The sequence below is a fragment of the Oryctolagus cuniculus genome, chromosome 5 (assembly GCF_051225735.1).
Source record: "Oryctolagus cuniculus isolate XC-2025 breed Fujian yellow rabbit chromosome 5, ASM5122573v1, whole genome shotgun sequence".
NCBI classification, from domain to species: domain Eukaryota; kingdom Metazoa; phylum Chordata; class Mammalia; order Lagomorpha; family Leporidae; genus Oryctolagus; species Oryctolagus cuniculus.
The window spans coordinates 137,633,387-138,207,789 of record NC_142871.1 but is presented as its reverse complement, the minus strand read 5'-3'; the positions used below and the strand labels follow the sequence as shown (position 1 = coordinate 138,207,789).

The 574,403-nt window shown below is 45.5% G+C and overlaps 11 protein-coding genes, 1 long non-coding RNA gene, 1 other non-coding gene and 10 pseudogenes across 49 annotated transcripts in view; 9 read left to right on the top strand and 14 right to left on the bottom strand.

Moving 5' to 3' along the window:
• The first annotated feature begins 35,629 nt into the window (after window positions 1–35,629).
• LOC149126707 (butyrophilin-like protein 1) lies at window positions 35,630–41,522 on the top strand. Its single transcript, XM_089334178.1, has 8 exons — window positions 35,630–36,033; window positions 36,738–36,831; window positions 37,172–37,359; window positions 37,795–38,142; window positions 39,279–39,560; window positions 39,670–39,870; window positions 40,126–40,146; window positions 40,238–41,522. Exons 3-8 carry the CDS (start codon window positions 37,275–37,277, stop codon window positions 40,270–40,272), a joined length of 972 nt encoding a protein of 323 aa, XP_089190304.1. The 5' UTR covers window positions 35,630–36,033; window positions 36,738–36,831; window positions 37,172–37,274; the 3' UTR covers window positions 40,273–41,522.
• On the top strand, window positions 40,348–45,074 carry LOC149126706 (ankyrin repeat domain-containing protein 42 pseudogene; annotated as a pseudogene).
• Window positions 45,075–49,892: 4,818 nt separating this feature from the next.
• LOC149126705 (butyrophilin subfamily 1 member A1-like) lies at window positions 49,893–50,578 on the top strand (annotated as a pseudogene).
• A 38,658-nt stretch (window positions 50,579–89,236) lies between these two features.
• Window positions 89,237–452,754, top strand: LOC100343357 (butyrophilin-like protein 1). 4 transcript variants are annotated; one of them, XM_089334145.1, is made up of 11 exons: window positions 89,237–89,963; window positions 91,062–91,125; window positions 91,524–91,618; window positions 92,833–93,096; window positions 97,840–98,121; window positions 98,232–98,432; window positions 98,687–98,707; window positions 98,798–98,824; window positions 100,187–100,213; window positions 106,197–106,223; window positions 450,512–452,754. In XM_089334145.1, exons 1-11 carry the CDS (start codon window positions 89,909–89,911, stop codon window positions 451,162–451,164), a joined length of 1,716 nt encoding a protein of 571 aa, XP_089190271.1. In that variant the 5' UTR covers window positions 89,237–89,908; the 3' UTR covers window positions 451,165–452,754. The 4 variants fall into 4 exon arrangements, with proteins under 4 accessions (XP_089190271.1, XP_089190270.1, XP_089190272.1 ...); XM_089334144.1 differs by having other exon boundaries at window positions 92,749–93,096; XM_089334146.1 differs by having other exon boundaries at window positions 89,945–89,963; window positions 91,496–91,618; window positions 92,749–93,096.
• LOC149126704 (ankyrin repeat domain-containing protein 42 pseudogene) lies at window positions 101,129–105,780 on the top strand (annotated as a pseudogene).
• LOC149126702 (butyrophilin-like protein 1) lies at window positions 132,600–153,868 on the bottom strand. Of its 12 annotated transcripts, none has more exons than XR_016234679.1 (12): window positions 153,524–153,862; window positions 152,711–152,765; window positions 152,218–152,312; window positions 149,776–150,120; window positions 145,259–145,540; window positions 144,948–145,148; window positions 144,686–144,706; window positions 144,569–144,595; window positions 143,167–143,193; window positions 134,795–134,821; window positions 134,279–134,457; window positions 132,600–133,551 (listed from the first exon to the last, which is right to left on the bottom strand). XR_016234679.1 is itself a non-coding variant. In XM_089334156.1 (12 exons), the coding sequence occupies exons 1-11, from the start codon at window positions 153,576–153,578 to the stop codon at window positions 134,351–134,353; spliced, it is 1,242 nt and encodes a 413-aa protein (XP_089190282.1). In that variant the 5' UTR covers window positions 153,579–153,862; the 3' UTR covers window positions 132,600–133,551; window positions 134,304–134,350. The 12 variants fall into 12 exon arrangements, 10 of the variants coding, with proteins under 10 accessions (XP_089190282.1, XP_089190281.1, XP_089190288.1 ...); XM_089334156.1 differs by having other exon boundaries at window positions 134,304–134,457; XM_089334155.1 differs by having other exon boundaries at window positions 134,364–134,457.
• On the bottom strand, window positions 138,572–139,918 carry LOC149126703 (ankyrin repeat domain-containing protein 42 pseudogene; annotated as a pseudogene). Its single transcript, XR_016233468.1, has one exon. The product of XR_016233468.1 is annotated as an ankyrin repeat domain-containing protein 42 pseudogene (transcript).
• On the bottom strand, window positions 162,828–175,885 carry LOC100342847 (butyrophilin-like protein 1). Of its 6 annotated transcripts, XM_089334149.1 has the most exons (11): window positions 175,452–175,885; window positions 174,114–174,208; window positions 173,345–173,692; window positions 171,944–172,225; window positions 171,633–171,833; window positions 171,359–171,379; window positions 171,240–171,266; window positions 169,860–169,886; window positions 165,024–165,050; window positions 164,750–164,937; window positions 164,536–164,673 (listed from the first exon to the last, which is right to left on the bottom strand). In XM_089334149.1, the coding sequence occupies exons 2-10, from the start codon at window positions 174,196–174,198 to the stop codon at window positions 164,750–164,752; spliced, it is 1,206 nt and encodes a 401-aa protein (XP_089190275.1). In that variant the 5' UTR covers window positions 174,199–174,208; window positions 175,452–175,885; the 3' UTR covers window positions 164,536–164,673. The 6 variants fall into 6 exon arrangements, 5 of the variants coding, with proteins under 5 accessions (XP_089190273.1, XP_089190274.1, XP_089190275.1 ...); XM_089334147.1 differs by lacking the exon at window positions 164,750–164,937 and having other exon boundaries at window positions 162,828–164,673; XM_089334150.1 differs by lacking the exon at window positions 171,240–171,266.
• Window positions 191,900–213,162, bottom strand: LOC138849881 (butyrophilin-like protein 1). Of its 10 annotated transcripts, none has more exons than XM_089334168.1 (11): window positions 212,867–213,162; window positions 209,627–209,692; window positions 209,109–209,203; window positions 208,334–208,676; window positions 206,913–207,194; window positions 206,603–206,802; window positions 206,327–206,347; window positions 205,973–206,233; window positions 204,926–204,952; window positions 194,106–194,132; window positions 191,900–193,750 (listed from the first exon to the last, which is right to left on the bottom strand). In XM_089334168.1, the coding sequence occupies exons 1-6, from the start codon at window positions 212,946–212,948 to the stop codon at window positions 206,612–206,614; spliced, it is 1,059 nt and encodes a 352-aa protein (XP_089190294.1). In that variant the 5' UTR covers window positions 212,949–213,162; the 3' UTR covers window positions 191,900–193,750; window positions 194,106–194,132; window positions 204,926–204,952; window positions 205,973–206,233; window positions 206,327–206,347; window positions 206,603–206,611. The 10 variants fall into 10 exon arrangements, with proteins under 10 accessions (XP_089190294.1, XP_089190295.1, XP_089190293.1 ...); XM_089334169.1 differs by having other exon boundaries at window positions 191,900–194,132; window positions 205,973–206,131; window positions 206,207–206,233; XM_089334167.1 differs by having other exon boundaries at window positions 191,900–194,132.
• On the bottom strand, window positions 202,075–206,021 carry LOC138849760 (ankyrin repeat domain-containing protein 42 pseudogene; annotated as a pseudogene).
• Window positions 250,190–269,270, bottom strand: LOC127488384 (butyrophilin subfamily 1 member A1-like). Its single transcript, XM_089332398.1, is given in 13 exon segments — window positions 250,190–251,036; window positions 251,363–251,389; window positions 258,674–258,693; window positions 260,674–260,762; window positions 260,880–261,079; window positions 261,373–261,399; window positions 261,493–261,513; window positions 261,773–261,973; window positions 262,084–262,321; window positions 262,323–262,366; window positions 265,424–265,770; window positions 267,547–268,661; window positions 268,851–269,270. Coding segments are annotated over 11 exon segments (1,584 nt in total). The 5' UTR covers window positions 265,515–265,770; window positions 267,547–268,661; window positions 268,851–269,270; the 3' UTR covers window positions 250,190–250,410.
• LOC138843137 (ankyrin repeat domain-containing protein 42 pseudogene) lies at window positions 251,400–256,009 on the bottom strand (annotated as a pseudogene).
• LOC127485470 (butyrophilin subfamily 1 member A1-like) lies at window positions 276,410–298,063 on the bottom strand. 3 transcript variants are annotated; one of them, XM_070074801.2, is made up of 10 exons: window positions 297,646–298,063; window positions 296,326–296,420; window positions 291,922–292,269; window positions 287,418–287,699; window positions 287,111–287,311; window positions 286,801–286,821; window positions 286,681–286,707; window positions 285,290–285,316; window positions 278,605–278,631; window positions 276,410–278,253 (listed from the first exon to the last, which is right to left on the bottom strand). In XM_070074801.2, the coding sequence occupies exons 2-10, from the start codon at window positions 296,408–296,410 to the stop codon at window positions 277,613–277,615; spliced, it is 1,659 nt and encodes a 552-aa protein (XP_069930902.2). In that variant the 5' UTR covers window positions 296,411–296,420; window positions 297,646–298,063; the 3' UTR covers window positions 276,410–277,612. The 3 variants fall into 3 exon arrangements, with proteins under 3 accessions (XP_069930902.2, XP_089190278.1, XP_089190279.1); XM_089334152.1 differs by lacking the exon at window positions 285,290–285,316; XM_089334153.1 differs by lacking the exons at window positions 287,111–287,311; window positions 287,418–287,699 and having other exon boundaries at window positions 297,646–298,061.
• LOC138849758 (ankyrin repeat domain-containing protein 42 pseudogene) lies at window positions 278,643–283,374 on the bottom strand (annotated as a pseudogene).
• LOC127488388 (small nucleolar RNA SNORA11) lies at window positions 315,842–315,970 on the top strand. Its single transcript, XR_007916082.1, has one exon. It is a non-coding gene; the product is annotated as a small nucleolar RNA SNORA11 (small nucleolar RNA).
• On the bottom strand, window positions 326,155–334,183 carry LOC149126701 (uncharacterized; annotated as a pseudogene).
• Window positions 354,446–368,821, bottom strand: LOC127485469 (butyrophilin-like protein 1). Of its 2 annotated transcripts, XM_089333277.1 has the most exons (8): window positions 368,484–368,820; window positions 366,853–367,134; window positions 366,542–366,742; window positions 366,266–366,286; window positions 366,147–366,173; window positions 364,726–364,752; window positions 356,953–356,979; window positions 354,446–356,602 (listed from the first exon to the last, which is right to left on the bottom strand). In XM_089333277.1, the coding sequence occupies exons 1-8, from the start codon at window positions 368,647–368,649 to the stop codon at window positions 356,568–356,570; spliced, it is 786 nt and encodes a 261-aa protein (XP_089189403.1). In that variant the 5' UTR covers window positions 368,650–368,820; the 3' UTR covers window positions 354,446–356,567. The 2 variants fall into 2 exon arrangements, with proteins under 2 accessions (XP_089189403.1, XP_089189402.1); XM_089333276.1 differs by lacking the exons at window positions 354,446–356,602; window positions 356,953–356,979 and adding an exon at window positions 363,807–363,934 and having other exon boundaries at window positions 368,484–368,821.
• LOC100344411 (uncharacterized) lies at window positions 360,743–363,217 on the bottom strand (annotated as a pseudogene).
• Window positions 407,088–410,515, top strand: LOC149126700 (butyrophilin-like protein 1). Its single transcript, XM_089332396.1, has 4 exons — window positions 407,088–407,748; window positions 409,783–410,064; window positions 410,175–410,375; window positions 410,457–410,515. The coding sequence occupies exons 1-4, from the start codon at window positions 407,664–407,666 to the stop codon at window positions 410,513–410,515; spliced, it is 627 nt and encodes a 208-aa protein (XP_089188522.1). The 5' UTR covers window positions 407,088–407,663.
• Window positions 410,361–413,939, top strand: LOC138849878 (erythroid membrane-associated protein-like). Of its 2 annotated transcripts, none has more exons than XM_089333275.1 (6): window positions 410,361–410,633; window positions 410,727–410,753; window positions 411,768–411,794; window positions 412,830–412,856; window positions 413,189–413,343; window positions 413,615–413,885. In XM_089333275.1, the coding sequence occupies exons 1-6, from the start codon at window positions 410,594–410,596 to the stop codon at window positions 413,669–413,671; spliced, it is 333 nt and encodes a 110-aa protein (XP_089189401.1). In that variant the 5' UTR covers window positions 410,361–410,593; the 3' UTR covers window positions 413,672–413,885. The 2 variants fall into 2 exon arrangements, with proteins under 2 accessions (XP_089189401.1, XP_089189400.1); XM_089333274.1 differs by having other exon boundaries at window positions 410,363–410,633; window positions 413,189–413,296; window positions 413,615–413,939.
• Window positions 432,423–432,512, bottom strand: LOC127488387 (U2 spliceosomal RNA; annotated as a pseudogene).
• Window positions 452,755–557,928: 105,174 nt separating the features above from the next.
• TSBP1 (testis expressed basic protein 1) lies at window positions 557,929–561,387 on the bottom strand. 4 transcript variants are annotated; one of them, XM_089334117.1, is made up of 6 exons: window positions 561,192–561,387; window positions 560,576–560,596; window positions 559,401–559,421; window positions 558,841–558,861; window positions 558,244–558,264; window positions 557,929–558,157 (listed from the first exon to the last, which is right to left on the bottom strand). In XM_089334117.1, the coding sequence occupies exons 1-6, from the start codon at window positions 561,385–561,387 to the stop codon at window positions 557,961–557,963; spliced, it is 477 nt and encodes a 158-aa protein (XP_089190243.1). In that variant the 3' UTR covers window positions 557,929–557,960. The 4 variants fall into 4 exon arrangements, 3 of the variants coding, with proteins under 3 accessions (XP_089190243.1, XP_089190245.1, XP_089190244.1); XM_089334119.1 differs by having other exon boundaries at window positions 560,743–561,232; XM_089334118.1 differs by lacking the exon at window positions 559,401–559,421.
• A 16-nt stretch (window positions 561,388–561,403) lies between these two features.
• The window catches only part of LOC149126699 (uncharacterized), an 18,014-nt gene continuing 5,014 nt past the window's right edge, over window positions 561,404–574,403 (top strand). The window contains exons 1-2 of the long non-coding RNA XR_016234677.1: window positions 561,404–561,556; window positions 562,045–562,128. This is a non-coding gene — a long non-coding RNA (uncharacterized LOC149126699). The remainder of the gene's footprint in view (window positions 561,557–562,044; window positions 562,129–574,403) is intronic.

The window sequence follows — 574,403 nt, the reverse complement described above, 5'->3', positions numbered from 1 at the left end:
CTCTTTCTCTCTCTCTCTCTGTCTCTCCCTCTCTCTATCTCTGCAACTCTGACTTTCAATAAACAAAATAAATATTTATAAAAATGAAAATAAATACACTGAGAGTAAGAGGAGGAAAGTGGCAAACATCTTATGGTGTGACAGAACTATAGGCTTTGGGATACTCAGAAAAGCACTTGGTACCTTTGATCAATATTAACTTCCAAAATAAATTCATTGCAAAATGTACACCAAGGTGACTTACAAATCAATCTAAGTGCTACAACAGTGACAGTTTTAATCATTGCTTCTGAAGCTATTAAGGCAGCTGGTGTACTTAGCCATAGAGATCACTTCTAAGGGCTGGTGTTGTGGCATAACAGTTAAAACCACTATCTGCAGTGCTAGCATCACATATGGGCGTTCCGCTTCCCACTGCTCCACTTATGATCCAGCTCTCTGCTGTGGCCTGGGAAAGCCGTGGAAGATGGCCCAAGTCCTGTCCTTGTGCTCCTGCACACATGAGGGAGACCCGGGAAGAAGCTTCTGGCTTTTGGCTTTGGATTGGCACAGCTCTGGCCTTTGCAGCCATGTGAGGAGTGAACCAGCAGATGAAAGACTTCTCTCTCTGCCTTTCAAATAAATAAATAAATAATAGAGAGAGATATCATGCCTGTTTTTGGTAAATAATATCATATCTTCTGCATGCCTTCCTCTTCTGTCTCTTTCAAAGTATTCCCATAGATAATCCAAAGTAAAGCAGTGTCCTAAAGATACATGCAAAATGGAATGAGGATGAATAGGACAGCTAATGTGTAAATATGTTGAGTATACTTAAAATCCAAGCAAGGGTCCTGTAGAGTATGTGTGTATGGTCTTATCTTGGGATGAAAAATGTTGATAAACGTATGAGTGCCTCAGATCCCTTTTCCCAAATAGTGTGAGCATTGAATCTGTAAATTGCTTTTGGAAGAATGGACATTTTGATGATATTGATTCTTCCAATCCATGAACATAGAAGATTTTTCCATTTTTTGGTATCCTCTTCTATTTCTTTCTTTAAAGTTTTGTATTTCTCATCATAGAGATCTTTGACATCCTTGGTTAAGTTGAGTCCAAGGTATTTAATTGTTTTGGTAGCTATTGTGAATGGGATTAATCTTAGAAGTTCTTTCTCAGCCATGGCATTGTCTGTGTATATAAAGGCTGTTGATTATTGTGTACTGATTTTATATCCTACTACTTTACCAAACTCTTCTATGAGTTCCAATAGTCTTTTAGTGGTATTCTTTAGATTCCCTAAATAAAAAATCATATCTTCCACAAATAGGGATAGTTTGACTTCTTCCTTCCAAATTTGTATCCCCTTGATTACTTTTTCTTGCCTAATGGCTCTGGCTAAAACTTCCAGTACCATATTGAACAGTAATGGTGACAATGGGCATCCCTATGGGTATCAGATCTCAGTGAGAATGCTTCTGATTTCTCCCATTCACTATGATGCTGGCAGTGAGTTTGTCATAAATGGCCTTGATTGTGTTGCGGAATGTACCTTATCTACCCAATTTGCTTATGGTTTTCATCATGAAAGGGTGTTATATTTTATCAAATGCTTTCTCTGCATCTATTGAGATAATCATATGATTTTTCTTCTGCAGTTTGTTAATGTGGTGTATCACATTGATAGATTTGCAATTGTTGAACAATCCCTGCTTACCAGGGATAAATCCTTCTTGATCAGGGTGGATGATCTTTCTGATGTGGTGTTGGATTCTATTGGCTAAAATTTTGTTGAGGATTTTTATGTCTATGTTTATCAGGGAAATTTGTCTGTAATTCTCTCTCTGCTGAATCTTTTTCAGGTTTAGGAATTGAGGTATGCTGGCTTTGTAGAAAGAATTTGGGGGGATTCCCTCTCTTTCAATTGTTTTGAATAGCTTGAGAAGAATTAGAGTTAGTTCTTCTTTGAATGTCTGATAGAATTCAGCAGTGAATCCATCCAGTTCTGGGCTTTTCTTTGATGTGAGGGCCTTTTTTACTGATTCAATTTCTATCTTGGTTATGTGTATGTTTAGATTTTCTGTGTCTCCATGGTTCAATTTAGGTAAGTTACATGTGTCCAGGAATCTATTCATTTCTGCTAGATTTCCCAGTTTGTGGTCATACAACTCTTTGTAGTAGTTTCTGATGACTCTTTTTATTTCTGATGTATCGGTTGTCACATTCCTTTTTTCATCTCTAATTTTATTGATTTGGCTCTTCTCTCTCTCTCTCTCTTTTTTTTGACTAGTTGGGCCAATGGTGTATCAATTTTGTTTATTTTTTCAAAAAGCAGCTCTTCATTTTGCTGATTATTGTAATGTTTTTTGGATTCAATTTTGTTGATTTGTACTCTAATTTTTATTATTTTTCTGCTACTAGTTTTGGGTTTGGTTTGCTGTTGTTTTTCTAGATACTTGAGATGCATTGATAGCTCATTTATTTGGTACCTTTCCAATATCTTGATGTTCGCACCTATAAACTTTCCTCTTAACACTGCTTTTGCTGTATCCCATAAATTTTTGATATGTTATGTTATTATCTTCATTTGCTTCCAGAAAGTTTTTTATTTCTCTTTGGTTTCTTCTACGACCAATGTTCATTCAGGAGCATGTTGTTCAGTACACATGTGTTTGCATTTGCTCTGGAGATTCCTGAGTTGCTGATTTCCAGCTTCATTCCATCGTGATCTGAGAAGATGCATGGTATGATTTTGATTTTTTTGAATTTGCTGAGACTTGCTTTATGGCCTAGTATGTGGTCAGTCCTGGAAAAAGTTCCATGCACTGCTGAGAGGAATGTGTATTCTTTAAGTGTAAGATGAAAAGTTCTGTAGTTATATGTTAGGTCCATTTGGTCTATAGTGTCGATTAAATCTGCTGTTTCCTTATTGATTTTCTGTCTGGTTGATATGTCCACTGCTGAAAGTAGAGTATTGAAGTCCCCCTATACTGTTGTATTGGAGTCTAAGTCTCCCTTTAAGTCCCTTAACAGATCTTTTAAATAAACCGGTGCCCTGTAATTAGGTGCATATACATTGATAGTCATTATATCTTCCTGTTGAATTTATCCCTTAATCATTATATAGTGCCCCTCTTTGTCTCTTTTAACAGTTTTTGTGTTAAAGTCTATTCTGTCTGATATTAAGGTGGCTACACCAGCTCTTTTTTTGGTTTCTGTCAGCATGGGATATCTTTTTCCAACCTTTCACTTTCAGTCTGTGTCTGTCTGTTGGTAAGGTGTGTTTCTTTTAGGCAGCAAATAGATGAGTTTTATGTTTTAATCCATTCAGCCAGTCTGTCTTTTAACTGGAGAGTTGAGGGCTTTTACATTCAATTTGACTATTGATAAGCAGTGACTTGCCCTGCCAATTTTCTAAAGATATTCCTAATTTGTACATTGAACTTCCTTTGACATTTTACTGAGAGATTTTCTTCCTTTACTTTCTTTAGTATTAATGGCCATGTTTCTGTGTTTCCGTGTGTGACACATCTTTAAAAAATAAACATCTTTTGCAGGGCTGCATGTGTGGTGACATATTCTTTCAATTTGTTTGTTATGAAAGGTCTTTATTTCACCTTTATTCACAAATGAGTGCTTTGCAGGGTATAATATTCTAGGATGACAGTTTTTTTTTCTCTTAGTACTTGGGCTATATCTCGCCATTTTCTCCTAGCCTATAGTGTTTCTGATGAGAAGTCTGCTGTGAGTCTAATTGGAGATTCTCTGAGAGTAATCTGGTATTTCTCTCTTGCACATTTTAGAATCTTGTCTTTATGTTTCACTGTGGTGAGCTTGATTATAATGTGTTATGGCAAGGATCTTTTCTGGTCATGTGTATTGGGAGTTCTGTGTGCTTCGTGTACTTAGACATCTCTTTCTCCAAACCTGGGATAGTTTCTGCTAGTATTTCACTAAAAAGGCCTTCTAATCCTTTCTCCTCTCCATGCCTTCAGGAATTCCTAGAACCCGAATGTCAGGGTTTTTGTAATAATATCCTGTAGATTTCCAACGATATTTTTTACATTTCTAATTTCTTGTCTTTGGTTTGACTGTATACTTTCCTGTGCTCTGTCTTCTAAGTCCAGTATTCTCTCTTCTGTCTCACTGATTCTGTTTTTAAGGCTCTCCACTGCATTTTTCATTTGTTCTATTGAATTCTTCATTTCCTTTTGATTTCTCTTCAATATTTCAATTTCATGTTTTATTGAATTCTTTATTTCATTTTGATTCCTCCTTTTTTTTTTTTTATTTTTTTGACAGGCAGAGTGGACAGTGAGAGAGAGAGAGACAGAGAGAAAGGTCTTCCTTTTGCCGTTGGTTCACCCTCCAATGGCCGCCGCGGCCAGCGCGATGTGGCCGGCGCACCGCGCTGATCTGATGGCAGGAGCCAGGAGCCAGGTGCTTTTCCTGGTCTCCCATGGGGTGTAGGGCCCAAGCACCTGGGCCATCCTCCACTGCACTCCCGGGCCACAGCAGAGGGCTGGCCTGGAAGAGGGGCAACCGGGACAGAATCCGGCGCCCCGACCGGGACTAGAACCCGGTGTGCCGGCGCCGCTAGGCGGAGGATTAGCCTAGTGAGCCGCGGCGCCGGCCTTGATTCCTCCTTAAGATTTCAGTTTTATGAGAAAGATTTTCTTTCATGTCCTGCATGTTTTTCAAATGTTTGTGCATTTGCTTTTGATTACTTCTATGTATTCTTATAATCAATTTTTTGAATCCCATTTCTTGCATTTCTTCTATCTCATCATCTTCCTAATCTAGTATTGAAGTGTCATGTTCTTTTGGGAGTGTCATGTTGTCTTCCTTCTTCCTTCTTGTTTCTTGGATTGCTGTGTTTGTTGTTCGGCATTTGTGGATAACCCATTGGTTGTTTCATCTTCTTCTTCTCCTCCTCCTCCTCATCTTCCTTCTTCTTCTTCTTTTTTCCACTGTGGTGCCATTTATCATTCTACTATGACTCTGTAGATAAGTGGACTGTCTGTTCAGTGAATCTCTAGAAGCTTGTAGTGGGTGTGGTCAGAGACCTCTGTTCAGTTCTCCAGAGTTAAGTGTGTCCCAAAGGTGACACACCCATGTTTGGCATGGTAAATCTTCTTTCTCTTTTTTTTAATCAGAAGGGAAGCATATTCTGCTTAGCTGAGCTCTCCTCAATGGAGACTAGTGGGTATAATATTTGTCTGATCTGTCCCAAGAATCACACATAGGATCTGTGTAGTCCTCAGTGTAAGTTCAGATTCTCCAGCAATGTCTCTCACCAGGTAACCAGAAACCCCCAAGCTTGTGGTGTTTCCCACTGAGACTACTCAAAGTCCCAGCCTCACCGTGAGTTCTCCCACACACCCTCAGTTTTTTTCACAATCCTGGTTCAGAAGCTGCACACAGTCACAAGCTCCTACCTCCCTGTTATTTCTCCCTACCAGAGTCAGAAGACTCCACTCAACTGATTGCCGAGTGCAGACACAAGCTGGTGCAGCTGTTACATATGTCCAAAATGGTGCCCTCTCTATCTGCTTGTCACAGTACAGCTTTATAAATTGATCTGAGAGAGAGAAAATTGTCCTGTCTTTTTTTTTTCTTTCCGCTCTAGTTTGGCTGGTGCACTTTCCCCCATGGGGTTTCAAGCCTAGTTCCCTTGAGGCTCTTCCTGCTGCTCTTTCAGGAGTGACTTGGGCTACTGTGGTCTTCTCTCACCTCACTTTCTAGTGCTGGTGTGTAGGCTCTCAGCTGCTGGAGTCCCAAGTTATGGGTGCCCATACCCTCAATGTAGGTCCACCGTATCCCTCTAATTTTGGTAGAGTTTCCTCTGCAGTTTTTTCCCTCTTTCCTGAAACTACACTATCTCCACTTTTTTAAAATCATCTTCTCTTGGGCTAGGGCAGTAAGCTCCCTCCCTACTCCACCATCTTGGAACCCTCCATATGAATTTCCACATCATTTTTCTTTTTTCTTTTTTTTTTTAAGATTTATTTATTTGAAAGACAGAGTTACAGAGAGAGGTGTAGACAGAGAGAGAGGTCTTCCATTTGCTGGTTCACTCCCTAGATGGCAGCAATGGCTGGAGCTGTGCTAATCCAAAGCCAGAGCCAGGAGCTTCTTCCAGGTCTCCCACATGGGTGCAGGGGCCATCTTCTACTGCTATCCCAGGCCATCGCTAAGAGCTGGCTTGGAAAAGGAGCTGCCAAGGCTTGAACCTGTGCCCATATGGGATGTCAGCACTTCAGGTCAGGGCTTTAACCCATGCACCACAGCACTGGCCCTCAACATCATTTTTTCTATATCTGAGAAGAATATCTTTGTTATTCTGATTAGTATCGCATTGAATCTGTACATTGCTTTCATTAGTATGTCATTTTGATGATATTGATTCTTCCAATCCATGAACATGGAAGATTTTTCCATTTATTTTTGTATATTTTTCTATTTCTTTCTTTAATGTTTTGTAATTCTCATTGTAGAGATCTTTGACATCCTTTGTTAAATTTACTTCAAGGTTTTTGATTGTTTTGGTAGCTGTTGTGAATGGGATTGATCTTAGAAGCTCTTTCTCAGCTGTGGCATTGTCTGCATATACAAAGGTTGTTCTTTTTTCTTTCATCTTTTCTTTTAAACACTTAATAATTTTTATTTGGTAGGTAGAGTTAAGGACAGGAAGGTGGAGAGACAGAGAGAAAGTTCTTCCTTCCGTTCACTCACTTCCCAAATGACTGCAATGGCTGGAGCTGTGCCGATCTGAAGCCTGGAACCAGGTGCTCCTTCCTGGTCTCCCATGTAGGAGCAGGGGCCCAATCACATCAGCCATCTTCTACTGCTTTCCCATGCCACAGCAGAGAGCTAGGTTGGAAGAAGAGCAGCAGGGATTAGAACTGGTGCCCATATGGGATGACAGCACTGCAGGTAGAGGATTAAGCCACTGTGCCACGCACCTTCCCCAGGCTCTTGGTTTTTGTGTGTTGATTTTATATCCCTCTACATTTCCAAACTCTTCTATGAGTTCCAATCGTCTCTTAATGGAGTTTTTTGGATTCCCTATGTATAGGATCATATCATCTGCAAATAGGGATAGTTTGACTTCCTCCTTCCCAATTTGTATCCCTTTGATTTTTTTTTCATGTCTAATGGCTCTTGGTGGACCTTCCAGGACTATATCGAAAAGCAGTGGTGGGAGTGGGCACCCTTGTTTGGTTCCAGATCTCAGTGAGATTACTTCCAACTTTTCTGCATTCAATAGGATTCTGGCCATGGGTTTGTCATAAATGGCCTTGATTGTGTTGAGAAATGTTCCTTCTATTCCCAGTTTGCTTAAGGTTTTCATCATGAAAGGGTGTTGTATTTTGTCAAATGCTTTCTCTGTGTCTATTGAAATAATCATATGGTTTTTGTTCTTCAGTTTGTTTATGTGAGGTATCACATTGATTGCTTTGTCAATGTTGAACCATCCCTGCATACCAAGAATAAATGCCACCTGGTCTGATGTGTTGTTGGATTCGATTGGCTAGTATTTGGTTGAGGATTTTTCCATTTATGTTCATTAGAGAGATTTGACTGTCGTTCTCTTTCTCTGTTGTATCTTTTTTGGGTTTAGAAGTTAAGGTGATGCTGGCTTCCTAGACAGAATTTGGTTGGATTCCCTCCCTTTTGATTGTTTTGAATAGCTTGAGAAGAATTGGAGTTAGTTCTTCTTTAAATGTCTGGTAGAATTCAGCAGTGAAGCCATGTGGTTCTGGGCTTTTTTTGTTGGGAGAGATTTGAGTTCTGTCTTGGTTACTGGTCTACTTAGGACTTCTATATCTTCATGGCTCTATTTAGATAGGTCATATGTGCCCAGGCATCTGTCCATTTCTTCTGGATTTCCCATTTTGTTGGTGTACTGTTCTTCATAGTAATTTCTGATCATTCTTTTTATTTCTGTGGTGTCTGTTGTCACATTTCCTTTTTCATCTCTCACTTTATCAATTTTGGTCTTCTCCCATCTTTTTTTGGCTTGTGTGTCAATTTTGTTTATTGTTCAAAAAAACCAGCTCTTTATTTTTTTTGATCTTTTATGTGGCTTTTTTTGGTTTCAATTTTGTGGATTTCTTTTCTAATTTTAATTATTACTTTTATCCTACTTGTTTTGGGTTTGGTTTGCTGTTGTTGTTCTAGGTCCTGGAGACACATTGATAGCTCATTTATTTGGTACCTTTCCAATTTCTTGATGTAGGCTCCAACTGGTATAAACTTTCTCCTTAACCCTGCTTTTGCTGTATCCATAAGTTTTGATATGTTGTATTGTCATCTTCATTTATTATATTGTCATCATCATTTGTTTCCAGAAATTTTTTTATTTCTCTTTTGATTTCTTCAATGACCCACTGTTAGTTCAGGAGCATGTTGTTCAGTCTCCATGTATTATCATATGTTCTGGGTATTCCTGAGTTGTTGATTACCAACTTCATTCCATCCTGGTCTGAGAAGATGCATGGCATGATTTCAATATTTTTGAATTTGCTGAGACTTGCTTTATGGCCTAGCATGTGGTCAGTCCTAGAGAAAGTTCCATACACTGCTGAGAAAAATGTGTATTCTGTGGCTGTAGGGTGGAAAGCTCTGCAGATATCTGTTAGGTCCATTTGGTCTATAGTGTCGATTAAATCTCTTGTTTCCTTACTGATTTTCTGTCTGGTTGATCTGTCCATTGTTAAAAGCGGGGTATTGAAATCCCTCATTACTACTGTATTTGAGTCTATGTCTCCCTTTAAATCCATTAAAATTCCTTTTAAATAGTCAATTCCCTGTAATTAGGTGCATATACATTTATAATAGTCACATTTTCCTGGTTAATTGATCCCTTAGTCATTATATAGTGCCCTTCTTTCTCTCTTTAAATAGTATTTGTGTACAAGTCTATTTTGTCTAATATTAGAATGGCTACACCAGCTCTTTTTTTGGTTTCTGTTAGCATGGATTTTCTTTAAAAAAAAAAACTTTTATTTAATAAATATAAATTTCCAAAGTACAGCTTATGGATTACAATGGCTTTCCCCCCCATAACTTCCCTCCCACCCACAGCCCTCCCATCTTCCGCTCCCTCTCCCATTCCATTCACATCAAGATTCATTTTCAATTACCTTTATATACAGAAGATCAATTTAGTATAAATTAAGTAAAGATTTCAACAGTTTGCACCCACACAGAAACACAAATTGTAAAATACTGTTTGAGTACTAGTTATAGCGTTAATCACATTGTATACAACACATTAAGGACAGAGATCCTACATGAGGAGTAAGTGCACAGTGACTCCTGTTGTTGACTTAGCAAATTGACACTCTTATTTATGGCATCAGTAATCACCCTAGGCTCTTGTCATGTGTTGCCAAGGCTGTGGGAGCATGTTGAGTTCGCCGACTCCAATCTTACTTAGACAAGGCCATGGTCAAAGTGGAAGTTCTCTCCTCCCTTCAGAGAAAGGTACCTCCTTCTTTGATGGCCCATTCTTTCCACTGGGATCTCACTCGCAGAGATCTTTCATTTAGCTTTTTTTGTGGATACTAAGATGAGAATCATAATATTTATTGTATGATATGTGCATAACTACATACAAAAAAATCTCATAACTTCTATTCGAACTCAGCACATCTGATTTTTCATGATTACCAACAGCCAAATTTTTTTTCTTTTTTTTTAACTTTTATTTAGTAAATATAAATTTCCAAAGTACAGTTTATGGATTACAATGGCTTACCCCATAACTTCCCTCCCACTCACAGCCCTCCCATCTCCCACTCCCTCTCCCATTCCATTCACATCAAGATTCATTTTCAATTATCTTTATATACAGAAGATCGATTTAGTATATATTAAATAAAGATTTCATCAGTTTGCATCCACACAGAAACACAAAATGTAAAATACTGTTTGAGCACTAGTTATAGTGTTAATCACATTGTACAACACATTAAGGACAGAGATCCTACATGAGGAGTAAGTGCACAATGACTCCTGTTGTTAACTTAGCAAATTGACACTCTTGTTTATGGCATCAGTAATCACCCTAGGCTCTTGTCATGTGTTGCCAAGGCTGTGGAAGCATGTTGAGTTCACCGACTCCAATCTTACTTAGACAAGGTCATAGTCAAAGTGGAAGTTCTCTCCTCCCTTCAGAGAAAGGTACCTCTTTCTTTGATGGCCCATTCTTTCCACTGAGATCTCACTCACAGACATCTTTCATTTAGGTCATTTTTTTTTGCCAGAGTATCTTGGCTTTCCATGCCTAAAATACTCTCATGGGCTCTTCAGCCAGATCTGAATGTCTTAAGGGCTAATTCTAAGGCCAGAGTGTTGTTTAGGGCATCTGCCATTCTATGAGTCTGCTGTGTATCCCGCTGCCCATGTTGGATCGTTCTCTCCTTCTTAATTCTATCAAATAGTGTTAGCAGACACGAGTCTTGTTTATGTGATCTCTTTGACTCTTAGACCTATCATTATGATCAATTGTGAACTGAAATTGATCACTTGGACTAGTGATATGGCATTGGTACATGCCACATTGATGGAATTGAATTGGAATCTCCTGGCACGTTTCTAACTCTGCCATTTGGGGCAAGTCAGATTGAGCATGTCCCAAATTGTGTATCTCCTTCCTCTCTTATTCCCACTCCTATATTTAACAGAGATCACTTTTCAGTTAAATTTAAACACCTAAGAATAATTGTGTGTTAATTACAGAGTTCAACCAATAGTATTAAGTTTCAGTTTGTGTGCATCTTTGTTGGTGGGATGTGTTTCTTGTAGGCACTAGATAGATGGGTTTTGTTTTTTAATCCATTCAGCCAGTCTATGACTTATAGAGGGGAGTTGAGACCATTTACATTCAGGGTGACTATTGTTAAGTACTGACTTTGCCCGGTCATATTTCCATTAATAGCCCTATCTTTTATATAAAACTTTTATTTAATAAATATAAATTTTGAAAGTACAACCTTTTTAAGATTTTTTTTATTTATTTGTAAGTCAGAGTTACACAGAGAGGAGAGGGAGAGGGGAAAAGAGAGAGAGAGAGAGAGAGAGAGGTCTTCCATCCAATGGTTCACTCCATAATTGGCTGCAACAGCCAGGGCTGCACTAGTCTGAAACAAGGAGCCAGGAGTTTCTTCCAGGTCTCCCATGTGGGTTCAGAGGCACAAGGACTTGGGCCATCTTCTACTGCTATCCCAGGCATCACTGAGAGCTGGATCAGAATTGGAGCAGCCGGGTCTCAAACTGGCACCTTTATGGTATGCCAGCACTTCAGGCTAGGTTGTTAACCCCCTGCACCACAGCACCAGCCCCTTGAAAGTACAACTTTTGAATTATAGCAGTTCTTCCCCCATAACCATTCTCCCACCCACAAACCATCTGATCTGCTACTCCCTCTCCCATTCCATTCTTCAGTAAGATTCATTTTAATTATCTTTATATATAGAAGATCAACTCTATACTAAGTAAAGATTTCAACAGTTTGCACCCACACAGACACACAAAGTTTAAGGTACTGTTTGAAGACTAGTTTACCGTTAATTCTCATAATACAACACATTAAGTATAGAGGTCCCACATGGGGAGCAAGTGCACAGTGACTCCTGTTGTTAGCTTAACAATTGACACTCTTATTTATGATGTCAGTAATCACCCGAGGCTCTTGTCATGACCTGCCAGGGCTATGGAAGCCTCTTGAGTTCACAAACTCTGACCTTATTTAGACAAGGCCATAATCAAAGTGGAAGTTCTCTCCTCCCTTCAGAGAAAGGTACCTCCTTCTCTGATGGCCTGTTCTTTGCACCAGGATCTCACTCACAGAGATCTTTCATGTAGGTCAATTTTTTGCCACAGTGTCTTGGCTTTCCATGCCTGAAATACTCTAATGGGCTTTTTAGCCAGATCTGAATCTCTTAAGGTGTGATTCTGAGGCCAGAGTGTTGTTTAGGAATATCCCTATTTTTTACTCATGGTCTCCTTCATATTTTGACTGGGAAATTTTCTGCCTTCACCTTCTTTTGTGTGCCCTTCTGTTTATGTGTGTAGCACATCCTTGAACATGTTTTTTAGGAATGGGAGGGTAGTTACAAATTCTTTCAATTTCTGTTTTTTATGGGAGTTCTTTATTTCACCTCATTCATTAATGAGAGCTTTGCAGGGAACTGTACTCTGGGTTTACAGTTTTTTCTCTTAAGACATAAATATATCATGCCATTCTCTCCTCACTTGAAGGGTTTCTGATGAGAAGTCAGTTGTGAGTCTAATTGAAGATCCTCTGAAATTAGTCTAGCGTTTCTCATACACATTTTAGAATCTTTTCTATAAGTTATACTGTGGAGTGTTTTACTACAATTTGTCATGGTGAAGATCTTTTCTGGCCATGTCTATTGAGAGTTCTGATGCTTCTTGTACTTGGATATTCCTTGTTTCTCCAAATTGGGGAAGTTTTCTATTATTATTTCATTAAAAAGGCCTTCTAATCCTTTCTTTCTATGCCTCCAGGAACTCATAGGACCCATATGTTGGGTCATTTGATAGTTATCTTGTAGATCTCAAACAGTGTTTTTTAGTTTTCTAATTTCTTCTTTTTTTGTTGGTCTGACTATAAAATTTCCAGAAATTTATCTTCTAGTTCTTATATTCTTTCTTCTGTCTCACCTTCTCTGCTAAGACTTTCCACTGCATTTTTAGTTGATCTATTGAATTCTTCATTTCTAGTATTTCATTCTGATTTCTCTTTAATATTCAATTTGATGGGAAAAATTCATTTAGATTGTGAATTTTCTTCTGATTGCTTTTAAACAATCTGATGATTATTTTGCTGAATTCCATTTCTGGCATATCCTCAATCTCTTTATCTTCTTCACTTTATACTATTGATGTGTTATAGAGTTCCTTTGTGGGGCTCATAGTTGTCTTCCTTATTCTAAAGCTTCTTGTTTTTCAGCATTTGTGCAGTTTTTTTTTTTTTTGCCTGGTTGCTTTTAACTTTGTTTTGTGTCTTTGTGGCTTAGTTGTGTGTCTACTTTCAGTGAGTACCAACAAGTGTGTGCTGGATCCAGCCTGGTTGCTCTGTTCAGTATTCTAGGGCTGAGCAAGTATACAAGGAAGGCCCTGTGGTCCTTTGAAGCTCTGCTCTGGTTTTCTAGATGGAAGAGGGCGTTTGCCTCTGTTAGTGTGACCTGCACTTTTCACAGCTATGGGACGCCCCAGTGTGTTCAGCACTAGTTTACATTGTTTAATGCACCTTTGATCATGACATATTTCCTGTGAGCAGGGCTAACTCTATTATGAGCTGCTATAGGTGTGTGGGCTGTGGACATGTGAGTGGAGTCCACCACCACCCGCCTACTGGAACCCAGCTCACTAGTGGTGGTGGGCGGGTATGAGTTTTCCATAGGCGGGACTTCCTTTTCCATACAACTTGCATGGAGGAAGGTGTTCATCTGAATTGTGTCCCTCACTGTTTGGGTGGAGGATGAGGCAACTCTCACTATTGCTGAGGGCACACAAACGGGAGGCTGGAGTGGCAGCGACCTGCCTGTGTCCAAAACTAAAAACAAAACATTAACAAAAAAGCAAACAAAGAAGCAGAATGGTTTCTCCTAGCTGGCTGCCAGTCCCTGCAGGGTTCCGGGGTGGGTGGAGGGAGGTAAGCCACTTCCCTATTTGTTTATTTGTTTGTTTTTTTCCTGTGTGGAACTTCAAAAGCAGTTCACCAAGCACTCCCTCCTGCTGCTATCTGCAGTTCCGTGGACCCAGGATTCCGCTCTCACCTGGTCTGCTTGCACTGGTGCTCTCCTCCTGGGGTCCAAGACTCTACTGTGTGTGTGGATTTTTTTTTTTTTTTTTGCTCTATCAGAGCAACCTGGACCACCTCTACTGTTCTCGCTGGGTTTCCTGTAGCGAATTTTCCACAGCTTTATCTCAGGAGTGTATTTTCTCTCCTTTTTAAATGTTAATTTTCCCCATGCATGTGATTCAGACCATCCTGTCGCTACTCCATCATTTTTTCTCTCTTTTCTCTCTTTTATTAAAAAAAAAGCTGAAGTCAGCCACTCTGATGTGGAACATGGGTATCTCAACTGCAAGCTCCACAAACTTGTATTTTTTTAAAGATTTATTTGAAAGACAGAGTCATAAAGAGGAAGAGGCAGAGAGAGAGAGAGAGAGAGAGAGAGATAGAGAGATTTCATCCGCTGGTTCACTCCCCTAATGACAGAAATGGCTGGAATTGCACCTATCTGAAGCCGGAGCCCAGCACTTCCTCTGGGTCTCCTACTTGGCTGCATGTTTCAAAGGGCTTGGGCCATCTTCCACTGCTTTCCCAGGCCATAGCAGAGAGCTGAATTGGGAGTGGAGCAGCTAGGACTCAAACAGGTACCCATAAATAAACATATTATTAAAAATTATTTGAAGGCACTGGTGCTGTGATGTAATGAGTTAAGCCATTGCCTACAGTGCCCGCATCCATTGTGGACACTGGTTCTAATCCCATCTACTTCACTTCCAGTCCAGTCCCCTGAAAATACATGTGGGAAAGCAGCGGAGAATGACCTAAGAGTTTGGGCCCCTGCACCATGGGAGACCAGGAGGAAGATCCTGGCTCCAGGTTTTGGCCTGTCCCAGCTCTAGGTGTTAGGGCCATTTGGAGAGTAAACCAACAGATTGAAGACCCCTCTCTTTCTCTCTCTCTCTTTCCTCTCTTCCATGTCCCCTACCCCCACTCTATCTTTCAAGTAAATAAAATAAATCTTTTTAAAAGTCACATTGAAATAAGCATCTAGTGAAGTTTGCCTCCGATAATGAGAACATTTCATCTTCTGGTAGCAGTGAGGGAAGGAACACGATAAGGGAGATGCTGAGGCAGTGTAGGGTCACTGTGGTGACATGAGGAGCTGCATGCTCTGTCCCTGTGTAGTGTGTCCTTCTCTGCTCTGGATGCTTCTGTTCATGGTCAGGGATGTGGACTGTGAGAAACAGAGTCAAGGCCCCCTCTAAGGTGAAGGCGGCCTGGGCAGCAGGTGCACAGGGAGCCACCTTATAGAATCTGTGTCTCTATCAGACTAATTTATAAAGGTGATGATGGTACAGTCTTTTCTTACCATACACACTTTCTCTGCTGAGTTTATGTATCATGTATTTTAATATAAATATTCTGGGTCTTTTGCCCATTTGTTTTGTAAGAGCCAACACCATTATTACATTAAAAACTAATTCTTTCTAAGCAAGTTCACAGCAGGAAAAATGTCTGATCCTTACTTGTGAAATCAAAACAATTCCTAACATACATTTCTTGTAAAAATCAAGTGAATTGTACATTGATATCTATTAAATAGTATTTGATGTGTTGTACTCTCAAAAACTAATCCTGTTTTCTCCTCCTATTCCTTCTCCCTCTCTTTGTTCTCTTCCTGCTCTTCCTGTTTGTCACATGCAACAGTTATGGTCCAGAACTTTACAGTTTATTTGACAATTAATGTCTTGGTGAAAAACAAGTAAATTAAGCATTCACTTTCTTCCTAGGTCACATGAACCAGTCCCATCATTTTATGTGATTTTGTTTCCCATCAAGTAAATAAACCAAGATGGAAATGCAAATTTCTCTCAATGAACCTGTGCAAGTGTGTATGGTGGTCACAAACTTATCATCACATAGATAGGAGAAATGTATTTTACTTATTACTGTAAACCTCTAATCCTGTGCCTGTGTCCCCTGATCCCATGATGCCTTCCCTGTGCCAGTACAGCAAATCTCTTTCCCTGAGGACTACTCAGACTCTGACTGTGGATGGAGCCTTTGCTTTGGTCAGCACCTGCCTCTCTCCTCCCCAGGGATGAGCATGGAGGTGGAGGAGATGCAGAGGCCTTGGGGCAGTAGGGGAGAGGCTTCCTGTGCTCTGTCCTTCCAGGAGCTCATGTGGGGGAGGCCGGGCTCAGCTGGTCCTTCAGCACCTGTGCTGTTTGCTGAGGACGGACAGGGGCAGGTCCTGTCCCATCACTGGGTGCACTGTTTGTGACTATGCTCCATGACAGTAGAGTTCATGATCTGGTGACTTGGTTTTGAATGGGGAATGGATGCACTGTGTGGCTTTTCCTCCATCCCAGAGCTTTCCTTGCCCACCGGTTCTCTGGGCACCTCTGAGTCCTTCCATGTCCCACCACAGTATATGGGAATTTCTGGGTCATGATTTTCCCTGTGCAGGTGACAGGAGTCCTCATGCTCTCTCCAGATACCTTCTCCTGCCAGTTCCCCTTCCATGCTGGGCGTAGTTCCTGAGCACCTGTGATCACAGCAGGTGTCTGTTGCCATAAGAAGACCTCAGCTGTGGTGGCTTCCACCGCACACTGACTGTCTTACAGCTCTGTAGGTCAGAAGTTGGAGACAGGTCTCACTGGGCTAAAACCCATGCAAGTCTGCATCCCCTCTGCTGGCTGTTGTTTCTCTAGCATCAGAACCCACTTGCACACCTAAGTTCACGGCCTCATTGCTCTGCCTTGCAGCCAGATATGTAGGCATCTTCCCAACTCTGCTCAGCTCTTCATATACACTTCTCTGGTACACACAGGTTTGCAGGTTCTGTGATTTTAAGATTCACATGATTAAATTGGGCTCACCTGGATCATCCAGTGAGCTATACTACCTTCAAGGTCCTTAACCTGTATCCCACCTGCAAAGCTCCCTTTCCTGTTAGGTGACTGAGTCACAGCTTCTAGGAATTAGCACACTGATATCTCTAGAATCATCCTCCAGGTTCATATCAGCCAGTTGCAGCCACCTCTCTCCACCTGTGGTTACAGGCAGCCTGCAAGTTCTGCTCAATCAGTGCTTCTGATGTAAATGGAAGGGCTGGAAATTTTGATCTCCCCAAATTTTTCTTAAGAAAACCTATCTGCTACTCAGCAGACTCATAGAATGGCGGATGTCCTAAATAGCACTCTGGCCTCAGAATCAGCCCTAAAGGCACTTGGATCTGGCTGAAAAGCCCATGAGAGTATTTCAGGCATGGAAAGCCAAGACACTCTGGCAAAAAGATCTCTGTGAGTGAGATCCCAGTGGAAAGAACAGGTCTTCAAAGAGGGAGGTGCCTTTCTCTGAAGGGAGGAGAGAACCTCCACTTTGACTGTGACCGTGTCTAAACAAGATAAGAGTCAGAGAACTCAAGGGGCTTCCATAGCCTTGGAAACTCATGACGTGCATAGGGAGATTACTGATGCCATAAACAGGAGTGTCAATTTGTAAAGTCAACAACAGGAGTCACTGTGCACTTACTCCTCATGTAGGATCTCTGTCCTTAATGTGTTGTACATTGAGGCTTAATGCTATAACGAGTACTCAAACAGTATATTTCACTTTGTGTTTCTATGGGGGTGCAAACGATTGAAATCTTTACTTAATGTACACTAAACTGATCTTCTGTAAAAAAAAAAAGAAATTATCAATTCCCAACTTGACTCTCACTGGGATTAAACATGACAATAGGTCTGATCTGATTTCATCATCATTTAAAAAAAATCATCTATTATTTTTCACTTTATGTTTCTGTGTGGGAGCAAACTGTTGAAATCCTTACTTAATGTATACTAAGCTGATCTTCTGTATATTAAGATAATCGAAAATGAATCTTGATGTGAATGGAAGGGGAGAGGGAGTGGGAAAGGGGAGGGTTGTGGGTGGGAGGGACGGTATGGGGGGGGAAGCCATTGTAACCCATGAGTCGTACTTTGGAAATTTATATTCATTAAATAAAAGAAAAAAAAAAAGAAAACCTATCTGCATGAATTTTTGCATCTAGGAATGTAAGAAGCATAACTTGAGAGTGAAACCTGGGAAATGCCTTTTCTGTTTGGTCAGTGGCCATCCTCTCATCTCTGGGTATCAAGCTTCATGGCTTGGGGGAAAGACTAAGGTGTGTGTGTGTGTCAGTGTGTGTGTGTGTATGTGTGTGTGTGTGTAAGACAGAATGCATCAGCTGAAGTTTCCCACACATTAACCCCATCACTCCCCCATCACTGTTTCAGAGGAGCAGGTGCTGGGCTGACCCGTGCAGTCTGTGCAGACCCCTGATATGTAATGTGTGATCTCTTGTAGACTGGCGGAAGGAACGGTTCCAGGCCTGTGAGTGACTTCGTACTCTTTATGGGTGCTCCTCCATGTGGCCCCATGGCTCTGGCTTCTCCTTCAGTTCTCTGTGCTGGTACAGATGCTGGCACCATAAGTGGTGGTGGGGTGGGGGCTGAAGTGCCAGGAACAAAGCCAGGCTGGTCATCAAGGTCTCTGTGACACATCTCAACTCAGAGAGGTCTCCTGGTTCCTCCACCTGCTTGGAAGCTTGCATCCCAAGGCCCTTATCTCAGGGGCCTTGCTCCTTCCCCATGCATCTAGGTGGGTCTGGGAGTTGTTGTGCATCCTTGTTATGGGGCAAGATGTGGCTTTGCATGAAGGGAAACTCTCCCTGCAGGGTCTGTCACTCTGGATCCAAGGTCTGCCCATTGTAGTCTTGTCATCTCTCCTGAAAAGACAAGCGTGACTGGGAAGTAAACAGGTGTGGGCTGGGATGACACCTGTAGCCTGTTCAGCCTTGAGGACATCACATCAGGAAGATATTACTGGGAAGTGGAGATCAGGAGTAGGAAGATCAGCAAGTGGGTTGTAGGGGTCTGTAGGGAGTATGTGTCGTGGACAGGCTGGTATACACAGTTCACAGATGAGAGGTTTTGGGCTATGTGGTTTTACAATACTACATTGCCCGGACTAAGTATCAGCAGCTTCTATCCCTTAGGCAGCACCGCCTGCACGGTGGGGATTTTCCTGGACTACAGTGAAGGAGATGTCTCCTTCTACAACATGACTGATGGCTCCCACATTTTCTCCTTCCCCAAAGCTTGTTTCTCTGGAACCCTCTTTCCATACTTCATGCTTGAGAGAGACATGACCCTGAGCATCTGCCCCACAGAAGGGGGGTCTGAGGGGCTCCCTGTGCCCCTTAGCAAGTCTCCTTCTTTGGAGGAGGCTGGGAGGCCCCCAGGGGAGGGGCTCAGCTCAGGCTCTGGAGTGGATGGAGCTCCCCCAGGGGCTGAGTCTCCATTGCTGCCCTGAGCCCCATAGGGGCCCTCACTGCCCCTGACTCCTCAGTGAGACTCTTGCTGGGGCTGCACGATCCTGGAACAGGGCCTCCAGGGCAAGTCCTGGATGGCCCAAGAGCTTTCTCAACTCGTGGTTATGAGAACTGCTGGTTCATGCCTGTATTCAAACAGCAGAAGATGCAAGTTCACAGCTGTTTGAACTGGTTTAGGATAGGCTGAATTTTACTATGGGAATTTGCTTTTATATTTTTTTGTCTTGAAACATTTTTATTGATTTTTAATTATCTTTGGATATGAATTGTGTTGAATTATCCAACTTGAATGTGAGCAGAGGGCCTAGAAGTTGAGAGGGGGTGCCCAGCTCTGTTCTGGGAGGGTTTGTTCTATTTGACTACAGAAGTTGGCCATCTGAACATTTCCATGGATATGAGTGACTGATGGATTTTTAGGGGAACAGTATATAATGGTCTACTTCTTTTAATTCCTTTCCTGGATGGAGGACACACACATGGTTTTCCACACTTCAGTAACTTTCTGTTCTCAGTGAACAAACTGCTGTGTTAATTCAGGGAATCTAAGGGGAGGGCTTGGATCCCCTTCTGTGTCAACACTGTAGCTGTGGGAAGAAGAGAGCTGCTAGCAGGGTAGCAGTGGAGCCTGAGTAAGATGAAGACAAAGACGAGAATTTCCTGATGCAAGTTCAACTGCAGACAGCTCTGACCATGAGCCTGGTTCTAGTTACTCAATGCATTGCCTCTTTATGATGCAAGTCCAGTTGTCACAGTGAGTGGAAACCACAGCAAACAAACTGAAGCAGGACTGTTGAGGACTCAGATTCTTCCAGCAAGGAGACGTCCATTCTTCCAGATAAAACACTTTGACCAGGAAGGGGCTCATGGAGCTGAGGTCCTGATGCTGCTTGAGACCCCCACGTCCCATCTTGGATGCCTGGCTGGGTTCCTGTCCTGGTTCTACCTTTGATTCTCACTTCCTGCTAATGCTCACTCTGGGAGGAAGCAGTGATGGCTGAAATAGTTGGATTCCTGCCACCCATGTGGGAACCTGGATTGAGTTCCTGTCTCTGTCTTCAGCCTTGTCCAGCAACTGTTGTTGTTTGCATTTGGAGAGAGATTCAGTGTCTGGAAGATCTCTGTCTTCATTTCAAATAAAATGAAAATGAAGAAAAAATAAAAATATCTGACTGACTTCAATTCTGAGAGTGACAGATATGAAAAGGGAAGTGGGAGAAGGAAGTGGGGGATAGCACCTCTGGCCTTGTAACCAGTTATACCAATATGGAAGACAGCAACTGCTATGGTTTCAATATTTGTGTTGCCAAGCTCAGTTGGGACTGCAGTCTTATAAGTTGTATATTAATGGTAATTAGGAGTTGGAAACTTAATCAAATTACTGTGTTTAGAGTTGAGGACTTTGTGAAGTGATTTGATTGGAGCAGGTTGTTAGTGCAGAGCCCCTGTGATTGAATCTTGGTGGATTTATGAGGGTGGGAAAGGGAGCACATGGACACAGAGAGACGTGGGGGATGCTGACATATTCTGATTTTCAAAGGCAGACCCTGTGAACGTCTGCATTGTGCTCTTTGGACTTTGGCTCCCCAGAGCTGTGAGCCAGAATAAACTTCTTGTCTTTGTCAAGTTTCTCTGCCTCAGGAATTTCATTATTTCAGCAAAAAGCTGACTAAATTTTTGTCTTTGCTTATCTGTGTATGTCCTTGCATATAGTAATTATTTTCTTCCTCTCTCCTACACTTGTGATGTTATATGTAAGTTGCTTATGATATGATTTAAATTATAGTCTTTCACTCTCTCCCTTTTTAAAGATTTATTTATTTATTTGGAAGAGTTACAAAGAGAAAGAAGGAAGAAATGTCTTCCATCGGCTGGCTCACTCCCCAAATTGCTGCACTGTCCTGACCTACAGCCATGAGCCAAGAGCTTCTACATCTCCTATGTGGGTTCAGGGGTCCAAGCACTTGGACCATCTTCTACTGCTTTCCCAGGCCATAGCAGTGAGTTGGAAGGAAGTGGAGCAACCGGTATCAAACCCACGCCAATATGGGATTCCGGCATTGCAGGCAGCGGCTTTACCCACTACACCACTGCTCGGCCTCTCCCTATAGTCTCTTATACTGAATACATTTACTTATTCTCATTTTAATTTGAAAGATATAGATATAAATATAGATATAGATATATACACACATGTACAGTTCACTCATTGCATTTGGGACTAGCCAGGCCCATCTTGGCCTCCCCTTTCTGGCAGGGAATGAAGAACCCGCATATGTTACCTTCCTAGTTGTGTTGTCATGATACTGGGTCAGAGACAGAGTAGTCGGGACTTGAACCAGACACTGTGCTGGGGGATTCTGTTGTCCTAAGCTTGGCTGCACCACAATGCCACCCTTTTGTCTTCTTAGAGCTTTTTTCCTGATTTAGTAGTGAACCACATTTTCCTAGTTAATAGTTTTAGGTTACATTTTCCTTGCTCAGGTGACTGATGTGGTTTCCGTCTCATGAGTGGACTCTGCCTGATGTAATCATCTCAGCCACAGTGCAGCCCAGAGGAGGGCGCTGAGCTGCTCACACTGTGTGGGAAAGGGGATCTGAGGCACTCACACATTTATCAAAATGCTTCACCCCAAGAATGAGACCATACACACGTACTCTACAGGGTCCTGGCTTGTATTTTAAGTATTCTCAACATATTTACATATTAGCTGTCCTATTTATCTCCGTTCTATTTATGAAGTATCTTTACATCACTACATTACTTTTGGATTATCTATGCAAACACTTTCTTTGAAAGAGACAAAAATAGAAGGCATGCAGATGATGTGTTTTATTTACCAAAAACAGGAGTGATCTTTTTAACTAAGTGCACCGCTGCCTAAATAGCTTCAGAAGCAGTGATTAAAACCATCACTGTTGTAGCACTTAGATTTATAAGTCACTTTTTTGTACATTTTGCAAAGAATTTATTTTGGAAGTTAATATTGATCAAAGGTATCAGATGCTTTTCTGAGTATCCCAAAGTCTATAGTTTTGTTGCCCATAAGATGTTTGCCACTTTACTCCTCTTACTCAGTGTATTTATTTTCATTTTAAAAAGGATTTATTTTGTTCATTTGAAATTCAGAGATGCAGGGGGGGGGTGGAAGGGGTGAAGAGAGAGAGAGAGAGAGAAAGAGAGAGAGAATCCTCCATCTTTTAGTTCACTCCCCAAATAGCACCAACAAGCGGGCTGGGACAGGCTGAAACCAGAAGCCAGGAGCTTTTTCAGTTTCTTCCATGTGGCTACCAGGGGACTAAGTGCTTGGGCCATCCTCGGGTTCTCTCCCAGGCACATAGGCAGGGAGCTGGATTAAAAGTGAAGCAGCCGATTTTTCAACCAGAGCCCTTATGGGATGCTAGTGTTACATGAAAAGGTTAATGCATTGGGCCACAATTACAACCCCAATGTATTTATTTTCAAATGCCCTTCCTGATGGATAACACACAGTCTATTCTTCCAAACACTCCCTGAAGTAGCTCACAATTGTACCAGTTTCATCACTCATTAGTTAATGGAATAAATACCCTGATTTCTATCTTTGCTTAGAGTCATATTTATGACCTTATAAAAATTGTACAATATTTTCCTACATTTAAAAAACATAGAGGAGGAGTGAGGAAGGTGATGATGAAGCCAGAATTAAGAGGCTGAGTAGGAACAGAGGAGTCTGTGTGGAGAGAAGGACAGAGGGAGAACCTGAGGGAATGCGTGTGAGGGAGGAACTGTGCAGAGTGCAGGGCACTGGGGCGACTGGGCAGGACGGCGCTTGGCCAGCACTGAGGGAGCTGGGAGGCTCTGCCCACTGCAGAAACTGACCTGAGATTTGCAAGGGGACTCCTTGAGGGAGGAATTCAGGGGAGAGGATGATATCACAGGCTTCTTTCAAAGTGATAGACTTTATTTTTTTCCTTTGAAAAGGAAGTAATGATTTTATTTTTATTTACTTGTAAATAAAATAGCCAGAGGTTGGGAGAGAGAGAGAGAGAGAGAGAGAGAGAGAGAGAGAGAGAAATTGAGAGTGTTCTTCCACCCAATGGCTCACTCCTGGAACAGCCAGTCAGCCAGTGCTGGGCCAGGCTGAAGCCAGGAGCCAGGAACTCCATTCAGGTCCCCACATGGGTGTCAGGGTTCCAGCCCTTGAGTGTTCATCTGTTGCCTCCCAGAATGCATAAACAGGAAGCTGGATCAGAAGCAGAGCAGTTGGGACTCAAGGCAACTCTCTCAAGTTTTGGGTTTCCAAGCTGTGGGTTATCCCACAAGGTCATAGTGGATGCTCCTTATTCCATTTAAATAAAGTGATGTCTTGAGTTTTTCTGAAGTCTGAACATAGTCAATGCTTCTGTTTGTTTTTTCCTTCTTACTTGTCAGCAGGTGTCTTATGAGGTGTTTTGGTCCTTTCCTGTCTGAGTAATTGTCTTCCTGGCAGAGGCTCAGTCTCCTGTCTCCAGTGTCATTCTCAAGAATCCTTTCTGAATGGACCATCGAAGAAGGAGGTACCTTTCTCTGAAGGGAGGAGAGAACTTTCACTTTGATTATGATCTTGTCTCAAAAAGGTCAGAGTTTATGAACTCAAAAGGCTTCAATAGCCTTGGCAGCTCATGACAAGAGCCTCGGGCAATTACTGGCGTCATAAATAAGAGTGTCAATTGTTAAATCAACAACAGGAGTCACTGTGCACTTATTCCCCATGTAGGATCTCTGTCCTTAATGTGTTGTACTATTCAAATTAATGGTAGAACTAGTCTTCAAACAGTAATTTAAACTTTGTGTGTCTGTGTGGGTGCAATTTGTTGAAATCTTTACTTAGCATATACTAAGTTGATCTTCTGTAAATAAAGATAATTGAAAATGAATCTTTCTTTTTTGACAGGCAGAGTTAGACAGTGAGAGAGAGAGACGGAGAGAAAGGTCTTCCTTTTCTGTTGGTTCACCCCACAAATGGCCACTACGGCCAGTGCACTGCACCAATCCAAAGCCAGGAGCCAGGTGCTTCCTCCTGGTCTCCCACATGGGTGCATGGCCCAAGCACCTGGGCCATCCTCCACTGCCTTCCCAGGCCACAGCAGAGAGCTGAAATGGAAAAGGAGCAACCGGGACAGAATTCGGCGTCCCAAACGGGACTAGAACCTAGGGTGCCGGCGCTGCAGGTGGAGGATTAGCCTAGTGAGCCATGGCACCGGCCTGAAAATGAATCTTAATGAAGAATGGGATGGGAGAGGGAGTAGGAGATGGGATGATTTGCGGGTGGGAGAGTGATTACGGGGGGAAAAATCTGCTAAAATCCAAAAGTTGCACTTTTGGAATTTATATTTATTAAGTAAAATTTTCCAAAAAAAAAAAAAAAAAGAAAAAGAATCCTTTCCACCATTCTGTCTCCAGCTACTCAGTTTAGACAGCCAAGGTCTCACTCACCTGCCTTTTCTCCCTACCAACTGCAAAATAAGATGCACACCCTTGGCTTTGCGTCCACTTCTCAACAGTGCATTTGGTCTCAGCATCCTGGCTTCAAAGGACTCCCAGGGTTTGAGTGATTGACAGCCATGATCACCACAAGGTAAGGATTATCACATCAAGGTAAGGATTATCATCAGCCCCTCCTGTGCCCCCTCAGTCACTGTCCAGCTCCAGATCCCATGCACTTGATCATGACCACCCTCCTCTGCTGAGAACATCCTTGGGGGAACATACATGGGAAACACAAGTATCCAAGTTCTGTACTTTCAGAGACATCTGTCCATAGATTCTTTCCTCAAATGTCCTTGTCACAAATTTTCCAAACCTTCCTTCCAGGGGTCAGTGCTGCAAAATAGTAGTAAAGTCATCGCCTGCAGTGCCAGCATCCCATATGGGTACAACTCATGTCCCAGCTGCTCCACTTCTGATCCAGCTCTCCGCTGTGGCCTGGGAAAGCAGTGGAAGATGGTCTAAGTCCTTGGGCCCCTGCACCATGTTGGAGACCCGGAAGAAGCTCCTGGCTTCAGGTCAGCCCAGCTGCAACAATTGCGACCAACTGGGGCATGAAACAGTGGATGGGTGATGTCCCTCTTTCTTTTTGTCTTCCTCACCTTGTCTCTCTGTGAAACTCTGACATTCAAATAAATAAATAAATCTTTAAAAAAAAAAAAAAGTTCCTTCCAACTCCTCAGCCAGCCCATCACACTATTGGCCACAGCCTGTGACCTGGCAAATACTCGCAGGCCTGGGTGTTTTTCCCCCAGTCAAGTGAGCAGTCAGGTGCTCTTCACCCCTGTGCTCACTGACGTCCCAGAAAGGGGCTGCAGTGCTGCCACTGCCCACTGGGTGGTGCCTGCCTGCGGTCAGAGCCATTTGTAAGTCAAGCTGAGCCTTCTCTCCCCTGTCAGGTGATCCTAGGAGCTCCCCATGGGACCACAGGCACAGACTGGGTGGGGAAAGGCAATGCTGTGTGAGGGAGGGGCCATGGGCATTGGGCCGTGTCTTCCTGTGACTCAGCTGTGAGTGCAGGGCCTGCTCAGTGGATGCTGCGTGCAGTACACACTCCCATGTGATGATGGAGCGGGGCTGTGCATGCCCTACTGTGCAGCCTCTGAATCAGCGCACAGCCAGTGTGACAGTTAGAGGCAGTGACAGAAAGAGAGAGAGAGAGAGAGAGAGAGAGAGAGAGACATAGAGAGAGAGATCTTCCATCCTCTGTTTCACTTCCAAAATGGCTGCAACAGCCAGGTCTGTGCCAGGCTGAAACCAGGAACCAGTAGCTTCTCCCAGGTGTCCCATGTTGGAAGCAGGGGCCTACACACGTGGCCATCTTCCACGGCTTTGCCAGGCCCTTAGCAGGGAGATGTAATGGACGTGGAGCAGAAAGGACTGGAACTGGTGCCCATATGGGATTCTGGCATTGCAGGCAGGCACTTTACCTGCTGCATCACAAAGCCAGCCTCAGAGAAAAATGATACTTTGCAACAAGAGGAATGCTGAGAGATTTGGTGGAGAGGCAAACAGAAGATTGGGAAACCACAGCTTGGAGTGTGACACTGGGTTCAAGTCCTGCCTTCACCACCACTCACCCACCGTGTGATGTTGATCAGAGCAACTGCCAAGCCTCACTCAGCCCCTCCTCTGTGAGGAGAGGAGTCTAATGTGGAGGATGTGGTGAGCACTGCCCCAGACCCTGATCAGCACCGGGCACCCAGTGACTGACAAAGAAGCGCAGCCCTCGTAAGGACCGGGCTTTGTCCTTTCTGTCACAGGAGGACGACTGTGGACCCGGCCACGCTTCCTGGAGGACCTCCTTCCCCCTGCAGGGAAGCTTCCTGGGGATTGGTCAACCTGGGCTCCAGCTGTGTGACAACGTCTCTCCACTTCTGTCTCTCTCTCTCTCTCTCTCTCTCTCTCTCTCTCTCAGCCTGGCCCTCTTCCCAAGGATGACCACCCTGATCAGCAGGAGTTTGTCCTGTGTTTTGGTTCTTGGCTGATTGGCAGACTCCTCACTGGCTGACTACTCTTTGTGCCAGTGTCAACCCAGGGCTGCTGGAGGTGACGATCAGTGTACTGAAGAACTAGAGTGGTGGCTCTGAGGCTGCCCCTGGGGGCGCTGCTCTCCCAGGTGGTGACCATGGCAGACCCCTCTCCCAGTTACAGCCAGGCTCCAGGGTCCCCTGGCAGCAGGAGGCCTGTCCCTGGCTGACCTCAGGCCCCTGCAGTGCCTATTTGAGAAAGCTCAGGGCTGCCTGCAGGGAAATTTCAGGATCTGTTCTGCTGATGCCAAGGATGGGGCCCAACCTCCTTCCCAGAGATTTACTCACAGGAGCTCACGGCTGCACACGTGCGTCTCCTGCAGCTCTGGAGCTTCTCTGGGGGACCAGAGGCCGTTCCTCTGCAGTGCAGTCAGCAGGAAGGTGAGGCCTCTGCCCCCTGGCTCCGCGGGAGCTCAGAACCCTGACCTGTGCAGCTGCCCCATCACATGTGCACTGACCAGCCTTCCACCTTCCCATCTCCCTGGCTCAACTGAGCCCCTGCTGGGCCCTCCCTCTCATCCTCACTGCGTCCGAAGTACCCAGGCCTGGCTTGCCTTCCTCATGGGCCTCGGGGTCCCACCCAGGTCTGGGATTGGGAACCCATCTGCCTTGTAGCATCCCTGGCTCCCAGCACTTTGCTCTACTGGTTCCACTCTCGGGGCCAACAGACGGTCACAGCAGGCAGCTCTGTGACTGTGACAGCTGTGCAGGGATCACTCCCAAGGGAGGCTCTGGGAGAATCAAAAACCACACAAGCAGACGTCCTGGCCAGGTCTCTCCTTGGAGCACAGACCATGTGGTAACTCCTCCCCCACTACCAGCCAGGCGTGTAATGGGGCAGTCGGCAGAAACACATCTCAGCCAAGGCCTTGCCCTCCTGCTCCCCTCCACACCCTGGCAGAGCCACTGCGCCATCTCTAGGCGGTGCTGTGGTCCTGTGTGACCCACAGAGAATGTGCAGGAAATGGAGCCTTGTCATGACAGTGCTGGGACGGGCGGCCTTTCTGGGAGGTGGGATCACGACTCCGTTCTTGACCCCGTGGAAGGACTTTGTGAGAGGGAGCACATCCCTTTGGCCCTTCTGCCTTTCTCCCTGTGAGGCCACAAGCTTCCTCCACTCTGGAGGACACAGCGGCAAGGCGCCATCTCGAATCCCAAGAGCAGTCCTCGGCAGACAGAACTGAGCTCCAGAACTGCTAAAAAAAATTCTATTTTTAAAAAACATTTTTTTATTTGAATGCAATTTTTGAGAGAGAGAAAGAGAGAAAGAAGAAAAAGGAGAAGGAGGATCTTCCACATGCTGGGTCACTCCCCAAATGGCCACAATAGCCATGATAGGGCCAGGCTAAAGCCAGGAATTTCTTCTGGGTCTCCCACATGGGCTCAAGGGCCCAAGCACTTGGACCATCCTCCACTGCTTTCCCATGCACATTAGCAGGGAGCTGGATTGGAAGTGGAGCAGCCAGGACTCAACCTGTTGTGGGCTAGGTTGGACCCAAATTTATATCTCAGGACTTGCCTTCTATTAGAGAAGCATCCTAAGCACAGGTCAAGCGTGGTGTGCAGCACAGTGAGGTTTATTTAGAAAGTGAGAAGAACACGCAGGTGCGTGAGGGCTTCATTAGGGAGAGTGGGCCAGGAAAGGTGAGAAGGGGAATTTCATACCCTGCTCTGCTCATCCTGGGCCACAAGGTGAGGAGAGAGAAAAAAGGGACCCCTCCCCTGAACCAGGCTTCCTATGAGCTTTGGAAAGGGGAGTGATTACCTAGTACTGCCCCCAGGTCCCAGGTAAGGGGAGGCGCAATTTTGGGGAGAGGTCATCTGATTGATGATAACATTACACCAGGTGGGGTAGGTGTGGCCTCCAACTCAGGAACTCCATCTATCTCCCTGACTTTTCCCCTGTCAGAACCAGTGACCATAAGGGAGGTCAGCTTCACAGGCAGGACTTTAATCCACTACACCACAATGCTGGCCCAGAAATATTATTATTTAATCAACTACTTGCTCTGTGATATTCTGGTACAGCAGCACAAACTGGGCTAAGACTGGACAGAAATCTAGGCATTTCTCTTCTCTTCCTCCCAGACAGCAGTGCGAGGCTCCACCCTGCCCCCAGGGCTCTCCTGGTCCCTGCAGCGCCTGCCTGCTGGTCTCCCTGCTCCCATTTCCGAGTCAGCTCTCCAGAAGGAAGCCTGAGCGGTGGTGCTGGAGCGGCAGCAGCGGTGCTGTGTCTTGTGCTGAGATTGTGGTACACGGGCAGGGTCAAGGCCGATGGTCACAGGTCTGGGTCTGTGCAGAATAATCTGTGGGAGGGGAAGTGGGGGCACTGAGTTGATGAAGCTGGCGAGGGGGGTGAGACATGGGCATCACTCGCTATGCTGCTCTGTCCACTTCTGTTTAAATACAGTTAACATATTTTGCTATTGGTACTTTCAATTAAAAAAACCAGAGTGCTTTGCTGTGATAAGGGTAAAATAAGACAATGCACACGATGGTGGGGGTCAGACCAAGTCACCCTTCTGCAGGAATGCTGCTAAAGCTTCTCCCTCTCCCTCAGTAACAATCGAAGGCTGTGGGATGTCGAAGGCCCCATCATGGGCCGGGCACACTCAGCTGCATCAGCACCACTGGCTCCCAGCGTGTGGTCCTCAGGCCAGCAGCATCAGCGTTTCCCTGGACCTTGCAGGAGGTGAGCATTCTTGGGCTCTACCTGTCACCTGCTCAACCAGAAACCCGGAGTTGGAGCCTTCTGGGAACCCCTGCAGGTGATTCCACTGCTGATGCAAAACCTCAGGGCCCAGAGTCAGCCTGGGGAAGCTGAGGGAGGTGGCCTTGGGGGACAAGCCTGGGAGAGCAGGTGCAGGTGCCTGATCCCAGCCTGTGCCCCCTGCACCCAGCAATATCTGTCCAGAGCTGGGCCACAAGGCAGAGTGTCCTAACCCCATCAGGGGAGGAAGTGGGGTGAGAACACAACTGTGGGGACCTGAGGTCCTGCTGTGGGGGCCCAGTGTGCCGGGAAGGAGCAGCTGTGTGGGTTTTAGTAAGGAGCCGCTCAGGGGACTGGTTCTAGCACCAGGTCCCATTGTGACAGAGCTGAACCCACATCTGCCTACTCCACATCCAGGGATCCTTCCCTCTGCCCTCTCCTGCTTGCCTGTGGATTCCATCTTTATGTTAGATAGGAAGCTAGAAATTAGCCTATGTGTGTGTGGGAGAGGGGCCTGTGGAAACCGGACCATCTGCAGAAGCCCACCTTGGAAGCAGCCCAGGATCTCACACTTTGACGGCTGCCCAGACCCTGATGACTGTAAAACCTGGGAGGAATTTTCCTAAGTTACGCTCAGCAAACTCTGTCCTGGAGGAGGAGAAGAGGAAATGTGGGCCACCCCAGCAGTTAGCTGAGCCCAGGCACATTTCTCCCCACCCCCACCTTCTGCCAATCAGGTAAAGTACTCCTGGGTGTGGCCAGGCCCACCTGGAAAGCTACCTCCAAGCTGATTGGAGAGGCTGTTGGCACCAGTGTGGATTCTGTCCTGTAGTTAGTGCCCCCTGACTTAGTTACACCCCTTTGCCTGCCCTTTAAAAACCATACATGGCTGTAAATAAAGTCAGACACGTTCTCTGAAACTTGTCTCTGGTGCTCCTTGAGAGAAAGACACAGTCACCCTGCTCTCCCAGAGAGTGTGGCTTTGCAGGACAAGCCACAGGGAAAGAGAAATGGAGGAAGAAATGGACCCTTTTCCCTTATGAGCCCCAGAATGAATACAGACGGTGCACTCAGCACTCAGCACTCTGTGGAGCCACCTGCCTGGCCTGGCAGCTGTATTCTCTCCATTTACACATGTAACCTTGCTTTCCCCAGTCTGAGTGACTGGGCCCTGTCTCCCTGATTCTGTCCTATCTGTTCTGATGGATGCTCCACCCCTGTACACCCTGCTACCTTGCTGAGCACTGCTCTGTCTTACGCCTGAATTCTTTCTAGGGTGAAGACAAGAAGCCAGCTCTCATCTTTGCTGACGATTAGAGTCCTCTCCATCCTGTGACTGCCTCGTTCTCATTTAAGGGGAGTAGGATGGGGGATCATATATGTGGGGGAACTTAGGTTTTTTTTTAAAGATTTATTTATTTGAAAGGCAAAGTGACAGAGACAGAGACAGGGAGAGAGAGGACAGAGAGTGAGCAAGAGCTGGAGAGAGATCTTCCATCTGCTGGGTCACTCCCCAAATGGCTGTAACAGACAGATCTGGGTCAGGCTGAAGCCAGGAGCCAGGAGCTCCATCAGGTCTCCCTCATGGGTGCAGGGCCCAAGCTCTCAGGCCGTTTTCTGCTGCTTTCCCAGGTGCATGAGCAGGGAGCTGGATCAGAAGGGGGGAGCCAGCAGGCATCTGCGGCACAGCAGAAGATGGACTGTTTTACAGTTGTGAGGGTGTGGCCGATCACAAGGAGACAGTGACAAGGGGAAAGTCAGATGGCTCGCTGTGGTCACGCCAGTTCTCTCTCTGTCCCCATGTGTCTCTCTTAATTGCTCACTGATTGTCCCCATGTGTCTTACCAGCCTCAGAGATCGTGATGTCAGTTTTGCAGGCTTTTCTGTGTCTGGATGCCCGCAGCAGCCTTGATAAATGCTCTCTGAACAGCTCCATGTGGGGCTGAGTCCTAGGACCGCTCAGTGTGCACTGTGGCAGGGAGAGGGGAGGGGGTGGGAGAGCAGAAAACTTAAGTTTAGAGGACGGGCTGGCGGAGCCCAGGTGTGGCCAGGGATGCAGTCAGGGTGTGTTGAGGGGGGTGGTGTCCAAGAGGAGGGAGACCCTGGCCCTCTCTGTTCTCAGGGGAGCAGTGTCGCAGGCTCACCTGGAGCCTTGGAGTAGGACGAGGTGCTGATATTCCAGCTGAAGGGAGGCGGGTGTGCCATGAAATGAAGAGAGGAGCCGACACTACAACCCCTGAATGTTTCATGGATTATGTGACGTAATGTGCCTCAGGGCAGCTCGGTGTGCAGAAGCCTGAACCACACGTGTGGACAGAGGCCCAGAGAAGGAGGCAGAGCACCCAGCCCCAAGACACCCGCGGGAGAAGCTGGAGTGAGACCTGCTCATCCCTACTGCAGTCTGGGCTCTGCCCAAGGAGGCCTTGGCCTCCAGCCCCATCGGCCCCTGACTGAACCTGGTCCACAGCACAGCATGAAGTGCACCACTCTCCAGAGTCTTGCACGACCACTGTGTGACCCTCCTGGATGAAGGCGAGCGCTCCTGGCCCCCAGGACAATCCCACCTGTCCCTCCCGACCTCACCTCCTCCTCTGCCGGCCAGGGGCCAGCTCCTCGCGCCAAATCTCTCTCCGCAGCTCCTCCTGCTGCTCTTTCATTGCATGCATTTGCAGTCCTGCACTGCGTGGTGTTTTGTGTCTGGTGTCCAGGATTCCTGTCCTCGTTTCTTAGGTTTCTGGACTGCATTGCCAGCCTTCCTGCTGGGAAGTGCTGCTGTCCGCCAGTTCTGGCCACAAGGGGGCAGCAGAGGGCTGGGAAACCCGGTGCCGCTGGCGCTGCCTCTGGGTTGGCCCTGCTTCCTCTGGGGCCTGCTGCTGTGCAGAGTTCTGGAGCAGGGGTTTGGAGCCAGGATCTCCGCACTGTTTGGAACACACACTCCTTTAAATAATGAGGAGCTCACGGAGAAGGAGAATGAAAAGGGAAGGTTATTTTGGTACAAAGCATTGTGAGGTCCGTGAGCAGCTTTTCCCTAAACGCATTTCCAGGGACTTCTGGAAGAGCCCTCCCAGGTCCTTGGCCTCCCCTCTGCCCCCAGATCCCTGGACACCGCTAGGGCTGCTGCCCCCCACGTGGTGGCCCCACTGGGAGCAGGCGGAGCTCTGGGCGGAGCTGGCGCCGGCAGGGCTGACCCTGGTGGGTTCCTCACCTCGGGACCCCGGGTCTCAGCTGCGACAGGAGGACAGCAGAGGCCTCACAGTAACGCAGGAAGACGGGCAGGGACACTCCGTGTGTGCTGCTCAGAGGGAAACGCGGGAGAGTGAGCGGGGCCGAGTGTGTGGTGGGGGCCGTGGGAGAGCCGGGCCCTGGGCGCAGGGCTGAAGCCCACAGCTCTGCCTGTAGAGGAGATGGCGGGAGAGGGCTGGCGTCAATCCCGGGAGAGCAGAGGGCAGGCGTCATCCCGGCACTCTCAGACTGGCCTCGCAGGACTGGACGGCGCCTCTGTAGCCTCTGCCGCCCCAGGCTTCTCCTGTGTTCTCTTAGGGATAAAACCGGGGTCTTTCCCATCACCACTTCCTGCAGTCCCTCTGCCAGGATTTGCCTGCTGCACCCTTGCCCAGGCAGGGCCTGATCCACACAGAACCGGAGGTGAAGGGTCAGAGAATTCCTCCAGGTCGCTGACGCCCCCATCTGGGCAGCACTGGCGCTGGCGCTCGGGGCCCGGCCACTGCGGAGCCGGGGAAAGCGCTGAGGCCCTGTGGGAGGAGGGGTCCATCGGCCCCGCCCCGGATACATCCGGGCTTCTTTCTTCATAACCCTGCCTGCTTCCTCTCTGGGTTCCTTTTTTTTTTTTTTTTAACATTTTATTTATTTATTGAGGGGGTAGAGTTACAAACAGAATTAGAGACAGAGAGAAAGATCTTCCATCCACTGGTTCACTCCCCAGATGGCCGCAATGGCCAGAGACAAGCATTTGGAAGCCAGGAGCTTCTTCCAGGTCTCCCACATGAGTGCAGGGGCCCAAGCACTTGGGCCATCTTCTAATGCTTACCCAGGCCATAGCAGAGAGCTGGATGGGAAGTGGAGGAGCCGGGACTTGAACTGGCGCCCATATGGGAGCTGGCACTGTTGCTTCCTTTATGCTGTTTCTTTGTTTGTGTCATCATTCTTGCACTTTCTTTCAAATTTGTATTTATTTTTTGCTTATTTATTAGTCTAATAAAATTCATTAAATTTTCTGTAAGAATACCCTTTTCCATTTGACCTCATTAAAAAAAAAAAAAACCTTTATAGAAATCCTGCAAAAACTCTGTGGAGAGTGTGTGTTATGGAAGTAGATGGGATGGGTGCTGTGGCATAGAGGTTAAACCTCTACCTGTGGTGCTGGCCTCCCATGTGGGTGCCAATATGAGTCTTGGCTGTTCCACTTCCAATCCAGTTCTCTGGTTATGGCCTGGGAAAGCAATAGAAAATGGCCCGCCAAAGTGCTTGGGCCCCTACACCCATGTGAAGACTTGAAGGAAGCTCTTGGGTCCTGGCTTCAGATTGGCCCAGCTCCGGCCATTTCAGCCACTTAGGGACTGAACCAGCAGATGGAAACATCTCTCTCTGTCTCTCCTTTTCTCTGTCTGTAGCTCTGCCTCTCAAATAAATCAATAAATCTAAAAAAAAATCAGATTACAAAATTTTTGCACCAAAGTACACTGACCTTTTTAAAATAATTTTTTATTTATTTGAAAGGCAGAGTTAGAGACAGGCAGAGGCAGAGAAAAAGAGATAGAGATAGATACATAGATAGGTGCATACATAGATACACAGATAAAAGATAGATAGACTACTCAGTCTTCCCTCCACTGGTTCATTCCCTTGATGGCCAAAATGCCTGTAGCTGCACCAATCTGAAGACAGGAGCAAGAAGCTTCTACCAGGTCTCCCACATGGCTATAAGGGCCCAAGGACTTGGGCCATCTTTTACTGTTTTTTCAGGCCATAGCAGAGACCCGGGTTGGAAGTAGAGCAGCTGGGACTCAAACTGGCGCCCATATGGGATGCTGGCTTTACCTGCTATGCCACAGCTCTGGTCCCTAAACTGATCTTTTGATTATGTTTTCCATGATATTTTTAGGCCCCTCGGGCATCTCAGTGGTTGCAGGGGAGGGAGACCTCCACACTTGCCCTGGACCCTCAAGTGTGGATGTGGGCTGGACGCCTGTTCTGAGCAGGGTTGGGAAGGGGTCCCAGGCCAGGAGGGCTCTGCTTCTGACCTCTGGGTGGGGCTGGGCAGACCCTGGTCCTTTGTTGGGCTGAGAGCATCCAGGTGTTCCTGAGCCTCATTTGCTTGTAAACATCAGTTGTGGTGGTGACAGCCTGGACTGGGGGTGGCGGCTGCAGACTTCTCCCACCTGAGGGGCAGATGGCAGCCAGAGGGAGGAGCATCCACCAGGGCTCTGCTCAGCAGGTTGCCTGGTCACAGCTCAGCCCACCATCCAGGTTGATGATGGTTACAGATCACAAGAAAAACTTTTTTAAAACATTTTATTTATTTATTTGAGAGGCAGTGTTATAGACAATGAGACGGAGAGACAGAGAGAAAGTTCTTCCCTCCCCTGGTTTACTCCCCAAATGGCCACAATGGCCTGAGCTGGGCTGATCCAAAGCCAGGAGCCAGAAAATTCCTCCGGGTCTACCATGGGGTTGCAGGGACCTAAGCACTGGGGCCGTCCTTCACTGCTTCTCAAGCAATAGCAGAGAACTAGATCAGAAGACAAGCAGTCAGGACACAAACCAGTGCCCATATGGGATGGCTGCACTGCAGACGGATTAACCTACTCTGCCACAGGGCCGGTCCCCCTAAGGAAAACTATTAAAGTTGAAACAAAAATGCCACTCTGTGTAGGGATGGGGTATGGGGAGTGGGGTCTCCTTGTAGCTAGACCCTCCTACTCCTAGGAAGTTCCTGATGTCAGGAGGTGCAGGGCTCTTGTCCTGCATCTGCTCCCAGCTGTGACAGGAGCTGCAGGAATCTACTGTGTGTAGCTCAGATCCTGATACTAAATAGTCATGGACTGAAATTCAGTTTCTTCCATGATTTCCTGAACGTTCCCAGCATCTTTCAGCTTTGGGGAAGTCTCGGTGCTGGGCAGGGCAGGTGGTGGCTGAGGGGGAGGGGCTGAGGCACTGTGAGCTCTAAGCAGGCTGTGCTGCAGCCACTCCCAGGGCAGCTGTGGTGCTGTCTCCTGGGCTGTGCTCATGCTGACAACAGGGAGGGAGGTCCACAGGGCAGGGCACTTCCTGCCCAGGCTGCTTCTGCAAGCTTTCCCTGTAGATGGTGGAAGGAGACGGAGGGGCTGGCTCTTCTGGCTGGGAAGTCCTGGTGGGGCCCCAGGGCCAGGGCCTCTGCAGAGGCTGCTGCACTGTGCCAGCTCTGCTGCTTCTCCAGTCTCCTGGGAGCCCACTGCCTCCTTTGGATGAGGATTCCTGGGCCCCCAGCATGGACCCAGAAGCAGGATTTGTGGCTTTGAGGGCAGCTCAGGACAGGTGCAAACCTGGGAAGGGGATTTTCCAATTGCTGGGCTCTCGGTGACTCTGAAGTCTCTGGAGCTGCTGAATTTAGAGACGTTGGAGGAAGTCACAGCCGGAAGCACAAGGGAGCAGGTGAGCTGGCTGTGAAACACCTGTGCGTGAGGAAGAGGGAAGCAGGGAGCAGGGAGGAGGGAGGAGCTGAGAGTGTGGTGGGCTCAGGGCAGTGGGAGGGGGGCGGCTGGAGAAGTCTCAATGCAGGAAGAACCAGGACGAGGTTAGTGAGCACTGAGCCTGTGTTCATTTCTTTGATTTCCATTTCTCAAATGTGCACTAGGCCAGGCCCTGCTCTGACTGCATTAGTGACTGTACTGACACAGAGTCAAGTACTTTTCGCTGCGATCTTGGGGGAAAGACGCTGTTACTCACATTTGCAGATGCAGGAACTGAGGCCCAGAAACTCCAGGGCTCTGCCTTCAGCTGTGACCTAGCCTGGCTGAGCCTGCAGGGAGCACCCCGGGGGGTGCCCTGAGCCTGTTCTTCCCAGGAGGAATGGCTGCCTCCTCTTCCTGCCCACAAACAGAGGGTGGTGTGGGGGTCATTTCCTCTGATCAGGGACCATTTTCTCTGTGGCCCTGCCTCTCACCAGGGTCCTTAACTGTTAGTGCAGAAATCATTGAATTTGGAGAGAGTGAAGATTGACCTGTCAGAGGAAGCTGGCCCCAGGCACCTGCTGAACGCAGGGCCATGACCTGGGCCCTGGAGTAAGAAGTTGGGGGTGGGGTCAAATTTTGGTGAATTCCACAGCCACAGATGCCACAGGTGCTGGGCCCCTACAGGTTCGGTGAGTTCGGTGACACTTCTCAGGGGACACCCAGGTCACCACTGGGAGTTGAAGAGCTGCAGGAAGCAGGAGGTGGTGCGTCCTTCAGGGTGAGTGGCCTGAATCAGTGTCCTCTGTCCTGGTGGGATGGGTCCTGGGCACTGTGTGCATAGTGGCATGGTTTCCTCCATGGGGCCCCTGGAGGGGGCTCTAAGAAAGAGGAGACCTGATTATCTAGGCAGAGGGGCCTCAGTTGGGGTGGGAAGAGAAGGGGCTGTTTCTCCCCAAGTACCTTAAGTGCTCTCTGGTATAGCAGTCTTCCCAGAAGGGCTGGGCAGAGCCAAGGCCCAGCTGTCTGTGCTGTCAGATAATGTGGGGACCCTTGTTGTGGGCTGAGCCTGTAGGGAAGACTTTGCTTCTGTTGGGGCTGACAGGGCGGCCTTGGCACAGGTTCCCTGAAGAGGGGTTGACACTCTGCTGTGGCCCTGTCTCCTGCCTGCTGCCTGCTGGCCCAGGCCTCCTCCTCCCCACGCCGTTCCCAAGCTCTGAGGACATGGAGCACGGCTGCTGCCCCTCTCTGCTCTGCAGTCTCCCCTCCCTGCTTCTCCTCGCCCAGCTGCCCATGTGGAACTCTGCAGGTGAGTCTGTCCCTGACTTCTCCTGGGTCTTCTGTGGGTAGGAGGAGCCCCCAGCCCTCTTGGTCAGGACAGGGTGAGGTTTGCAGAGCCCCAGGCACTAGAAAGTTGGCGGTGCTGCCCCAACCACTGGTTGTCTCTAAGAATTTAGGATGTATCACTAGGTGATCCAGTGAGTGATAGTGATCTTGACCATTGTAAAAGGATTTTGGGGGTGTTTTAATATCAAGTGTCAATAATTTGAAAATACCTCTTCCCTAATTTTTGGCTTCCCTCCTTTTTGGTGTTCTGAGCATTCACTTGTTCATTTAGTTCCTCCCCCAGTATTAACGGAATATCTGCTGTGTGTTAGGAGCTGTCCCATGACCACAACAGGTGTGTGTGTCTCTGCCTCTGCCTGAGTCTCTCCAGTGTTCTCAATCTATTCTGTGTCCACAGACGAGTTCCAGGTAATCGGCCCCTCAGATCCCATTGTGGCAGAGTTGGGTGGTGACGCCATTCTGCCCTGCTCCCTGGTCCCAGCCATGAACGCAGAGGACATGGAGCTGCGGTGGTTCCGTACCAAGTTCTCAGAAGCGGTGCTCATCTATCGGAACCGCCAGGAACAGCACAAGGAGCAGATGCCTCAGTACGCAGGGCGGACCTCGCTGGTACGGGACCTCCTCACCCAGGGGCAGGCTGCTGTGCACATCCAGAAGGTCCAGGCTTCGGACAATGGGATGTACGTCTGCTTCTTCAAAACCAGAAGCTTCTATGAAGAGGCCATTCTAGAACTGCAGGTGGCAGGTGGGTGACCTGATCTGTATTCTAGATCTGGACCTTGGGAGTGCTGGACTTGGGAGGAAACTCATGTAATTAAACACCTCATTTCATATGTGAGGAAAGACAGCTCAGTCACTCATTGATGTTCTCAATGTAAATCTTGTTTGTGGAGCCCTACTGTGTCAGTCAGGTTACTCACACATCTTTGGTGTGCGCATGGAAGTAAAATCAAAACCAAAGTCTTCTCCCAGAATTCCTCTTTGCAAAGGTAGTAGGGAAACACAACTGTTTCACTCCTAAATAAGCACCAAACCATAATGTGAGACACATCATAGGCAGTTTATTAAGGGATTGCAAAGACATAGGATCTCATCATTTTTTTTACTTAATCAAACAGATGTAACATGAATTTCATTTTAAAAAGTTTTATTTATTTGGTTTTACTTACTCAAATGAGCAACAGTTAATGGTAGAGACAGAGACCTTCCATGTGCTGGTTCACTTTCCAAATGCCTACAAGAGCACCAATGTCCCAAGTGCTTTCCAAGCCTCTGCTTCAGTCAGGCTAAGCCACTCTCTCAGTGTGGAAGTCGGGTCACATGACCAACCTCAGAGGGCCAACGTGAGGGAACCACCGAGTGTGTGGTAGAGGGCTGGCTCCATACAAAGATGGCCAAAGTATAGGAGGTATTTTAATAATATGTATTAAGTTCTGAAAGTCAGATTTTCTAGTGTATGTAAGGAAACCTGGCAGAAATAACTCATAGGGAGGTGGGCATAAGAGAAGGGAGTGAGGAGACAGGATTAATGATTTGTATAGATTTGGAAGTGATTTAAAGAGAGAGGCAGTGGGAATCATAGCAGGTACCCCAGGAGTGAGTGAGGTGAGGAGATTAGAGGTTCAGGATGGAGTCCTGGTGTCAAGTTCCTGCTCCTGGTTTCTCTGGGCCTCAGTCTTCCCATCTGCACAGTTGAGGAGAAAGCCCCCTACTCTGTGCCCCCATGGGTCCCAGGGCTCTTTCCTCTCCTTCAGGCCACGCCCTCCCATGGAATCTCCAGAATGGAACACAGTGACTCCCCTGTAGCTGTGCCACACCCAGACCCTGCTGAGGGCCCTGGGCCAAGTGGTCTCCAAGGTCTCCACAGCTCCCCTCTTGCAGGCCTGGGCTCTGCCCCTCAAGTGCACATTGAAGGGCCGGAGCAGGACGGGGTCCGCGTGGTGTGCAAGGCCTCGGGCTGGTTCCCGAAGCCCCAGGTGCAGTGGACAGACCTCAGCGGGAAGAAGTTCCTGGAGTTCTCTGAGGCCCATGCCCAGGACGCAGCAGGGCTGTTCAGCGTGGAGGCGGCTCTGGTGGTAAGAGACAGCTCTGCAGGGAGTGTGAGCTGCTCTGTCCTCAATCCCATCCTGGGCCAGGAGAAGGCAATGGCCGTGTCCATCCCAGGTCGGTGCTGCTTCTCATCCCTGGAAGGGCTTGGGAGGTGGTGCCGGCATCCCTGAGTGTGTGGGGTGGGCCTGGGTGCTCCCCTGACTGGGTCTCCCCCTGGCCCCAGAGCCCTTCTTCCCGCAGGCCTCTCCCTGGAAGGCAGCTTTTATTGGGATCCTGACGGTGCTGGGGCTCCTGCTCTTTGGGGCTGGCTGCTTCACCAGGAGAGAGCATTGTGCAAAGCTGCAGGAGGGGGAGAAACAGGAGATGCTGTGCCAGGCTAAGGAGGAGGACCAGCGGGCAGAGGAGGAGGCACTGAAGGCCAAAGGTAGGAGGCCAGGGGCCAGGCAGGGGGGCAGCTGGTGCTGAGAGGAAGGATGCTGGGAGATGAGTCTGTGGGTTCTGCTCTCCAGAGCAGGTGGCTGTGGAGACCCAGACAGGACAGCTGGAGGCTGGAGCTGTGTGTGGGTCTGGAGTGAGAACTTTTCTAGGATATAGATGAGGTCTTCCTGTGGATTCTTCCGGCACACGGTCTCTCCTTTTCTTGAGGATGGAAGTTCATGGATTTTTCTGTCTCTTTCAGATGATCTCCAGGCAGAACTTGGTAAGCTCTGTTCCCCTCCTGAACTCTCCTTGTACAATTGTGGATGTCACTCCTGTCTTAGCTCAGCTGTTCCCTGTGTGATGCTTTTCAGGTAGGAGGAAGACAGCTTACCTGGCTTGTGAGTGACTCTCCAGATGTCCTCTGGTCTCCTGTCCCACCTGTGCCCAGCTGTCCCCTCCTTGTCTGTGTCCAGGCACAGACATGTGGACCCGCGTTGGGTGGGTCAGTGGCAGTGGTGGTGGCAGAACCCTGCTCACTGGGCTCTCAAACATCCGGATGGCTGTTTCTTGTTCATGCTCCAAGATGTGTATGCTGCATCCTGTATCTTTTTCCAACCCTGGGCTGTCCCCATGTGAGTGCCATTAATTTTTTCTACCTCCAGTGTTCTAGCTCTTGGTCTGCACAGGAAACCGTAACCAGATGCACTGAGATTCCATGAGAGAGAGAGATGAATAAATGGGGTCGTTGAGCTTGGGGGTGCAATTTATGCCCCCTCCCTTCCAAACACCACCCAGGGGGAGCCTTTCCTCTCCTTTTTTCAAAGGTGCTGATGAGATGTGAAAGGGAGAAGACTGGGTTGGTGACCAGATATGGGGATGTGATGGGATGAGCTGAACATGTCTCAGCATACTGATGCTTCTCTCTAGAAATATTTTATGGAGGATGTTTGGCTCCATTGATCCAGGAGGCGTCTCATTACCATGTGGTTTCTTCTTTGCCTTTAATTTTCCCAATATACCCAATCACGACATATTATGCAATAATTGTTAATGTAGAATAAATTGTGCTTTTAAAAATATTTATATTATTTTAATTTGAAAGGCACAGTTAGAGAGAGAGAGAGAGAGAGAGAGAGAGACGGGGCGGGGGGAGAGAGATCGATCAACCATCTACTGATTCACTTCCCAAATGGCCATTATTGCCAGGACTGGCACAGGCTGAAGCCAGGAGCTTCACCTGGGTCTGCCCCATGGTTGCAGGGGCCCAAGCACTTGGACCACCCTTTGCTGCTTTCCAGGTACATTAGCAAAAGGAGGGATGGGGAGTAAATTTTTTTCATATGGGCATGTTTTGCTCCTGACCAACAGCACCAAGGAACCAGTGACACAGGAGTCTTTGTGGGTTTTGAGGCACAGGGCAGAGAGCTGACAGCCAAAAGTCACCCAGCAGTGGGGCAGGGTGCAGCTCAGCTGTCCTGCAGGCTTCCTGATCTGTGGTCAGGGAGTTTCCCACAATCCTCTGCTGTCTACACCTGCAGGAGGCCCCTCCTGTGCAGCCTCTCTCCTCCTGCAGAGTCTGACCTTCAGCACAGAGGGCAGGCGAGGGCTGAGCAGGTGGTGTGGCTGTGGTCTCACCAGGGTGTGTTTCCTTTCAGCCTGGAGGAAGGCGCAGCTGTATGCTGGTAAGTGACGCTGATGGTTCCTCTGCCTCTGCCCTGCCCTGCCCTGCCCCTGCTCTACCTGTGGACTCAACTCCAGATGGGCTGGGCATCCCTGCTCTCCCTGTACCTGTTGTAGCCTCCAAGCGAAGACAGCAGGGGCTCCTCTTTGGGAACACAGCTCTGCTTCTGTTCTGGGCCTTTTGTCTACTGCAGGTCAAAGTGAGGGTTAGCAACACATTCTTAAACCCCTGTTTAACTGACCCTTGTCATTGGAGTGGTGACCACAGAGAGTCAGGTGTGAGGAAAGCCTGGAGCAGGACAATGAGTGTGTAGATCAGGACGTGCCGGTCTCCAGATGACCCTGGAAATCACGTTTCCCTGCTCAGGACTCAGATTTTACTAAGTGGTCATGGGATCTATGTTCTTCTTACCCCCCAAATTCCTCCTTTTAAGGCCCACTTTGGTCTTCCTGGCCCTGGAATATGCTCTTCTCTGCTTCTTCGTGCTCTGACCACTGTCCAGCCTGGGTTTCTTCCTCTAAGTATCAGTGGTTGCTGAGGAAATAGTTACTCTGAGTAAATGTTCTAAATCCAGGAACAAAGTCTCTGGGATGTTTGTGGGTGGATTTGTGGGTTTAGGTCTCTGATATATCTGAAACTGAATGCAACATTTGAGTAAGATTAGAAATGCTTAAAATGTATTTGGCATGCAGAGAGTGAGAGCAACAGTGAGAATGACAGATATCCTATCTCCTAGTTCCTTCCGTAACTGCTAGCAACAGCCATGGCCATGTCAAGGCCAAGATCTAGACCTCAGCCTAGATCTCACACGCATGTCAGTAATGCAACCCCTCAGTGCTGCCTCTCAGCGTCTCCATTGGCAAGAAGCTGGAGTCTGTAGGTTGAGTTGGGGATTGAACTCAGGTATTTCATGTGAGAGGTGGACGTTTTAACCACTAAGCAAAATGCCTACAAATGTTTTTAAAAAGTATGTTAATTTGAATAGGAGAGAGGGCAGGTGTAGAGGAGATAGAAACACTCCCATTGGCTATTTCATTCCCAAATATCTGCAATGGCCAGGGTTCTTTTCAAAATTTTGAAGTGACCTGGAGTTTAAGCAAGGAGGAATTGGGAATCCAGTCGAGGTCTCCAACATGGTTGGCAGGAACCCAACTTAACGCATCATTTACTGTTTCCAAGGGTGTTCCTTAGGAAAAGCTAAAATTAAGAGCTGGAGCTGGGACTCAAACCCAAGCACTCTGACATCAAAGTCAGACATCTTAACCCCTGTCTTTGTTGGAAGGTCTAATTCCTGCCCCGGAGTAGGTTTCTTTGTTTTATTTCTACAGGAACAAAAAATGTAATATGTGATTGTTCACTACCATTTTTTTTCACCTTGGGAGAATTCTGTATTCATTAATGGCTCAAGGGCCTTGTTTTCTTATTATGGGAAATATACAAAGACTCCAAAAAGAGAAACATAGAAAAACAGAATTTTTTAAATTTATTTGACAGGTAGAGTTATAGACAGTGAGAGAGAGAGAGAGAGAAAGGTCTTCCTTCCACTGGTTCACTCCCTAAAGGGCCGCTATGGCCAGCGCTGTGCCGATCCGAAGCCAGGAGCCAGGTGCTTCCTCCTGGTCTCCCACACGGGTGCAGGAGCCCAAGCACTTGGGCCATCCTCCACTTCCCTTCCGGGCCACAGCAGAGAGCTGGACTGGAAGAGGAGCTACCGGGACTAGAACCTGGCGCCCATATGGGATGCTGGCACTGAAGGCAGAGGATTAACCAAGTGAGCCACAGTACTGGCCCCCGAAAAATAGAAATTGTTACCTAGAGAAAGGACGACAAGCAAACCATGGGAGAAAAGAACATGTGGGAAAGAGAAGAGGAGATGAGGGAGAGAGTGAGTGCTATGCAGGTGGCTCAGAGTGACTGCAATGGCTGAAGGCCCAGCCCTGGTGTTGGAATGTAGGGAGTGTGCTGAGGGGTTACAGGGCTTGGGTGTGTGAAATAGAATAGACTGCTGGACACCTAGTATTTATATTTCAAGAAAAATCTTAATTAAAGCATCTTATTTATTTAATTATTTATTTATTTATTTATTTTTATTTATGACAGGCAGAGTGGACAGTGAGAGAGAGAGACCAAGAAAGGTCTTCCTTTGCCGTTGGTTCACCCTCCAATGGCCGCTGTGGCCGGCGCACTGTGTTGATTCGAAGGCAGGAGCCAGGTGCTTATCCTGGTGTCCCATGGGGTGCAGGGCCCAAGCACTTGGGCCATCCTCCACTGCACTCCCGGGCCACAGCAGAGAGCTGGCCTGGAAGAGGGGCAACCGGGACAGAATCCGGTGCCCCAACCAGGACTAGAACCTGGTGTGCCGGCGCCGCAAGGCGGAGGATTAGCCTGTTGAGCCACGGTGCCGGCCAATTAAAGCATCTTAATATTTGAGAGAGAGAGAGAGAGAGTGAGCGAGCGAGTGAGCACTTTCATTCCCTGCTTCATTCCTTGAATCCTTCCACCATCGCTGCTGCCTCCTCAGTCTACAGAGCTGGAACTAACTCTGGCGTGGAGCTGATATCACAGAAGGAACTATAAGAGGTTGGATGGCAGCCCACAAAGCTGCAATAAGAGGTCAGGATGCTTGTATGCAAGCTCTTATGATCAATGGAGCAAACCTAGCTGCTTAACATGACCATGGATGCACTCCTTCACATCCCTCTGCTACTCATGGACATTCTTTCCCTTTACAAATAATGCTCCAAAGTCGAGTGGTGAGGGAATCCTGTTCATTAGTCTAATATATACTATTACAGATGGGATAGCATGTGTTAGGTTATCACTTCCCAACATTAAAAATCTCCGATATTACTGCTAAAGTAATTGAATTGTTGGGTTCTTCATGTCAATTCAGAGTTGGAAGGTTCTCAAGCTCCTAAGCAAAGGTGACCAGGATCCCAGGGTGACTGAGGAGAGAACAGAGACCTGTACATGAGGCCACTTTTCATGGGGGACTTGGCTGCTTGCAGCTTCTTGTTAAGTGGGGATGTAGCATAGACTCTGGGGGCCACAATGGAAACCTTCCAGTTCATTAGCAGCCCTGGAAGGCCACCTTCACTGCTTCAAATTCCTACTCAGTAGAACAAGCAGGGGAGCACAAACTTTGAAAGCCTTCAATTATAATGGAGAAAATGTAGCAGAGCTGGCACAGAGGTTCTTTAAGCAGAACATTTACAGGTTATCCAGGGGACTGAGTATGAAGGAAATGATGTGGAAGGTCATGAAACCTTAGCATTTCCAGGTCCTGTGGCTGCCCTTAAGGGTGATGTGGAAATGCTGAAGAGATCTGCAGAGGTTGGAGTAATCCATGTGAGTGAGTGTGACGATGGTGGATCAACTGCTGAGCTTAAAGCTGCTGCACAAGGTCACATAGAGTCTGCAGTGGTTCATTACAGAGGGGCAGACAGTGACATCACCACAAAGCAGGGGACCCAGTGATGTGGCCACGAGGTTTGCCCATTCTGGAAGCAGTGAAGTTTTTGTTTAAACCTTGCAAAATATCATTTTATTAAATTGCATTTTTATTCAGGTAATATAATTGCTGTTTCAACATTAAGAAGGTAGGAAAATATACATAAAACACTTTGGAAGATAGAGTACAGCAAAATTATATTTTTAGCTTTGATTCCTCCAAACCTCTTATGGAGATAAAATAAATCTCTGAAGTAAATTTGGTCCTTATCAAACCAATATCTGTGGAACTGCTATAGGGTCCTCTGAGTGTGGCTGCTGAAGTAGACATACTCTCCTCTCCAGAGCTCAGGGCCCCTTGGGTGATGTTTCCTTCATCCCATAAAGTAGGTTCTCAAGTAAAGTAAGAAAATGGACCTGACCTGACTCTCTGGGAGCTGTACTTCCACACTCACCTCTACTGTCTGCTCAGGGTTGGACATCCAGACAAATGCAACTTCTTTTCTTTATATGAAAGGTCAGTGGGTGGGATGGGGGACAAACAGACATCTCCCATAGCAGTGAAGTTTTTAAATGGGCTACAGAGGGTCCAGCACTGTGGCATAGCAAGTTAAGCAGCCACTTGCAGCACTGGCATCCCATATAGGCAGTGGTTTGAGTCCCAGGTGCTCCATTTCTGACCCAACTCCTCATTAATGCACCTGGTAAAGTAGCAGAAAATGGCCCAAGTGCTTGGGCCCCTGCACCCACGTGGGAGACCCAGATGAAGCTTCTGTCTCTTGACTTCAATGTGGCCCAGCTCCGGTGGCTGTGGCCATTTGGTAGTGAACTAGAGGATGGAAGATCTCTCTCTCTCTCTCTCTCTCTCTCTGTATGTGTGTGTGTAACTCTACAGAAATATGCTATAGAGGATGCTAATGAAGTGGTTATGAGGTTTTACATAAGACACGATGTTTAGGGAAGCACTGATGCCAAGGATGTCTTATGTCCCAGCGAGGTGTATAAACACATGCCAGGATGAGAGCTTATTAAATCCTGTAGCCTTGTGACACCTTCTGGAAATTGCTGTGAGCAACTACAAACATGTGGGAGGGAAAACAGGAGAAAAGTTAAAGCAGAAGCCAGTACATCTCAAGTCTGAAAAGACCATCTTAGCTGCAGGGCCAGCTCAGGTGTGAATGACTGACTATGTAGAGAAAAATTAGAATGTCAGCCAGTTGAATATCGAGCAGTGGTGAATAAACCAGGAGAAAGGCTGAAAAAATCCAGGTCTCCAATGTGGGAGCTTTGAGGATGACTCCTGTGAGCCGAGCAAAGGGAAGAGGCAAGTGGGAACAAAGATGTCTTCTAGGGCAGTGATGTGAGAAGGCACTGAGCAGTGAACTCACTTAAATAAACCTGCTTCATTTTTTTCTTTTATATTAGAAAACAAAACAAACAAACAAAAAGACCTGGAGCCAGGGATTGAATCCAGGCACTCTGATGTGGGACACGGGTGTCTCAGCTGTCAGGCTCAACACAACTTTCTTTTTTCTTTAAGATTTATTTTATTCATTTGAAAGACAGAGTTACAGAGAGAGGTGGAGACAGAGAGCAGGTCTTCCATCCGCTGGTTCACTCTCCAGATGGCCAGAGCTGTGCCAATTCTGCGCCAGGAGCCTGGAGCTTATTCTAGGTCTCCCATATGGGTGCAGGAGCCCAAGGACTTGGGCCATCTTCTACTGTTTTCCCAGGCCATAGCAGAGAGCTGATTGGAAGAGGAGCAGCCAGGACTAGAACCCCGCCCATATGAGATGTCGGTGCTTCAGGGCAGGGCTTTCCCCTCAACACAACATTCTTTAAAAGCCATTTTGAAGGGGCTGGTGCTATCATGTTGTGGGTTAAGCCACCTCCTGCAGCACCCTCATCCCTTGTTTGCATCTCAGATGTTCCACTTCCACTCAGCTCCCTGCTAATGCACGTGGGAAAGCAGTGGAGGAGGGCCAATGCACTTCGGGCCCACAGCCACATGAGAGGTCCAGAGGAAACTCCTGGCTCCTGGCTTTGGCCTTGTCCAGCTCTGGCCATTGTGGACAGTTGGGGAGTGAACCAGATGAAAGATTTCTGATCCTACAACCCGGGCCCTCAAAGAAAGTCAGTTTAAAATAAAATAAATCTTAAAAGTGTCATTTTGAAATAAGCATCTAGTGATGCTGCCTCTGATAAGGAAAACATTTCAATCTTCTAGCAGCAGTGAGGGGAGGAACAGGGTAAGGGAGACGCTAGGGCAGTGGGGGGGTCACTGTGGTGACGGAAGGAGCTGTGCTCTCTGACCCTGTGTAATGTGCCCCCCTCCCCCCCCGCCCAGGTCTGGATGCTTCTGCTCATGGTCAGGGAAGTGGACTATGAGAAACAGTCATGGCCCTCTCTAAGGTAAAGGAGGCCTGGGCAGCAGGTACACAGGGAGCCACCTTATAGAATCTGTGTCTCCAGGAGACTTCTGTATAAAAGGTGAGATCATATGGTCTTCTCTTACCATAATCTTTCTCTGCTGAGTTTATATCTTATATTTTAATATGATTATTGGAGTCTTGTCCTCATTTTTTTTTTAAAGATTTATTTTATATTGAAAGTCAGAGTTACCGAGAAATAGAGAGAGAGAAAGAGAGGGAGGGAAAGGGACAGAGAGAGAGAGAGAGAGAGAGATCTTCCATTCAGTGGTTCACTCCCCAAATGGCCACAATGGCTGGAGCTGGGCCAGGCCAAAACCAGGAGCCAAGATCTTCCTCTGGGACTCCCATGTGGGTGCAGGGGCCCACGGACCCAGGCCATCTTCTGCTGCTGTGTCCTGGGAGCAGCCAGGACACAAGCCAGTGCTCACATGGGATGCTGGGGCTGCAGGCTGGGGTGCTACTAGCTACTCCACAGTGCTGGCCCCACCTATTTTTTTGTAAGAGCAAACACCATCTTTACTATGAATCAAGTTTTTCCCATGGTGAGTTCACAAATACACAAATGTCTGATCTCTAGTTATGAATACGAAACAATTCCTACATATTTCTTGTGAAAATTAAGTGAATTTTATGTTGGTATTTATTAAACAGTACTTTCTGTGCTATACTCTCAAAAGTGAATCCTGGTTCAGTTTTCTCCTCTGTTTCCTCCCCTTTCCTTTTTTCTCCTCCTCCTCTTCCGTTACGGTACAGAACTTTACAGTTTGATTGACAACTAATGTCTTGGTGAAAAACAAAACATTCACTTTTCTTCCAGAAGTTACATCAAGCAGCCCCGCCATTTGATGTGATTTCATTTCCTGTCAAGCAAATCAGTTAAGTTAATATTGAGCCTTCTGCTCCCCAGGAATGAGCATGGAGGTGGAAGGGATGCAGTAGCCTTGGACAAATCCGGGAGACATTTCCTGTGCCCCCCCAGGTGCTCATGCTGGTGAGGTGAGGCTTAGCTGGTCCTGAAGCCCCTGTGTTGTTGTCAGCTGAGGAAGGGCAGGGCAGGTCCTGTCGGATCAGTTGGGGCGCTGTAGATGACCATGTTCCATGAGAGTGGAGTTTGTGGTCTGGGAGACTTGGCTTTGAATGGCAAATTGATGCACTGTGTCCCTTTTTCCTCTATCCCAGACCTTCCCTTGCCCACTGGCTCTCTGGTCCCCTCTGAGTCCCTGCATCTCAGACCACACTGCGTGGGAATTTCTGGGTCATGTCTTCCCTGTGTTCAGGTTCCAAGGGTCCTCGTGCTCTCTCCTGGTGCCTTCTCCTGCCAGTTCTGCCCCGTGCTGGGTGTAGCTCCCAAGCACACGTGATTGTAGGAGGTTTCTATTTGCTGCCAGAAAGATGACCTCTGCCTTAGTGCCTTCCACCACACACATTGACTGTCCTACAGCTCTGGGTCAGAAGTCTGAGACAGGTCTCACTGGGTTAAAACACCTGCAATTCTACATTCCCCTCTGTCAGCTCCTGGATTTCCCAGCATCTGACCCCACTTGCACACCTAAGTTCATGGCCGCATTCCCCTGTCTTCAAAGACAGCAAGGTACACATCTTTCAACTCTGGTTCCCTCACTCTATTACTTTCTCTGGCCACACACACCTTGGCAGGCTGTGTCCTTTCAAGGTTCACATGATTAGATTGGGCTCACCTGGATCATCCAGTGAAATATGTTAACTTCAAGGTCCTAATCTTTATGCCATGTGCAAAGCTCCCTTTCCCTGTAGGTGACAGAGCCACAGATTTAGGGATTAGGACAGGGACATCTTAAAGAATCATCTTCCAGGATCACATCAGCCAGTTGTAGCCTCCTCTCTCCACCTGTGGGTACAGGCAGCCTGCAAGTTCAGCCTAGTCAGTGCTTCTGATGTAAATAGAGGGGCTGGAAATTTTGATCCCCCAGTTTATTCTTAAGAAAACCCGGCTCCATGATGATTTGTGTCTAGGGATGTGAAAAGCATAATTTGAGAGTGAAACCTGGGAAATGCCTTTTCTGTTTGGTCAGTGGCCAGCCTCTCAGTCTCTGGTGTTGAGCTTTATGGCTTGGCAGTCACACAGACTGCCATGTGTGTGTGTGTATGTGTGTGTATGTCACAGTCCATCAGCTGAATGTCTCCCACACATTTTCCATAACACTGCCCCATCAGTGTTTCAGAGGAGCAGGTGCTGGGCTGACCCGTGCATTCTGTGCAGACCCCTGATATGTAATGTGTGATCTCTTGTAGACTGGCAGAAGGAACAGTTCCAGGCCTGTGAGTGACTTCGTGTTCTTTCTGGGTGCTCCTCCTGTGGCCCCCATGGCTCTGGCCTCCCCTTCAGTTCTCTGTGCTGGTACAGATGCTGGCACCATCAGTGGTGGTGGGATAGGGCTAAAGTGACAGGATTAAAGCCAGGCTGATTGTCAAGGTCTCTGTGACATGAGTGACCCTGAGAGGTCTCCTGGTTCCTCCTCCTGCTTGGAGGCCACAGGCTTGCCTCCCAGGGCCCTTATCTCAGGGGCCTTGCCCCTTCCCCATGCAGTTATGTGGGTCTGGGGTGGCTGTGCATCCTTGCTGTGGGGCAGGAAGGGAACTTGCATGATTGGAAACTCTCTCTGCAGTTATGTCACTCTGGATCCAGATTCTGCCCATGTCAATCTTGTCGTCTCTCCTGAAAAGAAGAGTGTGAGCTGGAAGAACATCCTTGTGGGCTCTAATGACACCTGCAGTGTGTTGGGCCTTGAGGGCATCATGTCAGGAAGATATTACTGGGAGGTGGAGATGAAGAGTTGGAAGTCCCCTAAGTGGGCTGTGGGGGTCTGTAGGGAGCACATGAAAAGGAAAGGCAGATATCTAGAGTCCCCAGATAAGGGGTTTTGCATTGTGGGTGGCTTTCACAATAGCTACTTTGCCTGGACTATGCCTCAGCAGTGTCTATCCCTTAGGCAGGATCCCTGCAGGGTGGGGATTTTCCTGGACTACAGTGAAGGAGATGTCTCCTTCTACAACAAGACTGACGGCTCCCACATTTTCTCCTTCCCCCCAGCTTCTTTCTCTTTCCATACTTCTAGCTCAAGGGAGACGTGACGCTGAGCATCTGCTCCACAGAGGGGGGGGGGGTCTGAGGGGCTCCCTGTGCCCCTTAGCAAGTCTCCTTCTTTGGAGGAGGCTGTGAGGCCCCCAGGGGAGGGGCTCAGCTCAGGCTCTGGAGTGGATGGAGCTCCCCCAGGGGCTGAGTCTCCATTGCTGCCCTGAGCCCCATAGGGGCCCTCACTGCCCCTGACTCCTCAGTGAGACTCTTGCTGGGGCTGCAGGCTCCTGGGACAAAGTCTCTGGGCCAAGTCCTGGATGGCCCAAGAGCTTTCTCATCTTGTGATTAAGAGAACTGCTGGTTCACGCCTGTGTTCAAACAGCAGAAGATGCAAGTTCACAGCTGTTTGACTGGTTTAGGATAGGCTGAATTTTACTATGGGAATTTGTTTTTTGTCTCTATTTTCTTGAAATATATTTAAAATTATCTTTGAACATGAATTGGGCTAAAGTTTGCATTACTGTGCCCAACAAAGTGGGGTTGAATTATGCAGCTTGAATCTGAGCAGAGGGCCTAGATGTTGAGGGGGTCCCCAGCTCTGTTCTGGGAGGGTTTGTTCTATTTGACTACAGAAGTTGGCCATCTGAACATTTCCATGGATATGAGTGACTGATGGATTTTTAGGGGAACAGTATATAATGGTCTACTTCATTTAATTCCTTTCTGGAATGGAGGACACACACATGATTTTCCACACTTCAGTAATTTCTGTTTCCAGTGAACAAACTGCTGTATCAATTCAGGGAATCTAAGGGGAGGGCTTGGAGTCCCTTCTGTGTCAACACTGCAGCTATGGGAAGAAGAGAGCTGCTAGCAGGGTAGTAGTGGATGCCTGAGTAAGATGAAGACGAAGACGAGAATTTCCTGATGCAAGTTCAACTGCAGACAGCTCTGACCGTGAGCCTGGTTCTAGTTACTCAGTGCATTGCCTGTTTATGATCCAAGTCCAGTTGTCACAGTGAGTGGAAAACCACAGCAAACAAAATGAAGCAGGACTGTTGAGGCCTCAGATTCTTCCAGCAAGGAGACGTTCATTCTTCCAGATAAAACACTTTGACCAGGAAGGGGCAGGTGGAACAGGGGTCCTGATGCTGCTTGAGACCCCCACGTCCCATGTTGGATGCCTGGCTGGGTTCCCGTCCTGGTTCTACCTTTGATTCTCAGTTCCTGCTAATGCTCACTCTGGGAGGAAGCAGTGATGGCTGAAATAATTGGATTCCTGCCGTCCGTGTGGGAACCTGGATTGAGTTCCTGTCTCTGTATTCAGCATTGTCCAGCAACTGTTGTTGTTTGCATTTGGAGAGTGAACCAGTGTCTGGAAAATCTCTGTCTTCATTTCAAATAAAATGAAAATAAAGAAAAAATTAAAATATCTGACTGGCTATCAATTCTACTGAGGGTGACAGACATGAAATGAGCAGTGGAGGAAGGAAGTGGGGGATAGAATCTCTGGCCTTGTAACCAGTTATACCAATAAGGAAGGCAGTAGCTACTATGGTTTCAATATTTGTGTTGCCCAGCTCATTGGGGATTTTAGTCTTATAAGTCATATAATAACAGTAGTGAGGGGGTGGAAACTTAATCAAATTACTGTGTTGAGGACTTTGTGAAGTAATGTGATTGGAACAGGTTATAAGGGCAGAGCCCCTGTGATTGAATCTTGGTGGATTTATGGGGGTGGGAAAGGGAGCACATGGACACAGAGAGACGTGGGTGATGTGGCCATATTGTGATTTTCAAAGGTGACCCCTATGAATGTCTGCACTGTGCTCTTTGGTCTTTGGTTCTCCAGAGCTGTGAGCCAAAATAAACCACTCGTCTTTGTAAAGTTACTCTGCCTCAGGTATTTTCTTATTGCAGCAAAAAACTGACTAGCCTTTATCTTTGCTTGTCTTGTGTATGTCTTTGTATATAGTAATCATTTTCTCCCTCTCTCCTTAAATTTATGGTATTATATGTAAATTGTTTAAGATTGGGTTTATATTATAATCTTATATAATGTATGTTTTATTATTCTCCTTTTTACTTGAAGGAGATAGAGATAGAGATAATGATATATATATATATATATATAGAGAGAGAGAGAGAGAGAGAGAGACAGAGAGAGAGAGAGAGAGAAAGAGAGAGCAATCTTTTGCCCACTCATTCATCCCCGCATGTCTGCAGCATTTGGGGCTAGGCCACGCTGCAGCCAGGAGTCAGTGACTCCATCTTGGCCTCCTCTCCTATGTAACATGACATCATTGTTGTCATGATGCTGGATCAGAAGCAGAGTAGCCGGGACTTGAACCAGTCACTGTGCTGGGGGATTCTGTTGTCCTAAGCTTGGCTGCACTACAGTGCCACCCTTCTGTCTTCCTAGAGCTTTCTTTTCCTCTTTCGTAGTGAACCACATTTCTCTAGTTAATAGTTTTTAGGTTACATTTTCCCTGTTCAGGTGACTGATGTGGTTTCCGTCTCATGAGTGGACTCTGCCTGATGTAATCCTCTAAGCCACAGTGCAGCCCAGAGGAGGGGCTGAGCTGCTCACACCATGTGGGAAAGGGGATCTGTGGCACTCACACATTTATCAAAATGCCTCACCCCAAGAGTGAGACCATACACGCGTGCTCTACAGGGTCCTTGCTTGGATTTTACGTATTCTCAACATATTCATGTATTAGCTGTCCTATTTATCCTCATTCCATTTTGTATGTATCTTTATGACACTATTACTATTATGACATGCATTAATATAATGACACACAATACTATTGGATTATCTATGTGAATACTTTCTTTGAAAGAGACAGAAAAGGCAGGCATGCAGATGATGTGATATTATTTACCAAAAACAGGAGTGATCTCTTTGTTTTTTAAAATATTTAAAAATATTTATTTTTTTTACAGAAAGGCAGAGGCAAAGAGATAGAATGTGTGTGTGTGTGTGTGTGTGTGTGAGAGAGAGAGAGAGAGAGAGAGAGAGAGAGAGAAAGGAGAGAGATAAGGAGAGACAGAGAGAGAGATCTTTCATCTGATGTTTAAGTCACCACATGGCCTCAACAGCCGTGTTGATCTGAGCTAGGATCCAGGAGCTTCCTCCTGTTCTCCCATGTGGGTGCAGGTGCCCAAGCACTTGGGCCATCTTCTACTGCTTTCCCAGGCCATAGCAGAGTGCTGGATCAGAAGTGGAGCAGCCAGGGTTCAAACCAGCACAATATGTGATGCTGGCAATGTAGGTAGTGTCTTTACTCGCTACACCTCAACTTGGGCCCCTGGAGTGATCTATTTAGCTAAGTGCACCAACTGCCCTTATAGCTTCAGAAGCAGTGATTAAAACCATCACTCCTGTAACACTTAGTCAGATAGATTTGCATGTCATCTCGATGTACATTTTGCAATGAATTTATTTTGGAATTTAGTATTGATCAAAGGTACCAGGTGCTTTTCTGAGGATCCCAAAGCCTATAGTTTTGCTGCACCATACAATATTTGCTACTTTCTCCCTCTTACTCAATGTATTTATTTTAAATTTTTATAAAGATTTATTTTGTTTATTTGTTTTTTTAAAGATTTTATTTATTTATTTGACAGGTAGAGTTATAGACAGTGAGAGAGACAGACAGAGAGAAAGGTCTTCCTTCCATTGGTTCATTCCCCAAACGGCCGCAACAGCCGGAGCTGCACCTATCCGAAGCCAGGAGTCAGGTGCTTCTTCCTGGTCTCCCACATGGGTGCAGGGGCCCAAGCACTTGGGTCATCTTCCACTGCTATCCCAGGACCTAGCAGAGAGCTGGACTGGAAGAGGAGCCACCGAGACTAGAACCAGTGCCCATATGGGATGCCGGCGCTGCAGGTGGAGGATTAACCCAGTGTACCATAGCACAGGCCCTATTTTGTTTGTTTGAAAGTCAGAGTTGTCTAGATAGAGGGAGGGAGGGAGAGAGAGAGAGAGAGTGAGTGAGCAATTCCATCCATTATTTCACTCCTCAAATTGCCACAGTGACTGGACTTGGAGAGGCCGGAGCCAGGAGACAGGATCTTATTCCTTGTCTTGTATGTGGCTCCTGGGAACAAGCACTTGGGCCATCCTCCAGTTCTTTCCCAGGCACACAGGCAGGGAGCTGGATCAGAAGACTTGAGCTGGAGCTATTACAGGATGCTAGTGTTGCAGGAGGAGGCTTTATCCACTGGGCCACAACGAAAACCCCAATGTATTTATTTTCAAATGCCCTTCCTGTTGGACAATAAACAGTCTATTCTTCCAAACACTCCCTGAAGTAGCTCTACAATTGTTTAGTTTCATCATTGATTAGGTAATGGAATAAATACTTTGATTTCTATCTTTGTCTAGAGTCATATTTATGATCTTATGACAACAGTAAAATATTTTCTTGCATGTCAACAGCATAGATGTGGAGTGGGTGGGTGATGATGAAGGCAGAAATAGGAGACTGAGTAGGAACAGGGGCATCTGTGTGGAGAGAAGGACAGAGGGAGAACCTGAGAGAAATGGGTGTGAGGGAGGAACTGTGCAGAGTGCAGGGCACTGGGGAGATTGGGGGAGGACTGCGCTTGGCCAGCACTGAGGGAGCTGGGAGGCTCTGCCCACTGCAGAAACTGACCTGAGATTTGCAAGGGGACTCCTTGAGGGATGAATTCAGGGGTGAGGATGATATCACAGGCTTCTTTCAAAGTGATACATTTTACCTTTTCCTTTGAAAAGAAAGCAGTTATTTTACTTTCATCTCCTTGTAAGGCAGAGCAAGAGGGGAGAGTGAAAGTGAGAATTAGAGAGAGAGAGAGAGGGGGAGAGAGATAGAGATAGATAATGAGAGTGCTCTTTCATCCACTGTCTCACTCCTGAAACAGCCAGTCAGCCAGTGCTGGGCCAGGCTGATGCCAGGCTCCAGGACCTAATTCATCTCCCCCACATGGGTGGCAGGGTCCCAGCACTTGAGTCCTCATCTGCTGCAGAGCAGCCAGGACTCAAGCCAGCTCTCAGATAGGAGTCTTGGGCTTCTGCGCTGTGGGTTATCCAACAATATCACGGTGAATGCTCTTTTTTTCTTTAAATAAAGTGATGTCTTGAGTTTTCCTCAAGTCTGAACATGTGCAATGCTTCTGTACTTGTATCCATCCTCCTTCTTTGTCAGCAGGTGTCTTGTGAGGTGTTTTGGTCCCTTCCTGTTCTGCTGTCCAAGTAACTCATCTTCCTGGCTGAGGTTCAGTCTCCTGTCTCCAGTGTCTTCTTCAAGTATCTTTCCACCACTCTGTGTCCAACTATTCCATTTGGACAGCAAGGTCTCACTCATCTGACTTTTCTCCCTACCAACTGCAAAATAAGACACACCCTTGGCTTTGCATCCACTTCTCACAGTGCATTTGGCCTTGGCACTCCTCACTTCAAAAGGACTCCCAGGGCTTGAGTGATTGACAGCCGTGATGTCACTACAGATCACATCCACATCAAGGTAAGGATTATCATCAGCCCCTCCTGTGCCCCCTCAGTCACTGTCCAGCTCCAGATCCCAGCACGTGGTCATCACCACCCTCCTCTGCTGAGCACGTCCTTGGGGGAGCATTCATGGGAAACACAAGTATCCACTTTCTGTGCATTCAGAGATGTCTGTCCACAGAGCCTTTCCTCAAATGTGCTTGTCACAAATTTTCCAAGAATCTTCCTTCCAGCTCCTCAGCCAGCCCATCACACTATTGGCCACAGCTGTGACCTGGCAAATACTCGCAGGCCTGGGTGTTTTTCCCCCAGTCAAGTGAGCAGTCAGGTGCTCTTCACCCCTGTGCTCACTGACGTCCCAGAAAGGGGCTGCAGTGCTGCCACTGCCCACTGGGTGGTGCCTGCCTGCGGTCAGAGCCATTTGTAAGTCAGGCTGAGCCTTCTCTCCCCTGTCAGGGGATCCTAGGAGCTCCCACGGGACCAGAGGCACAGACTGGGTGAGGAAAGACAATGCTGTGTGAGGGAGGGGGCCATGGGCATTGGGATGTGTCTTCCTGTAACTCAGCTGTGAGTGCAGGGCCTGCTCAGTGGGTGCTGCATGCAGTACACTCTCCCATGTGATGATGGAGTGGGGCTGTGCACACCCTACTGTGCAGCCTCTGAATCAGCTGTCAGCCAGTGTGACAGGGAGAGACAGAGAGAGAGAGAGAGAGAGAGAGAGAGAGAGAGAGAATCTTCCATCCTCTGTTTCACTTCCAAAATGGCTGCAACAGCCAGGTCTGTGCCAGGCTGAAACCAGGAGCCAGGAGCTTCTCCCAGGTGTCCCACGTTGGATGCAGGGGCCTACACACGTGGCCATCTTCCACGGCTTTGCCAGGCCCTTAGCAGGGAGATGTAATGTACGTGGAGCAGATGGGACTTGATTAGCAGTCATATGGGATGCTGGCACTGCTGACACTTTACCTTCTGCATCTCAGAGCCAGGCTCAAAGAAAAATGATATTTTGCAACAAGAGGCATGGTGGGAGCTTGTTGGTGGAGAGGCAAACAGAAGAGTGGAAAACCACAGCTTGGAGTGTGACACTGGGTTCAAATCCTGCCTTCAGCACCACTCACCCACCATGTGACGTTGATCAGAGCAGCTTCCAAGCCTCACTCAGCCCGTCCTCTGTAAGGAAGAGGAATCCTAATGTGGAGGATGTGGTGAGCACTGCCCCAGACCCTGATCAGCACCGGGCACCCAGTGACTGACAAAGAAGCGCAGCCCTTGTAAGGACCGGGCTTTGTCCTCTCTGTCACAGGAGGACGACTGTGGACCTGGCCACACTTCCTGGAGGACCTCCGTCCTGCTGCAGGGAAGGTTCCTGGAGTTTGGTCAATTGGCCTATTTAGTTTGTCCCAGGTTTTGGTTCCTGGCTGACTTGGGGGACTCCTCACTGGGTGACCACTCTGTGTTCCAGTGTCTTCCCAGGGCTACTGGAGGGTGTGGTCGGTGTCCTGAAGCTTTGGGACAGTGGCCCTGAGGCTGTCCCTGGGGGCACTGCTCTCCCAGGAGGTGACCATGGCAGACTCCTCCACCAGTGACAGCCTGACTCCAGGGTCCCCTGGCAGCAGGAGGCCTGTCCCTGGCTGACCTCAGGCCCCCTGCAGTGCCTTCCTGAGAAAGCTCAGGGCTGCCTGCAGGGAAATTTCAGGATCTGTTCTGCTGATGCCAAGGATGGGGCCCAACCTCCTTCCCAGAGATTTACTCAGAGAGCTCAGGGCTGCACACGTGCGTCTCCTGCAGCTCTGGAGCTTCTCTGGGGGCCAGAGGCCGTTCCTCTGCAGTGCAGTCAGCAGGAAGGGGAGGCCTCTGCCTCCAGGCTCCGCGGGAGCTCAGAACCCTGACCTGTGCATCTGCCCCATCACATGCGCACTGACCAGCCTTCCACCTTCCCACCTCCCTGGCTCAACTGACCCCTGCTGGCCCTTCCCCCTCATTCTCACTGTGTCCCAGGTCCCCAGACCATGGGTCAGGACTGCCTGCCCCAGGCCTGCCCTCCCTATGGGCCTCATGGTCCTGCCCAGCTCTGGGGTTGGGAGCTCATCTGCCTTGTAGCTTCTCTGGCTCCCAGGGCTTCACTCTCCTGGCTCCACTCTTGGGGCCGGCAGACGGTCATGACAGGCAGCACTGTGGCTGTGACAGCCGTGCAGGGATTCCTCCTGATGACGGTTCTGGGAGAAGCAGAAGCCACACCAGCAGACGTCCCGGCCAGGTCTCTCCTTGGAGCACAGACCCGTGTGGTAACTCCTCCCCCACTCCCAGCCAGGCATGTAATGGGGAAGACTGCAGAAACACACCTCAACCACGGCCTTGCCCTCCTGCTCCTCTTCACACCCTGGCAGAGCAGCTACTCCATCACCAGGCCATGCTGTGGTCCTGTGTGCCCCACAGCGAATGTGCAGGACATGGAGCCTTGTCGTGACAGTGCTGGGACAGGCGGCATTTCTGGGAGGTGGGATCATGACTCCATTCCTGTCCCTGTGGAAGGACTTTGTGGGAGGGAGCACATCCCTGTGGCCCTTCTGCCTTTCTCCCTGTGAGGCCACAAGTTTGCTCTGCTCTGAATGTCACAGCAGCAAGGTGCTGTCTCGAATCCGGAGAGCAGTCCTTGCCGGACACAGAGCCTGCGGGTTCTTTGATCTTGGATCTCTGAGCTCCAGATCTGCAAGGAAAGAGATTCTACTAAAAAAACCATTTAATTATGTATTTGAGAGGCAGTGTTTGAGAGAGAGAGAGAGAGAGAGAGAGAGAGCAAGACAGAAATCTTCCACCTGTTGGGTCACTCCCCAGATGGCCACAATAGCTAGAGAAGTGCCAGGCTGTAGCCAGGAATTTCTTCTGGGTCCTCCACATGGGTGCAGGGGCCCAAGAATTTGGTACATCCTCCATTGCTTTTCCAGGCACATTAGCAGGGAGCTGGATTGGAAGCGGAGCAGCCGGGACACAACCTGTTATGCACTAGCTTGGACCAAAATGAGTATCTCAGGCTCTGGCCTTCTATTAGAGAAGTATCCTAAGTACAGGTCCAGCATGCTGTGCAGCACAGTGAGGTTTATTTGGAAAGTGAGAAGAACACGCAGGTGCATGGGGGCTTCATTAAGGAGAGTGGGCCAGGAAAGGTGAGAAGGGGAATTTCATACCCTGCTCTGCTTGTCCTGGGGCCACAAGGTAAGGAGAGAGAAAAAAGGGACCCCTCCCCTGAACCAGGCTTCCTATGAGCTTTGGAAAGGGGAGTGATTACCTAGTACTGCCCCCAGGTCCCAGGTAAGGGGAGGCACAGTTTGGGGAGGCGTCATCTGATTGATGATAGCATTGCATGGGGTGGGGTGGGTGTGGCCTCTAGCTCAGGAACTTCTTCTATCTCCCTGACTTTTCCCATGTCAGAACTGGTGCCCACATGGGACGTCAGCCTCACAGGTGGGAGCATAACCCACTACACCACAATGCTGGCCCAGAAATATTATTCTTTATCAGTTACCTATTACATTGTATTCTATTATAGCAGCACAAACTGGCCTAAGACTGGACAGTAATCTAGGAATTCTCTTCTCTACTCCCAGACAGGAGTGCGAGGCTTTGCCCCATCAGGGCTCTCCTGGTCTCTGCAGTGCCTGCCTGCTGGTCTCCCTGCTCCCATTTCTGAGTCAGCTCTCCAGAGGGAAGCCTGAGCGGTGGTGCTGGAGCAGCAGTGGTGCTGTGTCTTGTGCTGAGATTGTGGTACATGGGCAGGTTCAAGGCCAAAAGTTGCAGCTCTGGGTCTGTTCACAATTATCTGTGGGAGGGGAAGTGGTGGCACCGAGTTGATGAAGCTGGGGGAGGGGCACGTGGGCATCACTCGCTATGCTGCTCTGTCCACTTCTGTTTAAATACAGTTAACATATTTTGCTATTGGTACTTTCAATTAAAAAAACCAGAGTGCTTTGCTGTGATAAGGGTAAAATAAGACAATGCACACGATGGTGGGGGTCAGACCAAGTCACCCTTCTGCAGGAATGCTGCTAAAGCTTCTCCCTCTCCCTCAGTAACAATCGAAGGCTGTGGGATGTCGAAGGCCCCATCATGGGCCAGGCACACTCAGCTGCATCAGCACCACTGGCTCCCAGCGTGTGGTCCTCAGCCCAGCAGTGTCAGCGTTTCCCTGAACATTGCTGGAGGTGAGCGTTCTTAGGCTCTACCACCTATCTGCTCAACCAGAAACCCGGAGTTGGAGCCTTCTGGGAACCCCTGCAGGTGATTCCACTGCTGATGCTGAACAGCAGGGCCCAGAGTCAGCCTGGGGAAGCTGAGGGAGGTGGCCTTGGAGGACAAGCCTGGGAGAGCAGGTGCAGGTGTCTGATCCCAGAGCCAGGCAGAGCAAGGTCAAACTGCCCATAGCAGCATCCGTACAGTCCTGGGCCACGAGGCTGAGTGCCCTGTCCCCATTAGTGGAGGAGATGGCGTTAGAACACGACTGTGGGGACCTGAGATCCTGCTGTGGGGGCCTGGTGTGCCGGGAAGGAGCAGCTGTGTGGGTGTTAGTAGGAGCCGCTCCGGGGAGTGGTTGTAGTGCCAGGTCCCATTGTGACAGAGCTGGGGAGGCCAAGTCTGAACCCACATCTGCCGACCCACACCCAGGGATCCTGCCTTCTGATTCCTCCTGCTGTCTGTGGATTCCATCGGTATGTCATATTGGAAGCTAGGAATTAGCCTATGTGTGTGGGAGAGGGGGCTGTGGAAACCAGAACACCTGCAGAAGCCCACCTTGTAAGCAGCCCAGGACTTCACACTTTGACGTCCTGCCCAGACCCTGATGACTGTCCAGGTGGTCTCAGCCCTTCCCCCAGGATAGCTCCCAGGAGAATCCTGTCTCCTCAGCATCCAGTGGGCCCCTGGCCTGATAACACTGAGTGATAAACCACTGCCCCTTCCTCCAGGCAGGCCACCTAGGGGACGCTCCTCTGTCCCTGCCAGGTGGGCTCCCCAGTCTGATGGCACTGCAGGAAAACCTGGGGAGGAATTTTCCCAAGTTACACTCAGCAAACTCTGTCCTGGAGAAGGGGTGGGGGGAAATGTGGGCGACCCCAGCAGTTAGCTGAGCCCAGGCACATTTCTCCCCACCCTCAACTTCTGCTTATCAGGTAAAGTGCTCCCGGGTGTGGCCCAGGCCCACCTGGAAAGCTACCTCCAAGCTGACTGGAGAGGCTATTGGCACCAGTGTTGGTTCTTTCCAATAGTTAGTGTTCCCCTGAGTTAGTTACACCCTTCTGCATGCCCTTTAAAAAGCATACATGGCTGTGAATAAAGTCAGACACGTTCTCTGAAACTTGTCCCTGGTGCTCCTTGAGGGAAGGTCACAGTCACCCTGCTCTCTCAGACAGTGTGGCTTTGCAGGACAAGCCACAGGGATAGAGAAATGGAGGAAGAACTGGATCCTTTTCCCTTATGAGCCCCAGAATGAGTAGACAGCACACTCAGCACTCAGCTCTGTTGAGCCGCCCACTTGGCCTGCCAGCTGTAATCTCTCCATTTACCCATGTAACCTTGCTTTCCCCAGTCTGAGTGCCTGGGCCCTGTCTCTCTGATTCTGTCCCATCCGTTCTGACTGATGCCCCACCCCAGTACACCTTGCTACCTTGCTAAGCACTGCTCTGTCTCACACCTGAATTCTTTCTAGCGTGAAAACAAGAACCCAGCTCTCATCTTTGCTGACAATTAGTGTCCTCTCTGTCCTGTGACTGTCTCATTCTTGTTTAAGGGAAGCAGGTCAAGGTTCATGTATCTGGGAGGCCTTAGGGTTTTTTCTTTAAAGATTTATTTATTTGAAAGGCAAAGTGAGTGAGGGACAGAGACAGGGAGACAGAGAGGACAGAGAGTGATAAAGAGCTGGAGAGAGATGTTCCATCTGCTGGGTCACTCCGAAATGAATGCAACAGACAGGTCTGGGTCAGGCTGAAGCCAGAATCCAGGAGCTCCATCCGGTCTCCCTCGTGGGTGCAGGGGCCCAAGCTCTCAGGCCATCTTCTGCTGCTTTCCCAGGTGCATGAGCAGGGAGCTGGATCAGAAGGGAGGAGCCAGCACAGGCATCTTCGGTACAACAGAAGATGAACTATTTTACACTTGTGAGCAAGTGGCTGGTCACAAGGAGACAGTGACAAGGGGAAGGCAGATGGCTCGCTGTGGTCACACCCGTTCTCTCCCTGTCCCCATGTGTCTGTCTCATCAGCCAAGGAGATCGTGAGTCTCCTCTGGAAAAGAGGCTTTTCTGTGTCTGGATGCCCACAGCAGCCTCAATAAATGCTCACTGCACAGCTACATGTGAGGCTGAGGCCTAGGACTACTCAGTGGGGCACTGTGGCAGCAAGGAAGAATGGTGGGAGATTAGAAAAGCTTTGGTTAGGGGAGTGGCTGGTGGAGCCCAGGCATGGCCAGGGATGCAGTAGGAGGTGTTGATGGATGAGCAGTTTCCAAGAAGAGGGATTCCCTGGCCTTCTCTCTGTTCTCAGAGGAGCAGTGTGGGCAGGCTCACCTGGGAGCCATGGTGTAGGTAGAGATGCTGATATTCGGCTGTAGGGAGGCGGGTTTGCTGTGAAATGAAGACAGGAGCTGACACCACAGCCTGTGAATGATTTCGTGGATTATGTGACAAAAAATGTGCCCCAGGGAAGCTCAGTGTGCAGAAGCCTGAATACCACAAGTGGGGACAGAAACCCAGTCAGGAGGCAGAGTGCCTGGATTATAATTGGATTATAATTGGAACTGTTAAGATTTAACTGGTATTGTCAATATTATAATTAATACTAGTTTCGCATAGGTTTTAGGTCAGCTTGGCCCCCGTAATCATGTATTCCCCCCTGTTCCTAGCAACTATGAATGCCCCTCCCGATTTTGTGGGTTTTGCCTTTATAAACCCTGTTGCTTTGGGCTTCAGGGTTGAGAGTTCTTTAGGGCGTGAGCCCACTCTCCACTGCCAGCAATAAAGGACCATCAAATTTTATCAATGTGTGGAGCTCCTTTGTTTACGCTCACTCAGGTCCAACAGGCCGAGTGTGTGGTGGGGGTCATGGGAGAGCCGGGCCCAGGGTGCAGAGCTGAAGTCCACAGCTCTGCCTGTGGAGAGGAGACTGGGGGAGAGGGCCAGTGTCCATCCCGGTACAGCAGACGACAGCAGAGGGCAGGTGTCCATCCCAGGGATAGTAGAGGGCAGGTGTCCATCCCGGGACAGCAGACTCATCTCTCGGGTTGTACAGTGCCTCTGCAGCCTCTGCCGCCCCAGGCTTCTCCTGCGTTCTCTTGGTGAACAAACCCCAAGGCATTTCCCCATCACCACCACGTTCTCTGTTCCCTCTCCCCAGGGCTTGCCTGCTCCACCCTTGCCCAAGGGAGAGCCTGACCTGGGAGTAACTTGTGGGGCGGGAGTCAGTCAATTTCTCCGAGGTCACCATCGGGGCCACTTTCCACTGCTCCCTTGGTCCAGGTAACATGATGAAGCCCTCTGGGTGCATGCGTCCACAGGGCCCCACCCCAGACACGTCACCCACCTCCCTGCCTTCCTCTCTCTGCTCCTTTCTTTGAGCTCTTTCTATTCCTGTGTCGTCTGTCTGCCCTCTTTCCTTTTACATTTTTATTTATTTTTTGCTTCTTTATTAGTCAAATAAAAATTAAGTTTTCTGTAAGAATATCTTTTTCCATCTGACTTCTTTTTTTTACTGTTATTTGAAAGGCAGAGTGAGAGTGAGAGAGAGGAGAGAGGAGAGAGAGGTCTTTCATCTGCTGGTTCACTCCCCAAGTGGCTTCAATGGTGAGAGCTCTGCCACTCAGAAGCCAGGAGCTAGGAGCTTCCTCTGAGACTCCCAGGCGGGTGCAGGGGCCCAGGTACTTGGGCCACCCTCTGCTGCTTTCCCAGACCTCAGCAGAGAGCTGAATCAGAAGTGGAGCAGCTGGGTCTTGAGCTGGCACCCACATGGGATGCTGGCACTGCCAAAGGTGGTGGCTTTTATTGACCTGTTGAGTCCGATTTTCCCAATCAATGCACAAGGCACAGTCACAGATGCAAAAGTAGAGGTTTATTTGTTCCCAGCTGGCTGGGATCCCCTACCCACACAGAGCCATTTAGTAGTGCACAGGCAAGAAGGACCCTCCTTGTGTGAGAGACATTTTTATAGCCTCACATTAACAAGGATGCATGCACATCATCTCCTATGTAGGTTACCTTCTTATTCTCTGTATGGCAAGGTATTAGGACCTAGCATGTTTATTGGTTCATTTAAATGTAAAGGCTATACGTTATGTGGCAGGAACACCACAGAAAGGAGACAGCTCAGGGAGGAACTGGCAGGAAGCATTGGGCCATAAATTCCAGGGGAGCTGGTGAGGAGCAAAAGGCCATAAATTCCAGAGGAGCTGGCCAGAAGCAACAGGCCATAAACTCTAGAACTTAACTCTTTGTTCTCAAGGATCCGGCCTGCCTCCTTCCTGGTCCAGGATGAGGCCTGTCATGGTGTTACAGCAGGCAAGCAAGCAAGCCAGAGTACAGAAGCAAAACTGGCATTTAGCAAGCAAGCTAGGGACTCCAAGGCCCACAGGCCACACTACAGTGCCAACCCCAACTGACCTCATTTTTTTAACTTTGTACTAGGATGCTTTAAGCACTTTGTGGAAAGTGCAAATTGTGGAACTGGACCTCAACATTTTTGCACCAAAGTAAACCAATCTTCTGATTTTGTTTTTCATGAACGATTTGAGGCCCCTCGTGCATCTCAGTGGTTGCAGGGGAGGGAGACCTCCTCACCTGCCCTGGACCCTCAGGTGTGGACATAGGCTGGACGCCTGTTCTGAGCAGGGTTGGGAAGGGGTCCCAGACCAGGAGGGCTCTGCTTCTGACCTCTGGGTGGGGCTGGGCAGACCCTGGTCCTTTGTTGGGCTGAGAGCATCCAGGTGTTCCTGAGGCACATTTGCTTGTAAACATCAGTTGTGGTGGTGACAGCCTGGACTGGGGGTGGCGGCTGCAGACTTCTCCCACCTGAGGGGCAGATGGCAGCCAGAGGGAGGAGCATCCACCAGGGCTCTGCTCAGCAGGTTGTCTGGTCACAGCTCAGCCCACCAGCCAGGTTGATGCTGGTTACAAATTCCAAGGGAAAATTTTAAAGTTGAAACAAAAAGATACCGCACTGTGTGTGTGTGTGTGTGTGCGTGTGTATTATCATTTTTTTCCCCATAAAGTGGGCGACTAGAAAACAGTTCTTTATCATTTACACATGAAGAAGATAATCCAGGAAGCTCTTCTTAGCAGTGTCAAGGCAACTTAGGTTTTTTTTTTTTTTTTTTTTTTTAACAGACACTACTTTTGAGAAAAGGCATGGGAGGGGCCAGGATTTGGGCGGGCAGTTAAGACTAGCTAGTTAGATACCTTCGTCCACACCAGAATGCCTGTGCTGGATGTGTGGCTGCAGCTCCTGATTCTGGATTCTTCCATAATCAGATCTCACAGGAGTGGTCATGGCTCACATATGGGGTTTCAGCCACACACATGGGAGACTGGACTGAGTCCCTGGCTCCTGGCTCTGGACCCAGTGAGGGCATTCAGAGAATGAAAAGGGATGGGAGCGCTCTTTCTCTCTCTCTCTGAAATAAATAAATTAAAAATTAAAAAGAAGGTATAAGAATGGAAACCTTTCCACTACCTACAGTATATTAAAAATCATAATACATTTAATATACTTTGCATTAACTATTTTTATGGCTTAGATATTTATTGAAAGAATTTGAGAGCCGGCGCCGTGGCTCAATAGGCTAATCCTCCACCTTGCGGCGCCGGCACACCGGGTTCTAGTCCCGGTCGGGGCACCGGATTCTGTCCCGGTAGCCCCTCTTCCAGGCCAGCTCTCTGCTATGGCCAGGGAGTGCAGTGGAGGATGGCCCAGGTGCTTGGGCCCTGCACCCCATGGGAGACCAGGAAAAGCACCTGGATCCTGGCTCCTGCCATCGGATCAGCGCGGTGCGCCGGCTGCAGCGGCGGCCATTGGAGGGTGAACCAACGGCAAAGGAAGACCTTTCTCTCTCTGTCTCTCTCTCTCACTGTCCACTCTGCCTGTCAAAAAAAAAAAAAAAAGAATTTGAAAACACTAGAAATAATTAAGATGAGGGGTATGACCAGCCTGTTAACACAGAAGTAAAATATCACCCCCAACAGCATTAGGGGGTAGTATGTTATGTGTTAAGTAAGAAATGGTTGGTGGCTTAGTGAACAGCAGCCATGTTACAGCAGCTGGGCCGTGGTCCTGCTGAGCTGGGAGGGGGAGGAATGGTTGTTTGCTGCCCTCCTGTTGGAGCTTATCCTGTCCTAAGGGCATTTCTTGTAGAAAATCTGACCTGGGCGGTGGCACTGCCTCCTCAGCCCATATAGGCACTCCATGTCCCTGCTGCTCCACTTCCAAGTCAGCTCCCTGCTAATGTGACTGGGAAAGCAGCAGAAGATGCCCAAGTTACAGTAAGGAAATTCAAGAAGCAGAATAACTCTATAAAGACAAAAGGTTTATTTTGGCTCCTGGTCATGGAAATTCAAAATCCGAACAGCACAGCACAGGCTTTTGCAAGGGCCCCTTTGCTCCATCACATGATGGCAGGAAGCCATGTTTCTCTCTAAATCTGTGTGCTCTTTCTCAATCCCCTGCTGAACCCACCAGCATTAAGCCATGTGGGCGTGACCTAAGGATCTGTCCCAGCTGAATCCCTGCACAAAGGCCTCCCCTCTGCACACAATGATGGGGTGAAGTTTCCACTCCCTCAGCATCATCAACAGGAGACTCTGGGCCTGAGCGGCTGCCTGAGTTCAGAACACAGAGACCTGCACCACAGCAGCTACTGCAGTTATTCCTCTAATTGCTCCCCAGGCCAGCACTGATGTTTCTGACTCCTTCTTTGCTTCCCATTCCTCTTCTTCTCACCCTCAGCCAGAATGACAGCTCAGCAGAGATCTTCTTTATTTTTATTTTTTCATGTTATTTGAAATGAGGACAGAGATCTCCCATCCTCTGGTTCCTTCTCCAAATGTGCAAAACAGCAGAGGCTGGACAAGGCTGAAGATGGACGAGGGGACTCCATCCAGGTGTCTCACATGGGTGGCAGGAACCCACGTATCTCAGCCATCACTGCCTCCTCCCCGAGTGTGCATGAGCAGGAAGCCGGAATCAGGATTGGACCCAGGCCCTCCACTATGGGATGAGGGATCCAGTCAGCCTCCTGCACAATGCCCTGCCCTGGGCAGAGCTCTGTGTCTGGGGCAGTGAGCACATCTCTGTGTTTGAGGACTCTGAGTCTTCAATGTTAGGAAATTGGCGCAGTTTTATCTATGGTGCAATCTGCACCCTGACACCATCCTAAGCTCTCGCCTCCGCTGCCATTGCTGGAAGCCAGGTGGCCACATGGCCCAACCACTGGTGTCAAGCTCCACCCCCATCCTAATGGGATTCGCTGCTCCTGCTTCCCTGCCTGCCCTCTGGCAAAGTTTTTTTTTTAAATTTTTTTAAAATTTTTTGACAGGCAGAGTGGACAGTGAGAGAGAGAGAGACAGAGAGAAAGATCTTCCTTTGCCATTGGTTCACCCTCCAATGGCCGCCGCAGCTGGCGCACTGCGCTGATCCAAAGCCAGGAGCCAGGTGCTTCTCTGGTCTCCCATGGGGTGCAGGTCCCAAGCACTTGGGCCATCCTCCACTGCACTCTCTGGCCACAGCAGAGAGCTGGCCTGGAAGAGGGGCAACCAGGACAGAATCCGGAGCCTTGACCGGGACTAGAACCCGGTGTGCCGGCGCCGCAAGGTGGAGGATTAGCCTATTGAGCCACGGCGCCGGCCCCGGCAAAGTTTTAAAAGGACCTGTTCCTGAACACATGGCTCTCTCCTCTCTCTTGCTCTCCCTCTCTCACTCACTCTCTCCTCTCTCTTGCCTTGCTCTCTCTTGCTCACTCTCTCTTCTCTCTTCTCTTTGCTCTCTCTGGTCTCCTCTCTCTCTTACACTCTCTTTTTCCCTCCTTGCCCCTTCCCTCCGGCCTGCTGGGTTTTCCCCAATAAACCCTTTCCCTTACTCTAGTGTTTGGTGTGTTTTGTGACGATCCGAGTCATGGCACCAGTGTAAGGTCCCGGATTTCAGAACCAGTGTAAGATCATCACAAAACACACCAAACACCGGAGTAAGGGGAAGGGTTTATTGGGAAAACCCAGCAGGCCAGAGGGAAGGGGGGAGGAAGAAGAAAGAAAAAGAGTGTAACAGAGAGAAGGAGAGAGAGACAGACAGAGAGAGAGAGAGAGAGAGAGAGAGGAAGAGAGGAAGAGGGGAGAGAGCCAAGAGAGGTGAGGGGAGAGCAGAGAGCAGAGACCAAGAGAGCGATAGAGAGAGAGAGGGAGAGTGAGAGAGGGGAGCAAGAGAGAGGAGAGAGCCACGTGCTCAGGAACAGGTCCTTTTAAAACTTTGCCAGAAGGCAGGCAGGGAAGCAGGAGCAGCGAATCCCATTAGGATGTGGGTGGAGCTTGACACTGGTGGTTGGGCCATGTGGCCACCTGGCTTCTAGCAATGGTGGTGGGGGCTAGAGCCTAGGATGGTGTCAGGGTGTAGATCGCGCCATAGATAAGACTGCGCCATTTTCCTAACACTCAATGCTCCTACTGCTTTTTGTTTGCTACGGTTTTCCCCTCCCTGTGACAGTTGGACTTGGCAGCACTGAGGGACAATGCACTGATTAACCAGAACCATGCGCATGGCCACAGGGGTCTGCAGTTGGACTTGCATCTGAACATTCTCTCCTTCACTGTCATCTCACTCAGGCACTTACCGCTTACCCTGCCAGCAGCTCTCTTGTTTCCAAGCTACAGTGTGGACCCAAAAGGGGAATCCAGGCCCTCATCCTTAGACTCCTAAAATAACACAGCACAATTTATTCACTGGTAATAGACATTTATTGAGGTGTGGAAACACACGTGTGTTTCCTCCATTCCAGAAAGGGAAATAAACAAAGTAGACCACGATGTTCCTTTCCATTATGACTCTGTAAGTCATTCCTATCCGTGGAAATTTTTGGATGGCAAACTGTTGTCATCACATGGGGCAAATCCTCTCAGGACACAGCTGGGACCACCGTCCTCTCCATCCCTCTGCTCAGATTCAAGCTGCACAATTCAACTCTACTTTGTTGGGCACAGTAACTCAGCCCTCAGTCCCATTCATATCAAAGTGAAATTAAATCCCAGGAAAGACTTTTAGACAAGAAAGCTCTTGGCCATCGAGGACTTGCCCCAGAGACTTTGTCCCAGGAACCTGCAGCCCCAGCAAGAGTCTCACTGAGGAGTCAGGGCAGTGAGGGCCCCTATGGGGCTCAGGGCAGCAATGGAGACTCAGCCCCTGGGGGAGCTCCATCCACTCCAGAGCCTGAGCTGAGCCCCTCCCCTGGGGGCCTCCCAGCCTCCTCCAAAGAAGGAGACTTGCTAAGGGGCACAGGGAGCCCCTCAGACCCCCCCTCTGTGGGGCAGATGCTCAGGGTCATGTCTCCCCAAGCATGAAGTATGGAAAGAGGGTTCCAGAGAAAGAAGCTGGGGGGGAGGAGAAAATGTGGGAGCCGTCAGTCATGTTGTAGAAGGAGACATCCCCCTCACTGTAGTCCAGGAAAACCCCCACCCTGCGTGGATCCCGCCTAAGGGATAGACACTGCTGAGGCTTAATCCAGGCAAGTTAGCCGTTGTCAACCTGCCCCACAATCTAGAACCCTATATCTGGAGACTCTGTATAAGAGCTTGTGCTTGTCACAGGCTCCCTACCTACCTCCAAGCCCAGCTGCTGCCCTCTCCCCTCCTTATCTCCACCTACCAGTAGTATCTTCCTGATGTGATGCCCTTAAGGCCCCACACAGGGCAGTAATATTTTGAGTCCACAGGGGTGTCATTTCAGGTCACACTCATCTTGTCAGGAAAGAAGGCAAGATTATTATGGGTGGACTCTGGATCCAGAGTGACAGGCCCTGCAGGGAGAGATCCCGATCTTGTAAGCTCCATCCTGCCCCATAACAAGGATGCGCAACCACCCACCCAGCTGCAGGGGAGAGGGGCAATACCCATGAGATGCGGTCCTGTGATTTCAGCCCATGGCCTCCATCAGGAAGAGGAACCGAGAGACCGCCTTGAGGGTCAGGCCTGTCACAAAGTCCCTCAGGACCAGTCCCAGCTTTCTTCCTGTGACTTCAGACCCCAGCACACCACAGTTGCTGGTGCCAGCATCTGTACCAGCACAGAGAACTGAAGGAGAGGCCAGAGCCATGGGGGCCACAGAGAGGAGCACCCAGAAAGAACATGAAGTCACTCACAGGCCTGGAACTGTTCCTTCTGCCAGTCTACAAAAGAACACAAAGTTCACATCAGGGGTCTGCACCGACTGTGCATGTCAGCTCAGCACCTGCTCTTGATGTGGGAGTGATGGGGGGAAGGTGTTGGGATACAGTCAGCTGATGGATTGTGTCACACACACACACACACACACACACACACACCATGCTGCAGCATTTCTAGGAAGGCTAATCCATAAAGCTTAACACCCAGAAACTGAGTTGCTGAACCCTGATCTGCAGAGAAAAGTTATTGCTCAGATTTCATCATCACATTGTGCTTTCTCAAGTTCCCAGCCATAAAACCATCCTCAGAGCTCAGTTCTCTTAGGAAAGTACTGGGGAAATCAAAATTTCCAGCATCTCCCTTTTCTTTTGGTGCTTATTTTTTTTTTTGACAGGCAGAGTGGACAGTGAGAGAGAGAGACAGAGAGAAAGGTCTTCCTTTTGCCGTTGGTTCACCCTCCAATGGCCGCCATGGCTGGTGCGCTGCGGCCGGCGCACCGCGCTGATCCGATGGCAGGAGCCAGGAGCCAGGTGCTTTTCCTGGTCTCCCATGGGGTGCAGGGCCCAAGCACCTGGGCCATCCTCCACTGCACTCCCTGGCCACAGCAGAGGGCTGGCCTGGAAGAGGGGCAACCGGGACAGAATCCGGCGCCCCGACCGGGACTAGAACCCGGTGTGCCGGCGCCGCTAGGCGGAGGATTAGCCTAGTGAGCCGCGGCGCCGGCCCTTTTGGTGCTTATTAAGCTGAATGTGTAGGCTGCTTCAAAGCCATAGGTGAGTTTGCTACAACTGGCTTAGTTGAACTTAGAGAACGAATTCCAAAGATTTCCAAGTCCTAATCTATAGAGCCCTGTGGCTTTGTTGAACTTTGCAAATGGGATAAAGATGAAAGACTTTGAAATTAGGATGTGACTCCTGGTGTCTAATTTTATCAAATGAACCCAGAAAGCACAGAACCATGTTACAAGTGTGTGGTCAAGGAAACTTATATGATGCTGGAAGCAGGACCAGAAAGATGTCACATTGCTGGCTTTGAAGACAGAGGACTGGGACCATGAACCAAGCCGTGCAGAGGTGCTCCAGATGCTAAAGGAGGTGAAGCTTCCAGAAAGGAAAGTAGTCCTGCCTTGATTTTAGTCCAACAAGACCTCTCTCTGACTTCTGACCTACAGAGCACTAAGTCAATACATCAATATTTGTGGATTCCACCAAGTCCAAGGTCATTTTTCTGGCAACAAATAGAAACCTCCTGCAGTCACGTGGTTGGCTGCTGCATGTACTGTGGAGTAGGAAACTGTCAGGAGAAGGTGTCTGGGGAGAGCACAGGGACCCTTGTAACCTGCACATGGGAAAATGAGGACCCAGAAGTCCCCAGAAGCTATGGTGGAAGCCAAGGGGATTCACAGGTGCCCAGAGAAGCAGTGAGCATGGAAAGGTCTGGGATAGGAGAAAAAAGACATACACGACATCAACCTTCCACTCAAACTCAGACCGTGAACCCCACTGTCATGGGACATAGTCACCAACAGTGGCCCCAATACCAGGCAGGACCTGCCCCTGTCCTTCCTCAGCTGACAACACAGGGGCTTAAGGACCAGCTGAGCCCCGCCTCCCTGGGAAGACAAGAAAGAAAGCACAGGAAGCCTCTCCCTGACCTCCCCAAGGCCTCTGCATCTCCTCCACCTCCATCTCATCCCTGGGGAGGAGAGAGGCAGGTGCTGACCAAAGCAAAGGCTCCATCCACAGTCAGAGTCTGAGGAGTCCTCAGGGAGAGCAGTGTGCTAGCCTCGCACAGGGGGAGGCAAGGGGATGGGGGAGTGGACACAGGAACAAGATTAGAACCCAGCAAAGCCCTGATACAGCTACTGCCATTGCAGGCATTTGGTGACTGTCTCTGTCTCTCTCTCTCATCCTCCTGCTCTCCCTCCCTATCAAACATATATTTTTAAAGATTTATTTTATTTATTTGAAAGGCAGAGTTACAGAGAGGAAGAGACAGAAGGGCTGAGAGAGAGAGAGAGAGAGAGAGAGAGGTCTGCCATCCACTGGTCCACTCTCCATGTGGCCCCAACAGCCAGAGCTAGGTTAGTCCGAAGGCAGGAGCCAGGAACTTCTTCAGGGTCTCCCACAAGGATGCATGGCCAGAGCACTAGAATTCCCCATGGCCTTCCAACGTTCATTAGCAGGGAGCTGGATCAGAAGTGGAGTAGCCAGGACATGAACCAGCACCCTTATGGGACATTGTCATTACAGGCAGTATCTTTATCCACTATACCATATTACCGGTCCTCAAACAAATATATTTATTTTAAAAGGCAGGAACAGGATTTTGCATAGTAATTAAGATACTAATGCCCAAATTTGAAATATTTGGGTTCAATACCCAACTCCAACTATGGACTCCAGTTTTATCCAACAGAAACCCTGAGAGGCAGCACCAAGGGGTTGGGATTCTGGTATCCACATAGGAAACCTGGATCTGGTGCCAGCTCCTGGTATGGGCCTGACACAGCTCTGCATATTGCTGGCAGGTGGAGAGTGAACCAACAGATGCGGTCTCTCTCTCTCCTATTGCGCTCCCACTACCTGTCAAAAACATTTTTAAATTATTTAATCCTGGGGGGGGAGCAAGATGGCGGAATAGTGAGGGCATGCACCGATAGTCTGGGAAAACTTAGTTTAATGAAAGTGGAGTTATGGTAGCCTCAGAAAAAGGATCAGGAAAAAATTGCAGAGGAAACTCTTCTGGATCTAGTGGCTGTGACTTGGAGGACCTACTGGGAGAGCAAGGTCACCCACTGCGTGGAAGCCGAGCTGCTGGAGCTGCAGGTCTGCGTGCCAGTGCAGGAAGGGGAGTGGATGTCACACAGACACCAGCGGGGAGAGCAGGGACGCCCAGGGCTCCAAGTCCACACATCAGCACTGGAAGGGAAGGTGAGCTCAGTAACTGGAGACATTGGTGGGGAAACGGCAGACAGAATCTAGAGGGAAGCGGGCTTTGGGGCAGGAAAGTTCACCAGACTGACTACAGGAGAGAAGGAAAATAAAAGAAAAAAAAAGGGTGGGGGGTACTGGTACAAACAAGTTTCTCTCTCCGCCAACCTTGCAAAGGCAAGAAAGAGACAAAGAGCAGGCCCCACTCGGGATATACATAACAAGAGGGGAGAGCTAAGGCTCAGTAGCCTAGGCAACCCAGTGGGAGTCTGCAGCAGAAACTGAACCAGCACAGACTCTTTGGGTAGAAGTCAGAGATCGGAAGCTAAATACCATCAATTCTGCTCAGCCGTGCGGTATTACTTACCTCCTGAATAAAAAATAAACTAACTAACTAACTAACTAAATAAATAAATAAAAAGAGAGAGATTTACCACGCATAACCTGAGGGTGTCACCTTTGCACACCCGTAACCTGGAAGAACCAAGCAGAACTCTCAGGCCACACCCATCTCAAGCCTCCAAGGCTCCTCCAATAGCAGGCAGTCCACTTAACATGGACATAGTATAAATAAATAATAATAAAAAAAAAAACAACTCACAGTGAGGGAAGAAGAATTAACAATGCCAACCAACAAACACAAAAATCGAGGGAACAAGATCAATGATGAAACTATGATGCCTCCAAATAAACAAAAGACCCCAAGCCAAGATTATGAAGATGATGAGATAGAAGAAATGCAAGATACATATTTCAAAAAATTTATGATAAGAACATTTAGAAGTTTTCAAAAGCAAACCCTTGAACTACAGAAATCCTTATTGGACAAGATTGAAAATCTCTCTCGTGAAAATGAAATTTTAAGGAAGAATCAAAATGAAATGCAGAAACTAGTAGAACAGGAAAGTGTGATAGTGAAGAGAAATCAAAATGAAATGAAGAGCTCAATAGATCAAATGAAAAACACATTAGAAAGTCTAAAAACAGAGTCAGTGAAACAGAAGAGACAATATCGGACTTAGAAGACAGCACAGGAAAACATATAGTCAAACCAAAGAAAAGAAGAGGAAATTAGAAATCTAAAACATATTGTTGGGAATCTACAGGATACTATTAAAAAAAAAACAACATTCGAGTTCTAGGAGTTCCTGAAGGCATGGAGAGAGAGAAAGGATTAGAAGGCCTTTTTGTGAGATACTAGCAGAGAACTTTCCGGGTTTGGAGAAGGACAGAGACATCCTAGTACAGGAAGCTCATAGAACCCCCAGTAAACAAGACCAAAAGAGATCCTCACCACGACACGTTGTAATTAAACTCACCACAGTGAAACATAAAGAAAAGATCCTAAAATGTGCAAGAGAGAAACGCCAGATTACTCTCAGAGGATCTCCAATTAGACTCACAGCAGACTTCTCATCAGAAACCCTACAGGCTAGGAGGGAATGGCGAGACATAGCCCAGGTACTAAGAGAGAAAAATTGCCAGCCCAGAATATTATATCCTGCTAAGCTCTCCTTTGTGAATGAAGGTGAAATAAAGACCTTTCATAGCAAACAAATTGAAAGACTTTGCCGCCACTCGTCCGGCCCTGCAAAAGATACTTAAGGATGTGCTACACTCAGAAACACAGAAACACGGCCCTCAATATGAAAGAAGGGAAAGGAAGAACACCTACCAGTAAAAGAGCATGGGAAGCTCAAAGCATATACTAGAAAATATCTCCGGGAAAATGGCAGGGCAAAGTCACTATGTATCAGTAGTCACATTAAACATTAATGGACTTAACTCTTCAGTTAAAAGACACTGATTGGCTGACTGGCTTAAGGAACAACACCCAACTATTTGTTGCCTACAAGAAACACATCTCTCTAACAAAGATGCATGCAGACTGAAAGTGAAAGGTTGGAAAAAGATATTCCATGCCAACAGAAACCAACAAAAAAGCAGGTGTAGCCATATTAATATCAGACAAAATAAACTTTAATACAAAAACTGTTAAGAGAGACAAAGAGGGGCACTATATAATGATTAAGGGTTCAATTCAACAGGAAGATGTAACTATTATAAATGTATATGCACCTAATTACAGGGCACCGGTCTATTTAAAAGATATGTTAAGGGACTTCAAGGGAGACTTAGATTCCAATACAATAGTACTGGGGGACTTCAATACTCCACTCTCAGAAATAGATAGATCATCCGGACAGAAGATCAACAAGGAAACAGCAGATTTAATTGACACTATTGCCCAAATGGATCTAACAGATATCTACAGAACTTTCAATCCTACATCTAAAGACTTTACATTCTTCTCAGCAATGCATGGAACCTTCTCTAGGAGTGATCACATACTAGGCCATAAAGCAAGTCTCAGCAAATTTAAAAGAATTAGAATCATACCATGCAGCTTCTCAGACCATAAAGGAATGAAGCTGGAAATTAGCAACTCAGGAAATCCCAGAAAGTATGCAAACACATGGAGACTAAACAACATGCTCCTGAATGAACACTGGGTCATTCAAGAAATCAAAAGAGAAATCAGAAACTTTCTGGAAGTAAATGAGGATAACAACACAACATATCAAAACTTATGGGATACAGCAAAAGCAGTATTCAGAGGCAAGTTTATAGCAATAATGGCCTATATCAAGAAATTGGAAAGACACCAAATAAATGAGCTTTCAGCACATCTCAAGGACCTAGAAAAACTGCAGCAAACCAGACCCAAATCTAGTAGGAGAAGAGAAATAATTAAAATCAGAGAAGAAATCAACAGGATTGAATCCAAAAAAACATTACAAAAAATCAGCCAAATGAGGAGCTGGTTTTTTGAAAAAATAAACAAAATTGACACCCCATTGGCCCAACTAACTAAAAAAAGAAAAGACCCAAATCAATAAAATCAGACACAAAACAGGAAACATATCAACAGACACCACAGAAATAAAAAGAATCATCAGAAATTACTACAAGGACTTGTATGCCAGCAAACAAGAAAATCTATCAGAAATGGATAGATTCCTGGACACATGCAATCTACCTAAATTGAATCATGAAGACATAGAAAACCTAAATAGAACCATAACTGAAACAGAAATTGAAACAGTAATAAAGGCCCTCCTAACAAAGAAAAGCCCAGGACCAGACGGATTCACTGCTGAATTCTACCAGACATTTAAAGAAGAACTAATCCCATTTCTTCTCAAACTATTCAGAACAATCGAAAAAGAGGGAATCCTCCCAAATTCTTTCTATGAAGCCAGCATCACCTTAATCCCTAAGCCAGAGAAAGATGCAGCACTGAAAGAAAATTATAGACCAATATCCCTGATGAACATAGATGCAAAAATCCTCAATAAAATTCTGGCCAATAGAGTACAACAACACATCAGGAAATTCATCCACCCAGACCAAGTGGGATTTATCCCAGGTATGCAGGGATGGTTCAACATTCGCAAAACAATCAATGTGATTCACCACATTAACAGACTGCAGAAGAAAACCTGTATGATTATCTCAATAGATGCAGAGAAAGCATTCGATAAAATTCAACACCCTTTCATGATGAAAACTCTAAGCAAATTGGGTATAGAAGGAACATTCCTCAATATAATCAAAGCAGTTTATGAAAAACCCACGGCCAGCATCCTATTGAATGGGGAAAAGTTGGAAGCATTTCCACTGAGATCTGGTACCAGACAGGGATGCCCACTCTCACCACTGCTATTTAACATGGTTCTGGAAGTTTTAGCCAGAGCCATCAGACAAGAAAAAGAAATGAAAGGAATACAAATTGAGAAGGAAGAAGTCAAACTATCCCTCTTTGCAGATGATATTATTCTTTATTTAGAGGATCCAAAGAACTCTACTAAGAGACTATTATAACTCATAGAGGAGTTTGGCAAAGTGGCAGGATATAAAATCAACGCACAAAAATCAACAGCCTTTGTATACACAGGCAATGCCATGGCTGAGAAAGAACTGCTAAGATCAATCCCATTCACAATAGCTATAAAAACAATCAAATACCTTGGAATAAACTTAACCAAGGACGTTAAAGATCTCTACGATGAGAATTACAAAATCTTAAAGAAAGAAATAGAAGAGGATACCAAAAAATGGAAAAATCTTCCATGCTCATGGATTGGAAGAATCAACATCATCAAAATGTCCATTCTCCCAAAAGCAATTTATAAATTCAATGCAATCCCAATCGAGATACCAAAGACATTCTTCTCAGATCTAGAAAAAATGATGCTGAAATTCATAGGGAGGCACAAGAGACCTCGAATAGCTAAAGCAATCTTGTACAACAAAAACAAAGCCGGGGGCATCACAATACCAGATTTCAGGACATACTACAGGACAGTTGTAATCAAAACAGCATGGTACTGGTACAGAAACAGATGGATAGACCAATGGAACAGAATTGAAACACCAGAAATCAACCCAAACATCTACAGCCAACTTCTATTTGATCAAGGATCTAAAACCAATTCCTGGAGCAAGGACAGTCTATTCAATAAATGGTGCTGGGAAAACTGGATTTCCACATGCAGAAGCATGAAGCAAGACCCCTACCTTACACCTTACACAAAAATCACTCAACATGAATTAAAGACCTAAATCTACGACCTGACACCATCAAGTTATTAGAGAACATTGGAGAAACCCTTCAAGATATTGGCACAGGCAAAGAATTTCTGGAAAAGACCCGGGAGGCACAGACAGTCAAAGCCAAAATCAACTATTGGGATTGCATCAAATTGAGAAGTTTCTGTACTGCAAAAGAAACAGTCAGGAGAGTGAAGAGACAACCGACAGAATGGGAAAAAATATTTGCAAACTATGCAACAGATAAAGGGTTAATAACCAGAATCTACAAAGAGATCAAGAAACTCCACGAAAACAAAACAAACAACCCACTTAAGAGATAGGTTAAGGACCTCAATAGACATTTTTCAAAAGAGGAAATCCAAATGGCCAACAGGCACATGAAAAAATGTTCAAGATCACTAGCAATCAGGGAAATGCAAATCAAAACCACAATGAGGTTTCACCTCACCCCGGTTAGAATGGCTCACATACAGAAATCTACCAACAACAGATGCTGGCGAGGATGTGGGGAAAAAGGGACACTAACCCACTGTTGGTGGGAATGCAAACTGGTCAAGCCACTATGGAAGTCAGTCTGGAGAAACCTGAATATAACCCTACCGTTCGACCCAGCCATCCCACTCCTTGGGATTTACCCAAAGGAATTTAAATTGCCAAACAAAAAAGCGGTCTGCACCCTAATGTTTATTGCAGCACAATTCACAATAGCTGAGACCTGGAATCAACCCAAATGCCCATCATCGGAGGACTGGATAAAGAAATTTTGTGATATGTACTCTTTAGAATACTATACCGCAGTAAGAAACAATGAAATCCAGTCATTTGCAACAAAATGGAGGAATCTGGAACACATCATGCTGAGCGAGATAAGACAGTCCCAAAGGGACAAATACCATATGTTCTCCCTGATCGGTGACAACTGACTGAACACCAAAAAGGAAACCTGTTGAAGTGAAATGGACACTATGAGAAATGGTGATTTGATCAGCATAGCCCTGACTGTTAATGAACAACTTAATACGTTATCCCTCTTAGTAGTTTTTTTTGTCTGTTCTACTTAATATGACTGGTTTAATTCTGTAATTAATACACAGTTATTCTTAAGTGTTGAAATTTAACTGAAATGTGATCCCTGTTAAACATAAGAGTGGGAATAAGAGAGGGAAGAGATGTACAATTTGGGACATGCGCAAGCTGACTTGCCCCAAATCGTAGAGTTAGAAACATACCAGGGGACTCCAATTCAATCCCATCAAGGTGGCATGTACCAATGCCATCTCACTATTCCAAGTGATCAATTTCAGTTCACAATTGATCATAATGAAAGGACTAAGAGTCAAAGGGAGCACATAAATAAGTCTAGTACCTGCTAATACTAACCGATAGAATAAATAAAGGGGAGAGTGATCCAACATGGGAAGCGAGATACTCAGCAGACTCATAGAATGGCAGATGTCCTAAATAGCACTCTGGCCTCAGAATCAGCCCTAAAGCCATTTGGATCTGGCTGAAAAGCCCATGAGAGTATTTCAGGCATGGAAAGCCAAGACACTCTGACAAAAAAAAAAAAAAAAAAAAAAAACCACCTAAATGAAAGATCTCTGTGAGTGGGATCCCAGCAGAAAGAACAGGTCTTCAATGAAGGAGGTACCTTTCTCTGAAGGGAGGAGAGAACCTCCACTTTGACTATGACCTTGTCTAAACAAGATAAGAGTCGGAGAACTCAAAAGGCTTCCATAGCCTTGGAATCTCATGACTGGATCATAAGGAGATTACTGATGCCATAATCAGGAGTGTCAATTTGTAAAGTCAACAACAGGAGTCACTGTGCACTTACTCCTCATGTAGGATCTCTGTCCTTAATGTGCTGTACATTGAGATTTAATGCTATAACGAGTACTCAAACAGTATATTTCACTTTGTGTTTCTATGGGGGAGCAAACTGTTGAAATCTTTACTTAATGTATACTAAACTGATCTTCTGTAAAAAAAAAAAAAAAAGAAATTATCAATTCCTAACTTGACTCTCACTGGGATTAAACATGAAAATAGGTCTGATCTGATTTCCTCATCATTTAAAAAATCATCTATTATTTTTCACTTTATGCTTCTGTGTGGGAGCAAACTGTTGAAATCTTTACTTAATGTATGCTAAACTGATCTTCTGTAGATAAAGAGAATCGAAAATGAATCCTCATGTGAATGGAAGGGGAGAGGGAGTGGGGAAGGGGAGGGTTGCAGGTGGGAGGGACGTTATGGGGCCATTGTAATCCATAAGCTGTACTTTGGAAATTTATATTCATTAAATAAAAGTTAAAAAAAACTTTGTGGGGGCAGGCAGGGAAGTAGGAGCAGCAAATCCCATTAGGGTGGGGGTGGAGCTGACACTTGTGGTTGGGCCATGGGGTCACCTGGCTTCCAGCAATGGCGGTGGGGCCAGAGCCTAGCATGGTGTCAGGGTGTAGATCATGCCATCGGTAAGACTGCAAATATTACTAACAGTACAAAGAAACTAGAACATAAGAGGCTGAGTAGGAACAGTGGAGATTGTGTGGAGAGAAGGACAGAGGGAGAACCTGAGGGAATGCGTGTGAGGGAGGAACTGTGCAGAGTGCAGGGCACTGGGGTGACTGGGGGAGGATGGCACTTGGCCAGCACTGAGGGAGCTGGGAGGCTCTGCCCACTGCAGAAACTGACCTGAGATTTGCAAGGGGACTCCTTGAGGGATGAATTCAGGGGTGAGGATGATATCACAGGCTTCTTTCAATGTGATAGATTATAGTTTTCCTTTGAAAGAAAGTAGTGATTTTATTTTCATCTATTGTAAGGCAGAACAAAGGAGCAAGAGGGGAGAGGGAGATAGAGAGATAGAGAGAGAGATAGAGAGAGAGAGAGAGAGAGAGAGAGAGAGAGAAAGTGCTCTTCCATCCACTGGTTCACTCCTGGAACAGCCAGTCAGCCAGTGCTGGGCCAGGCCAAAGCCAGGAGCGGGAACTCCATTCAGGTCCCCACATGGGTGTCAGGGTCCCAGCTCTTGAGTCCTCATCTGCTGCCTCCCAGAATGCATTAGCAGGAAGCTGGTTCAGAAGTAGAACAGCCAGGACTCAAGCCTGCTATTGAATGTGAGTTTTGGGCTTCTGAACTGTGGGTTATCCAACCACTTATGCTGAATGCTCCTTTTTTCTTTAAATAAGGTGATGTTTCGAGTTTTTCTGCAGTCTGAACATACACAATGCTTCTGTACTTGTATCGATCCTCCTTCTCTGACAGCAGGTTTCTTGTGAGGTGTTTTGGTCCCTTCCTGTTCTCCTGCCCATGTAACTGATCTTCCTGGCTGAGGTTCCGTCTCCTGTCTGCAGAGTCTTCTTCAAGAATCCTTTCCACCACTCTGTCTCCATCTACTCAGTCTGGACAGCCAAGGTCTCACTCCCCTGCCTTTCCTTACTACAAATGCAAAATAAGATGCACACCCTTGGCTTTGTGTCCACTTCTCACAGTGCATTTGGCCTCCGCCCTCCTTGCCTCAAAGGGACTCCCAGGGCTTGAGTGATTGACAGCTGTGATGTTGCTACAGATCACATCCACATGAAGGTAAGGATTATCATCAGCCCCTCCTGTGCCCCCTCAGTTACTGTCCAGCTCCAGATCCCAGCACTTGGTCATCACCACCCTCCTCTGCTGAGCACGTCCTTGGGGAAGCATTCATGGGAAACACAAGTATCCACTTTCTGTACAGTCAGAGACATCTGTCCACAGAGCCTTTCCTCAAATGTCCTTGTTACAAATTTCCAAGAATCTTCCAGCCAACTCCTCAGCCAGCCCATCACACTATTGGTCACAGCCTGTGAACTGGCAAATACTCGCAGGCCTGGGTGTTTTTCCCCAGTCAAGTGAGCAGTCAGGTGCTCTTCACCCCTGGTGCTCACTGACGTCCCAGAAAGGGGCTGCAGTGCTGCCACTGCCCACTGGGTGGTGCCTGCCTGCGGTCAGAGCCATTTGTAAGTCAGGCTGAGCCTTCTCTCCCCTGTCAGGGGATCCTAGGAGCTCCCATGGGACCACAGGCACAGACTGGGTGGGGAAAGGCAATGCTGTGTGAGGGAGGGGCCATGGGCATTGGGCCGTGTCTTCCTGTAACTCAGCTGTGAATGCAGGGCCTGCTCAGTGGGTGCTGCGTGCAGTACACTCTCCCATGTGATGATGGAGTGGGGCTGTGCATGCCCTACTGTGCAGCCTCTGAATCAGCTCACAGCCAGTGTGACAGTTAGATGGGATAATAGGTAGTAGTTATGTCAGGTACCCTTGGAATAATAAAAGGGTAGTCCCTTTGCGAGTTAACAAGATGCAGGTTTCTCTTCAGAAGCTTCCTTTAGAAAGAAGAAAGCAGATCCCACCCTTCTGAGTCTATAGTTTTATCATGAACCTAGAAAGAAGAAGTCACCTATCCCACCCTTCTGATGGCTTTTCTGTTTTATCATAAGTGGGATAGACAGGAATAAAATCTGACCCTCTGATGGGTTTTGTCTCCACCCTTTGATTGATTGTTCCCTGAATTATGCATTAAAGACACCACTTCTACCAGCTTCTCAGGTCGGCCTCTCTAGAACCCTGCCTGCTGGTTACCATGGCAGGAGGTTTCTGACTTTAATATATCTTGCTTTGCTCACTGCCTTGTCTGCATGGAAATTCTATGTGATACTAGGACCAACGTCGTCTCCTTTGTCATTGTTTTACCTCTAACACCAGTTCATGGGGGCGACTCAGGTTGCATGGTGTCTTGCTTGCCCATCAGTATGTGTTCAGTCTCTACTAAGGCCCAATAGGAAGCCAAGAGCCATTTCTCAAAAGGAGTGTAGTTTTCCAAAGAGAATGGTAGGGTTTTGCTCCATCATCCTGTGGGCCAACAATCTGACTCCTCTAATGACATCTGCCAAAGGCTCCATCAATACCCACATCTGCTGCTTTAAGTTCCACTGGGTCTGCTTGCTCCAATGGGCCCCATGGAAGAGCAGCTTAAGTGGCAGGAGCTGTTTCTTGTTCTGAGCCCCATTGTATGGTAGCGGCTTCTGTGTCACCTGGTAAATGGTCAGAGTAGCACACCCAGATAAGAAATATGTTGCCTCTAATTCCAAAAGTCTTACCTGGCATTTTCAGTTGTACAAGGGGCCAGAGGGAACAACTTCAAAGAGGTAGTTCAGCATGCCCACACCAGAGGAGCCACAGAATTTCACTGAGGTAGGAGGCCTCTGAATTTTTGTCGAGTTTATAGCTCACATTTTCCCATGTGAATGTCTTTCCAGCGAGTCATGAGTAATGCTGCTTGTTGCTCACTAGGTACAATCAACATAATGTCATCAATGCATCAGTGTGACACTTTAAGGCAGAGCAATGGTATGGAGATCTCTGGGAAGTAAAATATGATGCATGGCCAGAGAACTGATAAATAAACCCCTGATGCAGGTCATTGAAGATGTGCTGCTGGCTTTGCCAGCTGAAAGGAAACTGCTCCTCCTTGTCTCCATTAACAGGAACAGTGAGAGGCAACTCCTAATCAATAGCTCTACATTAGGAACAAGGGGGTGTACTAGATGTTCAAACAATGAGCCCACGTCTCTCACAGCAGCTGCAAAAGGAGCCATCACCTGGCTAAGCTTATGAAAACACTATGATTCTCCAGCACCCATCTCCCTTGTTCACAGGCCTAACAGTTGACTGGGGATGTCAGGGGACTCACTACCCCTCTGTCATTCAAGTCCTTGACAGTGGAGGTAATCTTGGTGGTCCCTCCATGAATGTCACATTGCTTCTGGTTTATGATTCTGGCTTAGGATTATTGGAGACAATTTTGGAAGCTTCCATTTGGTCTTTCCCACCATAGCTCTTATTTTACAGGCCAGGAACAAATGTGCAGAGATTGGCCAGTTGCCGAGTTTGTCTATATTGGTCCATTTGCTGTTGCTGTAACAAAATACTCAGAGCAGGCTAATGGATAAGGGAAGGAGGTTTATTTGGTTCATGACTGTGGTGGCTGGAAGTCCACACAGCATGGTGCTGGTCCTGGGCAGGGCCCCTCCAGCTGCATCGCATGGTAGAGAAGTGGCCACATCCAGCAGCAGCCAGGGTGTGGGTAACACATAACACATAACACAGCTTCTTAGGCACTAATCCAGGCATAGCTGACCTGACCTACTCCCATGAGACAGCACTAGTCCATTCATGAGCATTGAGTCCTGTGATCTACTTATCTTCTACTAAACCTCACCTCTAAAAGTTTTCAAATTAACCCTGTCCCTTGGAGACCAAGCTTTCAGCACGTGAACCTCTGGGAGACACAATCCAATTCCATCCAAACCATACAACTCAGCTGCTGGCCCTGAAAGTTCATAATGCAAAATGCATTCACTCAATGGCAAAAGACTGAATAGCTCAACTCTTGCTAGCATTGCTCAAAAGCCCAAGCCTAAAGTCTCATCTGAGAGCAGATGGAAGATCTGTCTTTGTCTCTCCTTTTCTTCCTCTCTGTGCCACTCTGCCTTTCCAAATAAATACATCTTTTAAAAGACCACGTATTTTGAGCCCCTTTAGACAAAAAGTTTATAATAGGTAACTCTATGGAGACAGAAAGGTCAGTGCTTACCTGGGGCTGGGGTTGGAATGGGGCACATGCATGAGGTTTATTTCGGAGGTGAGAGAAGTGTCCTACCATTATATTGCAGTGACAATCTTGCAACTCGATTAGTATATAAAATCATTGAGTTGTACACTTAAAATTGATGAATTTTGCGGTATGGAAATTTACCTTGATAAATCTGTGGGAGGGAGAGTGTGGAGACATTTTGTGCTGTGCCATTGCTTAGGGAATTTGCCTCCCATATCACAGTGCCAGCTTGAGTCCCAGCTGCTCTGCTTCTGATCCAGCTCCCTGCTGAGGCAAATGTGAAAGCCACAAAAGGCGTTCCAAGTACTTGTATCCCTGCAACCCACATGGGAGATCCAGGTGGGGCCCCAGGCTCTTGATTCTAATGGCCCATCCCTAGCTGTGTGGTCATTTGGGGAGTGAACCAGTAAACGGAGAAATTCTTTCTTGTTCTGTGGGAAAGACTAAGTGGAAACTTCTAAAATTGTCTCTCCCCTGTCTCTGTTGTTCTTTAAAATCAATAAATAAATCTTTTTTAAAAAGCTACAGAGAAAAATTACATGGCAAGAAGGCATAGAAAGTCAAGGGATTTTTTTAGGAACTTCAAACTATGTATTTGTTTGTTTGTTTGTTTTCATTTTATTCTGAACAGCAGAAAATTATAGATCTTCATCTGCTGGTTCACTCCACACATGCCTGCAACAGCAGCTAATGTAGAACCATTGCATTTGTTCTTCGGAGATAAGGAGCTGAAGACATACAAATACTCCTAGACTGCTTGACTTCAGCAGCTTGGTCTCCCTTTCTACGAGTGCCTCTGATCATATTGCTTGGAGCTTCTCTTTTCTTTATTTAATAAACTTTGCTTCTTCTACTCCCACTGCTGTGTCAGTCTCACAAATCGTCACTGATGCCAGAACAGGAACTGGGACTCATCTCACCCGGTTCCCTGTGACACCTGCGGTCTAAGGGATGCCAGTGTCGCAAGCCACAGCTCAGCCAACTGCTCCACAGCGTCAGCCCTGGGGCTGAAGCTCCTGTGTGATGTGAAGATTCGTCCACCAGGAGCCCCATCCTGCAAGGAGGCCGGGTGCCCTCATCTCAGGAGGACAAAGTGAAAGTGCTCTGGGTGGTATCTGGGTCGCCTGTGGAACTGGAGGCCCTCGGGGTTGAAGGGAACCCCGGGGATGGTCTCACCTGTGGTTTGCTAACTTCATTTTCATCAGATCAGCTGTAGGGACGGGGGGCGGTCAGGAATTTCCTCCAAGGTCGCTGACTGGGCCACCTTCCAGGCAGCACTGATGCTGGTACTTGGGGCCCAGCCACGGCCTCAGTGGGCACGGAACGTGCTGAGGCTCTCTGGGCCGATGCGTCTGCTCGACCCCACCCCAGTCATGTCAGGGCCTCCTTCCTTCCTCCCCCTCTCCTTTCTTTAAGCTTTCTTTTCTTGTGTCATCTTTCTGTCTGCTTCTTTTCAATTTTTATTTATTTTTTGCTTATTTATTAATCTGATAAAATTTAATTTTCTGTTAAGAATACCCTTTTCCATTTGACTTCATTTTATTATTATTATTATTATCATTATCATTATCATTATTATTATTTGAATGGCAGAGATACAGAGACAGAGAGGGAGGGAGGGAGAGAAAGATATTCCATCTGCTAGTTCACTCCCCAAATGGTGACTTGGGTGGAGCTAGGCAGATTGAAAGCCAGGAGCCAGGAGGTTTTTCTGGGTCTCCCATTCAGGTGCAGGGGCCCAGGCTCTTGGGTCTTCCTCCACTGCTTTCCCAGACCATTAGCAGAGAGCTGGACTGGAAGTGGAGCAGCCAGGTCTCGAACTGGCACCCACATGGGTTGCTGGCACTGCAGGCTGTGGCTTTACCCGCTTCGCCACAGCTGTAGCCCCAGTTGACCTTGTGTGTGTGTGTGTTCGTGTGTGTGTGTGTGTGTTTTATCTTTCTACTGGGACACTTCAAACACTTTGTGGGAAGTGTATATTATGAAATTGGAATTTTTGTACCAAAGTAAACTGATCTTTTACCTGTTTTCCATGATATTTATTGGCCCCTTGTACATCTCAGTGGTTGCAGGGGAATGAGGCCTCCTCATCTGCCCTTGACCCTCAGGTGTGGACATGGACTGGATGTACATTCTGAGCCAGGTTGGGCAGGGGTCCCAGGCCAAGAGGGCTCTGCTGTTGACCTCTGGGTGGGGCTGGGCAGACCCTGGTCCTTTGGAGGGAGTGAGAGCATCCGGATGTTCCTGAGGCACACTTGCTTGTAAACATCAGTTGTGGTGGTGACAGCCTGGACTGGGGGTGGGGGCGCAGACTCCTCCCCCCTGAGGGGCAGATGGCAGCCAGAGGGAGAGCGTCCACCAGGGCTCTGCTCAGCAGGTTGATCAGCCCACCAACTGGGTTCATGCTAGTTACAGATGGCAAGGAAAATTTTTAAAATTGAAACAAGGAATACTACTGTGTGCGTGCACGCATATGTGTGTCTTTTTTTTTTTTCAAAAAGGGTGAAAGTAGAAAACAGTTCTTTATACTTTTTCCCAGAGAGGATAACACAATAAGATTTTTATCTTCACATTATCAAGGTAAAGGAATCTTTTTTATCAGACTGTGCTTCTGCGAAAAGCAATGGGTAAGGCGAGTATTTGGGTGGCAGTTAAGACCCAGGATAAGACACCTGCGTCCACAGAATGCCTGGCTTCGATATCTGGCTGCAGCTCCTGGATCCAGTTTCTTCCTCACACAGACCCTAGAGGCAGTGGTCATGGCTCACATATGGGGTCTCAGCCACCACATGGGAGACTGGACTGAGTCCCCAGCTCCTGGCTTTGGCAACAGTGTGAGCATTCAGAGTGAAAAGGGGTGGGAGCTTGTTCTCTCTCTCTCTCTCTCTCTCTCTCTCTCTCTCTCTCCATTCCTCTCCCCCCCACCCTCCCTCATCCCTATCTTTCAAATAAATTAATTAAAAAGAAAAAAAGAAAAGAATGGAAGCTTTTCCATTAAAATAGTATTTTAAAATTTTTTTTATTTATTTTATTTATTTGAGAGGCAGAGGGGGGGAGTGGGGAGACAGAGAGAAAGGTCTTCCCTCCACTGGTTTATTTCCCAAATGATAACAGTGGCCAGAGTGGGTCAATCTGAAGCCAGGAGCCAGGAGCTTCTTCCCAGTCACCACGCACGTGCAGGGAGGGATCCAAGCAGAGATCTGGATTGGAAGAGGAGCAGCCAGGACAGGAACTGGCACCCATATGGAATGCTAGCGCCACAGGCAGAGGCTTAGCCTACTATACCATAGTGCCGACCACAGCTATAGTATTTTTTAATTTTGCTGTTAAAAATAGAAAGTTTATTTTTAGAAATAATACCACCCCAAGCATTCATCTAAATAGCAACAGATGCAAGTGGAACTTAGAAATGGCGCAGCTGGGCTACCGGCTTCCATACCCAGAGGCGGTGAGCTGGGCACTAGCAGACGTTGAACCAAGGCTTCAGGAAGGGCCAGTTCACAGGCGTGGATGGGGCCAGCAGCCCCAGTTTCCAGCCGGGCCCAGCGGGTGCATGAGAGCCTCTGGAGCAGCACAGGAGTGCCATCTTCCTGTGTACGATGGACCCCACTTTGGCCGGGCAGCCTCTGTGACTGGTCCTTATGCTCTTAGCCCTTTGCGGGGCTGGCAGCTTGCTCTTCTTCCTTTGGTTCCTGGCTGTGTTTGTAAAAATAGTGTTTAAATTATAATAATTTTATTTTATTTTTAATCTAATATTTTCTAATATTTATTTATTTGAAAGAGAGACTGACAGGCAGTGGCAGAGAGAGGAGAGGGAGAGAGAGAGAGAGAGAGAGAGAGAGAGAGAGAGAGAGTCTCCAACCACTAGTTCACACCCTAAATGGCTGTGTCTGCCAGAGCTGGGCCGATCCACAGCCAGGGGCTTCCCAGGTCTCCCTTGTGGGTGCAGGGGCCCGAGCATTTGGGCCATTCTCCACTGCTTTCCAAGGCCATCAGCAGAGAGCAGGATCAGAAGTGGAGCATCCAGGACTCGAACCGACACCTATATGAGATTTGGCACAGCAGGCAGTGGTTTTACCATTTAGGCCACAGTGCCAGCCCCTAAAATTTTAATCCATTTAATATACTTTGGGTTAACAGTTGTTTTATGGCTGAGGTATTTATTGAAAGCTATTTGGAAAGTACTAGAAATAACTAAGAGGTATGACCTGTCTATTAACAGGAAGTAAAATATTAACTCAATAGCATTAGGATAATTTATATTTTAAGCAAGAACCCCTTGGTGCTTAGTGAATAGCAGTCATGTTAAAGTTGATGGGCCGTGGTCCTGGGAGCTGAGGAGTCCTGGTCCATGGTCCTGGGAGTGGGAGTTGCTGTGTGCTGCCCTCCTGCTGGAGCTCATCTGCTCCTGGAAGCTTTTGTTACAGAAAAGCTGACCTTGGCAGGACACTCCCTCTTCCCCTCCCTCTCCTTCTCCTTCTCCTGCCTGATACTCAGGGCAAAGGCTGGGCTGCAGGCAGAGATTAGTGTCCAGGTGGTGTCATCGTGGGGGCAGCTGAGAATCCAAGGCCCTTGGCAGCTCTTTCTCACTCTGAATTGTCTGCAGCTGGGGCTGGGGTGAGGGCTGGGGGAATGGGAGGGATGGGGGTGAGGGCTGGGGGAATGGGAGCCAGAGTCTCTCTGCAGCTCCAGGCCGCCCCTCCCCTAGGAAGTTCCTGGTATCAGGAGGTGCAGGGTTCCTGTCCTACTGCATCTGCTTCCATCTATGACAGGAGCTGCAGGAATCTACTGTGTGTAGCTCAGATCCTGACACTAAACAGTCATGGACTGAAATTCAGTTTCTTCTGTGATTTCCTGAAAGTTCCCGGCATCTCTGGGCCTGGGGAAGTCTCTGTGCTGGGCAGGGGCAGGTGGTGGCTGAGGGGGAGGGGCTGAGGCACTGTGAGCTCTAAGCAGGCTGTGCTGCAGCCACTCCCAGGGCAGCTGTGGTGCTGTCTCCTGGCTGTGCTCCTGCTGACAACAGGGAGAGAGGTCCACAGGGCAGGGCACTTCCTGCCCAGGCTGCTTCTGCAAGCTTTCACTGTAGATGGTGGAAGGAGACGCAGGGGCTGGCTCTTCTGGCTGGGAGGTCCTGGTGGGGCCCCAGGGCCAGGGCCTCTGCAGAGGCTGCTGCACTGTGCCAGCTCTGCTGCTGCTCTGGTCTCCTGGGAGCCCACTGCCTCCTGGAAGTCAGGAATCCTGGGCCCCAGCGTTGGACCTGGAAGCAGGGGTTGTGCGCTGAGATTTGCAATCTGCTGGGGTCTCTGTGGCTCTGAAGTTTCTGGAGCTGCTGCATGTTAGACCCTGCAGGAAGTCACAGCTTCCATAGCTGGGAAGAAGGAGGAGCAGGTAAGCTGGCTTGAAGACGCCTGTGGGGGAGGAGGAGGAAGGCAGGGAGCAGCTGGCTGGGCAGGAGGCTGAGAGTGTGGTGGGGCACAGGCAGTGGGAGGGGGCGGCTGAGGATGTCTCAGTCCAGGGAGACCAGGACAGCAGTGAGCACTGAGCCTTTACTCACTTCTCTCACTTCTGCTCCTCAGTGTCTGCTGGGACCAGGCCCTGTTCTAACCTCACGGGGTGACAGCAGCGACACAAAGGCATGGACCCCTCCCTGCATTGGAGGGGGCTGCTGTTACCTCCCCCATTTGCTGATCAGGACCCTGAGCCCAGGAAGGCCAAGGACCTTGCTAGCAATGAAGTCACCCAGAGTGACCGAAACTGCAGGGAGCCTGGCAGAGGGGCCCTTGAGCCCATTCTTAACCAGAGCAAAGCTTCCTCCCTCTCCCTCCTTACAAATAGTGTGTGAAACTTTTTTTCCTTACAGGCAGAATTAGATAGTGAGAAAGAGAGAGACAGAGAGAAAGGTCTTCCTTCTGTTGGTTCACCCCCCAAATGGCTTCTACAGCTGGTGCACTGTGCTGATCCGAAGCCAGGAGCCAGGTGCTTCCTCCTGGTCTCCCATGGGGTGCAGGGCCCAAGGACCTGAGACATCCTCCACTGCACTCTCTGGCCACAGCAGAGAGCTGGCCTGGAAGAGGAACAACCGGGACAGAACCAGCACCCCAACATGGACTAGAACTCGGGGTGCCAGCGCCGCAGGCAGAGGATTAGCCTAGTGAGCCACAGAGCTGGCCCGGAACTTTTTCTTATGAAGGCTCATTTTGTCTTCTCTGTGGCCCTGACTCCCACCAGTGTAATTAGCTGCTCATGCAGAAATCTTCAAGTGTTGAGAGAGTGAGGATTTACATGTCAGCAGGAAATTGTGTGGGAACCTGCTGAACCAAGGACCATGATCTGGCCTGTGAAGTAAGAGGCTGGGAGTGGGGGTCAAATTTAGGTGAACACCACAGTCACAGATGCCACAGTGCTTGGTCCCTGGGGATGGGCAGCACTGTGGCATCTGTGTCTATGGTGTTCAGTGAGCATGTATCTGTCTCTGATGCTTCTCAGGGACACCCAGGTCACCACTGGAGGTTGAAGAGCTGCAGGAAGCAGGAGGTGGTTGTCCTTCAGGGTGAGTGGCCTGAATCAGGGTCCTCTTTCCTGGTGGGGTGGGTCCTGGGCACTGTGTGCATAGTGCATGGTTTCCTCCGTGGGGCCCCTGGGGCTGAGAAAGAAGAGACCTGATTTTCCAGGTGGAGGAACTCATTCCGGGTGAGAAGAGGGGGGGCTGTTTCCCCCCAGGCTGCCCTGAGGGTTCCCTGGCACTGCAGTCTCCCCAGAAGGGCTGGTAGAGCCCCGGCCCAGCTGTCTGTGCTGTCGGGATCCTGTGGGCCCCACGGTGCTGGCGTGCTGAGCCTGTAAGGAAGGCTTTGCTGCTGTGAGGGCTGACGGGAGGACCCTGTCCTGCTGGTGCTCTGGGGCTGACCTGCCTGCTGGCCCAGGCCTCCTCCTCCCCGCCTCTCTCCCCAGATCTGAGGACATGGAGCACGGCTGCCACCCCTCTCTGCTCTGCAGTCTCCCCTCCCTGCTTCTCCTCGCCCAGCTGCCCACGTGGGGGTCTGCAGGTGAGTCTGTCCCTGTCTCTCCCGGGGTCCTCTTCAGGGAGTGAGTGGACCCCCAGCCCTCTCAGTCAGGATGGGATGAGATTTGTGGGGGCCCAGGCTCTAGAAAGGCGATGGGGCTCCCCCAGCCATTACTTGTCATTAAACATTTACTACCAGTCACTCACCAATAAAGTGAGCATGTGTGATCTCGACAATTGTCTAGGGATTTGGGGTATTTAATCAATTGATTAATTTTTAAAAATTTATTCTAGATTTACAGACACAGAGAAGGAGAGATAAACAAATCTATCCACTAGTTAACCCCCAAACAGCTGCAATGGTTGGGTCTATGCCAGGCTGAAGACAGGAGCTAGGAGCCTCTTCTGGGCCTCCCATGTTGGTGCAGGGGCCAGGCACATGGGCCATCTTCCACTGCTTTCCCAGATGCATTAGCAGGGAGCAAGATTGTGGAAGTGGAACGGATGGGACATGAATTAGTGCCCAAATGGGATGCTGGTGTCACAACCTAACCTGCTAGAAGGAAAATTTGCATTTTAAGTACATCTCAAATTCAGTGGAGGAGAAAACTACAGACAGAAACAATAAACTTAGGAGACAAGGTGGGGAGCTTCCTGGTGTGGCTGAGTGACCCAGGAGCTCTGAGGGAGTCCCCCGGGTGCTCTGTGCTCAGTTTCTAGGCTTGTCCTCCCCCAGGCCAGGTTAGGGCCATGGTGGTTCATGACCAGGAGAGTCAGCTCCCTGGGACTGCTCACAAACACTTAGACATTGTTGGGCCACCCCATACCGAGTGAGTCAGGAGTTCTGGGGTGGGACCTGTGATCTGGGTTTTACAAACTGTCCTGTGGATTGTGGGGCACGCTCAAGGTGGAGACTCCCTGTGTAGGAATTTCTTCATGGGACAGCCTGGGGCCAGGGGCCAGGCTCAGGAGGGCTTCTGTGACATCCGTTCTGGGCCACAACCTGTGGTTTGAGGATCTTATCCAGATTCAGAGTCATCACTGCTCAGTCCCTCAGCCTGGGGGTCACCTCTTCCAGCACCTGTTCCCAGTCTGCCTGTTCTTCCCCTGTGGTCTGTGTGTCTCTGCCCCCTGCCCGTGTCTCTCAGTTCTCAGTCTATTCTGTGTCCACAGACGAGTTCCAGGTGATCAGCCCCTCAGATCCCATTGTGGCAGAGTTGGGTGGTGACACCATTCTGCCCTGCTCCCTGGTCCCAGCCATGAATGCAGAGGACATGGAGCTGCGGTGGTTCCGTACCAAGTTCTCAGAAGCGGTGTTCGTCTATCGGAACGGCCAGGAGCAGAATGAGGAGCAGATGCCCCAGTATGCAGTGCGGACATCGCTGGTGAGGGATCTGTTAACCCATGGGAAGGCTGCTGTTTACATTCTGGAGGTCCAGGCTTCAGACAATGGGAGCTACACCTGCTTCTTCCAGAAGGGAGGCCGCTATGCAGAGGCCATTCTAGAACTGCAGGTGGCAGGTAAGTGGCTTGATTTGTATTCTACATCTACACTTTGGGAATATTGGGAATATTGGAAACTCACGTAATTAAGCAGCTCATTTTATACGTGTGGGAAAGACGGCTCACTGCCTCAATCTGTTTCTTCACTATAAACCTTGTATATGGAGCCCCTATTGTACCAGGGACTCATGAGTGAAGCAGATTCTTGCCCTTTGTAGTATATATTCTAGAGGCTGAGATAACAAAAAAGTGAAATAAATGAATGGTTGGATACAGTTAGAAGGGGATATTTACTAAAGAAAAAAAAATACCAGAAGGCCAAGTGTGAAAATGAAGGGAACAGAATACAGGGTAGGGAGTGAGGGCAGCTCCTGGTGCTACACAGGGATCAGGTGGGGCCTGGTTAATGATCTCAGCACAGCTCACAGGAAGTAGGTGTCTCACCAAGTGGATATCTGGGGGCACAGAGTTCAGTGCAGTGGGGCACCCAGAGAGAAACCCTATATGGGAGCAAGTCTGGTGTGCTCGGGGCATTCATGGGGCACTGTGGTGAGTGGGGGTGTGATGTGGGGATGCAGTAAGTACCAGTAGGACTATAATAAAGAGGGAGATATCCCTGGACTAGCACTGCCCCTACTGACCAGGAAAAGTTCATTCAGCATAGACATTTGTGCTGGCCAATGAGTATTGCAGTAAAAGTCCCAAGAGCCCCCTGAGCACTGGAATGTGAGCAGGCAGGGGCAACACATAGCATAGCAACCATGGCCATTCACAGTGAACCAAGTAGCCCTTGTCACTGGGTGTGTGGTCTGTGAGGGGCACAGATGATGGAGTTTGAGGGGAGGTAGGGGGAGGGGTGCAAGGAGGATCCCAGGTCAGGGTAGGTGCTGTGTGCTGTACTGAGGGTCTGCATGCAGGAGGGGAAACTTTATTTTTTTTTATTTTTGGACAGGCAGAGTTAGACAGTGAGAGAGACAGAGAGAAAGGTCTTCCTTTTTCATTGGTTCACCCCCTAAATGGCCGCTACAGCCAGCGTGTTGTGGCCGGCACACTGCGCCAATCAGAAGCCAGGAACCAGGTGCTTCCTCCTGGTCTCCCATCTGGGTGCAGGGCCAGAGGACTTGGGCCATCCTCCACTGCAATCCTGGGCCACAGCAGAGAGCTGGACTGGAAGAGGAGCAACCGGAATTAAAACCCGGGATGCCGGCACGCAGGCAGAGGATTAGTCTAGTGAGCTGCAGCACCGGCCATGGAGGGGAAACTTTCAACAGAGCAGAGGCGGGAGTACTGACTGAGGTGACTGGGAGGAGGTGAGTGGGGGGTGAGCAGAGGGAGGTGTGGAGAGCAGTTCTGAGGATTTGAGGATGACTGTGTGACCTCAGACAGCCACAGTGTGGTGGGGGCAGGGCCAGACGGGGGGCAGTCCAGAAAGCAGACCCAGCTGAGTGAGTGGATCTGGGACACAGAGAGTTAGGAGGGGAAGCGGTGACTGCAGAGACTGCCAGGGGTTTGCACTGCTGTTTGTTCTTCAGTGGAGGGAATATTGGTAATTGTGTTTCAAGGACACTTTCCTGTAATAACTGTATAAAATAGCTGGGAAACCTCAGTGGCACATGGCCAAAGATATTTATTCAAATGGGCACTGAGTGATTTAAACTGATCTGGGTTGGATTTGGCTAGTATCAGGTGGGTTTGCTCACACACTGTTGGTCTGGTTGTGGAAATAAAACCAAAACCAAGGTTCTTTCCTAGCAATCCTCTTTGCAAAGGGACTGGAGAAAGACAACACTTTGATTGGTCAATAAAAACAAAACCAGAACACATTACACATCACAGGAAATCCATTAAAAGTTTCAAAGACATAAAGAAATCTTTTTAAATGTGTGTAGCCAAGCAGATATAATATGCATTGCACATATTTTAAAAAGTCTTATTTAGCTTTATGCAGTTGGGTGTTTGCTTCACACCATGGCACCCAAGGGCAGAGTGGGCATGGGAGTGAAGAAGCAGATCGTTTAAGAGAATGGAGGCTGGCACCGTTGCTCACTAGGCTAATCCTCTGCCTGCGACGCCGGCACCCTGAGTTCTAGTCCCGGTTGGGGCACCGGATTCTGTCCCGGTTGCTCCTCTTCCAGTCCAGTTCTCTGCTGTGGAGCGTTGCCCAGGTCCTTGGGCCAACAGCATCACTGCCTGTGACCTTAGTCTCCTTCTACTCAGTTCCTTCGTTTGGGGCAGTGATGGCCCTGGGCTTCAGTCTGGCAGTGTGTGGGGCCAGCAGCCACTCTCTGAGCTCCTGGCATGGGCAGCCTTCTCCAAGGACGGGGCCTTGATGGGTGGGGCGGGGACCTCACGTGGAGCAGGGCATGCAGAGCACCTCAGGGTGGATCCTGCTGACAGCCACTGGGCAGGTGCTCAGCTGCTCCTCCCTCCCCGTCTGGTCCTGCTGGGATCTGCCCCAGTGTGGGCCCCTCACCCCCATGGGCGAACGTGTGGGTCCCTGGTCCATGGAGAATGTGGTGCCCCAGCACAGAGCACAGTGAGCAATGGCAGTGCTGGTGGGAGCAGTGGCCGATGCAGTGATTGTAGCCACTGATGTGGCCCCGGCTGCTGGGCCCTTGGTGGCTCCTATCAAGCTACCTGGCCCCTGTTCATGGTGTGATGAGGGCCCAACATGAGGGTCAACAGCAGTCTGAAGTGTAGGGTTGTTGAATAAATTGCCCAGAACGTGAACAAAAGTGTTTTTTTTTTTTTTATTTCAAATGAAAGGCAAGCAACACAGAGACAGAGATCTCCATCCACAGATTCACTCTCCAAATGCTTACAATAGCTGGTATGTGGCCAGGCTGAAGCCAGGATCCCAGAACTCCTGAGTCTCCCCTGTCTGTGGCAGAGACACAAACACTTGATCCCTCACCTGCTGGTTCCCAGCGTGCATATCCAAGAAGCTACACTGGAAGCAGAGGGGACTGGAACCCAGGCCCTCAGATATGGGATGTGGGCATCTCAAGCATTATGTTAACTGCTGCACCAAATGCCTTCATCCATGTTTTCAAAATAAACAACAATTAATCCTCAAATAAGACTTGAAGCAGATATAATACCTGCTTATCACACAGAGCTCACCTTAATGGGCCTAGTAATTGTAGTGGCCATCTCTCTTAGTTAATAGGCTTTATCTGGAGGGAAAACAAACTTCTATTTTTTTTAATGATTTATTAATTTTATTTGAAAAGCAGAGATACAGAGAGAGAGAGAGAGAGAGAGAAAGTGGGAGGAAAGGAGGCAGGGGAGAAACAGAGAGAAAGAGAGAGACAGAGAATTTTTCTTCCATCTGCTGGTTCACACATGGCTGCAATGGGCCTGAGCCAGGCTGAAGCCAGGATCCAGGAGCTTTTTCCAGGTCTGCTAATAATGCAGGGGCCCATGTATTTGGGCCATCTTCAGCTGCCTTCCCAGGCACATGAGCAGGTAGTTGAATCAGAAGTAGAGCAGCCAGGATTCCTACAGGTGCCCATAAGAGATGCCAGGATGGTGGTCAGAGGCTTAACCTTCTAACCTCAGTGATAGCTTTACTTGTCCTATTTTTATAACTGAAGTAGTCTCACTTACTGATGTGAGCCTCTGATGCTTCCACAGAAAGGCTGAGAAAGTAGTACTGTCTCTTTATAAAATATGTGAAAATTAAAAAATATAAAAAATTTATAAAGCGTACAAAAATGTTTTCATTTCGATGTGTTGTCTCCCAGGTCCCTGAAGAAGGCATTCCTGGGTCATTAAGCTGACAAAAGGCCTATCTGCTTTTCAAAATGATAATATTTCAATGAACAGAAGCATTTATAGTTCCCAGTGTTCTAATGTTAATGCCTGAAAAGGGAGGAGAGGGGGAATTTTCCTCTGATTTTCAACAGGGAAAAGAGATCTTACTTCAATACTCATTGTTCTTATAGTCAACTGGGGAGGTCACCACGTGGACCGTGCCTGGGTGTGTTCCCATTCTTGACTGTGGCTGCCCTAGGACAGCATCTCCCAGAGAGGCTGGGTGACCAGCAGTGCCCTGAAGTCTCATCTTGCAGTGGCTGCCCTAGGCGGGTCCTTCCTAAGGCAATGGCAGAGGCAAAATCACTGACACAAGTGCTTTTCAAACGTCTCCTTAAGTCCCATGGGCTAGTCTCTCATTGGCCAGAGTGAGTCACATGACCAACCTCAGAGCCAGAATGTGAAGGAGCTACAGCATGGTGGAGAGCCAGCTCCTTTGAAGAGGAACAGTACACGGGTATTTAATACTCAATTATCACACATAGGTCACAGGTGTGAACTCAGTTCTGAAATTGTGACTTTCATGTCTGTAAGGAAACTTGGCAGAGATAACTCAGGGTGTGGATATGAGGGAAGCAGTGGGGACAGGGTTGTTAACTGGTGCAGTATTGGAAGTGATTTACAGAGAGAGGCAGTGGGAATCACAGCAGGTGCCCCAGGAGTGAGTGGGGTGAGGGGATTAGAGGTTCAGGATGGAGTCCTGGGGTCAAGTTCCTGCTCCTGGTTTCTCTGGGCCTCAGTCTTCCCATCTGCAGTGTTGAGGAGAAAGCCCCCTACTCTGTGCCCCCATGGGTCCCAGGGCTCTTTCCCCTCCTTCAGGCCACGCCCTCCCACAGAATCTCCAGAATGGAACACAGTGACTCCCCTGTAGCTGTGCCACACCCAGACCCTGCTGAGGCCCTGAGCCAAGTGGTCTCCAAGGTCTCCACAGCTCCCCTCTTGCAGGCCTGGGCTCCGCCCCTCAAGTGCACATTGAAGGGCAGGAGCAGGACGGGGTCCGCGTGGTGTGCAAGGCCTCAGGCTGGTTCCCGAAGCCCCAGGTGCAGTGGACAGACCTCAGCGGGAAGAAGTTCCTGGAGTTCTCTGAGGCCCATGCCCAGGATGCAGCAGGGCTGTTCAGCGTGGAGGCGGCTCTGGTGGTGAGAGACAGCTCTGCAGGGAGTGTGAGCTGCTCTGTCCTCAACCCCATCCTGGGCCAGGAGAAGGCAATGGCCATGTCCATCCCAGGTTGGTGCTGCTTCTCATTCCTGGTAGGGCTTGGGAGGTGGAGCTGGCATCCCTGAGTGTGCGGGGTGGGCCTGGGTGCTCCCCTGACTGGGTCTCCCCCTGGGCCCCAGAGCCCTTCTTCCCGCAGGCCTCTCCCTGGAAGGCAGCTTTTGCTGGGAGCCTGACGGTGCTGGGGCTCCTGCTCTTTGGGGCTGGCTGCTTCACCAGGAGAGAGCACTCTGCAAAGCTGCAGGAGAGGCAGAAACAGGAGATGCTGTGCTGGGCTAAGGAGGAGGACCAGCGGGCAGAGGAGGAGGCACTGAAGGCCAGAGGTAGGGGCCCAGGAGCCAGGCAGGCGGGGCAGCTGGTGCTGAGAGGAAGGATGCTGGGAGATGAGTCTGTGGGTTCTGCTCTCCAGAGCAGGTGGCTGTGGAGACCCAGACAGGAGAGCTGGAGGCTGGAGCTGTGGGTGGGTCTGGAGTAAGAACTTTTCTAGGATGCCGAAGAGGTTTTCCTGTGGTTCTCCAGGCACACGGTCTCTCCTTTCCTTGGGCACAGGAGTTCATGATGCTTCACTCTCTTTCAGATGAGCTCCAGGCAGAACTCGGTAAGCTCTGCTCCCCTCCTGAACTCACCGTGTCCCTTTGTGGAGGACACTCGGGGTCTCAGCTCACCTGTTCCCTGTGCTGCTTTTCAGATCAGAGGAAGACAGCTTACCTGGCTGGTGAGTGACTCTCCAGATGTCCCGTGGTCTCCTGTCCCCCTGTGCCCAGCTGTCCCCTCCTTGTCTCTGTCCAGGCACAGACATGTGGACCACTCATTGGGTGCAGCAGTGCCAGTGGTGGTGGCAGAACCCTGCTCCCTGGGCTCTCTCACATCTGGGTGACTGTTTGCAGTCTGTGCTTCAAGACGTGTGTGCAATGATGGGCATGGAGTCTGCCCGCGTCCTGGGTCTCTTTCCAGTCCAGGCCTCTGCCCTTTATGAGAATTGTTAGTGATTATCCTCCAATGCTCTAGCTCTTGACTGTACCAAAGGCATATGCCAGAAGCTGTGAGAGTTCAAGACAGGAGGGAGAGAAGCAAATGAGGTCATTGAGTTTGGGGGTGTGATTTCTGCCCCCTCTCTCCCTTCAAAGCACCACCCAGGTGGCATCATTCCTATCCTGCTCCTCAAAGGTGCTTGTGTAAAATGAATGTCAGAAGACATGGCTGCTCACCAGGTGTGGAGATGTGATGGGATGAGCTGAGTGCTTCTCAGAGTAGGAATGCTTCTCTCTAGAGTATTTTATTCTAGAGTTGCTGTGGTATAGCTGTTAAACATCTGTCTGCAATTCAGACATCCCAGATGAGGGCCGATTTATGTCCTGGCTGCTCCACTTCTTCCAACTACCTTTTAATGTTCCTAGGAAAGCAGTGGAGATGGCCTAAGTACTTGGGCTCCTGCACCCACATGACAAACCAGGAATATGCTTCTGGTTTTTGCTTTGCCCTGTCCAGCCCTGGCTGTAGAGGCCATTTGGGGAGAAAACCAACGTATGGAGGATTCTCTCTTTCTCTCCCTCTCCCTCTCTGTAATTCTTCCTTTCAAATTAATAAATATATCTTTTTTTAAGAAACATTTTTTCAGGGAATGTTTGGCCCCTTAGACTCTGGAGTTGGCCTTATATCCATGTTATTTCTTCTTCTTCCTTTAGTTTCCCTGCCAGGAAATGCTATACATTAATTAACTACTATCAACATGGAGTAAATTCCTTTTATCACACTATTTTCACACAGATCGTTTTCGGTCCAAACGAACAGCAACTAGGAGCCAGTGACACAGGAGTCTTTGTGGGTTTTGAAGCACAGGACAGAGAGTTGACAGCCAAAGTCACCCAGCAGTGGGGCAGGGGTGTAACTCAGCTGTCCTGCAGGCTTCCTGATCTGTGGTCAGGGAGTTTCCCACAATCCTCTGCTGTCTGCACCTGCAGGAGGCCCCTCCTGTGCAGCCTCTCTCCTCCTGCAGAGTCTGACCTTCAGCACAGAGGACAGGGAGGGCTGAGCAGGTGGTGTGGCTGTGGTCTCACCAGGGTGTGTTTCCTTTCAGCCTGGAGGAAGGCGCAGCTGTATGCTGGTAAGTGACCTGATGGCTCCTCTGCCTCCCTGCCCTGCCTCTGCCCTGCCCCTTCTCTACCTGTGGACTCAACTCCAGATGGGCTGGGCTTCCTGCTCTCCTTGTCAGCGTTGTAGCCTCCAAGGAAAACTACAGGGCTCCTCTGTGGGACCACATCTCTGCTTCCATTCTGGGCCTTTTTCTACTGCAGGTCATGGTTAGCGTAGCAACATCTTCTTTAAACCCCTGTTCAACTGACCGTTGTCATTGGCAGGGTGACCACAGAGAGTTCAAGTGTGAGGAGAGCCTGGAACAGGGCACCGACTGTATAGATCAGGAAGTGCTGGTCTTCAGAATACTCTGGAAATCATGCTGCTCTGGACTGAGATTTTACTAAGAGGAGAGTGGTATTGGTATTCTTCTTACCCCCAAATTCCTCCCTTTATGGCCCACTTTGGTCTTCCTGGCCCTGGAATGTGGTCTTCTCTGCTTCTTTGTGCTCTGACCACTGTCCAGCCTGGGTTTCTTCCTCTAAGTATCAGTGGTTGCTGAGAATTAGTTACTCTGAGTAAATGTTCTAAATTAGAGAACGATCATCTGGCATGCTTATGGAGAAATTCCTGGGTTGGGTTCTCTGATATATCTGAAATTGTGTGCAACATTTGTGTACTCTGAGCAAGAATAGAAAACTTTAAATTTATTTGACTTGGGATGTTGCTGTGGTGTATAAAGTTAAGCCACCATCTGCAGTGCCAAAATCCCCTGTGGACACAGGTTCGAGTCCCAACTACTCCATTTCTGATCCAGCTCCTGGCAGATGTACCTGGGAAAGGGGCCCAAAGTAGTTAGGCCTCTTCACCCATCTGCAAGACCAGATAAGATCTTGGCTCCTGGCATTGAATCAGCCCAGTTCTGGCCATTGTGGCCATTATGGAGATGAACCAGAGGATGAAAGATCCCCCCACCCTTGCCGTGTATGTATGTGTGTGTGTGTGTGTGTGTGTGTTTCTTTCTCTCTTTCTTTGTAATTCTGCTTTTCAAATAAAAAAAGAATTCTTTTACAAAATGTATTTCACATGCAGAGAGTGAGAGCAAGAGCAAGAGATATTCAGTCTCCTATTTTGCTCCCTAGCTGCTAGCAACAACCATGGCTAGGCAAGGCCAAAGCCAGGAGCTGGGGCCTCAGTCCAGGTTCCCACATGCATGTCAGCAACTCAGCCCTCAGTGCTGCCTCTGGGGGTCTCCCTTGGCCAGAAGCTGGAGTCTGTAGCCTGAGCTGGGGATTGACCCAGGTTCTTCAGTGTGGGTGGTGGGTGTTTTAATCACTAAACCAAATACCTTCCATGTTTTTAAAAATATGTTTTTTTGAGTAAGAGTGAGAGAGGTAGTAAGGGAGAGAGGGAGAGAAGGAGAGAGGAAAAGAGGGAAAGAGGGAGAGAGAGAGAGAAACTCTCATTGGCTGTTCCATTCCCCAAATACCTGTAATGGCCTGGGAAGTTTTGAACTGTGCTGGAGCCAATGTCAGGAGCTGGAAACCAATCTTGTTCTCCCGCGTGATTGGCAGGAACCCAAATTGATGCATCACTTACTGCTTCCAAGGATGTGCCTTGGCCAGAGCTGGAATTAGGAGCTGGAGCTGTGATTCGAACCCAGGCACTCTGACATCAATTGCATATGTCTTAGCGCCTGCCTTTGCTGGAAGACCGAATCCTTGCCCCTGAGTAGGGGTGTGTGTGTAGGTGTGTGTGTATGTTTACAAGAACAAAAAATGTAAGATGTGATTGTTCATTACCATTTTCTCACACCTCAGAAGAATGCTGTATTCGCTGTATTTGTTAACAGCTCAGGCCCCTGCTTGATTCTTTAGAGGTGATATATAAAGACTGGAAAAGGAGAAACATAGAAAAGTAGAAATTGCTACCTAGAAAAAGGACGGCAAGCATACCATGTGAGAAAAGAACGTGTGGGGAAGAGAAGAGGAGATGAGGGAGAGAGTGAGTGCTGTGCAGGTGGCTCAGAGTGACTGCAGCGGCTGAAGGCCCAGCCCTGGTGTTGGAATGCAGGAGTATGTGGAGGGTTTACAGCGCTTGAGTGTGTGAGACAGAATTGATTCCTGATACCTTGTAGATAAATTTCAGGAAAAATCTAAATTAAAGCATATTAAAATTTGAGAGAGAGAGAGAGAGAGAGAGCAAGTCCTTTCATCCCCTGGTTCATTCCTTCAATCCTTCAGCCATCGGTGCTCCCTCCTCAGTCTACAATGGAAGGAAGTTAGAGTCCAGAGCTGAGCTAACTCTGGCGTGGAGCTGATATCACACAAGGAACTGTAAGAGGTTGGACGGCAGCCCACATAGCTGCAGCCAGAGGTCAGGATGCTTGTGTGTAGGCTCTTATGATCAATGGAGCAAACCCAGCAGCTCAAGATGACCGTGGATGCAGACCTTCACATCCCACTGCAACTCATGGATGCTCTTTCACTTTATAAATAATGCTCCAAAGTGGAGTGTGAGGGACTCCGGTTCATTACTGACAATATATACTCTTAAAGATGGGATAGCATTTGGTAGGCTGGCTATCTTGTCCCAACACTTAAAATCTCTTATATGACTGGGAAAGTAATTTACTTGTTCTAAATAAATCAGACAAATCTCCTTCCCTACTGTCCTCCTCTCCAAAGTTTGGTAGTGCCAAGAAATTCACAGGCACTGGGTCCTTCGTGTCAGCTCAGAGTTTGAGAAGGTTCTCAAGCTCCTAAGAAAAGGTGACCAGGATCCCAGGGTGACTGAAGAGAGAACAGAGACCTGTACATGAGGCCACTCTTCATGGGGGACTTGGCTGCTTGCGGCTTCTTGTTAAGTGGGGATGTAGCATAGACTCTGGGGGCCACAATGGAAACCTTCCAGTTCATTAGCAGCCCTGGAAGGCCACCTTCACTGTCTCAAATTCTTACTCAGTAGAACAAGCAGGTGAACATAAATTTTAAAACTGTCAACGATAATGGAGAAAATGTAGCAGACCTGGCACAGAGGTTCTTTAAGCAGAACATTTACAGTTTATCCAGGGGACTGAGTATGAAGGAAATGATGTGGAAGGTCAGGAAACCTTAGCATTTCCAGGTCCTGTGGCTGCCCTTAAGGGTGATGTGGAAATGCTGAGAAATCTGCAGAGGTTGGAGTAATCCATGTGAGTGAGTGTGATGATGGTGGATCAACTGCTGAGCTTAAAGCTGCTGCACAAGGTCACACAGAGTCTGCAGTGGTTCATTACAGAGGAGCAGACAGTGACATCACCACAAAGCAGGGGACCCAGTGATGTGGCCACGAGGTTTGCCCATCTGGCAGCAGTGAAGCTGTTAAAGGGGCTACAGAAATATCATATAGAGGATGTGAATGAGATTGATATGATATTTTTATAAGACATGATGTTGAGGGAAGCACTGATGCCAAGGATGACTGATGTCTCAGGGAGTAGTATAAAACAGATGTCATGATGACAGATTATAAGAAAATTGTAGAATTGAGCACCTTCTGGAAATTGCTCTGAGTAACCGTAAACACATTGGACAGATAACAGAAGAAACGTTAAAGCAGTTTAGTTGACAACTAATGTCTTATTGAAAAAGAAGGAAATGAAGTGTTCACTCTCTTCCAGAGGTCACATGGACCAGCCCCACCATTTTGTGTGATTTTGTTTCCTATCAAGCAAATCAACCCAGGTAGCAATGCCAATTTCTATGAATGCACCTGTGCAGGTGTGGATGGTGGAAAAAATTTATTACCACAGGAAAATGCATTTTATTTATTACTGTCAACCTCCTAATCCTGTACCTGTGTCCACTGCTCCCACGCTGCCTTCCCTGTGCCAGGCAGGTAAAGCTCTCTCAACGAGGACTCCTCAGACTCTGACTGTGGATGGAGTCTTTGCTTTGGTCAGCACCTGCCTCTCTCCTCCCCAGGGATGAGCAAGCAGATGGAGGAGATGCAGAGTCCTTGGGGAGCTTGGGGAGGGGCTTAAGGTGCTCTCCTTTGAGTCCTCCCAGTTGCTCATGCTGGGGAGGTGGGGCTCAGCTGGTCCTTGAGCACCTGTGTTGTCAGCTGAGGAAGGGCAGGGGCAGTTCCTATCCTGTCTTGGGGCAGTGTTGGCGGCTATGCTCCATGACAGTAGAGTTCATGGTCTGGGTGACTTGGTTTTGAATGGAAAATTGATGCACTGTGTGGCTGTTCCTCCTACCCTAGACCTTCCCTTGCCCACTGGTTCTCTGGGCCCCTCTGAGTCCCTCCATGTCCCACCACAGTGTGTGGGAATTTCTGGGTAATGATTTTCCCTGTGCAGGTGACAGGAGTCCTCATGCTCTCTCCAGATACCTTCTCCTGCCAGTTCCCCTCCTCCATGCTGGGCATAGCTCCTGAGCACCTGTGATCACAGCAGGTATCTGTTGCCATAAGAAGACCTCAGCCTTGGTGGCTTCCACTGAACGCTGACTGTCTTACAGCTCTGAGGGTCAGAAGGTGGAGACAGGACTCATTGGGCTAAAACCCATGCAAGTCTGCATCCCCTCTGCCAATACTGGAATCTCCAGCATCGGAACCCACTTGCACACCTAAGTTCATGGCCCATTCCTCTGTCTTGAAGCCAGATGTAGCCATCTGTCAGACTCTGGTTAGCTCCTCATATAAATTTCGCTGGCACACACAGGTTGGCAGGTTCTGTGCTTTCAAGGTTCACATAATTAGATTGGGCTCACCTGGATCATCCAGTGAACTCTACTACCTTCAAGGTCCTTAACGTTTCTCCTATCTGCAAAGCTCCCTTTCCTGTTTGGTGACGGAGTCACAGGTTCTAGGAATTAGCACACTGATATCTCTAGAATCATCCTCCAACTTCATTTCATCCAGTAGTAACCGCCTCTCTCCACCTAGGATACAGGAAGCATGCAAGTTCGGCTCAGTCAGTGCTTCTGATGTTCATGGAGGCACTGGAAGTTTTGATCTCCAAATTTATTCTTCTTTTAAAGATTTATTTTATTTTATTTGAAAGTCAGAGTTTCAGAGTTACAGAGAGAAAGAGAGAGAGAGAGAGATCTTCTATCCGCTGGTTCACTTCCCAAATGACTGCAATAGGTAGAGCTGAGCTGACTTTAAGCTAGGAGCCAGGAGCTTCTTCTAAGTCTCTCACGTGAGCTCAGAGGCCCAAGGACTTGGGCCATTTTCTACTGCTTTTCCAGGTCATAGAGTAGAGCCGGCGCCGTGGCTCAATAGGCTAATCCTCCACCTTGCGGCGCCGGCACACTGGGTTCTAGTCCCGGTTGGGGCACCGGATTCTGTCCTGGTTGCCCCTCTTCCAGGCCAGCTCTCTGCTATGGCCAGGGAGTGCAGTGGAGGATGGCCCAGGTGCTTGGGCCCTGCACCCCATGGGAGACCAGGAAAAGCACCTGGATCCTGGCTCCTGCCATCGCATCAGCGCGGTGCGCCGGCTGCAGCGGCGGCCATTGGAGGGTGATCCAACGGCAAAGGAAGACCTTTCTCTCTCTGTCTCTCTCTCTCACTGTCCACTCTGCCTATCAAAAAAAAAAAAAAGATGTTACCAGGTCATAGAGTAGAGCTGGATTGGATGCAGAGCAGCTGGGGATCAAACCAGCGCCCATATGGGATGCCAGGGCTGCAAGCATGGCTTTAACCTGCTGTGCCACAGAGCCAGCCACCCCGATATATTCTTAAGAAAACCTAGCTTCCATGATGATGTGTGTCTAGGGATGTGAGAAGCATAATTTGAGAGTGAAATCTGGGAGATGCCTTTTCTGTTTGGTCAGTGGCCAGCCTCTCAGTCTCTGGTGTTGAGCTTTATGGCTTGGGGAGACTGTCGTGTGTGTGTATGTGTGAGACACAGTCCATCAGCTGGATGTCTCCCACACATCTCCCCCATCACTGTCTCAGAAGAGCAGGTGCTGGGCTGACCTGTGCAGTCTGTGCAGACCCCTGATACGTAATGTGTGTTTCTCTTGTAGACTGGCGGAAGGAACGGTTCCAGGCCTGTGAGTGACTTTGTGTTCTTTCTGGGTGCTCCTCCCTGTGGCCCCCATGGCTCTGGCCTCTGCTTCAGTTCTCTGTGCTGGTGCAGATGCTGGCACCATCAGTGGTGGTGGGGTGGGGGCTGAGGTGACAGGAGCAAAGCCAGGCTGGTCATCAAGGTCTCTGTGACGTGTGTGATCTCAGAGAGGTCTCCTGGTTTCTCCTTCTGCCTGGAGGCCACAGGCTTGCATCCCAGGGCCCTTATCTCAGGGGTCTTGCCCCTCCCTAATTCAGTTGGGTGGGTCTGAGGATGGTTATGCATCCTTCCTCAGGGTCCAGAAGTGGCCCTGGATTATTGCAAACTCTCTCTGCAGGGACTGTCACTCTGGATCGAGGCTCTGCCCATGTCAACCTTCTCATATCTCCAGAAAAGAAGAGCGTGACCTGGAAGTACAGTGGTGTAGGCTGGTATCACACCTGCAGCATGTTGGGCCTTGAGGGCGTCACGTCAGGAAGATGTTACTGGGAGGTGGAGATAAGGAGTGGGGCCTTCAGTAAGTGGGCTGTGGGGGTCTGTAGGGAGCATGTGCAAAGGACAGGCACTTATACAGAGTCTCCAGATAAAGGGTTTTGGGTTGTGGGGTGGTATCATGGTAGCTACTTTGCCTGGACTAAGCCTCAGCAGATTCTATCCCTTAGGCAGCATCCCTGCAGAGTGGGGATTTTCCTGGACTACAGTGAGGGGGACGTCTCCTTCTACAACATGACAGATGGCTCCCACATTTTCTCCTTCCCCCCAACTTCTTTCTCTGGAACCCTCTTTCCATACTTCATGCTTAAGAGAGACGTGACCCTGAGCATCTGCTCCACAGAGGGGGGGTCTGAGGGGCTCCCTGTGCCCCTTAGCAAGTCTCCTTCTTTGGAGGGGGCTGGGAGGTCCCCAGGGGAGGGGCTCAGCTCAGGCTCTGGAGTGGATGGAGCTCCCCCAGGGGCTGAGTCTCCATTGCTGCCCTGAGCCCCACAGGGGCCCTCACTGCCCCTGACTCCTCAGTGAGACTCTTGCTGGGGCTGCAGGCTCCTAGGACAGAGCCTCTGGGGTAAGTCCTGGATGGCCTCAAAAATCTCCTCCTGTGGTTATCAGATTTGTTCACTCATGCACTGTGTTCAAAGACAAGATAAAAATTGATGCTGTTTGAACTCGTTTGGGATAGACTGAATTTTACTATGAAATTATTGTTACTGAAAAACTTAACAATAGCAAAGCATACAACCCAGTCAAGAAGTGGGCAAAGGTCTTAAATAGACATTTCTCAAAAAGGAAATCCAAGTGGACTACAGACACATGAAAAAATGCTCAAGATCACTACCCATCAGGGAGAAGCAATTCAAAACCACAATGAGTTTTCACCTCAGCCCAGTTAGAATGGCCTTTGTATAGAAATCAACAAACAACAAATGCTGGTGAGGATGTGGGGAAAAAGGTACCCTAATCCACAGCTGATGGGAATGCAATATAGTAAAACCACTACAGATGACAGTTTGGAGATACCTCAGAAATCTGAATTTAATCCTACCATAATACCCAGCCATCCCACTCCTTGGAATTTACCCAAAGGAAATGAAACCAGCAAATAAAAGAATCATCTGCATCTCCATGTTTATTGCAGCTCAATTCACAATAGCTAGGACTTGGAATCAACTGAAATGCCTGTCAACGGAAGACTGGATAAAGAAACTATGGGATATGTACTCTATGGAATACTACACAGCAGTTTAAAAAATCCAGTCATTTATAGCTAAATGGATGAATCTGGAAAATATCATACTTAGTGAAATAAGCCAGTCCCAAAGTGACAAATACCATATGTTCTTCCAGATCTGTGACAACTAACAGAGTACCTAAAAGGAAACCTGTAGAAGTGAAATTTACACTATGAGAAGCAATTACTTGAACAGCCCTTGTCTTGACTGTCGAGGAACAGTTTATTATTTCATTTTATTTTTTAAATTCTTTTTCCTCTACTTAATACCATTGGTTAAACTCCTTACATAGAAATAATCATAGATGTATTAAGTCAATTAAAAATAGATCCTAGTTAAAAATAAGAGTGTGAATGAGAGAGGGAGGAGCTGTACAGATCAGCACACATTCCCAGAGACTTACCTGTAAGGGTGAAGCTAAAAACATGCCATGAGACCCCTAATCCTATTTAGCTAACTGGCATTAATCCCATCTTATGTGATAAAGTGATCATATTAAGTATGGAATTGATCATATAGATAGGACCATAAGTCTCGAGGATCGCATAAATAAGACCAAGTGCCTGGTAATAACAATAGATAGAATTACAAAGGAGAGAAAGTTCCAACATGGGAAGCAGTCCACACAGCAGACTCATAGAATGACAAATGCCCTAAAAGGCACTCTGACCTCAGAATCAGCCCCTAAGGCATTCAGATATGGCTAAAACATCCATGAGAGCATTTCAGGCATGGAAAGCCAAGGCATAGTTGCAAAAACGGTTCTGCATGAACGGTTTCTGTGAGGGATACTCCAGTGGAAAGAAGGGGCCATCAAAGAAGGAGGTTACTTTCTTTGAAGGAAGGAGAGAACTTCCACTTTGCATATGGCCCTGTCAGAAAACCAGTGGAGTTTGTGAACTCATAAGGCTTCCATAGCCTTGGCATCTCATGTCAAGTTCCCTGGGTGATCATTGACATCATAAACAAGAGTGTCAGTTGTTAAATCAACAACAGGAGTCACTGTGCACTTGTTCCCCATGTTGGACCTCTGTTCTTAATGAGGTGTACTATGAGAAATAATGGTAAAACTAGTCTTCAAACAGTACTTTATACTTTGTGTGTCTGTGTGGGTGCAAACAGTGGAAATCTCTACTTAGTATAGAGTTGGTCTTTTGTATATAAACTCAATTTAAAAATGGAATAGGAGAGGGAGTAGGAGGTGGGATGGGAGTGGGGGTGGGAAGGTGGGAATGGGGGGAAAAACTATATCTCTAAAAGCTGTACATATGAAATTTGTATTCATTAAATAAAAATCTTCAAAAAAGAAATTATTATTATTGGTATTAAAAGTCTTTCCCAGGTTTTAAATTCTCTTTGGATGTGAATGGGACTGTGGGCTGAGTTACTGTGCCCAACAAAAGGGAGTTGAATTATCCAGCTTGAATCTGAACAGAGGGATGGAGAGGACAGTGGTTCCAGCTGTATCCTGGGTGGATTTGCCCCATGTGATGACACGTTTGCCATCCCAAAATTTCCATGGACAGGAATGACTGACAGAGTCATAATGGAAAGGAACATCATGTCTGCTTTGTTTACTTCCCTTTCTGGAATGGAGGAAATATGCGTGCTCTTCCACACCACAGTAAATGTCTATTACCAGTGAATAAACTGTGCTGTGTTAATTCAGGGAGTCTAAGGATGAGGGCCTGGATTCCCCTCTTGGGTCCACACTGTAGCTGAGTAAACAAGAGAGCTGCTTGCAGGGTAAGCAGTAAGTGCCTGAGTGAGAGGACAGTGAAGGAGAGAATGTTCAGGTGCAAGTCCAACCTCAGAACCCTGTGGCCATGCACATGGCTCTGGTTAATCAGTGCTGCCAAGTCCAGCTATCACAGGGAGGGGAAAACCACAGCAATCAAAAAGCAGCAGGAGCATTGAGGACTCAGAATCCTCAAACACAGAGATGTGCTCACTGCCCCAGACACAGAGCTCTGCCCAGGGCAGGGCGTGTGGTGCAGGACACTGACTGGACTCGCTCATCCCATAGTGGAGGGCCTGGGTCCAGTCCTGATTCTGGCTTCCTGCTCATGCACACTCGGGGAGGAGGCAGTGATGGCTGAGATACGTGGGTTTAGCCACCCATATGAGAGACCTGGATGGAGTCCCCTCGTCCATCTCCAGCCTTGTCCAGCCTCTGCTGTTTCGCACATATGGAGAAGGAACCAGAGGATGGGAGATCTCTGTCCTCATTTCAAGTAATATGAAAAAAATAAAAATAAAGAAGATCTCTGCTGAGCTGTCACTCTGGCTGAGGGTGAGAAGAAGAGGAATGGGCAGTAAAGAAGGAGTCAGAAACATCAGTGCTGGCCTGGGGAGCAATTAGAGGAATAACCACAGTAGCCACTGTGGTGCAGGTCTCTGTGTTCTGGAACTCAGGCAGCCGCTCAGGTCCAGAGTCTCCTGTTGATGATGCTGAGGGAGTGGAAACTTCACCCCATCATTGTGTGCAGAGGGGAGGCCTTTGTGCAGGGATTCAGTTGGGACAGATCCTTAGGTCACGCCCACATGGCTTAACGCTGGTGGATTGGTGGATTCAGCAGGGGGTTGAGAAAGAGCACACAGATTTAGAGAGAAACATGGCTTCCTGCCGTCATGTGATGGAGCAAAGGGGCCTTTGCAAAGACCTGTGTTGTGCTGTTCAGATTTTGAATTTCCAGAACCAGGAGCCAAAATAAACCTTTTGTCTTTATAGAGTTATTCTGCTTCTTGAATTTCCTTACTGTAATTGGGCCATCTTCTGCTGCTTCCCCAGTCACATTAGCAGGGAGCTGACTTGGAAGTGGAGCAGCCGGGACATTGAGTGCCTATATGGGCTGAGGAGGCAGTGCCACCGCCCAGGTCAGATTTTCTACAAGAAATGCCCTTACAACAGGATAAGCTCCAGCAGGAGGGCAGCAAACAACCATTCCTCCCCCTCCCAGCTCAGCAGGACCACGGCCCAGCTGCTGTAACATGGCTGCTGTTCACTAAGCCACCAGCCATTTCCTACCTAACATATAACATATTACCCCCTAATGCTGTTGGGGGTGATATTTTACTTCCGTGTTAACAGGCAGTTCATACCCCTCATCTTAATTATTTCTAGTACTTTCAAATTCTTTCAATAAATGTCTAAGCCATAAAAAATAGTTAATGCAATATATATTAAATATGTTATGATTTTTAAAATACTATAGGTAGTGGAAAAGTTTCCATCCTTTTTCCTACTTTTTATTTTTAATTTATTTATTTCAGAGAGAGAGAGAGAGAGAGCGCTCCCATCCCTTTTCACTCTCTAAATGCCCACTGGGTCCAAAGCCAGGAGCCAGGACTCAGTCCAGTCTCCCATGTGTGTGGCTGAAACCCCATATGTGAGCCATGACCACTGCCTATGAGAGCTGAATGAGGAAGAAACCAGAATCAGGAGCTGCAGCCAGATATGATATCCAGCCCAGGCATTCTGGTGTGGATGCAGGTGTCTAAATAGCTAGTCTTAACTGCCCTCCCAAATCCTGGCCTCATCCTTGCCTTTTCTCAAAAGCAGAGTCTGCTTAAAAAAAATAATAAATTGCCTTATAAAGAATCCCATAGGAGTCTCAAATAGAGTCATGAATCACCGCTTCCCTGGAAAGGAGATGAACTGTGGAAACTCCACAGTAAAACATTGAGTTAAAAAGTTACCACTAGCCACAAAATAAAAGTAAAGTGGAGTTGTAAGTCAGGAGCTGAGGCAATGCCTAACGGCTGTTAGGAAGATGCTCCTAATCATACCAAGCAGACATCTCTGGTCAGTCAGGAAACTGTGCTACTGGCAGTACCCTCCTGCCGATGCTGACTGGACCATTCAAACATAAGTAAGGCGGGAACAGTATTGGCTGGACTGTTCAACTGCAAGCAAGTAGGTACCAGCATTGATTGGACAAATTGGAGGATGGCAAGCTGGAGAAATGCCAGAAAGTGAGGATAAAAAGGGGAGCCCTTGTACCACTCTCCATCCTTTCGGGGATCATGGCCCAATGTGTGTTAACCCTCCGGAGTTGAAGAGGCAGCCCACTACTCTGCATGGAGCAGGTAGTGGCACAAGCCGACCTGCAGAGCTGTCCCTGATCTGTAATATCCCACTGTGTGAGTGAGTGTACGTGCATGGGCCCAGTGCATGCAAACCTCTGGATCACCTCACACTTGGAGATGAAGCACCAGCTCGCTAGCACCCTTGCTAAGCGACACAAGGTGACTACAGGATAAAAATTCCAGACGAGATGCCACCTCACCACCTTGCCTGGAGTCCTTATCAGCCTACTGCCAGAGTTGACCACAAAGCCTGACCAGGCCTCTCAGCAGGGGACCTCTCCAACTTCTCCCCTGGCCGTCCATCTGGGAACTTTGAGCCTATTGCCCAGAGTGACAGCCTTTCCATGACTTTCTGCCTGTCGGTGACTGATCCGAGATCCGTCTCTACCGAGATATGGAGCTCTGGACTTTGAACACTGACACTCTTTTTCGTGACCGTGATGTGAGCCTTGAAAACACAGCTTTTACAAATAATGTTAGTCATGTGTAATATAACTATGCTTTGACCCTATGTTTTGACCCTATGCAAGGTATCTTCAAATAATGCTGGAGACCTTGCTGTACATATACTATTATAATTGGATAGCCCTCAAAATTGCTTTAACACTGTATACTATGATCTGTGTATTAATAAGTTCAAGTAGTATTATTGATATTGATATTAATGGTAGTGATTCCAGTAGTCCTCTAGTCATTAAGGAAATAGGGTTACTCTGACAGTTAAGTGTTATTATAGTAAGTTAAGTAGAAGATAAGTAGTTACGTTAAGCTAAGTAGTTAAGCTAAGTAGTTACATTAAGTAGTTAAGTCATGATTAACTAGTGGTGTTAAGTTTATTGATAAGTGTATATTAAATAGTATAGATTGATATGTATGTTGATACTGATAAGTGTATTGACTTCAATGAACATGCTGATGAGTAGTGTGATAAAAAATATAAAAAACCTGATTTGTAAGCAATAAAATCTCTCATTGGAAAGACAGTCTTGCGTCCATGTGTTCCTTTCTTCCCCGTGACTGACAAGTCATACGTCACACTTGCTATTGTCAAGCTGCGTGATAGCAGGCACTCATGACATGCCTTGACACTGCTAAGAAGAAGAGCTTCCTGGATTATCTTCTTCTTGTGTAAATGATAAAGAACTGTTTTCTACTTACCCACTTTATGAGCAAAAAATGAAAAGACACACACACACAAACACACACATACACACACAGGGTGGTATCTTTTTGTTTCAACTTTAAAATTTTCCCTTGGAATTGGTAACCAGCAGGAACCTGACTGGTGGGCTGATCAACCTGCTGAGCAGAGCCCTGGGGGACGCTCTCCCTCTGGCTGCTATCTGCCCCTCAGGTGGGAGGAGTCTGCGCCCCCACCCCCAGTCCAGGCTCTCAGCACCACAACTGATGTTTACAAGCAAATGTGGCTCAGGAACATCCGGATACTCTCAGCCCAACAAAGGACCAGGGTCTGCCCAGCCCTGCCCAGAGGTCAGCGGCAGAGCCCTCGTGGCCTGGGACCCCTGCCCACCCTGCTCAGAATGGGCATCCACGTCCACACCTGAGGGTCCAGGGCAAGTGAGGAGGTCTCCCTCCCCTGCAACCACTGAGATACACTAGGGGCCTCAAAACATTCAAGGAAAACAGAATCAGAAGATCTATTTATTTGGTGCAAAAATTTTGAGGTCCAGTTCCACAATTTGCACTTTCCACAAAGTGTTAAAGCGTCCTAGTACAAAGTTTAAAAAATGAAGCCAACTGGGGCTGGTGCTGTAGTGTGGCCAATAAAAGCCACTGCCTTCGGTAGTGCCAGCATCCCATGTGGGTGCTGGCTCAAGTTCCAGCTGCTCCACTTCTGATTCAGCTCTCTGCTCAGGCCTGAGAAAGCAGCAGAGGATGACCCAAGTACCTGGGCCCCTGCACCCATTTGGAAGACTCAGAGGAAGCTCCTGGTTCCTGGCTTCCTAGTGGCCAAGGTCTGGCCATTGAAGCCATTTGGGGAGTAAACCAGCAGATGGAAGACCTCTCTATCCTCTCTCTCTCTCTCTGCCTTTCAAATAACAATAAAAAATGAAGTCAGAAGGAAAAAGATATTCTTACAGAAAACTTAATAAATTTTATTAGACTAATAAAGAAGCAAAAAATAAATGACAATGTAAAAGGAAAGAGGGCAAAGACAACACAGGAAAAGAAAGAGCTCAAAGAAAGTAGAGAAAAAGGCAGGAAGGTGAATGACATTAATCAGGTTCCTGGGACCAAAAGAGCAGTGGGGTGACTTTTGACCTCGCAGAAATAATTGATTGAGCCTCGCCCCCAAGCTCTTCACTGGTCAGGCTCTCCCCTGGCCAAGGGTGGAGAAGGCAAGTTCTGGTGAGAGGGAATGGAGAACCTGGAGATGGGGAAACACCCTGGGGCTTGTTCTCTGAGAGAACACGGGAGAATCCTGGGGCGGCAGAGGCTCTGTAGCCAGAGAGGTGAGTCTGAGAGTGCCGGGATGGACGCCTGTCCTCTGCTGTCCCGGGATGGACGCCTGCCCTCTGCTGTCCTGGGACGGACGCCTATCCTCTGCTGTCCCGGGATGGATGCCGGCCCTCTCCCACAGTCTCCTCTACCGGCAGAGCTGTGGGCTTCAGCCCTGCGCCCAGGGTCCGGCTGTCCCCCGGCCCCCACCACACACTCGGCCCCGCTCACTCCCCCGCGTTTCCCTCTGAGCAGCACACACGGAGTGTCCATGCCCATCCTCCTGCGTTACTGAGAGGCGCTCTGCTGTCCTCCTGTCGCAGCTGAGACCCGGGCTCCCGAGGTGAGGAACCCACCAGGGTCAGCCCTGCCGGCGCCAGCTCCCCCAGAGCTCCGCCTGATCCCAGTGGGGCCACCACGTGGGGGGCAGCAGCCCTAGCGGTGTCCAGGGATCTGGGGGGCAGAGAGGAGGCCAAGGACCTGGGAGGGCTCTTCCAGAAGTCCCTGGAAATGCGTTTAGGGGAAAGCTGCTCACGGACCTCACAATGCTTTCTATCAAAATAAACTTCCCTTTTCACCTTCCTTCTCCGTGAGCTTCTCATTATTTAAAGGAGTGCGTGTTGCAAACAGTGCGGAGCTCCTGGCTCCAAACCCCTGCTCCAGAACTCTGCACAGCAGCAGGCCCCAGAGGAAGCAGGGCCAACCCAGAGGCAGCGCCAGCAGCACCAAGGTCCCTGGCCCTCTGCTGCCCCCTTGTGGCCAGCACTGGCAGACAGCAGCACTTCCCAGCAGGAAGGCGCTGAAACCTTAGAAAGGTGGACAGGAATCCCGGAACCCAGACACAAAAGGCTAAGGGGTGCAGGATTGCAAATGCATGCAGTGAAAGAGAGGCAGGAGGAGCTGCGGTGAGAGATGTGGCGAGAGGAGCTGGGCCCCTGGCCGGCTGAGGAGGAGGTGAGGTCGGGAAGGGACAGGTGGGATTGTCCTGGGGGCCGGAGCTCCTCCTTGATCTGGGATGCTCACACAGGTCACCTGTGCAAAACGTGATCGCACCAGACTCTGGAGAGCGGCGCACTTCACGTTGTGCTATGGACCAGGTTCAAAGTCAGGGGCTGATGTAGCTGGAAGCACAGGCCTCCTTGGGCAGAGCACAGACCACAGTAGGGATGAACCATCTCACTCCTGCTTCTCCGTGAGTGTCCTGGGGCTGGGTGCTCTGTCTGCTGCTCTGAGCCTCTGTCCCCACCTGTGGTATTCAGGCTTCTGCAAACCGAGCTGCCCTGGGGCACATTATGTCACATAATCCATGGGCAGCACTGTGGGCTCCTGTCTTTTTTCATGGCAAACCTTCCTCACAAAAGCTGGAATATCAGCACCCCTGCCTATACCAGGGCTCCCAGGTGAGCCTGCCCACACTGCTCCCCTGAGAACAGACAGAGCCAGGGTCTCCCTCTTCTTGGACCCCCCCCCCCCACCAGTACACCCTGACTGCATCCCTGGCCACACCTGGGCTCCGCCAGACCCTCCCTCAACCAAAAGTTTTCTGTTCTCCCATCCCCTCTCCTCTTGCTGCCACAGTGCCCCATTGAGCGGTCCTAGGACTCAGCCTCACGTGGAGCTGTGCAGTGAGCATTTATCAAGGCTGCTGCGGGCATCCAGACACAGAAAAGCCTCTTGTCCAGAGGGGACTCACGATCTCACTGGCTGCTAAGACAGACATGTGGGGACAGAGAAAGAGCTGGTGTCACCACTGTGAGCCATGTGCCTTTCCCCTTGTCACTGTCTCCTTGTGACCAGCCACACGCTCACTACTGTAAAATAGTTCGTCTTCTGCTGTGCCGCAGATGCCTGCTGGCTCCCCCCTTCTGATCCAGCTCCCTGTTCATGCACCTGGGAAAGCAGCAGAAGACAGCCTGAGAGCTTGGGCCCTGCACCCACGAGGGAGACCAGATGCAGCTCCTGGATTCGGGCTCAGCCTGACCCAAACCTGTCTGTTACAGCCATCTGGGGAGTGACCAGCAGATGGAAGATCTCTCTCCAGCTCTTTCTCACCCTCTGTCTTCTCTCCCTCTCTCTCTGTCTCTGTCCCTGTGTCACTTAGCCTTTCTAATAAATAAATCTTTAAAAGAAAAAAAACCCTAAGGCCCTCCAGATACATGAACCCCCATCCTGCTCCCCTTAAACGAGAATGAGGCAGTCAGAAGACAGAGAGGATTCTAATTGTCACCAGAGATGAGTGTGGGGTTCTTGTCTTCACGCTAAAAAGAATTCAGGCGTGAGACAGAGCAGTGCTCAGCAAGGCAGCAAGGTGTACTGGGGTGGGGCATCCCTCAGAATGGGTGGGACAGAATCCAAGAGACAGGGCCCAGTCACTCAGACTGGGGAAAGCAAGGTTACTAGGGTAAGTGGAGAGAGTACAGCTGGCAGGCCAGGCGGGTGACTCCACAGAGAGCTGAGTGCTGAGTGCACCGTTTGTATTCATCTGGGGCTCATAAGAGAAAAGGGTCCAGTTCTTCTCCCCCCTCCCTTCTCCTCCAGGACAGAGTTTGCTGAGTATAACTTGGGAAAATTCTTCCCCAGGTTTTCCTGCAGTGCCATCAGACTGGGGAGCCCACCTGGCAGGGACAGAGGAGCATCCCCTAGGGGGCCTGCCTGGAGGAAGGGGCAGTGGTTTATCACTCAGTGTATCAGGCCAGGGGCCCACTGGATGCTGAGGACACAGGATTCTCCTGGGAGCTGTCCTGGGGGGAGGGCTGAGACCACCTGGACAGTCATCAGGGTCTGGGCAGGACGTCAGAGTGTGAGATCCTGGGCTGCTTCCAAGGTGGGCTTCTACAGGTGTTCCGGTTTCCACAGGCCCCTCTCCCACACACATAGGCTAATTCCTAGCTTCCTATCTAACATAACTATGGAATCCACAGGCAGGCAGGAGGAGGCAGAGGGCAGGAGCCCTGGGCGTGGAGTCGGCAGATGTGGGTTCAGACTCTGCCTCCCCAGCTTTGTCACAATGGGACCTGGCCCTACAACCACTCCCTCGAGCAGTCCCTCCTAACACCCATAGAGCTGTTTTTTTCCCAGCACACTGGGCCCCCACAGCAGGACCTCAGGTCCAAACAGTCCTGTTCTCATCCCACCTCCTCCCCTGGTGAGGGGCAGGGCACTCAACCACGTGGCCCAGTACTGGATGGATGCTGCAGGGCACAAGGGGCCCTCACCTTGCTGGGCTCTGGGATCAGACACCTGCACCTCCTCTCCCAGGCTTGTCCTCCAAGTCCACCTCCCTCAGCTTCCCCAGGCTGAGTCTGGGCCCTGGGGTTTTGCATCAGCAGTACAATCACCTGCAGGGGGTGGGTTCCCAGACGGCCCCACCCCGGGGTTTCTGGTTGAGCAGGTGAGTGGTGGAGCCCAAGAACGCTCACCTCCAGCAAGGTCAGGGAAACGCTGACACTGCTGGCCTGAGGACCACACGCTGGGAGCCAGTGGTGCTGATGCAGCTGAGTGTGCCCGGCCCATGATGGGGCCTTCGACATCCCACAGCCTTCGATTGTTACTGAGGGAGAGGGAGAAGCTTTAGCAGCATTCCTGCAGAAGGGTGACTTGGTCTGACCCCCACCATCGTGTGCATTGTCTTATTTTTCCCTGATCACAGCAAAGCATTTTAGTGCTTTTTATATGAAAGTACCAATAACAAAATATGTTAACTGTATTTGAACAGAAGTGGACAGAGAAAAATGGTGAGTGATGCCCACGTGCCCCTCCCCCAGCTTCATCAACTCAGTGCCCCCACTTCCCACTCAGGGATTATTGTGAACAGACCCAGAGCTGTCACCATCGGCCTTGACCCTGCCTGTGTGCCGCAGTCTCAGCCCAAGCACAGCGCTGTTGCCGCTCCAGCACCACCGCTCAGGCTTCCTTCTGGAGAGCTGACTCAGAAAATAGGAGCAGGGAGACCAGCAGGCAGGCGCTGCAGAGACCAGGAGAGCCCTGGGGGGTGGAGCCTCCCACTCCAGTCTAGGAGGAAGAGAATAGAATTCCTAGATTTCCGTCAGGTCTTAGTCAAGTTTGTGGCACTGTAACAGAATATCACAGAGCAGGTTATTGATAAAGAATAATATTTCTGGGCCAGCATTGTGGTGTAGTGTGTTAAGCTCCTGCAAGCAAGGCTGATGTCCCATATGGTTACCAGTTCTGATGTAGGAAAACTGAGAGAGATAGATGTAGTTCCAGAGCTGGAGGCCATACCTACCCTACCTGGTGTAATGCTGTCATAAATCAGATGACCCCTCCCCAAACCACACCTCCCCTTACTTGGGGCCTAGGTGCAGTCACGTACCCACTCCCCTTTCCAAAGCTCATAGGAAGCCCGGTTCAGGGGAGGGTCCCTTTTTTCTCTCTCCTTACCTTGTGGCCCCAAGACAAGCAGAGCAGAGTATGAAATCCCCCTCTCACCTTCCCTGGCCCACTCTCCCTAATGGAGCCCTCACGCACCTGCGTGTTCTTCTCACTTTCTAAATAAACCTCACCATGCTGCATGCACACTTGACCTGTGCTTAGGATGCTTCTCTAATAGAAGGCCAGAGCCTGAGATGTTCTTTGGGGTCCAAACTAGCACACAACAGGTTGGGTCCTAGCTGCTCCACTCCCCATCCAGCTTTCTGCTAATTTGCCTGGGAGAGTAGTGGAGGATGGTCCAAGGGCTTGGGACTTTGCACCCACGTGGGAGACCTGGAAGAAATTCCTGGCTTCAGCGTGGCCCTACCCTGGTTATTGTGGCCACTTGGAGAGTGACCTAGCAGGTAGAAGATCTTTTTATGTCTCACCCTCTCTCTCTCTCTAAAACATTGCATCCAAATAAATAAATAAGTGTTTTTTAAGAATAGAATGTCTTTTCTTGCAGTTCTGGAGCTCAGGGAATCCAAGATCAAAGCAACCGCAGGCTCCGTGTCCATTGAGGACTGCTCTCGGGATTCAAGACGGCGCCTTGCTGCTGTGTCCTCCAGAGCAGAGGAAGCTCGTGGCCTCACAGGGAGAAAGGCAGAAGGGCCACAGGGATGTGCTCCCTCCCACAAAGTCCTTCCAGGGGGATGGGAACGGAGTCGTAATCCCACCTCCCAGAAAGGCCGCCTGTCCCTGCACTGTCACGACAAGGCTCCATGTCCTGCACATTCGCTCTGGGGCACACAGAACCACAGCACAGCCTAGTGATGGCGCAGCAGCTCTGCCAGGGTGAGAAGAGGGGCAGGAAGTCAAGGCCTTGGTTGAGGTGTGTTTCTGCCGACTGCTCCATTACCACCTGGCTGGGAGTGGGGGAGGAGCTACCACACAGTCTGCGCTCCAAGGAAGACCTGGCAGGATGTCTGTTTGTGTGGCTTCTGCTTCTCTCAGAGCCTCCTTTGGGAGCCATCCCTGCACGGCTGTCACAGTCACAGTGCTGCCTGTCATGACCGTCTGCTGATCCTGAGAGTGGGAGCCAGGAGGCTGAAGTGCTGGGAGCCAGAGATGCTACAAGGTAGATGAGCTCCCAACCCAGAGCTGGGCGGGACGCCGACGTCCGTGAGGAAGGCAGGCCAGGGGCAGGCAGTGAGGATGAGAGGGAGGGCCCAGCAGGGGCTCAGTTGAGCCAGGGAGGTGGGAAGGTGGAAGGCTGGTCAGTGCGCATGTGATGGGGCAGCTGCACAGGTCAGGGTTCTGAGTTCCCGCGGAGCTGGAGGCAGATGCCTCACCTTCCTGCTGACTGCACTGCAGAGGAACGGCCTCTGGTCCCCCAGAGAAGCTCCAGAGCTGCAGGAGACGCACGTGTGCAGCCGTGAGCTCCTGTGAGTAAATCTCTGGGAAGGAGGTTGGGCCCCATCCTTGGCATCAGCAGAACAGATCCTGAAATTTCCCTGCAGGCAGCCCTGAGCTTTCTCATTCAGGCACTACAGGGGTCCTGAGGTCAGCCAGGGACAGGCCTCCTGCTGCCAGGGGACCCTGAAGCTTGGCTATCACTGGTGGAGGGGTCTGCCATGGTTACCACCTGGGAGAGCAGCACCCCCAGGGGCAGCCTCAGGGCCACTGTCCGAGAGCTTCAGGACACCGACAATCTCCTCTCACAGGCCTGGGCAGACACTGACACAGAGTGGCCACCCAGTGAGGAGTCCCCCAAGTCAGCCAGGAACCAAAACCCGGGACAAACTCCTGATGATCAGGATGGTCGTCTATAGGAAGAGGGCCGGGATAAGGGAGAGAGATAGAGAGAGAGAAGGAGGCGGAAGTAGAGATAATTTGTTGCATAGGTGTGGCCCAGATGGACCGAACCCCAGGAAGCTTCCCTGCAGCGGGAAGGAGGTCCTCCAGGAAGTGTGGCCGGGTCCACAGTCGTCCTCCTGTGACAGAAAGGACAAAGCCTGGTCCTTACGAGGGCTGCACTTCTTTGTCAGTCACTGGGTGCCCGGTGCTGATCAGGGTCTGGGGCAGTGCTCACCACATCCTCCACATTAGACTCCTCTCCTTACAGAGGAGGGGCTGAGTGAGGCTTGGAAGCTGCTCTGATCAACATCACATGGTGGTGAGTGGTGCTGAAGGCAGGACTTGAACCCAGTGTCACACTCCAAGCTGTGGTTTTCCACTCTTCTGTTTGCCTCTCCACCAAGAAGTTCCCATGCCTCTTGTTAGAAAAAAAAATTATTTTTTTCTCTGAGGCTGGCTTTGTGATGCAGCAGGTAAAGTGTCTGCCTGCAATGACAACATCCCATATGGGCACCAGTTCCAGCCCCATCTGCTCCACGTCCATTACATCTCCCTGATAATGACCTGGGAATGCAGTAGCAACATGGCTACCTTCTTAGGCCCCTGCTTCCCACTTGGGAGACCTGGAAGAAGCTCCTGGCTCCTGGTTTCAGCCTGGCACAGTGCTGGCTGTTGCAGACATTAGGGAGTAAAACAGCAGATGGAAGATCTCTGTGTGTGTGTGTGTGTGTGTGTGTGTGTGTGTGTCACACTGGCTGAGAGCTGATTCAGAGGCTGCACAGTAGGGCATGCACAGCCCCACTCCATCATCACATGGGAGAGTGTACTGCACGCAGCATCCACTGAGCAGGCCCTGCACTCACAGCTGAGTCACAGGAAGACACGGCCCAATGCCCACGGCCCCACCTCACACAGCATTGCCTTTCCCCACCCAGTCTGTGCCTCTGGTCCCATGGGAGCTCCTAGGATCCCCTGACAAGGGAGAGAAGGCTCAGCCTGACTTACAAATGGCTCTGACCGCAGGCAGGCACCACCCAGTGGGCAGTGGCAGCACTGCAGCCCCTTTCTGGGACGTCAGTGAGCATCAGGGGTGAAGAGCACCTGACTGCTCACTTGACTGGGGAAAAACACCCAGGCCTGCGAGTATTTGCCAGTTCACAGGCTGTGACCGATAGTGTGATGGGCTGGCCTAGGAGATGGCTGGAAGATTCTTGAAATTTTGTGACAAGGACATTTGAGGAAAGGCTCTGTGGACAGACGTCTCTGAATGTACAGAAAGTGGATACTTGTGTTTCCCGTGAATGCTCCCCCAAGGCCGTGCTCAGCAGAGGAGGGTGGTGATGACCACGTGCTGGGATCTGGAGCTGGACAGTGACTGAGGGGGCACAGGAGGGGCTGACAATAATCCTTACCTTGATGTGGATGTGATCTGTAGCAACATCAGGCTGTCAATTACTCAAGCCCTGGGAGTCCCTTTGAGCAAGGAGTGCTGAAGCCAAATGCACTGTGAGAAGTGGGCAGCAAAGCCAAGGGTGTGTCTTATTTTGTAGCTGGTAGGGAGAAAAGGCAGAGGAGTGAGACCTCGGCTGTCCAGACTGAGTAGATGGAGACAGAGTGGTAGAAAGGATTCTTGAGGAAGATACTGGAGACAGGAGTCTGAACCTCAGCCAGGAAAATGGGTTATTTGCATAGGAGAACAGGAAGGGATCAAACACCTCACTAGACACCTGCTGACAAAGAAGGATGAATACAAGTACAGAAGCATTTCACATGTTCAGACTTCAGAGAAACTCAAGACATCACATTATTTAAAAGAAAAAAGGATAATCAAAAATGACATTGTTGGATAACCCACAGCTCAGAAGCCCAAAACTCCTCTCCGAGAGCTAGCTTGAATCTTGGCTGCTCTGATTCTGATCCAGCTTACTGCTATGTGCCTGGGAAAGAACTGGAGGATGGCCCAAGTCCTTGGTCCCTGGGAGGCATATGGGAGACCTGGAATAAGCTCCTGACTCCTGGCTTCAGCCTGGCTCAGGCCAGTAATTGGGGGCCATTTGAGGAGTGAACTAATGGATGTCATCTCTCTCTCTCTCTCTCTCTCCATCTCTGAAACTCTAACTTTATAATAAACAAAATAAATCTTGATAAAAAATGAAAATAAATACATTGAATAAGTGGGAGAAAGGAGCAAAAATCTTATGGTGCAAGAAAACTATAGGCTTCGAGATCCTCAGAAAAGCACCTGGAACATTTGATCAATAAACTTGCAAAAAAATTCAATGCAAAATGTACACCGAGGTGACTTACAAATCTATCTAAGTGCTACAACAGTGATGTCTTTAATCACTGCTTCTAGATCTATTAAGGCAGCTGGTGCACTTAGCTAAAGAGATCACTCCTGGAGCCCAAACTGTGGCATAGTGGTAAAGATGCTGCATGGAGTGCCAGCATCACATATGTGCATGGTTTTGAGTCCCGTCTGCACCACTTCCAATCCAGCTCTCTGCTGTGGCCTTGGAAAGCAGTGGAAGATGCCCCAAGCCCTTGGGCCCCTGCCCCACGTGAGAGACCTGGAAGAAGCTTCTGTCTCCTGGCCCAGATCAGCACAGTTCCAGCTGTTGTGGCCATGTGGTGAGTGAAACATCAGATGAGAGATCTCTATCTCTCTTCCTCTGCCTCTGCCTCCACCTCCCTGTAACTCTGCCTTTCAAATAACTAAATAAATCTTTAAAAAGAAGAGAGAGATCACTCCTCTTTTCGGTAAATAAGATCACAACATCTGCATGCCTGCCTTTTCTATTTCTTTCAAAAGAAAGTATTTGCATAGATAATCCAAAAGTGAAGCAGTGTCATAAAGATACATGATAAATGTAATAAGGATAAATAGGACAGCTTATATATTAATATACAAGCAAGGACCCTGTAGAGTACGTGTGTATGGTCTCATTTTTGGGGTGAAGCATGTTGATAAATGTGTGAGCACCTCAGATCCCCTTTCCCACACAGTGTGAGCAGCTCAGTGCCCTCCTCTGGCTGCGCTGTGGCTTAGAGGATTACATCAGGCAGAGTCCACTCATGAGACAGGAACCACATCAGTCACCTGAGCAGGGAAATGTAACCTAAAAACTACTAACTAGAGAAATGCTGTTCACTATAAAGAGGAAAAGAAAGTTCTAAGAAGACAAAAGGGTGGCGCTGTGGTGCAGCCAAGTTTAGGACAACAGAATCCCCCAGCACAATGCTTGGTTCAAGTCCTGGGTACTCTGCTTTTGACCCAGCATCATGACAACACAACCAGGAAGGTAACATATGCGGGTTCTTCAGACCCTGCCACACAGGGGAGGCCCAAATGGAGCCACTGACTCCTGGCTGCAGCCTTGCCTAGCCCCAAATGCTGCAGACATGTGAGGATGAATGAGTGGGCAAAAGATCGATCTCTCTCTCTCTCTCTCTGGATTCAAAATAAAAATGAGCATAAATAAAAAAACATACATTATATAAGATTATAATGTCAACCCAATCTTAAACAACTTACATATACATCATAAGTTTAAGGAGAGAGGAAGAAAGATACTATATACAAAGACATACACAGATAAGCAAAGACAAAAATTAGTCAGCTTTTTTGCTGCAATAAGGAAATACCTGAAGCAGAGTAACTTGACAAAGACAAGAGGTTTATTTTGGCTCACAGCTCTGGGGAGCTAAAGTCCAGAGAGCACAACGCAGACTTTCACAGGGGCTGCCTTTGAAAAATCACAATATGGCAGCATCGCCCACATCTCTCTGTGTCCATGTGCTCCCTTTCCCACCCCCATAAATCCACCAAGATTCAATCACAGGGGTTCTGCCTAACAACCTGCTTCTTTTTTTTTTAACTTTTCTTTAATGAATATAAATTTCTAAAGTACAGCTTATGGATTACAATGGCTTCCCCCCCCATAACTTCCCTCCCACCCGCAACCCTCCCCTTTCCCGCTGCCTCTTCCCTTCCATTCACATCGATTAATTTTCAATTCTCTTTATATACAGAAGACCATTTAGCATATATTACGTAAAGATTTCAACAGTTTGCACCCACATAGAAACACAAAGTGAAAAATACTGTTTGAGTACTAGTTATAGCATTAAATCACAATGTACAGCACATTAAGGACAGAGATCCTACATGAGGAGTAAGTGCACAGTGACTCCTGTTGTTGATTTAACAAATTGACACTCTTGTTTACAGTATCAGTAATCACCCTAGGCTCTTGTCATGAGTTGCCAAGGCTATGGAATCCTTTTGAGTTCACCGACTCTGATCATATTTAGACAAGGTCATAGTCAAAGTGGACGTGCTCTCCTCCCTGCAGAGAAAGTTACCTCCTTCTTTGATGACCCGTTCTTTCCACTGGGATCTCACTCGCAGAGCTCTTTGATTTAGGTGTTTTTTTTTTGCCAGAGTGTCTTGGCTTTCCACGCCTGAAATACTCTAATGGGCTTTTCAGCTGGATCCGCATGCCTTAAGGGCTGATTCTGAGGCCAGAGTGCTGTTTAGGACATCTGCCATTCTATGAATCTGCTGTGTATCTCACTTCCCATGTTGGATCGTTCTCTCCCTTTTTTATTCTATCAGCTAGTATTTGCAGACACTAGTCTTGTTTATGTGATCCCTTTGGCTCTTAGTCCTATCATTATGATCAATTGTGAACAGAAATTGATCACTGGGACTAGTGAGATGGCATTGGTACATGCTTCCTTGATGGGATTGAATTGGAATCCCCTGGTATGTTTCTAACTCTACCGTTTGGAGCAAGTCAGCTTGAGCATGTCCCGAATTGCACATCTCTTCCCTCTCTTATTCCCACTCTTATATTTAACAGCGATCACTTTTCAGTTAAGTTTCAACACTTAAGAATAACTGTGTATTGATTACAGTATTCAACCAAAAGTATTAAGTAGAACAAACAAAAAAATACTAAGAGGGATAACGTATTAAGTTGTTCATCAACAGTTGGGGGCTGATCAAGTCACCGTTTCTCATAGTGTTCATTTCACTTTAACAGGTTTCCTTTTTGGTGCTCCGTTAGTTGTCACCGATCAGGGAGAACATATGATATTTGTCCCTTTGGGACTGGCTTATTTCACTCAGCATAATGTTTTCCAAATTCCTAACAGGGATCACTTTTCAGTTAAAATTTAAACACCTAAGAATAATTGTGTGTTAATTACAGAGTTCAACCAATAGTACTAGAACAAAAAAAATTACTAAAATGGATAAAGTATTACATTGTACATCAACCGTCAGGACAAGAGCTGATCAAGTCACTGTTTCTCATAGTGTCCATTTCACTTCAACAAGTTTCCCCTTTGGTGCTCAGTTGGTTGTCCCCAATCAGGGAGAACATATGATATTTGTCCCTTTGGGACTGGCTTAATTCACTCAGCATGATGTTTTCCAAATTCCTCCATCTTGTTGCAAATGACCGGGTTTCATTGTTTTTGAGTGCTGTATAGTATTCTACAGAGTACATGTCCCATAATTTCTTTATCCAGTCTACTGTTGATGGGCATTTGGGTTGCTTTCAGGTCTTAGCTATTGTGAATTGAGCTGCAATAAACATTAATGCGCAGACAGCTTTTTTGTTTGCCAATTTCATTTCTTTTGGGTAAATTCCAAGGAGTAGATGGCTGGGTTGAATGGTAGGGTTATCTTCAGGTTTCTGAGGAATCTCCAGACTGACTTCCATAGTGGCTTAACCAGTCTGCATTCCCACCAACAGTGGGTTAGCGTCCCTTTTCCCCCACATCCTCTCCAGCATCTATTGTTGGTACATTTCTGAATGTGAGCCATTCTAACTGGGGTGAGGTGAAACCTCATTGTGGTTTTGATTTGCATTTCCCTGATTGCTAGTGATCTTGAACATTTTTTCATGTGTCTGTTGGCCATTTGGATTTCCTCTTTTGAAACATGTCTATGCAATAGGTCTGATCTGATTTCATCATCATTTAAAAAAATCATCTATTATTTTTCACTTTATGTTTCTATGTGGGAGCAAACTGTTGAAATCCTTACTTAATGTATACTAAGCTGATCTTCTGTATATTAAGATAATTGAAAATGAATCTTGATGTGAATGGAAGGGGAGAGGGAGTGGGAGAGGGGAGGGTTGTGGGTGAGAGGGACGGTGTGGGGGGGAAGCCATTGTAATCCATGAGTCGTACTTTGGAAATTTATATTCATTAAATAAAAGTTAAAAAAAAGGAACATGTCTATGGAGGTCCTTGGCCCATCTCTTAAGTGGGTTGTTTGTTTTGATGTTGTGGAGTTTCTTGATTTCTTTGTAGATTCTGGTTATCAACCCTTTATCTGTTGTGTAGTTTGGAAATAATTTTTCCCATTCTGTCGGTTGCCTCTTCACTCTCCTGACTGTTTCTTTTGTAGTACAGAAACTTCTCAATTTGATGCAATCCCAATAGTTAATGTTGACTTTGACTGCCTGTGCCACCAGGGTCTTTTCTAGGAAGTTTTTGCCGGTACCTATATCTTGCAGGGTTACTCCAATGCTCTCTAATACTCTGATGCTGTTGGGTCATAGATTTAAGTCTTAAATCCATGTTGAGTGACTTTTTGTGTAAGTTGAAAGGTAGGGGTCTTGCTTCATGATTTTGCACGTAGAAATCCAATTTTCCCATCAACATTTATTGAATAGATTCTCATTACTCCAGGGATTGGTTTTGGATCCTCGACCAAATGTAAGTTGGCTGTAGGTGTTTGGATTGATTTCTGGTGTTTCTATTCTGTTCCATTAGTCTATTGATCTGTTTCTGTACCAGTACCATGCTGTTTTGATAACAACTGCCCTGTAGTATGTCCTGAAATCTGGTATTGTGATGCCTCAGGCTTTGTTTTTGTTGTACAAGATTGCTTTAGCTATTCGAGGTCTCCTGTGTCTCCATATGAATTTCAGCATCATTTTTTCCAGATCTGAGAAAAATGTCTTTGGTATCTTGATTGGGATTGCATTGAATCTATAAATTCCTTTTGGGAGAATGGACATTTTGATGATATTGATTCTTCCAATCCATGAGCATGGAAAATTTTTCCATTTTTTGGTATCCTCTTGTATTTCTTTCTTTAAGGTTTTGTAATTTTCATCGTAGAGATCTTTAACGTCCTTGGTTAAGTTTATTCCAAGGTATTTGATTGTTTTTGTAGCTATTGTGAATGGGATTGATCTTAGAAGTTCTTCCTCAGCCATGGCATTGTCTGTGTATACAAAGGCTGTGATTTTTGTGCATTGTTTTATATCCTGCTACTTTGCAAAACTCTTCTATGAGTTCCAATAGTCTCTTAGTAGAGTTCTTTGGGTCCCCTAAATAAAGCATCATATCACCTGCAAAGAGGGATAGTTTGACTTCTTCCTTCTCAATTTGTATCCCTTTAATTTCTTTTTCTTGCCTAATAGCTCTGGCTAAAACTTCCAGAACTATATTGAATAGCAGTGGTGAGAGTGGGCATCCCTGTCTGGTACCAGATCTCAGTGGAAATGCTTCCAACTTTTTTCCATTCAATAGGATGCTGGCCGTGGGTTTTTCATAAATTGCTTTCATTGTATTGAGGAATGATTCTTCTATATCCAGTTTGATTAGAGTTTTCATCATGAAAGGGTGTTGAATTTTATCAAATGATTTTTTTGCATCTATTGAGATAATCATATGGTTTTTCTTCTGCAGTCTGTTAATGTGGTGAATCACATTGATTGATTTGCGAATGTTGAACCATCCTTGCATACCAGGGATAAATCCCACTTGGTCTGGGTGGATGATCTTTCTGATGTGTTGTTGCATTCTATTGGCGAGAATTTTATTGAGGATTTTTGCATCTATGTTCATCAGGGATATTGGTCTGTAATTTTCTTTCAATGCTGCATCTTTTTCTGGCTTAGGAATTAAGATGATGCTGGCTTCATAGAAAGAATTTGGGAGGATTCCCTCTTTTTCCATTGTTCTGAATAGTTTGAGAAGAATTCGAGTTAGTTCTTCTTTAAATGTCTGGTAGAATTCAGCAGTGAAAACATCTGGTCCTGGGCTTTTCTTTGTTGGGAGGGCCTTTATTACTGTTTCAATTTCTGTCTCAGTTATGGGTCTGTTTAGGTTTTCTATGTCTTTCTGGTTCAATTTAGGTAGGTTGCATGTGTCCAGGAATCTATCCATTTCTGATAGGTTTCCCTGTTTGCTGGCAGACCAGTCCTTGTAGTAATTTCTGATGGTTCTTTTTATTTATGTGGTATCTGTTGTTGTGTTTCCTTTTTCATCTCTGATTTTATTGATTTGGGTCTTTTCTTTTTTTAGTTAGTTGGGCCAATGGGGTGTCAATTTTGTTTATTTTTTCAAAAAACCAGCTCCTCGTTTGACTGATTTTTTGTAATTTTTTTTTGGATTCAATCCTGTTGATTTCTTCTCTGATTTTAATTATTTCTCTTCTCCTACTAGATTTGGGTCTGGTTTGCTGCAGATTTTCTAGATCCTTGAGATGCAGTGAAAGCTCATCTATTTGGTAGTTTTCCAATTTCTTGATGTAGGCGCCTATTGCTATAAACTTTCCCCTTAACACTGCTTATGCTGTATCCCATAAGTTTTGGTATGTTGTGCTGTTATCCTCATTTACTTCCAGAAAATTTTTGATTTCTCTTTTAATTTCTTCTATTACCCATTGTGCATTCAGGAGCATGTTGTTCAATCTCCATGTGTTTGCATATGCTCTAGGGATTCCTGAGTTGCTAATTTCCAACTTCATTCCTTTATGGTCTGAGAAGCTGCATGGTATGATTCTAATTCTTTTGAATTTGCTGAGACTTGCTTTATGGTCTAGTATGTGGTCAATCCTAGAGAAGGTTCCATGTACTGCTGAGAAGAATGTAAATGCTTTCTGTGTAGGATGAAAAGTTCTGTATATATCTGTTAGATCCATTTGGGCTATAGTGTCATTTAAATCTACTGTCTCCTTGTTGATCTTCTGTCCTGTTGATCTGTCTATTTCTGAGAGTGGAGTATTGAAGTCCTCCAGTACTATTGTATTGGGGTCTAAGTCTTCCTTTAAGTCCCTTAACTAATCTTTTAAATAAACTGGTGCCCTGTAATTAGGTGCATATACATTGATAATTGTTATATCTTCCTGTTGAATTGATCCCTTAATCATTATATAGTGCCCCTCTTTGTCTCTCTTAACAGTTTTTCTGTTAAAGTTTATTTTGTCTTATATTAAGATGGCTACACCCACTCTTTTTTCATTTCTGTTGGCATGGTATATCTTTTTCCAGCCTTTCACTTTCAGTCTGTATGGATCTTTGTTGGAAAAATGTGTTTCTTGTTTTTTTGTTTTGTTTTGTTTTTTTTTTTTTTGTTTTGTTCCTTAACCCAATCAGCTAATTGGTGTCTTTTAACTGGACAGTTCTGGCCATTAACGCTCAGTGTGACTATTGATAAGTAGTAACTTTGCCTTGCCCTTACCCCAAGATATTTTCTAATATATGCTTTGAACTTCCTGTGATCTTTTGCTGTGAGGTTTCCTTCGTTTACCTTCTTTCATATTGATGACCGTTTTTATGTGTTTCTGTGTGTAACACATCTTTAAGCATCTTTTGTAGGGATGGACGAGTGGTGACAAATTTTTTCAATTTCTGTTTTCTGTGAAAGGTCTTTATTTCACCTTCATTCACAAATGAGAGCTTAGCAGGATATAATTTTCTGGGCTGGCAGTTGTTCTCTCTTAGTACCTGGGCTATATCTCGCCATTCCCTCCTAGCTTGTAGGGTTTCTGATGAGAAGTCTGCTGTGAGTCTGATTGGAGATCCTCTGAGAGTCATCTGACGTTTCTCTCTTGCACATTTTAGGATCTTTTCTTTATGTTTCACTGCTGTGAGTTTAATTACAACGTGTCATGGTGAGGATCTCTTTTGCTCATGTTTATTAGGGGTTCTATGAGCTTCCTGTACTAGGATGTCTCTGTCCTTCTCCAAACCTGGGAAATTTTCTGCTAGTATCTCACTAAAAAGGCATTCTAATCCTTTCTCCCTCTCCATGCCTTCAGGAACTCCTAGAACCTGAATGTTGGGTTTTTTAATAGTATCCTGAAGATTCCCGACAATATGTTTTAGATTTCTCATTTCCTCTTCTTTGGTTTGACTGTATTTTTTCCTGTTCTCTGTCTTCTAAGTCTGATATTCTCTCGTCTTCTTCACCCAATCTGTTTTTAAGGCTCTCTAATGTGTTTGTCATTTGATCTATTAAATTCTTCATTTCATTATGATTTCTCGTCACTATCCCAGTTTCCTGTTCTACTAGTTGTTTCATTTCATTTTTTTTCCTCCTTAATATTTCATTTTCATGAGAGAGATTTTCTATCTTTTCCATTAAGGATTTCTGTACTTCAAGAATTTGTTTTTGAGAACTTCTTAATGTTCTTATCAATTTTTTGAGATCTGTTTCTTGCATTTCTTCTATCTCATCATCTTCATAATCCTGAATTGGGGTGTCTATTTCATTTGGGGGCGTCATAGTGTCTTCCTTGTTCTTGTTACCTTGGTTTTTGCATTTGTTGTTTGGCATATTGGAGATATTCTTTGGTTTCTTCGGTGTGGTGTTTTTTCTCGTTATACTGTGACTCTAGATTAAGTGGACTGTCTGCTTTTGATGGATCCTTAGAGGCTGTGATGGGTGTGGCCAGAGAGCTCTGTTTGGTTCTTCAGGGTTAAGGGTGTGCCAAAGGTGATTCACCCAGATTGTTCTCTCTCTCTCTCTCTCTCTCGACTCAGTTGGGAAGTAATTCTACACAGCTGAGTGGAATTGAGAGTAGTTGATGTATGAAATCTGGCCCCTGTGGGTATTCGTCTGCTCTACCCCAAGGATCACACAGTTTATGCAGCCCTCAGTGTGGTCTCAAATTTCTCAGCAGTCTCTCACCAGGTTGCCCAGGTTACCGAGTACTCGGTGAGTTCTCTCGCCCCCCCTCAGATTTCACAGTCTCAGTTCGTTAGCTCCACACTTTCACTAGGTGTTAACCTCCAGTTATTTCTCCCCACCAGAGTCAGGTTTTTCTGCTTGGCTAATGAGGGGTGCCGCTTTACATACACAAAATGGCACATGCCGCTTTACATATGTAAAATGGCACTTGCCCTTTGTCTTGCTTGGCTTTGTAAGGTGAGTGGAGAGAGAGGCTAATGTCTGTGCTGGTTCCCCTTATTTATTCGATTTTTTTCTCTCCTCCAGTCAGCCTGGTGAAATTTCCCCAGCGGGGTTTCAGGCCTCATTCTCTGTAGGCTCTTTCTGCCTTTCCCCACCAATGTCTCAGGTTACCGAGGTTTTTGTCTCACCTCCCCTTCCAGCGCTAGTGTGCAGACTCTGTGGCTTGGCTCCCGTGGCTCGGCTTCCACCCCGTGGGCCATCTTGCTCTCCCCATAGGTCCTGCCTGTCACATCCACTAGATCTGGAAAAGTTTCCTCTGCAATTTTTTCCTGAGCATTTTCCTGAGGCTACAGTAACTCCACTTTTATTAAACTATCTTTTCCCTGGACTATTGGTGCGCGCCCTCACTATTCCGCCATCTTGGCTCTGCCACAACCTGCTTCTAATAAACCATTTCTCAAAGTCCTTAACTCTAAACACAGTAATTAGATTAAGTTTCCACCCCCTCACTACCATTAATATACGACTTATAAAACTACAATCCCGACTGAGCTGGGCAACACAAATATTGAAACCATAGCAGCTACCGTCTTCCTTATTGGCATAACTGGTTACAAGGCCAGAGGTGCTATCCCCTCTTCCTTCTTCCACTTCCAATTTCATGTCACTCACACTCATCAGAATTGATTGCCAAACAGATAGTTTTATTTTTTCTTTATTTTTATCTTATTTGAAATGAAGAAGAGATCTTCCAGACACTGATTCCCTCTCCAAATGCAAACAACAACAGTTGCTGGTCAACGCTGAAGACAGAGACAGGAACTCAATCCAGGTCCCCACATGGGTGGCAGGAATCCAACTATTTCAGCCATCGCTGCTTCCTCCCAGAGTGAGCATTAGCAGGAAGTGAGAATAAGAAATAGAACCAGGACGGGAACCCAGCCAGGCATTCCATCATGGGACATGGGGGTCTCAAGCAGCATCAGGACCTCTGTTCCAAGAGCCCCTTCCTAGTCAAAGTATTTTATCTGGAAGAATGGACGTCTCCTTGCTGGAAGAATCTGAGTCCTCAACAGTCCTGCTTCATTTTGTTTGCTGTGGTTTTCCACTCACTGTGACAATTGGACTTGGATCATAAAGAGGCAATGCACTGAGTAACTAGAACCACGCTCATGGTCAAAGCTGCCTGCAGTTGAATTTGCATCAGGAAATTCTCATCTTCATCTTCATCTCACTCAGGATCCACTGCTACCCTGCTAGCAGCTCTCTTCTTCCCACAGCTGCAGTGTTGACACAGAAGGGAATCCAAGCCCTCCCCTTAGATTCCCTGAATGAACACAGCAGTTTGTTCACTGGGAACAGAAATTTACTGAAGTGTGGAAAATCATGTGTGTTTCCTCCATCCCAGTATGGAAGTAAACAAAGTAGACCATTAAATACCTTTCCCCTAAAAATCCATCAGTCACTCATTTCCATGGAAATGGTCAGATGTCCAACTTCTGTAACAAATAGAACAAACCCTCCCAGAACAGAGCTGGGGTCTCGCCTCCATCTCTAGGCCTTCGGCTCACATTTAAGTTGGATAATTTAACTCTGCTTTCTTGGGCACAGTAATGCAGACTTCAGCCCAATGCATTTCCTAAACTGAAAATCAGTAAAAAATAATTCAAGACAAAAAAATACAAAAACAGATTCCCACAGTAAAATTCAGCCTATCCTAAACCAGTTCAAACAGCTGTGAACTTGCATCTTCTGTTTGAATACAGGCGTGAACCAGCAGTTCTCTTAATCATGAGACGAGAAAGCTCTTGAGCCATCCAGGACTTACCCCAGAGGCTCTGTCCCAGGAGCCTGCAGCCCCAGCAAGAGTCTCACTGAGGAGTCAGGGGCAGTGAGGGCCCCTATGGGGCTCAGGGCAGCAATGGAGACTCAGCCCCTGGGGGAGCTCCATCCACTCCAGAGCCTGGGCTGAGCCCCTCCCCTGGGGGCCTCCCAGCCTCCTCCAAAGAAGGAGACTTGCTAAGGGGCACAGGGAGCCCCTCAGACCCCCCCTCTGTGGGGCAGATGCTCAGGGTCATGTCTCTCTTAAGCATGAAGCATGGAAAGAGGGTTCCAGAGAAAGAAGCTGGGGGGAAGGAGAAAATGTGGGAGCCGTCAGTCATGTTGTAGAAGGAGACGTCCCCCTCACCATAGTCCAGGAAAATCCCCACCCTGCAGGGATCCTGCCTAAGGGAGAGAAGCTGCTGAGGCTTAGTCCAGGCAAGGTAGTTATTGTAATAGCACCCCAGAACCCAAAACCCCTCATCTGGGGATGCTATATACCTGCCTGTCCTAGTCACATGATCCCTACAGACCCCCACAGCCCACTTACTGAAGGCCCCACTCCTTATCTCCACCTGCCAGTCACATCTTCCTGACGTGATGCCCTTAAGGTCCAACATGCTCAGGTGTCATACCAGCCCCCACCAGTGTACTCCCAGGTCACACTCGTCATTTCGGGAGAGATGGCAAGGTTGACATGGGCCGGATCTGGATTCAGAGTGACAGGCCCTGCAGTCATATAAGGCCACTTTCAGTCCCACAACAAGGATGCACAACCACCCCCAGACCCAGCTAGCTGTATGGGGGAGGGGCAAGGCCCCTGAGATAGGGCCCTGGGATTCAGGCCCTTGGTCTCCAAGCAGGAGGAGGAACCAGGAGACCTCTCTGAGATCAGACATGTCACAGAGACCTTGATGACCATCTTGGCTTTGTTCCTGTCACTTCAGCCCCCACCCCACCACCACTGATGGTGCCAGCATCTGTACCAGCACAGAGAACTGAAGGAGAGGCCAGAGCCATGGGGGCCATAGGGAGGAGCACCCAGAAAGAACACGAAGTCACTCACAGGCCTGGAACCATTCCTTCTGCCGGTCTGCAAGAGAACACACATTACGTATCAGGGTCTGCACAGACTGCACAGGTCAGCCCAGCACCTGCTCTTCTGAAACAGCGATGGAGGAGTGATGGGGGAAATGTGTGGGAGACTTTTAGCTGATGGCCTGTGTCACATACACACACCCTCACACTCACACGCTCACCCCATGATGCACCCTTTCCACAAAGGCTGATATAAACTTAACCCAGAGATTGAGAGACTGGACATGACTGAACAGAAAAATCACTGCAGATTTAATTCTCAAGTCATGCTCTTGCAAATTCCTAGACACAATACCTTTATGAAAGCTAGGTTTTCTGGAGAATAAATTGGGGATTTCATTATTTCCAATATCTCCATTTACTTGAAAAGCACTGATTGAGTTAATTTGTAGGTTGCCTCCAAGCCACAGGTGGAGAGAGGGGGCTGCAACTGGCTGATATGAACCTGGAGGATGATTCTCAGAGATACCCATGTCTTAATACCTAGAACCTGTGACTCTTTCACCTACAGGAAAAGGAGCTTTGCCAATGGGAAAAGATTAAAGAACTTGCCGCTGCCGTGGCTCACTAGGCTAATCCTCTGCCTGCGGCGCCGGCACCCTGGGTTCTAGTCCCGGTTGGGGCGCTGGTTCTGTCCCAGTTGTTCCTCTTTCAGTCCAGCTCTCTGCTGTGGCCTGGGAAGGCAGTGGAGGATGGCCCAAGTCCTTGGGCCCTGCACCCGCATGGGAGACCAGGAGGAAGCACCTGGCTCCTGACTTTGGATCATCACAGCATGCCGGCTGTGGCGGCCATTTGAGAGGTGAACCAACAGAAGGAAGACCTTTCTCTCTGACTCTCTCTCTCACTGTCTAACTCTGCCTATCAAAAAAAAAAAAAGATTAAGGACCTTGAAGTTAAGATAGTTCACTGCATTACGCAGGTGGGCCCAATCTAATCATGTGAATGCTGAAAGAAACGTGCTAACCCTATTGTGATCACAGAAAGTAACAGAGTGAGGGACCAGAGTTGGAAAGATGCATTCATTGCTGACTATGAAGCCAGAGCAATGGGGTCATGAACCAAGGCATGCAACTGGGCTCAGATGCTGGAAAAAGAATGAGCCACCAGAGAGGAAGGCAATCCTGCATTGATTTTAGCCCAGTGAGAGCTGTCTCAGACATGTGACCACAGAGCTGTAAGACAATCAGCGTGTGTGGTGGAAGCCACCAAGGCCAAGGTCATTTTTATGGCAACAAACACAAACCTCCTGCAATCACATGTGCTTGGGAGCTACAACCCAGTGTGGAGCGGGGGAATGGGTAGGAGGAGGTGTCTGGAGAGAGCACAAGGATGCTTGGAACCTGCACAGGGGAAAATCATGACCCAGGAATTTCCACGTGGTGTGGTGTGAGATGGAGGGACTCAGAGGTGCCCAGAGAGGCAGTGGGCAAGGGAGGGTCTGGGATGGAGGAAAAGTCTACATGGTGCATGAATTTTCCCTTCAAAACAGATAACCCAGAAGATGAACTTCACTGTCATGGGGCACAGTCACCAACAGCTCCCCTAAAGGACTAGACAGGACCTGCCCCTGCCCTTCTGCTGACAACACCACAGCCTCCCCAGTGTGAGCAGCTGGGAGGACAAGGAGAGAGCACAGGAAGCCTCTCCCCAGCCTCCCCAAGGCCTCTGCATCTCCTCCACCTCCACGCTCACCCCTGGGGAGGAGAGAGGCAGGTGCTGATTGAAGCAAAGGCTGCACCCACAGAGTCTGAGTGATCATCAGGGAGAGAGCTTTACCTGCCTGGCACAGGGAAGGCAGGGTGGGAACAGTGAACAGGGACACGAGGGTAGAAGTCTGACAGTGATAAGTAGCAGGGCATTTCTCCTGCACATGTGCTGATAAGCTGGTGACCACCACCCACACCGATATGGATTCATTCAGAGAAACTGGCATTTCCATCTGGGTTGATAGGAAACAAAATCACATCAAATGTTGAGACTGGTCCAGGTACCCTCTGGAAGAGAGTGAGGTTTAGCTGACTTATTTTTCATCAAGACTTAGTTATTGGGGCTGATGCTGTGGCACAGTAGGTTAATCCTCCGACTGCCGTGCTGGCATCCCATATGGGGGCTGGTTCTAGTCCCGGCTGCCCCTCTTCCAATTAAGCTCTGTGCTGTGGCCTGGGAAAGCAGTGGAAGATGGCCCAAGACCCTGCACTGTGTAAGAGACCCAGAAAAGGCTCCTGGCTCCTGACTTTGGATCAGTTCAGCTCTGGCCATTGCAGCCATTTGGGGAGTGAACCAGCATATGGAAGACCTCTCTCTCTGTCTCTCCCTCTCACTATTTGTAACACTACCTCGCAAATAAATTAACAAAATCTTTAAAAAAATAAATAAAAGACTTAGTTGTCAAACAAACTGTAAAGTTCTGGGCCATAACTGTTCTGTGGGACAAAAAGGAAGAGGAGGAAGAGAACAAAGGGAAGGAGAAGGAAAAGGAAGAGGAAACAAAACCAAGATAAGTTTTTGAGAGGACACTTCAGGTTCTATGTAATAAATATCAGTGTACAATTCACTTAATTTTCACAAGACATCTGTAAGCTAAGAATTGTTTTATATTCATAAATAGAAATCAGACATCTGTACATTTCATGAGAAAATGTAGATTAATAGTGATGATATTGTTTGTTCTTACAAAACAAATAAGCAGGGCCAGCACTGTGGCACCAGCATCCCTTATTCGCATGGCTTGAATCGCAGCTGCTCTGAGTCTGATCCAACTTCCTGCTACTGCACTTGGGAAAGCAACGGGGATGACCTGGTCCTTCAGCCCCTGAACTCACATGACAGACCGGGAGAAAGATCCTGGCTCCTGGTTTCTTACTGGCCCAGCTGCAGCCATTGAGGCCATTTGGAGAGTGGACCAGAGAAATGAAGATCTCTCTCTCTCTCTGTAACTCTGACTTTCAAATAAATAAATAAATCCTTAAATAATGGAGACAAGACTCAAATAAGTATACTAAAAGCACATGGGATATAATTTTAGCAGAGAAAGGGTGTATGGTAAAAGATGACTCTATGGTCCTCTTGTTTTATAAATGATTCCCCTGCAAACTCAAACACTATAAGGTGGCTCCCTGTGCACCTGCTGCCCAGGTCTCCTTCCCCTTAGAGGGGCCATGACTCTGTTTCTCACAATCCACGTCCCTGACCCTGATCAGAAACATCTGGGAGGGGGGGCACATTACACAGGGCCAGAGAGCACAGCTCCTCCCATCACCACAGTGACACCCCTCCCCCCCACTGCCCTAGCGTCTTCTTTACCATGTCCCTTCCCTCATTGCTCCTGGAAGATTGAAATGTTCTTTTTATGAGAGGCAACTTCACTAGATGCTTATTTCAAAATTACTATTTTTTAAGATTTATTTGATTTATTTGAAAGAGTGAGTCAGAAAGGGGAAGGGAAGACAAGGAGATATAAATAGAGAGAGAATGAATATGGATCTTCCATCTGCTGACTTACTCCCTAGTTGGCCACTGTGGCCAGAGCTGGACCAGACTGGATCCAGGAGCCAGGAGCTTCTTCCAAGTCTCCCCTATAGCTGTAGGAGCCCTAGCAGTTGGGCCATCCTCTACTGCTCTCCCAGGCATATTAGCAGGCAGCTGGAGTGGAAGTGAAGTAGAGGAGACTCTAACCAGTAACCACACAGGATGCGAGAGATGCAGGCATTTTTTTTAATAAAGTAAAAAAAAAAAAACCTGAAGCAAGGCCGGCGCTGCGGCTCACTAGGCTAATCCTCCACCTTGCAGTGCCAGCACACCGGGTTTTAGTCCCGGTCGGGGTGCCAGATTCTGTCCCGGTTGCCCCTCTTCCAGGCCAGCTCTCTGCTGTGGCCAGGGGAGTGCAGTGGAGGATGGCCCAAGTGCTTGGTCCCTGCACCCCATGGGAGACCAGGATAAGTACCTGGCTCCTGCCATCGGAGTGGCGCGATGCACCGGCCACAGTGTGCCGGCCACGGCGGCCATTGGAGGGTGAACCAATGGCAAAGGAAGACATTTCTCTCTGTCTCTCTCTCTCACTGTCCACTCTGCCTGTCAAAAAAAAAACAAAAAAAAAACAAAAAAAAAACAAACGTGAAGCAAGTTTATTTAAAGTGGTTTCCCTGACCAGTACCTTCTCACAACATGCCCCTAGAAGACACTTTTTTTTTTTTACTCACCTCTTCCCTTTGCGTGACTCACGGGAGTCATCTTCAAAGCTCCAGAACTGGAGACCTGAATTTTTCAGCCTTTCCCTGAGTTTATCCTCCTCTCCTCAATATTCAGTCAGCTGACATTCTAATTTTTCTCTACATAATCATTCACACTCCAGCAGACCCGGCAGCTCTGAGATGCTCTTTTCAGATCTGAGATGAACTTTCTTCTGCTCTAACTTTTCTTCCGTTATCTCTCCCAAGTGTCTCTGGTTGCTCACAGCAATTTCCAGGAGGTGTCTCAATTCTACAGTTTTCCTATAAGCTCCCATTCTGGCATCTGTTTTATACAATTCACTGACACATCAATCATCCTTGGCATCAGTGTTTCCCTCAATATCGTGTCTTATGAAAGTCTCATATCAATCTCATTAACATCCTCTATATCTTATTTCTGTAACCCTTTAACAACTTCACTGTAGCCAGATGGGCAAACCTCGTGACCACATCACTGGGTCCCCTGCTTTGTGGTGATGTCACTGTCTGCTCCTCTGTAATGAACCACTGCAGACTCTATGTGACCTTGTGCAGCAGCTTTAAGCTCAGCAGTTGATCCACCACCATCACACTCACTCACATGGATTACTCCAACCTCTGCAGATTTCTCAGCATTTCCACATCACCCTTAAGGGCAGCCACAGGACCTGGAAATGCTAAGGTTTCCTGACCTTCCTCATCATTTCCTTCATACTCAGTCCCCTGGATAAACTGTCAATGTTCTGCTTAAAGAACCTCTGTGCCAGGTCTGCTACATTTTCTCCATTGTCCTTGAAGGCTTTTAAAGCTTGTATTTCTCTGCTCCTTCTACTGAGTAGGAATTTGAAACAGTGAAGGTGGCCTTGCATGTCTGCTAGTGAACTGGAAGGTTTCCATTGTGGCCCCCAGAGTCTATGCTACATCCCCACTTAACAAGAAGCTGCAAGAAGCCAAGTCCCCCATGAAGAGTGGCCTCATGTACAGGTCTCTGTTCTCTCCTCAGTCACCCTGGGATCCTGGTCACCTTTGCTTAGGAGCTTGAGAACTTCCCAAACTCTGAACTGACATGAAGAACCCAGTGCCTGTGAATTTCTTGGCACTACCAAACTTTGGAGGGGAGGACAGCAGGGAAGGAGATTTGTCTGATTTATTAGAACAACTAAATTATTTTCCCAGTCATATAAGAGATTTTATGTGTTGGGAAGAGATAGCCAGGCTACCAAATGCTATCCCATCTGTAAGAGTATATATTGTCAGTAATGAACAGGAGTCCCTCACACTCCACTTTGGAGCATTATTTGTGAAGTGAAAGAGCATCCATGAGTTGCAGTGGGATGTGAAGTTGTTCATCCACGGTCATCTTGAGCTGCTGGGTTTGCTCCATTGATCATAAGAGCCTACACACAAGCATCCTGACCACTGTGTGGGCTGCCGTCCAACCTCTTAGAGTTACTTGTGTGATACCGACTTCATGCGAGAGTTAGCTCCATCTCTGGACTCTAACTTCCTACCATTGTAGACTAAGGAGGCAGCAGCGATGGTTGAAGTATTAAAGGAATGAACCAGAAGAAGAAAGTGCTTGCTTGCTGGCTCTCTCTCTCAAAATTTTAATATGCTTTAATTTAGATTTTTCCTGAAATTTATCTACACGGTGTCTTGGAATCAATTCTATTTCACACATAAGCTCTGTAAACCCTCTGCACACTCCCTACATTCCAACACCAGGGCTGGGCCTTCAGCCACTGCAGTCACTCTGAGCCACCTGCCCAGCACTCACTCTCTCCCTCACCTCCTCTTCTCTTCCCCACACGTTCTTTTCTCCCATGAATTGCTTGCAGTCCTTTCTCTAGCTAAATTTCTACCTTTCTATATTTCTCCTTTTCCAGTCTACATATATTGCCCATTAAAAAAATCAAACCAGGGCCTGAGCTGTTAAAATACAGCATTCTTCTGAGGTGTGAGAAAAAGGTAGTGAAAAATCACATATTACATGTTTTGTTCTTGTAAACACACACACACACACACACACACACACACACACACCCCTTCTCAGGGGCAGGAGTTTGATCTTCCAGCAAAGACAGGGACTAAGATGTCTGCATTTGATGTCAGAGTGCCTGGGTTTGATTCCCAGCTCCAGCTCCTAATTCCAGCTCTGGCGAAGGCACATCCTTGGAAGCAGTAAATGATGCATCAAGCTGGGTTCCCTCCAACCATGTAGGAGACCAATATTGGGGTCTCAACTCCTGACTTTGGCTCCAGCACAGTTCAAAAAGATCCCTGGCCATTGTGGATATTTGGGGAATGAAACAGCCAATGAAAGTCAGTTTCTCTCTCTCTCTCTCTCTCTCTCTCTCTCTCTCTCTCCTTCCATCCTCCATATTCTTATTCAAAAAATATTATTTTTAAAAAACATGGCAGGTATTTAGCTTAGTGGTTAAAATACCCAGCATCCACACTGAAGAATCTGGGTCAATCCCCAGCTCAGGCTGCAGACTAAGCTTCTTGCCAGTGGAGACCCTAAGGCAGCACTGAGGGTTGAGTTGCTGATATGCATGTGGGAACCTGGAGTGAGGTCCCAGATATTGGCTTTGGCCTTGCCTAGCCATGGCTGTTGCTAGCAGTTAGGGAGCGAAATAGGAGATGAAATATCTCTTGCTCTTGCTCTTGCTCTCACTCTCTGCATGTGAAATACATTTGGTAAAATAATAATTTTTTTATTTGAAAGGCAGAGTTAGACACACACACACACACACACACACGCAGCAGGGTGTGTGTGTGGGGGGGAATCTTCCATTCAGTGGTTCACTCCCAAAATTGCCAAAATGGCCAGAACTGGGCTGATCCAATGCCAGGAGCCAGGAGCTTCATCCTGGTCTCCCACATGAGTGCAGAGGCCCAACCACTTGGGCCATCTTCGCTGCTTTCCCAGGTGCCTCTGCAGGGAACTGGATCAGATGGAGCTGTTAGGACTTGAACCTGTGCACATGTGGGATTTTGGCACTTCAGGCAGTGGCTTAACCTGCTACACCACAGCACCCACCCATGTCAAATACATTTTAAGTTTTTCTAATCTCACTCAGAGTACACAAATGCTGCATACAATATCAGATATACCAGAGACTCCAACCCAGGAATCTGTCCACAAACATCCCAGAGCCTCTGTTCCCAGATTTAGAACATTTACTCAGAGTAACTAATTCCTCAGCAACCACCAGTACTTAGAGGAAGAAACCCAGGCTGGACAGTGGTCAGAGCACGAAGAAGCAGAGAAGACCATATTCTAGAGGGCCAGGAAGACCAAAGTGGGCCATAAAGGGAGGAATTTGGGGGTAAGAGGACTACAAATCCCATGACCCTCTTAGTAAATTCTGGGTCTTGAGCAGCATGATTTCCAGAGTATTCTGGAGACCGGCACTTCCTGATCTACAGTCGTTGCCCTGCTCCAGGGTCTCCTCACACCTGAACTCTGTGGTCACCCCGGCAATGTCAAGGCTCAGTTGGTCAAGAGGTTTAAGAGGTGTTGCTGGCGTAGCGGGTAAAGCTACTGCCTGCAGTGCCAGCATCCCATATGGGCACTGGTTCAAGTTCTGGCTGCTCCACTTCCAATCCAACTCTCTCCTATGGCCTGGGAAAGCAGTAGAAGAAGGCCCAAGTCCTTGGGCCCCTGGACCCACGTGGGAGACCCGAAGGAAGTTCCTGGTTCCTGGCTCCTGCCTTTGGATCGGCTCACCTACAGCCGTTGTGGCCAATTCGGAAGTGAACCAGAGAATGGAATACTCTCTCTCGCTCTCTCTGCTTCACCTTCTCTCTCTGTGTAACTCTGGTTTTCAAATAAATAAATAAATATTTTAAAGAGAAGAAGAAGAAGAAGAAGAAGAAGAAGAAGAAGAAGAAGAAGAAGAAGAAGAAGAAGAATTTGCTAACACTAACCATGACCAGCAGTAGAAAAGGGCCCAGAATGGAAGCAGAGATGTGGTCCCATGGAGCTGCACCTGCTGTATTCCCTTGGAGGCTACAAAAGTGACAAGGAGAGCAGGGACACCCAGCACACCTGGAGTTGAGTCCACAGGTAGAGAAGGGGCAGGGCAGAGGCAGGGCAGGGAGGCAGAGGAACCATTAGGTCACTTACCAGCATACAGCTGCGCCTTCCTCCAGGCTGAAAGGAAACACACCCTGGTGAGACCACAGCCACACCACCTGCTCAGCCCTCCCTGTCCTCTGTGCTGAAGGTCAGACTCTGCAGGAGGAGAGAGGCTGCACAGGAGGGGCCTCCTGCAGGTGTAGACAGCAGAGGACTGTGGGAAACTCCCTGACCACAGATCAGGAAGCCTGCAGGACAGCTGAGTTGCACCCCTGCCCCACGGCTGGGTGACTTTGGCTGTCAGCTCTCTGTCCTGTGCCTGAAAACCCACAAACACTCCAGTGTCAATGGCCCCTCAGTGCTGTTGGTCAAGACCAAAACTATCTGTGTGAAAATAGTGAAAAAAGCACAAATTATCCATATTGATAGCAATTAATTGCTGTATAGCATTTCCTGGCAGGAATATGAGGATGTTAAAGGAGGAAGAAGAAATAACATGGATATAAGGCCAACTGTCGAGTCTAAGGGGCCAAATGTTTCCTGAGAAAATGTTTTCTTAAAAAGATATATTTATTTATTTGAAAGGCAGAATTACAGAGAGGGAGAGGGAGAGAAAGAGAGAACCCTCCATCCATTGGTTCACTCCCCAAATGGCCTCTACAGCCAGGGCTGGACCAGGGCAAAGCAAAAACCAGGAGTTTCTTCCTAATTTTTCATGTGGGTGCTGGAGCCCAAGTACTTAGGCCATCTTCCACAGCTTTCCTATGAGCATCAGAAGGGAGCTGGAAGAAGTGGAGCAGCCAGGACATGAACCAGCACTCACATGGGATGCCTGAATTGCAGACAGTTGTTTAACAGCTACACCATGACAACTCTAGAATAAAATACTCTAGAGAGAAGCATCCCTACTCTGAGAAGCCTTCAGCTCATCCCATCACATCTCCACACCTGGTCAGCAGCCCTGTCCTCTGCCATTCATTTTTTCACCAGCACCTTTGATGAGCAGGATAGGAACGATGCCCCTGGGAGGTGTTTTAGGAGGGAGAGAGGGAGGGGCAGAAATCACACTTCCAAGCTCCATGACCCCATTTCCTCCTCTCCTTCCTGTCTTGAACTCTCACAGCTTCTGGCATATGCCTTCTGGTGCAGCCCAAGAGCTAGAGCATTGGAGGCTAAAACACTAACAATTCTCATATAGGGCAGAGGCCTGGACTGGAAGGAGACTCAGGATACAGGAAGACTCCATGCCCATCATTGCACTCAGGTCTTGGAGCACAGACTGCAAACAGTCACCCAGATGTGAGAGAGCCCAGGGAGCAGGGTTCTGCCACCCCAACTGCCACTGCTGCACTCACAGAGGGTTCACATGTCTGTGCCTGGACAGAGACAAGGAGGGGACAGCTGCGCACAGGGGGACAGGAGATCACGGGACATCTGGAGAGTCACTCACCAGCCAGGTAAGCTGTCTTCCTCTGATCTGAAAAGCAGCACAGGGAACAGGTGAGCTGAGACCCCGAGTGTCCTCCACAAAGGGACATGGAGAGTTCAGGAGGGGAGCAGAGCTTACCGAGTTCTGCCTGGAGATCATCTGAAAGAGAGTGAAGCATCATGAACTCCTGTGCCCAAGGAAAGGAGAGACCGTGTGCCTGGAGAACCACAGGAAAACCTCTTCGGCATCCTAGAAAAGTTCTTACTCCAGACCCACGCACAGCTCCAGCCTCCAGCTGTCCTGTCTGGGTCTCCACAGCCACCTGCTCTGGAGAGCAGAACCCACAGACTCATCTCCCAGCATCCTTCCTCTCAGCACCACCTGGCCCCTGGCCCCCTACCTCTGGCCTTCAGTGCCTCCTCCTCTGCCCGCTGGTCCTCCTCCTTAGCCCAGCACAGCTTCTCCTGTTTCTGCCTCTCCTGCACCTTTGCAGAGTGCTCTCTCCTGGTGAAGCAGCCAGCCCCAAAGAGCAGGAGCCCCAGCAGGGTCAGGCTCCCAGCAAAAGCTGCCTTCCAGGGAGAGGCCTGCGGGAAGAAGGGCTCTGGGGCCCAGGAGGAGACCCAGTCAGGGGAGCACCCAGGCCCACCCGGCACACTCAGGGATGCCAGCACAACCTCCCAAGCCCTGCCAGGAATGAGAAGCAGCACCGACCTGGGATGGACACGGCCATCGCCTTCTCCTGGCCCAGGATGGGATTGAGGACAGAGCAGCTCACACTCCCTGCAGAGCTGTCTCTCACCACCAGAGCCGCCTCCACGCTGAACAGCCCTGCTGCGTCCTGGGCATGGGCCTCAGAGAACTCCAGGAACTTCTTCCCGCTGAGGTCTGTCCACTGCACCTGGGGCTTCGGGAACCAGCCTGAGGCCTTGCACACCACGCGGACCCCGTCCTGCTCCGGCCCTTCAATGTGCACTTGAGGGGCAGAGCCCAGGCCTGCAAGAGGGGAGCTGTGGAGACCTTGGAGACCACTTGGCCCAGGGCCTCAGCAGGGTCTGGGTGTGGCACAGCTACAGGGGAGTCACTGTGTCACATTCTGGAGATTCCATGGGAGGGTGTGGCCTGAAGGAGGGGAAAGAGCCCTGGGACCCATGGGGGGCACAGAGTAGGGGGCTTTCTCTTCAACTGTGCAGATGGGAAGACTGAGGCCCAGAGAAACCAGGAGCAGCAACCTGACCCCAGGACTCCATCCTGAACCTCTAATCTCCTCACCTCACTCACTCCTGAGGCAGCTGTTATGATTCCTACTGCCTCTCTCTGTAAATCACTTCCAATACTACACCCGTCAACAACCCTGTCCCCACTCCTCCCCTCATAGCCACACCCTGAGTTATCTCTCCAGGTTTCCTTACAGACACTTAAACTCACAATTTCAGAACTGAGTTCACACCTGTGACTATGTGTGATAATTGAGTATTAAATACCCGTGTACTGTATCCTTCTTCAGGGGAGCTGACTCTCCCCCATGCTGTAGCTCCTTCACATTCTGGCTCTGTGGTTGGTCATGTGACTCACTGGCCAGTGAGAGACCAGATCATGTGACTTAAGGAGAGGTTTGAAAAGCATTTGTGTCACTGGCTCTGCCTCTGCCACTGCCTTAGGAAGGACAGGCCTGAGGCAGCCATTGTAGGATGAGACTCCTGGACTCTGCTGGTCACCCAGCCTCTCTGGGAGATGCTGTCCTAGGGCAGCCACAGTCAAGAATGGGAACACACCCAGGCACGGCCCACGTGGTGACCTCCCCAGCTGACTACAAGAACAGTAAGTACTGAAGACCTCATTCACCATATTGAAAATAAGAGGAATTCCCCCTCTCTTCCATCTTCTCAGAGCATTGACTTTAGAGCACTGGGAACTATGAATACTTCCCATGTGAAATATTATCATTAGAAACAGATAGGCCTCTGGCCAGCTTAATATCCCAGGAATGTCTTCCTCAGGTACCTGGGGACAACACAGTGAAATGCAAGCATCAAAGAAGACAGTATCCTTTCCCCTCCTTTCTGCGGAAGCATCAGAGCCTCAGTAAGTAAAATTCCTTGCTATTATAGAATTAGGAGAAGTAGGGCTGGCCCTGAATTATAGAAGATTAAGCCTCTGCCTGCAGTCTGGCTTCTCATATAGGCCTCTGTTCGAGTCCTGGCTGCTCTACTTCTGATCCAGCTCCCTGCTAATGTGCCTGGGAAAGCAGTGGAGGATGGCCCAAATACATGGTCCCTGCATCCATGTAGGAGAACCAGAAGAAGCACCTGGATCCTGGCTTCCACCTGGCTCAGGCCCATTGCAGCCATCTGGGGAGTGAACCAGCAGACATAAGAACAATATTCCCTCTCTCTCTCTCTTTCTCTCTCTCTATCTCTCTCTCCCCATCTCTCTCTCTCCACCTCCCTCCTTCTCTCCCAATTTCTCTCTATCTATGCCTTTCAAATAAAATTAATAAGCCTTTTAAAAAACATGTTTGTTTTCCCTCCAGATAAATCCTGTTAACTAAGATAACTGGCCACTACCATTACTAGGTCCATTTAGGGTGAGCTCTGTGTGATAAGCAGGTATTATACCTGCTGCAAGTCTTGTTATTTGAGGATTATTTGTTTATTTTGAAAACATGGATGAAGGCATTTGGTGCAGCAGTTAACATAATGCACAAGATGCCCACATCCCATATCTGAGTGCCTGGGTTCCAGTCCCCTCTGCTTCCAATCCAGCTTCCTGGATATGCACGCAGGGAACCAGCAGGTGAGGGATCAACTATTTGTGTCTCTGCCACAGACAGGGGAGACTCAGGAGTTCTTGGATCCTGGCTTTAGCCTGGCCACACCCCAGCTATTGTAAGCATCTGGGGAATGAAGATGTGGATGAGAGTCACTGTCTCTGTTGCTTGCCTGTCAAATTAGCAAAAATAAATAAACAAAAGTTTTTCACGTCCTAGGCAATTTATTCAAAAACCCTACTCTTCAGACCACTGTTGACCCTCATGTTGGGCCCTCATCACATCACAAACAGGGGCCAGGTAGCCTGATAGGAGCCACCAAGGGCCCAGCAGCCGGGGCCACATCAGTGGCTACAATCACTGCATTGGCCACTGCTCCCACCAGCACTGCCATTGCTCACTGTGCTCTGTGCTGGGGCACCACACTATCCGTGGACCAGGGACCCACACGTTCACCCATGGGGGTGAGGGGCCCAGACTGGGCCAGATCCCAGCAGGACCAGACGGGGAGGGAGGAGCAGCTGAGCACCTGTCTGGTGGCTGTCAGCAGGATCACCCTGAGGTGCTCTGCATGCCCTGCTCCACGTGAGGTCCCCGCCCCACACATCAAGGCCCTGTCCTTGGAGAAGGCTGGCCAGGCCAGGAGCTCAGAGAGCGGCTGCTGGCCCCACACAGTGCCAGACTGAAGCCCAGGGCCATCACGGTCCCAAACGAAGGAACTGAGTAGAAGGAGACTAAGGTTACAGGCAGTGATGGTGTTGGCCCCAGGATGAGGCACAGGTGGAACTCAGGGCTCTCCATTCTCTTCAAAGATCTGCTTCTTCCTCCCATGCCCACTCTGCCCTTGGTGCCATGGTGTGAAGCAAACACCCAGCTGCATAAAACTTTTTTAAATGTGTGTAAAGCATAATATATCTGCTTGACTACACACACAAAAAATATTTCTTTCTTTCTTTGCAAACTTTCAATGGATTTCCTGTGATGCGTAATGTGTTCTGGTTTCATTGACCAATCAAAGTGTTATCTTTCTCCAGTCCCTTTACAAAGAGGATTGCTGTGAAAGAACCTTGTTTTTGGTTTTATTTCCACACCCAGACCAACAATGTGTGAGCAAACCCACCTGATACTAGCCAAATCCAACCCAGATTGGTTTAAATCACTCAATGCCCATATTGAATAAATATCTTTCTCCATAGGCCACTGAGGTTTCCTGGCTTTTTATACTGTTATTACAGGAAAGTGTCCTTGACACACAATTACCAATATTCCCACCACTGAAGAACAGACAGCAGTGCAAACCCCTGGGAGTCTCGGCAGTCACCGCTGCCCCCTCCTAACTCTCTGTGTCCCAGATCCACTCACTCAGCTGGGTCTGCTTTCTGTCTTTCCCCCCTGTCTGGGCCCTGCCCCCACCCCACTGTGGCTGTCTGAGGTCACACAGTCGTCCTCTCCTCCCCAGAACTGCTCTCCACACCTCCCTCTGCTCACCTCCCACTCACCTCCTCCCAGTCACCTCAGTCAATGCTCCCGCCCCTGCTCTGTTAAAGTTTCCCCTCCTCATGCAGACCCCAACACAACACACAGCACCTACACTGACCTGGGATGCACTTGCACTCCTCCCCCTGCCTCCCCCCAAACCCCAGGATCTGTGCCCCTCATGGACCACACACCCAGCACCAAGGGCTACTTGGTTCACTGTGAATGGCCATGGCTGCTGTGCTGTGTGCCCCCTGCCTGCTCACATTCCAGTCCACAGGGGGATCTTGGGATTTCTACCACAGTACTCAGGGGCCAGCACAAGTTTCTATGCCAAAGACCTTTTCCTGGTCAGTGTGGGCAGTGCTAGTCCAGGAATACCGACCTCTTTATTGCAGTCCTACTGGCACTTTCTGCATCCCCACATCACTACCTCCACTCACCACAGTGTCCCCCTGAATGCCCTGAGCACACCAGACTTTCTCCCACGCCAAGGGTTTCTCTCTGGGTACCTCACTACACTGAACTCTATGCACCCAGATATCCATTGGTGAGACAGCTACTCTCTTGGAGCTGTGCTGAGATCAACAACCAGGCCCCACCTGATCCCATGTAACACCAGGGGCTGCCCTCACTCCCCACCCTGTAAACCTTCATTGTCGCACTTGGCCTTCTGGTTGTTTTTTTCCCCCCTTTAGCAGTTATCCCCTTCTAACAGCATCCAACCAGTCATTTATATCGCTTTTTCTATCTCAGCCTCTAGATCATAAACTACACAGGGCAAGAATCTGCTTCACTGATGAGTCCCTGTTACCCAAAACAAGGCATGGCACACACTAGGGATTCCATATGGTAGATTTCTATTAAAGAAACAAAGAATGAGCAACAGAGGCTCATTTCCTGCACTTGTGAAATAAGACGTTTAATTACGTGAGTTTCCAATACACCCAAGGTATAGATGTAGAACACCAATCAAGCCACCCACCTGCCACCTGCAGTTCTAGAATGGCCTCTGCATAGCGGCCTCCCTTCTGGAAGAAGGTGTAGCTCCCATTGTCTGAAGCCCGGACTTTCTGGATGTGCACGGCAGCCTGCCCCTGGGTGAGGAGTTCCTTTACCAGCAAGACCCGCCCTGCATACTGGGGCATCTGCTCCTTGTGCTGCTCCCGGCGGTTCCGAAACACGAACACCACCTCTGAGAACTTGGTGCGGAACCACCGCAGCTCCATGTCCTCTATGTTCGTTGGTGGGAACAGGGTGCAGGGCAGAGTGGCATTTCCATGCAACTCAGCAACAATGGGATATGAGGGGCCAATCACCAGGAACTCATCTGTGGACACAGAACAGACTGAGAACTGAGAGACACGGGCAGGGGGCAGAGACACACAGACCATGAAGAAGAACAGGCAGACCAGGAACAGGTACTGGAAGAGGTGACCCCAAGGCCCGAGGGACTGAGCAGTGATGACTCTGAATCTGGATGAGATCCTCAGGCCACAGGTGGTGGCCCAGAAAGGATGTCACAGACGCCCTCGTGAGCCTGGCTCCTGGCCCCAGGCTGTCCCATGAAGAAATTGCTACACAGGGAGTCTCCACCGTGAGCGTGCCCCAGAATCCACAGGACAGTTTGTAAAACCCAGATCACAGGTCCACCCCCAGAACTCCTGACTCACTCGGTCTGGGGTGGCCCAACAATGCCTAAGTGTTTGTGAGCAGTCCCAGGGAGCTGACTCTCCTGGTCATGAACCTCCATGGCCCTAACCTGGCCTGGGGGAGGACAGGCCTGGAAACTGAGCACAGAGCACCCTGGGGGGCTCCCTCAGAGCTCCTGGGTCACTCAGCCACACCAGGAAGCTCCCCACCTCGACTCCTAAGTTGGTTGTTTCTGTCTGTAGTTTTCTCCTCCACTGAATGCTAAGAGCACTTACATGCAAATTTGCCTTCTGCCATAAACCTGCCTCCTTAGGACTGTGTCTGCAAAATGCATGAAATCCGTTCTCTTTATATTAATAAAGTTTGTAAAAACTGTCTCCTAACTTCTCAGAAGCTCCAATACCTCTGATTAAAGGACAAAATGGAGCCCCTATCCACTCCCTCTTAGTCCTTGTCCCTCTGAGGCCTGGCGACAGGGTCACAGGAGGACACTTCTGCAGGACCAGCGGCCATGGCCCGGAACAGCCCCCCTCAGCTCTGTGCTGCTCCATCCTGGCCCATCTCCGTCATCTCTCACCCAGAGATGGCAACAGACCAGGTGCCTGGCTGTTCCCTCCCCACCCCACACTGTGATCCTCTCAGCACATGAGCTAAACCACATCCCTCCTCTGCCCAGAGCCCGCCTCTGGCTCCCCAGTCCCCTCCCCAGTGTCCCACAGGCCCAGCAGGTGGACCCCAGCACACTCAGACCCCATCTCCTGCTTCTCTCCCCCAGGCGCCCTCTGCTCCAGCCAGCGCTTCCCTCTGCTGCTCCTCACCCTGGCACACTGCCAGCTCTGTATTGGCTGCCCCTGTGGAATTGTCTTTCCCTGGGGTCCTCACAGCTCACCTGCTCCTCCTAATCTCTGTTCCCATCTCACCATCTACACTGCCTGCCTCCCTGAGCATGGCTGCTGCCCACACCCCACCCACGTTCCCTGTCCCCCTCACTTCCCACACTCATCTCTCACAGACACAGGCCTGTCTCCTGCTGGAAGGAGAGCCTGGGCACCCCGGGTAGCACTGTCTTCTGTGTGCACAGAGCAGAGCCTAACACACAGTCTGCACTCCATTAATATTGGAGGGACAACTAAAGGGTGCTCAGAACCCTAGAAGAGGAGGGAAACCAAAAACTGGGAAAAGCATTTTCAAATTATTGATACTTAACATTAAAATACCCCAGAAAGGGCCAGCACTGTGGAGTAGCAGGTTAAGCCCCACTTGTGACACCAGCATCCCAACTGGACACTGAGCATGTCCCAGCTGTTCCACTTCTGTGATCCAGCTCCTGCTAATGCGCCTGGGAAAGCAGTGGAAGATGGCCCTCGTGCCTGGTTCCCTGCACCCACATGGGAGACCCAGAGGAGGTCCTGGCTCCTGGCTTCAGCCTGGCACAGATCCGGCCATTGCAGCCACTTGGGGAGTGAACTAGTGGATAGATCTGTCTGTCTCCTTCTCTCTCTCTCTCTGTGTAACTCTAACCTTCGAATAAATCAATAAATCTTTTGAATTAATTAATTAATTACCCTAAACCTAGACAACTGTCAAAATCCCATGTGCTCACTTTATGGGTGAGGGACTGGTAGTAAACTTTTAATGACAAGTAAACACTGGGGGAGCCCCATCGCCTTTCTAGAGCCTGGGCCCCCACAAATCACATCCCATCCTGACTGAGAGGGCTGGGGGTCCACTCATTCCCTGAAGAAGACCCCGGGAGGGACAGGAACAGACTCACCTGCAGACCCCCACGTGGGCAGCTGGGCGAGGAGAAGCAGGGAGGGGAGCCTGCAGAGCAGAGAGGGGCGGCAGCCGTGCTCCATGTCCTCAGATCTGGGGAGAGAGGCGGGGAGGAGGAGGCCTGGGCCAGCAGGCAGGTCAGCCCCAGAGCACCAGCAGGACAGGGTCCTCCCGTCAGCCCTCACAGCAGCAGAGCCTTCCCTACAGCCTCAGCACACCAGCACCGTGGGGCCCACAGGATCCCGACAGCACAGACAGCTGGGCCGGGGCTCTACCAGCCCTTCTGGGGAGACTGCAGTGCCAGAGAACCCTCAGGGCAGCCTGGGGGGAAACAGCCCCTCCTCTTCCACCCCAACTGAGTTCCTCTACCTGGAAAATCAGGTCTCTTCTTTCTCAGCCCCAGGGGCCCCATGGAGGAAACCAGGCCACTATGCACACAGTGCCCAGGACCCACCCCACCCGGACAGAGGACCCTGATTCAGGCCACTCACCCTGAAGGACGCACCACCACCTGCTTCCTGCAGCTCTTCAACCTCCAGTGGTGACCTGGGTGTCCCTGAGAAGTGTCAGAGACAGACTCACCCTCACCGAGCCTGTGCTGCCCGTCCCAGGGGCCCAGCACCTGTGGCATCTGTGGCTGTGGTGTTCACCTAAATCTGAGCCCCACCCCCAGACTCATACTCCATAGGCCCAGGTCCTGGCCCTTGGTTCAGCAGGTGCCCAGGGCCAGTTCCTGCTGACAGATGAATCCTCACTCTCTCTGCATTCAAAGATTTTGCGTGAGCAGCTCATGACCCTGGTGGGAGGCAGGGCCACAGAGAAGAGAAAATGAGCCTTGGTCAGAGAAAGACCCACACACTATTTATGGTGGGGGGGAGGGCAGCTTAGGTCCTGGGAAGGACGGGCTCGAGGGCCCCTCTGCTGGGCTCCCTGCATTCTCGGCCACTCTGGGTGACTCCAGTTCTAGCAAAGTCCTTGGCCTTCCTGGACTCAGTGTCCTGATCAGCAAATGGGGGAGGTAACAGCAGCCCCCTCCTATGCAGGGAGGGGTCCATGCCTTTGTGTTGCTGCAGTCACCCTGTGAGGTTAGAACAGGGCCTGGTCCCAGCAGACACTGAGGAGCAGAAGTGAGAGAAGTGAGTAAAGGCTCAGTGCTCACTGCTGTCCTGGGGCTCCCTGCACTGAGACTTTCCCCCAGCCGCCCCCTCCCCTGCCCTGTGCCCCACCACACTCTCAGCCTCCTGCCCAGCCAGCTGCTCCTGCCTTCCTCCTCCTCCCCCACAGGCGCCTTCAAGCTAGCTCACCTGCTCCTCCTTCTTCCCAGCTGGGAAAGCTGTGACTTCCTGCAGGGTCTAACATTCAGCAGCTCCAGAAACTTCAGAGCCACAGAGACCCCAGCAGACTGCACATCTCAGCACATAAACCCTGCTTCCAGGTCCTTGCTGGGGGCCCAGGATTCCTGACATCCAGGAGGCAGTGGGCTCCCAGGAGACCGGAGGAGCAGCAGAGCTGGCACAGTGCAGCAGCCTCTGCAGAGGCCCTGGCCCTGGGGCCCACCAGGACCTCCAGCCAGAAGAGCCAGCCCCTGCATCTCCTTCCAGCATCTACAGTGAAAGCTTGCAGAAGCAGCCTGGGCAGGGAGTGCCCTGCCCTGTGGACCTTGCTCCCTGATGTCAGCATGAGCACAGCAGGAGACAGCACCACAGCTGCCCTGGGAGTGGCTGCAGCACAGCCTGCTTAGAGCTCACAGTGCCTCAGCCCCTCCCCCTCAGCCACCACCTGTCCCTGCCCAGCACCAAGACTTCCCCAGGCTGAGAGCTGCTAGGGAACTTCTTCGTTTTTTTTTTTTTTTTCATGCCCTACCACATAGGTTTTTTTAAATTAATTAATTTATTTAAAAGTCAGTGTTATAGAGAGAGAAAGAGAAAGGGAAGCACAGAAAGAGAGAGGGGTCTTCCATGCTCTAGTTCACACACCAATTGGCCGCAATGGCCAGAGCTGTGCCTATGGAAGCCAGGAGACAGGAACCTGTTCCAGGTCTCCCACGTGGGTGCAGAGGCTCAAGTACTTGGGCCATCTTCTACTGCTATCCCAGCCCATAGCAGAGAGCTGGATCGGAAGTGGAGCAGCCGGGACTTGAATTGGCACTCAGATGGGCTGCTGGCACTTCGGGTCAGGGCTTCAACCTGCTGCCCTACAGCGCCGGCCCCTATCTTACTTCTTGTTAACATGGAGGTCATACCTCTAAGTTATTTCTAGTGCTTTCAAACTAGTTTTCTATAAATATCTAAGCCATAAAATGACAGTTAACACAAAGTATATGTGGGTGGCTAAAACCCCATGTGTGAGCCATGACCACTGCCTCTAGGGTCTGAGTTAGGAAGAAACTGGAATCAGGAGCTACAGCCAGATATCCAGCCGGCATTCTGTGGAAGCAGGTGTCTCAGCCTGGGTCTTAACTGCTACCCAAATCCTCGCCCAGCCCATCTCTTTTCTCAGAAGTAGATTCTGATTAAAAAAAAAAAAAATTCATTGACCTTGACAGTGTTAGGATAAAGAGCTTGCCTTCTCTGGATTATCTTCTCCAGGAAACAGTGTTAAGAACTGTTTTCTAGTTTCTCCCTTTTTGAAAAATAAATGAAAACTGAAAAGACACATTTACACACATGAGCACACACACATACACTTGGGGTACACTTCTTGTTTCACCTTTAAAAGTTTTCCTTGCCATCTGTAACCATCATCAACCCGGCTGGTGGGCTGAGCTGTGACCAGGCAACCTGCCGAGCAGAGCCCTGGGGGACGCTCTCCCTCTGGCTGCCATCTGCCCCTCAGGGGGGAGGAGTCTGCGCCCCACCCCCAGTCCAGGCTGTCAGCACCACAACTGATGCTTACAAGCAAATGTGGCTCAGGAACATTCGGATGCTCTCACCCCAACAAAGGGCCAGGGTCTGCCAGCCAGAGTTTGCCAGCAGAGAACTCATGGCCTGGGACCCCTGCCCAAGCCAGCTCAGAACAGGTTTCTAGTCCACGTCCACACCTGAAGGTCCAGGGCAGGTGAGGAGGTCTCCCTTCCCTGCAACCACTGAGATGCACAAGGGGCCTCAAAACATGGAAAACAGAATCAAAAGATCAGTTTACTTTGGTGCAAAATATTTGAGAGGCAGAGTTACAGACAGAGAGAGGGAGAGACAGAGAGGTCTTCCATCTGCTGATTCACTCCCCAGATGGCTGCAACAGCCAAGCTGTTCATCTTCTACTGTTTTCCTATGTGCACCAGTGGGGAGCTGGATAGGAAGTGGAGCAGCCAGGACAATGGCGCCCACATGAAAGTTTAATAAATTTATCAGACTAATAAATAAGCAAAAAATAAATAAAAACTTGAAACGAAGTGGAAAGATGATGGCACAAGCAAAGAAAGAGCATCAAGGAAGGAGGCAACAGCACCGACATGCCAAGTGGGCGCCGGTTCGAGTCCCGGCTCCTCCACTTCCTATCAGGCTCCCTGCCATGCCTGGAAAAGCAGAAGATGGTCCAAGTCCTTCAGTCCCTGAACCCACGGCGAAGACCACGATTAAGCTTCTGATCAGCTCAATTCTGGCCATTGCGGCCATCTGGGGAGTGAACCAGCAGATGGAAGACCTTTGTCTCTCCCTCTCTCTGTGACTCTACATCACAAATGGATAAATAAAATGAAAAAAAAAAAAAGGAAGGAGGCAGAGAGGAAGCAGGCAGGGTTATGAAGAAAGAAGCCCGGATGTATCCGGGGCGGGGCCGATGGACCCCTCCTCCCACAGGGTCTCAGCGCTTTCCAGGGCTCCGCAGTGGCCGGGCCCCGAGCGCCAGCGCCAGTGCTGCCCAGATGGGGGCGTCAGCGACCTGGAGGAATTCTCTGACCCTTTTCCTCAGGTTTCCTGTGGATCAGGCCCTGCCTGGGCAAGGGTGCAGCAGGCAAATCCTGGCGGAGGGACCGGAGGAAGTGGTGATGGGAAAGACCCCAGTCTTGTCCCCCGAAAGGCAGAGGCTGCTGAGGCGCCATCTGAGAAGGGAGGCTGAGAGAACTGGATGGACGCCTGCCCTCTGCTGTCCCACGGCCCCCACCACACCCTCGGCCCCGCTCTCTCTCCCGCGTTTCCCTCTGAGCAGCACACACGGAGTCTCCGTGCCCGTCTTCCTGCGTTATTGGGAGGCGCTCTGCTGTCCTCCTGTCGCAGCTGAGACCCGGGCTCCCGAGGTGAGGAACCCACCAGGGTCAGCCCTGCTGGCACCAGCTCCCCCCAGAGTTCCGCCTGCTCCCAGTGGGGCCACCACGTGGGGGGCAGCCCTAGCGGTGTCCAGGGATCTGGGGGCAGAGGGGAGGCCAAGGACCTGGGAGGGCTCTTCCAGAAGTCCTGGAAATGCGTTTAGGAAAAGCTGCTCACGGACCTCACAATGCTTTGTACCAAAATAAGCTTCCCTTTTCATTCTCTTTCTCCGTGAGCTTCTCATTATTTAAAGGAGTGCGTGTTCCAAACAATGCGGAGATCCTGGCTCCAAACCCCTGCTCCAGAACTCTGCACAGCAGCAGGCCCCAGAGGAAGCAGGGCCAACCCAGAGGCAGCGCCAGCGGCACCGGGTTTCCCAGCCCTCTGCTGCCCCCTTGTGGCCAGCACTGGCAGACAGCAGCACTTCCCAGCAGGAAGGCGCTGACAGTGCAGTCCAGAAACCTTAGAAATGAGGACAGGAATCCTGGAACCCAGACCCAAAACACCACGCAGTGCAGGACTGCAAATGCATGCAATGAGAGAGCAGCAGGAGGAGCTGCGGAGAGAGAAGTGACGCGAGGAGCTGGCCCCTGGCCGGCTGAGGAGGAGGTGAGGTCGGGGAGGGACAGGTGGGATTGTCCTGGGGGCAGGGAGCACTCAGCCTTGATCTAGGATGGACACACACGCTGTGCTATGGACTGGTTTGAAAGTCAGGGGCCGATGGGGCTGCACGCCAAGGCTGCCGTGGGCAGAGCACACAGTTCAACCTGGGCTCAGCTGCTCTCACTCCTGCTTCTCCTGCGGGCGTCCTGGGGCTGGGCGCTCTCTCTCCTGCTCTTGGCCTCCTTTTGCGCTTGTAGTATTAATGCTTCTGCACACCCAGCTGACAGCGCCTGTGAGCAGATTATGCCACATAATCCATGAAACCTTTCACAGGTTGCACTGTCAGCTCCTGTCTTCATTTCATGGCAAACCCAACTCCCTACAGCTGGGTCCTTAGTCCCTCTGTCCAGCCAGGGAGGTGGGAAGGTGGAAGGCTGGTCAGTGCGCATGTGATGGGGCAGATGCACAGGTCAGGGTTCTGAGCTCCCGCGGAGCTGGAGGCAGAGGCCTCCCCTTCCTGCTGACTGCACTGCAGAGGAACGGCCTCTGGCCCCCAGAGAAGCTCCAGGGCTGCAGGAGACGCACGTGTGCAGCCCTGAGCTCTCTGAGTAAATCTCTGGGAAGGAGGTTGGGCCCCATCCTTGGTATCAGCAGAACAGATCCTGAAAATTCCCTGCAGGCAGCCCTGAGCTTTCTCAAATAGGCACTGCAGGGGGCCTGAGGTCAGCCAGGGACAGGCCTCCTGCTGCCAGGGGACCCTGGAGCCTGACTGTCACTGGTGGTCACCTCCTGGGAGAGCAGCGCCCCCGGAGCAGCCTCAGGGCCACTGTCCCAGAGCATCAGGACCCCAACCCATCCCCTCCAGTAGCCCCAGGCAGACACTGACACAGAGAGTGGTCACCCAGTGAGGAGAACCCCAAGTCAGCCAGGAATCAGGAACCAGGGAGGTGAGGGCTCCGCTGAGAGAGAGAGAGAGAGAGAGAGAGAGAGAGAGAGAGGTGGAAGAGGAGACAAGTTGTCCTGCAGCTGGGCCCAGGTTGACCAAACCCCAGGAAGCTTCCCTGCAGTGGGAAAGAGGTCCTCTAGGAAGTGTGGCTGGGTCCACAGTTGTCCTCCTGTGACAGAGAGGACAAAGCCCGGTCCTTACGAGGGCTGCACTTCTTTGTCAGTCACTGGGTGCCCGGTGCTGATCAGGGTCTGGGGCACTGCTCACCACATTCCTACACATTAGGATTCCTCTTCCTTACAGAGGAGGGGCTGAGTGAGGCTTGGAAGCTGCTCTGATCAACATCACACGGTGGTGAGTGGTGCTGAAGGCAGGACTTGAACCCAGTGTCACACTCCAAGCTGTGGTTTTCCACTCTTCAGCTTGCCTCTCCAACATAAAGCTCCCAACATGCCTGTTGTTGCCTAAAATTATATTTCTCTGAGGCTCCCTTTGTGATGCAGCAGGTAAAGTGTCTGCCTGCAGTGCCAGCATCCCATATGGGCACAAGTTTGAGCCCCATCTGCTCCACATCCATTACCTCTCCCCGCTAATGGTCTGGGAAAGCAGTTGAAGATGGCCACATGCTTAGACCCTGATACCCACATGGGGGACCTGGAAGAATCTCCTATCTCCTGATATCAGCCTGGCTCAGTCCTAGCTGTTGTAGCCATTAGGAAGTGAAACAGCAGATGGAAGATATCTCTCTCTCTCTCTCTCTCTCTCTCTCTCTCTAACTGTCACACTGGCAATGTGCTGATTCAGAGGCTGCACAGTAGGGCGTGCACAGCCCCACTCCATCATCACATGGGAGAGTGTACTGCACGCAGCATCCACTGAGCAGGCCCTGCACTCACAGCTGAGTCACAGGAAGACACGGCCCAACACCCACGGCCCCTCCCTCACACAGCATTGCCTTTCCCCATCCAGTCTGTGCCTGTGGTCCCATGGGGAGCTCCTAGGATCACCTGACAGGGAGGAGAAGGCTCAGCTTGACTTACAAATGGCTCTGACCGCAGGCAGGCACCACCCAGTGGGCAGTGGCAGCACTGCAGCCCCTTTCTGGGACGTCAGTGAGCACAGGGGTGAAGAGCACCTGACTGCTCACTTGACTGGGGAAAAACACCCAGGCCTGCGAGTATTTGCCAATTCACAGGCTGTGACCAATAGTGTGATGGGCTGGCTGAGGAGCTGGAAGGAAGATTCTTGGAAAATTCATGACAAGGACATTTGAGGAAAGGCTCTGTGGACAGACGTCTCTGTACAGAAAGTGGATACTTGTGTTTCCCGTGAATGCTCCCCCAAGGCCGTGCTCAGCAGAGGAGGGTGGTGATGACCACGTGCTGGGATCTGGAGCTGGACAGTGACTGAGGGGGCACAGGAGGGGCTGATGATAATCCTTACCTTGATGTGGATGTGATCTGTAGCAACATCACAGCTGTCAATCACTCAAGCCCTGGGAGTCCCTTTGAGACAAGGAGTGCTGAGGCCAAATGCACTGTGAGAAGTGGGCAGCAAAGCCAAGGGTGTGTCTTATTTTGCATTTGTAGTGAGGAAAGGCAGGGGAGTGAGACCTTGGCTGTCCAGACTGAGTAGATGGAGACAGAGTGGTAGAGAGGATTCTTGAGGAAGACTCTGCAGACAGGAGACAGAACCTCAGCCAGGAAGATCAGTTACATGGCAGGAGAACAGGAAGGGACCAAACACCTCACAAGACACCTGCTGTCAGAGGAGGGGGATGAATACAAGTACAGAAGCATTGTGTATGTTCAGACTGCAGAAAAACTCAGGACATCACCTTATTTAATAGAAAAAGGAGCATTCAACATAAGTGGTTGGATAACCCACAGTTCAGAAGCCCAAAACTCACATTCAAGAGCTGGCTTGACTCCTGACTGCTCTGCTTCTGACCCAGCTTCCTGCTAATGCATTCTGGGAGGCAGCAGATGAGGACTCAAGTGCTGGGACCCTGACACCCATGTGGGGACCTGAATGGAGTTCCTGGCTCCTGGCTTCGGCCTGGCCCAGCACTGGCTGACAGGCTGTTCCAGGAGTGAGCCAGTGGGTGCAAGAACACTCTCATTCTCTCTCTCTCCCTCCCTTACACTCTCCCCTCTCTCTCCTTTTCCTTCTTCGCCCCTTCCTTCTGGTCTGTCCGATTTTCCCCCAATAAACCCTTTCCGTTACTCGTGTTTGGTTGTGGTTTGAGGTGGCCTTACAATCACCCTCCCCACTCCTCTTTTATGTTGTTTAAATGTAAGAAAATAGTGTACAATTTTCATAAGGTCATAAATATGACTCTAGGCAAAGATAGAAATCAAAGTATTTATTTCAGTAACTAATCAGTAATGGAACTGGTACAACTGTACTTCAGGGAATGTTTGGAAAAATAGACTGTGTATTATCCATCAGGAAAGGCATTGAAAAATACATTGGAGTCTTTGTTGTGGCCCAGAGGATAAAGCCTCCTCCTGCAACACTAGCATCCCTGAAGGGCTCCAGTTCAAGTCTTCTGATCCAGCTCCCTGCCTCTGTGCCTGGGAAAGAACCTGAGGATGGCCCAAGTGCTTGGTCCCAGGAGCCACATGGGGGACCCAGACGAAGCTGCTGCTCCTGATTTCAGCATGGCCCAGCCCGGTCATTAGGGACATCTGGGCAGTCAACTAACAATGGAAGATCCCTCTCCCCACCCCCCCATGCACCTGTGACTTTCACATAAAACAAAAAAATCTTTTTAAAAAAATGAGTAAGTACACTGGGTAAGAGGGTAAAGTGGCAAACATCTTATGGGGCAACAAAACTATAGGCTTTGGGATACTCAGAAAAGTATGTGGTACCTTTGATCAATATTAGCTCCCAAAATAAATTCACTGAAAATGTACAATGAGAAAACTTATAAATCTATCTAAATGCTACAACAGTGATGTTTAATCACTGCTTCTGAAGCTATTAAGGCAGCTGGTGCACTTAGCTAATGAGATCACTCCTGGGGCCCGCACTGTGGTGTAGTGGATAGAGCCACTGCCTGCAGTGCCTGCATCACATGTGGGCAGTGGTTCAAGTCCCAGCTGCTCTACTTCCAAACCAGTTCTCTGCTATGGCCTGGGAAAGCAGTGCAAAATGGCCCAAGTCCTTGGAACCCTGCATCTACAAGAGAGACCCGGAAGAAGTTCCTGGCTCCTGGCTTCAGATTGGCGCAGCTCTGGCACATGTGGCCATGTTGGGGGTGAACCAGCAGATGGAAGACTTCTCTCTTTGCCTCTGCCTCAAGCTCTATGTAACTCTGCCTTTCACATAAATAAATAAATCTTTAAAACGAAGAGAGAGAGATCACTCCTGTTTTGGTAAATAATATCACGTCATCTGCATGTCTTCCTTTTCTGTCTCTTTCAAAGAAAGAAAATCCAAAAGTTATGCAGTGTCATGAAGATACCTGCAAAATGGAATGGGATAAACAGGACAGCTAATATATGAGTACACTGAGAATACAAGCAAAAATCCAAGCAAGGACCCTGTAGAGTACGTGTGTATGGTCTCATTCTTGGGGTGAAGCATGTTGATAAATGTGTGAGCACCTCAGCTCCCCTTTCCCACACAGTGTGAGCAGCTCAGCCCCTCCTCTGGGCTGCACTGTGGCTTAGAGGATTACATCAGGCAGAGTCCACTCATGAGACGGAAACCACATCAGTCACCTGAGCAGGGAAAATGTAACCTAAAAACTACTAACTAGAGAAATGTGGTTCACTATAAAGAGGAAAAGAAAACTCTAAGGAGACAAAAGGGTGGCATTGTGGTGCAGCCAAGCTTAGGACAACAGAATCCCCCAGCACAGTGCCTGGTTCAAGTCCTGGCTACTCTGCCTCTGACCCAGCATCATGACAACACAACCAGGAAGGTAACATAGGCAGGTTCTTCAGACCCTGCCACTCAGGGTGGTCAAGAAGGAGCCACTGACTCCAGGCTGCAGCCTGTCCTAGCCCCAAATGCTGCAGACATGTGGGGATGAATAAGCGGGCAAAAGATCCCTTTCCCCCCTCTCTCCCTCCCTCTCTCCCTCTCTCTCTCTCTCTCTCTCTCTCTCTCTCTCTCTCTCTCTTTCTCTCTGGCTTTCAAATAAAAATGAGAATAAATAAAAACATACAATATATATGATTATAATATAAACCAAATCTAAAACAATTTACATACAACATCATAAGTTTAAGGAGAGAAGAAGAAATGATTACTATCTACAAAGACATACACAACATATACAAGACAAGCAAAGACAAAAATTAGTCAGCGTTCTAAGGAAGTAATGAAATTCCTGAGGCAGAGTAACTTGACAAAGACAAGAAGTTTATTCTGGCTCACAACTCTGGGAAGCCAAAGTCCAGAGAGCACAATGCAGACTTTCACAGGGGCCGCCTTTGAAAATCACAATGTGGCAGCATCGCCCACTTCTCTCTGTGTCAGTGAGGTTCCTTCACCACTCCCATAAATCCACCAAGATTCAATCTAGGGGCTCTGCCCTAACAACCTGCTCCATTCCAATCACTTCCCAAATCCTCAACTCTAACACAGTAATTTGATTAAGTTTCCACCCCCTCATTCCCGTTAATCTACAACTTATAAGACTGCAATCCTGACTGAGCTTGGTAACACAAATATTGAACCATAGCAGCTGCTGTCTTCCTTATTGGCAAAACTGGTTACAAGGCCAGAGGTGAGATCCCCCACTTCCTTCTCCCACTTCCCTTTTCATGTCTGTCACACTCAGTCAGAATTGATAGCCAATCAGATTTTTTTTTCATTTTATTTGAAATGAAGACAGAGATCTTCCAGACACTGATTCCCTCTCCAAATGCAAACAACAGTTGCTGGACAAGGCTGAAGACAGAGACATGTAACTCAATCCAGATTCCCACATGGGTGGCAGGAATCCAACTATTTAAGCCATCACTGCTTCCTCCCAGAGTGAGCATTAGCAGGAAGTGAGAATCAGAGGTAGAACCAGGACAGGTACCCAGCCAGGCATCCAACATGGGACGTGGGGTCTCAAGCAGCATCAGGACTCCTGCTCCACCTGCCCCTTCCTGGTCAAAGTATTTTATCTGGAAGAATGGACGTCTCCTTGCTGGAAGAATCTGAGGCCTCAGCAGTCCTGCTTCATTTTGTTTGCTGTGGTTTTCCACTCACTGTGACAACTGGACTTGGATCATAAAGAGGCAATGCACTGAGTAACTAGAACCAGGCTCATGGTCAAAGCTATCTGCAGTTGAACTTGCATCAGGAAATTCTCATCTTCATCTTCATCTCACTCAGCATCCACTGCTACCCTGCTAGCAGCTCTCTTCTTCCCACAGCTACAGTGTTGACACAGAAGGGAATCCAAGCCCTCCCCTCAGATTCCCTGAATTAACACAGCAGTTTGTTCACCAGGAACAGAAATTTACTGCAGTGTGGAAAATCATGTGTGTTTCCTCCATTCCAGAAAGGAAGCAAAGAAGGTTTACCATTAAATAGTTTTCCACCAAAAATCCATCAGTCACTCATTTCCAGGAAATGTTCAGATGTCCAATTTCTGTAGTCAAATAGAACAAACCCTCCCAGAACAGAGCTGGGGACCCCCCTCAACCTCTAGGCCGTCTGCTCACATTCAAATTGGATAATTAAACTCTGCTTTCTTGGGCTTAGTAATTCAGACTTCAGCCCTATTCATATCCAAATAGAATTGAAAATTAATAAAAAATATTTCAAGACAAAAAATATGAAAACAAATCCCCACAGTAAATTTTTAGCTTATTTTAAATGAGTTCAAACAGCTGTGAACTTGCATCTTCTGTTTTTTAAACACAGGCTTTTACCAGCAGCTCGCATAACCACGAGACAAGAAAGCTCTTGGGCCATCCAGGACTTGCCCCAGAGACTTTGTCCCAGGAGCCTGCAGCCCCAGCAAGAGTCTCACTGAGGAGTCAGGGCAGTGAGGGTCCCGGTGGGGCTCAGGGCAGCAATGGAGACTCAGCCCCTGGGGGAGCTCCATCCACTCCAGAGCCTGAGCTGAGCCCCTCCCCTGGGGGCCTCCCAGCCTCCTCCAAAGAAGGAGACTTGCTAAGGGGCACAGGGAGCCCCTCAGACCCCCCCTCTGTGGGGCAGATGCTCAGGGTCACATCTCCCCGAAGCATGAAGTATGGAAAGAGGGTTCCAGAGAAAGAAGCTGGGGGGAAGGAGAAAATGTGGGAGCCGTCAGTCATGTTGTAGAAGGAGACGTCCCCCTCACTGTAGTCCAGGAAAATCCCCACCCTGTGGGGATTCTGCCTAAGGAATAGAGGTTGCCGAGGCTTAGTCCAGGCATCATAGCTACTGTAAAACCACCCCACAACCCAAAAACCCTCATCTGGGGACTCTCTATACCAGCCTGTCCTTGTCACATGCTCTCTACAGACCCCCACAGCCCACTCGCTGGCAAATCCACTCCTGATCTCCACCTCCCAGTAACGTCTTCCTGATGTGATGCCCTCAAGGCCCAATGCACTGGAGGTGTCAGCCAGGCCCACACTAGGGTCTGTCCAATTCACGCTCTTCTTGTCAGGAGACATGGCAAGACCAACATGGGCAGAACCTGGATCCAGAGTAACAGAACCTGCAGAGAGAATTTACAATTATGCAAGGTCCCCTCTTGCCCCCTAACAAGGATGCACAACCATCCCCAGACCCACCTAGCTGCACAAGGGAGGGAGAAAGCCCCTGAGATAGGGCCCTGGGACACAGGCCCGTGGCCTCCAAGCAGAAGGAAGAACCAGGAGACTTCTCTGAGGGTCACAGGTGTCACAGAGAGCTTGATGATGAGCCTGGCTTTGTTCCTGCCACTTCAGTCCCAATCCTTCTACCATGATGGTGCCAGCATCTGTACCAGCACAGAGAACTGCAGGAGAAGCCAGAGCCATGGGGGCCACAGGGAAGAGCACCCAGAAAGAATACGAAGTCACTTACAAGCCTGAAACTGTTCCTTCCGCCAATCTACAAGAGAACACACATTACATATCAGGGGTCTGCACAGACTGCACACATCAGCCCAGCATCTTATCCTCTAAAACAGGGAGTAATAGGGGAAATGTATGGTAGACATTCAGCTGATGGACTGTGTCTTACACAAACACACACACACATGTGCACACACACACACACACACACACACAGCTGTGTTTCCCAATCCATAAAGCTAAACATCAGAGACTGAGAGGCAGGCCACTGACCAAACAGAAAAGGCATTTCCCAGATTTCACTCTCAAATTATGCTTCTCAGATTCCTAGACACAAATCATCATGGAGCCAGGTTTTCTTAAGAATAAATTGGGGAGATCAAAATTTCTTGCCCCTCCATTTACATAAGAAGGACTCACTGAACTTTCAGGTTGCTTGTAAACCACAGGCAACTACAACTGTTGGTATGAAGTTGGAGGATGATTCTAGAGATATCAGTGTGCTAATTTCTTAGAACCCGTGACTCAGTCACCTAACAGGAAAGGGACCTTTGCAGATGGGATAAATGTTAAGGACCTTGAAGGTCGTATAACTCACTGAATTATCCAATCTAATCATGTGAACCCTGAAAGCATGGAACCTGCCAACCTGTGTGTGCAAGAGAAGTTATTATGAGGAGCTGACCAGAGTCGGGAAGATGCCTACATAGTTGGCCTCAAGACAGAGGAATTGGGCATGAACTTTGGTGTGCAAGTGTGTTCCAATTCTGGAGAAACAAGTACTGGCAGAGGGGATGCAGACTTGCATGGGTTTTAGCCCAGTGAGACCTGTCTCTGACTTCTGGCCTCAGAGCTGTAAGACAGTCAGTGTGTGGTGGAAGCCACCAAGGCTGAGGTCTTCTCATGGCAACAGACAGATACCTGCTGTGATCATGGGTTCTCAGGAGCTACGCCCAGCATGGAGGAGGGGAACTGGCAGGAGAAGGTGTCTGTAGAGAGCATGAGGACTCCTGTCACCTACACATCGAAAATCATGACCCAGAAATTCCCACACACTGTGGTGGGTCATGGAGGGCCTCAGAGGACCCAGAGAACCAGTGGGCAAGGGAAGGTCTGGATAGGAGGAAAGGCCACACAGTGCATCAACTTCCCATTCAAAACCAAGTCACCCAGACCATGAACTCTACTGTCATGGAGCATAGTCACCAACACTGCCCCCAGTGATGGGACAGGACCTGCCCTGCCCTTCCCCAGCTGACAACACAGGTGCTGAAGGACCAGCTGATCCTGGCCTTCCCAGCATGAGCACCTGGAAGGACTAAAAGGAGAGCACAGGAAGACTCTCCCCGACCTCCCCAAGGCCTCTGCATCTCCTCTACCTCCTTGCTCATCCCTGGGGAGGAGACAGGCAGGTGCTGACCAAAGCAAAGGCTCCATCCACAGTCAGAGTCTGAGGAGTCTTCAGAGAGAGAGCTTTACTTGCTGGTTACAGGGAAGGCAGCGTGGGAGCAGTGGACACAGGCACAGGATTAGAAGGTTTACAATAATAGTAAAATGCATTTCTACAGTGGTGATAATATCGTGACCACCATCCACACTTTCACAGGTGCATTCATAGAAGTTGGCATTGCTGTCTTGGTTGATTTTCTTGATAGGAAACAAAATCACACAAAATGGGGACCAGTGCTGTATTGTAGCAGGTAAAGCCACTGCCTGAAGCACCGCATCCCATATGGACTCTGGTTCGAGACCCAGCTGCTCCACTTCCAATCCAGCTCTCTGCTATGGCCTGGGAAAGCAGTAGAGGATGGCCCAACACCAAGCCCTTTGACCCCTGTACCAACATGGCAGACCCAGAATAAGCACCTGCCTTCAGATTGGCACAGCTCCAGCCATTGTGTCCAATTGGAGAGTGAACCATGGATGGAAGACCTCTCTCTCTCTCTCTCTCTCTCTCTGAGTGTGTGTGTGTGTGTGTGTGTGTCTGCCTCTCTGTAACTCTGCCTTTCAAATAAATAAATAAATCTTTAAAAAATATGTAAGTTTGGTGAGCTTGTGTTAACTGGAATTGAGATACCCATGTTCCACATCAGAGTAGCTGACTCCAGCTTTTTTTAAGAAAAGAAAAAAAATTGAAGGAAGTTTATTGAAAGTGATTTCACTGATCAGTACCTTCTCACAAATGCCCCCAGAAGACACCTTTGTTTTCACTGACGCTTCTCTTTCTGTGACTCACAGGAGTCATCTTCAAAGCTCTGGAATTGGAGACCTGAATTATTCCAGCCCTTTCCTGAGTTTATCCACCTCTGCTCAATATTCAACCAGCTGACATTCTAATTTGTCTGTACGTAGCTGTTAACATTCCAGCTGGCCCTGAGGCTCTGAGATTCAAATTCAAGATGTTCTTTCTTCTGCTTTAAATTTTTTCTGTTATCTCTCCCAAGAATTTCTAGTTGCTCACAGCAATTTCCAGAAGGTGTCTCAATTCTACAGGTTGTTTTATAGAACTCACTGAGACATAAATCACCCTTGGTATCTGTGCTTCCCTCAACACCGTATGTTATAGAAATTCTCAAATCAATCTCATTCACGTCCTCTATACCGTATTTCTGCAGCCTCTTTAACAACTTCACTGCTGCCAGATGGGCAAGCCTCGTGACCTCATCACTGGGTCCCCTGCTTTGTGGTGATGTCACTGTCTGCTCCTCTGTAGTGAACCACTGCAGACTGTGTGACCTTGTGCAGCAGCTTTAAGCACAGCAGTTGATCCACCATCATCACACTCACTCACATGAATTACTCCAACCTCTGCAGATTTCTTCAGCATTTCCACATCACCCTTAAGGGCAGCCACAGGACCTGGAAATGCTAAGGTTTCCTGACCTTCCACATCATTTCCTTCATACTCAGTCCCTTGGTAATTATTTCTATTTTTCTATGATTCTCCTTTTCCAGTATTCATATATCACCCCTAAAAAATCAAAGCAGTGCCTGAGATGTTAAATACAGCATTCTTCTGAGGTGTGAGAAAATGGTAGTGAACAATCACATATTACATTTTTGTTCCTGTAAACACACACACACACACACACACACACACACACACGCCCCTACTCGGGGCAGGAGTTTGGCCTTCCAGCAAAGACAGGGGATAGGATATCTGTATTCAATGTCAGAGGCCTGGGTTTGATTCCCAGAGCCAACTCCTAATTCCAGCTCTGGCCAAGGCACATCCTTGGAAGCAGTAAATGATGCATCAAATTGGGTTTCTGCCAGCCATATGGGAGACCAATACTGGGTTCTCAGCTCCTGACTTTGCTCCAGCACCGTTCAAAAAGGTCCCTGGCCATTGCAGATTTGGGAGAATGGAACAGCCAATGAGAGTGTTTCTCTTTCTCTCTCTCTCTTTCTCTTTCTCTCACTCTTTCTCTTTCTCTCTCTCTCCCTCTCTCCCTCCCCTTCCACCCTCCCTCACTCTTACTCAAAAAATTTTTTTTTTAAAAAACATGGCAGGTACTTAGCTTAGTGGTTAAAACACCCACCATCAACACTGAAGAATCTGGCTCAATCCCCATCTCAGGCTCAGGCTACAGACTCCAGATTCTGCCAATGGAGACCCCCAGAGCCAACACTGAGGGGCTGAGTTACTGACATGCATGTAGGAATATGGATTGAGGTCCAGGCTCCTGGTTTTGGCCTTGCATAATCTTGGCTATTGCTAGCAGCTAGGGAGTGAAATGAGAGACGGGTATCTCTCACTCTCATTCTTGCTCTCACTCTCTGCATGTGAAATACAGTTTGTAAAAGAATTATTCTTTATTTGAAAGGCAGAGTTACAGAGAGAAAGAAACACACACACACACACACACACACACACACACACACACGTTGAGGGTGGGGGAATCTTCCATGCACTGGTTCACTCCCAAAATGGCCACAATGGCCAGAACTGGGCTAATCTAATGCCAGCAGCCAGGAGCTTCATCCTGATCTCCCACATAGGTTTAAGGATCCAACCACTTGGACCATCTGCTTTCCAAATCACATCAGTGAGGAGCTGGATCAGAAATGAAGCAGTAGGGACTCAAAACTGTGTCTATATGGGATGTTGGCATTGCACGTGGTGGTCTAATCCGCATACCACAGTGCCAGCCCCATCAAACTCATATTTAAGCTTTTCTAATCTTGCTCAGAGTACAAAAACATTGCAATTAATTTCAGATATACCAGAGACACCAACCCAGGAATCTGTCCATAAACATCCCAGAGGCTTTGTGCCCAAATTTAGAACATTTACTCAGAGTAATTAATTCCTCAGCAACCACTGATACTTAGAGGAAGAAACCCAGCATGGACAGTGCTCAGAGCACGAAGAAGCAGAGAAGACCATATTCCAGGGCCAGGAACACCAAAGTGGGTCTTGAAGGGAGGAATTTGGGGGTAAGAATAAAAATCCCACCACCCTCTTAGTAAACTCTGGGTCCTGAGCAGCATGACTTCCAGAGCATTCTGGAGACTGGCACTTCCTGATCTACAGTCATTGCCCTGCTCCAGGCTCTCCTCACACCTGAACTCTCGGTGGTCACCCCACCAATGACAAGGATCAGTTGAACAGGGGTTTTAAGAAGGTGTCGCTAATGCTAACCATGACCTGCAGTAGACAAAGGGCCCAGAATGGAAGCAGAGCTGTGGTCCCACGGAGGAGTCCCTGCTGTCTTCCCTTGGAGGTTACAACACTGACAAGGAGAGCAGGGACACCCAGCCCATCTGGAGTTGAGTCCACAGGTAGAGAAGGGGCAGGGCAGAGGCAGGGCAGGCAGGCAGAGGAGCCATCAGCGTCACTTACCAGCATACAGCTGCGCCTTCCTCCAGGCTGAAAGGAAACACACCCTGGTGAGACCACAGCCACACCACCTGCCCAGCCCTCCCTGCCCTCTGTGCTGAAGGTCAGACTCTGCAGGAGGAGAGAGGTTGCACAGGAGGGGCCTCCTGCAAGTGCAGACAGCAGAGGATTGTGGGAAACTCCCTGACCACAGATCAGGAAGCCTGCAGGACAGCTGAGCTGCACCCCTGCCCCACTGCTGGTGACTTTTGGCTGTCAGCTCTCTGCCCTGTGCCTCAAAACCCACAAAGACTCCTGTGTCACTGGACCCTCAGTGCTGTTCATCAGGACCAAATACTATCTCTGTGAACATAGTAAAAAAGAGCAATTTACTCCATTTTCATAGCAATTAATAAATGTACAGCATTTCCTGGCAGGGACATTGGGGAAATTAAAGGAGGAAATTAATGGATGTAAGGCCAACTGCAGAGTCTAAGGGGCCAAATATTCCTTGAGAAAATGTTTTCTAAAAAAGAAATATTTATTTATTTGAAAGGCAGAATTCAGAGACAGAGGGTGAGAAAGAGAATATTCCATCCATTGGTTCACCCTCCAAATGGCCAACAACCAGGGCTGGTCCAGGGCAAAGCAAAAACTAAGAGTTTCTTCCTGGTTTTTCATGTGGGTGCAGGAGCTCAAGTACTTAGGCCATCTTCCACTGCTTTTCTAGGAGGATTAGCAGGGAGTTGGAAGAAATGGAGCAGCGGGACATGGACCAGCAGTCATGGGATGCCTGAATTGCAGGCTCATGTTTAACAGGCTACACAACATTTCTCTAGAATAATTTCTTTTAGAGAGAAGCATCCCTACTCTGAGAAGTGCTCAGCTCATTACATCACATCTCCACACCTGGTCAGCAGCCCTGTCCTCTGCCATTCATTTTTTCACAGCACCTTGGAGAGCAGGACAGGAATGACTCCCCCTGGGTGGTGTTTAGGAAGGAGGGAGGGGGCAGAAATCGCACTCCCAAACACAATGACCTCACATTTGCTCCTCTCACTCCTGTCTTGAACTCTCACAGCTTCTGGCATATGCCTATGGTGCAGTCAAGAGCTAGAGCATTGGAGGATAAACACTAACAATTCTCATATAGGGCAGAGGCCTGGACTGGAAAGAAACCCAGGACTCAGGCAGACTCCATGCCCATCATGCACACACGTCTTGGAGCCCAGAGTGCAAACAGTCACCAGGGTGTGAGAGAGCCCAGGGAGCAAGGTTCTGCCATCACCACTGCCGCTGCTGCACTAATAAGGGGTCCACATGTCTGTGCCAGGACAGAGACAAGGAGGGAACAGCTGGGAACAGGTGCGACAGAGACCACGGGACATCTGGAGAGTCACTCACCAGCCAGGTAAGCTGCCTTCCTCCTACCTGAAAAGCAGCACACAGGGAACAGGTGAGCTGAGACCCATAGCTTCCCCCACAAAGGGACACAGAGAGTTCAGGAGGGGAGCAGAGCTTACCTAGATCCACCTGCAGCTCATCTGAAAGAGAGAAAAAACCTTGAACTTCCATGCCAAGAAAAGGAGAGACCGTGTGCCTGGAGAACACACAGGAAAGACCTCATCTATATCTAAGGAAAGTTCTTACTCCAGACCCACGCACAGCTCCAGCCTCCAGCTGTCCTGTCTGGGTCTCCACAGCCACCTGCTCTGGAGAGCAGAACCCACAGACTCATCTCCCAGCATCCTTCCTCTCAGCACCAGCTGCCCCCCTGCCTGGCCCCTGGCCTCCTACCTCTGGCCTTTAGTGCCTCCTCCTTTGCCCGCTGGTCCTCCTCCTTAGCCCAGCGCAGCTTCTCCCGTTTCTCCCTCTCCTGCAGCTTTGCAGAGTGCTCTCTCATGGTGAAGCAGCCAGCCCCAAAGAGCAGGAGCCCCAGCAGGGTCAGGCTCCCAGCAAAAGCTGCCTTCCAGGGAGAGGCCTGTGGGAAGAAGGGCTCTGGGGCCCAGGGGGAGACCCAGTCAGGGGAGCACCCAGGCCCACCCCGCACACTCAGGGATGCCGGCACCACCTCCCAAGCCCTTCCAGGAATGAGAAGCAGCACCGACCTGGGATGGACAGGGCCATCGCCTTCTCCTGGCCCAGGATGGGATTGAGGACAGAGCAGCTCACACTCCCTGCAGAGCTGTCTCTCACCACCAGAGCCGCCTCCACGCTGAACAGCCCTGCTGCGTCCTGGGCATGGGCCTCAGAGAACTCCAGGAACTTCTTCCCGCTGAGGTCTGTCCACTGCACCTGGGGCTTCGGGAACCAGCCTGAGGCCTTGCACACCACGCGGACCCCGTCCTGCTCCGGCCCTTCAATGTGCACTTGAGGGGCAGAGCCCAGGCCTGCAAGAGGGGAGCTGTGGAGACCCTGGAGACCACTTGGCCCAGGGCCCTCAGCAGGGTCTGGGTGTGGCTCAACTACAGGGGAGTCACTGTGTTCCATTCTGGAGATTCTGTGGGAGGGCGTGGCCTGAAGGAGGGGAAAGAGCCCTAGGACCCATGGGGGGCACAGAGTAGGGGGCTTTCTCCTCAACTGTGCAGATGGGAAGACTGAGGCCCAGAGAAACCAGGAGCAGGAACTTGACCCCAGGACTCCATCCTGAACCTCTAATCTCCTCACCTCACTCACTCCTGAGGCACCTGCTAGGATTCCCACTGCCTCTCTCTGTAAATCAGTTCCAAATTTATAGCAATGAATAATCCTGTCTCCTCACCCCCTTCTCTTATGCCCCCCCAACTCTGTCAGGTTTCCTTACCTACACTAGAAAATCAGACTTTCAGAACTTAATACATATTATTAAAATAACTCCTATACTTTGCCCATCTTTATATGGAGTGAGCCCTCTATCACTCATCATGTGGTTCCTTCACATTGACTCTCTGAGGTTGGCCATGTGACCCGACTTCCACACTGAGAGAGTGGCTTAGCCTGACTGAAGCAGAGGCTTGGAGAGCACTTGTGCCATTGGTGCTTTTGTTGGCGTTCAGATGGTGAACCATCAGATAGAAGGTCTCTATCTCTATCATTCTCTGTTGCTCATTTGAATAAGTAAAACTAAATAAAAATCTTTTAAAAATGGAATTCATGTTACATCTGATTGACTAAGTAAAAAAACAATGAGATTCTTTGTACAGTCCCTTAATGGACTGCCTGTGATGTGTCTCATGTTCTGGTTTGGTGCTTATTTGGCCATGAAACACTTGTGTTTCCCTACCATGTTTGCAAAGATGAATTCTGGGAGAAAACTTTGGTTTTGGTTTTACTTCCATGCCCACACCAAAGATGTGTGAGTAAACCTGATTGACACACTAGGGGCTCCATGCACAAGATTTATATCGAGAACATCAATGAGTGAATGTGCTGTCCTCCCTTACATATGAAGTGAGATTTTTTTACATGAGTTTCCTCCCAAGTCCAGTACTCCCAAGGTCCAGATCTAGAATACAGATCAGGTCACCCACCTGCCACCTGCAGTTCTAAAGTGGCCTCTTCATAGTAGCTTCTGGTTTTGAAGAAGCAGACGTACATCCCATTGTCTGAAGCCTGGACATTCTGGATGTGCACGGCAACCTGACCCTGGGTGAGGAGCTCCCTCAGCAGCGAGGTCCGCCCTGCGTACTGGGGCATCAGCTCCCTATTCTGCTCCTGGCGGTTCCGATAGATGAATACTGGTTCTGAGAACTTGGTACGGAACCACCCCAGCTCCATGTCCTCTGCATTCATGGCTGGGACCAGGGAGCAGGGCAGAATGGCGTCACCACCCAACTCTGCCACGATGGGATCTGAGGGGCTGATCACCTGGAACTCATCTGCGGACACAGAATAAACTGAGAACTGAGACACAGGCAGGAGCAGAGACACACACATCTGTTGTGGTCATGGTCATTGTCATGGTCATAGAACACACAGTTGACATTCTGTTAATATTAGGGGAACAAATAAGTAAACAAATGAATGCTCAGACCTCCAAAAATGAGGGGAGAGGTTGTCAAATTATTGACGCTTGATATTAAACCACCCCCCAAAATCCTTAGACAACGGTCAAGATCCCTATCACTCACTGGGTCACCTAGTGATGCATCCTAACTTCTTAACGACAACCAGTGGTTGGGGCAGCACCACCACCTTTCTAGATCCTGGGGCTCTGCAAACCTTACCCTGTCCTGACTGAGTGTAGAGGCTCCTCTCACCCCTGGAAGAAGACCCAGAATGAGTCAGGGACACACTCACCTGCAGAGCCCCACGTGGGCAGCTGGGTGAGGAGAAGCAGGGAGGGGAGACTGCAGAGCAGAGAGGGGCGGCAGCCGTGCTCCATGTCCTCAGAGCTGGGGAGAGAGGCGGGGAGGAGGAGGGCTGGGCCAGCAGGCGGCAGGCAGGAGACAGGGCCTCAGCAGAGCGCCAGCCCCTCTTTGGGGAACCAGTGCCAGGGCCGCCCTGTCAGCCCTAACAGAAGCAAAACTTTCCATACAAGCCTCAGCCCGCAACAAGGTGTCCCCACAGGATCCTGACAGCACAGACACTGGGCCTTGGCTCTACCCAGCCCTGCGGGGAAGAGTATGGTGAATGAGAACTCTTAGGGCAGCCTGAGGGAGAAACAGCCCTTCTCTTCCCATCCCAACTGAGTTCCTCTGCCTAGATAATCAGGTCTTTTCCTTCTCAGCCCCAGGGGCCCCATGGAGGAAACCATGCTAATGTTCACAGTGTGCACAGGACCCACCCCCACCAGGACAGAGACCCTGATTCAGGCCACTCACCCTGAAGGACGACCACCTCCTGCTTCCTGCAGCTCTTTAACCTCCAGAAGTGGCCTGGGTGTCCCTGAGAAGCGTCAGAGACAGACCCCTCCTTACCGAGCCTGTGCGGCTGTTCCAGGAGCCCAGACTTGTGGCATCTGTGGCTGTGGCATTCACCTAAATTTGAGCCCACCCCCAGCCTCATACTCCCGGGGCCCAGGTCCTTGCCCTGGGTTCAGCAGGTGCCTGCGTCCAGTTCCTGCTGACAAGTGAATCCTCACACTCTCCACATTAAAAGATTTCTGCACTAACATTTAAAGGCCCCAGTGGGATGCATTGCCGCAGAGAAAATGGTCCCTGATCAGAGGAAATGATCCCACACCACCCACTGGTTGTGCACAGAAAGAGGAGGCAGCCATTCCTCCTGGGAAGAACAGGCTCAGGGCCCCCCACCCCAGGGTGCTCCCTGCAGGTTCAGCCACTCTGGGTCACAGCTGAAGGCAGAGCCCTGGAGTTTCTGGGCCTCAGTTCCCTCATCTGCAAATGTAACAGCGTCTTTCCCCAGGATTGCAGGGAGAGGTTCCTGACTCTGTGTCAGCACAGTCACTAATGCAGTCAGAGCAGGGCCTGGCCTAGTGCACATTTGAGAAATGGAAACCAAAGAAATGAACACAGGCTCAGTGCTCACTAACCTTGTCCTGGTTCTTCCTGCATTGAGACTTCTTCAGCCACCCCTCCCCCACTGCCCTGAGCCCCACCACCCACTCAGCTCCTCCCTCCTCCCTGCTCCCTGCTTCCCTCTTCCTCACCCACAGGGGTTTCACAGCCAGCTCACCTGCTCCCCTGTGCTTCTGGCTGTGACTTCCTCCAACGTCTCTAAATTCAGCAGCTCCAGAAGCTTCAGAGTTCCAGAGATCCCAGCAATTGGTAAATCTCCCTCCCAGGTTTGCACCTGTTGTGAGCTGCCCTCAAAGCCACAACCCCTGCTTCTGGGTCCATGCTGGGGGCCCAGAAATCCAAATCCAAAGGAGGCAGTGGGCTCCCAGGAGACCAGAGGAGCAGCAGAGCTGGCACAGGTGCAGCAGCCACTGCAGAGGCCCTGGCCCTGGGGCCCACCAGGACCTCCCAGCCAGAAGAGCCAGCCCCTGCGTCTCCTTCCACCATCTACAGGGAAAGCTTGCACAAGCAGCCTGGGCAGGGAGTGCCCTGCCCTGTGGACCTCGCTCCCTGTTGTCAGCAGGAGCACAGGGCAGGAGACAGTACCACAGCTGCCCTGGGAGTGGCTGCAGCACAGCCTGCTTAGAGCTCACAGTGCCTCAGCCCCTCCCCCTCAGCCACCACCTGCCCTGCCCAGCACCAAGACTTCCCAAGGCTGAGAGACCCTAGGGAACTTTCAGGAAATCTCAGAAGAAACTAAATTTCAGTCCATGACTATTTAGTGTCAGGATCTGAACTACACACAGTAGATTCCTGCAGCTCTTGTCATAGCTGGGAGCAGATGCAGTAGGACAGGAGCCCTGCACCTCCTGATACCAGGAACTTCCTAGGGGAGGGAGGGGCTCGAGCTGCAGGGAGACCCTGCACCCCATTCCCCACCCCTCCACACACACAAACACAGCCACACACTCACACACACACATACACAGAGTGGCATTTTTGTTTCAACTTTAAACATTTTCCTTGTGGGGGCCGGCGCTGTGGCACAGCAGGTTAATCCTCCCTCTGCAGTGCAGGCATCCCATATGGGCAGTGGTTTGAGTCCTGGCTGCTTGTCCTCTGATCCAGCTCTCTGCTATGGCTTGGGAAAGCAGTGGAGGATGGCCCAAATGCTTAGGTCCCTGCAACCCCACGGTAGACTCAGAGGAATTTTTGGATCCTGGCTTCGGACTGGCCCAGCTCCAGCATTTGTGGCCATTTGGGGAGTGAACCAGTGGAGGGAAGAACTTTCTTTCTGACTCTCCTTCTCATTCTCTGAAATGCTGCCTCTCAAATAAATAAAATCTTAAAGTTTTCTTTGCCATCTGTAACCAGCATCACCTGGCTGGTGGGCTGAGCTGTGACCAGGCAACCTGCTGAGCAGAGCCCTGGTGGATGCTCCTCCTTCTGGCTGCCATCTGCCCAGATGCTCTCAGTCCAACAAAGGGCCAGGGTCTGCCCAGCCCTGCCCAGAGGTCAGCGGCAGAGCCCTCGTGGCCTGGGACCCCTGCCCAACCCTGCTCAGAATGGGCATCCACGTCCACGCCTGAGGGTCCAGGGCAGGTGAGGAGGTCTCCCTCCCCTGCAACCACTGAGATACACTAGGGGCCTCAAAATATCTTGGAAAACAAAATCAAAAGATCAGATTATGGGGCCAGAGCTGTGGCATAACAGGTAAAGCTGGCATCCCATAAGGGTGCCCGTTTGAGTCCCGGCTGCTCTACTTCCGACCCTGCTCTCTGCTATGGCCTGGGAAAGCAGTAGAAGATAACCCGAGTCCTTGGGCTCTTATACAACGTGGGAGACCTGGTATAAGCTCTTGGCTCCTGGCTTCTGATTGCATCTCCAGGCATTTTGTCTATCTGGGGAGTGAATCAGTGGATGGAAGACTGAATATCTATCTATCTATCTATCTATCTATCTATCTATCTATCTTTGCAACTATTTATCTATGTATCTATCTATCTCTATCTCTCTGCCTCTGCCTCTCTCTAACTCTGCCTTTCAAGTAAACAAATCTTTTTTTAAAAAAGGTCAGCTTACTTTGGTGCAAACATGTTATAATCTAATTTATTTTTTTTAACTTTTACTTAATGAATATAAATTTCCAAAGTACGGCCCATGGATTACAATGGCTTCCCCCCCATATCGTCTCTCCCACCCGTATCCCTCCCCTTTCCCACTCCCTGTCCCCTTCCATTCACATGAGGATTATTTTCGATTCTCTTTATATACAGAAGATCAGTTTAGCATATATTAAGTAAAGATTTCAACAGTTTGCTCCCACACAGAAACATAAAGTGAAAAATAATAGATGATTTTTTAAATGATGATGAAATCAGATCAGACCTATTGTCATGTTTAATCCCAGTGAGAGCCAAGTTGGGAATTGATAATTTCTTCTTTTTTTTTTTTTTACAGAAGATCAGTTTAGTATACATTAAGTAAAGATTTCAACAGTTTGCACCCCCATAGAAACACAAAGCGAAATATACTGTTTGAGTACTCGTTATAGCATTAAGTCTCAATGTACAGCACATTAAGGACAGAGATCCTACATGAGGAGTAAGTGCACAGTGACTCCTGTTGTTGACTTTACCAATTGACACTCCTGTTTATAGCATCAGTAATCTCGCTATGCACCAGACATGAGTTTCCAAGGCTATGGAAGCCTTTTGAGTTCTCCGACTCTTATCTTGTTTAGACAAGGTCATATTCAAAGTGGAGGTTCTCTCCTCCCTTCAGAGAAAGGTACCTCCTTCTTTGAAGACCTGTTCTTTCCACTGGGATCTCACTCACAGAGATCTTTCATTTAGGGTTTTTTTTTTTTTTTTTTTCCAGAGTGTCTTGGCTTTCCATGCCTGAAATACTCTCATGGGCTTTTCAGCCAGATCCGAATGCCTTTACGGCTGATTCTGAGGCCAGAGTGCTGTTTAGGACATCCGCCATTCTATGAGTCTGCTGAGTATCTCGCTTCCCATGTTGGATCACTCTCCCCTTTATTTATTCTATCGGTTAGTATTAGCAGGTACTAGACTTGTTTATGTGCTCCCTTTGACTCTTAGTCCTTTCATTATGATCAATTGTGAACTGAAATTGATCACTTGGACTAGTGAGATGGCATTGGTACATGCCACCTTGATGGGATTAAATTGGAATCCCCTGGTATGTTTCTAACTCTACCATTTGGGGCAAGTCAGCTTGAGCATGTCCCAAATTGTACATCTTTTCCCTCTCTTATTCCTACTCTTATGTTTAACAGGAATTACATTTCAGTTAAATTTCAACACTTAAGAATAACTGTGTATTAATTACAGAGTTAAACCAGTCATATTAAGTAGAACAGACAAAAAAACTACTAAGAGGGATAATGTATTAAGTTGTTCATTAACAGTCAGGGCTATGCTGATCAAGTCACCATTTCTCATAGTGTCGATTTCACTTCAACAGGTTTCCTTTTTGGTGTTCAGTCAGTTGTCACCGATCAGGGAGAACATATGGTATTTGTCCCTTTGGGACTGGCTTATTTCACTCAGCATGATGTGTTCCAGATTCCTCCATTTTGTTGCAAATGACTGGATTTCGTTGTTTCTTACTGCGGTATAGTATTCTAAAGAGTACATATCCCATAATTTCTTTATCCAGTCTACCATTGATGGGCATTTAGGTTGGTTCCAGGTCTTAGCTATTGTGAATTGAGCTGCAATAAACATTAGGGTGCAGACTGCTTTTTTGTTTGCCGATTTAAATTCCTTTGGGTAAATTCCAAGGAGTGGGATGGCTGGGTCGAACGGTAGGGTTATTTTCAGGTTTCTGAGGGATCTCCAGACTGACTTCCATAGTGGCTTGACCAGTTTGCATTCCCACCAACAGTGGGTTAGTGTCCCTTTTTCCCCACATCCTCGCCAGCCTCTGTTGTTGGTAGATTTCTGTATGTGAGCCATTCTAACCGGGGTGAGGTGAAACCTCATTGTGGTTTTGATTTGCATTTGCCTGATTGCTAATGATTTTTAGATTTATTTATTTGAGAGGCAGAGCTACAGACAGAGAGAAGGAGAGACAAAGAGAGAGGTTTTCATCTGCTGGTTCACTCCCTAAGTGGCTGAAATGGCTGGAGCTGGGCCAATTTGAAGCCAGGAGCCAAGAGCTTCCTTCAAGTTTCCCACATGGGTGCAGGGGCCCAAGATCTTGGGCCATCTTCCACTGCTTTCCCAGGCCATAAGCAGAGAGTTAGATTGGAAGTCGAACAGCCAGGACTCATCGGCACTCACATGGGAGGCCAGCATCACAGGTAGAGGTTTAATCTCTACACCCAGCCCCGTCCCATCAAATTTATAACATGCACTCTCCACAGAGTTTTTGCAGTCTTCCTGTAAAGGATTTTTTAAATGAGGTCAAATGGACAAGGGTATTCATACAGAAAATTTAATAAATTTTATCAGAGTAATAAATAAGGAAAAATAAAAACAAATTTGAAACAAAGTACAAAGACCGACGGCACAAACAAGGAAACAGCATAAAGGAAGGAAGTAACCATGCCAGCTCCCATATGGGCACCGGTTTGAGTCCCAGCTGCTCCACTTCCCACCCAGCTCTCTGCTATGGCCTGGGATAGCAGTAGAAGATGACCCAAGTCCTTGGGCCTCTGTTCCCACGTGGGAGACCCGGAAGAAGCTCCTGGCTTCCAACAGCTCAGCTCTGGCCAATGAGGCCATCTGGGGAGTGAACCAGTGGATGGAAGACCTCTCTCTCTGTCTCTAACTCTCTCTGTTTGTAACTACCTCTCAATAAATAAATAAAATGTTAAAAAAAAAAAAAAAAAAGGAAGGAGTCCAGAAGTCCAGAGAGGAAGCAGGCAGGGTTATGAAGAAAAAAGCCCCCATGTATCCGGGGCGGGGCCGAGCGGACCCATCCGCCCAGAGGGTCTCAGCGCTTTCCCGGGCTCGGCAGTGGCCGGGCCCCGAGCGCCAGCGCCAGTGCTGCCCAGATGGGGGCCGTCAGCAACCTGGGAGGAATTCTCTGACCCTCCACCTCTGGTTCCATGTGTATCAGGTCCTGCCTGGGCCAAGGGTGCAGCAGGCAAATCCTGGCAGAGGGATTGGAGGAAGCAGTGATGGGAAAGACCACAGTTTTGTCCTCAAGAGAACACAGGAGAAGCCTGGGGCGGCAGAGGCTGCAGAGGCGCTGTCCAGTCCTGAGAGGCGAGTCTGCGAGTGCGGGGATGGACGCCTGCCCTCTGCTGTCCCCTGAAGGACGCCGGCCCTCTCTCCCAGTCTCCTCTCTGCAGGCAGAGCTGTGGGCTTCAGCCCTGCGCCCAGGGCCCGGCTCTCCCACGGCCCCCACCACACACTCGGCCCCGCTCTCTCTCCCGCGTTTCCTCTGAGCAGCACACACGGAGTCTCCGTGCCCGTCCTCCTGCGTTACTGTGAGGCACTCTGCTGTCCTCCTGTCGCAGCTGAGACCCGGGGTCCCGAGGTGAGGAACCCACCAGGGTCAGCCCTGCGGGCGCCAGCTCCGCCCAGAGTTCCGCCTGCTCCCAGTGGGGCCACCACGTGGGGGGCAGCAGCCCTAGCGGTGTCCAGGGATCTGGGGGCAGAGGGGAGGCCAAGGACCTGGGGGGGCTCTTCCAGAAGTCCCTGGAAATGCGTTTAGGAAAAGTACAGGGATGTCACCATGCTTTGACCCAAAATAAACATCGTTTTTCATTCTCCTTCTCCGTGAGCTCCTCATTATTTAAAGGAGTGCGTGTTCCAAACAGTGCGGAGATCCTGGCTCCAAACCCCTGCTCCAGAACTCTGCACAGCAGCAGGCCCCAGAGGAAGCAGGGCCAACCCAGAGGCAGCGCCAGCGGCACCGGGTTTCCCAGCCCTCTGCTGCCCCCTTGTGGCCAGCACTGGCAGACAGCAGCACTTCCCAGCAGGAAGGCTGACAATGCAGTCCAGAAACCTTAGAAAGGGGGACTGGAATCATGGAACCCAGACCCAAAAGGCCACCTCATGCAGTACTGCAAATGCATGCAGTGAAAGAGCAGCAGGAGGAGCAGCCGTGAGAGAAGTGGCGCGAAGAGCTGGCCCCATGGCCGGCTGAAGAGAGGTGATGTCGGGAAGGGTCAGACAGGTTGTCCTGGGGGCCAGAGTGCTCCTCCTTGATCCAGGATGGTCACACAGGTCGCCTTTGCGTAACATGGTCCCGCCGAACTATGGAGAGCTGCTAACTTCAAACTGCTATGGACTGGGTTCATGGAGCTGGAAGCCAAGGCCGCTTTGTACAGAGCGCACAGTGCAACCTGGGCTCAGCGGGATTCACTCCTGCTTCTCTGGTGTGCGTCATGGGGCCGGGTGCTCTCTCTCCTGCTCTTGGCCTCCTTCTGCACTTGTAGTAAAAAGGCTTCTGCACACTGAGCTGACAGGGCCTCTGTGCAGATTATGTCACATAATCCACAAAACCATTCACAGGCTGCCGTGTCAGATCTTGCATTCATTTCACAGCAAAACCACCTCCCTAGAGCTGAGTCATCAGCACCTCTGTCGATCCAGGGAAGTGGGAGGGTGGAAGGTGGTCAGTGCGCATGTGATGGGGCAGCTGCACAGGTCAGGGTTCTGAGCTCCTGTGGAGCCTGGAGGCAGAGGCCTCCCCTTCCTGCTGACTGCACTGCAGAGAACGGCCTCTGGCCCCCAGAGAAGCTCCAGAGCTGCAGGAGACGCACCTGTGCAGCTGTGAGCTCTCTGAGTAAATCTCTGGGAAGGAGGTTGGGCCCCCTCCTTGGCATCAGCAGAACAGATCCTGAAATTTCCCTGCAGGCAGCCCTGAGCTTTCTCAGGAAGGCACTGCAGGGGGCCTGAGGTCAGCCAGGGACAGGCCTCCTGCTGCCAGGGGACCCTGGAGCCTGGCTGTCACTGGTGGAGGGGTCTGCCATGGTCACCTCCTGGGAGAGCAGCATCCACAGGGCAGTCTCAGGACCACTGTCCCAGAGCCCCAGGACCCCAATCTGCCCCTCCAGCAGCCCCAGGCAGACACTGACACAGAGTGGTCACCCAGTGAGGAGTCCCCCAAGTCAGCCAGGAACCAAAACCCTGGACAAACTTCTGCTATCAGGGTGTTCATCTGTGGGAAGTAGGTCAAAGAGAGAGAGGGAAAGGCAGAAATGTAGAGAAGTTGGGGCCCAGGAAGGGCTACAAGGCTGACTAGCCAAACCCCAGGAAGCTTCCCTGCAGTGGGAAAGAGGTCCTCTAGGAAGCGTGGCCGGGTCCACAGTCGTCCTCCTGTGACAGAAAGGACAAAGCCCGGTCCTCACGAGGGCTGCGCTTCTTTGTCAGTCACTGGGTGCCCGGTGCTGATCAGGGTCTGATGCAGTGCTCACCACATCCTCCACATTAGACTCCTCTCCTCACAGAGGAGGGGCTGAGTGAGGCTGGGAAGCTGCTCTGATCAACGTCACACAGCAGGAGAGTAGTGGTGAAGGCAGGACTTGAAGCTGTGGTTTTCCTGTGTAGTTTGCTTCTCCACCAAAAGCTCCCACCATGCCTCTTGTTGCAAAATATAATTTTTCTCTGAGGCTGGCTTTGTGATGCAGCAGGTAAGGTATCATCTTGGAATGCCAGCAACCCATTTGGGTACCAGTTTGAGCCCCAACTGAATAGTTGGATACAGAGTGGGAGAAAGGATTCTTGAAGACGGCACTGGAGACAGGAGACTGAACCTCAGCCAGGAAGATGAGTTACTTGGACAGGAGAACAGGAAGGGACCAAAACACCTCACAAGTCACCTGCTGTCAAAGAAGGAGGAAGAATACAAGTACAGAAGCCTTGTACATGTTCAGACTTCAGAAAAACTCAACATCACTTTATTTAAAAGAAAAAAGGAGCATTCACCATGATTGGTTGGATAACCCACAGCTCGGAAGCCCCAAACTCAAGCTGGCTTGAGTCCTGGCTGCTCTGCTTCTGATCCAGCGTCCTGCTAATGCATTCTAGGAGGCAGCAGATGAGGACTCCAATGCTGGGACCCTGCTACCCCTGTGGGGACCTGAATGGAGTTCCTGGATCCTGGCTCCTGGCTTCAGCCTGGCCCAGCACTGGCCATCTGGCTGTCCCAAGAGTGAATTGGTGGATAGAAGAGCTCTCTCTCTCTCTCTCTCTCTTTTCCTCCCTCTCTCTCTCTCTCTGTGTCTCTCTCTCACCTCTCACCTCTCACTCTCTTATTCTGCCTTACAAATATATGAAAATGAATCACTACTTTCTTTTCAAAGGAAAAAATAAAATCTATCACTTTGAAAGAAGCCTGTGATATCATTCTCTCCCCTGAATTCATCCTCAAGGAGTCCCCTTGCAAATCTCAGGTCAGTTTCTGCAGTGGGCAGAGCCTCCCAGCTCCCTCAGTGCTGGCCAAGCGCCGTTCTGCCCAGTCTCCCCAGTGCCCTGCACTCTGCACAGTTCCTCCCTCACACCCATTCCCTCAGGTTCTCCCTCTGTCCTTCTCTCCACACAATCCCCCCTGTTCCTACTCAGCCTCTTAGTCCTGGTTTCATCATCACTGTTAGTAAAATGGCACAGTCTTATCTGTGGCCAGATCTATGCCTCCTAGGCTCTAGCTCTCCTCCTCCGCCATTTCTGAAAACCAGGTGACCCCATGACCCCACCACAGGTGTCAGCTCCACCCTACCCTCATGGGATTCGCTGCTCCTACTTTCCTGCCCACCCCCAGCAAAGTTTCAAGAGGACCTTTCCTGAACACATGTCTCTCTCCTCTCCTCTCCTCTCCTCTCCTCTCCTCTCCTCTCCTCTCCTCTCCTCTCCTCTCCTCTCCTCTCCTCTCCTCTCCTCTCCTCCCTCCCCTCCCCTCCCCTCCCCTCCCCTCCTCTCCTCTCCTCTCCTCTCCCCTCCCCTCCCCTCCCCTCCCCTCCCCTCCCCTCCCCTCCCCTCCCCTCCCCTCTCTCCATTCCTTCTTTGCCCCTTCCCTCCAGTCTGTCTGGTTTCCTCCCCCAAAACCCTTTCCTTAACTCTGGTGTTTGGTGTGTTTAGTGGCAGCCTTACAATCACGGTCCCTACATCTTCTCTATGTGGTTTAAATGTAAGAAAATATTGTACAATTTTCATAAGGTCATAAATATGGCTCTAGGCAAAGATAGAAATCAAAGTATTTATTTCATTATCTAATCAGTGATGAAACTATACAATTGTAGAGCTACTTCAGGGAGTGTTTGGAAGAATAGACTGTTTATTGTCCAACAGGAAGGGCATTTGAAAATAAATATATTGTGGTCATTGTTGTGGCCCAGTGGATAAAACCTCCTCCTACAACACTAGCATCTCATAAGGGCTCCAGTTCAAGTCTAGACTGCTCCACTTTTTTTAATAGAAAACTTTTATTTAATAAATATAAATTTCAAAAGTACAGCTTTTGGATTATAGAGGTTCTTCCCCCCATAACCACCCCCCACCCACAACCATCCCACCTTCTACTCCCTCTCCCATCCCATTCTTCATTAAGATTCATTTTTAATTATCTTTATATACAGAAGATCAATTTAGTATATACTAAGTAAATATTTCAACAGATTGCACACACACAGACACTTAAACTATAAAGTATGTTTGAAGATTAGTTTTGCCTCTAATTCTCACAGTACGACACATTAAGGACAGAGGTCCTAAATGGGGAGCAAGTGCACAGTGACTCCTGTTGTTGATTTAACAATTGACACTCTTATTTATGACGTCAGTAATCACCTGAGGCTCTTGTCATGAACTGACAAAGCTATGGAAGCCTCTTGAGTTCACCAACTCTGACCTTATTTAGTCAAGGCCATAGTCAAAGTGGAAGTTGTCTCCTCCCTTCAGAGAAAGGTACCTCCTTCTTTGATGGCCCCTTCTTTCCATCAGGACCTCACTCACAGAGATCTTCCATTTAGGTCATTTTTTGCCATGGTGTCTTCGCTTTCCATGCCTGATAAACTCTCATGGGCTTTTTAACAAGATCTGAATGCCTTAAGGGCTGATTCTGAGGCCAGATTGCTGTTTAGAGCATTTATCATTCTGTGAGTCTGCTGTGTGTCCCGCTTCCCATGTTGGATCATTCTCTCCTTTTAATTCTATCAATTATTATTAGAAGATGCTGGTATTATTTATGTGATCCCTTGATAATTAATACTATCTTTATGATCAGTTATGAAGTTAAACTGATCACTCTAACTAGTAAGATGGCATTGGTACCTGCCAACTTAATGGGACTTGGAGTCCCATGGCAAGTTTTTAGCTTTTCCCTTGGGGTCAGTCCAAGAGAGTGTGTGCCGAATTGTACATCTCCTCCCTCTCTTATTCTCACTCTTATTTTTTTAAGATTTATTTATTTATTTGAAAGTGAGAGTTACACAGAAAGAGGAGAGGCTGAGAGAGGATGGCTTCCATCCGATGGTTCAATCCCCAATTGGCCACAACAGCCGGAGCTGCTGCAATCCGAAGCCAAGAGCTTCCTCTGGGTCTCCCATGTGGGTGCAGGGGCCCAAGGACTTGGTCCATCTTCTACTGCTTTCCCAGGCCATAGCAGATAGTTGGATCAGAAGTGGAGCAGCCAGGTCTTGAACTGGCACCCATATGGGATGCCAGTGCTTCAGGTCAGGGTGTTAACCCACTGCACCACAGCACTGGCCCCTCTCACTCTTATTTTTATTTGGCAGGTAGAGTTACAGACAGTGAGAGAGACAGAGAGAAAGGTCTTCCTTTTGTTGGTTCACTCCCCAAATGGCCACAAAGGTTGGAGCTGCGCTGATCCGAAACCAGGAGCCAGGAGCCAGGAGCCTCCTCCTGCAGGTGTAGGGGCCCAAGCACTTGGGTCATCCTCCTCTGCCTTCCCAGACCACAGCAGAAAGCTAGACTGGAAGAGGGGCAACTGGGACTAGAACCAGTGCCCATATGGGATGCCAGCGCCACAGGTGGAGGGTTAACCTAGTGCGCCATGGCGCTGGCCCCAGGGATCAATTTTCAATAGGATTTAAATACCTGAGAAAAATTCTGTGTTAAGAGTTCATCCAATGGTATTGAGTAGAAAAAAATAAAAAAATAAAATAATAAACTGTTCCTTGACATTCAAGACATGAGCTGTTCAACTCATTGCTTCTCATACTGTCAATTTCACTTCTACGGGTTTTCTTTTAGGTGCTCTGTTAGTTGTCACAGATCAGGGAGAACATATGGTATTTGTCCCTTTGATGTTTTCCAGATTTCCTCCATTTTGTTGCAAATGACTGGATTTCTTTTTACCACTGTGTAGTATTCCGTAGAGTACATATCCCATAATTTCTTTTTCCAGTCTTCTGTTGACAGGCATTTCGGTTGATTCCATGTCTTAGCTATTGTAAACTGAGCTGCAATAAACACAGAGGTAAATTCCCAGGAGTGGGATGGCTGGGTCGTGTGGTAGGGCTATATTCAGATTTCTGAGAAATCTCCAAACTGTCCTCCATAGTGGTTTTACCAGTTTTCATTCCCACCAACAATGGATTAGGGTACCTTTTCCCCCCACATCCTCACCAGTATTTGTTGATTTCTGTATGAAAGTCTTTTTAACTGGGGTGAGGTGAAACCTCTTTGTGGTTTTGATTTGCACTTCCCTGATGGCTTGTGATCCTGAACAGTTTTGCATGTGTCTGTTGGCCATTTGGATTCTTCTTTTGAAAAATGTATGTTTAAGTCCTTGGCCCAACTCTTCACTGGGTTCTCTGTCTTATTGTTTTGAAGTTTCTTGGTTTATTTGTAGATTCTAGTTATTAATCCTTTATAAGTTGCATAGTTTGCAAATAATTTCTCCCACTCTGCCAGTTGCCTCTTCACTTTCCTATTTCTTTTGCAGTACAGAGACTTCTTGATTTGAAATGATCCCATTTCTTAATTTTGGCTTTGACTGCTTTGACTGCTTTGGTGTTTTCCAAGAACTATTTTCCTGTGCCAAAGTTTTGCAGGGTTTCCCCAAAGTTCTCTAATAATTTGATGGTGTTGGGTCATATATTTAGATCTGTAATCCATGTTGAGTGGATTTTTGTATAAGGTGTAAGGTAGGGGTCTTGCTTCATACTTCTGCACGTGGAAATCCAGTTTTTTCAGCACCATTTGTTGAATAGACTGTCCTTGCTTCAGGGATTGCTTTTTAGCTCCTTGATCAAATATAAGTTGGTTGTAGATGTTTGGATTGATTTCTGGTGATTCTATTCTGTTCCATTGGTCTATCTATCTATTTTTGTGCCAGTACCAGGCTGTTTTGATTATAACTTCCTTGTCGTATATCTTGAAATCTGGTATTGTGGTGCCTCCAGCTATGTTTTTGTTATATAAGATTGCTTTAGCTATTTGCGGTCTCCTGTGCCTCCATATGAATTTCAGCAACATTTTTCTTGGTCTGAGATCTGTGGTGGTTTGATTGGTATCACACCGAATCTATAAATTGCTTTTGGAAGAATTGACATTTTGATGATATGATTCTTTCAATTCATGAACATGGAAGATTTTTCCATTTTTTTGTATCTTCCTCTATTTCTTTCTTTCATGTTTTGTAGTTCTCATTGTAGAGAACTTTGACATCCTTGGTTAAGTTTATTCCAAGATATTTGATTTTTTTGTAGTTGTTATTCTTTTTTTTTTTTTTTTTGACAGGCAGAGTGGACAGTGAGAGAGTGAGACTGAGAGAAAGGTCTTCTTTTCTGTTGGTTCACCCCCCAGTGGCCACTGCAGCCGGCACACTGCGGCCAGCACACCACATTGATCCAAAGCCAGGAGCCAGGTGCTTTTCCTGGTCTCCCATGCAGGTGCAGGACCCAAGGACTTGGGCCATCCTCCACTGCACTCCCGGGCCACAGCGGAGAGCTGGACTGGAAGAGGAGCAACCTGGACAGAATCTGGTGCCCTGACCGGGTCTAGAACCCTGGGGTGCCGGCCCCGCAGGTGGAGGATTAGCCTATTGAGCGCTGGCCATAGTTGTTATTCTTGTTACTTGGATTGTTGTGTTTGTTGTTCAGCATTTTTGGAGATACTCGTTGGTTTCTTCTTCTTTTTTTTTTTCCATTGTATCAGCTTTTATGGTTGTACTGTGACTCTGTAGATAAGTGGACTGTCTGCTTTCAGTGAATCTCTAGAGGCTTCTAGTAAGTGTGGCCAGAGAGCTCTGTTCAGTTCTTCAGGTTTAAGGGTGAGCCTAAGGTGACACACCCAAGTTTGGCAAGGGAAATCTTCTCTCTCTTTTTTTTTAACCCGAAGGGAAATAATTTTGCTCAGATGAACTCTTCTCCTTGATGGAATCCAATGCCCGAGTGCTAGCCCCAGTGGGTATAATATTTGTCTGCTCTGTCCCAAGGACCACACACAGGATCTGTGCAGTCCTCCGTGTAAGTTCAGATTCCCCAGCAATGTCTCTCACCAGGTAACCAGGACTGCCCGAGCTTGTGGCGTCTCCCACTGAGACTACTCAAAGTCTCAGCCACACTGTGAGTTCTCCCACACACCCTCAATTTGTTTTTCTTTTTTTCACAGTCCTGGTTCAGAAGCTTCACACAGTCACAAGGTCCTACCCTCCTTGTTATTTCTCCCCACCAGAGTCAGGTTTCTCTGCTCAACTGATGGCTGGGCTCAGATAGGAGCTGGTGAGCTGTTACATACGTATGTCCAAAACGGTGCTTGCTCTATCGGATTGTAGGCCTTTGTAAGGTGATCCGAGAGAGAGAAACGTATCTGTACAGTCCTATTTTTTTTCTATCTCTTCTCTAGTTAGGCTGGTGCACTTTCCCCCATGGAGCTTCAAGCCTCATTCCCTCTAGGCTCTTCTCACCATGTTTTCACCAGTGTCTCAGGATACAGCAGTCTCGTCTCACCTCACTTTCCAGCCCTGGTGCATAGGCTCTCGGCTGCTGGAGTCCCAAGCTGTGGGTGCCCACGTCCTCCATGTAGGTCCACCGTGTTCCTCTAATTTTGGAAGAGTTTCCTCTGCCATTTTTTTCCTAACTCTTCCCTGAGACTACACTATCTTCACTTTTTTTACTATCTTCTCCTTCCCTATTCTGCAATCTTGGAACCGCCTTGACTGCTCCAATTTTGATCCAGCTCCCTTCCTATGTGCCTGGGAAATAATCTGAGGATGGCCAAAGTGCTCGGTCTACAGGAGTCATGTGGGAGACCCAGACGAAGCTCCTACTCCTGACTTCAGCATGGCCTAGCCTGGTCACCGGGGACATTTGGGAAGTGAACTAATGGATGGAAGATCTCTCTCTCTCTCCCTCTCTCTTTCTTTCCCCTCTTCTATGCACCTGTGACTTTCAAATAAAACAAACAAATCTTTTTTAAAAATAAGTACACTGAGTAAGAGGGTAAAGTGGCAAATATCTTATGGGGCAACAAAACTATAGGCTATGGGATACTGAGAAAAGCTCCTGGTACTTTTGTTTATTTATTTGACAGACAGAGTTAGACAGTGAGAGAGAGAAATAGAAAGAAAGGTCTTTCCGTTGGTTCACCCTGCAAATGGCCACCATGGCTGGAGCTACACCAATCCAAAACCAGGAGCCAGGTTTCCCCCCCCAGTCTCCCCTGCGGGTGCAGGGCCCAAGCACTTGGGCCATCCTCCACTGCCTTCCCGGGCCACAGCAGAGCGCTGGACAGAAGAGGAGCAACTGGGACTAGAACCCAGTGTCCATATAGGATGCCGGTGCCACAGGCAGAGGATTAACCTAGTAAGACATGGCGCTGGCCCCACCTGGTACTTTTAATCAATATACCCCCAAAATGTACACCGAGATGCTTATAAATCTAAGTGCTACAAAAGTGATGGCTTTAATCACTGCTTCTGAAGCTATTAGTCAGCTGATGCACTTAGCTAAAGTGATCACTCATGGGGCACAATCTGTGGAGTAGGGGGTAAAGACGCCGCCTGCAGTGCCGGCATCACATATGGCAGCCAATTCAAGTCCTGGATGCTCTACTTCCAACCCAGTTCTCTGCTATAGCCTTGGAAAGCAGTGGAAAATGGCCCAAGTCCTTGAAACTCTGCACCCGCATGAGAGACCCAGAAGAAGTCCTGGCTCCTGGTTTCAGAATGGCGCAGCTCTGGGCATATAACCATGCTGGGGGTGAACCAGCAGATGGAAGATTTCTCTCTAATTACCTATGCCTCAAGCTCTGCAACATAAATAAATAAATTTTTAAAAAGAAGAGAGAGCTCACTCCTGTTTTGGGTAAATAATATCACATCATCTGCAATGCCTTCCTTTTCTGTCTCTTTCAAAGAAAGTGTTCTCATAGATAACCCAAAAGTAACACAGTGTCATGAAGATACATGCAAAATGGAATGGAGATAAATGGGACAGCTAATATATAAATATGTTGAGAAAACTTAAAATCCAAGCAAGGACCCTGTAGAGTACGTGTGTATGGTCTCATTCTTGGGGTGAGGCATGTTGATAAATGTGTGAGTGCCTCAGATCCCCTTTCCCACACAGTGTGAGCAGCTCAGCCCCTCCTCTGGTTGCACTGTGGCTTAGAGGATTACATCAGGCAGAGTCCACTCATGAGACGGAAACCACATCAGTCACCTGAGCAGGGAAAATGTAACCTAAAAACTATTAACTAGAGAAATGTGGTTCACTATAAAGAAGAAAAGAAAGCTCTAGGAAGACAAAAGGGATGCACTGTGGTGCAACCAAGCTTAGGACAACAGAATCCCCCAGCACAGTGCCTGGTTCAAGTACCAGCTACTCTGCCTCTGACCCAGAATCATGACAACACAACTAGGAAGGTGACATAGGCGGGTTCTTCAGGGGAGGCCAAGATGGAGCCACTGACTCCTAGCTGCAGCCTGTCCTAGCCCCAAATGCTGCAGACGTGTGGGGATGAACAAATGGGCAAAAGATCCCTCTCTCTCTCTCTCTCTTTCTCTGTCTCTCTCTGGCTTTCAAATGAAAATGAGAATAAATAAAACATACATTATATAAGACTATAATATAAACCAAATCTTAAACAATTTACATATAACATCATGTAAGGATGTAAGGAGAGAAGAAGAAAATAATTACTACATACAAAGACATACACAACATACACAAGACAAGCAAAGATAAAAATTAGTCAGCTTGCTGTTGCAATAAGGAAATACCTGAGGCAGAGTAATTTTATAGACAAGAGGCTTATATTGGCTAACAGATCTGGAGAACCAAAGTCCAGAGAGCACAGTGCAGACTTTTACAGGGGCCGCCTTTGAAAATCACAATATGGCAACATCGTCCATGTGTCCATGTGCTCTCTTTCCCACCCCATAAATCCACCAAGATCCAATCACAGGGGCTCTGCCCTAACAACCCGATCCACTCCAATCACTTCACAAGTCCTCAACTCTACAGTAATTTCATTAAGTTTCCACCCCCTCACTGTTAATATACAACTTATAAGATTGCAGTCCCGACTGAGCTTGGCAACATGAATAGTGAAACCATAGCAGCTCCTGTCTTCCTTATTGGTATAACTGGTTACAAGGCCAGAGGTGCTATCCTCCACTTCCTTCTTCCACTCCCATTTCATCTCTCTCACCCTCAGTCAGAACTGATAGCCAATCAGATAGTTTTATTTTTTCCTTTATTTTCATTTTATTTGAAATGAAGACAGAGATCATCCAGACACTGATTCACTCTCCAAATGCAAACAAAAGTTGCTGGACAAGGCTGAAGACAGAGACATGTAACTCAATCAAGGTTTCCCACATGGCTGGCAGGAATCCAACTATTTCAGTCATCACTGCTTCCTCCCAGAGTGAGCATTAGCAGGAAGTGAGAATCAGAAATAGAACCAGGACGGGAGCCAGCCAGGCACTCCAACATGGGACATGAGGGTCTCAAGCAGCATCGGGACATCTGCACCACATGCCCCTTCCTGGTCAAAGTATTTTATCTGGAAGAATGGACGTCTCCTTGCTGGAAGAATCTGAGGCCTCAACAGTCCTGCTTCATTTTGAGTGCTGTGGTTTTCCACTCACTGTGACAATTGGACTTGGATCATAAAGAGGCAATTCATTGAGTAACTAGAACCACGCTCGCGGTCTAAGCTATCTGCAGTTGAACTTGATCAGGAAATTCTTGTCTTCGTCTTCATCTTACTCAGGATCCACTGCTACCCTGCTAGCAGCTCTCTTCTTCCCACAGCTGCAGTGTTGACACAGAAGGGGATCCAAGCCCTCCCCTTAGATCCCTGAATTAACACAGCAGTTTCTTCACTGGGAACAGAAATTACTGAAGTGTGGAAAATCATATGTGTTTCCTCCATCCCAGTATGGAAGTAAATGAAGTAGACCATTAAATACCTTTCCTCTAAATATCCATCAGTCACTCATTTCCATGGAAAAGTTCAGATGGCCAACTTCTGTAGTCAAATAGAACAAACCCTCCCAGAACAGAGCTGGGGACCCCCCTCAACTTCTAGGCCCTCTCTCAGATTCATGTTGGATAATTAAACTCTGCTTTCTTGGGCACAGTAATTCAGACTTTAGTCCAATTCATATCCTAAAATAATGGAAAATCAATAAAAATATTTGAAGACAAAAAAGAGAAAAAAACAAATTCCCATAGTAAAATCCAGCCTATCCTAAACCAGTCAAACAGCTGTGAACTTGTATCTTCTGCTGTTTGAACACAGGTGTGAACCAGCAGTTCTCATAACCACGAGATGAGAAAGCTCTTGGTCCATCAGGACTTGCCCCAGAGGATTTGTCCCAGGAGCCTGCAGCCCCAGCAAGAGTCTCACTGAGGAGTCAGGGGCAGTGAGGGCCCCTATGGGGCTCAGGGCAGCAATGGAGACTCAGCCCCTGGGGGAGCTCCATCCACTCCAGAGCCTGAGCTGAGCCCCTCCCCTGGGGGCCTCCCAGCCTCCTCCAAAGAAGGAGACTTGCTAAGGGGCACAGGGAGCCCCTCAGACCCCACCTCTGTGGAGCAGATGCTCAGGGTCACGTCAGCCCAGAGTGAGAAGTATGGAAAGAGGGTTCCAGGGAAAGAAGCTGAGGGGAAGGAGAAAATGTGGGAGCCATCTGTCATGTTGTAGAAGGAGACGTCCCCCTCACTGTAGTCCAGGAAAATCCCCACCCTGCGGGGATCCTGCCTAAGGGATAGAGCCTGCCGAATCTCATCCCATGCAAGGTAGTATTGTAAAACCACCCCCAAATCCAAAACTCATCATCTGGGGACTGTGTATACTGGACTATTCTTCTCATGTGCTCCCTACAGATGCCCAGAGCCCATTCACTGAACTATCTGCTGCTGATCTCCACCTGCCAGTGATATCTTCCTGACGTGATGCCCTCCAGGCCCAACACACTGTAGGGGTCATCCCTGCTCATACTAGTATACGTCCAGGTCACAGTCTTCTTTTCAGTAGAGATGAGAAGGTTGACATGGGAAAAGCCTGGATCCAGAGTGATAAACTGTGCAGAGAGATTTTGCATTAATACAAGGCCACTTCTGGCCCCACAACACGGGTGCACATCCACCCCAAGACCCACTTAGCTGCATGGGGGAGGGGCAAGGCTCCTGAGATAAGGGCTCTGGGACAGAAGCCTGTGGTCTCAAAGCAGGAGGAGGAACCAGGAGACCTCTCTTTGGGTCACACATGTCACAGAGACCTTGACAACCAGCCTGGCCTTGTTCCTGTCACTTCAGCCCCCCCCACCACCACTATTGATGGTGGCAGCATCTGTACCAGAACAGAGAACTGAAGGAGAGGCCAGAGCCAAGGGGGCCACAGGGAGGAACACACAGAAAGAACACGAAGTCACTCACAGGCCAGGAACCATAGCTTCCGCCAGTCTACAAGAGAAACACATTACATATCAGGGGTCTGCACAGACTGCACAGGTCAGCCCAGCACCTGCTCTTCTTACACACTGATGGGAGAGTTACAGGGAAATGTGTGGGAGACATTCAGTTGATGACTGTGTCTTACACTCTCTCTCTCTCTCTCTCTCTCTCTCTCACACACACACACACACACACACATACACGCACATACACATGCACACAGCAGTCTTTCCCCCAAGCCATAAGCTTAATACCAGAGACTGAGAGGCTGGACACTGACCAAACAGAAAAGGCATTTCCCAGATTTCACTCTCAAATTATGCTTCTTGGGTTCTTAAACACAAATCATCGTGGAGTCAGGTTTTCTTAAGCATAAATTGAAGAGTTAGAGGTCAGCCCTGTGGCTCAGTCGGTAAACGCCCTGGCCTGAAAGGTCATCATCCCATATGGGCACCGGTTCCGACCCACTTCCAATCCAACTCTATACTATGGCCTAGGAAAGCAGTGGAAGATGGCCCAGGTCCTTGGGCCCATGAACCCATGTGGGAGACTCTGAAGAAGCTCCTGACTCCTGGCTTCAAATCAGTGCAGCTTCGGCCATTGCAGCCAAGTGGGGAGTGAACCACCAGATGGAAGACCTCTCTCTCTTTCTCTCTGCCTCTCCTCTCTCTGTACAATTCTGACTTTCAAATAAATAAAAAAATCTTTAAAAATAAAAAATAGAAATAGATAAATAAATAAATGGTGGAGATAATAATTTCCAGCACCTCCATTTACATCAGAAGCACTGACTGAGCTGAACTAGCAGGCTGCCTGTACCCACAGGTGGAGAGAGGCGGCTACACCTAGCTGATGTGAACCTGGAGGATGATTCTCAGATGTCCCTGTCCTAATCCCTATAACTGTGGCTCTGTCACCTACAGGGAAACGGAGCTTTGCACATGGCATAAAGGTTAGGACCTTGAAGTTAAGGTAGTTCACTGGATGATCCAGGTGAGCCCAATCCAATCATGTGAACCCTGAAAGCATGCAGCCTGCCAAGGTGTGAGTGCCAGAGAAGTAATAGAGTGAGGGAACCAGAGTTGAAAGATGTATACCTTGCTGTCTTTGAAGACAGAGGAATGCGGCCATGGACTTAGGTGTGCAAGTGGGGTCAGATGCTGGAAAATCCAGGAGCTGACAGAGGGGAATGCAGACTTGCAGGTGTTTTAGCCCAGTGAGACCTGTCTCAGACTTCTGACCCACAGAGCTGTAGGACAGTCAATGTGTGTGGTGGAGCCACCAAGGCAGAGGTCATTTTTCTGGCAGCAAATAGAAACCTCCTACAATCACGTGTGCTTGGGAGCTACACCCAGCACGGAGCAGAACTGGCAGGAGAAGGCATCTGGAGAGAGAAAGAGGACCCTTGAAACCTGAACATGGGGAAGGCATGACCCGGAAATTCCCATGCGGTGTGGTCTGAGATACAGGGCCCCAGAGGGCCCCAGAGAGCCAGTGGGCAAGGGAAGGTCTGGGATGGAGGAAAAAGAGACACAGTGCATCAATCTCCCATTCAAAGCCAAGTCTCCCAGACCACAAACTCCACTCTCATGCAACATGGTCATCAACAGCGCTCCCAAGTGATCAGACAGGACCTGCCCTGCCCTTCCTCAGCTGACAACAACACAGGGGCTTCAGGACCAGCTAAGCCCCGCCTCCCCAGCATGAGCACCTGGAGGGGCACAGGAAATCTCTCCTGGATTTGACCAAGGCTACTGCATCCCTTCCACCTCCATGCTCATTCCTGGGGAGCAGAAAGCTAGATACTAACTAGATTGATTTGCTGGATAGGAAACAAAATCACATCAAATGATGTGGCTGCTTGATGTAACTTCTGGAAGAACAGTGAATGTTTAATGTACTTGTTTTTCACCAAGACATTAGTTGTAAAAGTAACTGTAAAGTTCTGTACCATAACAGAAGAGGAGGAGGAGAAAAAAGGAAGGAAGGAAAAGGAGGAGAAAACAGAACCAGGATTCAATTTTTTGAGAGTATAGTACAGGGACGGCGCATGACTCACTAGACTACTCCTCTGCTTGCAGCACCGGTACTCCGGGTTCTAGTCCCGGTTGGGGCGCTGGTTCTGTCCCAGTTGCTCCTCTTCCAGTCCAGCTCTCTTCTGTGGCCCAGGAAGGCAGTGGAGGATGGCCCAAGTGCTTGGGCCCTGCACCCGCATGGGAGACCAGGAGGAAGCACCTGGATCCTGGCTTTGGATCAGCCCAGCACGCTGGACATAGCAGCCATTTGGGGAGTGAACCAACGGAAGGAAGACCTTTCTCTCTGTCTCTCTCACTGTCTAACTCTGCCTGTCAAAAAAAAAAAAAGAGTATAGCACAGCAAGTACTGTTTAATAAATACCAACATAAAATTCACTTAATTTCACAAGAAATATGTAAGTTAGGAACTGTTTCATATTCATAACTAGAGATGAGACATTTGTACAGTTGTGAACTCATCATGGGAAAAAACTTGGTTTATAGTAAAGACGCTGTTTGTTCTTACAAAACAAATAGGTGGGGCCGGCACTGTGGCATAGCATGTAATGCCCCATCCTGTAGGCCCAGCATCCCAACTGAGCACTGGCTTGCATCCTGGCTGCTCCCCTTCCCACAAAGCTCCTTACTAATGCATGTGTGAAAGCAGCAGAAGATGGCCTGGGTCCTTGAGCCCCTGCACCCACATGGGAGTCCCAGAGGAAGATCTTGGCTCCTGGTTTTGGCCTGTCCCATCTCCAGCCGTTGTGGCCATTTGGGGAGTGAACCAGTGAATGGAAGATCTCTCTCTCTCTCTCTCTCTCTCTCTCTCTCTATCTTTTCCTTTCCCTTCCTCTCTTTCGTTCTATTTCTCTATAACTCTGACTTCCAAATAAAAAAATAAATCTTTAAAAAAATCAAATGAGTACAAGTCTCCAATAATCATATTAAAATATATGATACAAATGAAAGGACTAAGAGTCAAAGGGAGCACATAAACAAGTCTAGTACCTGCTAATACTAACCGATCGAATAAATAAAGGGGAGAGTGATCCAACATGGGAAGCAAGATACTCAGCAGACTCATAGAATGGCGGATGTCCTAAACAGCACTCTGGCCTCAGAATCAGCCTTAAAGGCATTCGGATCTGGCTGAAAAGCCCATGAGAGTATTTCAGGCATGGAAAGCCAAGACACTCTGGAAAAAAAAAAAAAAAACAACAAAAAAACAAAAAAACAAAAAAAAAACAAACCTAAATGAAAGATCTCTGTGAGTGAGATCCCAGTGGAAAGAACAGGTCTTCAAAGAAGGAGGTACCTTTCTCTGAAGGGGGGAGAGAACCTCCACTTTGACTATGACCTTGTCTAAACAAGATAAGAGTCGGAGAACTCAAGGGGCTTCCATAGCCTTGGAAACTCATGACTGGTGCATAGGGAGATTACTGATGCTATAAACAGGAGTGTCAATTGGTAAAGTCAACAACAGGAGTCACTGTGCACTTGCTCCTCACATAGGATCTCTGTCCTTAATGTGCTGTACATTGAGACTTAATGCTATAATGAGTACTCAAACAGTATATTTCACTTCGTGTTTCTATGGGGGTGCAAACTGTTGAAATCTTTACTTAATGTATACTAAACTGATCTTCTGTAAAAAAAAAAAAAGAAGAAATTATCAATTCCCAACTTGACTCTCACTGGGATTAAACATGACAATAGGTCTGATCTGATTTCATCATCATTTAAAAAATCATCGATTATTTTTCACTTTATGTTTCTGTGTGGGAGCAAACTGTTGAAATCTTTACTTAATGTATGCTAAACTGATCTTCTGTATATAAAGAGAATCAAAAATGAATCCTCATGTGAATGGAAGGGGAGAGGGAGTGGGAAAGGGGAGGGTTGCGGGTGGGAGGGACGTTATCGGGGGGAAGCCATTGTAATCCATAAGCCGTACTTTGGAAAGTTATATTCATTAGATAAAAGTTAAAAAAAAAAAGAGAGAGAGAATGATCCAACATGGCAAGCGGGATACACAGCAGACTCATAGAATGGCAGATGTCCTAAACAGCACTCTGGCCTCAGAATCAGCCCTTAAGGCATTCAGGTCTGGCTGAAGAGCCCATGAGAGTATTTTAGGCATGGAAAGCCAAGACACTCTGGGAAAAAAAAAAAAAGAAAAAAAAAAGACCTAAATGAAAGATCTCTGCAAGTGAGATCCCAGTAGAAAGAATGGGCCAACAAAGAAGGAGGTATCAAAAAAAAAAAAAAAAAGGCCGGTGCCACGGCTCACTAGGCTAATCCTCCACCTGTGGTGCTGGCACACTGGGTTCTAGTCCCGGTCGGGGCACCCGATTCTGTCCCGGTTGCCCCTCTTCCAGGCCAGCTCTCTGCTATGGCCTAGGAGTGCAGTGGAGGATGGCTGAAGCCCTTGGGTCCTATACCCGCATGGGAGACCAGGAGAAGCACCTGGCTCCTGGCTTCGGATCAGCGTGGTGTGCTGGCCGCAGCGCGCTGGCCGCAGCGGCCATTGGGGGTGGTGAACCAACGGCAAAGGAAGACCTTTTTCTCTGTCTCTCTCTCTCACTGTCCACTTTGCCTGTCAAAAAAAAAAAAAAAAAAAAAAAAAAAAAAAAAAAAGGAGGTATCTTTCTCTGAAAGGAGGAGAGAACTTCCACTTTGACTATGACCTTGTCTAAATTAGATCAGAGTTGGTGAACTCAGAAGGCTTCCATAACCTTGGCAACTCATGACAAGAGCTTAGGGAGATTACTGATGCCATAAACAAGAGTGTCAAATTGTTAAGTCAACAACAGGAGTCACTGTGCACTTACTCCTCATGTAGGATCTCTGTCCTTAATGTGTTGTACAATGTGAATTAATGGTATAACTAGTACTCAAACACTACTTTACACTTTGTGTTTCTGTGTGGGTGCAAACTGTTGAAAGCTTTACTTAATATATACTAAATTGATCTTCTGTATATAAAGATAATTGAAAATGAATCTTTTTTTTTATTTTTTATCTTTTATTTAATGAGTATAAATTTCCAAAGTACGACTCATGGGTTACAATGGCTTCCCCCCCCATACCGTCCCTCCCACCCACAACCCTCCCCTTTCCCACTCCCTCTCCCCTTCCATTCACATCAAGATTCATTGAATCTTGATGTGAATGGAAGGGGAGAGGGAGCAGGAGATGGGAGGGTTGTGGGTGGGATGGAAGTTATGGGGGGGGGGAAAGCCACTGTAATCCAAAAGCTGTACTTTGAAAATTTATATTTATTAAATAAAAGTTAAAAAATAATAAAATTAAAAAAGAATTTAGGTAAAAAAATATATGATACAAACTAAGCAGAAAAAGGGTTATGGTAAGAGAAGACTGTATGATCTCACCTTTTATAAATAAGTCTTCTGGAGACACAGATTCTATAAGGTGGCTCCCTGTTCACTTGCTGTCCAGGCCTCCTTCCCCTTAGAGAGGGCCATGACTGTTTCTCACAGTCCACATCCCTGACCATGAGCAGAAGAATCCAGTTCTGAGAGGGAAGTGGGGGGAACATTACACAGGCCAGAGAGCACAGCTCCTCCCGTCACCACAGTGACCCCCCACTGCCCTAGCATCTCCCTTACCCTGTTCCTTCCCTACCTGCAGCTGGAAGAGTGAAATGTTCTCCTTATCAGAGGCAGCTTCACTAGATGCTTATTTCTTTTTTTTTTCTTTTTTTATTTGATAGGTAGAGCTCTAGACAGTGAGAGAGAGAGACAGAGAAAAAGATCTTCCTTCCGTTGGATCACTCCCCAAATGGCTGCTACAGCCGGCGCTGCACCCATCCAAAGCCAGGTGCGAGGTCCCTATTCCTGGTCTCCCATGCAGGTGCAGGGGTCCAAGCATTTAGGCCATCCTCCATTGCCCCCCAGGCCACAGCAGAGAGCTGGACTGGAAGAGGAGCAATCAGGACTAGAACCCAGCATCCATATGGGATGCTGGCACCACAGACGTAGGATTAACCATGTGAGCCACGGCACTGGCCCCTAGATGCTTATTTCAAAATGACATTTTTAAGATTTATTTTATTTTTAACTGACTCATCCCATGAGTTTTTGGGGGCCCAGGTTGTGGGGATAGAGATCTTTCATCTGGTTCACTCCCCAACTGTCCACAATGGCCAGAGCTGGACCAGGCCCAAACCAGGAGCCAGGAGTTTCCTCTGGGCTTCCCATGTGGTTGTGGGGCCTGAAGCATTTTGGCCATCTTCCACTGCTTTCCCAGGTGCATTAGCAAGGAAGTGAGTGGAAGTGGAACATCTGAGATGCAAACAAGCACCCACAAGGGATGAGGGCGCTGCAGGCAGTGGCTTACCCCACAACATGATAGCTCCAGCCCCTTCAAAATGGCTTTTAACAAATATAAGTTTGGGGAGCTTGTGTTGAGCCTGACAGCTGAGACACCCGTGTGACACATCAGAGTGCCTGGATTCAGTCCCTGGCTCCAGGTCTTTTTATTTGTTTGTTTCATTTTTTAATGAAAGAGAAAAAAATGAAGCAAGTTTATTTAAGTGAGTTCACTGCTCAGCGCCTTCTCACATCACTGCCCTAGAGGACACCTTTGTTCCCACTTGCCTCTTCCCTTTGCTCGGCTCACAGGAGTCATCCTCAAAGCTCCCACATTGGAGACCTGAACACATTCCAGCCTTTCCCCTGGTTTATTCACCTCTGCTCCATATTCACCGGCTGACACTCTAATTTTTCTCTACATAGTCATTCACACCTGAGCTGGCCCCGCAGCTGAGATGGCCTTTGCAGACTTGAGATGTACTGGCTTCTGCCTTAACTTTTCTTCTGTTTTCCCTCTCACATGTTTGTAGTTGCTCACAGCAATATCCAGAAGGTGTCATAAGGCTACAGGATTTAATAAGCTCTCATTCTCACATCTGTTTATACAGCTCCCTGAGACTTAAACCACCCTTGGCATCAGCACTTCCCTATAATCGTGTCTTCTGTAAAAACCTCATAACCACTTCATTAGCATCCTCTATAGCAGATTTCCGTGGCCCCTATTTATTATTTATTTGAATTGAAAAGCAGAGTTACACAGAGAGAAGGACTCACAGACACACACTGAGAGAGAGAGAGAGAGAGAGAGAGAGATTTTCCATCCACTAGTTAACTACCCAAATGTCCACAGCCAACAGAGCTGAGCCAAACTGAAGACAGGAGCCGGGAGCCTCTTCTGGGTCTCCCAAGTGGGTTTAGGGGCCCAAGCACTTGGGCCGTCTTCCAATACTTTCCCAGGTGCATTAGTGGGGAGTTGGGTCAGAAGTGGAGCAGCTGGGACTCAAACCAGTGCCCATATGGGATGCCAGTGCTTCAGGTGGCTGTTTAACCTTTATGCCACAGTGCCAGACCCTCTGTAGCCAATTTAAAAACTTTGCTGGTATGGGAGCTGTCTGTGTGTCCTCATCCCACCTGCCGACCTTTCATAGAAAGAAAAAGAAGTTGCATTTGCCTGGATGTCCAACCCTGAGAAGAGAAGAGGTGAGTGTGGAAGTACAACTTGCTCTTGGTGCTCGGTTTTCTCTCCCGGAGAGTCAGGTCAGCTCCTTTCTCTTCCTTTTCCTGAGAACATACTTTATGGTTTGAAGGAAACATCACCCAAGGGGCCCTGAGCCCTGGAGAGGAGAGTATGTCTACTTCAGCAGCCACACTCACAGGACCCTATAGCACGTCCAGATACTGGTGTGATAAGCACCCAAAATAGGCTTGGAGATTTATTTTGTCTCCAAAAGAGGTTTGGAGAAATCAAAGCTAAAAATATAATTTTGCTGTACTCTATTTTCAAAAGTGTTTTATGTATGTTTTCCTACCTTCTTAATGTTGAAACAACAATTATATTACCTGAATAAAAATGCAATTTGATAAAATGATATTTTGCAAGGTTTAAACAAAAAACTTCACCAGATGGGAAAACCTCATGGCCACATCACTGGGTCCCCTGCTTTGTGGTGATGTCACTGTCTGCTCCTCTGTAATGAACCACTGCAGACTCTATGTGACCTTGTGCAGCAGCTTTAAGCTCAGCAGTTGATCCACCATCATCACACTCACTCACATGGATTACTCCAACCTCTGCAGATTTCTCAGCATTTCCACATCACCCTTAAGGGCAGCCACAGGACCTGGAAATGCTAAGGTTTCCTGACCTTCCACATCATTTCCTTCATACTCAGTCCCCTGGATAAACTGTAGATGTTCTGCTTAAAGAACCTCTGTGCCAGGTCTGCTACATTTTCTCCATTATCATTGAAGACTTTTAAAGCTGCTTGTTCTACTGAGTAGGAATTTGAAACAGTGAAGGTGGCCTTCCAGGGCTGCTAATGAACTGGAAGGTTTCCATTGTGGCCCCCAGAGTCTATGCTACATCCCCACTTAATAAGAAGCTGTAAGCAGCCAAAACCCCATGAAAAGTGGCCTCATGTACAGGTCTCTGTTCTCCCATCAGTCACCCTGGAATCCTGGTCACCTTTGCCTAGGAGCTTGAAATCTTCCAACTCTGAATTGGCATGAAGAATCCAACAATTAAATTACTTTACCAGTCATATAGGAGATTTTAAATGTTGGGTAGTGATAGCCACCCTAACACATGCTATCCCATCTGTAATAGTATATATTAGCACTAATGAACAGGAGCCCCTCACCACCCCACTTTGGAGCATTATTTATAAAGTGAAAGAGCATCCATGAGTAGCAGTGGGATATAAAGCAGTGTGTCCATGGTCATCTTGAGCTGCCGGGTTTGTTCCATTGATCATAAGAGCCTACACACAAGCATCCTGACCTCTGATTGCAGCTTTGTGGGCTGCCATCCAACCTCTTACAGTTCCTTGTGTGATATCGGCTCCACGCCAGAGTTAGCTCCAGCTTTGGACTCTAACTTCTCTCCATTGTAGACTGAGGAGGCAGCAGCGATGGTTGAAGGATTCAAGGAGTGAGCTTGGGATGAAAGCTTGCTCACACTCTAAATTTTAATACGCTTTAATTTAGATTTTTCCTGAAATGTATATACAAGGTGTATGGGAATCAATTCTATTTCACACACATAAGCTCTGTAAACTCTCTGCACACTCCCTACATTCCAACACCAGGGCTGGGCCTTCAGCCACTGCAGTCACTCTGAGCCACCTGCACAGCACTCACTCTCTCCCTCATCTCCTCTTCTCTTCCCCACATGCTCTTTTCTCACACGGTATGCTTGCCGTCCTTTTTCTAGGTAGCAATTTCTACTTTTCTATGTTTCTCCTTTTCCAGTCTTCATATATTGCCCATGAAAAATCAAATAAGTGTACTTGAGCCATTAATGAATTCAGAACTCTCCAAAAGTGAAAAAAATGGTCGTGAACAATCACATATTGCATTTTTTGTTCTTCTAGAAAAAAAAAAAAGAAAAAGAAAGCTACTCAGGGGCAGGCATTAGACCTTCCAACAAAGACAGGGGTTAAGATGTCTGAATTTGATGTCAGAGTGCTTGGGTTTGATTTCCAGCTGCAGCTCCTAATTCTAGCTTTTTCCCAAGGCACACCCTTGGAAACAGTGAATGATCTGTTAAGTTGGGGTCACTGCCAACAGTGTTGGAGACTTAGATTGGATTCCCAGCTCCTCCTGGCTTAAGCTCTGGCTCACTTCAAAACTTCAAAAAGAACCCTGTCCATTGCAGATATTTGGGAATGAAATAGCCAACAGAAATGTGTTTCTCTCTCTCTCTCTCTCTCTCTCTCTCTCTCTCTCTCTGGTCTGCGCTCTCTCCTATTCAAATTAACATACTTTTTAAAAAATAGCATTGGGCATTTGGCTTAGTGGTTAAAACATCCACCTCAAACATGAAGAGTTCAATCCCCAGCTCAGGCTACAGACCCCAGCTTCTTGCCAATGGAGAACCTGAGAGGCAGCACTGAGGGGGTGTGTTTCTGACATGCATGTGGGAGATCTAGGCTGAGGTCCTCATCCTGGCCTTGACGTGGCCATGGCTGTTGCTAGCAGTTAGGGAGTGAACTAGGAGATGGGATATCTGTCATTCTCGCTGTTGCTCTCACTCTCTGCATGTCAAATATATTTTAAGCTTTTCTAATCTCAGAGTACTGAAATGTTGCATACAATTTCAGGTATGTCAGAAATCTCAACCCACAAATCCATCCACAAACATCCCAGAGCCTCTGTTCTTGGATTTAGAACATTTACTCAGAGTAACTAACTCCTCAGCAACCACTGATACTTAGAGGAAGAAACCCAGGCTGGACAGTGGTCAGAGCACGAAGAAGCAGAGAAGAGCACATTCCAGGGCCAGGAAGACCAAAGTGGGCCATAAAGGGAGGATTTGGGGGTAAGAAGAACATAGATTCCCATGACCACTTAGTAAAATCTGAGTCCTGAGCAGGGAAGCGTGATTTCCAGGGTCATCTGGAGACCGGCACTTCCTGATCTACACACTCATTGTCCTGCTCCAGGCTTTCCTCACACCTGACTCTCTGTGGTCACCACTCCAATGACAAGGGTCAGTTGAACAGGGGTTTAAGAATGTGTTGCTAACCCTCACTTTGACCTGCAGTAGACAAAAGGCCCAGAACAGAAGCAGAGCTGTGTTCCCAAAGAGGAGCCCCTGCTGTCTTCCCACAGAGGCTACAACAGGTACAGGGAGAGCAGGGATGCCCAGCCCATCTGGAGTTGAGTCCACAGGTAGAGAAGGGGCAGTGCAGAGGCAGGGCAGGTGAGCAGAGGAACCATCAGCGTCACTTACCAGCGTACAGCTGCGCCTTCCTCCAGGCTGAAAGGAAACACACCCTGGTGAGACCACAGCCACACCACCTGCTCAGCCCTCCCTGCCCTCTGTGCTGAAGGTCAGACTCTGCAGGAGGAGAGAGGCTGCACAGGAGGGGCCTCCTGCAGGTGCAGACAGCAGAGGATTGTGGGAAACTCCCTGACCACAGATCAGGAAGTCTGCAGGACAGCTAAGCTGCACCCCTGCCCCACTGCTGGGTGACTTTGGCTGTCAGCTCTCTGCCCTGTGCCTCAAAACCCACAAAGACTCCTGTGTCACTGGACCCTCGGTGCTGTTAGGAGCAAAACATGCCCATATGAAGATAATTTACTTCCCATCCCTCCTTTTGCTAATGTACCTGGAAAGCAGCAAAGGGTGGTCCAAGTGCTTGGGCCCCTGCAACCATGGGGCAGACCCAGGTGAAGCTCCTGGCTTCAGCCTGTGCCAGTCCTGGCAATAATGGCCATTTGGGAAGTGAATCAGTAGATGGTTGATCTCTCTATTTCTCTCTCTCTCTCTCTCCCCTCCCTCTCTCTCTCTCTCTTTCTAACTGTGCCTTTCAAATTAAAATAATATAAATATTTTTAAAAGCACAATTTATTCTACATTAACAATTATTGCATAATATATCGTGGTTGGGTATATTGGGAAAATTAAAGGCAAAGAAGAAACCACATGGTAATGAGACCCCCTCTGGGATCAATGGAGCCAAACATCCTCCTTAAAATATTTCTAGAGAGAAGCGGCAGTATGCTGAGAGATGCTCAGCTCATCCCATCCCATCTCCACATCTGGTCACCAACCCAGTCCTCTCCCTTTCACATCTCATCAGCACCTTTGAAAAAAGGAGAGGAAAGGCTCCCCCTGGGTGGTGTTTTGGAAGGGAGGGGGCAGAAATTGCACCCCCAAGCTCAACGACCCCATTTATTCATCTCTCTCTCATGGAATCTCAGTGCATCTGGTTATGGTTTCCTGTGCAGACCAAGAGCTAGAACACTGGAGGTAGAAAAAATTAATGGCACTCACATGGGGACAGCCCAGGGTTGGAAAAAGATACAGGATGCAGCATACACATCTTGGAGCATGAACAAGAAACAGCCATCCGGATGTTTGAGAGCCCAGTGAGCAGGGTTCTGCCACCACCACTGCCACTGACCCACCCAACGCGGGTCCACATGTCTGTGCCTGGACACAGACAAGGAGGGGACAGCTGGGCACAGGTGGGACAGGAGACCAGAGGACATCTGGAGAGTCACTCACAAGCCAGGTAAGCTGTCTTCCTCCTACCTGAAAAGCATCACACAGGGAACAGCTGAGCTAAGAACAGGAGTGACATCCACAATTGTACAAGGAGAGTTCAGGAGGGGGAGCAGAGCTTACCAAGTTCTGCCTGGAGATCATCTGAAAGAGACAGAAAAATCCATGAACTTCCATCCTCAAGAAAAGGAGAGACCGTGTGCCCGAAGAATCCACAGGAAGACCTCATCTATATCCTAGAAAAGTTCTCACTCCAGACCCACACACAGCTCCAGCCTCCAGCTATCCTGTCTGGGTCTCCACAGCCACCTGCTCTGGAGAGCAGAACCCACAGACTCATCTCCCAGCATCCTTCCTCTCAGCACCAGCTGCCCCCCTGCCTGGCCCCTGGCCTCCTACCTCTGGCCTTCAGGGCCTCCTCCTCTGCCCGCTGGACCTCCTCCTTAGCCCGGCGCAGCTTCTCCCGTTTCTCCCCTCCTGCAGCTTTGCAGAGCGCTCTCTCCTGGTGAAGCAGCCAGCCCCAAAGAGCAGGAGCCCCAGAACCATCAGGCTCCCAATAAAAGCTGCCTTCCAGGGAGAGGCCTGCGGGAAGAAGGGCTCTGGGGCCCAGGCAGAGACCCAGTCAGGGGAGCACCCAGGCCCACCCTGCACACTCAGGGATGCCGGCACCACCTCCCAAGCCCTGCCAGGAATGAGAAGCAGCACCGACCTGGGATGGACACGGCCATCGCCTTCTCCTGGCCCAGGATGGGACTGAGGACAGAGCAGCTCACACTCCCTGCAGAGCTGTCTCTCACCACCAGAGCCGCCTCCACGCTGAACAGCCCTGCTGCGTCCTGGGCATGGGCCTCAGAGAACTCCAGGAACTTCTTCCCGCTGAGGTCTGTCCACTGCACCTGGGGCTTCGGGAACCAGCCCGAGGCCTTGCACACCACGCGGACCCCATCCTGCTCCGGCCCTTCAATGTGCACTTGAGGGGCAGAGCCCAGGCCTGCAAGAGGGGAGCTGTGGAGACCCTGGAGACCACTTGGCCCAGGGCCCTCAGCAGGATCTGGGTGTGGCACAGCTACAGGGGAGTCACTGTGTTCCATTCTGGAGATTCCATGGGAGGGCATGGCCTGAAGGAGGGGAAGGAGCCCTGGGACCCATGGGGGCACAGAGTAGGGGGCTTTCTCCTCAACACTGCAGATGGGAAGACTGAGGCCCAGAGAAACCAGGAGCAGGAACTTGACCCCAGGACTCCATCCTGAACCTCTGATCTCCTCACCTCACTCACTCCTGAGGCACCTGCTATGATTCCCACTGCCTCTGTAAATCAATTCCAAATTTATACCAATGAATAATCCTGTCTCCCCACTCCCTTCTCTTATTCCCATACCCCTATGAGTTATCTCTGCCAGGTTTCCTTACCTACACTAGAAAATCAGACTTTCAGAACTTAATACATATTATTAAAATAACTCCTATACTTTCTCCATCTTTGTATGGAGCCAGCCCTCTACCACACTTGGTGGTTCCCTCTATTGGCACTCTGAGGTTGGTTGTGACCCAACTTCCACTCTGAGAAGAGTGAGCTTAGCCTGACTGAAGCAGAGGCTTGGAGAGCAATTGTGCCATTGGTGCTCTTGTGGGCGTTTGGAGGGTGAACCAGCAGATGGAAGGTCTCTGTCTCTACCGCTCTCTGTTGCTCTTTCACATAAGTAAAAATAAATAAATAAAACCTTCTAAAACTGGAATTCATGTTAAATCTGATCGACTGAAAAAAAAAAAAAAGAAGTTGAGATTCTTTGTCTTTGTAATCCCTTAATTGACGGCCTGTGATGCGTCTCACTTTCCTATTAGGGGCTTAATCAGCTTTAAAACAGCTGTTTGTTTCCCTACTGCCTTTGCAAAGAAAAATTTTGGGAGAAGTTTTTGGTTTTGATTTTACTTCCACAACCACACCAAAGATGTGTGAGTAAACCCTACTGACACACTAGGGGCTCCATGTACAAGATTTATACGGAAAACATCAATGAGTGACTGAGCTGTCTTTCCTCACATATGAAATGAGATGTTTAATTACATGAGTTTCCTCCAAAACCCAACACTCCCAAGGTGCAGACCCAGCATACAGATCAGGTCACCCACCTGCCACCTGCAGTTCTAAAGTGGCCTCTTCATAGTAGTCTCCCTTCTGAAAGAGGCAGGTGTGCCTTCCATTGTCTGAAACCTGGACCTTCTGGATGCGCACGGCAGCCTGCCCCTGGGTGAGGAGGTCCCTCACCAGCGAGGTCCGCCCTGCGTACTGGGGCATCTGCTCCTCCTGCTGCTCCTGGAGGTTCTGATACACGAACACCACCTCTGAGAACTTGGTTCGGAACCACCGCAGCTCCATGTCCTCTGCGTTCATGGCTGGGACCAGGGAGCAGGGCAGGATGGCATCACCACCCAACTCTGCCACAATGGGATCTGAGGGGCCGATCACCTGGAACTTGTCTGTGGACACAGAATAGATTGAGAACACTGGAGAGACACAGGCAGGGGCAGAGACACACATCTGTTGTGGTCATGGAACAGTTCCTAACACATAGTCGACATTCCATTAATATTAGGGGAGGAACTAAATGAACCAATGAATGTGCAGAACACCACAAAAGGAGGGAGCCAAAAGTGAGGGGAGAGGTATTTTCAAATTATTGATACTTGACATAAGTAGGCCCCAAATCCTTAGACAATTTTGCTCAAGTTCTCTAATACCCACTGGATGGCTGAGTGACTCATCCTAACTTCTTAATGACAACCAGTGCTTGGGGCAGCACCACCATATCCTGGGCCTCTGCCAACCTCACCCTGTCCTGACTAAGAGGGCTGGGGCTCCTCCCACCCCAGAAGAAGACCCAGAATGAGTAAGGGACAGACTCACCTGCAGAGCCCCACGTGGGCAGCGGGGTGAGGAGAAGCAGGGAGGTGAGACTGCAGAGCAGAGAGGGGCAGCAGCCATGCTCCATGTCCTCAGAGCTGGGGAGAGAGGCGGGGAGGAGGAGGCCTAGGCTAGCAGGCAGCAGGAAGGAGAGAGGACACAGCAGAGCGCCAGCCTCTCTTTGGGGAACCAGTGCCAGGGCCGCCCTGTCAGCACCAACAGAAACAAAGCCTTCCCTACAGCCTCAGCACACAACAAGGGGTCCCCACAGGGGACCCAGCACAGACACTGGGCCTTGGCTATACCAGCCCATCTAGAAAGACTGGTGTGCCACAGAACTCTTAGGGCAGCTTGGCGGGAAACAGCCCCTCCTCTTCCCACCCCAACTGAGTTCCTTCACCTGGAAAATCAGGCTCTTCTTTCTCAGCCCCAGGGGCCCCATGGAGGAAACCATGCCACTATGCACACAGTGCCCAGGACCCACCGCACCAGGACAGAGGACCCTGATTCAGGCCACTCACCCTGAAGGACGCACCACTTCCTGCTTGCCTGCAGCTCTTCAACTCCCAGTGGTGACCTGGGTGTCCCTGAGAAGCGTCAGAGACAGACCCCTCCTCACCGAGCCTGTGCTGCCCGTCCCAGGGGCCCAGCACCTGTGGCATCTGTGGCTGTGACACTCACCTAAATTAGACCCCACCCCCAGACTCTAACTCCACGGCCCAGGTCCTGGCCCTGTGTTCAGCAGGTACCCAGGGCCAGTTCCTGCTGACAGGTGAATCCTCACTCTCCATATTCCAAGATTTCTGCACTAACAGTTAAGGACCCTGGGGGGAGGCAGCCCCACAGAGGAAATGACCCCCACATCACCCATTGGTTGTGGGCAGGAAGAGGAGGCAGGCTTTCCTCCTGGGAAGAACAGGCTCAGCCCCCCCCCCCGCCCCGCCCCGCGGTGCTCCCTGCAGGCTCAGCCACTCTGGGTCACAGCTGAAGGCAGAGCCCTGGAGTTTCTGAGCCTCAGTTCCTGTCGCTCCCCCTCTTCATGGAGGAACGACACTAAACCCTGCATAGGTTTCATATCCGAGTCACGGCACCATTATGTCACTCCCCGTCTTCGTGGAGGAACGACACAGGACCCTGCGCTGTTCTTTTGTCTGCTCGGCCCTCCCCGGGTTTGCTGCTGGTTCTTCCCGGGTTGGCTGCCGACCCTTCCACCTCCGTGGAAGGGCGGTTCCCCCTGCCACATTCCCCACTTCCGCGGGGGAGCGGCACACCGCCAGCCGGCTCTCTCGGGGGCTGCACAGGTGTTGCCCTTAGATGTTCCCCTTAGATGTTCCTGGTGCATGCTGTCTCTCTCCTCCTTTATAGTCCTCTTCCACTAATCCCAACTCTGCTACCCACACGCCGAGTACGCTGCTCTCCTCCAATCAGGAGCAGGTCCCACAGTTTATTGGTTGAACTGGAGGCAGCTGTGTAGAAGCTGTTTCCCTTCTCAGCGCCATATTGTGGGAAAGCAGATGCATAGAATAAGTCTTAATTCCAGTAACTTAGTCTAGTCCGAGTTGCTCCCAGTTGCTCCCCACAGATCCCCCTTTCTTTTTATTTTTGGCGTTGATACGCGCCTGTCTTCGGTGCCCCGCAGCACACACTCTGCTCTGCTTGCTAGAGTTGCCCACAGGTTCTTACAAGTCCTATCAATCAGGCAAACCGAATCCGGGTCCTCTCTTCGCCATGTTGTGAGGAGGTTTTTAGGCGCTGATGCGTGCCTGTGTTCAGTGCCCTGCAGTGCATGCTCTGCTCTGCCTGCAGGTGCTTACAAGCCCTAGCAATCAGGCAAACCGAATCCAAGCCTTCTCATTGCCGTATTGTGGGGAGACTTATTGGTGTTGATAACGTGCCTGTCTTCGGTGACCTGCGGCGCATAAGCTGCTAGCCGCCTGCAGGTGCTCATCGCCTCACTAATTAGGCAGACCGAATCCAAGCTCTCTCATTGCCATGTTGTGGGGAGGCCTTTCTCTATTTCTCTATTTCCGGGCATTCCTATTTCTCCTATTTTACTTCTATCTACCAGCATTCCTATTTCTCTCATTTTACTTCTAAACTTCTGTTTCTCTTATCCCTGCGGCTTCCCGGCGCCCGCCCCGAGGCTGCTTCTCGGCACCTCGCCCCGCGGCAGCTTCACGGCTCTGCGCGGCTTCCCGGCGCCTCGCCCCGCCGGCGGGTTCCCGGCTCTGCGCGCACGCTCTGCGGTCTCCACGCACTTCGCGCCCGCACCACGGCCTCGCACCAGCCCCGCGTTCCCTATCTATTCACGCCCCGTGCTCTCTCTGCACGCGGCGGCTTCCGCGAGTCACACAGCGTAGCTTACGTCTCCGCCACTAGCATTCAATCCAAGTTCCCCGGACTAACCTGGCGAATTCCAACCTGGCGGCCCACGTCTCTGCCTCTGGTTCCAGATCTTCGCCTCTTGCTCCCCGGGGTGACTTGAAGAATTCCAAGATGGCTTCCGTTTCCGCCTCGGCCTGCACTCGCGGCTTCATCCTCCCTAACATTTTTCTCTACCCAGTATATTTCCCTAAATTTTCTTCCAACAATATTCCTCCCTCATTTCTCCTGGCCTCTCCCCACAGTCCGTATCCAAGTCTAAGTTTCTTATAGGTTTCACTTTCACTTTCAACCTGCAGTCCGTATCTGAGTCTAAGTTTCTTCTTGCTTTCACTTTAAATCCTAACTTCTTTCCCACAGTCCATATCCGAGTCTGTGCCTAGGCTTTCAATAGCTTCTTCCGGCACCTTTTCCGTCTGGCTTTCCCCTAGGCTCTTCTAGTCTCTCTCTCCGGTATTTTCCACTTCTTCCCTCCTAGGTTTCCTATCCGAGTCACGGCACCATTATGTCGCTCCCCCTCTTCATGGAGGAACGACACTAAACCCTGCATAGGTTTCATATCCGAGTCACGGCACCATTATGTCACTCCCCGTCTTCGTGGAGGAACGACACAGGACCCTGCGCTGTTCTTTTGTCTGCTCGGCCCTCCCCGGGTTTGCTGCTGGTTCTTCCCGGGTTGGCTGCCGACCCTTCCACCTCCGTGGAAGGGCGGTTCCCCCTGCCACATTCCCCACTTCCGCGGGGGAGCAGCACACCACCGGCCGGCTCTCTCGGGGGCTGCACAGGTGTTCCCCTTAGATGTTCCCCTTAGATGTTCCTGGTGCATTCCGTCTCTCTCCTCCTTTATAGTCCTCTTCCACCAATCCCAACTCTGTTACCCACACGCCGAGTACGCTGCTCTCCTCCAATCAGGAGCAGGTCCCACAGTTTATTGGTTGAACTGGAGGCAGCTGTGTAGAAGCTGTTTCCCTTCTCAGCGCCATATTGTGGGAAAGCAGATGCATAGAATAAGTCTTAATTCCAGTAACTTAGTCTAGTCCGAGTTGCTCCCAGTTGCTCCCCACAAGTTCCCTCATCTGCAAATGTGAGTAACAGCGTCTTTCCCCAGGATTGCAGGGAGAGGTTCCTGACTCTGTGTCAGCACAGTCACTAATGCAGTCAGAGCAGGGCCTGGCCTAGTGCACATTTGAGAAATAGAAATCAAAGAAATGAACACAGGCTCAGTGCTCACTAACCTCGTCCTGGTTCTTCCTGCATTGAGACTTCTCCAGCTGCCCCCCTCCACTGCCCTGAGCCCCACCACATTCTCAGGCCCCTCCCTTCCTACCAGTTCCCTACTTTCTTCTTCTTCACCCACAGGTGTTTCAAAGTCAGTTTACCTGCTTCCCTGCTTCCGGCTGTTACTTCCTCCAATGTCACTAAATTTAGTAGCTCCAGAAATTTCAGAGCCCCAGAGTCCATAGCAATTGGTAAATCCACCCCAGGCTTGCACCTGTCTGAGCCATCTTCAATGCCACAAACTCTGCTTCCAGGTCCATGCTGGGGGCCCAGGAATCCTCACCCAAAGGAGGCAGTGGCTCCCAGGAGACCAGAGGAGCAGCTTAGCTGGCACAGGTGCAGCAGCCTCTGCAGAGGCCCAGCCCTGGGGCCACTCCAGCACCACAGCTGCCCTGGGAGTGGCTGCAGCACAACCTGAGCTCACAGTGCCCTCAGCCCCTCCCCCTCAGCCACCACCTGTCCCTGCCCAGCACCGAGACTTCCCAAGGTTGAGAGATGTTAGGGAAATTTCAGGAAATCATAGAAGAAACTAAATCTTATCCCATGCATATTATATGTCAGGGTCTAAGCTACATACAGTAGATTCCTGCAACTCCTGTCACAACTGGGAGCAGATGCAGTAGGACAGGAGCCTTGTATCTCCTGACACCCAGGAAGTTCCTAGGGGAGAGAGGGCCTAGAGCTGCAGAGTGACTCTGCTCCCCATCCCCCACACCTCCACACACACACACACGCACACACACACACAATGACATTTTTTGTTTCACCTTTAACAGTTTTACTTGTCATCTGTAACCCGCATGAACCTGGCTGGTGGGCTGAGCTGTGACCAGGCAACCTGCTGAGCAGAGCCCTGGTGGAGGCTCCTCCTCTGACTGCCATCTGCCCCTCAGGTGGGAGGAGTCTGCAGCCCCCAACCCCAGTGCAGGCTGTCAGCACCACATTCTTTCTCCCCAAGCTACCTTAAGTGTTCACTTGCACAAGCAAATGTGGCCTAGGAACACCCGGATGCTCTCAGCCCAACAAAGGACCAGGGTCTGCACAGCTCCACCCAGAGGTCAGTGGCACAGCCCTTGTGGCCTGGGACCTCTGTCCAACCTGGCTCAGAAAGGGCATCCAGCTCACGTCCACACCTGAGGGTCCAGGGCGGGTGAGAAGGTCTCCCTCCCCTGCAACCACTAAACTGTATGAAGGGCTCAAAACATGGAAAACAGAATCAAAAGATCAGTTTAGGGGCCAGTGCTGTGGAATAGCAGGTAAAGCCAGCAACCCATATGAGTGCCTGTCGCTCTCCAACTCGCAGAGGAACGACACCGGACCCTGCGTTGTTCTCTTTCCCCGGCTCTTCCCGGGTTAGCTGCCGGCACCCCCGCCACTTTCCCCGCTTCCGCGGAGGAGCGGCACACCGCTGGCCGGCTCTCTCAGGGGTTGCTCAGATGTTCCTCAGATGTTCCTGGTGCATGTTGTCTCTCTCCTCCTTTATAGTCCTCTTCCACCAGTCCGTGGTCTGCTGCCCACATGCTGAGCACACTGCTCTCTTCAATCAGGAGCAGGATCAGCTCCTGCAGCTTGTTAGTTGAATTGGTGAGGCAGCTGTGTGGAAGTTGTTTATTCCTTCTCAGCGCCATATTGTGGGAGATCAGATGCATAGAGTTAGTCTTAGCAGTTCCAGTAATTTAGTCTAGTCTGGGTTGCTCCCCACAAGTGCCGGTTCAAGTCTCAGCTGCTCCACTTTAGATCCAGTTCTCTGCTATGGCCTGGGAAAGCAATGGAAGATGGCTCAAGTACTGGGGCCCCTGCACCCCTATGGGAGACCTGGAAGAAGCTCCTGGCTTCGGATTGGCGCAGCTGTGGTCATTGTGGCCATCTGGGGAGTGAACCAGCAAATGGATGACCTCTCTCTCTTTCTCTCTGCCTCTCTCTAACTCTGTCCTTTAAATAAGTAAATAAATCTTTTTTTTAAAAAAAGTCAGTTTACTTTGGTGGAAAAATTTTGTAATATAATTTTTTTAGATTTATTTACTTATTTGAAAGGCAGAGCTACAGACAGAGGGAATCAGAGACACAGGGAGAGGTTTCCATCTGCTGGTTCACTCCCTAAGTGGCTGAAATGGTCAGAGCTGAGCCAATCTGAAGCCAGGAGTCAATAACTTCCTTAGTCTCCCACGTAGAGCAGCCAGGACAAAAATCGGTGCCCATATGGGATGACAACACGGCAGGCGGCGGCTATACCAGCTATGCCACAGTGCCGCCCCCCCCACACACGAGTTTTTCATTATTTAAAGGAGTGCGTTATTTTATTTTGGACAGGCAGAGTTAGACAGAGAGAGGGAGAGAGAAAGAGAGAGAGAGAGAGAGAGAGAGAGAGAGAGAGAGAGAGAGAGAGAAAGTCTCCCTTCTGTTGGTTCACCCCCCAAATGGCTGCCAGGAACCAGGTACTTCTGGTCTCCCATGCGGGTGTAGGGCTCAAGGACTGGGGCCATCCTCCACTGCACTCCTGGGCCACAGCAGAGAGCTGGCCTGGAAGAGGAGCAACTGGGACAGAATCCGGCGCCCCAACTGGGACTAGAACCCGGGGTCCCGGTGCCACAGGCGGAGGATTAGGCAAGTGAGCCGCGGCACCGGCCAGGAGTGCGTTATTTCAACCAGTGCGGTTATCCTGGCTCCAAATCCCTGGAGCAAAGCAGCAGGCCCCAGAGGAAGCAGGGCCAACCCAGAGGCAGCGCCAGCGGCACCGGGTTTCCCCGCCCTCTGCTGCCCCCTTGTGGCCAGCACTGCAGACAGCCGCACTTCCCAGCAGGAAGGCGCTGACAATGCAGTCCAGAAACCTAAGAAATGAGGACGGGAATTCCGGAACCCAGACAGAAAAGGCCAAGCGGTGCAGGACTGAAAATGCACGCAGTGAAAGAGCAGCAGGAGGAGCTGCGGAGAGAGAAGTGGCGCGAGGAGCTGCCCCCTGGCCGGCTGAGGAGGAGGTGAGGTCTTGAAGGGAAGGAGGGATTGTCCTGACTCACACATTCTCCCCCCCCCCCCAATATAACTCTTGTATATCACACCCCTAGTGTGTACCATGCCTTATTTTGGGCACCAGGGATCATCAGTGAAGCAAAGATCCTTGTCTTGTGGAGTGTATGATCTAGGGGTTGAGATAGAAAAAGCAAAGGAAATAGCTGGATAATGTTAGAAGGTGGTAAGTGCTAAAAAAAAAAAAAAAGAATGAGGGAGAAATACAAGAAAGGAGTGATTAGGATATAGGCTGCGGAGTGAGGGCAGCCTGCAGTGCTACACAGCATTTCGTTGGGCCCTTATTGATGATCTCAGCATGGCTCAAATGTGTCTCACCGTGTGGGTATCTGGGGGCACAGGTTCAATGCAGTGAGGTACCCAGTGTGAAACCCTTGGCCTAGGAGCACGTCTGGTGTGCTCTGGGCAAACAGGGGGGACATCATGTTGGGTGGGAGTAAGAATGAGAGGATGGCAAGAAGTGCCAATCAGACTGCAATAATGACAATATTCCTGGATTAACACTGGCCACCTTGACCAGGAATAAGATCATTTGGCACAGTTGCTTGTGCTGGCCCATGAGTACTGCAGTAGGATTCCCCAGAGCTCTCTGTGGTCTGGAACATGAGAAGGCATCGACCACACACACCATGGCAATCACAGCCCTTCACAGTTAACCAAGTAGTCCTTGGGCTGAATGTGTGGGTCCCGAGGGGCACAAACGGTGGGATTTGGGTGGAGGCAGAAAGAAGGGAGTTAGAGTGTAGGATAGATAGCAGATCAGTGCTGTGTTGGGGAGTCTGGAAGCAGACCGGAAACATTTTAAACAGAGCAGAGGCAGGAATGCTTACTTTGCTGATTATGAGGAAGGTGAATGGAAGGTGAGGAAGAGGGAGACGTGGAGTGCAGTTCTGAGGTGGAGAGGACGATACTCTGACCACAGCCAGCCACAGACGGGTGGCAGGGCAAGGACCAGACGTTGGGGAGGTTTAGAAATGAGGCCCAACTGAGTGAGAAGATTGGAGACATAGAATTTGTATGGGGAATCAGAGACTGCTGGGACTTCAGGGACTTGCTGTGACTATTTGTTCTTCAGTGATGGGAATATAAATAATTATGTGTCAAGAGTGCTTTCCTGTGATAACTCTGTATAAGAAACAACCAGGAAATCTCAGTGGCACAAGGCAAGAGACATTTTACTTAATCCAGGCATCAAAGGAGTTCAACTAATCTGGATTGGATTTAGCTAATCTCAACTAGGTTTACCCACACATCTTTGATCTCATTATAGGAGTCAAACCAAAACCAAAGCCTTCTCCTGGGAATCCTCTTTGCAAAGATAATGGAGAGAGAAAACTTTTATTGCTGAATAAACACCAAATGTTGCAAACATCCAAGACATCCATTAAGGGATTGCAAAGACAGATATCTTTTTTTTGTAGCTAAGCAGATATAATGTTTATTACATACATCATAAAAAGATTTATTTATTTATTTATTTTTACTAGTTAGAAAGTCAGAGTTACAGAGAGACAGAGATTTTCCATCCACTCTTTTATGGCCCCAAATTCTGCAATTGCTGGGGTGGGGTCAGCCTGAGGCCAGGATCCTAGAACACCACCCTAGTCTCCTAAATGGGTGGCAGTGACCCAAATACTTGATGCATCTTTTTCAGGTTTAGGAATTAAGTTTATGCTCACTTTGTAAAAAGAATTTAGGAGGATACCCTCTCTTTTAATTCTTTTGAATAACTTGAGAAGAATTGGAGTTGGTTCTTCTTTAAATGTCTGGTAGAATTCAGCAGCAGAGCCAACCAGTCCTGGGCTTTTCTTTGTTGGGAGGGTCTTTATTACTGATTCAATTTCTGTCTTGGTTATGGGTCTGTTTAGGTTTTCTATGTCTTAATGGCTCAATTTAGGTAGGTTGTATGTGTCCAGGAATCTATCCATTTCTTCCAGGTTTCCCAGTTTGTTGGCATACAGTTCTTTGCAGTAATTTCTGATGGCTCTTTTTATTTCTGTGGGGTCTTTTGTTACATTTGACTCTTCATCTTTAATTTTATTGATTTGGGTCCTCTCTCCTTTTTTTTGGTTAGTTGGGCCAATGGTATGTCAATTTTGTTTATTTTTTCAAAAAACCAGCTCTTAGTTTTGTTGATCTTTTTATTGTGTTTTTGGATTCAATACAACGAGCCATGATAGCTCATTTATTTGGGGCCTTTCCAATTTCTTGATGTAGGCACCTATTGCTATAAACTTTCCTCTTAACACTGTTTTTGGTGTATCCCATAGGTTTTGATATGTTGTGTTGTTATCTCCATTTGCTTCCAGAAAGTTTTTGATTTCTCTTTTGGTTTCTTCTATGACCCACTGTTCATTCAGGAGCATGTTGTTCAGTCTCCATGTGTTTACATATGCTCTAGGGATTCCTGAGTTGCTGATTTCTACCTTCATTCCATTGTGGTCTGAGAAGATGCATGCTATGATTTTGATTCTTTTGAATTTGCTAGATTGCTTTATGGCCTGGTATGTGATTGATCCTAGAGAAGGTTCATGCACTGCTTAGAAGAATGTGCATTCTGTGGCTGTTGGATGGAAAGTTCTGTAGATACCTGTTAGGTACATTTGGTCTATAGTGTTGATTAAACCTGCTGTTTCCTTGCTGATTTTCTCTCTGGTTGATCTGTCCATTGCTGAATGTAGGGTATTGAAGTTCCCATTACTATTGTGTTGGAGTCTACGTCTCCCTTTAGATCCCTTAACATTTCTTTTAAATAGCCAGGTGCCTTCTAATTGACCCCTTAATCATGATATAGTGCCCATCTTTGTCTCTTTTAGCAGTTCTTACATTAAAATCTATTTTGTATGATATTACCTTGGATATACTAGCACTTTTGTGGTTTCTGTTGGCATGGAATACCTTTTTCCATCCTTTCAGTTCCAGTCTGCATGAATCTTTTTTGGTGAGATGTGTTTTTTATAGGCAGCAAATAGATGGGTTTTGTGTTTTAATCCATTCAGCCATTCTGTGTCTTTTAACTGGAGAACTGTGGCCATTTACATTCAGAGTGACTGTCGGTAAGTAACTACTTGGCCTTGCCATTTTTCCGAAAATATTCCTATTTTTTACTTTGAACTTCCTTTGAACTTTTACTGGGAGATTTTCTTCCTTACCTTCTTTCGTAGTGCTGACCATGTTTCTGTGTTTCTGTGTATAACACACCCTTAATCATCTTTTGTAGGGCTGGACAGGTGTGACAAATTCTTTCAATTTCTGTTTGTCATGGAAGGTCTTTATTTCATCTTCATTCGTAAATGAGAGCTTTGCATGGCATAGTATTCTGGGTTTGTCTTCTAAATCAGATATTCTTTCTTCTGCTTCACTGATTCTGTTAAGACTTTCCACTGCATTTTTAATTTGTCTAATGAATTCTTCATTTCATTTGATTTCTCTTTAAGATCTCAATTTCATGAGAGAATTTCTTTCATGTCGTGTGGAGTCTCCCACAGTGACTGCTCAAAGTCTCAGCCACATCGTGAGTCCTCCCACATAGCCTCAATTGGTCTGCTGGCATTCTGAGTTGTGGCCTCCATGCCCTCCACATAGGTCCACCGTGTCCCCCCAATTTGTGTGGAGTTTCCTCTGCTGTTTTCTTCCTAACTCTTCACTGAGACTGCACTCTCTCCACTTTTTTTAAAGATTTATTTTATTTATTTGAAAGACAGTGTTAGAGAGACAGGCAGAGACAGAGAGAGGTGTCTTCCATCCACTGGTTTACTCCCCAGATGGCTGCAACAGCCAGAGCTGCACCGATCTGAAGCCAGGAGCCAAGAGCTTCTTCCAGGTCTCCCACACGGGTGCAGGGGCCTAAGGACTTGGGCCATCTTCTACTGCTTTCCCAGGCCATAGCAGAGAGCTGGATCAGAAGAAGAGCAGCTGGGACTAGAACCAGTACCCATAGGGGATGCAGGCGCTTCAGCCCAGGGCTTTAACGCTCTGCACCGCAGTACCAGCCCCCTCCACTTTTTTAAGCTATCTTTTCCTAAACTAGAGCACTAAGCTCCCTTCCTACTCCACTATCTTTGAAGCTCTCTAAACAAATTAATATTTTAAAGGTGAGCATTAATGTAAAGGATCAACTATTTTTATTTTTGTTACTATATATTATCTATGATAGTATTACAGAGAGAGAGGGAGGGAAGGAGGAAGGGAGGTAATGAGGGAGGGAGGGAGGAAGGGAGAAATCTTCCAGCTGCTGCTTCACTTCCCAGATGTTCCTGTCAGCCAACATTTGGTCACACTGAATCAGCAGCCAGGAACTCCATCCTTGTCTTCCATGTGCATGTCAGGGACCCAAGTACTTCAACACCCATCTTATTTCTCCAAGGTGCTTTAGAAGGGAACAGGATCTGAAGTGGAGGTGCTGGAACTCGAACTGCCATTCAGGAGATGCCAGCACCCCAAGCAGAGGGTTAACCCACTAGGTCACAACACCTGCCCAATAGTTTTTGTTAAAGGTGAAATCTGGTAAAATTTGATCTCTCTTTACATTGTTAAGATGGAGAATTCTCTGAGTTTTCTTCTGTTGCAGGAAAGTTTCAAGAACTGTTTTCTGATTTTTAATCTACCAGAAAAAAAAGAACAAACAGATATACAGGTGGTAATTTCTTTTTTTTTTTAAGTTTGTAAGCATTTTATTCAGTGAAAGAAATGCACAGGAAAGTGAGGGCCTTATTTAGGAGAGAAGGAAATCTAGAAGCTAAGTTGGGTCCATACCAGGCAGAGAACAGGCCAGGAGCCACGTGGAGCAGGCATGCATGCAGGGAAGCAGAGGCTTCATGTGCCCAGAAGTTTGGGGAATAAGGGTGCAAAAAAGGGACGTGCCCATCATGCTCCTGGCCTTTTATCAACTTCCAAAGGGGAGTGGTACATAATTGATTGGTAGGTGGGCATCCAGGTAAGTCTGACAGGGGCATGAGATCACACAGCGGGTGTGGTTGAAGGCGTGGTCTTCAGTTCACGAATCTAATCAATTTGATCCTATCTGCCTGCCTATATAATTACTCCCATCAGAGATTCCAGATCTTTATCTTAAGGGATGCTGAAGGGTATAGGATCATCATATCTCCTATAGCTGCTTCTTGCTTATCAGGGGCATAGTGCAGGCCCTTTATGTCCTGGGTCTGGCAGTCTTTGTCTCATCTAAAAAATTCACCTTATGATCTGGAGAATTTTTTGTTGCCACCAAAGGCTGTGTCCCCTGTATGGTCAGTTATTCTCAGAAGTTGTTGAGTTCTTAAACATTTAAGTTTATTAAACAAAACCACAACAAAAGCAATTGTAAGTGTTCTCCTTAAGATGGAAAGAACATATCTTATAGACTCCCAGTTAGTGGGTGGTGGCAGACTACCCTTATGCAGATTATAAAACCATTTAGCCTAAGCATAGAGAGTTATAATAGGAGAACCCATTAAATAGTTTTCTTGTCAATAACTGTTCCCAGAGAAAACAAAAGAAAAGGCAGGTACAGAATGTCTGTCGTAGGTGCAGCAGTCTTGATGTGATGAAAGCAAAAGCTTTGCTTATCTTGTTGCTTTCTGGAGAGGTATTTAAGACCTTGATTGGCTTACAGGAATAATCAGGCCTGTGTTTTGAGTTCACCTGTGAAGACTTAAGAGGTAGAAGTTTAATCCTAATTTCACTGAAGTGGTCGTGCTCAGTAGCACCTGGTAAGGTCCCTTCCATTTAAGCTGTAACTGAGCTGCAGAGGGTCTTTCTAGAAACAAGGTGAATGGCTTACTCAGGAATTCCTAATGTTTGAGCTTCTGTTGAAAGCACTTTAATTCCTGGAACAGCTTTCGTAGCTCCCCTGTCCAGCACAGTGTGTCTATGTCAGGGCCTTTTAAAGCTTCACACAAAGGCTTGGAATCCAAATCCTGGAATCCATATTCCACAGAATCCTGCCATTACCAGTCCTTAGCCGCTTTCTAGTCTGTGGTGATAGAATAGCTTCCTTTCTCTTGACTGAAAGAGCACACTTTCCTGGAGTTAGAATGCACCCCAGGTAATCTATCTCTTGTTTAGAAACCTGAGCATATGTTGGGGAAATTTTGTATCCTCACTTTCCCAGATTCTGGACTTAATGGGAACCAGAAGAAATTGTCCCTTTACACAGTAAGATGCATTGAAACAATGGTCTCATTATTAGCCGTGAGGCCTCGAACCATTCTGTACTCTGTATTTGATCTTATGTTGAAACATACGAGATAGAAATATTACTGGGAGACCTGGATCCATGTTCATGTTTGAGACATTTAATTAACTTTATAGAATTACCTAAGAATACATTCAAGGGAGTTTGACACTTAGACATAGCTAAAACTTATGATACATAAGAATATCCTATACTTAACACACTAACAGAAACTAAATCTTTGAGAACATGTTTTACCATTAATTCTAATACTGTGACTCTTTGAGGACAGAAGTCCTGCATGGAAATTAGTCACTGTCAGTACACAGTGACTCCAGTTTTTTTAATTAATTAATTAATTAATCTTTTAGGGAATACAAATTTTATAAGTACAATTTAGGAATATAGTTATTCTTCCCACAATACCTGTCCTCCTACCCAAACTACTACATCTGTTCCTACTCCCTTTCCCTTTCGCAGTCACATTGTCCTTTAAGATTCATTTTCAATTAACTTTGTACACAGAAGTCCAACTCTATACTAAGTAAGGATTTCAACATTTTGCACACACATACACACAGTGAACTAACTTTACAGTTAACTCTCACAATACAGCTCATTGAGGACAGAGGTCCTGCATGGAGAATTAGTGCACAGTAATTCCTGTTGTTAATTTAACAATTATTACCCTTATTTTTGACATCAGTGACCACTCAATGCTCTTGACATGAGCTTTCCAGGCTATGGAAGTTTTTTGAGTCCACAAACTCTGTTAGTATTTAGACAAGGCCATAATCAAAGTGGAACTTCTCTCCTCACTTCAGAAAAAAATACAGCCTTCTTTGATGGCCATGTCTTTACACTGGTGCCTCACTCACAGAACTCCTTCATGTAGAACTTTTTTTTTTTGCCACAGTGTCTTGGATTTCCATGTGTGAAATGTTCCTGTGGGGTTTTTATCCAGACCAGAATGCCTTTAGGACAGACTCTGAGGTCAGAGTGTTACTTAAAGCGATTACCATTCTATGAGTCTGCTGTATGGACTACTTCCCACACTGGAATGTTTAATCTTCTTTAACTCTTTCAATTATTATTACCATATACTTAATCCTATTTATATGATCACTTTAATACTTAATCAAATCTATATGATCACTTTAACACTTAAAGATGTTACTTTTACTATCTAGCTCAAGGGGATTTGAGATCCCATGGCAAGTTTTTAAATTGTGCCCTTAGATGTAAGTCCACAAGAAAATATGTAGAACTATACATCGTTACAGTTTCTTTGTAGAACCTGAGAAGATAAAAATAGACACATCTCTTTGTGAGCTTAATTATCCTTAAGAGTTTGAAGTGGATACTTTGCATTAGTTATAATTTTGACACCTTAGAGTCTCCATTTGTATACTAAATGGGGTCCATTATTTTACCAATCCCAGTGAGGGAGATTTTTTTTTTCTTTTTAAATTACTGGGTTTTTTTAAACACTACTTAGTCTGAGAAATGCCATTTCAGACTGTCACGCCACTCCTGGGGTATCAAAACTCAGAAGGCCAAGAGATTCAGCCTAAGGCCAAAGCAAGAAATTGAGATAAAAAATTTAAAATAAAACCAGCCTAAAAGGTAAAAATAAAAGCACAAATTAATAAAAACAAGTTGCTCTATTGATCAGACATGCAGTATATGGCAGGCCATGGGGCTGCAATCCTGGGTTAGAGTCTGCTTCTCTAAAGAAAGAAATAGAAGAAAACACACACACACACGAAAAAAAAAAAAACAGAAAAAATTTCCATTTTCATGGGCTGGAAGAATCAATATCATCAAAATGTCCATTTTTCTGAAAATAATTTACAGATTCAATGCAATACCAACCAAAATACCAAAGACATTTTTCTCAGATCTAGAAAAAATGATGCTGAAATTCATTTGAAAACACAAGAGACCTCAGATAGCTAAAGAAATCTGATACAACAAAAACAAATCCGGAGGCATCACAATACCAGATTTCAAGACATATTGTAAGACAGTTATAATCAAAACAACCTTGTACTAGTACAAAAACAGATGGCTAGACCAATGAAACAGAATAAAAATGCCAGAAACCAATCCAACCATCTACAAATAACACATATTCACATATATTCAACCAAGGAGCTAAAGTCATGCCCTGGAGCAAGGACAGTCTCTTCAATAAATGGTGCTGGGAAAACTGGATTTCCACATGCAGAGGTATGAAACAGGACCCTTACCTTACACCTTACACAAAAATCCATTCAAAATGGATTAAAGACCTAAATCTATGACCCAATACCATCAAATTACTAGAGAGCATTGGGGAAATCCTGCAAGACATCAGCATAGGCGAAGGCGAAAAGTTCCCAGAAAAGACCCCAGAGACACAGGCAATAAAAACCAAGATTAACAAGTGGGATTACATTAAATTGAGAAGCTTCTGTACAGAAAACAAACAAACAAAAAACCAGGAAAGTAAAGAGGCAACCAACAGAATGGGAGAAATTATTTGCAAACCATGCAACTGATAAAGGATTAGTAACCAGAATAAATAAGGTGATCAAAAAACTCAATAACAGCAAAGAAAACAATCCAGTCAAGAAGTGGGCAAAGGATTTAAACAGACATTTCTCAAAAGAGGAAATCTAAATGGCCAACAGACACATGAAAAAATGTTCAGGATCACTAGCCATCAGGGAAATGCAAATCAAAACCACAGTGAGGTTTTACCTCACCCCAGTTAGAATGGCCTTCATACAGAAATCAACAAACAATAAATGCTGTTGAGAATGTGGGGAAAAAGGTACCCTAATCCAAAGTTTGTGGGAATACAAACTGGTAAAACCACTATGGAAGACAATTTGGAGATACCTCAGAAATCTGAATCTAGTCCCACCATATGACTCAGCCATCCACTCCTTGGAATTTACCCAAACGAAATGAAATCAGCAAATAAAGGAATCATCTGCATCTCCATGTTTATTGCAGTTCAATTCACAATAGCTAGGACTTGGAATCAACCTAAATGCCTATCAGTGGAAGACTGGATAAAGAAACTATAGGATATGTACTCTATGAAATACTGCACAGCGGTTAAAAAAAAATCTGGTCATTTGCAACTAAATGGATGTATCTGGAAAACATCAAACTTAGTGAAATAAGAGAGTCCCAAGGGACAAATACCATATGTTCTCCCTATCTGTGATAACTAAGAGAGCACGTAAAAGGTAACCTGTAGAAGTGAAACTGACACTATAAGAAAAAATTACTTGAACAGCCCTGTCTTGATTGTTGAGGAACACTTTATTTTTTCATTTTTTAAATTTATTCTTTTTTCTACTTAATACCATTGGTTGAACTCTTTACACAGAATTAATCATTGTTTTTTTTAAATCAATTGAAAATAGATCCCAGTTCAAAATAAGAGTGGGAATGAGAGAAGGAAGAGTTGTACTGTTCAGCACACATTCCCATAGACTTATTCCTAAGTGTGAAGCAAAAAACTTGCCATGGGACTCCAAATCTCATTAAGCTGGGTGATACTAATCCCATCTTATGTGATAAAGTTAAGTGTTAAAGTTAAGTGATAAAGTTATAAAGTTAAGTGATAAAGTTATGTGTTAAGTGTGGAGTTGATCATACAGGTAGGATTAAATGTCAAAGAGATCACATAAATAAGACCAAGTGTCTCATAATTGCAATAGATAGAATTAAAAAAGAGAGTTCCAACATGGGAAGCAGTCCATACAGTAGATTCATAGAATGACAAACACTCTAAACAGCACTCTGACCTCAGAATCAGCCCCTAAGTCATTTGGATCTGGCTGAAAATTCCATGAGAGCATTTCAGGCATGGAAAGCCAAGACACTGTGGCAAAAACTGTTCTGCATGAATGATGTCTGTGAGACCCCAGTGGAAAGAAGGGGCCATCAAAGAAGGATTTACTTTTCTCTGAAGGGAGGAGAGAACCACTTTGCATATGGTCCTGTCTAAATAGCAATGGAATTTGTAGACTCAAAAGGCTTTCATAGCCTTGGCAGCTCATGCCAAGAGCCTTGGGTGGCCACTGGCATAAAAAATAAGAGTGTTAATTGTTAAATCAACAACAGGAGTCACTGTGCACTTGTTTCCCATGTAGGACCTCTGTCCTTAATGAGATGTACTATGAGAATTAATGGTAACACTTGTGTTCAAACTGCACTTTATACTTTGTATGTCTGTGTGGGTGCAAACTTTTGAAATCTTAACTTAGTATAGAGTTGGTCTTCTGTAAATAAAGTCAATTAAAAACAAACCTTAATGAAGAACGGGATGGGAGAGCAAATGGGATGGTGGGAATGGGGGGAAGAACCACTAAATTCCTAAAATCTGTACATATGAAATTTGTATTCATTAAATAGAAGCCTAAAAAAATCAGGCATGTGGTATGTGGCAGGCCATGGGGGCTCCCTTCTTAGGGTGAAGTCTGTTGTACATCTTGCTGTTAGGGCTAAAGTTCCCCTAGGGGGCCGCCATCTTGGAATGGAAGTCCCACCCTCTGTGCAGAAAATGGAGCATCCACCATATTTAATCTTTAATGAGGCTATCAGGTTACTAGGCAACCAAACCAGTTCCTTAGCTCGAAGTTGAAAGCCTGCTTGATTTGAAAATCAAAATCTCTAAGGCAAATCAGAATTTTTGGTACCATTTAAACCTGTTCATAAAGTAAAAAAAAAAAAAACTTTCTAATGTTTCAACCTTAGAAAATATGTGAATTGTCTTTAAAACATATTACAGGCCAGCACCGCAGCTCACTAGGCTAATCCTCCGCCTTGCGGCACCGGCACATTGGGTTCTAGTCCCGGTTGGGGCGCTGGATTCTGTCCTGGTTGGCCCTCTTCCAGGCCAGCTCTCTGCTGTGGCCCGGGAGTGCAGTGGAGGATGGCCCAAGTACTTGGGCCCTGCACCCCATGGGAGACCAGGAGAAGCACCTGGCTCCTGCCATTGGATCAGCACGGTGCGCCGGCCGCAGCGTACCAGCCGTGGCGGCCATTGGAGGGTGAACCAATGGCAAAAGGAAGACCTTTCTCTGTGTGTGTCTCTCTCTCACTGTCCACTCTGCCTGTCAAAAAAATTAATTAAAATAAAAAAAAAACATATTACAAACTGCTTGGAAACTTTTATATATATAGATAAACTCTCATATTCTCTTACTGCAAGGCCGCCACAAAACACACCAAACACCAGAGTAAGGGAAAGGATTTATTAGAGAAAACCAAACAGACCAGAGGGAAGGAGTGAAGAAGGAGAAAGAGGGAGAAGGAGATCGTAAGAGAGAGAGAGAGAGACAGAGACAGAGGTCAGGAGACAGAAAGGAAGAGCAAGAGAGCAAGAGCGAGGAGAGAGCCACTTGTTCAGGAGCAGGTCCTTTTAAAATTTTGCCGGGGGGGTGGGCAGGGAAGTAGGAGCAGCAAATCCCATTAGGATTAGGGTGGAGCTTGACACAGGGGGTTGGGCCATGTGGCCACCTGTCTTCTAGCAATGGCGGCAGGAGCTAGAGCCTAGGCTGGTGTCAGGGTGTAGATCGTGCCATAGACAAGACTGCACCATTTTACTGACACTTACAAACTAGCCCTCTGCGAAAATCTTTCTCATCTCTCTGCCCGAATTCCATTAGCACTAACAGCACATTTTCAAAGCAAGAAACAGCAAAAAGAAACCAATCTATGCATTTTCCAAAACTCACAAGCGCTAAAACTCAAAGGAAAGCCACCTAAACTCTGTGGTTTGTGAAAGGGATTAAACTGCGGGTAGTTTTGAATAAAAATGCAGGCAACAGCTGGGGAGTGGCTTCTCAGGCAGCTGTGGCTGGGCGGTGTTAGCTATTGCCCTGGGCTGTGGTGTCTTGCAGAGCAGTGACTGCTGCTGTGACAGCGGTGGCAGCTAGAACTGAGCACGGGCCTGCACAGGAGTCAAAAGGAGAGAGCCCAGTCGGCCCATGCCCCTACAGAGTTCCATGGCAGCGGGAAGGCAGTGCACCTCCCTGGTGGGCAGGCCATAGGAGGCAGAGCAGGCAGCCACTGCAGAGCCCTGCTGGGGCTTGTGGCCAGTGCCATGCCTTTCTGAGGCTGCAACTCTGCTGGTGGCTGTTTTAGGAGTTGCCCAACCCCTGACAAAACGACAGGAGTCTCCCATTATCCTGTGCACCAGTGGTGATGGCTGGAGGGATCTGTGGCTTCTGATCCCATCTCCTCTGCCTGGGCTCCCACCCTTCCCCCAGGAATGTACCCACCATGGTGGCTGGACCCTTTGGGGCTGCAGCAAGGCCAGGGAGGATAATGTGCAACAGCCTGAGGAATGGGAACCCACTCACCTATGGCTGGGAGTGCAGGGTGAGCCTGTGCTCCCTGATCTAAGGGAAAGCCAGGAGCACAGATGGGGAGAAAGTGGAATGCAGAAAGATGAGCAAAGTTAGAACCCAAAGGAAGCAGTCTGTTACTGTGTTGCCAGTCCCCCTGTTAGAGTCTGAAAAAGCCCACTGCCTGAGGAACGACTCCAAGAGACTTTTCTCTCATGCAACCAGCAAAAGGTTAAAGATTTATTGATTATCCAGCATGCTGGGGCTGCCTGATCATACAAAAGCAGAGCAGCCCCAAATAACCAAAGCTTAGGGTTTATAAAGGCAAAAACCATAAAACCGGGAAGGGGGGAATACATGGTTGCTATGCACGGTTGTTATACATGGTTGCTATGCACGGTTGTTATACACAGTTGCTAAAATCAAAAGAGAGTACATAAAATCAAAAGAGAGTATATGGTTACTGGGGTCAACATAACCTAAAACCTAAGTGAAATTAATATTTATCATAATCTTGACAATACCAGTTACAATATTACAATTAGCAATTAGGACTTGACATTAATGTAAGACACAGACAAAATCACATCTTTATTATTAGCCCAGGTAACCCAGGTGCAACCTTTTTACTTTTAAGCTTGAGCAATCATGCTAGGGGGTTTTTGTGCTCTGTCAAGGGTGATGTAGTGCACTGCTATTGTCCGACTATTTGAGATCATAGTTTCAGACCAGAGTCTCACGGTGGGGGGGGGTGCTTTCTCAGAATGGAGTCTCAAGTGCTCCAAAATGGAGTCCCTACTGTCAAGGTGCTGCTTCACTCTGTCTTATTTTTACACCTGTACCAGGAAGGTTTAAACCTGTAAGCTTAAGCTTAACTTTTTACACCCGCACATACACAATTTTAGCTCTTCACCCCCCCCCCCTTGTTTTTTGGACAGGTGGATTTAGACACAGAGAGAGAGAGACAGAGAGAAAGGTCTTTGGTTCACCCCCCCAGATGGCCACCATGGCCAGTGTGCTGCGCCAATCCAAAGCCAGGAGCCAGGTGCTTACTCCTGATCTCCCATGCGGGTGTAGGGCCCAAGTACTTGGGCCATCCTCTAATGCCTTCCCAGGCCACAGCAGAGAGAGCTGGACTGGAAAAGGGGTAACTAGGACAGAATCTGGCGCCCCAACTGGGACTAGAACCTGGGGTGCCGGCGCTGTAGGTGGAGGATTAGCCTAGTGAGCCACCGTGCTGGCCAGGTTTTTCCCTTTTTAATAAATATTGGGGAGTCCCTCCATTATTAAGGGTCCTGATATCGTGGTTGGTCCCTTAAACATATGATATTAGAATGTGGCCCCCTTAAGTTCCCCAAAAGTCCCACCTGGGGTACCATATGAAACCGGAATTTGGGGTGCCATATGATATCACCATATGCTTATTAATAAATTCCCAATATTAATAAGGGTTCTTGCCTAATATTCAGAGAAGAATTCTGAATACTAGCATAAATGAACGAGGCAGCATGGGACATTTTAAGCTTTTATTCAGTAAGAGAGACACATAGGAGAGTGAGGGACCTATCTATAGAAGCGGTAAATCTGGGTTCATACTGAGTACCAGGAACCAGCCACATGGAGGAGCATCTAACCCAGGAAGCATGGGGTGGGTGGCCTGAAGGCCATGTGCTCTGGAGGTGCAGGGCCACAGCCAGCCCCGTACTGGCAAGAGGCCAAGGAAAGGAAGGGGCAGACACACTGGGTCCCAGGATTTTAATCCCCTTTTTTTTTTGACAGGCAGAGTGGACAGTGAGAGAGAAACAGAGAGAAAGGTCTTCCTTTGCCATTGGTTCACCCTCCAATGGCCGCCGCGGCCAGTGCACTGTGGCCGGTGCACTGCAGCCGGTGCACCGCGCTGATCTGATGGCAGGAGCCAGGTACTTATCTTGGTCTCCCATGGGGTGCAGGGCCCAAGTACTTGGGCCATCCTCCACTGCACTCCCTGGCCACAGCAGAGAGCTGGCCTGGAAGAGGGGCAACCGGAACAGAATCCGGCACCCTGACCAGGACTAGAACCCGGTATGCTGGCGCCGCAAAGCGCAGGATTAGCCTACTGAGCCAAGGCGCCGGCTCTTAATCCCTTTTCAAAAGGGAGTGGTTAATTAACCGATTTGGCCGGTGGGTGCTCAGGGGTGGCCAGGTAAGGGTAGGAGGTCACACAAGGACGTGGTGAAGGCATGGTCTTCCAGCTCACAAAGCTAATCAATTTTATTCTATATGCCTGCCGACATCAGTCCCATCTGGGTCACCATTATGATATTGTCCAACCTTATTAATGATTTTAAATATTAATAATCCTGTGGATTCTTGCCATCTATTCAGAGAAGAATTATGAATACTGGCTTGAATAGACCAGACAACATGATAAGTTTTTGAGCGTTTTATTCAGTGAAAGAGATGTACAGGAAAGTGAGGGCTTTAATTAGGGGAGAAAGAACTCTAGAAACTAAGTTGGGTCCATATCAGGCAGAGAGCAGGCCAGGAGCCACGTGGAGCAAGCATGCCTTCAGGAAAGCAGAGACAGGGCAGGGGCCATAAGGCCTGGCATGCCCTGAGGCACAGGGGAACAAAGGGTACTGGTGGTATTTTGTTTTATTTCAACTTAACAATGTTTCTTTGCAATCTGCATGAAACTGACTGATGAGGGAGCTCTGTAGCAGAGCCCTCCTGGACAGCTCTTCCCTCTGGGCTGCAGTCTGCCCTTCAGGTGGGAGAGCTCCCCTCTGCCCTGTCCAAGCTGTCACTTACATAACAGATATTTGTAACCAGCGTGGCTCAGACTCTTTCTACACTCTCACTTCCCCCAAAGGATCAGGGTCTGCCCAGCCCCATCCAAGGGACAGCTGCAGAGCTTGCTTGGTCTGGAACAAACCCAATCTTGCTGTGAGTTGAAATTCTTCCTGCTTCCAACTCTGAGATTCTATGAGGGGTGAAGTGGTATCACTGTCACCCAAGACACTAAAGACAAAGGAGTGCGGCCAGATGAGAAAAATCATTCTTATAGAAATTTAATGAATTTTATTAGACTAATAAATAAGCAAAAAAATTAAAAATGAATGAAGACAACTAGTGAAACCTAGAAAAGGTGTGAAATAAAGGAAAACACACAAAAAAAGAAAGAACAATGGCCAGCACTGTGGCACAGTGGGTGAGGCTGCCTGGCCAGGATCCCAACCACAGAGTAAGGAGAGGCTGGTAGGATCCATCTGCTCTTCCATGGCCCCACACAGATATTGCTCAAGAAGCTGAAGGTAAAGGGATAAGGATTTTCAGCCTACTGGTGCCAAGAGGACAGCAAGAATTCTCAAATCCAGCATCCCACCAATGCAGAACATGAAAAGCTGCCGAACTTCCTCTCTCTCTCCTTTTCTAATAAGCAAAGTAAATGAATAAAACATTTTCTTTTTTTTAATTTTTTTATTTACTTGAAAGAGTTACACAGAGAGAGAAGGAGAGGCAGAGAGAAAGAGGTCTTCCTTCGTCTGGTTCACTCTCCAGTTGGCTGCAATGGCCAGAGCTGCACAGATCCAAAGCCAGGAGCCAGGAGCTTCCTCTGGGTCTCTCTTATGGGTGCAGGGACCCAAGGACTTAAGCCATCTTCTACTGCTTTCCCAGGCCACAGAAAAGAGCTGAATGGGAAGTGGAGTAGCTGGGACTTGAACTGGTGCCCATATGGGATGCCGGCACTGCAGGTGATGGCTTTACCTGCTACACCACAGCGCCGGCCCAATGAATAAAAACTTTTCTAAAATATAATAAAAATGGGGGTCATCACTGTGCAATAGTAGGCTAAGCCTCTGCCTGTGGCACCAGCATCCCATATAGGCCTTGGTTTCTGTCCTAGCTACTCCTCTTCTGATCCAGCTCTCTGCTAGTGGCCTGAGAAAGCAGTAGACAATGGCCCAAGTGCTTGGGCCCCTGAACCCATGTGGGAGACCCAGAAGAAGCTCTTGACTCCTAGCCCCTGGCTTTGCATTGGCCCAGCTCTGAACACTGCAGACATTTGGGGACTGAATCAGTGGCTGGACAACCTCTCTTTCTGTCTCTCCCTCTCTCTGTGTGTAAGTCTGCCTCTCATATAAATAAATAAATATTTTTAAAAATAATAAATAAATAAAAGTGATAGCTTTGGTATCTGGGAAAAGAAATTCCTAATCAAATATGGGAAGTCTATGGGAGATGTTAACTACCAATGTGGAGATGAAAGAGGAAAGATTTTTTAAAGGCGGAATCTTTAGATTAAAAGAAAGCAGAGTGGAAAAATGTGGAAAACGCACAGCCTGGCCAAGGATAGAATCAAGAAAAAGAGTGTAGCTTGTGATTCTAAAGTAAATTGAGAGTTTTTTATTATAAAAAATTAAAAGGAAAATAAGAAAAGAAGGAGGAAGAGTAGGAGGGATGGAAGGGGAGGATAGGATGGGAAGTATCATTATGCTGTTAACACTGGATGTATGAGACACATGGAAATTGTTCCCTTTATATAAATTTTTGTAGTAAAAAAAAAACAGAAAAGAAAAAGGGTATAAGAGTGAAGCACCTAAAAACTTAAGATGGTGGAATAGTGAGGGCACGCATCGACAGTCTGGGAAAAGATAGTTTAATAAAAGTGGAGTTATGGTAGCCTCAGGAAAAGGATCAGGGAAAAACTGCAGAGGAAACTCTTCCGGATCTAGTGTCTGTGACTCGGAGGACCTAAGGGGAGAGCAAGGTCGCCCACCGCATGGAAGCTGAGCCACAGGAGCTGCCAGGGCTGCCAGACTTGCCGGAGCCGCCGGACCCGCCGGAGCCGCCGGACCCACTGGAGCCGCAGAGTCTGCGCGCCAGGGCTGGAAGGGGAGGTGAGCTAAAAACCTCTCGGTAACCCGAGACATTGGCGGGGAAAGGCAGAAAAAGCCTGCAGAGAACGAGGCCTGAAACCCCATTGGGGAAAGTTCACCAGGCTGGCTGGAGGAGAGAAAAAATCGAATAAATAAGGGGAACCTGCACGGACATTTAGCCTCTCTCTTCACTCACCTTACAAAGCCAAGCAAGAGAAAGGGCAGGCGACATTTTACATAAGTAAAGAAGTGCGTGCCATTTTGCATATGTAAAGTGGGTGCCCCTCATTAGCCAAGCAGAAAAACCTGACTCTGGTAAGCAAATGAATACCCACAGGGGTCAGATTTCATACATCAACTACTCTCAATTCCACTCAGCTGTGTGGAATTACTTCACAACTGAGTCAAAAAAAAAAAAAAGACAGAGAGAGAGTGCAAGAGCGAGCAAGAGAACAATCAGGGTGAATCACCTTTGGCACACCCTTAACCCTGTAGAACCAGAGCTCTCTGGCCACACTCATCACAGCCTCTAAGGATCCATCAAAAGCAGACAGTCCTCTTAATCTAGAGTCACAGTATAACGAGAAAAAAACAAAGAATATCTCCAATATGACAAACAAACACAAAAGCCGAGGTAACAAGAACAAGGACGACACTATGACACCCCCAAATGAAATAGACACCCCAATTCAAGATTATGAAGATGATGAGATAGAAGAAATGCAAGAAGCGGATCACAAAAAATTGATAAGAACATTAAGAAGTTCTCAAAAACAAATTCTTGAACTACAGAAATCCTTAATGGACAAGATAGAAAATCTCTCTCGTGAAAATGAAATATTAAGGAGGAATCAAAATGAAATGAAAGAACTAGTAGAAAATGAAACTGTGATAGTGACGAGAAATCATAATGAAGTGAAGAATTCAATAGATCAAATGACAAACACATTAGAGAGCCTTAAAAACAGAATAGGTGAAGCAGAAGAGAGAATATCAGACTTAGAACAGAGCACAGGAAAATATACAATAAAACCAAAGAAAAGAAGAGGAAATTAGAAATCTAAAAAATATTGTCGGGAATCTTCAGGATACTATTAAAAAACCCAACATTTGGGTTCTAGGAGTTCCTGAAGGCATGGAGAGGGAGAAAGGATTAGAAGGCCTTTTTAGTGAGATATTAGCAGAAAATTTCCCAGGTTTGAGAAGGACAGAGACATCCTAGTACAGGAAGCTCATAGAACCCCTAATAAACACGACCAAAAGAGATCCTCGCCACGACACGTTGTAATCAAACTCACCACAGTGAAACATAAAGATCCTAAAATGTGCAAGAGAGAAACGTCAGATTACTCTCAGAAGATCTCCAATCAGACTCACAGCTGACTTCTTATCAGAAACCCTACAAGCTAGGAGGGAATGGCGAGATATAGCCCAGGTACTAAGAGAGAACAACTGCCAGCCCAGAATATTATATCCTGCAAAGCTATCATTTGTGAATGAAGGTGAAATAAAGACCTTTCACAACAAAGAGAAATTGAAAGAATTTGTCACCACTTGTCCAGCCCTGCAAAAGATTCTTAAAGATGTGTTACACACAGAAACACAGAAACACGGTCATCAATATGAAAGAAGGTAAATGAAGGAAATCTCACACCAAAAGATCACAGGAATTCAAAACATATATCAGAAAATATCTTTGGCAAATGGCAGGGCAAAGCTATTACTTATCAATAGTCATATTGAATGTTAATGGCCTGAACTGTCCAGTTAAAAGACACCGATTGGCTGATTGGCTTAAGAAACAAAACCCATCTATTTGTTGCTTACAAGAAACACATCTTTCCAATAAAGATCCATACAGACTGAAAGTGAAAGGCTGGAAAAAGATATACCATGCCAACAGAAATGAAAAAAGAGCGGGCGTAGCCATCTTAATATCGGACAACATAAACTTTACCACAAAAACTGTTAAGAGAGACAAAGAGGGGCACTATATAATGATTAAGGGATCAATTCAACAGGAAAATATAATGATTATCAATGTATATGCACCTAATTACAGGGCACTGGTTTATTTAAAAGATTTGTTAAGGGACTTAAAGGGAGACTTAGACCCCAATACAATAGTACTGGGGGACTTCAATACCCCACTCTCAGAAATAGACAGATCAACAGGACAGAAGATCAAGAAGGAGACAGTAGATTTAAATGACACTATAGCCCAAATGGATCTAACAGATATCTACAGAACTTTTCATCCTACACAGAAAGCATTTACATTCTTCTCAGCAGTACATGGAAGCTTCTCTAGGATTGACCACATACTAGGCCATAAAGCAAGTCTCAGCAAATTCAAAAGAATTAGAATCATACCATGCAGCTTCTCAGACCATAAAGGAATGAAGTTGGAAATTAGCAACTCAGGAATCCCTAGAGCATATGCAAACACATGGAGATCGAACAACATGCTCCTGAATGAACAATGGGTTATAGAAGAAATTAAAAGAGAAATCAAAAATTTTCTGGAAGTAAATGAGGATAACAGCACAACATACCAAAACTTATGGGACACAGCAAAAGCAGTGTTAAGAGGAAAGTTTATATCAATCGGTGCCTACATCAAGAAATTGGAAAGGCACCAAATAGATGAGCTTTCACTGCATCTCAAGGGTCTAGAAAATCTGCAGCAAACCAGACCCAAATCTAGTAGGAGAAGAGAAATAATTAAAATCAGAGAAGAAATCAACAGGATTGAATCCAAAAAAAAAATTACAAAAAATCAGCCAAATGAGGTCCTGGTTTTTTGAAAAAAATAAACAAAATTGACAGCCCATTGGCCCAACTAACTAAAAGAAGAAGAGAAAAGACCCAAATCAATAAAATCAGAGATGAAAAAGGAAACATAACAACAGACACCACAGAAATAAAAAGAATCATCAGAAATTACTACAAGGACCTGTATGCCAGCAAACAGGGAAACCTATCAGAAATGGATAGATTCCTGGACACATGCAACCTACCTAAATTAAACCAGGAAGACATAGAAAACCTACATAGACCCATAACTGAGACAGAAATTGAAACAGTAATAAAGGCCCTCCCAACAAAGAAAAGCCCAGGACCAGATGGATTCACTGCTGAATTCTACAAGACATTTAATGAAGAACTAACTCCAATTCTTCTCAAGCTATTCGAACAATCGAAAAAGAGGGAATCCTCCCAAATTCTTTCTATGAAGCCAGCATCACCTTAATTCCTAAGCCGGAAAAAGATGCAGCATTGAAAGAGAATTACAGACCAATATCCCTGATGAACATCGATGCAAAAATGCTCAACAAAATTCTCGCCAATAGAATGCAACAACACATCAGAAAGATCATCCACCCAGACCAAGTGGGATTTATCCCAGGTATGCAGGGATGGTTCAATGTGTGCAAATCAATCAATGTGATACACCACATTAACAGACTGCAAAAGAAAAACCATATGATTATCTCAATAGACGCAGAGAAATCATTTGATAAAATACAACACCCGTTCATGATGAAAACTCTAAGCAAACTGGGTATGGAAGGAACATTCCTCAATATAACCAAAGCAGTTTGTGAAAAACCCACGGCCAGCATCCTATTGAATGGGGAAAAGTTGGAAGCATTTCCACTGAGATCTGGTACCAGACAGGGATACCCATTCTCACCACTGCTATTCAATATAGTTCTGGAAGTTCTAGCCACAGCTATTAGGCAAGAAAAAGAAATTAAAGGGATACGAATTGGGAAGGAAGAACTCAAACTATCCCTCTTTGCAGATGATATGATTCTTTACTTAGGGGAAAGAAAGAACTCTACTAAGAGACTATTGGAACTCAAAGAAGAGTTTGGCAAAGTAGGAGGATATAAAATCAATGCAGAAAAATCAACAGCCTTTGTATACACAGGCAATACCATGGCTGAGAAAGAACTTCTAAGATCAATCCCATTCATAATAGCTACAAAAACAATCAAATACCTTGGAATAAACTTAACCAAGGATGTTAAAAATCTCTACGATGAAAATTACAAAACCTTAAAGAAAGAAATAGAAGAGGATACCAAGAAATGGAAAAATCTTCCATGCTCATGGATTGGAAGAATGAATATTATCGAAATGTCCATTCTCCCAAAAGCAATTTACAGATTCAATGCGATACCAATCAATATACCAAAGACATTCTTCTCAGATCTGGAAAAAATAATGCTGAAATTCATATGGAGACACAGGAGACCTCAAATAGGTAAAGCAATCTTGTACAACAAAAACAAAGCCGGAGGCATCACAATACCAGATTTCAGGACATACTACAGGGTAGTTGTTATCAAAACAGCATGGTAATGGTACAGAAACAGATGGATATTCCAATGGAACAGAATTGAAACACCAGAAATCAATCCAAACATCTACAGCCAACTTATATTTGATCAAGGATCTAAAACCAATCCCTGGAGTAAGGACAGTCTATTCAATAAATGGTGCTGGGAAAACTGGATTTCCACATGCAGAATCATGAAGCAAGACCCCTACCATTCACCTTACACAAAAATTCACTCAACATGGATTAAAGACTTAAATCTATGACCCGACACCTTCAAATTACTAGAGAGCATTGGAAAAACTCTGCAAGATATAGGTACCGGCAATGACTTCTTGGAAAACACCCCAGAAGCACAGGCAGTCAAAACTAAAATTAACATTTGGGATTGCATCAAATTGAGAAGTTTCTGTACTTCAAAAGAAACAGTCAGGAAAGTGAAGAGGCAACCGACAGAATGGGAAAAAATATTTGCAATCTATGCAACAGATAAAGGGTTGATAACCAGAATCTACAAAGAAATCAAGAAACTCCACAACATCAAAACAAACAACCCACTTAAGAGATGGGCCAAGGACCTCAATAGACATTTTTCAAAAGAGGAAATCCAAATGGCCAACAGGCACATGAAAAAATGTTCAAGATCACTAGCAATCAGGGAAATACAAATCAAAACCACATGAGGTTTCACCTCACCCCAGTTAGAATGGCTCACATTCAGAAATCTACCAACAATAGATGCTGGAGAAGATGTGGGGAAAAAGGGACACTAACCCACTGTTGATGGCAATGCAAACTGGTAAAGCCACTATGGAAGTCAGTCTGGAGATTCCTCAGAAACCTGAAGATAACGCTAGCATTCAACCCAGCCACACCACTCTTTAGAATTTACCCAAAGGAAATTAAATTGGCAAACAAAATAGTTGTCTGCACATTAATGTTTGTTGTAGCTCAATTTACAATAGCTAGACCTGGAACCAACCCAAATGCCCATCAACAGTAGACTGGATAAAGAAATTATGGGACATGTACTCTATAGAATATTATACAGCAGTTAATAACAACGAAATCTGATCATTTGCAACAAGATGGAGGAATCTGGAAAACATCATGCTGAGTGAATTAAGCCAGTCCCAAAGGGACAAATGTCATATGTTCTCCCTGATGGGCGACAACTCACTGAGCACCAAAGGGGAAACTTGTTGAAGTGAAATGGACACTATGAGAAACCGTGACCTAATCAGCTTTTGTCCTGACGGTTGATGTACAATGTAATACTTAATCCATTTTAGTATTTTTTTTTGTTCTAGTACTATTGGTTGAACTCTGTAATTAACACACAATTATTCTTAGGTGTTTAAATTTTAACTGAAAAGTGATCCCTGTTAGGAATTTGGAAAGCATTATGCTGAGTGAAATAAGCCAGTCACAAAGGGACAGATACCATATGTTCTCCCTGATCGGTGACAACTAACTGAGCACCAAAAAGGAAACCTGTTAAAGTGAAATGATCACTATGAGAAACGGTGACTTGATCAGCCCTTGCCCTGACTGTTGATGAACAACTTAATACGTTATCCCTCTTAGTATTTTTTTTTGTTCTATTTAATACTTTTGGTTGAATAATCAATACACAGTTATTCTCAAGTGTTGAAACTTAACTGAAAAGTGATCACTGTTAAATATAAGAGTGGGAATAATAGAGGGAAGAGATGTGCAATTCGGGACATGTTCAAGCTGACTTACCTCAAACGGTAGAGTTAGAAACATACCAGGGGATTCCAATTCAATCCCATCAAGGTGGTATATACCAATGCCATCTCACTAGTCCCAGTGATCAATTTCTGTTCACAATTGATCATAATGATAGGATTAAGAGCCAAAGGGAGCACATAAATAAGACTAGTGTCTGCAAATACTAGCTGATAGAATAAAAAAGGGGAGAATGATCCAACATGGGAAGCGAGATACACAGCAGACCCATAGAATGGCAGATGTCCTAAACAGCACTCTGGCCTCAGAATCAGCCCTTAAGGCACACGGATCTGGCTGAAAAGCCCATGAGAGTATTACAGGCATGGAAAGCCTAAACACTCTGGCAAAAAAAAAAAAAAAAAAAAAAAAAAAAAACCTACATGAAAGATCTCCGCGAATGAGATCCCAGTGAAAAGAACAGGTCATCCAAGAAGGAGGTACCTTTCTCTGAAGGGAGGAGAGAACTTCCACTTTGACTATGACCTTGTCTAAATATGATCAGAGTTGGTGAACTCAAAAGGCTTCCATATCCTTGGCAACTCATGACAAGAGCCTAAGGTGATTACTGATGCCATAAACAAGAGTGTCAATTTGTTAAGTCAACAACAGGAGTCACTGTGCACTTACTCCTCATGTAGGATCTCTGTCCTTAATGTGCTGTACATTGAGATTTAATGCTACAACTAGTACTCAAACAGTATTTTTCACTTTGTGTTTCTAAGTGGGTGCAAACTGTTGAAATCTTCACTTAATATATGCTAAACTTATCTTCTGTATATAAAGAGAATTGAAAATGAATCTTGATGTGAATGGAAGGGGGGAGGGAGAGGGAAAGGGGAGGGTTGTGTGTTGGAGGGTAGTTATGGGGGGGAACCATTGTAATCCATAAGCTGTACTTTGAAAATTTATATTCATTAAATAAAAGTTAAAAAAAAGAGTGAAGACCAGCAACCAGTTGCTAAAGAGATTTGCATGACTAAAAAGGAGGCAGCTACTGTGCATCAGGACAATGGAAAAGGCCTTGAGGATCTCTCAGAAAGCTTTGAGGCTGCCCCTGCAATTACAGGCCCAAGGTCCAGCAGAAGAGACTGATTTTAGGAAACCTTCCTGGCTCACTCTCCACAGGCGTACTGTCCAGAATTGCCTCAGGATTCTGCTCCTCACACCCCAGGACAGCACTCAGCTGCCTGGTAGCAGCTCAAGCAAGTGTAAGCATGACGCATGTTGCTATCCCAAAAGGGACAAGCAATAGACCTTGGTGGCCTTCATGTGGTGCTAAGTTTGCAGTCATATGGAAGGCTAGAGGAATAGGGTTGTGCCAACTGCCTCTGAACTTGAAAGGAAAGCTTAAGGGCTCAGTCAGAAACCATGGCAGGGGTAGAACATTCACAGAGGTTCTCCAGTAGAATACCTGGTGCAGCCATGGGAGTGGAATCACAGCAAAGACCCAATCAAGGCAGAGCCTCCAGCAGCATGCAATAGCAGCCTGAAAAAACTACAGGCACCAGTTCCACCCATTACAGGAACCATGTGGGCTGAGCCCAGTCCAGCTAGGGGAGAAACTCTGCTAAGGCCTTGGGAGCCTATTCATAGCCCCTGTGTGCACAGAAAGCTGAACTCAGAGGTTTAAGAGTTACTGTAGGCTGGCGCCGCGGCTCAATAGACTAATCCTCCACCTTGCGGCACTGGCACACCAGATTCTAGTCCCGGTCAGGGTGCCGGATCCTGTCCCGGTTGCTCCTCTTCCAGGCCAGCTCTCTGCTGTGGCCCGGGAGTGCAGTGGAGGATGGCCCAAGTCCTTGGGCCCTGCACCTGCATGGGAGACCAGGAGAAGCACCTGGCTGCTGGCTTCGGATCAGCGTGGTGTACTGGCCGCAGCGCGCCAGCTGCGGTGGCCATTGGAGTGTGAACCAACAGCAAAGGAAGACCTTTCTCTCTGTCTCTCTCACTGTCCACTCTGCCTGTCAAAAAAAGTTACTGTAGTCTGTTCCACTGGGTTTAGGCCTTGCACTGTGCCAACTGCCCTTTTCAACTTCCATATTTCTCCTTTTTGGAAACCTATCATATTCCACCATTGTATGTGGGAAGCATGTAACTTGTGTGTGATTCTATAGGCTCACAGGTGGAAGGAGTTTGTTCTGAATCAGGTGAGATTTTAGGGTTGGCTTTTGAACAATGCTAGAATGAGTTAATATTTAGGGTCTATTGACTTGGAGTGAATGTATTTTGTATTAAGAGAAAGATGTGAACTTTCAGGGTCAGCAGTTGAGTTGCATGATTTGGTTGTGATTTGAATGTGTCTACCAAAGTTTCATGTGTTGAAAGCTTGGTCCCAAGTGGGGGCAGTGTTAAGGTCAAGAAACCTTTAACAGATAGTGTGGTGGAATGAAGTGAAAAGGTCATATCAAGATGGACGCTGAGGTGAAAAGTTCATGCCAAGATGGCCACTGAGGTGAAAAGGTCATGCCAAGATGGCCACTGACAACAGAAACTGCCTGGCAACAGGCTGTGATTGGGTGGCTTCGGAAACCACATGACAACAGAGGAAACCACATGACAACAGAGCCTGACTGATGGCAGGCTGTGATTGGATGGTTTCAGAAACTGCCTGGCAACAAGAGCCTGACTGGCAACAGGCTGTGATTGGATGGCTTTGGAAACTGCCTGGCAACAGGCTATAATTGGTTGGGACATAGACCACCCCTTGACCAGATTGGCTGGTCTTGACTATATAAGCTGTTGTACTAACTCAAATAAACGAGTCTTCAGGCTGCTCGCCTCAGGCCTGCTTTCACCCTACTCCAGGGGTCTGTGTGCTGACTCCCTGCCTCTTGCCCTCACCGCACTCCTCCTCTCAGAAATGAATCCACTGCAACATTGTTGAGAAATCAACTGCAACATAATAGGGCTTATTGGAAAATAATTAGATTATGGGGCTACATTCTCTTGAATGAATTAGTGCTGTCTCATGGGAGTAGGTCAGGTCAACTATGCCTGGATTAGTCCCTAACAGAGTGTGTTATAAAGTAGGTCCACCCCACACTGTGGTTCCTGCTCTATGTGGCCACTTCTCTACCACATTGTCATGCAGCTAGAGGGGGCCCTGACCAGAAGACCAGCATCATGCTGTGTGGACCTTCTAGCGACTATGGTCATGAACCAAATAAACCTCTTTTCCTTATATATTACCCAGCACTGGATATTTTGTTATAGCAACAGAACATGGAATAAGACAAACTCAGCAACTGGCAGAATCCTGGCATGTTGGTTCTTGACCTGTAAAATCAGAGCTACTGCGGGAAAGACCAAGTGAAAGACTCCAAATCTGCTTCCATGAAAGAAAAATCATAAACCAAAAGCAATGCCACATTCCTGAAGGGGATTGTAAGGATTAGTGCTGCCATCAAGGACTCGAACTAGATCTGGATGATGCCTGAGAGGGGGCACAAGAGGGGCTAATAATAATACTTGTTTTGATGTGCATGATGATTTGTAGCAGCAACAGGGTTGTTGATAATTTAAACCTTGGGAATGCCTGCAAAATGAGGACTGTTAAGAAGTGAAAAGCAAAGCCAATGGTGTGTGTCTTTATTTTGTAGTTGGTAGGGAGAAAAGGCATATGAGTGAGACATCAGCTCTCCAAACTGAATAGTTGAAGAAGTAGAAAGGATATTGAAGAAGACACAGGAGACAGGAGACTCAGCCACTAAGGCGAGTCACTTGGACGGGAGAACAAGAAGGGACCAAAATACATCGCAACACACTTACTGTCAAAGAAGGAGCATAAATACAAGTACAAAAGCATTGCATATGTTCAGATTTCAGAAAAACTACAAGACATCACTTTATTTAAAAGAAAAAAGGAGCATGCACTGCAATGTTGTGGCATAAACCACACTTGGGAGCCCAAAATTCACATCCAAGAGCTGGCTTGAGTCCTGGATGCTCTGCTTGTGATCCAGCTTCCTGATAATACATTCCGGGAGACAGCAGCTGATAACTCAAGTGCTTTCCATTGTAAACGTCAGCTTATCTTAAACAAATTCAAAGAGCAATGCACTTCCAGCTTCTGCTGTTTGATCACAATTCTCATAACCACAGAGGAGAAAGCTCTTTGGTCACCTAGGACTCACTGCAGAGGTTTTTGTTACAGGGTTTCTGCAGCCTGGAAAGCATCACACTGAGGAGTCAGAGGCACTGAAGGGCTCTGTGGGGTGCAGGTCCAGGAATGGAGACTCAGCCCCTGGGGGAGCTCCACCAACTCCAGTGTCTGAGCTGAGCCCCATCCCTGGGGGTCTCACAGCTTCCTCTAAAGAAGAATTGCTAAAGGGCACAGGGAGTCCCTGAGACCACCCCACCCCCCACTGTGGAGCCAATGCACAGGAACACGTCTCCCTCAAGCATGAAGCATGGAAAGAGGGTTCCCGGGAAAGAAGCTGGGGGGAAGGAGAAAATGTGGGAGCCATCAGTCATGTTGTAGAAGGAGACATCCCCCTTACCATAGTCCAGGAAAGTCCCCACCCTGCGGGGATCCTACCTAAGGGATAGAGCCTGTTGAGGCTTAGTCCAGGCACTATATCTTGTAAAACCACCCCACAAGCCAGAAACCCTTTTCTGGGGATTTGTTATATCAGTTTGTCCTTGTCACGTGCTCCCTACAGATACCCAGAGCCCACTTGCTGCTATTCTCTCCACCCCTGATCTCCACCTCCCAGTAACATTTTCTTGATCTGATGCCCTCAAAGCCCAACGCACTGCAGCGGTCATATGGGTCCACACAGCTGTCCTCCCAGGTCACACTCGTCTTTTCAGGAGAGATGACAAGACTTGCATGGGCAGAACCTGGATCCAGAGTGACAGACCCTGCAGAGACAGTTCCTAATCACGCACAGCCCCAGAACAAGGATGCACAACACTCCCAGACCCACCAGCTGCATGGGGGAGAAGCAAGGCCCCTGAGATAAGGGCCCTGGGGCTTAAACCCATGGCCTCCAGTGAGAGGATGAATCAAGAGCCCTTTCTGAGAGTCAGATGTGTCACAGAGACCTAGAGGTCCACCCAAAGCTTTGTTCATGTCACTTCAGCCCCCACCCCATCACTGTTGATTGTGCATCTGTATTACCACCGAGAACTGAAGGAGAGGCTAGAGCTATGGAAGTCATAGGAGAGGAGCATCCATAAAAAACATGAAGTCACTCACAAGGCTGGAACTGTTCCTTCTGCCAGTCTGCAAGAGAACCACATGTTATATACCAGGGGTCCGTACAGACTGCAGACGTCAGTTCAGCACCTGCTCTTTTGAAACATGATGTGGGAGAGATGGGGGATTGCATCTGCGAACATTCAGCTAATGGACTGTCTCTCTCTCTCTCTCTCTCTCTCTCACACACACACACACACACACACACACCACCATGTTGCAGCCTTTCTGCCAAGGCTAAGTCATAAAGTTTAACACCCAGAGATTGAGAGTTTGGACACTGACCAAACAGAAAAGTCATTTCCCAGATTTCACTTCAAATTATGCTTCCTGTAGCTCCTAAACACAAAACCATCATGAAAACTAGGTTTTCTTGAGAATAAATTGAGGAGATCAAAATCAGCACCTCCATTTACATAAGAAGCACTTATTGAGCTAGACTTGCATGTTGACTGTATGCCACACTTGGACAGAGGGGGCTGCAACTGGCTGATATGAACTTGGAGAATGATTCTCAAAGATATCCATGTCCTAACATCCCTATCATCTCACAGGGAAATGAAACTTTGCAGATAAGATAAAGATTAAGGACTTTGAAGCTAGGGTTGTGCAGGATAGTTAATGCTATTATCCAAGTGAGCCCAGTCTAGTCATGTGAACCCTGAAAACACAGAAACTTCTCAACCTCTGTGTGGACAGAAAATGCTATATGATGAAGGAGACATAGTACGAAAATGAAATATATTGCTGGCATTGAAGACAGAAGAATGGGGCCATTAACTAAATCATGCAGGTGGGTTCAACATTCTAGAAGAGACAAGAGCCACCAGAACTGAATGTAATTCAGCATAGATTTTAGCTTAATGAGACCTGGCTCAGATTTCTGGCTTCCAGAGCTGTAAGACGATCAGTGTGTGTTGGTGGAAGCCCACTAGGGCTGAAGTCAATTTTTTTACTCAAGAAACCTTTTATTTAAGAAATACAAACTTCATGCATTTCATAAATACAACTTTAGGAATGTAATGATTCTTCCCACCTGATCCACTCTTCCACCCATATCCACACCCCTCTTACTCCTTCCTCTCCTATTCCCATTCTTATTTTTTTACTAAGATCTATTTTCAATTAACTTTATATACATACAATTAATTCTATACTCAGTAAAGTGTTCAACAAATTGTATGGAAAAAAATTGTTCCTCGATAGTTGAGATAAGGGCTGTTCAGCATCATGGCATCTCAAAGTGTTAATTTCACTTCTATAGTTTACCTTTTAGGTGCTCTCTTAGTTATAAGAGATCAGGGAGGACATATGGTATTTGTCTTTTTGGGATTGGCTTATTTCATTAAGTATGATGTTTTCCAGATTCCCCCATTTTGTTGTAAGTGATAGGGTTCAATTTTTTTTTACCACTGTGTAGTATTCCATGGTGTACATAGCCTATAAATTCTTTATCCAATCTTTAATTGACAGGCATTTGGGTTGATTTCATGTCTTAGGTATTGAGAATTGAGCTGCAATAAACAAAGGGGGTACAGATAACTATTTCATATGCTGATTTCATTTTCCTTGGAAAATTCCTAGGAGTGAGGTGGCTAGGTCATATGGTAGATCTATATTCAGATTTATGAGGTGTCTCTAAACTGTCTTCCATAGTAGCTTTACCAGTTTACAATCCCACCAACAGTGGATTAGGGTACCTTTTTCCCCACATCCTCACCAGCGTTTGTTGTTTGTTGATTTCTGTATGGAAGCCATTCTAATGGGGGTGAGGAGGAACCTCATTGTGGTTTTGATTTGCATTTCCCTGATGGCTAGTGATCCTGGACATTTTTTCATGTGTCTGTTGGCCATTTGGATTATCTTTTTCAAAAAATGCTCATTTAAGTCCTTTGCCCATTTCTTTTCTTTTTTTAAAAAAAGATTTATTTATTTATTTGAAAGCCACAGTTACACAGAGAGAAGGAGGGGCAGAGAGAGAGGTCTTCCAACCGCTGGTTCACTTCCCAATTGGCTGCAATGGCCACAGTTGCTCTGATGCAAAGCCAGGAGCTTCTTCCAGGTCTCCCATGCAAGTGCAGGAGCCCAAGGACTTGAGCCATCTTCCACTGCTTTCCCAGGTCATAGCAGAGAGCTGTTTTGGAAGTGGAGCAGCCGGGACTTGAATCGGTGCCCATACAGGATCTCGGCACTGCAGGTCACAACCTTACTTGCTACACCACAGTGCCAGCCCCGTCCATTTCTTAACTGTGTTGTTTGTTTTGTTGATGTTGTGTTTCTTGATCTCTTTTTATCTTCTCATTATTAATCCTTTATCAGTTGCATAGTTTGCAAATAATATCTCCCATCTTTTGGTTGCCTCTTCACTTTCCTGAGTACTTCTTCTGTAATGCTGAAGATTCTCAGTTTGATGTAATCACATTTGTCTTTTTCAGCTTTGATTGCCTGTGCCTCTGGGGTCTTTTCCATCAACTCTTAGCCTATGACAATGTCTTGCAGTTTCCCCAATATTCTCTAATAATTTGATGGTATCAGGCCATAGATTTAGGTCTTTAATCCATTTTGAATGGATTTTTGTGTAAGGTGTAAGGTGGAGGTAGGGCTCTTGCTTCATACTTCTGCATGTGGGGATCTAGTTTTCCCAGCGCTATTTGTTGAAGAGGCTGTCCTTGCTCCAGGCTTCCTTGATTTTAGCTTCTTTGTCAAAGATAAGTTAGTTGTATATGCATGGATTGAATTCTGAAGTTTCTATTCTGTTCCATTGGTCTATCCATCTGTTTTTGTACCAGTACCAGGCTGAATTGATTATAACTGCCCTGTAGTATGTCTTGAAATCTGGTATTGTGATGCCTCTGGCTTTGTTTTTGCTGTATAAGATTGCTTTAGGTAAACAGGGTCTCCTGTGTTTTCATACGGGAAAAATTTCATTCATGTCTTGTACAAATTTCTTTAGTTCATAAATTTGTCTCTGATGACTTCTAAGTAATCCTATTATCAATTTTTTGCATTCCATTTCTGAAATTTCATTAATCTCTTCATCTTCACATTCTAGTGTTCTTTTGGGGGTGTCATATGTCTTCCTTATTTTTGTTTCTTTAATTGCTGTGTTTATTAATAGGCATTGTGGTGATATTTATTTTTTTTAATTCTCTGTGATAGCTTTTCTTTGGATTATGCCTCGGTGGATTAGTGGAGTATCCACTCTTTCAGTGAATACACAGAGGTGTGGGCTGGGAGTGGTCAGGGAGCTCTGTTCACTGCTCCAGGGAGAGGGGAATGTCCAGGGTGACATCCAAGTTGGGCATGTAAATTTTTTTAATCAGAGGGGAGGTTGTTTTGTTCTGTTGGCATCTTCTCACACTCACTCCTCTCCTCAAAGGAGACAAATGCCTGGTTGCTATCTCCAGTGGCTACGATTTTCATCTGTGCTGCCAAAAGAACCACAGGAAGGATCGGTGCAATTCTCCGTGTGAACACAGATGCCACAGCAGTGACCCTCACAGGGAGTCAGGGAAACCTGAGCATGCAGAGCTGCCCACAGCGACTGCCCAAAGTCCTAACCACACCACATGCCCTCCCACACAGCCAGTGTCTTCACAGTGCTGGCATACATGGCTCTCAGGGTCACAAGCACCCAACTCCCTGTCAACTCTCCCAGCCAGTGTCAGGTGTCTCCTCTTGGCCAGTTGCTGCGTGTACAAACATGAGTTGGCACAGCTGTTACATATGTCCAAAATGATGCCCTCCCTCTCTCACCATGTTACAAAATGCTGGTACTAGTTGGTTGGGGAGAGAGAAATGTGTGGCCCTTTTTTTCCCTCTAGGTTGGCAGGTATACTGTCTTCCACAGGGCTCTAAGCCAGACTCCCAACAGGGTCTTTCTGTAGCTTTATCACCAGTGGTTTGGCTGCTATGGACTGATCTTACCTTACTCCAAAGCAGGTGCGGATTCTCTCAGCTGCTGGGGTTCCAAGTTGCGCACATCCACACCCTCCACATTGGTCCTGTGTCCCCCCAATTTGTGGAGTTTCCTCTGCTGTTTTCTCCCTAACCCTTCCCTGAGATTGCACTCTCTACACTTTTTTAAAAACTTTCCTCCCAGACTAGAGCAGTGAGCTACCTCCCTATTCTGCCATCTTCAAGCAGAAGTCCCTGAAGATGAGTAAGTGTAAGAACAGAGAAAGAAAATGGTTATTATATACAAAGACATACACAAGACAAGCAAAGACAAAAATTAGTCAGCTCTGTTGAAATAATGAAATATGTGAGGCAAAGTAACTTTGTATAGATAAGAGGTTTATTTTGGTTCACAGCTCTGGGGAGCCAAAGTCCAGAGACCACAATGCAGATTGTCACAGGGGCTGCCTTTGAAAATCACAATATGGCAGCATCTCCCACGTCTCTCTGTGTCCATGTGCTCCCTTTACCACCCCCACAAACCCACCAAGATTCAATCATACAGGCTCTGCCCTAGCAACCCATTCCACTCAAATCACTTCACAGTGTCCTCAAATCCAAACACAGTAATTTGATTAAGTTTCTACCCTGTCACTACCGTTAATATACAACTTATAAGACTACAGTCCTGACTGAATTTGTCAACACAAATATTGAAACAATAGCAGTTACTGTCTTCCTTCTTGGCATAACTGGTTACAAGGCCAGAGGTGCGATCCACCACTTCCTTCTTCCACTTCCCTTTTCAGGTCTCTCACCCTCATCAGAAATGATAGCAAGTTAGTTTTATTTTTTTCTTTGTTTTCATTTTATTTGAAATGAAGACAGAGATCTTTTGGACACTGATTCACTCTCCAAGTGCAAACAACAACAGTTGCTAGACAATATTGAAGACAGAGGCAGGAACTCAATCCAGGTTCCCACATGGGTGGCAGGAATCCAACTATTTCAGCCATCACTGCTTACTCCCAGAGTGTGCATTATCAGGAAGTGAGAATCAGAAATAGAACCAGGATGGGAACCCAGCCAGGCATTCCAACATGGGACGTGGGGGTCTCAAGCAGCAGCAGGACCCCTGCTACACATACCCCTTCCTGGGCAAAGTATTTCATCTGAAAGAATGTGGGAAGAATCTGAGTCCTCAACAGTCCTGCTTCATTTTGTTTGCTGTGGTTTTCCACTCACTGTGACAACTGGACTTGGATCATAAAGAGGCAATGCACTGAGTAACTAGAACCATGCTCACGGTCAAAGCTGTCTGCAGTTGAACTTGAATCAGGAAATTCTCATCTTCATCTTAATCTTGCTCAGGCATCCACTGCTACCCTGCTAGCAGCTCTCTTCTTCCCACAGCTAAAGTGTTGACACAGAAGGGAATCCAAGCCCTCCCCTTAGATTCCCTGAATTAACACAGCAGTTTGTTCACTGGGAACAGAAATTACAGAAGTGTGGAAAATCATGTGTGTTTCCTCCATCCCAGAAAGGAAGTAAACAAAGTTTATCATTAAATACCTTTCCACTAAAAATCCATCAGTCACTCATTTGCATGAAACTGTTCAGATGGCCAACTTCTGTAGTCAAATAGAACAAACCCACCCAGAACAGAGCTGGGGACTTCTCTCAACCTCTAGGCCCTCTACTCAAGTTGGATAATTGAACTCTGCTTTCTTGGGCACAGTAATGCAGACTTAACCAAATTCATATCCTAAACTGAAAATCAGTAAAAATACTTCAAGACAAAAAAATACAAAAACAGATTCCCATAGTAAAATTCAGCCTATCCTAAACCAGTTCCAACAGCTGTGAACTTGCATCTTCTGCTGTTTGAACACAGGCATGAACCAGCAGCTCTCATAACCATGAGATGAGAAAGCTCTTGGTCCATCAGGACTTGCCCCAGAGGCTTTGTCCCAGGAGCCTGCAGCCCCAGCAAGAGTCTCACTGAGGAGTCAGGGGCAGTGAGGGCCCCTGTGGGGCTCAGGGCAGCAATGGAGACTCAGCCCCTGGCGGAGCTCCATCCACTCCAGAGCCTGAGCTGAGTCCCTCCCCTGGGGGCCTCCCAGCCTCCTCCAAAGAAGGAGACTTGCTAAGGGGCACAGGGAACCCGTCAGACCCCTCCTCTGTGGGGCAGATGCTCAGGGTCATGTCTCCCCAGAGTGAGAAGCATGGATAGAGGGTTCCAGAGAAAGAAGCTGGGGGGAAGGAGAAAATGTGGGAGCCGTCAGTCATGTTGTAGAAGGAGATGTCCCCCTCACTGTAGTCCAGGAAAATCCCCACCCTGCAGGGATGCTGCCTAAGGGTTAGAAGCTGCTGAGGCTTAGTCCAGGCAAGGTAGTTATTGTAATAGCACTCCACTACCCAAAGCCCCTCATCTGGGGATGCTATATACCTGCCTGTCCTAGTCACATGATCCCTACAGACCCTCACAGCCCACTTACTGATCTCCATCTCCCAGTGATATCTTCCTGACATGATGCCCTCAAGGCCCAACATGCTGCAGGTGTCATACCAGCCCCCACCAGTGTACTCCCAGGTCTCACTTGTCTTTTCATGAGAGATGGCAAGGTTGACATGGGTCGAATCTGGATTCAGAGTGACAGACCCTGCAGGGAGAGTTTGCAGTCATACAGGGCCACTTCTGGTCCCAGATCCACATAGCTGCATGGTGGGGGGGGGCCCATGGCCCTTGAGATAATGGGCCTGGGATTCAAGCCCTTGGTCTCGCAGGAGGAGGAAACAGGAGACCTCTCTGAGGTCACACGTGTCACAGAGACCTTGACAACCAGCCTGGCTTTGTTCCTGTCACTTCAGCCCCCACCCCACCATAACTGATGGTGCCAACATCTTACCAGCATAGAGAACTGAAGGAGAAGCCAGAGCAATGGGGGCCACAGTGAGGAGCACCCAGAAAGAACACAAAGTCACTCACAGGCCTGGAACCGTTCCTTCCGCCAGTCTACAAGAGAACAGACATTACGTATCAGGGGTCTGCACAGACTGCACAGGTCAGCCCAGCACCTGCTCTTCTGAGACAGTGATGGGGGAGATGTGTGGGAGACATTCAGCTGATGGACTGTGTCACACACACACACACACACACACACACATTCACACACTCACCCCATGTTGTACCCTTTCCACAAAGGCTAACATATAAACACTCAGAGATTGAGAGGCTGGACACTGACTGAACAGGATAATCACTGCCCACATTTAACTCTCAAGTCATGCTCTCTCAAACTCCTAGCCACAGTACCTTTATGAAAGCTAGGTTTTCTGTAGAATAAATTGAGGATTTCATTATTTCCAGTATCTCCACTTACTCGGGAAACACTGATTGAGCTAATTTGTAGGTTTCCTCCAAGCCATAGGTGGAGAGAGGGGGCCACAACTGGCTGATATTAACCTCAAGGATGATTCTCAGAGATACCCATGTCCTAATCCCTAGAACCTGTGACTCTGTGACCTATAGGGAAGGGAGCTTTGCAGATGGGATAAAGTTTAAGGACCTTAAGTTAAGATACTTCACTGCATTACCCAGGTGAGTCCAATCTAATCATGTGAATTCTCAAAGAAACCTGCTAACCTGTGTATGGCCACAGAAAGTAACAGAGTCAGGGAACCAGAGTTGGAAAGATGTATTTATTGCTGACTTTGAAGATAGAGGAATGGGGCCATGAACCAAGGCATGCAACTGGGCTCAGATGCTGGAAAAAGAATGAGCCACCAGAGAGGAAGGCAATCCTGCATTGATTTTAGCCCAGTGAGAGCTGTCTCAGACATGTGACCACAGAGCTGTAAGACAATCAGTGTGCGTGGTGGAAGCCACCAAGGCCAAGGTCATTTTTATGGCAACAAACAGAAATCTCCTCCAATCACATGTGCTTGGTTGCTACACCAGTGTGGAGCAGTAGAATGGGCAGGAGGAGGTATCTGGAGAGAGCACAAGGATCCTTGGAACCTGCATAGGGGAAAATCATGATCCAGAAATTTCCACGTGGTGTGGTGTGAGATGGAGGGACTCAGAGGGGCCCAGAGAGCCAGTGGGCAAGGGAAAGTCTGGGATGGAGGCAAAGTCTACATGGTGCATGAATTTTCCATTCAAAACAGATAACCCAGACCATGAACTTCACTGTCATGGGGCACAGTCACCATCTGCTCTCCTAAAGGACCAGACAGGACCTGCCCCTGCCCTTCTGCTGACAACACCACAGCCTCCCCATGTGAACAGCTGGGAGGACAAGAAGAGAGCACAGCCTCCCCAAGGCTGCTGCATCTCCTCCACTTCCAAGCTCACCATAACTGTTCTGTGGGACAAAAAGGAAGAGGAGGAGGAGAACAAAGGGAAGGAGAAGGAAAAGGAGGAGAAAACAAAACCAAGATAAGTTTCTGAGAGGACAACACATCAGGTTCTATGTAATAAATATCAGTGTACAATTCAATTAATTTTCACAAGATATCTATAAGCTAAGAATTGTTTTGTATTCATAAATAGAAATCAGACATCTATACATTTCATGAGAAAATGTCGATTAATAGTGATGATATTGTTTGTTCTTACAAAACAAATAAGCAGGGCCAGTACTGTGGCACCAGCATCCCTTATTCGCATGGCTTGAATCCCAGCTGCTCTGAGTCTGATCCAGCTTCCTGCTAATGCACTTGGGAAAGCAGCAGGGATGACCTGGTCCTTCAGCCCCTGAACTCACATGACAGACCGGGAAAAAGATCCTGGCTCCTGGCTTCTTACTGGCCCAGCTCTAGCCATTGAGGCCATTTGGAGAGTGAACCAGAGAAATGAAGATATCTTTCTCTCTCTTTCTGTCTCTCTCTCTCTCTCTCTCTCTCTGTGTAACTCTGACTTTCAAATAAATAAATAAATCCTTAAATAATGGAGACAAGACTCAAATAAGTATACTAAAAGCACATGATATATAATTTCAGCAGAGGAAGGGTGTATGGTAAAAGATGACTCTATGGTCCTCTTGTTTTATAAATAAGTTTCATGCAGACTCAGACACTGTAAGGTGGCTCCCTGTGCACCTGCTGCCCAGGCCCCCTTCCCCTTAGAGGGGAACATAACTCTGTTTCTCACAGTCCACATCCCTGACCCTGATCAGAAACATCCAGAATGGGGGGGACATTACACAGGGCCAGAGAGCACAGCTCCTCCTATCACCACAGTGACCCCCACTGCCTCAGCATCTCCCTTACTATGTTCCTTCCCTCACTGCTCCTGGAAGATTGAAATGTTCTTTTTATTAGAGGCAGACTTCACTAGACGCTTATTTCAAAATTGCTCTTTTTAAGATTTATTTGATTTATTTGAAAGATAGAGTGAGTCAGAAAGGGGAAGGGAAGACAAAGAGAGAGAGAGAGAGAGAGAGAGAGAGAGAGAGAGAATATGGATCTTCCAGATCTTCCATCTGCTGGCTACTCCCCAGTTGGCTGCTGTGGCCAGAGCTGGACCAGGCTGGAGCCAGGAGCCAGGAGCTTCTTCCAGGTCTCCCCCATAGGTGGCCCTAGAACTTCGGCCATTCTCTACTGCTCTCCCAGGCATATTAGCAGGCAGCTGGAGTGGAAGTGAAGCAGAGGAGATTCTAACCAGTGCCCACACCGGATGCAGGTAATGCAGGCACTATTTTTTAATAAAATAAATAACTGAAACAAGTTTATTTAAAGTAATTTCCCTGATCAGTACCTCCTCACAACATGCCCCTAGAAGACATTTTTTTTTCTCACCTCTCCAGTTTGCGTGACTCACAGGAGTCATCTTCAAAGCTCCAGAATTGGAGACCTGAAAATTTTCACCCTTTCCCTGAGTTTATCCACCTCTGCTCAATATTCAGCCAGCTGACATTCTAATTTTTCTGTACGTAGTTGTTCACACTCAAGCAGGCCCAGCAGCTCTGAGATGGTCCTTTCAGATTTGAGATGTTCTTTCTTCTGCTCTAACTTTTCTTCTGTTATCTCTCCCAAGTGTCTCTAGTTGCTCACAGCAACTTCCAGGAGGTGTCTCAATTCTACAGTTTTCTTAGAAGCTCCCATTCTGGCATCTGTTTTATGCAACTCACTAAGACATCAATCATCCTTGGCATCAGTGTTTCCGTCAACATCATGTCTTATAAAAATCTCATATCAATCTCATCCCTGTCCTCCATATCGTATTTCTGTAGCCAATTTAACAACTTCACTTGCTGCCAGATGGGCAAACCTCATGGCCACATCACTGGGTCCCCTGCTTTGTGGTGACGTCACTGTCTGCTCCTCTGTAATGAACCACTGCAGACTCCATGTGACCTTGTGCAGCAGCTTTAAGCTCAGCAGTTGATCCACCATCATCACACTCACTCACATGGATTACTCCAACCTCTGCAGATTTCTTCAGCATTTCCACATCACCCTTAAGGGCAGCCACAGGACCTGGAAATGCTTAGGTTTCCTTATCTTCCACATCATTTCCTTCATACTCAGTCCCCTGGATAAACTGTAAAATATTCTGCTTAAAGAACCTCTGTGCCAGCTCTGCTACATTTTCTCCACTATCCTTGAAGGCTTTCAAAGCTTGTGCTCCTCTGCTCGTTCTACTGAGTAGGAATTTGAAACAGTGAAGGTGGCCTTCCAGGGCTGCTAATGAACTGGAAGGTTTCCATTGTGGCCCCCAGAGTCTATGCTACATCCCCACTTAACAAGAAGCTGCAAGCAGCCAAGTCCCCATGAAAAGTGGCCTCATGTACAGTTCTCTGTTCTCTCTTTAGTCACCCTGGGATCCTGGTCACATTTGCTTAGGAGCTTGAGAACCTTCCCAAACTCTGAACTGACATGACAAACACAATGCCTGTGAAATTCTTGGCACTACCAAACTTTGGAGGGTAGGACAGTAGAGAAGGAGATTTGTCCAATTTATTTAAACATCTAAATCACTTTTCCAGTCATATAAGAGATTTTATGTGTTGGAAGAGATAGCTAGCATACCAAATTCTATCCCATCTATAAGAGTATATATTGTCACTAATGAATAGGCATCCCTCACACTCCACTTTGGAGCCTTATTTATGAAGTGAAAGCGCATCCATGAGTTGCAGTGGGATATGAAGGAGTGCATCCATGGTTATCTTGAGCTGCCAGGTTTGCTCCATTGATCATAAGAGCCAACTCACAGGCATCCTGACCTCTGATTGCATCTATGTCAGCTGCTGACCTACCTCTTACAGTTACTTGTATGACACCAGCTCCACACCAGAGTTAGCTCCAACTCTGGACTCTAACTTCCTCCCATTGTAGACTGAGGAGGCAGCAGTGATGGTTGAAGGATTCAAGGAATGAACCATGGGATGATGTGCTTTTTCTCGCTCTCTCCCTCTCTCAAAATTTAATATGCTTTAATTTAGATTTTTCCTGAAATTGACCTACACGGTATCTGAAATCAATTCTATTTCACACACCCAAGCCCTGTGAACCCTCTGCACACTCCCTACAATCTAACACCAGGGCTGGGCCTTCAGCCACTGCAGTCACTCTGAGCCACCTGCACAGCACTCACTTTCTCCCTCACCTCCTCTTCTCTTCCCCACATGTTCTTCTCTCCTAAGGTTTGCTTGCTGTCCTTTCTCTAGATAACAATTTTTTTTCACAGGCAGAGTGGACAGTGAGAGAGAGACAGAGGGAAAGGTCTTCCTTTGCCGTTGGTTCACCCTCCAATGGCTGCCGTGGCCGGCACACCACGCTGATCCGATGGCAGGAGCCAGGTACTTATCCTAGTCTCCCATGGGGTGCAGGGCCCAAGTACTTGGGCCATCCTCCACTGCACTCCCTGGCCACAGCAGAGAGCTGGCCTGGAAGAGGGGCAACCGGGAAAGAATCCGGCGCCCCAACCTGGACTAGAACCCGGTGTGCCGGCGCCGCAAGGCGGAGGATTAGCCTAGTGAGCCGCGGCACCGGCCTACAATTTCTACCTTTCTATGTTTCTCCTTTTCCAGTGTGTATATATTGCCCATAAAAAATCAAACCAGGGCCTGAGCTCTCAACAAATACAGCATTCTTCTGAGGTGTGAGAAAATCATAGTGACCAATCACATATTACATGCTTTGTTCTTGTAAACACACACACACACACACACACACACACACACACACACACACTCCTTCTCAGGGGCAGGGATTTGGCCTTCCAGCAAAGACAGGGGCTAAGATGTCTATTCGATGTCAGAGTTCCTGGATTTGATTCCCAGCTCCATCTCCTAATATCAGCTTCTGGCCAAAGCACATCCTTGGAAGCAGTAAATGATGCATCAAACTGGGTTACTGCCAACCATGTAGGAGATCAATATTGGGTTTCCAGTTCCTGACTTTGCTACAGCACAGTTCAAAAAGGTCCCTGGCCCTTGTGAATATTTGGGGAATGGAACAGCCAATGCAAGTCAGTCTCTCTCTCTCTCTCTCTCTCTCTCTCTCTCTCTCTTTCTTTCTCCCTCTCTCTCTCCTCTTCCATCCTCCATATTCTTATTCAAAAAATATTATTTGTAAAAAACATGGCAGGTATTTAGCTTAGTGGTTAAAATACCCAGCATCCAAACTGAAGAATCTGGGTTAATCCCCAGCTCAGGCTACAGGCTCCAGCTTCTGGCCAGTGAAGACCCTTGGAGGCAGCACTGAGGGGCTGAGTTGCTGACATGCATGAGGGAACATGGATTGAGGTCCCAGCTCCTGGCTTTGGCCTTGCCTAGCCTTGACTGTTGCTAGCAGCTAGGGAGCGAAATAGGAGATGGAATATCTCTCGCTCTTGCTCTTGCTCTCTCTGCATGTGAAATATATTTTGTAAAAAAATTCTTTTTTTATTTGAATGGCAGAGTTAAAAAGAGAGAGAGAAAGAGAGAAACACATACACACACACACACACACAGCAGGGTGGGGGGAATCTCCCATCCAATGGTTCACTCCCAAAACTGCCAAAATGGCCAGAAATGGGCTTATCCAATGCCAGGAGCCAGGAGCTTCATCCTGGTCTCCCACATGGGTGCAGAGGCCCAACCACTTGGGCCATCTCCGCTGCTTTCCCATGTGCATCAGCGGGGAACTGGATCAGATGGAGCTGTTGGGACTCGAATCTGTGCCCATGTGGGATTTTGGCACTGCAGGCAGTGGCTTAACCTGCTACACCACAGCACCCACCCATGTCAAATACATTTTAAGTTTTTCTAATCTTATGCAGAGTACACAAACGTTGCATACAATTTCAGATATACCAGAGACTCCAACCCAGGAATCTGTCCACAAACATCCCAGAGGCTCTATTGCCAAATTTAGAACATTTACTCAGAGTAACTAATTCCTCAGCAACCACCAGTACTTAGAGGAAGAACCCCAGGCTGGGCAGTGGGCAGAGCATGAAGAAGCAGGGAAGACCATATTCCAGAGGGCCAGGAGAACCAAAGTGAGCCATGAAGGGAGGAATTTGGGGGTAAGAGGAATACAAATCCCATGACCCTCTTAGTAAAATATGGGTCCTGAGCAGCATGATTTCCTGAGTATTCTGGAGACCAGCGCTTCCTGATCTACACAGTCGTTACCCCCAGACTCCCCTCACACCTGAACTCCTGTGGTCACCCTGGCAATGACAAGGCTCAGTTGGATAAGAGGTTTAAGAAGGTGTTGCTGGGGCTGGCTCGCTAGCGTAGCGGGTAAAGCTACCAGCTGCAGTACTGTCATCCCTTATGGATACTGCTTCAAGTCCCGGATGCTCCACTTGTGATCCAGCTCTCTGCTATGGCCTGGGAAATCAGTAGAAGGCCTAAGTCCTTGGGACCGTGCACACACGTGGGAGACCCGAAGGAAGCTCTTGGTTCCTGGTTCCTGGTTCCTGGTTCCTGGTTCCTGGCTCTGGATCGGCACAGCTATGGCCATTGCGGCCAATTGAGGAGTGAACCAGCGAATGGAAGACTCTCTCTCTCTCTGCCTCTCCTTTTCTCTCTGTGTAACTCTGACTTTAAAATAAATAAATATTTAAAAAGAAGAAGAAGAAGATGTTGCTAACACTAACCATGACCTGCAGAAGACAAAGAGCCCAGAATGGAAGCAGAGCTGTGTTCCCAAAGAGGAGCCCCTGCTGTCTTCCCACAGAGGCTACAACAGGTACAGGGAGAGCAGGGATGCCCAGCCCATCTGGAGTTGAGTCCACAGGTAGAGAAGGGGCAGTGCAGAGGCAGGGCAGGGAGACAGAGGAGCCATCAGCGTCACTTACCAGCATACAGCTGCGCCTTCCTCCAGACCACAGCCACACCACCTGCTCAGCCCTGCCTGCCCTCTGTGCTGAAGGTCAGACTCTGCAGGAGGAGAGAGGCTGCACAGGAGGGGCCTCCTGCAGGTGCAGACAGCAGAGGATTGTGGGAAACTCCCTGACCACAGATCAGGAAACCTGCAGGACAGCTGAGTTTCACCCTGCCCCAGTGCTGGGTGACTTTGGCTGTCAGCGCTCTGCCCTGCACCTCAAAGACCATAAAGACTCCTGTGTCACTGGATCCTCAGTGCTATTGGTTAAGACCAAAACTGTCTGTGTGAAAATAGTGAAAAAAGCACAAATGATAAATATTGATAGCAATTAATTAATGTACAGCATTTCCTGGCAGGGATATTGGAAGAATTAAAGGAGAAAAAATAAATAATATGGATATAAGGCCAACTCCAGAGTCTAAGGGGCCAAACATTCCATGAGAAAATGTTTTTTTTTTCTTTTTATTTATTTATTTATTTATTTTTAACTTTTATTTAATGAATATAAATTTCCAAAGTACAGAATATTGATTAGAATGGCTTCCCCCCCATAACGTCCCTCCAACCCGCAACCCTCCCCTTATCCACTCCCTCTCCCCTTCCATTCATATCAAGATTCATTTTCGATTCTCTTTATATACAGAAGATCAGTTTAGCATACATTAAGCAAAGATTTCAACAGTTTGCTCCCACACAGAAACATAAAGTGAAAAATACTGTTTGAGTACTAGTTATAGCATTAGATCTCAATGTACAGCACACTAAGGACAAAGATCCTACATGAGGAGTAAGTGCACAGTGACTCCTGTTGTTGACTTAACAAATTGACACTCTTGTTTATGGCGTCAGTAATCTCCCTAGGCTCTTGTCATGAGTTGGCAAGGCTATGGAAGCCCCCTGAGTTCACTGACTCTGATCATTTTTAGACAAGGCCATGGTCAAAGTGGAAGTTCTCTCCTCCCTTCAGAGAAAGGTACCTCCTTCTTTGATGACCCATTCTTTCCACTGGGATCTCACTCGTGGAGATCTTTCATTTAGGTTTTTTTTTTTTTCCCCAGAGTGTCTTGGCTTTCCATGCCTGAAATACTCTCATGGGCATTTCAGCTGGATCCGCATGCCTTAAGGGCTGATTATGAGGCCAGAGTGCTGTTAGGACATTTGCCATTCTATGGGTCTGCTGTGTATCTCACTTCCCATGTTGGATCATTCTCTCCCTTTTTGATTCTATCAGCTAGTATTTGCAGACACTATTCTTGTTTATGTGATCCCTTTGGTTCTTAGTCCTATCATTACGATCAATTGTGAACAGAAATTGATCACTGGGACTAGTGAGATGGCATTGGTACATGCCACCTCGATGGGATTGAATTTGAATCCCCTGGTATGTTTCTAACTCTACTGTTTGAGGTAAGTCAGATATATTTACTAATTTGAAAGGCAGAATTACAGAGAGAGAGGGAGAAAAAAAGAGAATCCTTCATCCATTGGTTCACTCCCCAAATGGCCTCAAAGCCAGGGCTGGACCAGGGAAAAGCAAAAACCAGGAGCTTCTTCCTGGTTTTTCATGTGGGTGCAGGAGCTCAAGTACTTAGTCCATCTTCCACCACTTTCCTAGGAGCATCAGAAGGGAGCTGGAAGAAGTAGAGCAGCCGGGACGTGAACCGACACTCACATGGGATGTCTAAAATGCAGGAACATGTTTAACAGGCTACACCACAGCAACTCTCTAGAATAAAATATTCTAGAGAGAAGCATCCCTACTCTGAGAAGCACTCAGCTTATCCCATCGCATCTCCACACCTGGTCAGCAGCCCTGTCCTCTGCCATTCATTTTTTCAACAGCAACTTGGAGGAGCAGGATAGGAACGACTCCCCCTGGGTGGTGTCTTAGGAGGGAGGAAGGGGGCAGAAATCACACTCCCAAACTCAGTGACCCCATTTGCTCCTCTGCCTCCTGTTTTGAACTCTCACAGCTTCTGGCATATGCCTTTGGTGCAGTCAAGAGCTAGAGCATTGGAGGCTAAAACACTAACAATTCTCAAATAGGACACAGGTCTGGACTGGAAAGAAACCCAGGATGCAGGCAGACTCCATGCCCATCATTGACCACAGGTCTTTTTATTTATTTTTAATTTTCTAATTTTTTCTTCTTACCGATTTTTTTAAAGATTTATTTATTTGACAGGTAGAGTTTCAGAGAGAGAAACAGAAAGTTCTTCCTTCTGTTGGTTCACACCCCAAATGGCCGCTACGGCTGGTGCTCCGCCAGTCCAAAGCCAGAAGCCAGGCGCTTCTTCCTGGTCTCCCACACGGGTGCAGGGGCCCAAGCACTTGGGCCATCCTCCAGTGCCTTCCTGGGCCACAGCAGAGAGCTGGACTGGAAGAGGAGCAACTGGGTCTAGAACCCAGTGCCCATATGGGATGATAGCGCCACAGGTGGAGGATTAACCAAGTGAGCCACGGCGCCAGCCCCCCGACCACATGTCTTGGAGCACAGACTGCAAACAGTCACCCAGATGTGAGAGAGCCCAGGGAGCAGGGTTCTGCCACCACCACTGCCACTGCGGCACCAATGAGGGGTCCACATGTCTGTGCCTGGACAGAGACAAGGAGGGGACAGCTGGGCACAGGTAGGACAGGAGACCAGGGGACATCTGGAGAGTCACTCACCAGCCAGGTAAGCTGACTTCCTCCGACCTGCAGAGCAGCACACAGGGAACAGGTGAGCTGAGACCCCAAGCGTCCTCCACAAAGGGACAGGGGGAGTTCAGGAGGGGGAGCAGAGCTTACCTAGATCTGCCTGGAGCTCATCTGAAAGAGAGTGAAGCATCATGAAGTCCTGTGCCCAAGGAAAGGAGAGTCCGTGTGCCTGGAGAACCCACAGGAAAGAACTCATCTGTATCCTAGAGAAGTTCTTACTCCAGACCCACGCACAACTCCAGCCCCCATCTGTCCTGTCTGAGTCTCCACAGCCACCTGATCTGGAGGGTGGAACCCACAGAATCATCTCCCAGCATCCTTCCTCAGCACCAGCTGCCCCCCCCCCCCCGCCTGACCACTGGCCTCCTACCTGTGGCCTTCAGTGCCTCCTCCTCTGCCCGCTGGTCCTCCTCCTTAGCCCGACACAGCTTCTCCCGTTTCTCCCTCTCCTGGACCTTTGCAGATTGCTCTCTCCTGGTGAAGCAGCCAGCCCCAAAGAGCAGAAGCCCCAGCACCATCAGGCTCCAAGCAAAAGCTGCCTTCCAGGGAGAGGCCTGTGGGAAGAAGGGCTCTGGGGCCCAGGCAGAGACCCAGTCAGGGGAGCACCCAGGCCCACCCTGCACACTCAGGGATGCCAGCACCACCTCCCAAGCCCTGCCAGGAACAAGAAGCAGCACCAACCTGGGATGGACACGGCCATCGCCTTCTCCTGGCCCAGGATGGGATTGAGGACAGAGCAGCTCACACTCCCTGCAGAGCTGTCTCTCACCACCAGAGCCGCCTCCACGCTGAACAGCCCTGCTGCGTCCTGGGCATGGGCCTCAGAGAACTTCAGGAACTTTTTCCTGCTGAGGTCTGTCCACTGCACCTGGGGCTTCGGGAACCAGCCTGAGGCCTTGCACACCACGCGGACCCCATTCCTGCTCTGGCCCTTCAATGTGCACTTGAGGGGCAGAGCCCAGGCCTGCAAGAGGGGAGCTGTGGAGACCTTGGGGACCACTTGGCCCAGGGCCTCAGCAGGGTCTGGGTGTGGCACAGCTACAGGGGAGTCACTGTGTTCCATTCTGGAGATTCCATGGGAGGGCGTGCCCTGAAGGAGGGGAAAGAGCCCTGGGACCCATGGGGGGCACAGAGTAGGGGGCTTTCTCCTCAACTGTGCAGATGGGAAGACTGAGGCCCAGAGAAACCAGGAGCAGCAACTTGACCCCAGGACTCCATCCTGAACCTCTAATCTCACCTCTCTCACTCCTGGGGCACCTGCTATGATTCCCACTGCCTCTCTCTGTAAATCACTTCCAATACTGCACCAGTTAACAACCCTGTCCCCACTGCTTCCCTCATATCCACACCCTGAGTTATCTCTGCCAGGTTTCCTTACAGACATGAAACTCACAATTTCAGAACTGAGTTCACACCTGGACCTATGTGTGATAACTGAGTATTAAATCCCCGTGTACTGTATCCTTCTTCAAAGGAGCTGGCCCTCCACCATGCTGTAGCTCCTTCACATTCTGGCTCTGAGGTTGGTCATGTGACTCACTCTGGCCAATGAGAGACCAGATCATGTGACTTAAGGAGAGGTTTAAAAAGCCCCTCCCTGTGTCACTGGCTCTGCCTCTGCCTTTGCCTTAGGAAGGACAGGCCTGCGGCAACCACTGCAGGATGAGACTCCTGGGCACTGCTGGTCACCCAGGCTCTGGGAGACACTGTCCTAGGGCAGCCATAGTCAAGAATGGGAACACACCCAGGCACGGCCCACGTGGTGACCTCCCCAGCTGACTACAAGAACAATAAGTACTGAAGTAAGACCTCATTCTCCCTGTTGAAAATAAGAGAAATTCCCCCTCTCCTCCGTTTTCTCAGAGCGCTGACTTTATAGCACTGGGAACCATGAATACTTCCCCTCATGTGAAATATGATCATTAGAAACAGATATGCCTCTGGCCAGCTTACTGACCCAGGAATGTCTTGTTCAGGGACCTGAGGAAAACACATTGAAATGAAAGCATTTTTGCTTATTTCATAAGTTTTATATGTAAGTTTTATTTATTATGTATTTTATAAAGAGACAGTACTCCCTTCTCCTCCTTTCTGTGGAAGCATCAGAGCCTCACTTCAGCAAGTAAAATTAATTTCTATTATAAAACTAGGACATGTAGAGCTGGCACTGAGGTGTAGAGAGTTAAGCTTCTACCTGCAGTCCTGGTATCTCATATGAGCACCTGTAGGAATCCTGTCTGCTGTACTTCTGATCCAGCTCCCTGCTAATATGCCTGGGAAAGCAGCATAAAATGGCCTAAATACATGGGTTCCTGCACTCATGTAGGAGACCTAGACGAAGCTCCTGGATCCTGGATTCAGCCTGGCTCAGGCGCCAGTGGGGAGTGAACCAGCAGGTGTAAGAACAATATCTCTCTATCTCTCTGTGTGTGTGCCTCTCTGTCTCTCTGTCTCTCTCCCCCTTCCTTCTCTTCCACATTCTCTCTCTATGTATCTCTGCCTTTAAGATAAAACTAATAATTTTTTTTCTAAAAATAGAAGTTTATTTTACCTCCAGATAAAGCCTCTTAATTAAGATAGCTGGCCACTACAATTACTGGGTACAGTTAGGGTGAGCTCTGTGTGATAAGCAGGTATTATATCTGCTTCAAGTCTTCTTACTTGAAGATCAATTGTTTATTTTGAAAACATGAATGAAGGCATTTGGTGCAGCAGTTAACATAATGCACAAGATGCCCACATCCCATATCTGAGTGCCTGGGTTCCAGTCCACTCTGTTTCCAATCCAGCTTCCTGGATATGCATGCGGGGAACCTGCAGGTAAGGAGTCAAGTGTTTGTGTCTCTGCCACCTGCATGGGAGACTCAGGAGTTCTGGGATCCTGGCTTCAGCCTGACCACATCCCAGCTGTTGTAAGCATTTGGGGAGTGAATCTGTATATGGGAGGTCTCTTTGCCTCTCTGTATCTCTGTTACTTACCTTTCAAATTAGTAAAAATAAATGAAACATTTTGACATCCTTGGACTTTTATTCAACAACCCTACACTTCAGACTGCTGTTGACCCTCATGTTGGGCCCTCATCACACCATGAACAGGGGCCAGGTAGCCTGATAGGAGCCACCAAAGGCCCAGCAGCCGGGGCCACATCAGTGGCTACAATCACTGCTCCTACCAGAACTGCCGTTGCTCACTGTGCTCTGTGCTGGGGCACCACACTCTCCATGGACCAGGGACCCACACGTTCACCCATGGGGGTGAGGGGCCCACACTGGGGCAGATCCCAGCAGGACCAGACGGGGAGGGAGGAGCAGCTGAGCACCTGCCCGGTGGCTGTCAGCAGGATCCACCCTGAGGTGCTCTGCATGCCCTGCTCCACGTGAGGTCCCCGCCCCACCCATCAAGGCCCCATCCTTGGAGAAGGCTGCCCATGCCAGGAGCTCAGAGAGCGGCAGCTGGCCCCACACAGTGCCAGACTAAACCCAGGGCCATCGAGGCCCCAAACGAAGCTGCTGAGTAAAAGGAGACTAAGGTCACAGGCAGTGATGGTGTTGGCCCCAGGATGAGGCACAGGTGGAACTCAGGGCTCTCCATTCTCTTCAAAGATCTGCTTCTTCCTCCCATGCCCACTCTGCCCTTGGGTGCCATGGTGTGAAGCAAACACCCAGCTGCATAAAACTAAATAAAACTTTTTAAAATGTGTGTAACGCATATTATATCTGCTTGGCTACACACAAAAAAATATTTCTTTCTGTCTTTGCAAACTTTTAATGGATTTCCTGTGATGCATAATGTGTTCTGGTTTGGTTCTTGTTGAGCAATCAAAGAGGTGTCTTTCTCCAGTCCCTTTGCAAAGAGGATTTCTGGGAAAGAACCTTGGTTTTGGTTTTAATTTCACAACCAGACCAACAGTGTGTGAGCAAACCCATCTGATACTAGCCAAATCCAACCCACACATGTAAAATGAGATGTTTAATTACGTGAGTTTCCAATACCCCCCAAGGTGCAGATCAAGCAACTAACCTATCACCTGCAGTTCTAGAATGGCCTCGGCATAGCAGCCTCCCTTCCGGAAGAAGCAAGTGTATCTCCCTTTGTCTGAAGCCCAGACCATCTGGATGTGCAACGAAGCCACCCCTTGGGTTAAGAGATCTGAACCAGCGAGGTCCCCCCTGCATACTGGGGCATCTGCTTCTTGTTCTTTTTCTGGCCATTCTGATAGACAAACACTACTTCTGAGATCTTGGTATGGAACCACCGCATCTCCATGTCCTCTGCATTCATTGATGGGAACAGGAAGCAGGGCAGAGTGGCATCACCACCCAACACGGCCACCATGGGATCTGAGGGGCCAATCACCTGGAACTCATCTGTGGACACAGAATAGACTGAGAACTGAGAGACACAGGCAGGGGGCAGAGACACACAGACCACGGGGGAAGAACAGGCAGACCGGGAACAGGTGCTGGAAGAGGTGACCCCCAGGCTGAGGGACTGAGCAGTGATGACTCTGAATGTGGATGAGATCCTCAGGCCACAGGCTGTGGCCCAGAACAGATGTCACAGATGCCCTCTTGAGCCTGGCCCCTGGCCCCAGGCTGTCCCATGAAGAAATTTCTACACAGGGAGTCTCCACCTTGTGTGTGCCCCAGAATCCACAGGACAGTTTGTAAAACCCAGATCACAGGTCCCACCCCCAGAACTCCTGACTCACTCGGTGTGGGGTGGCCCAACAATGTCTAAGTGTTTGTGAGCAGTTCCCAGGGAGCTGACTCTCCTGGTCCATGAACCACCATGGCTCTAACCTGGCCTGGGGGAGGACAAGCCTGGGAACTGAGCACAGAGCACCCCTGGGGCCTCCCTCAGAGCTCCTGGGTCACTCAGTGGCACCAGGAAACTCCTCACTTAAACTTCTAAGCTTATTGTTTCTTTCTGTAGTTTTTTCTCCACTGAAAACAAGATGTACTTAATCACAAATTTTCCTTTTAGCAGGTTAGGTCACCACGTGTGACACCAGCATCCCATTTGGGCACTGATTCATGTCCCAGCTGTTCCACTTGCGATCCAGCTCCCTGCTAATGGGTCTGGGAAAGCTGTGGAAGATGGCCCACGTGCCTGGGTCCCTGAACCATGGTGGGAGACCCAGAGGAGGTTCCTGGCTCCTGGCTTCAGCCTGTCACAGATCCAGCCATTGCAGATCTTTGGGGAATAAATTTGTGAATAGATAATCTGTCTCTCCTTCTCTCTGTAAATCCATCTTTCAAATAAATCAATAAATCTTTTGAAAATATTAATTAATTAATTAAATACCCCAAAACCCTAGACAACTGTCGAGATCCCATACGCTCACTTTATTGGTGAGTGACTGGCAGTAAATTTATAATGACAAGTAATGGCTGGGGGAGCCCTGTGGGGAGCAGCTCGGACTAGACTAAGTTACTGGAATTAAGACTTATTCTATGCATCTGCTCTCCTCTGTGGGGAGCAGCTCGGACTAGACTGAGTTACTGGAATTAAGACTTATTCTATGCATCTGCTCTCCCACAATATGGCGCTGGGAGAGAAGAAAACAGCTTCTACACAGGTGCCTCCAGTTCAACCAATAAACTGTAGGACTCGCTCCTGATTGGAGGAGAGCAGCGTACTCGGCGTGTGGGCAGCCGAGTTGGGATTGGCGGAGGAGGACTATAAAGGAGGAGAGAGACGGCATGCACCGGGAACATCTATGGGGAACATCTAAGGGAACCCGTGCAGCCCCCGAGAAAGCCGGCCGGCGGTGTGCCGCTCCCCTGCGGAAGTGGGGAATGCGGCCAGGGGGAACTGCCCTTCCACGGAGGTGGAAGGGATAGTAGCCAACCCGGGAAGAACCAGCAGCAAACCCGGGGAGGGCCGAGCAGACGAAAGAACAGCGCAGGGTCCTGTGTCGTTCCTCCACGAAGAGGGGGAGCGACATAATGGTGCCGTGAGTCGGATATGAAGCCTAGGCAGGGCTTAGTGTCGTTCCTCCACGAAGAGGGGGAGCGACAGAGCCCCATCACCTTTCTAGAGCCTGGACCCCCACAAATCTCATCCCATCCTGACTGAGAGGGCTGGGGGCTCCAAGTACTCCCTGAAGAAGCCCCAGGGAGGGACAGGGACAGACTGACCTGCAGACCCCTACGTGGGCAGCTGGGCGAGGAGAAGCAGGGAGGGGAGACTGCAGAGCAGAGAGGGGCGGCAGCCGTGCTCCATGTCCTGAGAGCTGGGGAGAGAGGCGGGGAGGAGGAGGCCTGGGCCAGCAGGCAGGTCAGCCCCAGAGCACCAGCAGGACAGAGTCCACCCCGTCAGCCCTCACAGCAGCAAAGCCCTCCCTACAGGCTCAGCACGCCAGCACCGTGGGGCCCACAGGATCCCGACAGCACAGACAGCTGGGCCGGGGCTCTACCAGCCCTTCTGGGGAGACTGCGGTGCCAGAGAACCCTCAGGGCAGCCTGGGGGGAAACAGCCCCTCCTCTTCCCACCCCAACTGAGTTCCTCTGCCTGGAAAATCAGGTCTCTTCTTTCTCAGCCCCAGGGCCCCATGGAGGAAACCATGCACTATGCACACAGTGCCCAGGACCCACCCCACCAGGACAGAGGACCCTGATTCAGGCCACTCACCCTGAAGGACGACCACCTCCTGCTTGCCTGCAGCTCTTTAACTCCAGTGGTGACCTGGGTGTCCCTGAGAAGCGTCAGAGACAGACCCCTCCTCACCGAGCCTGTGCTGCCCGTCCCAGGGGCCCAGCACCTGTGGCATCTGTGGCTGTGGCATTCACCTAAATTTGACCCCACCCTTTGCCTCTTACTCCATGGGCCCAGGTCCTGGTCCTACATTCAGCAGGTGCTCAGGCAAGTTCCTGCTGATGGTGAATCCACACTCTCTCTGCATTGAAAGATTTCTGGGTGAGTACCTAATGACCCAGGTAGGAGTCAGGGCAGGGCCACAGAGAAGATAAAATGAGCCTTGGTCAGAGAAAGACCCACACACTGTTAGTAAGTGGGAGGGGCAGCTTTGGTCCTGGGAATGACAGCTCAAGGGCCCCTCTGCTGGGCTCCCTGCAGGCTCGGCCACCCTGGGTGACTCCAGTTCTCGTGAGGTCCTTGGCCTTCCTGGGCTCAGTGTCCTGATCAGCAAATGGGGGAGGTAACAGCAGCCCCCTCCTATGCAGGGAGGGGTCCATGCCTTTGTGTTGCTGCAGTCACCCTGTGAGGTTAGAACAGGGCCTGGTCCCAGCAGACACTGAGGAGCAGAAGTGAGAGAAGTGAGTAAAGGCTCAGTGCTCATTGCTGTCCTGGTCTCCCTGGACTGAGACATCCTCAGCCGCCCCCTCCCACTACCCTGTGCCCCACCAGACTCTCAGCCTCCTGCCCAGCCAGCTGCTCCCTGCCTTCCTCCTCCTCCCCTACAGGAGTCTTCAAGCCAGCTTACCTGCTCCTCCTTCTTCCCAGCTGGGAAAGCTGTGACTTCCTGCAGGGTCTAACATTCAGCAGCTCCAGAAACTTCAGAGCCACAGAGACCCCAGCAGACTGCACATCTCAGCACACAACCCCTGCTTCCAGGTCCAACGCTGGGGCCTAGGAATCCTCATCAAAGGAGGCAGTGGGCTCCCAGGAGACTGGAGGAGCAGCAGAGCTGGCACAGTGCAGCAGCCTCTGCAGAGGCCCTGGCCCTGGGGCCCCACCAGGACCTCCCAGCCAGAAGAGCCAGCTCCTCTGTCTCCTTCCACCATCTACAGTGAGAGCTTGCAGAAGCAGCCTGGGCAGGGAGTGCCCTGCCCTGTGGACCTCGCTCCCTGTTGTCAGCATGAGCACAGCAGGAGACAGCACCACAGCTGCCCTGGGAGTGGCTGCAGCACAGCCTGCTTAGAGCTCACAGTGCCCTCAGCCCCTCCCTCTCAGCCACCACCTGCCCCTGCCCAGCACCAAGACTTCCCAAGGCCGAGAGATGCTAGGGAACTTTCAGGAAATTGCAGAAGAAACTAAATTTCAGTCCATGACTGTTTAGTGTCAGGATCTGAGATATACACAGTAAATTCTTGCAACTCCTTGTCACAGCTGGGAGCAGATGCAGGAGGAGAGGTACCCTGCACCTCCTGACACCCAGGAACTTCCTAGGAGAGGGAGGGCCTTGAGCTGCAGAGACTCTCCCTCCCATCTCCGACCCCTCACCCCAGCCCTCACCCCCATCCCTCCCATCCCCCTAGCCTCACCCCGGCCCCAGCTGCCAAGGCCTTGGGCTCTCAACTGCCCCCACGATGATACCACCTGGACTCTGATCTCAGCCTGCAGCCCAGCCCTTGCCCTGCATATCAGGCAGGAGAGGGAGAGGGAGAGGGGGATGAGAGGGAGAGGGAGAGGGAGAGGGAGTGCCCTGACCAAGGTCAGCTTTACTGTAAGAAACACTTCCAGGCCCCAGGGCTCAAGCAGGAAGGCAGCAGACAGCCACTCCTCCCCCTCACAGTTACCAGGACCACGGCCATCAGTTTTAACACTTCTGCTATTCACTAAGTACCAAGGGGTTCTTGCTTAAAGTATAAATTATCCTAATGCTACTGCATTAATATTTAACTTCCTGTTAACAGACAGGTCATACCTCTATCTTAGTTATTTCTAGTACTTTCAAAATAGCTTTCAATAAATATCTAAGCCATAAAATAACTGTTAACCCAAAGTATATTAAATGTATTGGGATTTTAGGGGCTGGCACTGTGGCCTAACAGGTAAAGCTACTGCCTGCAGTGCCAATTCTCATATGGGTGCCAGTTCGAGTCCCGGCTGCTCTACTTACAATCCAGCTCTCTGCTAATGGCCTCAGGAGACAGTGGAGGATGGCCCTAGTGTTGGGCCTCTGCACCCACATTGAGACCCTGGAAGCCCCTGGATTCAGACCAGCCCAGCTCTGGCAGTTGCAGCCATTTAGGGAGTAAACTAGTGGATGGAGGACTTTCTCTCTCTCTCTCTCTCTCTCTCTCTCTCTCTCTCTCTCTCTTTCTCTCTGCCTCTGCCTGTCATTCTGCCTTTCAAAGAAATAAATATTAAATTAAAAATAAAATAAAACTGAAGGACCCCAAAAAGTGGTGCCCTTTTGTGATGACCCCAGAAACACAGACTCCAGACCAGGTGATGCAAAAAGCAAGAGTCAGTTTTATTTCATTTGCGCAAATGGGCCCTCTGCTGCCGCAAGCAGCGAGAAAGAGAGGAGAAGCCCCGAGCAATCTTTTCACACCGCTTTTAAAGGGCAAAACCACAAGATTAACATACCAGGGTGGCGTGAGTTCATTGGGCAACTACAAGGGGAGGGGGTCGTTGAGGAGGAGAAATGGGGGGCTACATGCCTTGCGGTTTCTTTGTTAAGCTTAAGCAAGCACAGGGGAGGGGGCTTATGTACATAACAGGATGTTCTGTCGCCCTTATCTCTGAGTAGTAGCTAACTGCTTTCTCTGTGAACCAGTTTACTCCCCATTTCCCAGGACTGTTTCTGGAACTGTTTGTCTCAGTTCCTGTTTTTTTTTTTTTTTTTTTTTAAGTTCATCAAGGCCATTTTTATGGTGGCTCATGGCTGCTCCCTTCAAAAACAAATATATTAGAATTTAAAAACACTATATTTGGAAATACAGACAGGAACCAAAGGAAGAAGAGCAAGCTGCCAGCCTCGCAGAGGACCAAGAGGAGAAGGACCAGTCACAGCTGCTGCCTGGCCAATTGCATGCAGAAAGACGTCCTAGAAAACCAAGCATTCCTGCACAGCCCAGAGCGGCTCCCAGGTGCCCACGGGACCCAGCCAGAAGCTGGGGCTGCTGGCCCTTCTCAAGCCCATGAACCAACCCTTCCTGAAGCCTTGTGCTAACACCCAGCTCACAGTCACTGTGGACAGAAGCCGTTGGCCTGGCTGAGCCATTTCAAAGTTCTACTCGCATCCACTCTTATTTAGACGAATGCTTGGGGTGGTATTATTTTTAAAATAAATGTTTTCTTTTTAACAGCAACGAAAAAAAAGAAATACTATAACTGTGGCCGGCACTATGGCATAGTAGGCCTGTTGTGCTAGCATCCCACATGGGTGCCAATTACTGTCCTTGCTGCTCCTCTTCCAATCCAGCTCTCTGCTTGGATCCCTCCCTGCATGTACGTGGAAGACTGGGAAGAAGCTCCTGGCTTGTGGCTTCAGATTGACCCAGGTCCTGCCATTGTGGTCATTTGGGGAGTGAACCAGTGGATGGAAGAACTTTCTCCCACCCCCCAACTCTGCCTCTCAAGTAAATAAATAAAATATTTTTTAAAAATACTATTGTTAATGACGACTGGCGCTGTGGCACAGTGAGTTAAAGCCTTGGCCTAAAGTGTTTGCATCCCATATGGGCGCTGGTTCTAGTCCCGGCTGCTTCCCTTCCAATCCAGCTTTCTGAATGGCCTGGATAGCAGTGGAAGATGGCCCAAGTCCTTGGACCCTTCACCCAAGTATGAAACCCGGAGGAAGATTCTGGCTCCTGGCTTAGGATCGGCACAGCTCCAGCCATCTGGGGAGTGAACCAGCAGATGGAAGACCTCTTTCTCTGTCTCTGCCTCTCTCTGTAACTCTGTCTTTAAAATAAATAAAATAAAATCTTTAAAAAATACTATTGTTAATGGAAATACTTCCATCCTTTTTTATTTTTAATTTATATATTTGAAAGAAGGGGGGGAGAAAGAGAGAGAGAGAGAGAACAAGCTCCCACCCCTGTTCATTCTGAATGCTCACACTGTTGCCAAAGCCAGGAGCTAGGGACTCAGTCTAGTCTCCCATGTGGGTGGCTGAAACCCCATATGTGAACCATGACCACTGCCTCTAGGGTCTGAGTTAGGAAGAAACTGGAATCAAGAGCTGCAGCCAGGTATCCAGCCCAGGCATTCTGGTGTGGACACAGGTGTTTCAGCCTAGGAAATAACTGCTACCCAAATACTTGCCCAACCCATCCCTTTTCTCGGAAGCAGAGCCTGATAAAAAAAATTAATTTACCTTGGTAGTGTTAAGATTAAGATCTTACTGGGTTATCCTCTCTGGGAAGAGAACTGTTTTCTACTTTCTCTCATTTTGAAAAAAATGAAAAATGAGAAGACCCACACACACACACAGTAGTATTTCTTGTTTCAACTTTAAAAATTTTCCTTGCCATCTGTAACCAGCAGAAACCTGGCTGGTGGGCTGATCAACCTGCTGAGCAGAGCCCTGGTGGACGCTCCTCCCCCGGCTGCCATCTGCCCCTCAGGTGGGAGGAGTCTGTGCCCCCACCCCCAGTCCAGGCTGTCACCACCACAACTGATGTTTACAAGAAAATGTGGCCCAGGAACATCTGGATGCTCTCAGCCCAACAAACGACCAGGGTCTGCCCAGCCCCACCCAGAGGTCAGCAGCAGAGCCCTCCTGGCCTGGGACTCCTGCCCAACCTAGCTCAGAATGCATGTCTAGCCCACATCCACACCTGAGGGTACGGAGTAGGTGAGGAACTTTCACTCCCCTGCAACCACTGAGATGTGCAAGGGGCCAAAAAATAACATGGAAAGCAGGTGAAAGATCAGTTTACTTTGGTGCAAAAATTCTGTAGTCCAATTTCATAATATGCACTTCCCACAAAGTATTTGAAGTATCCCAGTACAAAGATTAAAAAAAAATGTGGTCAACTGGGCCTAGAGCTGTGGCATAGTGGGTAAAGCCACAGCCAGCAGTGCCAGCATCCCATATGGGCGCGAGTTGGGACCTGGCTGCTCTACTACCAATTCTGCTCTCTGCTCATGCCCCCAACCCCTACAGCTGAAGTTGGAAAATCACAGTTGAGACCATCCCCGGAGTTCCCTTCAACCCCGAAGGCCTCCAGTTCCACAGGCGATCCAGACACCACCCAGAGCACTTTCAATTTGTCCTCCTGAGACGAGACCACCTGGCCTCTTTGCAGGATGGGGCTCCTGGTAGACAAATCTTCACATCACACAGGAGCTTCAGCCCCAGGGTCGAGCTGTGGCTTGCAACACCGACACCAGCATCCCTTAGACCCCAGGTGTCACAGGGAACAGGGTGAGATGAGTCCTAGTTCCTATCCTGGTGTCGATGATGATTTATGAGACTGACACAGCAGTGGGGGTAGAAGAAGCAAAGTTTATTAAGTAAGGAAAAGAGAAGCTCTGAACAATACGGTTGGAGGCGCTGGTAGAAAGGGAGACAAAGCCGCTGAAGTCTCGCAGTCTAGGGATATTTCTATGTCTTCAGCTCCTTATCTCCACAGAGCAAATACAGTAGTTCTACATTAGCTGCTGTTTCAGGCATTTGGGGAGTGAACCAGCAGATGAAGTTCTCTCTCTATTTTTCTGCACAGCACTCTGTCTCCTCCCAGAGATTTATCAAGGCAAAATTTCCATACCACAAAATTCACCAATTTTAAGTGTACAACTCAATGATTTTATTATACTGTCTCATGGGAGTAGGTCAGGTCAGCTATGCCTGGATTAGTTCCTACGAAGCTGTGTTATGAAGTGGGTCTACCCACACCCTGGCTACTGCTGGATATAGTCACTTCTCTACCATGTGATACAGCTGTAGGGGCTCTGGCCAGGAGACCAAAGCCCTGCTGTGTGGCCTTCTAGCCACCATGGTCATGAACCAAATAAACCTCCTTCCCTTATCCTTTAGCAGCACTGATTGTTTGGTTACAGCAACAGCAAATGGACCTACATAGACAAACTCGGCAACTGGAAAATCCCTGCACATTTGTTCTTGACCTGTTAAACAAGAGCTACTGTGGGAAAAACCAAGTGGAAGCATCTAAAATTGTCTCCAATAATCCTAAGCTGGAATCATAAACAAGAAGCAATGCGACATTCATGGAGGGACTGCAAAGATTACCTCCACTGTCAAGGACTTGAATGACAGAAGGGTGGTGACTCCCCTGACATCCCCATTCAACTGTTAGGCCTGTGACCAAGGGAGATGGGTGCTGGAGAATCACAGTGTGTCATAAGCTTAACCAAGTGTGGGTCCATGTGCAGCTGCTGTGAGAGACATGGGCTCATTAGTACACCCCATTGTTCCTAGTGTAGGGCTATTGATTAGGATTTGCCTCTCTCACTGTTCCTGTTAATGGAGACCAGGAGGAGCAGTTTCCTTTCAGCTGGCAAAGCCAGCAGCACATCTTCAATGACCTGCATCAGGGGTTTATTTATCAGTTCTCTGTCTGTGCATCATATTTTACTTCCCAGAGATCTCCATACCCTTGCTCTGCCTTAAAGTGTCACACTGATGCATTGATGGCACTATGTTGACCGTACCTAGTGAGCAAGAAGCAGCATTACTCAAGACTTGCTGGAAAGACATTCACATGGGAAAATTGGGCAATAAGCCCAACAAAAATTCAGAGGCCTCCTACCTCAGTGAAAATCTGTGGATCTACTGGTGTGGGCATGCTGAGCTACCTCTTTAAAGCTGTTACACCTGGCCCCTTGTACAACTGAAAATTCCAGGTAAGACTTTTGGAATTAGAGGCAACAGATTTCTTATCTGGGTGTGTAATCTGACCATTCACCAAGTGACACAGAAGCTGCTACCATACAGTGGGGCTCACAACAAGAAACCGCTCCTGCCACATAAGCTGCTCTCCCATGGGGCAGTTGGAGAAAGTAGACCCAGTGGAACTTAAAGCAGCAGATGTGGGTGTTGTTTGGAGCCTTTGGCAGACATCATTAGAGGATTCATATTGCCGGCCCACAGGATGATGGAGAAAAACCCTACCATCTTCTCTGGAAAACCACACTCCTTTTGAGAAATGGCTCTTGGCTTCCTATTGGGCCTTAGTAGAAACTAATGGGCAAGGAAGGCACCGTGCAACCTGAGTAGTCCCCATGAACTGGTGTTAGAATTAAAACAATGACAAAGGAGATGACCTTGGTCCTTGTCTCAAATAGAAGAATTTCCATGTAGACATGGAAGTAAACAAAGCAAGATTATTAAAGTCAGAAACCTCCTGCCACAGCAACCAGGAGGCAGGGCTCAAGAGAGGCGGACCTGAGAGCTGGTGGAATTGGTGTCCTTAATGCATAATTCAGGGAACAATCAATCAAAGGATGCAGACAAAACCCATCAGAGGGCCAGATTTTATTCCTGTCTATCCACCTTATGATAAAACAGAATGGTGGGATAGGTGACTTCTTTCTAGGCTGATAAAACTATAGCCTCAGAAGGGTGGGATCTGCTTTTTTCTCTTTCCAAGGGCAGCTTCTGGAGATAAACATGCATCTTGTACACACATAAATGGACTCCCCCTTTTCTTATTACAGAAGGGATCTGAACTAACTACCTCTAACTGTCACACGGGGTGTGAGCTGATTCAGACGCAGTAAAGTAGGGCATGTAAAGCACCACTCCATCATCACATGGGAGTGTGTACTCTAAGCAGCATCCACTGAACAGGCCTTGCACTCACAGGTGAGTTACAGGAAGACACGGCCCAAACACCCATGGCCCCTCTCCCAGCACACAGCAATAAGGAAATACCTGAGGAAGAGTAAATTTATAAAGACAAGAGTTTTATTTTGGCTCACAGCTCTGGAGAGTGAAAGTCCAAAGAGCACAGTGCAGACGTTCACAGGGGCCACCTTTAAAAATCACAATATGGGTGCATCTCTGTGTCCATGTGTTCCCTTTCCCACCTCCATTAATCCACCAAGATTGAATCATACCGGCTCTGCCCTAACATCATGCTCCAATCAAATCACTTCAGAAAGTCTTCAACTCTAAACACAGTAATTTGATTAAGTTTCCACCCCCTCACTACCATTAATCTACAACTTATAACACTACGGTCCCAACTGAGCTTGGCAGCACAAATATTAAAACCTAGCAGCTACTGTCTTTCTTCTTGGCATAACTGATTACAAGGCCAGAGGTGCTAAACACGACTTCCTTCTTCCACTTCCCATTTCATGTCTCTCACCCTCAGTCAGAATTGATAGCCAATCAGATAGTTTTGTTTTTTTATTTTCATTTTATTTAAAATGAATACAGAGATCTTTCACACACTGATTCACTCTCCAAATGCTAACAACAACAGTTGCTGGACAATGCTGAATACAGAGACAGGAACTCAATCCAGGTTTCCCACATGGGTGGCAGGAATCCAACTATTTCAGCCATCACTGCTTACTCCGAGAGTGAGCATTAGCAGGAAGTGAGAATCAGAAATAGAACCAGGACAGGAACCCAGCCAGGCATTCCAACATGGGACGTGGGGTCTCAAGCAGCATCAGAACCTCTGCACCACCTGCCCCTTCCTGGTCAAAGTGTTTTATCTGGAAGAATGAACGTCTCCTTGCGGGAAGAATCTGAGGCCTCAACAGTCCTGCTTCATTTTGTTTACCGTGCTTTTCCACTCATTGTGACAACTGGACTTGGATCATAAAGAGGCAATGCACTGAGTAACTAGAACCATGCTCACGGTCAAAGCTGTCTGCAGTTGAACTTGATCAGGAAATTCTCATCTTCATCTTCATCTCACTCAGGATCCACTGCTACCCTGCTAGCAGCTCTCTTCTTCCCACAGCTACAGTGTTGACACAGAAGGGAATCCAAGCCCTCCCCTTAGATTCCCTGAATTAACACAGAGTTTTTTCACTGGGAACAGAAATTAACTGGAGTGTGAAAAATTATGCGTGTGTCCTCCATCCAAGAAAGGAAGTAAACAAAGTTTATCATTAAATACTTTTCCACTAAAAATCCATCAGTCACTCATTTCCATGGAACTGTTCAGATGGCCAACTTCTGTAGTCAAATAGAACAAACCCTCCCGGGACAGAGCTGAGGACCCCCTCAACATCTAGGCCCTCTGCTCACATTAAAGTTGGATAATTGAACTCTGTTTTCTTGGGCACAGTAATTCAGACTTCAGCCAATTTATATCCAAAGATAATTTAAAATCAATTAAAATATTTGAAGACAAAAAATATAAACCCATATTCCCATAGTAAAATTATCCTATCTTAACCAGTACAAACTGTGAACTTGCATCTTCTGCTGTTTGAACACAGGCGTGAACCAGCAGTTCTCATAACCATGAGACGAGAAAGCTCTTGGGCCATCCAGGACTTGCCCTAGAGGTTTTGTCCCAGGAGCCTGCAGCCCCAGCAAGAGTCTCACTGAGGAGTCAGGGGCAGTGAGGGCCCCTGTGGGGCTCAGGGCAGCAATGGAGACTCAGCCCCTGGGGGAGCTCCATCCACTCCAGAGCCTGAGCTGAGCCCCTCCCCTGGGGGCCTCCCAGCCTCCTCCAAAGAAGGAGACTTGCTAAGGGGCACAGGGAGCCCCTCAGAGCCCCCCTCTGTGGAGCAGATGCTCAGGGTCACGTCTCCCTTGAGCAAGAAGTATGGAAAGAGGGATCCAGAGAAAGAAGCTGGGGGGAAGGAGAAAATATGGGAGCCTTCAGTCATGTTGTAGAAGGAGACGTCCCCCTCACTGTAGTCCAGGAAAATCCCCACCCTGTGGGGAGCCTGCCTAAGGGATAGAGCCTGCCGAGGGTCAGTCCAGATAAGGTACCTATTGTAAAACTGCCTCAGAACCCAGAACCCAGTATCTGGGGATTCTGTAAACCAGTCTTTCTTTTTCACATGACCCCTGCAGACCCCCACAGCCCACTGGGTGCCCTCTCCACTCCTGATCTCCACCTCCCAGTAACATCTTCCTGATGTAATGCCCTCAAGCCCCAACACAGTGCAGCGGGCAAGTGAGTACTCAGCATTGTGCTTCCAGGTCACACTCTTCCTTTCAGGAGAGATGGCAAGACAATGGTGGGCAGAGCCTGGATCCAGAGTGACAGACCCTGCAGAGAGAGTCCAAAGTAATCCAGGGCCACTTATAAACCCATAACAAGAACACACAACCACCCTCAAATCCAGCTTGCTGAGTGGGGGAGGGGCAAGGCCCCTGAGATAAGGGCCCTGGGACACAAGACTGTGGCCTCCAAGCAGGAGGAGGAACCAGAAGACCTCTCTGAGGTCACACATGTCACAGAGACCTTGACGACCAGCCTGACTTTGTTCCTGTCACTTCAGCCCCCACCCCACCACCACTGATGGTGCCAGCATCTGCACCAGCACAGAGAACTGAAGCAGAGGCCAGAGCCATGGGGGCCACAGGGAGGAGCACCCAGAAAGAACACGAAGTCACTCACAGGCCTGGAACCGTTCCTTCCGCCAGTCTACAAGAGAACATACATTACGTATCAGGGGTCTGCACAGACTGCACAGGTCAGCCCAGCATCTGCTTTTCTGAAAAACTGATGGGTGAGGCTGGCACCTCGGCTCACTAGGCTAACCCTCCGCCTGTGGAACCAGCATCCCAGGTTCTAGTCCCAATTGGGGCGCCGGGTTCTGTCCTGGTTGCTCCTCTTAGAGTCCAACTGTCTGCTGTGACCCGGGAGTACAGTGGAGGATGGCCCAGGTCCTTGGGCCTTGCACCCACATGGGAGACCAGGAGGAAGCACCTGGCTCCTGGCTTCAGATCATCTTTGCGCGCCTGCCGTAGCAGCCATTGGGGGGCGGGGGTGTGAACCAATGGAGGAAAGACCTCTCTCTCTCTCTCTCTCTCTCTCTTTGTCTAACTCTGCCTGTCAAAAAAAAGTGATGGGGGAGTGATGGGGGAAATGTGTGGGAGACACTCACTGTTTCTAGGACACACATTCACACACACATTCACACTCACTTACCCCAATTTGTACCCTTTCCACAAAGCCTAACATTGAGATTGAGAGGTTGGACACTGACTGAACAGAAAAATCACTGCCCATATTTAGCCCTCAAATTGTGCTCTCTCAAACTACTAGACACAATAGCTTTATGAAAGTTTTATGAAAGGAACCTGCTAACCTGTGTGTGGCCACAGAAAGTAACAGAGTGAGGGACCAGAGTTGAAAAGAAGCATGCATTGCTGACTTTGAAGATAGAGGAATGGGGCCATGAACCAAGGCATGCAACTGGGCTCAGATGCTGGAAAAAGAGCCACCAGAGAGGAAGACAATCCTGCATTGATTTTAGCCCAGTGAGAGCTGTCTCAGACATGTGACCACAGAGCTGTAAGACAATCAGTGTGCGTGGTGGAAGCCACCAAGGCCAAGGTCATTTTTATGGCAACAAACAGAAATCTCCTCCAATCACATGTGCTTGGGAGCTACACCCAGCATGGAGCAGGGGAATGGTCAGCAGAAGGTGTCTGGAGAGAGCACAGGATCCTTGTAACCTGCACAGGGGAAAATCATGACCCAGACATTTCCTCGTGCTGTGGTGTGAGATGGAGGGACTCAGAGGGGTCCAGAGAGCCAGTGGGCAAGGGAGGGCCTGGGATGGAGGCAAAGTGTACATAGTGCATGAATTTTCCATTCAATACAAATGACCCAGACCATGAACTTCACTGTCATGGGACATAGTCACCAACAGCTCCTCTAAAGGACCAGACAGGACCTGCCCCTGCCCTTCTGCTGTCAACACCACAGCCTCTGCAGCATGAGCAGCTGGGAGGACAAGAAGAGAGCACAGGAAGCCTCTCCCCACTGCATCTCCTCCACCTCCATGCTCACCCCTGGGGAGGAGAGAGGCAGGTGCTGACTGAAGTAAAGCCTCCATCCACAGAGTCTGAGAGATCATCAGTGAGAGAGCTTTACCTGGCTGGCACAGGGAAGGCAGGGTGGGAGCAGTGAGCAGGAACACAAGGGTAGAAGCCTGACAGTGATAAGTAACAGGGTATTTCTCCTGCACATGTGGTGATAAGCTGGTGACGACCACCCACACCCATATGGATTCATTCAGAGAAACTGGCATTTCCATCTGGGTCGATGTGCTTGATAGGAAACAAATCCACATCAAATGGTGGGGCTGGTCCATGTCCCCTCTGGAAGAGAGTGAGTTTTAGTTGACTTGTTTTTCATCAAGACTTAGTTGTCAAACAAACTGTAAAGTTTGGGTCATAACTGTAGCGTGGGACAAAAAGGAAGAGGAGGAGGAAACAGAACCAGGATTAGTTTTTGAGATGATGATACATCAGGTTCTATTTAATAAATATCAATGTACAATTCACTTAATTTTCACAAGACATCTGTAAGTTAGGAATTGTTTGTATTCATAAATGGTGATCAGATCAGTTGTGATCTTGCCATGAGAAAATGTAGATTAATAGTGATGATGTTGTTTGTTCTTACAAAACAAATAAGTGGGGCTGGCACTGTGGCATTGTGGGTAAAGCCCTCACCTGGGTAACCAGCGTCCCTTATTTGCCCTGGCTTGAGTTCCAGCTGTCTAACTCTATCTGTCAAATAAATTAAAAAAAAATATATATATAAACATGAGATATAATTTCAGCAGAGAAAGGTTATGGTAAGAGAAGACTGCATGATCTCATCTTTTATACAGAAGTCTCCTGGAGATGCAGATTCTATAAGGTGGCTCCCTGTGCAACCGCTGCCCAGGCTCCTTCCCCTTAGAAGGGGCCATGACTCTCTTTCTCACAGTCCACGCCCTTGACCATGAGCAGAAGCATCCACAGCAGGGAAGGGCACATTACACAGGGCCAGAGCGTGCAGCTCCTCACGTCACCACAGTGACCCCCACTGCCTCAGCATTTCCATTACCACATTCCTTCCCTCACTGCTCCTGGAAGATTGAAATGTTCTTTTTATCAGAGGCAAACTTCACTAGATGCTTATTTCAAAATTGCTATTTTTAATATTTATTTGATTTATTTGAAAGGTAGAGTGATCACAGAATGGGGAAAGGAAGACAGGGAGAGAGAGAGAGAGAGAATATCGATCTTCCATCTGCTGGCACACTGCCCAATGGCTAGAGGTTGACCAGGCTGAATCCAGGAGCCAGTAGCTACTTCCAGGTCCCCCATAGGTACAGGGGCCCAAGCACTTGGGCCAACCTCTACTGCTCAGCCAGGTACATTAGCAGGCAGCTGGAGTGGAAATGAAGCAAAGGAGACTCCAACCAGTGCCCACACAGGATGAGAGTGCTACAGGCATTAATTTTTTTAATAAACAAATAAAACTGCAGCAAGTTTATTTAAAGTGATTTCACTGACCAGTACCTTCTCACAACATGCCCCTAGAAGGAAACTTCCTTTTTTTTTTCTCACCTCTTCCCTTTGCGTGACTCACAGGAGTCATCTTCAAAGCTCCAGAATTGGAGACCTGAATTTTTTCAGCCTTTCCCTGATTTATCCACCTCTGCTCAATATTCAGCCAGCTGACATTCTAATTTTTCTCTATGTAATCATTCACACTCCAGCAGACCCAGCAGCTCTGAGATGGTCTTTTCAGATTTAGGATGTTCTTTCTTCTGGATTAACTTTTCTTCTGTTATCTCTCCCAAGTGCCTCTAGTTGCTCAGAGAAATTTCCAGGTGTCTCAATTCTAGAATTTTCTTATTAAGCACGCCTCCTGGCATCTGTTTTATACAACTCACTGAGACATTAATCATCCGCAGCATCAGTGCTTCCCTCAACTCATGTCTTATAAAAATCTCATATCACCCTCATTCACATCCTCTGTATCATATTTCTGTAGCCCCTTTAACAGCTTCACTGCTGCCAGATGGGCAAACCTCGTGGCGACATCACTGGGTCCCCTGCTTTGTGGTGATGTCACTGTCTGCTCCTCTGTAATGAACCACTGCAGACTCCATGTGACCTTGTGCAGCAGCTTTAAGCTCAGCAGTTGATCCACCATCATCACACTCACTCACATGGATTACTCCAACCTCTGCAGATTTCTCCGCATTTCCACATCACCCTTAAGGGCAGCCACAGGACCTGGAAATGCTAAGGTTTCCTGACCTTCCTCATCATTTCCTTCATACTCAGTCCCCTGGATAAACTGTAAATGTTCTGCTTAAAGAACCTCTCTGCCAGCTCTGCTAGGTTTTCTCCATTGTCCTTGAAGGCTTTTAAAGCTTGTGCTCCTCTGCTCGTTCTACTGAGTAGGAATTTGAGACAGTGAAGGTGGCCTTCCAGGGCCGCTAATGAACTGGAAGGTTTCCATTGTGGCCCCCAGAGTCTATGCTACATCCCCACTTAACAAGAAGCTGCAAGCAGCCAAGTCCCCCATGAAGAGTGGCCTCATGTACAGGTCTCTGTTCTCTCCTCAGTCACCCTGGGATCCTGGTCACCTTTGCCTAGGAGCTTGAGAACCTTCCCAAATCTGAGCTGACATGAAGAACCTAATGCCTGTGAAATTCTTGCCACTACCAAACTTTGGAGAGAAGGACTATAGGGAAGGAGAATTGTCTGATTTATTAGAACAACTAATTACTTTCTCAGTCATATAAGAGATTTTAAACATTGGGAAGAGATAGCCAGCCTACCAAATGCTATCCCATCTATAAGAGTATGTATTAACACTAATACCAGCAGTCCTTCACCACTCCACTTTGGAGCACTATTTGTAAAGTGAAAGAATGTCCATGATTTGCAGTGGGATGTGAAGGTCTGCATCCATGGTCATCATGAGCTGCTGGGTTTGCTCCGTTGATCATAAGAGCCTACACACAAGCATCCTGACCTCTGGCTGCAGCTATGTGAGCTGCATCCAACCTCTTACAGTTCCTTGTGTGATATCAGCTAAGATAGCTCCAGCCTGGACTCCAACTTCCTTCCATTGCAGACTGAGGAGGCTGCAGTGATGCTTGAAGGAATGAACCAGGGATGAAAGTGCTTTCTCTCTCTCTCTCAAATTTTAAGATGCTTTAATTTAGATTTTTCTTGAAATGTAAATACAAGGTTTGCAGGAGTCAATTCTATTTCACACACTCAAGCCCTGTAAACCCTCAGCACACTCCTACATTCCAACACCAGGGCTGGGCCTACAGTCACTGCAGTCACTCTGAGCCACCTGCACAGCACTCACTCTCTCCCTCATCTCCTCTTCTCTTCCCCACATGTTCTTCTCTCCCATGATTTGCTTGCTGTCCTTTCTCTAGGTAACAATTTCTGCTTTTCTATGTTTCTCCTTTTCCGGTAGTCATATATCACCCTTAAAATATTAAACCAGGGCCTGCACTGTTAACGAATACAGCAGTCTGCTGAGGTGTGAGAAAATGGTAGTAAACTATCACATATTACATTTTTTGTTCTTGTAAACACACACACACACACACACCCCTAGTAAGGGGCAGGAGTTTGGCCTTCCAACAGAGGCAGGGACTAAGATGTCTGCATTTGATGTCAGAGTGCCCGGGTTTGATTCCAGCTCCAACTCCTAATTCCAGCTTCTGGCCAAAGCACATCCTTGGAGCAGTAAATGATGCATCAAGTTGGGTTTCTGTCAATCACGTGAGAGATCTAGATTGGCTTCCCGGCTCCTGACTTTGGCTCCAGCACAGTTCAGAAAGGTCCCTGGCCATTGCTGATATTTGGGGAATGGAACAGCCAATGAGAGTTTCTCTCTCTCTCTCTCTCCCTCTCTCTCTTTTCTCCCTTCCTCCCTCCCTCACTCTTACACAAAAAAACATATTTTTAAAAACATGACAGGTATTTGGCTTAGCAGTTAAAACTCCCACCACCCACACTGAAGAATCTGGATCAACCCCCAGCTCAGGCTACAAACTCCAGCATCTGGCCAATGGAGACCCTAAGGCAGCCGTGAGGGGCTGAGTTGCTGACATGCATGTGGGAACCTGGAGTGAGGTCCCAGCTCCTGGTTTTGCCTTATCCTATCCATGGCTGTTGTAAGTAGCTAGGGAGCAAAATAGGAGACAGACAGAATATCTCTCACTCTCACTCTTGCTCTCACTCTCTGCATGTGAAATACATTTTGTTAAAGAATTCTTTTTCTATTTGAATGGCAGAGTTACTGAGAGAGAGAGAGATAGAGATAGAAACACACACACACACACACACACACACACACAGAGCAGGGCTGGGGCGGGTGGAATCTTCCATCCACTGGCTCACTCCCAAAATGACCACAATGGCCAGATATGAGCTGATCGAATGCCAGGAGCCAGGAGCTTCATCTGGTTTCCCACACGGGTGAAGGGGCCCAACCACTTGGGCCATCTTCTGCTTTCCCAGGTGCATCAGCCGGCAGCTGGATCAGAAATGGAGCAGTTGTGACTCAAACCTGTGTGCATGTGGGATTCTGGCACTGCAGGTGGTGGCTTAACCTGCTACACCACAACACCCGCCCATGTCAAATACATTTTAAGCTTTTCTAATCTTATTCAGAGTACACAAATGTTGCATACATTTTCAGATGTACCAGAGACCCCAACCCAGGAATCTGTCCACAAACATCCCAGAGGCTCTATTGCCAAATTTAGAAGATTTTCTCAGAGTAATTAATTCCTCATCAACCACTGATACTTAGAGGAAGAAACCCAGGCTGGACAGTGGTCAGCACACGAAGAAGCATAGAAGACCATATTCCAGAGGGCCAGGAAGACCAAAGGGGAACATATACAGAGGAATTTGGGGGTAAGAATCCCAAACCCACTCCCCTTTAGTATAATCAGGGTCCTGAGCAGTCAAGCATAATTCCCAGAGTATTCAGGAGATCGGCACTTCCTGATCCACAGTCATTGCCCTGCTCCAGGCTCTCCTCACACCTGACTCTCTGTGGTCACCCTGGCAATGACAAGGGTCAGTTGAACAGGAGTTTTAAGAAGGTGTCGCTAACCCTAACCATGACCTGCAGTAGACAAAGGGCCCAGAATGGAAGCAGAGCTGTGGTCCCACAGAGGAACCTCTGCTGTTTTCCTTGGAGGCTACAACAGTGAAAAAAACATTCCATCAGGAGTTGAGCCCACAGGTAGAGAAGGGGCAGGGCAGAGGCAGGGCAGGGAGGAAGAGGGACCATCAGCATCACTTACCAGCATACAGCTGTGCCTTCCTCCAGGCTGGAAGGAAACACACCCTGGTGAGACCACAGCCACACCACCTGCTCAGCCCTCGCCTGCCCTCTGTGCTGAAGGTCAGACTCTGCAGGAGGAGAGAGGCTGCACAGGAGGGGCCTCCTGCAGGTGCAGACAGCAGAGGATTGTGGGAAACTCCCTGACCACAGATCAGGAAGCCTGCAGGACAGCTGAGTTGCACCCCTGCCCCACTGCTGGGTGACTTTTGGCTGTCAGGTCTCTGCTCTGTGCCTCAAACCCACAAACACTCCTGCATCCCTGGCCTCTCAGTGCTACTGGTCGGGACCAAATACTATGTGTGTGAAAATAATGAAAAAAGAGCAAATTACACCATGTTGATAACAATTAAATAATGTATAGCATTTCCTGGCAGGAACATTGGGGAAATTAAGGGAGGAAGAAGAAATAACATGAATATAAGGCCAACTCTAGAATCTAAGGGGCCAAACATTCTCTGAGAAAGTGTTTAGTAAAAAAAGATATATTTATTTATTTGAAATGCAGAGAGAGAGGGCTAGAAGGAGGGAATCCACCATCCATTGGTTCTCTCCCTGAGATGGCCCCAACAGCCAGGGCTGGACCAGGGCAAAGCAAAAACCAGGAGCTTCTTCCTGGTTTTTCATGTGGGTGCTGCAGCCCCAGTACTTAGCCCATCTCCTACTGCTTCCCTAGGTGCATTAGAAGAGAGATGGAAGAAGTGAAACAGCTGGGACATGAATCAGCACTCACATAGGATGCCTGAATTGCCAACAGATATTTAACAACTACACCACAACAACTCTAGAATAAAATACTCTAGAGAGAAGCATTCCTACTCTGAGAAGCATTCAGCTCATTCCATCAAATCTCCACACCTGGTCAGCAGCCCTGTCCTCTGCCATTCATTTTTCACAGCACCTTTGAGGAGCAGGACAGGAACGACGCCCCTGGGTGGTGTTTTGGAGGGAGGGAAAGGGCAGAAATCACACTCTCAAACTCAATGACCCCATTTGTTCCTCTCCCTCCTATCTTGAACTCTCACAACTTCTGGCATATGCCTTCTGGTGCAGTCAAGAGCTAGAGCATTGAAGGCTAAAATACTAACAATCCTCATATAGGGAAGAGGCCTGGACTGGAAAGAGACCCAGGAATCAGGCAGACTCCATGCCCATCATTGCAAACAGGTCTTAGAGCACAGACTGCAAACAGTCACCCAGATGTGAGAGAGCCCAGGGAGCAGGGTGCTGCCACCACCACTGCTACTGCTGCACCCACCGAGGGGTCCACATGTCTGTGCCTGGACAGAGACAAGGAGCGGACAGCTGGGCACGGGTGGGACAGGACCAGGGGACATCTGGAGAGTCACTCACCAGCCAGGTAAGCTGTCTTCCTCTGACCTGCAAAGCAGCACACAGGGAACAGGTGAGCTGAGACCCAGAGTGTCCTCAACAAAGGGACACGGAGAATTCAGGAGAGGGAGCAGAGCTTACCGAGTTCTTTCTGGAGCTCATCTGAAAGAGAGAAAAAATCCATGAACATCCCTATCCAAGAAACCAAAAGACTGTATGCCTGTAGAAATTTCATAAAAAATCTTTTGTGTCCCCAAAAAAGTTCTTATTCTAGATCAATCCATACCTCCACGCCTCAATCTGCCCTTTCTTGGTATACTAATCCACCTGCTCTGAGCCTGGGACCCTGGATCTCCATAGAGAGCTGCACACACAGACTCAAGACCTGTCAAGTGTCCTTTTCAGTAACTAACCCTGTCCCTTCCCTGCCCTGGCCCCTGTCCTCCATTACCCATGGCCTTCAGCCCCTTCTCCTTTTCCTGCTTCTCCGCGTCCTTAATCCAGTCAAGATTGTTACATTTCTGCCTCTCCCGCAGCTTTGCAGAGTGCTCTCTCCTGGTGAAGCAGCCAGCCCCAAAGAGCAGCAGACCCAGCACGGTTAGACTTACAGCAAAACCTGCCTTCCAGGGAGAGACCTGCGGGAAGAAGGGCTCTAGGGCCCAGGCAGGGACCCAGTCAGGGGAGCACCCAGGCCCACCCCACACACTCAGGGCTGCACCACCTCCCAAGCCCCACCAGGAACAAGAAGCAGCACCGACCTGGGATGGACACGGCCATCACCTTCTCCTGGCCCAGGATGGGATTGAGGATGGAGCAGCTCACACTCCCTGCAGAGCTGTCTCTCACCACCAGAGCCGCCTCCACGCTGAACAGCCCTGCTGCGTCCTGGGCATGGGCCTCAGAGAACTCCAGGAACTTCTTCCCACTGAGGTCTGTCCACTGCACCTGGGGCTTCGGGAACCAGCCCGAGGCCTTGCACACCACGCGGACCCCGTCCTGCTCCGGCCCTTCAATGTGCACTTGAGGGGCAGAGCCCAGGCCTGCAAGAGGGGAGCTGTGGAGACCTTGGGGACCACTTGGCCCAGGGCCTCAGCAGGGTGTGGGTGTGGCACAGCTACAGGGGAGTCACTGTGTTCCATTCTGGAGATTCCATGGGAGGGCGTGGCCTGAAGGAGGGGAAAGAGCCCTGGGACCCATGGGGGCACAGAGTAGGGGGCTTTCTCCTCAACTGTGCAAATGGGAAGACTGAGGCCCAGAGAAACCAGGAGCAGGAACTTGACCCCAGGACTCCATCCTGAACCTCTAATCTCCTCACCTCACTCACTCCTGGGGCACCTGCTATGATTCCCCCTGCCTCTCTCTGTAAATCACTTCCAATACTGCACCAGTCAACAACCCTGTCCCCACTCCTGCCCTCATATCCACACCCTGAGTTATCTCTGCCAGGTTTCCTTACAGACATGAAACTCACAATTTCAGAACTGAGTTCACAACTGTGACTATGTGTGATAACTGAGTATTAAATACCCATGTACTGTATCCTTCTTCAAAGGAGCTGGCTCTCCCCCATGCTGTAGCTCCTTCACATTCTGGCTCTGAGGTTGGTCATGTGACTCACTCTGGCCAATGAGAGGCCAGCCCATGTGACCTAAGGAGGGATTTGAAAAGCTCCTGTGTCACTGGCTCTGCCTCTGCCTTTGCCTTAGGAAGGACAGGCCTGGGGCAGCCACTGCAGGATGAGACTCCTGGGCACTGCTGGTCACCCAGCCTCTGGGAGACACTGTCCTAGGACAGCCCACAGTCAAGAATGAGAACACACCCAGGCACGGTCCACGTGGTGACCACCCTGACTGACTGCAAGAACTATAAGTACTGAAGTAAGACCTCATTCTCCCTGTTGAAAATAAGAGAAATTCCCCTCTCCTCCATTTTCTCAGATCATTAACTTTAGAACACTGGGAACTATGAATACTTATCCTTATATGAAATATTATCATTAGAAAAGCAGATAGGCCTTTTGTCAGCTTAATGACCCAGGATTGTCTTCCTCAGGGACATGGGGACAGCACAGTGAAATGCAAGCATCAAAGAAGACAGCATCCTTTATCCTCCTTTCTGTGGAAGCATCAGAGCCTCAGTAAGTAAAATTCCTTCCTATCATAGAATTAGGAGAAGTAGGGTTGGCACTGAGGTGTAGAAGGTTAAGCTTCTGCCTATAGTCTGGCATCTCATATAGACCCTTTTCGAGTCCTGGATGCTCTACTTCCGATCCAGCTCCCTGCTAATGTGCCTGGGGAAGTAGCAGAGGATGGCCCAAATACATGGGACCCTGTATCCATGTACAAGAACAACAGAAGCTCCTGGACCTGGCTTCAGCCTGGCTCAGACCCATTGAGGCATTTGGAGAGTGACCTAGCAGAGGTAAGAAAAATTCTCTCTCTCTCTCCCCACTCCTCCCCTCCCAACTTTTTCTCTGTATCTCAGCCTTTCAAATAAAATTAATAAACCTTTTAAAAAACATGTTTGTTTTCCCTCCAGATAAAGCCTATTAACTAAGATAGATGGCCACTACAATTACTAGGTACTTTGGGGGTGAGCTCTGTGCAATAAGCAGGTATTATATCTGCTTCAAGGCTTCTTATTTGAGGAGTAGTTGTTGTTTATTTTGAAAACATGGATGAAGGCATTTGGTGCAGCAGTTAACATAATGCACGATATGCCCACATCCCATATCTGAGTGCCTGGGTTCCAGTTCCCTCTGCTTCCAATCCAGCTTCCTGGATATGCACACGGGGAACCAGCGGGTGAGGGAACAAGCCTTTGCATCTCTGCCACCTGCATGGGAGACTCAGGAGTTCTGGGATCCTGACTTCAGCCTGGCCACATCCCAGCTATTGTAAGCATCTGGGGAATGAAGATGTGGATGGGAGATCTCATTGCCTCAATGTCTCTATATTACTTGCTGCTCAAATGAGTAAAAATAAATTAAAAAAAACTTGTTCACATTCTAGGCCATTTATTCAACAACCCTACACTTCAGACTGCTGTTGACCCTCACACTGGGCCCTCATCACACCATGAACAGGGGCCAGGTAGCCTGATAGGAGCCAACAAGGGCCCAGCAGCCGGGGCCACATCAGGGCTATCATCACTGCATCGGCCACTGCTCCTACCAGCACTGCCATTGCTCACTGTGCTCTGTGCTGGGGCACCACACTCTCCGTGGACCAGGGACCCACACGTTCACCCACTGGGGGTGAGGGGCCCAGACTGGGCCAGATCCCAGCAGGACCAGACGGGGAGGGAGGAGCAGCTGAGCACCTGCCCGGTGGCTGGCAGCAGGATCCACCCTGAGGTGCTCTGCATGCCCTGCTCCGCATGAGATCCCCGCCCCACACATCAAGGCCCTGTCCTTGGAGAAGGCTGGCCAGGCCAGGAGCTCAGAGAGCGGCTGCTGGCCCCACACACTGCCAGACTGAAGCCCAGGGCCATCACGGCCCCAAACAAAGCCACTGAGTAGAAGGAGACTAAGGTCACAGGCAGTGATGGTGTTGGCCCCAGGATGGTGCACAGGTGGAACTCAGGGCTCTCCATTCTCTTCAAAGATCTGTTTCTTCCTCCCATGCCCACTCTGCCCTTGGGTGCCATGGTGTGAAGCAAACACCCAGCTGCATAAAGCTAAATAAAGCTTTTTTAAATGTGTGTAATGCATATTATATCTGCTTGGCTACACACACAAAAAAGATTTCTTTCTGTCTTTGCAAACTTTTAATGCATTTCCTGTGATGTGTAATATTTTCTGGTTTGGTTTTTATTGACCAATCAAAGTATTATCTTTCTCCAGTCCCTTTGCAAAGAGGATTGCTGGGAAAGAACCTTGGTTTTGATTTCACTTCCACAACCAGACCAACAGTGTGTGAGCAAACCCACCTGATACTAGCCAAATCCAACCCATATCAGTTTAAATCGCTCAGTGCCCATATTGAATGAATATCTTTCTCCATATGCCACTGAGATTTCCTGGCTTTTTTATACAGTTATTACAGGAAAGTGTCCTTGACACACAATTACTAATATTCCCACCACTGAGGAACAGACAGCAGTGCAATCCCCTGGGAGTCTCAGCAGTCACCACTGCCCCCTCCTAACTCTCTGTGTCCCAGATCCACTCACTCAGCTGGGTCTGCTTTCTGGACTGCCCCCACGTCTGCCCCTGCCCCCACCCCACTGTGGCTGTCTGAGGTCACACAGTCATCCTCTACTCCTCAGAACTGCTCTCCATGCCTCCTTCTGCTCACCCCCGACTCATCTCCTCCCAGTCACCTCAGTCAGTACTCCTGCCCCTGCTCTGTTTCAAGTTTCCCCTCCTGCATGCAGACCCCAACACAGCATGCAGCACCTGCACTGACCTGGGATCCTCCTTGCAGCCCTTCCCCTGCCTCCCCCCAAACCTTAGGATCTGTGCCCCTCATGGACCACACACCCAGTGCAAGGACTACTTGGTTCACTGTGAATGGCCATGGCTGCTGTGCTGTGTGACCCCTGCCTGCTCACATTCCAGTCCACAGGGGGCTCTTGGGTCCAGCACAAGTGTCTATGCCTAATGACCTTTTCCTAGTCAGTGTGGGCAGCGCTAGTCCAGGGATATCTATCTCTTTATTGAAGTCCTACTGGCACTTCCTGCATCCCCACATCACTACCCCCACTCACCACAGTGTCCCCCTGAATGCCCCGAGCACACCAGACTGGCTCCCATGCCAAGGGTTTCTCTCTGGATGTCTCACTGCACTGAATTCTGTGCCTCCAGATATCCACTTGGTGAGACACTCACTTCCTTTGAGCTCTGCTGAGATCAACAACCAGGCCCCACCTGATCCCCATGAAACACCAGGGGCTGCCCTAACTCCCCACCCCGTATCCTGATCCCTTCATTGTCGCACTTGGCCTTTTTTTTTTTTTTTCTTTAGCAGTTATCCCCTTCTAACAACATCCAACCAATCATTTATATTGCTTTTTCTATCTCAGCCTCTAGATCATAAACTACACAGGGCAAGAATCTGCCTGTGACCTTCAATGATGAGTCCCTGTTACCCAAAACAAGGCATGGCACACACTAGGGGTTCCATATGCAAGATTTCTATTGAAGAAACAAAGAATGAGCAAGAGTGGCTCATTTCTTGCACTTGTGAAATGAGATGTTTAATTAGGTGAGTTTACAATACACCCAAGGTGTAGATGTAGAATATGGATCAAGCCACCCACCTGCCACCTGCAGTTCTAGAATGGCCTCTGCATAGCGGCCTCCCTTCTGGAAGAAGCAGGTGTACGTCCCGTTGTCTGAAGCCTGGACTTTCTGGATGTGCACAGCAGCTTCCCCATGCGTTAAGAGATTTGTCACCAGTGAGGTCCGCCCTGCGTACTGGGGCATCTGCTCCTCGTGCTGCTCCCGGCGGTTCCGATACACAAACACCTCTTCTGAGAACTTGGTACGGAACCACTGCATCTCCATGTCCTCTGCGTTCATTGGTGGGAACAGGTAGCAGGGCAGAATGGCATCACCACCCAACTCTGCCACAATGGGATCTGAGGGGCCGATCACCAGGAACTTGTCTGTGGACACAGAACAGACTGAGAACTGAGAGACACAGGCAGGGGGCAGAGACACACAGACCATGGGAAAGAACAGGCAGACTGGGAACAGGTGCTGGAAGATGTGACCCCAAGGCTGAGGGACTGAGCAGTGATGACTCTGAATCTGCATGAGACCCTCAGACCACAGGTGGTGGCCCAGAAAGGATGTCACAGATGCCCTCGTGAGCCTGGCCCCTGGCCCCAGAGTGTCCCATGAAGAAATTTCTACACAGGGAGTCTCCACCATGAGCATGCCCCAGAATCCACAGGACAGTTTGTAAAACCCAGATCACAGGTCCCACCCCCAGAACTCCTGACTCAATCGGTCTGGGGTGGCCCAACAATGTCTAAGTGTTTGTGAGCAGTCCCAGGGAGCTGACTCTCCTGGTCATGAACCTCCATGGCCCTAACCTGGCCTGGGGGAGGACAGGCCTGGAAACTGAGCACAGAGCACCCTGGGGCCTCCCTCAGAGCTCCTGGGTCACTCAGCCACACCAGGAAGCTCCCCACCTCGACCCCTAAGTTTGTTGTTTCTGTCTGTAGTTTTCTCCTCCATGAATTCTAGGTCACATAAGTGCAAATTTTCCTTCTGTTATAAATCTATCTTCTTTGAATTGTGTCTATAAAATACATGAAATCTGTTCTCTTTATATTGATAATTTTTTTTTTTTTGAAAAAGCTGTCTCCATCCCTCTCAGAAGCTCCAGTACTACTGGTTAAAGTAGAAAATTGAGCCAGCCCTCCACCCCTTCTTGGTCCTTGTCCCTCTGAGGCCTGGCGACAGGGTCACAGGAGGACACTTTTGCAGGACCAGCGGCCATGGCCCCGGAACAGCCCCCCTCAGCTCTGTGCTGCTCCATCCTGGCCCAGCCACATTCGTCTCACACCCAGAGATGGCAACAGACCAGGCACCTGGCTGTTCCCTCCCCACCCCACACTGTGATCCTCTCAGAACATGAGCTAAACCACATCCCTCCTCTGCCCAGAGCCCGCCTCTGGCTCCCCAGTCCCCTCCCCAGTGTCCCACAGGCCCAGCAGGTAGACCCCAGCACACTCAGACCCCATCTCCTGCTTCTCTCCCCAGGCGCCCTCTGCTCCAGCCAGCGCTTCCCTCTGTTGCTCCTCACCCTGGCACACTGCCAGCTCTGTACTGGCTGCCCCTGTGGAATTGTCTTCCCCTGGGGTCCTCACAGCTCACCTGCTGCTCCTGATCTCTGTTCCCATCTCACCATCTACACTGCCCGCCTCCCTGAGCATGGCTGCTGCCCACACCCCACCCATGTTCCCTGCCTCCCTCACTACCCACCACTCATCTCCTCTCACAGACACAGGCCTGTCTCCTGCTGGAAGGAGAGCCTGGGCACCCCAGGTAGCACTGTCTGCTGTGTGCACAGAGCAGAGCCTAACACGCAGTCTGCACTCCATTAATATTGGGGGGGACAAATAAATGGGTGCTCAGAACCCCAGAAGAGGAGGGAAACCAAAAACTACAGGAAAGACATTTTTTTTTGACAGGCAAAGTGGACAGTGAGAGAGAGCCAGAGAGAAAGGTCTTCCTTTTTGCCATTGGTTCACCCTCCAATGGCCGCTGCAGCCGGCACACAGCGCGCTGATCCGAAGCCAGGAGCCAGGTGCTTCTCCTGGTCTCCCATGCGGGTGCAGGGCCCAAAGACTTGGGCCATCTTCCACTGCACTCCCGGGCCACAGCAGAGAGCTGGCCTGGAAGAGGGTCAACCGGGACAGAATCCGGCACACCGACCGGGACTAGAACCAGGTGTGCCAGCGCCGCAAGGCAGAGGATTAGCCTATTGAGCAGCGGCGCCGGCCTACATTTTCAAATTATTGATACTTGACATTAAAATACGCCAGAAAGGGCCAGCACTGTGGCTTAGCAGGTTAAGCCGCCACTTGTGACACCAGCATCCCAACTGGACACTGATCGTCCTAGCCGTTCCACTTCCGTGATCCAGCTCCTGCTAATGTGCCTGGAAAGAAGTGGAAGATGGCCCACATGCCTGGTACCTGCACCCACATGACAGACCCAGAGGAGGCTCCTGGCTCCTGGCTTCAGCCTGGCACAGATCCGGCCATTGCAGCCATTTGGGGAGTGAACTAGTGGATAGATCTGTCTGTCTCCTCTCTCTCTCTCTCTCTCTCTCTCTCTCTCTCTCTGTAAATCTAACCTTCGAAAAAACCAATAAATCTTTTGAAATAATTAATTAATTACCCAAAAAACCTAGACAACTGTCAAAATCCCGTACACTCACATTACTGGTGAGTGACTGGTAGTAAATTTTTATTTTGTTTTGTTTTGTTTTTTCTTTTTAACTTTTATTTAATGAATATAAATTTCCAAAGTACAGCTTATGGAGTACAATGGCTTCCCCCCCATAATGTCCCTCCAACCCGCAACCCTCCCCTTTCCCACTCCCTCTCCCCTTCCATTCACATCTAGATTCCTTTTCGATTCCCTTTATATACAGAAGATCAGTTTAGCATACATTAAGTAAAGATTTCAACAGTTTGCTCCCACACAGAAACATAAAGTGAAAAATACTGTTTGAGTACTAGTTATAGCATTAAATCTCAATGTACAGCACACTAAGGACAAAGATCCTACATGAGGAGTAAGTGCACAGTGACTCCTGTTGTTGACTTTACAAATTGACACTCTTGTTTATGGCATCAGCAATCACCCTAGGCTCTTGTCATGAGCTGCCAAGGCTATGGAAGCTCCCTGAGTTCACTGACTCTGATCATATTTAGACAAGGCCATGGTCAAAGTGGAAGTTCTCTCCTCCCTTCAGAGAAAGGTACCTCCTTCTTTGATGACCCATTCTTTCCACTGGGATCTCACTCACGGAGATCTTTCATTTAGTTTTTTTTTTTCTTTTTCCCAAAGTGTCTTGGCTTTCCATGCTTGAAATACTCTCATGGGCTTTTCAGCTGGATCCGCGTGCCTTAAGGACTGATTCTGAGGCCAGAGTGCTGTTTAGGACATCTGCCATTCTATGGGTCTGCTGTGTATCTCACTTCCCACGTTGGATCGTTCTTTCCCTTTTTTATTCTATCAGCTAGTATTTGCAGACACTAGTCTTGTTTCTGTGATCCCTTTGGTTCTTAGTCCTATCATTATGATCAAGTGTGAACATAAATTGATCACTGGGGCTAGTGAGATGGCATTGGTACATGCCACCTTGATGGGATTGAATTGGAATCCCCTGGTATGTTTCTAACTCTACTGTTTGAGGTAAGTCAGCTTGAGCATGTCCCAAATTGCACATCTCTTCCCTCTCTTATTCCCACTCTTATATTTAACAGCGATCACTTTTCAGTTAAGTTTCAACACTTAAGAAGAATTGTGTATTGATTACAGTATTCAACCAAAAGTATTAAGTAGAACAAACAAACAAAAATACTAAGAGGGATAACATATCAAGTTGCTCATCAATAGTCAGGGTGAGGGCTGATAAAGTCACCGTTTCTCATAGTGTTCATTTCACTTTAACAGATTTCCTTTTTGGTGCTTAGTTAGTTGTCACCTATCAAGGAGAACAAGTGGTATTTGTCCCTTTGGGATTGGCTTATTTCACTCAGCATAATGTTTTCCAAATTCCTAACAGGGATCACTATTCAGTTAAAATTTAAACACCTAAGAATAATTGTGTGTTTATTACAGAGTTCAACAAATGGTACTAGAACAAAAAAATACTAAAATGGATTAAGTATTACATTTTACATCAACCGTCAGGACAAGAGCTGATCAAGTCCCTGTTTCTCATAGTGTCAATTTCACTTCAACAAGTTTCCCCTTTGGTGCTCAGTTAGTTGTCACCGAACAGGGAGAACATATGATATTTGTCCCTTTGGGACTGGCTTAATTCATTAATTTTTAATGACAAGTAACCGTTAGGGAGCCCCATTGCCTTTCTAGAGCCTGGGCCCCCACAAATCTCATCCCATCCTGACTGAGAGGGCTGGGGGCTCCACTCACTCCCTGAAGAAGACCCCAGACAGGGAGAGGGACAGACTCACCTGCAGACCCCCACGTGGACAGCTGGGCGAGGAGAAGCAGGGAGGGGAGACTGCAAAGCAGAGAGGGGCAGCAGCCGTGCTCCATGTCCTCAGAGCTGGGGAGAGAGGCGGGGAGGAGGCGGCCTGGGCCAGCAGGCAGGTCAGCCCCAGAGCACCAGCAGGACAGGGTCCTCCCGTCAGCCCTCACAGCAGCAAAGCCTTCCCTACAGGCTCAGCACACCAGCACCGTGGGGCCCACAGGATCCCGACAGCACAGACAGCTGGGCCGGGGCTCTACCAGCCCTTCTGGGGAGACTGCGGTGCCAGGGAACCCTCAGGCAGCCTGGGGTAACCAGCCCCTCCTCTTCCCACCCCAGCTGAGTTCCTCTGCCTGGGAAATCAGGTCTTCTTTCTCAGCCCCAGGGGCCCCATGGAGGAAACCATGCCACTATGTACACAGTGTTCAGGACCACCCCACCAGGACACTGGGTCAAGCCACTGACCCTGACCCTTATTCAGGCCACTCACCCTGGAGGACGCACTACCTCCTGCTTCCTGCAGCTCTTTAACCTCCAGTGGTGACCTGGGTGTCCCCTGAGAAGAGTCAGAGACAGACCCCTCCTCACCGAGCCTGTGCTGCCCGTCCCAGGGTCCCAGCACCTGTGGCATCTGTGGCTGTGGCATTCACCTAAATTTGACCGGACCCTCAGCCTCATACTCAACAGGCCCAGGTCCTGGCCCTATGTTCAGCAGGTACCCAGGGCCAGTTCCTGCTGACAAGTGAATCCTTACTCTCTCTGCATTCAAAGATTTTGCGTGAGCAGCTAATGACCCTGGTGGGAGGCAGGGCCACAGAGAAGAGAAAATGAGCCTTGGTCAGAGAAAGACCCACACACTATTTATGGTGGGGGGGAGGGCAGCTTTGGTTCTGGGAAGGACGGGCTCGAGGGCCCCTCTGCTGGGCTCCCTGCAGGCTCGGCCACTCTGGGTAACCCCAGTTCTAGCAAAGTCCTTGGCCTTCCTGGACTCAAGTCCTGATCAGCAAATGGGGGAGGTAACAGCAGCCCCCTCCAATGCAGGGAGGGGTCCATGCCTTTGTGTCGCTGCAGTCACCCTGTGAGGTTAGAACAGGGCCTGGTCCCAGCAGACACTGAGGAGCAGAAGTGAGAGAAGTGAGTAAAGGCTCAGTGCTCACTGCTGTCCTGGTCTCCCTGGACTGAGACTTTTCCCCAGCTGCCCCCTCCCCCTGCCCTGTGCCCCACCACACTCTCAGCCTCCTGCCCAGCCAGCTGCTCCCTGCCTTCCTCCTCCTCCCCCACAGGCGTCTTCAAGCCAGCTTACCTGCTCCTCCTTCCTCCCAGCTGGGAAAGCTGTGACTTCCTGCAGGGTCTAACATTCAGCAGCTCCAGAAACTTCAGAGCCACAGAGACCCCAGCAGACTGCAAATCTCAGCACACAACCCCTTCTTCCAGGTCCAACGCTGGGGCCCAGGAGACCTGACATCCAGGAGGCAGTGGGCACCCAGGAGACCAGAGGAGCAGCAGAGCTGGCACAGTGCAGCAGCCTCTGCAGAGGCCCTGGCCCTGGGGCCCCACCAGGACCTCCCAGCCAGAAGAGCCAGCCCCTGTGTCTCCTTCCACCATCTACAGGGAAAGCTTGCAGAAGCAGCCTGGGCAGGGAGTGCCCTGCCCTGTGGACCTTGCTCCCTGTTGTCAGCAGGAGCACAGGGCAGGAGACAGCACCACAGCTGCCCTGGGAGTGGCTGCAGCACAGCCTGCTTAGAGCTCACAGTGTCCTCAGCCCCTCCCCCTCATCCACCACCTGCCCCTGCCCAGCACAGAGACTTCCCAAGGCCGAGAGATGTTAGGGAACTTCTTTTTTTTTTCATGTCCTACCACATAGTTTTTTTTTTAACTTTTATTTAATGAGTATAAATTTCCAAAGTATGGCTTATGGATTACAATGGCTTCCCCCCCCCATAACGTCCCTCCCACCTGCAACCTTCCCCTTATATTCACATGAGGATTCATTTTTGATTCTCTTTATATACAGAAGATCAGTTTAGCATACATTAAGTAAAGATTTCAACAGTTTGCTCCCACACAGAAACATAAAGTGAAAAATAATAGATGATTTTTTAAATGATGATGAAATCAGATCAAACCTATTGTCATGTTTAATCCCAGTGAGAGTCAAGTTGGGAATTGATAACTTCTTCTTTTTTTTTAACAGAAGATCAGTTTAGTATACATTAAGTAAAGCTTTCAACAGTTTGCATCCCCATAGAAACACAAAGTGAAATATACTGTTTGAGTACTCGTTATAGCATTAAGCCTCCATGTATAGCACATTAAGGACAGAGATCCTACATGAGGAGTAAGTGCACAGTGACTCCTGTTGTTGACTTTACAAATTGACACTCCTGTTTATGGCATCAGTAATCTCCCTATGCACCAGTCATGAGTTTCCAAGACTATGGAAGCCCCTTGAGTTCTCCGACTCTTATCTTGTTTAGACAAGGTCATACTCAAAGTGGAGGTTCTCTCCTCCCTTTAGAGAAAGGTACCTCCTTCTTTGAAGACCTGTTCTTTCCACTAGGATCTCACTCACAGAGATCTTTCATTTAGGATTTTTTTTTTGCCAGAGTGTCTTGGCTTTCCATGCCTGAAATACTCTCATGGGCTTTTCAGCCAGATCCAAATGCCTTTAGGGATGATTCTGAGGCCAGAGTGCTGTTTAGGACATCCGCCATTCTATGAGTCTGCTGAGTATCTCGCTTCCCATGTTGGATCACTCTCCCCTTTATTTATTCTATCGGTTAGTATTAGCAGGTACTAGACTTGTTTATGTGCTCCCTTTGACTCTTAGTCCTTTCATTATGATCAATTGTGAACTGAAATTGATCACTTGGACTAGTGAGATGGCATTGGTACATGCCACCTTGATGGGATTGAATTGGAGTCCCCTGGTATGTTTCTAACTCTACCATTTGGGGCAAGTCAGCTTGAGCATGTCCCAAATTGTACATCTCTTCCCTCTCTTATTCCCACTCTTATGTTTAACAGGGATCACATTTCAGTTAATTTTCAACACTTAAGAATAACTGTGTATTAATTACAGAATTAAACCAGTAGTATTAAGTAGAGCAGACAAAAAAAACTACTAAGAGGTATAATGTATTAAGTTGTTCATTAACAGTCAGGGCTATGCTGATCAAGTCACCATTTCTCATAGTGTCCATTTCACTTCAACAGGTTTCCTTTTTGGTGTTCAGTCAGTTGTCACCAATCAGGGAGAACATATGGTATTTGTCCCTTTGGGACTGGCTTATTTCACTCAGCATGATGTGTTCCAGATTCCTCCATTTTGTTGCAAATGACTGGATTTCGTTGTTTCTTACTGCGGTATAGTATTCTAAAGAGTACATATCCCATAATTTCTTTATCCAGTCTACCATTGATGGGCATTTAGGTTGGTTCCAGGTCTTGGCTATTGTGAATTGTGCTGCAATAAACATTAGGGTGCAGACCGCTTTTTTGTTTGCCAATTTCATTTCCTTTGGGTAAATTCCAAGGAGTGGGATGGCTGGGTCGAATGGTAGGGTTATATTCAGGTTTCTGAGGAATCTCCAGACTGACTTCCATAGTGGCTTGACCAGTTTGCATTCCCACCAACAGTGGGTTAGTGTCCCTTTTTCCCCACATCCTCGCCAGCCTCTGTTGTTGGTAGATTTCTGCATGTGAGCCATTCTAACCGGGGTGAGGTGAAACCTCATTGTGGTTTTGATTTGCATTTCCCTGATTGCTAGTGACCTTGAACATTTTTTCATGTGTCTGTTGGCCATTTGGATTTCCTCTTTTGAAAAATGTCTATTGAGGTCCTTGGCCCATCTCTTAAGTGGGTTGTTGGTTTTGTTTTTGTGGAGTTTCTTGATTTCTTTGTAGATTCTGGTTATTAACCCTTTATCTGTTGCATAGTTTGCAAATATTTTTGCCATTCTGTCAGTTGTCTCTTCACTCTCCTGACTGTTTCTTTTGCAGTACAGAAACTTCTCAATTTGATGCAATCCCAGTAGTTGATTTTGGCTTTGACTTCCTGTGCCTCCCGGGTCTTTTCCAGAAATTCTTTGCCTGTGCCAATATCTTGAAGGGTTTCTCCAATGTTCTCTAATAACTTGACGGTGTCAGGTCGTAGATTTAGGTCTTTAATCGCTGTTGAGTGGATTTTTTGTGTAAGGTGTAAGGTAGGGGTCTTGCTTCATGCTACTGCATGTGGAAATCCAGTTTTCCCAGCACCATTTATTGAATAGACTGTCCTTGCTCCAGGAATTAGTTTTAGATCCTTGATCAAATAGAAGTTGGCTGTAGATGTTTGGGTTGATTTCTGGTGTTTCAATCTGTTCCATTGGTCTATCCATCTGTTTCTGTACCAGTACCATGCTGTTTTGATTGCAACTGCCCTGTAGTATGTCCTGAAATCTGGTATTGTGATGCCTCCGGCTTTGTTTTTGTTGTACAAGATTGCTTTTGCTATTCGAGGTCTTTTGTGCCTCCATATGAATTTCAGCATCATTTTTTCTAGATCTGAGAAGAATGTCTTCGGTATCTTGATTGGGATTGCATTGAATCTATTAATTGCTTTTGGGAGAATGGACATTTTGATGATATTGATTTTTCCAATCCATGAGCATGGAAGATTTTTCCATTTCTTGGTATCCTCCTCCATTTCTTTCTATAAGGTTTTGTAATTTTCATCGTAGAGATGTTTAACGTCCTTGCTTAAGTTTATTCCAAGGTATTTGATTGTTTTTGTAGCTATTGTGAATGGGATTGATCTTAGAAGTTCTTCCTCAGCCATGGCATTGTCTGTGTATACAAAGGCTGTTGATTTTTCTGCATTGATTTTATATCCTGCCACTTTGCCAAAATCTTCTATGAGTTCCAATAGTCTCTTAGTAGAGTTCTTTGGGTCCCCTAAATAAAGAATCATATCATCTGCAAAGAGGGATAGTTTGAGTTCTTCCTTCCCAATTTGTATCCCTTTAATTTCTTTTTCTTGCCTAATAGCTCTGGCTAGAACCTCCAGAACTATATTGAATAGCAGTGGTGAGAGTGGGCATCTCTGTCTGGTACCAGATCTCAGTGGAAATGCTTCCAACTTTTCCCCATTCAATAGGATGCTGGCTGTGGGTTTTTCATAGATTGCTTTGATTGTATTGAGGAATGTTCCTTCCAAACCCAGTTTGCTTAGAGTTTTCATCATGAACGGCTTTGTTTTTTATCAAATGCTTTCTCGGTGTCTATTGAGATAATCATATGGTTTTTCTTCTGCAGTCTGTTAATGTGGTGTATCACATTGATTGTCTTGCGCACATTAAACCATCCCTGCATACCAGGGATAAATCCCACTTGGTCTGGGTCGATGATCTTTCTGATGTGTTGTTGCATTCTATTGGCGAGAATTTTATTGAGGATTTTTGCATCGATGTTCATCAGGGATATTGGTCTGTAATTCTCTTTCAATGCTGCATCTTTTTCCAGCTTGGGAATTAAGGTGATGCTGGCTTCATAGAAAGAATTTGGGAGGACTCCCTCTTTTTCGATTGTTCTGAATAGTTTGAGAAGTATTGGAGTCAGTTCTTCTTTAAATGTCTGGTAGAATTCAGCAGTGAATCCATCTGGTCCTGGGCATTTCTTTGTTGGGAGGGTCTTTATTACTGTTTCAATTTCTGTCTCAGTTATGGGTCTGTTTAGGTTTTTGATGTCTTCCTGGTTCAATTTAGGTATGTTGCATGTGTCCAGGAATCTATCCATTTCTGATAGGTTTCCCTGTTTGCTGGCATATAATTCCTTGTAGTAATTTCTGAGGATTCTTTTTATTTCTGTGGTGTCTGTTGTTACGTTTCCTTTTTCATCTCTGATTTTATTGATTTGAGTCTTTTCTCTTCTTTTTTTTAGTTAGTTGGGCCAATGGAGTGTCAATTTTGTTTATTTTTTCAAAAAACCAGCTCCTCGCTTGGCTGATTTTTTGTAATGTTTTTTGGATTCAATCCTGTTAATTTCTTCTCTGATTTTAATTATTTCTCTTCTCCTACTAGATTTGGGTCTGGTTTGCTGTAGGTTTTCTAGATCCTTGAGGTGAATTGAAAGCTCATCTATTTGGTGCCTTTCCAATTTCTTGATGTAGGCACCTATTGATATAAACTTTCCTCTTAACACTGCTTTTGCTGCGTCCCATAAGTTTTGGTATGTTGTGCTGTTGTAGGACCCCAAAAGCGGTGTCCTCTTGTGACGACCCCAGAAACACAGACTCCAGACCAGACGATGCAATAGAGCAGGAGGTAATTTTATTTCATTTGTACAAATGGACCCCCTACTGCTGCAAGCAGCAAGCAAGTGAGAGGAGCCCCGAACAGCTATCGCACACAGCTTTTAAAGGGCAAAACCACAAAATTAACATATTATAGGCTGGTGTAAGTTCATTGGATAATTTTCAGTAGCGGGCCTTGTATGGCAGTCTAAAAGTGGTAATGTCGGTGGAAAAGTACTAGGTCAAAGGGATACATTAGGGGAGGGGGTCTCTAGGAGAGAGGAATAGGTTGCTACGTGCCTTGCAGCTTTTTTTTTTTTTTTTGTTAACCTTGAGCAAGCGTAGGGAAGGGGCTTATCTACAAGGCAGGTGTTCTGTGTATCTCTGGTTAGTAGCTGACTGCTTTCTCTGTGAACCGGTTTACTCCCCATTTCCCAAGGCCGTCTCTGGAACGGTTTGTCTCAGGAGCCCCATTTTTTTTTATGGTGGCTCTTGGCTCCTTTCACTGTTACCCTCATTTACTTCCAGAAAATTTTTGATTTCTCTTTTGATTTCTTCTATGACCCATTGTTCATTCAGGAGCATGTTGTTCAATCTCCATGTGTTTGTGTATGCTCTAGGGATTCCTGAGTTGCTAATTTCCAACTTCATTCCTTTATGGTCTGAGAAGCTGCATGGTATGATTGTAATTCTTTTGAATTTGCTGAGACCTGCTTTATGTCCTAGTATGTGGTCAATCCTAGAGAAGGTTCCATGTACTTCTGAGAAGAATGTAAAATCTTTAGCTGTAGGATTGAAAGTTCTGTATATATCTGTTAGATCCATTTGGGCTATAGTGTCATTTAAATCTACTGTATCTTTGTTGATCTTCTGTCCTGTTGATCTATTTCTGAGAGTGGGGTATTGAAGTCCCCCAGTACTGTTGTATTGAGGTCTAAGTCTCCCTTTAAGTCCGTTAACAAATCTTTCAGACACACCGGTGCCCTGTAGTTAAGTGCGTATACATTGATAATTGTTATATCTTCTTGTTGTATTGATCCCTTAATCATTATATAGTGTCCCTCTTTGTCACTCTTAACAGTTTTTGTGGTAAAGTTTATGTTGTCCGATATTAAGATGGCTATGCCCGCTCTTTTTTCATTTCTGTTGGCATGGTATATCTTTTTCCAGCCTTTCACTTTCAGTCTGTATGGATCTTTGTTGGAAAGATGCGTTTCTTGTAAGCAGCAAATAGATGGGTTTTGTTCCTTAACCCAATCAGCCAATCGGTGTCTTTTAACTGGACAGTTCAGGCCATTCACGTTCAATGTGACTAATGATAAGTGGTAACTTTGCCCTGCCATTTGCCAAAGATAAGTTCTAATATATGCTTTGAATTCCCTGTCATCTTTTGCTGTGAGGTTTCCTTCCTTTACCTTCTTTCATATTGATGACCGTGTTTCTTTGTTTCTGTGTGTAACACATCTTTAAGCATCTGTTGCAGGGCTGGACGAGTGGCAACAAATTCTTTCAATTTCTGTTTGCTATGAAAAGTCTTTATTTCACCTTCATTCACAAATGATAGCTTTGCAGGATATAATATTCTGGGCTGGCAGTTGTTCTCTCTTAGTACCTGGGCTATATCTCGCCATTCCCTCCTAGCCTGTAGGGTTTCTGATGAGAAGTCAGTTGTGAGTCTGATTGGAGATCCTCTGAGAGTAATTTGACGTTTCTCTCTTGCACATTTTAGGATCTTTTCTTTTTGTTTCACTGTGGAGAGTTTAATTACAATGTGTCGTGGTGAGGATCTCTTTTCGTCATGTTTATTAGGGGTTCTGTGAGCTTTCTGTACTAGGATTTCTCTGTCCTTCTCCAAACCTGGGAAATTTTCTGCTAATATCTCACTAAAAAGGCCTTCTAATCCTTTCTCCCTCTCCATGCCTTCAGGAACTCCTAGAACCCGAATGTTGGGTTTTTTAATAGTATCCTGAAGATTCCTGACAATATGTTTTAGATTTCTAATTTCCTCTTCTTTTCTTTGGTCTGACTGTATCCTTTCCTGTTCTCTGTCTTCTAAGTCTGATATTCTCTCTTCTGTTTCACCCATTCTGTTTGTAAGGCTCTCTATTGTGTTTTTCATTTGATCTATTGAATTCTTCACTTCAGTCACTATCACAGTTTCCTGTTGTACTAGTTGTTTTGTTTCATTTTGATTCCTCCTTAATATTTCATTTTCAGCAGAGAGATTTTCTATCTTGTCCATTAAGGATTTCTGTAGTTCAAGAATTTGTTTTTGAGAACTTCTTAATGTTCTTATCAATTTTTTGAGATCTGCTTCTTGCATTTCTTCTATCTCATCATCTTCATAATCTTGAATTGGGGTGTCTTTTTCATTTGGGGGCATCATGGTGACTTCCTTGTTTTTATTATCTCGTTTTTTGCGTTTGTTATTTGGCATATTGGAGATATTTGGTTTCTTCACTGTGGTGCTTTTTCTTGTTATACTATGACTCTAAGTGGACTGTCTGTTTTTGATGGAGCCTTAGAGGCCTGAGATGTGTGTGGCCTGAGAGCTCTGTTTGGTGTGCCAAAGGTGACAATCCCAGGTTAGGCATGATAGATCTCTCTCTTTCTTTCTTTTTTTGATTCAAAAGGGAAGTAATTCCGCACAGCTGAACGAAGTTGGAGGTAGTTAGCAGGCAAATGATATACCCACAGGAGCCAGAGATCAGAAGCTCTTTCCCAAGGACCACACAGGGAATCTGTTCTGCCCTCAGAGTGGGCTCAAATTCTCCTTCAGTCTCCTACTGGGTTGCCAAAGTTACGGATTTGTAGTGTCTCTGGAGAGTACTCATGTTAATTCTGTGAGTACTCTCCCCCACCGTCTCTTTTTTCACAGTGTCAGTTTGGTAGCACCACAAATTTACTAGGTCCTAATCTCCTGTTAATTCGCCCCGCCCAGAGTCAGGTTTTTCTGCTAGGCTCAGGGCTGGTGCAGACCTGAGGTCGCTCTGCTTATGACGTATGTCCAAGATGGCGCCTGCTCTTTGTCTTGCTCGCCCTTGAGAGGTGAGCAGAGAGAGAGAAACCCGTGTCCGTACCAGTCACCTTTTTTTTTCTCTCTCTCTCTCTTCCAGTTAGCCTGGTGAACTCCCCCCCCCCCCGGGGGGGTCGTTCCCTCTAGTCTCCTCTCTCCGCTTGCCTGCCGGTGTCTCGGGCTATTGAGGTTCGGCTCACCTCGCGTTCCAGCGCTGGTGTGTTGAGTCTGCCGCTGGTGTCCCGAACTGTGGGCTCCCACGCTCTCCACGCAGGTCCACTGTGAATCACGTGTTCCGGAAGAGTTTCTTCTGCTGTTTTCTCCCCTACTCTTCCTTGAACCTGCAGTATCTCCACTTTTATTAAACTATCTCTCCCCGGACTATCAGTGTGTTCCCTTCCTATTCCGCCATCTTGCCTCCATCCCTCCACAGTTTTTTTTTTCTAATTAATTAATTAATTTATTTAAAAGTCAGTGTTACAGAGAGAGAAAGAGAGAGGCACAGAAAAAGAGAGAGGTCTTCCATGCTCTGGTTCACTCACTAATTGGCCGCAATGGCCAGAGCTGCGCTTATGGAAGCCAGGAGACAGCAACCTGTTCCAGGTCTCCCACGTGGGTGCAGAGGCTCAAGGACTTGGGCCATCTTCTACTGCTATCCCAGCCCATAGCAGAGAGCTGGATCGGAAGTGGAGCAGCTGGGACTTGAATTGGCACTCATATGGGATGCTGGCACTTCGGGTCAGGGCTTCAACCTGCTTCCCTACAGCGGCGGCCCCTATCTTACTTCTTGTTAATGCACAGGTCATACCTCTTAGTTATTTTTAGTGCTTTCAAACTAGTTTTCCATAAATATCTAAGCCATAAAACAACAATTAACACAAAGTATATGTGAGTGATTGAAACCCCATGTGTGAGCCATCACCACTGCTTCTAGGGTCTGAGTTAGGAAGAAACTGGAATCAGGAGCTGCAGCCAGATATCCAGCCGGCATTCTGTGGAAGCAGGTGTCTCAGCCTGGGTCTTAACTGCTACCCAAATTCTCGCCCAACCCATCCCTTTTCTCAGAAGTAGAGTCTGATAAAAAAAAAAAAATTCATTGACCTTCACAGTGTTAGGATAAAAAGCTTGTCTTCTCTGGGTTATCGTCTCCAGGAAACAGTGTTAAGGACTGTTTTCTAGTTTCTCCCTTTTTGAAAAATAAATGAAAACTGAAAAGACACATTTACACACATGAGCACACACACACATACACTTGGGGTACACTTCTTGTTTCAACTTCATAAGTTTTCCTTGCCATCTGTAACCAGCATCAACCCGGCTGGTGGGCTGAGCTGTGACCAGGCAACCTGTTGAGCAGAGCCCTGGTGGACGTTCTCCCTCTGGCTGCCATCTGCCCCTCAGGGGGGAGGAGTCTGTACCCCCACCCCCAGTCCAGGCTGTCAGCACCACAACTGATGTTTGCAAGCAAATGTGCCTCAGGAACATTCGGATGCTCTCACTCCAACAAAGGGCCAGGGTCTGCCAGCCAGAGTTTGCCAGCAGAGAACTCATGGCCTGGGACCCCTGACCAACCCAGCTCAGAACAGGCATTCAGCCTACGTCCACACCTGAAGGTCCAGGGCAGGTGAGGAGGTCTCCCTTCCCTGCAACCACTGAGATGCACAAGGTACCTCAAAACATGGAAAACAGAATCAAAAGATCAGTTTACTTTGGTGCAAAATTTTATAATCTAATTTCTTTTAAAAAATCTACTTATTTATTTGAGAGGCAGAGTTACAGACAGAGAGAGGGAGAGACAGAGAGAGAGAGGTCTTCCATCTGCTGATTCACTCCCCAGATGGCTGCAACAGCCAAGCTGTTCATCTTCTACTGCTTTCCTATGTGCACCAGTGGGGAGCTGGATAGGAAGTGGAGCAGCCAGGACAATGGCGCCCACATGAAAGTTTAATACATTTATCAGACTAATAAATAAGCAAAAAATAAATAAAAACTTGAAGTGGAAAGATGATGACACAAGCAAAGAAAGAGCATCAAGGAAGGAGGCAACAGCACCGACATGCCAAGTGGGCGCCGGTTCGAGACCCTGTGGAGCCTGGCTGTCACTGGTGGAGGGGTCTACCATGGTCACTTCCTGGGAGAGCAGTGCCCCCAGGGGCAGCCTCAGGGCCCCTGTCCCAGAGCCCCAGAACCCCAATCTGTCCCCTCCAGCAGCCCCATGCAGACACTGATACAAAGAGTGGTCACCCAGTGAGGAGTCACCGAATTCAGCCAGAAACCAGGGAGAAGAGGGCTGAGAAAGAGAGAGAGAGAGAGAGAGAGAGAGAGAGAGGTGGAAGTGCAGACAAGTTGTCCTGCAGCTGGGCCCAGATTGACCAAACCCCAGGAAGCTTCCCTGAGCAGGAAAGAGGTCCTCCAGGAAGCGTGGCCAGGTCCACAGTCCTCCTCCTGTGACAGAAAGGACACAGCCCGGTCCTTACGAGGGCTGCGCTTCTTTGTCAGTCACTGGGTACCTGGTGCTGATCAGGGTCTGGGGCACTGCTCACCACATTCCTACACATTAGGATTCCTCTTCCTTACAGAGGAGGTCTGAGTGAGGCTTGGAAGCTGCTCTGATCAACATCACAGGGTGGTGAGTGGTGCTGAAGGCAGGACTTGAACCAAGTGTCACACTCCAAGCTGTGGTTTTCCACTCTTCTGTTTGCCTCTCCACCTACAAGATCCCACCATGCCTCTTGTTGCAAAAAAATATTTTTTCTCTGAGGCTGACTCTGTGATGCAGCAGGTAAAGTGTCAGCCTGCAATGCCTACATCCTATATGGGCACGAGTTGGAGCCCATCTGCTGCACAGCCATTACCTCTCCCTGCTAATGGCCTGGAAAAGCAGTGGAAGATGGCCATGTGCTTAGGCCCCTACCACACACACGGGAGACCTGGAAGTAGCTCCTATCTCCTGGTATCAGCCTGGCTCAGCACTAGCTGTTGTAGCTATTAGGAAGTGAAACAGCAGATGGAAGATTCTCTCTCTTTCTCTTTCTCTTTCTCTTTCTCTTTCTCTTTCTCTTTCTCTTTCTCTTTCTCTTTCTCTTTCTCTTTCTCCCTCTCCTTCGGTCACTGCCTCTATCTGTCACATTGGCTGACAGCTGATTTTGAGGCTGCACAGTAGGGCATGCACAGCCCCACTCCATCATCACATGGGAGAGTGTACTGCACGCAGCACCCACTGAGCAGGCCCTGCACTCACAGCTGAGTCACAGGAAGACATGGCTCAAACACCCATGGCCCCACCTCACACAGCATTGCCTTTCCCCACCCAGTCTGTGCCTGTGGGCCCATGGGGAGCTCACCTGACAGGGGAGAGAAGGCTCAGCCTGACTTACAAATGGCTCTGACCGCAGGCAGGCACCACCCAGTGGGCAGTGGCAGCACTGCAGCCCTTTTGGGACGTCAGTGAGCACAGGGGTGAAGAGCACCTGACTGCTCACTTGACTGGGGGAGAAACACCCAGGCCTGCGAGTATTTGTCAGGTCACAGGCTGTGACCGATAGTGTGATGGGCTGGCTGAGGAGTTGGAAGGAACATTGGTGGAAAATTTGTGACAGTGACATGTGAGGAAAGGCTCTGTGGACAGACGTCTCTGACTGTACAGAAAGTGGATACTTGTGTTTCCCATGAATGCTCCCCCAAGGACGTGCTCAGCAGAGGAGGGTGGTGATGACCACGTGCTGGGATCTGGAGCTGGACAGTGACTGAGGGGGCACAGGAGGGGCTGATGGTAATCCTTACCTTGATGTGGATGTGATCTGTAGTAACATCACGGCTGTCAATCACTCAAGCCCTGGGAGTCCCTTTGAAGCAAGGAGTGCTGAAGCCAAATGCACTGTGAGAAGTGGCAGCAAAGCCAAGGGTGTGTCTTATTTTGCAGTTGGTAGTGAGGAAAGGCAGGGGAGTGAGGCCTCGGCTGTCCAGACTGAGTAGATGGAGACAGAGTGGTAGAAAGGATTCTTGAGGAAGACTCTGCAGACAGGAGATGGAACCTCAGCCAGGAAGATCAGTTACATGGGCAGGAGAACAGGAAGGGACCAAACACCTCACAAGACACCTGCTGTCAGAGGAGGGGGTTGAATACAAGTACAGAAGCATTGTGTATGTTCAGACTGCAGAAAAACTCAGGACATCACCTTATTTAATAGAAAAAGGAGCACTCAACATAAGTGGTTGGATAACCCACAGTTCGGAAGCCCAAAACTCAAGCTGTCTTGGGTCCTGGCTGCTCTGCTTCTGACCCAGCTTCCTGCTAATGCATTCCTGGAGGCAGTAGATGAGGACTCAAGTGCTGGGACCCTGACACCCATGTGGGGACCTGAATGGAGTTCCTGGCTCCTGGCTTCGGCCTGGCCCAGCACTGGCTGACTGGCTGTTCCAGGAGTGAGCCAGTGGGTGCAAGAGCACTCTCATTCTCTCTCTCTCTCTCTCTCTCTCTCTCTCTCTCTATCCCCCCACCCTTGCTCCTTTGTTCTGCCTTACAATAGATGAAAATAAAATCATTACTTTCTTTTCAAAGGAAAAACTATAATCTATCACTTTGAAAGAAGCCTGTGATATCATCCTCGTCCCTGAATTCATCCTCAAGGAGTCCCCTTGCAAATCTCAGGTCAGTTTCTGCAGTGGGCAGAGCCTCCCAGCTCCCTCAGTGCTGGCCAAGTGCCGTCCTCCCCCAGTCACCCCAGTGCCCTGCACTCTGCACAGTTCCTCCCTCACAGCCATTCCCTCCGGTTCTCCCTCTGTCCTTGTCTCCACACAGACTCTCCTGTTCCTACTCTTAGTTCTGGTTTCTTTGTCATTGTTAGTAATACTCGCAGTCTTACCGATGGCATGATCTACACCCTGACACCATTCTAGCCTCTAGTCCCTGCCGCCATTGCTGGAAGCCAGGTGACCCCATGGCCCAACCACAGGTGTCACCTCCACCCTACCTTAATGGGATTCGCTGCTCCTACTTTCCTGCCTGCCCGCGGCAAAGTTTTAAGAGAATATGTTCCTGAACACCTCTCTCTATATATCTCCCTCCCTTACACTCTCCCCTCTCTCTCCTTTTCCTTCTTTGCCCCTTCCTTCTGGTCTGTCTGATTTTCCCCCAATAAACCCTTTCCGTTACTCGTGTTTGATTGTGGTTTGAGGTGGCCTTACAATCACCCTCCCCACTCCTCTTTTATGTTGTTTAAATGTAATAAAATAGTGTACAATTTTCATAAGGTCATAAATATGACTCTAGGCAAAGATAGAAATCAAAGTATTTATTTCAGTAACTAATCAGTAATGGAACTGGTACAACTGTACTTCAGGGAATGTTTGGAAAAATAGACTGTGTATTATCCATCAGGAAAGGCACTGGAAAATATTTGGGGTCTTTGTTGTGGCCCAGAGGATAAAGCCTCCTCCTGCAACACTAGCATCCCTGAAGGGCTCCAGTTCAAGTCTTCTGATCCAGCTCCCTGCCTCTGTGCCTGGAAAAGAATCTGAGGATGGCCCAAGTGCTTGGTCCCAGGAGCCACATGGGGGACCCAGACGAAGCTGCTGCTCCTGATTTCAGCATGGCCCAGCCGGTCATTAGGGACATCTGGGAAGTCAACTAACAATGGAAGATCCCTCTCCCTACCCCCCCATGCACCTGTGACTTTCACATAAAACAAAAAATTATTTTTAAAAAATGAGTAAGTACATCGGGTAAGAGGGTAAAGTGGCAAACATCTTATGGGACAACAAAACTATAGGCTTTGGGATACTCAGAAAAGTATGTGGTACCTTTGATCAATATTAACCCCCAAAATAAATTCACTGCAAAATGTACAATGATAAAACTTATAAATCTATCTAAATGCTACAACAGCGATGTTTAATCACTGCTTCTGAAGCTATTAAGGCAGCTGGTGCACTTAGCTAATGAGATCACTCCTGGGTCCCGCACTGTGGTGTAGCGGGTAGAGCCACTGCCTGCAGTGCCGGCATCACATGTGGGCAATGGTTCAAGTCCCAGATGCTCTACTTCCAAACCAGTTCTCTGCTATGGCCTGGGAAAGCAGTGGAAATTGGCCCAAGTCCTTGGAACCCTGCATCCACATGAGAGACCCGGAAGAAGTTCCTGGCTCCTGGCTTCAGATTGGCACAGCTCTGGGCACATGTGGTCATGTTGGGGGTGAACCAGCAGATGGAAGACTTCTCTCTTTGCCTCTGCCTCAAGCTCTATGTAACTCTGCCTTTCATATAAATAAATAAATCTTTAAAAAGAAGAGAGAGAGATCACTCCTGTTTTGGTAAATAATATCACGTCATCTGCATGCCTGCCTTTTCTGTCTTTTTCAAAGAAAGAAAATCCAAAAGTTATGCAGTGTCATGAAGATACCTGCAAAATGGAATGGGATAAACAGGACAGCTAATATATGAGTACACTGAGAATACAAGCAAAAATCCAAGCAAGGACCTGTAGAGTACGTGTGTATGGTCTTTCTTGGGTGAAGCATGTTGATAAATGTGTGAACACCTCAGCTCCCCTTTCCCACACAGCGTGAGCAGCTCAGCGCCCTCCTCTGGGCTGCACTGTGGCTTAGAGGATTACATCAGGCAGAGTCCACTCATGAGACGGTAACTACATCAGTCACTGGAACAGGGAAAATGTAACCTAAAAACTATTAGCTAGAGAAATGTGGTTCACTATAAAGAGGAAAAGAAAGCTCTAAGGAGACAAAAGGGTGGCACTATGGTGCAGCCAAGCTTAGGACAACAGAATCCCCCAACACAGTGCCTGGTTCAAGTACCAGCTGCTCTGCCTCTGACCCAGCATCATGACAACACAACCAGGAAGGTAACATATGTGGGTTCTTTAGACCCTGCAACACAGGGTGGTCAAGATGAGCCACTGACTCCTGGCTGCAGCCTGTCCTAGCCTCAAATGCTGCAAACATGTGGGGATGAATTAGCGGGCAAAATATCCCTTCGCCCCCCGCCCCTCTCTCTCTCTGGCTTTAAAATAAAAATGAGAATAAATAAAAACATACAATATATATGATTATAATATAAACCAAATCTAAAACAATTTACATATAACATCAAAAGTGTAAGGAGAGAAGAAGAAAATGATTACTATGTACAAAGACATACACAACACATACAAGACAAGCAAAGACAAAAACTAGTCAGTTTTCTGTTGCAATAATGAAATTCCTGAGGCAGAGTAACTTGACAAAGACAAGAAGTTTATTCTGGCTCACAACTCTGGGAAGCCAAAGACCAGCACAATGCAGACATTCACAGGGGCCGCCTTTGAAAATATGGCAGCATCGCCCTCTTCTCTCTGTGTCAGTGAGGTTCCTTCACCACTCCCATAAATCCACCAAGATTCAATCACAGGGGCTCTGCCCTAACAACCTGCTCCATTCCAATCACTTCACAAATCCTCAACTCTAACACAGTAATGTGATTAAGTTTCCACCCCCTCATTCCCGTTAATCTACAAGTTATAAGACTGCAATCCCGACTGAGCTTGGTAACACAAATATTGAAACCATAGCAGCTACTGTCTTCCTTATTGGCATAACTGGTTACAAGGCCAGAGGTGAGATCCCCCACTTCCTTCTCCCACTTCCCTTTTCATGTCTGTCACACTCAGTCAGAATTGATAGACAATCAGATTTTTTTTTCATTTTATTTGAAATGAAGACAGAGATCTTCCAGACACTGATTCCCTCTCCAAATGCAAACAACAGTTGCTGGACAAGGCTGAAGACAGAGACAGGAACTCAATCCAGGTTCCCACATGGGTGACAGGAATCCAACTATTTCAGCCATCACTGCTTCCTCCCAGAGTGTGCATTAGCAGGAAGTGAGAATCAGAGGTAGAACCAGGACAGGTACCCAGCCAGGCATTCCAACATGGGACGTGGGGGTCTCAAGCAGCATCAGGACCTCTGCTCCACGTGCCCCTTCCTGGTCAAAGTGTTTTATTTAGAAGAATGGACATCTCCTTGCTGGAAAAATCTGAGCTCTCAACAGTCTGCTTCATTTTGTTTGCTGTGGTTTTCCACTCATTGTGACAACTGGACTTGGATCATAAAGAGGCAATGCATTGAGTAACTAGAATCAGGCTCATGGTCAAAGCTTTCCGCAGTTGAATTTGCATCAGGAAATTCTCGTCTTCATCTTCATCTTACTCAGGATCCACTGCTACCCTGCTAGCAGCTCTCTTCTTCCCACAGCTGCAGTGTTGACACAGAAAGGAATCCAAGCCCTCCCCTTAGATTCCCTGAATTAACACAGCAGTTTGTTCACTGGGAACAGAAATTACTGAAGTGTGGAAAATCACGTGTGTTTCCTCCATCCCAGAGAGGAAGTAAACAAGGTAGATCATTAGATAGTTTTCCACTAAAAAATCCATCAGTCACTCTTCTCCATGAAAATGTTAGATGGCCAACTTCTGTAGTCAAACAAAACAAACCCTCCCAGAACAGAGCTGGGGACCCCCCTCAACCTCTAGGCCCTCTGCTCACATTCAAGTTGGATAATTAAACTCTGCTTTCTTGGACACAGTAATTCTGACTTCAGCCAATTTATATCCAAAGATAATTGGAAATCAATAAAAAATATTTCAAGACAAAAATATAAAACCAAATTTCCATAGTAAAATTCAGCGTATCGCGTATCAGTTCAAATCCATTTGAATATCCATTTTCTGCTCTTTGAACACTGGCATGAGCTAACAGTTCTCATAACCATGAGATGAGAAAGCTCTTGGTCCATCAGGACTTGCCCCAGAGGATTTGTCTCAGGAGCCTGCAGCCCCAGCAGGAGTCTCACTGAGGAGTCAGGGGCAGTGAGGGCCCCTGTGGGGCTCAGGGCAGCAATGGAGACTCAGCCCCTGGGGGAGCTCCATCCACTCCAGAGCCTGAGCTGAGCCCCTCCCCTGGGGGCCTCCCAGCCTCCTCCAAAGAAGGAGACTTGCTAAGGGGCACAGGGAGCCCCTCAGAGCCCCCCTCTGTGGGACAGATGCTCAGGGTCACGTCTCTTCCAAGCATGAAGCATGGATAGAGGGTTCCAGAGAAAGAAGCTGGGGGGAAGGAGAAAATGTGGGAGCCATCAGTCATGTTGTAGAAGGAGACGTCCCCCTCACTGTAGTCCAGGAAAATCCCCACCCTGCAGGGATCCTGCCTAAGGGTTAGACACTGCTGAGACTTAGTCCAGGCAAGGTAGCTATTGTAAAATGAACTCACCACCCAAAACCCCTCATCTGGGGACTCTCTACACCAGCCTGTGCTTGTCACATGCTCCCTACAGACCCCCAGAACCCAGTCACCGAACCTTTCACTCCTGATCTCCACCTCCCAGTAACATCTTCCTGACGTGATGCCCTCAATGCCCAACACACTGTAGATGTCATCAGGGCCCTTAGGGGTGGTCTTGCAGGTCACTCTCTTCCTTTCAGGAGAGACTTCAAGAGTCTAATGGGCAGAGCCTGGATCCAGAGTGACAGACCCTGCAGAGAGAGTTTCCAATCATGCAAGTTCCCTTTGTACCCCACAGCAAGCATGCACAACCACCCCCAGACCCACCTAGCTGCATGGGGGAGGGGCAAGGCCCTTGAGATAAGGGCCCTGGCATGGAAGCCTGTGGCCTGCAAGCAGGAGGAGGAACCAGGAGACCTCTCTGAGATCAGACATGTCACAGAGACCTTGATGACCAGGTTGGCTTTGTTCCTGTCACTTCAGCCCCCACCCCACCATCACTGATGGTGCCAGCATCTGTACCAGCACAGAGAACTGAAGGAGAGGCCAGAGCCATGGGGGCTACAGGAGGAGCTCCCAGAAAGAACACAAAGTCACTCACAGGCCTGGAACTGTTCTTTCCGCCAATCTACAAGAGAACACACATTACATATCAGGGGTCTGCACAGACTGCACAGGTCAGCCTAGCACCCGCTCTTCTGAAAAAGTGATGGGGGAAATGTGCAGGAGACATTCAGCTGATGGACTGTGTCTTACACACACACATACACACACACACACAGCAGTCTTTCCCCAAGCCATAAAGCTTAACACCAGAGACTGAGAGGCTGGCCACTGACCATACAGAAAAGGCATTTCCCAGATTTCTTCTCAAATTATGCTTCTCACATCTCTAAACACAAACAATCATGGAAGCTAGATTTTCTTTTTAAATTGGGGAGGGGTGTGCTCAGAGCAAGGGACCTGAAGAATGGCTCCTCTGTTTACAACACACCCAACAGGAATCTTGGGTGATTCTGATGAGGTGCATAATACTTGCGGCCTCTTTACAAACAAATGCCCTACACACATGCCCTGTGCGCCTTCATGTGGTACCAGGAAGGACGTGGCACGAGGCTCAATATTGGAAGAAAAGTTGCAGTGTTCAGCAGAGGACATCACCACATACAGTCTGTCTAGTCTGTGCCTTGGTGTGCCCTGGATTTGAGTAGGTGGGCATACAGGTTAAAATCCATTAGATTCGCAAGATGGCGGAATAGTGAGGGCGCACACCGACAGTCCGGGAAAATTTAGTTTAAATAAAAGCAGAGTTACGGTAGCCTCAGAAAAAGGATCAGGAAAAAACTGCAAAGGAAACTCTTCCGGAGCTATTCTCTGTGACTCAGAGGACCTACTGGGAGAGCAGGGTCGCCCACCATGTGGAAGCCAAACCGTGGGAGCCGTAGAGTCTGAGAGCCAGTGCGGGAAGGGGAGTCGATGTGACACAGACATCAGCGGGGAGAGGAGGGGTGCCCAGGGCTCCGAGTCCACACATCAGCGCTGGAAGTGGAGGTGAGCTCAGTAACCGGAGACATTGGCGGGGAAACGGCAGACAGAATTTTAGAGGGAAGCGGGCATTGAAGCGGGAAAGTTCAACAGACTGACCACAGGAAAGAAGGAAAAATTAATAAATATATAAATAAATAAAAAGGTGGGGGCGTACTGCTACAGACAAGTTCAACTCTCTACCAACCTTGCAAAGGTGAGCAAGAGACAAAGAGCTGGGATATACATAATAAAAGGGGAGAGTTAAGGATACAATTCAGTAGCCTAGGCAACCCAGTGGGAGTCTGCAGGAGAAAGCGAGCCTGCACAGACTCTTTGGGTAGAAGCCAGAGATCGGAAGCTAAATACCATCCATTCTGCTCAGCTTTGCAATATTACTTACCTCCTGAATAAAAAATAAAATAAAATAAAATAAAATAAAATAAAATAAAATAAATGAATAAATAAATAAATAGAGATTTACCACGCATAACCTGAGGGTGTCACCTTTGCACACCTGTAACCCTGAAGAACCAAGCAGAGCTCTCAGGCCACACCCATCTTAAGCCTCCAAGGCTCCTCCAACAGCAGGCAGTCCACTTAACACGGACATAGAGTCACAGTGAGGGAAACAGAATTAACCATGCCAAGCAATAAACACAGAAATCGAGGGAACAAGATCAACGATGACACTATGATGCCTCCAAATAAACAAAACACCCCAAGCCAAGATTATGAAGATGATGAGATAGAAGAAATGCAAGATACGGATTTCAAAAAATTTATGATAAGAACATTTAGAAGTTTTCAAAAGCAAATCCTTGAACTACAGAAATCCTTATTGGACAGGATTGAATCAGAATCAAAATGAAACGCAGAAACTAGTAGAACAGGAAAGTGTGATAGTGAAGAGAAATCAAAATGAAATGAAGAGCTCAATAGATCAAATGACAAACACATTAGAAAGTCTAAAAAACAGAGTCAGTGAAACAGAAGAGAGAATATCAGACTTAGAAGACAGAGCACAAGAAAACATACAGTCAAACCAAAGAAAAGAAGAGGAAATTAGAAATCTAAAAAATATTGTTGGGAATCTACAGGATACTATTGAAAAAACCAACATTCGGGTTCTAGGAGTTCCTGAAGGCATGGAGAGAGAGAAAGAATTAGAAGGCCTTTTTAGTGAGATACTAGCAGAGAACTTTCCGGGTCTGGAGAAGGACAGAGACATCCTAGTACAGGAAGCTCATAGAACCCCCAGTAAACATGACCAAAAGAGATCCTCACCACGACACGTGGTAATTAAACTCACCACAGTGAAACATAAAGAAAAGATCCTAAAATGTGCAAGAGAGAAATGTCAAATTACTCTCAGAGGATCTGCAATCAGACTCACAGCAGACTTCTCATCAGAAACACTACAGGCTAGGAGGGAATGGTGAGACATAGCACAGGTGCTAAGAGAGAAAAATTGCCAGCCCAGAATATTATATCCTGCTAAGCTCTCATTTGTGAATGAAGGTGAAATAAAGACCTTTCATAGCAAACAGAAATTGAAAGACTTTGTGGCCACTTGTCCAGCCCTGCAAAAGATGCTTAAAGATGTGCTACACTCAGAAACACAGAAACACAGCCATCAATATGAAAGAAGGGGAAGGAAGAACACCTACCAGTAAAAGAGCATGGGAAGCTCAAAGCATATACTAGAAAATATCTCCGGGAAAATGGCAGGGCAAAGTCACTATATATCAATAGTCACATTAAACGTGAATGGCCTGAACTGTCCAGTTAAAAGACACAGACTGGCTGACTGGCTTAAGGAACAACACCCAACTATTTGTTGCCTACAAGAAACACATCTCTCTAACAAAGATGCATGCAGACTGAAAGTGAAAGGTTGGAAAAAGATATTCCATGACAACAAAAACCAAAAAAAAGCAGGTGTAGCTATATTAATATCAGACAAAATAAACTTTAATACAAAAATTGTTAAGAGAGACAAAGAGGGGCACTATATAATGATTAAGGGTTCAATTCAACAGGAAGATGTAACTATTATAAATGTATATGCACCTAATTACAGGGCACCAGTCTATTTAAAAGATACATTAAGGAACTTAAAGGGAGACTTAGATTCCAATACAATAGTACTGGGAGACTTCAATACTCCACTCTCAGAAATAGATAGATCATCCAGACAGAAGATCAACAAGGAAACAGCAGATTTAATTGACACTATTGCCCAAATGGATCTAACAGATATCTACAGAACTTTCAATCCTACAGCTAAAGACTTTACAATCTTCTCAGCAGTGCATGAAAACTTCTCTAGGATTGACCACATACTAGGTCATAAAGCAAGTCTCAGCAAATTTAAAAGAATTAGAATCATATCATGCAGCTTCTCAGACCACAGTGGAATGAAGCTGGAAATTAGCAACTCAGGAAACCCCAGAAAGTATGCAAACACATGGAGACTGAACAACATGCTCCTGAATGAACACTGGGTCATTCAAGAAATCAAAAGAGAAATCAGAAACTTTCTGGAAGTAAATGAGGATAACAACACAACATATCAAAACTTACGGGATACGGCAAAAGCAGTATTGAGAGGCAAGTTTATAGCAATAGGGGCCTATATCAAGAAATTGGAAAGGCACCAAATAAATGAGCTTTCAGCGCATCTCAAGGGCCTAGAAAATTTGCAGCAAACCAGACCCAAAGCTAGTAGGAGAAGAGAAATAATTAAAATCAGAGAAGAAATTAACAGGATTGAATCCAAAAAACATTACAAAAAATCAGCCAAGCGAGGAGCTGGTTTTTTGAAAAAATAAACAAAATTGACACCCCATTGGCCCAACTAACTAAAAAAAGAAGAGAAAAGACCCAAATCAATAAAATCAGAGATGAAAAAGGAAACATAACAACAGACACCACAGAAATAAAAAGAATCATCAGAAATTACTACAAGGACTTGTATGCCAGCAAACAGGGAAACCTATCAGAAATGGATAGATTCCTGGACACATGCAATCTACCTAAATTGAACCACGAAGACATAGAAAACCTAAATAGACCCATAACTGAAACAGAAATTGAAACCGTAATAAAGGCCCTCCCAACAAAGAAAGGCCCAGGACCAGATGGATTCACTGCTGAATTCTACCAGACATTTAAAGAAGAACTGATTCCATTTCTTCTCAAACTATTCAGAACAATCAAAAAAGATGGAATCCTCCCAAATTCTTTCTATGAAGCCAGCATCACCTTAATCCCTAAGCCAGAGAAAGATGCAGCACTGAAAGAAAATTAGACCAATATCCCTGATGAACATCGATGCAAAAATCCTCAATAAAATTCTTGCCAATAGAATACCACAACACATCAGGAAAATCATCCACCCAGACCAAGTGGGATTTACCCCTGGTATGCAGGGATGGTTCAACATTCGCAAATCAATCAATGTGATTCACCACATTAACAGACTGCAGAAGAAAAACCATATGATTATCTCAATAGATGCAGAGAAAGCATTTGATAAGATTCAACACCCTTTCATGATGAAAACTCTAAGCAAACTGGGTTTGGAAGGAACATTCCTCAATATAATCAAAGCAATTTATGAAAAGCCCACAGCCAGCATCCTATTGAATGGGGAAAAGTTGGAAGCATTTCCACTGAGATCTGGTACCAGGCAGGGATGCCCACTCTCACCACTGCTATTTAACATAGTTCTGGAAGTTTTAGCCAGAGCCATCAGACAAGAAAAAGAAATCAAAGGAATAAAATTGAGAAGGAAGAAGTCAAACTATCCCTCTTTGCAGACGATATGATTCTTTACTTAGGGGATCCAAAGAACTCTACTAAGAGACTATTGGAACTCATAGAGCAGTTTGGCAAAGTGGCAGGATATAAAATCAATGCACAAAAATCAACAGCCTTTGTATACACAAGCAATGCCATGGCTGAGAAAGAACTGCTAAGATCAATCCCATTCATAATAGCTACAAAAACAATCAAATACCTTGGAATAAACTTAACCAAGGACATTAAACATCTCTACGATGAGAATTACAAAACCTTAAAGAAAGAAATAGCAGAGGATACCAAAAAATGGAAAAATCTTCCATGCTCATGGATTGGAAGAATCAACATCATCAAAATGTACATTCTTCCAAAAGCAATTTACAGATTCAATGCAATCCCAATCAAGATACCAAAGACATTCTTCTCAGATCTAGAAAAAATGATGCTGAAATTCATATGGAGGCACAAAAGACCTCGAATAGCAAAAACAATCTTGTACAACAAAAACAAAGCCGGAGGCATCACAATACCAGATTTCAGGACATACTACAGGGCAGTTGCAATCAAAACAGCATGGTACTGGTACAGAAACAGATGGATAGACCAATGGAACAGAATTGAAACACCAGAAATCAACCCAAACATCTACAGCCAACTTCTATTTGATCAAGGATGTAAAACCAATTCCTGGAGCAAGGACAGTCTATTCAATAAATGGTGCTGGGAAAACTGGATTTCCACATGCAGTAGCATGAAGCAAGACCCCTACCTTACACCTTACACAAAAATCCACTCAACATGGATTAAAGACCTAAATCTACGACCTGACACCGTCAAGTTATTAGAGAACATTGGAGAAACCCTTCAAGATATTGGCACAGGCAAAGAATTTCTGGAAAAGACCCGGGAGGCACAGGAAGTCAAAGCCAAAATCAACTACTGGGATTGCATCAAAATGAGAAGTTTCAGTACTGCAAAAGAAACAGTCAGGAGAGTGAAGAGACAACTGACAGAATGGCAAAAATATTTGCAAACTATGCAACAGATAAAGGGTTAATAACCAGAATCTACAAAGAAATCAAGAAACTCCACAAAAACAAAACCAACAACCCACTTAAGAGATGGGCCAAGGACCTCAATAGACATTTTTCAAAAGAGGAAATGCAAATGGCCAACAGGCACATGAAAAAATGTTCAAGGTCACTAGCAATCAGGGAAATGCAAATCAAAACCACAATGAGGTTTCACCTCACCCCGGTTAGAATGGCTCACATACAGAAATCTACCAACAACAGATGCTGGCGAGGATGTGGGGAAAAAGGGACACTAACCCACTGTTGGTGGGAATGCAAACTGGTCAAGCCACTATGGAAGTCAGTCTGGAGATTCCTCAGAAACCTGAATATAACCCTACCATTCGACCCAGCCATCCCACTCCTTGGAATTTACCCAAAGGAATTTAAATTGGCAAACAAAAAAGCGGTCTGCACCCTAATGTTTATTGCAGCACAATTCACAATAGCCAAGACCTGGAACCAACCTAAATGCCCATCAATGGTAGACTGGATAAAGAAATTATGGGATATGTACTCTTTAGAATACTATACTGCAGTAAGAAACAATGAAATCCAGTCATTTGCAACAAAATGGAGGAATCTGGAACACATCATGCTGAGCAAGATAAGCCAGTACCAAAGGGACAAATACCATATGTTCTCCCTGATTGGTGACAACTGACTGAACACCAAAAAGGAAACCTGTTGAAGTGAAATGGACACTATGAGAAACGATGACTTGATCAGCATAGCCCTGACTGTTAATGAACAACTTAATACATTATCCCTCTTAGTAGTTTTTTTTTGTCTGCTCTACTTAATACTACTGGTTTAAATCTGTAATTAATACACAGTTATTCTTAAGTGTTGAAATTTAACTGAAATGTGATCCCTGTTAAACATAAGAGTGGGAATAAGAGAGGGAAGAGATGTACAATTTGGGACATGCTCAAGCTGACTTGCCCCAAATGGTAGAGTTAGAAACATACCAGGGAACTCCAATTCAATCCCATCAAGGTGGCATGTACCAATGCCATCTCACTAGTCCAAGTGATCAATTTCAGTTCACAATTGATCATAATGAAAGGACTAAGAGTCAAAGGGAGCACATAAACAAGTCTAGTACCTGCTAATACTAACCGATAGAATAAATAAAGGGGAGAGTGATCCAACATGGGAAGCGAGATACTCAGCAGACTCATAGAATGGCGGATGTCCTAAACAGCACTCTGGCCTCAGAATCAGCCCTAAAGGCATTTGGATCTGGCTGAAAAGCCCATGAGAGTATTTCAGGCATGGAAATCCAAGACATTCTGGGGGAAAAAAAATCCTAAATGAAAGATCTCTGTGAGTGAGATCCCAGTGGAAAGAACAGGTCTTCAAAGAAGGAGGTACCTTTCTCTGAAGGGAGGAGAGAACCTCCACTTTGAGTATGACCTTGTCTAAACAAGATAAGAGTCGGAGAACTCAAGGGGCTTCCATAGCCTTGGAAACTCATGACTAGAGCATGGGGAGATTACTGAGGCCATAAACAAGAGTGTCAATTTGTAAAGTCAACAACAGGAGTCACTGTGCACTTACTCCTCATGTAGGATCTCTGTCCTTAATGTGCTGTACATGGAGGCTTAATGCTATAACGAGTACTCAAACAGTATATTTCACTTTGTGTTCCTATGGGGATGCAAACTGTTGAAAGCTTTACTTAATGTATACTAAACTGATCTTCTGTAAAAAAAAAAAAAGAAGAAATTATCAATTCCCAACTTGACTCTCACTGGGATTAAACATGACAATAGGTCTGATCTGATTTCATCATCATTTAAAAAATCACCTATTATTTTTCACTTTATGCTTCTGTGTGGGAGCAAACTGTTGAAATCTTTACTTAATGTATGCTAAACTGATCTTCTGTATATAAAGAGAATTGAAAATGAATCTTGATGTGAATGGAAGGGGAGAGGGAGTGGGAGAGGGGAGGGTTGCGGGTGGGAGGGACATTATAGGGGGGAAGCCATTGTAATCCATAAGCCGTACTTTGGAAATTTATATTCATTAAATAAAAGTTAAAAAAAAAACAAAAGAAACCCAAAAAGCAAGTAACTGGATGGCAAAGACTGAGACGACTCTGATGACCCTTTTGTCTCTTTCTTAAATTGAAGTTTTATGAATCATAGTTTTAATAAAAGATTAAAGAGGAAGCTTTTCTGGTGCTTTAGCATTTATTATGCCTCAAATTGAATAAACTTGCATTTCAATAAAATTTTCAGATGACAAAAAAAAAAAATCCATTAGATTCGTGAGCCTGAAGACCACGCCTTCGCCATGCCTCTATGTGATATCATGCCCCTACCGGGCCACACCTGGGTGTCCACCAGCCAATCAGGTTAATTAACCACTCCCCTTTGGAAATGGGTTAAAAGCCTGGGACACGGTGTGTCCTGCCTCTCTCTTCTTTGCCCTGGCCTCTTCCCAGGGGGGTGCTGACTGTGGCCCTGCACCTCCAAGGCACATGGCCTTCAGGCCATGTGCCCTAGGCTTCCTGGCCTAGATGCTCCTACACGTGGATGGTTCCTGGTGCTCAGTATGAACCCAGATTTACCTCTCTCTCTCTTAGATAAAGCTCTCACTCTCCTATGCATCTTTCGCACTAAATAAAATCTTAAAATGTACCAAGCTGCCTCGTTTATTTATGCCTATATTTAGAATTCTCTAAATATTAGGCAAGAACCCTCTCGGGCTTATGAATATTGGGGATTTATTACTAAGTACATGGTGATGTTGTATGGCACCCCAAATTCTGGTAACAACGTGGCAGCCAGATGGCGCTGCTGGGGAACTTTAAAGGGCCACATTTTGATATAAATTTTAGGAGGACGTTCTCTGATATCAGATTGTCTTAGAAGTAAAGGTTTTCAACTTCTCTTTTTAAGAAAAATAAAAGAAGAAATTAGGGAAATCAAAATTTCCTGCCCCTCCATTTACATCAGAAGCACTGACTGAGCTGAACTTGCAGGCTGCCTGTAACCACAGGTGGAGAGAGAAGGCTACATCTGGATGATGTGAACCTGGAGGATGATTCTCAGATGTCCCTGTCCTAATCCCTACACCTGTGGCTCTGTCACCTACAGGGAAAGGGAGCTTTGCAGATGGGATAAAGGTTAGGACCTTGAAGTTAACGTAGTTCACTGGTTGATCCAGGTGAGCCCAATCGAATCATGTGAACCCTGAAAGCAGGCAGCCTGCCAAGGTGTGTGTGGCCAGAGAAAGTAATAGAGTGAGGGAACCAGAGTTGAAAGATGTGTACCTTGCTGTCTTTGAAGACAGAGGAATGCGGCCATGAACTTAGGTGTGCAAGTGGGTTCAGATGCTGGGAAATCCAGGAGCTGACAGAAGGAATGCAGACTTGCAGGTGTTTTAGCCCAGTGAGACCTGTCTCAGACTTCTGACCTACAGAGCTGTAGGACAGTCAATGTGTGTGGTGGAGACAGCAAGGCTCAGGTCATTTTTCTGGCAGCAAATAGAAACCTCCTACAATCACATGTGCTTGGGAGCAACACCCAGCATGGAGCAGAACTGGCAGGAGAAGGCATCTGGAGAGAGAAAGAGGACTCTTGGAACCTGAACATGGGGAAGGCATGACCCAGAAACTCCCACATGGTGTGGTCTGAGATGCAGGGACTCAGAGGGGCCCAGAGAGCCAATGGGCAAGGGAAGGTCTGGGATGGAGGAAACAGGGACACAGTGCATCAATTTCCCATTCAAAGCCAAGTCTCCCAGACCACAAACTCCACTCTCATGGAACATGGTCATCAACAGCGCCCCCAAGTGATCAGAAAGGACCTGCCCCTGCCCTTCCTCAGCTGACAACACAGGGGCTTCAGGACCAGCTAAGCCCCGCCTCCCCAGCATGAGCACCTGGGGGGGCACAGGAAGTCTCTCCTGGATTTGTCCAAGGCTACTACATCCCTCCCACCTCCATGCTCATCCCTGGGGAGCAGAAAGCTCAATATTAATTGATTTGTTTGACAGGAAACAAAATCACATCAAATGGTGGGGCCGGTTGAGCAGAAGCATCCAGACCTGGGATGGGGGGGGGGCACATTACACAGGGACAGAGAGCACAGCTCCTCCCATCACCACAGTGACCCCCCATTGCCCTAGCGTCTCCCTTACCCTGTTCCTTCCCTCACTGCTGCTGGAAGATGAAATGTTCTCCTTATCAGAGGCAGCTTCACTAGATGCTTATTTCAAAATGACTTTTTTAAGATTTACTTTATTTTAAACTGACTCATTTTGGGGCCCAGGTTGTGGGGACAGAGATCTTTCATCTGGTTCACTCTCCAACCTTCCACAATGGCCAGAGCTGGACCAGTCCAAAGCCAGGTGCCAGGAGTTTCCTCTGGGCCTCCCATGTGGATGTGGGGCCTGAAGCATTGTGGCCATCCTCCACTGCTTTCCCAGGTGCATTAGCAGGGAGCTAAGTGGAACATCTGAGATGCAAACAAGCACCCACAAGGGATGAGGGCACTGCAGGCAGTGGCTTAACCCACAATGTGATAGAACCAGTCCCTTCAAAATGGCTTTTAAAATATATAAGTTTGGGCAGGTTGTGTTGAGCCTGACAGCTGAGACACCCATGTCCCACATCAGAGTGCCTGGATTCAATCTCTGGTCCAGGTCTTTTTATTTTTTTGTTTGTTTTTTTGATGAAAGAGAAAAAAATTAAGCAGCAAGTTTATTTAAGCGATTTCACTGCTCAGTGCCTTCTCACATCGCTGCCCTAGAAGACACCTTTGTTCCCACTTGCCTCTTCACTTTGCTCGGCTGACAGGAGTCATCCTCAAAGCTCCAACATTGGAGACCTGAACACATTCCAGCCTTTCCCCTGGTTTATTCACCTCTGCTCGATATTCACCGGCTGGCACTCTAATTATTCTCTACATAGTCATTCACACCTGAGCTGGCCCCGCAGCTGAGATGGCCTTTTCAGACTTGAGATGTACTGGCTTCTGCTTTAACTTTTCTTCTGTTTTCCCTCCCACATGTTTGTAGTTGCTCACAGCAATTTCCAGAAGGTGTCACAAGGCTACAGGATTTAATAAGCTCTCATCCTGGCATGTGTTTATACAGCTCGCTGGGACATAAGACATCCTAGGCATCAGTGCTTCCCTATCATTGTGTCTCTGCAAAACCTCATAGCACTTCATTAGCATCCTCTATAGCATATTTCTGTGGCCCTTTTTATTATTTATTTTAATTGAAATGCAGAGATACACAGAGAGAGGAACACACAAACACACACACACACACAGAGAGAGAGAGAGAGAGAGAGAGAGAGAGAAAGAGAGAGAATCTTCCATCCGCTAGTTCACTACCCAAATGGCCACAGCCAACGGAGCTGGGCCAAACTGAAGCCAGGAGACAGAAACTTCATCTGGGTCTCCAACATAGCTGCAGGGACACAAACACTTGGGTCATCTTCCACTACTTTCCAGGAGCACTAGTGAAGAGTTGGATATAAAGTAGAGCAGCCTGGACTCAAACCATTGTCCATATGGGATGCCGGTGCTGGAGGCAGCTGCTAAACCCACCACACCACAGCATCAGACCCTCTGCAGCCTCTTTAACAACTTCACTGCTGCCAGATGGGCAAACCTCGTGACCCCATCACTGGGTCCCCTGCTTTGTGGTGATGTCACTGTCTGCTCCTCTGTAATGAACCACTGCGGACTCTGTGTGACCTTGTGCAGCAGCTTTAAGCTCAGCAGTTGATCCACCATCATCACACTCACTCACATGGATTACTCCAACCTCTGCAGATTTCTTCAGCATTTCCACATCACCCTTAAGGGCAGCCACAGGACCTGGAAATGCTAAGGTTTCCTGACCTTCCACATCATTTCCTTCATACTCAGTCCCCTGGATAAACTGTAAATGTTCTGCTTAAAGAACCTCTGTGCCAGCTCTGCTACATTTTCTCCATTATTGTTGACAGTTTTAAAATTTATGTTCCTCCTCTCGTTCTACTGAGTAGGAATTTGAGACAGTGAAGGTGGCCTTCCAGGGCTGCTAATGAACTGGAAGGTTTCCATTGTGGCCCCCAGAGTCTATGCTACATCCCCACTTAACAAGAAGCTGCAAGCAGCCAAGTCCCCCATGAAAAGTGGCCTCATGTACAGGTCTCTGTTCTCTCCTCAGTCACCCCGGGATCCTGGTCACCTTTGCCTAGGAGCTTGAGAACCTTCCCAAAATCTGAACTGACACAAAGAACCCAACAGCTAACTTACTGTCCCAGTCATATAGAGATTTTAAATGTTGGGAAGAGATAGCCAGCCTACCAAATTCTATCCCATCTATAAGAGTATATATTAGCACTAATGAACAGGAGTCCCTCACCACTCCACTTTGGAGCATTATTTGTAAAGTGAAAGAATGCCCATGAGTTGCACTGAGATGTGAAGGAGTGCATCCACTACATCTTGAGCTGCTGAGTTTGAGGCTTTGATTAGAAGAGCCTACATACTGGGGCTGGCACTGTGGCATAATGGGTAAAGACACTGCCTGCAGTACTGGCATCCCATATGGGCACCAGTTCGAATCCCAGCTGCTCCACTTCAGATCCAGCTCTCTGCTAAGGCCTGGGAAAGCACTAAAAGATGGCCCAAGTCCTTGGGCCCCTGCAGTCATGCAGGAGACCACGAAGAATCTTTTGGATCCTGGCTTTGGATCGGCACAGCTCTGGTCATTGTGGCCATCTGGGGAGTGAACCAGCAGAAGGAAGGTTCCCTCTGCCTCTGCCTCTCTGTACCTCTGCCTTTCAAATAAAAAAAAAATCTTTGGAGAAAAAAAAGAGCATCCTGAGCTCTGGCTGCAGCTATATGGGCTGCCATCCAACCTCTTACAGTTCCTTGTGTGATACCAGCTCCACACCAGAGTTACCTCCAGCTCTGGACTCTAACTTCTCTCCATTGTCGACTGAGGAGGAAGCAGCGATGGTTGAAGGATTCAAGGAATGAACCAGAGGATGAGGGCGCTTGCTCACTCACTCTCTCTCTCTCAAATATTAAGATGCTTTAATTTAGATTTTTCCTGAAATTTACCTACACGGTGTCTTGGAATCAATTCTATTTCACACACTCAAGCCCTGTAAACCCTCTGCACACTCCCTACATTCCAACACCAGGGCTGGGTCTTCAGCCACTGCAGTCACTCTGAGCCACCTGCACAGCACTCACTCTCTCCCTCATCTCCTCTTCTCTTTCCCACATGTTCTTTTCTACCATGGTTTGCTTGCCGTCCTTTCTCTAGGTAACAATTTCTACTTTTTTTTTTTGACAGGCAGAGTTAGACAGTGAGAGAGAGAGACAGAGAGAGTCTTCCTTCCGTTGGTTCACCCCCCAAATGGATGCTATAGCCGGTGTGCTGCACCAATCCAAAGCCAGGAGCCAGGTGCTTCTTCCTGGTCTCCATGTGGGTGCAGGGCCCAAGGACTTGGGCCATCCTCCACTGCCTTCCTGGGCCACAGTCTTCATGCATTGCCCCCGAAAAAGCAAACAAGGGCCTTGAGCCATTAATAAATACAGACAGAATTTTCCTAAAATGTGAAAAAAATATGGAAAAAATCAATATTACATTTGTTGCTCTTGTATGGGAAAAAAAAAGAACCTATTCAGGTTCAGGTATTTGACCTTTCAAAAAACACATGGGTTAAGTGTCTGAACTGGATGTCAGAGGCCTGGGTTAGATTCCCAGCTCCCGCTCCTAATTCCAGCTCTGGCCAAGGCACACCCTTGGAAACAGTAAATGATGCACATATCGGGGCCCTGCCAACCATGTGGGGGATCTGGATTGGATTCCCAGCTTCTTCTGGCTTTGGCGCCAGCTCACTTCATAAAGAACCCACCATTGTAAATATTTGGGAATGGAACAGCCAACGGGGGAGTGTTTACTCTCTCTCTCTCTCTCTCTCTCTCTCTCTCTCTCCTTTTCTTTCACCCTCCCTCCCTCCCTCCCTCCATCCATCCCATACTCCCTCCTATTCAAATTATCCTACTTTTTAAAGCAGGGGCAGGCTATGAGAAACAGTGACTTGATCAGCGCTTGTCATCACTGTTGATGTACAATTTAATACTTTATTCCTTTTAGTATTTTTTGTTCTACTTAATACTATTGGTTGAGCTATGTAATTAACACACAATTATTCTTAGGTGTTTAAAGTTAACTGAAAAGTGATTCCTGGTAAATATAAGAGTGGGAATAAGAGAGGGAGGGGATGTACAATTTGGGACATGCTCAAGCTGACTTGCCCCAAGTGGTGGAGTTAGAAATGTGTCTGGGGATTCCAATTCAATCCCATCAAGGTTTCATGTACCAATGCCACCTCACTAGTCCAAATGATCAATTTTAGGTCACAATAGATCATAATGATAGGTGTAAGAGTCAAAGGGATCACATAAACAAGACTAGTGTCTGCTAATACTAACTGAGAGAATAAAAAAGGGAGAGAACTATCCAACATAGGAAGTAGAATACACAGCAGACTCATGGAATGGCAGATGTCCTAATCAGCACTCACTCTGGACTCGGAATCAGCCCTTAAGGCATTCAGATATGGCTGAAGAGCCCATGAGAGTGTTTTAGGCATGGAAAGCCAAGACATTCTGAAAACAACAACAACAACAACAACAACAACAACAAAAACAAACCTAAATGAAAGATCTCTTCGAGTGAGATCCCAGTGGAAAGAACAGGCCATCAAACAAGGAGGTACCTTTCTCTGAAGGGAGGAGAGAACTTCCAATTTGACTATGGCCTTGTAGAAATAAGATCAAAGTCGGCGAGCTCAGGGGGCTTCCATGGCCTTGGTAACTCATGACTAGAGCCTGGAGGAATGGCTGATGCCTTAAACAAGAGCGTCAATTTGTTAGGAGTCACTGTGCACTTACTCCTCATGTAGGATCTCTGTCCTAAATGCGTAGTTCAATGTGAATTAATGATATGACTAGCGCTCAAACAGTATTTTGCACTTTATGTTCTGTGTGGGAGCAAACTGATGAAATCTTTACTTAATATATTTTAAATTGATCTTCTGTATATAAAGAGAATTGAAAATGAATCTTGATGTGAATGGAATGGGAGAGGGAGTGGGAGATGGGTGGGTCGCGGGAGGGAGGGAAGTTGGGGTGGGGAAGCGAATGTAATCCATAAACTGTACTTTGGAAATTTATATCTACTAAATAAAAGTTAAAAATAAATAAATACAACAGGAGTAGGCATGTACAAGCTACAGACTCTAGCTTCTTGCCAATGGAGAACCTGAGAGGCAGCACTGAGGGGTTGCATTTCTGACATGCATGTGGGAGATCTAGGCTGAGGTCTAGAACTTGGCCTTGACATGGCCATGGCTGTTGCTAGCAGTTAGGGAGTGAACTAGGAGATGGGATATCTGTCATTCCTGCTGTTGCTCTCACTCTCTGCATGTCAAATACATTTTAAGCTTTTCTAATCTCAGAGTACCAAAATGATGCATACAATTTCAGGTATGTCAGAGACCTCAACCCACAAATCCATCCACAAACATCCCAGAGCCTCTGTTCCCAAATTTAGAACATTAACTCAGAATAACTAATTCCTTAGCAACCAGCAGTACTTAGAGGAAGAAACCCAGGCTGGACAGTGGTCAGAGCAGGAAAAAGCAGAGAAGAGCATATTCCAGGGAGAGAAAGACCAAAGTGGGCCATAAAGGGAGGATTTCGGAGTAAGAAGAACATAGATCCCATGTCCCTCTTAATATAATCTGAGTCCTGAGCAGTGAAATGTGATTCCCAGGGTCATCTGGAGACCGGTGCTTCCTGATCTACACAGTCATTGCCCTGCTGCAGGCTCTCCTCACACCTGGCTCACCGTAATGAGAGGATCAGCTGAACAAGGGGTTTTAAGAAGATGTCGCTAACCCTAACCATGACCTGCAGTATACAAAGGGCCCAGAATGGAAGCTGAGCTGTGCTCCCACGGAGGAGCCCCTGCTGTCTTTGCTTGGAGGCTACAACACTGACAAGGAGAGCAGGAAGCCCAGCCCATCTGGAGTTGAGTCCACAGGTAGAGAAGGGGCAGGGCAGAGGCAGGGCAGGAAGGCAGAGCAGCCATACTGCTGCACCTCCCTCCAGGCTGAAAGGAAACACACCCTGGTGAGACCACAGCCACACCACCTGCTCAGCCCTCCCTGCCCTCTGTGCTGAAGGTCAGACTCTGCAGGAGGAGAGGGGCTGCACAGGAGGGGCCTTCTGCAGGTGCAGACAGCAGAGGATTGTGGGAAACTCCCTGACCACAGATCAGGAAGCCTGCAGGACAGCTGAGTTGCACCCCTGCCCCAGTGCTGGGTGACTTTGGCTGTCAGCTCTCTGCCCTGCACCTCAAAGACCACAAAGTCTCCTGTGTCACTGGTTCCTTGGTGCTGTTGGTCAGGAGCAAAATATGGCTGTGTGAAGATATTTTAGTGAAAAAATGGGGCCAGCGTTGTGGCTTAGTGTGTAAAACTGCAACACTGGCATCCCATATGGGCCCGAGTTCAAGTCCTGGCTGATGTACTTCTCGTCCATCTTCTTGCTAAGGTACCTGGAAAGCAGCAAAGGATGGACCAAGTGCTTGGGCCCCTGCAACCATGTGGCAGACCCAGGTGAAGCTCATGGCTTCAGCCTGTGCCAGTCCTGGCCATTGTGGCCATTTGGGGAGTGAATCAGCAGATGTAAGATCTCTCTCTCTCTCTCTCTAACTGTGCCTTTCAAATTAAAATAATATAAATATTTTTAAAACAAAAATTATTCTACATTAACAATTATTGCATAATAATTGGTTGGGTATATTGGGAAAATTAAAGGCAAAGAAGAACCACATGGGGATGAGACTCCTCCTGTATCAATGGAGCCAAACAACCTCAATAAAATATTTCTAGAGGGCCGGCGCCGCGGCTCAATAGGCTAATCCTCTGCCTTGCAGCGCCGGCACACTGGGTTCTAGTCCCGGTTGGGGCGCCGGATTCTGTCCCAGTTGCCCCTCTTCCAGGCCAGCTCTCTGCTGTGGCCTGGGAGTGCAGTGGAGGATGGCCCAAGTGCTTGGACCCTGCACCCCATGGGAGACTAGGAGAAGCACCTGGCTCCTGGCTTCGGATCAGCACGGTGTGTCGGCCGCAGCGTGCTGGCCGTGGCGGCCAATGGAGAGTGAACCAACAGCAAAGGAAGACCTTTCTCTCTGTCTCTCTCTCTCTCTCACTGTCCACTCTGCCTGTCAAAAAAAATATTTCTAGAGAGAAGCGTCAGTATGCTAAGAGACTTTCAGCAGTTCCCATCACATCCCCACATCTGGTCACCAACCCAGTCCTCTCCCTTTCACATTTCAACAGCACCTTTGAGAAAAAGAGAGGAAAGACTCCCCCTGGGTGGTGTCTTGGGAGGGAGGGGACAGAAATCACACCCCCAAGATCAACGACCCCATTTATTCATCTCTCTCTTCTCATGGAATCTCAGTGCATCTGGCTATGGTTTCCTGTGCAGACCAAGAGCTAGAGCACTGGAGGCTGAAACACTGGTGGCACTCACATGGGGACAGTCCAGCGTGGAAAAAGACCAAGGATGCAGCACACAAGTCTTGCAGCACAGACTGCAAACAGTCACCAGGGTGTGAGAGAGCCCAGGGAGCAGGGTTCTGCCACCACCACTGCCACTGCTGCACTAATGAGGGGTCCACATGTCTGTGCCTGGACAGAGACAAGGAGCGGACAGCTGGGCACTGGAGGGACAGGAGACCATGGGACATCTGGAGAGTCACTCACCAGCCAGGTAAGCTGCCTTCCTCCTGCCTGAAAAGCAGCACACAGGGAACAGGTGAGCAGAGAACCAGAGCGTCCTCCACAGAGGACATGGAGAGTTCAGGAGGGGAGCAGAGCTTACCAAGTTCTGCCTGGAGCTCATCTGAAAGAGAGAAAAAAACCTTGAACTTCCATCCCAAGTAAAGGAGAGACCGTGTGCCTGGAGAACCCACAGGAATGACCTCATCTATATCCTAGAGAAGTTCTTACTCCAGACACACCCACAGCTCCAGCCTCCAGCTGTCCTGTCTGGGTCTCCACAGCCACCTGCTCTGGAGAGCAGAACCCACAGACTCATCTCCCAGCATCCTTCCTCTCAGCACCAGCTGCCCCCCTGCCTGGCCCCTGGCCTCCTACCTCTGGCTTTCAGTGCCTCCTACCTCTGGCATTCAGGTCCTCCTCCTTAGCCCGGCACAGCTTCTGCTCTTTCTGCCTCTCCTGGACCTTTGCAGAGTGCTCTCTCCTGGTGAAGCAGCCAGCTCCAAAGAGCAGGCTCCCAGCAAAAGCTGCCTTCCAGGGAGAGGCCTGCGGGAAGAAGGGCTCTGGGGCCCAGGCAGAGACCCAGTCAGGGGAGCACCCAGGCCCACCCCGCACACTCAGGGATGCCGGCACCACCTCCCAACCCTGCCAGGAATGAGAAGCAGCACCGACCTGGGATGGACACGGCCATCTCCTTCTCCTGGCCCAGGATGGGATTGAGGATGGAGCAGCTCACACTCCCTGCAGAGCTGTCTCTCACCACCAGAGCCGCCTCCACGCTGAACAGCCCTGCTGTGTCCTGGGCATGGGCCTCAGAGAACTCCAGGAACTTCTTCCCGCTGAGGTCTGTCCACTGCACCTGGGGCTTCGGGAACCAGCCCGAGGCCTTGCACACCACGCGGACCCCGTCCTGCTCTAGCCCTTCAATGTGCACTTGAGGGGCAGAGCCCAGGCCTGCAAGAGGGGAGCTGTGGAGACCTTGGGGACCACTTGGCCCAGGGCCCTCAGCAGGGTCTGGGTGTGGCACAGCTACAGGGGAGTCACTGTGTTCCATTCTGGAGATTCCATGGGAGGGCGTGGCCTGAAGGAGGGGAAAGAGCCCTGGGACCCATGGGGGCACAGAGTAGGGGGCTTTCTCCTCAACTGTGCAGATGGAAGACTGAGGCCCAGAGAAACCAGGAGCAGGAACTTGACCCCAGGACTCCATCCTGAACCTCTAATCTCCTCACCTTACTCACTCCTGGGGCACCTGCTATTATTCCCACGGGTGTCCAGCCCACGTCCACACCTGAGGGTCCAGGGCAGGTGAGGAGGTCTCCCTCCCCTGCAACCACTGAGATGCACAAGGGGCCTCAAAACGTGGAAAACAGTATCAGAAGATCAGTTTAGGGGCCAGTGCTGTGGCACAGCAGGTAAAGCCAGCAAACCATATGGGTGCCCATGCGAGTCCAGCTGCTCTACTTTTGATCCCTCTCTTTGCTGCAGCCTGGGAAAGCAGTAAAAGATGGTCCAAGTCCTTGGGCCCCTTACCCATTGGGAGACCTGGGAGATGCTCTTATCTCCTGGCTTCAGATTGGCACAGCTCTGGCCATTGTAGCCAACTGGGGAATGAACCTGTGGATGGAAGACTTTCTCTCTCTGCCTCTCTCTAATTCTGCCTTTCAAGTAAACAAATAAACCTTAGTGTTCTTTGCTGCAAAAATTTTGTAATCTAATTTTTGAGATTTATTTATTTATTTGAGAGGCAGAGCTACAGACAGAGAAAAGGAGAGACAGAAAGAGAGGGTTCCATCTGCTGGTTCACTCCCTAAGTGGCTGAATTGGCTGGAGCTGGGCCAATCTGAAGCCAGGACCCAGGAGCTTCCTTCAAGTCTCCCACATGGGTGTAGGGTCCCAAGCACTTGGGCCGTCTTCCACTGCTTTCCCAGGCCATGAGCAGAGAGCTGCATCAGAAATTGAATAGCCGGGACTGCCAATGCAGTCCAGAAACCTAAGAAATGAGGATGGAAATCTCGGAACCCAGATCCAAAAGGCCGCAGGGTGCAGGACTGCAATTGCATGAGTGAGAGAGCAGCAGGAGGAGCTGCGGTGAGAGAAGTGGCGCGAGGAGCTGGACCCCTGGCTGGCTGAGGAGGAGGTGAGGTCGGGAAGGGACAGGAAGGATTGTCCTGGGGGCCAGGAGTGCTCCTTCTTGAACTGGAGTGGTCACGCAGGTCGCCTGTTCGAAACGTGGTCGCGCCAGTCTCTGGAGGGCGATGCACTTCACTCTGCACTGTGGACAGGGTTCAAAGTCGGGGGCCAATGGAACTGGAAGTCGAGGCCACAGTGGGCAGAGCACATACTGCAGTAGGGTTGAGCAGGTCTCACTCCTGCTTCTGCCACTGGTGTCCTGGGCCCAGAGCTCTGCCTCCTGTTCTGGGCCTCCGTCCCCACCTTCTGCACACCAAGCTGCCCCAGTGCATGTTACATCACATAAACCACGAAACCACTCATGGGCTGCAGTGTCAGCTCCTCTCTTCATTTCACGGCACACCTGCCTCCCTACAGCCGGAATATCAGCACCTGTGCCTACACCAGGGCTCGCAGGTGAGCCTGCCCACACTGCTCCCCTGAGAACAGAGAGGGCCAGGGTCTCCCTCTTCTTGGAAACCGCCCCCCCCAACACACCCTGACTGCATCCCTGGCCACATGTGGGCTGCTCCGGCCCCTCCCCCAACCAAAGCTATTCTGCTCTCCCACCTTCTCCCCTCTTGCTGCCACAGTTCCCCACTGAGTGGTCCTAGGACTCAGCCTCACAAGGAGCTGTTCAGTGAGCATTTATCAAGGCTGCTGAGGGCATCCAGACACAGAAAAGCCTCTTGTCCAGAGGAGACTCACGATCTCCTTGGCTGATAAGACAGACACATGGGGACAGGGAGAGAACAGGTGTGACCACAGCGAGCCACCTGCTTTCCCCTTGTCACTGTCTCCTTGTGACCGGCCACATGCTCACTATTGTAAAACAGTTCATCTTCTGCTGTGCCGCAGATGCCTGCCGGCTCCTCCCTTCTGATCCAGCTCCCTGCTCACGCACCTGGGAAAGCAGCAGAAGACAGCCTGAGAGCTTGGGCCCTGCACCCACGAGGGAGACCAGATGGAGCTCCTGGCTCCTGGCTTCAGCCTGACCCAGACCTGTCTGTTACAGCCATTTGGGGAGTGACCAGCAGATGGAAGATCTCTCTCTCCTGCTCTTTATCACCCTCTGTCCTCTCTCCTACTCCTCTTCCTCACAGAGGAGGGGCTGAGTGAGGCTGGGAAGCTGCTCTCATCAACGTCACATGGCGGGTGAGTGGTGGTGAAGGCAGGACTTGAACCCAGTGTCACACTCCAAGCTGTGGTTTTCCACTCTTCAGCTTGCCTCTCCAACATAAAGCTCCCAACATGCCTGTTGTTGCCTAAAATTATATTTCTCTGAGGCTCCCTTTGTGATGCAGCAGGTAAAGTGTCTGCCTGCAGTGCCAGCATCCCATATGGGCACAAGTTTGAGCCCCATCTGCTCCACATCCATTACCTCTCCCTGCTAATGGTCTGGGAAAGCAGTGGAAGATGGCCACATGCTTAGACCCTGATACCCACATGGGAGACCTGGAAGAAGCTCCTGGCTCCTGGTATCAGCCTGGCTCAGGCCTGGCTGTTGCAGCCATTAGGAAGTGAACCAGCAGATGGAAAATACCTCTCTCTCTCTCTCTCTCTCTGTCCCTCTGTCTCTGTCTCTGTCTCTGTCTCTGTCTCTGTCTCTCTCTCTTTTTCTGTCACTGCCTCTATCTGTCACACTGGCTGACAGCTGATTTTGAGGCTGCACAGTAGGGCGTGCACAGCCCCACTCCATCATCACATGGGAGTGTGTCTTGCATGCAGCATCCACTGAGCAGGCCCTGCACTCACAGGTGAGTCACAGGAAGACACGGCCCAATGCCCATGGCCCCTCTCCCTCACACAGCATTGCCCTTCCCCACCCAGTCTGTGCCTGTGGGCCCATGGGGAGCTCCTAGGATCACCTGACAGGGGAGAGAAGGCTCAGCCTGACTTACAAATGGCTCTGACCGCAGGCAGGCACCACCCAGTGGGCAGTGACAGCACTGCAGCCCCTTTCTGGGACGTCAGTGAGCACAGGGGTGAAGAGCACCTGACTGCTCACTTGCTTGGGGGAAAAACACCCAAGCCTGCGAGTATTTGCCAGGTCACAGCTGTGACCGATAGTGTGATGGGCTGGCTGAGGAGTTGGAAGGAACATTGGTGGAAAATTTGTGACAGTGACATGTGAGGAAAGGCTCTGTGGACAGACGTCTCTGACTGTACAGAAAGTGCATACTTGTGTTTCCCATGAATGCTCCCCCAAGGACGTGCTCAGCAGAGGAGGGTGGTGATGACCACGTGCTGGGATCTGGAGCTGGACAGTGACTGAGGGGGCACAGGAGGGGCTGAGGATAATCCTTACCTTGATGTGGATGTGATCTGTAGTAACATCACGGCTGTCAATCACTCAAGCCTTGGGAGTCCCTTTGAAGCAAGGAGTGCTGAGGCCAAATGCACTGTGAGAAGTGGACAGCAAACTGAGTAGTTGGAGACAGAGTGGTGGAAAGGATTCTTGAAGATGACACTTGAGACAGGAGACTGAACCTCAGCCAGGAAGATGAGTTACTTGGACAGGAGAACAGGAAGTGACCAAACACCTCACAAGATACCTGCTCTCAAAGAAGGAGGATGGGTACAAACAGAAGCCTTACTTATGTTCAAACTTCATAAAAACTCTACATCACTTTATTTAAAGAAAAAAGGAGCATTCACAATGACGTTGTTGGATAACACACAGTTCGGAAACCCAAAACTCAAGCTGGCTTGATTCCTGACTGCTCTGCTTCTGACCCAGCTTCCTGCTAATGCATTCTGGGAGGCAGCAGATGAGGACTCAAGAGCTGGGACCCTGACACCCATGTGGGGACCTGAATGGAGTTCCTGGCTCCTGGCTTCAGCCTGGCCCAGCACTGGCCAATTGGCTGTTACAGGAGTGAATCAGTGGATAGAAGAGCCCTCTCATTCTCTCTCTCTCTCTCTCTCTCTCTCTCTCTCTCACTCTCACTCTCCCCTCTTGCTCTCTTGTTCTACCTTACTAGTAGATGAAAATAAAATCGCTACTTTCTTTTCAAGAAAAGCTATAATCTATCACTTTGAAAGAAGCCTGTGATATCATCCTCACCCCTGAATTCATCCCTCAAGGAGTCCCCTTGCAAATCTCAGGTCAGTTTCTGCAGTGGGCAGAGCCTCCCAGCTCCCTCAGTGCTGGCCAAGTGCTGTCCTCCCCCAGTCGCCCAGTGCCCTGCACTCTGCACAGTTCCTCCCTCACACCCATTCCCTCAGGTTCTCCCTCTGTCCTTCTCTCCACACAATCTCCCCTGTTCCTACTCAGCCTCTTAATTCTAGCTTCATCTTCACTGTTAGCAATATTCGCAGTCTTACCGGTGGCATGATCTATGCTCCGGACACCATCCTAGGCTCTAGCTCCCCTCCCCCACCATTTCTGGAAGCCAGGTGACCCCATGACCCAACCACAGGTGTCAGCTCCACCCTACCTTAATGGGATTCGCTGCTCCTACTTCCCTGCCTGCCCAGCAAAGTTTAAAGAGGAACTGTTCCTGAACACATCTCTCTCTCTCTCTCTCTCTCTCTCTCTCTCTCTCTTACTCTCCTTTCCCGCTTCGCCCCTTCTGGTTTCCCCCCAATAAACCCTTTCCTTAACTCTGGTGTTTGGTATGTTTTTTTTTTAAACTTTTATTTAATGAATATAAATTTCCAAAGTACGGCTTATGGATTACAAAGGCTTCCCCCCCATATCGTCTCTCCCACCCGCATCCCTCCCCTTTCTCACTCCCTCTCCCCTTCCATTCACATGAGGATTCATTTTCCATTCTCTTTATATACAGAAGATCAGTTTAGCATACATTAAGTAAAGATTTCAACAGTTTGCTCCCACACAAACATAAAGTGAAAAATAATAGATGATTTTTTAAATGATGATGAAATCAGATCAGACCTATTGTCATGTTTAATCCCAGTGAGAGTCAAGTTGGGAATTGATAATTTCTTCTTTTTTTTTTTTTTTTTTTACAGAAGATCAGTTTAGTATACATTAAGTAAAGATTTCAACAGTTTGTACCCACATAGAAACACAAAGTGAAAAATACTGTTTGAGTACTAGTTATAGCATTAAATCACAATGTACAGCACATTAAGGACAGAGATCCTACATGAGGAGTAAGTGCACAGTGACTCCTTTTGTTGACTTAACAAATTGACACTCTTGTTTATGGCATCAATAATCACCTTAGGCTCTTGTCATGAGTTGCCAAGGCTATGGAAGCCTTTTGAGTTCACTGACTCTGATCATATTTAGACAAGGTCGTAGTCAGAGTGGAAGTTCTCTTCTCCCTTCAGAGAAAGGTACCTCCTTCTTTGATGACCTGTTCTTTCTACTGGGATCTCACTCGCAGAGATCTTTCATTTAGGTATTTTTTTTAAAATTTTATTTATTTATTTATTTATTTATTTATTTTTTTGCCAGAGTGTCTTGGCTTTCCATGCCTGAAATACTCTCATGGGCTTTTCAGCCGGATCCGCATGCCTTAAGGGCTGATTCTGAGGCCAGACTCACTCTTATTTTTAACAGGGATCAATTTTTAATAGGATTTAAATGCCTGAGAATAATTCTGTGTTAAGAGTTCAACCAATGGTATTAAGTAGAAAAAAATAAAAAATAAAAAAAATAAACTGTTCTTCAACAGTCAAGACATGAGCTGTTCATACTGCTTTTTATACTGTCAATTTCACTTCTACAGGTTTTTTTTTTCTTTTTTTTAGGTGCTCTGTTAGTTGTCACAAATCAGGGAGAACATATGATATTTGTCCCTTTGATGTTTTCCAGATTTATCCATTTTGTTGCAAATGACTGGATTTCATTTTTTTACCACTGTGTAGTATTCCATAGAGTACACATCCCATAATTTCTTTTTTCTTTGTGATTTGCTACTTTTTTATTTTTTCTTTTATTTAATAAATATAAATTTTGAAAATACAACTTTTGGATTACAGCAGCTTTTCCCTCCATAACCTCCCTCCCACCCTCAACCATCCCATCTCCCAGTCCAGTCTTCCGTCGACAGGCATTTAGGTTGATTCCATGTCTTAGCTATTGTGAATTGAGCTGCAATAAACACAGAGGTGCAGATGTCTCTTTTATTTGTTGATTTCATTTCCCTTAGGTAAATTCCCTGGTGTGGGATGCCTGGGTCATATGGTAGGACTAGATTCAAATTTCTGAGGTATCTCCAAACTGTCTTCCATAGTGGTTCTACCAGTTTGCATTCCCACCAACAGTGGATTAGGGTACCTTTTCGCTCACTTCCTCACCAGCATTTGTTTGTTGATTTCTGTATGAAAGCCTTTTTAACCGGGGTGAGGTGAAACCTCTTTGTGGTTTTGATTTGCATTTCCCTGATGGCTTGCGATCATGAACATTTTTTCATGTGTCTTTTGGCCATTTGGATTTCCTCTTTTAAAAAATGTATGTTTAAGTCCTTGGTCCAACTCTTCACTGGGTTCTTTGTTTTATTGTTGTGGAGTTTCTTGGTCTCTTTGTAGATTCTGGTTATTAATCCTTTATCAGTTGCATAGTTTGCAAATAATTTCTCCCATTCTGCCAGTTGCTGCTTCCCTTTCTTATTTCTTTTGCAGTATAGAAACTTCTCAATTGAAATGATCTCATTTCTTAATTTTGGCTTTGTTTAACTGCTTTGGTGTTTTCCAAGAACTCTTTGCCTGTGCCAATGTCTTGCAGGGTTTCCCCAATGTTCTCCAATAATTTGATAGTGTTGGGTCATATATTTAGATCTGTAATCATGTTGAGTGGGTTTTTGTATAAGGTGTATGGTAGGGGTATTGATTCATACTTCTGCATGTGGAAATCCAGTTTTCCCAGCACCATTTTTTGAATAGACTGTCCTTGCTCCAGGGATTGATTTTTAGCTCCTTGATCAAATATAAGTTGGTTGTAGATGTTTGGATTGATTTCTGGTGATTCTATTCTGTTCCATTAGTCTATCTATCTATTTTTGTGCCAGTACCAGGCTGTTTTGATTATAACTCCCTTGCAGTATATTTTGAAATCTGATATTGTGATGCCTCCAGCTATTTCTTTTTCTTTTTAATTTTCATTTAATGAATGCATTTTTACATAGATACAACTTTAGGAATATAGTGGTTCTTTCCCCCATACCACCCCCCCCCCACTTCCATCCCACCTACCATTCCCTCTCCCATCTCCTTCTTTATTATGGATCACTTTTAGTATGACTTAATATACAGAGGACCAACTCTATGCTAATCATAGACCTCAACAATTTGCCCCCATGCCCACATACAACATATAGAGTACAGTCTGGGGAGAGAATTTGCAGTCAATTCTCATATTATAATTCAATAGGGACAGAGGTCCTACCTGGGGAGCAAGTGCACAGTGACTACAGTTGTTCCTTTAACAATTAACACTCTTTCTTATGACATCAGTGATCATCCGAGGCTCTTGTCATGGGCTGCCAAGGCTATGGAAGCCTTTTGTGACCATAGACTCTGTCGGTATTTGGACATGGCCATAAATAAAGTGGATGTTCTCTTCTCCCTTCAGAAAAGAGTGTCTCCTTCTTTGATGACCCTTTCTTTCCTCTGAGGTCTCACAGAGATCATCCATGTAGGATTTTTTTTTCCACAGAGTCTTGTCTTTCCATGCCTGAAATGCTCTCACAGGCATTTCAGCCCAACCAGGAAGCCTTATGGGTTGATTCTGAGGTCAGAGTGTTATTTACTGTGAAAGTTATTCTAGAAGCCTGCTCTGTGGACTGCTTCCCATGTTGGTCCTTCCTTCCTTTTTAATTATATTATTTTTACTGGGTACTTGATGTTATTAATATCATCCCTTGTAAATTTAGACCAGTCTATCTATTGCCTTTAACATTTAATATGATCATTGTAACAGTGAAGATGGTGTTTATACCACTGATTCTTATGGGTTTGGAGCCCCATGATTAGTTCTTAGGCTGTACCCTGAGAGGTAAGTCTATATGCCTTTATTCAGAACTATACTGTTTTAAAGTTTTAGACTACCTCTTCCATCTCTTATTCCTTCTCTTATTTTTAACTGGAATCTTTTTCCAATTGCCTTAAAATACATATAATTAGCTCTGTGTTACATAGAGAGTTCAGCATATAGTGTGAAGTAGAGAAATGAGAGAAAGAAAGAAAAAAACAGAAAAAATCAACAAAACAAAGCAAAAAGGATATACACAGTAAAAAGTAACAATGGTAAACTTTCTCTTGACAATCAGGTCAAGGATTCTTGAAGACATTGATACTAGAAGTGACAATTTTGCTTCTTTAACTTTCCTTTTAGCTGCACTATTAATTCTCCCAAATCAGGGAGAACATATGGTGTTTGTCTCTGTGGGATGGGTTATTTCACTAAGTATGAGGTTTTCCAGCTTGCTCCATTTTGTTGCAAAAGGACCAGATTTCATCCTTTTTTACTGCTGTGTAGCATTCCATAGTGTACATGTCCCAAAATTTCTTTATCCAGTCTTTGATTGATGGGCATTTTGGTTGATTCCATGTCTAAGCTATTGTGAATTGAGCTGCAATAAACATTGAGGTGCAGATAACTTCTTTCTTTGCCAATTTAATTTCCCTTGGCTATTGTGAATGGGATTGATCTTAGAAGTTCTTTCTCAACCATAGCATTATCTGTGTATACAAAGGCTGTTGATTTCTGTGCATTGACTTTGTATCCTGCTACTTTACCAAACTCTTCTATGAGTTCCAATAGTCTCTTAGTGGAGTCTTTTGGATCCCCTATATATAGAATCATGTCATCTGCAAATAGCGATAGCTTGACTTCCTCCTTTCCCATTTGTATCCAACTTTTCCCCATTCAATATAATGCTGACCATGGGTTTGCCAAAAATTGCCTTGATTGTGTTGAGGAATGTTCCTTCTAAACCCAGTTTGCTTAGAGTTTTCATCATGAAAGGGTGTTGTATTTTGTCAAATGTTTTCTCTGTGTCTATTGAGATAATCATATGATTTTTTGTTTCTCAATGTGTTAATGTGATGTATCACATTTATTGATTTTCGAATGTTGAACTATCCCTGCATACCAGGGATAAATCTCACTTGGTCTGTGTGAATGATCTTTCTGATGTGTAGTTGGATTCGGTTGGCCAGGGTTTTGTTGAGTATTTTTGCATCTATGTTCATCAGGGAGATAGGTGTATAGTTTTCTTTCTCTGTTGCATCTTTTCTGGGTTTAGGAATTAAGGTGATATTGGCTTCATAGAAGGAATTTTCTGGGTTTAGGAATTAAGGTGATATTTGGCTTCATAGACTGAATCCCTTTCAATTGTTTTGAATAATTTGAAAAGAACTGCAATTAGTTGTTCTTTAAATGTCTGGTAGAATTCAACAGTGAAGCTGTCTGGTCCTGGCCTCTTCTTTTTTGGGAGCATATTTATTACTGATTCAATTTCTTTCATGGTTACGGGTCTGTTTAGGTTTTCTATGTCTTCATGGCTCAGTTTTGGTAGGTTGTATGTATCCAGGAATCTATCTATTTCTTCTAGGTTTCCCAAGTTGTTGGCATACAACTCTTTGTAATGGTTTCTGATGACTCTTTTTATTTCTGTAGTGTCTGTTGTTACATTTCCATTACCATCTTTAATTTTACTGATTTGGGTCTTCTCTCTCCTTTTTTTTAGTTAGTTGGGCCACTGGTGTGTCAAATTTTTTTTTCAAAAAAACAGCTCTTCATTTTGCTGATCTTCTGTAATTTTTTGTTTCAATTCTGTTGATTTCTTCTCTAATCTTTATTATTTCTTTTCTTCTACTGGATTTAGGTTTGGTCTGCTGCTGTTTTTCTAGTCCCTGAGGTACATAGAGAGATCATTTATTTGGTACCTTTCCAGTTTCTTGATGTAGGTACCAGTTGCTATAAACTTTCCTCTTAGCACTGCTTTTGCTGTATCCCACAAATTTTGATAAGTTGTATTGTCATTTTTGTTTGTTTCTAGAAATTTTTTGATTTCTCTTTTGATTTCATCTATGACCCACTGTTCATTCAAAATCATGTTGTTCATTTTCCATGTCTTTGCATATGATGCAGAGATTCTTGAGTTGTTAATTTCAAGCTTCATTGCATTGTGGTCTGAGAAGATGCATGGTATAATTTCAATTTTTTTGAATTTGCTGAGGCTCCCTTTATAGCCTAGCATTTGGTCAATCCTAGAGGAAGTTCTGTGCACTGGGGACAAATATGTGTATTCTGTGGCTGTGGGGTGGAAGTAGGTATCTACTAGGTCTATTTGGTCTACAGTGTCAATTAGCTCTGTTGTTTCCTTGTTGGTTTTCTGTCTGGTTGATCTGTCCTTTGCTGAAAGTGGGATATTGAAGTGTTACTATTGTATTTGAGTCTATATCTCCCTTTAAATCCTTCAATAATTCTTTCAAATAGCCAGGCACCCTGTAATTAAGTGCATATACATTTATAATAGTAACATCTTCATGTTGGATTGATCTTTTAATCATTATATAGTGTCTTTCTTTGTCTCTTTTAATAGCTTTTGTGGTAAAGTCTGCTTTGTCTGATATTGGGATGGCCATACTGGCTCTTTTTTGGTTTCTGTTAGCTTGGAATATCTTTTTTATCATCCTTTCACTTTCAGTCTACGTGCATCTTTGCTGGTAGGTGTGATTCCTGAAGGCAACAGATAGATGGGTTTTCTTTTTAATCCATTCAGCTAGTCTGTGTCTTTTAACTATAGAGATCATTTACATTCAGTGTGACTATTGTTAAATACTGTCTTTTTCCTGCCATGTTTCCTAAGTAGAGCTGTTTATGTATTTTGGTATTTGCTTATATTTTAGCTGGGTCATTTTCTACATTTGTCTTCTTTTGTAGTAAAGTTCCTGTTTCTGTGTTTCTGCATGCAGCACATCCTTGAGCCAGTGTTGTAGGCTGGGCATGAAAATACAAATTCTTTCAATTTATGTTTGTCACGGAAAATCTTTATTTCCCCTTCATTCATAAATGATAGCTTTGTGGCATACAGTGTTCTCGGTTGGCAGCCTTTTTCTTTTAAAACTTGGAATATATCATGCCATTGTCTCCTTTCCTGTAGGGTTTGCTATGAGAAGTCTGGGGTGAGTCTGATTGGATTACCTCTGAATGTGATTTGTCATTTCTCTCTGGCACATTTTAGGATTTGACTTTGTGTTTCACTGTGCTGAGTGTTGCCACAATGTGTTGTGGTGAATTCCTTTTCTGGTCATGTTTGTTAGGACTCCTGTGTATTTGTTGTATTTGGACATTTCTTTCAACCTGCCTATGGTGTAAGTTTTCTGATACTATTTCATTCTTTTTTTTTTTTTATTTAGTAAATATAAATTTCCAAAGTACAGTTTATGGATTACATTGGCTTCCCCCCCCCATAATTACCCTCCCACTCACACCCCTCCCATCTCCTGCTCCCTCTCCCATTCCATTCACATCAAGATTCATTTTCAATTATCTTTATATACAGAAGATTTATTTGGTATATATTAAGTAAAGATTTCATCAGTTTGCATCCACACAGAAACACAAAGTGTAAAAATACTGTTTCAGTACTAGTTATAACATTACTTCACATTGGACAACACATTAAGGACAGATCCCACATGAGAAGTAAGTACACAGTGACTCCTGTTGTTGACTTAACAATTTGACACTCTTGTTTATGGCGTCAGTAATCTCCCTAGGCTCTGGTCATGAGTTGCCAAGGCTATGGAAACCTTTTGGGTTCGCCGACTTTGATCTTATTCCGACAGGGTCATAGTCAAAGTGGAAGTTCTCTCCTCCCTTCAGAGAAAGGTAGTTCCTTCTTTGATGGCCCCATTCTTTCCACTGGGATCTCACTTGCGGAGATCTTTCATTTAGTTGTTGTTGGTTTTTTTTTTTTTTTTTTTTTTTTTTTTTTTTTTTTTTTTTTTTTTTTTTTGCCAGAGCGTCTTGGCTTTCCATGCCTAAAATACTCTCATGGGCTCTTCAGCCAGATCCGAATGCCTTAAGGGCTGATTCTGAGGCCAGAGTGCTATTTAGGACATCTGCCATTCTATGAGTCTGCTGTGTATCCCGCTTCCCATGTTGGATCGTTCTCTCCATTTTTGATTCTATCAGTTAGTATTAGCTGACACTAGTCTTGTTTGTGTGCTCCCTTTGACTCTTAGACCTATCAGTGTGATCAATTGTGAACTGAAGTTGATCACTTGGGCTAGTGAGATGGTATTGGTACATGCCACCTTGATGGGATTGTATTGGAATTCATTAAGAAGGCCTTCTAATCTGTTCTCTCTTTCCAAACCCTCGGAGACTGCTATTATCCAGACGTTACAATGCTTGATTGAATCTTATAAGTCTCCAATTGTGATTTTTAATTTTCTACTTTATTCTTCTTGTGTTTGATCTGACTGCATTATTTCTGAAGTTTGTCTTCAAGTTCTTATATTTGCTCTTCTATTTCATCTGTTCAAATTCTGAGGGATTCCATGCCCTTTTTTATTGAGTCAATTGAATTTTTCATTTCCAGTATTTCATTCTGACTTCTCTTTAGAAGCTCTATTACTTGGGTGTGCTTTTCATTCAGATCTTGAATCTGTTTCTCATTGCTTATAAGTAATATGATTATTAATTTTCTGAATTCTTTTTCTGGCATGACTTCAAATTCTTCTTCTTCAGCCTCTATTATTGAAGGTTTAGATTGCTCCATTGGTGAGTTCATAGGTTCTTCCATATTCATATTCAGGATTTTTCCTGAATATCTTTTTCCAACCTTTCACTTTCAGTCTGCATGCTCCTTTGTTGGAAAGATGTGTTTCTTGTAAGCAGCAAATAGCTTGGTTTTGTGTTTTAATCCATTCAGCCAGTCTGTGTCTTTTAACTGGAGAGTTGAGGTCATTTACATTCAATGTGACTATTGATAAGTAGTGACTTTCTCCTGCCATTTTTCCAAAGATATTTCTAATATATACTTTGAACTTCCTGTGATCTTTTCCTAAGAGATTTTCTTCCTTAACCTTCTTTCATATTGATGACCATGTTTCTGTGTGTAACACATTTTTAAGCATCTTTTGCAGGGCTGGAAGAGTGATGACAAATTCATTTCTGTTTGCTATGAAAGGTCTTTATTTTGTCTTCGTTCACAAATGAGAGCTTTGCAGAGTATAATATTCTAATATAATTTTTTTTTCTCTTAGGACTTGGGCTATATCTCACCATTCTCTCCTAGCCCACAGGGTTTCTGGTAAGAAGTCTGCTGTGAGTCTAATTGGAGATCCTCTGAAAGTAATCTGGCATTTCTCTCTGCACATTTTAGAATCTTCTCTTTATGTTTCACTGTGGTGAGTTTGATTACAATGTGTCATGGTGAGGATCTTTTTTGGTCCTTTCTATAGGGAGTTCTGTGTGCTTACTGTACTTGGACGTCTCTTTCTCTCTCCAAACCCGGGAAGTTTTCTGTGGTATTTCACTAAAAAGGCCATCTCATCCTTTCTCTCTCCCCATGCCTTCAGGAACTCCTAGAACCAGAATGTTGGGTTTTTCAGTAGTATCCTGTGGATTCCCAACAATATTTTTTAGATTCTAATTTCCTCTTCTTATCTTTGGTTTGACTGTATATTTCCCTGTACTCTGTATTCTAAGTCTGATATTCTCTCTTCTGCCTCACTGATTCTGTTTTAAGGCTCTCCACTGCATTTTTTATTTGTTCTATTTAATTCTTCATTTCATTTTGATTTCTCTTCAATATCTCAATTTCATGTTCTATTGAATTCTTCATTTCATTGATTCCTCCTTAAGATTTCAATTTCATGAGGGAGATTTTTTTTCATGTACTGCATGAATTTCAGTAGTTCTTCATTTGCTTTTATTACTTCTATGTAACATTATGACTTTTTTGAGTTCCATTTCTTGAATTTCTTCTGTCTCATTTTCTTCATAATCTTGTATTGAATTGTCGTGTTCATTTTGGAGGGTCATGTTGTCTTCCTTATTCTTGCTTCTTGGATTTTTGTGTTTGTTGTTCAGCATTTGTGGAGATACTCATTGGTTTCTTCTTTTTTTTCCACTGTTTCAGCTTTTATGGTTGTACTATAACTCTGTAGCTAAGTGGACTGTCTGCTTTTGGTGAATCTCTAGAGGCTTGTAGTGGGCGTGGTCAGAGAGCTCCATTCAGTTCTCCAGGGTTAAGGGTGCACCTAAGGTGACACACCCAGATTTGGTATGGTAAATCTTCTCTCTCTTTTTTTTTTAACCTGAAGTGAAATAATTCTGCTCAGCTGAGCTCTTCTTGATGGAGACCAGTGCCTAAGCGCTAGCCCCAGTGGGTATAATATTTGTCTGCTCTGTCCCAAGGACCATACAAAGGATCAGTGCAGTCCTCAGTGTAAGTTGATTCCCCAGCAATGTCTCTCACCAGGTAACCAGGACTTCCCAAGCTTGTGGCATCTCCTACCAAGACTATTCAAAGTCTCAGCCACACTATGAGTTCTCCCACAGACCGTAAGTTTTTTTTTTTCACAGTCCCAGTCCAGAAGCTTCACACAGTCACAAGGCCCTAGCCCCCTGTTATTTCTCCCCACCAGTGTCAGGTTTCTCTGCTCAGCTGATTGCTGGGTGCATACATGAGCTGGAGCACTGTTATGTACGTATGTCCAAAATGGTGTTTGCTCTATCGGTTTGTATGCCTTTGTAAGGTGATCCAAGAGAGATAAGCATATCTGTACAGTCATTTCTCTCTCTCTCTCTCTCTCTCTCTCTCTCTCTCTCTCCTCTAGTTATCCTGGTGAACTTTCCCCCACAGGGCTTCAAGCCTCGTTCCCTCTAGGCTCTTCCTGCTGCTTTTTCGCCAGTGTCTCAGGATGCAGCGGTCTCGTCTCACCTCACTTTCCAGCACTGGTGCTTAGGCTCTCAGCTGCTGGAGTCCCAAGCTGTGGGTGCCTACGCCCTCCATGCAGGTATATAGTGTTCCTGTAATTTCAGAAGAGTTTCCTCTGCCATTTTTTCCTAACTTTTCCCAGAGACTACACTATCTTCACTTTTTTTTTTACTATCTTCTCCTGAACTAGATCAGGAAGCTCCTTCCCTATTCTGAAATCTTGGAACTGCCTAGACTGCTCCACTTTTTATCCAGTTCCCTGCCTATGTGCCTAGGAGAGAACCAGAGGATAGCCCAAGTGCTTGGTCCCTGGGAGACACATGGGAGACCCTGACGAACCTCCTGCTCCTGACTTCAGCTTGGCCCAGCCCAGTCACTAGGGACATCTGGAAAGTGAACTAACAACTGGAAGATCTCTCTATCTCTCCCTCTCTCTCTATGCACCTGAAACTTTCAAATAAAACAAACAAGTCTTTTTAAAAAATGAGTAAGTACACTGAGTAAGAGGGTGAAGTGGCAAACATCTTATGGGGAAAAAAAACTATAGGCTTTGGGATACTCAGAAAAGCACCTGGTACTTTTGATCAAAATACCTCCTAAATAACTTCATTGCAAAATGTATACCGAGATAAAATAAATATAAGTGGGGCCAGCGCCGTGACTCACTTGGTTAATCCTCCGCCTGTGGTGCTGTCATCTCACATGGGCGCAGAGTTCTAGTCCAGGTTGTTCCTCTTCCAGTACAGCTCTCTGCTGTGCCCAGGAGGGCAGTGGAGAATGGCCCAAGGGCTTGGGCCCCTGCACCTGCATGGGAGACCAGGAGGAAGCACCTGCCTTCTGAATTCGGGTCAGTGCAGGGCCAGCTGTAGCGGCCATTTGGGGAGTGAACCAAAGGAAGGAAGACCTTTCTCTCTGTCTCTCTCTCTCTCTCTCTCTCTCTGTCTATTACTCTATCAAATAAATTTAAAAAAAAATCTATCTAAGTGCTACTACAGTGATGGCTTTAATCACTGTTTCTGAAGCTATTATTAAGGCAGCTGGTGCACTTAGCTAAAGAGATCACTCACGGGGCCCAAGTGTGGAGTGGGGGGTAAAGACGCTGCCTGCAGAGCCAATAGCACATATGGGTGCCAGTTCAAGTCCCGGCTGCTCTACTTCCAACGCAGTTCTCTGCTATGGCCTGGGAAAGCAGTGGAAATTGGCCCAAGTCCTTGGAACCCTGAATACACATGAGAGACCCGGGAGAAGTTCCTGGCTCCTGGCTTCAGATTGGCACAGCTCTGGCACATGTGGCCATGTTGGGGGTGAACCAGCAGATGGAAGACTTCTGTCTTTGCCTCTGCCTCAAGCTCTATGTAACTCTGCCTTTCACATAAATAAATAAATCTTTAAATAAAAGAGAGAGAGAGATCACTCCTGTTTTGGTAAATAATATCACATCATCTGCATGTCTTCCTTTTCTGTCTCTTTCAAAGAAAGTATTTGCATAGATAATCCAAAAGTAACACAGTGTCATAAAGATACATGATAAATGGAATGGAGATAAATAGGACAGCTAATATGTAATTATGTTGAGAATACTTAAAATACAACATCATCAAAATGTCCATTCTCCCAAAAGCAATTTACAGATTCAATGCAATCCCAATCAAGATACCAAAGACATTCTTCTCAGATCTGGAAAAAATGATGCTGAAATTCATATGGAGACACAGGAGACCTCAAATAGGTAAAGCAATCTTGTACAACAAAAACAAAGCCGGAGGCATCACAATACCAGATTTCAGGACATACTACAGGGCAGTTGTAATCAAAACAGCATGGTACTGGTACAGAAACAGATGGATAGACCAATGGAACAGAATTGAAACACCAGAAATCAACCCAAACATCTACAGCCAACTTATATTTGATCAAGGATCTAAAACCAATTCCTGGAGCAAGGACAGTCTATTCAATAAATGGTGCTGGGAAAACTGGATTTCCACATGCAGAAGCATGAAGCAAGACCCCTACCTTACACCTTACACAAAAATCCACTCAACAGCGATTAAAGACCTAAATCTACGTCCTGACACCATTAAGTTATTTAGAGAACATTGGAGAAACCCTTCAAGATATTGGCACAGGCAAAGAATTTCTGGAAAAGACCCGGGAGGCACAGGAAGTCAAAGCCAAAATCAACTATTGGGATTACATCAAATTGAGAAGTTTCTGTACTGCAAAAGAAACAGTCAGGAGAGTGAAGAGACAACTGACAGAATGGCAAAAATATTTGCAAACTATGCAACAGATAAAGGGTTAATAACCAGAATCTACAAAGAAATCAAGAAACTCCACAAAAACAAAACCAACCCACTTAAGAGATGGGCCAAGGACCTCAATAGACATTTTTCAAAAGAGGAAATCCAAATGGCCAACAGGCACATGAAAAAATGTTCAAGGTCACTAGCAATCAGGGAAATGCAAATCAAAACCACAATGAGGTTTTACCTCACCCCGGTTAGAATGGCTCACATACAGAAATCTACCAACAACAGATGCTGGCGAGGATGTGGGGAAAAAGGGACACTAACCCACTGTTGGTGGGAATGCAAACTGGTCAAGCCACTATGGAAGTCAGTCTGGAGATTCCTCAGAAACCTGAATATAACCCTACCGTTCGACCCAGCCATCCCACTCCTTGGAATTTACCCAAAGGAATTTAAATTGGCAAACAAAAAAGCGGTCTGCACCCTAATGTTTATTGCAGCACAATTCACAATAGCCAAGACCTGGAACCAACCTAAATGCCCATCAACAGTAGACTGGATAAAGAATTTTGGGATATGTACTCCTTAGAATACTATACTGCAGTAAGAAACAACGAAATCCAGTCATTTGCAACAAAATGGAGGAATCTGGAACACATCATGCTGAGTGAAGTAAGCCAGTCCCAAAGGGACAAATACCATATGTTCTCCCTGATTGGTGACAACTGACTGAACACCAAAAAGGAAACCTGTTGAAGTGAAATGGACACTATGAGAAATGGTGACTTGATCAGCATAGCCCTGACTGTTAATGAACAACTTAATACATTATACCTCTTAGTAGTTTTTTTTGTCAGTTCTACTTAATATGACTGGTTTAATTCTGTAATTAATACACAGTTATTCTTAAGTGTTGAAAATTAACTGAAATGTGATCCCTGTTAAACATAAGAGTGGGAATAAGAGAGGGAAGAGATGTACAATTTGGGACATGCTCAAGCTGACTTGCCCCAAATGGTAGAGTTAGAAACATACCAGGGGCTCCAATTCAATCCCATCAAGGTGGCATGTACCAATGCCATCTCACTAGTCCAAGTGATCAATTTCAGTTCACAATTGATCATAATGAAAGGACTAAGAGTCAAAGGGAGCACATAAACAAGTCTAGTACCTGCTAATACTAACCGATAGAATAAATAAAGGGGAGAGTGATCCAACATGGGAAGCGAGATACTCAGCAGACTCATAGAATGGCAGATGTCCTAAATAGCACTCTGGCCTCAGAATCAGCCCTAAAGGCTTTTGGATCTGGCTGAAAGCCCATGAGAGTATTTCAGGCATGGAAAGCCAAGACACTCTGGCAAAAAGATCTCTGTGAGTGAGATCCCAGTGGAAAGAACAGGTCTTCAAAAAGGAGGTGCCTTTCTCTGAAGGGAGGAGAGAACCTCCACTTTGACTATGACCTTGTCTAAACAAGATAAGAGTCAGAGAACTCAAGGGGCTTCCATAGCCTTGGAAACTCATGACTGGAGCATAGGGAGATTACTGATGCCATAGACAGGAGTGTCAATTGGTAAAGTCAACAACAGGAGTCACTGTGCACTTACTCCTCATGTAGGATCTCTGTCCTTAATGTGCTGTGCATTGAGATTTAATGCTATAACGAGTACTCAAACAGTGTATTTCACTTTGTGTTTCTATGGGGGTGCAAACTGTTGAAATCTTTACTTAATGCATACTAAACTGATCTTCTGTAAAAAAAAAAAAGAAGAAATTATCAATTCCCAACTTGACTCTCACTGGGATTAAACATGACAATAGGTCTGATCTGATTTCATCATCATTTAAAAAAAATCATCTATTATTTTTCACTTTATGTTTCTGTGTGGGAGCAAACTGTTGAAATCCTTATTTAATGTATACTAAGCTGATCTTCTGTATATTAAGATAATCGAAAATGAATCTTGATGTGAATGGAAGGGGAGAGGGAGTGGGAAAGGGGAGGGTTGTGGGTGGGAGGGACGGTATGGGGGGGAAGCCATCGTAATCCGTAAGTCGTACTTTGGAAATATATATTCATTAAATAAAAGTTAAAAAATAAAATAAAATACAAGCCAGGACCATGGAGTGTACGTGTGTATGGTCTTATGCTTGGGGTGAAGCATGTTGATAAATGTGTGAGCATCTCAGATCCCCTTTCCCACATGGTGTGAGCAGCTCAGGCCCCTCCTCAGGCTGCACTGTGGCTTAGAGGATTACATCAGGCAGAGTCCACTCATGAGATGGAAACTACATCAGTTACCTGAGCAAGGAAAATCTAAATTAAAAACTATTAACTAGAGAAATATGGTTCACTATAAAGAGGAAAAGAAAGCTCTAAGAAAACAAAAGGGTGGCATTGTGGTGCAGCCAACCTTAGGACAACAGAATCCCCCAGCACAGTGCCTGGTTCAAGTCCCGGCTACTCTGCCTCTGACCCAGAATCATGACAACACAACTAGGAAGGTAACACATGCAGGCTCTTCAGGGGAGGCCAAGATGGAGCCACTGACTCCTAGCTGCAGCCTGTCCTAGCCTCAAATGCTGCAGTCATTTGGGGATGAACAAGTGGACAAAAGATCCCTTCTCTCTCTCTCTCTCTCTCTCTCTCTCTCTCTCTTTTAGATAAAAATGAGAATAAATAAAAACATGCATTATATAAGATTATAATATAAACCCATTCTTAAACAATTTACATATAACATCATAAGTGTAAGGAGAGAAGAAGAAAATGATTACTATCTACAAAGACATACACAGACAAGCAAAGACAAAAACTAGTCAGCTTTCTGTTGCAATAATGAAATTCCTGAGGCAGAGTAATTTTACAAAGAGAAGAGGTTTATTTTGGCTCAAAGCTCTGGGGAGCCAAAGTCTCAAGAGCACAATGCAGACTTTCACAGGGGCCACCTTGGAAAAGCACAATATGTCAGCATCCCCCACTTCTCTCTGTGTCAGTGAGGTTCCTGTACCACCCCCATAAATCCACCAAGATTCAATCACAGGGGCTCTGCCCTAACAACCTGCTCCATTCCAATCACTTCCCAAATCCTCAACTCTGAACACAGTAATTTGATTAAGTTTCCACCCCCTCACTACTATTAATATACAGCTTATAACTCTGCAGTCCCAACTGAGCTTGGCAACACAAATACTGAAACCATAGCAGCTGCTGTCTTCCATATTGGTATAACTGGTTACAAGGCCAGAGGTGCTATCCACCACTTCCTTCTTCCACTTCCCATTTCATGTCTGTCACCCTCAGTCAGAATTGATAGCCAATCAGATAGTTTTGTTTTTTATTTTCATTTTATTTGAAATGAAGACAGAGATCTTCCAGACACTGATTCCCTCTCCAAATGCAAACAACAGTTGCTGGACAAGGCTGTAGACAGAAACAGGAACTCAATCCAGGTTCCCACATGGGTGGCAGGAATCCAACTATTTCAGTCATCACTGCTTCCTCCCAGAGTGTGCATTGGCAGGAAGTGAGAATCAGAGGTAGAACCAGGACAGGAACCCAGCCAGGCATCCAAGATGGGACGTGGGGGTCTCAAGCAGCATCAGGACCCCTGCTCCATGAGCACCTTCCTCGACAAAGTATTTTATCAGTAAGAATGGACGTCTCCTTGTAGGAGAATCTGAGTCCTCACAGTCCTGCTTCACCTTGTTTGCTGTGGTTTTCTAATCACTGTGACAACTGGACTTGCATCATAAAGAGGCAATGCATTGAGTAACTAGAACCATGCTCATGGTCAGAGCTGTCTGCAGTTGAACGTGCATCAGGAAATTCTCATCTTCGTCTTCATCTTACTCAGGATCCACTGCTACCCTGCTAGCAGCTCTCTTCTTCCCACAGCTGCAGTGTTGACACAGAAGGGAATCCAAGCCCTCCCCTTAGATTCCCTGAATTAACACAGCAGTTTGTTCACCGGGAACAGAAATTTACTGCAGTGTGGAAAATCATGTGTGTTTCCTCCATCCCAGTATGGAAGTAAACAAAGTAGACCATTAAATACCTTTCCCCTAAAAATCCATCAGTCACTCATTTGCAAGGAACTGTTCAAATGGCCAACTTCTGTAGTCAAATAGAACAAACCCTCCCAGAACAGAGCTGGGCACCCCCTCAACTTCTAGGCCCTCTGCTCACAGTCAAGTTGGATAATTAAACTCTGCTTTCTTGGGCACAGTAATCCAGACTTTAGTCAAATTCGTGTCCAATGATAATTAAAAAAATCAATAAAAATATTTCAAGACAAAAAATATAAAACCAAATTCCATAGTAAAATTATCCTATCCTAAACCAGTTCAAACAGCTGAGAACTTGTATCTTCTGCTGTTTGAACACAGGCATGAACCAGCAGCTCTCATAACCATGAGATGAGAAAGCTCTTGGACTGGCCAGGACTTGCCCTGGAGGCCTGTTCCAGGATCCTACAGCCCCAGCAAGAGTCTCACTGAGGACTCAGGGGCAGTGAGGGCCCCTATGGGGCTCAGGGCAGCAATGGAGACTCAGCCCCTGGGGGAGCTCCATCAACTCCAGAGCCTGAGCTGAGCCCCTCCCCTGGGGGCCTCACAGCCTCCTCCAAAGAAGGAGACTTGCTAAGGGGCACAGGGAGCCCCTCAGACCCCCCGCCTCTGTAGAGCAGATGCTCAGGGTCATGTCTCCTCCAAGCATGAAGTATGGAAAGAGGGTTCCAGAGAAAGAAGCTGGAGGGAAGGAGAAAATGTGGGAGCCGTCAGCCAGGTTGTAGAAGGAGACGTCCCCCTCACTGTAGTCCAGGAAAATCCCCACCCTGCGGCGATACTGCCTAAGGGATAGAGCATGCAGAGACTTAGTCCAGGCAAGGTAGCTACCACAATAGCACTCCATAACCCAGAACCCCTTATCTGGGGACTTTGTATACCTGCCTTTCCTTGTCATGTACTCCCTAAAGAGCCCCAGAGCCCAGTTGCCGGACTTTCCTTTACTGATCTTCACCTCCCAGTAACATCTTCCTGACGTGATGCCTTCAAGGCCCAACACACTGTAGATGTCCTCAGAGACCACAGGGGTGGTCTTGCAGGTCACTCTCTTCCTTTCAGGAGAGACTTCAAGACTCTAATGGGCAGAGCCTGTATCCAGAGTGACAGACCCTGCAGAGAGAGTTTTCAATCATGCAAGTTCCCTTCCTGCCCCACAGTAAGGATGCACAACCACCCCCAGACCCACCTAGCTGCATGGGGGAGGGGCAAGGCCCTAGAGGTAAGGGCTCTGGGAGGCAAGCCTGTGGCCTCCAAGCAGGAGGAGGAACCAGGAGACCTCTCTGAGGGTCAGGCCTGTCACAGACCTTGATGACCAGGTTGGCTTTGTTCCTGTCACTTTAGCCCCGGCCTCACCACCACTGATGGTGCCAGCATCTGTACCAGCACAGAGAACTGAAGGAGAGGCCAGAGCCATGGGGGCCACAGGGAGGAGCACCCAGAAAGAACACGAAGTCACTCACAGGCCTGGAACCGTTCCTTCCGCCAGTCTACAAGAGAACACACATTATGTATCAGGGGTCTTCACAGACTGCACAGGTCTGCCCAGCACCTGCTCTTCTGAAACAGCGGTGTGGGAAATGTGTGGGAGACATTCAGCTGATGGACTGTGTCTTACACACACACACACACGAAGGTCTTTCCCCAAGCCATAAAGCTTAACACCAGAGACTTAGAGGCTGGCCACTGACCAAACAGAAAAGGCATTTCCCAGATTTCACTCTCCAATTATGCTTCTCACATTCCTAGACACAAATCATCATGGAGCCAGGTTTTCTTAAGCATAAATTGGAGAGATAGGGGCCGGCTCTGTGGCTGAGCGGGTTAACACCCTGGCATAAAGCAACGGCATCCCATATGGGCGCCGGTTTAAGACTTGGTTGCTCCACTTCAAATCCTGCTCTATACTATGGCCTGGGAAAGCAGTGGAAGATGGTCCAGGTCCTTAGGCCCCTGCACCCACATGGGAGAGCCAGACAAATCTCCTGGCTCCTGGCTTCTGATCGGTGCAGCTCAAGCCATTGCAGCCAATTGGGGAGTGAACCATCAGGTGGAAGACCTCTCTCTTTCTCTCTGCCTCTCCTCTCTCTGTGTAACTCTGACTTTGAATAATAAATATTTAAAAATAAAAAATAAAAATAAATAAATTGGAGAGATAAAAATTTCCAGCGCTTCCATTTACATCAGAAGCACTGACTGAGCTGAACTTGCAGGCTGCCTGTACCCACAGGTGGAGAGAGAAGGCTACAACTGGATGATGTGAACCTGGAGGATGATTCTCAGATGTCCCTGTCCTAATCCCTACACCTGTGGCTCTGTCACCTACAGGGAAAGGGAGCTTTGCAGATGGGATAAAGGTTAGGACCTTGAAGTTAAGGTAGTTCACTGGATGATGCAGGTGAGCCCAATCCAATCATGTGAACATTGAAAGCACGCAGCCTGCCAAGGTGTGTGTGGCCAGAGAAAGTAATAGAGTGAGGGAACCAGAGTTGAAAGATGTGTACCTTGCTGTCTTTGAAGACAGAGGAATGCGGCCATGAACTTAGGTGTGCAAGTGAGTTCAGATGCTGGGAAATCCAGGAGCTGACAGAAGGAATGCAGACTTGCAGGTGTTTTAGCCCAGTGAGACCTGTCTCAGACTTCTGACCTACAGAGCTGTAGGACAGTCAATGTGTGTGGTGGAGACAGCAAGGCTCAGGTCATTTTTCTGGCAGCAAATAGAAACCTCCTACAATCACATGTGCTTGGGAGCAATACCCAGCATGGAGCAGAACTGGCAGGAGAAGGCATCTGGAGAGAGAAAGAGGACTCTTGGAACCTGAACATGGGGAAGGCATGACCCAGAAACTCCCACATGGTGTGGTCTGAGATGCAGGGACTCAGAGGGGCCCAGAGAGCCAATGGGCAAGGGAAGGTCTGGGATGGAGGAAACAGGGACACAGTGCATCAATTTCCCATTCAAAGCCAAGTCTCCCAGACCACAAACTCCACTCTCATGGAACATGGTCATCAACAGCGCCCCCAAGTGATCAGACAGGACCTGCCCTGTCCTTCCTCAGCTGACAACACAGGGGCTTCAGGACCAGCTAAGCCCCGCCTGCCCAGCATGAGCACCTGGGGGGGGCACAGGAAGTCTCTCCTGGATTTGCCCAAGGCTACTGCATCCCTCCCACCTCCATGCTCATCCCTGGGGAGGAGAAAGCTAGATACTAACTTGATTGATTTGCTGGATAGGAAATAAAATCACATCAAATGATGTGGCTGCTTGATGTAACCTCTGGAAGAACAGTGAATGTTTAATTTACTTGTTTTTCACCAAGACATTAGTTGTCAAAGAAACTGTAAAGTTCTGTACCACAACGGAAGAGGAGGAGGAGAAAAAAGGGAAGGGAAGGAAAAGGAGGAGAAAACAGATCCAGGATTCACTTTTGAGAAAATAGCACAGAAAGTACTGTTTAATAAATACCAACATAAAATTCACTTAATTTTCATAAGAAATTGTAAGTTTTTAGGCATTGTTTTGTATTCATAACTAGAGATCAGACATTTGTACAGTTGTGAACTTGCCATGTGAAAAACATGATTTATAGTAAAGATGCTGTTTGTTCTTACAAAACAAATAGGTGGTTATGGCACTGTGGCATAGCAGGTAACACCCCAGCCTGGGGTACCAGCATCCCACCTGAGCACTGGCTTGTGTCCTGGCTGCTCCCCTTCCCACGCAGCTTCTTGCTAATGCACCTGAGAAAGCAGCAGAAAATGGCCTGGGTCCTCGGGCCCCTGCACCCACATGTGAGCCCTGGAGGAAGCTCTTGGTTCCTGGTTTTGGCCTGCCCCAGCTCCAGCCATTGTGGCTGTTTGGGGAGTGAACCAGTGAATGGAAGATCTCTCTATCTGTCCCTTTGCCTACCTCTCTTTCTCACTCTCTATTTCTCTGTAACTCTGACTTTCAAATTAATAAATAAATCTTTAAAAAAATCAAATGAGGACAAGACTCCAGTAATCATATTAAAATATAAGATATAAACTCAGCAGCGAAAGGGTTATGCTAAGAGAAGACCATACGATCTCATTTTTTATACAGAAGTCTCCTGGAGATGCAGATTCTATAAGGTGGCTCCCTGTGCACCTGCTCACAGTCCACATCCCTGACCATGAGCAGAAGCATCCAGACTGGAGTGGGGGCACATTACACAGGGCCAGAGAGCACAGCTCCTCCCATCACCACAGTGACTGCCCCCCCCCCCCACTGCCCTAGTGTCTCCCTTACCGTGTGCTTTCCCTCGCTGCTGCTGGAAGATTGAAATGTTCTCCTTAACAGAGGCAGCTTCACTAGTTGCTTATTTCAAAATGACATTATTAAGATTTATTTTATTTTAATCTGACTCACTTTGGGGTCCGGGTTGTGGGGACAGAGATCTTTCATCTGGCTCACTCCCCAACTGTCCAAAACAGCCAGAGCTGGCCCAGGCCAAAGCCAGGTCTAGGAGTTTCCTCTGAGCCTCCCATGGGGTGTGGGGCCTGAAGCATCTTGGCCATCCTCCACTGCTTTCCCAGGTGCATTAGCAAGGAAGTGAGTGGAAGTGGAACATCTGAGATGCAAACAAGCACCCACAAGGGATGAGGGCACTGTAGGCAGTGGCTTAACACACAACGTGATAGCTCCAGCTTCAAAATGGCTTTTAAAAAATACAAGTTTGGGGAGCTTGTGTTGAGCCTGACAGCTGAGACACCCGTGTCCCACATCAGAGTGCCTGGATTCAATCTCTGGTCCAGGTCTTTTTATTTTTTTGTTTGTTTTTTTAATGAAAGAGAAAAAAATGAAGCAAGTTTATTTAAGTGATTTCACTGCTCAGCGCCTTCTCACATCGCTGCCCTAGAAGACACCTTTGTTCTCACTTGCCTCTTCCCTTTGCTCGGCTCACAGGAGTCATCCTCAAAGCTCCCACATTGGAGACCTGAACACATTCCAGCCTTTCCCCTGGTTTATTCACCTCTGCTCCATATTCACCAGCTGAGACTCTAATTATTCTCTACACAGTCATTCACACCTGAGCTGGCCCCGCAGCTGAGATGGCCTTTTCAGACTTGAGATGTACTGGCTTCTGCTTTAACTTTCTTCTGTTTTCCCTCCTACATTTGTAGTTGCTCACAGCAATTTCCAGAAGGTGTCACAATTCTACAGGATTTTAATAAGCTCTCATCCTGGCATCTGTTTTATACAGCTCCCTGAGACATGAACCATGCTTGGCATCAGTGCTTCCCTAAACGTCGTGTCTTCTGTAAAAACCTCATGGCCACATCACTGGGTCCCCTGCTTTGTGGTGATGTCACTGTCTGCTCCTCTGTAATGAACCACTGCAGACTCTGTGTGACCTTGTGCAGCAGCTTTAAGCTCAGCAGTTGATCCACCATCATCACACTCACTCACATGGATTACTCCAACCTCTGCAGATTTCTCAGCATTTCCACATCACCCTTAAGGGCAGCCACAGGACCTGGAAATGCTAAGGTTTCCTGACCTTCCACATCATTTCCTTCATACTCAGTCCCCTGGATAAACTGTAGATGTTCTGCTTAAAGAACCTCTGTGCCAGCTCTGCTACATTTTCTCCTTTATCACTGAAGACTTTTAAAGCTTGTGCTCCTCTGCTCGTTCTACTGAGTAGGAATTTGAGACAGTGAAGGTGGCCTTCCAGGGCTGCTAATGAACTGGAAGGTTTCCATTGTGGCCCCCAGAGTCTATGCTACATCCCCACTTAACAAGAAGCTGCAAGCAGCCAAGTCCCCCATGAAAAGTGGCCTCATGTACAGGTCTCTGTTCTCTCCTCAGTCACCCCGGGATCCTGGTCACCTTTGCCTAGGAGCTTGAGAACCTTCCCAAAATCTGAACTGACACAAAGAACCCAACAGCTAACTTACTGTCCCAGTCATATAGAGATTTTAAATGTTGGGAAGAGATAGCCAGCCTACCAAATTCTATCCCATCTATAAGAGTATGTGTTAGCACTAATGAACAGGAGTCCCTCACCACTCCACTTTGGAGCATTATTTGTAAAGTGAAAGAATGCTCATGAGTTGCAGTGAGATGTGAAGGAGTGCATCCACTACATCTTGAGCTGCTGAGTTTGAGGCTTTGATTAGAAGAGCCTACATACTGGGGCTGGCACTGTGGCATAGTGGGTAAAGCCGCTGCCTGCAGTACTGGCATCCCATACGAGCACCAGTTCGAATCCTGGCTGCTCCACTTCAGATCCAGCTCTCTGCTAAGGCCTGGGAAAGCACTAAAAGATGGCCCAAGTCGTTGGGCCCCTGCAGTCACGCAGGAGACCAGGAAGAAGCTCTTGGCTCCTGGCTTTGGATCAGCGCAGCTCTAGCCCTGGTGGCCATCTGGGGAGTGAACCAGCAGAAGGAAGGTTCCCTCTGCCTCTGCCTCTCTGTACCTCTGCCTTTCAAATAAATAAATAAATATTTTGAAAAAAAAAGAGCCTACATACAAGCCTCCTGAACTCTGGCTGTAGCTATATGGGCTGCCGTCCAACCTCTTATTGTTCCTTGTGTGATATCAGCTCCACGTCAGAGTTAGCTCCAGCTCTGGACTCTAATGTTGGGAGCCACTGTTCTGGTTTCCCTGTATAGGCCTCTATTTAGATTAACCTTCAACCACAAATCACTAGAAAGCTCCGTTTGTACAGACCACTGATATGGTTGGCGCTTGGCCGTCTGGCTTCAGTGCCCTCTGACCTCACAACCTCTTGTATCTTGATAAGCATATTTGGTGGCTGTAAAACCCCACGGTAACTCACCTTGTCAAACTGATGTTGATCTAAAACTCCTGTAAAACCATTCCTACAAACTATGTTGTAAAATGATCCCTGCTTGCCCTCGACTGCTACAATCGTTGCCTTGTACTATATAAGCTGCCTCCTTCTCCAATAAAGTGGGACCTTGATCAGAATACTGTCTTGGTCTCCCTTCTCATGTCTGGTTTGTCTCTCCATTCAGGCCTGCCCTCCTCGTGTCCTAGTTAATTACCCCATGGGCCGGGGTACTCTAACTTCCTCCCATTGTAGACTGAGGATGCAGCAGCGATGGTTGAAGGATTCAAGGAATGAACCAGGGATGAGCACACTTGCTCACTCTCTCTCTCTCAAATTTTAATATGTTTTAATTTAGATTTTTCCTGAAATTTATATACAAAGTGTACAAGAATCAATTCTATTTCACATACCCAAACCCTGTGAACCCTCAGCACACTTTCTACATTCCAACACCAGGGCTGGGCTTTCAGCCACTCTGAGCCACCTGCACAGCACTCACTCTCTCCCTCACCTCCCCTCTCTTCCCCACATGTTCTTTTCTCCCACAATTTGCTTGCCATCCTTTCTCTAGGTAACAATTTCTGCTTTTCTAAGTTTATATTTTTTCAGTCTTGATGGATTGCCCCAAAAAGCAAACAAGGGCCTTGAGCTGTTAATGAATACAGAATTCTCCTAAAATGTTAAAAAAATGGTAGTAGACCATCACATATTTATTGCTCTTGTAGGAAAAAAAAAAACTATTTAGGGGCAGGAATTTGACCTTCCAGCGAAGACACGGGTTAAGATGTCTGAATTTGATGTCAGAGGCCTGGATTTGATTCCCAGCCCCAGCTCCTAATTCCAGCTCTGGCCAAGGCACACCTTGGAAACAGTAAATAATGCATCTAGTTGGGTCCCTACCAACCATGTAGGGGATCTAGATTGGATTCCCAGCTCCTCCTGGATTTGGCTCCAGCTCACTTAAAAAGAATCCTGGCCATTGCAGATATTTGGGAATAGAACAGCCAATGGGAGTGTTCCTCTCTCTCTCTCTCTCTCTCTCTCTCTCCCTCTCTCCCTCCCTCCCTCCCTCCCTCTCTCCCTCCCTCCCTTCATCCTTCTATCCATTCATCCCACACTTCTTCCTATTCAAATTAACATACATTTTAAAAAGAGGGGTAGGCATGTACAAGCCTCAGACTCCAGCTTCTTGCCAATGGAGACCCTGAGAGGCAGCACTGAGGGGGTGTGTTTCTGACATGCATGTGGGAGATCTAGGCTGAGGTCTAGATCTTGGCCTTGACGTGGCCATGGCTGTTGCTAGCAGTTAGGGAGTGAACTAGGAGATGGGATATCTGTCATTCTTGCTGTTGCTCTCACTCTGCATGTCAAATACATTTTAAGCTTTTCTGATCTCAGAGTACCAAAATGTTGCATACAATTTCAGGTATGTCAGAGACCTCAACCCACAAATCCATCCACAAACATCCCAGAGCCTCTGTTCCCAAATTTAGAACATTAACTCAGAATAACTAACTCCTCAGCAACCACTGATACTTACAGGAAGAAACCGAGGCTGGACAGCGGTCAGAGCACGAAGAAGCAGAGAAGACCACATTCCAGGGCCAGGAAGACCAAAGTGGGCCTTAAAGGGAGGATTTGGGGGTAAGAAGAACATAGATCCCATGTCCCTCTTAATATAATCTGAGTCCTGAGCAGTGAAACGTGGTCCCCAGGGTCATCTGGAGACCGGCGCTTCCTGATCTACACAGTCTTTCCCTGGCTCCAGGCTCTCCTCACACCTGGCTCACCGTAATGAGAAGGATCAGTTGAACAAGGGGTTTTAAGAAGGAGTTTCTGCGGCCAGCATTGTGGCACAGTGGGTTACTGCCCTGGCCTGAAGCGCTAGCATCCATATGGGTACCAGTTCTAGTCCTGGCTACCCCGCTTCTGATCCAGCTCTCTGCTGTGGCCTAGGAAAGCAGTAGAAGGTGGACCAAGTTTAGGCCCCTGTACCTGCCTAGAAGCCCCGGAAGAAGATCCTGCCTTCAGATCAGCGCATCTCCGGCCAATTGGGAGTGAACCATAAGATGGAAGACCTCTCTCTCTCTGCCTCTCCTACCTCTGTGTAACTCTGACTTTCAAGTAATTAAATAAATCTTATATAAAAAAGAATATATGTAGAACTATAAAGTTCCTCCCTCTCTTATTAAAAAAAAAAAAAAGATGTTGCTAACCTTAATCATGACCTGCAGTTGACAAAGGGCCCAGAATGGAAGCAGAGTTGTGGTCCCATGGAGGAGTCCCTACTCTCTTCCTTTGCAGGCCACAATGGTGACAAGGAGAGCAGGAAGCCCAGCCCATCTGGAGTTGAGTCCACAGGTGAGAAGGGGCAGGGCAGGGGCAGGGAGGCAGAGGAACCATCAGGTCACTTACCAGAAAACAGCTGCGCCTTCCTCCAGGCTGAAAGGAAACACACCCTGGTGAGACCACAGCCACACCACCTGCCCAGCCCTTACCTGCCCTCTGTGCTGAAGGTCAGACTCTGCAGGAGGAGAGAGGCTGCACAGAAGGGGCCTCCTGCAGGTGCAGACAGCAGAGGATTGTGGGAAACTCCCTGACCACAGATCAGGAAGCCTGCAGGACAGCTGAGTTGCACCCCTGCCCCAGTGCTGGGTGACTTTGGCTGTCAGCTCTCTGCCCTGTGCCTCAAAACCCACAAAGACTCCTGTGTCACTGGCTCTTCAGTGCTGTCAGGATAAAAATATACCATGTGAAGATATTTAGTGAAAAAATGGAGCCAGCATTATGGCGTAGCATGTAAAACTTCTGCCTGCAATTTGGCATCAGTATCAGGCCAAGTTCAAGTCTCAACTGCACCTCTTCTTATCCAGCTTCCTGCTTATGATCCTGGAAAGCAGTAGAAGACGGTTCAAGTGCTTGGGCCCCTGCACCCACGTGGGAGACCTGGAGAAACTCCTGGCTTCTGGCTTCAGACTGGCCCAGCACTGGCCATTGTGGCCATTTGGGGAGTGAACCAGTGAATAGAAGATCTCTCTCTCTCGCTGTCTCCGTTTCAAAAAATAAAATGAACACTTTTTAAAAACCACAAAATACTCTAAATCAACAATTATTGTATAATATTTGTATTATATAATACAATATATAATGATTAATAAATATAATATATAATATATATAATAATATTGTATAATATAATATATAACAATTATTGTGTAATAATTCTTGGTTTGGTATATTGGAAAAATTACAGGAAAAGAGGAAACAACATGGATATGAGACCCCTTTCAGGGTCAAAGGGACCAAATATTCTCTGTAAAATACTGCTAGAGAAGCGCAACTGTGCTGAGAATCGTTCAGCTCATCCCATCAACCACCACACCTGGTCAGCAGTGCAGTCCTCTCCCTATCACTTTTCCCCGGAACCTTGGAGGAACAGGTGAGCAGCAGCTCCCACTGGATGGTGTTTTGGTAGAAAGGGGACAGAGATGGCACCCCATGCTCAGTGACCCCATTTACTCATCTCTGGTTTCCTGGTGCAGACCAAGAGCTAGAGCACTGGAGGCCGACACACTAGCAGTACTCATATGGGGACAGCCCAGGGTAGAAAAAGACCCAGGATGCAGGGCAGACTCCATGGCCATCACTGCACACAGGTCTTAGAGCATGAACAGGGAACAGCACCCAGATGGGAGAGAGCAAGAAAGAAGGCCTCCGCCACCCACCAACTGCCAATGCTGCCTCAGGGAATGTCTGTGCCAGGACAGAAAAAAGGAGACAGGACAGCTGGGCACAGGTGGGACAGGAGACCAGGGGACATCTGGAGAGTCACTCACCAGCCAGGTAAGCTGCCTTCCTCCAACCTGAAAAGCAGCACACAGGGAACAGGTGAGCTGAGACCCAGAGCTTCCCCCACAAAGGGACAGGAAGAGTTCAGGAGGGGAGCAGAGCTTACCTAGATCTGCCTGGAGCTCATCTGAAAGAGACTGAAGCATCATGAACTTCCATCCCAACAAAAGGAGAGACCGTGTGCCTGGAGAACCCACAGGAAAGACCTCATCTGTATCCTAGAGAAGTTCTTACTCCAGACCCACCCACAGCTCCAGCCTCCAGCTGTCCTGTCTGGGTCTCCACAGCCACCTGCTCTGGAGAGCAGAACCCACAGACTCATCTCCCAGCATCCTTCCTCTCAGCACCAGCTGACCCCCCTGCCTGGCCCCTGGCCTCCTACCTCTGGCCTTCAGTGCCTCCTCCTCTGCCCACTGGTCCTCCTCCTTAGCCCGGCACAGCTTCTGCTCTTTCTGCCTCTCCTGGACCTTTGCAGAGTGCTCTCTCCTGGTGAAGCAGCCAGCCCCAAAGAGCAGGAGCCCCAGCACCGTCAGGCTCCCAATAAAAGCTGCCTTCCAGGGAGAGGCCTGTGGGAAGAAGGGCTCTGGGGTCCAGGCAGAGACCCAGTCAGGGGAGCACCCAGGCACACCCCGCACACTCAGGGATGCCGGCACCACCTCCTAAGCCCTGCCAGGAATGAGAAGCAGCACCGACCTGGGATGGACACGGCCATCACTTTCTCCTGGCCCAGGATGGGATTGAGGACAGAGCAGCTCACACTCCCTGCAGAGCTGTCTCTCACCACCAGAGCCGCCTCCACGCTGAACAGCCCTGCTGCGTCCTGGGCATGGGCCTCAGAGAACTCCAGGAACTTCTTCCCGCTGAGGTCTGTCCACTGCACCTGGGGCTTCGGGAACCAGCCCAAGGCCTTGCACACCACGCGGACCCCGTCCTGCTCCAGCCCTTCAATGTGCACTTGAGGGGCAGAGCCCAGGCCTGCAAGAGGGGAGCTGTGGAGACCTTGGGGACCACTTGGCCCAGGGCCTCAGCAGGGTCTGGGTGTGGCACAGCTACAGGGGAGTCACTGTGTTCCATTCTGGAGATTCCATGGGAGGGCGTGGCCTGAAGGAGGGGAAAGAGCCCTGGACCCATGGGGGCACAGAGTAGGGGGCTTTCTCCTCAACTGTGCAAATGGGAAGACTGAGGCCAGAGAAACCAGGAGCAGGAACTTGACCCCAGGACTCCATCCTGAACCTCTAATCTCCTCACCTTACTCACTCCTGGGGCACCTGCTATGATTCCCACTGCCTCTCTCTGTAAATCCCTTCCAATACTACACCAGTCAACAACCCTGTCCCCACTCCTTCCCTCATAGCCACACCCTGAGTTATCTCTGCCAGGTTTACTTACAGACACTGAAACTCAAAATTACAGAACTTAGTACACAACGTTGAGCCGTATGTGATAAACTGATTACTAAAATGCCCCCTTTACTTTGCCTACTTTTGTATAGATCTAGCCCTCTACCACACAGTCTGAGGTTCTCTCACATTTGTACTTTGAAGTTGGTCATGTGACCCAATTTGGGCAGTGTGACTGAAGCAGAGGCTTGGAAAGCACATGTGCTCTGTGGGCGTTTGGAGGGGTGAACCAGCAGATGTAAGATCTCTGTCTCTATATCTCTCTGATGTACTGCCTTTCATTAAGTAAAAATGAATAAATAAAACTTTTTAAAAATGTTACACATGTTACGTCTGATTGCCTAAAAAACAAAAAGGAGATGAGACGTCATCTGTCTTTGCAGTCCCTAAGTGGATGTCCTGTGTGTGCACCACGTCCTGGGATAGTGCTCACTCAGCAATGGAACAGCTGTGTTTCCCTACTATATTTGCAAACAGGATTTCTGGGAGAAGACTTTGGCATTGATTTTATTTCACAACCACACCAAAGATGTCTGAGTAAATCCAATTGACACAGAAGGGGCTCCATAAACAAGATTTATAATGAGGGGCCACACTGTGGTCTAGCAGGTAAACTGCTGCCTGCATTGCTAGCATCCCATAAGGGCACCAGTTCGAGTCCCGGCTGTTCCACTTCCAATCTAGCTCCCTGCTAATGTGCCTGAGAAAGAAGAGGAGCATGGCCCAAGTGCTGCAAGCAGAGAATTAACCTACAGTACCACAGCGCCAGCCCCAACAAATAAATCTTTAAAAAAAAAGATTTATTTTGAAAAAAAGAATGAGTGAGTGAGCCATCTTTCCCTCACATATAAAATGAGCTGTTTAATTACGTGAGTTTCCAATACTCCCAAGGTATAGATGTAGAATACAGATCAAGCCACCAACCTGCTTCCTGCAGTTCTAGAATGGCTTCTGCATAGTGGCCTCCCTTCTGGAAGAAGCAGGTGCAGCTCCCATTGTCTGAAGCCCAGACTTTCTGGATGTGCACAGCAGCCTTCCTGTGGGTTAAGAAATCCCTCACCAGTGAGGTCCACCCTGCGTACTGGGGCATTTGTTCCTCGTGCTACACCCGGCTGTTCCGATAGACGAACACCACCTCTGAGAACTTGGTACAGAACCACCGCAGCTCCATGTCCTCCGTGTTCATGGCTGGGACCAGGGAGCAGGGTAGAATGGCGTCACCACCCAACTCTGCCACAATGGGATCTGAGGGGCCGATCACCTGGAACTCGTCTGTGGACACAGAATAAACTGAGAACACTGGAGAGACTCAGGCAGGGGGCAGAGACACATCTGTTGTGGTCATGGAACAGCTCCTAATGCACAGTCGACATTCTGTTAATACTTGGGGAGGAACTAAATGAACAAATGAATGCGCAGAACACCAAAAAAGAGGGGAGCCAAAAGTGAGGGGAGAGGTATTTTCAGATTACTGACACTTGACATTAAAGCAGGCCCCAAATCCTTAAACAACAGTCAAGTCTCTAACACCCACTGATGGCTGAGTGACTCATCCTAACTTCTTAATGACAACCAGTGGTTGGGGCAGCACTACCACCTTTCTAGAGCCTTGGTCTTGGGCAACCTAATCCTGTCCTGATCGAGACGGCTGGGGGCTCCTCCCACCCCAGAAGAAGACCCAGGACGAGTCAGGGACAGACTCACCTGCAGAGCCCCATGTGGGCAGCGGGGTGAGGAGAAGCAGGGAGGGGAGACTGCAGAGCAGAGAGGGGCGGCAGCCGTGCTCCATGTCCTCAGAGCTGGGGAGAGAGGTAGGGAAAGAGGAGGTCTGGGCCAGTAGACTGGAGGTGGGTCCAGCCCAGAGTGCCAGCTCCTAGGTGGGAGCAGAAGGCCCAGCCTGCCCTGTCAGATCTAAGGAATCACCAAGCCAGTAGTGGGGGCCACAGGATCCTGACAGCAACAAACGTGGGGTTAGCTGCACCCAGCCTTTCTGGGAAGACTCTGGAGCCTGGGAACTCTTAAGATAGCTGGGGAGAAACAATGACTTCTATTCCCACCACAGTTGAGGCCCCTCTGCCTAGAACCCAAGCCTTTCCTTTCTCAGCCCCAGGAGCCCATGGAGGAAACCACGCCTGCATCTCTCCACTCTTCACACAGCACCTGGGATCCCCACCCCACCCCCACCAGGACAGAGGCCCAGACAGGCTGCTCACCATGAAGGATGAGCTCACCGCCTGCTGCTTTCCTGCTTCTCTGTAGCTCCTGGCTGTGACCTGGGTGAGTCCTGAGAAACGTCAGAGACAGACCCATCCTGATGAGACTGTGCTGCCCGTCCCAGGGACCCAGACCTGTGGCATCTGTGGCTGTGGAATTCACCAAAATTTGACCCCCCACCCCAGCCTCTTACTCCAGGGCCCAGGTCCTGGCCCTGCGTTCAGCAGGTGCCCGGGGCAGTTCCTGCTGACAGGTGAATCCTCGCTCTCTCCACATTCAGTGATTTCTGCACTAACAGTTAAGGGCCCTGGTGAGAGGCAGCACCACAGAGAAAATGGTCCCTGATCAGAGGAAATGACCCCCACACCACCCACTGGTTGTGGGCAGGAAGAAGAGGCAGCCATTCCTCCTGGGAAGAACAGGCTCAGCCCCCCCCCCCCGGGGTGCTCCCTGCAGGCTCAGCCACTCTGGGTCACAGCTGAAGGCAGAGCCCTGGAGTTTCTGGGCCTCAGTTCCCTCATCTGCAAATGTGAGTAACAGCGTCTTTCCCCAAAGATTGCAGCGAGAAGTCCCTGACTCTGTGTCAGTACAGACACTAATGCAGTCAGAGCAGGGCCTGGCCTAGTGCACATTTGAGAAGTGGAAATCAAAGAAATGAACACAGGCTCAGTGCTCACTAACCTCGTCCTGGTTCTTCCTGCAGTGAGACTTCTCCAGCCGCCCCCCTCCCACTGCCCTGAGCCCACCACACTCTCAGCTCCTCCCTCCTCCCTGCTCCCTGCTTCCCTCTTCCTCACTCACAGGTGTTTCACAGCCAGCTCACCTGCTCCCCTGTGCTTCCGGCTGTGACTTCCTCCAACGTCTCTAAATTCAGCAGCTCCAGAGACTTCAGAGTCACATAGACCCCAGCAATTGGAAAATCCCCTTCTCAGGTTTGCACCTGTCGTGAGCTGCCCTCAAAGCCACAACCCCTGCTTCAGGGTCCATGCTGAGGGCCCAGGAATCCTCATCCAAAGGAGGCAGTGGGCTCCCAGGAGACCAGAGGAGCAGCAGAGCTGGCACAGTGCAGCAGCCTCTGCAGAGGCCCTGGCCCTGGGGCCCACCAGGCCCTCCCAGCCAGAAGAGCCAGCCCCTCTGTCTCCCTCCACCATCTACAGTGAAAGCTTGCAGAAGCAGCCTGGGCAGGGAGTGCCTTGCCCTGTGGACCTCGCTCCCTGTTGTCAGCATGAGCACAGCCAGGAGACAGCACCACAGCTGCCCTGGGAGTGGCTGCAGCACAACCTGCTTAGAGCTCACAGTACCTCAGCCCCTCCCCCTCAGCCACCACCTGTCCCTGCCCAGCACCAAGACTTCCCCAGGCTGAGAGACCCTAGGGAACTTTTAGGAAATCTCAGAAGCAACTGAATTTCAGTCCATGACTATTTAGTGTCAGGGTCTGAGCTACACACAAGAGATTCCTGCAGCTCCTGTCACTGCTGGGAGCAGATGCAGTAGGACAGGAGCCCTGCACCTCCTGACACCCAGGAACTTCATAGGGGAAGGCCTGGAGCTGCAAACTCTCCCTCCCATTCCCCCAGCCCTCACCCCAGCCCCAGCTGCAGACAACTCAGAGTGAGAAAGAGCTGCCAAGGGCCTTGGACTCTAAGCTGCCCCCACGATGACACCACCTGGACCCTGATCTCAGCCTGCAGCCCAGCCCTTGCCCTGCTTATCAGGGAGGGGGAGGGGGAGGGAGGAGGAGGAGAAGGAGGAGTGGAGGGGGAGGGGGAGGGGCAGGAGGAGGAGGAGTGCCCCAGGGCAGATCAAATTTTCTGTAAGAAACACATCCAGGATGCAATGAGCTCCAGCAGGAGGGCAGCAAACAGTAACTCCTCCCCTCCCAGATATAAGGACCATGGCCCATCAGCTTTAAAATAGCTCCTGTTCAGGAAGCACCAAGGGGTTCTTGCTTAAAGTAAAAATTATCCTAAGCTGTTGAGTTAATTGAGTTAATATTTTTCTTCCTGTTAACAGACAGATCATACCTCTTAGTTATTTCTAGTGCTTTCAAACTAGTTTTCCATAAATATCTAAGCCATAAAACAGCAGTTAACACAAAGTATATGGGGGTGGCTGAAACCCCATACGTGAGCCATGACCACTGCCTCTAGGGTCAGAGTTAGGAAGAAACGGGAATCAGGAGCTGCAACCAAGTAGCCAGCCAGCATTCTGTGGACGCAGGTGTCTCAGCCTGGGTCTTAACTGCCTCCCAAATGCTAGTCCTACCCATCCCTTTTCTTAGAAGTAGAGTCTGTTAAAAAAAAATTCATTGACATTGAGTGTTAGGATAAAGAGATTATCTTCTCTGGGTTATCTTCTCCAGGAAACAGTGTTAAGAATTGTTTTCTAGTTTCTCCCTTTATGAAAAATAAATGAAAAATTGAGAAGACACATATATACATGTGTGCACACATACACACACGTACATATGGGGTACATTTTTTGTTTCAACTTCATAATTTTTCCTTGCCATCTGTAACCAGCAGGAACCTGGCTGGTGGGCTGAGCTGTGACCTGGCAACCTGCTGAGCAGAGTTCTGGTGGACACTCCTCCCTCTGGCTGCCATCTGCCCCTCAGGGGGGAGGAGTCTGCGGCCCCACCCCCAGTCCAGGCTGTCAGCACCACAACTGATGTGGCTCAGGAACATCCGGATGCTCTCAGCCCAACAAAGGACCAGGGTCTGCCCAGCCCCACCCAGAGGTCAGCAGCAGAGCCCTCCTGGTCTGGGACCCCTGCCCACCCTGGCTCAGAATGGGCATCCACGTCCACACCTGAGGGTCCAGGGCAGGTGAGGAGGTCTCCCTTCCCTGCAACCACTGAGATGCACAAGTGGCCTCAAAACGTTCATGGAAACAGAATCAAAAGATCAGTTTACTTTGGTGCAAAAGTTTTATAATCTAATTTCTTTTATAACATTTACTTATTTATTTGAGAGGCAGAGTTACAGACAGAGAGAAGGAGAGGCACAGAGAGCAGTCTTCCATCTGCTGGTTCACTCCCCAGATGGCTGCAACAGCCAAGTTGTTCACCTTCTACTGCTTTCCTATGTGTACCAGCAGGGGCTTGATAGAAGTGGAGAAGCCAGGACAATGGTGCACACATGGGAGGCCAGGGCTACAACTAAAGGTTAACCCTTATGCCACAGCACTGGTCCCATCTGGCTTCACAATATGCACTTTCCAAGTTTTTGCAGTCTTCCTGTATAAAGATTGTTTATAAAGAGCTCAAATGGAAAAGGGTGTTCTTACAGAGAATTTAATAAATTTATCAGGCTAATAAATAAGCAAAAAATAAATAAAAATGTGAAACAAAGTGGAAAGATGATTGCACAGGCAAAAAAAGAGCATAAAGGAAGGAGGCAGTAGCACCGGCATCCCAAAGGGGCGCTGGTTCGATTCCCGGCTGCTCCACTTCTGATCCAGCTCTCTGCTATGGCCTGGGAAAGCAGTGGAAGATGGCCCAATTGCTTGGGTCCCTGCACCCACACGGGAGACCCGGAGGAAGCTCCTGGCTCCTGGCTCCAAATTGGCTCAGCTTTGCCCATTCTGGCAATTTGGGGAGTACACTAGCAGATGAAAGACTTTTCTCTCTGCCTTCCTCCTCCTCCCCCGTTTATAACTCTAACAAAGAAAATAAAAATAAAAAATAAAAATAAAAAAAAAAAAGAAAGGAAAAGGAAGGAGGCAGAGAGGAAGGCAGGCAGGGTTATGAAGAAAAAAGCCCAGGTGTATCCGGGGCAGGGCCAAGAGGATGCATCCGCCCAGAGGGCCTCAGCGCTTTCCCGGGCTCCGCAGTGGCTGGGCCCCGAGCGCCAGCGCCAGTGCTGCCCAGATGAGGGCGTCAGCGACCTGGAGGAATTCTCTGACCCTTCACCTCCAGTTCCATGTGGATCAGGCCCTGCCTGGGCAAGGGTGCAGCAGGCAAATCCTGGTGGAGGGACTGGAGCAAGTGGTGATGGGAAAGACCCCGGTTTTGTCCCCAAAAGAACACAGGAGACGCCTGGGGTGGCAGAGGCTGCAGAGGCGCCGTCCAGCCCTGAGAGGCAAATCTGACATTATAGGGATGGACGCCTGCCCTCTGCTGTCCCACGGCCCCCACCACACACTCGGCCCCGCTCACTCTGCCCCGTTTTCCTCTGAGCAGCACACACGGAGTCTCCGTGCCCGTCCTCCTGCGTTACTGTGAGGCCTCTGCTGTCCTCCTGTCGCAGCTGAGACCCGGGGCTCCCGAGGTGAGGAACCCACCAGGGTCAGCCCTGCCGGCGCCAGCTCCCCCCAGAGCTCCGCCTGCTCCCAGTGGGGCCACCACGTGGGGGGCAGCAGCCCTAGCGGTGTCCAGGGATCTGGGGGCAGAGGGGAGGCCAAGGACCTGGGGGGGCTCTTCCAGAAGTCCCTGGAAATGCGTTTAGGTAAAAGCTGCTCACGGACATCACAATGCTTTCTACCAAAATAAGCTTCCCTTTTCATTCTACTTTCTCATTATTTAAAGGAGTGCGTGTTCCCAACAGTGCGGAGATCCTGGCTCCAAACCCCTGCTCCAGAACTCTGCACAGCAGCAGGCCCCAGAGGAAGCAGGGCCAACCCAGAGGCAGCGCCAGCGGCACCGGGTTTCCCAGCCCTCTGCTGCCCCCTTGTGGCCAGCACTGGCAGACAGCAGCGCTTCCCAGCAGGAAGGCTGACAATGCAGTCCAGAAACCTAAGAAATGAGGACAGGATTCCCAGAGCCCAGACAGGAAAGGCCACAAGGTGCAGGACTGCAAATGCATGCAGTGAAAGAGCAGCAGGAGGAGCTGCAGTGAGAGAAGTGTCACGAAGAGCTGGTCCCCTGGCAGGCTGAGGAGGAGGTGAGGTCGGGAAGGACAAGGCGGGATTGTCCTGGGGGCCAGGAGCACTCAGCCTTGATCCCGGATGGTCACACAGGTCGCCTGTGCAAAATGTGGTGGTTTCAGAGAGAGCAGCGCGCTTCACGCTGTGCTGTAGATTGGGTTCAAAGTCGGTGGCTGATGTGGCTGGAAGCCAAGGCCACCACGGGCAGAGCACAGACCACAGTAGGTATGATCAGGTCTCACTCCTGCTTCTCCCGCGGGCATCCTGGGGCCAGGATCTCTGCCTCCTGCTCTGGGCCTCTGTCCCCACCTGTGGTACTCTGGCTTCTGCACACAGAGCTGCCCTGGGGCACATTATGTCACATGATCCACGAAACCACTCTCGGGCTGTAGTGTTGGCTCCTCTCTTTATTTCACAGCAAACCCACCTCCCTACAGCCGGAATAGCAGCACCTGTGCCTACACCAGGGCTCCCAGGTGAGCCTGCCCACACTGCTCCCCTGAGAACAGAGAGGGCCAGGGTCTCCCTCTTCTTGGACCCCCCTCAACACACCCTGACTGCATCCTTGGCCACACCTGGGCTCCCCCAACCCCTCCCCCAATCAAAAGTTTTCTATTCTCCCACTCCCTCCCCTCTCGCTGCCACTGTGCCCCACTGAGCAGTCCTAGGACTCAGCCTCACAAGGAGCTCTTCAGTGAGCATTTATCAAGGCTTCTGCGGGCATCCAGACACAGAAAAGCCTTTTGTCCAGAGGAGACTCACAGTCTCATTGGCTGATAAGACAGACACATGGGGACAGGGCGAGAACCAGTGCAACCACAGTGAGCCCCCTGCCTTCCCCTTGTCACTGTCTCCTTGAGACCAGCCACACGCTCACAAGTGTAAAATAGTTCATCTTCTGCTGTGCCACAGATGTCTGCTGGATCCCCTTCTGATCCAGCTCCCTGCTCATGCACCTGGGAAAGCAGCAGAAGATGGTCTGAGAGCTTGGGCTCTTGAAATCACAAGGGAGAGGGGCGGAGCCAAGATGGCGGAATAGTGAGGGCGCGCACCGATAGTCCGGGAAAATTTAGTTTAATAAAAGGGGAATTACAGTAGCTGCAGAAAAAAGAACCAGGAAAATATTGCAGGGGAAACCCTTCTGGATGAATTGGCGGACCTACTGGGAGAACAAGGTCACCCACCACGCCGCGCGGAAGCCAAGTCGCGTGACCGAGCCGCGGAAGCCCCAGGGTCTGCGCGCCAGTGCTCGAAGGGGAGTGCATGCCACACAGACAACAGCAGGGAGACTTGGGACGCTCAGGGCACCGAGTCCACACATCGGCGCTGGAAGGGGAGGTGAGCTCAATAACCCGAGACATTGGTGGGGAAACGGGGGTCAGAATCTAGAGGGGGGCCAGAAAGTGCAGCAAACTCACTACCGGAAAGAAGGAAAAAAAAAGCTTCAGGGTTTCTCTTCCCCCTAACCTTGCAAAGGTTACAAGGCTGCAAGGCTTGAAGAATTCCCAAGAGACAAAGAGCAGGCCTCCTCTCTGGATTTACATATCAATGGGGGAGAGCTAAGGAACTGAGTCACTACAATTCAGTAGCCTAGGCAACCCAGTGGGAGTCCAGAGGAGCCAAAGACTGGAAGCAAAATACCATCAATTCTGCACAGCCATGCAATGTGGTGTTACTTACCCCCTGAATAAATAAAATACATAAATAAATAAAAAGAGAGAGATTTACCACGCATAACCTGAGGGTGTCACCTTTGCACACCCTTAACCAGGAAGAACCAGGCAGAGCTCTCAGGCCGCACCCATCTCAAGCCTCCAAGGCTCCTCCAACAGCAGGCAGTCCACTTAACACGGACACAGTATAAAAAAAAAAAAAAAACGCACAGCGACGCAAGAAGAATTAACTATGCCGAGTAACAAACACAGAAATAGAGGGAGCAAGATCAACGATGACACTATGATGCCTCCAAATAAACAAAACACCCAAAGCCAAGATTATGAAGATGATGAGATAGAAGAAATGCAAGATACGGATTTCAAAAAATTTATGATAAGAACATTTAGAAGTTTTCAAAAGCAAATCCTTGAACTACAGAAATCCTTAATGGACAAGATTGAAAATCTCTTTCGTGAAAATGAAATTTTAAGGAAGAGTCAAAATGAAACTCAGAAACTAGTAGAACAGGAAAGTGTTATAGTGAAGAGAAATCAAAATGAAATGAAGAGCTCAATAGATCAAATGACAAACACATTAGAAAGCCTTAAAAACAGAATGGGTGAAGCAGAAGAGAGAATATCGGACTTAGAAGATAGAGCACAGGAAAACATACAGTCAAACCAAAGAAAAGAAGAGCAAATTAGAAATCTAAAAAATATTGTTGGGAACCTACAGGATACTATTAAAAAAACCAACATTCGAGTTCTAGGAGTTCCTGAAGGCATGGAGAAAGAGAAAGGATTGGAAGGCATTTTTAGTGAGATACTAGCAGAGAACTTTCCAGGTTTGGAGAAGGACAGAGATATCCTAGTACAGGAAGCTCATAGAACCCCCAATAAACATGACCAAAAGAGATCCTCACCACGACACATGGTAATTAAACTTACCACAGTGAAACATAAAGAAAAGATCCTAAAATGTGCAAGAGAGAAACGTCAGATTACTCTCAGAGGATCTCCAATCAGACTCACAGCAGACTTCTCATCAGAAACACTACAGGCTAGGAGGGAATGGCGAGACATAGCACAGGTGCTAAGAGAGAAAAATTGCCAGCCCAGAATATTATATCCTGCCAAGCTCTCATTTGTGAATGAAGGTGAAATAAAGACCTTTCATAGCAAACAGAAATTGAAAGACTTTGTGGCCACTCATCCGGCCCTGCAAAAGATACTTAAAGATGTGCTACACTCAGAAACACAGAAACACGGCCATCAATATGAAAGAAGGGAAAGGAAGAACACCTACCAGTAAAAGAGCATGGGAAGCTCAAAGCATATACCAGAAAATATTTCCGGGAAAATGGCAGGGCAAAGTCACTACGTATCAATAGTCACATTGAACACTAATGGTCTGAATTCTTCAGTTAAAAGACACCGTTTGGCTGACTGGCTCACAGAACACAACCCAACTATTTGTTGCCTACAAGAAACACATCTCTCTAACAAAGAGGCATGCAGACTGAAAGTGAAAGGTTGGAAAAAGATATTCCATGCCAACAGAAACCAAAAAAAGCAGGTGTAGCCATATTAATATCAGACAAAATAAACTTTAATACAAAAACTGTTAAGAGAGACAAAGAGGGACACTATATAATGATTAAGGGTTCAATTCAACAGGAAGATGTAACTATTATAAATGTATATGGACCTAATTACAGGGCACCAGTCTATTTAAAAGATATGTTAAGGGACTTAAAGGGAGATTTAGATTCCAATACAATAGTACTGGGGGACTTCAATACTCCACTCTCAGAAATAGATAGATCATCCGGACAGAAGATCAACAAGGAAACAGCAGATTTAATTGACACTATTGCCCAGATGGATCTAACAGATATCTACAGAACTTTCAACCCTACATCTACAGACTTCACATTCTTCTCAGCAGTGCATGGAACCTTCTCTAGGATTGATCACATACTAGGCCATAAAGCAAGTCTCAGCAAATTTAAAAGAATTAGAACCATACCATGCAGCTTCTCAGACCACAGCGGAATGAAGCTGGAAATTAGCAACTCAGGAAACCCCAGAAAGTATGCAAACACATGGAGACTGAACAACATGCTCCTGAATGAACACTGGGTCATTCAAGAAATCAAAAGAGAAATCAAAAACTTTCTGGAAGTAAATGAAGACAACAACACAACATATCAAAACTTATGGGATACAGCAAAAGCAGTATTGAGAGGCAAATTTATAGCAATAGGTGCCTATACCAAGAAATTGGAAAGGTACCAAATAAATGAGCTTTCAGCGCACCTCAAGGACCTAGAAAAACTGCAGCAAACCAAACCCAAATCTAGTAGGAGAAGAGAAATAATTAAAACCAGAGAAGAAATTAACAGGATTGAATCCAAAAAAACATTACAAAAAATCAGCCAAACGAGAAGCTGGTTTTTTGAAAAAATAAACAAAATTGACACCCCATTGGCCCAACTAACTAAAAAAAGAAGAGAAAAGACCCAAATCAATAAAATCAGAGATGAAACAGGAAACGTAACAACAGACACCACAGAAATAAAAAGAATCATCAGAAATTACTACAAGGACCTGTATGCCAGCAAACAGGAAAGCTTATCAGAAATGGATAGATTCCTGGACACATGCAATCTACCAAAATTGAACCATGAAGACATAGAAAACCTAAATAGACCCATAACTGAAACAGAAATTGAAACAGTAATAAAGGCCATCCCAACAAAGAAAAGCCCAGGACCAGATGGATTCACTGCTGAATTCTACCAGACATTTAAAGAAGAACTAACTCCAATTCTTCTCAAACTATTCAGAACAATAGAAGAAGAGGGAATCCTCCCAAATTCTTTCTATGAAGCCAGCATCACCTTAATCCCTAAGCCAGAGAAAGATGCAGCACTGAAAGAAAATTACAGACCAATATCCCTGATGAACATAGACGCAAAAATCCTCAATAAAATTCTGGCCAATAGAGTACAACAACACATCAGGAAAATCATCCACCCAGACCAAGTGGGATTCATCCCTGGTATGCAGGGATGGTTCAACATTCGCAAATCAATCAATGTGATTCACCACATTAACAGACTGCAAAAGAAAAACCATATGATTATCTCAATTGATGCAGAGAAAGCATTCGATAAAATTCAACACCCTTTCATGATGAAAACTCTAAGCAAATTGGGTATAGAAGGAACATTCCTCAATATAATCAAAGCAATTTATAAAAAAGCCACAGCCAGCATCCTATTGAATGGGGAAAAGCTGGAAGCATTTCCACTGAAATCTGGCACCAGGCAGGGATGCCCACTCTCACCACTGCTATTTAACATAGTTCTGGAAGTTTTAGCCAGAGCCATCAGACAAGAAAAAGAAATCAAAGGAATACAAATCAAGAAGGAAGAAGTCAAACTATCCCTCTTTGCAGACGATATGATTCTGTACTTAGAGGATCCAAAGAACTCTACTAAGAGACTATTGGAACTCATAGAGGAGTTTGGCAAAGTGGCAGGATATAAAATCAATGCACAAAAATCAACAGCCTTTGTATACACAAGCAATGCCATGACTGAGAAAGAACTGCTAAGATCAATCCCATTCACAATAGCTACAAAAACAATCAAATACCTTGGAATAAACTTAACCAAGGACATTAAACATCTCTACGATGAGAATTACAAAACCTTAAAGAAAGAAATAGCAGAGGATACCAAAAAATGGAAAAATCTTCCATGCTCATGGATTGGAAGAATCAACATCATCAAAATGTCCATTCTCCCAAAAGCAATTTATAGATTCAATGCAATCCCAATCAAGATACCGAAGACATTCTTCTCAGATCTAGAAAAAATGATGCTGAAATTCATATGGAGGCACAAGAGACCTCGAATAGCTAAAGCAATCTTGTACAACAAAAACAAAGCCGGAGGCATCACAATACCAGATTTCAGGACATACTACAGGGCAGTTGTAATCAAAACAGCATGGTACTGGTACAGAAACAGATGGATAGACCAATGGAACAGAATTGAAACACCAGAAATCAACCCAAACATCTACAGCCAACTTATATTTGATCAAGGATCTAAAACTAATTCCTAGAGCAAGGACAGTCTATTCAATAAATGGTGCTGGGAAAACTGGATTTCCACATGCAGAAGCATGAAGCAAGACCCCTACCTTACACCTTACACAAAAATTCACTCAACGTGGATTAAAGACCTAAATCTACGTCCTGACACCATTAAGTTATTAGAGAACATTGGAGAAACCCTTCAAGATATTGGCACAGGCAAAGAATTTCTGGAAAAGACCCAGGAGGCACAGGCAGTCAAAGCCAAAATCAACTATTGGGATTGCATCAAATTGAGAAGTTTCTGTACTGCAAAAGAAACAGTCAGGAGAGTGAAGAGACAACCGACAGAATGGGAAAAAATATTTGCAAACTATGCAACAGATAAAGGGTTAATAACCAGAATCTACAAAGAAATCAAGAAACTCCACAAAAACAAAACCAACAACCCACTTAAGAGATGGGCCAAGGACTTCAATAGACATTTTTCAAAAGAGGAAATCCAAATGGCCAACAGGCACATGAAAAAATGTTCAAGATCACTGGCAATCAGGGAAATGTAAATCAAAACCACAATGAGGTTTCACCTCACCCCGGTTAGAATGGCTCACATACAGAAATCTACCAACAACAGATGCTGGCGAGGATGTGGGGAAAAAGGGACACTAACCCACTGTTGGTGGGAATGCAAACTGGTCAAGCCACTATGGAAATCAGTCTGGAGATTCCTCAGAAACCTGAAGATAACCCTACCGTTCGACCCAGTCATCCCACTCCTTGGAATTTACCCAAAGGAGTTTAAATTGACAAACAAAAAAGCGGTCTGCACCCTAATGTTTATTGCAGCACAATTCACAATAGCCAAGACCTGGAACCAACCTAAATGCCCATCAATGGTAGACTGGATAAAGAAATTATGGGATATGTACTCTTTAGAATACTATACTGCAGTAAGAAACAACGAAATCCAGTCATTTGCAACAAAATGGAGGAATCTGGAACACATCATGCTGAGTGAAGTAAGCCAGTCCCAAAGGGACAAATACCATATGTTCTCCCTGATTGGTGACAACTGACTGAACACCAAAAAGGAAACCTCCTGAAGTGAAATGGACACTATGAGAAATGGTGACTTGATCAGCATAGCCCTGACTGCTAATGGACAACTTAATACATTACCCCTCATAGTATTTTTTTTGTCTGTTCTACTTAATATGACTGGTTTAATTCTGTAATTATCACACAGTTATTCTTAAGTGTTGAAAATTAACTGAAATGTGATCCCTGTTATACATAAGAGTGGGAATAAGAGAGGGAAGAGATGTACAATTTGGGACATGCTCGGGCTGACTTGCCCCAATTGGTACAGTTGGAAACATACCAGGGGATTCTAATTCAATCCCATCAAGGTGGCATGTGCCAATGCCATCTCACTATTCCAAGTGATCAATTTCAGTTCTCAATTGATCATAATGAAAGGACTAAGAGCCAAAGGGAGCACATAAACAAGTCTAGTACCTGCTAACACTAACCGATAGAATAAATAAAGGGGAGAGTGATCCAACATGGGAAGTGAGATACTCAGCAGACTCATAGAATGGCGGATGTCCTAAATAGCACTCTGGCCTCAGAATCAGCCCTAAAGGCAATCGGATCTGGCTGAAAAGCCCATGAGAGTATTTCAGGCATGGAAAGCCAAGACACTCTGGCAAAAAGATCTCTGTGAGTGAGATCCCAGTGGAAAGAACAGGTCTTCAAAGAGGGAGGTGCCTTTCTCTGAAGGGAGGAGAGAACCTCCACTTTGACTATGACCTTGTCTAAACAAGATAAGAGTCAGAGAACTCAAGGGGCTTCCATAGCCTTGGAAACTCATGACTGGAGCATAGGGAGATTACTGATGCCATAAACAGGAGTGTCAATTTGTAAAGTCAACAACAGGAGTCACTGTGCACTTACTCCTCATGTAGGATCTCTGTCCTTAATGTGCTGTACACTGAGGCTTAATGCTATAACGAGTACTCAAACAGTATATTTCACTTTGTGTTTCTATGGGGGTGCAAACGATTGAAATCTTTACTTAATGTACACTAAACTGATCTTCTGTAAAAAAAAAAAAAGAAATTATCAATTCCCAACTTGACTCTCACTGGGATTAAACATGACAATAGGTCTGATCTGATTTCATCATCATTTAAAAAAAATCATCTATTATTTTTCAGTTTATGTTTCTGTGTGGGAGAAAACTGTTGAAATCCTTACTTAAGGTATACTAAGCTGATCTTCTGTATATTAAGATAATCGAAAATGAATCTTGATGTGAATGGAAGGGGAGAGGGAGTGGGAAAGGGGAGGGTTGTGGGTGGGAGGGACGGTATGGGGGGGAGCCATTGTAACCCATGAGTCGTACTTTGGAAATTTATATTCATTAAATAAAAGATAAAAAAAAATCCACAAGGGAGACCAGATACAGCTCCTGGCTTCGGGCTCAGCCTGACCCAGTCCTGTCTGTTACAGCCGTTTGGGGAGTGACCCAGCAGATGGAAGATCTCTCTCCAGCTCTTCCTCACTCTCTGTCCTCTCTCTCTCCCTTTCTCTGTCTCTGTCTCTGTCTCTGTCACTTTGCCTTTCAAATAAATAAATTTTTAAAGTAAAAACCATAAGGCCCTCCAGATACATGAACCCCCGTCCTGCTCCCCTTAAACAAGAATGAGGCAGTCAAAGGACAGAGAGGACTCTAATTTTCAGCAGAGATGAGTGTGGGGTTCTTGTCTTCACGCTACGAAGAATTCAGGTGTGAGACAGAGCAGTGCTCAGCAAGGTAGCAAGGTGTACAGGGGTGGGGCATCCATCAGAACGGATGGGACGGAATCTAAGAGACAGGGCCCAGCACTCAGACTGGGGAAAGCAAGGTTACGTGGGTTAATGGAGAGAATACAGCTGGCAGCCCAGGTGGGCGGCTCAGCAGAGAGCTGAGTGCTGAGTGCGCTGTCTGTACTCATTCTGGGGCTCATAAGGGAAAAAGGTCCAGTTCTTCCACCATTTCTCTTTCCCTGCATCTTGTCCTGCAAAGCCACACTCTCTGGGAGAGCAGGGTGACAGTGTCCTTCCCTCAAGGAGCACCAGGGACAAGTTTCAGAGAATATGTCTGACTTTATTCACAGCCATGTATGCTTTTTAAAGGGCGGGAAGAAGGGCGTAACTAACTCAGGGGAACACTAACTACAGGACAGAACTGACACTGGTGCCAGTAGCCTCTCCAATCAGCTTGGAGGTAGCTTTCCAGGTGGGCCTGGGCCACACCCAGGAGCACTTTACCTGATTAGCAGAAGTTGAGGGTGGGGAGAAATGTGCCTGGTATCAGCTAACTGCTGGGACCGCCCACATTTCCCCTTCTCCTCCTCCAGGACAAAGAATTTGCTGAGTGTAACTTAGGAAAATTCCTCCCAGGTTTTCCTGCAGTGCCATCAGACTGGGGAGCCCACCTGGCATGGACAGAGGAGCGTCCCCTAGGGGCCTGCCTGGAGGAAGGAGCAGTGGTTTATCACTCAGTGTATCAGGCCAGGGGCCCACTGGATGCTGAGGAGACAGGATTCTCCTGGAAGCTGTCCTGGGGGGAGGGCTGAGACCACCTGGACAGTCATCAGGGTCTGGGCAGGACGTCAGAGTGTGAGATCCTGGCTGCTTCCAGGGTGGGCTTCTGCAGATGTTCTGGTTTATACAGCCCCCTCTCCCACATACATAGGCTAAGTTCTAGCTTCCTATCTACCTTAATGATGAAATCCACAGGCAGGGGGAGGCAGAGGGCAGGAGCCCTGGGCATGGAGTAGGCAGATGTGGGTTCAGACTCTGTCTCCCCAGCTCCGTCACAATGGGACCTGGTGCTACAACCATTTCTCTGAGTGGCTCCCTACTAAGTACCATACAGCTGCTCCTTCCCAGCACACTGGGCCCCCACAGCGGGACCTCAGGTTCCCACAGCCGTGTTCTTACCTCACCTCCTCCCCTGGAGTAGGGCAGGGCACTCAGCCTTGTGGTCCAAGACTGGTCAGATGCTGCTGTGGGCAGTTTGACCTTGTTCTGCCTGGCTCTGGGATCAGACACCTGCACCTGCTCTCCCAGGCTTGTCCTTCCAGGCCACCTCCCTCAGCTTCCCCAGGCTGAGTCTGGGCCCTGAGGTTTTAGCATCAGCAGTGGAATCACCTGCAGGGGTTCCCAGATGGCCCCACCCATGGGGTGTCTGGTTGAGCAGGTGAGTGGTAGAGCCCAAGAATGCTCACCTCCTGCAAGGTCCAGGGAAACACTGACACTGCTGGCCTGAGGACCACACGCTGGGAGCCAGTGGTGCTGATGCAGCTGAGTGTGCCCGGCCCATGATGGGGCCTTCGACATCTCACAGCCTTCAATTGTTACTGAGGGAGCTGGAGAAGCTTTAGCAGCATTCCTGCAGAAGGGTGACTTGGTCTGACCCCCACCATTGTGTGCACTGTCTTATTTTACCCTTATCACAGCAAAGCACTCTGGTATTTTTTATTTGAAAGTACCAATAACAAAATCTGTTAATTGTATTTAAACAGAAGTGGACAGAGTAAGAGGACGAGTGATGCCCACATGCTCCTTCCCCAGCTTCATCAACCCAGTGCCCCCACTTCTGCTCCCACAGATTTTTGTGAACAGACCCAGACCTGCGGCTGTCGGCCTTGACCCTGCCTGTGTGCACAGGCTCAGCCCAGGCACAGCCCTGCTGCTGCCACTCCAGCAGCACTGCTCAGGCTTCCTTCTGGAGAGCTGACTCGGAAAATGGGAGCAGGGAGACCAGCAGGCAGGTTCTGCAGAGACCAGGAGAGCCCTGGGGGTGGAGCCTCACACTCCTGTCTGGGAGGAAGAGAAGAGAATTCCTAGATTTCTGTCCAATCTTGGGCCAGTTTGTGCTGCTATAATAGAATACAACAGAATAGGTAATTGATAAAGAATAATATTTCTGGGCCAGCGTTGTGGTGTAGTTTGTTAAGCTCCCACAAGCGAGGCTGATGTCCTATGTGGCACCAGTTCTGATGTGGGAAAAGTCCGAGAGATAGAAGTTCCTGGGCTGGAAGCCACACCTACTCCACCCCGTGTAGTGTAATCATCAATCAGATGACTCCTCCCCAAACTGCACCTCCCCTTACCTGACCTGGGGGCAGTACTATGTACCCATTCCCCTTTCCAAAGCTCACAGGAAGCCCGGTTCAGGGGAGGGGTCCCTTTTTTTTCTCTCTCCTCACCTTGTGGCCCCAGGACGAGCAGAGCAGGATATGAAATTCCCCCTCTCACCTTTTCTGGCCCACTCTCCCTAATGAAGCCCTTACACACCTGTGTGTTCTTCTCGCTTTCTAAATAAACCTCACTGTGCTGCACAGCATGCTGGACCTGTACTTAGGATACTTCTCTAATAGAAGGCCAGAGCCTGAGATACTCATTTTGGTTCAAGCTAGTCCATAACAGGTTGTGTCCCGGCTGCTCCGCTTCCAATCCAGCTCCCTGACAATGTGCCTGGAAAAGCAATGGGGATGGTCCAAGTTTTTGGGCCCCTGCACCCACGTGGGAGACCCAGAAGAAATTCCTGGCTACAGCCTGGCCCTTTCCTAGCTATTGCAGCCATTTGGGGAGTGACCCAGCAGGTGGAAGATCTCTCTCTCTCTCTCTCTCTCTCTCTCTCTCTAAAACACTGTCTATCAAATACATAATTAAATGGTTTTTTAATAGAATTTCATTTCTTGCAGTTTTGAAGCTCAGGGAATCCAAGATATAAGTACCCGCAGGCTCCATCGAGGACTGCTCTCGGGTTTCAAGATGGCGCCTTGCTGCTGTGTCCTCCAGAGCAGAGCAAGCTCGTGGCCTCACAGGGAGAAAGGCAGAAGGGCCAAAGGGATGTGCTCCCTTCGCCAAGTCCTTCCATGTGGACAGGAATGGAGTCGTGATCCCACCTCCCAGAAAGGCCGCCTGTCCCAGCACTGTCACGACAAGGCTCCATTTCCTGAACATTCTTTGTGGGGCACACAGGACCACAGCACAGCCTAGCGATGGCGCAGCAACTCTGCCAGGGTGTGGAGGGGAGCAGGAAGTCAAGGTCTTGGTTGAGGTGTGTTTCTGCCAATTGCCCCATTACACACCTGACTGGGAGTGGGGGAGGAGCTACCACACAGTCTGCGCTCCAAGAAGAGACCTGGCTGGGATGTCTGCTTGAGTGGCTTCTGCTTCTCCCAGAGCAGCCGTCAGGAGCCATCCCTGCACGGCCTTCACAGTCACTGTGCTCTCTGTCATGACTATCTGCCAGCCCCAAGAGTGGAGCCAGGAGAGTGAAGCGCTGGGAGCCAGAGAAGCTACAAGGCAGATGGGCTCCCAACCCCAGAGCTGTGCGGGACCCTGAGGCCCACAGGGAGGGCAGGCCAGGAGCAGACAGCCCTGACTCATGACCTGAGGACTTGGGATGCAGTGAGGATGAGGGGGAGGGGCCAGCAGGGGCTCAGGTGAGCCAGGAAGGTGGGAAGGTGGAAGGCTGGTCAGTGTGCATGTGAAGGGGCAGCTGCACAGGTCTGTGTTCTGAGCTCCCGTGGAGCCTGAGGCAGAGGCCTCACCCTTCATGCTGACTGCACTGCAAAGAAACGGCCTCTGGTCCTCCAGAGATGCACGTGTGCAGCCGTGAGCTCTCTGAGTAAATCTCTGGAAAGGAGGTTGGGCCCCGTCATTGGCATCAGCAGAACAGAACCTGAAATTTCCCTGCAGGCAGCCCTGAGCTTTCTCAGCAGGCACTGCAGGGCTCCTGAGGTCAGCCAGGGACAGGCCTCCTGCTGCCAGGGGACCCTGGAGCCTGGCTGTCACTGGTGGAGGGTCTGCCATGGTCACCTCCCGGGAGAGCAGTGCCCCCAGGGGCAGCATCAGGGCCACTGTCCCAGAGCCCCAGGACCCCGACCAACCCCTCCTGCAGCCCTGGGGAGACACTGACACAAAGAGTGGTCACCTAGTGAGGAGTCCCAGAAGTCAGCCAGGAACTAAAACCCAGGACAAACTCCTGCTGATCAGGGTGGTTATCTGTGGGAAGTGGGCCAGAGAGAGACAGACAGAAAGAGAGAGAAGAAGTGGAGAGACATTGTCACATAGCTGGGGCCCAGATTGACCAAATCCATGGAAGCATCCCTGCAGTGGGAAGGAGGTCCTCTAGGGAGCGTGGCCGGGTCCAGAGTCATCCTCCTGTGACAGAGAGGACAAAGCCTAGTCCTTATAAGGGTTGCACTTCTTTGTCAGTCACAGGGCTGATCAGGGTCTGGTGCAGTGTTCACCACATCCTCCGCATTAGACTCCTCTCCTTACAGAGGAGGGGCTGAGTGAGGCTTGGAAGCTGCTCTGATCAATGTCACACAGTGGGTGAGTGGTGCTGAAGGCAGGACTTGAACCCAGTGTCACACTCCAGGCTGTGGTTTTCCACTCTTCTGTTTGCCTCTCCAACATAAAGCTCCCACCATGCCTCTTGTTGCCAAATATCATTTTTCTCTGAGGCTGGCTTTGTGATGCAGCAGGTAAAGTGTCTGCCTGCAGTGCCAGCATCCCATATGGGCGCCAGTACGAGTCCCATCTGCTCCATGTCCATTACATCTTCCTGCTAAGGGCCTGGCAAAGCAGTGGAAGGTGGCCACGTGCATAGGTCCCTGCTTGCAACATGGGACACCTGGAAGAAGCTACTGGTTCCTGGTATCAGCCTGGCCCAGACCTGGCTGTTGCAGCCATTTTGGAAGTGAAACAGAGGATGGAAGATCTCTCTCTCTCTCTCTCTCTCTCTCTCTCTAACTGTCACACTGGCTGTGCGCTGATTCAGAGGCTGCACAGTAGGGCATGCACAGCCCCACTCCATCATCACATGGGAGAGTGTACTGCACGCAGCACCCACTGAGCAGGCCCTGCACTCACAGGTGAGTCACAGGAAGACACGGCCCAATGCCCATGGCCCCTCTCCCTCACACAGCATTGCCCTTCCCCACCCAGTCTGTGCCTGTGGGCCCATGGGGAGCTCCTAGGATCACCTGACAGGGGAGAGAAGGCTCAGCCTGACTTACAAATGGCTCTGACCGCAGGCAGGCACCACCCAGTGGGCAGTGGCAGCACTGCAGCCCCTTTCTGGGACGTCAGTGAGCATCAGGGGTGAAGAGCACCTGACTGCTCACTTGCTTGGGGGAAAAACACTCAAGCCTGCGAGTATTTGCCAGTTCACAGGCTGTGGCCAATAGTGTGATGGGCTGGCTGAGGAGTTGGCAGGGAGATTTGTGAAAATTCATGACAAGGACATTTGAGATAAGGCTCTGTGGACAGACGTCTCTGAATATACAGAAAGTGCATACTTGTGTTTCCCATGAATGCTCCCCCAAGGACGTGCTCAGCAGAGGAGGGTGGTGATGACCACGTGCTGGGATCTGGAGCTGGACAGTGACTGAGGGGGCACAGGAGGGGCTGAGGATAATCCTTACCTTGATGTGGATGTGATCTGTAGCAACATCACGGCTGTCAATCACTCAAGCCCTGGGAGTCCCTTTGAAGTGAGTAGTGCTGAGACCAAATGCACTGTTGAGAAGTGGATGCAAAGCCAAGGGTGTGTCTTATTTTGCAGTTGGTAGTGAGGAAAGGCAGGTGAGTGAGACCTTGGCTGTCCAGACTGAGTAGATGGAGACAGAGTGGTGGAAAAGATACTTGAAGAAGACACTGCGGACAGGAGACTGAAGCTCAGCCAGGAAGATGAGTTACTTGGACAGGAGAACAGGAAGGGAGCACAACACCTCACAAGACACCTGCTGTCAAAGAAGGAGGATGGATACAAATACAGAAGCATTGAATATGTTCAGACTGCAGAAAAACTCAGGACATCACTTTATTTAAAGAAAAAAAGAGCATTCACTGTGATATTGTTGGATAATTCACAGCGCAGAAGCCCAAGACTCCTATCTGAGAGCTGGCTTGAGTCCTGGCTGCTCTGCAGCAGATGAGGACTCAAGTGCTGCGACCCTGCCACCCATGTGGGGGAGATGAACTAGGTCCTGGAGCCTGGCATCAGCCTGGCCCAGCACTGGCTGACTGGCTGTTTCAGGAGTGAGACAGTGGATGAAAGAGCACTCTCATTCTCTCTCTCTCTCTCTCTCTCTCTCTAATTCTCACTTTCACTTTCCCCTCTTGCTCTGCCTTACAAGGAGATGAAAGTAAAATCACTACTTTCTTTTCAAAGGAAAAGGTAAAATGTATCACTTTGTCAGAAGCCTGTGATTTCATTCTCTCCCATGAATTCATCCCTCAAGGAGTCCCCTTGCAAATCTCAGGTCTGTTTGTGCAGTGGGCAGAGCCTCCCAGCTCCCTCAGTGCTGGCCAAGTGCCATCCTGCCCAGTCGCCCCAGTGCCCTGCACTCTGCACAGTTCCTCCCTCACACCCATTTCCCTCAGGTTCTCCCTCTGTCCTTCTCTCCACACAGACGCCCCTGTTCCTACTAAGTCTCCTATTTGTGCCTTCATCATCACTCACCCACTCCACATCTTATGTTTAAATTTAAGAAAATAGTGTACAATTGTCATAAGGTCATAAATAGGATTCTAGGCAAAGATAGAAATCAAAGTATTTATTCCATTACCTAATCAGTGATGAAACTATACAATTGTAGAGCTACTTCAGGGAGTGTTTGGAAGAATAGACTGTTTATTGTCCAACAGAAAGGGCATTTTAAAATAAGTACATTGGGGTTTTCGTTGTGGCCCAGTGGATAAAGCCTCCTCCTGCAACACTAGCATCCTGTAATAGCTCCAGCTCAAGTCTTCTGATCCAGCTCCCTGCCTGTGTGCCTGGGAAAGAACTGGAGGATGGCTCAAGTGCTTGTTCCTGGGAGCCACATAGCAGACCTGGAATAAGCTCCTGGCTCCTGGCTTCAGCCTCTCCAAGTCCAGTCTCTGTGGACATTTGAGGAGTGAACTAATGGATGGAATTGCTCTCTCGCTCGCTCACTCGCTCGCTCCATCTATACAACTCTGACTTTCAAACAAACAAAATGGGGCCTGTGCTGTTGCGCACTGGGTTAATCCTCCACCTGCGGCATCGGCATCCCATATGGGCGCCGGTTCTAGTCTTGGTTGCTCCTCTTCCAGTCCAGGTCTCTGCTATGTCCTGGGATAGCAGCTGAAGATGGTCCAAGTGCTTGGGCCCCTGTACCCACGTGGGAAACCAGGAAGAAGCACCTGGCTCCTGGCTTCGGATAGGTGCAGCTCCGGTTGTTGTGGCCATTTGGGGAGTGAACCAATGGAAGGAAGACCTTTTTCTCTGTCTGTCTGTCTCACTGTCTGTAACTCTACCTGTCAAATAAATAAATAAAATCTTTTTAAAAAAACAAATAAACAAAATGAATCTTTATAAAAATGAAAATAAATACATTGAGTAAGAGGGAGAAAGTTGCAAATATTTTATGGTGCAGTAAAACTATAGGTTTTAGGATACTCAGAAAAGTACCTGGTACCTTTGATATACTAACTTCCAAAATAAATTCATTGCTAAATGTACACCGAGGTGACTTACAAATCTATCTGACTAGGTGCCTCAGGAGTGATGGCTTTAATCACTGCTTCTGAAGCTATAAGGGCAGCTGGTGAACTTAGCTAAACAGATCACTCCAGGGGCCCAAGCTGAGGTGTAGCGAGTAAAGACACTGCCTGAAGTGCCAGCATCACATATTGTGCTGGTTTGAACCCCGGCTGTTCCACTTCTGATCCAGCTCTCTGGTATGGCCTGGGGAAGCAGAAGATGGCCCAAGTTCTGGTCCCCTGCTGCCACGTGGGAGACCCAGTGGAAGCTCCTGGCTCAGATCAGCACAGCTGTTGGGGCCATGTGGTGAGTGAAACATCAGATGAATAAAAGATCTCTCTCTCTGCCTCTCCTTCTCTCTCTCTCTCTCTCTCTGCCTCTGCCTCTGCCTCTCTGTAACTCTGCCTTTCAAGTAAATAAAAATATCTTTTAAAATATTTTAAAAAAACAAAGAGATCACTCCTGTTTTTGGTAAATAATATCACATCATCTGCATGCCTTCCTTTTCTGTCTCTTTCAAAGAAAGTTTTCACATAGATAATCCAATAGTATTGTGCGTCGTTATAGTAATGCATGTCATAATAGTAATAGTGTCATAAAGATACATGGAAGATGGAATGGGGATAAATAAGACAGCTAATACATGAATATGTTGAGAATACATAAAATCCAAGCAAGGACCTGTAGAGTACGTTTGTATGGTCTCATTCTTGGGGTGAAGCATGTTGATAAATGTGTGAGCACCTCAGATCCCCTTTCCCACACGGTGTGAGCAGCTCAGCACCCTCCTCTGGGCTGCACTGTGGCTTAGAGGATTACATCAGGCAGAGTCCACTCATGAGATGGAAACTACATCAGTCAATTCAGCAGGGAAAATGTAACCTAAAAAACTATTACTAGAGAAATGTGGTTCACTACTAAAGAGGAAAAGAAAGCTCTAAGAAGACAAAAGTGTGACATTGAGGTGCAGCCAAGCTGAGGACAACAGAATCCCCCAGCACAGTGCCTGGTTCAAGTACCAGCTACTCTACCTCTGATCCAGCATCATGACAACATTGATGTCATGTTACCTAGGAGGTGACATATGTGGGTTCTTCAGCCCCTGCCACACAGGGGAGGCCAAGATGGAGCCACTGACTCCTGGCTGCAGCCTGGCCTAGCCCCAAATGCTGCAGTCATGTGGGGATGAACAAGTGGACAAAAGATATCTCTCTCTCCTTCAAATAAAAAGGAGAATAATAAAAACATACATTATATAAGATTATAAATATAAAGCCAATCTTAAACAATTTACATATAATATACCATAAGTGTAAGGAGAGAGGAAGAAAATGATTACTATATTCAAAGACATACACAGACAAGCTAAGAAAATATTCCTAAGCTTTCTGTTGCAATAAGGAAATACTTGAGGCAGAGTAAATTTATAAAGACACGAGGTTTATTTGGCTCACAGCTCTGGGGAGCCAAAGTCCAGGGAGCACAATGGAGACTTTCACAGGAGCTGCCTTAGAAAATCACAATATGACAGCATCGCACACTTCTCTCTGTGTCCATGAGCTCCCTTTCCCTCCCCCATAAATCCACCAAGATTCAATCACAGGAGCTCTGTCCTAACAACCTGCTCCACTGAAATCACTTCACAAAATCCTCAACTCTAACACAGTAATTTGATTAAGTTTCCACCCCCTCACTACTGTTAATATACAACTTATAAGACTGCAGTCCCAACTGAGCTTGGGAACACAAATACTGAAGCCATAGAAACTATTGTCTTCCCTCTTGGTATAAATGGTTACAAAGCCAGAGGTGCAATCATGCTAGGGGATTTTTGTGCTCTGCCAAGGGTGATGTAGTGCACTGCTATTGTCCGACTATTTGAGATCATAGTTTCAGACCAGAGTCTCACGGTGGGGGGGGGTTCTTTCCCAGAATGGAGTCTCAAGTGCTCCAAAAGGAGTCTCTACTGTCAAGGTGCTACTTCACTGCTTCCCATGTTGTATCATTCTCTCCTTTTTAATTCTATCATTATTATTAGCAGACACTTGGTCTTATTTTTGTGATCCCTTTGACAATTAATCCTATCTTTATGATCAGTCATGAACTTAAACTGATCACTTTAATTAGTAAGATGGCATTGGCACCTGTCAACTTAGTGGGATTTGGTGTCCCATGGCAAATTTGTAGCCATACCTTTAGGGGTAAATCTGAGGGAACTAGTGCCGAACTGTCCATCTCCTCCCTCTATTATTCCAACTCTCATTTATAAAAGGGTCAATTTTCAATAGGTTTTAAATGCCTGAGATTAATTCTGTGTTAAGTAAATAGTTCAGTCAATGGTATTAAGTAGAAAAAGAAAATAGTAAAATGAATAAACTAGTAAGCTGTTCCTCAACAGTCAGTACAAGGGCTGATCAAGTCATTGTTTCTCATAGTGTCAGTTTCAGTGCTACAGGTTTCTTTTAGGTGCTCAGTTAGTTGTCACAGATCAGGGAGAACAAATACTTATCCCTTTGGGACTGGCTTACTTCACCCAGCATGATGTTTTCCAGATTCCTCTATTTTGTTGCAGATGACTGGATTTCATTTTTTAACACTGTGTAGTATTATAAAGAGTACATATCCCATAATTTCTTTATCCAGTCTACCGTTGATGGGCATTTAGGTTGGTTCTAGGTCTTGGCTATTGTGAATTGTGCTGCAATAAACATTAGGGTGCAGACCACTTTTTTGTTTGCCAATTTAAATTCCTTTGGGTAAATTCCAAGGAGTGGGATGGCTGGGTTGTATGGTAGAGCTATATTCAGATTTCTGAGGAATCTCCAAACTGACTTCCATAGTGGCTTTACCAGTTTGCAATCCCACCAAGAGTGTATTGGTGTGCCTTTTTCCACACATCCTTGTTAGCATCTGTTGTTTGTTAATTTCTGTATGAAAGCCATATGGTTTTAATTTGCATTTCCCTGATAGCTAGTGATTCTGAACTTTTTTTCATGTGCCTGATGGCCATTTGGATTTCCTCTTTTGAAAAATGTCTGTTTAGGTCCTTGGCCCTTCTCTTAAGTGGGTTGTTTGTTTTGTTGTGGTGGAGTTTCTTGATCTCTTTGTAGATTCTGGTTATTAATCCTTTATCAGTTGCATAATTTGAAAATATTTTCCCCATTCTGTCGGTTGCCTCTTCACTTTCCTGACTGTTTCTTTTGCAGTACAGAAACTTTTCAATTTGATGTAATCTCAATTGTTAATTCTGGCTTTGACTGCCTATGCCTCTAGGGCTTTTCCAATAAATCTTTGCCTGTGCCAATATCTTGCAAATTTCTCTGATGATCTCTAATAAATTGATGGTGTCAGGTGATAGATTTAGATCTTTAATCCATGTTGAGTGGATTTTTGTGTAAGGTATAAGGTAGGGGTCTTCCTTCGTGCTTCTGCATGTGGAAATCCAGTTTTCCCAGCACCATTTGTTGAATAGACTGTACTTGCTCCAGGAATTGATTTTAGCCCCTTGATGAAATATAAGTTGATTGTAGATGTTTGGATTGATTTCTGGTGTTTCTATTCTGTTCCATTGGTCTATCCATCTGTTTCTGTACCAGTACCATGCTGTTTTGATTACAACTGCCTTGTAGTATGTCCTGAAATCTGGTATTGTGATGCCTCTGTCTTTGTTTTTGTTGTACAAGATTGCTTTAGCTATTCGAGGTCTCCTTTTCCTCCAAATGAATTTCAGCATCATTTTTTTTTTTTAGATTTGAGAAGAAAGTCTTTGGTATTTTGATTTGTATCACATTGAATCTATAAATTGCTTTGGGAAGAATGGACATTTTGATGATATTGATTCTTCCAATCCATTTTCCCATTTTTTTGTATCTTCTTCTATTTCTTTCTTTGATGTTTTGTGTTTTTCATCATAGAGATCTTTGACATCCTTGGTTAAGTTTATTCCAACGTATTTGATTGTTTTTGTGGCTATTGTGAATGGTATTATTCTTAGAAGGTCTTTCTCAGCCATGGCATTGTCTGTGTATATAAGGGCTGTTGATATCTGTGCATTGATTTTATATCCTGCTACTTTATCAAACTCTTCTATCAGTTCCTATAGTCTTTTAGAGGAGTTCTTTGGATCCCCTATATAAAGAATCATATCATCTGTAAATAGTTTGACTTACTCCTTCCCAATTTGTATCCATTTGATTACTTTTTCTTGCCTAATGGCTTTGGCTAAAACTTCCAGGACTATATTGAATACCAATGGTGAGAGTGGGCATTCCTGTCTGGTACCAGATCTCAGTGGAAATGCTTCCAACTTTCCCCCATTCAATAGGATGCTGGCCATGGGTTTGTCATGTATTCGCTTGATTGTGTTGAGTTTTCCTTCTATAACCAATTTTATTCATCATGAATGGGTGTTGAGTTTTGTCAAATGCTTTCCCTGCATCTGAAGATATAATCATATTTTTTTTCCCTTTGGCAGTTTGTTAATGTGAGCTGTCACATTTATTGGTTTGTGAATATTGAACCATCACTGCATACTGGGGATAAATCCCCTTGGTCTGGGTGGCTGATCTTTCTGATGTGTTGTTGGATTCAGTTGGCTAGAATTTTGTTGTGGATTTTTCTATGTTCATCAGGGAAATTGGTCTGCGATTCTCTTATTCTGTTGTATCTTTTTCAGGTTTAGGCATTAAGGAGATGCTGGCTTCATAGAAAAAAATTGGGATTTCCTCTCTTTTAATTGTTTTGAATAACTTGAGAATAATTGGAGTTAGTTCTTTTTTAAATGACTGGTAGAATTCAGCAGTGAATCCATCTGGTCCTGGACTTTTCTTTGTTGGGAGGTCCCATGTTACTTATTCAAATTCCATCTTGGTTATGGGTCTGTTTAGTTTTTCTATGTCTTCATGGCTCAATTTAGGTACATTTATGTGACCATGAATCTATCCATCTCTTCTATGTATTCCCAGTTTGTTGACATACCGCTTTTATAGTAATTTCTGATGATTTTTATTTCTGTGGTATCTTTTGTTGCATTTCAATTTTCTTCTCTAATTTTATTGATTCAGTTCTTCTCTCTCCTTTTATTTTTTTGGTTACTTGGGCCAATGATGTGTCAATTTTGTTACTTTTTGAAAAACTACTCTTTGTTTTGCTATTTTCTATTTTTTATTCAATTTTGTTGATTTCTTCTCCAATTTTAATTATTTCTTTTCTCCTACTAGTTTTGGGTTTGATTTGCTGTTTTTTTCCTAGATCCTTGAGATGCATTGATAGCTCATTTATTTGGTTCTTTTTTAATTTCTCGATGTAGACACCTATTGCTATAAACTTTCCTCTTAACACTGCTTTTGTGTATCATATATTTTTTAAAGATTTATTAATTTATTTGAAAGTCAGAGTTATACAGAGAAAGAAGGAGAAGCATAGAGCTAGAGAAAGAGATGCCTTCCATCTTCTGGTCCACTCCCCAATTGGCCAGAGCTGCACTGATCAGAAGCCAGGAGCCAGGTCGTCCCATGTGGGTGCAAGGGTAGAAGGAATTGGGCCATCTTCTACTGCCTTCCCAGGCCATGGCAGAGAGCTGGGTCAGAAGTGGAGCAGCTGGGATTCAATCCAGTCCCATATGGAATCCTGGCACTGCAAGTGGCGGCTTTATCCACTTCAACATAGTGCACCCCCTCCATATGTTTTGATATGTTGTGTTCTTGTCTTCATTTGTTTTCAGGAATTTTTTGATTTCTCTTTTGATTTCTTCTATGACCCACTGTTCATTCAGGAACATTTTTTTCAGTCTCCATGTGTTTGCATATGCTCTAGAGATTCCTGAATTACTGATTTCCAGCTTCATTCCATGGTGATCTGAGAAGATGCATGGTATGATTTCAATTTATTTTGAATTTGCTTTATGGCCTAGTATGTGGTTAATCCTAGACAAAGTTCCATGCACTTCTGGGAAGAATGTGTATTCTGCAACTGTAGGATGAAAAGTTCTGTAGATATCTGTTAGGTCCATTTGATCGATAGTATCGATTAAATCTGCTGTTTCCTTGTTAATTCTCTGTCTGATTGATCTGTCCATTGCTGGAAGTGGAGTATTGAATTCCTGCCTTACTATTGTATTGGAGTCTGAGTCTTCCTTTTAAATCCCTTAACATTTCTTTTAAATAGCCAGGTGTGCTGTAATTCAGTGCATATATGTTTATAATAGTTACATCTTCCTGTTGAATGGATCCCTTAATAATTATATAGTGTCCTTCTTTATATCTTTTAACAGTTTTTGTGTTAAAGTCTATTTTGTCTGATATTAAGATGGCTACACCAGCTCTTTTTTGGTTTCTGCTGGTATGGAATATCTTTTTCCAACCTTTCAGTTTCAGTCTGCATGCATCTTCGTTGGTGAGATGTGTTTCTTGTAGGCAGTGAATAGATAGGTTTTGTTTTTTAATCCATTTAGTCAGTCTGTGTCATTTAACTAGAGAGTTGAGGCCATTTACATTCAATGTGACTATTAATAAGTAATGACTTTGCCCTGCCATTTTTCTAAAAATATTTCTATTTTTTTACTTTGAATTTCATTTGAGCTTTTACTGAGAGACTTTCTTCCTTTGCCTTGTTTCATGGTGATGACCATGTTTTTTTTTTATTTATTTTATTTTATTTTTTTTTGCGTGTGTGTGTGTGTGTGCAACATAGCCTTAAAAGAATCTTTGTAGGGCTGGATGGGTGGTGACAAATTCTTTCAATTTGTCTTTGTTCTGGAAGGCCTTTATTTCACTTTCATTCATAAATGAGAGCTTTGCAGGGTATATTATTCTGGGATGACAGTTTTTTTTTCTCTTAAGACTTCAACTATATCTCGCTATTCTCTCCTATACTGTAAGTTTTCTGATGAGACATCCACTGTGAGTCTAATTGGAGATCCTCTGAAAGTAATCTGGCATTTCTCTTGTGCACGTTTTAGAATCTTCTCTTTATGTTTTATTGTGGTGAGTTTGATTACAATGCGTCGTGGCGAGGACCTTTTCTGATCACACATATGAGGAGTTCTATGTGCTTCCTGTACTTGGGTATCCCTTTCTTTCTACCAACCAGGGAAGTTTTCTGTTATTATTTCACCAAAAAGGCCTTCTAATTCTTTCTGTCTTCCCATGCCTTCAGGAACTCCTAGAACCCACATATTGGGTCTTCTTATAGTATCCTGTAGATTCCCAACAGTGTTTTTTAGTTTTCTAATTTCCTCTTCTTATCTTTGATTTGACTGTATAATTTTCTGTGCATTGTATTCTAAGTCCGATATTCTGTCTTCTGCTTCAACAATTCTGTGGTTAAGGCTCTCCATTGCGTTTTTTATTTGTTCTATTTAATTTTTCATTTCATTTTGGTTTCTCTTTAAGATCTCATTTTCATGGGAGAAATTTTATTTCATGTCCTGTATGGATTTCAGTAGTTCATGCATTTGCTTCTGATTACTTCTATGTAATCTTATTTTTTTTTTTTTGAATTCCCTTTCTGGCACTTCTTCAACCTCATCATCTTCACAATCTAGTGTTGAAGTGTTGTGTTCTTTTGGAGAAATCATATTGTCTTCCTTATTCTTGTTTCTTGAATTGGTGCATTTGTTATTCAGAATTTGTAGAGATACTTGTTGGCTGCTGCTTCTTCCTCCTGGTCCTCCTTGTCCTCCCCCTCCTCCTCCTCCTCCTCCTTCTTCTTGTTCTTCTTCTTTTCCTTTTGCTGTGATGACTTTTATCATTGTAGTATGACTCTGTAGATAAGTGGGATGTCTTCTTTCAGTGAATATCTGGAGGCTTGTAGCGAGTGTGGGCCAGAGAGCTCTATTCATTTCTCTAGGGTTAAGGGTGACACACCCAGCTTTGGCATAGTAAATCTTCTATATTTTTTTAATCAGAAGGGAAATTTATTCTGCTCAACTGAGCTCCTCTTCGCAATGGAGATCAGTGCCTGAGTGCCAGCCCCAATGAAAATATTCATCTGCTCTGTCACAAGGACCACACAAAAGATCTGTGCAGTCCTCAGTTTAAGTTCAGATTCCCCAGCAATGTTTCTCACCAGGTAATCAGGAAGCCCTGAGCGTGTGGAGTCTCCCGTTGAGACTGCTCAAAGTTCCAGTCATAACTTGAGTCTTTCTACACACCCTCAGTTATTTTCACAGTCCTGGTACAGAATCCTCATGCAGTCACAAGCTCCTAGCCCCCAGTTAGTTTGTCCCACCAGGATCAGGAGTCTCTACTTGGCTGGTTGCTGGGTGCAGACATGAGCTGGTGCAGTTGTTACATATGTCCAAAATGGCTCCCGCTATATTGGCTTTTTACAGGATGCCAGGGAGAGAGAAATGTGTCTGTCCTGTCCTTTTTTTTTCCTATAGTTGACTGGCACACAATCCCCCACAGGGCTCTAAGCCGGGTTCCCTCTAGGCTCTTCCTGCAGCTTTTTCGCCAGTGGCTTGTGCTGCTGCGGTCTGGTCTCACCTCACTTTCCAGCACTGGTGTGTAGGTTCTCAGCTGCTGGAGTCCCGAGCCGTGGTGCCCACACCCTCCACATAGGTCCACCGTGTCCCTCTAATTTTGGTAGGATTTCCTCTTCTGTTTTCTCCGTAACTCTTCCCTGAGACTTCACTTTCTCCACTTTTTGAAAAATATCTTCTCTGTGGCTAGAGCAGTTTGCTACCTCCCTACTCTGCCATCTTGGAAAGGCTCTAGGAGCTTCCTAACCACCTACTCCAAACTTCCAACCACTGCCCGTCCTGCAGTAACAAAGCTGCTTCTGCATTTTCAGTCATTGTCATAGTAACTCTCCCGTTCCTCAGAATCAATCTCCTCCATTACTTCATTTTATGTTGCTAGAGAAAATATTTAATGTTGGGTAATATATAAAGAAAAGAGATTGATTGGGTTTGGGATTCTGGGAGATGTAAAGGGAATCACAGAACTCTTCAAGAAACTGGGACCCCCACCTTCCCAAATTTATTTCTCCCATTCTTGTGGAAAAGTGCATCTTCTTGATCTCCTCAGGGTGGGAGAGTAAATCTTAAGTGATAAGTATACTCTAACATCATAGTCTCTGTAAGTCTTTGAATCCTTTTCTCTACATTAAACCAAGACTGGCCCAGCATGGCTGTGGGTCACCTTTTGATCCATGTTTCATCCTATCAAGTAAAGTGTTAGAATCTTTTCTAACTCCCTGAACTGTAACATTAAATTTGGAATCTTGCTTCATGGACTCAAGTAAATACATATGACCTTATTCAAATTTTTTAAGATTTATTTTATTTATTTGAAAGAGTACAGAGAGAGAGAAAGAGGGAAAGAGGGAGAGAGACACACACACACACACAGAGAGAGAGAGAGAGTCAGAGAGGTCATTCATCTGCTTTTTCACACCTCAAATGGCTATAATGGCTGGGGTTGGGCCAAGGCAAAGTCAGGAACCAGAAACTTTTTCTGGGTCTCCCACATATGGAGGGGCCCAAGCAGTTGGATTGTCCTCTGCTGCTTTCCCAGGCCATTAACAGGGAGTTGGATTGGAATTGGATCAGCCAGGATTTGAACCAGCACCAATATGGGATGCCAGCACTGCAGGCTTACCCACTATGCCACAGTGTCAGCCCCAGCCTGATCCAACTTAATGAACCTTCTGTAATTAATCTACATTCTCAATATCCATTACTACACATTTTCCTCAGATTTCTGTTTGTGTAATTCACAATTTGTATATCACCTTTACGGACCTGCAGGTACTTGAGTATAGTTATAGGTCTAGAAACAAAGAGGATGATGGGGTGTGTTGTGAGGAGACTTTGCATTGTCTTCAAGGCAAGTCTCTCAGGGAAGCCATTCCAGCTTTCTCAGTAACTGGAAGGTGACCCTCCTAAGATGAGGGTAAAGAGGTAGCTCCTACTGGGGTGGAAAGGCAGCTTCCATAGGCAAAAATGACCCAACAGAATTTAGGGACTTAACATTCCAAGCTGTTTCAGAGTCTTCCCAGACATGTCCTTTCCAACTTCCAGAGGCCCATTTCCCATGTGTTCCTTGGCCACAATGGCTGGAGCTGGCTGGATCTGAAGCCAGGAGCCAGGAGCTTCTTCCAGGTCTCCCAAGCCGGTGTAGGGGTCAAAGCATTTGGGCCATGATCTACTGCTTTCCCAGGTGCATTAGCACAAAGCTGGATTGGAAGTGGAGCATCCAGGTTTGGAACTGGTGTCCATGTAGGGTGGCTTTACCAGCTACACAACAGCACTGGCCCCAGGAAACTTTTTTTAAAGTTGAAACAAGAACTAGCACCTTGTGTGTATGTGTGTACATTTCTTCTCTTTCTTTTTTGGTTACTAAGCAACCAGAAAATAGTTCTTGAAACTTTTATATAATAGAAGATAACCTGGTGACTTCATCATTTAACAGTGTAAAGATAAATCAAGTCTTACCAGATTGCACCTTTAAGAAAAGTGTTTGGGCAGATGTTGCTGCCTAAATGGTTAGCCCTCTGCCTGGAGTGCCTGCATCCTCTGAGTGCCAACTGGAGTCCAAATACTTCCATTCAGAGGCAGCCTTCTGCTAATGCATCCTGGGAGGCAGCAGGTTGTGGTTCAAGTGCTTGAGGCCCTTTCACTCACATAGGAGATGTGGGTGGAGTTCCTGGCTCCTGTTCAGCTTGGCCTAGCACTGGCTGACAGGGCATTTGTGAAGTGAAGCAACAGGTAGAAGATCTCTCTCTTTGTAACTCTGCCTTGTAAATCTATCAATCAATCATCACAAAAAAGAAAAAAGGTTGATCATTTTCATTAATGATCCAATTTAAAAATTTTAACAAATTTAATATATTTTACATTAAACATTATTTTACTGCTTGGATGTATATCTGAAAGTGTTCTGAAACACATGAAAATGACATGAAAGGAAGTATTGATGGAACATGTGTAAGGGAAACAGAGCCATCTTACCTAAAGGTTCCATTTCAAGCCCCATCCTGGTCTCTCCGGGACCCAACCTGGCTTACTAAGAGTCTGATGACCGAATGGCCCCACCATAAGTGGCAACCCCACCCCCACTCTAACAAGATTGACTGTTTCATTCCCTCACCTCTGTGAGTCTATAACAAGGTCTGCTTTCTGGCCCAGGCTCTCTTCTTCTCCCTCTTCCTCCAGCCTGTCTTATTTCCCTCCGTCAATAAACCCTTTTCATTATCCGGTGTTTGGTGTGTTTTGTGGTGGCCTTATAATGACATAAGCCTCAGCCATTCTAGGTTCTTGCCTGAAACTAGATAGAATGCCATTTTACCCCTTGCCCCTGCCTTCTTTCAAGAGACCAGTTCAGTCTCACACTCTGTATTGTTCCCCATCCCCAACCCCTGCATTCTTCCCCAGGTTTGAAAGCCCACAAAAAACTTGAAGAACCTGTGTGGAGGAGCTCACCAGGTCTCTCACATGGGTGCAGAGGCTCAAAGACTTGGGCCATCTTCCACTGCTTTTCCAGGTGCATTGGTGAGGAGCTGGATTGGAAGTGGATCAGCTGGGACTCGAACCAGTACCCATATGAGATGCTGGAGCTGCAGGCCAGGGCTTTAAAAGCTGCACCACAATGAAGCAAGACCCCTACCTTACACCTTACACAAAAATCCACTCAACGTGGATTAAAGACCTAAATCTACGTCCTGACACCATTAAGTTATTAGAGAACATTGGAGAAACCCTTCAAGATAATGGCACAGGCAAAGAATTTCTGGAAAAGACCCGGGAGGCACAGACAGTCAAAGCCAAAATCAACTATTGGGATTGCATCAAATTGAGAAGTTTCTTTACTGCAAAAGAAACAGTCAGGAGAGTGAAGAGACAACCGACAGAATGGGAAAAAATATTTGCAAACTATGCAACAGATAAAGGGTTAATAACCAGAATCTACAAAGAGATCAAGAAACTCCACAAAAACAAAACCAACAACCCACTTAAGAGATGGGCCAAGGACTTCAATAGACATTTTTCAAAAGAGGAAATCCAAATGGCCAACAGGCACATGAAAAAATGTTCAAGGTCACTAGCAATCAGGGAAATGCAAATCAAAAGCACAATGAGGTTTCACCTCACCCCGGTTAGAATGGCTCACATACAGAAATCTACCAACAACAGATGCTGGCGAGGATGTGGGGAAAAAGGGACACTAACCCACTGTTGGTGGGAATGCAAACTGGTTAAGCCACTATGGAAATCAGTCTGGAGATTCCTCAGAAACCTGAATATAACCCTACCGTTCGACCCAGCCATCCCACTCCTTGGAATTTACCCAAAGGAGTTTAAATTGATAAAGAAAAAAGCGGTCTGCACCCTAATGTTTATTGCAGCACAATTCACAATAGCCAAGACCTGGAACCAACCTAAATGCCCATCAATGGTAGACTGGATAAAGAAATTATGGGATATGTATTCTTTAGAATACTATACCGCAGTAAGAAACAACGAAATCCAGTCATTTGCAACAAAATGGAGGAATCTGGAACACATCATGCTGAGTGAAGTAAGCCAGTCCCAAAGGGACAAATACCATATGTTCTCCCTGATCGGTGACAACTGACTGAACACCAAAAAGGAAACCTCCTGAAGTGAAATGGACACTATGAGAAATGGTGACTTGATCAGCATAGCCCTGACTGCTAATGGACAACTTAATACATTATCCCTCATAGTATTTTTTTTTTTGTCTGTTCTACTTAATATGACTGGTTTAATTCTGTAATTATCACACAGTTATTCTTAAGTGTTGAAAATTAACTGAAATGTGATCCCTGTTAAACATAAAAGTGGGAATAAGAGAGGGAAGAGATGTATAATTTGGGGCATGCTCGGGCTGACTTGCCCCAATTGGTAGAGTTGGAAACATACTAGGGGATTCCAATTCAATCCCATCAAGGTGGCATGTGCCAATGCCATCTCACTATTCCAAGTGATCAATTTCAGTTCACAATTGATCATAATGAAAGGACTAAGAGTCAAAGGGAGCACATAAACAAGTCTAGTATCTGCTAACACTAACCGATAGAATAAATAAAGGGGAGAGTGATCCAACATGGGAAGTGAGATACTCAGCAGACTCATAGAATGGCAGATGTCCTAAATAGCACTCTGGCCTCAGAATCAGCCCTAAAGGCACTCGGATCTGGCTGAAAAGCCCATGAGAGTATTTCAGGCATGGAAAGCCAAGACACTCTGGCAAAAAGATCTCTGTGAGTGAGATCCCAGTGGAAAGAACAGGTCTTCAAAGAGGGAGGTGCCTTTCTCTGAAGGGAGGAGAGAACCTCCACTTTGACTAGGACCTTGTCTAAACAAGATAAGAGTCGGAGAACTCAAGGGGCTTCCATAGCCTTGGAAACTCATGACTGGTGCATAGGGAGATTACTGATGCCATAAACAGGAGTGTCAATTTGTAAAGTCAACAACAGGAGTCACTGTGCACTTACTCCTCATGTAGGATCTCTGTCCTTAATGTGCTGTACACTGAGGCTTAATGCTATAACGAGTACTCAAACAGTATATTTCACTTTGTGTTTCTATGGGGGTGCAAACTGTTGAAATCTTTACTTAATGTACACTAAACTGATCTTCTGTTAAAAAAAAAAAAAAAGAAAAGAAACTATCAATTCCCAACTTGACTCTCACTGGGATTAAACATGACAATAGGTCTGATCTGATTTCATCATCATTTAAAAAAAAATCATCTATTATTTTTCACTTTATGTTTCTGTGTGGGAACAAACTGTTGAAATCCTTACTTAAGGTATACTAAGCTGATCTTCTGTATACTAAGATAATCGAAAATGAATCTTGATGTGAATGGAAGGGGAGAGGGAGTGGGAAAGGGGAGGGTGGTGGGTGGGAGGGACGGTATGGGGGGGAAAGCCATTGTAACCCATGAGACGTACTTTGGAAATTTATATTCATTAAATAAAAGATAAAAAAAAATTAAAAAAAAAATAAAAGCTGCACCACAGCACCAGTCCCCAGTGAATGTCTTTTATGTTAAAGTGACCTTGAGATAAATTTCTGGGCCATATAATAATGGGGCCACCTGAGAGTTTAGGGCCCTCTGACTGCTCTCTCCAGTTGTCTGGAGCTGAAGCTGGACTGGGCTGGGCTGAGTCTGAGGGCTGTGGCTGTGTGTGTGGGAGGGAACAGGGTCTCCTTGCAGCTCTAGCCCCTCCCTCTCTAGGAAATTCCTGAATGTTAGGAGGTGGCAGGGTTCTTGCCCTATTCCATTTGCTTACAGTTGTCTCAAGGAAGTGGCTCAGATTCTGACAATTAATTTGTATTGAATAAAGTTTGATTTCTTCTGTCTTTTCATAATAGTTCCCAGGCCTTAGGAAGTCTCCGTGCTGGGCAGGGGCAGGTGGTGTCTGAGGGGGAGGGGCTGAGGCACTGTGAGCTCTAAGCAGGCTGTGCTGCAGCCACTCCCAGGGCAGCTGTGGTGCTGTCTCCTGTGGGGAGCAACTCGGACTAGACTAAGTTACTGGAATTAAGACTTATTCTATGCATCTGCTTTCCCACAATATGGCGTTGAGAAGGGAAACAGCTTCTACACAGCTGCCTCCAGTTCAACCAATAAACTGTAGGACCTGCTCCTGATTGGAGGAGAGCAGCGTACTTGACGTGTGGGTAGCAGAGTTGGGATTGGTGGAAGAGGACTATAAAGGAGGAGAGAGACAACATGCACCAGGAACATCTAAGGGGAACATCTATCTGAAGGAACACCTGTGCAGCCCCCAAGAGAGCCGGCCGGCGGTGTGCTGCTCCCCTGCGGAAGTGGGGAAAGTGGCCAGGGGGAACCGCCCTTCCACGGAGGTGGAAGGGGCGGTAGCCAACCCGGGAAGAACCAGCAGCAAACCCAGGGAGGGCCGAGCAGACAAAAGAACAGCGCAGGGTCCTGTGTCGTTCCTCCACGAAGACGGGAAGCGACAGTCTCCTGCACTGAGCTCATGCTGACAACAGGGAGCGAGGTCCACAGGGCAAGGCACTCCCTGCCCAGGCTGCTTCTGCAAGCTTTCACTGTAGATGGTAGAAGGAGACGCAGGGGCTGGCTCTTCTGGCTGGGAGGTCCCGGTGGGGCCCCAGGGCCAGGGCCTCTGCAGAAGCTGCTGCACCGGTACCACCTCTGCTGCTCCTCCAGTCTCCTGGGAACCCATTACCACTTAGAGTTTAGGAATCCTGGACCTGCAGCATTGGATCTGGAAAACAGGGTTTGTGGTTCCAAGCTCAGTGAAGGTGCAAGCTCCTAGGGTGGATTTGCAGTCTGCTGGGCTCTCTTTACGGAATTATCTGGAGCTGCTGAATTTAGACATTGCAAGAAGTCACAGCCTTTCACAGCTGGGAACACAAACGAGCAGGTAAGATGGCTTTGAAGATGCCTGTGGGTGAAGAGGAAGAAAGCAGGGGGCAGGTGGCTGAGAGAGGAGGCTGAGGATGTGGTGGGGCCAGAGTTGTGTAAAGGGGACGGCTGCATAAAAGTCTCACTCCAGGAAGACCCAGGACAATGTTAGTGAGCACTCATCCTTCATTCACTTCTTTAAATTCTATTTCTCAAATATGTAATAGGCCACATCCTGTTATAATTGCATATAGTGATTGCACCAATACAAAATCATGTACCTCTCATTGCCAACTTGGAAGAAAGCTGCCATTAAGAACATTTGCAGATATGGGAACTGAGGCCAAGAAACTCAAGGACCTTGCCTCAAGTTGTGACACCAAGAGTGGCTGAGCCTGCAGGCAGCCCATCAAGGGGCCCTGGAGCCTGTCCTCCCAAGGATAAAGGCTGCCTCTGCTTCCTGCCCACAGTGGGTGATTCAGGGATCATTTTTTCTGATCAGAGATCATTTTATCTGTGGCCCTGCCTCCTGACAGGGTCCTTAACTGTTAGTGCAGAAATCTTTGAATGTGGAGAGATAGAGGATTCACCTGTCAGCAGGAACTGGCCTGGGCACCTGCTGAACCACGGGCCAGGACCTGGGCCCAGGGAGTAAGAGGCTGGGGGTGGGATTCAAATTCAGGTGAACGCCACAGCCACAGATGCCACAGGACACCAGGATATGTGCTGGGCCTCTGTGACAGGCAGCACAGCCTCCATCAGGATGGGTCTGTCTCTGACGTTTCTCAAGGCTCACCCAGGTCACAGCTGGAGCTACAGAGCAGCAGGAATGCAGGAGGTGGTGAGTGCATCCTTCATGGCGAGCAGCCTGTCTGGGCCTCTGTCCTGGGTATGGTCGGGGTGGGGGTCCCTGAAGCTGTGTGAATAGCGGAGAGATGCAGCTGTGGTTTCCTCCATAGGCTCCTGGAGCTGAGAAAGGAAAGGTCTGGTTTTCTAGGCAGAGGGGCCTCAACTGAGGGTGGGCAAAGAAGGGGCTGTTTCTTCCCAAGCTACCCTAAGTGTTCCCAAGCACCACAGTCTTCCCAGAAGGGATAGGTAGGGCTAATCTCACATTTGTTGCAGCCATCAGGATCCTGCGTGGACTCCACACTGTTGTGTGCTGAGCCTGTAGGGAAGGCTTTGCTTTTGTTAGGGCTGGCAGCGAGGCCCTGGCACTGGTTCCCCAAAGAGGGGCTTGCGCTCTGGTGAAGTCCTGTCTCCTGCCTGCTGCCTGCTGGCCCTGGCCTCCTCCTCCCTGCCTCTCTCCCCAGCTCCGAGGACATGCAGCACGGCTGCCGCCCCTCTCTGCTCTGCAGTCTCCCCTCCCTGCTTCTCCTCGCCCAGCTGCCCACGTGGGGGTCCTCAGGTGAGTGCATCCCTGTCCCTCCCCCTGGAACCACTAGGATGAGGTTGGCGGAGGCCCATGCTCTAGAAAGTTGGTGGTGCTCTCCCAGTCACTGGTTACCATTAAAATTTAAGATGAGTCACTCAGCCATAAAGTGAGTGTTAGGGATCCTGACAATTGTCAAGGATGTTTTGTGGGTGTTTTAGTGTCAAGTATCAATAATTTGAAAATACCTCTCCCTTCATTTTTGCCTTCCCTCCTTTTTTGGCATTCTGAGAATTTATTTGCTCGTTTATTTATCCCCCCAATATTAATGAAATATCAACTGAATGTTAGGGGCTGTTCTTTGAACACAACAGATAGACCTACCTGTGTCCAGGCTTTCCTTCCAGCAGGAGAATTGAAGGAGATGAGTGATGGGAAATGAAGCAGGACAGGAATGTGGATTGGGTGTGGGCAGCAGTCATGTTCAGAGAGGTGGGCAGTGTAGAGAGTGAGATGGGAACAAGGATGTGGAGGAAGGGATATTCTGTGAGGACCCCCAGGGAAAGACATTCCACGGGGGCAGCCAGTGCCAAGCTTGCAGTGTGCCCGGTGTGAGGCACCTCAAAGGCAAGCACTGGCTGGAGCAGAGAGAGTTTGGGAAAAGAAGCAAGAGTTGGGGTCAGATAATTCCTGGGGTCCACCCTGTTTGGTCTGCGGGACCCTGGGTGAGGGAGCTAGGGAGTGAGGGATGGGCTCTGGGCAGAGTAGGGATGTGGTTTAGCTTAGAGATTAAAATGATCACAGTGTAGAAGTGGGGAGAGAACAGACACAGCCTTCGTCTGTTGCCCTCCTCTGGGTGAGACGACGGTGGCTGGCAGGGGTAGGGGGTGACTGCTCTGAGGCCCGTGGCAACTTGTTCTGCACAAGAGTCCTGCTGCGACCGTGTCAAGGCCTCAGAGGGCCCAGGGTGAGGAGAGGATAGAGGGTGGCTTGAATTTTCTTCAAAATTATTTATTAATTCAATAGAGTTAGAGAGTTAGAGAGTTAGAGAGAGAGAGAGAGAGAGAGAGAGAGAATCTTCCATCAGCTGGTTCACTCCCTGAATGGCTGCAATGGCTGTGCCTGGGTCAGACTCAAAGCAGGAAGCTGGAACTCCATCTGAAGTCTCCCTTGCGGGTGGTAGGGGGCCAAGTTCTTGGCTGTCTTCTTCTGCTTTCCCAGGAGACTTAGCAAGGAGCTGAATCAGAAGTGGAGCATCTGGGACTGGAACCAGTGCTCATAAGCGATGCCTGCATTTCAGGCAGTGCTTTAACCTGCAGTGCCACAAAGCTGCCCCATGAACTTGCTGCGTTAGCCAGCAGCAAGTCCAGCTTCTTTGAGCAATGAGGGCAGGTGTCTAATAGAAGTAGCCTCTGAGTCTGTTTTAGTGCACCTAGAGTTCAGTGGAGGATAAAAGGATGGGCAGAAAAAGTCAGCTTAGCAATGGAAGTGGGCAGTTTCCTGTGTTGACTGAATGATCCAGGAATTCTGAGGGAGGCCCCAGGTGAACTCCTAGATTAGTTTCCAGGCTGTCCTGACGCTGGCAGGTTAGAACTGTGGTTCTCATAGTATAGCTCCTGGATCAACACTGTTAGCTACCCGAGGACTGCTCTGAAATGCTCAGAAACTCTTGGGCCTGCCCCATACCTACTGAATCTGGAGCTCTGGAGGTAGCGGCCCAGTAATCTGAGTTTTACAAGGGAAGGGATTTAAAAGAGAGGCAGGGACAATAAAGGCAGAGGCCCAGGAGTGAGTGAGGTGAGGAGATTAGAGGTTCAGGATGGAGTCCTGGGGTCAAGTTCCTGCTCCTGGTTTCTCTGGGCCTCAGTCTTCCCATCTGCACAGTTGAGGAGAAAGCCCCCTACTCTGTGCCCCCATGGGTCCAGGGCTCTTTACCTCCTTCAGGCCATGCCCTCCCACAGAATCTCCAGAATGGAACACAGTGACTCCCCTGTTGCTGTGCCACACCCAGACCCTGCTGAGGCCCTGGGCCAAGTGGTCTCCAAGGTCTCCACAGCTCCCCTCTTGCAGGCCTGGGCTCTGCCCCTCAAGTGCACATTGAAGGGCCGGAGCAGGACGGGGTCCGCGTGGTGTGCGAGGCCTCAGGCTGGTTCCCGAAGCCCCAGGTGCAGTGGACAGACCTCAGCGGGAAGAAGTTCCTGGAGTTCTCTGAGGCCCATGCCCAGGACACAGCAGGGCTGTTCAGCGTGGAGGCGGCTCTGGTGGTGAGAGACAGCTCTGCAGGGCGTGTGAGCTGCTCTGTCCTCAATCCCATCCTGGGCCAGGAGAAGGCGATGGCCGTGTTCATCCCAGGTCGGTGCTGCTTCTCATTCCTGGCAGGGCTTGGGAGGTGGAGCCGGCATCCCTGAGTGTGTGGGGTGGGCCTGGGAGCTCCCCTGACTGGGTCTCTGCCTGGGCCCCAGAGCCCTTCTTCCCGCAGGCCTCTCCCTGGAAGGCAGCTTTTGCTGGGAGCCTGATGGTGCTGGGGCTCCTGCTCTTTGGGGCTGGCTGCTTCTCCAGGAGAGAGCACTCTGCAAAGTTGCTTGCAAGACAGAAAAAAGACTATTTTCACTGGGATAAGGAGACAGAGCAGCAGGAAATGGAATGGTTGCTGAAGGCCAGAGGTAGGAGGAGGGGCAGCAGCAGGTGCTGAGAGAGACAACCTGACACGATTTGAATCTGTGGGCTCTGCTCTCCATAGCGAGTGATTGTGGAGAATCAGAGGACAGCTGGAGACGCGGAGATGTGGGTAGATCTGGAGTGAGAATCTTTCTAGGGTACAGAAAAGGTCTTTCCTGTGGGTTCTCTAAGCACATCCCTTTCTTGGGCACAGGAGTCCTTGATGCTTCACTCTTTTTCAGATGAGCTCCAGGCAGATCTAGGTAAGCTCTGCTCCCCCTCCTGAACTCTTCCTGTCCCTCTGTGGAGGACACTCTGGGTCTCAGCTCACCTGTTCCCTGTGTGCTGCTTTTCAGGTACGAGGAAGGCAGCTTACCTGGCTGGTGAGTGACTCTCCAGATGCCCCCTGGTCTCCTGTCCCACCTGTGCCCAGCTGTCCCCTCCTTGTTTCTGTCTGGGCACAGACATGTGGAGCCCTCCTTGGTGCAGCAGTGGCAGCTGGTGGGAGGCAGAGCCCTGCTTCTTGCTCTCTCCCATCTTGGTGCTGTTTCCTGTTCATGCTCTAAGACCTGTGTGCAATGATGGGCCGTGGAGTCAGCCTTGCATCCTGGGTCTGTTTCCACCCTGGGCTGTCCCCAAGTGAGTACTGCTGGAGTTTCAGCCTCCAGTGCTCTAGCTCTTGGTCTGCACAGGAAACCATAGCCAGATGCACTGAGATTCCATGAGAAGAGAGAGATGAATAAATGGGGTCGTTGAGCTTGGGGGTGTGATTTCTGCCCCCTCGCTACTCATGGGTAGCAATTCCTGTCCTGTCCCTCAAAAGTGGAGGAGGAAAGGACTGGACTGCTGACCAGATGTGGGATGTGATAGGATGAACTGGACATTTCTCAGAATAGTGATGTTTCTCTCTAGACTACTTTATCAGGGAATGTTTGATCCCTTTGTCCCTGGAGCTGATCTCACATTCATGTTCTTTGTTCTTTCCTCTTTAATTTCCCCATTGTTCCCCTGCCAGGAAATACTATACAATAGTTAATTGCTATCAACATGGAGTAATTTGTGCTTTTTTCCACTAGATTGTCTTCACACATAGTTTTTGGTCCTGATCAACAGCACTGAGGAACAAGTTGACACAGGAGTCTTTGTTTGAGGCACAGGGCAGAGAGCTGACAGCCCAAAGTCACACAGCAGTGGGGCAGGGGTCCAACTCAGCTGTCCTGCAGGCATCCTGATCTGTGGTCAGGGAGTTTCCCACAATCCTCTGCTGTCTTCACCTGCAGGAGGCCCCTCCTGTGCAGCCTCTCTCCTCCTGCAGAGTCTGACCTTCAGCACAGAGGGCAGGCGAGGGCTGAGCAGGTGGTGTGGCTGTGGTCTCACCAGGGTGTGTTTCCTTTCAGCCTGGAGGAAGGCGCAGCTGTATGCTGGTAAGTGATGCTGATGGTTCCTCTGCCTCCCTGCCTTGCCTCTGCCCTGCCCCTTCTCTACCTGTGGACTCAACTCCAGATGGGCTGGGCATCCCTGCTCTCCTTGTCAGTGTTGTAGCCTCCATGGGAAGACAGCAGGGGCTCCTCCATGGGATCACAGCTCTGCTTCTGGGCCCTTTGTCTACTGCAGGTCACTGTTAGGGTTGGCGACATCTTCTTAAAACCTCTGTTCAACTGACCCTTGTCATTGGTGGGGGACCACAGAGAGTCAGGTGTGAGGAGAGCCTGGGGCAGGGCAAATACTATGCAGATAGCCCACTTGCATGCCTTGGTTCATGGTCCCATTCCTCTTCAGTGCCAGCAAGTATACATCTTTCTGATCCTGCTTCCATCATTGTATAACTTTCTCTGACCACAAACATGTTGGCAAGGTTCTACAGGCTCATTTGATTAGATTGGGTCCACCTGGATAATTTATGGAACTATCTGCATTTCAAAGTCCTCAATATTTTGCTATTTGCAAAGCTCTCTTTCCAAGTGAGTTGACTTAGTCACAGGTTGTACTGGTTAGGACATAGACATCTTTGGAAGTCATCTTCTAAGTTCTACCCTGCCCATTGTAGCATACTCTCTTCACCCAATTCCAGCTTAATCAGTTCTCTGTAGGTAAATGGAGGGGCTGTAAATTTTGATTTCCTCAATTTATCCTCAAGAAAATTTAGTTTTCAAGGTGTTATAGCTAGCAATTTAAGAAAGCACAAATTGAAAGTGAAATCTGGGCAATGACTTTGTAATCAGGTCAGTGTCCAGCCTCTCAGTCCTGGGATGTTAGCTTTATGTTCAGCATTTGCAGGAAGGCTGCTACGTGCAACGTGTGTGTATGAGTGTGTGTGTGTAAGACACAGTCCATCAGCTAAATGTATTCCTGCACATTTCCCCCATCACTCCCACATCACTGTATCAAAAGAGCAGCTGGTGAGCTGGCGTGTTATGTCTGTGAAGCTCTCTGATATGAAATGTGTGGTTCTCTTGTAGACTGGAGGAAGGAGCAGTTCCAGGCCTGTAAGTAACTTTTTGTGTTCTTTCTGAGTGCTTCCTCGTGTGGTTCCTATGGCTCTGGCATCTCCTCCAATTCTCTGTGGTGATGCAGATGCTGGCACCCTCAATGGTGGTGGGTGGGGATGAAGTGAAAGGAATGATCTGGGGATGGTCCTCAAAGTCTTTGTGACACATTTGAACCTCAAAAGTGCTTGGAGGCCATGGGCTTGTGTCCCAGTGTCCTTATCTCAGGGGCCTTGCCCCTCTCCCACGAAGCTGGGCAGGTCTGGAGGTGGTTGTACAACCTTGAAATGGGGCTGGAAGAGGACTTGCATGATTGGGAACTCTCTCTACAGGGTTTGTCACTCTGGATCCGGACTCTGCCCATTTCAACCTTGCCATCTCTCCTAAAAGGACAAGTGTGACCTGGAAGGACAACTGTGTGGGCTCAGATGACATCTGCAGTGTGTTGGGCCTTGAAGGCATCATGTCGGGGAGATCTTACTGGGAGGTGGAGATCAGGAGTGGGAAGGGCAGAAGGTGGGCTCTGGGGGTCTGTAGGGAGCATGTAACAAGGACAGGCAGGTATACAGAATCCCCAGATACTGGGTTCTGGGCTGTGGGGTGGATTTACAGTATCTAATTTGCCTGGACTAACATGCCATCGCTTCTATCCCTTAGACAGCATCCCTGCAGGGTAGGGATTTTCCTAGACTACAGCAAAGGGTATGTCTCTTTCTATGACATGACTGATGGGTGTCACATTTTCTCCTTCCCCCCAGCCTCTTTCTCTGGAACCTTCTTTCCATACTTCATGCTTATGGAAGATGTGTCCCTGAGCATCTGTTCCAAAGTGGAGGAGTCTGAGGAGCTCCCTCTGCCCCTTAGAAATTCTCTTTCTTTGGAGGAGGCTGTGAGGCCCCTAATGGAGGGGCTCAGCTTGCACTCTGGAGTTGATGGTGCACCCTCAAGGGCTGAGTCTCCATTACGTCCCTGTGCCACATAGGGCCCCTCACTGCCACTGACTCAACACTTCTTGGGGCTGCAGGTTCCCTATAATAAAAATCTCCACAGTAAGTCCTGCAAGGCCATGGAAACTTCTCCAGAGGTTAAGATAATTGTTGATTCATGTACCGTGTTCAGACAAAAGATAAAGGTTGATGTTATTTGAACTGGCTTAGGACAGGCTGAACTTTACTATGAAATAATTGTTTTTGGCATTAAAGGTATTTCATGGGTTTTAAATTCTCTTAGGATGTGAATGGGGCTGAGGTCTGAGTTATTGTGCCCAACAAATGAGAGTTTAATTATCTAGCTTGATTCTGAGCAGAGGGACAAAGAAGATGATGGTAGTCCCAGGTGTATCCTGGGGGGATTTTCTGTATTTGATGACAATAATTTCCATGAAATTCCAAAAATTTCCATGGAAATGAATGACTGATATAATCACAGTGGAAAGGAATATTATGGTCTACCTTGTTTACTTTCCTTTCTGGAATGGAGGAAACACATGTGCTTTTGGATACCTCAGTAGCTTTTTATTACTGGTGAAAAAATTGTGTTAATTCAGGGATTGTGAATGGACACGAGGTTGGATTCCTCTTTGGAGTCAACACTAGCTGTGGGAAGAAGAGAGCTGCTACCAGGGTAAGCAGTGAGTAACTGGGTAAGATGAAGTTGAAGAAGAGAATTTTCAATGGCAAGTTCAACTGTAGGAAGGCTTAAAGTTTTGCATGGTCAAATGCACTCCCTCTTAGTACTTCCAAGTCCAACAGTCACAGTGAGTGGAAAACCAGAGCAAACCAAAAGCAGTAGGAGTACTGAGGACTCTGACTCTTCCAGCATGGAGCTGTGTTCACTCTGCCACAGAGAGAACTCTGCCCAGGAGAGGACACATGCTGCAGTGGTCATGATGCTGCCTGGGTTTCCCACAATCCATTTTGGAATGCCTGGGTTTGAGTCCTGGATCCACACCTCATTCTAGCTTCCCACTAATGCACACTCTGGGGGAAGTGTTTCAGCTAAGATGTGAATCCTGGGAGCTTATTCTATCAGTGACAAAGCATGAAGTTGATGAGCAACAAGAAGGCAATTTTAGTGGAGTGTTATTGAAAGAGTATCTTAACCATCATCTGCTGTCTCCAGGAATGCATTAGCAGGAAGTTGGATCAGAGGCAGAGTAGCCAGGACATTAGCCAGGTTTCTGATATGGATTGTAAGGCTTATCCCTCTGCATCACAGTCCTTGTCACTTTTTCTTTTAAATGAAGTGATGTATTGTGTATTTTCTGAAATCTGAACATATGCAATGCTTTTTTGTCTTTGCTTTTTTTTTTTTACTTGTACATATCTTCCATCATCAACAGCGGGTGTCTTACTATATATTCTGAGACCCTTCTCTAACTGGCTGAGGTTCTCTCTCCTTTCTCCAATATTTTCAAGTATCCTTTCTACCCTTGTATCTTCAATTACTCTATGTGAACAGACAAGATCTCATCTTACTTTTCTCCCTACCAGCTAAAAAACAAAGACACATACCATGGCTTCACTTTCTACTTCTCAACACTGCACTTGGCTGCAGCACGGCTCACTTCACAGGCACTCCCTGTTAAGTTATTAACAACCCTTGTATTGCTGCAAATCATCACCCACATCCAGGTGAAGACTATTATTAGACCCTCTTGTGCCTCCTCTCAGTCACCATCCAGATCCAGTAGTTATTCCATCCATTTGACTATTAAAGTCCTCCTCGGTTGAGAACATCCTTGGGTGAGCATTTGCATGAAATAATAGTATCTTCATTCTTGACCCATTAAGAGATATTTGTCCACATATCCTTTCCACAAATATTCTTGTCACAAATTTTTCAAGAATCTTAATCTTAGACTAGCATTGTGGTGTAGCAGACTAAGCCACCATCTGCAACACCGGCATCTCATATGGATGCTGCTTCAAGTCTAAGCTGCCCATTTCTGATCCAATTTCATACACCTATGTGAGAAACCCAAATGAAGTTCTTGGCTCCTGGTTTCTTCTTGGCCCAGCCATAGCCATTGTGGGCATTTGGAGAATAAACCAAGGAAAAGAAGATTTTGTGGTCTCTCCACCTCCTCTCTGTAACTTTCAAATAAGCAAAATAAATCTTTAATAAAAAAAACACACACTTTCAAATCCAAGGCCATTCCCTCAAACTATTGGCCACTTACTCTGAATTGGTAAATAATCACATGACTGGTTGCTTCTCCTTCCAAGCAAAGTGGACAATCAATTCTGCCCACTCTAAGGGTTACCCTCCACTCTTCACTTTCACTGATGTCCCAGGAAGGGGTGGAGGTGCTGCAACTGTATACTTCTGTGCAGTGCCTTCGTATGGTACAGGACCATTTATCAACCAGGCAAGTATTCCCATCCTCTGATAACTGATTTTTTTTTTTACAGGCAGAGTGGACAGTGAGAGAGAGACAGAGAGAAAGGTCTTCCTTTGCCCTTGGTTCACCCTTCAATGGCCGCCGCAGCCGGCGCACCGCACTGATCCGATGGCAGGAGCCAGGTGCTTCTCCTGGTCTCCCGTGGGGTGCAGGGCCCAAGCACTTGGGCCATCCTCCACTGCACTCCCTGGCCACAGCAGAGAGCTGGCCTGGAAGAGGAGCAACCGGGACAGAATCTGGCGCCCCGACCGGGACTAGAAACTGGTGTGCCGGTGCCGCAAGGCGGAGGATTAGCCTAGTGAGCTGCGGCGCTAGCCTAGATAACTGATCTTATGGAACTCACCATGGGACCATAGACATAGAATGGATGAGGAAAGGTAATACTGTATACCAGAAGAGGGGATCATGGATGTTTGGTTCATGTCTTCCTGGGAATGATCTCTCATTAAAAGTACCCATTCAGTTCCTAACATTTGTATAAGAATTTTTGTGCTAGATAGTCAAATCTATCACTTTTATTCATTTTAAGAAAAGTTTTTTTTAGGATTTATTTATTTATTTGAAAGTCAGAGTTTCACACAGAGAGAAGGAGATGCAGAGAGAGAGAGAGAGAGAGAGAGAGAGAGGTCTTCCATCTGCTGGTTCACTCCCCAGTTGGCCACAATGGCCAGAGCTGACAGGAACCTGTAGCTTCTTCCAGGTCTCCCACGTGGGTGCAGGGGCGCGAGGTCTTACTCATCTTCTACTGATTTCCCAGGCCATAGCAGAGAGCTGGATCAGAAGTGGAGCATCTAGGACTTGAACCAGTGCCCATATGGGATGCCAGCACTGCAGGCGGCAGCTTTATCCACTATGCCACAGCACTGGCCCCTCAGAAAAAAGTTGCTTATTAACTTTGCTTATTTGAAAGGCAGAGGGAATGAGGGAAAGAAGGAAAGAAGATGAGAAGGAGGGAGGGAGAAGAAGGGGGGATATATACGATGATTTACTCTCCAAATGCCTACAACAGTTGGGGCTGAGCCAAGTTTGTTGTGAATTCATTCAGGTCTCCCATGTGGGTAGCAGAGGCCCCACTATTGAGCCATCACCTGCTGCCTCCCAGAGCATGCATTAGCAGAAAGCTGGAATCAGGAGCAGAGCCAGAACTCTAACCTAGCACTCTGTTATGATATACAGGCATTCCAGGCTGCACCTGCTGCCAGTCCTAATATTTTGTGTGTAAATGAATGTTTACTATACTTCAGTGAAAAAAATGGGTGGATGTAATAATTATTTTTTAAAAATGCAAAAAATGAACATTTTCTATAGGTCTTTTTTGCAGTTTTTAAAAATTTTTATATATGGCCAACACCACGGCTCACTAGGCTAATCCTCTACCTGTGGCACCGGCACCCAGTTGGGGCACCGGTTCTGTCCTGGTTGTTCCTCTTCCAGTCCAACTCTCTGCTGTGGCCCGGGAGTGCAGTGGAGGATGGCCCAAGTTGTTGGGCCCTGTACCTGCATGGGAGACCAGGAGGAAGCACCTAGCTCCTGGCTTTGGATCGGTGCAGCGCCGACCGCAATGCGCCAGCCGTAGTGGCCACTTGGGGGGTAAATCAACGGAAAAAGGAAGACCTTTCTCTCTGTCTCTCTCTCTCTCACTGTCTAACTCTGCCTGTTAAAAAAATAAAAAATAAAAAAATCTATATAGATTTTGGGTATTTCATAGATACAATTCTAAGAAGATAATCATACTTCCCTCCATCCCTCAAACATCCTCCTTCCATTCTTTATTTTATAATTTAATTTTTCAACAATATAATTTAAATTTATAATCACAGATTTAAAGCACCACTAACCATAATGCCCAAATATTAAAACGTAGAAATACCACTGTTCCACAGGACTTATATACAAGGTTGTAAACAATACTCAAATCATAAAATGTCAGCTTCATTCTTATATATATATATATAAAATTCTATTTGATATTAACTACCACATATAAGAGAAAAATGTATGATATATGTTCTCTCCTTTTTATCAGTTATTATTAGCAGACACTGGTCTTATTTTTGTGATCTTTTTGACACTTAATCCTATATTTATGATCAGTTATGAACTTAAACTGATCACTTTCCAACATGGGAAGTGGGATACACATAGAATGACCAATGCCCTAAACAGCATTCCGGCCTCAGAATCAGCCCTTAAGGCATTTAGATCTGGCTAAAAAGCCCATGAGAGTATTTCAGGCATGGAAAGCCAAGACACTGTGGCAAAAAAATGAGCTACATGAAAGATCTCTGTGATTGAGATACCAGCAGAAAGAATGGGCCATCAAAGAAGGAGGTACCTTTCTCTTAAAGGAGGAGAGAACTTCCACTTTGATTATGGTCTTGTCTAAATAATGTTGGAGTTTGTGAACTCAAGAGGCTTCCATAGCCTTGACATCTCATGACACGAGCCTTGATTGATTACTGATATCATAAATAAGAGTGTCAATTGTTTAATCAACAATGGAAGTCACTGTGCACTTGCTCCCCCTGTAGGACCTCTGTCCTTAATGTGTTGAGAATTAACAGTAAAACTACTGCTCAAACAGTACTTTATACTTTGTGTGCTGGTGTGGGTGAAAACTGGTGAAATATTTACTTAGTATAGAGTTGATCTTCTGTATATAAACATAATTAAACATGAATCTTAATGAAGAATGGGATGGGGGAGGGAGTAGGAGATGGGATGGTTTGTAGGTGGGAGGGTGGTTATGGGGAGAAGAACTGCTATAATCCAAAAGTTGTACTTTCAAAATTTATATCTATTAAATAAAAGTTTTCTATAAAAATGTATGATATATACATCTTTTTGAGACTGGCTTTATTCACAAAGAATAATGATTTCTAGTTGTATCAATTTTGTTGCAAAAGACGGTTTCATTCTTTTTTACCACTGCATAGTCATGTAGTATTCCACAGTGTATATACACTACATTTTCTTTATCCAGTCATCAGCTGATGGACATCTGAGCTGATTCCATATCTTAACTATCGTGACTTCAGCTGCAATAAACATGGGGGTACCAATCACTCTTTCATATACTGGTTTCATTTTCTTTGGGTAAATTCCCAGGAATGGGATTGCTGAGAAATCTTCATACTGCCTTACAAAGTGGCTGTACCAGTTTACATTCCCACCAACAGTGGATTAGCGTATCTTTTTCTCCACATCCTTGCCAGCATTTTATTTTTTTTGGATGACAATCATAAGTAGGGTGAGGGAAAACCTCATTCTAGTTTTTATTTGCATCTCCCTGGTGGCTAGTGATCATGTGTCTGTTGGCCATTTGTATTTCATCTTTTAAAAATATGTGTTCATGACCTATGTCCATTTCTTAACTGGAATGTTTGTATTGTTGTTGAGTTTCTTTAGCTCTTTCTAGATTCTGGATAGTAATCTTTTACCAGTTGCATAGTTTGGAAATATTTTCTCCTATTCTGTCACTTGAATGTTTTCTTTGCAGTGTATAAGCTTCTTAGCTGGATGTAGTCCCATTTATCTATTTTTGCTTTTACTGTCAGTGCTTCTGGAATATTTTCCAAGATGTCTTTCCCTATATCAATTTCTTACAGAGTTCATGAAGTGTTTTCCTGTAGTAATTTGATGGTATCATGGTATCAGGCCATATACTTATTTATTTGACCCACTATGATTTTTTTTTTGGTTATAAGGTGTTAGGTAGGTGTCTGGTTTCATACTGGTTTCATAAAACTTCCCCAACACCATTTGTTAAAAAGACTGTCGGCTGGTGCCGCAACTCAATAGGCTAATCCTCCGTCTTGCAGCGCCGGCACACAGGGTTCTAGTCTGGTCGGAGCACCGGATTCTGTCCCGGTTGCACCTCTTCCAGGCCAGCTCTCTGCTGTGGCCCAGGAGTGCAGAGGAGGATGGCCCAAGTCCTTGGGCCCTGCACCCGCATGGGAGACTAGGAGAAGCACTTGGCTCCTGGCTTCGCATCAGCGCAGTGCACTGGCCACAGCACGCCGGCCGCAGCGGCCATTGGAGGGTGAAACAATGGTAAAGGAAGACCTTTCTCCCTGTCTCTCTCCCACTGTCCACTCTGCCTGTCAAAAAATAAATAAAAAGACTGTTCTTTATCCAGGGAATGATTTTAGTTCCTTTCTTTAAGATTAGTGGTTATAGGTGTGTAGACTAACTTCTGGGGTTTCTATTCTGTCCCAGTGGTATATATATCTATTTTTTGCCAGTATCAGGTTGTTTAGATTATAACTGCCCTATAGTATGTCTTGAAGTCTGGTATTATGATACCTCCTGCTTTGTTTTTGTTGTTTAAGATTGTTTGGCCCATTCAAGGTCTCTTGTGATTCCACATGAATTTCAGCATTATTTTTTCTAGATTTGAGCAAAATGTCCTTGGTGTTTTCACTGGGATCACTTTGAATAAGTAAATTGCTTTTGGTAGTATAGACATTTTGATGACATTAATTCTTCCAATCTATCAATGTAAACAATTTTTTTTCCATTTTTTTGTTTTCTCCTATTTCTTTCTCTAGTACTTTGTGATTTTCTTTGTAGAGCTCTTTTTATCCTTTGTTAGGTTTATTTCAAGGTATTTAAATTTTTTTTGCCATTTTGAATGGTTCTGACTCTGCAAGTTCTTTCTCAGCATTGTTGTGTATACAACGGCTATTGATTTTTGTGTTTATTTTGTAACCTGCAACTTTGCAGCACTATTTACTGTTAAAACTATATTTTCCTCCATGGTATTGCATTTATTGCAAAAGAATCAGCCTTATATCTGTACGTCAATATTAGGTCATTCTGGCTTTTTTTATTTATCTGTACACATCTTCCTAGATTGATACCGCACTGTCTTACTTACTGGACCTATAGAGCAAGTTTTTGAAAGCAATCGAAATAAGCCATCCAACTTTCTTATTTCTCAAAACTGTTTTTTCTATTGGTTATTTTTTATTTTTTTAAGATTTACTTATTCATTTGAAAGAGAGGCAGAGGCAGAGAGAGGTCTTCCATATGCTGGTTCACTCCCCAAATGGCTCCAATGGCTGGAGCTGTGCCAATCTGAAGTGAGGAGCCAGGAGCTTCCTCCATATCTCCAACATGCATGCAAGGGCCCAAGGAGTTGGGCCATCTTCCACTATTTTCCCAAGCCATAGAAAAGGGCTGGATCAGAACTAGAGCAGCCAGGATTTGAACTGGTGCCCATTATGGGATTCTGGCACTGCAGGTGGTGGCTTCTACCCACTATGCCATAGTGCTAGTCCTACTATTGTTTATTTTATCCATTACAATTCTTAGTGTTTAGCTCTCAGTTTCTACCAAAATCCTTCTGGAATTTTGATTGAGATTGTCTGGATGTATAGTACAATTCAGCAAAATTGACATATTAAAATATTGAGCCTCATGTTTCTACAGATTTTTCTATTTTGGAATTTCATAAAAGTGGAATAATATAATCTGTAAACTTTGTCTTACCATGTTTTTAAAAATATTTATTTATTTATTTTAAAGTTGGAGTTAAAGAGAGAGGGGAAGACACACACACACACACACACACACACAGATCTTCCTTCCACTAGTTCACTTCCCAAATGGCCACTATGGCTGGAGCTGGGTCAAATGGAAGCCAGGAAGCCAGGAAACCAGGAGCTTCTTCTGGGTGTCTTTCATGGGTGCAGGGGCCCAAGGACTTGGGCTAGCCTCTGCTGCTTTCTCAGGTGCATAGGCAGAGAGCTGGATCAGAAGTAGGAGGCTGGCGCCGTGGCTCAATAGGCTAATCCTCTGCCTTGCGGTGGCAGCACACCAGGTTCTAGTCCCGGTCAGGGCACCGGATTCTGTCCCAGTTGCCCCTCTTCCAGGCCAGCTCTCTGCTGTGGCCAGGGAGTGCAGTGGAGGATGGCCCAAGTGCTTGGGCCCTGCACCCCATGGGAGACCAGGATAAGCACCTGGCTCCTGCCTTCGGATAGGCGTGGTGCGCCGGCCGCGGCGGCCATTGGAGGGTGAACCAATGGCAAAAGGAAGACCTTTCTCCCTGTCTCTCTGTCACTGTCCACTCTGCCTGTCAAAAAAAAAAAAAAGAAGTGGAGCAGCTGGAACACAAACAAGCACTTGTATGAGATGCTGAAGCCTCAGGTGGCAGTTTTACCTGCTACGCCACAGCACTGGCCCCCTGTGTTATTATGTTTTAGAGGTTCTTTCAAATTGTGTAATATCTTAGTACTTCATTCCTGTTTGTGACTGAATAATATCCTATTACATGTATGTTGCATAATATGTTTATTGATCTGTTGCTGGACATCTGGACATTACTATTTTGAATGTTATGAATAGTGATGTTGTGAACATATATGCTTTTGCACTTGTTTGAGTGCTTATTTTCTATTTCTAACTTTATATATTTTTATTTCATTTTTGCATTTTAAAATTTTATTTAAAGAATACAAAATTCATAAAATTCATATATACAAATTTAGGAATATAATGATTCTTCCTATCCTTCCTTCCTCCCACCCATACACACTTTTTCCTCCTTCCTCTCCCATTCCCATTCTTCTTTTTTTTTTTTTACAAATATTTATTTTCAGCTAACTTTATACTCATAACATTAGCCCTGCACTAAGTAGAGGGATCAACAAATAGTGTAAAGAAAAATTAAAGAAAAGCAAAAATCAAACCAAGTGAACAAACAAAAAGCATTGTTCCTCAACAGTGAACACAAAGGCTGTTCAAATCATGTCATCATAAAGTATCAATTTCACTCCTATATATTACCTTTTAGGTATGGTGTAAGTTACCACAGATCAGAGAGAATATATGGTATTTGTCTTTTTGAGACTGGCTTATTTCACTAAGTATAATGGTTTTCAGTTGCATCCATTTTGCTGCAAATGACAGCATTTCATTTTTTACCACTATATAGTATTCCACAGTGTATATATACCACAATTTCTTTATCTAATCTTCAGTTGATAGACATCTGGGTTGTTTACATATCTTAACTATTGTAAATTGAGCTGCAATGAACATAGGGGTACAGGTAACCCATAGTCCCCTGTTACTATTTAGATCTGTTAACATTACTTTTAAATACCCAGGTACTCTGTAGTTGGGTGTATACCTTTATTATAGTCACATGTTCCTGTTGATTTGATCCTTTAATCATTACATTGCACCCTTCTTCATAACTGTTAACAGTATTTTTTTTTTAAAGTTTTCATGTTAAACTCTGTTGTCTGATATTAGGATGACTACACCTGCTCTTTTTTGCTTTCTGTTAACATGGAATATCTTTTTCTATCCTTTCACTTTCAGTTTGCATGTTGGTAAGATGTGTTTCTTGTAGGCAGCAAATAGAGAGTTTTGCTTTTTAATCCATTCAGCCAGTCTGTATCTTTTAACTGGAGAGTTGAGGCCACTTACATTCGAGTAGACAATAGACAAGTAATGACTTGACCCTACCATTTTTCCATAAATATTCCTATTGTTTACTTTGGGTTTCTTTTGCACTTTTACTGGGGGATTTTCTGCCTTCAAATTTTTTCAATAATGATATCTATCTTTCTGTGTTTCTGTGTGTAGCACATCCTTAATCATCTGTAAGGCTAGATGAGTGGTGACAAATTCTTTCAAGTTCTGTTTGTTATGGAAAGTCTTTCTTTCACCTTCATTCATAAATGAGAGCTTTGCAGGCTACAGTATTCTGGGTTGAAAGTCTTTTTTTTCTTAAGACTTGGGCTATTTCTTGCCATTCTCTTCTAGCCTATAGGGTTTTTGATAAGAAGTCAGCTGAGTCTAATTGGAGATTTGGCAGTAATCTGGTGTTTCTCTCATATACATTTTAGAATCTTTTTTTTATGTTTTACTGTGGAGTTTGACTACAGTGTGTTGTGGTCAAGATCTTTTCTGGTCATTTCTTTTAGGAGTGTTATGTGCATTCTGTATTTGGATGTCTCTTTAATTTTTCTCAATTAGCAACATTTCTGTAATTATTTCACTAAATAGGCCTTTCAGTCCATTCTCTCTTTCCACACCTTCAGGAACTCCTAAGACCCGTAAGTTGGGTCATTTGATAGTATCCCATAAATCTCCAATAGTGTTTTTAAATTTTCTAATTTCTTCTTTTTTTTTTTGTCTGAATGAATGATTTCCAAAGATTTGTCTTCCAGCTTGGATAGTCCTTCTTTTGCTTCTCTAAGGCTGTTGTTAAGGCTTCCCACTGCATCTTGTATTTGATCTACTGAGTTCTTCATTTCTAATATTTCATTTTGATTTTTCTTTAAAAATCTCAATTTAATTAGAAAAATTTTTATTCATGTCTCATATGGTTTTCTTAGTTCATGGATTTGCTTCTGATTGCTTTTGAGTAATCCTATGATTAATTTTTGATTTTCATTTCTCACATTTCCTCCAGATCTTCATCTTCACATTCTAATAGTTGTTTTGTTGCTTTGAGGTGTCATGGTGTCTTCTTTATTTTTGTTTCTTGAATTTCTGCATTTATTTTTAGGCATTTGTGGAGTTAATTGTTGTTGTTGTTGTTGTTTTCTCTGATGGCTTTTATCTTTGAGCTGTGCCCCTGTGTCTTAGTGGAATGTCTGTACTTTCAGTGAATAGCACAAGGTGTATGGTGGGTGTGGTCAGGGAGCTCTGGTCAGTGCCCCAGGGTGGGGCATGTACCCAGGGTGACATCTTAGTTGGGCTTTGGAGCTCTCCTCTTATTAACAGAAGAGGCAGGGGAATGGTCACCTCTGTGTAATCATGCCCTCATCTCCTCTCCAAGCTGAGCATTGCCTGGGTGTTAGTTCCCAGTGTGTTCAACAGTCATCCACACTGCCATATGAACCACACAAGTGATCTGTGCAGTTATCTCACTGTGAACGCAGTTCCCATTGCAACGAATTACTCTGGCAACCAAAGAGCTCTGAGAATGTGGCTTTATACCCAGAGCTTGCCCACACCCCCTCTATACCTTGCCCCCTCTCACGTATTCACAGTATTTTCACAGTTTCAGCACACAGCTCTGCCATGATCAAGGAGTGAAGGAGAGTCTGCTCTGTGCCACTAGCCTGTCCTGTTCATAGAGAGACTGAGAGGTTCCCAGAATCACTGCCCATGCAGATAGAGCCCTATCCTCCAAGTCAGACTCAAAGTCAGTGGGGAATGGATTTTTTCCTCTGGTAAAATCCCTGGATCTCAGTTGTGCACATAACCTGCCTGCTGCAGCCCCACTCCTTTCAAAATTGTGCTTGGCACATTCAATAGTCCCCATCGGTGGCACTTCTCTTCTGTCAGATGGCTCCCTCTTCCTGCCTATTTCCAGGTGGGCGCAGTGAAGCTGGTATTGTTGCCCAGATGACAAGGTGGAGACAGTCCTTGCCAATTGACTCAAGCTGCCATGTTTGGCCCTGCAGACAGGATAGAGACTGCCCCTGCTAGTTGCTGGGTGCACACAGAAGAGTGAAGCAGCTGCTATCTGCTTATATCCAAAATGGTGCCAGCCCTCCCAACAGCTAGCCATATGGCACTGGTTTGGAGGTGGAGAAGAGGAGAGAGAGAGACACTTGATTTTCCCTCATTCTGGGTGAGCAGTTGCCCTGCTCCCCTGAGGATTCTAGGCCAGAGGCAAAGATGGTGCAGTCCACTAGGCTCTCCCTCCAGCAGTATCAACAGTGGTGGAGGCCTGTGCAGTCTGACCTCACCTTGCTCATCAGAGTGGGCTGCTGGGTCATTCGTTTTGTGTTCCTGTTTGTTGTTGTGTGTCTGTGTCTTCCACTCAGGTGCAGACCATTTCCACTGCTTTTTCAGGACCTCCCACTGAAGTTTTTCCTGCATTTCTCCCCTGAGAGTGCTCCTTCTCCAGTTTTGTTCCTGCTCAGTTCACTTGGCCTAAGGCTGAATTTCCTGTCACTTTTTCTCATCTTGAAACTCTCAGGTCTTTACTTTTTTTTTTTTTTTGACAGGCAGAGTTAGACAGTGAGAGAGAGAGACGAGAAAGGTCTTTCTTCCGTTGGTTCACCCCCAAAATGGCCGCCGTGGCTGGCGACTGTGCTGATCTGAAGTCAGGAGCCAGGTGCTTCCTCCTGGTCTCCCATGTGGGTGCAGGGCCCAAGCACTTGGGCCATCCTCCACTGCCTTCCTGGGCCACAGCAGAGAGCTGGACTGGAAGAGGAACAACCAAGACAGAATCCAGCGCTCCAACCGGGACTAGAACCTGGAGTACTGGTGCCGCAGGCGGAGGATTAGCCTAGTAATCACGGCGCCAGCCAGGTCTTTACTCTTTTAAACTCTGCTTTTAAAAAGCTGTAGGGCATGGATACCATGCAGTCAGAGTCTTTGTAGTGATGCAACCCGTGTGGCCTTTACTCCATTTTCCATTTGGAGAGTCCTCATTTTCATCTGAGACTTAATCAGCATTGTCTTTACTGTCCACATATCCACCAGAATTCATGTCACGACTTCTTATCCAATCTTTAAAAAGTTCTGGGGGGCCAGCGCTGTGGCACAGTGGGTTAAAGCCCTGCCCTGAAGCGCGGCATCCCATATGGGTACTGCTCCTCTTCCGATCCAGCTCTCTGCTATGGCCTGGAAAACCGGTAGAAAATGGCCCAAGTCCTTGGGCCCCTGCACCCACTTGGGAGACCTGGAAGAAACTTCTGGCTCCTGGCTTCAGATCAGTGCAGCTCCAGCCATTGCAGCCATCTGGGGAGTGAACCAGCGGATGGAAGACCTCTCTCTCTATCTCTACCTCTCTCTGTAACTCTGTCTTTCAAATAAATGTGCCTCACTAGGATAATCCTCCACCTGTGGCGCCGGAACCCTGGGTTCTAATCCCAGTGGGGGCGCCAGATTCTGTCCTGGTTGCTCCTCTTCCAGTCCAGCTCTCTGATGTGGCCTGGGAAGGCAGTGGAGGATGGCCCAAGTGCTTGAGCCCTGCACCCGCATGGGAGACCAGGAGGAAGCACCTGGCTCCTGGCTTCAGATCGGCGCAGTGCAGCGGCAGTGGTGGCCATTAGGGGAGTGAACCAACGGGAAAAAAGAAGACCTTTCTCTCTTTCTCTCTCATTGTCTAACTGCCTGTGGGGGGAAAAAAGTTCTGGCCTTTCTCATTGCCCGGACTGCTGAGGTTTTCCTAAAAACACCTGTAATTCTCTGGGGCTTTCTTTCCAGCTCCTCCAAACTTTTCCAACTTCTACCCAACCTGCAGTTCCAGAGCTCTTTTGCCATTTTCAAGTATTTTCTCATAGCAATGTCCCATTCCTCAGGACGCATTTCCTATCTTACTTCTTTTCATATTGCTATAACAAAATACCTAATCCTGGGTAAATATAAAAATAGGAGAGATTTATTTTATTTGTGGTCCTGGGATCTGGAAAGTCCCAATAGCCTGGCAATGGCAAATGGACTGATTTCAGAGCTTATCCCAACACAGGAGATCTGACCCTTTCCCATGAGATAGCATTAATCTTATCGTGAGGGTAGGGCTCCTGTGAGATAACTACCTTCCACTAGGCCCCACCTTTTAAAGGTTCCATCACCTTAACATTTCTGTGCTGAGGACCAAGCTTCCAGCACATGGACCTGTGAGGGAAACACTCACACCACACTCAAACCGCAGCAGCGTCTGTTCCATTCGTGTCTTCTGAAACTAGGAAATAATTACAGGATGGGTTTGGGTCCCACTGGACCCACTGTCATAGGGACCTGGTCTAAAACTTCATTGATCACTTCCCCTCCATAAACTTTGTTAGCTCAGACGAGCTGTATTGGGCGGGGGCACAATAATGTACTGGATCTCCTAGACCTCTGCGTCAGTTCAGAGCCAGTGTCAGTAGTTTCTGCACGATCTGATTAATTTACTTTTCCTTAGTTGCAGTTACTCTGCCAAAAGGTTGCAAGTCTCTTTGGAGAATGTGAGAGAAAAATGAACAGTATACATTTTTGGCAGGTGGAAAGGCAACTTCTGTGGGAAAAAAAAAAGACCCAACAAAATTTAGGGACTAAGTATCCCAAGCTCAATCAGTCTGCCCACACACTCCCCTTTCCAACTTTCAGGTTCCTATTTCTTTCCAAACAATGCCTTTTATTTTTACAGCTGATACAGTTTGGGGTCTGGAATTTAATTTGTGTTTTAATTAAGACACTTGGAGGATATGAATCTGAGTTTGATTTTCAGCAATCTCTGCTCTGCAGGTGAGAAGATGGGGGTCTGTTTCTGGGACATAGAGAAATTTTTAGGTCATTTGATCTGGGATTTCAAATCCATGAGTGCCTCTTTTTCTTGCTCCAATTTGTTCAATACCTTTAGGAGCAATCAGTCAGACTCGTTAGTTTGATAAAAATGTACAAGCATCATACACATGATCACTGGGATTCTCCCTTCTTGTGTTTGACTAGGTGTATCCAGTGGTGATATTTTGTGTATGATGTCATAAACTATTAGTGCAATTTAAAATCTAAAATCTAATCATGCTGGAGAGCTAATTTCTGAAACCCCAGAACCAATTCAGAAAATTCATCTTTAAGATTTAGTTTTTCTACAACAGTTCTGGGTAACAAAATTCATCAGTTAGGGTTTTCCTCCTATCTTCTCTTTCCTTTTTCTCCCTTTCTTTCACCATTTTTCTCAATGGTTCCCTCTATTCAGTTTTATTATTTATTTTTGCTGATTTATTAGTCTAATAAAATATGTTACATTTTTTATAAAAGATTTATTAATTTGTTTGAAAGACTTACAGAGAGCCACAGAGAGCCACAGAGAGACAGACAGACAGAGAGATCGTCCATCTACCGGTTTATGCCCCAGGTGGCTGCAATAGCCGGGGCAGGGGCCAGGAGCTTCTTCTGGGTCTTCTGTGAAGTGTCAGTGGCCCAAGCACTTGGGCCATCTTCTGCTTTTTCCTGGCCATTCGTAAGGAGCTGGATTGGAAGTGGAGCAGCTGGGACACAAACCAGTGCCCCTATGGGATACGGGAGTCACAGGCAGCTGCTTTAACTGCTACACCAACGCCAGACCCATAAATTTTCTATAAGACTGTTTTCCCCCCTCTGGCCTTATTCCTTTACCTGTGTATATCTTGGGTATTGGGTGAGGTTGATTTGTGCTCACCTTTCAAGGAATCTCAGATTTGGAAGTAGGTGGATTCCCATTTAGGGCATGGGTGGGCAGGGGTCCCAGGCCAACAAGGCTCAGCCAATGATCTCTGCATGGGACTGGACAGACCCTGAGGACATAGGGAAGTGTCTGAGCCACATTTAGGTGTAACTGTCAGTTACGGAGGTGACTGCCTGGACTGAGGGTGTGGGGAAGGTGCAGCGAGGGAGAGCTCTTCCCACCTGAGGAGCAGACGGCAGGATCAGCATGGGGTGATGTCTACTGGGGCTCTGCTTGGCAGGTTGCCAGATCAGAGCTCAGCCCACCAGTCAGGTTCATGCTGATTGCAGATCTGAAAGAAGAATTTTTAGTCAAAACTAAAACACAATCCACCTGTGTGTATGTATGTGTGCTGCTTCTGCTTCTTTTTCTTTTTCTGGCAAATAAGCAATCAGAAAACAGTTCTTGAAAGTTTCATACAATAGAAGATAAACCAGTGGGGCTGGCATTGTGATGTAGTGGGTACAACTGCCAGCTGAGACCCTGGCATCCTATATGGGCACACATTCATGTCCCAGCTCCTGCACTTCCATTCCAACTCCCTGTTAATGGCCTGGGAAAAGCAGCAGAGGATGACTCAAGTATGTGGGCCCCTGCTCCTTGTGTTTCTACTTCTTTTTACTTCTGCTAAATAACAAAATATATAAAGGGTTGATCCTTTTCATTAATGATCACATTTTAAATCTTACTTGGTTTAATATTTTTTCATTAAACATTGCTTTATATATATATCTTTTAAAAATATTTATTTATTTGAAAGGCAGAGTTAGAGAGAGAGAGAGAGAGAGAGAGAGATCTTTCATCCTCTGGTTCACTCTCCAAATGGCCTCAACAGCTGGGACTGGGCCAGGATGAAGCCAGGAACCAAGAGTTCTTCTGGGTCTCCCATATGGGTACAGGGGCCTAAATTCTTGGGCTATGGTTAGCTGCTTTACACAGGCCATAAGCAGGGAGCTGGATTGAAAGTGGAGCCACCGGGAAATGAACCAGTGCCCATATGGGATGCCAGAATTGCAGGTGGTAACTTCATGCACTATCCCACAAAGCTGGCCCTGATGCTTAGATATGTATCTGAAACTATTTTGAAAGTACTTGAAACAACTAAGTGATAAGAAACATGACCTGTGTGTTAAAAGGAAGTAAAATAGTAACTCAATAGCTTTAGGATAATTTATACTTTAAGCAAGAAATCATTGGTGCTTAGTGAACAGCAGTCATGTTATAGCAGCTGGGCATTGGTCCTGGTGAGCTGGGAGGCAGATGAATTACTGTTTGCTGCCTTCCTATCAGAGCTCATACAGAAAATCTGACCTGGACTGGGGTGCTCCCTTTCCACCTGATACTCAAGGCAAAAGGCTGGGCTGCTGGCTGAGACGAGCATCCAGGTGGTGTCATCCTGCGGTGGCTGAGAGTCCAAGGCCCCATGGCAGCTCTTTCTCACTCTGAGTTGTCTGCCTTCAGGGCTGGATCTGAGGGTTATGGCTGTAGGGGGGGTGCAGGGTCTCCCTGCAGCTCTAGCTCCTCCCTCCCTAGGAAATACCTGAGTGTTAGGAGGTGGCAGGGGTCTTGTCCTACTGCATCTGCTTATAGTTGTGACAAGGAGGTTCAGGAATCTACTGTGTGTAGCTCATATCCTGACACATAATATGCATGGGATAAGATTTAGTTTCTTCTGTCTTTTCATAGAAGTTCCCTAACGTCTCTGGGCCTTGGGAAGTCTGGGTGCTGGGCAGGGGCAGGTGGTGGCTGAGGGGGAGGGGCTGAGGCACTGTGAGCTCTAAGCAGGCTGTGCTGCAGCCACTCCCAGGGTAGCTGTGGTGCTATCTCCTGTGCTGGGCTCATGCTGACAACAGGGAGCAAGGTCCACAGGGCAGGGCACTCCCTGCCCAGGCTGCTTCTGCAAGCTTTCACTTTAGATGGTTGAAGGAAACTGAGGGCCTGGCTCTTCTGGGTGGGAGGGCTTGGTGGGGCCCCAGGGCCAGGGCCTCTGCAGAGGCTGCTACACCGGTGCCAGCTCTGCTTTGGTCTTCTGGGAGTCCACGGCCACCTGGAGTGTAGATTCTTGGCCCAGCAGTGGACCTGGAAGTGGACTCTGCAGCTCTGAGGGCAGCTCTCGGTGGGTTCAAGCTTGGAGAGTGGATTTGCCAATTGCTGGGGTCTCGGTGACTCTGAAGTTTTTGGAGCTGCTGAATTTAAAGACAATGCAGGAAGTCACAGCTTTTCACAGCTGAGAAGAAAGAGTAGCAGGTAAGCTGGCTTTGAAGACACCAGTGGGTGAAGAGGAGGAAGGCAGTTAGCAGCTGACTTGGGGAAGGGGCGGCTGGATAAAAGCTTTGTTCAAGGAAGACCCAGAATATTAGTGAAGGCTGTACTTTAGCTCATTTATTTTAATTCCATTTCTCAAGTATCTACTAGGACCAGGCCCAGTTACTTTCTTATTTTTTTTTTGACAGGCAGAGTGGACAGTGAGAGAGAGAGAGACAGAGAGAAAGGTCTTCCTTTGCCGTTGGTTCACCCCGCAATGGCTGCTGCAGCCGGCGCACCGCGCTGATCTGAAGCCAGGAGCCAGGAGCCAGGTGCTTCTCCTGGTTTCCCTTTATTTATTTGAAAGGCAGAGAGAGAGAGAGAGAGAGAGAGAGAGAGAGAGAGAGAGAGAATGACAATCTTCCAATCTTCCATCTGCTTGTTCACTCTCTGAGTTAACTGCAACAGCCGGGTCTGGGCCAGACTGAAGCCAGGAGCCAGGAGCTTCTTCCGGGTCTCCCACATGGATGTAGGGACCCAAGGACTCAGGCTATCTTCCACTGCTTTCCGAGGACATTATCAGGGAGCTGGATTGAAAGTGGGGCAGCTGGGACATGAACAGGTATCCATACGGGATGCTGATGTGGCAGGTTGCTGCTTAACCCACTATGCCACAATGCCCCCCACCCAGTCCAGGTTCTAAATGCATGTGGTGACTGAACCAATATAAAGACCTCTCATTGCATGGTAAGGGGGATTTTGTTACCCACATTTTAATGTGATATTAAGCTGATAAGAACAGATACTACACTTGATCTTAGCCAAAAGGCTGAGAAGCATTGTTGCCCACATTTTCAGAGAAGGAAACTGAGTCCAAGGCCAAGAACCTGGCCTGAAGTGGTGACCCCAAGAGTGCCTAAGCCTGCAGAGGGGTGCTTGAGCCTGTCCTTCCCAGGACAAAAGGCTGCCTCCCCCTTCCTCCTTACAACAGTTGTGGGGGCTTTTTCTGAGCAAGGATCATTTTCTCTTCTTGTGGCCCTGCCTCCCAACAGGAGTCTTCAAATGTACAGAGTGAGAATCTTGTCAGTGAGGAATGTCCGGGGCCCTGTGGTGGGAATGCCACAGACTTACAAAGACAGACAGGCTGCTGGGCACCTCTGCTGGGCACTATGGCTCATGAACTGTCTGCTGCTTCTCAGGTGACACCCAGGTCACAGCTGGAGAGGACAGAGCAACTGACAACAGGAACAAGCATGCCCTTCATGGTGAGTCTGGGCCAACTGTCTTGGAAGGGATGGGTCCTGGGTAGATGGTGGATAGATGCAGGCATGGCTTCCTCCACGGGACTCCTGGAGTTGGGAAAGGAAAGGCCTGGTTTTCTAGGCAGAAGGACCTCAACTGTGGTGGGACAAGAAAGAGCTGTTCCTCCCCAGCTACCCTGCTGGCACAGGCCCCGTCTTGCTGATGTGATGAGTCTACAGGGAATGCTTTGCCTCTGTGAGGGCTGACAGGGCATGCTGGGCCTTCTGCTCCCACCTAGGAGCTGGCACTCTGGGCTGGACCCACCTCCCGCCTCCAGTCTGCTGGCCCAGACCTCCTCTTTCCCTACCTCTCTCCCCAGCTCTGAGGACATGGAGCACGGCTGCCGCCCCTCTCTGCTCTGCAGTCTCCCCTCCCTGCTTCTCCTCGCCCAGCTGCCCACGTGGGGCTCTGCAGGTGAGTCTGTCCCTGTCCCTCACCCTGGGTCTTCCTGGGTGACAGGAGCCCCCAGGTGTTCTCTGTCAGGAGGGGGAGAGTCTGTGGAGGCCCAGGCTCTGGAAAGATGATGGTAATGGAGTTCCCCCAACCATTGATTGCCATTATATCTTTAAGACAAGTCACTAAACCATCACATGAATGTTAGGGATCTTGAAAATTGTCCAAGGATATTTTGGCGATGTTTTAAAAAGTGGTGCATCAAAAATTTGAAAATCCCATTTTCCTAATTTTTCACTTCCCTCCTTTTTAGCTGTTCTCAGCATTCATTTGTTTATTTGTTCCTCTCATACTAGTGGGTTTTTAGGGGCTGTTCTATGAGCACCTTAAACGGAGCTGCCCTGTAGCCCCTTCTAGAAAGGACAGTGGATAACACTCAAGCCTGTGTCTGTGGGAGGGGATGGCTAATGGGAAATGAGTTAGGACAGGGAATATGCAGTCAGGGGTACAGGAGTTGGGATGCAGGGAGCAGCCATGTTCAGGGATGCAGGCAGGGTAGACAGTGAGACAGGAACAAGGATGTGGAGCAGGGGTGAGCTGTGAGAACTCCCAGGGAGAGATGATTCTGCAGCTGGCAGTGTTCCCAGGATAAGGAGCAGCAGAGGTAAGTGCTGGCTGGAGCAGAGGGAGCCTGGGGGAGAGAAGCAGGAAATGGGATCAGAGTATTGGAGTCCACCCTGCTGGGTCTGTGTGACACTGAGGGGAGGGGACTGGGGAACTAGGGAAGGGCTCTGAGCACAGCAGAGACATGGTTTAGCTCACATGTTGAATGGAACACAAGTGGGGCTGGAGAGAAAACAACCAAGGGCCTGGTCTGTTCCCACCCTCCAGGTGAGAGACGATGGTGGCTGGGCCAGGTGACACAGCACAGAGCTGAGGGGGGCTGTTCTGGGCCCATGGTCACTTGTCCTGCGGAAGAGTCCTCCTGTGACTCTGGGCTGGCGCTGTGGCTCACTAGGCTAATCCTCTGCCTTGCGGCGCCGGCACACCAGGTTCTAGTCCCGCTTGGGGCTCCGGATTCTGTCCCGGTTACCCCTCTTCCAGGCCAGCTCTCTGCTGTGGCCTGGGAGTGCAGTGGAGGATGGCCCAAGTGCTTGGGCCCTGCACCCTATGGGAGACCAGGATAAGCACCTTGAAGACCTTTCTCTCTGTCTCTCTCTCTCACTGTCCACTCTGCCTGTCAAAAAATAAAACAAAAAAAAGTATATATATATATATATATATATATATATATATATATATAAAGAGGCGAGCACCGTGGCTCACTAGGCTAATCCTCTGCCTTGTGGCGCCGGCACACCGGGTTCTAGTCCCGCTTGGGGCTCCAGATTCTGTCCCGGTTGCCCTTCTTCCAGGCCAGCTCTCTGCTGTGGCCAGGGAGTGCAGTGGAGGATGGCTCAAGTGCTTGGACCCTGCACCCCATGGGAGACCAGGATAAGCACCTAGCTCCTGCCATCGGATCAGCGCGGTGCACTGGCCGCAGCGTGCTGGCCGTGGCAGCCATTGGAGGGTGAACCAATGGCAAAAGGAAGACCTTTCTCTCTGTCTCTCTCTCTCTCACTGTCCACTCTGCCTGTCAAAAAAAAAAAAAAAAAACATGAAATATGTGTCTCTGTTGCCAGGCCTCAGAGGGCCAAGGGCAAAGACACAGAGAAAATGCACTGCACTTTAACCAGCATTGATTCGAGCTCTTGTGAGCAATGACAGGTTTATAATAGAAGGAACATTGGGGTCTGTTTTAAGTGCAACTAGAATTCAATGGAGGAGGAAAAAATATGGGCAGAACCAGTAAACAGGAGCGGGAGTGGGTGTTTTCTGGATGTGGCTGAGTGACCCAGGAGCTCTGAGGGAGGCCCCAGGTGTGCTCTGTGCTCAGTTTCCATGTTTGCTGACACAGGCCAGGTTAGATTTGTGGTTCTCAAAGTGTAGCTCCTGAACCAACAATGTCAGCTCTCTGGGGACTGTTCTGAAATGCTTGGATCAACTGAATGAGGCATTCTAGGTGTAGGCCTAGTAATCTGGGTTTTACAAGCTGACCTTTGATTTAGGTGTACGCTCAAGGTTGAGACCCACTGGGGTAGAGATTTCTTCTTCATGGGACACTCTGGGGCCAGGGACCAGGCTCATGAGGGAGTCTGTGACATCCGTTCTGGGCCACAACCTGTGGTCTGAGAGTCTCATCCAGATTCAGAGTCATCACTGTTCAGTCCTCAGCCTGGGGGTCACATCTTCCAGCGCCTGTTCCCAGCCTGCCTGTTCTTCCCCCGTGGTCTGTGTGTCTCTGCCCCCTGTCTGTGTCTCTAAGTTCTCAGTCTATTCTCTGTCCACAGATGATTTCCTGGTGATGGGCCCCTCGGATCCCATTGTGGCCATGTTGGATGGTGAGGCTACCCTGCCCTGCTCCCTGGACCCAGCCATGAATGCAGAGCACATGGAGCTGCGGTGGTTCCGTACCAAGTTCTCAGAAGCGGTGCTCATCTATCAGAATGGCCGGGAGCAGCACGAGGAGCAGATGCCCCAGTATGCAGGGCGGACTTCGCTGGTGAGGGACCTCCTCACCCAAGGGCAGGCTGCCGTGCGCATCCAGAATGTCCGGGCTTCAGACAATGGGAGGTACTCGTGCTTCTTCCAGAAGGGAGGCCACTATGAAGAGGCCACTCTAGAACTCAAGGTGGCAGGTTGGTGACTTGATTTATATTCTAAATCTAGATTTGGGAGTATTGGGTTTGGGAGGGAACTCATGTAATTAAGCATCTCATTTCATATGCTCACTTGCTCATTTTTTTTAATATAAATCTTTTTTTTTTTTTTTTTTGGACAGGCAGATTTAGACAGTAAGAGAGAGAGAGAGACAGAGAGAAAGGTCTTCCTTTCCATTGGTTCACCCCACCAAGTGGCTGCTATGGCCGGCGCACTGCACTGATCCGAAGCCAGGAGCCAGGTGCTTCCTCCTGGTCTCCCATGCGGGTGCAGGGCAAAAGCACTTGGCCCATCCTCCACTGCACTCCCAGGCCACAGCAGAGAGCTGGCCTGGAAGAGGAACAACCAGGACAGAATCCGGTGCTCCAACCGGGACTAGAACCCAGGGTGCCGGCGCTGCAGGCGGAGGATTAGCCAAGTGAGCCGCGGTGCCAACCTATATAAATCTTGTATATAAAGCCCCTAGTGTGTGCTGTTCATTGTTCTGAGTACCAGAGTCATATCAGTGAAGCAAAGATGATTGTTCTGCAGAGTTTATGATCTATAAGCTGAGACAGAAAAAGCAAAATAGGTGAATATTTTGATGTTTGAGAAAGTGCTGTGTTAAAGAACAAAGGCCAAGTGAAGCAAGTGGAGGTGATCGGGACAATGGGCTGGGGAGTGAGGTCAGTCTGTGTTCTTATGTAGGGTTTCAGGTGGGCCCTTATTGATGATCTGAGCCCAGCTCAAAGAAGCAGCTAACTCACCATGTGGATTTAGTGGTGAGGGGAGTCGCAGGATTTAGTGCAGTACTGCACCCAGTTTGAAGCTTTTGGGATGGGAGCATTTGGTGTGCTCTGGGTACCACCATTGGGGTGGTTGCAAGCAGTGATGGGGGGTGGCAAGCAGTGACAATATTGCAATAAAGAGATAGACAGTCTTAGATAAAACTGTACACCATGATCCAAAAAAGGTGTTTTGGCATAAATACTTATGCTGGCACATGAGTTCAGCAAGCGAGGTTCTGAAGAACCCTGTATGGACTGGAATGTGAGGAGGTAGGGCCATAGACAGCATGGTGAACAAGATCATTTGTAGTTAGCCAAATAGTCCTTGGCACTGGGTGTGTGGACCTTGAGGGTCACAGGTCGTGGGGTTTGGTGGTGGGGCAGGCAGAGGGCGTTAGTGTGCAAGGCAGATATCAGATCAGTGCAGGCACTGTGTACTGTGTTAGGGAGTCTGGATGCAGAGCTGTGGATATTTTAAATGGAGCAGTCAGTGGTTGAATGTTCAATCTGGTGACAATAAGGAAGATTACTGGAAGGTGAGCAAGAGGGAAGTGTGGTTGCAGTTCTAATTAGGGAGAACAACTGTCTGACCTGGCTGCTCCACTTCCAATCAAGCTCCCTGCTAATGGCCTGGGAAAACAGAGGAGGATGGTCCAAGAGTTTGGTCCCTGCTACCTACCTGGGAGACCTGAAAGAATCTACTGGCTCCTGGCTTCAGCCTGGCATAGCCTTGGTCATTGTGGCCATGTGGGGAGTGAACCAGTGGATGGAAGATCTCTCTCTCTCTTTCTCTCTCTCTCTGTACCTCTGACTTTCAAATAAATAAATAAATATCTTACAAAAATAAACAAGAGAAATAGGGGCAGTAGGTGTAGAAGCAGGTGCCCCCAGCGTGTGTGTGAAGTGAGGAGACTAGAAGTTCACAGATAGAGCCCTGGGGTCAAGTTCCTGCTCCTGGTTTCTCTGGGCCTCAGTGTTCTCATCTGCAGAGTTGAGGAGAAAGCCCCCTACTCTGTGCCCCCATGGGTCCAGGGCTCTTTACCTCCTTCAGGCCATGCCCTCCCACAGAATCTCCAGAATGGAACACAGTGACTCCCCTGTAGCTGTGCCACACCCAGACCCTGCTGAGGCCCTGGGCCAAGTGGAATCCAAGGTCTCCACAGCTCCCCTATTGCAGGCCTGGGCTCTGCCCCTCAAGTGCACATTGAAGGGCCGGAGCAGGACGGGGTCCGCGTGGTGTGCAAGGCCTCGGGCTGGTTCCCGAAGCCCCAGGTGCAGTGGACAGACCTCAGCGGGAAGAAGTTCCTGGAGTTCTCTGAGGCCCATGCCCAGGACGCAGCAGGGCTGTTCAGCGTGGAGGCGGCTCTGGTGGTGAGAGACAGCTCTGCAGGGAGTGTGAGCTGCTCTGTCCTCAATCCCATCCTGGGCCAGGAGAAGGCGATGGCCGTGTCCATCCCAGGTCGGTGCTGCTTCTCATTCCTGGTAGGGCTTGGGAGGTGGTGCTGGTATCCCTGAGTGTGCGGGGTGGGCCTAGGTGCTCCCCTGACTGGGTCTCTGCCTGGGCCCCAGAGCCCTTCTTCCCACAGGCCTCTCCCTGGAAGGCAGCATTCGCCGTGACCCTGATCGTACTGGGGCTCCTGCTCTTTGGGGCTGGCTTCTTCACCAGGAGAGAGCACTCCGCAAAGGTGCAGGAGAGGCAGAAACAGCAGGAGCTGTACCGGGCTAAGGAGGAGGACCAGAGGGCAGAGGAGGAGGCACTGAAGGCCAGAGGTAGGAGGCCAGGTGCAGCAGCTGGTGCTGAGAGAGACAACATGACAGGACTGGGGTCCATGGGTGCAACTCCCCAGAGAGATTCAGCATCCCAAGCCCAGAGCAGGCTGTGGAGATCAGAGAGGACAGCAGGAGGCGTGGTGGTATGGGTGGGTCTAGCATCAGGACATTTTCTAGGTTACAGAAAATACCTTTTTTGTGGATTCCCAAAGAAGGTAGCCTTCCTTTTCTGGCATTGGTGTTCATCTCCCCGCTGTCCCCGTTCTCTTTCAGATGAGCTCCAGGCAGATCTAGGTAAGCTCTGCTCCCCCTCCTGAACTCCCCATGTCTCTTTGTGGAGGACTCTCTGGGTCTCAGCTCACCTGTTCCTTGTGTGCTGCTTTTCAGGTTGGAGGAAGGCAGCTTACCTGGCTGGTGAGTGACTCTCCAGATGTCCCTTGGTCTCCTGTCCCACCTGTGCCCAGCTGTCCCCTCCTTGTTTCTGTCTGGGCACAGACACATGGACTCCTTTTCCTGGGAACAGCAGTCCCAGTTGCTGGGACATGGAGCCTTGCTCCCTGGGCTGTCTCACATCTGTTTGAGGAGTTTTTCCTATCTGCTTTCAGATCTGAGTGCAATGATGGGTCATGGAGTTTGTCCTGCATTCTGGGTTTTATTCCAACCCTGGCATGCCCCATATTTACATTGTTAGTGCTTTAGCCTGCAATGCACCTAGCTCTTGGTCTGTTCCAGGAAGCCAAAATCCATTTGCTCTAGATTTCCTGAGAGACAGGATACACTTAAATGGCTCATTCAGCTGGGAGTGTCATCTCCCTTCTCCTTGCAAAGCATCACCAGGGGGAGCCATTCCTCCCTGTTCCTACAAGGGGCTGGTGAAAACTGCTGAGCAGGTGTGGGGATGTGATGGGATGAGATGCATGTTTCTGAGAATGGTGATGCTTCTCTCCAGAAATATTGTGTAAGAATGCTGGCCCCTCTGACCTAGGTCTCATGGTCACATACTTTATTCTTTTTGTACTTTAATTTTTTTTTAAAATCCCCATGCCTGGAATAGCCATGTGGTAATTAATTGTCATAAATATGGAGTCAGTTATATTTTTTGCTAAATATTTTCCCATATATAGTTTTTTATCCTAACAAGCATTATCAAGGTGCCAGGAGACTTTGTGGGTTTTAAGGCACAGGGCAGAGAGCTGACAGCCAAAAGTCACCCAGCACTGGGGCAGGGGTGCAACTCAGCTGTCCTGCAGGCTTCCTGATCTGTGGTCAGGGAGTTTCCCACAATCCTCTGCTGTCTGCACTTGCAGGAGGCCCCTCCTGTGCAGCCTCTCTCCTCCTGCAGAGTCTGACCTTCAGCACAGAGGGCAGGGAGGGCTGAGCAGGTGGTGTGGCTGTGGTCTCACCAGGGTGTGTTTCCTTTCAGCCTGGAGGAAGGCGCAGCTGTATGCTGGTAAGTGACCTGATGGTTCCTCTGCCTCCCTGCCCTGCCTCTGCCCTGCCCCTTCTCTACCTGTGTACTCAACTCCAGATGGGCTGGGCATCCCTGCTCTCCTTGTCAGTGTTGTAGCCTCCAAAGAAGACCCCTGGGACTCCTAGTTAGAAGTACATCTCTGTTTCCATTCTGGGCTCTTTCGCCACTGCAGGTCCCTGTTAGGGTCAGCAATATCCTCTGAAAACCCCTCATTCAACTGATCTTTCTCATTGGTGTGCTGACCATGGAGAGACAGTAGCAAGGCAACAACTGTGTAGACCAAGAATTGCTGTCTCTAGGAATCCCTAGAAATCATGCTTTCCTGCTTAGATCTCAAGTCTAAGAGGGTCATTAGTTCTATAACCTTTTTTTTGCGATTTATTTTAGTTATTTGAAAGCAGAGTTACAGACAGGGAGAAAGAGAGAGGGCGAGATAGACAGAGAGACAGATCTTCCATCTACTGGTTCACCCTGAAATTTTCTCTATGGCTGGGGCTGGGCCAAGTCAAAGTCAGGAGTCAAGAGCTTCAGCCAGGTATCCCAAATGGGTGCAATCATCAAACCACATGGACCATCTTCAGCTGCGTTCCTAGGCCATAGCAGGAGCTGGATAGGAAGTGAGACAGCTGGAACTGAAATTGGCACCCATATGGGATGCAGGTGGCTGCTTCACCTATTCAGTCACAAGGCCAGCCTCCTCTATACCCTTCTAACACCCACATTTTTACCCATTATATTCTAGTTTGGTCTTCCTGTTTCTTCCTGGTCCTCTGGGATGTTGGTCTTCTCTGGGCTTCTTCTTGCTCTGACCACTGTGGAGCTGGGTTCTTCCTCTGAACATCCTTGGTTGCTAAGGAATTAGTTACTCTGAGTAAATGTTCTAAATCTGGGAAATGGAGCCTCCAGGATATTTGTGGATGGGTTCCTCAGTTGGCATCTATGAAATAACTGAAATTATTCACAGCAGTTTTAGCATTCTAAGTAGATTACTTGACAGGCAGAGAGAGAGAGAGAGAGAATGGTGGTGGTGGGGTGGAGAGAGAGACAGACTATCTGTTAGTTTTCTCCCCAGCTGCCAGCAATAGCTACTGCTAGGCCTGGCCAAAGCCAGTGCTTTTCCCTCAATAGGGTCTCCCACATGATGTCAACATCTCAACCCCTCAGTGTTGTTTCTCAGTCTCCGTAAGCCATAAACAGGAAGTTAGAGTCAGTAGTTGGAGTTGGAAGTTGAACCCAGCATTTCAATATGGCTGGTAGGTATCTTAACCATTAGGCTAAATACCTGCCACGTTCTTTTTTTATTAAATAAAATGTACTTATTTAAGGGGAGAGAGAGAGAGAAAAAGAGAGAGAGAGAGAGAGAGAGACCCAACACACAGTCTCGTCTGTTGTTCTATTCCCTAAATGCCTGCAATGGCCAGGGCTGTTTCAGGGCTAGGCCAGAGCCAAAGCAAGGAGTCAGGAATTTTTTAAAAAGATTTATTTATTTATTTGAAAGGCAGAGTTACTGAGAGGCAGAGGCAGAGGCAGAGAGAGAGGAGGGAGTAGAGAGAGAGAGAGAGAGAAGGAAATATTCCATTTGTTGCTTTACTCCCCAAATGGCCACAAGGGCTGGAGCTGGACCAATCGAAAGCCAGGAGCCAGAACTTTCTTCCGGGTTTCCCATGTGGGTGCAGGGGCCCAAGGAGTTGGGGCATATTCTACTGCTTTCCCAGGCCATAGCAGAGAACTGGATCAGAAGTAGAGTAGTCAGGACTCAAACTGGTGCCCATACGGGATGCCAGCACTGCCACCAGCAGCTTTACCCGTTATGCCACAGCACTGGCCCCAAAGAGCCAGGAACTTATTCTTAGTCTCTCACATGGATGGCAGGGATCTAACTACTTCATCTGTTACCTTCTGCCTCCCAGGGTGTGCACTAGGAGGAATATATAATTGGAGCTGGAGTTGGGCATCAAACCTAAGCACTCAGATATGGATTGTGGACAACTTAACCAGTAGTTTTACTGTGAGACCAAATGTTTGCCCTGAGGAGGTTTTTTTTTTAAACAAGAACAAAAATGTACTGTGTGATTTCTCACACCACTTTCTCCCACTTTAGGAGAATTCTGTATTTGTCTAAGGGCTTATGACCTTGTTTGATTTTTGTTTAGCGGTAACATATGAAGATGATAAAAAAGAGAAATCTAGAAAAGTTGCAATTGTTTACCAGAGAAAGGGTGGTGAGAAAACCATGAAAGTAAAGAATCTGTGGGGAAGAGAGGTAGAGATGAGGGAGGAAGTAAAGCAGTGTGTGGAGCGATGCTGTGTGCAGGACTGGGGTGGCTCAGAGTGGCTGCAGTGGGCTGAAGGCCACAGCCGGGGAGTTGGAACTGAGGAGGTGCACTGAGGGCTTTCAGGGCCGTGGTTGGGAAATATGATCGACTCCAGAACATCTCTGACAACATTGGTAAAAACCTAAATTAAAAAAAATAAATTTATTGTCGTATGCTGATGTCATCCCTAGGAGTGGGACTGCTGGGTCATATGGTAAGGTCTATATTCAGATTTCTCAGGTATCTCCATGATGTCTTCCACAGTGGCTTTACCAGTTTACATTCCCACCAACAGTGGATTAGGGTACCTTTTCCCCTACATCCTCACCAGTATTTGTTGTTTGTTGATTTCTGTATGAAGATCGTTCTAACAGGGATGAGGTGGAACCTCACTGTGGTTTTGAACTTGCATTTCCCTAATGGCTAATGATCTTGAGCATTTTTCATGTCTGTTGGTCACATTTGCACTTCTTCTTTTGAAAAATGCCTGTTTAAGTCCTTTGTCCAGTTCTTTTTAAAAAAGATTTATTTATTTATTTATTTGAAAGTCAGAATTACACAGAGATAGAAGGAGAGGCAGAGAGAGACAATGAGAGAGAAAGAGAGAGAGAGAGAGAGAGAGAGAGAGAGAGAGGTCTTCCATTTGCTAGTTCTTGCCAGTTGGCTGCAATGGCTAGAGCTGCACTGATCCAAAGCCAGGAGCCAGGAGACAGGATCTTCTTACAGGTCTCCCACATGTGTGCAGAGGCCCAAGGACTTGAACCATCTTCTACTGTTATCCCAGGCCATAGCAGAGAGCTGGATCAGAAGTGGAACTGCCAGGACTTGAACTGGTGCCCATATGGGATGCCGGCACTGCAGGCAGCTTTACCTGCTATTCCACAGCACTGGCCCTGTCCATTTCTTAACTGGACTGTTTGTTCTGTTGTTGAGTTTCTTGAACTTTTTATATATTTCTAGTTATTAACCCATAATTGTATAGTTTGCCAATAATTTCTCCCATTCTGTCAGTTGCCTCTTTACTTTGCTGAGTGTTTCATTTGCAGTACAGAAGCTTCTCAATTTGATGTAATCCCATTTGTTAATTTTGGCTTTGACTGCCTGTGCCTCTGGGGTCTTTCCCAAGAACTTTCTGCTTATGACTATATCTTGCATGGTTTTTCCAATGTTCTCTAATTATTTGATGATACTGGGTTGGAGGCTGAAGTCTTTAATCCATTTGAGTGGATTTTTGTGTAAGGTGTAAGGTAGGGGTCTTGATTTGTACTTCTGCAGTTTTTCCAGCACCCCATTTCTTGAAGAGACTGTCCTTGTTCCAGGGATTGATTTTAGCTCCTTGGTCAAAGATAAGTTCATTGTAGATGCTTGGACTGATTTCTGGCATTTCCATTCTGTTCAATTGGTCTAGCCATCTGTTTTTGTACCAGTACCAGGATGTTTTGATTATAACTACCCTGTAGTATATCTTTAAATCTAATATTACGATGCGTCTGGCTTTGTTTCTGTTGTATAAGGTTGCTTTAGCTATTTGGAGTCTCCTTGTTTCTATGTGAATTTCATCATCATTTTTTTCTAGATCTGACCAGAATGTCCTTGGTATTTTGATTGGTATCACACTGAATCTGTAAATTGCCTTTGGTTGCATGGACATTTTGATGGTATTGATTCTTCCAATCCATGAACATGGAAGATTTTTCCATTTTTTTGTATCTTCTTCTATTTCTTTCTTTAATGATTTGTAATTCTCATCATAGAGATCTTTGACATCCTTGCTTAAATTGATTCCAGTATCAAGAATATTTGATATTTTTTGTAGCTATTGTGAATGGGATTGATCTTCAAAGTTCTTTCTCAGCTGTGGCATTGTCTGTGTATACAAAGATTGTTTATTTTTATGTGTTGATTTTTTACTCTGCTACTTTACCAAACTTTTCTATGAGTTCCAATATTCTCTTAGTGGAGTCTTGGATCCCCAATAAATAGAATGATGTCATCTGCCAATAGGCATAGTTTGACTTCCTCCTTCCCAATATGTATCCTTTTGATTTCTTTTTCTTGCCTAAAGACTCTGGCTAAAACTTCTAGTACTATATAGAATAGCAACGGTGACAGTGGGCATCTTTTTCTTGTTCTGGATCTCAGTGGGGATGCCTCCAACTTTTCCCCATTCAATAGGATGCTGGCCATGGGTTTGTCATAAATTTTCTTGGTTATGTTGAGGATTATTCCTTCTATAACCAATTTGCTAAGAGTTTTCATCATGAAAGGGTTTGTATTTTACCAGATTCTTTCTCTGCATCTATTGAGCTTCAGTTTGTTAATGTGATGTATCACATTGTTTAATTTGCAAATATTGAACCATAAATTCTACTTGGTCTGGGTGAATGATCTTTCTGATATGTTGTTGGATTCGATTGGCTAGTATTTTATTGAGGATTTTTGCATCTCATTTCATCAGGGAATTTGGTCTGTGGTTCTCTTTCTCTGTTGTATTAAGAATTAAGGTGATGTTGCTTCATAGAAAGAATTTTGGAGGAGTCCTTTTTTTCTATTGTTTTAAATAGGTTGAGAAGAATTGGAGTTAGTTTTTTTATAATTTTTATTTATTTATTTGAAATGCAGAGTTACAGAGGGGTAGAAAGAAAGAGAGAGAGAGAGAGAGAGAGAGAGAGAGAGAGAGATCTTCCATCTGCTGGTTCACTCCCCAGATGGCGACAATGGCTGGAGCTGTGCCTACCTGAAGCCAAGAGTCAGGAGCTTCTTCAGGGTCTCCCACATGGTTGCAGGGGCCCAAGGACTTGGCCCATATTCTGCTGCTTTACCAGAGCGTAGTAGAGAGCTGGATCAGAAGTGGAGCGGCTGGGACTTGCACTGGTGCCCATAAGGGATGCAGCACTGCTGGTGGCGGCTTTACCCACTACACCACAGTGTTGACACCAGTTCTTCTTTAAATGTGTGGTAAAATTCAATACTGAAGTCATCTGGTCCTGGGCTTTTCTTTTTTGGGAGGGTCTTTATTAATGCTTCAAATTCTGTCTTGGTTCTGGGTTTGATTAGATTTTCTATGTCTTCATTCTTCAATTTAGGTAGGTTGTATGTTTCAAGGAATCTGTGTATTTCTTCTAGGTTTTCTAGTTCATTGGCATACAGCTTTTTGCAGTAATTTCTGATGCTTTTTTAAAATTTCTGTGGTGTCTGTTGTTAATTTTCCCTTTTCATCTCTAATTTTGTTAATTTGGGTCTTCTCCCTCCTTTTTTGGTTAGTTAGGCCAATGATGTGTCAATTTTATTTATTTTTTCAAAAGAACAGCTCTTCGTTCTGCTGATCTTTTATATTGTTTTTTGTTTCAATTTTGTTCATTTCTTCTCTAATTTTAATTATTTCTTTTTGCACAGTAGACTTGGGTTTGGTTTTCTATTGTTTTTCTAGGTCCTTGAGATGCATTGATAGCTTATTTATTTGGTGCTTTTCCAATTTTTTGACAGAGGCTCCAATTGCTATAAAATTTCCTCTTAACAATGCTTTTGCTGTATCCCATAAGTTTTGGTGTGTTCTATTATTGTCTTCATTTGTTTCCTGAATTTTTTTGATTTCTTCAATGACCTACTGTTCATTCAGGAGCATGTTGTTAAATTTCCATATGTTTGCATATGCTCTAGGCATCACAGAGGTATTGATTTCCAGCTTCATTCCATCGTGGTCAGAGAACATGCTTGATATGATTTTGATTTTTTTGAATTTGCTGAGACTTGTCTTATGACCTAACGTGGTCAATCCTAGAGAAAGTTCCATGTACTGCTGAGAAGAATGTGTATTCTTCAACTGTAGGATGAAAAGTTCTGTAGATATCTGTTAGGTCCATTTGGTCTATAGTGTCAATTGAATCTGCTGTTTCCCCTTCGATTCTCTGTCTGGTTGATCTGTCCATTGCTGAAAGTACAGTGTTGAAGTCCCTCAGTACTTTGTATTGGAGTCTAGGTATTCTTTTAAATCCATTAACATTTCTTTTATATAGCCAGGTGCCCTGTAATTAGGTGCATATATGTTTATAATAGGCACATCTTCCTGTTGAATTGATTGCTTAATCATTACATAGTGCCCTTGTCTCTTTTAACAGTTTTTGTTTTAAAGTCTATTGTGTCTGATGTTAAGACGGCTACATCAGTTCTTTTTTGGTTTCTATTGTCATGAAATATCTTTTTCTATTCTTTCACTTTCAGTCTGCGTGTATCTTTTATGGTGAGATGTGTTTCATGTAGGCAGCAAATAGATAGATTTTTTTTTAAATCCATTCTGCCAATCTATGTCTTTTTACTAGAGAGTTTAGGCCACTTATATTCAAGGTGACGGTTAATAAGTAATGATTTGGCCTTGCCATTTTTTCCATAAATATTCCTATTTTTTACTTTGGATTCCCTTTGTGCTTTTACTAGGAGAGTTTCTACCTTCACATTCTTTCATAATGATGTTTATCTTTTTGTGCTTCTGTGTGTAGCACATCCTTATATATTTTGTAAGGCTGGATGGGTGGTGACAAATTCAACTTCTGTTTGTTATGGAAGGTCTTTATTTCACCTTCATTCATAAATGCAAATGTTAGGGACCAGCACTGTGGTGCAATGGGTTATGCCCTGGCCTGAGGCATCCGCATTCCATATGGGCACCGGTGCAAGACTTGGCTGCTCCACTTCCAATCCAGCTCTCTGCTCTGTCCTGGGAGAGCAGTGGAGGATGGCCCAAGTCCTTGGGCCCCTATGCCTGTGTGGGAGAACTGGAGGAGGCTCCAGGCTTTGGAAAAGTGCAGCTCCGGCCGATGTAACCAATTTGGGAGTGAAGCATTGGATGGAGGACCTCTCTCTTTCTCTCTCTCTCTCTCTCTCTCTCTGCCACTCCTCTCTCTGTGTAACTCTTTCAGATAAATAAATAAATCTTAAAAATGCAAACTTTGTAGGGTACATTATTCTGGGTTGACAGTTTTTTCTCTTAAGACTTGGAATATATCTTGCCATTCTCTCCTAGCCTGTAGGGTTTCTGATGAGAAGTCAGTTGTGAGATTAATTGGAGATCTTCTGGCAGTCATCTGGAATTTCTCTCATGCATGTTTTAGAATCTTTTCTTTATGTTTTACTGTGGATAGTTTGACTATAGTGTGCTGTGGTAAGGTATTCTTTTTCTTCTTCTTTTTTTTTTTTGACAGGCAGAGTGGACAGTGAGAGAGAGAGAGACAGAGAGAAAGGTCTTCCTTTTGCCGTTGGTTCACCCTCCAATGGCCGCTGCGGCCGGCGCGCTGCAGCTGGTGCACTGCGCTGATCCAATGGCAGGAGCCAGGTGCTTATCCTGGTCTCCCATGGGGTGCAGAGCCCAAGCACTTGAGCCATCCTCCACTGCACTCCCTGGTCATAGCAGAGAGCTGGCCTGGAAGAGGGGCAACCGGGACAGAATCCGGAGCCCTGACCGGGACTAGAACCCAGTGTGCCAGCGCCGCAAGGCAGAGGATTAGCCTACTGAGCCGCGGCGCCGGCCACTAATAAGGTATTCTAATCCTTTCTCTCTTTCCACACCTTCAAAAACTCCTAAGATCCATATGTTGGATTGTATGACAGTATTCTGTATATTTCCAACAGTGTTTTTAGTTTCCTAATCGCTTCTTCTTTTTTTTTCTGACTATAAAATTTGCAGAGATTTGTCTTCTAATTCAGATATTCTTTCTTCTGCTCACTGTTAAGGTTTTCCACTGCATTTTTATTTGTTCTATTGAATTATTCTTTTCCAAGATTTCATTTTGATTTTTAAGATCTCAGTTCTGTGGGAGAAATTTTCTTTCATGTCATGTATGGATTTTATTAGTTCATGCATTTTCTACTGATGGCTTCTCAGTAATCTTATAATCAATTTTTTGAAAGCCATTTCTAGCATTTCTTCAATCTCTTCATTTTCACAATCTAATATTGAAGTGTTGTGTTCTTTTGGGTGTGTCATGTTGTCTTCTCAATTCTTGTTTCTTAAATTGCTGCATTTATTAATTGGCATTTGTGGAGATACTCATTTGTTTCTTCTTTGTTTTTTCCCTGTGATGGCTTTAATCTTTTGATGATGCCTCTGTGGATTAATGGAGTGCCTTCTTTTTCACTGAACTTAGAGACATTTGCTTTTGTGTCCAGGGAGCTCTGTTCAGTTCTCCAGGGTGAAGGGGGTGTCCAAGGTGACACCCAGATTGGACATTGTAAATCTCCCTTTTTTTTTAATCAGTAGGAAGGTTTGTTCATCTGTGTTAGCATAGTGTCATCTTACCTCTTCTGCTAAAAGGTACCATTGCCTGAGTGCTAACCCCAGTATGTATAGTATTCATCTGCACTGCCACAAGAACTCCAAAAAGGATCTGTGTGGCCCTCCATGTAAGCACAGATTCTGTAGCAATGACCCTCCCCAGGGAATCAGGGAGACCTTAGCATGTGGAGCCTCCCACAGTGACTGCCCAAAATCCCAGCCACACTCTGAGCCCTCCCACACAGCCACAGTGTATTCACAGTCCCAGCATGCAAGCTTTCCATAGTCACAAGCACCCAGCCCATTGTCAGTTCTCCCTGCCAGACTAAGGAGTCTCTGCTAGCAGGGCGTGCAAACATGAGCTAGGGAAGCTTTTACATATGTCCAAAATGGTGCCCACCCTCTACAGGACACTGGGTGCAGGGTGGTCTGGGAGTGAGAAATGAGCCCTCATCCCCTATTTTTTTTCTCCTCTAGTTTGGTAAGTATACTATTCCCCACAGGGCTCCAAGCCCAATTCCCACCAAGCTCTTCATGCAGCTTTATTGCTAGTGGCTTGCTGCAGAGTGGTCTCACCTCATTCCAGAGCTACTGCTGAGTTTCTCGGCTGCTGGAGTCCTGAGTTGTGTTTGTCCACATCCTTTATGTAGGTCCACAGTGTCCCTATAATTTGTGTGCAGTATTCTCTGTTGTTTTTCCCCTAACTTTTCCCTGAGACTGCACTTTTGTCCACTTTTTAAAAAATATCTTCTCCTAGACAAAGCAGTAAGCTCCCTCCCTATTCCAACATCTTAATCCAATCTAGGATTTTTAAAACAGTTATTTATTTATTTGCAAGTCAGAGTTACAGACAGAGAGAGGGAGAGAAAGAGAGAAAGGTCTTCCATTTGCTGGTTCACTCCCTAAATGGCTGCAGTGTCCAGAGCTGGGCTAATCTAAAGCCAGGAGCCAGGAGCTGGGAGCTTCTTCCAGGTCTCTCACGTGAGTGCAGAGGCTCAAACACTTGAGCCATCCTCCACTGCTTTCCCAGGCAATTAGCAGGGAGCTGGATCAGAAGTGGAGTAGCTGGGACTCCAACTGGTACCCATAAGGGATGCTGCTGCCACAGGCAGAGGCTTAACCTTCTGCTCTACAGCACCAGCCCCTCAGGTTGGATTTTGTGGCTAGGAAACAGATCAGCACAATTTCATAGTGAAATCTGGGCAATGACTTTTCCATTCAGGTCTGTGTCTAATACTTAATCCTGGGATGTTAGCTTTATGTTTAGCCTTTGAAGGAGTGTGTGTGTGTGTGTGTGTGTGTGTAAGAAACAGTCCATCAGCTGAATGTCTTCTACACATTTCCCTTATCTCTCCCACAATACTATTTCAGGAAAGTAGGTGCTGAGCCGACATTTAAAGTTTGTGCAGACCCCTCATAAGCAATGTTTGTTTTTCTTGTAGATTGGCGAGAAGAACAGTTCCAGGCCTGTGAGTGACTTCATGCTCTTTCTGGGTGCTCCTCCTGTGGTTCCCATGGCTCTGGCCTCTGCTTCAGTTCTCTGTGCTGGTGTAGATGCTGGCACCTTCAACAGTGGAGGGTGGGGCTGAAGTGAGAGGAACAAAGCTGGCTCTGGTCCTCAAGGTGACACATCTAACTCAGAGGGTTCTGGTTCTTCCTCCTGCTTGGAGGCCATGGGCTTGGGTCTCAGGGGCCTTGCCCCTCCTATGAGCAGCTACATGACTCTGGGGGTGGTTGTGTATCTTTGTTATTGGGCAAGAAGGAACTGTGTATGATTGGAAACTCTCCCTGCAGGGTCTGTCACTCTGGATCCAGGCTCTGCCCATAAGAACCTTGCTCTGTCTCATGGAAAGACAATTGTGACCTGGAAGGACACCTGTGTTGTCTCAGATGGCCGCTGCTCTGTGTTGGGCCTTGAGGGCATCACGTGGGGAAGATATTACTGGGAGGTGGATATCAGGAATGGAGTGGACAGCGAGTTTGCTCTGGGCGTCTGTAGGGAGCATGTGAAAAGGACAGGCTTTTATATAGAGTCCCCAGATAAGGGGTTCTGGGTTGTGGGGTGTTTTAATAATGGGTATAATGCCTGTACTACTTCCAATCCAACATCTCTAGCCCTTAGGCAGCATCCCAGCAGGGTGGGGATTTTCCTGGACTATGATGGAAGGGACGTCTCCTTCTATAACATGACTGATGGCTCCCACATTTTCTCCTTCCCTCGAGCTTCTTTCGTTGGAACCCTCTTTCCATACTTCATGCTAAAGTCAGGAAATGTGTCCCTGAGCATCTGCTTAGTGGCACATGAATCTGAGGGGCTCCCTGTGCCTCCTAACAATTCTTCCTTTGAGGAGCCTGTGAGGCACCATCAGGAGGTTCTCAGCTCAGGCTCTGGAGTTGATGGTGCTCCCCCTGGGGCTGAGTCTCCATTGCTTCCTTGCACCACATAGAACCCCTCACTGCCCCTGATTTCTCAATGTGACTCTTGCTGGGGCTGCAGACTCCCTGTGGCAAAAGGCTCCGAGGTGAATCCAAGATGGTCCCAGAATTTTCTCCTCCTGTGTTTATGAGAATTGTTGGTCCATGGCCTGTGTTCAAAGAGCCGAAGATATAAGTTGACTGTTTTTTGAAGTGGTTTAGGATAGGCTAAATTTTACTATGGGTAATTGTAATTTTTACTTTTAAAAAATTGTTTTTTGGGGCTGGAATTGTGGCATAGCAGGTTAAGCCACAATCTGCAGAACTGGCATCCCATATGGATACTGGTTCATGTCCTGGCTGCTCCACTTCCAATCCAGCTCCCTGCTAATGTGCCTGGGAGAGCAGCCAAGGATGACTCCAGTGCTTGAGCCCTCATACCCACCTGGGAGACCCTGGCTCCTGGCTTCAGCTGGGCCCAGCCTCAGCTGTTAATGTTCATTTGGGGAGAGAACCAGCAGATGGACGATCTCTCTGTCTCTCTCTGTCTCTGCCCCCTCCCTCTGTAACTCTACCTTTCAAATAAATAAAAAAAATCTTTAAAAATTGTTTTATGAGTTTTCAATTCCCTCTGGATATGAAGTAAACTGAGCTCTGAATTTCAGTGTTCAAGAAGGGAGCGTTTGATTTTCCACACTGAGTCTGAACAGAGGTACTAAGAGGTTGAGGGTGGTCCCCAGGTCTATTCTGGGAGGGTTTGTTCTATTTGATTACTAACATTGGCCATTCAAAAATCCATGGAAGCAGATGACTGATGGTTTTTAATGGGAAGGATCTAATGGTCTATGTTGTTGACCTCCCTTTCTGGAATGAGGAAACACCTCTATTTTTCCATACCTCAGTAAATTCCTATTACCAGTGAAAAATTGTGCTGTGTTGGTTCATGGAATCTAAGTTTGAGGGCCTGGATTATCTTTTTGTGTCAACACTACACCTGTGGGAAGAAGAGAGAGTAAGGAGTATGTATTGACTAAGATGACAATGAAGGAGAGAGTTTTCAGTAGCAAGTTCAACTGTAGAAAGCTTTGCCCATGAGCATGGTTCTAGTTAATCAATGTATTGCCTCTTAGCACTTCCAAGTCCAGTTGTTACAGGGAGGGGAAAGCCATAGAAAACAAAAAGAAACAGGACTATTGAGGGTTTGGTCTCTTCAGGCATGAAATTGTGTTTACTCCACAAGGTAAATAACTTTGACCAGGGACATGTGGTGTGGTTGTTCTGATGCCACTTGGGAGTCTCACATCCCATATTTGAATGCCTGGGTTTGAGTCCTGGCTCTTTCTTTTTTCATTTTTATTTTATTTTAAAGATTTATTTACTTGTTTTAAAGGCAGAGTTGCAGAGAGAGGACAGAGAGAGAGAGAGAGAGAGAGAGAGAGAGAGAGATCTTTCTGCTGGTTCACTCTTCTCTTAGCTGAAATGGCCTGGGCTAGGTAAAGACAAAGTCAGGAGCCTGGAACTTCATCCATGTCTCCCTTGTATATTCCATATAGTTTCAAATTATAATTTATAATCCTCCAGCTTGCATCACACATTAATGGATTTTTAATCTCTGGAACCATGAGCCAAAATAAACATTTTGTCTTTATAAAGTTGCTTTGCCTCAGGTATTTCATTATAGCAACAAAATGCTGACTAATGGGAGAGTTTAGGTTATTTTGTCTTTGACTGTCTTGTGTATGTCTTTGTATATAGTAAACATTTTCTTCTTTCTTATGACACTATGTATAAGATGTTGGAGATTTAAAAGAATATATTATAGTGTTTTAAAAATGTATTTATTTTATTTGAACAGCAGAGTGAGATTCTTCTGCTTACTGGTTTACTCCCAAAATATCTGGCTAGGCCAGCTGCAACCAAGAATTAAGTTCTCAATCTGCATCTGCTATGTGAGTGGCAGTAACCTAGTACATGAGCCAACACCTTCTGTCTCCTAGGGAGTACATTATCAGGAAGTTGGAATGGAGAATCTAGCATGGATTCCAATCCAGCTACACTAATATCAGATGTAGACCTCATGGTCACTTAATCACAGTGCCAAATGCCTGCCCAAGATTTTATTTATTTGAGAGGTGGAGCCTCAGACACAGAGAGGGAGAGACAGAGACAAACGCCTTCCATCTGCTGGTACACTCCCCAGATGGCTGCAACAGCTGGAGTTGAGCCTATCTGAAGCCAGGATCCAGGAGCCAGGAGCTTCCTCCAGGTCTCCTATGCAGTTGCAGGGGCCCAAGGACTTGGGCCATCTTCTACTTCTTTCTCAGACCATAGTAGAGAGCTGGTCAGAAGTGGAGCAGCTGGGACATGACCCGATGCCCATATGGGATGCTGGTGCTGCAGGTGGAGGCTTAGCCCACTATGTCACAGTACTGGTCAAGCCTGTCCCTATATTATAATCTTTAGATAACACAATCATCAGTGGGACTCTGTTTGGATTTGAAGAATAAATATAATGATTTGTGCAGTTTGTTTCCTTATTTTGGGGAAAAAGTGGGAGATTCTTCCTTTCTAAGAGTGATTTGACTTGACAAGTGAGAGGGTAGAGTTGTTTTTCTATTGTGAGGAGTTCAAGTGTGTGTATAAGAAAAGACCAAAAAGGAGAAGAAAGGAAGGTGGGAGGGCAAAAGGGACAGGGAAGGAATGAGGTAACAAGGGGATATCATTATGGTCTTAGAATTATATCTACAAACCATTTTGTTAAAAACTAATTAAAAATTTTAAAAAAAGAAAAAAAATTCCCACCAACAAAACAAAAACAAATCCCCACAAATATGTGTATAATGGTGTATATGCAGCTGGGGTAGCCAACAGTGTAGACATTGCCCAATATCATTTCATTGCCTCCTGATTGCCTTGCTTCTCAGGGGGTCTCACGAGTATCCTAATAGGAAGTTTCATGTAACTGGCTCTGTCTTGGGCCACAGCAGTGAACTTTACCCGCCAGTAGGCCACAGCCCACCTTCAGCAATGAATTGGAAATTTCAGGGTTTCTTTGTTGAGATTTTCTCCATGTCTTCCTTCCATGTCTACTCTGACACATCCCAAGAGGCAGTATCTGTTTCCTATATCTGGTAGTTCCATGTTCTTTTAAAAAATTGTTTATTTATTTGAAAGGTATGAGAGAGAGAGAGAGAGAGTGAGAGAGAGAGAGAGAGAGAATCTTTCATCTGCTAGTTCATTCCCCAAATGCCACCAACATCTGGGGCTGGTCTGGGCTGAAGCCAACAGCCAGGAACTCAATCCTGATTTCTCACATAGATGGCAGGGGACCAAGTGCTTGTGTCATCCTGTGCTGCCTCCCTAGTTGTATTGGCAGAAAGCTGGATCAGAAGTGATGTAGCCAGGACATGAACCAGGCACTCTGCTAGAGATACAGGTGTCTCAATTGGTGGCTTAATCAGCTGCACCCCAATGTCACTCCCTCTGTATTCTTTAGTGCTTTCTTCCCTTCTTTTTAATAGTTAACCACATTTTTCTAGGTGATGAATTTTTTATAGATTTACTTATTTATTTGAAATTCTGAGAGAGAGAGAGAGAGAGAGAGAGAGAGAGAGAGAGAGAGAGAAGCTTCCATCCACTGGTTCACTACCTAGATGGCTACAACAGCCACGACTGCTCTAGGCTGAAGCTGGGATTTTCCTCTGAGTCTTCTATGTGGGTGGCAGGAGTCCAAACACTTGGGTCATCTTCTGCTGCTTTTCTCAGACCATTAGCAGGAGCTGTATCAGAAATGGAACAGCTTGGACATGAACCAGCATATATACGGGATGCTGGCATTGGAGGCAGTGGTTTTTTTTTTTTTTTCTTCTCTTAATATACAGAAGATCAGTTTAGTATACATTAAGTAAAGATTTCAACAGTTTGCTCCCACACAGAAACATAAAGTGAAAAATAATAGACGATTTTTTAAATGATGATGAAATCAGATCAGACCTATTGTCATGTTTAATCCCAGTGAGAGTCAAGTTGGGAATTGCTAATTTCTTCTTTTTTTTTTAAACAGAAGATCAGTTTAGTATACATTAAGTAAAGATTTCAACAGTTTGCACCCCCATAGAAACACAAAGTGAAATATACTGTTTGAGTACTCATTATAGCATTAAGTTTCAACGTACAACACATTAAGGACAGAGATCCTATGTGAGGAGCAAGTGCACAGTGACTCCTGTTGTTGACTTTACCAATTGACACTCCTGTTTATGGCATCAGTAATCTCCCTATGCTTCAGTCATGAGATTCCAAGGCTATGGAAGCCTTTTGAGTTCTCCGACTCTTATCTTGTTTAGACAAGGTCATATTCAAAGTGGAGGTTCTCTCCTCCCTTCAGAGAAAGGTACCTCCTTCTTTGAAGACCTGTTCTTTCCACTGGGATCTCACTCACAGAGATCTTTCATTTAGGTCTTTTTTTTGCCAGAGTGTCTTGGCTTTCCATGCCTGAAATACTCTCATGGGCTTTTCAGCCAGATCGGAATGCCTTTAGGACTGATTCTGAGGCCAGAGTGCTGTTTAGGACATCTGCCATTCTATGAGTCTGCTGAGTATCTCGCTTCCCATGTTGGCTCACTCTCCCCTTTATTTATTCTATCGGTTAGTGTTAGCAGGTACTAGACTTGTTTATGTGCTCCCTTTGACTCTTAGTACTTTCATTATGATCAATTGTGAACTGAAATTGATCACTTGGACTAGTGAGATGGCATTGGTACATGCCACCTTGATGGGATTGAATTGGAGTCCCCTGGTATGTTTCTAACTCTACCATTTGGGGCAAGTCAGCTTGAGCATGTCCCAAATTGTACATCTCTTCCCTCTCTTATTCCCACTTTTATGTTTAACAGGGATCACATTTCAGTTAAATTTCAACACTTAAGAATAACTGTGTATTAATTACAGAATTAAACCAGTCATATTAAGTAGAACAGACAAAAAAAACTACTAAGAGGGATAATGTATTAAGTTGTTCATTAACAGTCAGGGCTATGCTGATCAAGTCACCATTTCTCATAGTGTCCATTTCACTTCAACAGGTTTCCTTTTTGGTGTTCAGTCAGTTGTCACCGATCAGGGCGAACATATGGTATTTTTCCCTTTGGGACTGGCTTATTTCACTCAGCATGATGTGTTCTAGATTCCTCCATTTTGTTGCAAATGACTGGATTTCGTTGTTTCTTACTGAGGTATATAGTATTCTGAAGAGTACATATCCCATAATTTCTTTATCCAGTCTACCGTTGATGGGCATTTAGATTGGTTTTAGGTCTTGGCTATTGTGAATTGTGCTGCAATAAACATTAGGGTGAAGACCGCTTTTTTGTTTGCCAATTTAAATTCCTTTGGGTAAATTCCAAGGAGTGGGATGGCTGGGTCAAATGGTAGGGTTATATTCAGGTTTCTGAGGAATCTCCAGACTGACTTCCATAGGGGCTTGACCAGTTTGCATTCCCACCAACAGTGGGTTAGTGTCCCTTTTTCCCCACATCCTCGCCAGTATCTGTTGTTGGTAGATTTCTGAATGTGAGCCATCATAACCGGGGTGAGGTGAAACCTCATTGTGGTTTTGATTTGCATTTCCCTGATTGCTAGTGATCTTGAACATTTTTTCATGTGCCTGTTGGCCATTTGGATTTCCTCTTTTGAAAAATGTCAATTGAGGTCCTTGGCCCATCTCTTAAGTGGGTTGTTGGTTTTGTTTTTGTGGAGTTTCTTGATCTCTTTGTAGATTCTGGTTATTAACCCTTTATCTGTTGCATAGTTTGCAAATATTTTTTCCCATTCTGTCGATTGTCTCTTCAATCTCCTGACTGTTTCTTTTGCAGTACAGAAACTTCTCAATTTGATGCAATCCCAATAGTTGATTTTGCCTTTGACTGCCTGCACCTCCTGGTTCTTTTCCAGAAACTCTTTGCCTGTGCCAATATCTTGAAGGGTTTCTCCAATGTTCTCTAGTAACTTGATAGTGTCAGGACGTAGATTTAGGTCTTTAATCCATGTTGAGTGGATTTTTGTGTAAGGTGTAAGGTGGGGGTCTTGCTTCATGCTTCTGCACATAGAAATCCAGTTTTCCCAGCACCATTTATTGAATAGACTGTCCTTACTCCAGGAATTGGTTTTAGATCCTTGATCAAATATAAGTTGGCTGTAGATGTTTGGGTTGATTTCTGGTGTTTCAATTCTGTTCCATTGGTCTATCCATCTGTTTCTGTACCAGCACCCTGCTGTTTTGAATACAAATGCTCTATAGTATGTCCTGAAATCTGGTATTGAGATGCCTCTGGCTTTGTTTTTGTTTTACAAGATTGCTTTAGCTATTCGAGGTCTCTTTTGCCTCCATATGAATTTCAGCATCATTTTTTCTAGATCTGAGAAGAATGTCTTTGGTATCCTGATTGGAATTGCATTGAATCTATAAATTGCTTTTGGGAGAATGGACATTTTGATGATGTTGATTCTTCCAATCCATGAGCATGGAAGATTTTTCCATTTTTTGGTATCCTCTGCTATTTCTTTCTTTAAGATTTTGTAATTCTCATCGTAGAGATCTTTAACATCCTTGGTTAAGTTTATTCCAAGGTAAATGATTGTTTTTGTAGCTATTGTGAATGGGATTGATCTTAGCAGTTCTTTCTCAGCCGTGGCATTGCTTGTGTATACAAAGGCTGTTGATTTTTGTGCATTGATTTTATATCCTGCCACTTTGCAAGACTCCTCTATGAGTTCCAATAGTCTCTTAGTAGAGTTCTTTGGATCCTCTAAGTAAAGAATCATATCGTCTGCAAAGAGGGATAGTTTGACTTCTTCCTTCTCAATTTGTATTCCTTTGATTTCTTTTTCTTGTCTGATGGCTCTGGCCAAAACTTCCAGAACTATGTTAAATAGCAGTGGTGAGAGTGGGCATCCCTGCCTGGTACCAGATCTCAGTGGAAATGCTTCCAACTTTTCCCCATTCAATAGGATGCTGGCTGTGGGTTTTTCATAAATTGCTTTGATTATATTGAGGAATGTTCCTTCTATACCCAATTTGCTTAGAGTTTTCATCATGAAAGGGTGTTGAATTTTATCAAATGCTTTCTCTGCATCAATTGAGATAATCATATGGTTTTTCTTCTGCAGTCTGTTAATGTGGTGAATCACATTGATTGATTTGCGAATGTTGAACCATCCCTGCATACCAGGGATGAATCCCACTTGGTCTGGGTGGATGATTTTCCTGATGTGTTGTGTACTCTATTGGCCAGAATTTTATTGAGGATTTTTGCATCTATGTTCATCAGGGATATTGGTCTGTAATTTTCTTTCAGTGCTGCATCTTTCTCTGGCTTAGGGATTAAGGTGATGCTGGCTTCATAGAAAGAATTTGGGAGGATTCCCTCTTCTTCTATTGTTCTGAATAGTTTGAGAAGAAATGGGATTAGTTCTTCTTTAAATGTCTGGTAGAATTCAGCAGTGAATCCATCTGGTCCTGGGCTTTTCTTTGTTGGGAGGGCCTTTATTACTGTTTCAATTTCTGTTTCAGTTATGGGTCTATTTAGGTTTTCGATGTCTTCATGGTTCAATTTTGGTAGATTGCATGTGTCCAGGAATCTATCCATTTCTGATAGGTTTTCCTGTTTGCTGGCATACAGGTCCTTGTAGTAATTTCTGATGATTCTTTTTATTTCTGTGGTGTCTGTTGTTACGTTTCCTTTTTCATCTCTGATTTTATTGATTTGGGTCTTTTCTCTTCTTTTTTTAGTTAGTTGGGCCAATGGGGTGTCAATTTTGTTTAATTTTTCAAAAAACCAGCTCCTCGTTTGGCTGATTTTTTGTAATGTTTTTCTTGATTCAATCCTGTTAATTTCTTCTCTGGTTTTAATTATTTCTTTTCTCCTACTAGATTTGGGTTTGGTTTGCTGCAGTTTTTCTAGGTCCTTGAGATGCGCTGAAAGCTCATTTATTTGGTACCTTTCTAATTTCTTGATATAGGCACCTATTGCTATAAATTTGCCTCTCAGTACTGCTTTTGCTGTATCCCATAAGTTTTGATATGTTGTGTTGTTATCCTCATTTACTTCCAGAAAGTTTTTGATTTCTCTTTTGATTTCTTGAATGACCCATTGTTCATTCAGGAGCATGTTGTTCAATCTCCATGGGTTTGCATACTTTCTAGGGTTTCCTGAGTTGCTAATTTCCAGCTTCATTCCTTTATGGTCTGAGAAGCTGCATGGTATGATTCTAATTCTTTTGAATTTGCTGAGACTTGCTTTATGGCCTAGTATGTGATCAATCCTAGAGAAGGTTCCATGCACTGCTGAGAAGAATGTGAAGTCTTTAGCTGTAGGATTGAAAGTTCTGTAGATATCTGTTAGATCCATTTGGGCAATAGTGTCGATTAAATCTGCTGTTTCCTTGTTAATCTTCTGTCTGGATGATCTGTCTATTTCTGAGAGTGGAGTATTGAAGTCCCCCAGTACTATTGTATAGGAATCTAAGTCTCCCTTTAAGTCCCTTAACATATCTTTTAAATAGACCGGTGCCCTGTAATTAGGTGCATATACATTTATAATAGTTACAACTTCCTGTTGAATTGACCCCTTAATCATTATATAGTGTCCCACTTTGCCTTTCACTTTCAGAATGCATGCATCTTTGTTAGAGAGATGCGTTTCTTGTAGGCAACAAATAGTTGGGTTGTGTTCCTTGAGCCAATCAGCCAATCGGTGCCTTTTAACTGAAGAATTAAGACCATTAATGTTCAATGTGACTATTGATAGGTAGTGACTTTGCCCTCCCATTTTCCCGGAGATATTTTCTAGTATATGCTTTGAGCTTCCCATGCTCTTTTACTGGTGGTTTCTCTTCCTTTCCCTTCTTTCATATTGATGGCCGTGTTTCTGTGTTTCTGAGTGTAGCACATCTTTAAGTATCTTTTGCAGGGCCGGACGAGTGGCGGCAAAGTCTTTAAATTTCTGTTTGCTATGAAAGGTCTTTATTTCACCTTCATTCACAAAGGAGAGCTTAGCAGGATATAATATTCTGGGCTGGCAATTTTTCTCTCTTAGCACCTGTGCTATGTCTCGCCATTCCCTCCTAGCCTGTAGTGTTTCTGATGAGAACTCTGCTGTGAGTCTAATTGGAGATCTTCTGAGAGCAATCTGACATTTCTCTCTTGCACATTTTAGGATCTTTTCTTTATATTTCACTGTGGTAAGTTTAATTACCACGTGTCGTGGTGGGGATCTCTTTTGGTCATGTTTATTGGGGGTTCTATGAGCTTCCTGTACTAGGATGTCTCTGTCCTTCTCCAGACCCGGTAAGTTCTCTGCTAGTATCTCACTAAAAAGGCCTTCTAATCCTTTCTCTCTCTCCATGCCTTCAGGAACTCCTAGAACTCGAATGTTGGTTTTTTTTAATAGTATCCTGTAGATTCCCAACAATATTTTTTAGATTTCTAATTTCCTCTTCTTTTCTTTGGTTTGACTGTATGTTTTCCTGTGCTCTATCTTCTAAGTCTGATATTCTCTCTTCTGCTTCACCCATTCTGTTTTTAAGGCTCTCTAATATGTTTGTCATTTGATCTATTGAGCTCTTCATTTCATTTTGATTTCTCTTCACTATCACACTTTCCTGTTCTACTAGTTTCTGCGTTTCATTTTGATTCTTCCTTAAAATTTCATTTTCACGAAAGAGATTTTCAATCCTGTCCAATAAGGATTTCCATAGTTCAAGGATTTGCTTTTGAAAACTTCTAAATGTTCTTATCATAAATGTTTTGAAATCCGTATCTTGCATTTCTTCTATCTCATCATCTTCATAATCTTGGTTTGGGGTGTTTTGTTTATTTGGAGGCATCATAGTGTCATCGTTGATCTTGTTCCCTCGATTTCTGTGTTTGTTGCTTGGCATAGTTAATTCTTCTTTCGTCACTGTGCGTTTCTTTTTTTTTTTATTTTATACTATATCTGTGTTAAGAGGACTGCCTGCTGTTGGAGGAGCCTTGGAGGTTTGAGATGGGTGTGGCCTGAGAACTCTGCTTGGTTCTTCCAGGTTACGGGTGTGCAAAGGTGACACCCTCAGGTTTTGCGTGGTAAATCTCTCTCTTTTTATTTATTTATTTAATTTTTTCAGGGGGTAAGTAATACCGCACCGCACGGCTGTGCAGAATTGATGGTATTTAGCTTCCGATCTCTGGCTTCTACCCAAAGAGTCTGTGCAGGCTCTGTTTCTCCTCTGGACTCCCACTGGGTTCCCTAGGCTACTGAAGTGTAGTGACTCAGTTCCTTAGCTCTCCCCTGTTGTTATGTAAATCCAGAGAGGGGGCCTGCTCTTTGTCTCTTGCAAACTCTTACAAACTCTTGCAAACTCTTGCAAGCCTTGCAGCCTTGCAACCTTTGCAAGGTTGGCGGAAAGAGAAACCCCCCACCTTTTTTTCCTTCTCTCCTGTAGTCAGTCTGGTGCACTTTCCCGCTCCCCTCTAGATTCTGACAGCCATTTCCCCGCCAATGTCTCAGGTTATTGAGCTCACCTCCCCTTCCAGCGCTGATGTGTGGACTCGGAGCCCTGAGCGTCCCAACTTTCCCCGCTGGTGTCTGTGTGACATCCACTCCCCTTCCTGCACTTGCGCACAGACCCTGTGGCTCCCGCCGCTGGGCTTCCATGCGGTGGGCAACCTTGTTCTCCCAGTAGGTCCTCCGAGTCACAGCCACTAGATCCAGAAGAGTTTCCTCTGCAATTTTTTCCTGATCCTTTTTCTGAGGCTACCGTAACTCCCCTTTTATTAAACTAAATTTTCCCGGACTATCGGTGGGCGCCCTCACTATTCCGCCATCTTCACCCTCATTTGGAGGCAGTGGTTTTACTGGCTGTGCCACAAGGCCAGCCCCTAGGTAATAGTTTTTTATATTACATTTGCCTGCTCAAATGCCATGTAGTTGCTATCTTGTGATCAGACTTTCCTGTAATCAGCTAAGTCATAATGTGGCTTAGAGGAGGGCACTGAACTGTTCACACTGTGTGGAAAATGGTTTTTCAGGCACTGACACATAAGACCATAAAAATACAATGTCCTTGCTTAGATTTTAAGTACCTTCTATATATTCATATATTAACTGCCATATTTATCTTCCATTCATTTTTCATTTATCTTTATGGCACTGCATTAATTTTGGATTATATATGGGCATGCTTTCTTTGAAAGAGAGAGAAAAGGAAGGATGCAGATGGTATGATTTTATTTACAAAAACCAGGAGTGATCTTTTTAGCTAAGTGTACGCCTGCCTAAATAGTTCCAGAAGCAATGAATAAATCCATCAATATTATAACACTTCATCAGGTTGATTTCTAAGTTATCTAGGTATACATTTGGCAATGAATTTATTTTTGGAGCTATACTGATCAAAGTTATAGATTGTTTTTCTGAGTATCCCAAAGCCTATAGTTTTATTGAACCATAAGATATTAACCAAATTTCTTCTCTTACTCACAGTATTTATTTTCAATTGCCTTTCCAGATGGACAATAAATACATTATTTTTCCAAATGTTATCTGAACTAGCTCTACAATTGTACCAGTTTCATCATTGATTAATCAATTAATTAAAATACTTGATTTCTATCTTTTCCTGAGTCACATTTATGACATTATTAAAAATTATACAGTATTGTCTTACATTTAAAGCACATAGACAAGAAAGAGGGAAATGAGAGAATGGGAATGTGATGATGGAGGGAGGATGAGGACAGAAATATGAAGCTGAATAGGAATGGGGGGATGATTGTGTGGAGAGAGGGAAAGAAGGAATAACTCAGAGGAAATGGCTGTGAGAGAGGTACTGTGATGAATGAAGAGGCACTGGAGAGACTGGGGGAGATCAACTTTGCTGAGGTTAGGGAGCTGGAAAGTTCTGTCTACTGGAGAAAGTCTAGGGAGACATAGTTGATAAATAACAATCTCTTGCCTAAAATTGCTAGAGTGATTGCTTCTGTGCTAATTTTGTTCAAACATAACTGGACATTGAGTTTGAAGAAATTTCTCTTTTGAATCTAACAAGATCGCTGCTTTAAAAGAAAAATTTTTGCTGTTTAATCTGCCTGACTTGTTTTGTTACTAGGTTTAGAAGATTTGGCAAAATAACAATGAGTAATAAGAGTTTTATTATTATGGCCTCTAAGGTGGATCTTACAAATTAAAAAAAAATGGTTTAACTTAAAAAATGTATGAAGTGGAAGGGCTGACTTAGAAAAGCTGCCAGAGGCCACTCTCTAAGATAAGGGCATAGCCATCATTGCCACAGCTGCAGCCAGAGCTCTTCAGGGAAACCTGTGTGGGGTATGGAGGAGAGAGTGACCATGGCTGCAGGGCCAGGCCAATTGGATGGCCAGCCAGGGACCCCAGTGAGCACAGCAAGCCAGGCATTGCGGAGAGAGGAGCAGGCCTGGCTGCCTGTGATGCTTGCTGCTCCTCCCGTGCTCATCAGGGAGCTCAACCCACCTGCCAGCCCAGTGGTGTGGTGATGAGTGGGTCCATGATGTTACTGCTCTGTCTGCTGGGCTGCCACACTGCGGGAGTCCAGCAAGGCACTCAAAAGGTCATACTGAAGGTGCACTTGGTAATAACCAGATAGGCAGACCATCCAGACTAGTTCCCATATATAAATTCTGGGTTACAAATTGCATTAATTTAGTCCCTCTGGATATAGTTGTGTGCTGGCAGGCAGGGTCAGAGCAAAATCCTTGTGGCCAGGACTCAGTCCCAGTTAAAGAGACCAAGGAACCTCCAAGAATCCCACAGCATCTCTAGAAAACTCCTCACTGCTGCCACCTCCCTACTTTCCTCTGCTAAGGCCAGAGGCCCCTCCTCTACCAGATGGTCCATCACCATCTGTTTCACACACCTGCTGCAACCTGAGAAATCTGAATAGATGGGAAAGCATATCTGTTCAACCCAGAGCCTGTGAGCACAGAGAGGCCCCATCTCTGATTCCCAAGACAGAGCTGCAGGCAACAGTGACAGCAGCAATAGTGTGGGAACAGCAGCATTTCACACGGCACTCCAAGTGGCCCTGTGAGAGATCAGAGGGCCGCCGCAGGCTGACCAAGACAGTACTAAATAATGGGGACAACTAATTTTTCATTACCAACCATTTTCTACCACTGATTTAATTAATTGGAAGCAATCTAGGCTCTCCCAACCCCAAAAACCTGTAGACAGGTCTGAGAGTTTTTGTGGGCAGCAGCTTCTGTCGCATTTGGATCTCCAGCTACTTACTGATAGGCCCCTCTATGAAACTTCAGTGGGGGAGCAGAGAAAGAACTATTCAAATGGGGGCAAGAGCAACAAGAGGACTTTCTTCCTCTTAAAAAGGTTCTACGAGAGGCACCTGCTTCGGGATTCCCTGATGTGACGTGCAAATCCAATTTGTCCCTATGGGTCACAGCCCAAAATATAGGAACCTGGAGGTGACCTGTGACCTATCTGTCCAAACAGTTAGACACAATGGCAGCTGGGTGGCTACCCTGCCTATAAGCCCTAGCCACCACTGCTTTCCTGGCAGAAGAGGCAAACTGACTATGGCACAAACCCTAATCATTAATGTCACACATGCAGTCACAGCCCTGATGGATCACAAAGAACACCACTGGCTCACCAACCCACGAATGAGCCACTACCAGGGCCTTCTCTGCGAGAACCCCCTCATGCTTTATTATATAATTAACAGGAATAAATTCAAGCATGATAGAGCCCTTTGTTCCTGTGCTCTCATTTGTTCCTTTGTACAAATTAAATAATTTTAAACTAAATACATGAACACTGTATGTGAATGGAATAATAAACATTTTAAAGCATGTTTATGGATGTAAGAAAAGTCAATTATATTGGTAGCTTATTAATTTATATTAATTATATTAGTAGCTTATTAATAGCTTTTTCTTCAAGCTGGAGATGGGTAAATGGCTACCCATAGGCCAAATCTAGTCTGCCATGTCTTTGTATGGCCCTTAATTGAGAATGATTTTTACATTTCATGTGCAATGGTACACATTTTGTGACATGTGAAAACTGTTAGGGTTAGAATAAAATGGCAATGAAAGAAATTGAAATGGAGAGAGACAATTTGACAGCAGGGACAGGTTTTTTAGAAAATAACTTTCAGAGGGGTCATCAGTCAAGAGAGACCAAAGTCTTTTCTCTTACAGGGTGAGAGAGTTTACAGGGTGGGGTCAGGAGAGGCAAATTTTGCAGCTGCAGATCAAGTTGGGGTGGATGAATGTTCCGGCTGGGTCAGGAGAGCCCGGTATCTGTCAGTGGGACATGCAGGAAACATACCCATTGGGTTAGGTGGGGCTTGGTGTTTGTCAAGTGGGAAGTGGGGCAAACTTATTGTATATTCTGTCCTGCTTGTCTCTTGCTAGGTCACTGGTGTGAGGTTGTGAATGCATTCTGTGCTTTCTCCCTTTTCCATTAATTATATGAAATTCAAATTTTCATGTCCATAAATATAGTTTTATTAGAACCAAGCCGTGTTTATCCATGTGTTGTCTATGGCTGCTTTCATGTTACAAGGGCAGGCTTGAGGATTTGTGAGAACCCATCTGCGCTACAAAAACAAGTACTTTGCTTTTTATAGAAAAAGTTAACTGACCCTCGTTTTAAGTCAAGAATGGTGTTGGGAGAAACTGTTTTTATGGAATGCAGAGCAAAAATGAGGGAAAGATGTCTTCTCTACAGAGATCTCCTATCAGTTCACGCATTCCAGCTTTACCCTCTTACTGTTCTTGGTGTCGAGGTCTCCAACTCAGGAAATGGGAGTTTTGTATGAACAGTGATCTTCTCTTCAGAACACGAGGTTCCACCTTGAGCTCTGCTTTTCCCCAGTTTTCCAGAAAAGCAACACAGTCTCTTGTTATTCCTTTGTCTCTGACAAATCATTCCATTTCACAGTCATTTTAATAGTGTTTTGGGAGAGCAGAGATAAACTCTTGCATCCCACAGGAATAACTACTCTTCCTGCTATTAGCACAGTGAGATGGGGGAACTGCAGTGAGGAGGGTGTGTGAAGAGGTGGGGGAGAAGCGGCAAGCAGGGGCGTAGCGGGGAGCGGGCGTGAGTAGGAGGAGGGTTGGCTGAGCGAGGCTGTGCACGATGCCCAGGAAGATGGGGCATGCAGAGGCAGAGCCTGCTGGCGACGGGCGACGGGCGACGGGCGAGGGGTAGTGGGGTTGGTGAGAGGAGTAAGTGGAAGACTTGCAGTGCGAGAGGTGTGAGGAGGGAGGGAGGACCGGGAGAAGGAGGAAGCGAGGAGAGAAGAGTGTGGGAGGGAAGTACCCTGAGATCTGAGGCGGGAAGGCACTTCAGCAGAAGCTATGAGGTGACAGGCGTGAGGGGAAACTGAGGAGAGAACGTGGGAGGAGCCTGGCGGTGGCGAGAGACGCGAGGGGGAAGACACGCAGCGAGGAGGGGCATTGGAAGGCAGGTGAGGAGGGCGACATGGTGGGGAGGGGGGGGGTGAGAGAGAGGCCCGGAGGAGACCGGGAGAGGAAACCGGACGTGAGGGCGAGGCCGGGAGACGGGGAGGAAGGCGCGGGAGGAGGGAGTGTGAGGGCGAGACGGGGGAATGGGGCGCTGAGGGGAAGACCGCGAGGGACGAAACGCGGGAGGACGGAGACGGAAGCGGGAGGACAGACACTGGGGATCGTGAGGGAGGAAGGACTTGTGAGGATGGAGACGAGAGGAGTGGAGGGCCTGAGAGGCAAGACCGCGAGGGGGAAACTGAGGGGAGAAGGAGCCCTGGGGGCCACGAGCGGAGGCCACGCGGTGGCGTGAGCAGCCGGACCAGGGAGTCGCGGCGCTCCGGGATCAGGTCCTGAGCGGGGTTGGCCGTGCTGTGCACGGTGTCTCCACGGACGCCTCCTGGGTGGCGGCCGCCCTGCCTGAGAGGGCACGGGCTAGTCAAAGGAGTCCCCACAGCATACGTTTCAAGGAAGAGCGGTTTCACCAGCTTGGTCCAAAGCAGTGGGTTCCCTTCCTCTGCCTGAGCCTCTTAGATAAAGTTGTGTCTCCCAATTTGGATGAAACCTGAACAGAGGCAATGCTTTTTGACTTTGGTTTCTCCCAGAGTATCAGGGGTAATATCCGTGTTGGGGCTCTTCCCACACTTCTTCCTTCTTCGCAAATTTTTACATTTTGAATTAAGGCTCACAAAAAATTGCAAACAAATATTAAAAAGTATCCTTCACTCATCTTTCTCCAATGATAACATCTTACATTTTCAAAACCAGGAATTTGACAATTCTATTAAATAAAGCTTTATTAAATAAGACTTTATTCGGTTTCAGATATTATTTGGAGGGTCCATAGTAATACCATGACATATATAAGTTTAGGAAATCACTTCTGCCCTCAGAATAAAGAGCGATTTTATAATCACAAAGAATCTCCCTCATGCTCTGTCCTTTTAATCAGACCTTCCTCAAGTTGGTCTCTTGGCAGTTACGCATCCATTCTCCATCACTATGTTATTTCCGGAATGGGATCTAAATTGGATCCTACAGCATGCAACTTTGGGAATTGACTTCTCAATCTCAGCATTGTACCCTTAAGGTCCATCCAAATTATTGCCTCAGTCAGTAGTTTGTTCTTTTTTGTGGTGAGGTATTCTGTTGTGCTGATGTGCCATAGATTATCCATTTGTCCATTGACAGACATCGGATTGCTTCTAGTTTTAAGATATTACAAATAAAGTTGCTATAAATAGTCCTGTACAGGTTTTTTAAAAAAAAAAAAAAACAAAAAAAAATTATTTGAAATGGAGAGAGCACACTCATGATATTTTTCATTCACTTGCTCATTCCTCAGATGGCTGCAACAGCTGGGCAGACTGAAGCAGGGAGCTTAGAACTCAGTCTGGGTTTTTCTGCAAGAGTTGTGGGCACTCAAGTACTTTGGTTATCATTTGATGCTTCCAATTGTGCTCATTAGCAAGAAGTTGAATTGGAATCAGAGTAGCTGGGTCTGGAGTCCAGGTACTCCCATATGGGCTGGGTCCCAAGTGGTCACTTAGTTGCCATAGCAAATGTCTGCCCCTCTGTACAGGATTTTATGTGGATGTATGTTTTATTTCTCTAGGATAAATATTCAGGAATATGATGACAGCTAAATTACATGGTAAGTGTATATTTTACTTAATAAGAAACTAACAAACTTTCCTAGTTGCTGTATCATTTTATATTTTAGCAATGTATTTGAGATCAATTACTCTAATCATTATTAACACTCCATATTACCAGTACTTTTAAAAAAGCCATCTTTGTAGTTCTATAGTGCTGTCATATTATGTTTAAATTTGCATGTTGCAGATGTCTAATGTTGTCGACAGTCTTCTCATGTATTTACTCACATCTGTATCTCCTTTTTTGGTGAAGAATCTCCAGTCTTTTGACCATTTTCTGATGAGCTTTATTTGTTTACTTAATGTTGAATTTAGAGAGAGTTTTTTTTTTTTTTTTGTAAAGAAACCATTTGCTTGATAAGTGTTTTGTGGATATTTTCTCCCAGACTGTGGTTTGTATTTTCATTTTCTCATCAGAGAGTTTTGAGGAGTAAAAGTTTTGAATTCTGATAAAGTACTATTTATCTAATTTTCCTCTAATGTTTTTTTTGCCATGTCTAACTCATGATGTTTCCTTCTTAAAGTCATACACATTTTAGATTTAGATTTGTGATCTATTCTGATTTTTATTATTTTAAAAATGTGAGGTTTATATTAAGGGTAATTTTTTGTCCAGTCTAAGTCTAGTTTTAATAGTATATGTTGGAAATACTCTTTTTTTGCATTGAATTGATTTTGCATTTTTATGAAAAATCAGTTGGGGACACTGTGTGAATCTCCTATACTATAATGTTTCATTCGTATATAGGTCTGTTCTTGTTTAGTATCATAATTTCTTTGTAGTTAGAGAATACATTTTAACATTGGGTAGTTGACTTCTACTTTATTATTGTTTTGGAGTATTATTTTAACATTATTACCAGGAACATTAATCCTAACTTTAAAATTTATTTGAAAACTGACCTACTTCCAAATGGCATCCAGGAAATATATATTGTAATAGAAACGAGTTGAAATTGAAAATATATTGAAAACCAATCTCCCAACTTCTTGGAAGGTGAGGTGGTGGGTAAGGGTTGATGATCCAGAGTCTTTTGGAGCCAGGCAGCCCATCTCTTAACTTTACCAATCTTCTTTACTTTTTTAAACTTGGGATGAAGTGTTAACATAAGCACAACAGGGAGAACAGGCTACTAGGTAGATACCATCCTGCTCTGTCAGAATATGATCTAAGGCTCCTGTTGTCTAAAACCACCTTGACTAGAGAATTTAGAAACTTTTATAAGTCTGTAAATGATTAGCAGTTTATTTTCCAAATTCTGATTTAATATGTTAAATTTTAATCCTGTCTCTCATGCACAAAGAGATTGAAGGGCGTTCTTAGCATATCATTGTGGGTGCTGTATGTAGATTCTCACATTGAGTATGAGAATACAAAACATCATTGTCTAGTTAGAATTTATATATTTTTTTTAACTGTCCAAATATTTATTTATTTATTTATTTTTTTATCTTTTATTTAATGAATATAAATTTCCAAAGTACGACTCATGGGTTACAATGGCTTCCCCCCCCATACCGTCCCTCCCACCCACAACCCTCCCCTTTCCCACTCCCTCTCCCCTTCCATTCACATCAAGATTCATTTTCGATTATCTTAATATACAGAAGATCAGCTTAGTATACCTTAAGTAAGGATTTCAACAGTTTGCTCCCACACAGAAACATAAAGTGAAAAATAATAAATGATTTTTTTAAATGATGATGAAATCAGATCAGACCTGTTGTCATGTTTAATCCCAGTGAGAGTCAAGTTGGGAATTGATAATTTCTTTTTTTTTTTTTTTACAGAAGATCAGTTTAGTGTACATTAAGTAAAGATTTCAATCGTTTGCACTCCCATAGAAACACAAAGTGAAATATACTGTTTGAGTACTCGTTATAGCATTAAGCCTCAGTGTACAGCACATTAAGGACAGAGATCCTACATGAGGAGTAAGTGCACAGTGACTCCTGTTGTTGACTTTACAAATTGACACTCCTGTTTATGGCATCAGTAATCTCCCTATGCACCAGTCATGAGTTTCCAAGGCTATGGAAGCCCCTTGAGTTCTCCGACTCTTATCTTGTTTAGACACGGTCATAGTCAAAGTGGAGGTTCTCTCCTCCCTTCAGAGAAAGGCACCTCCCTCTTTGAAGACCTGTTCTTTCCACTGGGATCTCACTCACTGAGATCTTTTTGCCAGAGTGTCTTGGCTTTCCATGCCTGAAATACTCTCATGGGCTTTTCAGCCAGATCCGAGTGCCTTTAGGGCTGATTCTGAGGCCAGAGTGCTATTTAGGACATCCTCCATTCTATGAGTCTGCTGAGTATCTCACTTCCCATGTTGGATCACTCTCCCCTTTATTTATTCTATCGGTTAGTGTTAGCAGATACTAGACTTGTTTATGTGCTCCCTTTGACTCTTAGTGCTTTCATTATGATCAATTGTGAACTGAAATTGATCACTTGGACTAGTGAGATGGCATTGGCACATGCCACCTTGATGGGATTGAACTGGAATCCCCTGGTATGTTTCCAACTCTACCATTTGGGGCAAGTCAGCCCGAGCATGTCCCAAATTATACATCTCTTCCCTCTCTTATTCCCACTCTTATGTTTAACAGGTATCACATTTCAGTTAATTTTCAACACTTAAGAATAACTGTGTGATAATTACAGAATTAAACCAGTCATATTAAGTAGAACAGACAAAAAAACTACTAAGAGGGATAATGTATGAAGTTGTTCATTAACAGTCAGGGCTATGCTGATCAAGTCACCGTTTCTCATAGTGTTCGTTGTTTCTTACTGCGGTATAGTATTCTAAAGAGTACATATCCCATAATTTCTTTATCCAGTCTACCGTTGATGGGCATTTAGGTTGGTTCCAGGTCTTGGCTATTGAGAATTGTGCTGCAATAAACATTAGGGTGCAGACCGCTTTTTTGTTTATCAATTTAAACTCCTTTGGGTAAATTCCAAGGAGTGGGATGGCTGGGTCGAACGGTAGGGTTATATTCAGGTTTCAGAGGAATCTCCAGACTGACTTCCATAGTGGCTTGACCAGTTTGCATTCCCACCAACAGTGGGTTAGTGTCCCTTTTTCCCCACATCCTCGCCAGCATCTGTTGTTGGTAGATTTCTGAATGTGAGCCATTCTAACCGGGGTGAGGTGAAACCTCATTGTGGTTTTGATTTGCATTTCCCTGATTGCTAGTGATCTTGAACATTTTTTCATGTGCCTGTTGGCCATTTGGATTTCCTCTTTTGAAAAATGTCTATTGAGGTCCTTGGCCCATCTCTTAAGTGGGTTGTTGGTTTTGTTGTTGTGGAGTTTCTTGATCTCTTTGTAGATTCTGGTTATTAACCCTTTATCTGTTGCATAGTTTGCAAATATTTTTTCCCATTCTGTCGGTTGTCTCTTCACTCTCCTGACTGTTTCTTTTGCAGTACAGAAACTTCTCAATTTGATGCAATCCCAATAGTTGATTTTGGCTTTGACTGCCTGTGCCTCCCGGGTCTTTTCCAGAAATTCTTTGCCTGTGCCAATATCTTGAAGGGTTTCTCCAATGTTCTCTAATAACTTAATGGTGTCAGGACGTAGATTTAGGTCTTTAATCCACGTTGAGTGGATTTTCGTGTAAGGTGTAAGGTAGGGGTTTTGCTTCATGCTTCTGCACGTGGAAATCCAGTTTTCCCAGCACCATTTATTGAATAGACTGTCCTTGCTCCAGGAATTAGTTTTAGATCCTTGATCAAATATAAGTTGGCTGTAGATGTTTGGATTGATTTCTGGTGTTTCAATTCTGTTCCATTGGTCTATCCACCTGTTTCTGTACCAGCACCATGCTGTTTTGATTACAACTGCCCTGTAGTATGTCCTGAAGTCTGGTATTGTGATGCCTCCGGCTTTGTTTTTGTTGTACAAGATTGCTTTAGCTATTCGAGGTCTCTTGTGCCTCCATATGAATTTCAGCATCATTTTTTCTAGCTCTGCGAAGAATGTCTTTGGTATCTTGATTGGGATTGCATTGAATCTATAAATTGCTTTTGGGAGAATCTACATTTTGATGATGTTGATTCTTCCAATCCATGAGCATGGAAGATTTTTCCATTTTTTGGTATCCTCTTCTATTTCTTTAAGGTTTTGTAATTCTCATCGTAGAGATCTTTAACGTCCTTGGTTAAGTTTATTCCAAGGTATTTGATTGTTTTTGTAGCTATTGTGAATGGGATTGATCTTAGCAGTTCTTTCTCAGTCATGGCATTGCTTGTGTATACAAAGGCTGTTGATTTTTGTGCATTGATTTTATATCCTGCCACTTTGCCAAACTCCTCTATGAGTTCCAATAGTCTCTTAGTAGAGTTCTTTGGATCCTCTAAGTACAGAATCATATTGTCTGCAAAGAGGGATAGTTTGACTTCTTCCTTCTTGATTTGTATTCCTTTGATTTCTTTTTCTTGTCTGATGGCTCTGGCTAAAACTTCCAGAACTATGTTAAATAGCAGTGGTGAGAGTGGGCATCCCTGCCTGGTGCCAGATTTCAGTGGAAATGCTTCCAACTTTTCCCCATTCAATAGGATGCTGGCTGTGGGTTTTTTATAAATTGCTTTGATTATATTGAGGAATGTTCCTTCTATACCCAATTTGCTTAGAGTTTTCATCATGAAAGGGTGTTGAATTTTATCAAATGCTTTCTCTGCATCAATTGAGATAACCATATGGTTTTTCTTCTGCAGTCTGTTAATGTGGTGAATCACATTGATTGATTTGTGAAGGTTGAACCATCCCTGCATACCAAGGATGAATCCCAGTTGGTCTGGGTGGATGATTTTCCTGATGTGTTTTTGTATTCTATTGGCCAGAATTTTATTGAAGATTTTTGCGTCTATGTTCATCAGGGATATTGGTCTGTAATTTTCTTTCAGTGCTGCATCTTTCTCTGGCTTAGGGATTAAGGTGAAGCTGGCTTCATAGAAAGAATTTGGGAGGATTCCCTCTTTTTCGATTGTTTTGAATAGTTTGAGAAGAAATGGGATTAGTTCTTCTTTAAATGTCTGGTAGAATTCAGCAGTGAATCCATCTGGTCCTGGGCTTTTCTTTGTTGGGAGGGCCTTTATTACTGTTTCAATTTCTGTTTCAGTTATGGGTCTATTTAGGTTTTCAATGTCTTCATGGTTCAATTTTGGTAGATTGCATGTGTCCAGGAATCTATCCATTTCTGATAGGTTTTCCTGTTTGCTGGCATACAGGTCCTTGTAGTGATTTCTGATGATTCTTTTTATTTCTGTGGTGTCTGTTGTTACATTTCCTTTTTCATCTCTGATTTTATTGATTTGGGTCTTTTCTCTTCTTTTTTTAGTTAGTTGGGCCAATGGGGTGTCAATTTTGTTTATTTTTTCAAAAAACCAGCTTCTCGTTTGGCTGATTTTTTGTAATGTTTTTTTGGATTCAATCCTGTTAATTTCTTCTCTGGTTTTAATTATTTCTCTTCTCCTACTAGATTTGGGTTTGGTTTGCTGCAGTTTTTCTAGGTCCTTGAGGTGCGCTGAAAGCTCATTTATTTGGTACCTTTCCAATTTCTTGATATAGGCACCTATTGCTATAAATTTGCCTCTCAATACTGCTTTTGCTGTATCCCATAAGTTTTGATATGTTGTGTTGTTGTCTTCATTTACTTCCAGAAATTTTTGATTTCTCTTTTGATTTCTTGAATGACCCAGTGTTCATTCAGGAGCATGTTGTTCAGTCTCCATGTGTTTGCATACTTTCTGGGGTTTCCTGAGTTGCTAATTTCCAGCTTCATCCCGCTGTGGTCTGAGAAGCTGCATGGTATGATTCTAATTCTTTTAAATTTGCTGAGACTTGCTTTATGGCCTAGTATGGGATCAATCCTAGAGAAGGTTCCATGCACTGCTGAGAACAATGTGAAGTCTGTAGATGTAGGGTTGAAAGTTCTGTAGATATCTGTTAGATCCATTTGGGCAATAGTGTCAGTTAAATCTGCTGTTTCCTTGTTGATCTGTCCTGATGATCTGTCTATTTCTGAGAGTGGAGTATTGAAGTCCCCCAGTACTATTGTATTGGAATCTAAATCTCCCTTTAAGTCCCTTAACATATCTTTTAAATAGACCGGTGCCCTGTAATTAGGTCATATACATTTATAATAGTTACATCTTCCTGTTGAATTGAACCCTTAATCATTATATAGTGTCCCTCTTTGTCTCTCTTAACAGTTTTTGTATTAACGTTTATTTTGTCTGATATTAATATGGCTACACCTGCTTTTTTTTTGGTTTCTGTTGGCATGGAATATCTTTTTCCAACCTTTCACTTTCAGTCTGCATGCCTCTTTGTTAGAGAGATGTGTTTCTTGTAGGCAACAAATAGTTTTGTTGTGTTCTGTGAGCCAGTCAGCCAAACGGTGTCTTTTAACTGAAGAATTGAGACCTTTAATGTTCAATGTGACTATTGATACGTAGTGACTTTGCCCTGCCATTTTCCCGGAAATATTTTCTAGTATATGCTTTGAGCTTCCCATGCTCTTTTACTGGTAGGTGTTCTTCCTTTCCCTTCTTTCATATTGATGGCCGTGTTTCTGTGTTTCTGAGTGTAGCACATCTTTAAGTATCTTTTGCAGGGCCGGACGAGTGGCCACAAAGTCTTTCAATTTCTGTTTGCTATGAAAGGTCTTTATTTCACCTTCATTCACAAATGAGAGCTTGGCAGGATATAATATTCTCGGCTGGCAATTTTTCTCTCTTAGCACCTGTGCTATGTCTCGCCATTCCCTCCTAGCTTGTAGGGTTTCTGATGAGAAGTCAGCTGTGAGTCTGATTGGAGATCCTCTGAGAGTAATCTGACGTTTCTCTCTTGCACATTTTAGGATCTTTTCTTTATGTTTCACTGTGGTAAGTTTAATTACCACGTGTCGTGGTGAGGATCTCTTTTGGTCATGTTTATTGGGGGTTCTATGAGCTTCCTGTACTAGGATATCTCTGTCCTTCTCCAAACCTGGAAAGTTCTCTGCTAGTATCTCACTAAAAAGGCCTTCCAATCCTTTCTCTCTCTCCATGCCTTCAGGAACTCCTAGAACTCGAATGTTGGTTTTTTTAATAGTATCCTGTAGATTCCCAACAATATTTTTTAGATTTCTAATTTCCTCTTCTTTTCTTTGGTTTGACTGTATGTTTTCCTGTGCTCTATCTTTTAAGTCCGATATTCTCTCTTCTGCTTCATCCATTCTGTTTTTAAGGCTCTCTAATGTGTTTGTCATTTGATCTATTGAGCTCTTCATTTCATTTTGATTTCTCTTCACTATCACACTTTCCTGTTCTACTAATTTCTGCATTTCATTTTGATTCTTCCTTAAAATTTCATTTTCACGAGAGAGATTTTCAATCCTGTCCAATAAGGATTTCCATAGTTCAAGGATTTGCTTTTGAAAACTTCTAAATGTTCTTATCATAAATTTTTTGAAATCCGTATCTTGCATTTCTTCTATCTCATCATCTTCATACTCTTGGTTTGGGGTGTTTTGCTTATTTGGAGGCATCATAGTGTCATCGTTGATCTTGCTCCCTCTATTTCTGTGTTTGTTACTCGGCATAGTTAATTCTTCTTGCGTCACTGTGCGTTGTTTTTTTTTCTTTTTTCTTTTTTTATACTGTGTCCGTGTTAAGTGGACTGCCTGCTGTTGGAGGAGCCTTGGAGGCTTGAGATGGGTGGGGCCTGAGAGCTCTGCCTGGTTCTTCCTGGTTAAGGGTGTGCAAAGGTGACACCCTCAGGTTATGCGTGGTAAATCTCTCTCTTTTTATTTATTTATTTATTTTATTTATTCAGGGGGTAAGTAACACCGCAGGGCACGGCTGTGCAGAATTGATGGTATTTAGCTTCCAGTCGTTGGCTCCTCTGGACTCCCACTGGGTTGCCTAGGCTACTGAATTGTAGTGACTCAGTTCCTTAGCTCTCCCCCATTGATAAGTAAATCCAGAGAGGAGGCCTGCTCTTTGTCTCTTGGGAATTCTTCAAGCCTTGCAGCCTTGTAACCTTTGCAAGGTTAGGGGGAAGAGAAACCCCAAAGCTTTTTTTTTTTTCCTTCTTTCCGGTAGTGAGTTTGCTGCACTTTCCGGCCCCCCTCTAGATTCTGACCCCCGTTTCCCCACCAATGTCTCGGGTTATTGAGCTCACCTCCCCTTCCAGCGCCGATGTGTGGACTCGGAGCCCTGAGCGCCCCAAGTCTCCCCGCTGTTGTCTGTGTGGCATGCACTCCCCTTGGAGCACTGGCGCGCAGACCCTGGGGCTTCTGCGGCTCGGTCCCGCGACTTGGCTTCCGCACGGTGGGCGACCCTGTTCTCCCAGTAGGTCCTCCGATTCACGGCTGCTCCATCCAGAAGGGTTTCCCCTGCAATCCTTTCCTGGCTCTTCCCTCTGCGGCCACCGCAGCTCCCCTTTTATTAAACCAAACTTTCCTGGACTACCGGTGCGCGCCCTCCTATATATTTTTCAGTAGTGTTCTTCTGTAGAGGTTTTAGCCCTATCAGAGTATTTTGTGTATATGTGCTGCCGAAATGAGCATGTGTCAGAGTATTTTGTGATAGTTCCTATCAGACTATTTTAGGGTAAGAAATTGTTATTTTTATTGCATAGATAATTTTGAAAACCACAACAGAGTTTTATAAGTCAATGAAAGTGGAGCTCCTAATGAAGTTTATTACTATGTAGACACAACATACAACATGTATACACATATAATAAATATATATAAAATGTCAGACAAAAAAGCAGTTTCTGTAACAGCTTGTTTTTTTAAAGGTTTTATTTTATTTGAGAGGCAGAGTTACAGACAGAGATAGGGAGAGACAGAGAGAGATATCTTCTACCTGCTGGTTAACTCCCCAAATGGCTGTAATGGCCAGAGTTGGGCTGATCTGCAACCAGGAGCCTAGAGCTGCTTCTGGGTCCCTCACGTGGGTGCAGGGGCCCAAGCACTTGGGCCATCATCCACTGCTTTCCCAGATTGTCTGCAGGGAGCTGGATCAGAAGTGGAACAGCCGGAACACAGACTGGAACCCATATAGGATGCTGGTGCCACTGGTGGAGGCTTAAGCTACTATGCTACAGTGCCAGCCCAGATAACTTGTTTTTCAAAAATCTTTTTTTCCTTTTCAAAATTACCATTAATTAGAATTATTTCTTGCTCTTAGTAGCCTTAATTAACCGTAATCTTTAGTAAAAAATTAGTAAGCAATTTTAAATTATCATATATCAACATTTCAGGGGAACCTGCAGGGGAAAATTATTACTTGAACATTTAGTTTGCAAAACAACTGTAATCACAGGAAAGGGGTTGAGCATGTTCTCATGTAAAGAAAATTATGTCTTAATTGCAGAGCCTTCAACTGGTATCCTAACAGTTAGTTAAATGGTTTTTGTGCATCATTCTTGTTACTCTTGTTCCCCATTCTCAGTTGTACCAGGGACTTCAGTGGGGGAATTTTAATAGGCTTAACTACTCCCCTGGGCCTCCTTATTATTTTTTTTAAGATTTATTTATTTGAAAGTCAGGATTACAGAGAGTGAGGTAGGGAGGGAAAAAGAGAGAGAGGAAGAGTGAAAGAGAGAGAGAGAGAATGAATCTTCCATCAACTGGTTCACGCCCCAGACGGCTGCAGTGGCTGGGGTTGGCCAGGACAAAGCTAGGAGCCAGGAATTTCATTCAGGTCTCCAACATGGGTGGCAGGACCCTATCTTGCCCTGCTTTTCCCAGGCCATTAGCGGGGAGCTTTATCAGAAGTGAAGCAATCAGGACACTAACCAGTACCCATGTGAGATGCTGGCATTACAGGCAGCAGCTTTACCTGCTGCACCATAATGAGGTTAGGGTCTCCTCATTCCTTAGATCCTACTACATACATTGTAGCAGCATTTGTGAACAGAGACAAGACATCAAGGCATTTAATACCTTGATTGATACCATATTTTGGCTATTGTGAACAGTCCTGCTATAAATATAGTGGTGTAGGTGTCTCTTTGATACAACATGTTCATGAGATTGCTGGATCATACGGTATGTCTAATTCTAGTTTTTTTTTAAAGTTGGATTTCCCATTATGAATAGTAGTTACCAGGTATGAGAACCTTGGAATTATCTTTGAGTTTCTCCTTGCTTTATACATTCAGTTCATTGTAAAAATCAGCTCATTTTTTCTTTCAAAGTAATTATTATATCCATTTCTTTCATTTTATTCTCATTGCCTTCAAATTAGTTTAGATGCTAGCCTTTTGTGGCTGTCACTACAATGGTCTTCTAAGTGGTATTTCAGATTTTTTCCTCATGTCTATGCCATCAGATTATCCTTCTTAAAAGATAGCCCCTTTTCTCTCTATTGCCTATCAAATAAATGAAATAAAATCTCCAATATCTCTATAACCCTGCACTGGTTTTTTTTTTCGTTGTTTTGTTTTGTTTTACTCTAACTTAATTTTTCTCTAATTCTCTCATTGTTTACCAAGTTTTAATCATCCAGGTCTTATGGTGTGTCATAATTTTCTGAAAACAAGCTGTGTATTTTCTTCTCTTTTTTGAAGATTTATTTAAAAAGCAAAGTGTCAAAGAGAGTGAGAGACAGAGAAAGAGATATTGTGTCAGCTGGTTCACTTCCCAAATGACTCTGATAATCAGGTCTAGGCTAGGCCAAAGTCAGGAGCCTGGGACTCATCCAGGTTTCCCTTTTGGGTGGGCAGAGACCCAAGCACTTGAGCCCTCCTTTTCTGCTGCTTTGTCAGGTGCATTATCTGGGAGCTGGATTGGAAGCTGAGCAGCTGAGGCCAGAACCTGTGCTCCAGTGAGGGATGCCAGCATCACAGGTGGTGACTTAACCCACTGTGCCACAACTCTAGCCCAAACCTGTACTATTATTTTTTTTACTTAATATTTTTCTTTGTTGATTCACCTTGTTAGTCTTATCCTAATCTATAACTTCTACAAAATCATAGCCTTAATGAACTGTGTATACTTTTTTCTCTTGAATATTTACTTAGGTACTATTGAAAATCATCTCACCATTGGTGATCTGGGAAGTTCATTTTGGGGAAATTTGCCAAATACAGATTCTATGATCTACTTCTTGACCTTAGAACATAGTTTTCATGCTCTAAAATTTTTTTGAGGTAGAGGTCGGGCAGGAGATTGTTGTTATTTTTCTCCTAATTCCTTTCCCAGTCAGTTTAGCCAACAATAGTCAATGAGGATGGAAATAGTGGTAAGATACAGATCTTTCTTAAAGAGTTTACACTCTGGTAGATGAATTACTAATATAGCTAACTAAAACATTATAAGTTATTTTGTTTCTGGAAGTTCTTCCTGTATTAATCCTATGCAAAGATATCTTCCTCTTATACTTTTGTGTATTTCATTTATTGATCTGCTTCATTTATTTGATTCTTGCCACTTCTCATATATAAAAACCATTATTTTACTCTTCTCATTTTTGTTCATGTTTATCTTCTTTTGTTTTATAAAATATTTATTTGAAAGACACAGTCTCACTCACACATACAGGGAGAGGGAGGAGGGGGGGCAGATGAAGAGGGAGAAAGGGAGGGAGAGTGAGAGTGAGAGTGAGAGTGAGATATTTTCCATCTGTTAGTTCACTCTGCAAATGGCCGCAATGGCTCAGATTGGGCCGGGCTGAAGCCAGGAGCTCAGAACTCTGTCTGGGTTTCTCACTTGTGTGGTAGCAGCCCAAGTAATTGGGCCATCATATGTCGCTTTTCCAAGTACATTAGTAGGGAGATGAATCAGAAGAGGAGTAGTGAGAACTGGAACAGGCACTCCTATATGGGATGTTGGAATTGGAAGCAATGGCTTAACATAGTGAGCCACAATACTGGCTGCTATGTTTATCTTATGATGATGAAAATATTTTTACATTCTTTTATGAGTGTTGTACTGAGTAGGAGCTAAGTAATATGACAGGGTTAGACAGGGAAATATCATATTTCATAAAAATAACAACATTTTTATTGGTTTTATTTCACAAAATTTTATTTTCCTTACAATGATGCCTCATAAATATAAAGTTTGAAAAAACATTTGGAAGCTAAATCTTGGGACAGAGGTAACTAAAGAAATGAAAATTATGAAGGACCTTCTGTCAGACTGTAAACAAAGGAGCAGTGATTTTTGACTAAAGATAATGTAAGGGGTTATTATTTTAATTTGTACCACTGATGACTGGGGTGTCTAAGTTGTATTATTTATGTCTATTGTTTGTTTATAAAAGGCGATGCTATTGTTTTTCTTCAGTGTGACCTCTTATCACTGGCTCATTCTCTTCCCAGCATCTTTCTGGTCTATTTCCTTCATGTCACATTTACCCACTATTATTTCACCCATTTTTTTCATAGATTCCTTTCATACTTTTGTTCTCCTTCAACTCCCTTCTTGTATTCATCTTCCTTCTTGCCTTTTCCTACTTGTCTTCATCTCCCTCCTTGTCATCTTCTTTCTTGTCCTTGTCTTTATCTTCCTTTGTGTCCTTGTTCTCCATATCATCTTCTCTCTTGTCTTCATCTCCCTTATCCTTGTCTGCATCCTCTTTGCTCTCCTTGTCTTCCTGTCCCTTTCTAACCTCGTCCTTATCCTCATTCTTGTCCTTGTTTTCATTTTCCTTATCCTTATCCTCAACCTCCTTGTTCTCTTTGTCTTCCTGTCCCTTCCTAACCTCATCCTCATCCTCCTTCTGGTTCTTGCCCTCCTTGTCTTCATCTCCTTTTTCCTTGCTCTCATTCTTCTTATTCTCTTGGCCCTCATTGTCTTCATCTCCATCGTTGTCTTCTTCTCTCTCCTTATGTTCTCCCTTCTCATCCTTGTCTTTATCTCCCTTCACGTCCTTGTCATCCATGCCTTTTTCCTGCTCCTTGTCTTCATGTCCCTGCCTGTCCTTGTCCTCATCCTCATCCTTGTCCTTGTCCTCCTTGTCTTCACCTTCTTTATCCTTGTCCTCATTCTTCTTGTTCTCTTTGTCCTCATTGTCTTCATCTTTGTCTTCTCTCTCCTTATGTTCTCCCTTCTTGTCTGTATCTTCCTTCATGTCCTTGTCCTTGTTGTCTTGTTGCTCCTTGTCTTCATACCCCTTCTTGTCCTTGTCCTTCTTTTTATTTTCCTCCTTGTCTTCATCTCCCTCTTTGTCTTCTCCCTTCTTGTTTTTACCCTCCGTCATGTCCTTATCTTTCTGTCCCATATTGTCCTCATCCTTCTTCTTGTCCTGGTCCTCCATGTCTTTGTCTGCCTCCTTGTCCTTGCTGTCCTTGTTCGCATATCCTTTCTTATCCTTATCTTCATCTCCTTTCTTGTCTTCACTTTCTTTTGTGTCCTTGTCTTTGGTATCTTCATATCCCTTCTTGTATTTAAACCCCTTGTCTTTGTCTTCCATCTTCTTCATGCCTATCTTTTGTTCCCTTTTTTCGTTATTTCCTTTCCTTGATTGACCATTCTCCACCTTCTTTTCCTTGTTTCTGTTCTTAGTATATTTCTTTCTGTCTACTTTTTTTCTCTTTTCTTTTTCACTCAGAGTTTTCATGGGAAGCTCTTCAACTTTCATTCCAGTTTTCTGATTTTGTTTCTTTTCATAGGTCTCAGCAAGGCCACTTAATTCTTTCTTATGCTGATATTTAGGACAAATTTGACTGCATGGTGATGAGACTACTTGAATTCTCAAATCAATTTCTTGTTTTAGAATAGTTTTCCTTGCTTCTGTAGTGTCACTTTTTATTTCTGCTTTTGAATCTTCTCTCATATTACCTGAAAATATAATAAAGCATACATTAAAGTGTATAATTTATATCTTAACTGTAATTTCTCTCCATTGTCACCTCTTTATTGTCACAATTTTGCAACAAGTTTGGGACAATAATCTTGCTTTCCTTATAATATAAAGTATATGAAGCTGCATATATATACATATATATATAGATACACAGAATTAGGTAGAATATTCTTGAACTACAGACTCTTTTCATGAGATATAATTTAGAAAAAGAAAAATACAACAAAAAGAATTATTAGTAGAATATGGCTAGAGTGGATGCATGATTAAAATTAATAGAAGATATAGGGTTGTGGGTGGGAGGGACGGTATGGGGGGGAAAGCCATTGTAACCCATGAGTCGTACTTTGGAAATTTATATTCATTTAATAAAAGATAAAAAAAATAGAAGATATAGACTTTTGAAAAAGACTTTTTCTGAGAAAATTATATTGTTATACAATGTTTGTGATTCCTTAAAGCACTTCACCTTCCTGAGTGATAAAGAAATTACTAAATTAGTCCTTATTTTAAGGGACAAAAAAGCTAAAACTTTTCTTATTTATTTCACAAGTTTTCATGGAGTTGCATTAGAAGTGACTTAGTGGTGGAAACAGCATCAGAAAAACAGCTGGTCCTTGTAATATCTGTGCTAATCATAGGAATATCTCTTGCATTGTGATATGTAAAAATTAAAATTACTCTTTTTTTAAATAGGAGAGATTGCTTGTTGAAATCAGATTAGTTACATTTAATTTTTATTTCACCTTTTAATTGATATAGAGTGTTAGCTTTCATCATGTTTTGATGCCCTTTTTGTTATTTACTATAGCGCAAATTGGACCAGTAGTTATAATGGAATGTGATTAAAATTATAATTTAAATTGGTAATGAGAGCTAAGAGTCTCACCATGTTGGGGTAGGTTAAGAGTTTTAAAGAGAGTTAAAGTTGTTGTACATTGGCTTTTCTTGATAAGAGTCACAGGTATCTAGCACTGGACACCTAGATTTATTCAGGTGGCCCTTCCCACCTGTGGATGACATACTCTATAAGTGATTCTTTCCTTTTGATTGGAGTATAGTGGTCATTTTGTGCTTGGATGTTACTTTTTTGGTAAGGAGCATCCTCATTTTTATTTCCCTTATTTCTATATTTTATTAGTGTAAGAAAATTACCATTTGGGAACTGGAATATACAGCAACTTGGAAATTGTGGGAATGAATGTAAAACAATTCATAAAGTAACTTTGAAATTGTACTGAAGGTAGAGTTGGAGGAGGATCACTATGAACAACATCTTCAACAAGGTTTCTATATGGAATATGGGCCTTGTGGAATAGGTTTATTTCTTGTTTTGAGGAGACTTGTGAGACAAAATTCTGGATAACAGACAGATTATTATGTGAGGATTTAAAAAATGTTTGGGTTCTATTACTTATTACATGAACTTTGCCAAAAATACTGTGAGGACAAAATGAGATAAAATGTATCAGTATGCTATAAAAATTGTTAAAGTAGTATATGGCAAATATTTGGGGTTTACTTTTTTTTTGACAGATAGAGTTAGACAGAGTGAGAGACAGAGAGAAAGGTTTTCCTTCTGTTGGTTCATCCCCCAAATGGCCGCCAGGGCTGGAGCTTCGCTGATCCGAAGCCAGGAGCTGGGTGCTTCTTCCTGGTCTCCCACGTGGGTGCAGGCATCCGAGCACTTGGCCATCCTCCACTGCCTACCCAGGCCACAGCAGAGAGCTGGACTGGAAGAGGAGCAATTGGGACTAGAACCCGGCACCCATGTGGGATGCCAGTCCTGCAGGTGGAGGATTAACCAAGTGAGCCATGGTGCTGGCCCCTGGGGTTTACTTTTTTAAAAAGAGAATTTATTAATACTTCGATTCTCAGGGTCATAGCAAATGCATGATAACTAATACAATGGAGTTTTCATCAATTCTAATGCTAATGTGATATTAATACAAAGAGAATAGAGTCATGTAGTTCATAGGTAAAATTCTAAATATTTTCCTTCCTTTCTTTCTTCTTCCTACCTCCGTTTTTCTTTCCCTCCCTCCCTCAATTCCTTCCTTCCTTCCTTCCTTCCTTCCTTCCTTCCTTCCTTCCTTCCTTCCTTCCTTCCTTCCTTCTCTCTCTTTCCTTTACTCTCTTCTTCCACCCTCCCTTCTCTCCTTCCTTAATTTTTGAGGTAACATTTAAAACATTTATATTTTAGTCAAAGGCATAATTTTGCACTAAGTAAGTGTTCAACAAATTAAAAGTAAAGATATTCAGGGGGAATATTGGCAAGGGCTATAAATAGTAATCAAATGAAAAGATGGGCCAAGCACCTCAATAGACATTTTTCAAAAGAGGAAATCCAAATGGCCAACAGGCACATGAAAAAATGTTCAAGGTCACTAGCAATCAGGGAAATGCAAATCAAAACCACAATGAGGTTTCACCTCACCCCGGTTAGAATGGCTCACATTCAGAAATCTACCAACAACAGATGCTGGCGAGGATGTGGGGAAAAAGGGACATTAACCCACTGTTGGTGGGAATGCAAACTGGTCAAGCCACTATGGAAGTCAGTCTGGAGATTCCTCAGAAACCTGAAGATAACCCTACCGTTCGACCTAGCCATCCCACTCCTTGGAATTTACCCAAAGGAATTTAAATTGGCAAACAAAAAAGCGGTCTGCACCCTAATGTTTATTGCAGCTCAATTCACAATAGCCAAGACCTGGAACCAACCTAAATGCCCATCAACGGTAGACTGGATAAAGAAATTATGGGATATGTATTCTTTAGAATACTATACCGCAGTAAGAAACAACGAAATCCAGTCATTTGCAACAAAATGGAGGAATCTAGAACACATCATGCTGAGTGAAATAAGCCAGTCCCAAAGGGACAAATACCATATGTTCTCCCTGATCGGTGACAACTGACTGAACACCAAAAAGGAAACCTGTTGAAGTGAAATGGACACTATGGGAAACGGTGACTTTATCAGCATAGCCCTGACTTTTAATGAACAACTTCATACATTATCCCTCTTAGTAGTTTTTTTGTCTGTTCTACTTAATATGACTGGTTTAATTCTGTAATTATCACACAGTTATTCTTAAGTGTTGAAAATTAACTGAAATGTGATCCCTGTTAAACATAAGAGTGGGAATAAGAGAGGGAAGAGATGTATAATTTGGGACATGCTCAAGCTGACTTGCCCCAAATGGTAGAGTTAGAAACATACCAGGGGATTCCAATTCAATCCCATCAAGGTGGCATGTACCAATACCATCTCACTAGTCCAAGTGATCAATTTCAGTTCACAATTGATCATAATGAAAGGACTAAGAGTCAAAGGGAGCACATAAACAAGTCTAGTACCTGCTAACACTAACCGATGGAATAAATAAAGGGGAGAGTGATCCAACATGGGAAGTGAGATACTCAGCAGACTCATAGAATGGCAGATGTCCTAAATAGCACTCTGGCCTCAGAATCAGCCCTAAAGGCATTCGGATCTGGCTGAAAAGCCCATGAGAGTATTTCAGGCATGGAAAGCCAAGACACTCTGGCAAAAGATCTCTGTGAGTGAGATCCCAGTGGAAAGAACAGGTCTTCAAAGAAGGAGGTACCTTTCTCTGAAGGGAGGAGAGAACCTCCACTTTGACTATGACCGTGTCTAAACAAGATAAGAGTCGGAGAACTCAGAGGGCTTCCATAGCCTTGGCAACTCATGACTGGAGCATAGGGAGATTACTGATGCCATAGACAGGAGTGTCAATTTGTAAAGTCAACAACAGGAGTCACTGTGCACTTACTCCTCATGTAGGATCTCTGTCCTTAATGTGCTTACATTGAGACAATGCTATAACGAGTACTCAAACAGTATATTTCACTTTGTGTTTCTATGGGGGTGCAAACTGTTGAAATCTTTACTTAATGTATACTAAACTGATCCTCTGTAAAAAAAAAAAAAAAAAAAAAAGAAATTATCAACTCCCAACTTGACTCTCACTGGAATTAAACATGACAATAGGTCTGATCTGATTTCATCATCATTTAAAAAAAATCATCTATTATTTTTCACTTTATGTTTCTGTGTGGGAGCAAACTGTTGAAATCCTTACTTAATGTATACTAGCTGATCTTCTATATATTAAGATAATCGAAAATGAATCTTGATGTGAATGGAAGGGGAGAGGGAGTGGAAATGGGGAGGGTAGTGGGTGGGAGGGATGGTATGTGGGGGAAGCCATTGTAATCCATAAATCGTACTTTGGAAATTTATATTCATTAAACAAAAGTTAAAAAAAAAAGAAAAGCAAAGCCAGAGGCATTACAAGATCAGACTTGAAGACATACTACCGAGAAGTAGTTGTAAGCAAAACAGCCTGATACTACACAAAAATAGACATATAGACCAATGGAACAGAATAGAAACCCCAGAATTACTCCATGCATCTACAACCTAGACGTTGGTGAAGGAGCTAAAGTCAATTCCCTGGGGAAAGGATAGTCTCTCTTCAACAAATGGTGCTGGGAAAATTGGATCTCTACATGAAGATGTATGAAACAAAGCTCTTCGGCCAGCACCATGGTTCACTAGGCTAATCCTCTGCCTGCGGCACCGGCACCACGGGTTTTAGTCCCAGTTGGGGCGCCGGGTTCTGTCCCGGTTGCTCCTCTTCCAGTCCAGCTCTCTGCTGTGGACCAGAAGGCAGTGGAGGATGGCCCAAGTGCTTGGGCCCTGCACCCGCATGGGAGACCAGGAAGAAGCTCCTGGCTCCTGGCTTCGGATCGGCGCATCGTGCTGGCCGTAGCAGCCATTTGAGGGGTGAACCAACAGAAGGAAGACCTTTTCTCTGCCTCTCTCCTTGTCTAACTCTGCCTGTCAAAAAAGAAAAAGAACCAAAGCTCTTACCTTATAACTTATGCAAGTGGTATAAGTGGATCCAGGATCTACATCTATGATCTGATATCATCAAATTACTAGGGAAAACTCTGCAAGACATTGACATAGGCAAATATTTCTTAGAAGACCCCAGATGCACAGAAAACAAAGACAAAAGGATACAGATGAGTACATCAAGCTAAGAAACTTCTATCTGCCTGCAAAAGAGACACTCAGAAAAGTGAAGAGGCAACTGACAGAATGGGAGCCAATATTTGCAAACTATGCAACTGATAAAAGATTAAAATCCAGGATCTGTAAAGAGCTCAGGAGACACAACAACAACAAAACAAAGAATCCAGTTAAGAAATGAAAAAAAAAAAAAACAAAAAAACGACACAAACAGGCATTATTCAAAGGCTGAAATACAAATGGTCAGCAGATACAAGAAAAAATTCTCAGTAGTCATCTTGGGATTTTTATTTTTAACATACTGAGAAAACACAATTTGGCCTTTGCATTGAATTACATGATTTAGAAAAATTTTTTAAAGATTTATTTATTTATTTGAAAGACAGAGTTATACAGAGAGAGGATAGGCAGAGAGAGAGAGAGGTCTTCCCTCCGATGGTTTACTCTCCAGATGGCTGCAATGCCTGGAGCTCTGCTGATCTAAATCCAGGAGCCAGGAGACTCTTCCAGGTCTCCCACGTGGGTACAGGGGCCCAAGGACTTGGGCCATCTTCTACAGCTTTCCCAGGCCAGGAGCAGAGAGCTGGATCAGAAGAGGAGCAGCCGAGACTAGAATTGGCACCCATATGGGATGCCAGCGCTCCAGGCCAAGGCGTTAACCTGCTGAGCCACAGTGCCAGCCCCGATTTTTAAAATTTCTTGTGTTCCATTTTCTTGGTTTACATCTTTGTTTTTGTGGTGAGCATTTCTAGTTTCTTCTTGAGAAGGACACATGGGAGATGAAACTTTTGTGATTTTCTGCTTATGAAAGTAGCCACATTTGATCTTCACATTTGTTTGATAGAATTTTAGAAGATAACACAATTCTATCTATTGAGAGTCTTTCTGTTAGAATTTTTAAGCAATATTCTATTTTTTCTAAATTTACCTGTTAATAATGAGAAATCTGTCAATTTTTATTTTAATGTTTTGAAAATGTGTGTAGTGTGTTTTGATGTGTGTCTTTTTTTTTCTATTGTGTAGGTCTCTCATGTACTTTCATTTATTTTATTTATTTTTTATTTTTTAAGTATTTCTTTTTTAAGCTTTTATTTAAGGAATACAAACTTTATGTACTTCATATATTCAAATTTAGGAACAGTGATTCTTCCCAGCCTACCTCTTCCTCGCTCATACTCCCACCCTTCTTCCACCTCCTTCTCCCATGACCATTTTTATTTTTTATAAAGATCTATTTTCATTTAACTTTATACTAATAATATTAACTCTACACACTAAGCAAAGAGCTCAACAAATAGGATGGAGAAAAAACTAAAACAAAAAAACAAAAACAAACATACAAACAACATTGTTCCTCCAGTCAGGACAAGGGCTATTCAGAATCACTGCATCATAGTGTCAATTTTACTCCTATAGATTACCTTTTAGGTATTATTTAGGTATTGTCCTGTTTATTAATTGGTATAATATTGTATCTCCTGAATATCTTAATTATATTACTTTGGATTTTTAATTTTTATATAAATTTTGTGAATTGTTTTATCTTTAATATTTTACATAGTAGTTTGGTTCTTGGATTTTGATTTAGAGTCTGTCCTATAATGTCTTTGGAGATTGAATAATGAAGTTCTAGGTAGCTGATATTTTATGCATACATGTGAATTGTCATTTGGACAAGTAAGATTTATTTGAATGACCCTGAGTATCAAGATATCTAGGTCTTTCTTAATGCATAATTTCTTTTATTCTAGGATGTATCCTTTACATGTCTTTTTTTTTTTTTTGACAGAGTTAGGCAGTGAGAGAGAGAGAGACAGAGAGAAAGGTCTTCCTTCTGTTGGTTCACCCCCCAAATGGCCACTATGGCCAGAGCTATGCCAATCTGAAGCTAGGAGCCAGGTGCTTCCTCCTGGTCTCCCATGCGGGTGCAGGGGCCCAAGCACTTGGGCCATCCTCCACTGCCTTCCCGGGCCACAGCAGAGCGCTGGACTGGAAGAGGAGCAACTGGGACTAGAACCTGGTGCCGATATGGGATGCCGGTGCTTCAGGCAGAGTATTAACCAAGTGAGCCACGGCGCCAGCCCCCCTATACGTGTCTTGAACATGGATTTGAACCTGACTTCCAGGTTTAACTGAGTACACTGGGAGAAAGTGTAGGATGCAGACTGTTTTTTTGTCCTTCTATTATATGATGCCAACCTGCTTTGCCTATACATGGAGTTCTGGTATCCAGGGATCCTTTGCTTTAATCTCTTTTGAGCATAAACCGTATTATTCTATTTTATAACACTGTAAGAGCAAAGTATAAGTCTAAAGGACAGAAAGGGAAGAGGTGATTTATATCAACCTATTTTAACAAACTTTTTAGCTAATCATCCTGTCTTAAGCTTCACCTTTACATGCTTGACTGAAATGTTACCTCATCCCTGGGAATCCTGAGATCTCTGGTTCTTCTGTTTAGGCTTAACCATTTTTGATTAGTCCTCTTGAATTTGCTTAGGGTTCATATTGCATGGGTCATCCAAGTTACTATCCATCCCTCTACTTTTCAACCTCAGCAGTTTATTTAAAAGAATTCTTATACTTTTGGATCCTCTCTTATTTATTAGCTATTGAAATTTTGCTTTTTAAAAAAGATTATTTATTTATTTGAAATGCTGATTTATAGCGAGCGGCAGAGGGAGGGAGGGAAAGAGGGAGAGAGGAAGAGGGAAAGAGAGAAATATGTTCTGTCACTCCCCTAATGACTACAATGGCTTGCCCTGGGCCAGGCCAAAACCAGAAGCCTGGAGATCCATCTGTGTCTCCCACATGTGTGGCAGGGTTGGGCCATCTTCTGCTTTCCCAGATACATTAGCAGGACAATAGATTGGAAATGGAGCAGCCAGGACCTGAATTGGCACTCATATTTGGATGCTGCTGTTGCAGGCAGTGGGTTTTCCTGCTATGCCACAATGTCAGCCCCACAGTTTCGTTTTTTAAAAACATTTTTTTTTTCGCTCAATATACTGTGATTTCCAGAGTATGTAGAGGAAAATGAACCTTTTCAAGGTGTTATTTGCAAGCTCAATATACTGATAATACTCTTTTAATGAGGGACTTATAGAATTGTTGGAAAGGAGACCTTTTCCTGTTAATAAGAGAGTAATGCATGCTATTGATAAGATGAGAAAAGGAACTTACTGACTTGTCCTGAGATAGCACCTAGAAAATAAGCAAAAACAAACGTGAAAATAACTTATGGGTGAATGTACAATTTTTTGTAGTTTTCTGAAGGGTAGATTTACAGTGCTAGAAATGATAGCAGCAGCCAGAGGAAGCAGGTATGAATGATTTGGTAATGAAACACTCAAGATTGATATTTACAAAGGGGAACTTACTGGTAGGTTTTGAAGTCATAACTGAAATTGGAAGATAAAAATGAACTTAGTTGCTTGTTAGATTTGTCTTCCTTAATGTCTGTATAAAATCATTAAATATACAAAATTTAGTTGAATCATTCATGTTTATTTTTTCTAATATCAAAGAACAGATATTTTAAAAATCTAATAATTTCATATAAATAAAACCCCAGTTTCTTGACCCATTTCTTTTTTTTAACTTTTATTTAATGAATATAAATTTCCAAAGTACGGCTTATGGATTACAATGGCTTCCCCCCCATAACGTGCCTCCTACCCGCAACCCTCCCCTTTCCCACTCCCTCTCCCCTTCCAATCACATCAAGATTCATTTTCGATTCTCTTTATATACAGAAGATCAGTTTAGCATACATTAAGTAAAGATTTCAACAGTTTGCTCCCACACAGAAACATAAAGTGAAAAATAATAAATGATTTTTTTTAAATGATGATGAAATCAGATCAGACCTATTGTCATGTTTAATCCCAGTGAGAGTCAAGTTGGGAGTTGATAATTTCTTTCTTTTTTTTTTTTTACAGAAGATCAGTTTAGTATACATTAAGTAAAGATTTCAACAGTTTGCACCCCCATAGAAACACAAAGTGAAATATATTGTTTGAGTACTCATTATAGCATTAAGTCTCAATGTACAGCACATTAAGGACAGAGATCCTACATGAGGAGTAAGTGCACAGTGACTCCTGTTGTTGACTTTACAAATTGACACTCCTGTTTATGGCATCAGTAATCTCCCTATGCACCAGTCATGAGTTTCCAAGGCTATGGAAGCCCCTTGAGTTCTCCGACTCTTCTCTTGTTTAGACAAGGTCATAGTCAAAGTGGAGGTTCTCTCCTCCCTTCAGAGAAAGGTACCTCCTTCTTTGAAGACCTGTTCTTGACCCATTTCTTATCTCTATTTTTTATTTTATACTTTTTTTGAGGTAAATATTGGATAATAGTTTGTTATAGAATGTCCATATTCCATTTCATGATTTATAAAAATTAAACAATGTTTATTGGGCCCTCTTATGAGAAACAATATTTTTGTCATTTCTTCTGCTTTACCTTTTTCCATTTTCCATCTCCCTATTTTACAAGAAACCAATATCACAACTTTTTGGCAATCAGTGTCATGAACATGTAACTAATGGCATGAACTATACCAGCTTTCCTGGATAAGTTTAGGTTTCTTTAAAAATATATTTATTTAAAAATTTTAAGAGACATGGAATTTATGTATTTTAATGGGGCATTATATGATGTTTTGTAAATGTGTACATTTTGTAGTATCAAATCATGGCAAAGATATTTATCCTTTCAAGCATTTTAATTATCTTTTATATTTCTCTTTAATAGAGAAATACAGGAACATTATCTGTAGTCATCCTACTGTTTAATAGAACCCTAGAACTTCTTACTCCTATCTAGCTGTAACCTAGTATCCATCAATCAAACTTTCCCCATCCTCCCTCACTACTTTGCTCTCCAGCCTCTGATAACCATAATTATGTTTTTAAATTCTGAGATGACCTATTTTTTAGATTTCACATGAGTGAGATAATTGTCTATGCTTCTACACCTGTTATTGATATAATACTGTTCTACTGTGTCAGGAACTCTTCCTCTAGCACTCACCTCCAGGTGCAGGCGCTTTAGGCTTTTTCAGTGGAGGAGGAGATGAATGCTGGACGTCTCTATACGACCTTGAATCTGCACTGCCAGATTTTGAAGCCGCAACTGAAATAAAAATAAAAATATATACACTGATTTTCTAGTACAGAGAGACTAGTTTTGCTTGATATTTTCTAAAATATTTTAATAGAATTAAAAATATTCCAGAATTATTGATTTTTTTTCTTATATTAAAGTACTGGTGCTTATGCTAAAAGTAAAATTATTTTAAATGATTAAAGCCACCAGTTCTCTGACACATTCCTTCTTACCTTCAGTTTCCTTTTCACTAATACTACTTTTTGGGACAGGGGATGCTCTATAATAATACTTTGTCATAGAATATTTATGTGATATTTTATGATTTCTCAGACTTTGATAATGCACATTGGCTTCTACTCTTTCACAGTTCATATTCCCTTTATCTTTCCAACAAACTCATTTCATATTTCTCATGGTTAATCAATATGTTAGCAATATCATGACTATGCAAATATTTATTGCAGAGTTATATTTGACAATGACCATGCAAAAATATGTTAGCAAAATCATGACTGTGCAGGTAATATTAAGTTTTGAGTTATGTTCATTGTTGAAACTTACTCAGAATTTCATTTTCTCTCAAGTGTGCATTAGTTTTGTGTTTGCTTAGAAGCTTTTTCAGATTAGTGCTTTGTATTATTCTTTCTTGGTAGTTTTTGTGAATTTCTGAATGGAAGAGAGAAAGTACTCCTTTTTTAAAAGATTTATTTGTTTATTTGAAGGAGTTACACAGAGAGAGGAGAGGCAGAGAGAGAGAGAGAGAGAGAGAGAGGTGTCTTCCATCTGATAGTTCACTCCCCAGTTGACCACAAAGGCTGGCGCTATGATGATCCAAAGCCAGGAGCCAGGAGCTTCCTCTGGGTCTCACATTTGGGTGCAGGGGCCCAAGGATTTAGGCCATCTTCTACTGCATTCCCAGGCCATAGCAGAGAGCTGGATAGGAAGTGGAGCAACCAGATCTCAAACTGGTGCCCATTTGGGATGCCGGTGCTTCAGGCCACAGCACTGGCCCCAGAGAGTACTCCTTTTAAATTTGCCTAATGTGGCTTCTGGCACTTTCTTAATGGAGATTTTGCAAGCAGGCATAAAAAATCTGGAAATTTCAAATGCCTCATCTTTGGCAGACAACATCCTTTATAGAATAGAGACTGAATGAGAAAAGATTGAGGCATACTGAGATCCTACATAGAATATAAATGAATCCATCACATTGATCTGAGAGATCAGTATTTTCTTTTCTTTTTTTTTTCTTGATAAACGTTAGTGTGATTAAGAAACTTAACATTGGCCGGCGCCGCGGCTCACTAGGCTAATCCTCCGCCTAGCGGCGCCGGCACACCGGGTTCTAGTCCCGGTCGGGGCGCCGGATTCTGTCCCGGTTGCCCCTCTTCCAGGCCAGCTCTCTGCTGTGGCCAGGGAGTGCAGTGGAGGATGGCCCAAGTACTTGGGCCCTGCACCCCATGGGAGACCAGGAAAAGCACCTGGCTCCTGGCTCCTGCCATCGGATCAGCGCGGTGCACCGGCCGCAGCGCGCCGGCCGCGGCAGCCATTGGAGGGTGAACCAACGGCAAAGGAAGACCTTTCCCTCTGTCTCTCTCTCACTGTCCACTCTGCCTGTCAAAAAAAAAAAAAAAAGAAACTTAACATTATAAAAGCCTGAAAATATGAAAGTATTCCCTGTAACTAGGAGATCAAATTAGTTTTGAAAAATTGAGTGAGATTCTTTGCCAGTGAAGCCTAGACCATAGGAGTTGCAAGGAGAGCATTTCATACATGTATTTAATAAGTTGAAGTCAGCATTTGAATCAGTTTACTCTTATTTTTTGAGATTGTGTCAAGTTTTGCTCCTTTGCTAAACATGATTTGCTTCTGCAACTAGGTATGAAATGAACTGGGGAAAAATATTTTGATACAGGTTTTGTATGGCAGAATTACAACAGGGTGGTATGCTCTAGGCTAGGCAAAAATAGTAAAAAAAAAAGTGGAGAAAGTGCATTCTCAAGGGAGAGTTGGAGGGAAAACTGCTGTGGAGATTTTACAGAAGGAGGTGAGACACCATCAATCTGTGTGGATGGTGCAGGCACAAAGCAATGAGTATGGACACAGCAAATGACCCTAGAAACCCTGAGCCAGAGAAAGCACCATCTTTGGAGAGCAAGATGAGATCAGACTGGAGTGGCCCGTGCTACTGGTGATATAGCTGGAGGGAGAGCCTGGCAGACTACACTGTCTTTGAGTCAGACTCAGAGCCTTGAGGGGAACAGGGTGCCTGCTTACCCAGAGAAAAAGAAAAAGGGAACATCTCTCTCCCCATTCCCTCCACAATGGTGCTTGGAAACCTGCTGAGAGAGGATTGGCACCATTTTGGACATAAGTAGGTAGCAGCTGTTGCAGGTCTTGTGTGTACACACACAGTGACTGGTAGGGACAATCAGCAGGAGCAAATGGGGCAGCTCCAGTGCACAAACCTAGAAACGGGTGGGGAGAAGGAGCCATTCCAACATAAGTACCAGCTGTAGAGACTCTTGTATGTGCCCAGCATGACTGTGAAGAGTAGGGCTGCAGCCAGTGGGTATTATGCACATGTGTGATCCAGGGATTTTACCAGATGGAAAAATCTGCACTATCCACTGGCTTTGAGTGGGGATGATTAACTGGGGATGGGTAGACTGTGAGGTGTCCCCAGCCTCTCAAAATGTCACAGACTCCGGGGCTTGGGGCTGAGACTGCCTAGGTAGAGCACCCATAGATAGCTGACTCTGAGAAAGTCTTATCCTCTTTGTGGACCCCATGCACTCCGTGACTATGGGAGCCCTGAATGCTGAGACTGTGGGAATTCTGTGACAGCATGAGAGGACACAGGGTGTAGCAGGATCACTGGGAAATCACTATGTGAAGCTCCACATGCTTAGAGCTCCCTGATTGCCTGGAGTACGTCATTGCAGAGGGATCTGTGTTCACAATGAGGACTGCACGGATCCTTTGTGTAGATCATGTGGAAGCATGGATGAGTGTTGCATCCAGTGAGGATTAACACCCAGGCACTGATAAACTTGGAAGAGAGGAGTTGAGGACGTGTTTATGCCAAAAGAGGTGACCATACCCTTGCTTCTGTTAACAAGAGATCTACCATGCCCAATTCGGGTGTCACCCTTGATACTATGGATACTCTTCCCTCCCTGGAGCACTGATCAGAGCTTCCAGACCACACCCAGCACACACCTCTGGGTATTCCCTGAAGGAGCAGTTGTCCACTAAGCCACAGAGTCAAAGATGAATGCCATCAGAGAAAAATCCATCAAGTACCTCCACAAATGCCTAAAAATAAACAAAGAAATTCAAGAAACAAGAATAAGGAAGACAACATGACCCTCTCCCAAAAGAACACAAAGACACTTCAGTATTTTAATGTGGAAATGAAGAGATTGATGAAATACCTGAACCAGAATTCAAAAGATTAATCATAGGATTACTCAGAAACAATGAGAAGCAAATCTACAAGTTAAAGAAATCCACACAAGATGTGAGTGAAAAATTCTCACATGAAATTGAGATTTTGAAGAAAAATGAAAATGAAATTTTAGAAATGAAGAATTCAGGGACTGGCACTATGGTGCAGCAGGTTAAAGCCCCAGCCACAAGCGCTGGTATCCCACATGGGCGCTGGTCCCGGCTGCTCGTCTTCTGATCCAGCTCTCTGCTATGGCCTGGGGAAGCAGTAGAGGATGGCCCAAATCCTTGGGCCCCTGTACCCATGTGGGAGGCTTGGAAGAAGCCTCTGGCTCCTGGCTTTGGATCGGTGCAGCTCTGGCCTTTGTGGCCATCTGGGGAGTGAGCCAGAGGATGGAAGACTTCTCTCTCTGTCTCTACCTCTCTCTGTAACTCTTTCAAAAAAAGAAAGAAATTCAATATGTCACATAAAAAATACAATGGAAAGCCTTAATAACAAATTTGGTTAGGTGGAAGAAAGAATATCCAAGCTAGAAGACAAATCTTTGGAAGTTTTTCGTTAAGACCAAAAGAAAGTTAGAAAAATTAAAAAGATTGTTGGAAATATATGCCATTCTATCAAACAACACAACATATGGATGTTAGGAGTTCCTGAAGTCATGGAATGAGAGAACAGATTGGAGGCCTGTTTAGTGAAATAATACAGAAAACTTTCCCAATTTGGAGAAAGAATGGGAGGTTCAAGTATTAGAAGCACACAGAACTCCTAATAGACATGACCAGAAAAGATTTTCACCAGGACATGTTGCAGTAAACTTTCCACAGTAAAACATAAAGATACTAAAATATGCAAGAAAAAAACCCACTAGATTAATTTCAGAGAAATGTGAGTTCCAGAGTAGAAACCTGATGAAAAGGAATGGAAGAAATGACTTATTGTAGACCTATATTAATCATCCTGTCTTCATCTCCATTATCATATTATTGACTAAATTGATGCTTTGTCCATGAAAATCCTGAGTCCTTCTTTTTCTTCTAAGAGTAGTTGATTAGTGTTAACCTTCTTAAAATCAGTTGGGTTTATGTTTTATAAGTGTTTTTTGTTTTAAAGTTTATCACCTCCAAAACTCAAGTTGAAATTTAGTTGTCAATGTAATAAAGATGTTGGGAGGTAGGGACACTTGGGAGGTGATTAGGCCATGAGCACTCTACTCATATGGATGAGGAAAATTTGTTATAAAAGAGAAAGTTCAGCCCTCATCTTATTTTATTGACTTCTACCTTCCACCACGTGATGATGCAACAAGAATATCCTTGCTGGAAGATGCTACCCTGATGCAGAATTTCTCAGCCTCCAGAACTAAATACAAGTAAATATCTGTATTTTTTCCTTTTGATTTTTTCATTACAGTAGAATACATAAAAAAATTTAACATCTTAATCATTTTAAGTGCTATTAAGTTTATCCATATTGGTATGTAGTCATTACGACTGTTCATCTCCAGAAATCTTTACATCTTGCAGCACTGCAAGTCTATACCTGTTGAACAGTTACTCCATGTATCTTCCTCTCTCCACCTTCTGGCAGCCAGCACTGTATTTTCTGTCTCTAACATTTGAACTATTTTCCTTATTGGTACCATGGGCATTATATTTAATATTCTAAAATTACAACACTCCAACTTGAGTTGATATCAGCTTTTCAGTGACATTAAAAAACTACCTCACTACAGATCCATCCCATCACTTTCAGTTACTGATGTGACAAAGTGATATCTTTATACATTGTGTGACAAAGCCATAAAGTAATACTTGGTTTTAAAGAAGATTTATGCATTTGAAAAGCAGAGAGAGAGAGAGAGAGAGAGAGAGAGAGAGAGAGAGAGAGAGTTTTCTATGCACTGCTTTAGAGTAAATTTTTTTAATGTATTAGTATCTTGATTTGTGGAAAACAAAAAGATCATTGTTGCAATGGCACTAGCTTTTATAATTGCCCATTTATATATCAATTTGGATATAATTTTGTTGTATAGTTTTGAGATACTCTGTAGTGTCCTTTTATTTTGTCCTGCAGGACCACTGTAATTATATCTTGCAGGACTGATCTGATGATAATGAACTTCTTCATCTTAAAAAACAAATCTGGGAATGTTTTTTTCCCTCAATTTTTTTTGACAGGCAGAGTGGGCAGTGAGAGAGAGAGAGACAGAAGAAAGGTCTTCCTTTTACTGTTGGTTCACCCTCCAGTGGCCGCTGGGGCCGGCACGCTGCGGCCGGCGCACCACACTGATCCTGGCCAGGAGCCAGGTGCCTCTCCTGGTCTCCCATGCAGGTGCAGGACCCAAGGACTTGAGCCATCCTCCACTGCACTCCCGGGCCACAGCAGAGAGCTGGACTGGAAGGGGGGCAACCAGGACAGAATCTGGTGCCCCGACCGGGACTAGAACCCGGTGTGCCAGCGCCGCAGGCAGAGGATTAGTCTAGTGAGCCGCAGCACCAGCCATTTTTTCCCTCAATTTTGAAGTGCAGTTTGCCAGACATAGGGTATATTGTTGGTTGACAGTTTTTTTTTTCCTTTAAGTACTTCAAAGTTGGTCTACTGCCATCTAACTTCCAGAGTTTCTGGTGAGAAATCTCAGTTTTATGAGGACTCCTTGATATGATGATTTATTGCATTCAAGATTATCCCCCTGACTTTGGCTTTTGACAGTGGTTACAAGTTGAGTTCATCCTGCTTTGAGTTTATTTAGCTTTTTGGACATATCTCATCAAACTTGGATAACTAGCTAGCCATTATCCCACAATCTTTCTGTCTGCTTCATTTTTCCTTTCCCTGAGATTCCCATAATACATATGGGTGTCCCATAAGTCTCTTAAATTTTGCTTAATTTTCCTCATCTTTTTTCCATTTTACCTGTCAGGATCAATAATTTCAGTTCTTCAAGTTCACTGATTTTTTTTGTCTGCTCAAATTTGTCTTGTAATATCTTTTAATGTCTTTTTTATATCAGTTATGGTGCTTTTCACTTCCATAATTTCATTTGGTTTATTTGTAGGTTTTCTATCTCATTCTTGTCATCTTCATTTTGGCTATACATATTTTCTTAAGTTTCTCCATGTCCTTTTTTTCCCCAGCTCTTTGAGATCATTAAAGAGCCATTTTAAAGTCTTTGTGTGGAACATCTATCATTAGGTGTTTTTCAGGGACAATTCCTATTGATGTTTTTCTTTAAAGGATCATACTTTCTATTTCATTTCACATATTTTATTTAAAACTGGGTATTTGAAGCTAATAATGTGGAAACTTTAGAAATGTTCTTTTCCAGATTCTTCTATTTTTTGTTATTGCTAGTGTTTTTTGCTTTAGACAGAGCAATCTGAGGGTTAGCCAGTGTTCTAAACTTAAGGTATCTTTGTTTTTTTCTGAGTCTCTGCCTTTTCCTAGTATGCACAGTGAATTCTAATTTCTCCCAAAAATGAAATTGCTTTGTAATATCATTATCCTTAATGTCTCACTCCCAAAAGAGGGAGAAAAGAAAAATGAACAGAAAAGAAGACGGTGCCAGTCTTTTCAGTCCTCTGGAAATTATTTCAGTCACAGGAGGTTTGACTTGTAACAACGTAGTGAGGTGGTGTAACAATGACTCTTTGTAGCTTTAATATTGAAGCAGCAATCAGTGATCAGACTATATGTTCCTGATATTTGAGGACAAGATATTTATTGCTCATCTTGGCTTCTTAAGTTGTATACAAGTTGCTTTTCCCACTCTTACACTGCCTGCCATGGGTATGAGAGTGAGGGATGTCAGATACTATAGAACCAAGAACTGAAGTTATCCAAAATTAGTAATAGCCTACACTTCAAGCATTCTCTGGAAGTTGCAAGATTTCAGTGTTCTCTAGAGTTCCAAAAATTACATCTAACAGATTCTGCCACTAAAATTTTGTCCATATGGAGAGATGGTTTTCTGATTCTTTTCACTCTACCGTCTTCCTCTAGTAATCCAATGTTAATAAAGGGATTTATAAAACTTGTACCACTAATTCCTATAGGGAAAATGTTTTCCAAGAACTAAGAGATAAAATGAAAATAGAGATAAAGAGCATCAAAGAAACTTACTGGTATATACTGAGATATTTCCCACAAAACAAACACCAGTAAACATATAAGCTGAGTTAGAGATGAGATAAACTTTTTCTCTAATTCTGTCAAGTGAGGATTTACAAAGCTTGAAATCATGACATCAGAGAACACAGAAGAGCTAAATAAGTTTGTAATGAAAGCATACATGGCTTAAAATTCAAGATGTTGGTGTTGGGGTTTTGAGATACTCAAAAACCACGATAAAGTAAATAGTGACAAATATATTATTTATCTCTTACATTTTTTGTTTTAATATTCTCCTAAAATAAGGGAATATAAATTTTACATAAATCATTTAAGTTTAGTTTTGAAGTACTTTAGAGAGTATTCATTTACCTATTGCCACTTTGTTTAGTATGTACTCTGATAGTCTGTTCATGATTTTATCATGACAATGAATAATAAACAGAGTTCTAAAGTCCCGTAATCAACAGAACAATCACTCATATACTAGAAATAGAGAAAGTTCTGATAGGATGTAGAATTATTGAACAACGTTATTGTGATTTGACTGAGAGAAGAATCTTGAAGTTAAATCCATCCAAGAAAGGAAAAGACACTGTGAATGGGAGATTGAAAGTTTGAAAAATTGAAAATGAATATATAGTTGGCTCCTAGTGGCCATTTGGGGAGTGAACCAAAGGAAGGAAAACCTTTCTCTCTGTCTCTCTCTCTCTCACTGTCTAACTCTGCCTGTGAAAAAAAAAGAGAAGTTTTTGAACAAAATATTTTTTATTATGAACAGAATGAAAAATTAATATAATCTGATGCTTTAAAATTTTACCTTTTGTCATCAAATATGTTTTCTAATTTTCACAAGTCAATTTGTTTGTTTGTTTGTTTGTTTTGGACAGGCAGAGTGGACAGTGAGACAGAGAGATAGAAAAAGGTCTTCCTTTTCCATTGGTTTACCCCCCAATGGCCCTTGTGGCTGGTGCGCTGTGGCCGGCGCACCACACTGATCTGAAGGCAGGAGCCAGGTGCTTCTCCTGGTCTCCCATGCAGGTATAGGGCCCAAGGACTCGGGCCATCCTCCACTGCACTCCCGGGCCACAGCAGAGAGCTGGACTGGAAGAGGAGCAACCGGGACAGAATCTGGTGCCCCGACTGGGACTAGAATCCGGTGTGCCGGCGCCACATGCAGAGGATTAGACTATTAAGCCACGGCGCTGGCCCATAAAGTCAATTAATTTGTAATCTTATAGAAAAAAGCCTTCAGCTCTTTATTCCACCCATTCACAATAAGATTTACTATCCCAAATTATAACTTAATAATTGAACATAGGTACTTTGTTCTGGAGTTTATATGAAGACTTAATACAGCTGTCTGAAGTTTCTTTCATTACCTGCTCCTTGGATAGTACCTAGAAAGACCAGGGACACTGGAAACAAACAACCTGGCTATTTTACCTCCCATTCTCCTTCAAGGGAGAAAATAGAAGCAAGTGATGTTTCGTTGAGCTAGAGTGGGAGAAGGACTGATGCTGGTAAAGTGCAACTGCAATTATTATTCATTTTCATATAGCTCTTCTTGGCTTTGTGCCCTTCTGGAGTATTATACTCTCAATACAATTTTGATCTCATTAAAAAGATGTTTTGGTTCTTTCATAATAGTTGTTAAATTGACATTTCTGTAAGGGAACATGGCTTGGATTTCCTGTTCTGCTAATTGTCCTGAAACTCCTTATTTTCAGTGTAGACTATTTTTTTTCTTTTTGTAATTTAAAATTTAAAAACTAATTTTATGTTTTCTTCTTTAAAGATTCCTTTCTTTGAAAAAAGTGAAAGGAAAAGATGGGGAGGAAGGGAGGCAGGGAGGGAAAGAGAGAGACACTCTGTCGCTGGTTCACTCCCCAAACAGCTACAATAGTCAGGGCTGGGCCAGACCACAGCCTCAGCAGTTCCCAGTTGGTGTCCCACATGGGTGGCCTGGGCCATCCTCCACCATCTTTCCAGACTCTTGTTCTTTCTCTGTATAACTGAATTGTTCCTTTGCCTTTACCTGTTCATTTCCAGATTCCCTTGATTTAATGTCTCCTGAATATAAATTCCTTTCTACTTCTGAATGAAAATGTGGACACCACAGTGGATACCTGATGAAGAAAAGTGGGAAGTTGCTTGATAGAGATTTTATTAAACAAACTTTCAGGGGTTGGTACTGTGGCACAGTGAGTAAAGCTGCCACCTGTGATGCTGGTATCCCATATGGGTGCCAGTTTGTGTCTCAGCTGCTCCAGTTGCAATCCAGCTTCCAGCAGTAGGAGATGGCCCAAGTGCTTGGGTCCCTGACACCTAAATTGGAGACCTGGATGAAGCTCCTAGCTCCTGGCTTCAGCCTAGCCTGGTGCTGGAAATGTCAGCCATCTGGGGAGTGAACTAGCAGATGGAAGATTCTCTCTCTCTCTCTCTCTCTCTCTCTCTCTCCCTTCTTCTCTGCAACTCCAACTCTCAAAATAAAAAGTAAATCTTAAAAATAAAATAACTTTCAGCTAATCATCCTATCTTTAACCCCCACCTCAGTCCCTTGACTGAAATGCTACTTGGTCCCAGGAATCCTATTTTGTGCTTTTTAGGAGTAACTGTTTAGGATTAGCTTTCTTGAATTTATGTAGGTTTTAATTTTGTGGATCAGTTAATTATTTTTCTGTTTTTCAACTTTTTAAAAGAAGATTTATTTGAAAAGTAGAGTTAGAGAAGGGGAGACAGAGAGATTATCTTCCATCTGCTGGTCCACTCCCCAAATGGCCACAGTGACCAGAGGTGGGCCAGTGCAAAGCCAGGAGCCAGAAGCTTCTTCTGGGTTTTCCATGTGGGTTCAGGGGTCCAAGTACATGGGCCATCCTCCACTGCTTTCCCAGATACAGTAAGAGGGAGCTGGGCTGGAAGTAGAGCAGCTGGGACTCAAAACTGGCACCCATATGGGATGCTGGCTCCATAGGTGGCAGAGTATCCATTCACCTCTTATTTTCAATATTGTGCTTCTGTTTTAGCACAAAAAGCCAAGAAAAAGATACATAATTACTAAATATTTGAAAAAAGAAGTACAACTTTCATAGATGACATTACTACATAGAAAATCATGAAGAATATAGAAATAAGCCTAATCTTATGTGAATTTAGCAAGGTCACTGGAGGCAAGGTTAATGTGTAAATAATTTGAATTCTATGTGCTATAAGCTATTAGAAAAATCAATACAATTTAGCATGTTATTTAATACAAATGTGATTTACTTTCATTTGTACTAAGAAACATTAAATATCTAGGAATAAATCCAACAAAAACTGGTTGCATTAGAGAAAAATGCAATACTGTTTTGAAAGAAATTAAAGAAAATCTAAATAAATGGAGAAGAATACTGTGAAAATGGATTAGAAGACTAAAGATTGTAAAGATAAATTCTCTCCAAATTATAGGTTAATTCCAATCCAAATCAAAGTTATGATGTTTATTTTTTTGTGAAAATTACAACCAAATTAAGAAATGCAAAGGGCCACAAATAAGCATTAATATTTTTCAAAAGATCAAGTTGGGGGCCGGCGCCGCGGCTCACTAGGCTAATCCTCCGCCTAGCGGCGCCGGCACACCGGGTTCTAGTCCCGGTCGGGGCGCCGGATTCTGTCCCGGTTGCCCCTCTTCCAGGCCAGCCCTCTGCTGTGGCCAGGGAGTGCAGTGGAGGATGGCCCAGGTGCTTGGGCCCTGCACCCCATGGGAGACCAGGAAAAGCACCTGGCTCCTGGCTCCTGCCATCGGATCAGCGCGGTGCGCCGGCCGCAGCGCGCCGGCCGCGGCGGCCATTGGAGGGTGAACCAACGGCAAAGGAAGACCTTTCTCTCTGTCTCTCTCACTGTCCACTCTGCTTGTCAAAAAAAAAAAAAAAAATCAAGTTGGAGGGTGTATTCTACCACTTTATCCAGGCTTATTATAAGGCTGCTATAAAACTGTGATATTGGTAAATGGACAGATAAATAGAACAATATAACTAAATAGAGAAAATGTGGTAGTACAGAGCTGTAGGAGAAAATATTCTTTTTCATAAGCTGTGTATAAGTCAATTGTGTAGCCATATGGAAAATATGTTAAGATATGCCTTACATTGTATGAAAGTAGCTAATTCCTATGGTTTAAAGATCTAAGTATCAAAGAATAAACATTAGAACTTCTATAAGTTAACATAAGAGAATCTTTTCTTCACTGTGGGATAAGCATAGTTTCTTAAACCAGATGTTAAAATTACCTACCATAACTGGACAGAGTGATGAATCAGACTATATAGAAACTATGATTTCAGTTCATCAAAATATATTGAGAATGGAAAGATCAACTTAGTAAAAGATATATTCAATGCATACTTGACAAAAGAATATATTAAACATTGTAGAAATTAATAACACAGAGAGAAACTCAATTTGGAAACTTCATCTGTTGTAGTCTTTCAGTATTGTGTTCATGTTTATTTGTTACTCTCTTAATTTACACCTTTATTTTCCTTTTATTCCCCCTGAATGTTTTTCTTCACCTCATTTGCTGTAGCCGAATTTAAATGCATCTCTTCTTAGTAGGAAAACTCTTATTGATTTTTGATATGTAGGTTGATATTTTTAGTCTCCATTTATTTTTCTGTAATTAGATGAAGTTAAAGATATTCTCAATAATGCAGGAAATTATTAATTTGGAGGTCTTAAATAAAAACCAGGGTACATAAAAGCCTCTACCACTGAGTTTAGTAAATCAGGTTAATTGTGATAATGAAGATAATTGAAAGTATGTCATTGTAAAAATTAAAAGAAAAATAAGAGTTGGAGAAAGGGAGGGCTAGAGAGTATGGTGGGAAGTAATATACTCTTTATAACTGTATATATGAAATATAAAAAATACTGCAAAAATTAAAGGAAAATAAATTAAGGAAGAGGAGTTTAAGGGAGGATGTAAGAAGGAGGCAATATGGTTATCTTAGAATTCTATTATGAAATACATGAAATCTGTTGTCTTTATATTAGTGAAGGTTAAAAAATTAGCAATATACAGTGTGGCTTTGTGTTCAAACACAAACAAAAGTATATTTTGGTTGTCTTCTTAGAACTGTACCTATGAAACACATGAAATCTGTTCTCTTTGCATTAATACATTCTTTTAAAAGTGTGTTTTGATCAGTTCTTTATGTGTCCATCATTAAAGTCTCTCAATTTTTCAAGGACGGTCCCATAAAATGCTATTCCATAAGTATGAAAATGTTGCATTAGTTAGAAGCTATTGGTTCAGGCACAAGTATTTGATAATGGCTCATAAGCAATCAGATAACAAGAAATCTTAGGAAATCAGTTGCTTTTTTATCTCCTCTTTAATATTTATGCTAAGTGAAAAGCATATTATTGTGAAACTTCATTCAATGAAAATTTATTTCTGTAGTCATTCAATCACTGAGTAAGTTTGAAAGATATTAATTTACTGATATATATCTGATTTTGTTTTTCTTTATTAGCTTCTCTTAAACATGGGCACTCTTCATAAACTGATGAAACAATTCATTAAATTTGTCTACTATAAAGTTTTCTCTTTCTTATTGTTCTAATTTTCTATTCTCTTATTCTATTTTTGTCTTTATTTCAGCTAACCTTTGCTGATTGAAAATTTTTTCTCTTTTCCACTGACAAAAACCTATGACTAGCATTAGGTTAATTTTATGATTCAAGTTTTTTATGATTCTGTGGCATTTTCTCTTAAAAATTCAATAATGACTCAAGTGGATTGTTATTTGAAATAGAGCATACTGCATTTTTACAGACAGTATTGAGAACAGTCTGTGAGAAACTCAGCTCCAAAATTTTTGTGTTGAATAATAGAGAAAATGATAGCTAATGTATTATGGCAAGAAATCAATAAAATATCACTTTTGACTGAACAAGGCCACCACTTGCTATTTTTAAATAAATTGCAGAACACAGAATTTATTGAGGACAAATTTTAATGAGTCAAATAGGTAGAGTGATATGTGCGAGAAACTAGTTTACCTTAAATTTTTGTTAAGCATTTGATTAATGAAACAATAAAAATGAAGTCCTTAAATGTCATTGGATTTAAAATAACTCAGTCTCTAAGCATAACATCATTGTTTGGAAGGTTCATAAATTTTTCAGAGCTCACTATAGACAAACGTCTTTACTGTCAATCACTAATATGAATTTGAGTTCTTTATTACATTGTTGAATATAATATTAAGTGTCCTATCATGGCCTTTGTATTCTGTTCATTCCATTTTAGTGATCTTTACTTTTTAGTAGGATCATTTAGCACATTTATTTTTATTTTTATTTTTTTTTTGACAGGCAGAGTGGACAGTGAGAGAGAGAGACAGAGAGAAAGGTCTTCCTTTGCCGTTGGTTCACCCTCCAATGGCCGCCGCGGCCGGCGTGCTGCGGCCGGCGCACCGCGCTGATCCGATGGCAGGAGCCAGGAGCCAGGTGCTTTTCTTGGTCTCCCATGGGGTGCAGGGCCCAAGCACCTGGGCCATCCTCCACTGCACTCCCTGGCCACAGCAGAGGGCTGGCCTGGAAGAGGGGCAACCGGGACAGAATCCGGCGCCCCAACCGGGACTAGAACCCGGTGTGCCGGTGCCGCTAGGCGGAGGATTAGCCTAGTGAGCCGCGGCGCCGGCCTAGCACATTTATAATATGGAATCAACCTTGATATCCAATAACTGATGACTGCATAAAGAAAATGTGGAATATCAACTCAGCCTTGAAATTCTGACTTTTGCAGCAAAATAAAGGCAACTGGATACCATTATGTTTAATGAAATCAGTCAGACCCCAAAATACAAATGTTTTCTGTGATTTGTAGTAACCAACATATGGAGTATAAAAAATACTTAATGTATGAGTGAAATTGCCATGTTTGGATTTAATTATTACTTATAGGCCTTATCTATATTCTTGCTGAACTGTGGTCTTTCTACTTTTTACTTGTTGAATTCCTTATTTAGTGGAGCATTAAGGCTCTGACTAAATTAAATTAATTTAAATTAAAAATATATTATCAGAAAAATTAGGAAGGGGAAAGAGGATGGAGGGAAGTGTTATATTCTCAGAACTGTATCTATGAATAACATGAAATATTTTCGCTTATATTAATAAAATATAAAAATAATGGAATTATTGATATATTTGGGTATAAAATTATTTTTCTGTTTGCTTTCTTTTTTTCATCTATCTTTTATACTAATTTTTGTTTTTTGGGCCTTTCTTTGAAGTGATTTTTAAAAATTATTTCATAACCAACTTCTGTTTTATAATTGTATATTTTAAAATTATTTTTATCCTTAACAAGCTACAAATATATCCTTGACTTGTAAATGTCTACTATTGTTAATAATTTATTTTAAATTTATTATTATTTTAGTTGAGAAATAATAATTGTATGTATTTCCATGTACTGCATGATGTCTTGAAATGTGTACACATGGAATAGCTAAATTGAATTTTTTTTTTAAAAAGATCTATTTGAAAGAGAGACAGAGATCTTCCACCTGCTGGTTTATTCCCCAAATGGCTACAATGGCCAGGGCTAAGCCAGGCCAAAGCTAGGAACCAGGAGCTTCTTCCAGGTCTCCCATCTAGATGCAGGGGCCCAAGCATGTAGGCCATCCTCTTCCCCCTTACCAGGCACATTGGGAACTGGATCAGCTGTGGAGCAGCTGGGATGTATACTGTTGCCCATGTGGTATATGTCAGCATCACAGGTAGTGACATAACCTGCTATGCTACAATGCTGGCCCCCTAAATTGATGTTTAAGTGCACACACACATATAAATGCTTTTATATATATATATATATATATATATGGTCACAAATTATTTTTTACAGAACCTAATACAAATGGTGAGTAATATCATGACTTCTTAATTTTTGAAGAGAAATTTATTAAATATTTAAATAATATTGGGATCTGGGTTACATTGTGTATAATCTGTAGTGTGGCATCTCCTAGGTTTGACTTCACAGTCTTGGTAGGTACTCAGTTTTCTGGATGATGATGGATAAGGGTGTCTTTCATGCTTAAATACTAGGAAAATAAGCTTACACTTCAAAACCATAATCAGAACCTAAGTAGAGCATAGGAATAGAGGTTGTTTTTCTATTCCCAGTTGTTTTAAGTGGGGAGAGTAATGGAATTTCATCAAATGTAAAACTCAGTATTTTAAACAATTTTTCGGCTTATCTTTTTATTTCTTTGGGTTCTGCTGTTTTTCCTTCGGTACATTTTTCATGTTACCAGTTCCCTGTACTCAGTTCTATATATTGTTTTCTACTCTATACCTTTCCCCTTTGAAGCTCTCTGTAGACATCTCCTAGATATGACAGGGAAAGCCTAGGTTAAGACATATTTGGGGGCAAATGGGAAATTGATTTTTAATACATTACTAAGGAAACTTTATTTGGGATGGGAACTATACTAACAGGATTTATACAGATTGCTACTTTTTCAATACTTGTATTTTTTCTTTCAGTTTCATTATCTCTACCTGTTTTGCTACTTCCCCCCCCACATTCTGTTTCTAAATGAAAAACGACTAAATCTATGGCATCTACCAATTCTAGTTAACAGTGCATTTGATATTTGTGTTAGCTTATTTGTAAAACAAAATTACCACCATTGATTTCTGGTGAGTTTCACATTCTTTATTTTATATTGTAACTGTTTTGGAAATACATATACATTTTCCTAAAATTTTTGTCATTCTACTAAACTTCTTGTCATTTTGAAATGAAACCCAGTCATTTGCAACAAGATGGAGGAATCTGGAAAACATTATGCTGAGTGAATTAAGCCAGTCCCAAAGGGACAAATATCATATGTTCTCCCTGATCGGCAACAACTAACTGTGCACCAAAGGGGAAACCTGTTGAAGTGAAATGGACACTATGAGAAACAGTGACTTGATCAGCTCTTGTCCTGACTGTTGATGTACAATGTAATACTTTATCCACTTTAGTATTTTTTTGTTCTAGTACTATTGGTTGAACTCTGTAATTAACACACAATTATTCTTAGGTGTTTAAATTTTAACTGAAAAGTGATCCCTGTTAGGAATCTGGAAAACATTATGCTGAGTGAAATAAGCCAGTCTGAAAGGGACAAATATCATTTGTTCTCCCTGATCGGTGGCAACTAACTGAGCACCAAAAGGAAACCTGTTAAAGTGAAATGAACACTATGAGAAACAGTGACTTGATCAGCCCTTGCCCTGACTTTTGATGAACAACTTAATATGTTATCCTCTTAGTATTTTTTTTGTTTGTTCTACTTAATACTTTTCGTTGAATACTGTAATCAATACACAGTTATTCTTAAGTGTTGAAACTTAACTGAAAAGTGATCACTGTTAAATATAAGAGTGGGAACAAGAGAGGGAAGAGATGTGAAATTTGGGACATGCTCAAGCTGACTTGCCGCAAATGGTAGAGTTAGAAACATACCAGGGGATTCCAGTCCAGTCCCATCAAAGTGGCATGTACCAATGCCATCTCACTAGTCCAAGTGATCAATTTCTGTTCACAATAGATCATAATGATAGGACTAAGAGTCAAAGGGATCACCTAAACAAGACTAGTGTCTGCAAATGCTAACCGATAGAATAAAAAAGAGAGAGAATGATCCAATATGGGAAGCGAGATACACAGCAGACTCAGAGAATGGCGGATGTCCTAAACAGCACTCTGGCCTCAGAATCAGCCCTTAAGGCATGCAGATCCAGCTGAAAAGCCCATGAGAGTATTTCAGGCATGGAAAGCCAAGACACTCTGGCAAACAAACAAACAAACAAACAACAACAACAAAAAAACCCAAATGAAAGATCTCTGTGAGTGAGATCCCAGTGGAAAGAACAGGTCATCAAAGAAGGAGGTACCTTTCTCTGAAGGGAGGAGAGAACTTCCACTTTGACTATGACCTTGTCTAAATATGATCAGAGTCGGTGAGCTCAAAAGGCTTCCATAGCCTTGGCAACTCATGACAAGAGCCTAGGGTGATTGCTGATGCCATAAACAGGAGTGTCAATTTGTTAAGTAAACAACGGGAGTCACTGTGCACTTACTCCTCATGTGGGATCTCTGTCCTTAATGTGCTGTACATTGTGATTTAATGCTATAACTAGTACTCAAACAGTATTTTTCACTTTGTGTTTCTATGTGGGTGCAAACTGTTGAAACCTTTACTTAATGTATGCTAAACTGATCTTCTGTATATAAAGAGAATTGAAAATGAGGCCAGCGCCGCGGCTCACTAGGCTAATCCTCCGCCTTGTGGTGCCGTCACACCGGGTTCTAGTCCCGGTTGGGGCACCGGATTCTGTCCGGGTTGCCCCTCTTCCAGGCCAGCTCTCTGCTGTGGCCAGGGAGTGCAGTGGAGGATGGCCCAAGTCCTTGGGCCCTGCACCCCATGGGAGACCAGGAGAAGCACCTGGCTCCTGCCATTGGATCAGTGGAGTTCTCTGGCCGCAGCGCGCAGGCTGCGGTGGCCATTGGAGGGTGAATCAACGGCAAAAAGGAAGACCTTTCTCTCTGTCTCTCTCTCTCACTGTCCACTCTGCCTGTCAAAAAAAATTGCTTTAAACTGGTCGGTTTTTCAGTGGATTTTAGAGAATGGCTCACAAAATTTTCATATTTCCTATTGGATGGCTTATTTCAGTGGCAGTGAACTGTTTTAGATTCAAGTTAGAAGTTATGGAGAACATATAGGGAAGTTTCTATGGATCCATCTCTTACTAATCCTTGGTTCAGTGGAATATACACAAATATGGAATCAGCTGACCTGGATTACTGAAGTCTGTCTACTGTGGAGTCCCTTCTCTGCTTCTTAGTAGAAATCAGATAAGCTGAATTTGTGACAGCATTGTAAACTTACTCAATAACTGTGAGATGGAAGAGAGAGAGAGAGAGATCCCTATAGAAAAAAATGACATGGGGATGGTGAGCAACTAAATACTTTAAACTGTGTAACTATGTGACAAAACCTTTTGGTTATAGATTTTCAGTGATAATATCAAAATGTGTGCAAAATATAAGTCAACAAAGGATAGTAAAATCTCTGGATGTGTATGTTCTAGGGACATAAAATAAACTTATGTGAGGGGCGGTGTTGTGACGTAGCGGTGAAGTCGCTGCCTGAAGTGCCGGCATTCCATATAGGTGCCGGTTCGAGACCCAGCTATTCCTCTTCTGATCCAGCTTTCTGCTATGGCCCGGGAAAGCAGTAGAAGATGGTCCAAGTCCAGTCCTTGGACCCCTGCAGTCACGTGGAAGACCCAAGAGAAGCTCTTGGCTCCTGACTTCAGGTTGGTGCAGCTCAGGCTATAGCGGCCATCTGGGGAGTGAACCAGTAGATACAAGATCTCTCTCTCTCTCTCTGCCTCTCCTTCTCTCTCTGTGTAACTCTTTCAAATAAATAAATAAATATTTAAAAAATAAACAGGCTATAGAAATTTCATTTTCATTATCTTTTTTCTCTCTTTCTCCCTACCTCTCCCCCTTTTATTTTTAATTCAGTCCTGCTAACTTTATGTGGTTCATTAAAGGCTGGAGGATTCTAAGGCTGCTAAAATTTGCCTTAGCTTCTATACTTGTGGCAACATTATCAGCACACAGTAGTGATATACAAATAGTGTGGATTATGCTAGAAGCTGTGGAGGTACCTTCCTAAAGTTCTGGTAGGGTAACTTGAAACATTTATGAAATATCCTATACTTTGGGCAAAGACTAAAGTCTGATTTCTGCATTTTTTGGGTCAAATTTGTTCAAATAATCAGCATAGCACTAATGAGAAGTTTCCTTGGAAGACACCTAATTAGTGCAAAGAATTTAATACTTTGAATTATAGACCCTCAGTTTTGGGAGGATTCATAAAGATAACTGTTATAACTATATCAGTTTCCTGGGGATCTTGCAGTATTACCACTGATCACACAGCCTTAAACTCCTTACTTAAACTCTTTTGGGTTTCCCATTTCCCCATAACTGAGATAAAATCTGTTACATTGTAGTTTCACTGCTTTCAATTCCTTGGGGCCATGGAAAATATTCTAATCCATGATGACTATGCATATATTTGAAAATAATTCTGATTTCTTTGCATTTTTCCCCCAAGTGAACTGTGAATTTACTGCTTACTTGAGAATTTCTCTCCTGAAGGCATTTGAATTTATCTTTATCCTTTGACAGAACTGAATGTGATATTCTTGTGCTGACCAGCACAGAATATAGTAGTAAATAGATAAAAAAAAAACTATGGTTTTTAAAGTTGGCTAAAATGAACTCCTTTTGGAAGGCATATACCACTGTTATAGACTTATTATTCTGTATTCTAACTGCCAAACTTCTTTATTTTAGCAATCCTGCTTTGTAAAGTACTCTTTGCAAGTTCATGAGTCATCTCCAAATAACAACAACAATGGTCTCTTAGTCTTTATTTTCCTTCTAGTCTCAGTTACCCTTTCATCATGCATTTTTGGAAACTCTTAATATCCTTAAATATCAGCACATTTCATTACATAAGTTTTCCTTAGTTAACATTCTTCTCCAACCTATTATATACAAAAAGCTCAGTTCTTGTGTTTGTGCTTCTGCTACCCTATACTTTCTCCTTTAGTGAGTTCATTCAATTTACTCTTAGAATTTCAACTGTTATCTCTACTTGACTAATTCTAGATCTCTCATGAATGAATGGAATTATTATCCTCTTAAATCAACAGTTATTTATTCCTTCCTAGTTTATTACCAATTTTTTTCACCTAGTTGTAAAAGTTACAGAGTCACCAATTGTTTCATTGCTTTCTTTTCCATATATGTATTCAGGACAATCGTCATAAAATAGTGACTCTTTTTTGAAAAAAAATCTCACATTTGTCCCCCATATTTATTCTTTTCTGTGGCTTACTCCAAACATCTTTCATTATATACTACTTGATGCTTATTTTCTTCAATCTATTTTTTTGCACAATCACAACACTAACATATTTTGTAATGTAACCCTTTTCACTATTTTGCCTTTTCAGACACTGCAGAAGGCTTTCAGCTGCCTACGAAATAAAATATAAATTCTTAGGCTGTTTTTCAAACTCATAAATGCCTTCCTCTTCAAAATTAAATATTAACATGCCTCTAATCAGTCTTCTGTGTCAGAAAAATTACCTACTGACCCTGGAGTATGGCTTGCCAGCCTTTCAGCCCTTTCCCTCCCTCTGTTCTTTCTACTACACTAGCGTTACATCCTAGCCGTCTTTTGAGACACATCAAATACCACCACTCCCTTCCTCATGAAACAATCATCTTACTTTCTGACCATAAGATGTTCCTGAACTCTTATTTTATTGTCCATCTAAACTATTTTGACACCTCGATTTTGCTTTTTAAATTGTCATGTACACATTTATCACTATCCAAGTATATGTTACAAGCTTTGCTGCAGGTACTCTGACTTATTTGTCTGTATGTATCTTTTATTGCCTGAAGAGGACCTTGTAAACATTAGGTCTATCATGATGTGTATTGTTTGGTGGGGCATGCTACCATGGAGATAGCTACCATGGAGATAGACTACACAATAAAAAATTATTATACATTTCTTTAATCAAATGTTTTATTTTAAGAAGCATCTAATCTTTCTTGACTGAGTAATATATGCATCAAGTTATAAAATAAGCATTGGGAAGTGAGGATTGTGGTTGAGAGGTCTAAGAAATGGTGAGACTTTTGAAGAGCAAAAATTGTACGTATATGAATAGAAGGGATTTTATAATTATAGTCAATTTGGCGATAGCTTGGATATGGCTTGTATCTGGAGGATGGGGATCATAATGATCAGTTGTCCTATGGACCTTTCTTTTATTTACCCTTACTCTTCCACTTCTTATACTTCTTTTCTCTACTTGCCTTTGCCCTTTATTGAGCCCTTTACTGATTCTGTCTTTCCTTTACCTTTGTCTTTTCCATTATCACCTTCCTTGGTTTTAGCATCTTTTCTTTCTTCTTGATCCTTTTCTGCATCTTCTTCCATTATTTTGCCTGTATTTCCTTTGTCATCAGAGCTGTTATTATCTTGGGTTTCTTGTCCTTCTGATAGTTTTTTCTCACTTGTCTGCTTTTGGACTTCTTGTATTGGTGCTTTTCTCTCACTTGTCTGTTTTTGAACTTCATATCCTGGTACTTTTCTCTCACTTGTCTTTTTTTGGACTTCCTGTACTTCTTGTACTTCTTCCTCACTAGTCTTTTTTTGAACTTCCTGTACTGGTACTTTTCTCTCACTTGTCTGTTTTTGGACTTCCTGTCGTGGTACTTTTCTTTCACTTGTCTGTTTTTGGACTTCCTGCACTTCTTCCTCACTAGTCTGTTTTTGGACTTCCTGTACTTCTTCCTCACTAGTCTGTTTTTGGACTTCCTCTCCTGGTACTTTTCTCTCACTTGTTTGTTTTTGGACTTCTTGTTTTGATGCTTTTCTCTCACTTGTCTTTTTTTGGACTTCCTGTGCTTCTGGTACTTTTTCCTCATTATTCTGTTTTTGGGCTTCCTGTACTTCTTGTACTTCTTCATTACTAGTCATTTTTTGGACTTCCTGTTCTAGTATTTTTTTCTCACTTGTCTTTTTTTGGACTTCCTTTCCTGGTGCTTTGCTCTCACTCGTCTTTTTTTGGACTTGCTCTCCTTCTGGTACTTTTTCCTCACTTGATTCCTGTCCTTCTGGTACTGCTTCCTCGTGTGTCTTTTTTTGGGATCCCTGAGCTACTGATACTTCCTCTTCACTTGTCTTCTCTTGGGCTTCAGGTCTTTCTGGTATTATGGCATCACTCTTCTTTATTTGAGATTTTTGTCTTTTTGATATTTCAGCATTACTGCCTACCTCGACATCCATCCCTTTCTTCTCTTTTTCCAATTCATTGTCTTTTGTCCTTCTTTTTGACTCTTTTTTGTGTATTGATATCAAAGATTCAGCAGAATCTGTAAATACTTCCTTTTTTAGTGCTTTCCTGCTTTCTTCTAGAGCCTTTTGAGAACTTGTAGTTCCTCCACGTTTTAGAATCTGGGCTTTGGAATCTGATTTTTTTGCATATTCTCCATCCATGTAACCTGGAAGTATAACTGAGCATACAACAAAGTACATGATACGGATATCAAATATTTTCTCTTTACCCTTATTTTCCCCAGATATTGGTTCATTTTTTACAAATTTAAACTGACAAACAGATGGTAACTTGGGATATTCCCAAAAATATTAAAATGGTGGAAATCTATGCATAAAATTATAGAAGTATTACTCCCCATGGAGGATCTCTGTCCTTAATGTGTTGTACTATGAGAATTAACAGTATAACTAGTACTCAAACAGTACTTTACACTTTGTGTTTCTGTGTGGGTGCAAACTGTTTAAATCTTTACTTAGTATATACTAAATTGATCTTCTATATATAAAGATAGTTGAAAATGAATCTTGATGTGAATGGAATAGGAGAGGGAGTGGGAGATGAGATGGTTGTGGGTGGGAGGGAGAGGTTATGGGGGGAAAAGCCACTGTAATCCAAAAGTTGTACTTTGGAAGCTTATATTTATTAAATAAAAGTTAAAAAAATAATTCTAGCCCAAGGGGAAAAAGACTATTCTTAATAAATTGGAAAGCTAATTAGAGAAAAGGTAAATGTATTATAAATGAACTGGTGTTTGTTCACTGGATTATGACTAGCAAGTTCAAGACTAAAGAAAGATGTTTTCAGAAAAGAAAATTTATTTTAAGGAAAAATGGTAAGAAGCATTAACTATCTTTTTTTTTTTTTTGACAGGCAGAGTGGACAGTGAGAGAGAGAGAGACAGAAAGGTCTTCCTTTGCCATTGGTTCACGCTTCAATGGCCGCTGCAGCCGGCGTGCTGCAGCTGGCGCACCGTGTTGATCTGAAGGCAGGAGCCAGGTACTTCTGCTGGTCTCCCATGGAGTGCAGGGCCCAAGCACTTGGGCCATTCTCCACTGCATTCCTGGGGCACAGCTGAGAGCTGGCCTAGAAGAGGGGCAACTGGGACAGAATCCGGCGCCCTGACCGGGACTAGAACCTGGTGTGCCGGCGCTGCAAGGCAGAGGATTAGCCTATTGAGCCACGGCGCTGGCCTAACTATCTTTTAAAATGGAAAAAAAAACCGTAAATATGCTTTCTGTATTGAATAAAATCATATCTCATTATATAATAATTGAGCTACTTGATAAATATTTGCTTACCATACACCAGGCACTTTTCTGAGCATTTTATATATTAAATCATTTAATCCTTTTAGCAATAGTAGGTACTATTATTATGTTCACTTTACAGTTGAAGACACTAAAGCACAGAAAATGAATGTGAATAAGATCATGAAATTAGTATGTGGTGGAGTTGGGATTTGAACCCGTCTAGTGAGAGTCAATAATTTAGTTCTAGCCATCATATTAGACTGCTCTTTGCAGTAGTTGCTGGTTCATTCTGCAACAATTTCAGATACCTTTAATCATGTGCAGGTAAATCAACTCTGCTATGTATCAATATCTGTGTGATGTACTAAACTTGAATTTGTTAGCTTTTGCCAATTGTGATTCATTTGGTTCTCTCTCTCTCTCTCTCTCTCTCTCTCATGATTTGCTTTCATCAATAGAGTAAAAGAAATACCTTTTTTATTTATTTAAAGTTTTGTTTATTTGAGAGGTGGAGAAGTTGTGATAGAGATAAAGAGTGTGCTTCTATCTGCTGGTTCACTCTCCAAATGCCCACAATGACCAATACTGGGTTGGGCTGAAGCCTGGAGCTGGGAATGCAATCCAAGTTTCCCAAGTGTGTGTCAGTAACAAGATCAGCAACCAAATCATTTGAGCCATCACAGCTGCCTCCAGGGTTTGCACTGGCAGGAAACGAGTAAGGAACCTGAGCCTACTGTGGCATGGAGGCTTCAAAAACTTAATGGCTAAATGCCCACTCAAAGAGATAGCTAAACTACAAAGGAAAGTTGTGTGAGCTCTTGCTATGAAGCAGAGGGATATTTTTGCTTTGAAAAGAAAAATCAATATTTATTATTTAAACTGACAGAATACCAAATTTGAAATTGAATCAGAACACCTGGGTTTATTTTTTTTATTTTTTATTTTTTTGACAGGCAGAGTGGACAGTGAGAGAGAGACAGAGAGAAAGGTCTTCCTTTGCCGTTGGTTCACCCTCCAATGGCCGCCGCGGCCGGCGCACTGCGCTGATCCGATGGCAGGAACAAGGTACTTATCCCGGTCTCCCATGGGGTGCAGGGCCCAAGGACTTGGGCCATCCTCCACTGCATTCCCTGGCCACAGCAGAGAGCTGGCCTGGAAGAGGGGCAACCGGGACAGAATCCGGCGCCCCGACCGGGACTAGAACCCGGTGTGCGGGCGCCGCAAGGCGGAGGATTAGCCTAGTGAGCCGCGGCGCCGGCCACACCTGGGTTTAAAATGCCTGCTAACTGGGTTTGTTTGGTTAAATCAGTGAATATTCCAAAGAGTTTGCTTTCTTATGGTTAATCTTCTGTGCTTACTTTGTAGGGGTATTGAAGGATTCTAGACAAATGATAAAGAAGCATTGGATACAGCATTGGATAACCATTGGACACAGATGTTCAAATCCTGTCTGCATACTTAACTAGCTGGGTGACACTGAACAAACTTCACTTTCTTATTTATAATTGAGGACAAAATTAGGGGATTAACTAATATTATTTAAGTAAAGCACTCAGTATCCTGCATAAAACATAGTAAGTAGTCAATAAATGTTGACTCTTACTACTGCCAAATGAGACCATACAGACAAAAACTCTCTTACCCAGTCAAGACAAGATATTCATAATTCTCAATAAAAATTTAGAGGATCAGCTAACTGTATTACAGGAAAATTTCTCGCTTAAGAATTAATTATTGGACTTTTAATGCAGAAGACTTCAGGTACATTTAGTTTGATGTTTGAAAACTTGATGTACATATAACTTTGGCATTTTATCCATTGTAAAGTTAGGCACACCTGTGTTATGTAAGAAGGTAATTATAAATCAAAAAGAATATTGTACTTCCGTGTTTTCTAAATTTTTGACACAAAATAAAAATATGTGTATCCTCTCCATGCTCTTCATTAAAATATGGGCACTGACATTTTATTCTAGACAAACTCATTTCTAATTTTTTAAAGAAAGTCAGTGATAGATATTTGCATATCCTGAACATTGTTCAATTATGGAAAATAATGATTTTTGATAGTTTTATCAGCAGCCGTTATTTTATTTGGGCTATGGCACTGTGTGAAATGGTATGGAGAAGTGTTTTTGCATTGACATTTATATCCTTAAGAATTCTGTGAGATGTGCTAAAAAAGCTGATCCTTCTTAATATATGAAATATTATTATTTTTACTATCTCTTGAGAGTAACTGTTTTCTATTTTCTGTAAAACTTCATGATCTACTTTGTAAAGCTGAAATTATCTTCTATATGGTATAGATTTTGTTAACAAAAATGAAATATTCTAGGATTTAATGAAACACTCAGGTTGTTTTCTACCTACAGCTTTCCTAATTTCATGGAATTAAATTTTTTTCTTATCTTTCCCAATACACTGAAATATACATTTCTAGTAGTATCTTCATATTCTTCATTGTTGTTAGTCTATTTTCTGTTATCTTTTCTATCTTGAATTTTATTAGAAATTAATAGGATTTACTTTTCAGGAACTCAGCTACCTGATAAAGTGAGGTCCACTTTTATTTCAAGTTTGCATTGCATGAGGCTGGCGGTGGGGTGCAGTGGGTTATAGCCCTGGTCTGAAGCGCCAGCGTCCCATATGGGCACCGGTTCAAGACCTGGCTGCTCCATTTCCCATCCAGCTCTCTGCTATGGCCTGGGAAAGCTGTGGAAGATGGCCCAAGTTCTTGGGCCCCTGCACTTGCGTGGGACACCCGGAAGAAGCTCCTGGCTCCTGGCTTCGGATCGGATCGGTGTAGCTCTGGCTGTTGCGGCCATCTTGGGAGTGAACCAACAGATGGAAGACCTCTCTCTCTGCCTCTCCTCTCTCTCTGTAACTCTGACTTTCAAATAAATAAAATATTTTAAAAAAAAGTTTGCATAGCACAAATATCACAAATCATCATTCCGTCACATTCTGAATTCTTCTCTTTGTTATCTCATATGTTAAACAGTGCATACTTTTTGCTTCCCTTTGAACTTCACAACGATCTTATATTTAAAGTATAAATATTTATAGTGGAAAGATTTGAAAGCCTTGGGTGAAAGTTCACTTATTTCAAGCAGTAGCTCATGTGACAAAATTCATTATACTCAGGCCGGCGCCGCGGCTCACTAGGCTAATCCTCCTCCTAGCGGCGCCGGCACACCGGGTTCTAGTCCCGGTTGGGGCGCCGGATTCTGTCCCGGTTGCCCCTCTTCCAGGCCAGCTCTCTGCTGTGGCCCAGGAGTGCAGTGGAGGATGGCCCAGGTGCTTGGGCCCTGCACCCCATGGGAGACCAGGAAAAGCACCTGGCTCCTGGCTCCTGCCATCGGATCAGCGCAGTGCCGGCCGCGGCGGCCATTGGAGGGTGAACCAACGGCAAAGGAAGACCTTTCTCTCTGTCTCTCTCTCTCACTGTTCACTCTGCCTGTCAAAAAAAAAAAATTCATTATACTCAAAAGATTTTAAATTGGATTAATTTTTGTTAAAGGTGAAAGATATAAAGTAGTTATCATATTAATAATTATAGTTATGTGATGCTTAAAATAATGTACAAAAGTAGATCATGTAAATTATTAAGAAACTAATCATATGTTCTTAATCCAATGGTTAACATGGGAGAGCAAAATCAGATCTAGAATGTAAAAGATCTGTTAGGAGTGGGTGTTAGGGTACAATGGATCAAGCCACTGCTTGGAATCCTGTCTGTAAAAGCGTACTGGTATAAGTCCTGGAGCAGTTAAGACTGGACAAACATGCAGCAGCTAGCATGAAACTACCAGCAACTCTTGTGGCCAGTAGATACACCATAATCTCAGACTTAGGTGAGATAAAACTGCAGCAGCCCATATATCACTGGTGATCTTGTCTGAGGGAGAACCTCACAGCCCCACTGAATCCACTGAATCCAGCTTGAAGAGCTGGTGGGGAGCAGGGTTCCCACCTAACCCCATGAAGGGAGTGCCGTTGATTTCCTTCCCTCCCCTCACCAAGGTTACCAGTGATCAGCAGGAAGGAAGCACCTTCTTCCCAGAGTGAGGCAAGTAAAGGAGGCTATGGCCCAGGCCACTGGTGGATTTTGTCTGAAGCAGAAAGCCAGTCCTCAGTTACTTTGATTCTGGCATGGAGAGTTGGAGGGGCAATGTGCTTACTTAGTTTCATGAAGAGAGGGCACATTGCTCTCCTCCCTGATAAAATTGATCAGGTTTGTGAGCTGGAAGACCACACTTTCACCCTTCGAAGGTCACACCTTCGCCCCTGTGTGACCTCCTTGCCCCTACCTGGACACATCTGTGTGCCCACCAGCCAATCAGGCTAATTAACCATTTCCATTTGGAAGTGGATTAAAGGCCTGGGACATAGTGGGCCCAGCTATTTTTTGGCCATTTGCCATTGTGAGCCAGTGCTGCCCTGCTACTCCAGGGCATGTGGCCTTTGGGCCACTTGCCCCATGCTTCCTGGCCTGTATGCACCTCCACGTGGCTGACTCTTGGTACTCAGTATGAACCCAGATTTCTCTTAGATAGGGCCCTCACTCTCCTATGACTTTCTCCCACTGAATAAAAAGGCTTAAAACTAAAAAAAAAAAAAAAAAAACAAACAAAAAAAAAACCTCACCAAAAGGATACACACATACACACACACAGAGACTGAAAGGAAAAGAAATAAAAGACTAGCAGGAGTACCCATCCTAACATCAGACAAAATAATCTTTAAGACAAAAGCTGTTAAAAGAGACAAGGGCATTATGCAATGATTAAGAGATCCATTTAACAGGAAGATGTGACTACAGTAAATGTATGTGTTAGGGCATTTGGCTATTAAAACAAATGTTAATGTGTCTAAAGGGTGACATATGCTGCAATAGAGCAATAATGGGATAATTAAACATCCCACTTCCATCAATGGACATATCATCTAGACAAAAATCCAACAAAAAATCAGTAGAGTTATCTACACATCCACTCAAATGATTCTAATTGATACCTACAGAACATTTCATCCCACAGCAGCAGAATACATATCTTGTTCATCAGTGCGTGGAACTTTGTCTAAAAGGTAAAACACTCTAGAACATAAAACAAGTCTCAAAAAAACTCAAAAAAGGTGTAATTATACCATGTATCTTTTCTGACCACAAAGGAATGAAGTTAAAATTAACACTTTAAGAAACTCTAGAAAATATGCAAACACATGGAAACTGAAAAACCTATTCCTGAATGAACAGTAGGTCATATAATAAATCAATCAAGAGAGAAATAAAAGATTCCTATAACTGAATGAAGGTGACATCATAGCATATCAAAACTTAGGGGATACAGCAAAAGCAGTAATAAGGGGTTGATGTTGGGACAAAGTGGGTTAAGCCACTGCTTACAACACTGGCATCCCATATGGGTGCCTATTTGAGTCACAGATGCCCTGTTTCCAATCCAGCTCCCTCCTAATGGCCTGATAAAAGCAGTAGAAGATAGCTCAAGTTCCCTGTCACCTGTATGGGAAACCAAAATGAAGCTCCTGGCTCTTGGTTTCAGCCTGGCCTAGTGCTTGCCATTGCAGTCATCCGGGTGGTGAACAAGCAACTTGAAGATTCCTCCCTCCCCCTCCCTCTTTCTCTCCCTCTCTAGCTCTTTAAAAAAAAAATAAATCTTTAAAAATGTAAAAGAAAGAGTACTAAGAGGCAAGTTCACATAAATGATATAACTATGCATCTCAGGTCCTAGAAAAATAAGAGCAAACCAAATGCACAATTAGTAGGAGGAATGAAATAATAAATAAAAAAACTGAAATAAAAAATACAAAAGACCAGTGGAATGAAAAGTTGTTTTCATGAAAATATAAATAAAATTGGTAAACCTTTGGCCCAACTAACCAAAAAAGAAAAGGGAGAAGGCCCAAGTTAAAATCAGATATGAAAAAAGGAGATGTTACAACAGATACCACAGAAATAGAGTCATCAGGGATTACTACAAATAGCCATGTGCCAACAAATTGGAAAATATAGAAGAAATAGAAAGAAATAGATTTCTAGACACATACAATTTACCACACTGACACATCAAGACATAGAAAACCTGAATAGACCAATAACCAAAATGAAGATGTAATCAGTATTAAAGACCCAAAAGTAACAACAACAAAAGCCCAGTACAGATTGCTTTACTGCTGAATTCAAGCAAACTTTTAAAGAACTAATCCCAATTCTTCTTAAACTATTCAAGACAGTTGAAAAGGAGGGAATTCTCCCAAACTCCTTCTATGAGGCCGATATCACCTTAATTCCAAAACCAGAAAAAGATGCAACAGACAAATAGACAAGTATCCCCAATGAGAATCGATGCAAATATCCTTAACAAAACACTAACTATATAAATAAATAAACATAAAAATTCACTAAAAACCAATTTACATCCTGGAAGAGACAGCCTGCTACCTGTTCTTAGAGCCTTTGTATTTTTGAGAGTTCTTCTGACTTAAGTTGACACATAAATTTAACTATCACAGATATCCCTCTTTCTTTTTGTAAGGAAAACCTATTAGGTCACATTCCTACCATCTTCTCTAAGTGGGGTGGGTATTTGCAGAATGTTGGAACATAATGACTGCTTGAATGCATATTGTTTCTTGTACCCTGAATCAGAAAGAATAAAGTTAAAATTATATATAAAAACATTTTATATCTGTTGGTGTTTAGAATGCTTGAAATGTGTCACACTAAATTTAAAATATTAAATGGGAAGTCTCCTATTTTTAAAAGGAATTTTTGTGTGCATTTAATTATTCAACTCTGTAGTACATGTATTTTTTTATTTACAAGCATTTGATTAATATATATGTTTTCATGACTAATCATTAAAAAGGCATTTGTGGAAAGAGTATGTACTTTAGAGACCTAGATTTAAATCCTGACATGGCTGTTTTCCAATTTCAGGAAAATATTTGAGTGACTTTCCTGATCTGTAAAGAAGGAGATAGTAACAACTAGCAGGCAAGAGAGGGAGCTACTGCTTCTGAAAGTACACAGTGTGTAGCAGGTGCTTAATACTTACTGTTCCTCAAAACTAAGGTATTTAGAAGATGACAGCAAGTAGATGAAATTTTGTTCTTAAATAGTCTTTTTTTTCTATTAATAAATACTCAGGTGGCCTTTACTTACAACTGAAAAAGAGTTTTCTTTCTTTTATTTTTAATTTTTATTTACTTATATTTTTAGGTTGTCAATATTCTTTTTTATTTATCTAGCTTTAAAAACACTTAACAAGCCGGTGCCGCGGTTCACTAGGCTGATCCTCCGCCTGCAGCGCTGGCACCCCGGGTTCTAGTCCTGGTTGGGGCACCAGTTCTGTCCCGGTTGCTTTTCTTCCAGTCCAGCTCTCTGCTGTGGCCCGGGAAGGAAGTGGAGGATGGCCCAAGTACTTGGGCCCTGCACCCGCGTGGGAGACCAGGAGGAAGCACCAGACTCCTGGCTTCAGATCGGCGCAGCGCACTGGCCGTAGCGGCCATTTGGGGGGTGAACCAGCGGAAGGAAGACCTTTCTCTCTCTCTCACTGTCTAACTCTATCTGTCAAAAATAAATAAATAAATAAAACACTTAACAGACATGTAAAGATTGTATATAAGTGATGTTCTCATACTGTATCAACTTCTTACTATTGCTATAACAAAAAAAAGTTTTTAATTCCCAGCAAAGAATTAATAAAACGCAGAAATCAATCTTTCTTTCATTATATTTTGCTGGAATCATGAGGATTTTTAGCAGCAATCCTTCTGAAAGTAGTTATTTAAAATACTAACAGATAATAGAGACATTTAAGTAACCTTTGAAGAAGAATTCTCTATTTTGGGATAAAAATAGCCAGGCCAGAAAATAAAATAGAAGCAATGTAAAATATGAGAGTTGAAGATAGATAAGGAACTTACCCACAGGAGAAAGTGCTAAAAATAAAACCCAAAAGAAAGATCAGTAGGGATTCTTTAACTTATGGAGAACTTACTTTCCCATGATATATTTTCTAAGTCAATGCAGAAACAGGACCTCTAGAGAGTATAAAACTTTCTGCTTCGACATCAGGAGTACTGCTCACCAAAACTCTATATCCCCTTCCACAGAGACTGTTATATTTGGGATGTCATTTAGCTAGTGCATTGAATCCTTGGGTAACTAATATCAGTCCCAACAAATCCAAACCATATAGTTTTGTTCTTTCATAAGTCAGTTTGTTATCCACTATCATGATCAGTTTGGAAAATGTATATTGTTTTTTAGTTATCAGTATCATCATTTGTCTGTACGTCTATTTTATACCTATTTTAGGAGATTTTTTTTTATCAACAATCATTATTTGCCAGAGTATAGCACAGAGAAAATAGGCTCTTTTGTGACAGACTAACTGGAAATACATGCAATCAATAATTTTGGTAATAGATAATTAGACTCCAATACAAGACTATCAAATTTTCTTGCAAAAGTAAAATAGGTAAGAATAAATAAAATTGAAAATCAAGGGAACCACTGACTTAAGGAACAACGCCTACTCTGAGGTAGAAGACCTTGTCATGTAAGCAATATGGGAACAAAACCCATAGGTTCTAGATCAGAGATTGGTAAGAAAGCAAATGATATGAACTTACTGATTTTTCCAGAACTGTCCACTGAAGGAAGCAAAGACAAATGCATTAGTAGATATTGGGGTTCCCCTCCTTTCAATTCCCAAGCCTCTACTTTGGATGGACTAGGCCATTAACAACTAAATTCTGTTTATTTAAAAGTGAGAAGCCTTCATTTCCCTTCCCTATTTCTTGACTATTTGGTTTGTTGTAGTTTGGAAAGAACTTGTGATAAGAAAATTAAATGAACTTTACTTTTCATTAACCCTTATCAGTTTTGCCCATGGTTTTAAGACTACAGTTTGCAAAATATAGATGCATTATGGTCTTGTTTTGAAGATACATGCTAACACTATTTACTAATGATGTTTGTTGTGAAGTATTTATGATACTGAAATAAAGATATATCTCTCAGGGTGATTTTCCTTGGTATATTTAGTACAAAAAGCACAAATAAAAGGAAAACATGAAATTGTGAGAGAGACAATACGATAACCAGAGATGAAAATGTAGTTATGTAAACTCTATGGCAGGGGTTGGCAAATTATAGCCTATGGGACAAATCTAGTTTGCTGCCTGTTTTAGCTTTTTGAGGTAAGAATGGATTTTACATTTCTAAATGGTTGAAAACAGCAGTCATAATACTTAGTGACACACTGAAATTACATAAATTCAAATTTCAAGAAGTCTACAAAGAGTGTTTTATTGGGACAAACACATGCTTATTCTTGTATGTATTGCCAATGATTGCTTTTGTACTACAACAGATTTAAGTACTTGTGACAGAGACTTTATGGCTTGTAAAATCTAAAATATTTATTATCTAGCTTTTATAGAAAATGTTTGTCCTCCTCTTCCCCTCCCTCCAGCCCTTAGAGGAAACTAACGTACTAGAAACAGGTAAAAACCTTAGAGAGTGTGCATTGTGGCACAGTGGGTTAAGCCGCTGCATAGGATGCCCGCAACTCATATCAGAATGCTGATCCTTAACACTGGGCTCCTCTGCTTCTGATACAGCTTCCTACTAATGCACTTAAGATGGTAGCAGATGATGGCCCAAGTACTTGTTTTTTTTTTTGCCACTTTTGCAGGAAACTTGAATGGAGTGCCTGATTTCTGATTTTGTTCTGGGGCCAGTCCTGGCTATTGTGTAAATTTGGAGACTTAATCAATAGACAGAAGATCTCAATCTCTCTCCCTTTCTCTTTCTCTGTCCACTTTTAAAATAAATAAATCTTAAAAAATAAAAAAGAAACATACCAGTGGGTATGTGAGCTATTCCTGAAAAATCAAAACAAGAAGATAGGTTAATTGTAGAATTTTTAAATAAGAAATACAATTTTTTTCCCCACTCTCATTTCTCTAATTCTTCTAGATACCATCAAGACCTCTAGTAGGAAATGAACTGTGGTGGCATAACAATCTACTAGTGTGTTACAAGAATTTTGTACTTTTACCTGCCTTTGTAAGGCTCCTTGTGTTCCAAGTTACTGTCATCTCTCTGATTGCTCTCTCTGCTTTCACCTTTGCCTCCTACACAGTTCTCAACAGAGCAACCAGAAGGAGCCTTTTAAACTGTCAGACCCCTGTGCTTAGGAGCTACCAAATGCTCCCTAAGTTGCTTGAGGCAAAGCTGGTCATTGCGTCTCTTGCAAGAAGGGCTTAGAAAACCTATTTCCTCATAGCTGTGTGGTAGATTCTCTTTGTGTCTTTTCCATTCTTCTCCAGTTATACAGGCTTTCTTGTTTTTCCCAACGTCTTTCTACCCAGTTTGGTTTACTTGTGGTCTCCTTTGGTTGAAATATTTCCTCTTAGATATCTGCATGGCTAATTCTTTCATGTCTTTCATGTTCCATCTAGTAGTTCTATCAAATGCTGAGTATGGGGTATTAAATTTATTAACTATAATTGTGAATGTTTATGTTTACTGTTTTCAGCTCTATAAGATTTTTTCTTATGTATTTTAAGCACTTTTATGTGCATGCATATTTAAGATTTCTGTCTTCTTGATGCATTGATGTATATTGTTATCTTTGTCATTAGTAATTTTCTTTGCACTAAGCCCTATTTTATATTATATTGATGCTGATACCTCTGCTGTTTTAAAAAATAATGTTGTCACAGCTTATATATCATATTTGTTATTGTTAGTATGTTATTGTAATAATTAAAGGAAAAAAGACAGGATGGGGATTGGATTCAGGGAGGGAGGAAGGAAAAGAGGTAGGGAACTACAGTTTTCTTAGAATTTTATCTATGAAATACGTTAAGACTTCTCTTTATGCTAAAAAAACTATCTTGAGGGGATTGAAGTAGAATTAAAGTTGTCTATATAAAAATATTTGAGGTAAGTTCTTCTAGATAGCATTTAGTTGGGTCATGCTTTTTATTGATCTGTTAGTATAAGTTTATTAATTGGTATTTTTAGACCTACTTTTTTTTCTTAAGTGAAAACATATATTTATGAAATTTGCACCAATATCATGAAAGGCAAGTCTCAATTCAGTTCTTTCAAGGAGGGGAAGTCAGAAAAGGCTTTTATTTTTCAGCACGGGTGGTCCAAGATTAAATGTGATAAATTTTATGAAGGAGGACAAACACAAGCCTTTCCCTTTTATTGTCAACTCTGTTTTTTAATTTGAGAGTAGAGAGAAAGAGAGAAGGACCCCTCCTTCCCACACAGAGGAGAGAAAAAGAGAGAAATTCTACCTTCTGCTTCATTCCCAAATGCATACAAAGGCCAGGGCTGGGCCGGACCAGTGCTGGGAGCCAGAAATGCAATTTAGGTCTCCCACATGGATGGCAGGAACCCTATTATTTGAACCATCACTGCTGCATCCCAGAGTCTGCATTGGTGGGAAGTTGGAGTCAGGAGCCAGAGCTGGGAGTGCAGTTTGCAGGAATCTTTACCACTAGGCTAAATACCTAATCACTTAACACTACTTTTGACAACTCTATTCCTTTCTTTTTCTATTCTTTGGATTATGTCCCTCTTTATACTCTCACTTGATACATCTTTTAATTTTGCTATTTCTGCCTTTTATTTTGTTTTGTGACCCTATAGTTTCAGAATGGAATATGAAATTCTTAAGTGTATTCTTTCCCGTGGTCTTTCCTGTGATCTGACTCCAATATCTTTTGCTCGCATGATTTCCCGTTGTTTTTCTTTTCTAATGTAATTCTCTAGCAAGAAGAACATTTTTTAGTCCTTTCCATGTGATTTATTTTATTTCTGTGAATGTTGACTAAGAAACTCCAAACCAAATGAAACAAAAAAACAAAACAATAATAATGGCAATGGCAACAACAACAAACTTAAAAATAAAACTATTTTTAACTTATAGGAATATTAGAAAATACAGAAGAAAAGAGATGGAAAACAATTTGACTCTCAGGGTTCAGGGTTTTCATATGTCAAAGTGTCAGCAGGGGTTTGTGCTGTGGCATAGCTGGTAAAGCCACTGCCTGTGATGCCAACACCCCATATCCACACTGGTTCCCATCCCAGCTGCTTCACTTTTAATCCATCTTCCTCCCTGCTAATGGCCTGGAAAAAGCAGAAGATGACCCAGGTGCTTGGACTCCTGCCACTCACATGGAAGACATGAAAGAAGCTCCTGGCTCCTGGCTTCTACCTGGCCCAATCCTCACCATTGTTTAGTAGTGATTTGTGCTTTATGTCAGTTTATAATTAAGTTATTATTCATTGTTCCAATAATGTAGAAGAAGGAAAATGAGAAATGGTTTGCTTGGAAGTAATTAGAAATTATGCTGAATAGAGATAATACAAACTAAAATATAAATTACAAAATCACATAGTTGCTGTTTTAGCTGGAATTTGTACTTTGATCCATCTGATTTCTTTCTCAACTACCATTATCTATTTCCTTTGCATTATATAACCCATTAGCATCATGCAAGCAGTTTTATTATATATTTAGAATTCTTCCCTAAAATTTATCTCTAGAAATGAAATTATGAGCTTAAACAAAAATTTGCTTTCTAAAAGAATCAGGTTAATTTAAATGGGATCAGTAATATATGAATATGTAAATTTCACCAGAACAAGGCCAGCACTTATTATGTTTGTAAATACTACCTCAGGTTCTTAATATTTTATACTTTATTCCTTATTTCATTATTATTTTATGTGACTCCTTGGATATATTGTAGTTTCTAAATTCGTCAGTACTTAAGAGGATACTACAAAATTAGAGGTGGTAGGGGATCAGAAGTATGTATGAGAATACTTCAGGAAAAATTTTTTAAAGACAATAGAATTAAGAAATATATGATTAATAACTTACCGATAGGTATTGGTGTAACTGGTAGGACAATATGAAACAAAAATACATTAGCAGAATTTTTGGGTTAAGAATATAGTTTCTTTCCTTGTTATTTTCAAGGGATTAACAAAGAGATTTTTGGAAGACTCTAAACCTCTCCCGGAAAGATATGTACAATAGAAAAAGAGGGATTAACCTTAATGCTTTTGTGGTAAAGGAATAGTCCTAGTCTGGTTTGAGTGGCTCTATATAGTATATTTCAATTTTGCAAAGACAAAAGGTAACTAATACATACATGCTTAGATCATTTTTTTTCTATCTGGTCCGGTTAAGGAGAGTTTAAGTACTATATAGAACTTTTATACAATTGCCAATTTAAATGCTAATTGCAGTTATTCTCTTTCGTATTTTATCTCTGTTCCTTCTTGGTACCTCCACATTTGTTATATCTCATTCTGTGTAGCTTTCCTTCTTGTAGCAAGGAAAATTTTTCATTTGTTATTAAAAGCTGTTTAAATTTTTTTAAAGAAGACAAAATGCTTCTTTTTTAGTCTCTTAGTCAAATGATTATTTTTTAATGGGTAATTAATAACCCCAGCAAATTGCTGAGTGATGGGGGGGAGGGAATTTATAAATACAAGCATTAAATGGGATTTGGGTCAGAATTAAGAAAATTTTCCTCCATGTTTTGGGGCATCAACTGTACCACATTAATGAAAAAAAAGTAACTTACTGATAGGTATTGCTGCATGTGCTAAAATTCAAATACAAAGTATTAGGGTGAGTTGACACAACAGTATTGACAACAATAAGATTTTTGCTGATTTTTTTTTTAGTGTGCAAAGTCTTGTTTGTTTTTAGATAGGCAATTTATCTAGAAAAAACTAACATTTATTTTTCCATTAATCTTTATTAGCAGTTCTTTTCATAAAATCATAAATAGTGCAATGAAATTCTGGTAATTGGAAGAAGGCATGAAGAAATATAAATGCCAACATTTCTTTTAAAATGGAAACAATGGGGCTGGCGCTGTGGCGCAGTGGGTTAAGGCCTGGCCTCCCATATGGGCGCAGGTTCTGATCCAGCTCTCTGCTGTGGCCTGGGATAACAGCGGAGGATGGCTCAGGTGCTTGGGCCCTTGTGCCCACATGGGAGACCCCGAGGAAGCTCCTGGCTCCTGGCTTTGGATTGGAGCAGCTCCGGCCGTTGTGGCCATCTGGGGAGTGAACCAGCGGATGGAAGACCTCTCTCTCTGTCTCTGCCTCTCTGTAGCTCTTTCAAATAAATAAAATAAATCTTTAAAAAAATGGAAACAACAATCCCATAGTAAATGTATAATGTACATGACAAACAGAAAGAGGTCTCCTTACAATTGCAGATATCAATAATGTAAGTTTTCAGAACATGAAAATCTCCAGTGTTTCAGAACACCGATAATCTTCAGTGAATGAGGACAGAAATATACTCTTATGTGCTACTTAAACATCATCTGTCAAATGTAAGAATTCCATTTCCAGAAATGGGAGAGAGGAACACTTTTTCTTCCTGTTCTTTTCAATCTCTCTTGATGTGAAATGTATCAGGAATATTTAAATTTATATATAAACTCTGGGAAAGCAGTATCTTTTCCTGTCTTGATTCTTGCTGTATCCTACTCTTTGGCACAGAGTAGGCCTTTGTTACATTTTAAATGAGTAAAATATCAATTAGTTTAACTTTGCCAATTCAATTACATTTCTTTCATCTTTTTTATTTTTCTGCCAAAATCATTTATATAGTATAAAATAACATAACTTCTCATGTGACAATTTTTTAAAATTTTTGTATAGGAGGAATAATTTCAAATGTTCTGTAGCAGTGAAATGACTATAGTTAACAACAATGTTTTATATATTTTATAAAGAACTAGCAGAGAAGAATTTGTAGGTTTCAATACAAAGAGATTATATTTAAGGATATGGAAATGCTAATTATCCTGATTTTATTATTATACATTATGTAAGTGTATTGAATTATTATACTGTATCCTGTAAAACATGTACAGTTATGTGTCAGTTAAATAATCTGATTTAAAATATGTTCAAAAGTATCTCTAATTTCAGGTCACCTTTTGCTAGCTCATTATTTGATTTGCCATCAGTGGATCTTTTATCTTTTAAGATATTCATCGGTAACTTTAGAGGAAACTATTCAATATAAAACAAAAGAGATTGAAAAACTTGAATGTTAAGGTCTTAAATGTTTGGAGAACTGTATGATCAGAATAAGAGCCAACCCCAGAACTGATATAAACAATGTAAACTTACTTGGCTCTTGTTTTAGTGTGAAAAAGAAATCAAATAAATGAGAGGTTTCTTGAATGTGAAGACATTATTCTCAAACTCTTTCTGCTGAAATTTTGAAAACAAATCTTTGAGAGACTACCAAACTTTCTAGAATCAATCAGGGGCCAACATTATGGCATAATAGGTATGGCTGCCACCTGTGATGCTGGCATCCCATATGGGCTCCAATTCGTGTCCCAGCTGCTCCATCTCCAATCTAGCTTCCTGCTAATGGCCTGGGAAAAGCAGTGGCAGATGGCTCAAGTATATGGTCCCCTGCCAGCTTTGTGGGGTGACCTAAAATGACTGTTGTGGCTATCTGGGGAGTGAACCAAAGGATGGAAGATCTCTTTCTCTGTCTTCTCTTGTCTCTGGCTCTATCTCTCTGTAACTCTGACTTCAAATAAACAAATAAATAAATAAATAACTTTTAAAAAAAATCAAATATAGTGGGAAGATAAATATCTTCAGATTATTCTATTAAAACCCCTCTTAATTTGGGTATCTTTTTGGAAAGAAAGATTAGGAGTGGAATTATTGATAGAGGCTATTTTCTTCTGATTTCTTTTTGTTAATTCAAACTTTCCTAAACCATTTTATACCACCAAGAGTTTATTACCTTCTTCTTATGCTGTCCTTTCCTTTTACTTCTTTGGAATGATTGTGTTGATTCATCATAATCATTATACTACAATTCTTTTTTGTTAATAATTGTGTTTTTAGACTAAGTATAGAAATACTTTTCTTTTTCATCCATTAGCATAAATATATTATGGCTGGGTGACTATTTGGCTGAATGTAGGCACTGTTTGACTTTAAAGTCAGTTAGGTAGACTTGGAGCTTAGATGTGTGATCATGGGCAAGATACCGAGTCTCACAATTTTCTTCTTTATATAATGGGAATAGAAATATTTATCATAAATACATATAGACACTCATACATACTTACACACACACACACACACACACACACACACACACGTAAAGCCTTGAGTACAGTGCCAGGCACATTGTTAGTACCGGGTAAACATTATCACAGCATCACATCAAGTAATCAGGTATCAGTTTCAATTGGAGTCTCTAAATAGACATCAATAGCTGAAAATGGAATAAGTACCTAGAAATAGTAATAGGGAAAAAAACCTAAAGGGTGATTAATGCTGAAAGAAGTTAGCAAATAGAATCAGAAATACAAATCTTAAGTCACAACAGGGTACAAATCAGCCTCTAAATAGATTCCATAAGAAATAAATGTAATAATAAGATTGAAAGGAGACTTACTTGTAGGCTGCCCAGGTCTTGCTTCAATAAAAACAAACAAACAAATTAGTGTGGTTGTATGATGAAACAAATTTCACTTATGTCACTTGTGCCTTATACTGAATAATAGTAGAAACAGGGAGATTAAAGAGAGACCCCTCTGTTTTGGGAATGTTATTCAAGGATGGGTCCACAGCTAGTGATGGAGCACCCTTTTCTATTTTCTATCTAGGTCTCTGGTTGAAATTGAGAAATGTGTCATGCCCTAGCCTATTGAGATACTTTTGTAGCCTTCCCTTCCTTCCTCATTTTCCTCTTACAGTCCCTATTCGCTTTTCTTTCTCTCTCTCTCTCTCTCTCTCTCACACACACACACACACACACACACAGAGAGAGAGAGAGAGAGAGAGAGCAAGAGAGAGACAGAATTAGATACCTTTATTTTTTTAAGGTGAAAAAATTTCATGTATTTCATATATACAAATTTAAGGGCATAATGATACTTCCCACACTCCCATCCTCCTTCTTTCTTCTATTCTTTTTTCTATTAATTTTTACAATTACATATTTTCAATGTATTTTATAACCTAAAGCTTAACCCTACACCAAATAAAGAATTCAGCAAATATTAAGTAGGAATACCACTATTCCTCAATAATATAAACAGTACTCAAATCTCAGAATGTCTGTTTCACTCATATACATTAATGTTTTGTACTCTGTATTTTTTAAAATTTTAAGTTATACAACTTTAATATATTTCATATATACAGATTTAGGAACATAGTGTCACTTCCCTGCTGCCCCAAACCTCCCTCCCTCCCATGCTCCAATGCTTCCTCCCACTCCCTCTCAGATTCCCACTCTTGATTTTTCAGTATACTTAACGATCATATAGTTAACCCTATTCTAAGTAAAGGAGTTCAGCAATATTATGAAGAGAAAAACAAAATAAAGCAAACACTGTTTCTCAACGGAAGAGACAAGGGCTATAAAAATAATCAGTTCTCAAAATGTCTGTTTCATGCCAATACATTACATTTCAGGTACTCTATTAGTTACCTCAGATCAGGGAAAATATATGATATCTTTCTTTTTTAGGCTTTCTTATTTCACTGAGTATAATAGTTTCGAGTTGTGGCCATCTTGTTACAAAAGACAGGATTTCATTTTTTTTTACAGCTTATATATACCATAGTATTTTTTTCCAGTCATCAGTTGATGGACATCTTGATTGATTCCATATCTTCGCTATTGTGAATTGTAATGCAGTGAACATAGAAGTACAAATAACTCTCATATGCTGATGTCTTTGGGTTTGGGTAAATTCCCAGGAGCGGGATGACAGGGTCATATGGTAGGTCTATATTCAGATTTCTGAGGTATCTCCATACTGACTTCCACAGTGGCCATGCCAGTTTACATTCCCACCAACAGTGGATTAGGGTACCTTTTTCTCCACATCCTCACCAACATTTGTCATTTGCTGATTTCTATATGAGGGCCATTCTAACTGGAGAAAGGTGAAACCTCATTGTGGTTTTGATTTGCATTTCCCTAATGGCTAGTGATCTTGAACATTTTTCCATGTGTCTGTTGGTCATTTGAATTTCTTTGAAATATTCCTGTTCAAGACCTTTGCTCATTCCTTAACTGGATTGTTTGTTTTATTGTTAAATTTCTTGAGCTATTTATAGATCCTGGATGTTAACCCTTTATCAAAGTTGTGTAGTTTGTGAATGATTTCTCCCATTCTGTCAGTCACCTCTTTATTTTGCTGAATGTTTCTTTTGTAGTGCAGAAGCTTCTCAGATTGATGTAATCCCATTTGTCAATTTTGGCTTTGATTTCATGGCCTATGCTTCTGGGATCTTTTTTGAGATTTTTTTTACAAGACTGCATATGCGATTCTGTTGCAGAGTTTTCCCAATGTTCTCTAATATTTGATGGTGTTAGGTGATGTATTTAGGTCTTTGATTCATGTTTAAGATTTATTTATTTATTTGAAAGTCAGTTACAGAGGTGAGACAGAGACAAAGAGAGAAAGAGGTCTTCCATCCACTGGTTCACTCACTGCCCAAGTGGCTGCAACAGCTGGATTGGGCTGATCTGAAGCCAGGAGCCAGGTGTTTTTTCTGGGTTTCTCATGCAGGTGCAGGGACCCACTCAGGCCATTCTATACTGGTTTCCCAGGCTATTGATAGGGAGCTGGATTGGAAGTGGAGCAGCTGGGACTCGAACCAGCACCCATATGGGATGCTGGCACTCCAGGCTACAGTTTACCTGCTGCACCACAGCACCAGCCTCCTTTGATTCATTTTGAGTGGATTTTGGTGTACAGTTTAAAGTAGGGGTATAGTTTCATAGTTTTATGCGTGGAGATCAAGTTTTCCCTGCACTGTTTGTTAAAGGGACTGTTCTTGCTCCAGGGATTGATTTTAACTCCTATATCAAAGGTAAGGGGATTGTAGATGCATGGATTGATTTCTGGAGTTTCTATTCCATTACATTCATCTACAAGACTGTTTTTGTGCCAGTACCAGGCTGTTTTGATTATAACTGCCATTTAGTATGTCTTTAAATTAGATATTGTGATGCTTCTGGCTTTGATTTTGTTTCATAAGAGGTCTCTTGTGTTTCTGTATGAATTTCAGCATCTTTTTTTTTTTTGATCTGCAAAGAATGTCTTTTTCTAGTTTTGGAATTAAAGACTATTGGTTTCTTAGTGTTAATTTTATAGCCCACAAGTGTACAAAACTCTCTTACAAATCCAATAGTCCCCAATGAAATATTTTTATTCCTCTCTATATAGGATCACATCATCTGCAAACAGGGATAATTTGACTTCCTCTTTTCCAATTTGTATCCCTTTGCTTTCTTTTTCTTGCCTAATGGCTCTCGCTAAAACTTCCAGGATCATATTGAATAGAAGTGGTGATAGCTGTCACCCTTGTCTGGTTCTGGATCTTAATTGGAAATGCTTCCAAGTTTTCCCCGTTCAGTATGATGCTGGCTGTGGATTTGTCATATATTGTGTTGATTGTGTTGAGGAATGTTCCTTCTATAATAAGTTTTTTTAAGGTTTTCATTATTAAGTGATGTATTTTATCAAATGCTTTCTCTGCACATATTGAGATAGTCATTTTTTTTATTCTTCAGTTTGTTAAGGCGATGCATCACATTTATTGATTTGCACCCACTTGGTCTGGGTGAATAATTCCTATGTGTTGTTGGATTCGATTAGCTAGCATTTTATTGAGCATTTTTGCATCAATGTTCCTCAAGAATATTTGTCTAGAATCCTCTTTCTCTGTTGTATCTTTTTCTGATTTTGAATTAAGGTGATTTTGAATTAACTCCTCATAGAGGAGTTTGGGAGGATTCTCTCCATTTCAATTGTTTTGAATAGTTTGAGAAGTATATCTCTGCCATCCTCAACCAATGCTCACCTTTGATATGCACAAGTTGTCACTTCTCTGAGAGCAAGTACTGTATTCTCTTTATCAGGCCCATACTTTGCATGGGCTCGGTGAGAACAAGCACTTAATAAATATTTGATGAATGAAGTAAAATTTTCTCCCTTATGTGGCTAGCTTCAGGATATCTTCCTACTTGTTCTCTGTTTTCAGTCACCTTTAATCAGAAGAGTTTGTGATTTACCAGTGAAACATGTATTAGGGCATAAGACAACAGCCAGTGGGGAAGGCGCCACGGGTCACTAGGCTAATCCTCTGCCTGTGGCGCTGGCATCCCAGGGTTCTAGTCCTGGTCGGGGTGCTGGATTCTGTTCCGGTTGCTCCTCTTCCAGTCCTGCTCTCTGCTGTGGCCTGGGAAGGCAGTGGAGGATCGCCCAAGGCTTTCCATTACATTTTTTATTTGATCTTTTGAATACTTCAATATTTAATTTTTATTTCTCTTTAAAATCTCAATTTCATGGGAAAATATTCCTTTAAGTCATGTATGGATTTCTTTTTTTTTTTTTTAAAGATTCATTTATTTGAAAGGCAGAGCTACAGAGAAGCAGAGGTGGGGGGGGGAGAGAGAGAGAGAGAGAGAGAGAGAGAGAGAGAGAAAGAGATCTTCCATCTGCTGGTTCACTCCCCAAATGGCTGCAATAGCCAGAGCTGGGCCCATCTGGAGCCAGGAGCTAGGAGCCAGGAGCCAGGAGCCAGGAGCCAGGAGCCAGGAGCAAGGAGCCAGGAGCTTCTTCTGGGTCTCCCATGCAGGTACAGGGCCCAAGAATTTGGGTCATCTTCTACTGCTTTCCCAAGTCATAGCAGAGAGGTATATTGGAAGTAGATCTCCTGGGTATCAAATCAACGCCCATATGGGATGCCAGCACTGCAGACTGTTGCTTACCTGTAATGCCACAGCACCAACCCGTGGATTTCTTTAATTCATGGATTTGCTTCTGATTACTTCTTTTTTTGAACTTTTATTTAATAGATATAAATTTCCAAAATACAACTTTTGAATTATAGCAGCTTTTCCCCCCATAACTTCCCTCCCACCCTCATCCATCCCATCTCCCACACCCTCTCCCATCCCATTCGTCAAGATTCATTTTCAGTTATCTTTAAGTAATCCTATGATCGATTCTTTTGAATTCAGTTTCTGGCATTTCTTCAATCTCTTTATTTTCACATTCTAGTATTAAAGTATTGTGTTCCTTTGAAAGCATCATGTTGTCATCCTTATTCTTGTTTCGTCAGTTGCTGCATTCATTTTTTGGTATTTCTGGAGACACTTTTTTTTTTTCCCCTGTGATGGCTTTTAACTGTGGATTAATGGAGTATCTGCTCTTTCAGTGAGTATCTTTTATAATTTTTTAATTTAATAAATATAAATTTCCAAAGTACAGCTTTTGAATTGTTGCAGCTTCCCCCTCCCATAACCTCCCTCCCACCCGCAAACATCCAATCTTCCACTCCCTCTCTCATCCCATTCTTCATCAATATTCATTTTCAATTATCTTTATATTTAGAAGATCAACTTAGTATATACTAAGTAAAGATTTCAACAGACTGCACCCACACAGACACACGAAATATAGAATACTGTTTGAGTAGTAGTTTTACCGTTAATTCTCATAGTACAACACATTAAGGACAGAGATCCTACATGGGGAGTAGGTGTACAGTGACTCCCGTTGTTGATTTAACAATTGACACTCTTGTTGACACTCTAATTTATGATGTCAGTAATCATCTGAGGCTCTTGTCATGAACTGCCAAGGCTATGGAAGCCTCTTGAGTTCACCAACCCCCATCTTATTTAGACAAGGCCATATCAAACTGGAAGTTCCTTCCTCCCATCAGAGAACGGGGTACCTCCTTCTCCAATGGCCTATTCTTTCCGCTGGAATCTCATTCACTGAGATTTTTCATTCAGTTCATTTTTTTTTTTTTTGCCACAGTGTCTTGGCTTTCCATGCCTGCGAAACTCTTGGGCCTTTTAGCCAGATCCGAATGCCTTAAGGGTTGATTTTGAGGCTGGAGTGCTGTTTAGGAGTGCTGTCCCTGTTCCAGGCATTGATTTTAGCTCCTTTGTCGTATATGATTTGGTTATAGACGTTTGGATTGATCTCTGGTGTTTCTATTCTGTTCCATTGGTCTATCCATCTGTCCTTGTACCAGTACCAGGCTGTTTTTATTATAACTGCCCTGTAGTATGTCTTGAAGTCTGCAATTGTGATGCCTCTGGTTTTGTTTTTATTGTAAAGGATTGCTTTAGCTATTCATGCTCTTCTGTTTTTCCATATGAATTTAAGCTTCATTTTTTGTAGGTCTGTGAAGAATGTCTTTGGTATTTTGATTGGTATCATGTCGCTCCCCCTCTTCGCGGAGGAACGACACAGGACCCTGCACTGTTCTTTTGTCTGCTTGGCCCTCCCCGGGTTTGCTGCTGGTTCTTCCCGGGTTGGCTACCGACCCTTCCACCTCCGTGGAAGGGCGGTTCCCCCTGCCACTTTCCCCACTTCTCTCCTCCTTTATAGTCCTCTTCCACCAATCCCAACTCTGCTACCCACACGCCGAGTACGCTGCTCTCCTCCAATCAGCAGGTCATCACTCAAGTTGGCAAGAGGCAGCTGCATAGAAGTTGTTACTCCCTTCTCAGCGCCATATTGTGGGAGAGCAGATGCATAGAATAAGTCTTAATTCCAGTAACAGTCTAGTCCGAGTTGCTCCCCACAGTATCAAATTGAACCTTTGGGATTGGCTTATTTCACTCAGCATAATGTTTTCCAAATTCCTAACAGGGATCACTTTTCAGTTACCTATAAATTGCTTTCAGGAGAATGGACATTTTGATGATATTGATTCTTCCAATCCATGAACATGGCAGATTTTTCCATTTTTTGTCTCTTCTTCTATTTCTTTCTATAATGTTTTGTAATTTTCATCATAGAGATCTTTGATATCCTTGGTTAAATTTAGCCCAAGGTACTTGATTGTTTTTGTGGCTATTGTGAATGGGATTGATCTTAGAAGTTCTTCCTTCTTTGTATCCTGCTACTTTACCAAACTCTTCTATGAGTTCCAATAGTCTCTTAGAGGAATTTTTTGGATCCCCTATATATAGGATCATGTCATCTCCTCCTTTCCAATTTTTATCCCTTCAATTTCTTTTTCTTGCCTGATGGCTCTGGCTAAAACTTCTAGGACTATATTGAATAGCAATGGTGAGAGTGGGCATCCTTGTCTAGTGCCAATGGAAATGCCTCCAACTTTTCCCCATTCAATATAATGTTGGCCATGGGTTTATCATAAATTGCCTTAATTGTGTTGAGGATTGTTCCTTCTAACCCCAATTTGCTTAGAGTTTTCATCATGAAAGGGTGTTGTATTTTGTCAAATGCTTTCTCTGTATCTATTGAGATAATCATATGATTTTTGTTGCTCAATTTGTGATGTATCACATTGATTGCTTTTTGAATATTGAAGCATCCCTGCATACCAGGGATAAATCCCACTTGGTCTGGGTGAATGAACTTTCTGATGTGTAGTTGGATTCGGTTTGCCAAGATTTTGTTGATAATTTTGTATCTATGTTCATCAGGGAGATAGGTCTATAATTTTCTTTCTCTATTGCATCTTTTCCAGGCTTAGGAATTAAGGTGATATCAGCTCATAGAAAGAATTTGGGAGGATTCCCTCCCTTCCAATTGTTTTGAATAATTTGAGAAGAACTGGGGTTAGTTTTTCTTTAAATGTCTGGTAGAATTCAGTGGTGAAACCATCTGGTCCTGGGCTCTTCTTTTTTGGTAGTGCATTTATTACTGATTCTATTTGTTTCATGGTTATGGGTGTATTTATGTTTTCTATATCTTCATGGATCAATTTAGGAAGGTTGTATATTTCCAGGAATCTATCAATTTTTCCAGGATCCCCAATTTGTTGGCATACATCTCTTTGTAGTGGTATCTGATGATTCTTTTTATTTCTGTTGGGTCTGTTGTTACATTTCCATTAACATCTTTAATTTTATAGATTTGGGTCTTCTCTCTCCTTTTTTGGTTAGTTGGGCCAATGTTGTGTCAATTTTGTTTATTTTTTCAAAGAAGCAGCTCTTGGTTTTGCTGATCTTTTGTATTTTTTTTTTTTGGTTTCAATTCTGTTTATTTTTTTCTCTAATCTTTAGTATTTTTTTTCTTCTGCTGTGTTTGGGTTTGGTTTGCTGCTGTTTTCCCAAATCCTTGAGGTACATGTATAGGTCATTTGTTTGGTTCTTTTCCAGTTTCTTGATGTAGGCACCAATTTCTATAAACTTTCCTCTTAGCACTGCTTTTGCTGTATTCCACAAGTTTTGATAAGTTGTATTCTCATTTTCATTTGTTTCTAGAAATTTTTTGATTTCACTTTTGATTTCTTCTATGACCCACTATTCATTCAAAATCATGATGTTCATTCTCCATGTGTTTGCATATGATGCAAAGATTCTTGAGTTGTTGATTTTGAGTTTCATTGCGTTATGATCTGAGAAGATGCATGGTATAATTTTAATTTTTTTGAATTTGCTGAGGCTCCCTTTATAGCCTAGCATATGGTCAATCCTAAAGTATGTTCCATGTACTGGGGATAAATTTGTGAACTCTGGCTGTGGGGTTGAAGGCTCTGAAGATATCTACTAGGTTTATTTGGTCTATAGCATCAATTAGCTCTGTTGTTTCCTTGTTGGCTTTCTGTCTGGTTGATCTGTCCATTGGTGAAAGTAGGGTGTTGAAGTCCAATGTTACTATTGTATTTGAGTCTATATCGCCCTTTAAGTCCTTTAGTAATTATAAAGTAAGTAACCAGGCGCCCTGTAATTAGGTGCATATACATTTATAATAGTAATGTGTTCATGTTGGATTGATCCTTTAATCATTATATAATATCTGTCTTTGTCTCTTTTAATAGTTTTTGTGTTAAGGTCTATTTTGTCTGATATTAGGATGGCCACACTATCTCTGTTTTGTTTCTGTTAGCTTGGAATATTTTTTTCCATCCTTTCACTTTTAGTCTGCATGCATATTTGCTGATAAGGTGTGTTTCCTGAAAGCAGCAAATAGATGGAATTTCTTTTTTAATCCAATCAGCTAGTCTGTGTCTCTTTGTTGTAGAGTTGAGGCCATTTACATTCAGTGTGACTATTGTTAAATACTGTATTTTTCCAGTCAGGTTTCTTTAAAAGAGCTGTTTATGTATTTTGAGATTTGTTTGTAGTTTAGTTGGGTCATTTTCTACTTTAGTCTTTTTTTGTAGTGAAGTTCCTGTTTCTGTATTTCTGTTGCAGCACATCTTTGAGCCATTGTTGTTGAGCTGGACGCAAGGATACAATTTCTTTCAGTTTCTGTTGTGGAAGATCTTTATTTCCCCTTAATTCATAAATGACAGCTTTGCAGGGTACAGTATTCTAGGTTGGCAGTGTTTATCTTTTAAAACTTGGAATATATCATGCCATTGTCTCCTTGCCTGTAGTGTTTGTGGTGAGAAGTCTGGGGTGAGTCTGATTGAATTATCTCTGGATGTGATTTGCCGTTTCTCTCTGGCATATTTTAGGATTTGTTCTTTGTGTTTCACTGAGCTGAATGTTGCCACAATGTGTTGCAGTGAATTTCTCTTCTGGTCTATTTTGTTGGGGTTCCTGTGTATTTGTTGAATTTGGTTGTTTCTTTCAATTTGCCTATGTTGGAAGTTTTCTGATATTATTTCATTGAAAATGCTTTCCAATCTATTCTCTCTTTCCATACCCTCAGGGACTCCTGTTATCGGGACATTACAATGCTTGATTGAATCTTGTAGGTCTCCAACTGTATTTTTTGATTTTCTAATTTCTTCTTCCTGTGTTTGATCTGACTGTATTATTTTTGGAAGTTTGTCTTCAAGTTCTGATATTCACTCTTCTATTTCATCTGTTCGATTTCTGAGGGATTCCACAGTGTTTTTTATATGGTCAATTGAGTTTTTCATTTCCAGTATTTAATTCTGGCTTCTCTTTAGGATCTCTAATCCTTGGGCATGCTTTTCATTCAAATCTTGAATCTGTTTCTCATTACTTCTAAGTAATCTGTTATTAATTTTCTGAATTCCTTTTCGGGCATGACTTCAAATTCTTCTTCTTCTGTCTCTATTATGGACGGTTTAGCCTGCTCCATTGGTGAGTTCATAGGTTCTTCTGTATTCTTATTCAGGATTTTTCCTTTGTTCTTCAGATTTTTATTTGGTTTAATTTTCAGGTTGATTTCCCTCTGCTATGGGTCTGTAGCAATAGCCAGCATAAGCAGGCAGCTCCTCCTTCTAGTGTTTGTTGATTTCTGGTAACTTGAGTAGGCTGGTACCAGGGCTTTGAGGTACCAAGCTCCACCCCCTGGGGCTGGTCTCCCTGTTCCTTTGTTTTCCCTAAAGTGCCTGGGCCTCCTTTATTCAGCTCCCTGTAACAGTGTCCCCTGCACGAAGAGTGGGGATTCGCTCCAAACTGCTGTGGTCCTTGTTCCCTGGATGGTGTGGTCCCCACCACTGAAGTTCAAGTGTTTGGGAGGCAAAAGCAGAGTCTGCTCTCTTTCACACGCGAATGTAAGCAAACAAGATGGCTGCTCTCTGCCTGCTGCAGCTCTGGTTGTGGTGGGTGGGGAGAGACACTGAGGGATCGTGGCATGTTCAATCTCTCAGTTCGTACCCCTGGATCGCACCCTCTTCCTGCAGGTGCTATTCACTATGTTTTGATTTCCTTCCCCACTCAACCATGCATGTGTCTCACCTGCCCATCCCAGGGTAGGTCGGAGGTGGCAGCAGCAGTGGCGGCAGCAGTGGCATTAGAGGCAGCAGCAGTCATCCTCCCACTGGTTCTTTGTTCCGTTCTCTTTCTGCAGTTCTGGGCACCTTTACCTGGGCATGCATTCTCTGGCGTGCTCCCATGTCACTCTGCGCCAACCTTTCATGGTTCTGTCGCCTGACTGTCCCCTCTATTCATCAATTTCTCTCTGCATGACTCAGCACACCTTGCTGCTATACTGCCATCTTCAGCCCCTCTACCATTGTCTCTCAGTGAGTATCTTGAGGCATGTGCTGGGTGTAGCTAGGGAGCTCTGTTCAGTGCTCCAGTGTGAGGGGAGTGTCCAAAGTGACACTGAAGTTGGGCATGGTAAATATCTTCTTCTTCTTCTTCTTTTTTCAATCAGAGGGGAGCATTAATCTGCTCTGTTGATATAGTCTCATGCTCACTTCCTCTCTTCCAAGGAGACCAATACTTGGTCACTAGCCCCAGTGGGTATTTGTTCAAAACTGCCACAAGAACCACACAAAGGATCCATGCAGTCCTAGGTGTGAGCATGGATCCTACAGCAATGACCCTCACTAGGAATTCTGGGTGCCCTGAGCATGTGGAGCTGAGCACAGTGACTACTCAAGGGCCCAGTCACACCCTGTGCCCTCATACGCAGACACAGCGTTTTCACAGTCCTAACACACAAGGCTCTCATAGTCAGGAGCACCCAGCCCCCTGTCAATTCTCCCAACCAGACTCAGGCATCTCATCTCCAATCAGCTGATTGCTTGGTGTGCGGACACAAACTGTTACAGCTGTTATGTATGTCCCAAGCACTTTGCATTATTTTCTGTGGGATTTTTCTTTTCTCAAACTTGTATCTTCATTACTCTTAAGAGTTCATAACATCACTCATGCTACAAGTCCAAGTCACCTGCTTCCTTTTTGTGACTCCCATATCCACTCTCCCAGCTAAGTCCTGTCCATTCTACCTCAACAGTCTTCCCATCCCTCCTCTTAACCTAGGCAATTTCAGTAGGCTCTCAGCTTCACTTAACCTCTTCTTACTCCATACTACTTTATATATACAATACTAGATTCATCTTATGGAAACATAAGCTCTGACCATGTATCCCACATGTGTTCTATCTCCCCTACTAGACTGTAAGCTCCTTATGGGCAGGATCTATGTCTGTCATCTTTGTATCACCCATAGCATCTTACCAATAAATATTTTTGAATGAAAAAAATATTGCTTAGTAAATATATTAAATACTGCCATTTCTAGTGCTTGCTCTGGATTAAATATTGAGTCATTGTTAGCATCCATTACCTCAGAAATGGAAAACTCTACAGAATGAATTTTAAAACTTTTCTTGCAGTCAATCTGGAGGGTAATGCGGAAATATAAATATGAAAACATAGGTTCTCAATCTTTTGGGCACTTAGTAAAATCAAAAATTAAGAAAAATCTCCACATACGAACAGCTGAGAAATAAAGAACTTACTTGTTGTTCTCTGTGAAATCACTAAAATATAAGCAAAAAACAAATCCATTGAATTTTCTCAAAGAGAAAACACATGATAATATCTAATATATTTAACTGGTATATGTGAGAGGAAGATATGAGTAGGCAAAATAAGGAAGAATCCCATACAATATTATAGAATAGCTGCAGTGCAAACTTAGAATGAAGATTAAGCAGCGATGGAGTGATGAAGTCAAAAGTAGGATTTCCTTAAATGACCTCTTTTCTTCTTGGACCTAAGCAACTTTTGGAATAATCTTAAAAATCTTATAGATTGCCGGCGCCGCGGCTCACTAGGCTAATCCTCCGCCTAGCGGCGCCGGCACACTGGGTTCTAGTCCCGGTCGGGGCGCCGGATTCTGTCCCGGTTGCCCCTCTTCCAGGCCAGCCCTCTGCTGTGGCCAGGGAGTGCAGTGGAGGATGGCCCAGGTGCTTGGTCCCTGCACCCCATGGGAGACCAGGAAAAGCACCTGGCTCCTGGCTCCTGCCATCGGATCAGCGAGGTGCGCTGGCCGCAGCGCGCTGGCCGCGGCGGCCATTGGAGGGTGAACCAACGGCAAAGGAAGACCTTTCTCTCTGTCTCTCTCTCTCTCTCACTGTCCACTCTGCCTGTCAAAAAAAAAATCTTATAGATCAATAGATATTTCTGGCTCCTTTGAATACCATTACAATCTTGGAGGGAACACCCACAGTCTCTTTCCATTTAAACATAATTATGCACTCTCTTGCTCACTTGCTCTCAAAAATTCCGCCTATCACTATTATTTAATAACATTCCTTAAAAAGATTTATTTATTTATTTTAAATACATACAAAGAGAAACACACACACACACACACACACACAAACAGTGAAATCTTCCAGCTGCTGTTCACTCTCCAAATGGCTGAATTGGCTACAATGGCCAGGGCTAGACCTTGCAGATCAGGAGTCTGGAACTCTATCCAGATCTCCTCTGTGGGTGACATGGGCCCAAGTAGTTGGAAAACCTTCTTCTTTCCCAGTCACATGAGCAAGGAGCTGGAGCAAAATAGGCAGGTGGGACTTGAGCCAGTGTTCATATGAGATGCTGGTGCTGTGAATCAGCTTAGCCTACAGTGTCACCACTCTGCCCTCTAATATTCTTGAGTTTTGATTTCTTTCAATCTATGTTTTCTTTTTTAAAAAATTATTGTTTTTTTCACTTTTATTGAAAGGCAAATACACACATACACATGTACGTGCATGTGCGTGTACACACACACACACACACACACACACTGTGGCAGGCAGAACCCAGGAGTCTGGAACTCAAACCTGGTCTTCCACATGGATAGAAGGGACCCACATTTTTGAACCATTATCTGTTGCTTTCCAGGGTGCACATTAGCATATAGGTAGATTGGAAGCAGAGGGGCTAGGATTTGAACCCAGACACTCTGATATGGGATGTGAACACCCTAACTATTGTCTTAAACACTGTGTCAAACACTTGCCCCATTAATCAGTATTTTCTTTATCTGTAACATAAAGGAGGGTGGATAATAAGGAAGCAACAGAAGAAAAAGAAACTCAAATGTAACAAAAGTTCAGTAAAGGGGACCAAAAAGAACCAAAGCAGAGAAATAAATGAGTACTTACTCAGGGGTGCTAAAGGCATACCTAAACAAACATAAACATAAAACAACAAATTAGGCCTTGGCAGAGATTTGTTGGAAAGGAATAAGTTTCCTCCTAAGAAGGCCTATTTGTGTAATGTAGAGGCTTACTAGTAACACCAGTTGTGCGTTCAAATTATGGTTCTATGACTATGTATTCTTGGCTATGTGTTTCATCTCAGTTTCATATTCCTTACTAAAGGGATTAATAGGTTTTCTTTAGGATCAAATGAGATAATGTAATTAAAGCACATAGGAGGTACAAATTAAAATTGAAGAAATTAAGTGAATGGAAGCTTCCCTTACAGGAAAGGCTAGATGTGCAAGGGCATAGGAAACTGGAAGCCATGAATCTCAGGTTTCTGCACATAGAGTTAGAAATGACAGGACAGAGGTCCCCAGGCCTTGTAGAAAATGGCAACAACAGAAAACAGTAGACAGACAAATTCAACTTACCATGGGGCGCTGGAGATGGACCCGCTGAAAAACAGATGTATCTTAGCAACCTTTTTTTCTCCCACAGCTTTTTCCCCTTCTATTTAGAGAATTCTCTCTTTGTAAGGTCATTAACAGTAGGAAAAACTTTCCCTATTGGTATTTATTTACTTTTAGTGTCAATCAGTAGAGTGTGAATTTTCCAAAGAATCATTAATAACAACTTGGAATTTTGGTAATGGAAGGTAAGTTGGTAAAGTAATATGCTTTTCAAGCTCAGCATCCCAGCTCTGCCAGAGGAAAAAGATATTCCAGGCAAATGAAATTAAAGTAGAACAGAAAAAGGTATCTCCTTTTCCTTTCTTTTTTGTTCAATTTTAACTCCCCCATTCTTTTTTATATAAGTGAGTGAAGTTTGATTTTTCCATAACATTAACAGTAAGCTGAGACAATAATGGGTAATATAAAAGCAAGACATTGAGAAAATAGCAATATCAAGCTTCTAAAATCTCTGTATTGTGAGGAAATTTTTCTTTAGGTATCTCGGAACTCAAATGTGAAAAAATAGCACCAAATTGAAAATGGTTATAAAAAACTCCTTATCCTCTCCTTTCTCTGTTACCAATTTTTATTTTCTATATGTTTTTAGTTAATTTCTTTTTGATAGCTTTATGACTATATATTTTTTCTCTGCTCTTCATATTTCTGTAAATCCATAGTTATGACTTTCAGTATATCATTAATATCCCAGAAAAGTTTTGGTAATAATGAGATAGCAAGAGGTCAAGTTGTACTTTAAGCCCTTTGTATCTCAATCTGGCCAGATAAAGACTTTTGGACATGTAGAGACCAAATGAGTCCTGTGCAAGAGAATTAAATGAGCACAGATTTATTGATTAAATGAGGAGATAATTTTACAGCACAACAAGGAGATTTCCTATTACCCCCTTGTTTCTTATCCTACTCATTTTTATACTAATCATAAAATCTCCTGGTAATATGAGGATACACCAAAAAGTTTTGTGGAAAGTGGAATTAAAACATAAGCTCATTTTAGTACAAAAATTGTGATACATGCATAGTTTTTCCATGAACTTTCCCCATTAACTCTTTAAAGATACTTTGTATAATTGCTTGAAATATTTTTCTGATTAAAGGCATTTGAAATTTCTAGAAAAGTGGTAGAATTCTGGATAATGAAAAAGCAAAAAGGCTCGAAAAATAGGCATTTCAAGTTCATGTGTTAAAACACTGGTAACAGTATACATTGCTAGACTTTGGCAAATTCACAGCAGAGAAGCAAGTAAACAACTGACTGATTTCCTGTGTATGTGACAGTTGGAGAACAAAAAATGTAATCTTCATAATTCTCTTATTTTTTTCTACATAGAAAGTCCCTGAATGACAGTCTTTAGAGCTATGGAGAAACTTGGTTTTCCTCTGATCTTTAACTTTTATGTGAGTCAGTGATTGTCCAAGAAACTTATTAACGACCTAGTGGATTTCTGGGTAATGGAAAAATAAGGGGTGAAGGAAATTGGACGTTTAAGCTAGTTTATCCTAACAAGGGTGGATACATTTTCGATTAAGATCATTAACTGCTGCCAGAGACAAAGGATTTCCATAATGAAGGTGACAGTCAAACTTACAAGTGGATCCTGCAGCTGAAAAACAAACAGAAAAATTAGTATGGAGAGGCTGGTGAAAGAGGACATAATTTTTCTTTTATTCTGAGAGTCTCAGAAATGTCCATGGAATGACCATTCTCCTCAATGGAAGAGCACAGAAAACTTGCCATTATACCTGGGGCCATCTATCTCCTGCTCAGTCTGAGAGGCTGCAGGAAAGGGAGATGACTGTCTTTTCTTTTTTTTTTTTTTCAGTAACTGCTAAAACTGCCTGAAATCCTGCGTGGGATTGGAAATGTCTTTAATTTTAAATTCTTTAAATAAAGATGCTGCTTTAACCTTTATTCTTCTATTGCTGTTATCCTGTGCAGGCTTTCAGTTACTGATAAAACATTATCCCTCCCTTGTTGACAGATGACTATACACTTTGGATAGCTTCCTTTGATTACCATACTTTTTTGATCAGTGTGGTTTGTATTTTCAATTCATTCATTTCTGTAGGGGGCGAGACAGCAACTAGATAGTGGGTTAAGATAAAGAGATGGAGGAACATGTGTTTTTATACCCACAAGAGGGATGCAAGTGAAGGGAAAGGATCCTTGTAGGAAGCCAAAGGCAGCTATCAAATGAGAACAGGCATGGAACTTACTGTTCATTTCTGAAGGTTCAGCTGGTGAAAAATGAAAGGGAAGAAAAGGGAAAAATCAGCATGTTTAGAATAAGAGAAAAATCAGTTTTCCCGAGAGGCCTTATTTTTTAAATGTAATTAAAATGTAAGTTTATTTCAGTGCAAAAAATTTTTGAAATCCATGTAAAATTATCTTTATAATATATATTTCCCCTGTACTTTTTGAGGATCTCTGCATGTTGCCCTGCCTTTTCTTTACTTCAGTTCCCAAAGGGCAGAAAAATAATCCTGCAATTTAACCGAAGACTTTTTAACATGGAAGGAAACAGTTCAGCTTTTTCTTTTTTTATAGAAAACTTTTATTTAATAAATATAAATTTCAAAAGTACAACTTTTGGATTGTAGCATTTCTTCCCCCTATAACCACCCCCCTACCCAGAAACCATCCCATCTTCTACTCCTTCTCCCATCCCATTCTTCATTAAGATTCATTTTAATTATCTATATACAGAAGATCTCTATACTGAGTAAAGATTTCAACAGTTTGCACCCACAAAGACACACCAAGTATAAAGTACTGTTTGAAGACTAGTTTTACTGTTAATTCTCATAGTAAAACACATTAAGAACATAGATCCTACAAGGGGAGCAAGTGCACAGTGACTCCTGTTGATTTAACAATTGACACTCTTATTCATGACATCAGTAATCACCTGAGGCTCTTGTCATGAACTGCCGAAGCTATGCAAGCCTCTTGAGTTCACTAACTCTGATCTTATTTAGACAAGGCCATAATCAAAGTGGAAGTTATCTCCTCCCTTCAGAGAAAGGAACCTCCTTCTTTGATGGTCCCTTCTTTCCACTAGGAAATCACTAAAAGAGATTTTTCATGCAGGTCATTTTTTGCCACAGTGTCTTGGCTTTCCATGCCTGAAATGCTCTCATGGGCTTTTTATCCAGATTTGAATGTTTAAGGGCTGATTCTGAGGCCAGAGTGCTGTTTAGGGCATTGTTCATTCTATGAGTCTGCTGTGTGGCATGCTTCCCATGTTGGATCATTCTCTCCTTTTTAATTCTATCAATTATTATTAGCAGACACTTGGTCTTATTTATGTGATCCCTCTGACAATCTCTCTTCATGATCAGCTATGAACTTGAACTGATTACTTTAACTAGTAAGATAGCATTCGTACCTGCCGACTTAATGGGATTTGGAGTCCCATGGCAAGTTTTGAGCTTTACCCTTATGGGTAAGTCCGAGGGAGTGTATGCCGAACTATAGATCTCCTCCCTCTCCAAGAGAGGCCTTTTAAGAGTAACTTCAGAGAGGAATCAGGGAGTTCTAAATCCTGCATATTAGCTTAGTTTTCAGTCAGTGTCTGGCTTCAAGTTGCCCACCTTTGTGTTATGTGGTTTTAGGCTTGGTGCTGATCAGTGGCAAGAGAGTGGCTATAAAATGATAAAGTAAGGCTTCATTCGTCATTTCCATACCACTTCCAGAGTCATAATATCTTAAACTTGTACTTCTAAATACTTTCATCTTTTTCATTTTATTTAATCTCTCTTTCCTACCTAATCTTTTAATTGATCTGAAAAGTTTCCTTCTCAATCCTTTTTGGGAACCACTAGTTCTTGTTATAGTTATTTTAATATTAGTCAGTGCATTTTGAACTTTATCCAAGTCACTTGTAATTTAGGAATAAACTAGAAAGGAAAACAAGTATTAATAATTTTAATTTATACATTATTATTTTTAAAGTGTTTACACATGGGGAGAGAGAGTCAAGTGGGGAGAATGTAAGAGCAATGATTTTATATACTCATATAAGTTTTCTAGCATGTGGGCTACTAGGGAACTCTGTGTCAGGTAGTTGCATCCTTTGCTCCAGTGAGATCCGCTGACACAGGCTGGCTTGTATTTTCCCTCTACAGGAATTGTGAGAACTTCCAAGGCTGTAGGTCTTGTAGATAATTAAGAATATTGGAGAGGTAGCATTAATTTAAGTGAATAGCAAATAAGTGATGTCTTTTATGCATATATAAGAACTATAGATAGAACCAGCATCTAGAACAAGAAACTTGTAGTTTTAGTGGTCATGGTATGATTGTGTGGGTGGTTGCCCACCCTTTCCATTTTTTGAATTCAGTTTCTAAGATATCTTGTAGGATTGTATACTCCATGATATCAGGGACAAACCACATCTTTTCCTGTATTGTTCATGCCTTTATGCATCAGTAGATTAATACCTCAATTTACTTAATTTTTGTTATCTTTCCTCTCATTTACACCTACTTTTTTATAATGTATGTCCATCATTTTATTTTTTTTAACTTTTATTTACTGAATATAAATTTCCAAAGTACAGCTTATGGATTACAGTGGCTCCCCCCACCCCCATAACTTCCCTCCCACCTGTAACCCTGCCCTTTCCCGCTCCTTCTCCCCTTCCATTCACATCAAGATTCATTTTCAATTCTCTTTATATACAGAAGATCAGTTTAGCATACATTAAGGAAAGATTTCAACAGTTTGCACCCACATAGAAACACAAAGTGAAAAATACTGTTTGAGTACTAGTTATAGCATTAAATCACAATGTACAGCACATTGAGGACAGAGATCCCACATGAGGAGTAAGTGCACAGTGACTTCTGTTGTTGACTTAACAAATTGACACTCTTGTTTATGGCATCAGTAATCACCCTAGGCTCTTGTCATGAGCTGCCAAGGCTATGGAAGCCCCCTGAGTTCACCGACTCTGATCATATTTAGGCAAGGTCATAGTCAGAGTGGAAGTTCTCTACTTTTAAAATTTACAACTACTGAGACTCCAAGACAGATGAATAGAGGTGTCCAACACTAGCCTAATCCTCCGCAGAGAAAAACCAAAATACTGAGTAAATAACTGCTTTTCAAGAATAGTGCCTGAGGGAGAACACTGGAACTCAGCAAAGGAATCCTGTGGGACACAGTAACCTTGGCTGGCAGCATAAAGAGAGGAACAAGATACACCTACAACCACAACCTTAACTCTACAGGCAGAGGAATCCATTGGCAGGGGAGAAGATAAGGAGCAGATTCCATCTCCAGGGATGCTAGATGCTGATAGTTTCAGGTACATGTGGGATGTGTAGTAGTTGCAAGCTTGAAGCCCAGTAATGGGAGCTACCTGAGCTTTGCTTCAGAGAAGGAACTCAGATTGTCTCCCCTAAAATCTGAAGTGTAGGTTGTGGCAGTATGACATAATCTTGAGAAAGGGGCCACTATTAGAATCCACACTGCCTTAGGTACAGAGACCCTGGCATATCCCAAACCCTGTGACCGCATAGACATCCTGATATACTTGAAATAAGTATTGCAACCATACAAACTCAGCAAGATTCAACAGTGCAACTGTGACCTCAACACTAGCCCTAGCAGTGCCCTGCAATACTGAGGACAGCTGGTTCACCACAGCAGGAAGTCTCTTCTCTGGGAACCTTAGACATTGGTGTGCTTGCTCCTGTGAACTGGCAGTCCATCCTTTGTGACTCTATGTCTCCCTAGGGAATTATGGGTCATACACGCCCTCAGTGGAATTCAGGCTAGTACTACTGCACCTTTGGAACAATTCCTTCTAGCACCATGGAGAGCCATTTGTCTCTGCTGTATTTTGCTACTGGGAACCCAGCAACAGTGGAATGAGGGCTGGTATTTCAATGATCACAGCCCCAACCTGGAGGTCACTACTGGGAACTACACACTCTTACTGAGACTGAACAGCTTGCCCATACTCCCACTAGTGCTGTCATTGAATACAGTAGTAGAAGACATGAGGAGACAATACTACTGGAAGTAGAGCCAAAGTGGTCTACCAAAACAATATTTGAAGACATATCTTTGGAGGAAAAAGCCTTTTACCACAAATCCACCCTTTACAAATGATAGAAACAACTGATCTCTATCAGCTAGATGCACAAATATTGTTTTTTTTTTTAAAGATTTTTTTATTTATTCAAAAGGCAGAGTTAGAGAGAGAGAGAAAGAGAGAGTGAGTGAGAGAGAGAGGTCTTCCATCTGCTGTTTCACTCCCCAAATAGCTGCAATGGCTGAAGCTAGGCCAGGCTGAAGCCAGGATTCAGGAGCCAGGAGCTTTTCTGGGTCTCCAGCGTGGGAACAGGGGCTCAACACTTGGGATGTCCTCTATGCCATTCCCAGGTGCATTATCAGGGAGCTGGATTGGAAGTGGGGCATCTGGGGCTCAAACTGCTGCCCATATGGGATGCCAGCACTGCAGGTTGTGGCTTAACCCAGTATGTCACAATGCTGGCCCTATGCACAACTATCAGTGAAATAAATAAAACAAGAAGTATATAATAAAAAGGCAATACACAGGGGGCTGGTACCTTGGCGCAGTAGGTTAATCCTCTGCCTGTGGCGCCGGCATCCCATATGGGCGCCAGTTCTAGTCCTGGCTGTTCCTCTTCCAATGCAGCTCTCTGCTGTGGCCTGGGTAAGCAGTAGAAGATGGCCCAAGTCCTTGGGCCCCTGCACCCACAGGGGAGACTGGGAAGAAGCACCTGGCTCCTGGCTTCAGATCAGCATAGCTCCGGCCATTTGGGGAGCGAACCAATGGACAGAAGACCTTTCTCTCTGTCTCTCTCACTGTCTGTAACTATGCCTCTCAAATAAATAAATAAAATCTTTAAAAAAAAGAAGGCAGTACACAATAATGCTTTAGTAACAGACTCCAAAAAAATGGAGATAGGATATTTGACAGAGAATTCAAAGGAATGATTATAAGGATACTCAAAGAGATCCATAGACTGTAAATAGTTTAATTAAATTAGGAAAATGCATTATATGAATAAGGAATTTAGTAAAAAGATAACAAAAATTAGAGTTGAAAGCCTCAGTAAGGCTAGATTAATTATAATAAATATTATCTGAACTTTAACACAGATCTTATGACATATTTCAATTAGACAAAAGACAAAAGATAAAAGAAATAACTTCTGGGCCGGCGCCGTGGCTCAATAAGCTAATCCTCCGCCTGCGGCACCTGCACACCGGGTTCTAGTCCCGGTCAGGTGCCAGATTCTGTCCCGGTTGCCCCTCTTACAGGCCAGCTCTCTGCTGTGGCCAGGGAGTGCAGTGGAGGATGGCCCAAGTGCTTGGGCCCTGCACCCCATGGGAGACCAGGAGAAGCACCTGGCTCCTGCCTTTGGATCAGTACAATGTGCCTGCTGCAACGCGCTGGCCACGGCGACCATTGGAGGGTGAACCAATGGCAAAAGGAAGACCTTTCTCTCTGTCTTTCTCTCTGTCCACTCTCAAAAAAAAAAAAAACACACACAAACTTCTGAACCATTGAAATGTTGTTAAATAAACATATCTTCATATTTCAGGAATTTCTTCGGAAAAATAAGAGACATTTTTGATAAGTAAAAACCTAAGGAACTCATCAACATCTCACCAGGCTTACAAAAGATGATCATGGAAGCCTTACATCAAAAAGAAAAGAAAGAGAACTATCATATTGAAAACATGTGAGAATGTAAAAGCTGTTGGAAGAACATATACACAAAAGATAAGTAGTAAATAATTAAACCTTATCAATACAGAAAGTCACCAAATCACAAAATTCGCAAGAAAAGAGGAAGGGAAGAAAAAAGGATATATTCCAAACAAATTGAAGAAATTTTTAAAAAGTCACAGGTGTAAGTCTTTGCTTACCAATAATAACCTTAAATGTGAATGGATACAGACTGGCTGAATGAATAAAAAAGCAAAACCTAATGATATGCTGCTTACAAGAAACTTACTTCCAAATGAACGGTCACACATACTGAAAGAATGGAAAATGTACTCCATACAAACCTGTACCTATAGCAGACAAAATATACTTTGAGACAGATACTCTAAAAAGGTATAATGAAGGTCAGTATATAATGATGAAAGTAGCAATTCAACAAGAAGATATAATGATAGTAAATGTATATCAACCTGACGCTGGAAGCACCAAACTTTATAAAGCATATATTAGATCTGAAGGGAAAAACAGGCTTTAATAAAATAATAGTGGGGGACTTCAACATCCCACTTTCATCAGTGGTCAGATCAGCAGGCAAAAATTCAAGAAAGAAATATCAGCATTAAAACATTTCTTCTAATATATGGAACTAGACAAGGCTGTTCACTCTCAGTGCTCTTATTCAATATAGTTCTGAAAGTTTTATCAGAGCAATTAAGCGACACAAAGAAATAAAACACATGCAGATAATAAAGCAGGAAGTCAATTTATGTAACGATGATATGAGCCTGTATATAGAAAAACATTTATACTTAACTGAAAGACTTTTAGAATTAATAACTAATCTGGTCAAGTCTCAAGACACAAAATTAGTTAGCATTTTATTACCCCAATAATGAACTCACTAAAAAAAAGCTGTAACAGCAAACTTATTCACAAAATTCACAAAAAAATTAAATGCCTTGAAATAAATTTAACAATTTTTTGTAAAAGATTTCTATAATGGATGATGTAGAAAATGACACAAAAAAGAATAGAAGAATCACCCATGTTTATGAATTGGAAGAATTAATATTATTAAATGTTCATATTATTCAAAGTGATTTACAGATTCAGTGCAGTCTTCAACAAAATACCATGAGATTCTTCACAAAAACTAGAAAAAAATCCCCAAATGTCTATGACATTATAAGAACTCTTGAATAGCCAAAGTAATCTTGAACAAAAATACCAAAGCCAGAGGCATCACATTAACTGCTTTCTCATTTTCTCTACATTGTCTCAACTATCTCTGGGTAAGCCTTTTATAAAGTACAAAGCAGTCAAGAACTAGAAAAAATGCATTTTTATTCTTTCTCTATTTAGAGAATTTTCTAGATTTGTTATAGAGACCATCATTAGTTTTTTTCTTAAAAATTTCTGGACAACTCAGCAGGTAGAAAGGGGGACACATGGAAACACGTCTTTAACTGCTGTTCTTACCACAAATAGACACAGGTAGGATGGGGAATGGACCTTGTAGACACTGAAGAAGATGAGGAAACACAAGGGAGGATTTATGGGACTTACCACTACTGGATCCAGTATATTGTACTAAAAATAGAAACAAATTATTGTGGTTGAATATAAAAACACATATGATGCTGTTCAAAGTAAAGTTGTGAAAATTATTTACACAAAAATTACTAAACCTGAATATTCAAGATTAACTTTTTAAATTGTATTGTTTCTATATTATAGCCTCTCCATAAGAACCAGATCTTCCTCTAGGAGATTGCATCCATGTTTTAGTTGGAAGGATAACTACCTCATTATTGCTTTTCATTACAGGTGAAGTTCTTAATTTTACTCCTTTACTCATCTTAGTCAATGCTTTTTCCTTCATAGCACTCATATTTATCTCCTTCAGCCATCCCTATTTTTTCTTCTTGCTCATTTCTTACATCCTTCTGATTCTTTCTGTGGCATTCTTGCTTTGAATCATTAATATTTTAAAAAGTTAAACTGCCTAGTATGCACTTTAGGGCAGTGGAATTTCTGTTTTCTAAAATATGATTGATTGTTCAGAGTTTGAGAAATGTGACTGTATCTTTATTTTTTTTTATTTTTTTATTTTTTGACAGGCAGAGTGGACAGTGAGAGAGAGAGACAGAGAGAAAGGTCTTCCTTTGCCGTTGGTTCACCCTCCAATGGCCGCCGCGGCCGGCGCGCTGCGGCCGGCGCACCGCGCTGATCCGATGGCAGGAGCCAGGAGCCAGGTGCTTATCCTGGTCTCCCATGCAGGTGCAGGGCCCAAGCACCTGGGCCATCCTCCACTGCCCTCCCTGGCCACAGCAGAGGGCTGGCCTGGAAGAGGGGCAACCGGGACAGAATCCGGTGCCCTGACCAGGACTAGAACCCGGTGTGCCGGCGCCGCTAGGCGGAGGATTAGCCTAGTGAGCCGCGGCGCCGGCCTAATGTGACTGTATCTTTAACCCTGAAACAAATCAGTTCGAGCCAAAGTCGTTAATACATAATAGGAAGCCACTAGAGATGAGTAGATACTGGCAACTTACCAATAGGTCCTGGAGTTTGCACTATAAAGGAATTCAAATTGGCATATTAGTAGGGCTTTCATCTGAAGAATATATTGCATATTATGTTTATTTTAAGGGTAAGACTTTGGGAAGTAGACTAGGGCAGAAGTGATACCAGGTTTGAGATTATTATGGAGAACTAACCCAGCTGTGTTAAGTATGGCATAAAAGACATATTTTATAGCATAAAAGAAATACTTCAGCCTGAAGTGAGGATTATTGTATGATCCATGTCAACTGAAGCAATATTAAAGTGAAAACTTTGTACTTTCCCTTCCTGTCAGTAAAAATAGAAGATCATGCTTTCTCAGGGATAATACTTGCACTAAAATCTTTCTGTTCCAGAGGTAGGCTTTAGTATAGGAGGTAAGGACTCAGCCCTTCTTTATCACAGCTTCTAACTTATTGGGTGACTGCTGTTTTGATTAGCTTTATAATCTGTCAGCAGAGGATTAACAAAACCCTGTTTTTAATGAAGTCTGACTGTTAGGTTGATTTTCCAGCTGTGATCCCCTGGCAATCTGATAAAGATTGAAAGCCAACTATATTACTTGGCAGCATTGTTTATGTAAGAATGGGCTTTGATTTGTAGATTGCATCTGAACTGGGAGACCTATAAATACCTATTAAGAAGATATTCCTGGGGCCAGCATTGTGGTGCAGCAGGATATAGGACTCATTCATTCTATCAAATGAATATAGAGAAACTACAAATCATGTTTTTTGATTTTATAATTTATTACATTTTATTTTTGTTAATTATAATCCATTTTGTGAATTAAACTGTAATCATTTATATAAATACACATTCCAGTTTGCAAACATGTAGTTGTGAACAGTTATACCTTGGAACATAACCATTATTTACAATGTTTTTCTGAAAAAATGTATTAGAGAAAATTGCTAAAAGTTGGTGAAAATGGAACCTAATTGTCTTGTAAGGAACTTTTCAGAACAAGAAGACATGACAAGAAACTTAAAATTTACATTATTTTATAAAATTAAAATAATCTAAATAATCTAATAATTAAAATGTTATTTGCATGAAAAGCAAGAAGTTGAATGCTGTTTTTAAAATTTTTATTATACATTGGCTCTGAAGAGCTAAGTGCTACACATAAGTGGGAATAGCTCAGGCAGGATCATTCCTGAAAGTTATTTTTTCACTTTGTATTTCAGCTTCACAATTTTTATGGCAGAACCTGGGTGAGTCCAATTTTTTCACTTTGTATTTCAGCTTCACAATTTTTATGGCAGAACCTGGGTGAGTCCAACCTAGAGGAGTTGTGGGTGGGATAATAACACGATGGAAGCGCTGGATCCTTGAGTCTGTGGGCATAAATCGTTGAGGTGAAAAAAGATTGATGTTCTAAGTACTAAAAACTAAGTGGCAATTTGAAATTTAGATGACTTACCAATGGTTTTTTGAGTTAACTCTGGGAAAAGAAAATAAAAGAGAAAAGAGGTAAGTAAAATCAGTAGGTGCTTCAGGCTCTGGAGACCAACATTCTTATTTATGTGGTTTTCCTTGTAAGAATCTGTACCAGTAAAGTACAGATCAGCTGTAGCTGGGCAGCTGATTTTATTGGTGGGATGCTATGGCAAGCAAATACATAGATCCATCTAGTGGATCCACTGAGAGGATGAGTAGCAAAAGTTCCAAGGAGAATTCAGCACTTTTGTCCATTTAAACCCCTGTAGAGGATTAGAAAATCCTCATAAATTTAAATTTCATTCCTTTCTCTGATTACTTAACTTTTTCCCATGTCACTGTGCTTTTAAAAATCCTATGTGTAATTGGGAACCTTCTCCAAGGGCTTATCTCATAGTTTGTGTATTATCAGTGAAATGCATGTTCACAAACCATTTACTTACTGAAGTCCCTGGTAGAGGAAAACAAAAAGGCCAAGAAAATGAAACTCTAAACCCTTGAAATCCCACTGTGGAAGCCAGGGGAAGATCCTTAACACAATGTAGAAAAGTGTTCCACAATTGAGAATCGGCAAACTTACTGATTGGTCCTGTAGCTCCAGCTGAGAAGAAAGCAAGAGAGAACTCAGTATGCTTCGCCAATGTGAAGGAAATACCCATTCCCCCACACTCACTTTAGAGGAAGTCTTAGAACCCTGAGAAGATCAAGGGTTGCTTGTCTAACAATCCTCAAGCAGGCTACCTGTTGCACAGTATAGGAGACATACAAAAATCAAGGCCTCCCTCCCTTTTTAATGATGTATGAAATCTTTCAGAGGATTGGGAAAGACTTATTCTCTATTAATTTGTAATGCTTCTATGTTACTTGCTGCATATTTTCTCATTTCCTCGGAGAGTAGTATACCTTTTTCCCTTGATGATTTGTCATTAAAACTGCCTCTTTAGTTTCTTTCTTTTTTTTTTTAATCAGACTGTGAAGTTTGTGGTTTCTTGATTTTATGCATTGCCTCTTTGAAAGCTATAAGGGAATGTTAAGGGAGTCAAGAAAGTTGGTTTCAAGAAATCAGGGAAGATTAGGCCCTGAAACCTCATAGGACAAATGTTAAAATTTTCACAAAGAAGAAACAAATATGATGCTTACGGACAGGTGCTGTGAATTGCACTGAAATACAGAAAATAGGGAAAATTAGTGTAGTATGATATTAACAGGTTTCCTGTCACAAATATTCTCTCTATGAAGCAACTCAGCCCAGAGAATAACTGAAACAGGACTGGATATAATTTTAGCATGGAAGTCCCATAATCTTCCTATATATAAAATCATGCAGTATCCATCTTAAAGGAGGAATATAAATAATTTTTAAAACTAGAATAAGGTGCTGGCGCTGTGATGCAGTAGGCTAAACCTCTTCCTATAGCGCCAGCACCCTAAATGGGTGCTGGTTTGTATCCTGGCTGCTACTCCTCTGATTCAGCTCTCTGCTATGGCCTGGGAATACAGTGGAAGATGGCCAAAGTTCTTGGGCCCCTTAACTCATTTGACAGACCTGGAAGAAGCTCCTGCCTCCTGGCTTCAGATCAGCTCAGCTCTGGCTGTTGCAGCTATTTGGAGAGTTAACCAGAGGATGGAAGACCTTTCTCTATCTCCCCTTCTCTCTGTCTGTAACTCTACCTCTCAAATAAACAAATAAATCTTAAAAAAATAATAAAATAATTTAAAGTATGAATTATTTGGCCTTCCTTTGTCTTAAACTCAGTGACATCTCAGGGAATTTTGTCTAATGTCTTGGGCATTTCAAGTTGTCAAGAGATTTAAATTCAGTCAAGAAGCATGAGTGGGAAATCCTTCAGTGTAGAAATGGAAGCAGACAGAGCCGGCGCCGTGGCTCAATAGGCTAATCCTCCACCTTGCGGCGCCGGCACACCGGGTTCTAGTCCCGGTTGGGGCGCCGGATTCTGTCCCGGTTGCCCCTCTTCCAGGCCAGCTCTCTGCTATGGCCAGGGAGTGCAGTGGAGGATGGCCCAGGTGCTTGGGCCCTGCACCCCATGGGAGACCAGGAAAAGCACCTGGATCCTGGCTCCTGCCAGGATCAGCGCGGTGCGCCGGCTGCAGCGGCGGCCATTGGAGGGTGAACCAGGGGCAAAGGAAGACCTTTCTCTCTCTGTCTCTCTCTCTCACTGTCCACTCTGCCTGTCAAAAAAAAAAAAAAAAAAAAAAAGAAAGAAAGAAATGGAAGCAGACAGAGTGTAGAAAGGGCCTCCAATGCCACAGAAGGCCCAGGAACATTAGAATTAGGGAGTAGAAGAGGAACTCACTTATAGGTCCAATAGTTCCACCTAAAATACAAGAAAACAAAACAGAATTAGAATGGTTCTTTGGTACAGGTAAATATAGTTTTTTTTTTTTTCGGGAGAAACATCAGAAATCAGCAGGAACATTTCTACTTTACTAGAACAAATATTATAAATGTTTCATTCCTCACCTTGGGGGACCCCAGTTACTGTTTGGATCTTATACCTGGAACTGCTGGTATGCAGTGATCAAGTTTCCTTCCCTGGTGGATGGGGAAGAAACCTTATCTGTATATCAGTCTGTTAGGTAGAAAGTCAGTTATGAGTTTATGTGTGTGTAACATAAAGGCCTAAAGAGAAGACATCTATGTCCATCATATGCATCTGCATCTCAAAGTCAGCCTGACAATGTTTCAGGGGCAGCCCAGCCTTCGCATCCTGCCCTGCCCCCTTCTACCTGATAACCTGCCAGGTGGAGGTCCCCGCCCCTTCTGCCTGACAGATCTTCCACAATCTCCCAGGTGCAGCCCAGTATCTGCATTTCGAACACCCTGCTCCGGATCCCCATTCTCTAGAGGGTCCTGCTCACCCACCCTCTGAACCCAGGATGGCGCCAGCTAGGCTTCCTCCTGTCTGATACCTTCAAGGCAAAACTCAGATAGGAGCTTCTTAATATTTACAACCATAAAATCCTTTGTTTCAGGAGGAGATGTGTGAAGACAAAGACCCATCTCCTTAAAAACCCCCGGCCTCAACCGGACTGCGCGCTCAGCCCTCTGCCTCTCTGTTGAGCCACCTGCCTGGTCTGGCCAGGTGTAATCTCTCCACTCAACCATGTAACCTCCACCCCCCCGCCCCAGTCTCTCAGGCTTTGTCTGTACAGGTGCCCATCCATCCTTACGGATGTCCCTTCCCTAACAAACCTTGCTATTTTACCTCCTACTACTCTCTGTCTCACACCTGAATTCTTTCTTGCACGAAGACAAGAACCCTCCAATTTCTCCGGTAACAAGTCAATTACAGTTTTTCTTCTACCTGGGCTAATTTGAAATTGTTGGCTAGAAGCTATAGACCCATCTTCTAAAGGGGGCAGTGGAAATTCCTGTCTTTGTGGTGATTTTGGCACTTATTCAACAGAGTAACTTGGCTTGGAATATCTTATTATATGAGGTTATAGAAACTACTACTTAAATTTTCAAGACTTTCATTGGTAAGGTTAGTGGGTTAAGGGATGAGACGTTAGAATCACATGCCTGGAAATAATAGTCTTCTCTTTTACACACATGCTTGTGCACACACTCACACACACAATGTCACCTCTATACACTTGGTGAACTCCATTATTTGTGATGTCTTGTCAGTATTTGCTTTTGAAGTTTGAATTCTGATTATTTTGATCCTGTTTCATGTGTATAAGTACTCGTAGAAGAGTAGACACAGGTGTGGTATATGATTTCCAACCCGCAAATCATTCTGTTTATTCTTCCCTTTAGGGCTAGCCCTGTTCCAGGGGCTCATGCTCTGAGTATCCTCAGAAGTGATGGATAGAAATGTATTAAGAAATGAATTAAGCCCTGGTAAGTTTCATCATTCTTGTTACTGATTTTTTTAAATTTATTTTATTTAATTAATTAATTAATTTATTTGACAGGCAGAGTGGACAGTGAGAGAGAGATACAGAGAGAAAGGTCTTCCTTTTGCCATTGGTTCACCCTCCAATGGCCACCACGGCTGGCACGCTGTGGCCGGCACATCACGCTGATCAGAAGCCAGGAGCCAGGAGCCAGGTGCTTCTCCTGGTCTCCCATGTGGGTGCAGGGCCCAAGGATTTGGGCCATCCTCCACTGCACTCTCGGGCCACAGCAGAGAGCTGGCCTGGAAGAGGGGCAACTGGGACAGAATCCAGCGCCCCGACCAGGACTAGAATCCAATGTGCCGGCGCCGCAGGTGGAGGATTAGCCTATTGAGCCATGGCGCCAGCTCTTCTTACTGATTTTAATGTTACTTTTGCATGGAGGATGAAAAGGAATTTTGCATAGCAATAAAAAGATTGGTTAACTTGAACCAGGCTCACTCAGTTTTTTTTTTTTTTTTACTTTCTTTGTAAATGCAGAGGATTAAAATCTCTGCACTTTGTTATAAAGCTCTAAGGCACACACAAATCACCTGGGGATCTTGATGGAGTGCAGAGTTAGATTTAGTAGGTCAGTGATAAGAGTTAGGCTGAGATCTTGCATCTCACACATTCTAAGGATATGCTAATGCAGGCCATTGGACTCTAAGAGACTAGGCCATACAGGGCTAGTGAAGTATCACATCGCTTGTGCGTCACTGTTTCCATTTATATTTTCTTCTTTCTCAACCAACTGCATCTCCCTTACCCCTCACTTTCTATTTCCTCCTAGTGCTTCTGCCTGATATATTTAGTATTATTACCTCAAATTTATCTGGATGAACACTTCTTCCCGATTTATACTTTTTCATTACAGGGCATATAGATCCCATATAACCATCAGTGATAACTTGGAGGCCCTCACTCAGTGAGCTGGGACTCAGCTCAGCTCACTGTGTGTCACTGATACTCTGTGAGTCTTGAGTAGTGATTACTATTGAGCTTCTTCCTCTGAGTGTTACTGGCTTTTCAAGCAGCTGAACCTTCTGACCTTTCTCTCAACAACTCTTGTTTTTAACACTTTTCTCTTTACTGCTGATTCTCAAGATTCTGGAAAAATTATAAGTGATGGTACTTTCTTACAGAGGTACCCCAGTTCATTAATGTAAGAATAGAGAATGTATATCTATTAAAACATCATATTCTACATCCACACCCACAGTATGTGCCACTATCATGTGTTTATGAAAAAACTTGAAAATATTTAAGGAAGTTGAAAAGCTAACAAACCCCATTTGTTCATTACACATTGAATGCATATAGTATCACATGTAACCCATAAAAATGTACAGTAAAAAAGGTGTGGAGAATGATGTAGGGGAAAAATTTACCATTTGTACAGATGGAAATACAAACATCTAGGAATATAAGTGTCTTACATACTCTTACAGTGTAACAAAGCAAAGCATATGGAATTAAAATATAGTGGAAAAAACTTACTGATGGGTCCCACAGCACCAGCTAAAATACAAAGACAAAAGTAAGAACTGAGAGAGCGTAATTCAAGGATGTTCATTTTTAGGTAATTTCAGAAAAAGTATTTACTGCATATTATATTTTCATGGAAAGGCAAAAAAAAAGTTAAGTCTGTATTCTTATTTTTGCTTAAGAGACTGATAAGGTCGTATGCCTTTCAGTGTTTTTCTGTTTCTCAAGTTTTGCTACCTTCATTCTATCAAGTCCTTCTACAAGTTTAGTTCTGATAAATCACTCCATTGATCCCCAGGACTTTTCTTATACCTTTAAGTTAATTCAGTTCTTATTAGCAGAGTTTCCACTTTGTTAAATAAAAAAATGAGTTACTTTAGAGGATCTGGAAACCTATTTTAATACATTACACTGATAAAGGGAGAACATTAAAGCAGCCAGTTGTTCTCCTTTCCTTAATTCATTTTCATTTCCTCTTCATCACCTTCCCCAATGCTCTAATAGTGGCCACTGTGTAGAAAAGTCGAAGAGAAGAACTGAGTTGTAAATATGGGAAACTTACACAGAGGTTCTTGAGCTGCTCTTATACACTTTGTATGACCTATAATAAAAAATTGGCAGTTATCATCTTATGATTTAGACTTTGAGAAGCCATGAAATGTACATAATCCTATTCCCTCCTCCCAGCTGTGAGGTACAAATAACTTCCTGTTTGCTCTTCTGAAATTATATAACTTTGGGCAAGTCACTAAATCTTCTGAACAGGAATTTCCTCATTTTTATCATGGAAATTGTATCATTTGTCACACTATACGGTACAGTAAAAAATCAGCAGTAATAACAGATGGAAAAGTTGAAAAATTCTGTTAGAAATGTTATATGGAGAAATATTCAGTGATTATAATTAAAAACTTTATGAAAGTATTCATTTTTTAACTTTCAGAGTGGAGAGGCAAATAAAAACCAAAATTAAAAGACTTAGCCAAAAATAAACTACATCTGCAGGTGACATTGGGGCAACAATGACTAATTTGGTAGCTCTATGTACTTTGAGAGAGGAAGGATTCTAAGTGGATACCATATATACTTTAAAGTACAACAGTGCCATGTGAGATCAGCATCAGATGGACTGTGGCCTGAGTTAGACACATTTGGTTGGATCACATCTAATTAAAAACAATAATTTAGCCAGTCTTAAAAGGACAAATATCATGTTTTCTCTGATATGTGGCCGTTAATATAGAATACAAAAATGTATAGGAATGAAATGGACATTTTGTAATATAATTATTGATTTTATCCCTTGTTTATATTCCTGTGGAACTGTGTTCTTACTACCTTTTGCTTGTTGAATATTATGGTTAGTGGTGAATTGAGACTGTAAACATAGAGTGGATTAAAATTATGTCTTTACAACAACTGATGAAAGGAAGAGAGTGGAGAGAGGGAGGGGGATTGGGAGGAGAGGAGTAGGAGGGAAGTATGGTTGTCTTCTTGGAACTGTACTTATGGACTGCATGAAATCTGTTCTTTTTATATTAATAAAAATAAAATACTATGATTAATAAACTTATTCAACACTTTGAAGTTATGATACATTTGAGAGAGAATTATGATCTAATTTGTTCCATCTTTAACAAGAAACAGTTTTATTAGAAGGAAATATGACCATAGTTTGTAACCAAAAATGTAATATTCAATATGAAAAAATTTCCCAAAAGCAGTAGCTCTGGGAAAAAAAGGACTGTCCAACCAAGATTATCTGTTTCTGGTTTATCCCTGATTTCCTCATTTTACTGTACTATCTTTAGATCTTTCCTTCATTTAGAAAATGTATTGTTTGTTTGACAGTCAGTTGAAATCAATTCCAGGAGATTTATTTGAACTTTACAATCCTAGTTTTTTCTCCTTTTCCATTAGTTTCTTCCAGTTTCCTCATTTCTTTGTTCTTCTATCTTTTTTATTAGTTTTCAACTGGCTGATTAGATTATCCATAGTTATGTAACCACTTAAAAATTCATGAAAGATTGAGTAACTAGCATATGTTTAAATAACTTCTAAGTACAGAGTGGCATCCTGGCTCTAGAGCTTGCATGCTTTACTGCTAGGAAATTGTTATCTGTATTTTTAAAATACTTTAATCAGCAACTGAATTTATTTTAAAAGTGCTAGGAGGCCTTATTCCTTCTTATACTACCCTTAGTTCATGGAAGAATAGTGTGTAGTTCAGCTAAGAGGTGAGCAATAACTTTTTTTTCCAAGCCCATAGCTTGGAAGAACTAGTACAGATAGGATCCTTTTGGGATGGAAGAGAATCAGACCTGTTCCATACCTTAAGGAAAACAAGTTAAAGGATGGAAAAAATGTAAAGATAGAAAAGGGAGATGCTATGACTGCTGAAGATGTAAGGTAGGGTGAGAATATGTAGCCAAAGGCGAGTAGAAGAATTTCCTTAAGCAAGGAAGGGTGTCTAACAGACTTATAGAGGAAGAAAATGATAAAGTTTGGAAAAGTGTAGAAGATGACTAATGAAGAACAAGATAAGGGAGTCAGGAGCCTCAAGTTCTGTCACTTATACATAGCAAGAAACAGATATGACAGGCAGAGGTCTTCTGCCTTGGGTAGGAGCCCAACAATTCCATATTTTGAAACAAGAATAAAAACTTACTCACGGATCCTTGAGGTAAAGCTAAAGAACAATAACAGACATTCAAATCAGTCTAGATTTGGTGGTTTAAATAATCTATCCATTTTCTATATTTTTTCCAGAAATTGTGTATTCAGAATATATTAGATTCTCCATCCTCCAGTAGGCACATGACCTTTCCACATTTACAAATGAGATCATCTTCTTCCTCTTTGGACATTATCCAGGAGTGAAGGCTTCTACGAGTCCAGGTTTACTAGATATTCCCACTTCATTCATCACCTTTTCCTTTTCTCCTCTATTTCTCTCTCATTTCTTTCTTTATCTTTCCAGTTTGGAGAGTCTGCTCTCCATAATAGCTTCACAACCCAAAGAAAGGCAATATAAGAAAGACCGAGAGAGAAAATGGCTGTGCCTGCATATGTAAAAAGGTATACAATTTTTGGCTCAAATCTTCCTGACTATAAATTCAGTGAACTTTGCTCCATACTCATCACATTTTCTCCTCTTTCTGGAATGTTTCACTAAAAAGTGATTTAATTTCAGTGGTACTAATTTCATAGTAACAGTAATTGTACGAACTAACATAGTTGCAACTCCCCACTATTTTCAGTGGAGAACGTTTGAGCATTTGTGTTACTTACATTGGCTCCTAAATGGCTACATGAAGTTCATTCATTCTCATCCTCCATTGGGATTATCTTTAATGTCCAAAAGGGATAGAATTTAATAATTTTTTAGCTCAAGTTTTAATGACACAATGAGTATAAATTAAAAACTGATGCCTGTGTTCTTGGTTCTTTCAGCTTGAAGTCACAAAAAGTAGGATAAGGTTTGCTAAGAAGGCAAAAAACTGACACTCCAGAATTAAGGCCTGTGTAGAAAGAGGCAACCAGAGAAGACAAAGTCTCTACGCACCAAGGGTTCATGGTGGAGAAACAACTGGAAATTTCTTTAGTTCCCTTGTGAACTGTGCTAACTGGGCACACTCACACACTCAAGATTCATTAAAGTCAGCTGCTTAAAAGCATCCAGGTTAATCCCCTTTTGATGAGAAACATCAGAGAGAAGCCCTTGCACTCCTCCCCCCATGGGTCATCAAATCCTCTATGTCAACTGCAGTGTGGGTTGGTCATATATTACATAAGTATCTTATTCACGTCCCTGAGACTCTCATGGGGCTGCCACCTTTTTATCAGTCAAATGTCAGTTGAAATATCTCCTCAGAGAGATTTCTTCTCATCTATTATAAAAGAAAAGACTCCTAAAGACTAATCTAAGACTCCTATAGAGTCCCTCGCCAAGGTCTTGCTCTATCACATTATCCTAATTTATCTTTTCCATAGAATTTATTTTGGACATTATTTTGTTGTTTGTTTACAGCTTTTTTTCTGTCTTACCTCACAAGAATCTATGCTGTTTATGAAGCAGGGACAATATCTTGTTCACACAACAAATAGAATAGTGTAAGCCTCAATATATTTGTTAGATAACTGGTTTTGCCAATATTTTCTTCCTTCCTTCCGACTTTTATATATTTTCTCCTACTTGTTTTTTCCCTATCAGCTTGGAAACCTCATCTCTTTTTCTGATAAATGAAAACATGCATAATTATTGTAGCTAGAACTAGGAAGTATCAGAGTTTTAAGGAATTTATGAAATGACTATGCTTAATTTTTAAATTTTACATATGAAAAAACTAAACACATGTCTTGTCTAAGTACAAAATAAGTCAGAAGCAGAACTGGGACTATCTCTGTCATCTGTTTATTAGTACAGTTAACTTTTTCTTCTGCTACAAAATTTCTTATCCTTATTATTTTTAATATACCTCTAGTTTTCAGTTTATGTTTTTTGTTGTGATAAATAATATTTATCATCTAACTATTGTACAGTGTACAGTGGCATTATATACATTCACATTGTTGTTAAGTCTTATGGTATAAATGGGGGATAAATTTAATTTCCAGGTAAACCTTAAATTACTTGCTATTGGCTTAGCCATATCAGTTGCAATTCATTGAGCTATTTTCCTTCTAAATGAATTTTTTTTTTTTGACAGGCAGAGTGGACAGAGAGAGAGAGAGAGACAGAGAGAAAGGTCTTCCTTTTGTCCTTGGTTCACCCTCCAATGGTCGCCGTGGTTGGTGCGCTGCGGCTGGCGCACCGTGCTGATCCGAAGGCAGGAGCCAGGTGCTTCTCCTGGTCTCCCATGGGGTGCAGGGCTCAAGCACTTGGCCCATCCTCCACTGCCTTCCCGGGCCACAGCAGAGAACTGGCCTGGAAGAGGGGCAACCGGGACAGAATCCGGTGCCCCGACCGGGACTAGAACCCGGTGTGCCGGCGCCACAAGGCGGAGGATTAGCCTAGTGAGCCACAGCGCCGGCCCCTAAATGACTTTTACTACAAAGCTGTCCCATTTGGGTCCCCTACAAATTTTAAAAGAGAAAATGAAGATCTGAGTTTGTTGTCTAGTACATTGCAACCTAAATATGTTTCATTTTGTTCTTATAGTACATTATCTTTTCTATGACTTAATTATAAGAAAATACGGCAAAGCTCAATAAAAATCTGTTTTAATTAAAAATAATAAAATATCGAGCCAGCGCCGTGGCTCAATAGGCTAATCCTCTGCCTTGCAGCGCCGGCACACCGGGTTCTAGTCCCACTTGGGGCGCCGGATTCTGTCCCGGTTGCTTCTCTTCCAAGCCAGCTCTCTGCTGTGGCCAGGGAGTGCAGTGGAGGATGGCCCAAGTCCTTGGGCCCTGCACCGCATGGGAGACCAGGAGAAGCACCTGGCTCCTGGCTTCGGATCAGCACGGTGCGCCAGCTGTGGTGGCCATTGGAGGGTGAACCAATGGCAAAAAAAGACCTTTCTCTCTGTCTCTCTCTCTCTCACTGTCCACTCTGCCTGTCAAAAATAAAAAAAAAATAATAAAATATCGAGCATTGTAGTTTTAAGGGCACACTTTAAGATTAATATATTTGTTGCCGGCGCCACGGCTCAATAGGCTAATCCTCCACCTTGTGGTGCCGGCACACCACGTTCTAGTCCCTGTTGGGGCACCAGATTCTGTCCCGGTTGCCCCTCTTCTAGTCCAGCTCTTTGCTGTGGCCTGGGAGTGCAGTGGAGGATGGCCCAAGTGCTTGGGCCCTGCACCGCATGGGAGACCAGGAGAAGCACCTGGCTCCTGGCTTCGGATCAGCACGGTGCGCCAGCCGTGGTGGCCATTGGAGGGTGAACCAATGGCAAAAAAAGACCTTTCTCTCTGTCTCTCTCTCTCTCACTGTCCACTCTGCCTGTCAAAAATAAAAAAAAAATAATAAAATATCGAGCATTGTAGTTTTAAGGGCACACTTTAAGATTAATATATTTGTTGCCGGCGCCACGGCTCAATAGGCTAATCCTCCACCTTGTGGTGCCGGCACACCACGTTCTAGTCCCTGTTGGGGCACCAGATTCTGTCCCGGTTGCCCCTCTTCCAGTCCAGCTCTCTGCTGTGGCCTGGGAGTGCAGTGGAGGATGGCCCAAGTGCTTGGGCCCTGCACCTGCATGGGAGACTGGGAGAAGCACCTGGCTCTCAGCTTCGGATCAGCGCAGTGCACTGGCGGCAGTGGCCATTGGAGGGTGAACCTACGGTAAAGGAAGACCTTTCTCTCTCTGTCTCTCTCTCTCTCTCACTGTCCACTCTGTCTGTCAAAAATTAAAAAAAAAAGATTAGTATATTTGTATATAATAAATATCCTGATTCATGAGATAAGCTTAGTTTTGGACTAACATAATAATTTTGAGACTTAGATTCATTTATTTTAGGATTTTCAAATTGCATTTAAAAATTGAAGTAATGTGTTTTAAAATTCATATGATTTCCTAAATTCCTCGAAATGAAAACTTTTGTTTTAAAAAAATACTTTGAATTCACTGGAGGCAGTGAAAAACATAGGACTTGTTGTTGAAGAGTAGCACAGCTTTATCATATTTTTACTAATTATATCCCCTTGACCAGGTTAAACAAGGTCCTTGAACTTTAATTTTCTTATCTGCAGTATCCCTAAATATTAAGTCAAATAAACTTGTTGTTCTTTAATTATAACCCCTCCTTGTTCTTCACTCCTACTGCCACTCTTTTACACCTTTTCTTTTCCCTCATATTTTTTATGTTAAAGAAGCTATTATTGCCAGCTGAAACCATCTTAATCTTTTTTTTTCTTCTGTTGATCAGTGCGTTTCTCATTTTTCAAAGATCTTTATTTTCAGATAAAATGTTCAGTGATGAGGAGGGGAGGGAAGGCAAGGAGCAAGAGCTCAGCTTGGTGAGGAAATAGTCTCCAGCTCTTTGACACATCAAAAAGAATTAGCCATTGGAAATAGGAGCTTAGCCCTTTGTTCTAAAAAAATACAAAGAAGTTTGTGTGGTTGTCTACACATTCCTTTTGGTTGGGGAGCTTCTAGGGGAACCAAAATCTGAGCATCAGCTGCAGTTGGAGGCAGTAAGAGACCAGCAGGCATAAAAGCTTTGAAATTCGCAGGAGAGACGTATCTCCATTTACTTCTCACACTGTAAGGATCGTCTCTATTCTCATCTCATTTTTCTAACTCCTTGCTCTCATGCTTCTTTTCTTTGTTTTCTGAAGTGTGGAAATTGGTCTGTTTCTTGCCAATGTGCCTTATATAATAATACATTAGAAACTTTAAACTCACTTTCCATGCTTTTGGGTAATATTTAGGTATTTGGTTATATAGTACAAAGAAATTAGAGCAATCTGAAGCCCAAGATTATGCTGTGCTTCAGTGGAAGAAGTCCGGGCATTTTAAAAAATGTCAATACAACAGAATGAGTCTAAGTGCTAGCAGAATTGAAGATAACTAAAGGAACTTACCTACATTTGATTGTGACAGTGCTAAGACAAAACAAGATAAAACATGAATGAATTCTGCATTCTAAAGGAGTAGATTCCATAGACTCTGTTACAATAAAATATTATGAGAAAGAGGACAGAAATGAGTAACATTAGATTTTTTATTATTTATTACAATGCAATATGATGAGCATCTGGATATTGATATATTTATTGGTTTGGGGGCATAAATTTCAGACTTTTAAAATATTTTCTTTCTTAAAAATTATGTCTTTACAAAATTAATGAAAATGGAGGAAGGGAAGCAGATTCGGGGAGGGAGGTTGGGAGGGAGTATGGTTATCTTCTGAGAACTGTACCTATGAAATGGATAAAATCTGTTCTCTTTATATTAATAAAAATTGTAAAAGTATTACTCTAGTGATAAATAGGGCTGCAAGATATGAAACCTGTCTTATCATTTCTTTAAGTAAGAGAATAACAATATTATGAGGGATTTCCATTTTCTCAGTGCTTGGAAAATTTTCTGTCTCCATGTCTTTTCTCATTTCTGATTCTGCTGCTTTTGTTTTTTCCTTCTTTTCCTTTCCTCTTCTTCCTCTTTCCTTGATATCCTTTTTTACTTTTTCTTTCTTTAAAAAAATCATTGTTAAACCAAATTTTCACTTTATAACTGCTTAAGAGGGAGTTTAAACTTTCCAAAAATCACTAGTATTTTATGAAGATGCTGAATACCAAGACAGCAAGACCATAAAGTTCTTGAATATAAGAGGATAAAGAGTCAAAAGAGAGAAAGGGAGCTGTGGGGAGCAACTCGGACTAGACTAAGTTACTGGAATTAAGACTTATTCTATGCATCTGCTCTCCCACAATATGGCGCTGAGAAGGGAAACAGCTTCTACACAGCTGCCTCCAGTTCAACCAATAAACTGTAGGACCTATTCCTGATTGGAGGAGAGCAGCGTACTCGGTGTGTGGGTAGCAGAGTTGGGATTGATGGAAGAGGACTATAAAGGAGGAGAGAGACAACATGCACCAGGAACATCTAAGGGGAACATCTATCTGAAGGAACACCTGTGCAGCCCCCGAGAGAGCCGGCCGGCGGTGTGCCGCTCCCCCGCGGAAGTGGGGAAGGTGGCAGGGGGAACCGCCCTTCCACAGAGGTGGAAGGGACGGTAGCCAACCCGGGAAGAACCAGCAGCTAATCCGGGAAGGGCCGAGCAGACGAAAGAACAACGCAGGGTCCTATATCGTTCCCCCACGAAGACGGGAAGCGACAGGGAGCCTACTGTCAAGATAGATATTTCACTGTCTCCTCTTATCACTTGGAAATGTTGTACATAATATTAACTTTTTTTTAGAATAGGGCTGACTTAGGGGGCTGAAATTGTGGCACAGCAGGTTAAGCCACTGCCAGCAATGCCGGCATCCCATATAGGAATGCTGGTTTGAGTTCTGCCTGCTCTGTTTCCCATCCAGCTCAATGCTAATGTGCCCAGGAAAGCAATAGAAAATGGCCCAAGTGCTTGGGCTTCTGCCACCTATGTGGGAGACGTGGGTGGAACTGAGGTTCCTTGTTTTGGCTTAGCCCATTCGTGGGTGTTGCAACCATCTGTTGTATGAGTCTATGGATGGAAGATCTCTCTCTGTTTCTGTCTTTCCTCTCTCTGTCACTCTGCCTTTCAAATAAATAAGATAAATCTTAAAAAAAGAGAAGAGAATCAAGTTTGAAAACTGGAAGGATAAAGCTTCAAGAATAATGTATCAAGAGGGAATTTTATTAATAAATGAGAAAATTTACTATCTCTTATTGGGAGCAGTCTTCCTCTCAACATTTTTGAGAAAGAGAGAGAGAAAAAAGGAAAAAAATTCGCATCTGCTCATTCACTCTCCAAATGCCCACGATGGTAGGGGCCAAGCTAGCACTGCAGCTTAGAGCCAGAAGTATAATCCAGGTCTCCCATATGAGTGGCAGAAATCCAATTATTTGAGGCATCACTTTTGCCTCCTAGCATCTGTACTGATGAGTGGGAAGTGGAAGTCAAACCCAGGCAATCTCATGTCAGACACAAGCATTTTTACGCTAGGCAAACACTCTAAGAGGCTGTTTTGTTGTTGCTGTTGCTGTTTTAATACTTGATCATCTGCAGAAATTCAGGCTACAGTCCTCATGCATTAAAAAAAAAACTTAGGGCTAGTCTTCCTTTGTAAATCTAAGGTTCATAAAAGCCATATCTGTGAAAGAAGCACCATTATTCTCTACATGTTGATCAGAGTGTGCCAGGAAGTAACCTGTTTATATCAGGTTAGCATTGGAAATTGAGTCTTCAGTAATGTGGAACCCTCAGTGAAGATAAATTCAGATATAGAGCTTATATTTAAACACCTCATGTAGGAAATAAAAAGTGTAGAAACTTATAAAAACTACTTATAAAATCTGTATAGTAGAGAGAGACATGGCAGGAAATAGAGTTATCTTCTTAGAATTTTACCTATGAAATACACGACATCTATTCTCTTTATTTTACTAAAAATTAAAATGGAGGATGTGGAAAGAATAGTAGGTAAGATGGTAAATAATGAAGGATAACTAATTTTGGAATATGATACTGATTTAGATTATTTAAAGAAAAATTAAACAATATGCATGTCAAAAATGTAAAATGAATAAAACAAAATTCACCAAAAACAGTCAAGAAAAAGAAAATGAATAAGAAGGTGCAATAATCCATCACAATGCAGGTAAGTATTTCTAAAGCTGAAAGAACAATGTGTAGTAAACAGAAAATATAATATAAAGTAGTAAAATTAAGGTAAAATTCATCAGCAATTAACAATACATGTAAAATATAATAAATTCATCTGTTATGAGTCAGAAATCTTTTACATATTAATGAAAACAAAATTTTAAAGTTCCAAATGAAAGCAGGAAAAATACATAACAGGCAAATATCAATTAATGCAAAGGAGTTAGAGCACTATTAATATTAAATAATATAAAAATTAAGCCAGAAAGTATTGTGAGGATATTGATGGATGGTATATCATTATGCCAGTATAAAAAAAATGAAAAAAAAATTAAACAGTGTTGAGCTTGTGTCTGTCTAATAGCAATGATAATATACAAAGGAAATTAGTATTAAATAGAAAAGTGAAATTAATGACTACATATTTAAAGTTTCTTCTTTAAAGTTAAAAATTGTATATCATGAAAAAGCATTAATAACAGTAGAGAACATTTGAAT

Coding starts and splice junctions, on each gene's coding strand:
- LOC138849878 (XM_089333274.1), top strand. CDS start 410,594: ATGCTTCACTCTTTTTCAGATGAGCTCCAGGCAGATCTAG. Junction 410,754..411,767: donor GAAGGCAGCTTACCTGGCTG/GTGAGTGACTCT, acceptor GTTTCCTTTCAG/CCTGGAGGAAGGCGCAGCTG. Junction 412,857..413,188: donor GAAGGAGCAGTTCCAGGCCT/GTAAGTAACTTT, acceptor CTCTCTCTACAG/GGTTTGTCACTCTGGATCCG.
- LOC149126707 (XM_089334178.1), top strand. CDS start 37,275: ATGGAGCACGGCTGCTGCCCCTCTCTGCTCTGCAGTCTCCCCTCCCTG. Junction 38,143..39,278: donor TCTAGAACTGCAGGTGGCAG/GTGGGTGACCTG, acceptor CCCCTCTTGCAG/GCCTGGGCTCTGCCCCTCAA. Junction 39,871..40,125: donor GGAGGCACTGAAGGCCAAAG/GTAGGAGGCCAG, acceptor TGTCTCTTTCAG/ATGATCTCCAGGCAGAACTT.
- LOC100342847 (XM_089334147.1), bottom strand. CDS start 174,198: ATGGAGCACGGCTGCCGCCCCTCTCTGCTCTGCAGTCTCCCCTCCCTG. Junction 173,693..174,113: donor GCCCACGTGGGGCTCTGCAG/GTGAGTGTGTCC, acceptor CTGTGTCCGCAG/ATGAGTTCCAGGTGATCAGC. Junction 172,226..173,344: donor TTTAGAACTGCAGGTGGCAG/GTGGGTGACCTG, acceptor CCCCTCTTGCAG/GCCTGGGCTCTGCCCCTCAA.
- LOC127485470 (XM_070074801.2), bottom strand. CDS start 296,410: ATGGAGCACGGCTGCTGCCCCTCTCTGCTTTGCAGTCTCCCCTCCCTG. Junction 292,270..296,325: donor GTCCACGTGGGGGTCTGCAG/GTGAGTCTGTCC, acceptor CTGTGTCCACAG/ACAAGTTCCTGGTGATCGGC. Junction 286,822..287,110: donor GAAGGGGCTGAAGGCCATGG/GTAATGGAGGAC, acceptor TCTCTCTTTCAG/ATGAGCTCCAGAAAGAACTC.
- TSBP1 (XM_089334117.1), bottom strand. CDS start 561,387: ATGGTTGAGTGGAGAGATTACACCTGGCCAGACCAGGCAGGTGGCTCA. Junction 560,597..561,191: donor ATCTGAGTTTTGCCTTGAAG/GTATCAGACAGG, acceptor CTTGTATTTTAG/GTGGAACTATTGGACCTATA. Junction 558,862..559,400: donor GCAATTCACAGCACCTGTCC/GTAAGCATCATA, acceptor CTTTCTTCTCAG/CTGGAGCTACAGGACCAATC.
- LOC149126702 (XM_089334155.1), bottom strand. CDS start 153,578: ATGTTAGACCCTGCAGGAAGTCACAGCTTTCCCAGCTGGGAAGAAGGA. Junction 145,541..149,775: donor TCTAGAACTGCAGGTGGCAG/GTGGGTGGCTTG, acceptor CCCCTCTTGCAG/GCCTGGGCTCTGCCCCTCAA. Junction 145,149..145,258: donor GATGGCCGTGTCCATCCCAG/GTCGGTGCTGCT, acceptor CCTGGGCCCCAG/AGCCCTTCTTCCCGCAGGCC.
- LOC138849881 (XM_089334167.1), bottom strand. CDS start 212,948: ATGGACTCTGGGGCTCTGAAATTTCTGGAGCTACTAAATTTAGTGACA. Junction 209,693..212,866: donor AGCCGGAAGCAGGGAAGCAG/GTAAACTGACTT, acceptor GACGCTTCTCAG/GGACACCCAGGTCACCACTG. Junction 207,195..208,333: donor TTTAGAACTGCAGGTGGCAG/GTGGGTGACCTG, acceptor CCCCTCTTGCAG/GCCTGGGCTCTGCCCCTCAA.
- LOC149126700 (XM_089332396.1), top strand. CDS start 407,664: ATGCAGCACGGCTGCCGCCCCTCTCTGCTCTGCAGTCTCCCCTCCCTG. Junction 407,749..409,782: donor GCCCACGTGGGGGTCCTCAG/GTGAGTGCATCC, acceptor CCCCTCTTGCAG/GCCTGGGCTCTGCCCCTCAA. Junction 410,065..410,174: donor GATGGCCGTGTTCATCCCAG/GTCGGTGCTGCT, acceptor CCTGGGCCCCAG/AGCCCTTCTTCCCGCAGGCC.
- LOC127485469 (XM_089333276.1), bottom strand. CDS start 368,649: ATGCCCCAGTACGCAGGGTGGACCTCACTGGTGAGGGATTTCTTAACC. Junction 367,135..368,483: donor TCTAGAACTGCAGGAAGCAG/GTTGGTGGCTTG, acceptor CCCCTCTTGCAG/GCCTGGGCTCTGCCCCTCAA. Junction 366,174..366,265: donor TGAGCTCCAGGCAGATCTAG/GTAAGCTCTGCT, acceptor GCTGCTTTTCAG/GTTGGAGGAAGGCAGCTTAC.
- LOC100343357 (XM_089334144.1), top strand. CDS start 89,909: ATGTTAGACCCTGCAGGAAGTCACAGCTTCCATAGCTGGGAAGAAGGA. Junction 91,619..92,748: donor GCCCACGTGGGGGTCTGCAG/GTGAGTCTGTCC, acceptor CTGTGTCCACAG/ACGAGTTCCAGGTGATCAGC. Junction 98,122..98,231: donor AATGGCCATGTCCATCCCAG/GTTGGTGCTGCT, acceptor CCTGGGCCCCAG/AGCCCTTCTTCCCGCAGGCC.